At 37.5% G+C, this 446,311-nt stretch overlaps 4 protein-coding genes across 29 annotated transcripts; 3 read left to right on the forward strand and 1 right to left on the reverse strand.

Annotated features, from left to right (window-relative positions):
• Nucleotides 1–213: 213 nt before the first annotated feature.
• SLC39A12 (solute carrier family 39 member 12) lies at nt 214–51,212 on the forward strand. 5 transcript variants are annotated; one of them, XM_054057349.1, is made up of 13 exons: nt 214–328; nt 1,452–1,804; nt 5,496–5,777; nt 8,194–8,401; nt 10,640–10,842; nt 15,020–15,191; nt 17,873–18,045; nt 19,307–19,459; nt 20,662–20,769; nt 23,043–23,106; nt 26,997–27,155; nt 28,592–28,779; nt 33,807–51,211. In XM_054057349.1, the coding sequence occupies exons 2-13, from the start codon at nt 1,535–1,537 to the stop codon at nt 33,933–33,935; spliced, it is 2,109 nt and encodes a 702-aa protein (XP_053913324.1). In that variant the 5' UTR covers nt 214–328; nt 1,452–1,534; the 3' UTR covers nt 33,936–51,211. The 5 variants fall into 5 exon arrangements, with proteins under 5 accessions (XP_053913324.1, XP_053913325.1, XP_053913328.1 ...); XM_054057351.1 differs by lacking the exon at nt 214–328 and having other exon boundaries at nt 1,450–1,570; nt 1,695–1,804; nt 33,807–51,212; XM_054057352.1 differs by lacking the exon at nt 214–328 and adding an exon at nt 4,282–4,428 and having other exon boundaries at nt 1,695–1,804; nt 33,807–51,212.
• A 12,797-nt stretch (nt 51,213–64,009) lies between these two features.
• CACNB2 (calcium voltage-gated channel auxiliary subunit beta 2) lies at nt 64,010–318,992 on the forward strand. Of its 16 annotated transcripts, none has more exons than XM_054057366.1 (15): nt 64,011–64,222; nt 75,509–75,601; nt 229,079–229,198; nt 274,435–274,557; nt 276,444–276,580; nt 278,497–278,573; nt 282,349–282,482; nt 285,923–286,003; nt 286,271–286,329; nt 290,649–290,758; nt 306,392–306,543; nt 307,272–307,367; nt 308,722–308,907; nt 310,297–310,340; nt 313,593–313,732. In XM_054057366.1, the coding sequence occupies exons 1-14, from the start codon at nt 64,130–64,132 to the stop codon at nt 310,300–310,302; spliced, it is 1,467 nt and encodes a 488-aa protein (XP_053913341.1). In that variant the 5' UTR covers nt 64,011–64,129; the 3' UTR covers nt 310,303–310,340; nt 313,593–313,732. The 16 variants fall into 16 exon arrangements, with proteins under 16 accessions (XP_053913334.1, XP_053913341.1, XP_053913342.1 ...); XM_054057367.1 differs by having other exon boundaries at nt 310,297–310,319; nt 313,593–313,713; XM_054057369.1 differs by lacking the exon at nt 310,297–310,340 and adding an exon at nt 312,763–312,809 and having other exon boundaries at nt 313,593–313,704.
• Nucleotides 318,993–320,143: 1,151 nt separating this feature from the next.
• NSUN6 (NOP2/Sun RNA methyltransferase 6) lies at nt 320,144–343,835 on the reverse strand. 5 transcript variants are annotated; one of them, XM_054057372.1, is made up of 12 exons: nt 343,817–343,835; nt 341,431–341,526; nt 340,537–340,692; nt 338,785–338,864; nt 338,235–338,344; nt 335,396–335,549; nt 333,837–333,918; nt 331,337–331,456; nt 327,867–328,011; nt 325,860–326,008; nt 324,847–324,972; nt 320,144–322,007 (listed from the first exon to the last, which is right to left on the reverse strand). In XM_054057372.1, the coding sequence occupies exons 2-12, from the start codon at nt 341,503–341,505 to the stop codon at nt 321,795–321,797; spliced, it is 1,410 nt and encodes a 469-aa protein (XP_053913347.1). In that variant the 5' UTR covers nt 341,506–341,526; nt 343,817–343,835; the 3' UTR covers nt 320,144–321,794. The 5 variants fall into 5 exon arrangements, with proteins under 5 accessions (XP_053913347.1, XP_053913345.1, XP_053913349.1 ...); XM_054057370.1 differs by having other exon boundaries at nt 341,431–341,540; XM_054057374.1 differs by lacking the exon at nt 343,817–343,835 and adding an exon at nt 342,250–343,807.
• Nucleotides 343,836–345,750: 1,915 nt separating this feature from the next.
• On the forward strand, nt 345,751–362,432 carry ARL5B (ADP ribosylation factor like GTPase 5B). 3 transcript variants are annotated; one of them, XM_054057376.1, is made up of 7 exons: nt 345,777–345,908; nt 346,199–346,286; nt 353,851–353,911; nt 355,133–355,280; nt 358,148–358,231; nt 358,763–358,914; nt 360,820–362,432. In XM_054057376.1, the coding sequence occupies exons 4-7, from the start codon at nt 355,137–355,139 to the stop codon at nt 360,866–360,868; spliced, it is 429 nt and encodes a 142-aa protein (XP_053913351.1). In that variant the 5' UTR covers nt 345,777–345,908; nt 346,199–346,286; nt 353,851–353,911; nt 355,133–355,136; the 3' UTR covers nt 360,869–362,432. The 3 variants fall into 3 exon arrangements, with proteins under 3 accessions (XP_053913350.1, XP_053913351.1, XP_053913352.1); XM_054057375.1 differs by lacking the exon at nt 346,199–346,286 and having other exon boundaries at nt 345,751–345,908; XM_054057377.1 differs by lacking the exons at nt 345,777–345,908; nt 346,199–346,286 and adding an exon at nt 346,329–351,455.
• The last annotated feature ends 83,879 nt before the right edge of the window (nt 362,433–446,311 follow it).

Consider the following 446,311-nt stretch of genomic DNA (forward strand, 5'->3'; position numbering starts at 1 on the left):
TCAAGAGATTTTATATATCTTGCACTGCTAAAATAGACTGTTTACATAAAATAACTACCAAAACATGTGAAATACATTCAGTAATATGATGTTTAAAACTTGCCAAGAAGATCATGTACTAATTCCTATCCACCTTCATTGTTACCTTAAGAGCAGCTCTCTCCATAGCAACCGAAAACTTTTCAAGGCAGCAATAAACTAATCCTCTCCAGCTTCCAGAGCACCATCAAGGAATTTTAAAAACATTGGACTTCCAGCACCTAAATACTTCTGAGAATTCAGAAGGCCACAAAGCTAGATACACAAGCATTCTTTTTTCTTTCAGAAGGTAAGAAAATAATATTTAGAAATAAGTGCATCCTTGTAACAATAATACATGTTCCTAACTGTTAACAGCAAAATATAGCTGAACACCAAAATATTTCCTAACATCTAGAATAATACTAACCTTTATCTGAGTGAATGCAAATTTGAATTCAGCAGGTTGTTTTTTTTCATTTTAAATACTTTGCTAGCAGATTTTCCTTTAAAATAAAACACACGTATCATATTGCAGTTAAAAGAAGCTGAAGTTATGTGTGGCTGCTTAACACATGTGCTTTATCATCTGGAAATATATGTCACTGCCAACATCTGCCCATCGATAAAATGAAAACCTCTTTGTGGAAAACAGAAGTGAAACTTATATATGTTCCTTATTTTTTATATTGAGATAAGCTATTGTTAAAACAAAGGCAATAGTATATTAGGAAGGGTAGTGGCAAGGCAGATTTACAGTACAAAATGTCCTATGCATCTAGAGTTAACAAGTTAACTTTGTTGATTCTGGTGTATTTGTCTTGTTTATTCACTGAGTTCTATGAATGAAATTATTACCTCAGTTTTGTACTTCTTTTGTCCGATTATAAAATATCACTGACTTTTAAGTAAATCCTGTTCAGTCGTGTTTGTTGTTGTACAGCTGGAGCTCAGTAACATCGATAAAGTGTTTTGAAAATAAAATCTGCTCTATGTCATTGCTATGTAATATAATGACTGCACATTCACATCAGAATTAGACTAGTAATTTTTATTTACAGTTATTTTTACTGCTAAAAACCTGTTTCATAATGGAATGAAAGTGAAAGCTATGATATTTTCCTGCTCTTGCTGAAGAGGATTATTAGTCAATGCAATAACATAACACTAAAATCAAAACCATACACTTTACTTTTATGAGGAGGGAAGGGCGCTTTGAGTCAACTGCTTATTGGTAATTCTACAGAAGTTTTAAGGCCATGGTTGCCTTAGTTTCCTGCTGTTCTGGGCTGTAAAGCCCTTACAGGCTCCCTGTTGTTCAAACACAGCTTGTCACTGCAAATCAGCTTAGCTGACCAATTAATAAATCCTTTCAAACATATTGCATTCACACTAATTAAAGGGTTGGGGTTTTTTTCCCCTTTACCATTCAGATTCCTCAGGTTTCAAGTTTAAGCTGTGAAGTGCAAACAACAATCCAACATTCAGTGCAGATCACACACTGCAGGAAGAGGAGATGTGTTTTCTGACCAAGCATCCAGCTCTTGGGGTGGTATGTTCTGCTTTCATATGCAGCGTGCTCATTGCTGAAGGACAGCTTGGGGAAGAGCATGGGCAGGATGGCAGCTCTGCTTCCAGCCGAGGCTATCTGATGGAAGTTTTACGCGTTCTTTCAGCTGACAACACTGAGCTCCACACGAACCACTCACGAGAACTGGTCAAAATGTTACTGGAGAGAGCTGAGTGCCCACAGCGGATTAATGGCACGCAAGAAGATTGTAATCTGGTTAGTGCTTCAATTAATGAGAGATATCTTTACAGGATTGTCAGTGAGTTCTAAATTTATTTATTAGAGTGATACTCTACTGATTACGAAACCTAAACCTGCTTGTCATAGCAGCAAAAAAATGTCCCTGCTTTAATAATTTCATTCTGAATAATTATTATTCATAGTCTGAGCTCTTGAAGAGGTCTTCCAAGTATTTCCTTAAAAATGCCACACTTCAGTTGCATAACACTAATAATTTTCATTTAAAAGATTTTTCTGCTTTACCCCGATCTAACTATAAAAGCACAAGCTTGGATCTTGAATTTGGGACACAGATGATTTCCACTGTGGGAAGACAGAGGTAAAAACTGGGACCAGTTCTGCCACTCTTTTTTTTGTTTTGAATTTTAATTGATAAAAACTAAATACAGATAGATTTGACTCAGGTTTAGGTGCCACTTCACTGAAATACTAAAGATTTAGGGGACGGTTTTGGTAAGCAGTTCAGGTCAAGGAAAATAAAAGGCAGAACAACAAATCTTACAAATCCAAATTGGAACTGGAAATAGTCCAAGGTACAGCTTCAGAGAAGGTTTTATTGCCTAGTTCAGTTGAGACTGTTTTTCAGAGCTGATTCCTAATTTGAAAAAGAAAGGAGCAAGTGCAATAAAATCATAGATTCTGGTAGGATGGAGACAGTGCTAAGTAAGAAATCTAGCTGAAAGTCATTACAAAGGACTTGGACAGTCTTAACTTTGACTAACACTATTGTAGCTCTGGCATTGTTCAGACCTACATACAGCAGGGTCACTTTATAGTAGAATTATGAGGATAGTCATAAAGGTGAAAACCTTCACAATACACTTTTCTTGGCAATCCTCTTGTACAGTTGACAACTATTCACTTAATTGGCTCTTTCTGCTAATGCTCCTATTTTTCACGTGAGCCCCAATACGAAATTTCATGCATAAATAATGTATCCCTTGTTCTGTTATTCCCTAAATAGGCAATTTTGTATAAAGGAGATTGTGCAGTTTTTCTCTTTGTGCACGTGGACAGTGGATAGGTGCCAGATATGGACCCAGATCAAAAGCTGAGAATGCATTAAACCGTGATTGGTATATAGTCCTCCGAGACTTCATAAAACAGGGATCTAGGACTTGTTCTCCCTCTTTGTTTAGTTTCTCTGGACTACTGTATTTTTTCATGTATTTGTGATGTATTTGTGGAGAGTGTGCCCACTGTGTACTTAGATGGAAGAAATTTAAGTGAAACTTAGCTGGGGTTTACTTTGGTCAGGACTTCCATTATATTTAGTCTTCATCTTGGAAATTTCCTGTGAGAAGAACTTGAATTCATTGTTTCCAGTACCTCTCAGTGTTGGCTGTGTTAGTAGAACTGCACACATCCTGCACTGCCAGTGCCACGTGAACACAGTTTTCAACAGAAAATCCATGAGAGAGAGGCAGCATCTTCAGCCACGCGCAGCCCCTGTGGCACTGTACTGAAATCTTGCAAGATGACTTAGCAAGCTTTGGTAAAACAAGTTAGCAAAAATCATGTGAGAAGCACTATCCTTCAAGATTGTCAAGATCTGAAACAGAATGCCCCTTCTTAGCTTGGTATTTTCTTTTGCATACTTGTTGGGAATAGCTAATTGATTTCAGACTCAACTTTCCCTTCTAAATCCAGGATTCCAGTCACACCACATGATTTTGTTTTCAGGTTTAGGTTTTTTTTTTTTATTTTTTCTTATTTCTCCAGTGGGCATTTCAAAGTAGTGAAGTTTAGCACTTTTTTAAAACTCATTTTTTGTTTATTGTTACATAGGAACCCCAAGACTCCAAGCAGGGGCTAGCAGCTAGAATGACATCTAACACTTCTTTGTCTCCTAAGCACACAAAAGTCATATATTTCTTGCAGTAATAAGATAATTTTTTCTAACTTTTGGCCTCTTAAAGAAAAGAAACTCAGAATTTAGAGCACAAGTTCAAAGTTGGCCTCTTTTTTAAAGCAAATAAGCATTTCTAAACCAAAGCCATGCAGATGTTTATTCCTGTAAAATATTAATAGCAGCAAAATAACCAGCAATGAACCAATTTATATCCTCTTGATATCTCCTCAAGGGTCACTCTCTATGGGTGACCCATATGCTATGGAGTAGCTCATCTTTTAAAATGCAGCTGCTTCTTCCAATTAGCAGTTTCCTTTTCAGTCGATCTCCTTTCAAGAACAAACAACAGCCTCCCTGATTACAATTTATCTTCTTGTGTTTTGAAATATTATAATAGTCTTTGGGACAGAAAACAGAATAGCCATAACCCTCCTAGTCCAAATACTAATGCTCAGAGATATGCATTAGAAAAAGTTAGAATTATAGATCTTCACAGAAAATGTAGACAGGACACAGTGTATCATTGTGAAGTCTAGTTTATTTATGAGTCTAAATATTTAATGTGGCAATTACCACCTACCATTCTCTGTTTTTTTTTTAGACTGAGTATTGAGAATTTTTTATTAGAGATATTTCTATTAAAATGTAGCAGCCCTCTCAGCTCCTCCAACAAACATTACCTTCCGAACACAATGTGTGCTTTCGATTTTACTCATCTTCTATGTAGGAAAATGAGCTAATCTACAAGGTAAGCCACACTGACCAACACATCGTGCCTGTGGCCATTTACGATTTAATCTCACAAACTAGGTTCTGTCTGGGTTCATGGATTTATTAGAGTCCAAATTTGATCCTCCCATAGTACCTTTATGTGTTTTAGTTTCTTCTCCGAAATATACAGTCTATCTGCTCTACCATAATAGTTGAGATTAGTTTACAAGCCTATAATGTGCTTGAAAAGGAGCCATTTGGAAAAAACAGCTACACAACAAATGACAATATTTACAGGATCTCTTCAAGAAAGAGCCTTTGTTCTGGAATTCATTATATTATTTCCCTTAGCCTGACATAGAACTCTATTAGTTTTCTGGTCTAACTTTAAATACTAACTTTTGCTTGAGCTAGCAAATGTTTCTGGAAAGTGTGTTTGTAACAAGAAAAATGGAGGGGTTTATATATATATATATATATGTATTAAAAAAATCTGTGCTCAGATAGAGAGCCTGCACAGAGCGAGTGTATCATTTTATTTCCTCTTGAAATGCATTTGGAGGACTAAATGGTATAGAGACCTGGTACTGGCTCTGAACTGGACCAAATTGTTTGAGTTAACAGAATTCATTGAGAAAAAACAAAATCAGCTATATGATTGCAAGGCCAATTAAGTCTTTTAACAGTGCATTGCATCTTATATAACTTCTGTTTACACACCCTGAATTAACTACCCGCAGGTGAAAATATGAATAGCCTTAGCCTAAGCAGAAATATAATCTGTTGAGTCCAGTGGAAGACTTTCAGTTCTCTACAACCATTGATCATAGTTAGTCCTGTTATCTAGTAAGTCTTAAATCTGTTGGGTATTTGAGATTTCTCAAAACCAGAAAGGGCTTCAGAAAAAAAACGCAATGCAATCTTGCAGCCATAGAACTATGATGAATTTCCTGCAGCCTTCTCCTGCCATTCCATCAGTGTAGGCTTAAGTTCAGTCCTTTAAATATAAGACTTGTATTCTCCTGTACTCCTCTCTAATTGTATTTGCAGATGATTTGTAGTGTGTTACTTGAGTTGAATTTCCACTTATTTTTATTTTTTCAGTGCCTTGAACCAGATGCTTTATTACTAATAGCTGGTGGGGATTTAGAAGACCATCTCAGTGAAGAAGTATTTGAGAGAATTTCTCTTATTCTTCTTTACTACATTCTTCATCAGAGAGATGTATGTTCTTCAGAACTCAGCTTGAATAATATGGATTATAAATTTTACCTGCAGAGTATGCTCAGTTTAAGAGATGATGAAGACCATTATTATTTTTCACGGAATGAAACTGAAGATATTTTGGCCTCAGTAAGGCAACACTTTAAAACTTCTGAAACGCAGGTAAAGAAAGCATAAGGAAAAATAACTTCATATTAATTACCAATAATAGCCTTTGAGGCTGAACATAGATCTTTTGTTGTACATGTTATTTAATACTAGCTGCCTTATTGACTTGCTTATGGCATGTGCTAGCACTTCCATAAGATTCACTGAGACATGGCTGGGGAGACAGCACATATCAGGGACCATTCCCAGCAGGTATTTTAGATGCAGTTATCATGCTTAGGCCAAATGGAAAAGGGCATAGTAGTGCAGATGTAAGATATTGTGCTTGGCTTCAAGGACAGAAAATGCTTTCTTATCTGTTGTACTTATTAGTGTACATTATTAGTAGCGATTGTATTTAAATGAACAGCTCCAAAGCTCCAACTGTATAGTAGGAATTGTGAATCATTTCACTGTGTTTGGATATTTGGCAGGCCCTGGACTTCCATGCCCATCCAAAGCAGATTAGAATAAGGTATCTCTCCAAAGATATGATGGCTGCCTTCATCTGGGGCACATACGTTTGTGACTAATTATCTACCAGCATGAATACACATTGTAGAAAGAATATTACTGATAAGCTTAAATTAAAAGTTAAAAAAAACACCCAAATCATATTGAGTATATTCAGCTGAAAACATCCTTTTAAAGCAGGAAACTTACAACTGGTTTTCTCACCACTGTTTACTATTCCTTATCTTAAATAGGGTCTATAAAATAATAGAATAATATTCTAGAGTTCACAGTCTAAAGAAAAACTGTTTTCCTTGTAATGGCTATTAAAATAAGATTTTACCAGATTAGATAAAACATAGAGTATTGGTTGACCTGCTATGAGAAGCCCCTTAGATCTGTTCATAATATACAGAAATTCTATTTATTGCAGCTTTTGAATTTGCCCTTTTCTTCTTCATTTCATTAGATTTTAATTTGCACCACACTGTAGTAGATTTTCCTATTCAAACAGAAGATGGGTAGGAGTCCTGGCTGTGCAGCAGAATGCTGAGGGCCTCCAGTTCCTCTTCTGTGTTCTTTGTGCAATTGTTTCCCTTCATAAATTATTCATTGACCAGCTCTTTTGGTTCTGAGTCTTGGTGAACGTGCTGATTTCCAAGAACTCCAGTGGTATCTGGGCAACTGTAAAGAGGCATTGGTGGGTATTTGGCGTGTCAAGATAGAATAACAATCCGTAAAGTGCTTTACTGTGTGTTTTGTTTGTTTATGCTGGCAGTATAATCAATTGTCAAGCCTGGTCAGTAACTAAGACTTGTCTGCTCACTGACCTGAGGGAAAAAAGGTTATTTTTCTGGAAGGTATTCCACATATTGTAGGCAATCTAATGCTTAGAATCACAACACTTGAGTTATGAAAAATGTCCAGTGATGCAGTGTAATAATAGAAGAGTAGCATTTTTAGTGATTCTTTATATGTTTTGGTTTTACAGAAAATATCATCTTCCCAGTCATAGCAGCTAATATATTATTTCAAATAAACATAAATTTTGGGTTGTGGAAATGTAAATGTGTAATGGATGGATGGGAAAAGAAATGCCAGCCTCTTCTCAACAGTGTTTAAAGCACATATACATAGAGAGATGAGTATGTGTAAAATAAGGTATTACTGTACTGGTTCTTCTAGATGACTTTTCAATTTAGTTAATATAGGTTAGAGACAAATTACCATATATAATTTCTGCCAAGTTTTTCTGTTTCCCTCAAACTCCAACTATTTGCAGTGAGAATAAGCAAGGCAGGCAGAAATGGAAGAAAACAGGGATAAGTTACCAGTGAACTGAGAGATCTGTACTCTGCTATCTCACTTCAGACCTGTACACAGCCACACACATGGGTGTACCTGACTGTCTGCTTCTCTTGTTTGGTCACCCAGCAAGGAAGTCGCTGTTTATCTGCAGAATTATATGTTTCCATATTGTCCCCAGATAACTGCCCCTTAATGAATTATTAATTCCATTTAATAGAAAGGGAACTAAAATCATTAAGAGAATTATTTCTGAAGTTTAAGATAAAGAGTTAAAATATGTACTATTTGAGTCAATTTCTTGTGCTCTAACAGAATTTACTTCTTTTCCTGCCACTTTCTGGACGTAAATGTAAATGCAAGTGGGGAAGACACCGGAATAATAGAAACAGCATGACAATAACACTGAGCAAAAATAACCTGAATGAAGGGCTATACTTCTTCCCTGACAGATACTAAGTAAAATTTCAGGCTTTTTTATTCTCTGTCTGTTCTCCTAGAATGTCCTCTATTTCATATTTGCCATCCTGCTGTCAATTACAACATCAATCTTAGTATTCTTTTCTACTCTTACTGTCTGTAAAAGTGTTTTCTCTTGTTTCTCCTCCTGTCACTCTGTTATCTAAGTGGAGGTGACCAGGGCTGTCTTCATGCTGCTTTCTCCTGATTTCAGTGTGTTGATGTGAGTGCTCTGGAGAAAAATGCTGATATAATGGGCAGAGATGGCGCTGATGAAAACACTCTTCCACGCCTGGCTGCTTTAATCATTACTCTGGCTCTCAAAGGAGTCTGTATGGGGAAAGCAAGTTTGCCCTCCTCAGAATTCTTTATAAAATATATCTTCAATTCTCTAAACAGTACCACTGAGCTCCAAGTGACAGGTAAGCTATTTATTTGTCTCTAGTCGTCTTTTGTAACACACATTTGATGTATACTATATTTAAATGCCTAAAAGACATTTTCCAGTTCATTTAAGATTTTTAAATGCCATTTAATTTTAGAGATGTTGAGTAGTGTCTTTTAAATTTAAAAACAAGGTTTGAAAATCAACTCCTTATTTTGACAATTCTCTGAGAAATATAAAACAAATTGTGACCCTGGTTATTAAATGTGTACTGTCACGTTAATTTATGACTTAATTGCTCAGCACAGCCTGAACTACCCAAGAGAGCTCTGAAAGAAGCACTCTAGCTGTGAGGGCAGATTTCGCTGGGGCCTCACTTACCTTGCTCCTTTATCCAGATCTTGATATATTGCAAGGTTCATTTAGGGGTAGATGGGATAATTCTTGTACAGTAGCCAGATTAGACACCTTAGTCACTCACACCTCCTTGTAGACATACCCCCAGAAGAGATGAAATAGACACAAGCCACTCTGTTTTGACCAAATTTTCTCTGATATCTGCCTAGTGTACCTGAAAACACCTTTATAGTTCATGCTTCCCTACTCATCTTCTGATCTTAGTACTCAGTCAATGAGTCTGGAATATGCAAAGTTAATTTTCCTCTGGAGCTCTGTTGCTAGATGTATCAGAAATGCTACTTAACTATAAATAAATAGAAGTGTAAGAAAGTTCCAGGTGGTCCAAAAATAGAAAACACCAGTCTTGAGGTCTCAGCAGCTGCTATTAAGTTCTGTAAAAGATTCTGCATGCTTAGCAGCTTAGGAAGGTAAATCATCAACTCAGGGGCTACAATGAATTTAGAAGGCTATTATAAGACATCTACTTTTCTTTATTTGTGGTAACTGCTCATAGAAACAGTTTTCAAAGGACTTTTAAAATTTAAATTAAGTATAGATTAAAACAGCTTAAGAAGTTGAATTAAGCAGAGCTAAAAACATTTTTACCACTCTGAGGTTACATAGAGGTACATTGGATCACAAAATAAAAAAGAACGAAATCCTCAGCCCTAAACTTGGACTCCCAGACTGTACTTGCATAAAATGGTTTTGTAGTAAAATCCTTCCTTTAAAATTGCCAAGCCAGATCATATAAAATAATTAGCTCAAAAGAATGGATGGAGCCATCTGCGTACAGTGCTACTAAATAGTTATATATGGTGAAATCCAGGCCCCAGCGAAGACAATAGCAAAACTTTATGACTGGTGGAGTTAGGGCATCATTTGGAGAAACAAAAAAATATTCTTAACCAATTTGTTACAGTGTAAGTAAATTTTAAGCCTAAACTAATTAAGTTGTCCCGTTAAATTTATGTAAATTCTTAATAGTAGCTATAGGAAAGAGCAAGGAAGTGGCAGCATGAAAAAAAAAAATAGAGTTCACTACATTTAGAAAAAAAAATCTAGCTTCAGCTCCATTCAAATCTGTTTGCTCGAGACAAAGAAAGTAGAGAAACATCTTATCACAAGCCTTTTTTATGCCATTTGCTTTTTCTGAATAACAACATTAACAAAATAAAGGATTATCACATGGAAACATTCTTAATCTCATTAATCTAAATTCCTTTGAAATTAGTCCGTGGACTGCCTTTGTTCCCAATGGGCAAACTCAGATTTACCAAAACTGTCACTGTGGCTTCGTCTTGAAAATGCAGAAGTGAAGAAAGGTGACATACAAGACAGACAGGGTAGAGCACGTCCCCTAATATAACAAAGCATTTCATCAGCAGGCACAGCCATTGCACTCAAATTATGTGATGGCATAAAACCTCTGCACTGTTTGGATTAGGGGTCCTGCATCCCTCCCTCCTACTTCAAGACTGTCAACACACATGCTTCCAGATTACCAACTTCATTAAAAGAGAGAGAAAATCCAGTGACCTGTGTTCTGTTTCTGAGGTGTGAAGGACAGCAGAGCATCCTGAAGATTGCTTTTAGGATGCCCTATAGAGAAAGCATCCTTCCTCCTGGCCTTTCTGGACTATCTAACTACCTGGCTGTGGCAACCTGAAAATTTGAAGAATGGTGAAGCTATTTAGCAGCAAATTGTGCATAACTTTGACAGAGACCAACAAATGAATGGAAGATGAATAGCTTTTCAGTCATGAGGAGCTGAATTAGTGACAAAACTAACAAAATGTTAACAATTACTTTTGGTTTAATCTTTAAAATGTGTATTTTCCCATGGTAACATATCTATTTTCTAATGAATTACTAGAACTAGAACAACTACTAAACATGCTTACAGCCAAAAAGGCCTGCACTGTAAATGGACAACTCCACGGTCACAAAAGAAGACGTTATGGTATGGTAAGCAGAGATATTGGAAACAGAAATATTCGAGTTAAAGGAAACCATACAAAAGGAGACTACCTGAAACGCTATTTTGAAGATCATGAAAGGAACACAGATTGGGACCAGGTTAATTTTTTTTTGTTATTACAGTACTAGTCACAGAATTTCAGTGATAAAAGTTCAAATCACTTTGCAAACACTGCATTTTTTCTTTACTAGTATTTATTAATTTGATAAATTCATGTAGATACTGATAAAAATATATTTTTGTATATTTATTTTTGTTCAAGTACTAGTTGGGGAAGAATTTTATTAATGCTGAATGTGCGATTACAGTAGCTAGGAAATGCTAGCTACTGTACACTAATGTTCCTACGTACATTTTTTTTAAAGGCTCCTGTAAACTGAAAATTGGGCATTTCCAGGCATTCTTAATAGCCATCCCATCGCTTGAGTCCAGAATCCTTCTTTAGAGAGTATAGAGTCTGTAAGACAGAACTTTAGTTACTATCCCATACCCTCTTTAAGGGCTTTGAAGGACAGTGGTTCATTGCAGGTGATTTTATCCTTGTTATAAAGTTTTAAAAATAAATAAATTGTGTTTATAACAATGATTAAAATAATAACAGAATTTAGATTGGAATACATTCCTTAGGAAAAAAAGGAGACTTCCAAGTACATACTTTCTATGTATTTTGACATATATATTTGAAATATATACTTCAAAGAATGTGTTTCTATTGTTTTCATTTCTTTACAATTGAAGTTAACTCAGAGGCAATATTTCCTCTCCATTTAGGAGAACAAGAGATATGCAATTGACTTTTGCTGTGTGGTCATTTCATGTTGTGGAACTGAGAGGAATGCCATCTGGTTAAATGCCACATCGATATTTATTTCTGTAATTTTACTGCATTTGGAATACATAATCTATCAGTATGTTTATTTCCTTCCAACTGACCACAGAGTCATGCTGATCAGCATTATGAGGCATTTAATATGAGGCATTTAATAAGTCTCAAAATCATTTTAAATGAAGGTCATTTTCAATGTGTTTCATCTTGATTTTAAATTATGAGGGACAGAGTTCGTAAGACATCTTTTGGATTCTTGAACTTCTGAGACTGTCTCTAACTCAAAAGATAAGTGTGGAAGGGAGTTATCTGAGGCTTGGGAGTCAAACTGAGAGCCAAATGTTCTACACAGATAAAAAAACATCACAAAGATACATTTGGAGAGAAGATAATTTCTCTTCTGTGTTAGTTTCTAGTTTGCTGGGTTTATTTCATTCCTCTCCTTTCTAGCAATGTCTATTTTCTTTGACATATCATTTTATTAGAAGGCTTCGTGTTTCAGTGTTGTGTTGCTAATTTTGTCTCCTGCTTTCTGCACATATCTATGATAGCCGTTGTGCTTCATTAATAACAGATGCTGCTACATATGAGGCACTGACTTGTTTACGACTTTTGTTTGCTAACTACATCAAGATCTGTAATTGGATTTTTTAGAGAGGAATTATATTTTGAAACATTATCACAGTGAAAAGATCACTACTTTCTTTTTAAATCATCATTGTCACTACTGATTTAAAAAATGCATCTAAGGCAAATAAGTAGTAGATGATCTAATAAAAGCAATAATATTAATTCCATTAAACTATGTCACAATATGTATGTCTTCATTTATTAGTCCTCAATAAAGAAATGTGGACTTGGAAATCCAAATCATCCATCCATCCATCCATCCATCCATCCATGCAGTTTTTCATATCAGAATATGCAAATTTGATTTGTTTCTTCAGTATCATCCTCTAGAAAGTACACACATAGCTGGTTTACTAATGGAGTGTATTCCTTTGCCTCCCTATGTTAAAAATCTTAAACGGCTAGGGCTTGCAACAGGAAAAGGTGCAGGTCCTCATGCCTCGAGACTTACAAGGACATTTTAATAAATAAGCATTAAGAATTATTCTTTTTATGTGACAGCGTAGGCAGTTTGTTTTCCAGATCAGATGTTGCTTTTTCATTTAAAATTCTTGATAATAACACCTATCTAACATCGATTCTAATAACATCAGAATTTAGGTTCACAGTAATTCTGCACTTCATCTTGTCTATCCTACTCCTCAAAACTGGGCTAACATCGAAGTCAGATCAAGTTTCACAGGACCACATTCAGTTGAATTATGAATGTCTCCGAAGATGGAGATTCCACAATCTTTGGGAAACCAGTTGCCAGAGCTTTATTGCCCTCATATTTATAGCTGCAAGTTGGAGTTTTCCCTGATGCAATACCTCTTGTCTCTCATCCTTTTGCTCTACACCTCTAAGAAGGTTCTGGCTCTATTTTCCCTATAACCCCCATCAGATAACGAAGACTTAAGATACCACCCAACACTTTTCTTCTCCAAACCGAACAAACCCAAATCCCTCAGCCTCTCCCTGTACATGACATACTTCAGTTTCCTAGCTTTCTTGGTGGCCTTTCTTGGACTTGCCACAGTTTGCCAGTGTCTTTCTTGTGCGGCTGGTTATATAGCTGAATATAGTCCAGATGTGGACTCGTGTCCTGAGGGGAGGGCAATAACCTTTATCTGTAAACTGCTGGGTACGTTCTTACTTATGCAGCCTAGTACGCAGTTAGCCTTCTTTGTCACAAGGGCACACTGGTAACTCATGTTCAAGTTGTTTGTCAGGATCCCCAGGACTTTTCCTGTAAAGCTACCTTCCAGTCAGTTTTTCCTAGCCTTTATTGATGCATGTGATTATTCCATTGGAAGCACAATAAAATTTTTATAATGATTCTCATGAAGGTCTTGACAGCCCATTTTTTTGGCTTGTGGAGGTTCCTCTAAATAGCAACCATGCCTTTCAATATGTTGACTACTTGTTCCAGCTGGATTTTATCTGTGAATATGATATGGTGAGCTCTGTTCCATCACTCAGTTCACTGATGAAAGAGCGCTGCTCACAGCCATCCACAAGCCAAACTTCCAGCTTGATACTACTTGTCAGTGTTCCCTACTTCTAGACTCTAGAACAGGCAAACTGAAGGTCTTTTCCAGTATGGTAGCTCCTGAACCATCTTCATGCTCTCCTCTTGGAAGCAGAACAGACTAGATCCAGGTGGCAAGATCACCTGTTATCCTGAAGACTTGAATTCAGAAAAAATTTATCAGTGCTCAATTCATATGGATTCTTAGTGAGCTACAATGCACATTTTACTTTACTAATAGATTAAAAAAAGGCATGAAGATTTGGGGGTTTAATTAGGTTATATAAAAGTAATTATAATTACAACTTTTTTATTTAGATAGCAATTTGCTTTCAATAAAACCCCAAGTTTCAGTGATTAGGAAAAGAATATCTATAAATCCCTTGATTCTCAGATGAGGACTAATTTAAATTAAATAATCAAATATTTATTTTTTAATTGAATCACTGCTAATCAGATCAAATAAAAAAATGAAGATTCTACTTTTAATTAAGAGCATTTTTTATCTGGATGACTTTTTTAAAAAGTTCTTACAGAAATTGCCACTAGAACTGTTCTAATGCCAACTGCTCATATTTTTACTATAGTTTTCATCCTGGAGATGAAAAACACATTCTTCTTGAAAATTTCTCAAAATATAAATGTTACCAAGAAAAGTTCCTTGGTTTTTTTTGAGAATGATGTTTCTAACAGAACAAAAGTAGTTGAAATTCTTAAGTACCTCTATTAATGCAATTATTAAATTATCTTTAGACCAAATTTAGACTTTACAGCATCTAGTTTGTTGACCTTAAAGTGACATACAGTTGTTAAAATAGTTTTAAAAAAAACAGCTTAGCTCCAAGTCTTAATAAAGACACAGTACAAGGACAAATTTCAGTAGTGCCTTGATACAAGCAGTGTCTTACAGTAATGACAGTATTATTGCTATTAATACAGTTTTACATTAATAGCTAAGAATATGATCAATGTTAGCATTAAAATGTTTTTGTTAGCACCTATGATAATAAAATATTTTGAGATATTATTATGTCAGATCCTCAAGTTATTAACAAGCTTCAGTAGAAATTGTGCTACTTCATCCCAAAGAGTCTGAAATTTCTGAACTGTATAGTAGTATAATTGGGGAGAGGCAAGAATTAGAAGTAACTGAATTAATTAAAGTAATTTAACCACAAAAGAGTATATGGAAAACAAGGTTTTACTACATTGTATAACCCTGTGTTCTTCTAAGATTTCATATTTAACTTCAGCATTAAATGCAGGTATATGCAAAGTAATCGGTAACTGTATATACTTTTCTACATAGGTCTGTTTCTCTGCCAATGAACTTGTGACGATATTTTTAAAAAATGGTTCTTCCTCCATTTCTAAGGAACACTTCAAGCAAATCAGTCCGGCTATTATTCAGCAACTATTAAGTTGTTCATGTCAGCTTCCTCAATTCAAGCAGACAAAACTTCCAGCAACAGTTTTGGAAAGTGAGTCAAATTGTTATCAGTAAAATATTATGAATGCTCAGACAAAGGGCTTAAATTCTTTAGACATTTCATTCATTGATAAACTTAAACCAAAACTCGATGAGATTTATACACTCTATAATTTATGCACTCTATCATTTCATATCTTACATTTCAGATAATAGTACTATATTGAGAAATGAGGGGATTCAATGATCACTCTTCTATATTAGACAGAATTCTATTTCAACGTGTAAGATTTTAAGCTTTATTTTCTTCATTTCTTAGAGGACTGCTTGATGAAGGCAGCAGGTGATCCATGATAGGTCCTCATTAGTGGATTGCTGGGCAGTAATGATGTTTTTTTGTGAAATTTCCGACAAGTTTATACTGAAATCATCACGTTGCTCTTACATGCAACTTCAAGGTTATGTTACCTGGCATTTTATACCATGATATGGGAAACGCTTGATATAGAAAAGTTCTGTCTGAATATTGTTGTTTTATCATGTTGCATTATTTTACAGCAGAGAAGTTTTGGGGATACTATTGTGGGAAGAAAAACAACCAGAAAACTACTCACATAGGCAGCAGGACTTGTGTGATAGAACTGCAACAAGAACTGAGCTAGAGTTTAACCAGATTGCCTCAGGCTGTTGCAGTTGTAGCCCTCATATGCCACTGCTTCCAAGAATTTCTACCCCATCTGTTCTGCTGAATCAACTTCTTTTGCAACCAATCCCTAGTCCACCCTACCAATAAAAACTCTGAATCTGATCTGACCTAAGAACTTCTTAGTATGTTTCCTGCTTTTACTTTTACTTTAAACCAGTAATGGCTGGAAATTGGTTACAAACATAAGTGTGTTACAGGAAGCATTAATTTCTGTTTGGGGATTTGGGAACTGGGAATGAGCAAAAAGGAGCGGGCATCTAACCATAATCACCTGCATCTAGAGCAGCACTTTTGGGCTATAAATTGATGCCTTCAATACCTTTGCTCTAGTATCTACATGACTAGATCTTTTAGGAATTAGTAAACTTTCCCACATCCTGCTGGCCAAAGATCCTTATGGAACAGCACTTTCCATCTTCAAAATCCGTCTGTACTTTAACCCACAGATGTTAAGCAGCTTGTGGGAATGAGCTGAGCTCTCAGTCCATCGTGCACAGATTAATTGAACTATGTGTGTGAATTAAAAAAAAACATGTTAGACAAGGGAATGGAAGGATACTCATGGATATCCCAAAGAATGGTTATAGGAGAAAGAAACATACAGAATAGGAGGAATCATTATAGCTCCCCAGAAGGCAGAGTCTTTCTTTCTTATGTTATCTCTCGTCTTATCTCTCTTGCTTTTATCTTTTCTGTGCTACATGGATATGCCTATTTTTCAGATGGGAAATCAAGGGACAAAGAAAGAAAGGAATTTACCCAGGTCATATACAAAGTTCATGGCAAACTCACAGTTGAATGAGATTCTCCCAAGTCCAAGGCCATCAGCCTAATCAATGACATTTTAGTGATCTCATAAAGGTGAGAGATCTGCATAGATGAGAAAAGCTGAACTGTACAAACACAGAATGGAATTAATAAAAGCCCTTTCTGCAGCCCTTTTCCTGTGCTTTTTGGCAAATGAAGGTTTCCATGACCACAGGGACACTTCTGACAGCTTGAGGAAGACAAAGGACTTCATGTTTGACCTATGTGTGACCTAGTGACTTGAGCATAGGCTCATTAATTTTATTCTCAGTTCTGTTTTACTGAAAAGCCGTGCTGTTTTGGCCAAGTCACCAAGGCCTGACTTTTGCTAAGTATCTACTATACCCTTGTACTTGGATGCGCAGTCCGTGAAATTTACTGTCTGATTTTATGAGGTGCTGAGCACTTGCCGTGCTATTAAAGTGTGAAACATTAAGTAATACTTTAAAATATTTTGGCATTAGTTCCTTTATGTCTGTTTGTCATCAGCATTCTACCTCCATCATAAGACTTTTATACAGATTAATCAGGATTCATGTTGTGCAAAAGGTTAGAAATATGAGCAGCATTTAAGGTCAAAGAAGTGTAAGAATAACCTTCCAAAAATCCTGGGAACCTGGGAAAAATAGTTGGGTGATCCTGATGTACTAATTAAAGAAGTGGATATCCACAGCACATTTGTAAATATAATTTGGACCAAAAAGTTTATGTTTAGAAAATCAATTAGATGCCTACATTTATCTGAGGTCTTAGGCCTTGGTTTGTTTATTGAATATGATTTAGTTAACAATTTAGTGTTGACTGTAAAGACACACAGGTGTAGTATGTGAAAACACAGAATAGCAAGCATAAATCTATTAAGAAAGGAAGGAAACAGTTGCAGGCCAGCATTCACTGTGCTGCTCTGAGTGTCTCTAATCTGTACAGTCACAGTCTGTTTAGCTCTTTAAGGTCTGTAATTTGGAAGCATTTGACTGTATTACCTGTAAAGCCTTAAAAAACAAATGGTTTTCTAGGCTTCCAATTCTTTCATCTGTGTCACACATGACTAAAAAAAATCTGTGTGGCACAATGAATCATTTCTCTGTGTGTTTGTACACAGAGATGGCAAAACATAGCCTCAAAACCAAATACAAATAGAAATTAAATACTCAAACACAAATATAAACAAGGAATTATTAAAGGTGCCTTTGTTTTGTTTCATTTGTTTTTCCCTGCAGAATATGGTTACAGCACTGTTGCTGTTTTGCTTATTACTATTGGATCTATGTTTGGTACAACCCTCATTTTATTTAACTCCTGTCAAGAAACCTATACGCTCATTTTACAGCTGTTTGTCGGTTTGGCTGTTGGGACCCTTTCTGGAGATGCATTGCTACACCTTATTCCTCAGGTAGGAAATACACGCTTTCATGTTTTTAAAATGCTGATTGATATGTGTACACACATACACAGAAAAATTTCATTTCAACCTGGCTAATGCTCATCTCTTTAAAATAAAGCTTCCCATGAAATCTGTGAACCAACTACTCAGCATTCCCATTACACTTGCGCTCTGTGGTTGAGAAAGATCCCAAGTTTTAATACTCAGAAATCAACAAATAATTAATTCAGAGAAAATAAGATTCCTATTTTCACAAAAGCTTTTCAGAAAATCCACAAGTCCTATGCAAGCCAGGTTCTAGATGTGTATTCTTTCATGAGGCGGATTCTGTAACACATTTTAGGAGAAATTGTTCAAACATTGTATAAAGCATCCACAGTCCCCTCCACATATTGTTCCACAGAACCAGTGCAATTAGCCTAATTAATCCTGCTGCTTAGAACTGTAATAAATCAAATGCTATGATTTTTTCCTAAATTAATAAAATAATTTTTAAGAATAGGTTAGTGTATAAAACAGAACCAAATTTTCCATTGTGTATTCATTTATTTTTGACTCATTTTCCTCTGATATGATATGATATGATATGATATGACTATTCTGAGTAGACTACAACTGGTTATTGGAAGGAAGCTTCACACCTTCACTTGAGTTTCTGGTCAAAATATTCTTTGTGTTGAATGCATGATTTCTAGAAGCAGAACTGGGAGATTGGTTTAAGGAGAGCAATTCTTAGTGACTGTCAGAAAAATGTGTTTCTTTAAGAACACATTTTGAGTGTGAAAGTATTTTCCTTCACCAGTTTTAAGTGATGTATTGAGTAGCCTTCAAAATGCCCACTTTCAGAGCAAAGGAGGGCTTACCATGCTGCACCACTGGGGAAAAAATGGAAGCACACTCACCATCAGAAAGCTTTATGGATTATTTTTTATATTAAATTTACATCTGAAGATGATGTAAGTAACTTTTTAGACTGTAAAGATCAATTTACTCCAAAAAAACCCCAAACTAAAACCAGATATATATTAAAAGGTAATTTAATAAAATTGTCTCTAAAACTCATGTTAAACGCTGAAAGATGATGAAGTGTAACAGAAGCTCTTAATAATTAATTTCATCTATCTATTACTCTCAGTTGATTAGCTTGAAATACAATTTAAATTTGAAAGAGAGAGCAAAAGAAAATTCTGAGAAAAAATTGCATGAACACATAATTGATTGCTCTAAACATTGCCATTTTTAACTTTTTTGATTTATCTCTTTATTTTAGACTCTTGGTTTACATAATCATGAAGCACAAGAGGTAGAACATTTCTATGAGGGGAAAGAATACATTTGGAAACTTCTGGGAATAATTGGAGGAATTCATGGATTTTTTTTAATAGAAAAGTGTTTCTTTCTTTTGGTAACACCACGTGACCAGGTAAAACTCACACAATTTATCTTTTAACAAATCTCATTTATTTTGAGATTTTACAGTGCACAAAATGTTAAAATGAATAGGGAAAATAATTATCATAGGTATGAATTAAATGAAGCCTTATAAACTGCTTTGCAAAGTGCTCTGACCAGATTGACCTTCAGTTTGTATTTTGCTGTGCTGTATGGATATTGTGTGCTTCATAAATATGTCCCATATTTTTATTACTCAAGAAGGAAACAGTCAATTGAATGTGTTCTATAAGCATACTTTCATGACTAGGACTGGAGGAAGTGAAGAGTATGTATCCAAATGAAATAGCAATGTCAGTTGTTTAGGTTGTGTTTGAGGAGGATGAAGACGTAGATTTAAGTACAAGGTATTGTAAAGAATGATATCTTAACATTTCTAGATTGTTTTTGACCCCTATCCCAATAGATTTGAAAACCTCATATTTATGTTGTGGTCAGTAGAACCCTCTCTTATATTAAAAATATCTCCTTGCTTACTGCCATGCTTATAGTAATTCTATTACTCTGTTTCAGTGTGGCTGGTCTCTGAAAATATGATTATGCCCAAGGATATAATGTAACACAAAGTGTGATGGCTCATTAAGTCTCTCAGCATGAGAGGCTATCTTAAAGTCATTTAAGAAAGCTAAGCATTTGCTTATTCTGTTTTACAGAGTGGTTAATGACTGGCCTGATTTAGATGCACAGCAACGAGTCCCAATTCCCACTGTCTTTGAGTCAGCCATATGACTATTATGTGAGGGTAATTGAATGAGACTATTTGGATGATGGTGATATTTTGTTTGTTGTCTGCAGTCCTCTTTGTTATTTATCTGGAGAGAAGGACTTTGTCATCACTCCACAAATTTTTAAACTTGTCCTACTGAGAACTAGATGAATTCTAACAGTTAACGTTTATATCTATCTCAGCTTCAAATTTTAATCATCATTAAAAAAAAAAATAAGTTTTTTCAAATTAGTATGGTTGTCACTGATTTATCTGGTTCACTTTTCAGGGTTTTTTAACAAAATAAGCATTATGAAATGTTCATGTCAACCAACAGCCTTTTTCAATAGGTTTTGTTTTGAGAAAAATAATTTTTATAAATGCAAAACTTTCACAAAAGGCTGAGAAAGACTGCACCTATGTTCATTTGATTTGAGAACTAATTGCAAAGCATCTTCATTCATCAGGGCCTTTCTTTAGTTAATGGGCACTGGGGACATTCCCATGATCTTCCAGTGGAATCTGAATTAAATGAACATTCAGGCAGAGGCAAATCTACTTCAACCATACAGTTGGTAGGTTACCAGTATGACATACTTCCCTAATTTTATGTCCTTCTTTCTCTTTTCCTCAAAAATTGAACCAAATTAATGTAATAAATCAGTATTATTATTTTTAAGTCTTTATTGATTTATCCTTTATTACATGAAATGATTAGCAGGAATCTCTAGATTTTAAGTTTATAATGAAATTTTACAGAGATTTAGAACACAGACATTTAAAATAACTTTTCTGTGTGTATCAGATTGATGTATCAATACCTTTCCTGGACTACCGTTTGTTGGTAAAATAATTGAAGATTTTCCTCCTCCTTTCTTTTCAAAAACATATCATATGTAAATGCAGACTCTCCCATGGGAAAAACTTAAGGACTTTTTGCAGTGAGGGTTAAATGCATAATTAGTGGACAGATGAAATCTTGGACTGAACTTAGGCATTTTTCCACAGATTTGAAGAGCAGCAAAAGCTGGATATCTGGGAATAGTGCTTACTTATAAGAAATTACATAAATTTTTACTGGTCTGTGGATAGTATCCTGACAGATATATCTTTGCAAACTGAATTGACTCTTACCTTTTGACCTTTTTTCTCTTTCCCGATGAATCTCTTCAGCTTATATGTAGCACCTACATACATAGCTTCCCATTTATTTAAATCAGAATCTCCAGAAATCCTGTACTATGTGAACTCCATCTTACTAAGGCAGTTGTGGTGTGTAAGAGCCTCAATGAGCCACTACTAATCTCTCAAACACAGTTGGGAAACTCTCAACTGATTGCAGAACAAACGGTGAAGAATGTTTATGAATTTGTAAGTCTCGTCATAGCTTCCTATTTATAATAATGCATGAGCTTGTCATTCCTCTCAAATGCAAGATCCCCCTAAAATTATGTATAGCTTGCATGAACTATCCTGGCCTAGCTAGTATGTACAACACCGGCCAATTTTTCAGAATCATGTGAGTAATAGTAAGACAAACATTGGTTGACTAAGAAAAGCTTATAAATCCTTCAGATCAGAGATTAGTTTTCCAGTTTTGACTCAGAGTTCAAAGAAGTGGCATGTGAATATATATTATAAGAGAAGTGCAACAATTATTGGAATTCACATGACTGACTGCAATCATGGGAATTAAAGACTTTTATTTTTCCTTTAAAATCTAGAATTTTAAAACCATATCCTTTCCCTTCTCTCCGCATGCCTTTACAGCATGTGCCCCACATCACAATCAAGCTAATACCAGCCAAGAAACATATCCTGTTTGTAGCCAGTACAAATCTCTGCTATACTTCTTGGAGTGGTGACTGCTGTCCCTAATAAAGCACTCTTTCGTGCTGCTGTTTTCTCTTCACTAGCTGCAATAATATCTTTAAAAAGCTTTGTTTTGACCCCAAAAACCCACCAAATGTAGTAATTATGAATTTGGGTTTTATAGTTTCAAACAAACAAGTTTTTTGCCTTATCTCACCCTCGCAAAAATTTCTAATAATTTCTCTAGTCAGAAAGAAAAGCCCTAGGGAGCTAGGGGAAGAGACAGATTCCTCCCTTCTCTCCCCACAGCTGCAATTTCTGTTAAATAAACACTAGGGCTGATGCGTCAAATTAATTCTAGCATAAGGACAAAGATGCTGTCTCTTTGTTCACTTGAAATAAGGGTAATATTCACTCATTGCATTGGAATCTACTCATGTGCCCAGTCAGTGATGCCTGGTGCCAAGACAAAGCCCTAACTAAAGACCAAGAGGCAAGGCACTGGGGGCTGTACCACTCTGAAGAAAAAAACCCTATATTTTGAAAGAGTGTGAAACCTAAGATCATCTTTTTTAGTTTTATGTTTTCACAGAGTAACTGTAAAGAACATGAATTACAAAGAGACTCCAGCGTCTACCCATTTTCCCTTGGAAATCCTTAGATGTAATAGACTCCTTAACCAGCAGGAAACTACAATCATGCCATCATGGCAAAAGCAAAAGACACAATTTCAATTATGATATCCTTTCTAGCTCTGTGTTTGGCTCAGATTTTTGTGTATTCAAGCAGGAACATGATTTTCTTGGGTTACAACAGTGCTTATGAACGGCTTTCTTCTTACCTGAGTTAGACTAAGCTTTTGTGGGCAAGGGAAGTTTCTTTTTTATGTGTTTCTGCAGTACCAATCATGCTGCCAGTGCTCAACAAATAATTCTGATACCTGTGCAAATAGCCACTATCTTCGTGTTTTCCTATATTTATAGCAGCAGCTGGAAGAGCCCCTTAACACTGATCTATTATCTTTGCTTTTAACTAGAGAAGCCCAGAAGATTCTGAGTCTGCTGAAGTTCCTCCAGAGAATAAGGTGATCAGCAAAAAAAGTTAGTATCAATAGAAAGACTAGAAAAGCAACAGCAAAAGCTTTCAAACCTAAGATGGAATTGAAAGTGTGAAGCTGCTTTCACTCTGAGTTTGCTATGTGTTATCTCACCACATTTGACGGTGTTTGGCTGCATAATTAAATACCTTAAAGACCTTTTCAGCTGCCAACCCTGTAATTGTGAAGTTCATTAATCTTACTCTCTCCATGCTTTAGTGTTTGTTTACTCACTGTTGCAAAGCACTTTTCTATGGCCTTTGCGTAAAGGGAAACACTCACAATCTAATACAAAACAGATTTCTGTAATTGTAAACGTTGCTCGGGCTTTTATTTCTGAAGGTAGTGAAACTTGGTTTTTTTGGCTCGCTATGCTTATATAATTGTGCTTGCTTCTTCTCTTACACAGCAAAGCAATAGCCTTTTCAAACCAGTAATGGCTTATTACATGTATGGAATTATGGACTTGTGCTGGCTCTCAATTTCAGGTTAATATGTTTTCTTCAGAGAGCTTCAAAGTATTTCTTATCGTCTCTGGTTTTTTGCTGCTCACTCAAAAAAAAAGGGAAAATATAGCATAAATCATACTCTGCCTTTGACTGTACTTGTGTGACTTTGGTGAATTTAGTAGAGTTGTAATCTACAAAATAGCATTTTAATTGAAATCAGTTTATTTCCTGTAATGAGCTCCACCGTATTTTGTGATCTCAGATCATCAGTTTGATTTGTTTAAAAATGTCACTATCTTCTTCTAGGTTTCTAATATTATTTTCTGTTCTTGTGAACTTCATTTCTATTTCTGAGGCATTGGAAATCTGGATTTCTGTTTCTTCATTCTCAGCAGTGCACAATCCAGAGCCAGTTTCAGTATAACTATCTAGGTGTTTCCATTCTGTTCAATTATCACTACCTGCCAAGCACAAATTTCTAGTGATGTCATTGTTATTTGTTCCAAATAACTAAATTTGGTCTATAACTAAATTTGGGACAGTTTCTCAGTAAAACTCTTTGTTTGGTTCCATTTTTTCCTCATAGCTGAGTTTTACCTCTATATTAAAAATCAGTAAGTGTAGCTATAGTAGAGAAAGGGGGTTGTTTTGTTTTGGTGGGGGTGTTGAGAACACATATTTTCAAAAGTTTGTGTTGCTACAGTTCTTATGAATAGCTAAATGCATGAGATGTCTTTCTCATTTATCCACACTTGTTCTATCAATATCTGAAAAGATCAAACAGCAACATTTTATATTTGGTATACTCAGTGAGACGTTACTTTAACTAGAATTTTATTTTTGCTGTATGGGTAATGAAAGCATTGGAAAAAAGATCTATTTCTGGATAAATGTTTGCTTTAAGCTCTTATTCAAAGCTTAAAAAAGCACAATCTATGGTGGGAGTCCTACACATATTAGCTTTATGAAAATTATGGGATAGAATTTGCTATGATTTCAATCTCCTATTTAAACAAAGGGAATTACAAAAAATAAATGTAGGATTGTTCAAGAAGAAGAGGCTTTATGGGAAATAAGTTAACCCTTACTATCACAACATAATGCATTGAGATAATTGCTAGTAACAAAAATGTTTTAAAACAGTCTGAAAGTAAGTTAAACATTCAGGTTTGTTTATATATGCATCTTCTTAACTTGCAGTCAATAAGTCCACAAAATTTGCATTTTCAGTTGCTCCATGTTAACCTGATCCCTGTGTTATACTATAGAGAACATGCTGGAGTGAGTTCCAGTAATTTTTGGTACATCTTCTTCAACTACCCAATATTTGAATAAAACAGACTAATAATATCTCAGGGCAGGCTGCGATTTTGTCTTCACCACTGCTTATTACCAATCACAAACTCAATCTAGTGCAGCAATCTATTATTTCTATGTAACTCATGCTCTGCACTATTGATTATAAACTGCCCATAGTGTTTAGAAGGAACTGTGCAAAATGGGGACATCCACGTCTGGCTCTGTAAGCTGGCAGGAAAATCTAATAAGCCTGCCAATTTTTCTGAACCCGCAGAGCTCCCAGGCAACTGGGGAGGATTTTTCTGAATGCAGTTGTCAGGCTTTTATGTGCTGTGTGTTTTTTCATAATAGTCTGAAGGCTTCAGTTCTAGCCAGTTTCTGTAAGAAAAACATCTCCCCCATCACTATAAAATGGTTGCCCCTGAAAAAAATTTACTAAAGTGAAACCTAGTAATAACTGTATTCAGACAGTTCTGTGCAGCTCTATGTTAGCTCCATAAATTGTCATATTATGTCTGTGTGGGTCCAGCAGAAGTCAGGAAAACACTTGATGTTTAGGGCCCAAATCGAGACCCTGCTTTTTCAGGCATAAAAGCAACACTTTGCAAAGCATTCTGTCCATACTCTATAGAGGAAGCCTGATGAATTTCCTGAGAGACATTAGGAGGTCCTGCTTGTAACGTTGTGGATAAAATCGACAGAACAAAGTACAGGATAGGGGAGCCAATTTTATATTTTTAAACCTAGATATTGAACCTGTTTACGGAGCCTCTTTGCTACTTGAGATAAAATCCCTCCCCATGAATCCATTCAGCACGTTATATGGCCCTCTGAGTTACAGGCTGGTTGGAGACTGCCCCTGATTTAGAATCATAGAATCACAGTATGGGCTGGCTTGGAAGAAACCTCAACTATCATCCAACTGCCCTGGCATAGGCAGGGACACCTTCCACTAGATCAGGCTGCCTGATCTAGTGCCTCCATACTTCTCAGAAGAAAGTCTTCTACTAATATCACCTGTCACCTTTTCTTAGTAGTGCTGGTTGCTATACGAGGAGCACATTGGGTTGCTTTACTCAGCTCTAGCATCCCTCCCGATGTGACAAGTCTTCCCTCTTCAGTCTGCAGAGTGGTGAAGCAGTTATGCAAGGGCATCTCAGGCTTTGGCAGAAGTCTCTTCCTCCTGTTGGTCCTTGCTGTTGCATAGCTTGCATTCTTCTGCATTATTGCCCCCGTTCTTCTTCTTTCTATGTGTGCTAGCGAGAGAGTTTTGGGCTGTTTGGCTGTGGTCCACTGCAGACTCCTCTTGGAATCAGCTATCTAACTTCTTCTCAACCTCTCCGATGCTATGCAGTCTCTCACCACCTACTTTCAGTACTTTTATCACTGCTAGCACCTTTCCTCTCGTGTCAGATGCCTGGTTGTGAACACCAAATGTACTATTCCACACTAAAGCAAGGTCACAAAACAATACGGGAAAGAGAAATAGCCATCTGTATCTGTGAGTGATGCTGCAGACAGGAGTACTTTGAGCATAATGGCCATTAATTGATTGGTACAAAAGTTGGCAATCAGTGTGCTGTAATGCTGTACTACCAGTGACACTCTGAGGCTCGTTGCCTTTCATCTCTATCTTTCGCTCTGATACAATCTCATAAAAAATAGACTCTGAAAATATTACTCAATAGCAGCATGCTTAACAGTGTTAAAATTATCAGCTGTCTGAGACCAAATATTCATCTCCACTATAGCTGTGCAATTCTGTGAGCGATGGTGGAAAAGCTCTGTCTCTTAAAGAAAAATATAACACCTATGAAATCTGATGTGAATTTCAGCAACCTAATCTTATTTTTGGTCTAATAGTCTAGTAAAAATAAGGAAGCTACTTCCTAGTATTTGCATCTCTGAGTCATTCTACAACCTACATTTTTATTTCAAATGCATTAAAAGAAGTGTAATTACAAGGTCAAAATAGATAAGAACTACAGACCTCTGATTATTATAACTTTCCATAATAAACCCCAAAACCCAAATATTGTATAAAATAGGAAAAATTACAATACCTGTTTCTGTTAAAACTTCTGGGCTTTTTTTGTTGTTTGGGTTTTTTTTATTTGATTGTTTATTTGTTTGTTTGTTTTGCTAGGTAAGAAAATTAGCTTGTTAGCTATAATGGTTCTAGTGGGTGACAGTCTTCACAATTTTGCTGATGGCTTGGTAATAGGAGCAGCTTTCTCGTCTTCAACAGAAACGGGTGTGACAACGACTGTTGCTATTTTATGCCATGAAATTCCTCATGAAATGGGTAAGAAATATGTGTGTGTACTTTTTCTGATTGATTTGGTAGTTCCACATTTTCCAAAGAATTCTTCCCTGCATGACATTAGTGGGAATTCTTCTTGCTTATGGAATTGTGAACTATAACATTAATATCATAGAATCATAGAATCATAGAATCATAGAATAGTTTGGGTTGGAAGGGACCTTAAAGATCATCTAGTTCCAATCCTCCTGTCATGGGCAGGGACATCCCACTAGATCAGGCTGTCCAAGGCCTCATCCAACCTGGCCAGGGATGGGGCAGCCACAACTTCCCTTGGCAACCTGTTCCAGTGTCTCATCACTCTCACAGTGTAGAAATTCTTCTTAACGTGTAGTCTAAATCTGCCCCTCTCCAGTTTATACCTGTTCCCTCAGTCCTATCCCCAGAAGCCTTTATGAATAGTCCCTCTCCATCTTTCTTGTAGAATATGTGGGATGGGTATATAGAGAGGCTGTGTTCTTCTCTTTCTCCTTCACAAAAAAGAGGGTAGGCTTCTGCCCTCATTATTGGATGCCATCCCATCTCACCTTCTCCATATGTAGATGCCATCAAGTCAGAGTGGCCTTTTACTGTCATGTGTACAGACAAAAAAAAAAATAGTAAGCTGAGCAAGAGGTACTTATGCATAATGGGCACATCTGACACAATGGCCAGTCCAAAAGTTTTGATTTGCAGCAGAGCCATTTATCATTGTATTCCTCATGCTACCCCCAATCTTGCTGCTCATCAAGAATAAAAATATAATAAAAGAAGATATTTGACCCATTTTACTAGCAGCCAATACAGGAAGATAGTTCTCTTGAACATTGTCCTCAACTATCACCTTGTGGTAAATCTAGTATGGCTGAAGTTGTTCCTGACATTGTATTGATGAATACAGACATGCTGGCAAATTTAAGATGAGAACTGTGGATTCTTACGTTTATTCTCGAATGTCTAGAGATTTGGTCTGAAATGAGTGGAATTAAACTCAGACTGAGGTCAGACTATCATATATTCTGACTTGCAGCACCTGTAAAACTCTAAAAGACCATGTTGCGAATCTACTCACATGATTTGAACTGACAATTTCCCACCAGAGAAAGATTTAGAAACTCTGGAAAACCATGTGACTTCACTTTTGCATGTATCCGAGTTGGACATGACACAGAACATCAAGAACTAACAGAAAACCACTCTTGTATACCATGTGCTATCTTTAGGAAGAGAGAATCAAATGCAAGTCAATATGGGGGGGTTTGTCTTTGTTTTATTCACGATGAGTTTATTACTGATTCTACAAAAATCTAAGGACAGCCATCCATCGTTGACTATCTTTGTGCATGTCTGTATTACTTTTTCTCATGTTTTATTACTAGGAATTTTAAAAATACATATATCAGCTAAATAATAAATCTTCCGTTTTCTTCCCTGTGCAGGAGACTTTGCTGTGCTGCTAAGTACGGGGCTCCCCACGAAGACTGCAATTTTGATGAATTTTATAAGTGCGCTAACAGCGTTCTTAGGACTTTATATTGGGCTTTCTGTGTCAACTGACCCACACATTCAAAACTGGATTTCTACTGTCACAGCTGGAATGTTCTTGTATTTATCTTTAGCAGAAATGGTAAGAACTCCAGTCTACAGTTATATTTTCCTTTTAACATAGCAACATCACAGATGAGTGTCAGACAAATGCAGGTAGATTAACTTGGAGGGGAAGAAGAGTACATAGGCTTCCTGGAAAGAGCATGTTTTCTTCCCCAAGTGTTTACGGTGCTTGGAACAAGAGACTGGTTTTGTTTGATGTCACTGGCATGATAGGTATAAATAGTAATAAAAAAGTGAAGTAAAGGCTATTAAAAGGGTAATATATGAGAAAGGCATAAAGGACTTTTAAAGGGGAAAAGGTAAACAATATATTTTTAGGCCTGATAGAGCTACTCAGTACAACATAAAGAAACATTTGAACCTGCAGGGGTTTATAAAATCACAAGGAAGTTGGCTACTTTTTTTTAGTTTTACTGGCCTTTATGTTTTTTGCCCATTGTTTCAACATGAATTTGCTGGTTTTGAACTAAAATGCAAGATATTTATCCTGTGCTTTTTCTGGCCAGCCTGTCTATCTCAGAGAGGTTTAGATATGCTCCTAAGGAATCCAAAATCCATTGACTTGTCTCAACTTTTTCATATTTACCAATTACTTTTCTTACTCGCAGTTCAATAGCAATGATCTAACTACAGGAAAATGAAGTGTGAAGATATACACTAGGAGAAAGGTCTAAGGACTGTGGAAAAATGTGATGGAATCATACCTTGTGCAGATGCCTCAGCCTACATAATTTATTAAAGAGAAGGCTGTTACATTTGTAACAACACAGAACTTAATCGCTTTGCCCTCTTATTTCACTCTTTAAGTGTCATATAGGGTTTTTATCAACGTCTACTAATGTAAAGTTGCTTGCAAGCCTCTGAACAAAGATCGAATATTTTGAGTGATTAGATCAAGAGGAGGGAAAGAAAATGTCTGTTTATTCATAAACTATTACTGTGTTTCTCCCAAGCCTGGCTATCTTTCCACTGTTTTCACTACCAACCCGTCTCATGCCTGACAGATCACATGCCAGGTTCAAGCATAATTGTTGAAATCTGATATGCCATGCCAGTATTATAACCAATTTAAAAATCTATTTGTAATAATTGACCTTAGACCTTGGCTGTATTTTCACCTATTTTTACTACTTTAAGAAAACTAAACTGAACATAAAGTGCTGCTAAGAAGTTATGATGGAACTGGCTAAGGATTTCAGATGTGTCAACAGTCTTGACTGAGGTGGGAAATAACAGACAAGAACATTGTGTACTAAGCTGCATCTTGTTCTGACACTAAGAACTTTGGAAGTGAGGCTGCCTACATACGCAATAGGCGTAGTTCTGCTAATGTGGCTAAGAATGGTTTAGGCATATTTTTCCTTCAGTGTCGTATCAGCATCCCTCAGGGATCCATAAGCTCCCAGAACAACACTCTGTTTTCCCCTGAGTCTTCAAAGCAATGTGCCAGCTGTAAATCCTGAGAGATGACACAATTCCAGGCAGAGACAGGGACATGTTTTCCCTTGTTCTTAGCTTGTCACCATAATCTTGTTCTCAGTGAGAAGAAGAGAAAGAAGGAAGAGAGAGGGAGGATCTTATTTCTCTCACCTCCCTTTTATTAAAAGGGATTCCAATCAGCCTTTCTCTGCAGTTTGTCAAACACACTGCCATTGGGTTGCTCACCTATGTTTGTCAGAAACGCATGTGTTGAATATCACAGGGATCATTTTACCTGAAAGTATACTCCCATAGTACTGCAGAAATCTACAGATCTGAATTGTTCAGTATGTTTGTACAGTACGTCTCAAAAGAAAATCCGCTATTCTTTATGTATTTTTCAACTTTCTGTACAGAAATAGCATCTGTTCTCTGTTGAATTCCCATCTACAAACAGCAATCATCAGTGTTCCTGCCAATGGGTACAAATACTGAATAGTGTACAAAGATTCACAATAATTTTCAGTATTTGTTTTATTCATGCACTCATCGGAGGAGCAGTTCAATAAGACTGAACAGCCTCACTGGTTACTGCATTGAGGAACACTGAGGAGTTTGAGGTGGAGGTTCGTTGACAGGACAGCACTGTGGCACTGCTGCCACAGTCAAGGTTGCACAAAACTACTTCGGTGGTTAATTAAAGGGGTTTCGTTTCTACAAATGGCATTCTAGCTCCATTAACAACACGGTAGTTAATAATTTAAAAAATCTGAGGAAAAGGACTAAAGATAAAATGATTTATACCATTTATAATTTTTCATCAAGGAACTCTGCAAAACTTCATCTTCCCAGTTACTGGAGAAAGTGGAAGGGAGGATTATTTTGTCTTAAAAATGTAGAGGCACAGGTGTAACATTGCAACATGAATTGTTTGTTTCTTCAAGATATGTTTGTGAATAAACACCTTTACTATTTTGACTTTAGCTCTTGTTTAAGCAAAATTTACCACACCACCCCCGAAAAACCAGCTTTTTATGAGAACTATAGTGAAATTTTTGTACTTGGTATCTGCTTAGAGGTCATAAGAATCATAACTTTGCACAATCTCCAAAGATCCTTTCATTAATGACATATCTTTCCTTTAACATAAATCTAGTCTGAATTGAAACTCGACATACCAATATATGGAATAAAACAGACAAACTTTCTCCTAATGAACTGATTAATTGACAAAACATGTCCCCTTTTTCTCTAAAAAAATAAACTTTACAATTCTTTATCAATCTTTTAAATGAGTATCCGTGAAGTAATCATGAATATTTATGAAGCCAAGTGCATAGTTTTAAACATCAAGGACTGGAACATCATTTATGAGTGACTGTACAGATCATATTGGTTTGTATGCTTCCTGACCAGAAAGACAACTTCTAACTTGAAAGGAGAGAGAGAGAGAGAAGCAAAAAAGACAATAAGAACATCAAGAAATAGGATGCCATATATAATCCAGCCTGGTAAAGTCTTGTTTAGCCAGCATATTGTTGTGGGCTGTTCATGCCTTCTTTCAGCAGGTTGCTTCCTAATTCTTCATATCTATTGTGTGTGCATGATACTGTGAGCAGGAGTGGGAATTACATAGTCCCTTGATTAACAGTAACTCTTTTGGCTCCAATAGATGTGAATCATTAGCAAGTGTGATGGCATCCACCAGCTAGGATGTGGTGCACTTTCCATATTTTTTTGGTGAAGTTTTTTTGCAGCTGCCAGTTTAATACACTTATGTTTCCTAAATAACAAACTTTTCTCAGCTGTACCAAATGCGTTTGTGTTCAGAGAGAACTGGGGAATCATAACTGATACTGTGTTGGCGATCAGCTTTTATTTTAAGAGATAAGCAGGGGTTTCACACTAGGTAAGGATATAGAAATGGTCTGTGCAGTTAATAACATGCACGTAGGTTAGGTGAAGGGAGCAGACATCTGAATAAGACACAGGAAGGGTAGTACCTGCCAAGAATTCCTTTTTAAAAATTTTCTTAGGAATTTACTGTTCTTGTATTTAACTCATGAATTGGCACTGACAGCACTAAGAGAAAATACTAGCTTTTGCAGTGGGAGGGGAAATGATTTCCTATTTAGAGAGCTTACTCAGGCGCTGAGGAAGAGGATGAAGTAGACCAATAGTAAATCCAAAGGTCTAGACTGGAACTTCAATTCAGACCTAGGTATTACATTTTCATTTTATACATTACAAAGCCCACATGCTCCAAGCTGTCAGTTCAGATTTTGATGTACATCAGAACGTTGAGGTGTTTGCATCTGCTTTAGATTAAAATTCTCTGATGATCCTTAAATACAAATCAAATATAACAACATGAGTTTCTAAGACAGAATTTGTACCATAATTTAAACCATTGCCTATATTCTATGAAGATCCAAGACATTTGGGTTTTCTTGTTATTTTTATGAAAAACTTTAAAGCGGAGACAGAATTTTCTCTATAGTTTTCTTTTGGGCCCACGCCAACTTCCAGAGAAAGAACAGTGCAGGAGAAGTAGACCCCATCTGAGAGAGGGAAGGACAAGCATAGCAAATAGCTGTAAACATACCCTGTCAGCCTCCTTGGTCAGCATCACTCCGTTGTCTCCCAGTGGCTGATGCTGTTACAGCTCCTGTGAGGAAGCTCTGAAGAGCAGAGGAAATAAGTAGCTTCATTCAAGTGCAGGCTGCGAGTCAAGCTGGAAGGCAACATGATGTGAGTGTCAGGACCGCTTGCTCTGATTTTTAAATATTTTATTTTGGTTTTACATTCACAACAAATAGACCAAAAAAACCCACAACCGAAACCAGAGGTCAGTACCAGGCCATTACTCTATGTTTACTTCCGAATTCTATATGAAAGTATCAGTAGCCATTAGTGTCTCCTCTGGTGCTTGTAACACATAAAGCATAAGTATTAGAGTCTGAGCTTGAGGCATTAGTATCACAGGCTTTATTGAGACATACTTTTTAAAAAAACTTTTACAAAAGAGACTATGTATGGTTAAAGGTCAATGTAAGTAGCTTTTAATATGATCATAAACAGCTGTGGCCCTTTACTTGATTTAAAACTTACAGACAAAAATATTGATGGTGATTTTTTCAAGCTTATTTTAAAAATATTGACTAATATATTTAGTAAAGCCCAAGTAAATAGCAGAGTTGCCAGGTATTCCAGTAAGAGCAGGATTGATTCTTTATATAGTACTGAAACAAGAAAACTCAAACTAGCTTATTCCCACGAAAGGGAATCAATTATTTTACTAAAGAAGCATTTCCTTACAGACAGCTGTTTAAAATTACTAAAAACTATTGAGAAGTTAACAAATACTGGAATCTCCTTTATAGCTCTTATCAGTGCTAGTACGAGAACCAAAATGGGTAAAAATTTGATTAATTTAAATATTTCACTGTCAAGACCTGTGATGTTACAATGTACAGAACATGCTACAGATTAATAGTTGTATTCAGAAGCCCAGCATTTTTAAAGTCTTTTTTTTAATGAAGTTTGTCTTGTTTTCCCAGAAGACTTTTTTTCCCAGAGATGAATATATCTGGCTCTCATTCTGGTGTCTTGTTCTTTTTTTAGCTTCCTGAAATGACTCATATTCAGACACGGCGACCCTGGTTGATGTTTCTGCTACAGAACCTTGGATTACTATTAGGCTGGCTTTGCCTCTTACTTTTGGCTATATATGAACAGAAAATTAAAATATAAATTTTCTGTTGGAAATCTTGAAGTACCACTCATGACAGTGGATAGCATGATTCACAATTTTGTCATGTCTGCTATAGTGATATATAAATTAAGTTGCTAGGATTTTTGTATCTGAACAGTATATAACTATTTCACTTTATTAACTTATTGTTCAGATTTTGTAATTTTTTTTTTGTAAACATGAATGTTTAGAATTATGTTTCATTTGTTACTGAGTTTACCAGATCCCATGCTCAAATTCACAGGAGCTTTTGATTAATTTTCTGTTTTAGTTGAATGCTCTTAGTGATCCCTGCCAATCTGATTGAAGAAAAGAATAAAACAGTTTTATATACAATAATTAAAGTGGACTAACCACAGTTGAATAATTTGAAGCAGAAATGTCTGTTGCCTTACAGTACAAAGAATAAAAATATTTCTATAAAACTGAAAAGTAGAGCAAAACAAAACTGTTAAATGGCTCACAGCAATCTCATTATATCTGCTTTACCTACTTTGTCAGCACAAAGATCCATAATTCTCATACCTTACTGGTCCACTGTGGCTCGTAAAAAATGACAAATGTAAATGTTGATATTTATGATCTAGAAATCAAAAAATGCCCTTTTCCGACCGTAATATAGTTTCTCATGGATGGACTCTGTGACAGTCAAGCATTGCACTGCGCTAACTGTCAGAGTAACTGCTTTCTGCATTATCCCAACTCTCATAGTTGCTCATAGCAAATGTTTATGGATTATTCTAAGAAATGTGTTTAAAGTATTTTGCCCCTGATAGCCCTTCCAGGCTCCTCAGGTCAAGGGATTCCTTGAGCTGGATGTTGCTTCTGAGCCATCGTGTTTAGTAAACACCAATAGTGCCTTCCTGCCAGCAGTTAGTGTATTCATACATGTGATGTGCATTGTGGAGAGAGCTGTAACAATTGTCTAAAGTACACATAGCAGTGTTCTCTCAGGGCCTCACTGAAACACGTTCTATCTTGAGTGATTTGGGGGTAATTAGTCCTAGGTTGCATAAATTGAGATGATTTATTTAATTCAGTATCCAGACAAATACACAAGTTCTGTCTTGATTCTGAGGTGCTGAGCAACTTCCAGGAGGTAAAAAGCAACACGATTTCTGCTACTTACATGCTATCAATTTTTGGTGTAAGGGCTCCCCTCTACCTAATTTCTATTTTTGTCTGAAAACTGAGATGCATTCTTGCTTCTGCCTCTGAGATACTGTGGAAATACGGAGAGCAATTTACAGAACAAATATATATTCTTTATGCAGCAAGTGGGTATTTTATTTTCCTTGTCATAAATCAAGCTTAAAACATGGCTACAATACGATATGATTATCTCATAATGCGCACTGGGTTTATTTGGCAGCTGCTAATGAAGGCACAATTATTCTTATATTACAGAGGAGAACAGAGTCTACTCTCTTAGAGCACTTTCAGTTCCCAGAGGCTTCATGGGCACCATGCTACCTTATCACCAAAATTTAAAGTGAGAGTAATTCCAAGTTTTGTTGTTTAAAATAGCCCAAATTCATGAGATTGTGGACCAAGTCATCCACAGACTACCTTTGTGAAAAAAACATTTACATCTAGGCATTTACATACCTTCAGAAACCTTGTCCCAAACAATTTATCCAAGGTCACCCGGGAAGTCTCTGTCTGACTAGGGAAATGTATTGAGCTGTGTTAAGTCCCGAAGGAAAGTCCTAGCTTGTTTTATTTAGGTGTGCAAATATTATGACTGCTTTTTTATGTTGATTTAACTTTGAAAGACGAGCTGAGAAGCCATGACTGATGCTTCTCTTTTCAAAGTTTACATTTTTCTGGAGTTTGTGCTTGCTTTTAGTAAGGTAAGATTTTTTTTTTTTTAAAGTGGTTCCCAGTATTTATCTGTGTGCATTGGCACAGAGTCATTCCATGACCTTCAGTTGTGACAGTCAATTCAAGCAATAGCAGGACAACACTGGACGTAAGCAAAATCTATTCTTGTATCAGATGCTGCAAATGAATATTGGAAATGTTATTTCAGAAAGCAGAGCTACTGTAGTTTCAATGCTTATGTATGCTTAATAGTCACTACTGCAGAAAACAAGATTACCAACATAATAATTTTCTGGCCATATTATTGTATTCTGAAACATTTTTCTGCTATTTATTATGTGTGAATGAGGGGAAGGAATTTCTGGCAGTCTGAACTTTGAAACTGCATGTGAGCATGGCTTCACATCCTGACACGATCTGTGAACATACTGCATCCACATCTGTTAAAAAAATACCATCTTTTGGCTATATATATCTATCAGGTTTCTTGATCACACTTAACAACCCAGTATATTTATGCAGCTTCCACCACAGGCACAAGTATGTTGCTCAGAATGCCAGTTAGTCTTTATTTCTGCCACAGAGCTCATTCGCTTTTGTGGTATTTGTCAGTAAGTGTCAAGTCTGAACACCTGAAGTCTCGTTAGTGTGTAGAATTTTGAATTACTGCAGCACCTGTGAGAGAACTTATCTCACTGCTTTGAGTTGATGCTCTGCTGTAATTCTCTTGAATTACTGCATTTAAAAAGATACTGAATGTGGAGCTTTATGACACGTAAAACAAGACTAGACTGTATGTTAGGAACAATGCATCATACAGAGGGCTGGAAACTATTTCTATAGGACACTAAATTAGAAAAATGAGTCAGCTATATCGACCTGCAGGATTCATCTATTTTGTCAATGTCCTCTGAAAAGCCGAAGAAAAAAGATAGAACATGGTTTTGCATCCTTACAAAAGAGAAGGTGGTGCACGAATGTTCTTATGATGCATCCTCTTTTTGTTTATTTTAAACTCTGTAGAGTTTATTCATACAGATTTTAAACAAGGCTCTGCTGAAAGCCAGGTATTTCTTTCTGTTCCTCCAAACCCAACAGACAGAGCATAATATGCCAATGTTTTCATGGAGTCAAATCCTGAGTAAGGACTGCAGAACTTCATCACTTGCAGCCCTTAAATCATGACTGAGTATCTCTCCAAGAGGTATGCAATTACTCAAACAGATGTTATGTGCTTGATGGAGAGATTACTTGGTGAGGTTTTACAGCCTGTCAGGCAGTTCTGACTAGATAATCATAATGTTCCTTTTGAAACCCTAAAACATACGAATCTATAGATTCAGGATTTTTCCAAAAGAAGTTGGTTAGTATTTCTTTCATCTATTCTTAGTTTTCAGGCAATGTCAAGATGAGAGAAAAAAAAAATCTTGCTTCCCTACACAAAAAAAATGAGAGAGAAAAGGAAAGGTGAAAGAATCGATATTTTTTGCTGGAATTTAAATGGCAGAGACCCTCATAAAAAATACTTCCAATTCCAAACTATTCCGAACTTGTAAGCATAACACAGCTGAACTTGTACCTCTCTTTTCTGTATATGTTACACATTACCCAGTGACTCCTAAGACAAATCGTCTCATCTCTGCAGCCAGCTATGCTAATGCCCTTAGAAGTTTCTGGAGCTCATCTGCATGTTTTAAATACTGCCATCTATTCCTTCACTGTATTTTACGCTTTAGGCATGAATGTGGCATTTCTCCAGAGAAAAAATGTCTTTTTCATATAAGAAAACATGATTAGCTTTGGTTTATATATGAGGATTGTTTTTCTTTCACCCTGCCATTGCACTTGAGAAAGCATATTATTATTGTATCAATGTTTATCCTGCAGCTAGAAACCAAACCCAATTTTGTATGAAAATGAGAATTAGGGCTTACAATTTTATGATAAGGGCATACTTAATTAACATTTCTAGCTTTTCTTGCTTTGCTGTAACCTTTTGTCAAGTCTTCCTCTCATCTTAAAAATAAGCTGCCTTCTATTGTGAGTGTAGCCATAGGAATGTGAATACAAAAATACAAGCGGTAGTTACTCAATGGCTTTAATCAAAACAAAAAGTCCTGCAATTTATTTCACTAGACCCCTTCGTTCCCTTCTCTGCAAAAGAACAAAAAATCCACACGTGGAGCTGTTGCTCTGGGTCACGTAGGAGAATGTAAGAAGTGCCTTCTTCCTTTTATGTCTCTGATAACAGGACCAAGCACAATGGGAGACCCTGTGTAGACGTCTGGTTGCATTGAAGTCATTGCCAAGCTCCCATCAGTGGCAGCGCAGAACAGCATCCTGGTGCAGGGGGTGCAGGAATTGCAGAGGGCTGGTGCTGCTTCCTTTCACAGAGCTGACAGGAGACAGAGCAGGCAGGAGGACTCCGGAGGGGCAAGCTGCAGTGCAGCACTTCAGTAGTTGTAGCAGAAGGATCAAAGGTTTTAAATCTGTGTCTGCATAGTCCTGCAGGAGCTCACTTCAGGGCAGATTCTCAAATGGTTCTGGCTTTGGCTTTGGACATGAAAGACATCATGAAAGACATCTGGCTGATAACCCTTCAAGCGTGGGTTCCCGCAGTCCAATCCACAGGACCCCAGCAGTCAGGGTCACGCAAAGGAATGGCACTTCTCTGCAAAGGAACCTCCCACAATACTGTCATAGATAAAAGGACAAGGCCTGTAGTCATGACCAGGGTGGTCCACCTCTATATTACACCTGCACGGCACCCTAACAAATCACAGTGCCAGCCCCTCCTTCCCAGGGTCTCAGCCTTGAAATTCCCAGAGAGCATTAAACATGGGATCACTTGACATAAATCTACCTAGCAACTGTTTACATAGTGGCCTAAGATAGTGACAATCAACCACTAATCCAGTGCTGAAGATGTGTCTATATGCCATTTTGTCCCACTGCAGCTGGGTTGTCCTTTTCTCAGATGCCAGCAGTCCCTAACTTGGCATTTCCCGGAGAGGTGACAAGAGATATGCATAGGGGAATAGACCAGTCAATTATTATTTCAGGACTTCAAAAGCCATCTTCCTATTCCTGTGCAAAGATTTAGTATGACCTTGGAACAAGAGTATACCTACTTTATGGCTGTTACCCTAATCCAGAAGTGGGTGGGTAATGAACTTCTTAAGTATACGAAAAAAGTATACACTGTACAGCAGCTCAGTAACAAGTAACTGTAATAATCAGCAAGTTTAGAAAGATTTAAGTGGACAATATACATCTGGTGGCTTAGTATACCCAGGACAGCATAGCAGCATTCAGAAAACATGATACGCACAGCTGAGATGTAGCCATGCATGCAGTTCTTTTCTCAGGTGATATCTAAAAGAGGAGTTGCAGGAGTACTAGAACCATTCCATGACACTCCAGAACCTCACTGATGATAATCTTTTTCTGTACTTTACACAAGGTTTCAGAGAAAAAGATACCATGAAGAAATGAGGCCTCTTCTGTAACTAAGCAAAGAAATAAATACAAGTGGGAAGGCACTCTAAATTGTATAGTGATTCATCATCCTGCACAAATGCAAAGCATCCCCCATTTCGCTTTGAGACAAACAAACAGATACATAACAGGAAAGCGAGAACAAGGAAGTGTCCAAGAGAAAGTTCTTGTAGACAGCTGTGTAAATTCCAAAACAAACAACAAATATGTAAAGAATATTACTTTCTCTTCATCGTCATTCATTCTCACTGGTAATTATAAAACCCACAAAATTCTCTGCAAGTGTTGCAGGAAAATATTGTGTCTAAGAAGTTGAGCTTTAACACTGGGAATAGTTTAAATATTACAAAACAGATGACTTTTAGTAACTCTTAAACTTGATGCATACATTGAAAATACAATCCATATGTTCACAGCCATATCTTTCAGAAAATACATATTCATAGTTGATGAAATCAATATCATTTCATGTGCAGGATTTCCATTCCATTTCAAGTAATGAGAAGGAAAAAAGATTATGAGAGCACAGTCCATTTTCTCTATCATTTCCTACTATAAAACCTACATTATAATTTGGCTTTTTACAGTTGCAATTAGCAGGAATATGCCATTTGTCTAGACAACAAAGTAGCTGACTGTCTGGCATAGCATTTCTGCATTATTAGGGTGGACTAAAAAAGCACATGACTATTTGATGTAAATTCTTTTCTAGCATGTAATATTTTAATATGCCATAAAAATTCTTAGGTTGGATTGTCCTCCATTCCCAACCCTGATTCTCCTTTGCAGAGCTATGTTTTTTAGAAGTAATTATAATGTACTTCACTTGAGTGAAGTGAGCTTTTCTGCTTCCTTCCTTCCCCTCATTTCAGTTATTCCCCAGTATGATTCCTGCTGTATGTTCAGTTTCAGTATCGGTGGAAGAAAACTAATTTGTCGGAAGAACTTTTTCCAGGCATTTCATAATCAAAGTATATATTGGATCAAGGGCAAGATGGACCTTGGAAGGAATCATCTGAATTCTAAGGAAGGATAACCATACAAACATCAGTTCCTACCCACTTTTTGTTGGTATCAGAAAGCATACTCCAGGTTTAAGGGGGGGGGGGAACAAAACCCAAAAATATTTGAATGGCACAGTGCAAATGCAAACATCAGTCAGTTTACACGAGATTGCAAGTGATCAGATCTCCTGCACTTCTTAAACATTCTTTTTAAAGTTATTTCTTCCCATTTGTGACATATTAGCTGACACTGGGCATGTGCCTAATGTTTTGTAAATGCTCAGTAAAACAATTGCTAAACTCTTCCACTCTTACAGTCTACTAGTATTACATATGAAGACACAGAAAAGCAGATTCTAATAATAGATACTTTTTTGATTTAGGCAATATAACTGAAAATTCGTGATGACCTGAAGTAGATATTAATGAACTTGCAATATGCTTCTGTAGTTTACAGTTCTGGTATGAACGTAAACCATAGTCTTAACAAGAATTGCTCTTGATATTCTTCTATCAGTGTCATATAAGTGATATATATTTTATACCTTTCCCTCTTCCTCTACAAATCACAAAACTAAACATACCCCTAATTCAAGGCTGTGACAACAAAAGTTCAGTTCCCTAGCTTTCTCAAGATGTACTTTTTATATGTTCAAAATGGCTATTTGAATCATAAAAAAAGCCCTTTCCTTTCCTCTGCACTTATGTTATACCTAGTTCAGTAATGGCCACCTTCAATAAAGAATTGTCAAGCTTGTTCCAGTGAAGCTGGTCATTCCTATGGTAACAAATGGACACTCTTGAAAGAAGAGATGTTCATGTTCACTACATTCATGTTTACAAAATGGCATTAGATATCAGATTTAGACTTTGCTATTTAATGCTCTTATAATCAGTGAGACTTAACTTCATAGCAGGTAAATCTATAAACCACTTCTGAATTCTCAGGTTAGTTTTATGAGAAATGAGTGAAACTTTTCTAAACCAAATAATTTCTGCTTTATACTCTTTTAAACAAAACATGGGCTTTTGCATTCTTTGTAACAAAACTCCCAAGTCTGCACAGTGCCTCTGTTGATAAGATCTACATGATAAGGAGATCATCTGAAACACAGCCAACAACCAGCATTGATTCTCAAACACTGAAAGTTCCTAGGCAGTACGTTTGATGAAAAACATGTTGCGTGTTCATTTATCCCCTATGTCTATTTAAAATCTGAGATATAAACATCTCTTCTACAAACATACTCAACAAACCTATATCTGGCTTACATCCTTCAGTCACAGCAATGACATTTCATTAGCTAATCCATTGTGGAACTGACTTTTAACAAAATAGAAGCAAATTCAATTTGTTAAGTTTAACCTGATACCCTTTCAGTAAGTCTACCACTACAGTTCTGGATGCCTTATGTTATTGTCTTCTGGTGACAGACAGGCTGCTGCAAATAGTTTAATCATAATTAATCTGCTCCAAATGGGGGGGCGGTGAGGTGGAGTGGGAAGGGAGAGAGAGTTTAAAGTAACCTTCTAAATGACATGGTACTGCACCTTAGACTGTAAATGGGTCCTTGTCCTTCTTAGCCCTATGAAGATAAGACAAATAAGACAGAACAAAACTCTGTGCCATGAGGGGGAAGACAGCAGTGCTTGATATCTCTGACTGCTAGACAGTAATCATCATTGACAACGTAACAGCTTCGGCACTAGGTTGTTTCTCTTTTACTGTGCCTGTCGGCTACAGGCTCATCCACTGTTTTCACTCTAATTATACAGTGTTTCATATTACCTACTTCAATGAGGAAATAATTGATCAAGCTCTCTCAAGGAAAATCTAATTGAGGACAGAGTTCTTTCCCAAATAAGATTTTAAGATTTTTCCACGTCTTGTCTATCACATTATCCCATCAGTCGAGCTCTGCAGAAAGGTAAGAAAATGGAAAGGCTTCTACAAGAGTTCAATGAAAAATTCAAACTCCAGGGATTTCCTAGCAGTTTTAACGAGCATCTGTGGGTGTTATTAGTAGTAAGACACAACAAAAGACAGTTCCTTAGGGGTGTGGTCTTACCTCTGTTCTTGACTTTGGAAGAAAACGTCAGGACAGTAGAAGAGAATAGAAGAGAATACAACTGTCAGTGGAAAGCCCCAAATATACTGGGAAGCCAGCCATTTCTAGGGATGGCTAATGCAAAAGTTAGCAAAATATCTTAATCTAGTCCTTTTCTCTACAGCTTAGAGGCTTTTGATATTGCAGTGATAATTTTTAGATAGATCTAGTGAACCGTATCAGATTCTTTCCTGAGAACACATCCCTTATCTTTCATAGATCTGAACATGGTCTCTCTTGTCTTTTAGATATTGTCAGAAGGAGATCGTTCTGTTAAATTTTATAAAACAGCATGGCAAATCAGAATACTCAGAAGCAAGTCCAAAACTAGCTAGTCCCAGTTCCAGAGACTGATTACGCACTTTCTACAGGGTCTATGCCAGTGCTCAGTCACACTCACAGTAAAAAAAAAGCTTTTTCTTACGTCTAAGTAGAAATTCTTGTATTTAAATTTGTGCACATCACTTTTTGTCCTGTCGCTAGATACCACTGAGAAGAGTCTGACTGCTTTTCTTCAAATGTCCATACTTATCGATAAGATGCCCCTGAGCCACTCCTCATGCACCAGATGCTCCAAGCCACTAACGGCCTTTGTGGATCTTCTCTGACCTTGCATGTCCATGTGTCTCTTGTCCTGGGGAGCCCAGCACTGGTCCCAGCACTCTGGTTCACCTCACCAGGGCTGAGTATAGGGAAGGGCCAACTCCCTCAGCCTGCTGGCAATGTTCTGACTAATGCAGCCCGGGAGGCTTTTGACCCTCTTTACTGCAACGATACATTACTGCCTCATGTCCAACTTGGACACCAGCATCCCTAGAGTCTTTTCTGCAAAGCTGCTTTCCACCTGGTCATCAGCCCGTAGTGGTGTATAGCATCATTCCTCCCAAGGCGCAGGACTTGGCATTTACGTTTGTTGAATTTTATGAGATTCCTGTATGCCCAGTTCTCCAGCTCCGTGGAAATGGCAGCACAACCCCAAGGTGTGTAAGTCACTCTGCCCAATTTTGTACCATTTGCAAGTCATAGTCTTTCTTTACTTTCTCTCTGACCTACTGCCTTAAATTAATTCTTGCAGAGTGCTAACGGGAATAGAGAAGTGGTACTCCTTAGAATGGCCAATAAATGTGATGTAAGTATAATGTTTCGGGGAGTAGGAGGCAGGGATTTCAACACTCTCCTGCAGAAAGCAACAAGACAATTTACCCAGCAAAGTTAGATGGCTTGAGTAAGTGTAGGAATCTGTGCTTCTCTCTCAACCATCTTTAGAAAGGCTGTGACCATATTTAGTTTTTTCTCAGATGCCAGCACACACATTAACCAATTTTGAAGCACGTGTTAAGGGGGCTTTAGAAAATACTTAATATATAGAACCTGAATCCTTAAGAGATATATTCTGTTTGATCAGACTGCAACAGAAATTGAACTTTAAGGAGCTTACAAGTCAAATGAGAGTTACTCAGTGTGCTATTGAACTGCTAAAACTTATGCATCAATTGATTGGATGCTCCAGGATTGCACCCTTTACAACCAGGTGGTTGGATTCTGCTTAACTCCTGCTCCAAACTTCTTAATATTCTGTGGGCTCTAGAGTTACAAAGGGAAAGCAAAAAGCACAAGCTTTTGGTCCAAGAATATGACATACAGAAACTTTATCCTGACTATGTCCTTTCCAGCCAGCCTTACACTCCCACAGTGTACAATACTCACTGTCAAACAATAGCTAAAAATTCTAGAGAAGGAAGGAAAATGAGAGATGAGACAGATATTGCAGTTATTTCATCCTGTCTAACACTCCCAGCCAGTCTGTATCCCTGCAAACGAGTACAGTTTATGTTGTACAAAGAGTATCAGAGCTGAAGAGTTTTATGTTTAAAAGTTTAAACAAGTAGGCATTTTTTGAAAAATAAAAATTGCGAACTGTACTTACTACCCATCATCTCCAGCCATCTCCATTTCTGCCCAAGTTATATGAAGCATATTCATGCGAAGCACCCAAATACCAGTTCATTTATAAGCTTGTTTGGAAATCTGAAATTCAACAAATAGCATCATCTTTCCATAACTTAACATTTTAATCGCTATCATGAACTGATAGCTCCAGCACTGCACAGTTCTGACCGTACTAGGAGCTTTCCATGGTTTTGTTAATCCCAAAATGTGCCCATCAGATAAATTTCCTGTTTGGATAGCACTTCTTGTCTTTCCAAAGTTGTTCATTACTCTAGAACATAAGCTTTAAAATGCTAAGTTAGTAAGATGTCTTTTTATCTGAGTGGATGCATTAAAGCATGATCATTTAGAGCAACAGCCCCTTGCATTTCAGAAGTTGCTTGAGAGAAACTGGGAAGAAATCGAAGATAATCTTCAGTAGTGAACCACAATAATGAATTGAATGTGTCTCAAAGGTGATCTCAATGCATTTAAAATAAGTTAATTTAACACAAATTTTATTAATCACAGATGCTTTGATTAGTATAGTTTTCAGAGCTCTTGCTTCATTTCTATAGCAGTTTCAGGCCTGGCTCCAGCATGAAGTCATCAAAATTAATCTACACAAAACAGTTCTGCACCCTTACAGGAATGCAGAAGGGTCCTTTTAACAGAAATACCAGCTGACAGACATCAGGGCTCCTCTGGTATCCTGAAGGGTTCAAATATAAGGAAAATAGTTATTCATGTGTAGAGAATTGATTCAGTAGAAATGGGTAATATGCAGAAGTATGATTCCTTCAAAGAAAACCACAGACATTGGACAGGATGGATCTGGAAAAGCTTAAGTCAACCCTTCTGACCCTTGTGAGGTTCAACAAGTCCAAGTGAAAGGTTCTGCACTTGAGTTGGGGCAATCCCAATTATCAATACAGGCTGGGGGATGACTGAACTGAAAGCGACTCTGTGAAGAAGGACTTGTGGGTACTGGTGAATGAAAAGCTGGACATGAGCTGACCAAGTGCACTCACAGCCCAGAGGACCAGCTGTATCCTGGGCTGCATCAATATAAGCGTGACCATCAGGTCAAGGGAGGTGATTCTATTCCTCTTCTCTGCTATTGTGAGACTTCACCTTGAGTACTGCATCCAGCTCTAGAGCCCTCAGCACAGGAAAGACATGGACCTGTTGAAGTGGGTCCAGAGGAGGGCCATGAAGATGATGTGAGGGATGGAACACCTCTTCTGTGGAGAAAGGTTGTGAGAGTTGACGTTGTTCATCCAGGAGAAGAGACAGCTCCAGGGAGATGTTATTGCAGACCTTCAACACTTACAGGGAGCCTGTGACAACGATGGGGACAAACTTGCTAGCAGGGCCTGTTGCAATGGAACTAGGGGTAATGGTTTTAAACTAAATGAGGGCAGATTTAGACTAATCACTTAGAATCATAGAATAGTTAGGGTTGGAAGGGACTTTAAAGATCATCTAGTTCCAATCCCCCTGTCATGTGCAGGGACATCCCACTAGATCAGGCTGCCCAAGGCCCCATCCAACCTGGCCTTGAACACCTCCAGGTATGGGGCAGCCACAGCTTCCCTTGGCAATTTGTTCCAGTGCCTCACCACTCTCACAGTGAAGAAATTCTTCCTAATGTCTAGTCTAAATCTGCCCCTCTTCAGTTTGTACCCATTCCCCCTCATCCTATCACCACAAGCCTTTATGAATAGCCCCTCTTCAGCTTTCTTGTAGCCTCCTTCAGGTACTGGAAGGTCGCTATAAGATCTCCTCTGATCCTTCTCTTTTCCAAGCTGAACAAGCCCAACTCTCTCAGCCTGTGCTAGCAGGGAAGGTGCTCCAGCCCTCTGATCATCTTTGTAGCCCTCCTCTGGAGCCATATAAGTAAAAAACTTTTTACAATGAGGGTGGCGAGGCACCAGCACAGGTTGCTCAGAGATCTGGTAGAAGCCCTACCCCTGGAAATACTCAAAGTCAGGTTGGGCAGGACCCTGAGCAACCTGATCCAGTTGAAGATGTCTCTGCTCACTGTGTTTGGACTAGATGACTTTTAAAGATCTCTTCTAACCTAAACCATTCTATGATTCTGTAATTTGTAGACAGAATGAAAGCAGGATCTTTGCCTTATGCAGTACTTGACAGAACAGAAGATAAACCAATCAGGTAAAATATGGGACAGGAGAAGACTAGAAGCTGTTAAACAAGGCAGACTCTACATAAGAAAATGGTTCTTCCACAAGCAACAGCTTCTTTGTCTCCTGAATACTTGATGACTCTCTCACCTCTATGAGCAGAGAGAACAGTGTCATCAAGTTTTAGCTCACTAGCTTCTTCAGCCGATGTTTTAACAGGTGAGTTTGGCCTGCTCTGCTCTGTGAAGGCAATCATTGAGGTAGCGCTTTTCTATCTAGCCTAGTCTTTTATAAGGGTTATTACAACTTGGTTATCTCTAACTCTGGAAAATTTAGTTGCAATGAAGCACAGGACAGACTGATTAATAGGTCATTTGATCGTACAACTTTTACATCTTCTGAAAAGTCAGCTAAAAGAATCATTGTAGGTTCAAAGCTTTAACAGTAGTTTGAGTTTCAACAAGTAGCTCCAAGCTACTATCTTCCTCCTCAGGAAATTTTGTTTAAAATTAAGTCAAGATTCTACAATGCTATTCAAAGATGATGATAACTAAACCAACACTCCAATTCTCAAAACTAAAATTCAGAATTAAAATAAAATAAAAAAAATCAAATTGGGAACATCTAGTTTGGCTAGAGCCTAAAGGGGACATGCTGTATAAAATATGGTAGCAAGATAAAGTTTTTCTGAACCTCTGGTGAAGATGTGTGCTGTATTGAGGCTGTGTCTTGTGTAGACTGAGGAGCAAGCACTAAGTAAGTTTAGATTGCTTTTGTTTTATGAAGTGTTGATTGTCTCCCATCTTCTCAGCTGAGCTGTATGTCTCTAATTAGCCTCACTTTTATAAAGGCAGGAAAAAAACAAATGCTTTGCTTTGGTCCTGAAAATTAGGATACTAATGAATTGGTAAAATAATTTTAAAAGATACAAAGAAAACTGCCTCTTTCTAAGTATAGCAGTAATTTCATACACCTACCCTTCCACAACAAAAAATGGAATTGCCTATTTCTTGCTATTAAAAATTTATCACTGTTTATAGTTGTATATGTAGTTACCTGCTCAACGCATCCTCTGTAGAAAAGCAAAATTAAGTTAGTTCTTTAATGGCTAAACGAGTTCTTCAGAAATTCACAAAAATACACTGCTGTGTTGTTTCAAGTACTTTTAGTACTTTTATCACTGCTTTCTCAAAAGTTTATCAGTTGGCTACAACTAGTTCACAATAGCTCTACAAGATAAAGTGAAAGATAATCTGTGAAAGATATTCTATTGCAGCAGTATTTGCTCCTGTTGACTTTTATCAAAAATGTTCAACATTCAGTTACTCCAGGAAAAGCTCTTTTATTCTCCTCAAGACACGTATTTAACTGGGGTAAAATGAAAGACAATCTCTTTCTTGTGCTGTAAACAGATACAGAATTGCAAACAACCCCAATTCACTTAAGGAATGCTATGTTTCAATAACATTTAATGCCAAATAAATTTATCAAGGGATTTCTTTACTCTTTGCAATGCTAATTGCTTAAGAAGTGTAACTCCTATGTTTTCGCTGACATGGGTTACTGGGTTTAGCATAAAATTCATTACAATCTCATTGGTTTGTAATCCAGTCTGATTTCACCATGGAATTTTTTAGATGATGTTTCTTGACATCTTTTAGTTGTAAACAATATGGAATAAAGTCAATGATATGGCTTCTCTAGAGAAACTACTCTCTTTTTTCTAAGTGCTGCAATTTTTTCTTAGTCAGATACACATTGCTCATAAAATCATGGCAAACAACAGTTGATATCATAAATCATTGGAAAATACTAAAATCTCCAGTGAAGTGACCTCTATCTGTATATTGCATGTTTGCTCTCAGCACACATTTGTGGTCTGAAGAAAATCTGGAGATTATGCATTCTCAGGAATACTGGATACTTCTAACTAACCATTTATTTATAGATCCAAGGCAGCAGAAAATAAAATGAATAGCTATTTTCTGGAAGGAGAGTTTACTCCATTATTATGCACCGGATATCACAACAAAAATGTGTTGTTTCTATTTGGCCTCTCCCAGTGAATTGACAACACATTTGGCTGTCATCCTTAACAATTTAGGGTATACAAAACCAGGCTTTCAATAAATATTTACTTTTGTTGTTTTGTATAAAGCACAGTGCCAACACTGTTCTCAACAAATGAGAAAAAAGCTTTAAACCTTCAAAAATGTTGAAGTAATACTTAGCTTTTCTCATTTTAAAGCATTTCTTTCTTTTAACTGTATTTGTGCTCTCATTTGGGAAATGCTAGCAAGATGAAATTTTCTGAACCTTTTAACGTAATGGAAGATAAAATTTGGCAGCTGCTATGGAAAACAGGTTATTATCCTGTGAACTTGTTTTCTACTCAAGCTTTTACAGAGGTTCAGAAGTTTAGGTGGATATTTCAGGTCTTTTCAGTGGGGTTATTTTACAATAATATTATATTATAATAATATTATATAATAATATATTATAATAATATTATATTTATAAATAATATATTTTTGAATGGATCTTATTTTAAGGGTTTGAGCATTTCAAATAGAGGCTGGTACAAAATCTTGAAGTAAGATTTTAATTATTTATTCATTAAAAGTATCACAAGCAAATTCAGATAAGTTGCGTTTATATGAAGTTACTACTGAGAAATGGAACAGATGGCAGTCAATATAGCTATAATGTTTCCTGCTTTTTTCATCAGCCTGTAGGGCAGGAGAGTATCAGGGTGAGAGCTGTGGATTTAGAGCTGCATAATGCACTGCTACATCACTTCCCTGGGTTTCAAATTTCCACCGGTTGTGTCTGTACAGAGGAGCTCTGTCAGGATGGGAATTAGATAAATGTGTCATTCAGGTTTCTTGATGATGAATGAAATTTTGATTCTTTAGGAGTACAGTAGGACATTATTGCATCCTTATAAGGAAGAGATGAACACTCAGTACTCCGACCTGTTTTTTTCAGGCTGCTACGTAAAAAGGACTATCTAACAGCTATCAGTGTTATAAATTCTCTGAAGAACAGTAGTTCTACCAAAAGTAGAGAACAATAATAGACTAGCTTCATCTTATGGCAGTTTTAATACTTGATGGAAGCCCATAGCGCTGGAACAAATAAACCAGAAGAATCTTATCTTCTCTCTGGAGTGACTTTTCCGGCAATGCTCAGAGAACCTGACCTAATTTCAGGAACCTTTCTGCACTCGTGCTAATATGAAATGTAACAAAAGCACTTAAAAAGTATTCCTGATAAAATCCTAGGGGCAAAGGGTGGTCCGTGCCTCTATCCTATCTCATTACCCCAGCAGGCATCTATAAAATTTGAGGTGTCTTAGCTGGACTTCAAATGATTCATCACTTTAAAGACAATTACAGCACTAAAATAGATTTAAAGCATGCATTTTGTAGTAGTTTGAAACTTCTCCTATGGCTTGTAAAGGAGATGACTGTAAACGAGTGCATATTTATATTGTTAATGTTTTACTTTTCTCTTACAGATTTATGGTAATCATGCCAAAACAGTTCATCCATATAAAATATATAAGAATTTTGTCTACAATAATTGATTGTTTTAAATTATTATTGAAATAGTTAAGAGCTTGCATGGTCTCTGCCTCAATTCAGAGCTCTCCTATAGGAGTTTATTGGACGAAATTACATATAAATTATCCCAACTGGTTGTTGTACAGCTGCCTCTTTGTAAAGGTGTAGTCATTTTAGGACAGCTGATGTCACAGAATTATTGTTGTTTGTTGTTGCTGTTGTTGTTATTGTTATTATTATTATGAGTATTATTATTGTTATTGTTATACCAGCCTACTTGATAGCATACCCTTTAGTAGACTTAATTTACATTTATGGAGCTGAAATAAAATTCTTCCTTTTCAAAAAGTTATGCCTAGACCTGGTACAGCATGGTTTGTTTATCTATCAACATTAGCTGATCAGGTCCTAGAAACGCCACCACTGGCAACATGGGTATGATGTTCGCAAGTGTTTATTCACAGGTAATGCTGCTGAAATGTTATTTTTAGAAATATCATACATAGCTTTTTTACTAGCAGCATTCTCACTCATGAGACTAGTGCTGTTAGCACTGTGTTTACAACATCACTGTTAATCTGAGAGCCTTCCAGGACTGCTACAGCCCACATATGCTTAAATTAACCGTGTTGCAAGTTTGTTAAGGCAGTAGCAAGAAAGTGCCAGGAGAAGTCCTTGAAAACACAAATTAAAGTCAGAATAAGTACCAGAGAAAAAGAACATGGAAAAACATGAAACAACATGGATCAAAAGAGCAACTGCTGCTTTGACAAAAAAGGTAGGAGTCACCAGAGATCAGACCAGAAGTTTAGCCTCAAGAAAGTGATTAGATTTATTAGAAACTGTCAGCCTCTGGCCTGGATGGGCGCACACTCTCCTGGGTTGAAAACTGGTTGGATGGCCGGGCCCAGAGAGTGGTGGTAAATGGAGTTAACTCCAGCTGGAGACCAGTTACAAGTGGGGTTCCCCGGGGCTCGGTACTGGGTCCAGCGCTGTTCAATGTCTTTATCAATGACCTGGATGAAGGCATTGAGTGCATCCTTAGCAAGTTTGTGGATGACACTAAGCTGGGTGGAAGTGTGGATCTGCTGGAGGGTAGGGAGGCTCTGCAAAGTCGTCTGAACAGGCTGGACCGCTGGGCTGAGACCAATGGCATGAGATTCGACAAGGCCAAATGCCGGGTCCTGCACGTGGGGCACAACAACCTTATGCAGTGCTACAGACTAGGGGAAGAGTGGCTGGAGAGCTGTACAGAGAAGAAGGACCTGGGGGTGTTTGTTGACAGTGACTGAACATGAGCCAGCAGTGTGCCCAGGTGGCCAAGAAGGCCAATGGCATCTCAGCTTGTATCAGAAACGGTGTGACCAGCAGGTCCAGGGAGGTTATTCTCCCTCTGTACTCGGCACTGGTGAGACTGCACCTTGAGTACTGTGTTCAGTTCTGGGCCCCTCATCACAAGAAGGATGTTGAGGCTCTGGAGCGTGTCCAGAGAAGGGTAACGAAGCTGGTGAGGGGGCTGGAGAACAAGTCTTATGAGGAGTGGCTGAGAGAGCTGGGGTTGTTTAGCCTGGAGAAGAGGAAGCTGAGGGGAGACCTTATTATTCTCTACATCTACCTCAAAGGAGGTTGTGGAGAGGAGGGAGCTGGCCTCTTCTCCCAAGCGACTGAGGACAGGACGAGGGGGAATGGCCTGAAGCTCCGCCAAGGGAGGTTCAGGCTGGATATCAGAAAAAAATTATTCACAGAAAGAGTCATCGGGCACTGGCAGAGGCTGCCCAGGGAGGTTGTTGAGTCATCTTCCCTGGAGTTGTTTAAGGAACGGGTGGATGAAGTGCTTAGGGACATGGTTTAAGGGAGTGTTAGGAATGGTTGGGCTCGATGATCCAGGGGGTCCTTTCCAACCTGGTGATTCTATGATTAGGCAACAAATTGTATTTTCACACTGTATGATGGCTTCAATGGCTATGGAATCAAACAGTGTTTCAAAATCACATATATTTTATTATTTGGTACTCCATATACCAACCTGGATGGTATGTATAAGCAGCCATCAGACAAATTTCTAACTCAGAACTGGAGAATCATAATTAATTCATGTCAATGAACCTTGTTTTTTCGATTCTGCTCCTCTTATAGCTGAAATTTTTTCCATGGTACCTATCAAGACAGTGTATCTTTTTGACATTTTGACCTTTTTCTAAGAGGCATGTACAGTTTCAAACGTTTTTCTTTTAAACTTCATGAGAAGTAACTGAGGAGCTGTCGAAGCAAAGGTCTCTTGGCATATGTGTACTTAGTAGACTCAAAGGCAACTAGTCATATAAACCAAAATTTTAAAATGCTTCCAAACTAAGATTAATTACCAGATGTTCCAGGAACTTTATCGTCATTCCAGTCAGTCTTGATGTCCTTGCTTTGTGGTATGTGTGGTAGTTGCCTTTTTGGCACTGCATATTATTTCCTGGAGGACTTCAAGGACTCGAGCTCCATTGCTTTTTGTGTGAATTGATTTTACTGCACACATTTTCAGGCTATAGGAAATATGAGAAGCCTGTATGATTTCTCTTGATTATACTGCAATTTGGAAAGTACCACCACGGGAGTCTAATCTGTCTTCGCTTTAAATGCATGGGGATTAGTGCTAACGAACGTTGCATGTGACACTCAGAGTATCCAGAGAACAGCCACTTCCTATTCACGAAATCCTGTTGTGTTTATCTTAGGGCATTTTGGCCTCATAGTTTCCATGGATGTAGTCATAGCCACTTGGAACAGTCTTCAGTTAAACCATCTTCTCTCTAAAACAATAAGAAAAGCAAACATCAGAAATGTTAAAGAAGCTCAGAGAGCCCTGCACTTAGTTTACCTGTGAGTTTCAGCATGTATGCACTATAGGAAGGGATCACAAAGGCTGCACTCATTATTCAGAGCTAGTTTTGCAATAGCTGGCAAGCACTGACAATGCACACTTGCAGCAGGACAGAGTGCAGTATGTGCCAGTCACCTGCGTACTACCAGCACGCTCAGGCGGAACCTAAAGCTCTCACTGTTCCCTACTGCTTTCCTGTTATCCATGCTAGCTCACTTCAGCCATTGGTAGTGCAGATTTCTGGCTGCCTGGGGATGTGCCGTAAGGCACCTTTACACACTTAGCTAAACTGTATTGTCACAGTCCAGTTGTTGTTTCACAGCAGGTTCTCATTTACACTTGGCTTCAGAAAGCAGTGGTGTTTCAAAATCATTTTGAAGCCTGGCAGAAAGTGATGAAATAATTTGGTTTTCCAATTTGCAGCAATTCACTCTCAGCAAAGCCGCTGACTGATAAATATTTAACAATTCATATGGGCTTTTCTGCTAGAAATGTGAAGACGCAATTTGTCTGCAGATGTAAGTTATTCATAGTAGTAATGTCTTGGTATGTTTTTACAGAGAGCAACGTAAGTTGATAGAGAGGTTATGAAAATGCCTTTTGACAAGGCTGATACTTGATTATCATAGGTTCCATAGAGAAGTGTAGTTTCTTACAGACAAAGATACAAAGTAGTTTCAAAAATCACCTGTTGCTTGTCTGAAACACCTAACAAACAACAAAGGATGCCGATTGTACTTCTGCAGCAGGACAGGCTCTGGGCTTCATGCTTTCAGAAGACTTACAGTGCTGCTCCAACATCAGATGAAGAAGACAACTTTGTAGACACTACAGCCTGTCAGACTACGATCAATTCACATGTTAATGATGTGATTTCACTATTCCAAGCCTGGATGGCTAAGTAAAGACTAAAACAGTTTGGAAAAGATTTTATATTCTCTAGAAAACAATAGCTTTTCATCAAATAACAATTCTTCCTGTGCTTTCACTTTTTAAGTCTTGCAGACTTTTATTATTTTTACTCTATGAACAATTTTCTTTTTTATTTTTATTTTTTTTTTCCTTTTCTTTTACCAAACTTGGCCTTGGATCACAGGCAGCTCAACCTAGGCTATTGTTCTGTCACATATTTCTGTTGTGAGTTGGATTTTTTTTTGTTTGATAAGAAATTCAGATTCAATTTCCTCTAAAAGATGCTGTGCAGTGCCTCTGAAATTTAAGCTACTTCTGAAATACGATGTCTGATCTAAAAATGGGATTATTCTTATTAAATGTGATCTGAATTGATGTTTCACAGTAAAAAAAGCAAACCTGAAAAGCCCTGCTGGGGTACCAAGCGATCTCAGAGGCACTCAAGGCAACGGGCACCATATTTCTTTCTAGAGTTGCACCTGTGAACAAAGACTAGCTAAATTTTCCCCTGAGAAACGCTTACATGAATAATAAGATACACGTTATTTATCTGTCAGGAGGTTCCTGTAACAATTGCGCACGATCTACCCTAAAAGCAAGGTTCCTTGGGACTAGAAATGAGGGGAAGGTTAAATGTTAGTTTTGCAATTTAATGGTTAAATATTCCAAGAAGATGGGGAATTCCTGAGATTTGATTCCTGTTCTTAAAGGACATTTTAATTTATCCAATGCCTATTTTGGTTAAAAAGCCAGAACAGTCTCACCTTGGAAACATCTAACTGTTCTGCACTTCTGTTTCCTCAGCCATAAGTTATAATTTCACTGGCTTATTATATTATTATTTCTAATCAACCTTCAGATCTGTGGATGGTTTCTTGCACATAAATAAAATTATGTGAAAAAAGATTGCATTTAAATTATATAGTTCCAGACAATTAGAAAAATTAGTCATTCTATCAGACTTTCAGAATAATGAAAGCATTAAATGTACTGGAACATATACCTATTGTGCACGAAAGACATCTGTCTTAAAATTGTTTTTCCCTTTCTGGTTGAAGCATGATAGCAAATGTAGAAACTAGTGAATTTTCTTGCAAGGTATAGAATTTGGCTACGCAAATGAAGAGATTATGTATAAACACTATACTAGACTGTGGTAAATAAACTTTTATTGCAGTTGCAAACAGTAACATGGATGCTAATTAGCATTTATATAGATTGCTATTGCACAACGGCATACGTGCAACCCAAGAAAAACAGCAGAGACTCTGCTACATAGTGAATTGAGGGTGCAGTGTGGATTAGCATGTCTTTTGACAGCAGCATTTCATGACAAGCACTCATAAGCAGCATCTAATCTCTGTTTCTGAAGTCTCAGAGCAGGAGCGATATACAAAGTTTCTTCTGTTCTCACGTTCTTCATGTCCAGCCTGATACCTCAGCATGCACTCTGTTTGCATTGGTAATTGGTAAGAAAGGAGTGCGTTAACCGTTATTACAACGTTAACCTTGTTTATTTAGGGGAAAAAAAAAAAGAAGAGAGAGAGAGAAAGATTATCTAGCATACTTACACTGGCAGAAGTTCCTAGTAAAAGCACTTTTAGTTTACAGTAGTAGCTGAACAAATGCTGGAGTCAAACCAATATTGCTTCCAAAAGGAACCACACAGCAAATGAAGCTGGAATCACTGAATGGGTGATTACCTTCAGCTGGCCACTTTGCTGCTTTAGGACATTGTTGCCTCAGCAAAAGGGATGGCCAAATGGCTCTTTTACTTGTTGGATAACTATTGCACTCAACATATAAGCAAGAACCAAGAATTAATCTTGCTTTAAATTAGCATACTGCATTTGAAACAGAGGAGTTCAGGAGCTGACGTGAGCCACAGTTTGGCTGCAAACAGTTAAATTTTGGTCCTGACTATGTTACTGTGTTTACCGTCATTGTTTCCTTTCTACTGAGTGACATATATAGCAAAATTGAACAAAACAGTATTGTTTTTCCTCAAAGCATGCCATAGAGATTTTTTTTTTTGTAAAGAAAACAATCTCACAGTGGACTAAACTGCAAATCCCTGAGCATTTAATCATGAGATTCATGCTGATAAGTAATTCTTATGACATCGGTCATATTAATTATGCAAGTGGCCATTGTTAGGAGACTTAACTCTACTACACAGTGTTGGCTTTTCTCATGTGTTTGATCTATTCTAGATGTTTTGTGCCAGCCTGTAGAAACAAAACCATATTTTTCACTCTGCATAGAACAGTAGAAGAGCATTTGGAAGATATAAAAATAATTACTGCAGTAAATATTGAATTTGTTTGTACTAAGTGCTTTGGAATACTTGCATGAGGTAAGAATTGTTTTTTGCTTTTCTTAGCAAATTTTCCCCCCATTTCTCTATCTGAAAGTGGATGTCAGCAAATGAACAGGTGATCCTGCTGAGAGATGGCTTAACTAGAAAACCAACAAGATTAGACACTAATTTTGAAAATATCATGACTTCAGCAACCTTCACTTATGTCTTTCTGTAAGTCTAAAACCAAGTTAAATTAATGTAATATCAATATCCAGCATTACTTAAGCAATCTATGCTTTAAAATTGTCTCAACTAGTTATTTAGAGGGTTCTGAAATATATCCATCTCACTGAAGCCATATTGTTAGAAGAAAATAAGAGAGTTTGGTGATGCAGTTTATCTGCTTTGCCAGCTCTACATTGATCCAGTCATGGGGAAACATGGAAGATGCAACAACAGATTTAGAAGACATTTATTTTTGTGGTAGGGTAATCCAAGTATCAACTGCAAAAATTTAAGATGTATCTTATTTTACACATTCTTTTTTAATATTGTCATTGGCTAACATGACACTCAATACTTCTGTCCTTATTGACTCCTTATACAGAACCAGTCCACAGCAATAAATGCTTTCAATATGCTTGCTGTTATAGTAAGTATTGGTTCAGGTCTTCATGAGCTATGAGTGAATAAACAGATGTATATTTAAGGAAAAAATATTACTATAGACTATATTTAAGGAAAAAGGAAAAAAAAAAAGAAAGAAAACAGCTGAATGAAATTGGTTTGAATATTGCTCAAACAAAGGCTGTAAAACCTCATCCTGAATCTATTTTGTTCTCAGGAAAAAACATTTAATGTACAGAAAAATTACTAATTACCAGGGACAATGATCCACTTCTGTTCTTGAGGAGGAAAGTTCTTAAGGCTTTCCTCATTATCACTGCCCAAAATATATTTTTCTTCCTATTGTGCTAGAATGAAAGCAAAAACTCTCCACATATCTTTCTTTGTAGAATTAGGGCTTTGGCTAACAGGCTGCTGCTTTAGTATTTGTTGCCATGGAGCTGCCTCTGCCTATTGAATTCACCTGGGCAGACTTCACATGGCACACTGAAGTTGATTCTGTCTGTCACTAACAGGTGTCTTCAGTGACCACAGGATTTCATAAAGGCAATAAGGGAAAGCAAGTCCTGTTCAGATTTCCTTTCAAGGGATTGTTTTAAGTAAAATTAAAGGCTCATTTTTAGATTGGATGGTTTGTGAGATTATTGATGGTCTGACATTTTCCCTTTGGAAGGACTTTGTCATTATCATTCTTTGCTGCCTTTTCAGAAATGTCCATTCAGGACACCAATCCAAGAGCAGATGTGGATGTGTCTTACCACAGCTTTCACCAGGAGCAGCAGCTTCTGTGCTACCCAGCAGGGGTAATATGACATTGTTTGATTCCTAATACGCTGGGTGTCACAGGCTTGGACACCAAAACATTAGCTGCTGATTTTTAATAGATACATAATTTAAACGCTGATCCTTTCCTATTGTTGTTATGAGTATAATTCCATCATGCAAAAAAAATGTTATGTCTATTTCAAGCTACTTTTCCTATAAAACAGATCAGGGCAAAATTGAAGGAAAATTTGTTTTCTTAACATCTAAGATACCAAGAAACTATCTATAACATGTCATAGAAAGTACTGGAGAGTGTGTATTAAAATGGTTTCAAACCCATGGTTTCAAAATAATATTAAGGTATCTATTTAGATACAAAATGTAGAGTAAATCTGCTTGATACTTGTCACAATTTTCTTCTCTGCACATATCTAGGAACAAAATGTTGCTATTAGTCTTCTGGCATTTTTTTTTCCTGCAGAAGTCATATGGGATAGCATTGCGATGTTACAAGAAAAATCTATCACCTCAGCACAAACTCTGTTCTTAGGTTTACAAAGGACACTTGAAGGACAGTTATCTTAATAATATGTAGGGCAGCACAGAATCAGAGGGGAAGATGGTGAAGTCTTGTGCATTGTTTCATGTTTCAGGTGGACAAATGTTGCTCACAGAATTTTACACTGGAAATAGATAAGATGGCTTTGATAGCAGTTAATTGACTGTGCCTAATACAGAATTTACATTCATGTATTAATGCGACTGCTGATATCTTAATTTTCAGACTGATTTTTCTTATGAAACTCAAGGGCTGCTAAAGCTTTATTGAAAATTGCTTTCTCTACAAATGAGAACTTCAATTTTTGTTAAAGATTGAGGGGCAGTTGAATAGAAGAAGCTTAGCAGTATGGGAGAATAAGGAAGGAAAAACAAAAACTTGAAGACTTGTCTATCCTCATCCTCTTTTTTTTCTGCATTAAACTCAAAGTACTTACCAAAAATTACTTTTCAGAAGCCAAACCAACGTTATTCTGCAGTAATGTTTTCAAAACTGACCATGGTTGCAGTTTGATGTTTATGGCTAAGCTGCTCCAAGGTCTGGTGTGCTGCCAGGAAGGAATTCCTGCAACCCTGCTCTAAGCTACATATTTGTGCTGTTCTCCCCTTCCCATTTCACCCTGGCAGTTGCATTTACCAGACTTCATGGTAAGATGGCTCATGGAGATAATACATCAGAGAATTAACCCTTTGGAAAGGTAACTTTTGTGCTACATTTTGCTTTTAATTCTTGAATGGAGTCCCTTATGCTCAGAGAAGCACAAGTGGCATGCAGTGGAGGATCAGGTTAGTGCAGCCAAGGCAAAGAGGGAAGGCAAATGCTCACTGTTAAAATTGACTTGATGGTAACGTGGAGCTGTGCCATCAGCGATCTGTGCTTCAGATCCATGCACATAGAAATCTGCAAAGAATTCGTAAACATTTAGGCGTATTAACTCTGCCAACTGCCTTGGCAGATGATGAGTTAACTGTCAACCATATTTGATGGTTATGCAATCCTCACAGAGATTCGAGGCTGTCATTGTCTTTTCTTACACCATTTATTGTGCATGAAGTTTTGCTGTGGTGCCACAAACAAGTGATTGTTGGATGGAAAAAGAAAGTCTTCCCGAAAGGAGAAAAGCCCAAGCTGAGCACAAGGCTTAAAGAAGGGTAAAGGAAAGGCCACCCTCAAGGAGCTGAGATGAGCTAGGATGCCGTCCTTGGACACAGGCTGCATGGTCTGTTAAAAGCTGTCTCTCATGTCACAGGCTGAGTGTATTTGTGGGTGAGAGTGCTATAAAGCCTTTTTATGCTCTTGTGATTCAAGTATTTAATAATAAGAAAGCAATAATGCTATAAATAGGAACACCCTAGTTGGTAAGGACTGGGGATGCAAAAGGAGATACGTGGTCTCAGTTATGACAGAAGAAATAAAAAGGAAAGAAAATATCAACCGAAATCAGTAACTTGTGCAGAAGTGCTTAATCAAACACCAACTTTGTATACAACCACCACTGACAAAATTGCCTCTTGCAAAGTGAACAGCTTGCGAGCCAGAGAGTGCCTTTTTTGGTCACGTTTTGCAAAGCGGCTGAAAACATGTTCTTAGTAGGTGTTGTGGCTTTTGCAAGTATTGTGAGCCTTCCTGAGTATTAAAAGCATTTTCGCCAGGGTTTGTATATTGCTTATATCTTCCATCATGCAGAAACCTTGCTCCTTCCAACCCTGTTCCGTCCTCCTCCTCCCCCCCATCCCCCCCAAGTATGTTGTAACAATATCAGTCAAGGTTTTGCTGCATGGCACCTATATCCTGCAGAATAAAGCATAATAAACATGAACTGGAAGAACAGATCAGTTCATTAAAACCAGCCAGCCGGTGTTGTGCTTTGATACAGACTGATAATAGATTCATAAGTGAGCCTGTCTGGAGTGGATTTGTTCAGACTTGTCGTGTGAAAGATAAAGTACAAAAATAAGAGGAATCTCTTTAGTTTGATATGTGATAGCCAGACTCCAGTTTATCACTAGAGAAGAAAATGAACTATGTCTGTTCGGAGATAACTAAATCCAGATAACTGAGTGAATTCTTGTTTTCACAGTATTGAATTTTCAGCTACAACGTATTTTAAGCAGGAGGTAGCACAGATTAATAGATGGCCAGCACTTCTTTTTAACTGATATTCCTACATAAATTCGATGTATCAAGGCTTTAAACATATGCTCAATTAAAAGTATTTTAGTAGCTTCTTAAGAGTCATTGTAAGCTCAACGGCCTATATTTATGCAAGTTTTTAATTACCTACCTTGGCATTAAGTTATTAGCTTTTAACTGCATTTATAGAAATATTAGCCAAACATCCCAGACCTATTTTTGCATATTTAAGTGATGTTTATAGAAAACATCAATCCTGTACTCACTGTACATGCGTGCAAAGTTTAGGATACAGTGCAGGCACCACATTCTTATACTGGTGGTAAAGGACAACTAAACATTCACAGTGATACAGTGCTCCTCACTCTAAAAGAACATCTAATCTCTCATACAATAAAAAAGCTGGTTTTTTGATACCCAGATCTGGTTATCTCCTACGTTAGCGTAAGATTTTGGGGCTCTTCTTTGGAAAGAAAAGCAAAACCAGAACCAAACCCACAAAACAGTGTATTTTTCCTTCTGCTCTTCGAACATTTACATGTTTAGAAAAATCCAAATAAGCATGCGCAACAGCTTTCCATTGCAGATAAAAGCGTAAAAAAATCTAGCATAGTGGCCTTCTGATGAGAAGTGGTTAGGGCATAGGAGGGTGTTTTCCCCTTGAGAAAGAACAAGCAATTTAGAATCTCTGCATATTGTTTTTATACATTGACCCTTATCCTGAAGCAGATGTGGCATGTGTATGTGCTCAGCTGCACACCGCAAGGTTAGGGAACTCTGTTCAATTTCTAAACAAAAGAGGTGAAATAGAATAAGATACTTACAACTGTTTTTCTAAGCTAATTGTCTAGCTTTACATTACATCAAGGCAATGAATGATAATTATTACTAAAGAACAGTTGGGTAGAATATTTTTTCTTGGGAAGAAAAACAAAATAATATTCCTAGAAATATGGAGGTGACAAGTCGGGGGGGTGGGTGGTGGTGGTGGTGTCTTTTTAGAAACAACTGTACAACACTACTGCTATATTTTACTACTTTTTTAAAGTCAGTGAGTTCCCTTTTGTTTATTTGTGCCTCAAAAACTTCTTTCCTGAGTCCCTGCTTTCTAAAGCCCCTCTATGTGTGTTTATAAACAAGGAAAATCACTACCTTTATCTTTTTATAAAGGAAATAAAACAAAACATAGTAAATCTAGAAGACTTGGCAAACAAACAAACAAAAAAATTTCATGTGGTATATCCAAGCTCTAATTTCAACACAGATGCATAACTTACGGTTTTAGAAACCGTAATACTTCCAAAAATGAGCTCTACTTCTTTTAAAGAATTATATACTTGAGAAAAAACACCAGCCTGTGTTATTTATATAATCTTTACAAACTGAAAAGTTCAGCAAGCAAGATGAAGGAGCCCTATTACATGACTAAAAACTTCCAATCCCTTCTCTGCATGATAAAGAATAGGCCATCTCTGGTGGATGCCTGCAAATTTACCTAGTAAATATACTGAGTCACAGTGAATCGAAGTGCCCTTCATAAAGAATGCCTTGAAACAGAAGGATAAACAGTTCCAAAGCTGTAAAGGTGCTAGAAGTCAAAGCCAACATCTTTCAATAACAATGCCTCACTTAGCAATAATTAACAGGAATCCTGTGTTTAGGTTGTTTTGTAAATCTTTATTTACATTCCTTCCTTAATTATTATGATGGTCACAAAAAATAATTCCATTAAAATAACCTAATTTGGAAGTGACAATGAAATAACTACTTCAAGGCCTGTATTAGAAGGAGAAGTATGCATTCTGCCCACCAAACATGTAAAAAGGAAATACCTTTTTGGTTATAGCCAGTAAGAGAATATCCAGGCTCTAGTAGCATTGTAGTTTCAAGATTATTCAGCACCTCTACTGAACAGTTTGAATTAAATGTAAACATGCAAATTACATTTTTCTTACTTAAAATTAAGGTTCTGTTTGGCCATAGTCAACAACCTGGAGAAAATTCTAGATATTATTTTTCAATACTATGACAAATTTTCAAAATGAAATGTGAAACTTCTTGGAAAAGTAAAAGTTCTCTAACTCCTTCAAACCCCTGAGCAAGCCCACTTGCAGAGAAAGTCAATTCCTTCACAGAACATGGGTATTCTCACTCTTTGTATGAGAAAATCTATAGAGGTAAGCTAAAAATAGGAAATTTATTAGCTGTTATGAAAAATGAGACAAATCTATCACACAACTGGAAGAAAGCTTGAAAGTACTTCACAGTATCACAGAATCTTTTAGGTTGGAGAAGATCTTTAAGATCATTGAGTTCAATCGTAAACCAAACACTGCCAAGTCCATCATTAAACCATGTCCCTAAGTGCCACGTCTACACATCTTTTAAATACCTCCAGGGATGGTGACTCAACCACTTCCCTGGACATACTGTTCCAGTGCTTGACAACCCCTTCAGGGAACTAATATTTACCAATATCTAATCCAAACTTTCCCTGGCACAACTTGAGGTCATTTCCTCTCATCCTATCACTTGCGAGAAGAGACCAAAACCCATCTCTCTACAACTTTTCAGGTAGTTGCAAAAAGCCTCCCTCAGCCTCCTTTTCTACCAACAGCCTGTTTCCTCAGCCGCTCTTCGTAAGACTTGCACTCCAGACCCTCCACCAGCTTCACTGCCCTTCTTTGCACACACTCCAGCACCTCAATGTCTTTCTTGTACCGAGGGGCCCAAAACTGAACACAGTATTCGAGGTGTGGCCTCACCAATGCTGAGCACAGGGGGATGATCACTCCCCTAATCCTGCTGGCCACACTATTCCTGATACAAGCCAGGATGATGTTGGCCTTCTTGGCCACCTGGGCACACTGCTGGCTCATTTTCAGCTGGCTATCAACCAGCACACCGGCTCCTTTTCCACCAGGAAGCTTTCCAGCCATTTATCCCCAAGCCTGTAAGAGTTCTTGAAGCTGAATTGGTTTCTTTTGCTGGTTTTGGTTCGCTGCCTTCTTTGCCTGTGTGTGACTGTTACAATGGTCTTGGTAATGGTTGTATTTTTCAGTGTATGACGCTAGGCCACTCAGAGTTTCTGTACTTATTTTTCACTATTTACAGTCAACTGACAAGAGAGTTCACCAACAACCACAGAAGTTTCCCTCTCTGTTGCACGGAGCACAGCTAGATCCAATCCAAAGACGACAACAAGAGATAACAAGTCTTCCTCTACAAAATCTTCTCTGACAACAAGGACCTGCCTGTTTTGTGCTTATAAGGTCAGAAGATTTAGTCTCTGTCGGGACAGTCTTAAAGTTGGGTCTTGTTTCCAAGAAATGAGCGATAGTCTCATGGGTGGAGGGTGATCTTCCCGGCTCAAGTTTTGAATAATTCTGTCAAAAGCCTCCTGTGAGGTACACCACAACGAGATGGAAACTGCCCTGCTAAGGGCTGTATAAAGCGCATAATAGGCTCCGTCTCATTTCCTAGCTAGGAATAGCCGATACGTGCTGAGACGAGAATCCCCAAGAAGTTCAGGAAGAAACCCTATCGACCAGGCAGACCTGTGGAACTTCCCTCTGGAAGGTGCGGGGTCGTTCACCAAACCCAACCCTTCCCCCCGGCCCGGCTCCGAGCCGCGGGCAGGGCGCACGGCCGGGCTGCGGGAGGGACGCTCCGGCACCCGCTGCCCAAACCGCACGGCGCGGAGCCGTCTGGCACAGCCGCTTCCCGAGAAGCCGGTGACGGCAGCCGCGAGCCACCGCCGCGGCTCCCCCGGCCGCGCAGCCGCCGCCCCCGCCCGGCGGGGATGCAGGCACCGCCCCGCGCCCGCCGCCCGCTCGCTGCTGGGAGCGCCGCTCGCTGTCCGCGCCCGCCGGCAGCAGGGCCGAGCCGCCGCCCGCTCCCCCGGCATGGCCGGGCGCTGAGGGGCGCCCCGCCGCCCGCCCTCCTCGCCAATGGTCCAGAGCGACATGTCCAAATCGCCTCCCAGCCCGGCGCAGGAGGTGCAGATGGAGCTGCTGGACAACCCCCTGCCCGCGGCGGCGCAGGTACCGCGGGGAGCGGGGAGGGGGCTGCGGGACCTCCCCGTGCCCAACCTCGGGTCCCCCCGTCCTCGACTTCGGGTCCGCGTCCTCGGGAAAGTTTGACGGCTCTGCTAAGGCACCCGAACCGCCTGTCCCGCTCCCCCCCCCGGGTGCTGTTTAATTAACGCGCGCGGTGGGATGCTCAGTGCCACGGGAGCTCGGTGGTCTAAAGAACCTTGTTATCTGGAGGGTGGGTGTATAAGAATACGAGGCTATTAAGGTGCTCTTCCGTGCATGTGTTACCCCCAGGTCGCGGCTGTTTTTCCCTGCTCTAGCAACCTGTTGTATCCGTACCTGATGCGCACCGCGCGCTGCGAAGCCTTCCTCCTCTGTTCCACTGTCTGTGCCGATGAGGAAGGGCGATGCACGCCGCTTCTCGAGCAGGATTTTTTTGGGGAGGCTGAAAGTATTGTGCACGCTGCCGATTTAAGCTGCTCGATGACCGTGCAGAAGGTGGCTGTACAGTCCTCTCCGAAATCTGAACAGCTGGTCCGTGTGCACTGCGTTCGGGTGGATGGATGAAGAAAGGGAGGCAGGGTATGGATGTTTGGACGTTTGGTAAAGAGTTTATATTTTGAAAGGTGATTCCTGTTTAATATATGAATGTTGCATAATATCTTCAAGTTTGCAATAGTTGGCTACAAAGACTTACGGTGCTATTTTTAAAGCCGGTAGAAGGGTGGTAAAATCTGGTTGTGTGCATTTTAAATTACAAACATGCGTCTTGTTAGGACAGAGTGGCTTTTTTTTCCTTTTGGGATGGCAGGTTTTATTGCTGATGCCAAAGCTGTGTCTGGTGCTTTATTTTATTTGAGAAGGTGGTCTGGTTTCATTGAAGAGGTGCTCGATTTCCAGAGGAAAATGCTGTCAGTCTGTCAAAAGACTTGCTAATTGATCTTTACTTGCTGGCGACCAGTGACAGCAGAACAAAATCCAGGCACTGAAACAGAGACTAGGTTAAGCTAAAAAAGAAAAAGTATCTCTTTGGATGTGAATTTGACTGCAGCATCCAAGTGCAGAACAGACGTTTCAGTAGAGCCATATGCTTTGCCAGCTTCTCCAGAAGCTGTGGCAAGGAAACTAATTTCTGACCTACAAATCTCTCCCTTTTTGTCTCTTTTCAGCCCTAAGCACAGAATTGCCTACTGTCCAATCATATGGTGCTTTTCTGCTGTGGACAAATGTCAAATACTGATCATAAAATTGATTTTCATCCCTCCTTTTAACTAGGCATAAAGAACCTCTATTTAGAGAGGAAAGATAGTTTGCTAACCACCCACATTATTTACATTTCAGGTAAAGTACTTGTGTTCTGTTTTGATTTCCAAACACTCACAGCCAAAAAGATCTGCTTTTTACAGTAGTAATAATGCAGCTTTTTAGTTCAGGGAATATTTTTCAGTTTTCGAAACCAAAGCTATTACCCAAAACGATAATCATATCTTTCTCCATAGATACACGTTGTAGTCATACATAAAGCTTTGGTGTAGAGAAAATAAGATTGTGGAAGCAAAAGGGTTCTTTGAATAATAATGTTAATTAATTCCTTAGCATGCCCCACATTGAGAGACAATTATTCTCATTTGAATTTTTGCTCCATTAACATGATTTCCAAAAAATCAATATTGTAAGATCTTGTTGCTTTAGAACATACGGTGAGAAGAAGAGGCTTAATGAGAACATGGGAATCATCAAGTAGATTGCCTACAGGTACTTCAGTAATGACCACTGCTCTCTTTTGTACTGAGGTATTTGAGTATCTGTACTAGAAACATATCATGCCAAGTAATGCGTCAGGAAAAAAAAAAACAAACCCAACATGTGAGCTTATGGAGTGATATCACTTCTGAAAATATACTCTCTGAAGTACTACTTCTGGGAATTATGACTTAGCGCAATATAATTGAAGAACCTTTGTAGAGTTGTAAGAAGACTTGAAATTTCTCTTATCCAAGAACTTTACCTTTGCAAAGCTGAAGATTTCTTTTAACCTGGCTGTACATCCTGATCGATATCTTGGATCGTGCCTGTCCATTGATCTTGGCCAAAGTTGTCACCACTTGGCAGGGGAGTGAATGTAGCTAGCAGTCTGGAAGTAATTACTTTTAAATGGTAGTTAAATATGTGAAATATTCCTAGATAGCTTCTGTGTAAAATCTGTTTCTTATTTTCATAATGCATTTTCCTAACAAGATATAAAGTCCCTTTAGTTGTTGATTGTGATGACTATATTGTACTCTCAATGGGAATATCTTTGCAATTGGGACAAGCCTTTTGTCTGTTATTCCGTATTATGTAAAATTCTGTGGCTTTTAGGTCCATATTATTGTAAAAACATAGTATTAAGTACTCACTGTGATCCTAGTCCGGATGGAGTTGCAGTATAATTTCAGATGTCCAGTTTTATACAGATGAATGCACATGCTAACAGTTACGGTATGGAGTTATTTACAACATCCAGGTATATGTCAGTGCAAAGTGTTAGTTTTAGGTGTGGCCTTTTTGTAATCAGCCTTTGATTTTGTGAAACCGTAAACCAAGCTGACTCAGTTCAAATGCATCAGTGTTTGATGAACAGAATTGTTTCTTTAAAAGACCAACTGCACGCCTTTTTTTAATTCTCGATCTCAATAACCTCTCAATTCTAGGAAGTTGAATTAGTAGCGTATTCAATTTCATAATCTTAATTAACCTAGATGCTGTGCCGATTTGTTTATAATATATTATAACATAGCATATTAATGCCTTTCATAGTAACTCTTGGCCTCTCTTCCCCTCTTTTCCCTCCCTCCCGTGTAATTTTTTTCTGATCCTACTTCAAAGTCAGTTTCCAGAAATCATTAGATTCAATTTCTGTTGCGATTTTCTCATCATAAAGCTTCCTGTGTTGTGTCATAGGAACAGTCAGAGCAAATCAGATCAGAAAATTATAGGAGAGGTTTCAAAGAAAACGTAGTGAAACCTCTTATCAAGCAACTACAGACTACCTTATGGAGGGATCTCTTATCCCGGATGATTTCTTCACTATTCCCCAATATTATTTTCCTCCTGTTCTTTATCTTGCCTCCTTATGCATCATCTGTCAATGCAGGTCCTAACAGCCTGACACGTTTTAAATGAAAATGGTTCTCTTCTTCATTATTTTCTTCAGCTCTTTTGCTTGCATTTAGATTTCCTCTGTGCCCTGATACTGTTAAGTGCTTCCCCGTTCCAAGTCTAAAGGCTTCATCATCCCAGCAGTGCTTGGCACCAGCTGGTTGAGTTGCACTGCTGAAGGTAAAAGGCAGGATGGAGTTAAGGACAGGCTTGTTCAGTTTTCCTTTTTCATTGACCACAGTTGATGTTACTGTGAGTTTTAGAGTAATGTAAATTTCAGAGTAACTTGAAAATATCAGCTTAGTTGTTTGGCCCTAGTACTGACGTCCTTCCTGGGTTGTATAGCAACATCCCTTTCACTGCCTGTCTTGTGGCAATGAGAAATGGAAAGAATAGCTGGAGATTTCTTCTCTGCCAATTAATCACACTGCCCTGTGCTGCTCTCTTTCAGCCAAGTGGATTTATCAAAATTCATACTCTGTTTACCTATTCTTCAAATAAACATTTTGCAACAGTGTATTTCCCAGTAGTAACTTTTAAGAATACTTTGTAAGTGATAAACAGACAAAATTTGTATCTCTTTGATTGCTTATATAATAAGGATAACAGTTCACTGTAGAGGCATGGAGGGTCTTACTCTCTTCTGGCAGCATCCCTAGAAGCCTGATCCAATGTGGCAGCAGCATTGAAGAGCATATACAAATGAAGAAGAGATGAAATCCAACTCCATTCATTGGACTTTCTCATGGCCCTGAGCAATAGATAGTGTTTTCTCTGCTGATGTGGTGACCTCTTTTCAGTGTTGTACTTCTTGCTGACAAAAACAAATTTTAGTAGTCCTTCAGTGAAGAAAGGTTTCAGCTGTTGCTTTTCTGTGATTCTTCTCTGCTCTTCAAGTTTATTTTGCATTGACCTGAACTTTTATCAGTAATAGGTAATCTTGTATGTTCATGTCTTCCAGAGACACTTATTTGCCACTTGGATATTATACATCATCAGAATATATGAGCTAAAGTAATTGTTTCTTACATTCTCCTATAGTGTAAAATCCCTTTAAAGCAATTCAGCTGTTTCAGTCTTAACTTATTTGCATATCTGGTAACCATCTTCTAGAGGCAATCTCTGTTTTGTTCCTGGTTTGTCTCTAGGTTTATAATTTCAAACTGTTATGGATGAAAAGTTCCTGTGCTCTTCCATGGCTGGCTCCTCTGGAGTCTCAGTTACTTTTCTTCTGCTTCTTTTAGTCGGTTATTTCCCGTGCCGGGATAGAAGAGTTTCAAAATAACACAAAGCAGCCAAAATTACATCCCTGCCCTCCAAGGGCTTGCCTTAAGTCTCTGTTGGCAGGGCAGCAGACCCTTAGCAGAAGGAAGCTTGGCTGTTGCTCCCTGCAAATGTCTATCTGTCTTAGAATCAGGCTTTCTGTTTACTTGTGTAAGAGAAATACGGAAATCCATGGAGAGCAGGTGGGGAGGTGCAGGCATATGGCCTTCTACTGCAATTGCCAATCTAAAAAGGCTGCAGAAGGCACAGTAGGATTTGGGCATGAGCTTCAACACCTTCTGCTGTTGTGTGCTCCTCTTTTGCTGAGTTGCAAGCAGACATCTTCATCACTGGTGTTAAGAAGAGATGTGCAGCATATGTGCATCGGGGTGATTTTTAAGCCACTAGGAAGGAGAAGAGCAGGCCAAATCCCCTACTTTGTGTCTGGCAGGTGGAAACTGCCAGGTGACCTGGTCTGAGGCCAGGGTGAGTGCATTGGGAGATGGCTTAGAAGCGTACGAACTGGTTAGAATTGGGTTATTTCTAGCTGCACTATTGGCAAGGCTTTATAAAAGGCCAGCAGAAAAGCGCATCAAAGATTTAACCCTGTTATAGATTCCTTAGTAGAAATGAGTTTTCTTTTTTTATGGGAGAAAAAGGAGCGTCTGTCAAATACTTATTTTTGGATTATGTATGCAAGTTTGGATAAATAAGTTATTTGTGGAAGGTTTTTTGTTTGTTTGGATGGATTTGGGTTTTTTTTTTTTGTGTAGGCGGAGGATATTATAAAAGGGCTGCAGAATGAATTTAGCAAACTCATCACTGTAGCTTGTGTGAACTTGATGACTGTATATAGAGATCCTTAATTTGATAGAATTACTGAAAGGAAGCCTTGTCTTTTCTGAATTGTGCCCTGATAGCAAATGTTCTTTGTTTGAATAAATCCAGGGTTTGAGACCTAAACTTGGGATTCTATATTGCTGTGGAGACTTGACTGTGCTCCTCAGGCAACTTTTTCACTGAAGGTGTGTCACAGGGCTGCACTTGTGTTGACCATATAGGATGACCTGAAACCCTGGCCATCAGACAGAGGCAAGCCAGGATATATTGCTGCGTCTAGCATTGCCCTGTTGTCCCCATTCCCATAGTGGAATGGAGCTGTGGAGTGCTGAGAAGCTTGTCACCAAGGTCTATGTGCATCTTCCAGCCCTTGGCTGTACTGTCAGAAGGCTGACCTTCCCTCCTTTATGAGATTAGCATGATTTGTAGTGCAAAGTTCAAAAACACTCATGTCTCTTTTTGTAGCTGACCCTTTATATCCAAAGTCATGCGGTTTGTGCTGTTTGACTGTGAGGTGGGGGTCTGCAGTTAGGCAGCTGAAGCTGGAGGCTACGCTACCCAGTAGCTGGGGGCTCTCCTTTCCGAGTGGTCATCACTGACCAGAGAGGGCTCAGGAGGTCTGACCTACTCTGTTACCTTGTTGAAATTAATTACATTAATTAAAGTGGCAATGGCTTATTCGTCTAAGAGGTAGATGAAGTTGGATATGCATGTTTTGCACTGTCCTGGTGTGCTATTCTCTGTCTGAGACATGGATATTTTTAAGGTTTTTTTTTCTTTCAAAGCTTTTATATGGAAGGAAAAATTCTTAAGGAACTTTCTAATTTCTGACTTTTCTACCAATTCCCTAATCCTTCAGGGGGTCACTCTTTAACTTCAGGTATTGTTTTGATTCTTGTAATTGGTCATTTGTTCGTCTGAGATCATTTAAGCTTCATTCCAGCTCTGAATTTCTATTTTCTGGTTTTGTTCTCTTCAGTTCTTTTCTTGCATTTTGAGATCTTACTTGACATCAGTGACTCAGCTCCCTAAATCTTCCGCACCTTTCCTTCATTCATTGAATGAGACCAGTAGGCAAGTTTTTGAGGGTTTATCTTTGCCACCTGTCATCTGTCTCAGTGGCCTGTGCTATTTTCTCTATTATAATTAGTAAACGTTCAGGCTCACCCTGTGTATAGTCCTCATCTCTGCTTTGATATAAAATATCATTGGATTGGTTACTGGTGAAGGGCGTTTTAAGACTCGTGCTGAAGATCAGTTCCCTGGCTGTAGATAGATGTTCATTAAAATGTTTTATATTCCTTCTTCCGTATGACAGTATTTTGCTTACAGGGATAAACTATGCCTTTTCCTTGTCATGCATGTTAGAGGATTAAATGTTACGGATGCATGCTTTTCATGTGTTGAGGCAGAACCTCGTTAAAATTAAAGGATTTCACTGAGGGACATTGATCTCATCTGCTTGCAATAATGAATAATTGCATGTGAAACTGTTAATTATCAGGCAACTGCTATGCATGCCTCTAATGCTTCATGTGATTCCCATATTTCATTTGGTTACACAGGTTGAATAAAGGTTGCACAATGTACTTTCACACCAGAGTTAGAAAGCAGAGTCTTTCTTTACTTTATTAAGACTTTGTTGATGAAATGTTTTCCCAAGATTAATTTGGCAGGGATTTGGTTTTGGGTTTTGTTTTTTTTTAAAAGTTTCATATTGTCTGCTGGGTATTTTAAGAAGCTGTAGAACATAAATGCATGTTGTGTTTCTCATCTCTGGCAACTGAGCCAATTTTAAAATAACTTCACACATCTGACTAATAAACCAAGACGCAGTTAGATCCTGTAAACACTTACATGTATACATAACTTTATTTGTGTAAGATGTTCTGCTGAAATCTAGCGAGAATGTTTCTGTCAGCAAATTTTTATATAAACAGGTTTGTTGGCAGGGCTGGAGTTGGTTGTATTAAAATTAGCTGGGGCAAATGAGGGTATGCCATAGGCAGCTGGTTATGCAGGGTTTCAAGATTGTTATCATTGGGCACCGTATATTGGGTTGTGGAGACATTTGGTCCCTTATGGTTGTTCTGTTAGGCACAGCTACTGTATAGGTTGAGAATGGCTGCTTTTGCTGGCCAGTGTCCTCACATCATGATACAACCCTTTATTTTTAGCTACTTAATTGCCACCAAGTGCTGCACAGATCACAGATAAGGCATCTAATTTTAATATGAAAATCACAGAAACATACTGAGTTCATTGCTAAAAATATTTCTTTTTTTTTCCCCCAGAATTGAAAATAACTATTAGAATATTTTATCTATTTATCTATTTATTTTGTACAAAGGTCTTGTTCTCACATTAAGCTTCTATGGAAAAAATACACTCAAAGAACCCAAGCATAATGAACATGACAGTATGAGTATTCATGATGCTCCACATGACAGGGATAGTTAATAATTTTTTAAAATATGTAAGTTTCTGTTTTGTTTATAGAAGACATCTCATTTTTAGAAGAAAGTTTTGAGCACTTCTGACTGTGGGAATAAACTGAAAAGACTTGGCAGAAAAATGTAATTCCAGATTAGTATCCTTGGAAATAATAAAAGTAGTTATCAATTCCCACTTTTCCCACGTGCCAAAATTGTCCTCCTTTCCGCTGATTCAGAATCAGTTTGTGTACAGCAGCAACTGTAAAAGTGACTTTCCCTACACTGTGTAGCCATAGCCATCTGTCATGTCCACTGTTTGTTTGTATGTAAAGTTAGTATTTAGCTTGTGCTGCTCAATAGTTTCCACTTGTATAAGAGTAGAACAAAAACATGCATGCTGCAAAAAACCGCAAACTGAAAAATCAATGTGAGTTTCAGTCTGAGATGCATTTGCTGTGTGATTTTTGTCCGAAATAAATGTTTTAATTGTTGCTACGCAGGTAGAGAAGCATGCATTTTATCTGTGCTTGTAACGCGTTTTTATTGTGCTTGAATGTGTTTAATCTTTGCTCGAAACACAGTACCTCCTTTGCCTTTGTAGTAATTTTTTCTGTTATAAAACTGAACATTATGATTCTGGAAATAAAATAAATGTTGTGGAAACTGGATTCAAACACAAAACTGTGACTATGAAAGAGAATATATGTACCTTTTTTCCCCTAATATCTCATTGGGGATTATATTATACTATACGGTACTTTATTTATGAAATTGCCTAGATAGTGTAATCCTTCTGTGGATACTTTATATTCTCGAGCTTGAGTGTTACAAATTCTTTATTTTTTGTAACTGTATTTCCAGATTCTTTCACAAAAGTTGGAGAAAAGAAATTATGTTGGCACGTAATTATAGCCAGTTGCCCCAATAAGAACTATTCTTGAATGGTAAATTTTGATTTAAGGATGTTGTTCCTTTTGAAGACAGTTACTGATGTCATAATTACTTTTTATTTATTTTGGGTACCTTTATATTATACTATATTATATGGAAAAAGACGATTCTTATAGAACGGTCTATTCTAACAGAAACTGGGGAATGTTTTGAATAATGTGCTCATAACAGTGTTTCCTATCTATTTTTTCTGCTTGATCTATGAAGAACTTTCCATTATCAAAAAGTTTGATTACCAAAGATCCCTTTTAGAAATGCAACTATATAAAATCATTCCTCATTCATTTTTTTGTGACCTACTGTGTTACAGTTCTAGACTCATGAGGAAGTCCTGTTTTCATCCCCAGAAATGATAGCATGCTGATTTTTAAATACTGACCAATATGGGTCGTATTGATTCATGTGCCTTTCAGAAACTTCTTACATGGCTTTTTTACAGTTTTATGAACTTCATATGAATTTGGCAAAATATCTTTCCCACAAATCTGTATTTTGAGGGAAAATAATTGTTTTTCTCATAAGTTGTTATTAGTTCAGTAACATAAAAGAGATTATTTTTGCTGTGAATCAGTGTCAGGCTGACAGATCTATTGTTACTTGAGTCATTCTCTCTAAAAGATTGGTATAATATTAGATTTCAGCCAATGCTCTGAACTTGCCCAGAATCCACATTTCTGGTCCATATACAGCCTGAGCTTGTTGTCTTGCATCTCATGGTGGCAAGTTGCTTGGAGTTGTCAATTTGAGAAATGATGTGAAGTTAGTAGTGGCTATCTGCTACCCTCCTCAGTCACTCTTAGATTGCAAAATATTCCATCATAGTTACCATATGTGTTATTGCTAAGAGCTACAGCTTGAATTTTGAAGTCGTGATCTTAAAAATCTGCCAGCATGAGTTTTAAGTGCATCCCCAAGCATGTGCTGGAGCCCCCCCCTTCCCTACTTATGGGACTCAGACCCAAAGCTCAGCGCAGTGCTCTGAAAATCACCCAAGTTCAGGGAAGGACACATTTTGTGCACCCAGGCAGAATTTTATCCTGGGGTTTGCTGTATCAGGGCAAGGTTGTCAGGGGTGTTGTGTTGTAACACATGCACAACCACGTTCTCCAATAGTCTGATCATAATTTTCTCATCACGCCTAAACCCAGGAATGACATCAGCTTATGGCCAAGGTCAACAGCATGATGCGGATGCATAGATTTGGAATCCTAGGGAATAATACTAGATAAAGAATATGACTTATTACTGTAATATTTTTAGATATCAGCACACTAGTACCTTATTATCAAGAAGTTTTGTTGTTCTATATTTTAAGAGAACAGTGAGATTTCTGTAAAGAAATATTTATTCTTCAGAGAAATATTGTGAGATAGTGTGGGGTTGGATATGAAATGACTTTCTGAAAATTTAGCATGTAGGTGATGGAAACTGTTTGGTTTTGTGTTGTTTTTGGTTTCTTTTCTCCTGAATTATCGTGGAACTCTAAAGCTCAGTGCTGAATGCAAGATGAGAGCTGAGATTGGGAACAGACTAAGGCAGACCTTGGAAGTGAAGACAAAGACCCTGTTTATTGCAGGAAACTGTGAGAGGTATTTAAAGACAGGAGACTTGATCCAGAGAGATGGATTAGTAAAATGACCTTTATAGCAGCATGTGATGAGTGAAGAAAAAAAATTGCATTAATCAACCTCAAGGAAAATAATGTTTGAAGTAGTCGTGATGTAAGTTTAGATGAATTTGAACAATGTGGTTATATAGGAAGGGCTGTCTCTTAATGTAGTTGTGCAGAACAAATCTGTGAGATTTTGCTATACCTGGGAGGGATGCTCTGGGAAGGATCTGAGGTGGTGTCATGGCACAGTTTACAGGCACCACAAAAAGAAGTGATTGCAAATAACATAGTTTTAGACTCCTTCATGTTTTTTGAAATTTGTTTGATGATATTTATTGATGGACCATAGTCATCACACAGAACAAATAGATTTTTGGGGGGAGGGGCTGGGCCATTTGCTGTGTTTCTAAATTGTAGTTTAATATTTGCTTCAGCCAACAATTGCTTTCTCATGGTATTTTTTTGATTGCCAAGTAGATAAAAGCAATGACTTTCTTTTTAGTTTCATATTATCCTTTTTCCATTTACATGTCTATTCCTTTATTTGTTGTTATACTGCTTTTACTTACTTCAACATTTTTTTTAAATATTATTATAAATTCTTCCTTGATTGTAAGATTTTATCTGAATAAACAAGTTGTTGGTCACTTCTTGCCATTTCATGTTCCTTCAGCTGACTTAGCTCATAGCTGTGAGGTACTGGAGACCGCTCCAGTATCTCCTTTACTAGCTTGTTTATATAAACTAGCTGCAAGAAAACGCTGTGCTTTTTAAATCGTTGTGACTTGAGTGAATGACACTATAGCTATACAAGTCTATAAATGCTTCTCCAACCTAAGTGTGAATAAAACCCAAAACATTCAGGGCTCAATTGGCCAAGAACCCATTGTTCCATCAGTTCCTAACTGAATGTGTGCTTATTAATGCTTATTAGTGGACACAAAGCTGATCATCTGAATCCCTACTAGCCTAGGCAAAATAGGGAATGCATGTACTGAAAGCTTTCTGTGCAACACAAACTAATGCTTTTTCTCTGATCTTTTTTTTCCCCAGTCGTACGGTAAAGGGGCAAGAAGAAAAAACCGATTTAAAGGATCAGATGGAAGTACATCTTCTGACACTACCTCTAACAGTTTTGTTCGTCAGGTAAGTGTTTTTCAGCTTTGGAGACTAGATAACTTGCTGATGTTAATGTTGAAGTAATTTTTTTTGGTAAATTGTCAAATCAAAGAGTGATATTGTAGGCTAAGAAATAGTAGAAGTCTCTGCCAGCACAGTGAAAAATATTTGGTTGCTATTGTTTTGAACTTGGCAGAAAAATACTTTTTCATTTCTTGTTCATTGCCATGTATAGTAGTTTTCATTATTTTTGTTACTCTAATGTGGTCAGGTGATTAAAGCTGGAGGAGGAGAGTGCCTAAAGTGGCAATGTTTGTGAGAAAGCATCAAAGCCCTACCAGTCTTCAGGGTTTTCCCACTTAAAATAGTGCTGTGTGAGGCAGTGTTAGTTTAGATGCTTTCCTCCCACATCCCAGTGTTATTTCAAGGCATGGGTTGGAAGGAAAATCCCTGGCAGCATTTGTCCCCATTGCGCTGATGCTGAAAGGCTTGTAGAGGGTGGAGTGGTGCCGGAGGCTCCCATGACTCCTGCCTATGCATCTCCCTATGAGGGAGAGACCCAAGTGGAGCCTCGTGGGGAACCCACCTGTGTGGGTTCTTGGAAGACAGCTCAAACTGGCCAACAGAATTGACAAAAAATGTGTGGAAGGGTATCCAGAGGTCAGTGTGGTCTTTGGCTGTGAAACAGTGCTACAGATGCTGTGCTTTTCTGGAAGGAGAGTGCGTTTTGCTGTGCTTGTGGTTGACAACAACTTTGAGAGCATGAAGTGTACCCAGAGGATCACGGTGACTGCACCGGTGCAGAGTCTGAAATACAGTTCTTCATGCTCAGTTAATTTAAGCTGTGGTTTTGCAAATGTAGACTTTGCCGTCTTTTTGGAGGGATTTTGGGATCTGGGAATTTTCATTGCAGAGTGTTTGTTTTTGCCATAAGCAGACGCCAGAGCTCCTTGACTGGCTTGTGTTGCACATTCCTCTGTCTCAAAACTTTAATGGCTTCGCTGCTCGCATTATACACACCTTCTATTTGCAAAATTATTCTACTTTGTCCTATTGTGATCATGTTAGCAGGTTTTGTGATAGGCTGGTATTTGATAAAGTCAAGTCTCTATCGCATTTCAGTGCTTGTTGGACATGTGTGAAATATTAATTGATCATGGGAGTTTTTCAGTGGCAGTAAACAATATTGAGGTAGAAACCCTGGATAAATAAATTACTTATTTGTGGCATTTTGTCCTGTTTAAAAATACTCTGGAAAAAGCAGCCCAGATACTCTTTGGGAGCAGCAGCAAGATCTCCCAGTTTCAAAGAATCATTGTCATTCAAGGAATCATTCAAAAAATCTGTGTTGATGTTTTCCTTAGCTCTTTGCGGACGTTGAATTCAGCATGGAACATTTTTAACAGAGTATTAGTGTTTATTTTACACTGGCCACACACGGTTCTTTGTCTTTCTTGTTTACCTAAATGACGTCTGAAGTTGGTTTCAAGTATCTTTTCTTACTGTCATGGGCAAAGCAGGACAAAGAGGATGGAGTGCTTGATGGAATGTCATCAAACTTTGTACAGATGTTGAGGTGGACTCCGGTAGTCGTCAAGATCTCATTGGCTCTAGAGACTCTGGGGCATGATTTATCAAATCTTAAAAACAGATATAAAAAAATAGAGTTGGTGAGCTACAATCTAAATAAGACCTAAAGTGTCAGTATCAGCTGTCAAGGGAGCATAGAGTGAGACTACCTCAAATCTAGATTTTTACAGAAGATATTTATATATTTCCCTGAAATAAATCCAAATTTAGTAGTTACTCGAGTGATATAATACGAAGGACTGAATGGTAAAGTAAGTATCTGTGAAAAAACCAGATTTAATAGATTGCTGAAGCAAAACTTAGGTTTGAAATTGTGTTGTCACTGAAGGCAATGAAGGGGTGTTAATGGGTGAACATATGTTATGTGACATTGTCCAAAATGTATTTTAAAAAGTGAAATCATCACAAAACATTCAAGTTAATGTACAAGCAGAGCTGTTTGAGTCATAGTAGATATCAGAGAGAAGACTCTGTTCACAGTTGGTGCTGAGAGGTTTGTTTCAGAGCGTGGACTGCATCTTTAGCAGGTTTCCCTTCTCTGATTCTCTTCCTGGAACAGATTCGTTTTCTTCTGCCCTAAGGAAGCACTGCCACCAATGTGATCAGGGTGTCCAGTGCTGCCGATGTTAAATAGAATGGGTGCAGTTGCTTTCTGCTGACACTGTCGTTCCCAGAAACTACCTCATTGCTGTGTATTGCTCGTTTTCATCTTTCTTTGAGAATGTTTTACACAGTATAAATAAATAAAAAAAAAAATCTTTAGTCATAACCTTTTATTTGCAGGATTAAAAGTGACTCCAAGAATTTCGTGTTTCTCCTGACATGGGCAAAAGCTGCAGAAAAGCAAAGCAGATGAGTGAAACCAAACCCAGTAGAATCAATGACATACCCATTTATTTTATGCTATTTCATTTTATTGCTGTCTTAAAACTAGGAAGTCAACTTTTGCTTGGAAAGGGGGTTGTGGTTTTTTTTTTTTTTTGGCAGAGGTTTTGATGTAGACATGAGATACACACAACCTGTTTGTTTCAGCTATACTTATGATGCCTATAGCTGCCTTTTTTTTTCCACTGACTTCCTTTCCCTCCCTCCTCCCCCCACCTTGCTTTCTATCTCCTTTCACATTTACTTCTTAACTTTTCTTGCAACTTTCATGTGCATCTCTACAAGTACTCTGTACTGCACTCATGAAGGAATTCTGAGCTTGTCCTGAACATTTACTGCTAAGGTCTGCCTCTGTTCCTTATAAAGAAGGAAGAATGCTTAGAAGTTGGTTTTGCATCATATTTAGCTGGCCTGTCCTTAAACCAGAAGAGTTGCGAGATGCATTCAGGTTCTTGTCATAAGCATTCATGAAAAGTGGACACTTCTTAACAGAGAAACATATTGATGCTGGATATAAGACAGATATGTCTAATCCTAAAGATATGTTATGCGTGTAGAATATTGTGCAAGAGCAAGGATATAGGATTCAGTCTTTAAAATCTGCAGAGCTGCTGGCCTTTTAAGTTAAAGCTTCTGCGGGACGGAGGGAGTTAGTATCTATTGCTTACATTGACAAAGCTTTATTGTGTCTGCATTTTACTGTTTCCTTAAGGACACATGCACCTCTGGCTCCATTATGCACCTGGCAAGTTTCCTGCAGTGCCTAACCAATACTACAGTAGTAAAAATAATGCCAACTTAGTTTTATTTGAATGAGAGAGAACAAAGGAACACTTTATTTAAATTGCTTGGAAATTTGTGATGTTGTATTAGGAGAATGAAAAGTACTCTGCACAGCCCTGTGCACAGTGATCTTTCTGACCATTTAAACCTGTTTTTCAGGGTGCTGAAACAGAGCAGAGCAATCTATCCGGTACTGTTTCTAGTTTGTATAAAGGAAGCATTAAGCTAAAGCAAGAGTATTTAAATATATAAATATAAAATACAAATTTAAGGAACATTCTTTTCAATCCAATTGAACTTCCTCTGTTCTGTAATTTTTGTCTATTGATATTGCCTTTTCTTTCTTTTTTTTTTTTTTTTTTTACTTCTGATATTTTAAAACCTGTATATTTTGGATCACGTTCTATTTGTTTGTTACATAAAATTCTTTGTTTAGTTTTGTTTCCAGAATATTATTGATCATATTGGAGCTTAAAAAAATAACAGCAACTTGGCATTCCTTTCACTTGTACACTTGACTTTTCAGTAGGAAGAGAGGGAAGTTGGGTTTTTTTCCCCTCTGTTGTGTTTTGAAGTTGTATTGGCAATTAAGCAGTGTGTTTGGAAAACAGAAGCATCATTGCACACCAGTTAGCTCCTAACTGACTTTAATCAGTTGTCTTTAGGGAGCTGAAGAACATTGTGTTATATAGTTTTCATCATCTTTTTTGAGCTTTAGAGCGATAAGCAGCTTGTTCTTAGGGTTAGCTATGAATGACTGAATTGGATCTGATCACCGCTTGCTGCCATTTTGACTGGTGTGTGGTAACGATTTTGTTCCCAAGAGTGTTTTCAATATACAGATCAGAAAAAATATTTTGCAGACAACACTATGGCACTTCCCAGCAACATTATTTTGAGCAAATTGCATGTTCTGATAGCATTACATATTTTGTGGTTGCACTTCTGGACCTGTGTTTGTTGAGGTTTTATTTTAAATCCTAATGATTAATCACAGAGTCAGTCTAAGTTGTGGGGATTTTTATGTGTTGCAAAGGCAGATTAGATTGTGAAATAGACTGTATGGTGTGGACTTGCTTACTGAAATATTTAAGGTTTTACAAATCTAGAGTTTTTTTGTCTTTAAATATTGGCTTAATGCCTGTTACACTGTGTTCACTTAAAAACAGGGCTATAAATAAATATGTAGAGAATTCATCATTCTTCTACTTTCCTCTTAGGACATTTGCCTAGCTGTGTAATTACCTATTGAATTTTATGGATGGTAAAACTAGCATTTGTACTAATTTTTTTTTTTTTTTTAATATTGACTTAGTTTTGCTCATTATTTATTCTTATGCCTCTTAATCTTGACTTCACCAGAGAACTGGGCCGTGTCAGAAATGTATTCCTCTTCTTTTAATTGTCTTTTGGATTTTTTCAGAGATAGAGCTTTGATATTTTTCCTTTTCAGAAGAGGAAGATCTTATGTATTCTGTTGATACATGCAGCTCACCAGTGAGGCAATGCATTTACAGGCAGAGCCATGAAGAGCTGGTGTAGATATTAGCACACATATTAGCTTCGGTCTTAATGTCCAGTACTAATAATCTTGTGCTGGAAACCTGCTTTATGCTGTCTTTGCTAGGACTATTCCTGCTGTTTGAAGACTGTGTGTGAACAGGACTGGCTGGCCAGAAAATCTAAATAAGTAATTTAAAAAAACTCATTTGCAAATTAATATATTCTTATATTCTTTGTGTGACTCTAATTATGACAAGTTTGGCTTGTAGAGAGAAAAAAGGAGCTTTTCAGACTGCCTTTAGCTTTTACACATAAAAAAACACCTGTCTTAGAAGATTGTAGAGGTATTGTGCAAACACTGACTGCAATACATGAAAATGTATGCCTACTGCTTGGCTTAATTTTCTCGTCTTTTATTTCTAATGCTACTGTCTGGGCATATTTTTTAGGTTCAGTTTTGTTTTGTTTTTTTTCTGGTCTGATTCTGCTGATTTCACTGAAAGCCACAGCAGTGATGCTGGTGGCCTGTGCTTGCTGTTGTGTTCACCTTGAAGCCTTACAGAACTGATACGTAGTAGAATATCTGGGTATTTGAAACACATTAAAAATGTTATTTTGTGGGTTTTTAATTTGTTGGAATTGTGGTTTTCATTGTTTTTCATTGCAAATTATAACTCCTTGAAGGAAATATTTTGCATTTGGATAAAGCCACCTTACACTGAGGTTGGTACACAGTATGACGTCTGTACTGCTGTGTTCTTTTGGTGTTAGTGGGAGTCTCGCCAAACTTTGCTGTTCAGGCCAGTGTATGACCTTAAATCATGGCCAGGCAATATATTTTCAGGGTGATGTGCTATTTGTATCAAGCAATTTTAATGAGTTTTTAGTCAAATCCAGTGAGTCTGTGTTTGTTACAATAGAAAATTAGAAAATGTCTCTACAAGTACTACTAATATGGGAAAGCAACTATTTTTTTATGTATTTCTTGTTGTCCAAAGTATATCAAGTTCACAGCAGAAGAGCGGGTGAAGCCCTCAGAGCAGTGTAGGGATTTATAAGGATATGTCAGTTCAGCTGTTGATGTAGTTTCATTCATGGCTGATATCTCAGTTCCTCAGTCATGTGGTAAGATCATCTAGATGGGGAGTAGGCGGAGGACAGATTTTTATAAGAAGCCTGGATGGAGCATGTGGCAGGAGAAAGGAAGGTTGGAGTGAGGATAAAGGGACTTTTCCTTCCGGTGGCAGTTGTGGAGCTGCACTTCAGGCTCTGCAGACATGGAAAAATCAGATTAGTTTCATTGAGCTATAGATTTCCTCAGATGTAGTAAGGATTTGAAACGTCTCCTTTTTTGGCCTGGAGAGAATAGAACAGATGCCCCTATAAAGCATGGGATTTTGGCATGTGTGACTGGAGGGGAGATGGCTGAGAAAAACCCAGTGGAAAGGAAGTTCATTTGCGGACTTAATTCTTTCATAGGCCCTTTTTTTTGCCTCAGATGGTTTCTAAGAATAGAAATCAAAATGCTGCCATGTGTTTAAACATGCCCCCCCTCCCCCCAGTGGTGGGGAGTGAGACAACTATATATAGTACTTTATTAGAAACTGAAGGATAGGACACCTCTGTGTAGCTTTCAATGGGTGTACATATTTGATGTTACTTTGAATGCAGTTGAAGTCAAAATATCCTTTTCCAGGCAGCAGTGGAAATTTTGAAGGTAGGGCTTCTATCTAATAGCTGCTGAGATGTTTGCTAGTGTTTCTTTTGAGCTTACTAAGGTGATGGGTGGGTGTTTGAGGTTCACAGAGCACATATCTGGCCTTCTGCGAGAGGACAGGGAGATGCAAACCATGAGGTTGCGTCCCCACTGGCGGCAGCTGTTGGACCTTGTCCTTTGGCATTCCCATTGCTGCTGTTTCATGTATGCCTCCTGACTATGTGCTTCTTCTCTGAGTCTTACCAGGGAGAAATGGGGCTTTCTAGCTGCTCAGGAACTACTACAGCCTACGCTAAAGTTTGGCAGCATCAGGCACGTGCCTTTTTAGTGGAGCATTTGAAGGGCACGACAGGATTTGTGTGTCCCTGAGCCACGTGGGATTTCTGCAGGTGACAGGACTTCTTCATGCTGTGGAGGAGGGTGAGGAGGAGGCATGGGCTCAGCTGCTCAGACAGTCAGAGATGCGAGGGTTTTTTAAGCAGTTAGGGAAATTGATGGAGGTCAAACATCATCTTTGCCACTTTGCTCGATATAGAGTAAGATACTCTTCCATCACAGTGCATGATATGAGGAATGGGCAGAAAGGCTTAAATCTTTCTGTGTTTTTAGTGTTCTTCATGTCTGGCCAGCCTTCTGGCAGTCCCTGTCTTGGTTTTGTGCTAATCAGAGTGTGCTTTGCATGAGCTGAGCCTCTCAAAGCCTTACGGCATCTCAGAGAACCTCTTTGCCTGTGGTTATTGGTCTTTTGGGTGGGATACAGCAAGAGCTCTGAGAAAAAAACTACACAGTTGTAAACAGTTAAGATGAAAATTAAGAAGAAGGTTGAATGAGAGTCAAGCGTTTTATTTTGTCTCCTGCTTCTCCCAGGAAATTTACTGCGGTTTCTGGTTCTTGTGCATAGCACTGGCTTACTCAAAATAATAATTTTGAACACTGAGATGAGATGCAAACTTTATTATATGCTATCATAGCTATCTTCTGTTTACAGTAAACACATATACAAAGTGACTGCAATGGGACAAGAGTTCTGATGTATATATTTAGGTATAGCTAGTGCAAAAACCATCAAAAATAATTTATGAGGAGAAATACAATATTTTCACAGTTTTTCTTACAGGCCTATTTAGTTGTAGTGGATTTCGTTTAGGCTTTTTAATTTATTTTTATTTAAATTGACTAGTTCATTGGTATTGTTTTTCTTTTAACAAGGCCTTGAAATGTGGGTTATTTTTTTTAGAAGTAAGATGTTTTAAGAAACTTGCAGTATTGAAGTTTATAAATATATGTAAATGCACCATAAACATAGTTGCTGACTTAGTTCCTTTTATGGAGAAGTAAATCTGAAGTGATTTTTGTAATTTTAAAAATTGCATTGGTTTTCAGGGTTTGCATTTATGCTGTATGGTTTTGATTGGGAATGAATGCCTAACACAAGGGAACAGTTGGTCCTCTGTAAAACAAATGTCATCTTCCGCTCCAAAATGCAAGTGGTTTTAAGGAAAAATAACTGCCGGATGGCTGATGTGCAGCAAGCTGTTTCAGTTTCTTTCCAGTGTGGAGCTGAGCTGCTCTTAGTCGATGGCAGGGCTGAAGGAGTAATAAAAGGTACTTTGCTATTAGCCAGAGGGATCCACTAAGTCTTTTGTCTTTCACAATACCTCATCAGTGCATTCCTGCTAAAATTCAGAAGTGTTTGGTTTTATACTTCACTAAGTAGATATGTTGTAATATATACAAGTGCCATTTCTGTCCAATTAGTCACAAAGTTGCCAGTTTTATGGGTAGTTGCAGCAGAGAGCTGTTTTCCCTTGGGCTATGCATTTAGATAGCACTTCCAACATTGATTATATGTTCCTGTATATTTGGATATTGCTTTTTTTTGTGTGGTCTGACTCAGGCTTTTCTTTGCTGCAATATCAGGTTCGTTGAAAAGCTTAGCACTCCACTACTTCCGAAATGAATAGTACATCTTCTAAGGAATTTACAATAAAGCTTTTTTTTTTTCTGACTATTGCCATGTGAAGTGGCATCCATCTGAGCATAGTTAGTGCACTTATTTTTCACTAGTAGTCACATAATATTGTAATTACCAAATATAACTGGCCTGAAAAATAGTAGGACCTGAAGCAGTTCTAAGTTGAAAAAATGGGAAGCTACCTTCCTTAAAATCTGATGTAGAATATCTGAATTCTTCCATCTCTGCAAAGGAGGTCAACAATAACGTTGTTGAGATGCACAGCATTAATTCCAAGTTCCATATAAACCTGTAGCCTCCTATATGAAAAACTTGATGGTTTACTTGTAGGATAATCAATTCTTGGCTAGGAAGGAGAACTGATTCTTGCAAATGAGTGAGGAGCTGAAAGAGAGGGCAGGCAAAGTGAAAACCAGAAAAATCTATCTATATTTGATTTTGATATCTTTCATCCTATTGTAACAAGTGGTATTTTTGAGTTTTCAGTTGTTTTGCAGATTGAACTAGAAAATATTTCTGATATCTGGGAAGGCTGTTACAGGATGAAAACTAGGCTTCTGTTTTTATGCTGAATTACTTTGAGATGTTATGTCTTTTATGTTAGAAATGCATCTTTAAGCCATGGTTGATCATTTGGCTCCCAAAGGTTTGCTTATCAGATCCTGCTTTTGGAGAAGCTGAGCTGAAGGCAGACACCCTTGTTCCTGTAGAAACAGTGTAGCATGGCTAGTTGGGTTTATTTTTCCTACAAACTATGAAAATTATAGTATATGTTAAGTAATCTCCCCTTAGTACTTTTCTAAAAACATGTTATTGCATGCATAGCTTTCTGAAAAATAAATCATTCTTTGTCCACTTTCTTTGCCCTTATTTACTTTTTAGGAATTCTTTTGAAAACACTAATGTGTCAAGGAAATGTTTGCTTATAATAAGAAAAGATTAAAGAGTATTTCAGCCTTGTCCTTGAAATAATTGCTGAGGAAATTGCTAGAGTTAGTAATGGAGTATAATCAGGAGTCCTTGGTTTTACACATCTCTTTCCAACATTAGCTACAATTTATCCATCATCTGCCATTTATACTGAAATGGAAATAAGATGCTTTCCAAAGCTGCTTGTGTTGTTAAATAACACACTAAAATAATATGTTAAAATAGAATTTCCCATGCTTAGGAGAAATAATGTTTGTGCAAACTCCATCAGCAGTTTGAAGATATCAAAGCATAAAATTTGCCAAATCTTCACGTTCCTGTTCTTATCTGAGAAAAGTGGGTAGTTTTTAAAATGCTGTTAGAGACAGGACAAAGAAATTAAAGCACATTAATAGATTTGACCAACTATGCTGTTACTATACTTTGAAATGTGAATGTATAAAATGAGTCAACACCTTACATAATAAATGAGTGTGGTGATAAAGTGTTGAGATAAAGCCTCCAAATGAGATGACAAAGCCAAATAGAAGAGAGACAGTGTGAGTTTGAGGCTTAAGAAGCTGTGATTCATTGGGGATAGTTTGGAAAAATTGGCAGAGTGCTGTGTGCTTTTTTTTATGGAAGCAACTTAGCTCTGTGAGGTTTAAGATTTTTCTAATCTTACTTGATTAGTTGCTCATAAGCAAAAACTACTTAGACCAGTGCATAATTTTGTTGCACAGTGTTCAACCTGCATGTGTTATTGATTATTTTCAGAAAGGCTGCATCTGTAAGCAGTGCAGCCCTGGCTACCTGCGGCAGTTGAAGCTAGTCACGCTGCCAGAGTGTCCTTTGATAGTCTGTGTGAGAAGGGCTTGTGCCAACCAGTAAGCCACAGATTAAGTTCTTTCTTCCTCTCTGCTCTGAGGCAAATCTGCTAATACCCATTTTTTGATGCTCTGATGCTTCTCTCTGTTTGCACGTTTCCTTAAATCCCTATTTAAACCAGCCAGGTGATTTATCAATGCTGTATTAAAACTTTAGTGTTGAAAGTTTTCTATTTGCCACAAAACATGCTCTTTCTTAAACCCAAGTGACTAATTTGAATCTCTTGGGCTTGGATGTGGGTGAGGGAGCAGTGCTAGTGAATGGAAGCTTTGCAGGGGAACTCCACATGTCCGGATAATGTGTGATCACCAGGGCTGTGTCAAAGCCTGAGGTTCATACGGGCCTGCATCAAAAGTTTTCAAAGAGAGATGCAGAGCATCTGCCTTGTACTTTGAGGTATCCAATCCCATGTGTACTAACTGTAATTTATAATGAAAAATGTTACCTTCGGGTCCAGGTCTACAAACTACTGAACTGCATGAACCAGCAGGTCTTGCTAGGAGGCTCCCTGTGAGGAAGATGAATTTAGAGAAGTCCAAAGTAAGATTTCTTTCCTTTTGCTCTTCATTAGGACAGTGGTTTCCTTTTCCAGTACTGCTCAAGTGTCTCATCTGAACCCGGTAGACTCTTCTGTGTTTCTCCATCTCTTTGCTCAATTGTATGGTTTTATGTATCTGCCTGAATATCTTGTCAAATGGACACAACTATCATAATTCCTGCAGAAACCCTATGAACAGATTATGTGAGCTACTCTGTCTTGAAAAAGAGTCAAGAAATATCATCTTTCCTCCAGTGAAACTGAATTATTTTATTCCCAGTGACACCTAGGATCTCTGGTGTCAGGCTTTAAAAAGAATAATCTAAGCCACAACTTAAAACTGTAATAAAGTATTGAGAAGAAAAGCATCTTGTGTACGCTGCCTGTATTACATCTCCTAAATGCAGTTTTCTTTGTACACGTCTAATGCCCATTAACTGTTTATGATCCACAGTCGTATTTATCATGCCTTTGATGAGAGATATTCCTTTATTTGTAATAACATTAAAGTTTTGTTGCTGACTACTCTTGAATGATGCAAAGAATATTTTTTAAAATTTACATATAATGTTTCTGTAAGGCTGCTTGATATATAAATTCTGTGTTAACTGATAGACTTGTGGTCATGATATGGTAAGTTTTGTGGGCTTCGTGTATGCAGTACAGAGCAAAAGATTCAAGACATTGTATGGGTCATCTGAGCAGGTGAATAAATGCAGCGTGCTCACAAACCCTTCAGGTCAGTCTAATGATTTATGAGCTATACTTTACTTAATCAAAGCCTAAAGTTTATTTCTAAAAAGAATGGAGTTGTATTAGCCGATAGTTAAATCATAAATCCTTAGCAGGTCACTTTTTTCCCCTCCTCTTAGAACTTGGCAGAATTTTCTAAAAGGAAGTCGTAGTTTTAGAAAAGATAATAATTCTGTTGTTTTCTGCAATTTAGCTTTTAGATCACTCTTTCAGAGGATCCCTTTACCTTATTTCTGCAATCAGTTAAAATTTCTTCAAGTATCTGTGTACTGTCATAATCTCAGACCAATCAGTATCTGTTATAACCATGCTGGGACAGTTTCTGTACACTGTTACTGTTTCCACCTGCCTTCCTACATGCTTTTTGAAGGACTTGCATCTCAAAGACTGATGTCATTAATAATTACTTTATGATCCCAAGAGAAAGTGTTTTAGTGTAAGTACTAATTCATTCCTAAAGAGTAATAATAAAAAAAATGAATAGCATTCATCTCCAATCAAAGAAGATTTGAAACTTTGTGACAATAAAACCTCTCTGTGCTTACATTTGCACTTAAAATTTACTCTAGAATATGGGGACTTCCTCTGAGTGTGTCAGGAGTGTGCACTTACAAGTGCTGGCAGTTCCAGAACTCTTAAATACTTCCAGTTTCATAATAAACATTTTAAGTAGAAAAGCTTTTTGCTATGGATATATATAAAAATATTATATATATATATATATATAATTTTTACATACTTCATATGTGTCTGTGTATCTCTATCTGTCTATAGTATCCAAACTCCTGGCAATCTGAAATATACAGCAGTATCACATTTTATCCTCCTTGCAAATTTTATCTATGCAGAGTACAAGTCTGAACTTACTTAATTTGGTCCCTGTTATGTACCTGAAAGTCAATGTGGTGAAATCCAGTTTAACACAACTTCAGAATTTCACATTTAATCTGGTATTCTTCCATCAGAAATTGGCTTTCCACCTCAGCAAGATTGATCACATCATTCCAGAACTAATTATTTATACAATACTCAGAAAATCCTTCAGTCTCCTTGCACGTTTTGTTATGCTACACCTTGGGCTTTCTCACAAAGTAACGTCAGCTAAATCTAGGGCTTATTTCTAGCACGCATCAATTGTTTATGCTCTGGAGAACATCCTATTAGTTCTTACTTCCTGAACTGGTAAATGAACCCCAAAACCACTGAAAATGTCTATCTTGGTTACTTCATCTTCTGCTCCTAACTGTTGCTATGGATGTTTCATCATTGTTGTGGAGATGCACTTGTGGATTACTTACATTTAGCTGTGAATTACCTACCGATCACCAGGAGAAACAGATGAAATAATAAAACCTTCTGGTGCAGTATTTGCTTCATTAAATAAAAGAGGGAAAGTTCATCCATGGGAACAGTTTGGATATGTGGTATTATAATTTTGGCAGATCTCTACTTCATTTGTGCTTTTATCACCTCTGCAGAACACAAGTGCACAGCTTCCCCCTCCCCAGCCTGTCAGGACAGGAGTCGGTCCTCTGTGATGGTTCCCTTGGGGCTGCTCTGAACAGGATTTGCTTGTGCTGTGCTGCCGACTAAGGACTGAAGCATGTTGTTTAGAAGATGCCATTGATCTGCTCCATTTTTTTAATTTTTGTTTCGTGAAACACTAACCTGTTTAGGCTTGCCAGTTCTGTTGGTTCTGCAGGCTGTTTTCAAGAAAAAACAGACCTTGGCCAGATACTAACTATGCTCTTTCCAAAGTAGTTTTAATCTTCCGTCACTGGGAAATTTGTGGTCATTCAGCTTACAATTCTGGATCAATTTATGCGTTGGAAAAGGAGAGTTCTTCATTTAGATCTTGAATGCCTTCCTCTTATTGCCTGACAATTTGGTAGACATTGGACTTGGGGGAAATCCTATTCCTAGCTTATAAAAAACTTAAACAGAAAGTTTCTAGGCAGACTTTCTTGGCAGCACACATAAGATTTTATTTTTGCTGTTAGAAAAGTTCACTGTATTTATAAGACTGGTATTATTCATGGTTTTTCAGAACACACACTTGAAGTCAAGCAGCTGCAATTTACAGTTAATCTGGCAGACATTTACCTCTGCTTACTCCGAGTATCACTCAGGGATTTTTCTCTACTAGCTCTTTATAAGGCTTTTTGAAAAGTCTCAACACTGTGGTTCTGCCAGCTATGAAAAAGGACCTTAACTTGGTCTTACTTTCAAGACTATGTATGCATCATTACATTTTTCTTTGAAAGTGGTGTGTTAATGGCCACTCAAGAGTTGGAAATACAGTAGCCCTTATGTTTCCAGGAAGACAAGATCTGTCTCAAAATGCATCATCGGTCTCATTACGTAAGTCATCCCCAAGCCAGAACAGTATGAAAATCTGAAATGTGTATGAAGCCATACCTGCCAGCCCAGGAACGTGCTTCTCATTGCTTTGCACTTGGCTCATGTGAGTGTATGCCAGCCACTGGGGCAAGGAGACACCTCTCAGACAAGCCTTTACCAATGCTGGCAGATACCAGGCTCCACACTCTACTGGCTTGCTGAGGCAATGAGGCTGCGCAAGTTGCTCACCCTGCTGTAAGGGAAAGGGTGTGGGTGTGCCCTGGAAGGTCTCCTCTCCACCCCATGTGACCTGTACATTGCTGGCATGCTGTTTCAGGTCAAGTGCTGCCTGCTGCTTCTCAGGCAAAGGGGACTGTGTGAGTAGTTACTTGGGTGTATACTATATAGAGTACAGCCCAGGGCTGAAAAGTGTGGATGAAGTCCATCCCTGTAATGCCAAAAACTGTCAAACTTGGACATCTTAGTCCCTCTGGTTTTGCTTGAACTGTAAGAAGTGCCTGAGTTTGGAGTGCACTCTGCTGGCACCGTGGCAAGCAGAGGCGTATGTAGACACCATTGCTTTTCCCTCGCTCTTATATTGTAGTTTCCTTGGAAAGAAATTAGTTTGGGCAATGTCTGGACCATTCTCTCCCTGGAGCTGCAAGACATTCCTCCCACAGTTTCACACCTGTCTCATTGGCACAGGTGTCCTCAGCTTCTAAAAGGAGAGATCAAATGCTGCTTTGGAAAAAGTATTTTGACAAAAAATATATCAGAAATAGTGAGGAAAGCAGCTGTTCAGTATGAGATAGGCCTGGAAATAAACACAAATGGAAATGAAATTAATGAAGTAGTACAGAGAAAATTCCCAGCCTTTGTAAGCAGAAAACCCAGAATACCAGGGTGAATGAAAAGAAATTTTCCCACTGTGCCTGCAAACATTTTATACAGGCCATTCACTATGTAGAGTATACTAGGGATTTCTGAAAAGAACTGATTTATCTGATTGCTAACAGTCTGTTTTTTGTTAGGTCTCTAGGCACCATAAATGAGAGTGACTGAGGCATTTGGATAAATGTTGCTTCTTCCTTATACGGTACATCGTTGCCATCTAGGAGAGTATCTATTAATTACTATCCACTTTGCAAACTTGTCTGGTTTTTTTTTTTTTTATGAGGACATAGGGCACAATTTGTACTATTCTATTTTAGAATATTTTTTTCTCACTTTTATCTTGCTTTTCTAGGAGCAAATAAAAACCTGGTACAAAGTCAACTCTCACTGTTACTTAGCACATTTTGTATGCCTCCAGTAGATGCTATTAGTGTCAGCCAAGGCAGAAAGTGCCATCTGAGCTCTCACCTGAACTAGCAGCATTCGTGTGCATGTTTGGTAATTATGGAGAGAGACAGACTAGCTCTTCCAGAAGTTGACTTGTATTGCCTAAATTAGTCTTCTGCTCTGAATTACTCTCCAGGAGAGAGTAATTGTAGTCCCACTGAGTACAGGAGTAATATGAGAAAAACAGTTTTCTCGTTTAGCTGTCTGTGGTTGGTTGCTTTGAATAGTCTCTTTTGCTTATACCTGCATCTGATGGTTAGATGGATGTTTCTGTGGCTGTTCAGCATCTTTAGCACCACTTTAGCTATTGAGCACGGAATCAGCCCACATTGCTATGCTGTCTTCTGCATCTGTGCAGCTTTCTTATTTCTGTGGAATCTTTTTGCATCTGTTCTACTGTATTGAAATCATATGGTTTGTACCTGTGGGGTGTAGAATACAGCAGCACGTAAGCTGTTTTTAATTTTATTGCTGTTCTGCATTTAGGAGTGACTCATTGCTCTGGAGATTGAGTTGATAAAACATTTGCACATCTCATTAATCTAATACTGTCATTCCCAAGAAACATTACAGTGAAAAAGCCTATTGCTCAGATGGTGCATGGTGAGCTTTACTGTACTCGTAATACCTTGGTCTGCATGTAACAGTCCTGGGTATAATTTTCTAACAAATGAAAATACAATACAAAGACTCCCTTACAGAATCCAAAAAGTGATGTCTTGGAACTCAAATTTCAGGGAGAATTGAATCAATAGTTTAAAAGACTGCGGTTTAATTCTGTTAGTCATACCATTCATTGTCATTAATATTAACCTTGATGCTTTTCTGAGCAATGACATTTGAATATAAAGATTGGAAGTTGATGACAGCCAGCTGATTCAGTAAGAGATTGGTTTGAAAACTATTTTAAAGCTTTTATTTTATGTGATGGTGGTCCATAAAGCAATAAAGAATAGTAAAACAAATAGAAGAACCTCATACAGCCTTGCTCCCCTGTAGTTTTACAATTCTCATTTAGGCAAGAATTTTAATGTAGAGTGTAGCTAGTGAGCTACTTTTTAAACACTGAGGACTAAATTGATTTTCTTCTCATTTCAGTGACTATTTCTTTCTACTTCATCTTGGAATATAGTGTTTCATGTCTCCCTTGCTTCCCTCCCTCTCTGAAATAGGTCCAAACCAAAAAGAGCTAATGGAGGGTCCATATAATCAGTTTTTGCAGTACACAAAATTCTGAAAGTGAGGAGAAGCTGAAGGTAATGTGCACCTTGGCAAACAATAATTCTCAATATTAACTGTAAGGGAATGTGCCTGTTGCAGAAATGAATAACAAAAAGTAGGAAGCAAAATCAGTGGAGAGTCCACTGGAAAACGTTCTACCACAGTCAAGCTTCAAATCTTTCACTTCAAAGACAGTAATATTAGGCCAGACTTAGGAGCGGCCTGTTTTCCTGGGTCTGGGCAGCCCACGTGCAAATGAACTCTAGTCTCCTTATCTGGAGCAAATGCTTGGTGTTTGCTGTAACATCCTTCACTCTGAGTGTAGGGTTTGCAGCATTTATGTATCTTCTGGGAGTGATAGCTTTTGAGGTAGCCAAATTTTAATGATAACATACCAAGGATGAAAATTTGGACTGTGGTAGAATGTATGGGCAGTTCTTAACTTAAGTCAAACTCCCTAATTGTAATTTTTTTTTTCCCTGCTGTAAAAAGATGGGGCTGTGATGTGCATGTGCAGGCTGAAGTAAAGACATTTGCTCTTTTAAAGTTATCCACAGCATATATTCGTGTTTTACTTTCTTTTCCTCTGGAGTATATAAAAATAGTGTTCTTGTCCTGAAAGTTCTTGACCGACTGGTGGGCACTTGATGTGTGCATTTGCACCACAGTTTCTGGAGGGAAATGTTCAGAGAGTTTTAGTGACTTTTCTCGTGGCTCGTGTGAATGGCCCCTGCTCTATTCAGTGTTGTATGCATTCTATGCACTCTCATTTATTACAAGTACAAGACGAGGTGCAGAAACTACAGTTTAAGAAATATTTCTTGAACTTCCTTCAGATTTTGACCTCTGGTTTTGGTTAGAGAGCATACCTACATGCAATCCAACCTTGTAGATGGCATTTAGTCATGTTGTAGCTCAAGATACAGAAATGTAAATGAATGAGGAATACTTTTGGGAACAAGGAAAATTGTGAGAAGACTGAGAGGGAGGCAGAACATGACTAAAATTTAGTGAGAAGCTGAGACAAGTGTTCAGCACCAGGACAGGTTTCACAAGGTGTGGGTTGAGCTTTAGCAGCCAGGAGGGCAACCTCTGGACCAGCCTGTGAGAAGAAGGTGGGAAGCAAGAGCTATGAGTAGGCAGGGAGGGAGGGCAGAGTGTGTGGCAGGGCTGGGACCTCAACTGGCTATGCGAGTCTCACTTGGGCCCTTGTTTTCCCTGGAGCTGTCAAGGACACTGTCTTTGAGCAGTGAAATGAACAGGCAAGGGGAAAGTTAATTTGGGGTGCGAATCGTAAACATGGGCAAGTGGGCCTTCTCATTCCATTTCTTTGGTGTCCCGCAGGCATGGGGCCAGTTGTGTGAGGAGAAAGTTGTGGATGGGTGTGCAAGCAAAGAAAATGTATGCCATGTTTTGTCTTTTTCAGCTTGAGAAGTGAACGGGAGTGATTTGTTCAAAGCCTCTATCAGCATATGTGCAAGGCACGTGTGCCAGGCTGTGATGTCTACTGCGGGAAGGGGAAGCGCAGAGCTTTTCTGTGTGTGATCCTGTTAATTACGTTAAATGAGCAGGGAGAGAGGGAAAGATATGAAATGTTTGAACAGCTGACAGTAGGAGCATTCTGTATTTAATATCCTTATCTGCCCTAAAATTTAAGGATTAAAGAGGCACAATTTATTAGAGCCATTTTTCCGTCTTGGAGCTGTCATCGTGGTGTAAGTAATGCTATTTTGAGGACTAAAAAAAAAATGCCTCTAAGACTCAACTCACTGACCTCATAAATGACTTTATATCTTTTTTTCCCCCATATGTTTGAATTATTTATATTGGAAATTCTGAAATAGTGCCCTGGTACAAACATTGTGGGAGAGTATTGCAAAGACTGTGAGCTTTAGTTTTCTAGACTGTGATCTCCCCGATCTTGATGAGATGCAGACCTAGTGGCCATAAATGAGACTTGCTGTGTTTTGGAGGAAAGTCTTTTACTCCCTGAAGCAGAGGCAACTGATGCCATGCAATGACGTTGGTCACAGTTCTGCATGGCCTGTGAGCAGCTGTCCTGTGATTTGCAAAGTATTACTTTCTGCTGTTAATCTTTTTGAGACCTGTTTAATTTCATAATGTTTTAGGCCATTGGTATTTGTATTTTATCATCTGACTTAAAAATCTAGCTACTACTGTAGCAACAGTAGTGCAAGAAGTGTCTCTAGTTCACTGAAGAGAATCTGTAACTATGCATTAAAAATTATTTTTATTAATGAATAAATATTTGCTTATTTAAAACTATCAGGAGAATTTCTGTTTTGTCTAGCAGTGCACTCCAGTAGTTCTACATAAAGCTTTACATGTTGCCCCACTGTGGCCTGGGATCCAGCTCTTCGTCTTGCTACTGCTGTACCACATTGTGCTGTTGATCTGTTTCTTTAAATGATTGATTATTTTTATGTGAACATAGAACTGTTCACAGAATATTGGACATATTAATGAGATTGAGTGGTTTTGCTCCATAAACAAAAATTTTTTTTTTTTTTTTTTAATCTGGAGGCATGTTTTTTTCTGCTCCCTATGCAAAGCTTATGCCTGTACTTGTATTGCATTCAGCCTGTGAGATAATTCCCACTTTCTGCTCCTATGTAAAGATACTGGCTATCATGGTAGTCTACTAAAGGCTACGACTACTATAAGATGATGGTTAAAGTTAAACATATTTCATTTTTGTTTTACTTTTGTGGGATTTTTAGATACACGGACTGGCTCTAATCATGATGCTTTTAAGTTTATGCTTTTGTTTTTATTTAAGGATAAAGGCAACCAAACTCTATAACAAAACATAAGGTTATCTTTGCTGAGACCGAGATGTAATATATGCAATGTATTATGCAGAAATCTGTACTTTGTTTTCTAAATTGTACGTGTTTGTTTCCAAAAGTAAGCAAAAATTGGCTATGGACTGGAAAAAAATGAAAAAACAATTAGGAGTTTTAAATTTTCTTGATAATGTCGAGAATTAACAAAACAGGTATCTGTCTCTCGATATGGAAGGATGACTTCATTTTATTTGTGAAACAAGGTGGCATTTTTTCTTGTTCCTTGCAGGTAAAAAACCCAAAATAATTTTACTACTTTTTTTTTCATATTTTTGATACACATTCTGAGTTATTTAACCATCTGCACAATTTGTGAAGGGCAATGAGACATGCACAATGTCACATAATCACAGGCATACTAAAATGCAACCCATGTTAGCTTGTTTCATTTGTGCTTTTAAGCATTAAAAAAGTTACAATATTTTATTTTACTATCTGTTATACTACATGCATTATTTAATAAGCTACCAGACACTTCCTCCTCTTACTAATCCTCCAGGAAAATATTTGAGCATTATTAGCAATATTACTAATAACCGATAGTACTGACACTATTAAGTTGCTGTAATACTTTTATAAGAAGAGCTCACTTGTGTAATATAAATTTTATTAAAAAAATATAGATGCTTTTAGCTTAAGAGATGTTGAAAAAAAAGGAACTTTTGTCTACTAGAAATTAAAAGAATAACTGTTTTTAATGTGATTCACGTAGTTTAATATAATGTTAATTAAATATATCCAGCTGATTGTGTTCCCCTTTGCTTCCTTTCTGATATATATTTGATTGAATGCTTTCTATCTCTAATTCCCTTAGCAGAAACTTGCATCATCTACTTAAACTGGATAGATCTAATTAGCAAATTCCTGTATAGCGTCTTGTGTTTGATGTAACATTACATTGAACACCAACTGGGTAACTCTCCTTCATTTTACTCATGTTTGAGTGTGAGAGCTCCAACACTATTGCTGATCCCACCACACTGGACAGGTTTTGGTACAGAGTGTTTCTTTCCCATCTGCTTTCTTTGCTCTTGTGGATACTTGCACACTGGGAGAAGTTTGATCCCAATTCTGGTCCTGGCTCCATTTTGGGGTTGCCTTGAACTCTAGGGCTTTAGAAAGCTGCAGTCTTTAGAAAGACTTCTTGGAGCGCGCAGGTATCAATGAGCTGAAGGTCAGTAAGCCTGAATGATTTGCATTAGTTTTGGCTCTGTCTCATCACTAGGATGTCTAGAAATTTCTTCTCATAGGGCACACTGAGCTATTTTTTACCTGTAAAATGTATTTAAGATATTTTTTCAAATAAAATCAAAACTAGTCTTTAATAGACATAGCTCATGAGCAGAGTAAAGCATTGCTTATTTAGACAAAGTATTTGAAAATGTGACTATTTTAAAAGAGATGTGGTTCTTGTTTTATTTACTTGCTGGAAGCAGGGTTCAGGTGTCTGTACTCTTTCCCTGCCAGAGCTGATGCTATCGTTACCAGGTCGCTTCTGTGAGGAGCACTCTTCCTTTCTCCATGCCAGGGTGAGCAATGGAATCGGCTCTTGGAGAAGAGACGTGTGGTCCAACACCTGACAGTCTCCAAGAATCAAATATTTCAGACTTTGCAGAGGACACACTTAATCTGAGAACCAATGATGAGCTGGAAACAGTTCCTGCAGAAGAAATACAAGGTCTTAAACCGGAGGACTCGCAGGAATCTGCTCCTGCTGAAGCAGTGCAGGATGCTGAGCTTGAGACTGGGCAGGTACAGCAAAAGCATACTCTTGGTTAAGGATTCGTGGTGTTTTTATGATTACAGTAATGTATTTGTTAATAATTTTAAACTTAAAGTTTTATCAATTATACATGAGAAGGCTTGCTTGAGGTTTACGCTTCAGCCTGTTGTGTCTGTAGAGACAGCATATATGTGGCCCCAGCAAGGCCTGTGCTCAGGGCTCTTTGGTGCCGGCCATGCAAATCTTTCTTGCCTTTGCTAGGCAGAAGCTTTTGTATGCTGCTGTCATCTTCAGGTGGACTAACTGGAATAATAGTATCTGTTGCAACCTGACCTACATAGCTAACTCCTCGGTGTAACACTGAGCACTATCCATACTGGATAAACTGAAACTGTCCTAGTATGAGGTGGACTTTCACGTGCAATTTGAAATTACTGGCCTCTGTTTAGAGTGAGGCTAAAAATATGATTTTTTTCTACCTGCAATGGTCTTTGGCTTCTTTGTGATATCATGTTTCTTTTCAGAAAATTGCACTCTGCAGCGCTATCACATTGCTTAAGGAGATACATGTATATTGGGGCCTTCAAGTAAAGCAGATGTAAAATAATCTTTTTACATTTCAGTGTTGGTTCTAACAAAAGGAAAAAAAAAAGACGTCAGGAATGAGAGGCAGGCTTTGATGAACAGCTCTGGTGATCTCATCCTTCATTGCAGCATGAGTCCTGCAGGAAAACAGATGTCCTAAATACTGGACTGCGTTCTTGCCCAGAAATTTTCTCCTCCTAATGTTTTTCTGCAAAGATTTTTGCATTTATGTTCAGCACTCACTGCAGTAGGCAGTTAAAGGATCTCCTGTGCTCCAGGTGAGTGTCTCACCCATCAGGCTAGCATGTTCTCTGAGCCAATAGTTCAAATCTACCAGAAGTCAGATCTTAGCCTGGGTATCTACATCCTGCATGGATGACTTTCAGTTCCTTGATTGCTTGTTTTGTGACAAGTGTTTTGTTATTTTTAATTGGAATTTTGACCGGAGTCCTATCCTGAACTTGAGAAGTCTGTCCCAGAGAAACTTTTGTTAAAAATAGCATATTGTTGCATAAAGTCTGCACTGACAGATTGACTGCTTTTATCTACAGTGTTGTTCTTTTGCAAAACTCTTAATCAAGACGTTTTATGAAGAATTCCTTGTCAGAATGTAAAAATGACTGTTGTTTCTGGATGAAAGAACACTTAATAATACAACAAGAAAATTAACGAGTGGCTGACATTATAACAATTCAGGAATCTGAAAATGTTTTTTACAGAGTGCCTTGACTCTTTGTCAGAAAAATCTTAACTTCTGATGTTGAGAAGGTTTTTTTTCTTTTTCTTATTGAGGATTGGTCTGGGCTTTAGAGAGAAGCAAGGTCAAGGTGAGATGGTAGTTCACTTAATCAATGTGACATGCAAAAACTTGGCTAGGTACTAAAATTTTGAAGAATAAATGCTGCTGGAACAGGGCCTTCTTTCTAATTCTAAAAATAATTTCTTGCTGTGAGAAAGCTTAATTCACTCTTAATCTTAGCCTTTATTCTTTGATTTTCCTATTTGTCAAATATCTTGATTATTTACTAAATGAGAATATTAGTCCATCTGTAAGGTTAAAGTTTGAGGGAGTTCCTTCAGTTCCACTTCAACAGTTCATCTTTTATATCTTTTTATCCAGGTAATATTTCTATAAAGCATTAGTAGTAAAATGTGACAATATTTGGTCAGTATTATAATATTGCAGTCATCTAGTTTTGCTGTTGCTTGTATCAGTTGCTCACCCTACCATATATTTTTCTTGTGATTTTGCAGTTTTCACCTAATTTCTCCTGCCGTAATCCACAGAAGCACAAGCACATGTGCCATAGTTAGAACTCTGGTTTTGGTGTGACATACACCACATGCTGCCACATGTTTGCACTTAGTGTTGATGAACATGAGTATGCTTGATTAACGAGCAGTCTTGATCCCACTATATGTGTCTTACATTCTTCAGGCTGGTTTATGAAGTTGAATTGAAACAAAATCAGCCCTGGTGCGCATCTTCGAGTATACAAGTCAGGAGAGGACAAGGGCTATTTTCAAAACTTGGAGATTTAATTTTGGCATGGTTTATTGCTTTGCTCTGATGCTGCTGAACGTACAGTTTCAGAACGTAGAAACACAGCTCTGTGAAAGCACTCATGTTGGCTTAGCCTTCTTCTTTTCTTTGCCTAATAGCTGGGAACAGTTCTTGCTGGTTAGTTCTGTAATGTTTCCTGAGTTCTTTTTGCTGTTGCTGACTGTGTCAGCAGGACCTCATACGTTATGGGGTTGTATGTGTACATGGCCTCTTTCGAAATGAAACTATTAATCACGTTGATAAAGTTGGAAAAATCTTGGAGTGTGTACTGGAGTTCTTTGCTTATATTCAGAAGCTCCTTTTATTGTTTTTACAATTCATCTAAAGTATATACCAACATTTTTTTTAAGCTGTCTAGTGAACATTTAATTTAGCTTAAAAAGGGGGATTAATTAGAAAATATATTCTCTTTTAGGAAATTTCTTAGTCTTAATACTTCAAACTAGATATAAAGAAGTTCAGAAGTGACTTCCATTGAGTATTTGCATGTGAGGTAAATAAAAGTAGAGAGCCATTTATAAAGAACTAAAGAATGCTATTGTTAGTAATGATACCAAATGCTCAGTCTACGCTCTTAAAAATATTTCTGCCTTTTTAGGAATGTCAAGAGGCAAACTTTTGGTGTATTCTGGAAACGAAGTACTTGCATTATATTATGGTGTGTGTGTAGTTCTTGAACTTCTAAAATAATGTTTAGTTTATGAACTTTTCAACTTGAGATACAGCAGATTCTGCCTGGTGACAGAAAATAAACAGAAGTTACAACCTGCAGTTTCATTAGATGCCTGGGCTGAATACAGTTTGTTTTCTAACACATCAGTACAAATACCATTTATTCCCCAGCCTTTATATTCAGGGACTTCTAAGAGATTTATGGATCTTGAATGTCTTTTCCTTTCTCTCTTTGTCTTCCTCCCTCACTCCCTCCTCTTTTTTTCTGGCATCATTTTGTGATGATTCAGATATTCCACTATACTTCTCTCTTTAAAGTGAAAGTAGCACTTGCAAGAAATGCCAGCCTAATAGCCTAGGAAATTCTGTTTTTTTTCATTTCTAGAATCCAGTAGGCAGTGGCCAGCCCAGTGTTATTATACAGATGAGAAAGCCACCATTTCATATCAATCTTAAGCCAGCGAATGAGTCCTTAGTGGCAAATGGCTGCCCCTGGTAACAGAAAAGCATGTACGGTTTGGGAGCCCAGACAAACACGGCTTGGGAGAAGACTGTTTCTTATACGGGCTGCATTTTTCTCTATAAATTGTGCCTGTGCTTACACAAGAACAAGTGAAATGCTTGGCTAATTATTTGAGTTTCCGGGTAACCTAAAAGGGAGGGAAGACCCCTGACCGTATCAGCTATTGCACTGTTCTGTGTTGGGGTGCTGCCAATTCAGCATTACTTTCAAGGTGTAATTCTGCACTGCCCCGACTGTAATTTCCCATTCAACAGTGCTTGCTCTGCTCCCTTTCTCAATGAGAATAACTTTGTTGGTTGCTACAAGTTAGACTAACAGCTCTTGCGTAAAGAAACTAATGGTTTGCCTCAGACTGTCTCCTTATTATAACATATACATTCATACCACTAGAGCCTTCTGTCAGTGCTTTCTTTAAACAGAAAGAAACCCTAAAAGGACCTGGAGTCTGCAACATTGGCTCATTCCCAACATTTGTTACATCATGCCTTCTTTGGGGAGTGCAGTCGTGTGTCATCTTCACATATGTTCAGAGTACATTAGAATGAGTGCATGTTGTTCTTCCCCAAAGAAAATGCAGCTCTCATTTCTCTTTGTAGTCAATGGCAATTTAGGTTGATAATATCCTCAGAAGAAGGAGAATAATATTTATAGTGCTGGATACTCTGCATTTGAAGCAGCCCAATTTCTTTTCTCTATTCTCTGTACCATCTTACTTGTCAGAATTTGCAGTGTCTGTGGTGCTGCCTTGCTTCCTTTCAGGGAATTCACGTCCAAATTTTGTCGTAATGTCTAATGATTTATGAATTTCCCATAAATTCTTCTATTTGCACTTGAGATAGCTCCCATGATTTTTGGTTTTTCCTATAGTCAGCATTAATAATTAGCTTCAACTGGTTTTAACAGGGTTCACTTGGATGTGGGATGTTGCCCTGCATGATTGGCCTGACCTGGATGAGTGCTGTTTCATCAGTGCGTAACATGCTGGATCTCAAGTCAGCAACTAACAATGAGTTTGGCTTGTTCAAGCTGGTCTGTAGTTTATTGGCACATTACTTTTCACATTTGAGCCTGAGTAAGCTGTTGGTTTTGAAGCCAAATATTCCATCAGGAAATTGTATCAGGAAGCTAGATTTTGCTTTCCCTGACTGTGGTCAGAAAGATAGTGCTAAAAGACGTAAAGCAAATGCACCTTTCAGTGCTGAAGACTCTTGTAACTACAGCCTGCCCAAGTTCCTGTGTGAAACCTGGGTGAGCAGCTGCAGAATTATGAATCATTGCTTATAATGAGGAGCCATAACTTAGACAAATGTAAGTGGTGACTCAGGGGGCCTCATGAACTGTGAAAACAGAGAGCAGCAGATTAGTTTCAGAGGGGCAGGTAGCTTAAAGCCCAACAACCTCACTTCAGCAAACCAACCAGTGGAAAATGGTACACAGCATTAAATGCCAAATGATCCAAACAAAAAACTCTGATTATATGCGTGATTTTAGAATCTAGATGAAAGTGAGAAGATTTCCTAAATCAATATCAGGGAGGAGAAGAAAGCATGAGGTTGAGCTTAGTTTATAAAAGGCTTCTTAAGAGATCATAGCATTTTAGAGATCATAGGGGTCATAACATGAATCAGGTTTATTATTGTATCTTAAATAACATTAATTTAGGCCTCACATTATTGAAATTACTTAAGCACATAAAAAAAGGTTTTCTACATTTCAGTATTTCTGGGGTTAGCAGTGATTATTATTAAGTTTCTTCTGTTCATTTTAATACTAAAAAAATCCCTTCAGCCGCTTTGCTCTCCTGCCTTCCTCCTCTCTTCTCAAATAGTTTTTCCAGTATTTGTACCATCTACCTTTATTCTTAAAATATTATTATTAAAATATTATTTGAAATGCAGTTTCTCTCACTTAATTTGTCTAGCTTCTGATTCTAATCCTGTGCTTTTGCTGTGATTAAAGACCTGCTTACTGTTAGAAGCCCTTACTGCTCTAGATTGCATATAATCCTTCTTCAAGTCACCTCTTAACTTTCTCACTGCAATAAACAGGCTGAATTGCTTTAGCGTGCCCAAAATTCCGTAAGATTTTACACATTTCAGCAGCAGCCTAAAAGGTGTGTGGACACCTGTCCTGGACTTATTACCCCAGTAATAATCTTATTAGTACTGTAACAGCACCTACCTGTGCTCTCTTGACGTGTCTGGAGAGGTTCAAAGGTCAGGTTGACCTTTGTAGCTATAGACCTGCAGAGAGACTTGGTGTGAAACCAGTACTGTCCATGATGCTTTCCAGATTGCTGCTTTCCTAGGTACTCTACTATTACCTAGTCGACCTTTTAAAAAAAGTCTGCATGTTTGGCTTAAATTAACTTAATGTAATCTGGCCAAGTTCCATGCACGTGAGTCATCTCCATAATTGTTTATTGTGTCCTAGAGTTTTCAAATCAACCTACCAGTGAAGTATCCACTTTGTTGATTACCCCTTTCCTGCGAACTCAGTGGATTATTTAATCATGTTTGGCAAAGTGGTGAAGATCTCAAGATGTTAATTTTATACTGATTTTGTGAAAAACGGAGGCTGTGATGCAGGCAGAAATGGGTGGATCCATAATAGGCACATGGGTGAAATCAGGCCTTTGCCCACTCTGTATAGCAGTGGTTGGATGGTTAGTAAACAGGAAGCTTATTGTGCGGCAACAAGCGCATATGTAGCATTGGGACAAACCCTGTGTCCTGGAGTTTTCCCTTGCAGAGATTGGAGAGGATATCAGTGGAAACTGAGAGCATTGTGCAACCAAGAAGAGGGTTTTGGCATGTGAGGAGGTTTAGGGAACTGGGCTATTGAAGTGGTTGTGATGTGGAAATGTGTAAGGACTTCAGACCAACAAGTGTAGGTTTTGTTGTTTTAGGCTGCTCTTAGCCCCACTGAACTGGTCAGATCCCAGTTAGCCGTTCTTACATTCACGTATTAGATATGTCATGGGTATGGGTTACAAATTTAAACTGCAATGCAATTGTTTGCACTTTGCTTTCTTATTGAATGTTCTTCCTTTGTCAGAGTACTAATCACCTAAATCTATCTGAAAAAATATTTTTATTTAGGTTAAAAAAAATGACTGTACTATCCTAGCTTTTCACAATGAAAATGTTCTGACAGGAGATAGTCATAGCTAGAAGCACTAAGCAAGTAGTTTTAGAACAGCAGAAGAAACCTACTGTTGCAGTGCTTTGGCTTCTGTATGACAAAACTGACGAGAGTGCTGTTTGAGACCTAGCTTGTGTTTGCAAAGATAAATCCTACATGGTTAGGCAGGTAATACATTATTCATGTGATACTAGAGAAAGGTATAGATTTCTACTGATAGTTACATATGGCTGGCCAGAGCCGTAATATGTAGTCTTTCTTGCTATTGTTCACTGTGGGGAGACACGAGCAGGCAGATGTCATGCTGTTACTGCACTTTTTAGACCCCACCCTCTGCTGTGTAAAAAGCCATTGGACTGTAAATTGCAAAAAGGGAATGACAATGAGAAGATATTAATTTTTTTATGACAGAAATTCAGTTTCAAGTAACACCTTTTAATAATGATGTGTTTGTGTATTTGGTATTTTTTTTGATGACTGATTCAGTTTCAAGTAATACCTTTTAGTAATAATTTCTTTGTGTATTTGATATTTTTAATTCAACCATATTCTCTTTCTTAAAAATACTCTAGCAGAAATGTGTGTAAGCATGTATATCAAGAAAAAAACCCTAAAAATTGTAGTTGGACTTCAAGTGCATTTTTGAAAAGAAGTTTTAAAAATGTTGCTAGACCAGATTACTTGAGTTTCACTGCATTACTTTCTGTCGCTTTTTTGAATAATAGCTACTACATAATAATGCAGTATGATATAAATATAGAAGTTAACTCATGTTGCATGTCCTCTTTAAGTGATTTGCCCATTGAATTTGCTCCACAAAAACTATCTCTTATAAATATTTTGCTGGTGTCCAAGCACTGTTCAAATAAACTTTCTAATAATGTCTCTCAAGTCTGGCATAACTGGAGACTTGTTATGGTTATATAAAAATGGGACCATACAAGATTAAGACACTGGGCCGTGGAGTGTTTGATTGTGAAGCTCAAATGATCGAGTTGAGTGTATGAAATGACTTTGTACTACTGAAGACAGTTGATTTTGTGGTAGATTTGACCTATAATGAAAATGAAGGAAAATTATTTAAAAGCAGGTCATATTGGATTATTTTATTTATTCTGAAGACTGTTTCTCTTAACAGTATGGAAATTGGGTCAGTCCTGTCCCCTCCCAACCTTCTGTAATCCACTAATGTCCAAATGCTTTTAATTTCTACTCTGTTTTACTTTGTAGCTGTTAGCCCTCATGCAGATTTAATGTCATTCTCTGTAGAAATATTTGGAATAGTTTAGATTTTAAGTGTTTTAAGGTCATCATTGTGTTATTTATGTCTGTGTAGTGTCTAACAAATGAGTCTCTGATATTTCTTAGTCTTGGATGATATTTTAGGCTCATTTTTTGCTTTGCCTGCTATTAACAATAATTGGTTGGAAAGTCAGCATATACTTTTCTAGTTTATGAATACAGCAAATTTAATGTTTTTTTTGCCAACCCTTGAAAATATATATAGTCACAAGAATCCTAGTTTGCCTGATTAATTTAATGAAAAACTTTTTTTTTTCTGGTTCAGAGGGATATATTTTACCATGCAAGGAGATTGAATTAAAAGCAATAGACATTCAAGGGCAGTTTTCACAGCTAGCAGGTGATGGCACTAGACATAGATTGCAAGAAATAAGACTGAGTTTCTGATCTCTAGAGTGGTTTTGGGGTATAATTAAAAAATTGCCTTACCTATTAGAAAAGCACACCACTTTGGTGGTCTGTAGCAGTTGCTTCTGCAGTTTATGTAATCAGATTGTAAAGATCAGTATCCAGTTATCTACTTATGGCCAGCTTCAGGAGATTTCATAGTCACATATAAAATAAACACTAAAAAAACTCACCTTTAAAAATTTGCAATAAAATTTGATGCATGCTGTTCTGTGTATGCCAATTAATACATGAGGATTCACATATAATTTCTTGTCAAATACTACACATTCAAGTGTAAACTCCATGAAGCTGAGCAACATGCTGCAATTGGTGTATTCTGGAAATTGTGCTGAAAGTGATAAAAAGTGCTTAGAAGTGTTATTGAAAGTCAGTAAGAAAGCAGTTACATTACAGAGAAGCATTATTCCAGATGCGTGAGCATGATGAATTCTTGTGTGGAATATAAAGTCTGGTGGTTTTTTGGTTTTTTTTTGACCAACACATTAAAAAGACTGTACACAGGATAAGTTATCACTTCTCCTCACCCCCAAAACTCAAACTTAAACACCAAAATGCAAGGAAGAAATACAGGGTCAGAATTATTTTTTGACTTTTAAAAAGTATTTTTGTTCACTTTGGTTAATTTGATTTCTTTTTGTTCTTGTGACTGCAAATATAGTCATCTAGGTTGATTACATTAATCAAAGATAGCGACTGATGAATCAGGCTAGGGAGTATAAGAAGTCATCACTGCTTCACTAATAACTGGGAAAAGCAAGATACAGTCCAAATGAGTGTGCGTAGTGTTATATTTCAGAGAGATTGCGAGGACTCATTTCTGTAATTCTTTTTCCTGATCACTGCTGAAACACAGCTGTGTGTTCCCATGTTTATCACAAAAGCAATAGCTTTTCATGATTGTTATTATCCATGCTTTGTAAGTTATTTATGGAGTAAAGTATCATTAAAATTTCCTAGCATGTATTGTAAGTTAAAAAAAAAAAAGGTTAAGTGTAATAACATTCGAAGTGAAGTACAATAGCAATAAATTAAAATGCATTTCTGCCAACAGCAGTAATATCCTATTTGGGTAATTTGTTTTTGTTGTATCTCATCAACATGTGTTCAGGGAAACAGAAAAGGTGGCCATCTATAGCCTCTAAAATATATATATAATGGCTAGAATAACGTTGTACATCATATAGCTATTTTTTAATGTCAAGGGTACTGTGCTTACAGTTATTATGGGCGATGTTTCTTAATTTAAACAAGAAAATTCTGAAGATATAAAGGCTATAGTTTCTTTGTGAAATAAGTTTGCCTTTTTTTCTGCTCAGTGATCAGGCTTATATTGCTTTGAATATAGAATATCTTTGTCATTTTTTTCACTAGAGCAGCACAGAGATAAATGAGACAGAAGTTAAGTTACTGTGCACTGCCAGTACACATGTAGTTTTTTTCCTCATATGTATTCTGCTGCATGTACTGACTAGCAGCATGTGCCTGTGTGTAATAGATTCACAAATGTATGTTTCCATATATCCTTTGAGGATAAATCTTTTGTAATATTCAGAATATATTCTCTCAGTTGTGCCAAATGTTGTACATTTTGTAGTGTTGCTGATATGTAAGCTGAAGGACACATGCATAAAAATGCACTTCTAGAATTCTGGTTGTGTCTGTAATTATTTAATATTTCATAAAGATTCTCCATACAGTGAATAAACAATAGCATGACAGTTACTTGGTTCTGTCAGAGTTAGGCTGCAACAAGGTTGGTGCACTAAATCACTGTTTCATGAATGGTTATAGAAAATGATTTATCAGTTGTATTGACTGATTAATTCTCTGGTGAAAGGAAAACTGGTTTTGACTACAGTGCAAACGTGTTGTCTTCTAAATTTTGCAGTTTAAATTTAAAGACATGAGAAGTTTTGTTAATGAATATTGAAAAAAGCTGGGTTTTATTTAAATTAATTTACATTAATTAAAATAAAAATGTAATCTGCAGAAGCCAATCTAAAATGGTTATTTAGCATATTTAGGGCAAATATGAAGAACAATAACTAATTTTTCTGTACACTTGCTGAGATGGTTTTGGAATTCAAGAGTGACAGGAAAAAAAGCAGCTCTAAGAAGTTCTGCTGTAGTTTTAGCTTGTAGACCAGCAAATTGGTTAATCGTGTTTTCACTCAGTTTCCATGCAATTGTGTGAAAGTTCAAGAAACATTTTAAGTACAATCAAATCATAGACAGTGAACTAGTTAATGTTTACAGAATTATATTCTGGAATACAAAACTGTTCTCTTTTGTTGGTCTGGAAAATGAAATTCTATTTTTAATTTCTAAATATGTGTTTGTTCCTCCTGCTCTCTGAATTTTATATTTAGTCCCATACACATGACATGGATACTAAATTTACCTAAAACAAGTATCAATCTTGCCAGTCTTGACAAGGTTAGGGAAATTATTCTGACCCTTTTCAGTGTCATTTAAAATGGGATGTGTCTTATGCTGCAGTTTTACAGATGTCAGAGATGAAGACAAACTTTCTAATAAGAATAGTTTTATTCCATGTTAGACTTTACCTTCCTATGCTATAAGTAAATTTATGGGTGCTATTTTAAAAAGTTGTATATATTTTAATTTCTCTAGTAGTGTGCATATTTATCATAGATCTAGCAAAAAAGCAATTAAGCCATAATGGATAAGGCAGCACAGAATTTCCAGGTAGCATAAATAGCATTTTAGTTATATAATTGCAGGGAAGAAGTTCTGCTGTACTGTGTGTATCTGAGGATGTAATTACAATGAATGTTCATTAACTTGACAAGATATTTTGGAAGTATAAAGCAAAGTGGATCAAACAATATGTTGTTACTTAACTTTTATGAAATATATTCATATGAATTTAAGATGGCTGGTTAAAATGTGCATGTGTGTGTTATGGTTTTTTTTCTTTTTCTTCCCTCCAAATTGTCATTATCTCCATAGATGGTCTGTTTGCTCTCAGGTTCCCACTTTCACTGGGAGGTCTGAACACATCTAAAGACCAAAACTGAACGAAACTCATACATTTCCTTGGTCTTGTGCTTAAAATTTTGCATAGTATTATTAGAGAGACACAAGTGAACTCTAGTTTATTGCAAGAATTCCAAGTCTTCTTTCTTTGTTTATTTGGAATAGTTTAAAAACAGATGTGGAAGTAAATCTGATTTTAGAGTGGTTTTGATAAGCATGAACTAGATTCCTTAGATAGGAAAATAAAGTGGAAGCCATATGGAGAAGTGGAAGCTTGAGTTTTGCCCCAATCCTTTAAGGTTCTGGTAGTGTCTAAACCAGTGGTTGAACCACATGCGTGCTGGAAACATTTTGTTCAGGAAACCAGACTAAATCTTGTCTGAAAAAACATCTTTCTCCATATAGTGGAGACCTTGGCACGAATTTCTTTGATCTGCTGGATGACTCCTGTTGAGCTAAATAATTTCTAATGGAGACACAGCCAAGAATAAAATCTCCTACAGATGCTAATGACTTCCTTAGATAACCCATTGCACAGCTTCTTCCTTAGCGTCCCACAGCCTCCCTACTTTTTCCTTTTGTAAGTTCTAGTTCATTTTGTAAAACTTGTTACTATCAAAGGTAATTAGAGAGTTTTTTCAGTTGTAGGCTTCCATTCCTTGTGTACAGTGCACATCTCTTGGAAGACCTGGTATAGCCTTGACTTTTGGCTAAAAAGGACAAAGATTGTAGGATTTGTAGTTCGAGCTACTTGTGAAGCCAGAGGATTTGATTTTGAAAGCTCTTACCTGCAAATATGTATTATCAGGAAGGATGTATAGCATCTTACCATTTATTTCATTGTTCACTGACATAAGTAATGTGATAATGTCATCAAATGGATTTGTGGGCAAAATTGTGAAAACACTTCAAATCTATTTAGTTTTGCCTATATCTAGGAGAGAAGAATATATACTGACTACAGCTGTTGGATTTCTCAGGACAGTTGTAGGTTAACTCTTTCTTATAAGACTCATTCTAAATTCTGTTATAGCTACACTCAGTTGAGTGACTTCTGGCTTTAGGTGCCAATACAACCTATGCTTCCTGTGAAAATGAGAACATCTCAGTGATTAAAATATCATCTTTTAGTCATTTTATTTCCATTGCACTTTGGTCTTTTGGTTAGGCCACTTGTCTTTTTTGTATGGCAAGAGAAGATGGGACACTGCAGAGCTTGTGTGCCATCTGAAGGACCAACTGTACCACCCTCCTAGATGGGCTGTTCTCTGCCATGTTTGAAGAGTGGGAAAGATGATGGCAGCAAATATTTAGCCAAAATATCTAACCTGCGTGCTTTTTCCAGCGCTGTTTTGATGTAGACAGGGAAGAGGTTTGCAGGTGTGACTGTTTGGCCATAATTGTTCATTGTCATCTACTGTCTTGTCCAGAGACCTGTGTTTCTTCTCATATTGGTGCCTCAGGCAGAGCAAAGAAGAGTGGTGTGTGCTGCTGGAGCCATCACCAGGGCTGTCATCCAGTGATCCTTCTGCCTTGACCTAGGGAAGTGACTTTGGAGACTAAACTTCTAGCAGCATAAATTCACCATAGTGGTTCCTTCATGCTCCTTCCCCGTACAGAAGAGAGAAATTATTTTGTCATTGTCCCCTTTTCTCCTTTGCGTGAACCCAGGTGGCTGCAGTGCCTGACTTCAGCACACGAGTGACTGATGTTCAGCAAATCAGCATTTTCCCAGGTAAAAGAAATGCACTGATGTTGATAATCTTTTGTTCACCAGTTCCTGGTTCTATAATTTATTAAAAGCCTACTTATGGCCAGTTATTTCCACCAAAATTACATTTTGTACAGAAGTGTTTCCCCATCTAGATATAATGATCTCTTTTCTCAGGATTTAAAATACTGAAAGGTAAAGAAGCCTTGCATTGCTACCACTGAATTTGCCTTCCATTCATGTGTGTTGTGCCTCAATAAAATATTGTTCTGTTCAGCAAAAGAACTGCAAGACACAGGTGCCTCTCTGATTCTAGAGGGTTTTGTTTTCTGGGTTTTTTTTTCCCTTTGTTGTGTTCTCGTATCTGAATTTCTCCGATTTATTAGGAACAAATTTTCAAAAGCTGGATGAGCCTTTATATTTTAGAAACAGAGTGGTTATATGTTTTTTGTCTGAAATAATATCTTTCTAAAAGCAATTCTTTATAGTAGAAAGTAAGAAATATTATGCCATTAGCCCTCCTAGACTATTTGATTTTCAGAATAAAAAAGTAACTGAATACTTTGGTAGCATATGGATTGTGGATCTTGAGGGTCATGTATATTTGGTGTCTGAAAAATATTGGCTTTTATATAAAGGTGTCTTTTGTAGTTAGGGAGATAGAGCTGGTGAATTTTAGTTAGCATTCTATTAAAATGTATTTTTGCTAACTTTCTTGCTCTTAAATATTTCAACATGTTGAACATTAAGCGATGACGTATTTTAAATATATGAATAGTCTTCCAGTATGCAAAATCCCCCATTTTGTTTCCCTTGCTATGGTTCCTTTTGATTACAGATGGTCTGTGTGATAGTTTCTATAGAAACCAGACCATTTTACTTCAATCTCTCCCTGTTGCTATGGTGCGCTGAGAGCTGCTATGTGTAAAGTGTCATTTAGAATTTTTTGTGATACTCCGTGTAATAGTTAACTTGCAATCAATATTCTCTAATGGGAGATAGAGTAATGTGACACACTAATTAATGCTTTCTGCCACCAACTGTTGGATAGAACAGTTGGGCAGAAATTCATTGCAAAGTTTAGTTTAATGAATCCTGCAGATACAGCTTTCTATATTAGAAGAAAATAACTCTGCTAACTCATTATTAAGCAGATTTGTTTTCCTTGCTGTGGCATGCTCCCTGAAAAAGCAGGAGCGTACAAGGCACCCCAAACTTCTAGAGCCTTGGCGCAGCCGCTGCACCAGCCGAAGAGACTGGTTTTGCAATCTGCAGTTACTACTTGCAGCTGTAGCTTTGCAGCAGTTCCTGAAGGCAGCAGCAGTTGGGACTGCTGAGAGCGAATAAGCTGTCCTGGGCTCCAGTCTTCACCCTTCTGCCAGCTGGAAATAAAATGAGTGTGGGATAACCTGTAACACTTGTAACACTTCCATGTTGCAGTTTCCCTTGCTGGATTTGGCACCTAAAAATGAAAAAAAAAAACAAAACCCAACAACTCAGTTTATATCAGATTTCAGAAAATAATGTTTCAGGAACTAGTCTAGGAATGAGTGAGTCCTTGGTGAAGATGATGATCTTGTATTGTCATTATTCTTTGCTGAAGATCAGAATATTTTTCATGCAGAAGAGTTGTATCTAGACCAAAAGCGTTATCTGAAGCAGGTTATTGAGGATATCTACACTCCCTGGCAAATCGTCAGTGATTACTTGCCTGCTATCTGACTTAGTTTAGTAGTATTTCCTACTTGATTTGTTTTACTTGCACCCCACAATGGACATGCCACTTCAGCATAAAAATAACAAAGCTTGCCCTGTTTCTGAGGTGTCCTCGCTGCAGGACCATGATCTTTGACTCCCTTCTAGGGTTAACCAGTCCCCTGGGAATTTTGTGCCATTTAGGAGTCAGGAACTGGGTTGCTGCTATGGGAGTGGGCTGGCACAGCACCCCAGTCTGCAGCGCCAGTGTGTTCCCCAGCAACGCCTTCTGTGCAAGTAAACTGAGTTTCATAGGGATTTTCCTTGTTTGGGAAGTTGTCCCACTGCAGAGTGGCTCCAAAATCCTTGTTCCACTGTCCCTGCACTATTTCAGTAATAAATAGTAAGGAGCATCTAGAAAATGTGAGTTATGTCCTGAGTCTTCATCAACGACCTGCTCCGCAGTTCTGTCTAAGATAGGAAAATGGTTAAGAAAAAAAAAATTAAAAAAAAATCAGTGTGCGTCTGTAAGTGGTTTTAGTAGAGTTATTTCAAAATAGGGACTTTGATTTATGAAGTGGAAGTCATTTTGAGACAGCAAAATTTAATGATAGTCTCTTTTCATATGTGAAATGTTCTTTAATAATATTTAACCAACAATAAAGAGGAATAAGGAGAAATTCTTTCTTCAGTTGACAGGGGTTCTGGGAAAATTATGTGTGCTCTTTGGAAGTGCAAGAAGATAAAACTTTGCAAACATCTGGATCCCTCTGCCAGTTTATGTATTATGCACTATTTATATGTCAGTGTAACTCCATTGATTGTGGTTAAGTATTCAGAATTAAGCCTGGTATAAGTTAAATGAGAATTTTTGAGTCTAGCTAATTGCCTCACAGTACATACTTAATCTTGTTTTAAATTTTTACAATGCATTTGCGTAATAAATATATGTAGTTAAATGTGGTGAATTGAATTTTTCTTAATTTGATTTGCAGTGCTGGAGTTGAGTAGCACATATGCCTATTGCCTACCATCTGAGCAGCTGAATCAGGAGACAGGCATGGCACTGACACTTCCCAATTTTTTTTTATCACTTCTCTTTCTGTTTGTTCTTGTGACTGAGCTCAAAATGAAGTAATTGAAACTTCTGGTTAAGTCTCATGCCTTTGTATAGAGAAAAAATATGGGTTTTTTTTTTTCATATTGAAGAAACATTGGATCACATAGCTATGAGTGCAAAGAACAATTTTTTCTTCCTTTGAGAGAGGAACTTTTATCATGTTATAGGTACTAGCTTCTAAATTGCACTCACTCCAACACACGTGTACAAATGGCACTTAGAAGGTTTATATTTCACATACATGCTTTGCTGTGAGAACAGTAACCTATTACAGTCTGTATAGATTATGGGATTGGGCCCTGTTGTATTCTAATATGAATTTTCACTCTTCTAATACTTTATAGATATTTACAAGGGAGAGGATAAATGCGTTAAAGAGCCAATACTGCATTGCAGACCCCCAGCAGTAAAATGGATGCATGTTTCAGCATAACTCTTCATACTGAAAGTTAAATTCTTGCTTGAATAGTCTGCTTAATTAAAAATTGAATCACTTAAGAAACTACAGCATTGAGAAAAGCTGTCTGAAGCTGTTGCTGTAATATTCAAAACTGAAATGAAGGGTAAAATCTTTCTGTTCTATCTCATTCACTATTTTTGTTGAGCTAATGAAAATGGAAGACCACTAATCTAGATAATTGAATCTGGTCAGCCAAGATGCATTGAGAATCCGACATCTGGAAGCATCAGGGTATACTAATTATTTCATTTTAAGCGGTTGCATTTTAAAGGACACTATTAAGACTGCTGTGCTGTGTTTATGATTTGGGCTGTTTGCAAAATCAATCTTTGTCTTAGAATATTTGCCTGCGTGAATGGTATTGAAGGTAGGTTTGCAGATGGATGCATTAACACATAGGAGCAGAATCAATTTTTTTTATTTTCATGTATGGGACTATGCACCTGTTTGTGATCCTCTGGACAAAACACTGGCAATGAAGCTTACAGTGCAGCAATCTTGGTTTTCTTTTTCTTGCTTATCTGGTATCACATAAAATGTAACCCAGAGATTCATAAAACTTTAAGGTTTTATTTTGCGAGTCTAGATTGACTTACTTCATAGTATCACTGCTATCTAAGGAAAACAGAAAACTCGTAGTAAACTTTAGAAGTCACACTTTGTTACCAAGTCACACATAACCTGTCCTTGAGCAGGAAATGTTACTTGCACCATGATGGCATAAATAAATTTCAGTGGAAATGAAATTTCAGCCCGGAATACATTTGACTACATTATTTCAGGCATGTCTTGATAATTTTGAGTATAGTTGTAGGATTTGTAGTTGTTAGATTTAGCAACTGGATGATCTTTAATTACAGACAAAGTATTTTTCATTAATTTCATATAGATTGAGCCTGTTTGTATTATGTTGATTGTTAAGCAACTTATAAAAATGCCTAAACAATAACAAAAAATAACTAAAAGTTTTGTTAAAAGCATAGTCATTATAATTTATGTGCAAGACTACTTCCTACAGAGATCTTTATACCCTAGAGAAGGCTGCTCCATTTCCAACTGTCCTCCTAACTCTCTTAATCCCTCTTCAGAAAAAGGAGACTTCTCTGTCTTCTTTAGTTAGGATGTCACTATAGGGTGAGGAGAGGAGCAAGAGCTTGTTGGTGTCATTTCAGGGAGAGACATCTAGTGTCTGGTTGCAAGTTAGCATGGAAATGGCCTTTATTTTTCTCCTTAAAAAAAAGGTTAGTTTCAAACCAGCAGCTTAAGAGCAAAACCACAAAATCACGCCTGTGTAATTTTTGGGCCTTAGGGCAAAATAACTCCAGTGGTGCACTTTTTTGTTTCTTTTTATTTTTCATTTTTTTTTTCAGAGATATTTGGTACTTGATACAATGGTGCTTTATGTTTAACTATGGGAGTAAGGTTTTTTTTTTGCAGTAGTGTTGGTAGTCAACTAACTTTGGCATACTTATTGGGTATTCTTGTATTTCTAGAAGTGAAAATTTCAGTGTTGAAGAGTTGAGTCAAAGTGGAATGAAGCTTCTCCTGAAATGACACGTTTATCGCTTCTTTAATGAAAATGGTTATAGATCTAAATCCATCATTTTTTTCTCAGTGTGGAATTGACTTTGATAACTCAGCATGCTGAGAATATTAACTAAACATTGTTTGTCTCAGTTTGTTGACTAATGCATTTAATGTATTGTTACAAATAGGGTTCTTGATTGGACTAGTGTCTTTCTTCTGTCCTCACATTTTTCCCTTTGTGATATTTTCAAAAGTTACGTTGTAATCTCTTTGGAACACCTGCTTTGTTTGAGTTCTGTGAAGTACTTCACACAGTTAGGAGCAATGAAATTCATCAGGTGTTACAAATATTACACATAAATTCACATTCTAGTTGCTGAAAAGTAGACAAGATAAAACTAAACTATTAAAGTATTGGGTTTTAGGAAAGAAAAGGGAAAAATATGCATATAACTTCTGAAAAGGGAAATGAAAAATACATTTACTTGTTTTATTCCAGAATTCAGGAGCCGCTTTAGGCTAACTTTAGCATTCCCAACATTGCTCAGCTTTTATAATTTTTGTGTAAGATGTAGCACACAGAACTAAATTGACACTCCGCAGGAAGCAAAACTTGCTTCACTTTATTTTTTCAAAACTGATGAATATACTGTTGAGATTCCTAGCAACAATTAAGTCTATATGATTTGATGGAGCACGATATAAATTCAAACTGTAGGTCTCCAAACGTGTTTGACAACTAATTTCTTCATTCAAGAAAAAACTGCCTCCTCTTTTGTTTGGTGCTGAAACCACTCTGTGACTATTGTGTGTGTGGCAGCAGCTGTATAAAACAATTTCCCATACTATGAATATAGTTAATTGCTGCAGCTATTATTTCCTTTGATGGAAAAAAAGACAACTCCAACTCATGCTGTCTGAATGGGAAGGGAGAGAAAGAAAAAACTGCTTCAGGATTGGAATTGGAATTGTGGGTTTGTTTTCTCCATTCTTTGTCAAGGTAGTTGGGTACTGAAAAGATAAGCCTGTCAGTGAGTTTGAAAGTTACTGTGGTGCTGGAAGGTTGCTATCCTTATGATGAATGCAATGCCAACAACATGACATCTGTGAACGATGTAACAGATACCCGTCTCCATGAGTCATTGATGGTGAAGAATGTTCTTGGTTATTCTAAGACGCAGGACTGTGTTGAGAGATATATTTCTTTTTCATGAGCCGAATCTCTGCAGTGTACACCTGTTCGCCACTTCATTATCACTGTAACTTCTGTCTTTAATTCTTCTGAGGGAAGAGACAGCTTAGTGTGTATGAGGCACATCCTCTTTCACTTACCCTGCAAAAGTGTCAAGCTGCTCAAAATGTGAAAGGTGCATGGGGCCCTTTCTCCCTATCCCGCATTTACCCTTCTTACATATTCTCTGAAGTCCGGGAAGTGTATTATTGTATAGATTTTAGGTTTTAGATTTGTTTTCCTTTTGTCACTTTGTCATTTGCTTCCTATAAAATAATTATGAAAACAGGTGAGTATGTAAAATATGAATACTTATGTGTTGATTATTACTGGTCACTTTAGGAACCACAATTCAGAACCAATTTCAATCACTGGCATAAATATATGAAGTTTTAAAATATTTTATTAATTCCTCTTCTGAATATTGTTTTTTTCTAATGTCTGATTTCTCAAATATAAGCTCACTGACTTACTAAGTACTGGCAGCACACTATGAACAGGATGGAGGGCCCAGCTAAGCATAAGATGTGCAAGCTGTCCTTCAACTGTGATCCTGGACAAAGAGAATTGGCAATAAACACTTCCGAGTGCCATTCTGTGAAGGAAAACAAGTTGATACTGGTCCAGGACCAAGCATTTGGTGTACGATAGTGGTGTTTAACCTGTCACCAAGTGTCAAGACTTAGTATACATGATGCCATGCAAGAACACATCAACAGCTGGTTTGAATCCAGCTGCACTATTTGTTGATATTGTTTATTCCCTCTATCATAACCAATGCAATATGCAGATACAGTCTTAATGAGCTGTTTTGTGAGTTAAATTGCACTTTGACTCTTCTGTAGAAAAACAGTGAGGATATAAGATTCGATGTGGAAAGTTATTTTTTGTTCTTAGTCCTATTTTGCTTTTAGTCCTATTTCCAAAATATATTAAGTATTACACGAAGATAGGTGACGCCTAATTTTTGCCCTCTGCAATATTTGAAGGAGTTCCTGGCAAGACTAATTACTACAATCATCTCTTTTGTAAGACAAAAACTCCTAAAAAGAATGAATGATGTCCAGGGATGGGAAAAAGCAAGATTTATGTAACTGCTTGTAGAGACCTAGTAAAACTGTAATGGAAGCAGCAGAAGTACTGTATTGCTTTTAAAATAGTTATAGCATACATTTATAGAAACAATTGTCCTTAAAATAAGGATAGACACTCCTGAATTAGCAGCATTTAACATTTTCATGTGTTGTGAAGAGTAGGTGAGAGACTGGAGGGGATAACAGAACATCTTTTTTGCATACAGATTTATTCTCTTTCGACTTTTATGAAGCTGTAGATTGAAATACCAGCTCTGCTTTCCCAGCAATTGTTTGAAAGGGTATGCTGGTCTCTTTTCACCATTTTTTAACTATTCATGACCAAACTCAGCAGTTTTGTTGAATAGGTTGAAATTAGACATTCTTCAGCCACCCCAAGAAGTACCTGGGGCTGTGCTGCATAGCCTGTGGTTGGGAGGAGATGTCTCCCATCCAGCTGGACTGCTGGAGGGTGCAGGAAGGGGGCCTATGTTTGTTTGTGAGTGATGCTGAAACTGATTCCCAGTCTTTCCCTGGGGAGGGAGGCAGTGGGTAGCAGGAAAGCATTGGGGTAGCTGCCAGCAGGGCCCTGCAGGATATTAAACTACATTATAAATTAGTAAAGTTGGTGAAAGGGAATTTAAGTTCTGGCTTTGAAACAATGTTTTTGTTTTCAAGGCAGACTTCTTTTTTTTTTTTTAAAAAAAAAAAGAAAAAAAAAGGTAGTTTAGGAATACAGAAACATTTCATTATAAATCAAATAAAAGGGTTTGGGTTCTCCATATTGTATTTCCTGAACGGTTCATGTCTTTTATTTGTAACTAGTACCATCTTTTGACTTAATTATGCCTCTAGGAGAAAAAAATGTATAGCTGAGACATGCTGTATTTTACAGTATTGTGTTGTATTTGTTATCATATATCCATCATACAGCTATGAAACCTGCAGTCCATTTTCTGCTACTTATCTGTTATTCCAGCCTGTGTGAACTTCTCATCATTCTGTTATCAAAACAGTATACCATCCAAACAAAGAACCCAAGATTAGTCAGTCTTAAGTTGTAATATACACAGTCTGTCTCAGGAGACAATGGCTTCTGACACTGCATCAGGTTTCAAGTGAAGTAGGACTGCGAGGTTTAAAGTGTTTTCATTTCCAGTGAAAGACTATGATGCCATCTGAATTCTTGCAGGCAACAAGTGGCTTGAGGAAGTAGAAATATCATTACTTAATACTCCAGGGATGTCTTATTTGAGTTCACGAGACATACCATCTGGAAATTCTTGTTCATTTACATGCTGCAGCCTTTTTTGGACACTGAAGAGCTCCAAGGTGCTTGGTTTGAGTTGCTTTGGAAGTGCCCAAAATAAAATGCAGGAAACTATTTGAAAGTCTATATTAAAAATAAAAAATAAAAAAATTCTGTTTCCGTCTGAGTTGCCCAGGTTAGCCTGCTCCCCTGTGAAGCCAGTCCAAACTTTATTGCTGCGTACTGCTACACTCCAAGCCTCTTTCCTTCTACTTTTCGCCTAGCTGTCTCTTAATATTCCTCATAGGTCACTGGCATCCTTCTCTCTCCCTTTCTTTTTCTGTCACCCAAACCTTTATTCACCAGAGGCTCCAGTGGAGTCCATGGGAGCTGTGGGAACATCACCAACCCTGGACGAGCAGACTCAGCCCAACTATTGTGATATTTTAACAACATCCATGTAGCTGTCTTGGTTTTCATTGCATATGTTTGCTAGGATGCAGCCTTGAGGTTTCCTGGTTTAATCAGGTTTTGTTTGAATAAAATCAGTAAAAATCTTTGATTTGGCAGTGCCTGACTTGTGGCACAGGTGTACCTTGTGGTATGCTGTCTCTTTTTTTCCTCATACCCCACAGTCCTGGCCTTGGAGCTCAAGGGTTCCTGTGCTTTCATGGTCTGGGGTATGGCATCTGCCCGTGGAGCCGGGAGTTGTGAAACCCTCACCCCCACAGAGACTGGCAGAGTCTGGAGAGTGCTGCAAAACTGGTAGTAGCATATGGTTTGTATCACTTACCATTGCATAACGCAGACATCCGTTTTGGGTATTGGGCCAGGTTGGAGAATAATGTCTTGAATGACTTCAATGAAGTGTGCTGAAATTTTAATAATAAAACAAGATTTATTTTGCTGTTTAAAAATCTATTCAGATCTACTTATCCTTACGCTTTTTGTCTCAGAATTGAGGCTCTTTGTGACTTCTGTGTAATGGTGGTGGTGTTTGTCCCTCACTGTTTCCTACTAAATCATATAATCATAAAATACTTTTGCTTGGAAGGCACCATAAAGATCATCCAGTTCCAACATCCCTGACACAGGCAGGGACACATTTTACTAGATCAGATTGCTTAAAGCCTTGTCCAGCCTGGCCTTAAACACCTCCAGGCATGGGGCATCCGTGACTTCTCTGGGCAGCCTGTTCCAGTGCCTCGCCACACTTACAGTACAAGAATTCTTCCCAGTATCTAGTAGAAATCCCCCCTCTTTTAGCTTAAAACTGTTACCCCTCATCCTGTAACTACACTCCGTGATAAGGAGTCCCTCCTGAGCTTTTCTGTAGGCTCCCTTTAAGTACTGGAAGGTCTCCACAGAGGATGAACAAGCCCAACTCTCAGTCTGTCCTCATACGGGAAGTGCTCCAGCCCTCTGGTCATCTTTGTGGCCCTCCTCTGGACTCGCTCCAACAGATCCATGCCCTTCATGTGTTGAGGACTGCAGAACTGAAGGCAGTACTCCAGGTGTGGTCTCATGAGAGTAGAGTAGGAGGGCATAATGACCTTCCTTGAGCTGCTGGTCACAATTCTTTTGATGCGGCCCAAGATACAGTTGGAATCTACAGTTTCTTTTACTTGGCTACTTATTTAAGCGAATCTGTATGAAATGAATGTTTAGTGAGATTCTCCCCCTCAGTCAAGTACAATCAAAGCTGGCAAATGAACCCAGTAAGAGAGGAAGAAATAAGTTTTATTGTATTAGACTACAAGTGTATTAAGTGCTCGCTTCTCTTTGGTTGGAAATAGTGAAATATTTTCTTTCGTCTACAGAAAATCCACTTCATATTATACCAACTGCTTTTGTGGTACTATATGTTGTTTATTTTCTTAGAAAAAGTTTGTTTTAAATAAACTATGGCATATACTAAAAAAGTTTTCATTTTTTTTATTTTGTAAGAAAGAACTGTTGGAGAATTTCACTGAGTACTTTGAGCCTCTCTGTTTTTTGTTGCCTTTGAACTCTGCTCATTTTATGGTTTGCCTATCAGTAACAGCACAATTCAGTAGAAATATATCAGAAAGCTGTTTTCCAAGGGTCCAACAGGTCTGGTAATTATGGAGGGAATACTTGAAGAAGGCTTCGGAAGATACTGTAAAAGGAAAGTTTTGTTGTGCTTTTTTTAATTAGTGATGTAGCTTATGTTTACTTTCTCATAGCACATTCTTAAAACTTTCCAGTGTCATCTTAATAGCTATAGAAACTTGACAAAAGAATTGTAAACATCATGGAATTGTCTTTTGAATACATTTCTTCTTCAGTTAGTAATAAGGACAGATTTAGAAAAACAGACTTCTTTTCAATAAAAATTAAACTGGTTATGGCCTTACTTATTATTTAAAATGCATAAGTAGTAGAGTGTTACTTTCCCATTGTTTTCTAAATGCTGAACATAAAATAGTATGAGAAATAAAGATTGCAAATTCTTTCTGTAAGCAACAAGACTGCTGCAAGTTAATTTTGAGGAGAACTCTGTGAAATTTTATGTATACAGTGTTTGTAGAAACACAGAATGGTTGAAGTGGGAATGCACCTCTGGAGATCATCAAGTTAACCCCCCCTGCTCATCACGGGGTCAGCTAAAGCTGATTGCTGAGGGCCATGTGTAGGAGGGTTTTGAGTATGTGAGGATGGAGATGGCATTGTCTCTCTGGTCAACCTGTTACAGTGCTTGACCACCCTCACTATAAAAAATAATTTTCTTGTATTTAATTGGAATTTACTGTATTTCAATTTGCGCCTATTGCTTTTTCCCCTGTCATGGGGCAGTAGTGAGTAATCTGTCTCTTTATGACTTCCTTTCACAAACCTTCTCTTCCGCAGGCTAAACAGTCTGTGCTTTCTATCTCTCCTTGTATGCCAGATATTCCAAGCCCTTCATCACATCCATGGCCCTTGGCTGGACTCACTGCAATATGTCTGTGTTTTTCTTGATGAGGCTATGTTTCTCTGGGGGAGATTTGCAAGATTATGTCCTGTTGGAAATGTGTGGTGAGCTCTCCCCCTCTTGGAGGTGCCACGAAGGAGTGACTTGGAGCCCTCTGAGATCCAGGGGTGCTGGCTGAACCCTCAGTGTAGACATCATTGTAAGCTGCTTCCAAGTGACCTGTCATCAGACTCTTGCTATTAGGGGGCTGAAAACTGAAGGTAGCCAGCTGTGAGAGTACCTTTTTCTCTCTCTCATGTACTTCAGAAAATGGACTCCTCAAATGTGCCAAGCAGGTGGCTTGTCTTTTGTTCCTCCATGTCCTCCTCCCTCACACTGTCCTCCGGAGGGAGAATTGCAACAGCTTAGGTTAAAAACTTCACGGTTTAGGGTCAAGGTAGGATTGTAGAATCATAGAATAGTTAGGGTTGGAAGGGACCTTAAAGATCATCTAGTTCTAACCCCCCTGCTGTGGGCAGGGACATTCCACTAGATCAGGCTGCCCAAGGCTCCATCCAACCTGGCCTTGAACACCTCCGGGGATGGGTCATCCACAACCTCCCTGGGCAACCTGTGCCAGTGTCTCACCACTCCAGAACTCAAGCTCAATGTGATTCTGGCTGTTTATTTTAGCCTCTCCTGTGACACAGAAGCTGATAGATTTTATAGCTGCATCACTGTGATCAGTGGTTTACTGACATGTGAAATGACACACATCTAGAAATGGGAGTGGATGCTACTGGGCAAAAATAAATTCCACATCTACTGCGTGTAGCTGGTAACTTTCCAGATGGGCAGTGCACATTGCTTTGGAATGACTTGTTCTCAGTCTGGTTTATTCTGTTTTCTTTTCTCCTTATTCCAAGTGGGAGATTTTTTGTTCACTTTCAAGTAAAAAAAAATGCAGAATGAGTAGTATTGGTCCATTAGCTCTTTCCCCTTTACTGTAAAAAATATGACCATAACTGTCAAGCATTTATTATCTGCACTGGTTGGCTCCCCTTTGATGCTCACTCCCCTTCTTGTCTCTAATCTCCCTCCCTTGATAATGTGATGCTGTAGCCCCAGTGGCTTTTAAAGAGCTTGAGCTGAATATATCAAGGGCTTACCATTAGCACACCTTCATGATACAGTAAGTTTGTAATTTTCTAACAGGTGTTTAGTCAAGTCAAAGGCCCTTGACCGTGCAGTTCACCATACTTCTATCTTGAAGCAAGCCAGATTTGTCCCATGAAACATGAAAAAACAAGCCAGGATCTTCCTCTCTTCAAGGGCTCTTCGGGCACTTGCTCCCTGACCATGAGTGTTTTTTGGAAGAGGAGGTGCTAATAGAGGGAGTAGATTTTTATTAAATGGTGGCTCAGTAGTTCTATGGGGACTGTAAGACAACAAAGGTCTTCCAAACTCCTTTCTTTAACAAGTGCCCCTGTGAGTCAGATGTGGTTTGCTCTGCAGTGTATTAGCAGAGAGTTTATGGATCAACTAATGCAGTGTATTTGATGTTACTGTTACCTGCATTGCAGGTATCACTAATTCCAGTATATTGGGATGTATAAGCGTATACAGTAGACAGCTTGAAATTTAAGTTCAGGTGGGATTCAATAAGCAGATGTACTCAAATAAAGATAAAAAGTAAGAACTAGCAAGAAAAGGTTAAGGTGAAGGAAGTACTACAAGAAAAGATTAAAACACTGGCTGTCTTTCTAACATGTTTGCTTGAATTCAACCATATGGAGAATTTGACTGTTCTGATTTGAAAGGAAGAAAGCAGCTTTTATGTCAACAAACATAAAGAGTACTATGTCTTCTGTAGTCAAAATATAGCATTACTGTACTTAATGTCGAGTTGGAATGTGTATGTGTTCATAGGTATTATTTTCTAAACTTAAAATCTGTATTCAGTATTTTTATTGTGCCCAGTGCAGTAATTTCTCCATGTAATTTAAAGAACATTCACTAAAAACATTTTACATTCAGTATTTTAAGAATTTTGATAGATGAAGCAGTTTAATAATATTTATAATGTCATAAGAAAGGTTTCTGACTACTGAATTTTTAGGATTTTACAATTTTTTAAATTTTCTTTGCCATTTTTAATAATACCTTTTATGTTCAAATAGAAGGATGCAAAGTCGAGAGCCAAACCAGTTAGTTATTGGTAATTGTTTTCTGGCCAACTTTGCCACCTAGCGGCTATAATTAAACAGGACAGTTCATTTGACTTCTTGAAAAGTAAAGTACCACAGTACTGCTGTATTTTTTCCTTTGCACTAAATATTCTATAATTTTTGAGTTGCCATGATTTTCAGATGCAGCTGAAACCACTCATAATATGCTTATGAAAATAAGCACCTTATCTTTTAAAGTTATTTAAAAGCTTAGTAAATGAGTGACTGCTAGTATAGGAGAGTTTAGTACTAGACAATTTGGGTTTTCTAAGGATGTATGCAGTCTTCTCATAATAGAATCAAAATTAAAACTATAAACTGTATCGAAATCTCTCATGAAAAGCTGTAATTTCAGGTCTCTACTTTTGTGTACTACAAACTGTTTTTCCTTTAATATCCTTTTAGTATCTGTAAAATAAATCATCCTTCTTCAGATATTATTCCAACAACGTAGAGAAAGGAGAAACCTGCATCTGCAGTGTCTTTGCTTCTCGTATGCTTTATAGACATGTTTGCTGTCTGCTGAGTCCATAATAGGAGTTATAAAGACTGTGTAAGTATTGGTTTCTACCCTTCCACTTGTTCCTAGTTCTGATGCAGAACCAGATCAAAAAGAAATGGAAATTAATATAGCCCTAAAATGTAATTCTGTATGTTGTAGTGCCTTTATTTCTGTGAAATGCAGTTGAAATGGAAACTGCAGAAGCTGTTTCCTCAGTCTCCCATATCCTGTGAAGGCGTACAGACTGTGAAAAACGCCAGTAGACGAGAAACATGTTGAGCTGTCATGAATCCTAAAACCTCTGGATAATAGTTCAGCTGCCATCTCCTTTCTGGGATACACCTTCCCACAGGCAAGGCAGCTCCCCATTTTATAATTTGTATGTAATCTTCTCCCCCTCCCCTCATTTCTGTCTTGTTTTTTTTATACAGAAACATTAACATTTTATTTCTTTATCATATACTTAGAGCTGACATTGTTTAATAATTTTTACTAAATTTAAAGGCAGATTTTGATGGAAAACAAATTATTTCAACAGGAAAAAACCATCTCTCTGTAACATGGGCATTTGAAATTAACAGTGATACATAACGTTGGAAAATATTGTGATCACCATTGCAGCAAGTTGTTTTTTAGACATGAGTTATCTCATCTAGGCTCCAAAGGAAAAAAAGTAGCTGTTCTTTGATCAGCAGAACTACAGAAGCTTGGTTTCCTTTTCTTATATGCCCTTTTTATACATCCATTTTTCTTTTATACATACCAATGACAATAATTCTTTCTAGGCATGTGACAGTATGCACTGTGACTGATCCAAAGTTATATCTGTGCTGATTCCCCACACATATTGGCATGCTGTAGTATTGTTGGCCTGGCAGAGTATTTGATACTTTTTTATTATTTAGTATGATTTTGTAATTATCAAGGGTTTGAGTATCTCTTACTTCATTCATCTTCTGGTACTCGCCAAGCCTGTAGAAATGAAATATCCTTGAAACTCCCACTATTTGAATTACATTGATTGACAGGTGAAGAAGACAGGTGGTGAAAGAAAGAGGAAGTTGCTGGATGGAAAGAAGGATCACACGATTAGATAAAGCTTTGTTTGCTAATAAACCTCGTCTAAAAACCTGTGGTAAAAGCCATCTTGATGAAAATATGGCCTAGAGAGCATTCTGCATGTCATAAGAAACTAAAATAGCATGCACAGCTTCTTTAATGTTGTCAAAGAATTCATATTATTGAAATAAATACAGCAAATTATTTACCAGTTGGAATACGTTTGATAAATGCCTAAAGTACAGGAGTGAGTAAAGACAGGTACAGAAAAAAAAAGGTGGAGATGGTGCAGACTTTGTTTTCAATCAGAAAGAAACATGTCCTTGACTTTTGAGATGGAGATTAAGGAGAAATGCTGATAGTATTTGAGGTGGCATTAGAGATAACCTTCACATTGAAGGAAAAAACAAAAATTAAGAGGTGTAGAAGCTGCCAAATGTGCATTGCTAATGAAATTTCTGATAAAGTCTGTATATTCATGGTATGACCTGATCTGGTGTCGGAACATACCTGAGAATTAGAGTTCTCAGGTGGAAACAGTAGAGTTGTAGACAAATTGAAGGAAAGAAGAAAGGATAGCACATAGCAGCTTGATCTGTCTGACGGGAAAACTTAGAAAGCTGATTGCCAATACAAGCATGATGGGTACAAGTAGAGGATCGCAAGAAATGAAGTTGAAATAGATTTGATGTTTCTGGATAACAAGAGACAGAATGTACTGCAGGCAAAGGAAATGATGGGGCAGAAAGAACCTGAAGAGGCATGAAGAGGACAATGTGTCTGTGAGCGGGCATCCTTTTCAAGAAGACTAGATTGCTTGGATAGCAGATGATATAAAATCTCATGCATCGGAGCAGTGGTCCATCTAGCACAATAGCCTATTTCTAACTGTAGTTAATAATGCTACTTAGAGAGGGTATGACAAAGCCTGTCGGCCTTTATTCTTCTTGTTTTGTCAGAGGGTATATCCCTGACTGTTGACATTTGTATCAATTTATATATGTATTGTCCTTGAATTAGTCCAGTCCCCTCTTCCCCAGTAGTGTCTGTGGTACTGCCAGTGGCAGCAAACTCCAGAATTTCATGCCTGATGTTGTAAGAAGTATTATATTTTAGTGATTTTATTTTATTTTACTTGTTTGAAACTTATGTCTTGGCAAGTTTGAACTATGACTTGCTGATTGCAGTTCTCTGATGTAGATCTATAAGAGAAAAATGACAGCTGTAGCTAGGATGATAGCTTGACAGATTCATACAAACCGAGGTTAGTAATTATTTGAGACAAATTATTATCTGTCTTTGGAGAGCTTTAAACATGTTGAAAAATGAGCTTGAAAAATCACAGTTTATGTTACTTCTCTAGCTGAAGAGGCATGTTAAGGTTTGCATATATTGCCTCTTTCAGGATCAATTATGATAACAATGAGGGACTGTCATATTAAAAGGTAATTTTTTAACGATTTAACTTATTTTTGCTCAGAAATTATGTATACATAGATGATGTAAGGAAGAAGGTTTTAACTATTTTAAGTATTTTCAGTATTTTCTTAAGTAAAAGTGTTCAAATATTTTAAGTATTACTAATTCAAGTTATTAGTTTAAGTATTTAAGAATTAATACATGATAACTATCAAAAATAACATAGTGATAGATCACTAAATCAAAAGATTTCAGTTTAAAAGGGTTTTGCTCTTTTTCAGTCTGCAACTTCATCAGATTTACAAGAAAAAATGGGTTAAAAATTGACCTGTACAACTCTGAAATAAAGCCAGTCAGCATGAAACCCTCTTAATGGAAGACTCCTTAGTGCTAATATTCTTTTCCAGAGAAAGGCTGGCAGAGAAGAGAACGTTTTTAACATTAATAGAAAGTAAACATCATTAATTTGTAGTGGAAGACAGGAAGGTGGGAGCCATAGTTGGCAAAAGCTCATTGTCAGTGATTAAATCAGCAAACTGTTATTTAAGAATGTTGACTGAATGCAGAAGTCTTGAGCCCGTATTGTATATTTTTTCTATTAAATTCAGTTACTTAGATTTTTTTTGTGGATGATACAGTAGAGGGTATCCATTTGGAATATCATTAAAGAAATGGCTGACTGAGAAGTATGTTGTGCTCTTTCAAGCAGTGGGAGAGTTGGACAGCAAGAAAAATGGTTTCTCCAAAACCTTTAGGAGGAATTGAGTACAGCCCATAATCAGTAAAATGGCACGTGGAGAAAAATGAAACCACTAGAAATATTCTTAAGATTATTTCTAGCACTTTGTTAAAGCCAGATTTTCCATATGCACGCGTCTGTGTCTGTGTATGTGTGTGTGTAATATATTGCTTAATATGGAGCAAACACTTTGTAAAAGTTGTACTGTTTTTGAGAATTTCATGTAAGTTTTTACCACTAACATCATACACAACATAAGTTTTGAGTCTGGCTTTGATTTTTGTAGGGGAGGGACTGCATTACTTTCTCTACAGTTCCCAAACCCAAGGGAATCAGAAACAGCTTATTCTGCCAAAAAGTCTGAGATGGTTTTGTCATAATTTCTCTGTCACCATAGACCCTTCATACAGTTTTGCACGGATGCTTAAAATGCTGTATTTGTAGATAACTGAATGGCTTAAAATATCTCAAATTAGTTTCCATGCTGCATGGAAAGAATGGTTAATGGTACTGGGTAAATTCATCTATTTAACATCTGACTAATATGCCAAAAACCTTTAGCCAAATATAATACATTATTTCATAAGTGCTGACTCAGATAAACTACAAAGAAGTGGGCCTCAAAAGCTTTAGAAGGCTTACATTTAGAAGCAAATTAAACATTTCTATGTAAATTTAGGAATCCATTCCAGCACTTAAAGTGAAGTTGTTACAATGCTACTGACAAAATCAGACCTAAATATTTGTGTGTATAAATTTTAGGGGAAGAAGCCTTTCTGAGTGACACTAGTTTATATACTGAGTAACCATATGACTAAGCTGACATCCTGGAAAAATAGCGCTTAATCTTTGAAGGGCTATGGTGATTGAGGAAGGTTTGTGAGGGCTGGAAGAAAGCAAATATAATCACACTCTTCATGAATGGTGAGGAGGAAGATCTGGGGAACTACAGGGTGGCCAGCCTTACCTTGATCCCTGTGAAGGTGATGGAGAAAATCTTCTTTGAAACCATTTTCAAACATATGAAGGACAAGTAGGTGCCTGGGAGTATCAGCATAGATTTACAGAAGGCAAAGAAGGCTTGATCAGCTCGACACCCTTTTGTGATGAGATGATTAGCTTAGAAGACATGGGAAGAAGAATGGATGCTGTTTATCTTGCCTCTGGCAAGGTTTTCCAAGCTGTTTCCCAGGACATCCTCATAAACAAAATTATGGACTAAACAAGTGAATGGTGGACTGAAATCTGTCAGAAATGCCAGCTCGAAAGGATGTGATCAGCAGCATGAAGTCCAGCCCAGCTGGAGCCCAATCAGTAAGTTTTGTGGCCCAGGAGCTGTCCTGGAGCCAATACAGTTCAATCTCTTCATTAATAGTCTGGGTGACTGAGTGTGAGTGCAGCCCCAGCATATTTGCAGATACTACAAAGGTGGGAGGAGAGAGTGATATATCAGAGGGTTGTGCTACCATCCAGATGGACCTCAGCAGGCTGAAGAAACAGTCTGATGGAAACCTCATAAAGTTCAACAAAGGGAAGTGCAAAGTCATGCACCCAAGAAAGAGTAACCCCACATAACCAGGGTAGACTGGGGCTGATCAATAGAAAGCAGCTTTGTAGAAAAAGCCTTGGGGGTCCTGATGAACCTGGAACATGTCCTTGCAGCAAAGGGCAATAGCATTATGGGCTGCGTTAGGAACAGTGCTGCCAACAGGTGAAGGATGTGATCCTTGCCCTCTGCACAGCTGTGATGAGACACATCTGGAGGGCTTGGACCAGTTCTGAGCTTTCTAGGGCAAGAGAGACATGGACATTTTGGAGTGAGTCCAGCCAAGGGTCACAAACTTGATAAAGGACTTGGATCATGTGTCATGTGAGAACAGGCTGAGAGCGCCTAGATTTGCCTCAGTGGTGCCCCATGACAGGACAAGGGGCAGTGGGCACAAATTGATATACAGACAATTCCAATTAAATATAAGAAAGAAGCCTTTTTTCTGTGGGAATGATCAAGCATTTTAATGGGTTTTCCAGACGTCGTTATCACCCTTGAAGATAATTTGAAACTTGCCTGGACACACCCCTGAGCAACCTGCTGTAGCTGAGCCAGCTCAGAGTATTGGGGGTGGACTCGATGGTCTCCAGCTGTGCCTTCCCACCTCAGTCATTGTGGTTCTGTGGATAAATCGAAACACTAATTTAATGGAACATATCCATAAAGGATCCTGAAGGCAGCATATGATTGACAGGCATTTTTCTGTTACTTTTTTTGAGGGTGCATTGTGTTTTGTGGTTTTTCATTTTCATCCAGAAAAAGGACTTAGAATGGTTTTGTTCCATTATTGGTCTCATTTGGAATGTATGCTATGTCATTTGAGGTATTTGGGGCAGCTGTGCCTTGAGCATGCTGGCACTGAACACTTCAGATCCATCTCATTAGCTGTGGGCAGTCACTTGATCAGATTGCGGAAGGTCTGGCCATGAGCTTTGGGTGACTGTGTGCTGGCAGTGGCTTTACTCAAATAGTGCTAGTTAGCTGAGGAAGCCAATCAAAGTAAATGATGATAATTTTCGGACAGCCTCTTTTTCTTTTTGCCAGCTTTCAGTTTATACAACCTGTGAAATGAGGCACTTGTGAGAATACAAATAGCTGTATCACTCATTTACCCTCTAAGGGTTCATACCCACTCAACCTGTCATGACAGCCTGTTCACTTCCTTCCAGATAAACCATTTTTGCCTTCTTTTATGCTGTTTCAATATTTAGAGGCAGCTTCTCCAGTCTTGAAAATCAACCTTACTGATTACTTGAAAACATTTCTAAAGTTTCTCCTTATGTATTATAGCTGTTTCTATATTTGTCATGACTTCGCCACTTTCTTCCCACTCCCGAAGTGTCTGTACTAATCTTTTGAATGTTGTTTAATAGATATCTGATAAGCTGCTTCTTTGAAGGTGGTATCATTTAGCCCTGTGTGCAAAAATAAAATTATTCACTGAGAACATTAACCTTGGCATTGTCTTAATGATAATGGCTAACTAAAAGTTCATTTCAAAATATATCACAAGAAATACAACATTAGAAGAGTTGCGATGGTCATAAAGCTGTTTTTTTTCAATGTTAGAACATGGAAAAATATATTTCACTGGCTTGGTAGTATCCTCTATTTTATTGAGGTTTTTGATTTTTAGTTATTCTTGGGTTAGCTGCCTTGTCACACCTTCAATTTAAGGTAACATGGAGGTTTTTTTGTTAAGGGAGAAGGGGTTGGTTGCAGAGTTGCCAAGAATTAGATGATTGCAGTTTGCCTAAAGACTAAGCTCGTCCAGAAAGTACAGGAAGGACAGTCATAAAATTTGCTGCTGGAATAGTCATCATTATTTCTGTAAATTGCAATAAATGCTGCTAGACTTCAGAAATGGGGTGATGAGAATGAGGAAGACAGAAAAAAGTAAAATACACCATGTATGCTGAAGAAAATTTAACAGAAGATGTCAAGAGTCTGATTCTGTATTCACTGTGTTGTCCTACAGCTACTGTAAGAGAGTCTTGCAGAACATAAAATGTTACTGGATTTCAATTACGGATGAGTTTGACTTAGAGATACTTGTGTCCCTTCTATCCCCAATGTAGTTGTCCCTCTCTAATCTCTTCCTAAAAAGCAACCTAGAATCACACTGAAAAAAAAAATGCCCTTGGTAATTGTTTGAAGTATTATCATAACGAAGTATTTTAGTAATTTGGGAGTAGGAGGGGAAAGAGACAATTTTCCTGCCTGTTTTGAAGGGAGAAATTTTACGATTGGGATATGAAATCTTTTGTTTTGAGAACAGATGCACACCAATTTGAATGAGAGTTGTGATACTGTTTTTTTTTAAGGTATTTATGGCTGCTGTGGGTCTTCTTGTTGGGTTTTAGGAAGAGTAAATTCCTAAAGTAAAAGTAATTGCTACTTTTTCATATTGTTTGCCTTATCAGTGCAAGAAACAGTTAAGCAAAACCAATATTATTGATGATTTCTAAATAAATTTCACCAATCTTTAATAAGTGTATAACACACAGCTGAAGCATGGCTTCCATACGTGTGTTTCTTTATGTATGGATCTTCCCCAAGAGTAGAAAGTAGTCATTATAAGGGGAGAATGTAGGGAACTGATTGTTATGTATGTATGTATGCAACTGGTGTAATATTCTTTCAAGCTCTATTTGATTAGCTCTTTTGAACAAGCGATTTTTTATGATAATATTCAATATTTTTTCACTTCCAAATGCTTTTTTCTTCCAGCTAGTTATCATTATTGCTGTATTTATTCATGGTTTTGTTACACTAACCTAGACAATCCTAATCTGAAGAGGTGAATGGTCCGCATTGTTTATTGGTCTGGTATAGTGCTTTTGGATTGTGAAAATGTTCAAGTACACTTCGTTATGTGTTGTTGTGTAGTACTAACTTCTGTCCTTGTACTAAAGAATAAATCATTACCCATCTGACTGTGTGTCAGGACATAAAATAAAGCTACCTGAGATATAGGTGTATGGATTAGGTCCTTACCTCCACAATTTCCTGTTTTTTATTATATTAGTCTTATTATATTTTTTTAAGATGCTGAGAGCATCTGCAGGTCCAGCTGAGATGATTTAGCAGCAATACATCTTCACTAATAGTTGTGGCTTTACACCAAAAGCACATTTGGCTTAGAAAGACCAGTCAGCTGGTGTCCAAATCTACCCAATCCCCCCTCCAAAACAGTCCAGCCTAGTGATATTTGAATGCCTAAACGTGCATTTCAGTCCCCAAAGATATGTAGGATTCTTAACACCACTGTTTTGTTTGGGGAAATTGCACATGAAGAAATTGTACTAATTGGCAGGAGTTAGATGCCTAAATTGAGTTTTAGTTTCCAGACTTCGAGCTTATAAATGTTAACTCTCTTAGCTCCATTACTTCAGCACAGAATCAGAGGGCTTCCCGCATCTATGGGCAGACCTTCATTATCTTCCACTGCAATAAAGCTCTCTCCTGACTGTTCAGCTAGTTTGCGTACCTAACACTATGTTGCCTACACATAGATAACTTGCCTTTTTGGAGACTCCTCTTTGAAGTTTGGAAGCCAAACTAGTCTCTCTCTTCTTTTTCTTTAAATTTTTAAGAAGATTTAACACTTTCGTTAGCCAACATCACACATCCTACATAAAAACAGGTTTGAAATATCTTGTATAATTTCTAATTTCTTCATTGCAGATTTTAAGAATAAACTCAGTCATGAAATAAAAAAAAGCAAATTACTTTAATCTTTATCTTTTAAAATTGATATATTGGTGCTTCGTATCCTATTTTTTAGCAAAATGCTGGTGGTGAATGGGTTAAGTGTGCCTCAGTGTTAAAAAGATAAGTGAATCATGCATTCATCTCACCAGTAATGTACAGTACTGGAGACATTTGAAACTCTTAGACCATTGCCGTAAAGTACTGAAGGATTTAATTTTAAGTTATAATATAGCTATTATGCCTTTTTGGTACTGGAATATTTGGTCCCTCCCAGAAGAAGAGTGATGAACTGTGATCATAAACAGGTTAATTTAATCTGACCTGATTTCAGATGTGTACCATTATAGCTTTGAGGATAATGATTTTTCATTACATTTATCTTTTCAAAATCATTATCCATAAGTCTCAATTATCCAAGTATTTAATTAGGTCTGTCAGTGTAAGGAAAAAAAAAAAAGAAAAAGAAAACAGGGCGTTAATCCCAAAGTCTACGTGTGTATTCTGAGTTTTGCTGTTCTCTCACATTCTTTTTGTAAACAGTACCAGCCCAGGAGACTGTGCCTCTGATGTGAGTCAGGTAGTCGGGCCACACAGCAGTCCTGCCTACAATTCATGTGAAACACGTATCGCCAGACAAACCATCTGACTATTTGGAGGGTGGTTCTGTAGTCTTGAGAATCCAGAGTGAATTAAAGTCTAGACTTCGTCATTTTTGCAGGCTGTTGTGAAGGGATAAATAACAAATCAGATATGCCCAAGACAGAACAGAGGTATTGCTGAGGCAAGGATGCTCTTGCTGGTTTGTGCATTGGGAAGAAAGCTGTAATAGCAGCAGCAGCAATAACAACAGCAGCAGCAGCAGCAGCAAAAGACCTTCAGAAGGCTGGATGCAGTAGTCTGAAATATAAAGATCCTCTTACGTCTCTGTCTGTCTTAAGTTCAGAATGATTGATACAAACCTTACGCCACTTGTAGTAAATGATGTATGTGAATGCGGAATTTCCTTTGCAATAACTGGATGATAAGGAAGTAAAGACGTGCCTCTGGGGTTTTTTTGTTGGTTTTTTTTTTTTTTTTCCTGCTGGTTTTTGGGTTTTTGGGTTTTTTTGGGTTTTTTTTTTTTAAGTCATCTGAAACAGAAGAGGTTGGTTAACACAGAGAAAGTAAGTTTCATCTGCCTTCAAGATAACTTAAAAGGACAGCTTGGGAACTCGAGAGTGACTATTTTTCTACCTGTTTCCTTGCACCTGGGGCTGAAAAGTAAGGAGAGATGGACAGTGTCTCGGAGGAGGCAGGAATGACTGAAGCTTGGTAAAAGTGTACCCGGATTGTTGTCTGCTGACCTCTTCATGCAGTGCTGTGGGCTGGTGCACCGACGGCGAGTACGGGTTTCCTATGTAAGTTTTTGTTTTCTATTAGCATGACGCTAACTTGTACATTTAACTTCTAATATTTTCAGATGGTATGCTGCGCCTCAGGCAGGTGTTTTAATGTATATCTGAGTGACCAACCAGAGCATTAAATATCTATTAAATAAGTTTTTACAGCACAGAGACACAAGGATTGTTTTAACAGGTATGAGTTTTTTGTAATCTGTTTTATTCAGACCTTATTCATATCAAGAATATGTCTTATTTCAAAATAGTCTGCAGTATTAGAAGACTCTGACTCTTCTGTCTTCCGTTTCTAAATTGTGTATTTTTCTTGCTAGTAGCTTTGTATAAGTGGAGTCATTAGAAAAGAACCTCTCTATTTATCCATATATGATAACTGAAAATCTATTAAAGTTATAAGCAGTTATGGACTGGCATAAAAATTATTTGAAAGATCCTAAGGAAAATAAAAATCATCTCGTGAGGTAGTTCTTTAGGGGAAAAAAAAAAAAAAAGAAAAAACAGTAGTACAGTGACAGACGCATGGCCTGATGATTTGCAGGGTTTGTTTCGGTTACAGAACAGAGTATTTCAGTACTCTGGTATGATAAGACTGCTTTGTATTGCAAAATGGCTGTCTCTAATAAATTCCACAAGGAAGGCCAGCGCCAAAGCTTAAGCATTAGTAATGAAAAAGATTGGCTATTAGCTGAAATATGTCTGAACTATACTCAGCCAACATGATAATCTCCTAAGTAATTCATTTATGTTTTAACATTCCATTTTGTATTCTGCTGTTGAGTCGTCAGGTAGATGTGATAACAAACAGGAGGCTAAAATGATCTGGCTAAGCTGCAAATTGAAATTGCTGAGTATTTGGAACAAGCAGTTGGATAACTTCAGGATATATTGCAGAGATGTAAACAATTAGAAATGTGAGTGTGGTCATAGTTGTCTTGCACAGCTAATTTGGCTTTGTATGTGTTTTGTTCTCACTGCTGCAACAGTTGATACTATTCTGTAAGAAGCAGGCAGAAGCATGGAGATTCAGATGAGCTCTTTGCTCAGGTTAGAACTTAAATGGTACAGTAATTGCATAAGCTGTGCCAACTCCAATGCTTAATTAATTTTAACCCTCAATTCAATATAAAACCAAAACTTGTATGTTTATTATGTGGATACTTATTTGATATACAGCTGTTCTACTGTTATGCAGAAACAGAAAAATTAATACACTGAAGTTGCTTCTTGTTTATTAGCTCTTTCATGCCGGTGAAGTTTAGGACATATGAAAACAATGACCTATTGAGATGCATCACTGACCCTTTCCTTTCTCCTTTGTATTGTTACTTAACAGTAGTGCCAGCCACTGTGAGTAATACTACCTAAACAGAATAAAATGTTTGTCTGTTTGCAAAGTACTTTTCACAGCCTGGAAGTGTCAGATTACTTGTTTGTGAATCACCCAGACGTCTACTTGAATCTAGTCTCAGATTAAACATAATGAACTCCATCATTTTTTTTTTATGTTTATGGGTAATGGAGAGAAAGATGTTCAGTGAATGTCCTATGAAGCACTGTGTACCTTATTTTGTCATGCTTGTTGTGTAAAGGACTTGGTGCAACACTGCTGGGACTTGTGGTATTCTAAGTACCTTACTAACTGCTGGTAAAAAAGAGGTTGGCTCTACCTTATGTCAGATAACTGAAATGGAGTTTGCCTTTGATCTTTTTTGGTCTGAACCTCATTTTGTGAAAGATGACCATGTTCTCTAATAACTTAATTACAATGTAAATTCTCTGTGTTGTTTGAATTCTTGATTATCCAAACCTGTTATTATTGAATTTTTTTGGTGCTCCGCACGACATTGGACTAAATGAGATTGTACTGTGTGATTCCTTTGGGATGAAAACACTGAAATGAAAGAGAGACAAGATATGACCCTTTTTATTAACGCCTGACTCGCTGGGGAAAACCGTCAGACTTTTATTCTGGGTTATTAGTTTACAGTTCTTAAGTTGCATATGAATTGCCATAGTGAACAATCCAACTTAGAAGATGGGGGTTTGAAGATGGGGGTTTTATTTTTAGGGTAGTATATCAAAATTATTAAAAATATTTTAAGGTACTGTATGTATCCAAAAATAAATGACCAGTAGAGCTCTTTCTGGCCCAGGTCATAAAAACTGTGCAGAACTTGGGCATAATCAATCTCTTTGATGATTTTTGGGTCAGGAATAGACAGATCACAGTAATTAGTTACATGGGCTTACATTGTTTCTTTGGAAGAGATGCGTTATTGGCGGAGAAGATGATTGTATTCTGTGTTGTTCCTTTCTATGATCTCCTGCATGTTAGACTTTCATGCACAGGGATTAGTCCTGCATCTCTGTGCAGGAGTAAAATTGAAGGCCTGGGCAGATTGCATCCACCTTTACCTTCTCTGTAGGTCTTGCTGCTATTGAGTGATATGCAGACTACTCAATATTAAGAAGATTAAATCTGGCTCAGGTGTTCTTCCCAGGCCTCCCTGATCATTGACTCTTCCTTCAGTGTGGCATCATGTGCTGCCTACATCCACTATGTTTCAAGTCTTCCTCTTCCGAGAGTTTCTTTCTGTGGATGGGTAATCAGAATAATGCGGTGGCCAGTTAATGCGATGTTTAAAGTGGTGTGGCGTATTCTGCAGCTTCTAATGGTAGGGTGTTTCTTAAGGGAGTTATGACTGCATACTAATAGTCAGTTCCAGAAATAAAGACACTTATTTTGGACATTTTCATGACAAAAGTTGGAGACAATTCCAAATAACATCTTTACCTTATTCCTTTAGTCTTGTCTATGAGATGGGGTCGTGCCATTTATCAGATGGGATCCATTTGGGGCAGTGTGGAGAAGCATCCATGTGGAGTTCTTCCAGTGCACAATCTTGTCTCTTTTGGAATGCAGAGTCTAAAACATTAGTTCATAATCATATGTTGCCCAAAAAATATTTTCACAATTCTTCCTGCCGGCATGTCACAGAACTTCTAAAAGCACTGGTGCCTGAAGACTGACCAGTATATTTCAGCTTTCACACTTCAGTCCAGTTTATCCACCTGTTGGTCCAGCCTTCAAGGAGAAGTTGCAGTCTGATGGAAGGCACTCAGAAATCTTTCACTGTCTTCAGCTCTCTGATGTTCTCTCTGGAATTGTCTAGAAATGAAGGCTGTTTGAACATGCAGTCCAAGTTATTTCCAGAGTCTGCACGTTTCTGAACAGAGTAATTTGCTGCCAACCACTTTGCCTGATGGTACATACTGTCTCCTCTCATTGCTGTGAGTGGTCTCATTTGCAGTGGTGCAACATACTTGCCAAACTGGAAAAAATGGCTTTTGTAGCAACTCTAGAGTTGACTCTGAACTTTTTATCCATGACAAGTGAAAGCAAAGACAGGTACAAGAAGAGAGTCCCCATTGTTTCTTGAAAGATTATAAACTTGGAAGTGACCTGATGCCCTGATGCATAGCTGTAAGTCACCTATCGGGCATACAAAAAGGGCAAATCGAAGCCTATTGAGCACATTAGTGTACTGCAAAGCATAGTCTGCTGCAGACTGCTTCACATCTTTTCAGGGTGCAGGCATGCTCAGAGGGTAAACATTTATTGCCACGCTTATAGGGGCACAAGAAGAAGTAGGTGAGTGTAGCAGGGAGGGCCAACGTGTAATAATCTGGATAATTTACGCTACAACCTGTTGTATTTTTAATAACAGCTTAAAATCTTTAGTTCTGTGGATTTCTCAACACTGTATTTAATGTTTATTTATTTAGTAGTTTGAAAACTCATCTTTATGACTTTTTGAATTTTTGCTTTTTTGTTGTTGTTGGTCTTTTAGTACTATCAATTTGCTTTTTTTGCTTAGCTGAAAGGACTACTTGAGCTAATTTTTTTAAAAGATTTTTTGCAGATATATAACTAATCTGATAAAGCATAGACATGATGTCTGGAAGGCAAATATTCATTACTTTAACTCCAATCCTTAACAAAGGACTATTACCATTCAATTTTAAAGAAGAAAAAAAACCAAAAACAAACAACAAATGAACAAACTAAAAAACCCTGTAAAAATTATATTCTAAACCAATGTAAGCTTTATTTAAAGATTAGTAGTGAAACCTATGGTATGGCTTGCACTATTTTTGTTTAATGTAACTAAGGGCCTTGGTATGGTTTGGTTTCAAGATGCTTCTTTTCTAATGGTGGGTACTGTAATTGGAGAGCTTTCTGCCTGCAGCAGTGAGCAGGATCCAGACAGCAGGCTTTTTGTGCTCATGTCTGGAGGATATTTCAGACCTCCTATGGGAATGTTTTCTTTTTGCTGTCCTTAGATTTGGACTAGGATTTCTTTGTCTGTTCCTCTTGAGACTGTAATCTTTTCCATTTATCACTTAATCATGTTTCTCACCAAACCATTCATTATCATAGCAGATGCTGTTTTTCTCCTTGTTCCTTTTGCTCACTACCTCCCTATCTCTTCTTTAGTGCAGATCTATAAGGTTATTTTTTTTCCAGATATAATTACTTTTTTCCTCTTCTCCACCATGCTTCTCTAGTTTTGATGTGCAGATATCTTGTTTCACATTTGCAAACTTCCTTCTGTTGGCATTAGTCCCACCTTTGTATTTTCCCCTCCTGGGACAGCACCTGCCAGAGCTATTTCTGTGACCCCTAAAACTCTTGGGCCATAAACCATAGCGTTGCATCTATCCCACTTCTCTTCCTCTATTGCTGCTGTTTTGAGGTTTAGGGGAAGTTTGACCTATTTGTAAGCAGAAGTTGCAAGCTAAGACAGCTGTTGATGAACTGTTTTTATCAGGATTTATCTCCATGATTCTTCTCTTTGTGTGTTGTAGGCAAAACCCAACATGCTGGAAAGGAGGAAAGAAAGTATAAAGAAATAGTGATTTTCTGATGATGCAAATTAAATAACACATTTTAGCATAATGACATTGTATTTACACCTTAAAGGAACTGGCTGGACTAACAAAAATAAGCCTTTACCTTTTTTAAGTGACTGGACTGTCCTTGGTACTGGGTGGGTATGGCTCTCATAAAACTGTTAGGGAGCAATTCATAATATTTGGATTTCAGGGATACTTTCTGTCTTTTAAATATCTATTGAAATATCTGTTGCATTTTTACTGTATCCTACGTTTATTATTTGGCATTGGTGGTATGGGAAGAAAACAGTAAGTGAATAAAGAGGAATAAACTGGTGTGGCAATATTTAAAGAGCAGTATTTGAAACTCTGTCAGTCGTTGTGTATCACCAGGGCAAAATTTGCACTGCCAAAATTAAAGAGAAATAAATCCTCTTTACCTGTATTTACTCTGCTACCATTGGCTAACAGCCTATATTAATTATGTTGGGGACTATTCCTGAAGCTAAACTGTTTCAATTGCAGTTCCAGACCTTCCAAGTGAAAATCCACACATTTGCTCCAATTGTTTTGATTTTGCCTTTTAACGTATAGGTGGCCATAATTTCTTATTATTGACTCCTGTGACTCCATTTAAATAATTGCATTCCATTTTACTAGCACAGAGTTTGGACTAAAAAGCCTCTGTTTAAAGAAATAAAATAAGAATATACTTCTTGTCTTCCTTCTTTAAATTCTTTCTGCTTGCTGGGTTCCCTAGGCACAACCTTTGAATTTAATTAACTAGGAAAAGGGGCTTCTGGTGAAAAACTTCCTTACATATAGGAGAATTAAATGGAACATTTACAGCTCATTGTGTGCTCTGAAGTGAAATTATATAACAGTATGGCTGGTGGATAAAATATTGTGGCAATATGTGTAATAAGGGCCTGCTCTCTTTCATTTTATATGTGATATAACTGCTTGAATAATAGATTTAAAGTACTTAAAATTTCAAGTCAGCAGCAATATCATATTTTCAGTATACTGAAATAAATTATTAGAGAATCTCATTTTAGTTATTTTCCTCTATCATCATCTGTTAAGGCCAAATTCATATTTCCAATGGTAATACTTTCAGTAATTGCTGAACCGAGACATTATTTTGTTACCCCTCTGCTAATTTGGGTGTATTAAAGTAGTAACATTATTTGCATTGTTTCTGGCAAGAAAAGCTCAGATTGTGAAATGCATCTTCTTCCCTCATAACCTCCTTCTGTACCAGTAGTACCCTTAACTTTGATTTTATGCACATAATTTTAGAGGTTTTTTAGGCTGTATTTTAAATATGTTGTTCTTAAAAAGGTTACATGTTTTCTGAAACATGTATTTTCATGAAAATAAGTTGCAAATTTGCAGTAAGTCATACACTTAGAGCACTGTATGCTCTATTAGGAGCCTCTTGGATGTAATAAGTGGGAATCTGGACTTGTAACCACGTCTCCAGACCCACCGGTTCTTCATCATATGAAGCTGTGGCTGTGGACAAATCATGTGGGAAGAGGCCTGAGTTGCTTCCTTTCCACAAAGCTATGATTCTTTGACAGAAGTAATTACCAGTAAAACATAACCCATTTTTATCCTTTATTTCTTTTCAGCTCACAGACTGTTTACACGCTGTCTTTCCCCTGACTTCAAACACAGTGACTTTTTTTCTTCAACATTTACTTTTCTTTCTTCTCTTAGTGGGTGTAATGTCTTTGCCTATAATGCTTACTGACCTCAGTGTAGAGGAAATATATAGGTATTCTTGGCAATTTTAATAAATTTTCTGATGAGTTGGTATTCAGTAACATTTTTATGAGACTGTGAAGTCATGATAAATTAACTGGCTGTCTTACAATACTATTTGTGTCTCCTGACTTCTCTGAGGGAGATTGCCATGTTTAATATCTTTCCTACTATATCTATACTGAACTAGATTGGCTAAATTAATAACTTACTAAAAAGGATATGAGATGAAAATTAAAAAATACTTCTAGATATGAATTGCAAAGATGGATTTGGTGAAATGCTGAACATGGCAAGAGTGAGCAGAAAATCTTCTGAAAAAAGCCTTGCTATGGTTTTGATGTGTTAAGCATCTCCTTCTGGCAGGGATGGTAAAGGAAAAGGGAGTTGTTGGTTAGTGAAAGAAAGAAGAAACAGAAAGGGTCGAGGTGGAGAGAGAGGCCAAACAAGACTACTGAAAGAACATAAGTTCTTTGCTTCACCCTAAAAGAGCTGACAGAACCTATTTTGTTTAAATAATGGGTTAATGTGCCTTTTATGTGTGACAGAAAAAGAAGCTTTTGGCTTTTGTGGAGTCCTTAAAAAGTTTTGCTAGTCAAGGCAAGACAAAATGAAATTAGGGATGAGAGTTGAGGACGTGTTTTGGTTTGCATTGTTTTGAACACGTAATTTACACCTCAGTAAACTAGTTCATTTGTAGAGCTTTTTTATATGTTACTGTTAGTCCTTCCTACTTTAACATTCTTCCTAAGTACAATATTGCCAGGACTGTCAAGGATGTAGATGTTTACAATGTTATCTTTTCTGTCCAGTTCAACCAAGCAGGCATTGCTGTGAGAGAGAGATTATTCATGGAGCTATAACAGGAGGTAGAAGGCCCTTTTACTGAGTGTGCTGTATTAATGGTTATGCCTATTCTTTATTTAAAAATAACTAGTCATCAGGGATGAGTAGTTTTTACACGTTGTTCCTCTAGATGGAACCACTCTGCTGCTTCACTTGGCTGAAATACTGTTTGTTTAACAGCTGAAGTAACCACTGCGTCATGTACTTGCAGTTGTGCATCTAGGTTCAAGTGCCCACCCATGCTTAGGAGCATACTGTGTGGAATTAGAGGCATGATGTGAAAGAAGGAATGCTCTTGGACTTTGTGTTCCTTCTGCAAATACATAATTTGAAGGTAGTGTTGTAAACTTTGATCTATTATAGAGTAGTGAAAATTATTATCATTATGTGAATAGTGACCCAATTATTCTATATCTGGTGACATGCAATAAGATGCTTCATCTTGTCCCTCATATCTGTAAAGCCTGTTTTAGGGTTTATGACCAGACTGCTAGCAGTAACACTTACCTTCTTCACATTTTATGTTCCTTTTTGTTTATGGAGCTTGGTCTATTATACTAGGTATTGATACCTCTATTTTCAGTACAAACATCTTGCTTCATTTATTGCTTTTCTGTTTCCATTTTTTACCCCAGAATTTCCCAGCTTTCCTTTTCTTTACTAATGGTTTCCCCATGTTTTGTGATTATGTGGTTGGTGGTTTTTTTTTGTAAATTGTGTATACAACTTTGTCAAGGTTTCTCTGGTTTTATCTGACTTAGAAATAAGTGGGTCCATTTAAGTCTTATCTTCCCAGTTGTAAACGTGAGCTAAATGTATATTCTTCCTGTTATTTTTATTGAATTAATCCGTGAGCCGCAGATTTTACTGAAACTGGATATTTTATGGTTTCTAACAGCAACATTTATGGGCAAGGCTTTGCCTACTGCAGACCACATAAAAATTCAGAAGAAAAACTAGTTTGTTTAATTATCTTCCTAATCAGAATCAAACACAGTAAAAGGCTGTCCAAAAGAGAAGAAAGAAAAAATGTGATATAGTTAATCTCATGGTTTTTAGACCTCTTTTTCATCCAGAATATTGAAAATCGGCTAAAATAGCACAAGCCTACACAAAACCAGCACCAGTAAATAGATATGAGACTGCTGGTTCTTGGTCCCCAGCAGCTAAGAAAGGAAAGGCTTAGTCATACAATTGCTTTAAGACTGCATCCATTGATTGATGCTACCCTATCTGTATTGTGAATAGAAAGAAATGTGGCAAAGGATTATTATCCATTTTGTAGAATCTCTTATAATGATATTAAAGTAAAAAGTGATGAAACTTGTTACTAAGCTATAGATTTTTAGAGCAAAAAGGTACTATATAGCAGTTATGTTGTCAGGGCAATTCTTGTATCTTGAGTTTTCCAGCTTTTGATAAAACTTACCAGAGATATACCAGTGTTCATTTATCATTATACTGGAAGAACTTGTCTGCAGAAGTCCAAATGCAAGGCTAGATGTGAGCTTAATCTATATTGTATTTGTCTGTAATAATAAACTATTTGAACTGGAAGAATTACAGAAAGGATAAAGAGAAATTAAGAGAGGATGCCAAAAAGAAGAATTCAACAGACCTGAAGGAGGTTTACCCATGTGTACAGAAAAACTAGATGGAGAGGGTTTGCATACATGGAGCATTTTCTTACGGAGGAAATGGTTATTAATGTTGTTCTGAACTAGTGCAATTATTTCATTAAAGATATATGTTTGTATATATAAATCCGCAAACACAGTACCATAATTTGAGTAATATGGACAGCTGAATTATTACTTAATTAAACGGTGTTGTCTAATGACTGCTGATAGTTGTTGAATTATTGTCATATTTGATCTATTGAATCAGCAATGTGCCGTGATCCATTAAACCTATTTATATTTTACTAATAGTCAATCTATACATGGGCTAACATATTTGTGTAGGTTACATATAGATTACAATACAAGCCTTAGGAGAAGACAACAGGTGCAACAAGTTACCAAATGGCAGGAAAAGAACAGAAATATTACCCTGGTTAAGGCAAAGAAATGTTCATTAAACCAGGCAAGTACTTGAGATGATACCTAGTCTAAGAAGGAATTATTTGCATCTCTGAGGAAACAAAACAGTATTTATTTTGACAGGAAGAATGACTATGCAGTTTTGTAAATCAGAGGGAAATAAATTAAAACTCAGTGACAAACATTGAGAAGTACTTCAGTGAGTTATAAAATGATAAGTGCTTCACCAAAAAGAGGTGCTTAGTGAGGGTTGCAGCCTGAGGATTAATGTCTTCATAAAATTTTTTAACTGTTGACAGCTTTGGAAATTGTAAGGAAATATTTTTCTTTTTATTTTTACCTTGACCTGGCTTATGTTGGAAAGCTCCTGGGTGGTAACATGCCTCATCCAAGCCTATAGTGAGTCAAACATCCCTATGCATTCACTGATATTTTAAGTAATATTCTATTTTTCCAATGCACTCTCAAGGGCATCTAATAAGGTCTGCCCTAGAAAAAGGTGTCCCAGGTCAAGTGAGTCTCTGTCCCAGGTGTCTCCTAGTCACTGGTGGGAACTGAGATATCAGTGTTTGAACAGGTTTTCAGTGAGCTTGCCAAAAAACAGTTTAAAACTATTTTCCATTTTTTATTGTATGGTGATGCACCCTCCCATGCATATGGAGTAGGATTTCATAAGAATTAAAAACATTTTTTTTTTAAATAAAACAAATAAATTAAGAAGACTTATAAGGAAACCTGGAGGATTGCACTGCAAATCTCTCTTGGTCCGAAGCGCAGTGACCTGTCTTGGCCTCGTCATTACCAAGCTCCTGCTAGCTGTGCACACAGTCCTTCCTCCAGGAATGCATTTGCAGATGGTGTTTTGTGCTTAGACCAAATACTTACCCTTATTTTATACTCATTTTCAAAATTGCTTTGTATTCAAAGAGATAGGACATCATCTCATAAGGTTTTTGTGCTAGTACTGGTATTTATGGTTAAGGAGTTGATCTCTGTCATAGCTATAGTACTAAGCTGGATGAAGTGATCCTTGTAAATTTTAAAGAAAAATGCCAAAGTACTGTATGGCATTGAGATTGAAATAAACTGGCAAAGATTGTATAGCAAAGATTAAAATAAATTTACTTCAGACATTAATTGATGTAATTTTTTCTCAGAGAAATTAAAAGGAGACAGAACAGAGAAGATAAGAACTGTTTTCAGAAATACTAATATTTACCTGTGGTACAGGCAGAGTTCACAGAGGTGTTTTTTGTACTGTAAACTCTCTGCAGTCGCTCATGGCTGAGCTCTGGCTGGATTCGAAGGAAATTTCTCTGCCTTCATGTGCAAAGCTTGCTCACAGTAACAGTTGTTATTGTAAGGCTTTGTCAGTGGAACGATGAACAGAAATGCTTTCTATATCCTTTTAGAAAAGGCATCATTATAAACAGAAAAAAACCACAAATCTTTGTTTTCCAAGATATTGTGAAAGTACCAAAGGAATAATGTAGATGTTTTGCATTTGGAAAGTCATATATATTCTAGGAAAAAATACTCTCAGTCAGAGAACATGGATGATAGACAACACTGAAAAGTCAGCTTATGACTATTGCAGTAAAAAAAAAGTTGTTGAAGAATGGTTCAACCAGCTGGAAATAAAAATATTGTGAAACTGCCAAGGTCAATGAGACCCAAAGCGATTTGCTGATTAAATGATGGTCACATGTTCATGTGCCTGTGGGTTGTGTTTAATTTCTGTACTTTCATTCTGCAAAATTGACAGCATGCTAAAAAGGACAAATTGGATCACAAAATAAAACTTCCATTTGCAGTCATTTCTTTAGAGTCCGTGTTCTTTTTTTTGTGTCTACTTGACAGGTTTCTGGAGTGCTCTCCAAATACAAAGTTGTGTGTATCACAACTCGAAAGTAACTTCTCTGTCATTTTGTCATCACATGAAGTGTGGATTTCTGATCTACAATGTGGAAAAATAATTTATTTTAGTTTTTCTGTTAAAGTAAATTATTACATTGTGATTCCTTGATTTGATGTAGCAAATTATATAGATAATTCTTCATATAAGTGACTAAATTATTGACATGAATACACAGCTCTTACCATGATTTCAATAGATTGATTTTTCCAGTTTGAACTTCTGAGATTCCCCAGGGTATCTCCCAAACTGAATAAGTACAATGTGGTGATATAATCATTAGGCTACAGATCAGCTTGTCCAGTCGGGAGGGTTAGGCAGCGACAGTGAACAGTAAGACACAGGAAAAATTGATTTTAAGAAATTCCTTCTTCTAGACTTGAGTATTATTTACATTTCCCAGTAAGAACTGGGATGAGAAAGTAAAATGTGCTGTTCATTCACAGCTCAGGAGAGTAAAGTCTCTTGTCCAAGGCAAGTGAATTACATGAATTTGAGGCCCATACGAGGGAAATGTAGTGGAATGTTGCTTGCTAAAACTAGATCCAGACTACAACAAGCTGGAAAAGCTATGACCAGGGCTGTTTTAAGCCACCACTCCTGGTTCTCCTGGTTCAATTTCAGCTTGTTGCGGCATGGCATCTGTGGTAGCCCAGCTGCAGAGTATTAGGAACCAGTGGGCCCCCCACTACACAAGGTAAATCTGTCTCCAAACACACATCGCTCTAAAGTCTCAGAGATCAATGCAAATATCAGGGCTCATACGTTTTGTTAAAATGAAGTTTTGAGACTCTGCTGATGGCTGCACTTTGCTGACAAGGAAGATATGGGAGGGAGCATGTCTGAGGCCATTGACACTATGGTCACTGCCTGCCTCATGCCTGCCCCGTGCTGCAATCCGGCGGTGCCAAGGCAGGAAATGGCCTTCCCTGTGCAGGACGGGAAGGATGGAGGGATGCCACCTCTTCTCCAGCTTAAATTTAAGACATATTATAGCCCCCGTCTTACATGTTGTGAATCATGTTGAGATAGAGGTGTTGGTCTTAGGTTATGGACTTTATAATAATCTCTCCCATCTTTTCTTCACATAAACTATTTTGGTTTGCAGAGGTGGTCTGTCCCACTGGCTCTGCTTGCAGCTCAGGAGCTGCTCCCTGGCACCATTCATAACCCAACAGTTGTCTTACCAGGCACCATAAATTGCTGACCATCATTCTGCCACATGCTAGTCCCTATTGCTTTCTTTCATCCATCAGTGCCCAAGATGTGCTCTTAACCCCACTCTGCTGCAGGAACATTTAATTCAATGCATGAAAGATGATGCAATTTGTGGCCTTTTTCCAGTACTATACTTTTGATTATATTGGATTTTGTTAGGCAGCCCTGGAGGATCATCTGTATATGTAATACATAGACATTACCTGGACAAGCTGAACTTTGTTTAATTACCTTTGCTTTGCCTTCCATTTCAGCTTTTTTATTCTCAAAGCTTCTGGTTGACTTTGACTATAAAGGTACTATAAGCCAGAGCCGAGTGTTTTCCCTTGATCAGTCCTGGACTGGTTGCTTTCTCCCCTGCATGTAGAGGCTGAAACATGAGAAGCAGAGATACAGATCTATTATGTCATTTTGTTTATAGTAAAGAGAAATAGGCATGAGAAAGGTGAGATCAAAAAAAAGGATGTACAAGCCAGTATCTTTCTTGATGCAGTCTTCAAGGTGGGAAATATTGTCATCCTTGATCTTAAGTGCATGTTTCAGAGCATTTTTGTTTTGAAATCCTTGGTTCACTGTATGTTGCTTGTTCCTGGGGAAGAATTTGACATGGTAGAACAGATTCTGATTGGCACTGGCTTTTCACTGATGATTTCTTTGATTAAAATACAACATTGTGTGAGTTGAAAATGAAACTCTCTCTGAAAGGCCTGCACAGTTCTAGTAGTGATTTTGAATATCACTGCTCTGAAATTCATTGCTTATTTTTAGCAGTTTGGACTTGAGATACTTGATGATGTTGTCTAACAACAAAGAAAATGCTGTCGATGTTAGGAAGACTGAATTCACCTATGCTGTATCTAATACAAAAGTCTGAAATAAAACAATTGAACATTGAAGAAGTTCAGCATCCTATCCTTTTCAAACACTGAATGTGTAACCGAAGGTTTTATAATATCCGTTATTGCTGTAGTCCGGGGTATTTGGCTTTTCAGTTAGTGAATTTTCAATCAGTGCAAGAGATGGCCATAGGAAAATATTATCATCTGATGGTTTATTTAATTAGAATTAGAAGTAAAGACAAAGTTAAAATAAATGTTTGTTTCCTCGAGCATCTTTATACTCTTTCATGGCTTTGCTTATGTCTGTACAATGTTCCAGTTATTTTGTTATGTAAAATATTTCAAATGAGTCATCTCGGTTTCTTTTCTGTGTGTGTATGTGTTCTGACGGAACTCTTGGAGTAGTCATAAGACAAAGAAAAGAAAAATAAAAAGGAAAATATTTAAGTAATTATTTCAGTAAGTCATAGTAAAGGATGTTGCCCAACTATTCAAATGAATAAATGCGGTGAAATGCATTTATTTAATGTAAATATGCATGCAAAAGGGTTAGGGTAGTAGATTATGTAGTGTAATCACTGTAATTTTGTTTTCCTTACATAAGAAATGCACAAAATTTTTCAGGCACGTAGAATAAGTGTTTAAAAAGTCATAAATACAAGAATTCATATTGCTTACCAAGGCATGAGGAATTTTGTTTTATCAGAATAGAATTAATATGTTACTGTAGTAATTGGCACCTTTCTTAACATTTTATTCTTTCACAGAAAAGCTTGATTTGGCTTATCATTCATTATTGGTTGATGCTTTTGATTATTTTACTTTGTGATTTCAAATACAATTTAGTACGTGACACCCAGCAAGTATTAAATGTCATTCTTTCAGTATTTTATTATTTCCATTATTATTTATATGCAGTGAAACAAAATACCACTGAAATATTACATTTACATACTGTTTGAGCTTTCCTTTGCTGTAAGCATATTGTTAATTTTCTACTTATAAATATCCAGTGTGAACTTCTCAGTAACCTCAAAAATATTGTGCAGAAGCTTGTAGAAATCATAGATACTTTTTGGTTTCCGTTTCTTTTGACAAATCTCTTTTTTTTACACATTTCTACATTATTATGAAATCTTTATGTTTGTGCTTTTTACTACTGAATAGAATAAATATGGGAAGAAGTTTGTTTTCCTAGCTACCTTAGAAACTAACTACTGGAAACAGATACTGCATGTTATTAATATCCATATGATTTCTGTCTGTTCCAAGGAACATAATCCCCGTGTCAGCTGTAGTACCTCAGATAATATATTTTGAAAATACAAATGATCATTATAACCTTATGACAACTGCTGAAGGATTATTTTTAAATCAAACTTTGAGTTATCTGAATATTGGTTGATTTCAGAGATTTGTAGTTAGGGTGATTCTGGGTCTTTGTTAATCCATCCCATTTTTTCCGCTGCCTGCTGGGCTGCTGGGATGGTGGCAGCCTTCTCACCTTGCTACCTGACTCATCCTTTCATCCCAAGATATTGACTCTGAAATTGTGCAGCTTGAAGGATTTCTGTGACCGTGATCTTTATTCCAGGGGAGGATTTTTTTAGAATTGAGTTAGATGAAACAAACTGATCCTTCAAGAAACACTAGTTACAAGTGTCATTCGGAATATGCTATGGGAGTCTACCTAGAGCAAGGAGTCAATCTGCTGCTGTCCTGTGTTTGACTGTCCAAACGGAGCAGTGGCAGTGCTGGTGGCTGGGACTGACAGAAGTGACCATGTGGCTGGGAGTCAGTGGAGAATGGTGGGGAGGCTGGGAACTGGGCTGGGCAGTCACAAGTCATTTGGTGGCTGGGAGCTGGGAGAACATGACCACCAAGATGCAGAGCTGGCAGGAACAGCAGGAGGAGAGGACAGTGCCTAAGCTGCAGTCTCTTTCTGGTATCAGTAAGCAGACAGCCCTGCGCCTCACCCTTTTTGAGGACCTGGCCTATGTAAAGAGTAACAATTAAAATTGGCAGATTGTGTCATTTTTTCCTGTGTAATGTGTACGAAAGCTTTTCTTTAATGATCTTCATTAAGCAGGGCAGTCTTCTATAATATTTATCTAATTGCTTCACAGAATTTAATGAGCACATTTACAGAATTTCTTTGCAAGTTTATGTTGTTATTTCTGTTTTATATCTAGGTAGCAGACAGGTTAATTCAAGTGTCTGCTTATTTTGAGGAGCCACATGGAAATGACTCTGACTATGTGCATCTGTTTCAGCCACAGTTCTGAACTGAGGAGAGTTGTGGGCAGTATCATGAAGCTTGTTGCAATCAAAATAATTTCATACATTCATATGGCTTTATTTCTGGTGGTGATGGTGCTAGGACTTCTGTTTAAAAAAGTAAAAAAAGGAAAACCTCTGCATTATAAACTGTTGAGATTTGGAAGTCGGTTATTTGAAAGCTCAAATATCCTAGAATTGTGTGTATACATTGCAATGTGATGTTTAAAGACCAAGAACCACATTCTTTTTTTCCTAAGACCACAGTTATAGTCATCACTGGATGGCTGATACTCAGAAAAAAATCTATTTTCTTGATGTAGGACTTCACTTCATCGCTGAAGTAGGAGCTCAGTAATTGAATGTAGGACAGGAAAAGAAAGGCTAGCTTTATGAATAAGTGGAAATGAATTTGGTGCTTGTTTGGCTCTTGGCAACGCTGGACACTTTGCTTAAATCAGAGATTCAGGTGATTCCCTAAGTGTCTTGTCTGCACCATTTGGGAACACCTGGCTTAAAACAACTCTGTGATCTCAAAATTGAAGCGATCGAGATTTATATGCAGAACTGCTGAGTATGTAGTGTAGTGGAAGTCCACAAGTGTGCCCTAAATTGAGGGAAGTATTACAGAATGTTAAATTCTTGGAAGGGTCAGATCAGAACCCTCTCAGACTGGAGTCCATATTAACTAGTGGGCTCATCTGGAATTGATATTCTGGCCATCAAATGAGGACAACAGTACCATCTTCCCCCACAGACATCTTCTGAAAATGTCCTTGTCAAAGATGGGAAAACTATCGGATGTTGCCGTAGCTGTACAAGAAATGCAGCCTCAGAAAGGAGATGATGCATGATGAACACGTGTGGAATATGTCTGTCATTTTAAGTTTATTGTTCAGCATGATTCATCTGATGAGTACCTTCTGTTTTCTACAGTGACATCTGTGTCCTCTGGAATTAAAGATTGTACCATAGGTCCTACATATAATTTCTAGACTTTCTATTCTTGTTAGCATCTAAATTTTCAACCCTTATTATCTTTTAATTCATTATTTTTTGCAGTAGGAATTTTTACTGCATTCCATTGGCACTTAATTAGCTGCTTTAAGTAAAATTCAGTATTTTGAAATCCTTCTGTCTGAGGGAATGAGTTTAGTTCATTTTACTTGTCTGGTAAGCCATATGCAGCTGCTGCTCTAAAATTCTGTGAACTGATTTAATATTAAGAAGGAGAAAACTCAAATGCCAGCTGTTTTCCAGCTGGCATGGGACTCAGTTTATGTTTATTAGCACAGTATATAGGGTCAGATGTGATCCAAACCATTCTACGCCAGTGACAGTGCTACTATAGGATACCTTTGTGTTTGGTGCCGATGTAACAAACTGCACTTACATCCTCTAACTTTAAGAATGGAATAAAGTAATTAATTTCTCTGTAAAATATTTTCTTTTCTTTAATATGTCTAGACATGGTATATTTGAAACAGAACTTTTTCTAATAAATTCTTAACATCTCACTTGAAAATCTTTCCTGTGGTTTTTAGTGTTTTACTGCAGAAAGTTGCTGCACTGCTCTACAGATGTCTATCCAGTCAGATACCCTTTTATTTCACCTGTCCAACTACTAGAATTTGAACCTTAGCACACTTATTGAAGGCAATCATCCAGTTTTATTTGAGCCCAAACCACTTAAAAATTGAATATGTCTTCGCAGATAGATTTCTTCCAGAGGATGCTATTGCCCTCATGGTATGGGACCTGTGACAGAGTGGTGCGTGATGCAATGGGCACTTATTCCACAGTATCCTGTCCATACCTGTGTATGGGCAACGTGTGTCATGCTTGGACTTATGGAAAAGATGTGCTGGCTTTTTGCTGCACTGGTAGTACACTCATTTCATGTTTGTAAGTTGGTACCTAAATAGAGTCACTAAGTCGGATTGGTTTTTGGGGGACTGTTGACTGTTTAATGTTTTTTTCACTTGATTCTTGATCAGTGGAAAGCAAATTCGCTCCTGAAGTTATTTTTCCATGTTAAGAGCTAACTTGTTTCAGGACAGCATTGAAATCTCCTTTGATTTATTTTTGCCATTTTTGTCTGTTTTGTTCTTCCCAGAACTGATGTCTTTAGTGGGCTTTTTTTACATTTTTACCTGCATGTATCTTATCATTTTATAGTCAAAGTCAGATATAGGGGAATAACAAAATTATATCAAATTATATGGGAATTCTGTTGTGATATTCACCCATGTTACATATATATCAATAATTATGCATGCGTACTATAAATGTCATATGCAAAAGGTATTTTGTCACTATAAAAAAAGAATATGTTGGCAGTTTCCTAATGCTAACAAAACCACATGTGAGATGAAATGGTATATTCATCTCACGCAAGTAATTCATATCTTATCAGAGTTCTATTCCAGTGATAGTAAGAGAAAGTACAGAGATCTATAGCACACAGTTATTCATACTGCATGAACTCTTCTCTTTGATGAGTAGTACATATTAGATTAGAAATGTTTCAGTAGAAATGAGTGGATAAAATTACTATAGTCTTCATTGGTATTGAAATCAAATGCCGTGCATTTAAGTATATGCCTCTAACAGGAACAAGCACGACCTAAAAAGCTTTTCCTGATTATGTGTCACTGATAAATGGAAGGCCGTTCCAATCAGTACTTAGTGCTAAAGCGTTCAAGACTGGCTTGTTGTTTATTATCTCAGGACAGTTTTAACTCACAGGCTTTGTTCTATAGCATTTTATGCCTTGAAATATATTGCTTATGCATTGGCATCTGTGGCTTATCCATTTTTTTATTTTTATTTGAAGGGGGAGACCTTTATTTGGCCATCTTAATTACACTGCTACCTCAGAGAACTTTTACTCTTTCTGCCTTTCAGTGTCGTTCTTTTAAAATTTATAGTTTCTTTCTCAAGAAAAGGAATATTTATCTTTTCTTTATGAAAAGGCAAAACAGTACAAAGTATTTCTGTATTTAAGACTGAACCAGAGATATTTCCTCTGACTTGTTTCAGTCAGCACTCAATGTATCAGGTATTTTAATAAACTTTCTCCTGGTGATGCAACAGCTTGTCTAGACAGGGCAAAATCATCATAGGAGAACTGCATAAATTCCGAGCTTCTGTTTGCCATTGGGTGTCTGTTAACCTACTATTTCATGAGTGACTGTTTAATGGCTCGCTGGCAAGTGATTCTGCGGTCAGCATAAACAACGAGGAGGACAGTTGATAACTTTGATATGTGACTCGTGTAAAGATGAATCCAAGAAGAATGCGCCTCACTGGTGAAAATGAATGTGTTCTGAAATTGAGTATAGTTATTCCATATGCCATATGAAAAAACAGTTATAAGATTTTGGAGAGCATCTGTTACCCTGAAGTACTACATAATTTAGGAAGATGTATGCAGGTGTGCATATACGTGTTATGTGAATCTTCAAATTTTCCTACCTGACTGGGTTATGCAATTAATAGAAAAAAGGATGTACATGAACCTATATTGTAACACTGATCTTTGTAATTTTCACTGACACTTTCAAAATAGATGGATTTAATAAGTGTTTTCCCCCTGTAAAGGATGTTGTGAAAAGCACTACTGCAATTTCGGGGTACAAATATCCAGCTTTGAGCTTTATTGAAGGAAGCAAGTTTAACCTGCTGTTTTCTAATGTTGTCTTCCCTGGAATGTATATTGACCTGTGATTTATGCAACCTAAGTCCTACTGGCAGCATACAGTAGTACAGTGTTTCAAAATTTTGTTCTGTGTTATCTAATGTATTCTATATCTCGATATATATATATATGAGAAAGCTAGAAACTTTTTTTTAAAAAAATATAGACAACATTTAATAGTTGCGTTCTTTGTAATTTTTATCAGAAGTAAATTACAATTTCCTTAACTCTGGTGGGATTTCTGCCTGCTGGATTATATTTCAACATCTGCAGTAGAATAATGATGTTTCTTATAAATGAAAACCCTACTGTTAAACTACCCAATAATTCACACTGTCTCAATTGGATTGTTCTGCTTCATTGATTTCTATAGTTTAGCAGCTGGTAATTTACGATATACAAATCAAGGTTTATAGATTCTTCTAGTTAAAGGTGCTGATGAGCCAGTAATGGATAGTGCTTCAGCTCCATGAGACTGTGTGGATTTATTAAAAATAGCAGGATCTATTAAAAAACTTTGCATACAATCCTTCATTCTAGCATATGCAAAGCAAAGTGTACTAAACTTGTTCTAGTTGCCTTCAATATGGACCACAAATCTGCAAAGGGCTGTAATTATTTTGAAATCAGGTGGTTATTTCCACTAGAAAATATAAATATTTTGCTTTTCTATCTGTCCCGATTAGGATAAAGAGTTTCTAGAGTTTCTTTTAACAAAATGGAGAGGTTATGCTGGCCTCTCGGAAAAGACCTTAATATTTCTTTAATACCCACAAACAAATTTTGGACCATCCACAAATTGAATTTGTGGAATCATGAACTCATTGCATTTATACAAATACATTAAATAATGAGTGTAAAGTGACAGATGATCCTTGGAGCATAATCTAGGTCTGTATCGGGAGTAGATAATATTATTAAGTTATTATTTAGGAAGTCCTAGAAAAATGTTATGTTTTAATGTGAACCGCATCTATGTGTCTGTGTGTCACTTTCATGGTGTCTGTTAGCTGGACTTAACTGAATTTTATACCTTTTTTTTTATTATTATCTCACCTCCTTACATGTTCTGTTCCCCTTTTATATTTATTTTTTTTTATCTTTTTATGATTCAGTGCGACAGTTTTATGATGGCACTATGATTTTATAATATATCCTACTTTTTCTTCTTGATCACTTGTGTTTGCATTTAAATAAATCATACAATCATAGAATGGTTTGAGTTGGAAGGGACCTTAAGGATCATCCAGTTCCAAGTACCCTGCCATGGGCAGGGACACATTCCGCTAGATCAGGCTGCCAAGGCCCCATCCAACCTGGCCTTGAACACCTCCAGGGATGGGGCAGCCACAACTTCCCTGGGCAGCCTGTGCCAGTGCCTCACCACTCTCATGGTGAAGAAATTCTTCCTTATATCTAGCCTAAATCTGCCCCTCTCCAGTTTATACTCATTCCCCCTCGCCCTATCACTACAAGCCTTTGTGAACAGCCCCTCCCCAGCTTTCTTGTAGCACCTTCAGGTACTGGAAGTTCGTTATAAGGTCTCCTCAGAGCCTTCTCTTCTCCAGGCAGAATAACCCCAACTCTCTCAGCCTGTCCTCTCATGGAAGGTGCTCCCAGCCTTCTGATCATCTTCGTGGCCCTCCTCTGGATGTGTTCCAACAGTTCCATATCCTTCTTATGAATATATATATATATATATGAACATGATTCAGGCAGGTCATTTTCTCTTACATTTAATGATATGCTTTGAAAATTGAATTGGTTTGTGAGTTGCATAGATGCCAGCAGTAGGATTTGCAGGTGTCACTCCAGCGAAGGATGATACTTCTAACGCGTTGGGTACTTAGGTGCCACAAGATCCGTATTTGAGCAATAGCAGACAGGTATATAGTGCTATAGGTACATCACACTGCTCTTTGAAATACCATGTTTTCTGGTGAATCAGTGAGACTCCAGCAAACTCTTCTATCTGGAAGTGGTTTGAAACATTTCCCTGTAAATTCATGCTGTTATTCATAACAGGATCCTTTCGCCGTTCTCAAATGCAGTGCAGCCTGTTTTGTTTTTACTGCAATGCTTCTCTTAAAATGGTCTGCTCCAAATGCTCTCATGCTGTGCAATGAAGCATGAGTATTTTGCAAATGGTACTGGCCCGCGTGCTGAGTGAGGAGGCAGAGGTCTCCCTGTATAATCCGATTTCAATCAACTCACTCTAATCACTACTGATAGTTGCAAAATTTAGCCTGGATCTGCTTTGGTAATCTAGATTGACAGGAGGTAAAAGTAAAGGGACAGAAGGGCAGAGGAACAAAGAGAAACAAGCGGGGACAGTGATTTTCTGCTTTTGCATCCGCTTCTGGGATGTGTGTGCTGGCGGGTGCGCCTACTGCTGCGGAGGAGGTGCCGGGTCAACAGGTGCCCTCCAACGGGGCTGGAGCGGCAGCCACCACGCTGAGGGCACACACAACACGACAGGTACCTGCACGACCTGTTGGCCTGCATTATTTATTGACATTGAGATCTTAATTCTCTTTATTACTTGGAAGATCCCAGGGTCGTGAAATATTCAGGCATAGCAGCAGTTAAGCAGTGCAGCCAGCAACCGGTTGTCTCTTTGATATCCTCTGAAGTTGAGCAGCTTCCAGTGTTAGAGCTTCATTCCCCTACCAGCTCAGAGCTTGGGTGGAAGCTTGGTGGATAATCAGGCACTGCATTTTGTCAGTGGAGGAGGGAAGTGTCTGTGAGAACAGGTCCATTTGACTTTCTGCTTCAACTTTTCCAAGAGAAGAGCCAACTTTGGATTTCATGGATATACAGGAATACAGCCAGCTGCTGCTGAAGACAGGTATTTTGCAAAGATTTGTCTCTGTTTGACTGTATTGTACATTGGGAAGAAAAATGACTTTTTTTATTGTTACCTGACCAGATGCTTAGTGTGCCTGTGTCAGCCAGGCTAAGGGACTATACTCCCTGGGATAACAGAAGCACCTGGAATACACCTCTATCTGACTTTCCATGCTGGTGAGGCTGTTATTGGTCATCTCAGCCTTGCATGTTGCCATGCCAAAAACACCCAAGGCTAAAAATGTGTCCTGGGTAAGTACAAAAAATTGAACAAACTTTTTATAAGTATGCAGATTTTTAGATATGTATGAATTTGCTTCTCTATATATGTAGAATTATAAACTTAAATAGACTGAGGTGTAAGGTAGGTTAAAAAATTGTGATTTAATATATTTATTTAAGTTATTCCGAAGAAATAAGAAAAAAAAGCAACATTAATTGGAACATTGGTATTTTGATCAAATGATACTTGGGAGTTTTAAAATTATAGACTTTCAACTTACTTGTGTTTGATATATACTTTTCATCTGTGATAGTAAAGAGTTTGTACTACTGCCTCTTAAATGAACTGCAAAATTGTTGGGGCTTTCAGGGTAAAGGAGCCAGGCCTTATGAGCAAGATTTAAAGATTTGGAGGGGTTTAATACTTGCAATTATATTTTAATTTCTATTTTTTCATATTTCAGTGATTTGTGACTACAGATATTCCTTACATGTAGTATGATCCACACTGTTATACATTATTTTAAGAGTCTCAAAAGGTATTTCAGTGTGTTGCAATAAGTTGTAATAAACAGGGGAATTAAGGAGTTCATATTCGGTATCTTTTCTGTTGACTTTCTTAATTTTTACTAAGAAAATACATTGTTATTTTCTCCTTATACATCATTTCTGTGTCAGAAAATAGGATTCTCTGTCGCGGAATAAAGTAAGCCACGAAATATAATTCCAGACTAAGTGACAGTGTCCTTTCCTAACCTCTATCACATATGATTATACAACACTGCTCGCACACAGGCTGCTCTACAAAACAAGCAGAGTCCCAAATCTTGCCCCAGCTGTGTTGCCTGTAACTGTATTACCTTGTCCACAGTGCTGGGGTTGTTTGGGAATAAAGGACGTCACTGCTAGATATGAGGATACAGATACCTTCCCTTCCCTACTACTACTCAGTGACTAATAGCTATGAAAATGTGTTAAGTTTCAGATTATTTGGAAATGTACGTGTCTTCCTGCAGCAGGCTCTGGTTGTATATAAGCCTGATCGATAGATGTTTGTATTCCCCAACTTGGGTACTGAAAGATAAACTGCTCACTTATATAGTATGTCTTCTAGGAGGTAAAAGATCTTGTCTGTTTGCAGCTATGATTGTCTCCAGGTTTACATATCTAAAATAACTATTTCTGGTGTGATTATGTTGTAGAATGCTAAGGTCCTCACTCTTGCCTATAATTTTGCCCTGTGGAATAATCAGCAAGAATCAAATAAGACCTCTCTCCCCCTCCATGCTTTCACTACCACTTTGCACATAAAAGGAAACAGATAACATGCTGTCATGAAAACAGTACATTTTGATAATGATTTCAATTGAGTAATTGAATTAAAATGTATGTATTATGGATTAGCTCTATATTGTAAACAACAATGACCCTTAAATTGTTTCACTTAATCCATAGTTATAAATGAAAAATTTCTAAAGTCTAAATTGTTGTAAAAAGTAGTGCAAAATGGCAATTTGCAGTATTGCAGCTGTGAGTTATGTAAAGAAGTAGATGCAACATCGGAGCCACTGTAGCTTTTTGGGATTACTTCTACTGTATGTAGCATCTTTCCCCTTCAAAAATAAATAAATAAAACTGCCGAAGTTACTTGCAAGGATTTATGACTTAGTTTTGAATTAAGTGTATTCTATTAGTAATTTATGATTGTAACTGGATATCTGCTTAAGTCACAGAGCAAAAGGAAGAAATTCATAGTTCTGTAAAAAGATTATGATATTTTTAGTCTTACATTCACCTCTTTCTCTTTGGTTTTCTTGAGGAGGGGATATCTTTAGTCAATTCTTCCATCTTTTTTAATGTAGTATAAAAGTTATTTGCAGCTAAGTGACGGAAGATATAATTTCCTTAGTAAGTACAAAGATAATTTTGTGACTGGTACTTTAAATGAAAAAAAAAATAAAATTGCTATTGCACTGAGGATGTCTAAGACAAGTAATGAGTATGTTTCAGAACATAATAGTGGGGGGTTTTAGGGCTCTAACATTTTGAAAACCTGAGATACCCTGCAGTGAAGTACTGTGGAACCTTACGGAATCAGATACTTGCTTAAAGTATCACTTTTTTTAAATCTGAACAAACAGAGATTATCTCCAACTCACTGAAAATCTGGAATTTGACTCTGGAAGTTTTACCTGTCTGGTGATTTGATCTTGACTTTTATGCATATTCAGTGAAAATATGAGGGTCCAATATGAATCATAAGGGCAAGTGCAAGAAAATTTTTTGGCTATAACCCAGCAAAGCACTTCAGCATTTGAAATTTCAGATTATTTCTCATCTGCTTAAAATTTAAGCTTGTGGTTAATGAATTTCCTCAGTTAGCATGTTTGCTAAACTTAAGTTATTCTGTAATTAAAGTTGGCATTTGATCCTTGTGTCTTTAGCATAGAAGTTTTTAAAGACAGAAGCCACACTATGCTGGTGTATCTTTGTGCAAGAGATTGCTACCTGCACAATTCATATTTCTGCTTTAGGGCTTCCAAATGCTTACCTGGGTTCCTTCCTCCATGAACAAAACAAAACTGCGACTGCTACAGTGTTTAAAAGCTAGGCATTTTCTGGGACTTTTGCCAACATTTTGCACCAATGCATCTAACAGAACCTTGACTGCTGCGACGACCCTCACCTCAGAAACTCCAAGGCTGAGAAATTACTTTCTTGTGTCTTCAAAGAGCTGAGGAATTGACAGCGGCTTGGTGGGTTGTTTCTTCCTGAGAAGCTCTTCGGATACCATTTGATAGATCTGCATGAGTTTGGTACAGGCTGCAGTTTCCAGACATGTGAATTACAGCCTTGGTTTCACGCATGCAGTCTTGAGGAAAGCCTTGTTCACTGCTGCACATAGTGTGGATTTTATGTGCAGTAAATGGCCTTGGAGGGGCCATGGTGACTTTAGTTTTAAATAATGTAGAGAATATTTTCACTTCTGTCTCTAAAGGCTGTTGGTGCTGCCACTTACAAATGTTTTTGAAAATTACTGGGAAGAACTAAGGCTGACCTAGACACAATGAGTGTAAAACATTTGTCATCAAATACCTTAGTTTTTTTATATTTGATTTGCAAAATGCATCCATTTAATTATCCCTCCTGGAATAATTTTGTTAAGTTTACTCCTATTGACAAGAATTTAATTTTTATGTCTAAAATAAGTAGTATCGTTCTATGCTTGTTAATGGAAGATGTCTTCCCAATACTTTCTGTAAACTATTTTGCGAGTCTATTTTACTGGTATATTACAGGAGCAAACACCTTTAAGTATTCACTTTAATTTTGTACCTGATGTCATTTTCAAGGGTAGCGTGATCTTACAGAGTTCCAAATACAGACATTTTTATTCCTATCCAAACGTCCTCTGGCTTTTGGAGCCATACAAGCCCTGCTGGAGGGCTGCAAACCTTGACTCTGTGCCAAGGCAACCTACTAAGCAGAAAGGTCATTGAGCCACAGATATACAAAAATAAATCCTAGCTTTTTAGCCGAAAGCTGTGGAGCCTCCTCCTATGCTGCCACTAGTTATAGATCGTGGTACACACAGCAAAAAAAAAAAAAGAACAAAGTCTGTGTGCCATTTTGGTAGAGTAACTCTTCTTCCCTGAAAGACAGGTTTGGGTGGGTAGGAAATTTACTGCATTGCAATTACTATATGTAGGATGCTTAAGAATGTGTGCCCAGTGTGTTTCTGCTTTTATTAGTATTGATATTGAGTTGTCAGTGTTATTATTTAAAAGATAACTCTTGATTGTAAAGTATCCTTTATCTCTGTTCTCTTACTTATTAAGGTTCTTTGTCACACACCTAGTATTACTCAAATTCAAAGGAATGGAATTTAGAAAGGAGGAAGAGTGACTTTTATGCAATTAACTAAATTACAATTCCTCATGAATTCCCTGAGCTAATAAAAGGGAGTGATGTTTCTATCTCACTTTATTACATGTAGTGTTTACAGTAGTACAGAAAGTGAGGGATGAAAGAAGAAACATAGGATGTAAACAGTGAAATTTGCTTATTTCAGCTCAGAATGTTTCAAGAGAGGATGGGACATCTGTTGAAAATGTAAAGTTCAGTTACATTGATTTGGAAACTAAATATGGAACAACTTGAAAAAAATAGAGGATTAAGTGGTCAAAGAAAAAAATGGGAGAGGATAAAATTATAGGGGAGAAAAGGGAGATAAAGGCAAAATAGGAGCTTTGGATCTTAAGAGATGTGATAGCATTAGAAAGGAAGGATTAAAACATGCAGAAACACAAAGAGGAGGGTGTGGCTACATTAAGAGTTCTGATTTTGTATCTGCATTTTGCTGCATTTTGGGTCAGCCTGAAAATATGGCATTAAACAAGTAATTTTGAAGAACAGGCAGTGGAAAAATCATGAAAAAAATGGATGAATATTGATCCTCTGAGGAGACTTCTAGTGGTTACAAAAGTGGGTAAAGTCAGGAAATATTAAAGATGAAATGTCGCCTGTCTTTAGAACAATAGCAAAGCTATTGCTCATTTCTAGGGGTTGTTCTAAGTTATTGAAAGACAGTAGGCAAGGATCTGATGCAAGGTCTAAGTAGACAACTGCTGACTGCAGCGTTATCTCTGTTGGCTTGAAGATCTCTCCATGCAGCAGCTGGTGTAGTCTATCGGATAAGAGGCAACTGATTACTTGACTCTGGCTTGCATGGAGGACTTCATTCTTTCTTAAATCATGGCTCTTGACATTTAAAGGTTGACATAGCCGAAACTACTGTAGATATTTTTAGCTGAAAAACAACACTATTGGGAAAAAAAAAAAAAAAAGAAGTAAAAAAAAGTATCATGTTGTTACATAGTACATGAAGTGGTGTTTCTTTTCAGTAAATCAATAGGGTGCTGTTTTGGTTCTGTCTCATCGTGGCCTAATGTGTGCTAATGATATTCATTCTGTCAAATAAGCATGAACTGAAATGACATTGTCATTTGCTTTCCCTCTGGCTGTTATCAAGTCTTTAGTCTCTATTGCAGACAGCTCTTTGCATTCTCAGGTGATAGAGCAAGCTTCTTTGGTGAAGTTCTGATGAAGACTTTGGCTCTCTCCTCTGGCAGCCCATTATTTTTTTTTCCCCACTAATAGCAGGAGACCCGGGTTGTCCCCATCTTTCAGAGGGAAATTTGTGGGAAAGCTCTGATGGCTCCCAGATTGTCTCCCTCTGCTTGCACAGGACTCAGGTGGTGTGCTACAGAATGTTCAGGGGATTCAAAGCACTAGGAAACAAAAGGCAAGAAGCTTAATTATATCTTATCCCCTCCTCTAGTTTTTCTTGTACTTATTTCTCAGTCTGATTCCCACTGATTTTAGTTGGAGCTACAAGCATGATCTGATTAGCAGAAAGGTTGTCAGGGCATGCAGAACTTGAAGCAGACTTCTGTAAGTTAGAGGACTTGCTTCCCTCGAAATTTCTGAAATAATTCCTTTGAATGAGAAGAACCAGGATTCTCCCTCTGTCCTTGGAGCTTCTGGGCTATACCAGCAGAGTCACACACAGTTTCTGTGAGCAGCAGTAGTCTGTGTGTGCAAGGTTGTGTGACTGCACTCCGTCTGCTGGCACTGGTAGTCGGGGCTGGATGTGGGTGGTACATACCTATGGATACTGCTTGACTCGGGCAGTTTGCTTGATCTTTAAAATTAAGCAATCATGTTTGAAAATAAATTAATGATACATTCCAAATTTTAGTATTTCATCTTTATGTCCGGCACACTGAATTTGTGACTACCAGGCAGTAATTTTAAAAAGGGTAGAGGACAATTTATGTGATAGAAAGTTCTTTCCTAGAGTACTTTTTCTAATTGCTACTTGTAATCTCCGCAGACTTTTGTAGCCACACAGGTATAAAGGGGAAGGTAAGAGGAATGAGTTTTCCGTTTTTTAAGATTTAAAATTTAGGGTTTTTTTGACTAGCAAGAGTTGATAAAAAAGCAGAAGTTACTAGTTAATCCAGTCACCATCAATTTCAGCTGCCTTGAACTGTTTTGATGACAAAAACTTCTAGAGACTTTCAGTTTATTCTGGGATAAAGGAGACAGCAGTAAAAAAATACAAACCTGACTTTGAAGGTAATGTTATTTGAGATGAAATAGAAAATGAAATTACAGAAGCATCTCTAGATAAAAGGAAATTATGCCTGTTTTTTCTTAGTAATATTTGTACTGGCCATTGACATTAAAATCTGGATACAAGAATGTCAGCTTTATATTCCAGTGGATTAGTTATTTCTCTTGTAATTTCCCTTTTATAAGGTTTTTTGCCCCTGTTAAAATCAGAGCAGCAATATAAATTTGCAGTGGATTTTTCCCATATTTAAGTTGTAAAGACTAAAGCTGATGGAGGTCTGCCTGTTACTTAAATTTATGACGGATTACCAGGTACATCTTGTATGTTTAAAGGCGTAAATGGGCCCAGAGTGCTTTAAAGTGTAAATGGTTTGTTTTTCCAGTGATACATGACAAATCCAACATGTAACTGCATAGGTATTTATGGACTCTTCACTGCGATCATCAGTGCATTAATGAGAGAGTTATTCCTAAAAATATGGTAGCCAAGGGAAATAGAAAGGTAGAGAGAAGAGCAGCTACTGGTTACTCAGCATTTTAGGCTGAGAACATATTGCATCACTAGGGAGACTATGAATATCAAGAAAGATGGGGAGGTTTTAATCCTTTCATGTTTGATTAATATTATACATGATATAGAAAGGTTATGTTGGGTTTGAACAGACTAGGACTGTATGTTAAGTGTCATGTCCTGGATCTACGAGACAAAACAGTAAAATCGGTCTTTACAGTTAAGACTATAAAAAATTCTGTTTGGATTAATATTGCTGTCTTTTTAAAATCTTTTTGCTCATTTCAGTTGCTAAATTTCAACTGGAACTTTGCTTGTGTGGATTTTGTAACATTCCAAAGTTTTTTTATACTATGAAATCATATTGCCCTTTAAGTAATGTGTGATGCCCAACAAAAATCATGCATACAATAGGAAAAGCTCATGAGAAATATTAAGAAAATGTGTCTATATTTTAGTCATAAAGTTTTAGATACAGGTGATCAGAATTTCTTGGAAATGTAGTGATGATAATATATGCTTAGGTTTTTATGCTTCTGTATCTGTTTATTTCTTGCTTTTTATACTCGTTCACAAGATGATTCTTGTATATCTAACCATTAACTCTTATATACTGAATTCATAAGGGCTACTGATTTCATCGGGTAGCTTGTTCTTGTATGAAACTATAAACAGGATTTCCAATGTGTAAATTGTTTTTGAGTATTTATAGCCAATCTGAATGTAATACTGTGCAGAAAACTAAACCAAGTAAAGCATAGGGTTTTTTTTTGTTATTTATTGTGGTGGAAAAAAAACATGATAAAAAATACCACAATAAAGAAAAAATAACATACTACCGTAGCTTCTCTGAATTATCATCAGGAATGTACTTACATAGTTACTATGAAGTGGAGTTTTGTTGCCTTTTGAGATGTGGTAAGAGATGTCAGACCTCTTCTGTAGTTAAATGAAAACCACGTCATTGCTTCCTAATGCAGAATACAGCAGCTGATTACGAGACTAGATAAATCTGGGCAATGCTATGCAAAGATGTGTCACAGAAAAAATATATGTACAAATAACATGCAAAAAAGTGACAGGTATAGAAGCATATGTTGCATTCCCAAGATACATGCTGGCAAGGCAGAGGTATCTTCTTCCCATGATACGTGACTGCTAAGTGAAGTCACAAGCGGAAACATCTTGGAAATGAGAGAAGAGCCAAAATACATTAGAGATTTTGAAAGAAACCAAACAGCAAAGAAGTAAAGACGGTTGTAAAAGCTTTATGTTTCAAGACTTAAAAATCCAGGCTTGTGCCTAGAGACCCTCAGTGATGCCTTCTCTGCAAAGGCCATGGGGATTGCCTTTATGTCTGAATTTCCTCTGTAATAGATTCGGTTCTGTCTGATATAGCACATTGAATTTTTTCCGTATTTCCAGGTCAAATGCTGTTTCCTTGTTTCAGGATGTCTTTGGCCAGTCTTCAGGGAAAATCCCCTCCATGAGACTTCTGTCATGTTATAGAAGCTGGCTATTGAGTGCAAAATATTGATAAGCAACTCTGAGATAATTTAATAATTCAATTTAATTTAATAAACTATAAAAGGCACTTTAATAGCTACCATAATAATAACTTGTTATCTTCAGAATTTTTAGAAAATAATAGGAGATCCTTTGTAAGCAACACCTCAATTTTTGAATATTCAATATTTCAGACCAATACCATACTCTTCAGGTGTGAATTATTTTATTGCAGGGTTCATCTATATTCAGTGCTTGCAGGTTTTACTGTCTTGTGGGTTTTTTCTTCACTGAAAGGCTTACTTCCCATTTGAAATCTATCCCATGGCAAAGAGTAAACTGCACTTCTTTTTCGTATTATTTCTTCTGCACCTTCCAGTCATTTTGAGACTTTACAGTCAGGTTTTCCTCTATATCTACTCTATGCTGACCAAAGAATTCATATGCACTATAGGAGAAAATAACCAAATGAGAAGGCTGTGAAATACATAAAGAACTTTTAAGTGGACTAGATACTCATACTGTGAATAAGAATAATATTTAAAAAAATAATATTAAATGTTACTTCTTGAAATAAGATCAGTAAAGAATTAAAGATATATTTAAAAAACATAATGTCTCTAAACCCAAGAAGAGACAATGCTGTTATTAAAAAAGATGGAATGTAGCTCTGCTGAGTCCTTTGAGTGCACTCTTACAAATTTTTTCATTGCTGCACTACTTAATATGGTTTCCTGTTGTTAAAGTAAATGTAAAAGAAGTTCTGGCTTACTCTTTCTTTGGCTAACAAGAGCCATTCCTGAATAAGGGACATTCAGTTGTCCTTGAAGTTGAAGTTCCTCCATAAAGGGGCAAGAATGTCTAAAGACATCGGGGAAAACAGGATTACATTCCAAAAGCACAAAGGGAACAGGGAAATTGAACTAACGTTTTCTCAGCGATTGGTATGTACCTCTCTATTTATTTCTTCTGAAAAGGTACAGGTGATATACAACATCTTTTGATGAGTTGCTTCCTCTTCATAAACTGTCATGTCGGTCTAGTCCTAGAAATATACTTGCTTATTGGTGAAAATGAGATGTTACTGGAATGACTCAGCATAATTAAGGCCTTTTTTAGGTTGTGGAAAGTTAGAACAGAAGTTGATACGCTGCACCTTAATTCAGACAAATGAATATGCAGCCGAAGCTTCACAGGAAAACCCCCAAATTCAAAGACTCATGGCTTCTCACTAAAGCATCAATTTACAGACTTGGTCATACACCATGACTTGCTTCTCACAGACCACAGAGCTAATTTTTTCATGAGTGTTTGGTTGACTACTAAGGAGAGAGTGCACTTTCTTCTAACTTTTACCATGCTTTTTATTGCAATGAAATCATATTTTATTTAATGACTGTTAGGTACACTGACAAACCAGCAATATGTATTTGATGTGCTTAAGTGCATGAAATAGTGTACTTGTAAAGTGAGTTGGTGATATTCTTTGGAGATATTGACAACCTGTAGAAAATAAAGCTAATGAGGCAAAATGTAACTAGAGAATGGACATTAATTTCTTCTCAAAATAACATTTTTAGGAGCAGATTTTTGTAGAAGAAGCAGAAACATAATCACCCCCTTCCAGCTAAAGCATCTTTACAACTCAGCAACTGACGAATTGTGTTCTTCCATGAAACTAAACAAAAAAATCTAAATTCAAATATATTTTAAACCATCAAAATGTATTAATGTAATTTAATGAATTATTAATCTAATATTGATGTCTATAATTAGTTTCACTTAGCTAGTTTTCAGTTTAAGATATTTAACAAATTCTTGCTCTGTTTTTCATAATTGTAAAATCCTTCTCAATATTAGGGAGACTTTCATTAGGAGATTTTTCCCATTGTAAATAGAAATGAAACAAGTTGCATGCCAGCTATTTCAGTGCTGACAATTGGACTCTTGCAAGGTCACTTACAAAAGCTCATAAACTTAATTAAGTTCTTTTGCAGGCTTTGACGTGAAAAGTAAGTTGAAAAATGTTGGATTGCCAGAAATTTCAAAGTGTTCCCACTGCTACAGCCAACAACGCTTTAGGAGAGGGGACAGGGCAGAACAGGGCTGTGCTCTTTAGTTCCTGGCAAAATGACACAAAGATAAAACAAAACCTCCTAAGTGACTTTCCAACTTTCTTCTGAACAAACTGTACTCTCAAGTATCATTTCAAATGCCATCAGCTCTGTCACATGCTAAATCTTGTAGTAAAAGGGTAAGAAACTGTCTGATGTTTGTTTGAAGTCAATAAACCTGTTCTGATTTAACCTGTGCATGCTGTATAACAGTGTGAGAACAGTGCTAGGTATGATTATACTACATTTCTGATGAGTAAAATAACATCAGTCACACATCTTTATACACTGTCATCAGAGCAGACATTTTAGTTTTTCCACCTGTTTTAGGGATGATGGGATGTAGGCACACATGCGTTGTTGGGGCTGTTTTCCTCCATCAGATGATCTCATGTCACCGCTGTACACTGTTGGACTGGCAATCTTTCTAAATAAATAGAACTAATGGTCCCAAACCAATGGGAAGTTTATTTTATATTATCAAATCCTACCATCCAGCAGGAGCCCGCAGGGCTGCGGTACCGGTGCCTGTGTCCCAAGCAGTGCTGGTCTGCAGGGCTGGGAAGGAAACCTGAGGCTCCAAGTAGGGTGGTTAGCTGGTGTGCATGACTGGAGCAAAGCTGATCCTTGTTGATAGCCTAACAGTACAGCAATACCATCATTTCTAAGCTGTCTGTGTGAGGACCTGACCTGCAGGGATCAAGTCTGGGGCTGCTAGATAAGCAGCGTCAAACACCATAAGTCACTGCATCAATTTGCTGGCCATAATTTTCCCTCCAAAGTTCTTTTCCTTTTCCCATTCCTCATTCTTACCCAAATAAACACCACTCCCCTAATAGCTTTTTTTTTTTTTTTTTTTTTTCCCAATGGATCCTAATTTTGGACGTCTGACAGTGTCGCCCAGGTAATAGGGCTGTGTACAACCTTACTGACAGGGTTACCTACACACTGTGTTAGGTGTGTGACCAGTTTGATCATCACAGAGAATGAATCACGTAGTTCAGGTTGACATTTTTAAGACTTGCCAAACTCTGCAATTTGTGAAAATCCATAGGTAATTCCTCACTTCCTCTAGAGTGGAGAAAAAACTAGAGAATGAAAACATAAAAAATAAAGTTGAAATGCAAAATAATCCAGTAATTATTAATAGGAAATATATATAGTAGTTAAATAGATCAATTATTTACTGATTCTTCTAAGGCCGTTATTAAGTTCTACTTGCACATTCATTTTCAGGGACACTAGCTACTGGAAACACGGGGTTTGTGTCATATTTTACTTAAAGAATGCACTCAGCACAGATTTAAAGGAGAATAAACAGGTGTAATATTTTGTGATCACGGTCTTCAAGTCGTTTACAGTAATTCATGAAAATTTTAATTTTTGTTCTTAGGGTTATTTATTATATTATTCAATGGATATACTGTTAATCCTCTGAAATGTGACTAAGTGGATCGGTTGCACAAAGTATGACAACTATGACTTCATCCAGAGCCTCTTGTAAGGACCTCGTTCCCATATTTCAGATGACATTTTCATCTCTTGCAAGCTGTATTCTGGTGTGTTGTGTGCCTTAACAGACAGAACTTACTGGTCCAGAATTACTAGCAAACTCGTCAAGCCTGTACCTAAATGGGTGCAGCACTGTTACTGCCAAATTCTGCTTTCTGTTTCTGAGTTTTTTAACTTTTACTTTGTATGAATAAGCATTTCTTCATCTGTTTACAGCTGGTAAAGAATGCTTTTGTTTTCACAGAACAGGGCAAATGCTGGTTATTCATGGAAATTTATCATAGCATATAGGGTAGAGTTTGGGAGTGCTTGCTGTACCCTCCATCCTCCCCAGCAGAACTCCCCTGGCAGTCAGCCCATCCCTGGGGTCTCAGGTGCCTGGTGGCGAAAGTCTTCCTTTTTGGGTGGCCAATCCATGGTCAGTGGGGATCAGAGCTTTAAATCTGATACTTTTCCAGAGTTTTCAGTTGTTTCAATGGTTCCTCTGATGTGGGCACTCTGAAATATTTTAGTAAAGATCATCCATCTTTTAAGCTTTCCTCATAGTGGTCAAATATAACCTCCAGGCTCAGAACCACTACAGCTTTATCTGTTCATGAATGTGACTTGTAGACTGTGTTGAACAAGAAGAGTGTGAGAAATACCTTCAATGAGTCCCGTTTCTGGCATTTTTTTTTAGACATAAATTCAGCATATTAAATAGAGCTATATTTTTAGCCAGAATTGCTTCCTAGCAACAGATCATTTACTGTACTATGGTCTTAAAATGTATTAAATAATTTTAGCTTTCCTACTTTAACCTCAGTGGATTACACTAATGCCTCTCTCTTTCCCTGTGCTGTGCTATGCTATATGCCTTCCGGTACAAGAGAGCAAACTACTGTCAAGGCCATATTGTGCTTAACCCCAAATGCTATTAAACATTTTTAGCATAAGGATGGTAGCAGCTATTATACTACCATCCTTATGCTAAAAAGCTAGTTGATTAGTAGGATGGTAGCATAATAGCTGCTACCATCCTACTAATCAACTAGCTAAATAAATACTCCAAAACTCAAGAGACTGCTATCCAAAAGCTGTTCTGATTTATACTTTCACAAGTTAAAAAAAAAAAAAAAAATTAAAACATAGCTGTCTTCTTGAAAAAGCTGTAAATAAAAATGAAGGAAGAAATTGGAATGGCAGTGGTTAACCTTTAAATCTGATAAATTTGCAGAATTTTTAGCTATTTGCATGGGATAGGAAGGAATATGTTTTACTGGTCAAATTTCTGTAAAGTTTATTTTTTTTTTAAAAAAAAAAAACTTTACTTATTTTCTCCTAATTCTAAATATTTTAGACTTAGTACTGAACGGTTTTGTCTTTATAGTTCAATTTCTACTTTTACATTCATGTTATAGTTGCAGTGGTATTTCGTAGAGCTTACTCCAAAAGTAGTTTTGATTTTCATCTGTAACCAATGTGCATATCATGCTGAAGACAAATAATAAACCTGTCTGGGTTGAGCAGCTTATTGTCTAAATAAAGCCTGTACTGTTTAAAGAGGATGCTTTGACTGAAGTATTTAAATGGTCTAGACATGATAGTGCAAGAAGGCAAAGGTCACACAAGTCATTTTCTTCCATATCCTGCCACCTTCTAAATGTTGGTTAAATCTGAAGAAAATCATGCTGTCAGACAGCAAACCTGCCTTTCCATCAACACAGTGTAGTCACCTAGACTAAAACAAAAGTTATTTCTACACACTTTTTATATAACTAGAAACGGTTATGGGGAGAAGCAAATGATACACTTTCATTAAATTCTGGCCAGTGGCTACTCCTTGTAGACTTCTAAGATATCTTAAAGTTTAATTGTAGAATAGATTAACTGAAGTTAAATAATACTTCAAATACTTAAATTACTATTCAAATACTATTCAAATACTTAAAATACTTTAATTACTGTAAAGTTCTGAATGTATTTTAGAAGTCTTTAAATTTTAATTTTTACTTTATTTTTAAAATATAATATTTGAATTACTTGGATATTCTCCAGATATACAAATTCTGGATTGATGAAAACTAAGTTCTCAAAACACTCAAAAATATTCTCTACCATTGAAAACAAATATCTATTGATTTAGTCCTTTTAACTCTATTTATGTCCCATTCAGTATTGAGATCAGTGGGATAGAAATCTCCAGAGATTTAGGAATTTCATAATTTTTTATTTATTATAATTTTTATCCTGTTTCTGTTCTAGTGTTTTCCTACTAGTTCTAGGCTAAGTGTTTTTCCAGTATTTCTGGAAGTGATAACCTTTTTCTTTACCCTCCTAGACTTCACATTTAAAATGTTAAGTAAAAGTCTTTGCGCCAGTTTTGTTGTTATTTATGCATGGGCAAACAAATCACAGCTGTCAAGTTTTGTGCACACCATGGAAGATGTTTTTGCTGAATAAGACTAATAAGTCCCTTTACAACCTTAATGCAATTTTGCATATAATAAAAAACTTCCATTTGAAAAACAGAAGTGCTGATGAAAAAAAATCTATTCATTCTGGTTGGTGAATTATTTTATTATGTACAGGGTACATAAATGCTAAAGATATACTCTATTTCTGTATCTCAGTGCTTGCCTGGTGAGAATAAAAACATTGTTTCTGTCTTGTTTCTTTGCTTCAGGTGCTCTTCTGTTTGATTACCAATTAATATCAACTGTGATAATGTGTATGTAGTATGGAAGCTGACACTGGAATCACAGCAGTCTGGCAGATGGGAGATACTATTAACTGTTACTGAGATGCAAAGGGAAATCATCAATGCATTCATGACACAATTCATTACCCAGACCCAAATAAGTTTCTGATAAGGCACACAATCTTAATTCAGACATTTCTTAAAACTCAGTCCTGAATTAGACATCAATATTTAAACTATTTTTTTAACCCTAAAGGATTAATTTTGTCCTTGTATTTCAATAAAAGTAAACTGAAAGAAATAATTCTGGTTTATTCCTAGTATTGTACAAGACATTGCCTAACGTTACAAGACACTGACTTGGCCCCTGCTCTCAAAAATGAATTATTCAAGCAGCTCTAACTAGGAGTGATAGCATATGATCTTCAGCATTGCTTTCTTGGCTTTCAGCCTGGCAGACCAGGTGTTTGAAATCTGCAGATTTTCCTTACTTTTCATACAGCTACATGGTTATTATTTTATTCTGTTAAACTTTTTATGCATTTGGGTTTCGGTCTTTCCCGTATTTTGTTGCAGTATCTTGCTCCTGTTTGTGCACGCTCTGAAGCTGCCAGATGAAGTCTGGCAAGTGAATGACGCAGAGATATTCTGGTATCTCAGTGTTAGGTGCTGAGCTCTTCTTTGTCTCAAGCGTAAGATACTGCTTTCCCATTTGAAATTTGGGAGCCTTGTAGGAAAGAGTTTTCAGGGTTGAAGTGTTTGGTTTGGCCTTTACCCTTGCCATATCCTTTTCTGGATCTGGTGCTTCCCATCCTTCATGAGTGTGCTGTACCTGTACCAAGTCTTGCTTTCCTGGTGGTGCAGCTGGATGCGGATCAAGTAGCAACGGCTTGAAGTGCCAGTAACATCAGAAAGTGGCCAAGGGGATGCAACGTGAAATCAGACAAGTTCATCACTGAGTGCACGGGTCAGTGTAACTGTGCCCAGATGTAATCAATATCCCTTATCATAATGGGAGATTATACAGGTGGGTTCTCTGCTGTTGTCCATGACAACAAGGTTGAGACAATTAAATCTAAAAATGCTGTATGATAAATACTAGGATTATGCCAAGCTTAAATAATTCCATAGTGTCTTTTATGTTGTGCCAGAAACATTTAAACACTTATAAAAATATAGTTTGGGATGTTATTTAGTGGCTGTATGGTTTTGAACTTCTAATTTTCTGTTTCACCTGTAGTTTTAACTGAGAAAAGATGAAACCATTGAATGTATTTCAGAGCAAAAAGGCATACTGAAATAAAGCGTCTGGGTTGATACAGCACTGAGCTGAAAACTGCTCGGGCAGTCCAAGGTAGTTTTCAGGTCCTCAATTTTCAGAGAGAGATGTTTTAATTGCATTTTCTGTATGCTTTAGAAATCTAATCCCAGGCCGCCTGGACTGGTTGTGGCTGTTGGCAGGGAGCCTGCAGGGCCTTTTTCTGGCCTGTGCTGAGAGCTGCAGAATCAGCTTCTGCATCTGCTCTTTTCTCCTGCCTTCTATAAAAACCTGCCATGCAGTGAGTTTATGTTTTTATCCTTCCATATTTTGTATTGTCTCAGTTTCAAGATGAATTCTAGTGAGATTATAGTAAGAACATGTATTTTAAGTTTTCTTTAGTATATCTGAATGGATTACTCTGAATCGTACATGTTACAAAAAAATATTACAGTAGTTGTGTTAAAAAAACAAGGATGAAATATCATCATAAGTTCCCCTGAAAAGCAGGCTTGCCCACTCCACCAAAAACTTCTTTCTCTGATCTGAAGTATTTTCTTATTGTATTTCATACGACCTTCACTTTACCTGACCCCCTTCTAAGGATTTTGGTGAGCTTTAGAGATATTTAGAATTAGCTGCAGTGTTTTATGATATACCATTATTAGTTGCCAGTTGATGGTAGAGGAAGCCTCCCCATGTGCCCTGGTCATTCATAACTATCCGATAAATCACGTGGTGAGGGGCATGTCAAAAATCTTTCAGTATTTCTATGTCAGTGCTACACTTGAAACTCTGTATTCTTCTGTGATTCTTGATTTTTACAACTGTATCAGTGTTGTTATAGCAGAACTTAAAAAAAATTGTTGCAGTCAAACAGAATTTGTTTCCTGAGACAGTTTAAAAAAAAAAAAATTGGTCTACATCTACAGTGAATATGAAATAATGAAATAGTCATCAGTATTTGTTGCCCATATGCCTAAGTATTTGTTTAGGTGTCTGTCTGCCTTGAAAAAACTCACATATTTAATTCGTTAGTTGATAGTATAATCATAGTATGAAGCGGTGTAGAGTGGTATGGAGCAGCACAGATTTCCTTATCTTGCTATACTGCATGAGAACAGGAAATCCTGAAAAATACCAGTGTGTTTATCTACGTCATATGGCATTCCTGGCTTCAACATCAGGCAGAGCATTGTCTCCTTTCAGCCCCACTGTGAGCTGCCCATTTTGCAGAGCTGTGAAGACGTAGCCAGCACAGCTGGGTGATCCTGTCCTCACCTGCGTAGGCAGCTGGATGTGAACATGAAATTGATAAAGCCAGGCTGACAAAGAGTATGAAACCCTGGACCTGGTGCAGAAGCTGGCCTTGTATAATTCCTACATGGCATAAATTGTCAGTCAAGAGACTTAATTTTGAGTATGTCTCCCCAGAGACAGCACTGTTGCATATTGCCCTTTATTCCACACAGATTATAGTGTCAGCACAGCGAGAAGTTGAACTTGGAGATATTTTTAAAATAGTCTCTGTTTAGTAGAGAAGACCTATTTGCAATATCTGGTTTTATTTATATCATAAAGCTTAGTTTCCTATGCTAAAGCCTCACCCTTATATCCAGGGTTACAGATAAGGAGCCGTAAGTGCAGCTAAGGCAAGAAGGTGCAAAATAGCCTTCAGCCATCAGCCTTGGGACAATGACATGACCTAATCTTAAACTTTTGCCGGCTCCAGTCCAGCATCCTCTGGGATGCTCAGTCTACCCCTTCTCCCTGTGTTCCCCTGCCCTCACAGGCCCTTTTTCGGGAAGGAAGAAGCTAAATATTGTAAGAACAGCTGTTCTGTTCTTGCTGCTCCAGTGTCTCATTTTTTAATGTAGTCCTAAGACAGTAAATTAATTGGATTGTTATTTTTATCTTATACTTTAGATGGTACTGTGGATCTGATACTCTCTTTTTAAATGTTCTGCTTGCATTTTATAATTCATTAGGTATCTGTAGATATGCAATAAATGAAGGATGGTGCTACCCTAGCAAAGACTCATTTATTTCCAAATGAGTCTCCACAATAGTCATTGTCGTTTTTAATTTTTTTCTCCAAAAAGATATAATTGTCACCATTTCTATGTTGTAATGCAAGTACAGTCAAGTGGAAAAGGCTTAGAAATTAAATCATAGCACTAGGCAAACTGATTCAGTGGCATTGAAATGTCATTTCTAGAATTATCCAGCTTACTGATGTTTCAAGAAATAACCTTCTGGCGTGGCAGACTACAGTGCAGGGATTAGATGGGGCTTTCACAGTGGGCCAAATTCTGCCTAGTGTTAATTAGGATTGTATGAACATAAGTGAGGACAAGAACGGTCGCAGTATTGCTGGTTTATTTTTAAATCTTTGTAGTATGTTTGTGCTATGAATTTAACATATGCTTAGCACTCTGCATTCAAGAGACAAATCTGATTTTAATTTTAAGAAACCCTGTGATATGCCCTGTGAGCAGGACCTGGAGTTCTGAAGATTTCTGAAAAAATCCTTAGATTACACTTGGATGCTATTTACCGAGGTTTTCTGGAAAATCAGAAAGGCTCCTAAGGAAATCGCAGAGTGACGAGTAGTTGCTCAGCCTGAGAGCTCCTACAACCGTCCCTGCCTTTGCAGTGGTATAGAAAAGAAGGAAGAAACTTATGATGAAACATTTGGATTTGAGTCCCATAACCTGCTAGTGGAAGAACATAGGAAGTTAAGATGGGTGAAGTTTATGTCAGCACAGGGCTTTGCATGCTTCCAAAATTGCTATTTAACTGTGTCAGATTAGAATATTTGAAGATACAGCTTTGAATTTTGAGTTGATCCAAATGCAGAATAGAATATGCAGCATGCTGCCTTCTGCTTCCAGAGGCTAGAAGAAATTAGAACTGATTAAATAGCATTAATACTTTTAATTTCCATAATGTTCTTTCTTTCTGTGAGCCTTTTCTGTTTTTAAGAAGTCAGATCACAAGTTCAAGTGTTAAGAGGTGCTATAATTGTTATAAGCTTCTAACATCATGAAGTGAACTTTTAGAACTGTGGCTAAAAGGATAAATGAGACAGATTTAACCATGTTCTGTGTAAGATACCAAACAGCTTATTTAAGGGAGACTCCAGGGCCTAGAAGACGTACTTTTATTTCAGTTATTTTATGAGGAAAGAAGACATTATACAAGCTGTATTTTGACCATTTTTACCTGGAAAAAGATTTCATGTGTGTGGAAAGGAGTAAAGAGGAGAGACACATCCAGGTCTGCTGCCAAGCCACTGGGTGGTAGATCATTTGGAGGGCCTTCTACTGGGCATCTGGCAAACCTAATTTCATGCTAGGTCCATGAAGTCCATTGTGGGAATGATTGGTCCAGTTCTGAAAGAATTCATAATTCTCTTATGTAATTGTCCAGTTTTTAAGCATATGTTGAACATGGCCAGGTTTAAAAGGCAGAAGCTCTTGCTTGCAAAATCAAGCATGTTTTGTGTTGATATTGCAATTGGAAACAATTAGTTTTGAGGGTTTTTTTTAAAAAAATGTTATTCAATTTGCTGCAAAAGAAGATCTGACAAAGCTTGAAGCCATGTGTCTTGTGAGTGCTAATTTCTGCTGTGGCTGATATAGTTATACTCTACTTCATGGACCAAGGAGCAAGCTTTATACAATAATTCATTACTTGAGTTCTATTTGTTTACTTATTCAGATAGTTGGATAGTTGTAGTTTAGTGATTACCTAAATGGTTAATGTTATGGGTTTTGCCCTGTGAATGTAATTCTAGGCATTTAATATTATTATTCATAAGAATCCCCATTTTATTTATATCTGCCTTTATAGTAATTTTAAATATTTTGTTGCTACCACAGGAAAATGAGAACTTTTAAAATCAGTCCTATGGTTAAATGCTGTTTAGGTAGTATGTTCAATAGGGGAGAATACACTAGGAATTACTAACTTCTGTAATTTTTGCCAGCCACCCATACACCCTTAGCTCATCGAGGAAGGTGCTGGCAGCTGTTTGTTTATGTGAAGAGGGGATGGCTTTTATGTCTCTTGTTAAATCCTTGATTGACGCAAGCTGCCTAAATCTCCTTAGGAAGAAACAATCACTGTGAGACACACTGGAACGGGCGGACACTCCTCTCATACACAGAGCGTTGTCAAGAAAAACGTGTGCCTTGTGTCGCCTGTGCTCATCCAAGGTGATGTGCTGACAGAGAGGGCTGTGGAGCTGCAGTGAAACCCTCCCTTTGTGCTCCCTGTGTACAGCCTTGCCTGTGAGTTGGATGGACTGTGCAGGGAGTAAGTTCTGGGTTGAAACAATTCCTTAAAATGCAACTGCGCTTGAATTTTCTCTCACAGTAAGATAAGAAATAAATTGAAAAAAATTAAAAAAGAATGAAAAAGTAATTTTTCTGTTCTCTATTGGAATTTCCCTTGATAGATCAATAAATCTAGCTTTTTTAATTGTTTGGTTTTGGTTTTGTTTTTGGGCTTTTTTTGATGAACAGAATTGCAGCATTCTGCTTCCTTTAGGAAAACCAACCGTGCAAAGAAGGGGAAAACCTGAACTTATATTGCTTACCAGCGCGGATATCTTTCTGTACCAGTTTAAAGAAATAATTAAACCTGGTGGTTTAGTAATCATGACATGTCCTGTTTCATGACCATACTGGGCTTGACAGTGGCAAACTGATACCTGAGTCTTCCTGTTTTTCTTGTGCATTCTTTATCACCCAATCCCATGTGCAGATATGTCAGGTGATGAGAAATACATAACCAAGGAGAGAGGGGAACTCTGAACCCTCCATCAACTGTCACAAAATGTCCTGTAAATCAGCTTTAAAACACAAATACTAGTGCTGTAGCACCTTCGAAATGACCTGACTTTTCCAAGTCTCCACCACCAATCCATTTTTGTTAGGACTTCTCTAACAGATTTACTACAGAAATAATTTTGCAAGTACCAGATCTTAATTTAGCTTGACTGCCTTTCATAAGGGGAAAAAGTTATTAAGTTATTTTTTTTTTTTTTTAAGCAACTGTATTTGCTGACACGTATCAGGTAAGGTTTCGGATGTTTAAAACAAAGGTTCTGCTGCTCTTTGGTTAAATTCTGATTTCCTGGATGTTTTAAGAAAGTAGAATTTGGAATAAGGGTTTCCTTGCAGTGTTTTGTTTGTTTGTTTTTCAAGGACTGCCAATATTGAAAGCTATCAGAATAACTTGAAGTAGAATCAATTAAAAGATTATTGGAAGGAAAATCATATTAATTAGGAAAAAAACTCAAAACATAGTGAGAGCAGCAAGTGATATAGAGGGTGAAGAATATTCTGATGTATGTAAATGAGTGATGGGAGATGTCAGCAGAGAGAAGACAGAAAAAAATTAATTGGAAATTGAAGGTGAACTTTTAAGTCAGCTTGAGTCAACAGCCACGGTTGAAAAAAAAAAAAAAGGTGGTTATAAAGCCAGGCAGTTGTAATTTAAAACAGAAATAATCTGAATAATTGAATTCTTAGAAATTCATCAGATTTATAGATAGCCCTTTTTAAGGTGATAAAAGTTGAGTTATCAATGTTTTGAAATGTACCAAAGTTACATTTGGGATTCAAATAATCAGAATAATCACGTACTACTGAATACTGGCTTCGTATCTGTAACTTGGGGTTCAGTGTTGTCAGACACTACAAATCTGTGTAAATTTCTGGTTTTTTGTGTTGTCAGCAGCATTTCAATGGTACATGAAAGACAACACAGCCTGATGAAGAGTGCGCATTTCTGGCTTCAGGGTGCCATTAGTGAAACAAAACACACAACAAATAAAAAATTAATCTGCAAGATGATTATTTTAGTTTGTAATACTTTCCAGAAGAGGTGAAAAATAGTAATTCCATGTTTCTTAACCATCCAGGAGCTGGAAAAGAGACATCCATTCCCCCTCTCTCAGCCTCGGCTGCAGGGCAGGCAGAGGGTTTTGGGTGGGAAGGACAGCACTGAGCATACTGCAGCCATGCATCGGATTCAAAATTGTTTTTGTAGTATAGTATGCTCTTTTAGAAAATCCTTGTGTTTTGCTTCATTCTCTTTCCTGCCTTAATCTCTTTCCCTTCTTTTATTTCTGTTACACAAGCAGCCTAATTGCTTTTATAATTCACATTTTTTCTGTTCTACACAGTATTCATTTCTTTACCTCATGAGCTAAGCCAAAAATATCTGTTACATACCAGAAATAGCAAATGGGAGTTTTGTGTTCTGTTTTTCTTTGGTTTTCTGTTGTGTTTTTGTTTGTTTTTTTTTCTAGAAGCTTCTTTGCAGCAGCCTCTTGTCTAAATATTGCCGAGCAATCCTGTGGCATTCCCCAGATCTGGGACACAAAATCATTCTCTTAATTCCCATGTCTGATTACTTTCTGCTTCTGACCAGTCTCTGGATCTGAAGCACTCAGATTTAGTATGTCTGATTTGCTGTGCCATTGAAATATTTTCTCAGCCAAGAATAAAAAAGAATACAAAACAAAAAACCTACCCAAACCTGTTCTCTCTGCAGCTTTACAGGAGAAAACACAGTCTTGGGGAGCCATAAAGTTTGAAATTCTCTCCAGGTGATCCAAAGCAATCATGCTCTTTCATTTGTACTATGTTATACTGAACTGAATATTTGATTTGTCTAAAAGTTAATGAAATTTGGCATGGAAGGGTGATGAGAAGGGAAACAGTGGCTGGTGTGGGCCAGTATCAATGAAAATTTGTCTAAAAGAGATTTATAGAAATAACCTCAGTTGCAGGGAGATAAATATGTATTTTTCTTAATGGATGTCATCAGCAATCCTAAGTCTGCATGTAAATTGCCTGGAAGTGTGTTGGATGTGTATGCCTTCACCTACACCTTAAGCAAACACCAATTGCATAAAACTAACCAGGCACTTAAATGACAGTGCTGCATAGAAAGTCTCAAAGCCTGTGAGAGCTGTGTGAGGTGCTCCATGATGAGTGGACCTGGCCCTGCCTGCTGGAGAGATGGCTGGTTGTCCCACCAGGCAGGGACGTAGAGGAGTTTCTGGAAAGACACTGGAGAGGTTTAGCAGCATGGTATCTGCCTAAGTTGATGCCGTATGGTGCCGGATTGAAAGACAAACCCAGATAAGTTGAGGATATAAAATTGAAATACTTGGGTTGTCTTAGAAACGATGGCAAAACAATTGCCTGAGTGCACTTTAAAGTACCTTTGTGGCCATAAATGGGGCCTGGCTTTGCCTGTAGATGTTATTGAAGCTGTCTAGTATTAAGGCATTCTGTGGGACCTGAGGAACGTTAGAGGTTTCCTGGCAAATAAGCGCAACTCTGGAGAGTTGTCAGAGTGGTCCCTGGTGTGCGTTTGGCCGGGACTCGCTCACAGCCTTCCAGGCAGCTCTTTGGCATCACTCGTGAAACAGCACAGGTCAGGTAGTATTCCTGCAGGGGAGTTTGGATTCAGCAATCCCATTTTGAAAGGGAAGAGAGTTAGTTTAGTACTATGGACTTGGGCAACTCCAAGCTAGCTGGCTTTGGCTCTGGAGAATGGTTCAGGCATGTTTGATGTATTAGTTCTTGTTAAGAGGAGCCAGGAGTAGTGTCCCATGCTGACTTGTCTTCTGGGGCCCTGCAATGAGTGCACTGCTAACTGTGAAAGTGGGCCTGGAGCCAAGTAAGCCACGATAGAAAGTCGTGGTATCCCCCTACCCTCATATTCATTGAAAATGTGTTTCTCTTTTTGTCGTTGTGTCAGAAGTAGGCGTTTGTATGGACAACAGTACATTTTAGCAATTATTTGTAAGTCACGTAGTGCTTGGTAATTCACAGAACCATAGCTGTTTTTTCAGAGTAATTGTCTCTTTTTACGGGAAAGCCATGGACTGAATTATATTAAGGAGAAAAATAAAACATTATCAGCCAAAGTCCCTATTCGCAGAGATAATGTAACATTCTGGGGAGTTCCTGCTGTTATGGGCTGTCCCTCCACTGCCTAGTTCGCGGTCAAAACCACTGTTAGGTGCTTTAGGGAAAACTCCTTCCCATAACCTGGTACTTGACAGTCCTAACATCCATCTGACCTATGTAGTTTAATAGCACTACACAACAGTTTTTGGAATGTGTTTTTTTTTCTCCTATATACAGTAAAGGGACTGCTTGCACTTAGTATCCCACATTTGGGTGTGATGGTTCTAGAATATCTCTACTTTAACACAACAAGAGGTCACTTTTCATTTTACCAGAGGGAAAAGTAAGTCCTTGATCACAAAACCAGAACCTGGATTAAAAAAATAAAAAATATAAGGAATGAAAATGAAACTTTATGTATATTTAACACCAATGTCCTTCCCTGGAAGATTTTGCAGAGGCATCTCCCAGACATGAAGCCTTAGGGGCAGTTTAGTACCATGATGCTTCCTGAGACTTATGTTTCATATCAGCCTTTAAGATAACGTTGAAAGCTAAACAAGTCAGCATTCATCTCCTTTTTTTCTCTCTTTCTTCCTCGTATTTTAATATAGTACTTGACATAAAGCACGCTCCACTAAGTTAGACCAAAGATTCACCTAGCTGTTTCCACTGGAAGCCAGTAGCAGAAATAGGGAGAAATATAAACTCAAAGCAAGTGTGTAGTGACAACCTTCCACAAGACATTTTATTCTTCACATGGTGTGGCGTAAGAACTGTGACAGTGGAACTATATCTGACGTTTATTTAATGTATGTTCAATTGAAGTGATCTTCCAATACCTGAAGGGCACCTACAAGAAAGCTGCGGAGGGACTGTTTACAAAAGCTTGTAGTGATAGGACAAGGGGCAATGGGTATAAAATAGAGAGGGGCAAATTTAGACTAGACATAAGGAAGAATTTCTTCAGCGTGAGAGTGGTGAGGCACTGGCACAGGTTGCCCAGGGAAGCTGTGGCTGCCCCAACCCTGGAGGTGTTCAAGGCCAGGTTGGATGGAGCCCTGGGCAGCCTGGTCTGGTGGGAGGTGTCCCTGCCCAGGGCAGGGGGGTGGAATTGGATGATCTTTAAGGTCCCTTTCAACCCGAACTGTTCTATGATTCTAATGGCTGTAAATGGACTTGTATTTCAAGAACATATTTTGTCCACTTGCGTTTTTGGGTCCATTTCTGTCATTTGCTGCATGTGTTATTTACTCAACAGAAATAAGATTTCTGATCTGGCATAGTTCAGATTGCTCATGTACTTGAGGACTGATCTTTGAGATCAAATTCAACACTTCAGCCTTAAGGAGTTTGCCTGCATTTGAATTTTATTGTACCCACTAATTAACACCTTCCTTCTACTTTAAAAAAAAAACAAACTTATTTTTGGTCATCTTCTGAGTGCATGACAAAGATTCTGCATGTCTTCCAAAGATGTGTGGCCTTGCAAGAGAATCTCTTGCCATTGTCAGCTACTCAGAGGTGAGATGTTACCACCCGAACCAGAAGGCTTTCTCTCTTACACCAAATTTTGGTGCCATTAGCAACTAAAAGATCACATACCCCCATTTCAAATGCCGAGGAGAGACCAGAAGAAGTAACCCCTTCTGGCTGTATTCTGCCTGCCTTAGCTTTCATCCATAAAGTGGGGAGAAAGGGCTCCTTCATCTTACTGTGCTTCTTATTGTGAAGATAAATTCTTTTTAAAGCTATAGAATATCCTAGTGATAATCATCTCAGAAATTCAAAGAACAAGTTAATAATACAGGCTTCAGAGCAAAACAGCAGATTTTGGGGCCATACATTCAGAGAACAGAGAGGAGGAAAAATATATATAAGATAGCAGCTCAGTAAACATTCATCTGTCTGTGCACTGAAAAATGTAGGAGCTCTCTAGAAATTCGAATATGATTACGTAGGTGAGGAAAAGAGAATCCAATTAAAGTTGACCAAATGCTTAATTGCTTTATTTTGCAGTCTTGCTCATCTTCTGTCTAAGTAGCCTCTGTGACTAATATATTGTAGGCTAGCCTTGATATGACTGCGGTTTTTGTCATTCTTTCCCTGCTTATAAGAAAACAAAAAATCATTACGATGGTTCTTAAAAAGAATTAAAAAGAGTAAGTTAGTATATTTTTTTGCCATGTTACATTGTTTTCTTGAGCCTATTTACATGTCTTAATTGGCAAGTAATTACTTTCCTAATCCAGATAAGTAGTGTTGAACTGTGAATTGCAAAGTCCAGGGCCTTTTAGATCAATGCTGTGGAGGGTCACTGAAAATTCTGCATTACTGTCCTAATAAACTATAACTAACAGTACAGGAAGATAATCTTAGATATTTGTAGGCTGTGGTATTCTGTGATAAATGGTTCTCCAACAGAGAAGACGAAATATGATAGATGAGAGTGTGAATAATCCACTCTTATTGCACTGACAGAAGTTGAGAAAATAATTTTGAAATAACTTATTTTTAGTCCTTTTAATGAACTGCTGTACTGACCTATTTTTTTTAATAATCTTGGAGGCTGTAATCTGAAGATTCCATTCTGATTCCCTGTAAACCAGTACACTTTACTGGGCAGTAGTTCTGATTCATCTATTTACTTCACAAAGGATTTTTCTATAGTAATAATACTGAATTCTTCACAAGGATTTAGTGAAAATCCTATTAGTATGTTATTGATTGTGCAATTACAAGGATGGATGTAGGTATCCTTGTGCAATGATTTTTATTGTTGGTAGAAAATAAAAGCAATTTAATAAGAAATTACAGTTGCTCCTTACTGATGGAAAATTGTACTTAAGGAGAAAGTAGATTATAACATTTCATCTTACTTCTTCATTACATACAGCCCAGCAGGTGATTGTGTGGGGAGTTGTCACTAATTGATAGCAATCCCTTCCAAACTTCACTATGGAGCTGCACATAAACAAATACGCATTCCATATTGACAGTTGCTTCTGGTGGGCTAAGCAGTGGTACTGTGTGTCTTTTGTAATTTAGTGTTAGATTGCTTTACTGTCTCCTGAGTAAGATCATCGATTAATATAAATTTTACAAAGTGTATGTAATTTTTTGTATACTTTGTACATAAACTAATGTAGGAGAAGAGTACCAACCCTGGAACTTCTCCCTTCCAGTAGTTCCAGCTGTGACAGTAATGTTCTACTGTGGTTTATATCCCTTGTGCAGAGATGGACGTCAGTTTGAGAAGCACAGGAGTTAAAAAACCAAACATACTGGAATACATTAAAGGTGTGTGTCACACAAAATTGCATTATTTATTTCACTCTTCTCTGGGAGGATATGTATTAACTTGTATGTTCAGTTGAACAGAATTGTGTATGAGTTCTGCTTTTCCAGAATACAGGCACTGTTAAATAGAAATGAATAGGGTAGACTTTGGCTGCTCAAGTTCCATGGGAGACAGTCTTTATGGGCAAAGGAGCTCACGAAGCTGGATGCTCTTTAAGAAGGAATTCCTGGCCGCGCAAGAGCAAGCCATCCCCATGTGCCAGAAAATGAGCTGGCGGGGAAGAAAACCAGCCTGGATGAGTAAAGAGCTCTGGAAGGAAATCAGGAAAGACAGGAAAATGTACAAATTCTGAAAGAAGGGGCTGGCAACTCAAAGACTACAAAGATGCAGTGAGAGTTTGTAGAGAGAAAATCAGCAGGGCTAAAGACCAATTAGAACTTAGATTGGCCCATTCTGTGAAAGATAATAAAAAATCCTTATACAAATATATCTGTAACAAAAGAAGGACCAAGGAGAATCTCCATCCATTTCTGGATGCAGGGGGAACGATAATGACAAGGGATGAGGATAACGCTGAGGTGCTTAATGCCTTCTTTGCCTCAGTCTTTAATAGTGAGGTGAGATGTTCCCTCAATACTCAACTTCACAAGCCAGTAGACAGGGAGGAAGAGCAGAACAAGCTCCCTTGATCCAAGAGGAAATGTTTAGAGACCTGCTAGGCAAGTTAGGTATTCATAAGTCTATGGGGCTGGATGTGATTCACCCGAGGGTACTAAGGGAGCTGGTGGAGGTGCTTGCCAAACCTCTTTCCATCATCTACCAGCTATCCTGGCTGACTGAGGAAGTTCCATTGGCCTGGAGGCTGGCAGATGTTACACCCATTTACAAGAAGGCCTGGAGAGAGGATCCAGAAAACTGCAGACCTGTCAGTCTGACCTCAGTGCTAGGGAAGGACATGGAGCAGGTCGTGTTGGGTGCCATCTCACAGTACATACAGGACTACAGGGTAATTAGGCCCACTCAGCATGGGTTTATGAAAGGCACGTCATGCCAAACTAACTTGATTGCCTTTTATAACAAGGTGACCTGCTTGATGGATGAGGGAAAGGCTGTGGATGTAGTCTATCTGGACTTTAGTAAAGCCTTTGACACAGTTTTTCACAGTATCCTACTTGAGAAACTGGCTACCACTGGCCTGGACAGGCGCACCCTCTGCTGGGTTGAAAAATGGCTCAATGGCTGGGCCCAAAGAGTTTTGGTAAAGGGAGTTAAATCCAGCTGGAGGCCAGTTACAAGTGGTGTCCCCCAGGGCTTGGTGCTGGGTCCAGTCCTGTTCAATATCTTTATCAATGACCTGGATGAGGAGATCAAAAGTACCCTTAGCAAGTTTGCAGATGACACTAAACTGGGAGGAAGTGTTGATCTTTTGGAGGGTAGGGAGGGCCTACAGAGGGATCTGAACAGGCTGGATCAATGGGCTGAGACCAGTGGAGTGAGGTTCAACAAGGCCAAGTGCAGAGTCCTGCACTTGGGACACAAAAAACCCATGCACCGCTACAGGCTTAGGGAAGAATAGCTTGAAATCTGCCTGGCAGAGAAAGACCTGGGGGTGTTGGTCAACAGCCAACTGAACATGAGTCAGCAGTGTGCCCAGCTGGCCAAGAAGGCCAACAGCATCTTGGCTTGTATCAGAAATGGTATGGCCAGCAGGACTAGGGAGGTGGTTTTTCTCCTCTACTCTGCATTGGTGAGGCTGTACCTCAAATGCTGTGTTCAGTTTTGGACCTCTCACTATAAGAAAGACATTGATATCCTGGAGCGTGTCCAGAGAAGAGTGATGAAACTGGTGAAGCAGCTGGAAAACAAGTCTTATGAGGAGTGGCCGAGCGAATGGGGCATTGTTTAGTCTAGAGAAAAGGAGGCTGAGGGGAGACCTTATCACACTCTGCGTCTACCTGAATGGAGGTTGTAGTGAGGTGGCTGTTGGTCTCTTCTCTGAAGTGATAGGTGTGAGGACGAGAGGATATGGGGAAGTTTAGATTGGACATTAGGAAAAATTTCTTCACGGAAAGGGTTATCAAGCACTGGAAGAGGCTGCTCAGGGATGTGGTTGAGTAACTATACCTGGAGCTGTTTAAAAGGCAGGTGGATGAGGTGCCTGGGGACATGATTTAGTAGTAGACAGGTTAGGTTGGAGACAATGATCTCTAAGGTCTTTTCCAACCTAATGATCCTATGATTCTATGTATTTATATACAGAGAAATTGTGTATGTTGGAAATTGCATAGTAGAAATGGGCCCCAGATGTTACAGTTATGTAAGGACCTAATCTAAACCCAACCAAAGAGAGCCTTGTGGGCCTCAGATCATGCCAATAAGAACATTTTCAGAAGAATTAACACTGAAAGAGACTGCATTGTCTGTACAATTGAAATCTGTGGATGGAGGCAAGTGCATTATTCACTGTGGCTGGAGTTAAATTTGTTCTTAGAAGGAGAAAAATCTGATACGAATTATCTTTAATGAAGAAAGGAGTTCATTTAAATGTTAAGCACAACTGTACATTTCTTAAAGCTGTCATTTTTTCTGTTTACTGGAGTAAGTGCTTGTGTGGGAGTGGTTACTTATTTCTATTTTGAGTGTGAGATACTTGTTTTGAAGTAGATGTCTTTCTGCTTTTAAACTGATGCTTTTAAACTGATACAGCATTGCATCGCATAGCTATTGCTATGCACTACAAAAATAGAAATTAAACTCACAAAGGGATTAAACTCACAAAAGGAATTAGACCCTTGCTGTGTTATCTCCTAATGCCTTGCAGTGAATTTTGGGTGGTGGAGGCTCATTGCCCCTCCACTACAGACATCCCTTCGCCTGTTTTTTCTCCCTTTAGATATTTAATTTTACTGACATGACAGAAAAAAAAATTACAAAACCCACTAAATAAGTAGTTTCCTATCAGGCTAGATGTGTCACTCTCCTACTGGAGGAGTCTGACAAGTGCTGGAACCAGCACAGGGGAGGGGAGTGTGGGAGATAGCAGGAGTGGAGGACTGAAGTGGAGAAGACCTAGAGCTTTGCTCTCAGCCTAACCTAACCTTACAGGACACTTGTGCACTGATTCTGATCTTGTAGTAAGGCAGTGTCATGTAAAAGTAGGAGTGTATTTAGACTGGTGGAATTTCACATTTTCCATTAAAATGATTTTTGGCAAAGCAGGATATACTTGAAGACACAAGATCTGCGGCATTCAGAAAGATGCAGCAGTTTGCTCTTAGACGCAATTTCCTCAAGTTAGCTGGTCAGAAAGGAGGAATATGAAGGTGCAGTTCTTGGTAAGCCAGGCACTCTTGTTTTGCATTTTGATTGTAAAACATAGGTGTGAACTATTTTCTCCAAACAGTTATCTAAGAAAATCACCTTGCCCTTATTAAAATAAATAGATAGATAGATAGATAGATAGATAGATAGACAGACAGACAGACAGACAGACAGACCTCCTCTGTGTGTTATAGCTAGTAACACCGCTGGTTTGAGTACTCACCAGTTTCAAACCTTCAAACCTGTTTTCAAAATTCTGGTGTTACAGAATTTTCTGCTTTATTCTGTGATGAATTTTTCATCAAGAACTCTCTCCCACCTCTAGAAAATAGTTGACTTTTCTTTGGCTACAGAGAGAAAAACAAGAGGTTGCCTTTATAACTGGTAACACAGAACCTTTTCCTTGGAGGTGGGAGACCTGTTCACATCCCTTGCTCAAAGTGAGCAAAGTGTACTTGTGAAGCGGTTGGCTATCCTATAGCTCAGTTACCCCTGCACTGGCCGAGCAACTGGGTTGTTTCTTTTTCTAGGCGTATCAACCAGCTGCTCTCTCAGCATCTCACCTGGGGCTCTGCCGTGTGAGTGGTCCTATTCAGTCAGTGTGCAAAACACCAAGTGGACTGGCCATATATGAGATTTAGACGCACAGATTTACAAGTTGCTGTGCATTACCTGTTCATGCACCAAGTGGACTGGCCATTTGGTAAAGTTCTGAGAGGGAATGATGAACCCAAGAATCCTTCAGGAGCTTTGACATGAGCAAGGGAACTGAGCGGTCTCTTGCTGACAGGGCTTGTGTGGTTTTGCATGTTTTCTTTGCAAAGACTGTTGCAGCAGTTTAGGAAATTTAATTTGGGTCTCTGCTACTGAATTGTTGAGTCTGTGTGAGCTTTGACTAATTTATCACCTGTCTTCTCAACAAAACTTTTCTAGATGTCAAAATCCATATATATCAACTTTGTGTAGGTGTACACACTGTTCTACTGTCTTGTTGTGTTGAATAAATGAGGGATTTTAATACCTTGATGCCTTCCAGGGAGACTTTGAGTCTTCCAGAAGGGGAAAGGAGACTCTTCTAAAGTCGACTCTTAACAAGTGAGTTATATGTAAGTTATATGAATGTCAAAGAGATAAATATCCACTTTCACACAGGGAAAGCTCTGACCATAGTTAATTCAGTCTGAGGCCTTTGTATAGGATACTTGGATACCTGAGGGGTTGGCTGAGGAATCTCAGAAGTATGAAGTTATCTTTTAAGAAATTTTGTGAGACTGAAGAAGTATTTAATGACTCAGTAAAAGCAACTGTGATATCTCAGTTAACTAAAGAAAAAGAAATAAATTATCTGCCTTTAAAATGAGACTGAAAGGAGAAACAGAAGTATTCTCCTCTGTGTGTCTGTGTATATATATATGAGATTTAGACACACAGATTTACAAGTTGCTGTGCATTACCTGTTCATGCATTTATCCATCAGCAAATGTCAGATAACATAATCCATAATGAAGCAGAATTATACTAAATTGCCTCAATTTGTTTACCATATGCTAAGCATACCCATATGTCCACATATAGATCAGCTGATGTACAATAACTTGTTGATGAGAAAAATTACTCATATGTCTAAGCTTTTATTAATTCTAAGTTATTGACTGTTGTGATCTCTAACAATTCATTTTTGATCTGGATTGTCAAAAAAAGCTTTTTTAGACGGACATCAGATTTCAGCTTGAGATGGAAAGAGACAGAGCCCAGGTACCTTGCTTGTTAAACAAAAAAATCCTTAAGTATTCACAAGCAAGCTTCTATTAGTATGTTACTAAGGACGAGTATTTAGTCAAACAATACTTCTGTTTTCTCATGTGCTTAATGACATTTATAATCCAAACATAGAAAAATTTCATAAGATTGTATTTAAAATTGATTGAGAGTTCTGATGAAAGCATGTGTAAATATAGAGTATTAAGATTTAATGTTAAAGCTACTTCTCCATTAGTGCTATACAGGATTAAAGAATGAATAAAAATAGTAATCATCGGATTAATTGTTTTCCTGTTCTCTTAATGAAGACTTTATATTTTTCTGTAAGTGACTAGAGGTCACTTACTTTCGTTCTAAGGCACGTTAATTAATTTGTCATGTTACACACAGCTGGCAGCATTTAACAGACCTTGTACTGCTTAGGTGACAGTTCACCCTCTTGGGCAACAAAGGGCAGGAACCATTTAGCATTTGCTACACACAAATTCTGTGACAGTCTGCTGCTCAGACTTAAAAATAAATTAAAAAAAGGGGGAGAAAAACAAAGAAAAAGAAGCTGTTTCTATTCTATGGCTAGAAGATTTAGGGAGCTTTTGAAACTTTGTGATCAGTACCACGGAATTTCTCTATTGCTGTTTCTGCAGTTTAAGTCATCTTATTACCGTGTTTTCTTGTAGAAAGTTCTTTTATTTCAATATCGTGATGCCAAAATTTGCCATGATGACAGCCTGGTCTTGCAAGCTTAGTTTAAGTGTTCTGTAAAATCTGCTGAAGGGCAGAAAATAAACCTCTGGAATCAGAACTGCCCTGTCCTAATTGTGATATTCCAGCTGGGACTGTGATGGTGCATTCTTCAGAGCAGTTCTGATTTGCCGCAAGTTATTTGTGACCCACGGCATGTGTTAACCTTTTTAAGGATGATAATTTTGCCAAAAAGCTAGCTCAGAAATTGTACTGTAACACCCCCACCAAAACCAAACCCCTCCTTTATTAATACAGTATTGCATCAGTCTATACTCACAGCCTTCTATAATTGTATTTGCTGAAGTTTCCTCTTTGCTTTCTCTGGAAACAGTAGTTTTATTAACATTTGTAGTTTAATAATGCATCTTATAAGAGTCTTACTGAAGTCAAAATAAATTATACAAGAGGTAGTCAATATTCTGCGTGTATTTCTTTTCTGAGTCTATTTCAGGTAAACAGAAATATTTATTTCATGGGAAATAAATATTTTGCTATCACCAAAAATTTATGGAAGATTTCTTCTTATTTAATTATCTTTTGGCATCAGAAACAGTGGCAAAATTTTAAAAATTCTGCATTCCCAGAATTTCCTTGCAAAAAAATAAGCAAACCTGATCATGTATAAACCAAAAGTCACTTCTAATGTTAATGACTTACAATTGTTAACAATATAGTATGCAGCAAATATAAATAAGGAAGGGCAAGAAGATAACTTTATATTGACCTTTGTGCATCTTAAAAGTGGTAGTGAGAAAGTAAGTGTAGAAACTACTTAATATAAATAGAAGCCAATCTGAAGTCTTTGTTTTAAAAAATAGTTAATGTGCTCTGATTGTGAGACACGTACGTGGGGTCTGGCCTTCCCTCTCCAACTACTGTTGACTTGACAGAGTGTAATTACAAAGTCAGTGTTAAGAATTTGGCCACTGGAAATGAGCAAGGTTTTCAGCTCTCACAAAGTTTTGTCTTTATGTGGCTTTGCTTGCCTAACATATCTTTGAAAGAGCAGTCTCAAGGCGTAAGCAGAGAAGATTGCCGAGCTCACTGAGCAGCTGTAACAAAAAAAAAAAATGTTTATACTTGTTGCTACCCTCAAAAGTCACTGCCTCATCATTTGTTATAAGTGGTAGCAGGAGCAGAAAGCTGCTGGCTTCTCCACAGCTCTTTCTCTGTTCATACCATTTCCTACGTGCTACTGTCTGTTCCTTACTCCTCCTTAGTACACCTCCAGGAACCTCTGAACAATACAGACATAAATCCTTCATTCTTCTTATTTACATTTAACCTATACTCGTATTTTAAGCCATTTGACCTTAATCTTGCAAACTCTTAAACTCATTAGGGCAAATAATATTATGCATGTGAGTTTTCCTGATGATTTCAGTAGACTAGCTAATGCACAGAAGTACTGCCATGCTGATGTGCCTCATGAGGTTTTTTTTAGGATGGTAGTTTTTATGAAAAAAAAACATGATTAAGGTTTATTGGAATGTATCTTCTACCATCATATATATTCTACCTTAAGTATGGTCAGGCATGATTTTCTTTTACAGGGGAGATTTCCAACTTGAACTGAGATTTCCAAGTAGAAAAATACCAGTGCTTAATATCTATGTTGAGGGGAAGTAGGAGAAAGGAGGCAAAAAATCAATATCCACAGACATCAGTAAGTCCAGTTATCCAGTACTAAGTTTAGATACTTCTCCATTATTTGTTTCTGGCTGCATATCCAGTTGTTGTACGTTAACAGGAGGCCATGTGTGCTGCAACGTGTGCATCGAGATTAATAAAATGTTATGTTACTCCAGCAATCACGCAGTCTTCATTCCTACAGCGGCTGATGTCACCAGGATCGCAGAGCCCGCCCACTCTTCCTTGGTAATTGATGGTGACGGGTTCTCCGCTGAGCTGTAACCTAACATAGGGACTGAATCAGATCAACAGCTGAGAGAAATCACCAGCAAACAGTATCGCTCTATATAGATAAAAGCTGGGCACTTTAAACCAGGCCATAGATGAAAAAATACTTCAAATAATGGCTAATGCAAGCTGATTTGCTGAAGTTTTTGTGGGTGCACTGCTTTGCGTTGGAGGTTTTGCTGCTATAAGAAGCATTGCTGCTGCTGGAAGGGCTGGCCCACTTGGAGCGAGGCTGACATGCTTGACAGACGCCTGATGTCTCCTCAAACTAAGCACATTATTCCTGGGGTAAGCATATGTTGAAGGACTGCAGGCCAGATGTTCGGGAGCCCTTTAATTTTACAATGCAATGTACAGGCTGGCTTGCAGGTTAACTTAATTAGTTAAACTGTTTCACTTTGCTCTCATCTAGACAAGCTCAAATGTTGTTGAAAAATGTGCCAGCCTTTTTGTTGAAGTCCAAATTCTACTTTTGAACTTCGTTTTTCTTATAAAAAAGTGTTAACCTGCTGTTACGTCGAAAAACTGCAAAAAAATGGAGTTGAGGGGAGGGAAAGCACTCACAGGTGGCTGTTGCTGAGAGCGCATCTGACTATAACTTTATTAAAATAGTTCAAACAAAGTAGCTTGCTGTTTGTTCCATGGTTTCCGGGATTGTGCTAAATTGCTTTCTCCTCAATACGAGAGCAATGGGTCTCTCTGCTGGCAGTTGTTTGAAGTACATTCTCTTCACAGACTTATTTTAATTTTGGTTAGGTTGTAATGTACTTGTGAGTTTTGGATTGGCAGCATTTGACCATGTACGTGTATCCTGGGGCTAGGGACTTGCACTAGCAGACATCCCACTAGAACTGTGCTTGTGAAACACACTATAAATAGATGACTTTTTATTTTTTAAAGTTATAATTCGATGTGCTTTGTTTTCTTTTTTTTATGTTGTAGAAAACAAAGTATGGAGATTAAAATAGTAAAAGTAACAGGCATAAACTTTAGCCAAATATGTGCCTTAACCTTGCTGCTTTCTATAACCTTCATGACAGATATGAAAATAGTTCCAGTGAAAGAAGTGTACCATAGGTGTGACAGTAGCTTTCCAATTTATTCAGAGAAAGCCTGGGGACGGTGTCTTGTGTAATGGCTGCTCCACAGCTTTCTTCTAGAAGGAAATCAGATTTAGATAATACCTATTCCTGGATTATTTAGCAATCTCCACATAGGAAGCCGAGTAGTTTTTCTATCCATTCTATCCTCTTCTTATAGACAACTTTTCTTTACTCAAATTAGAACTCGTATGCTTATGGGAAAAATAATGCAACAATTGTGTTGTGTGTGTGCCAATTATGAAGTGTGCCATGAAGTAGCAAGATATACAACCACTGTGTACAACTCTACTGGACTTGTTTTCAGCATAGATGTTCAGAACAGCAGAAATCAGTACTAGTGGAATCACAGAATCATTTAGGCTGGAAAAGACCCTTAAGATCACCGAGTCCAACCATAGCTTATAAGCTTTTAGTCTTTTCACATGTAATTAATATAGATAGAAGCTTAAGTCTGTAAGTTTTAATATCTATCTTTTCCAAGCAATTCTTAAGAGTTCTGATGAATTAATATGTTTTGCGGTTCTCTGGCAATCCCAATACAAATGTTATTGGGCGAAAAAATGGAGAATAACATTTTTGGTGGGAAAAAGGTTTAAAATTAAAAAAAAAAAAAATCAGCTGGAAAATATTGTTTTCCTAAAGAGAGGTTCCCTGATGTTAGAACTTAGCATAATGTCCACATTGTCATGCAACACTTGAATCTTTCTGCCTACTGGTCATTATATGCTGTCATCAAGGGGAAAGTGAATTTTATTTATCTGGGCTACGAAGTAAAATGAAGCTTCACACCATGAAGAAGTCCAAGTTCTATTTGGCATAGTCTTAGAGGTCCCAGAAGACAGAGGAAGAAGTTACTATTTGACAGGTTAAGGGGATCACAAGGAGTGGTGCAGTGGGTGTTCAGCCCTTGTGAACTGAGAAGCAGCAACAAAGCAGGATACATGAAGTGGAACACAGGCAGAAGAGATTGAGCCATGAATATTACAAGGTTTTCCGAACCCTTGGTCAACCCTTCTTTCAAAGTCATGTTCGATGAGTGTTCTTTTCATGTTTCTTCAATTTCTATCCTAGTTTCTAGATGTGTCATGAGGGAAGACAACCATTTAGCTTCGATAATGTGAATTTTGGCTGTAGTCACTTCTTGTTCAGAAGCATTTTACAGGAAGCTGTACTTGCAAATTAGCTTGGTTTTTTGTGGTACTATTTCTCAAACATTATCTAATTGAAAAAGTAATTGTTTAAATGGCTGAGAGGAAGGTAATGGGAAGATTGGGAAGGTTAAAAAAAGAGATACAGCTTGAAAATATTCTCTTTCATATTTTTTGGCATGTATAATTAAGTAAATTGACTATTGATAATTGTCTCTTACTGACAGATGTTGCATCAAAAGTGGATACAAACTGCATAATTGAACAAAAATTCAGATTACTGTTTAATGGGTACATTTTTCTGAATTGCCAAATTTCAGGATGTTCCTTGTAACAAGTTGACCCCTGAAATATTCAAATCAATTAAAATGTTACAGTAGGGTGAAATAAAGTAATCCTTATTGCATAACCACTGACACGTTTTCACCACCAACGCAGTCCTTGTGACACAGAAATTCTTCAATACAGAAGCTTTGGTAACTACCGGAAAGTGCAAGCACTTCAGGCACAGTAATTCACTACTGTAATTTTGTCCTGACCTCACCCACTACGTAAAGAAGTTGCATCCTGCCTTTTGCCAATTTATTCAGATTTCCTTCAATTTTACTTTTAGCATCAGTGGAATATGTAATTGCTGCTGCTATTTTTTATACAGTTTTCAAATTACAGTGAAAGAGCCTAGTTATTCATAAACTTGAAAGGCTGAATTCTGCTATTTTCTTCCTAGGATGGATAGTGTGGAAGTGCAGCACAAAAAGGGTATAAAAGATGGGGAGGTAAAGTGCCTTGAAACTTCCAATGCATTCAGATATCCATTTTGAAAGCTATTAAACCACTCTTTTCTTTTTTCTTTTCTTTTCTTTTCTCTTTTCTTTTCTTTTCTTTTCTTTTCTTTTCTTTTCTTTTCTTTTCTTTTCTTATTTTATTTTCCATGGGCCAAAATACAGAAAATGTTATAATTTTGAAAACAGGTTTTCTAATCACACGTGTATGTATTACTTTTTGAAGTTTTTTAATTACTGACCTCTGAAGTCTTTTGTTGTAAGTACGGTATTTCTGTGCAAATTTTTATGGGCAACTGGTGCTGCACGTGCATTGTATGAAAGCCTGTGGCTTATATCGTACTTGCAACTGCTTAATAAGAGTAACCAATGTTCTGTGAAAACGTGGTTTGAAAATTCTTTGTACTGACTGACAGACAGAATGTTTACATTGCTGCTCATACCATCTTCTTAAATTTAAACCACCTGCTGAGTATTAAATTGTATGGACAGTCTTTGTATAACGGGTCTGATTTTTTTAGGTTGATTTCCTAAGATAAGATTTATGCAATCCCACTTCCCGTCTGTTAGTTGTGCTTCTCAGTAACTTCAATTCAATGGTCAACTTAAATCAGTCTTGCAGAGGTCTCAGAAGTACCAAGTGCTGATAAAAGAACTTGTTGGGGGCTGGACAGAGCTGTTAAAACCATTTGCTTGACATACCAGTGTGTGAGAGTCAAGGCACTCTCTGGGCTCCTCTGGCGTCCATAAGATAGCATCCAGCTGGCCAATGAGTTTAACTCCAGAGTAGCTGAAACAAATGCTGCCTCTTTTTCAATGAGCAACTCATGGAAAAAGAAAGGGAGCTTGGGGAGGGAAGGGAAACCAAGGGTACAGAGCATGTGGTGTGTAGGGAAAATGAGAGAGCGCTGAAGGTATTGTGGAGGTGTGTGTGGGAAACCAGGCTTCATTACTTCTGCTGTTCACAAAACAACTTGTTTTTCTTCAGCTTGACATTAATGATACATTGCATTTTGCAGTATTTTGGTAGATGTAAATTTCTGTATTTTCCTGAGTGTTTTGGGACTGCCGAAAGAATACTGACAGATTGACAATTTAGAATATTCATCCCTTAAAAAATATTAGATTGCTATTTAATGGTATTGGTAGAATATTAGTTTCAGAAAAAAATATAATTTTAAAGCTCCATTAGCAAATCTAGGTATAAAAGCTAAATTTCCCTTCGAAAAGACTCATGCTGGTCAAAGGATGTCAGTAGAAAGACTGTCTCACAGTTGCAGTAGTTGTAATGCTAACATAGTGTCTTCTCAGTTTGACAGAGTTCTCATTCAAGTATGTATTATTGTTTCTGTTCAATTCAACATGGTGGTTATGGTAAGTATGCAGTTCAGTTGTTCAGTTCATCAGGATGGTTTCTTCAAAAATCTGTGTGACCCAGACATTCCGGGTCTTTAATTTTTTCTCTTATTAAAAGCTTTCTGATTTTGCTTATTTGTTTAAGCACTATTCAGTGACTGTTTTTTATTTGAAAGTTTCTGGTTGCTTCTTTTCATGTCACATTCACGTGTACTTTATCATGATAATAAAAATGCGTATCTTGTTTCTTAATAATGTAACAATGAAACAAGAATTTTCAAATCTTAGTATTATTTGAAAGGGTAATCTCGTCAAAGTTTGCTCTCTAGAAACCAGTAAATTAATGTGTCTAAGACACTGGAAAAAGAATGTTTGAACTTTTTAAATACTTCTTTTCAGCAATATTTCCAGTTTATCTAGGAAACAGAATCACTTTGGTATCTAACAAACAGGTTAATGCTTAATTATGTAATAGTTCCAATAGCTGATGCTACAGTAGAATGCTAGAAAAGTAATTTTCAAACTAAGCGCTTTGGTAACTTTCTGTGAAATTCAAAGTAAGTCATTGAGTTTCCCAGAACATCATGATATCTCCTGCCTGAATATTTTCTGGCTGAATATTTTCTGTGAAAAAAATGTGATCGCGCTCTGTCCCTGTGGTTTCACATGGGTCTCCCAGCTTCATTGGAATTTGTACAGACTTAAACAACGCAACTAGCACCATAATTGCAGAAGTCTTTCATTTTAGGAGAAGCTTAAGGTGTCTGAACTAAACTGCTTGAGAGAATAATTTCCTTCTTAAATTTTAAAAGCCACTTTCTGCATTGCTGCTGGTTGAGTTTAAATCCATTATTCCATTCATGTCATGCACAACATAATATACAATATAGGACAGGCAAAATTCTTGTACCTCGGAATTCAAAATACTGTATTTTTATAGGTCACTACCATATTGAGATGAATATTTATGGATTTTATCAGAATTCTTATATTATTGACTTTTTTCATCATGGTAAATCAGTTGTTTAGTAAAATTTTCGTACTTGGGAGGAGCTTCTCGGTGACTGCAGAAATCCTTACTCATCTCCCTCTAGTATCACAGATTTGAACCTGAGAAAGGTAGTTGTCAGTGATGACTGCTGAATCACACAAACAGGTTCACCTTTAGAACTCTAACCAGTATATAGCAAGTGCTGGAGTGCTTCGCTTTGAGTATCAGAGCCCTGCAGTGTCAGACAGAGAAGGCAAGCCCTTCACAGAAATGCAGTTTGAGGTGTGCTCTTTGGTTTGATGGATGAGCTTTCAGTATTGTCAGCACTGAGGAACCAGGCTGTTCAGAGCATGTTTTAATAAGCATTGATTGTGAATTGTAGCAACAGGGAAGAGAAAAATGTACCAAACAGAAAGATGTATTTCAGAAATTGCATTTTTACATCAGTCTAGGAGAATATAACCAACTGGGAAAAAATATGTGTATTTTCGATGTAGGAGAGAGACCTTTGCACCCTGCTCCAAGTATAACCATTCTTACTCTTTGCTAACAAGATTCTTTTAATTTGGGTGAGCAAGGAAGATTGACTAAAAGTATCTTACCTTTGTGCTGCGTCTCATCAGGGCAGTTCTGAAAATGTCGTTGTAACATGTTGCATTAGTTCTCTGTAAGGAACAACTGTAATTTTGCATCCCTTACACTGCAGACTACTGACTTTCACACTGCTTAGCTAACATACTGGTTCTTGTGACTGTGTTTTCACACTGCACTGATAGCTATTAGCCAGGGTTACGCATCTGGCTCCCTGCTCATTAAACTGAAGTATGTTTCTGCAGTGCCAGGGTAATGCCCATCCTCTCGGGTGAAAGAGATCATTACAACAGCACATGTGCTGCCTAAATTTCGCTTAATTCATATTCTGAGCCCTGAATCTCAAGTGATACATAGTCCCTTCTGCAGAGACAAGTTTTCCGACTTTCACCAGAACTCATTTCACTGGAGCTCATTAAATTGTACAAGCCATTCTTCACCAAAAATTGAACATAATAAAGCTTTTAGGATTGCAAAAAATGCAAGCATCAGAAATACTGGAAGTTTCAAACATAGTAAAAATGAAAAATGTGAACTGAGATTTAAAGAAGTGATGAGGCCAAAGAAACCACAGCACTTGGTGAGAATCAATAACTTAAACTGATGAAATTGTGGAATGATTACTTGTGCCAAAAATGCATAAACAGAAGCAAAGTGTTCGAAAACACTGCCTCTGGCCTTCTGCTGTGGCCCTGCTGATCAGATACACCTTCGTTTCTGAAAGGGGAACAGAATCTGAAGGTCTCAATAGTTCAAGTTTTACAAGTACTTTTATAGATATGATTTTGTGGTGTGATTGAACTTGGAACATGAGTTATTATCTTTTTTTAAAAAACCAAAACAGTTTTAAAGGACTCAGAACTCTTACTATGTGAAGTTTCAGTTAATAAGTCAATGACCCAAGTATGGGAATTGCTCAGCAACATTATCCAGAGGATTGCCTGTAACTTGAGCACAGTTTTCAGGATGTGGAGGTGGCCAAAGGTGGGCAATACCCCTAGTAGTTCTTGGTGGTTTCTGTACACAGCTACAAGCCACAGTTATCCTCAGTCAGCAGCTCTGTGAGATCAGCATCTGCCGATCATCAGGCTGCTCATGACACTTGAAACATTCCAGTGTACCCAGGAGCTGACGTGCTGAGTGTGAGTTAAGACTTTCACGGAGATTAAATCCCATTGTTTATTTAATGTAGTATTCAGTGTAGCACCATGTAGTTTATCAGCAGCGTGTAGTGGTGACATTATAGGGTTAAATTAGTAACTTTTCAATGGACAGTTGTATTTTTATAAGGAATGGTAGCCATCACAGGCTGCTTTTCCAGCTTACTGTGTTTTTCCAGCTTTGTGTAAGTTCTGTATATTTTGTTTCAAGATCTTCATGCTATCTGTGAAGATTGGTTCTATTATTGGCATGCTCAAAAACATATGCATTTCTCTTCTTGCAATTAATAAATACAACAAAATGAACTTTATCTCTGTTTTTATCTTCAGGATAGTATTTTTTTTTAAATACGATTGTAGAAGAATTTTTTTTCCAATCATTTAAACCTCTGACAAAATTTACAGCTGTTTCAGAGAATCATAAAATAGTTTGGGTTGGAAGGCACCTTAAAGATCATCGAGTACCAACCCCCCTGCCATGGGGCAGAGACACTTCCCATTGGATCAGGCTGCCCAGGGCCCCAGCCAACCTGGCCTTGAACACCTCCAGGGATGGGGTATCCACAGCTTCCCTGGGCAACCTGTGCTAACGTCTCACCACTCTCATAGTGAAGAAATTTTTCCTTATGTGTAGTCTAAATCTGCCCCTCTCCAGTTTATACCCAGAAGTGTTTATATTCAGAATTATTTGGCTTCACATTTGGCTGCCCGCAATTTGTGTGAGCATCCTAAACCAGCAACAGCATATTGAGCACTGGACTTGTTCTTTCTCTATGTATCCCCATTCTTTGTGCTTCACTGCTTCAAGCTTGAAGAAGGCAATATTCCCCCCGAATCTGCATTACATTTAAAAAAAACCTAAAAAATCTTGCCCCCTCACATGACAACAATCAACTGTGGGCGGATCTTCCAGCTCTGTAGTATTTATCGCATGTGTCCAATATCTGACAGTTGGATAACAGATATTTATCCAACAGTTATTTGTATGTATGCATGGTTTCAAACTTTTGCGATGTTCCTGACAATCATTGTGAGTTGCGTTAAATGTTTGAACATCTGACTGCAAGAAGAATGGCATCTTGTTATTTCTGTGACTCTCTGAGAACATACTCATGTTATCTTTCAGTGCAGGAGGAGATAGAATGTGCCCCTAATGTATGTATGTTTGCAAGTTGAGAAGTTTAGTCTGCTCTTAATGTTATCACTGCTGTATCCTGAAATAGAAAACTGCAGGCAGATTGGATTGTGTTGGAGAATGGTAACCATAATAACCAATAACAATCTGCAAATGATAAGCAGCTTTAGTGTTTAAAAATAAAATTTAAATAGCATTCCAATAGTTCCATGGACATACTTTCAGATTTTACTTTATTATTGATTAATTTTAAGCTTGTTTTTGAAATTTAAGAATTGACATTGATCTTAAGGAAGTGTTTAATTATTGCATTTTGAATTAGTGGGCATTGGATTATTATATAACTAAATCAAATCTCATAGAACAAAATGTTACTTATCAACCCTCTTACAGATATACACCATTTTTAAAGGAGAATTACAAACATGCTACATGATGTATGGAATTTTACATAAGGAGGCGGACTTTGATTTTATGGCTTGATGTAATGCAAATACATTCACAAAAGAAATATAAAATCTGCTGAAGATGAACACAGATGATCTTGATAGTTTGGAATCTGCACTGTGTTCTGGGATGCTTCCCAACACTTCTGCTGATGTGAAAACTAAAAGCAAACAAATAAACAAAAAAAAAAAAAAACCCTTTAACTTGACCCAAACCAGGCTCCTTTGGGGAGTGCTTTAAAAATTAGTGCATTCAAAAGAAGTGAAGGTTTGGGCTTCAGATTCTTCCTGTAGCTCCTCCAGGGCAATTAACACTCCGTGAAGTATCAGAGAGTCACGGTTTATTCTGCTGTTGAGTGCAGTGCCCACAGTTATCCTGACCACTATGGAGACCTAAACTTCATAGGAAAAAATTAAAAACAAAAATAAAAAATAAAAAAATAAAATCAGTAGCTAGTCAAAATTTTCCTATATAAGTAACACTGTTAAGCAACTATTTAGTACTGGTGTGGGATAGAATAGTTTGGACTGTAGGTAGTTAAAGATAAACAGCTCTTGCTCTTTGGTTCCATGTGTGAAGGGGGACAAGTTCTTTATAGTTTTCTGCAACACGTAAATGAAAAAAGAAAATAGAGGCATTGCCGAAGTTCCCTTAAAAATTAAACACTTGTGTTTGTAAGAGACAATTCTTATTGCTAGCTCTGCAAAAGAGAGTTACAAGCTGTTGACATTCTTCGCTGCAATTTTAATTTGTATCTGAATTAGGTAAGAGTGAGTCAATTGCTTTCCATTAGAGTTACTGAAGATAAAAAATGTTGTTACTATTGGATGCAAGTTGAAAGATTCTTGTTTATCCAGGAAGGTCTGTTTAGACTATTAACCTTGACAACCATGTCAGCAGTTTTCCCTGTTTTCCCAAAGGCACTATGTTAAAGTAGTATGATATACAAAGTTATTTATAGTGTAGGCAATTCATAGCTATGCTTAAAAGACATGGGTCAGAGTTTAAATACCAGAGTTAAATGTTATCCTCCTAGACAATTTGAAAAGTCATTATGCTTAATCTTTGAAAACAAAATGGAGACAGCATCACTGAAATATCAAAGTGAATCTGGTATTTTTTATATGAATTGGTTATCGTTTCACAGAGTGGTTGGGGTAAGAAGGCACCTCTGGAACTAGTCCAGTCACCGGCTTGGAGAAGGGCTGCCTAAAGCCAGTTGCCCAGGGCTTTGTTCAGACAGCTTTTGAATACCTTTGAGGATGGAGGCTCCACAGTCTTTCTGGGCAATCCTTTCCAGTACTTAGTCACCCTCACAGTAAACTAAAAAAAAAACCCGACAAAACAAAATGAAACAAAACACCACTACCAAAACCCCCTTATGTTTACATGGAATTTTGTATATTTCAATCAGTGCTCACTGCTGCTTGCATTTTCACTCAGAGCTGCTGAGAAGAGTCTGGCTCTGTCTTCTTTACTCCTGCCATCAGGTATCATACACGTTAATTTTTACGAAAGGAACAAAATTTCTGGAAACAATGAGAGTAAACATAGTCCACACATATTGACACACCTGTATTTGCACCTGCTTTCCTCTGTTAACAGGTGTTTAATATTGCTGTTGCTCTCCTGGATTCTACAGATGAGTAAGAGCTATTCCAAAAGTACTTGCGTAGAACAGAAAGCTAAAGAAGTGATTTCTTTTATCCTTGTAATTTACTTATCATTTTAGACTATAGTCTTGATTCTCACAGTCAGGCTTCCAGGAAGTTTGTTTTTCTTTAGCCTGAAGAATGGTTCTTAAGGCCCGATCTTCATCAAGTGGGTTTGTGTACCTGTGTAGCTCTTTGTCATACATCTTCAAACACGTCGTACTAGAAAGTACTAGCAGAGGAGAGGAACAGTGCTGCCCTTAGCTTTGTTTCTACCTTCTATTTGCTTCTATACCTTCTATTTTTATGGAGTCATTGCTGTGGATTTAACACTTTCTGCCTTTATCTCTGTCCCATTGCCTTCCTGAATTTTATCTCTTGCTGAAGTCTCCACCGTACAGGTCTTTCAGTAGCCCTTATTTGCTTGATCAGACAGTTCTGCCCAGGCATCCCATCTTGGCATCTTTGCCCTGCTTCTCACCATGCTTACCTCCTAGCTTTAAGCTAGTCAAGAAGCCAGCTGTCCCTGTGCAGCCCTTTCCAAATACTATTGTGTTCCTTGCCTACCATGAACATTCTTTTTGCCTGATCTTAATTCATGTCTCTGGCCTGGTTTATAGCATTTCTTCCCTGTAGGTCAAACTGCTTTCTTCCTTGTTCTGCACTCTGGTTTCCTGTGCTTCCCATTCCCACTACCTCTCTACCTGCATCGCTGCCAGATTCCTCTTTCCAACCTACTTCTCTCTTTCCCATTTCTACTTCTGTGTTCACTCTTTCTATGTGAGTTATGAGATTCTTGTCTGTACTGCCTCGCTGCGAGGGTCAGCAGCAGTGAGACACTGTCTGCTCTGCACTGGCCAGTCACACACCTCACTGAGCCAGTGAGGGAAGGAGGCACGCTGAAAGCCCAGTGCTGTCACTTAGCTGGGAGTGGAGCATAGGTCATCCAGAAGTGCTGTGCTAAGTTTAAATGCCTTTAGTGGGGGTGGCATTTTTGCAGACTTTAACTCTTGAACCATATAAAAGCTATATAAAAATTTGCCCTGAGATAGTCTTGGGTACCTGTCATGATGTTTCAGTTCAAGAGAGCAATGAGCAATTCAGCTTATTTACCATCCAAGCTGCCAGACTCTGGCTGCTTGTACTGTCTGTAGTGAGAATTATTTGTGACATGCAAGTCACTTATGGTGACAATCTGAATAATGCCCTAAGTCTCTCTTGAGTATATGTGAACTGCAGTCCTCCCTGATTTCATATTCATGCCTGAAGTACAGAAGCCAATGAAACTATTTTTTAAAAAAAAATCACCGTATTTTTTTTTATACATAGAAAGCAATATGTTTTCCTTATTCTCAATGGTAGGAGCAGTTGCCACATTGCTGCTGGTTTGTTGGGGTTTTTTTTTCTCCAAATTTAGTCCAAGTTTAGCAATCAAGCTATGTCACCCAAATTTCAGTTGTAAGAGCTGTATCAGACAAGCAAGGTAATGGGTGATGACACTAGCTTTGCCTGCTGTTCACAGGTGTGGTTTCACGCTAAAAAAGCTGTGCAGTAAAGCTTAGACAACTACATTAAAATTATTAAGTGTGTGTAACCACATTCATTCAGTATCAATAGTGGCAAACAACTTGGACAAGTGACTATTACATTCCACTAGTGGTGTCTTTTGTCTGTTATTTAGCTCTATGCAGGAATGGTGCATGTTTTATTTATTTTCCGGGAACACAATATTATGATATTACTTGAAGCGTAATTTGCAATTGATGTAACGTGAAGTGACCAGTTTCACTGACAGATTAAACTACCGCTATTTTGTAAACACATAGTTGGAAGTAAAATTAATGTCTTCTGATTTCTAATTTGCTCTTTCCAAGAGTATGTAGCTTGGTTTTGACTCTGCTTTTGAATACACACAAGAACTTAAAAAATCCAAACTCATGAGTCACAGCACATGCAGTCAAAAGAGGACTAAAGGTCTGTTTTGACAGAGAAGGCAGATTGAGAGAAGAATATCCTATTAACTCATGTAAAGAAACTGAGGTAGTCAAGACAAGATGTATTTAAGATAAGCGGGTGTGAGATGCGGGGAGGAACCGGGAGGATGTTTACAGTGTATTTGAACTGCTTTATTTGCTATTTTTGTTTGAGAAAAGGTCCTCTTTGTGGAAGAGAAGGAAATTGAATAGCAGAAACTGTTTTTCAGGGCTGTACGTGTTCATGGTATCATGTAATGCTAAGTAAGTTCTGTATATTATATTAACAATATTGTAGCTCTAAATGGGCAAGTATACACCCACAGATTTTGTCCTTCAGACATTACATACTCCATAATTTTTCCTAGAGCTTATGTATAGTTCTGATTATGGTATATAGTGATAGCAGCAATATGAAAAATAAGGTATTTAGAGGACTGAGCAGAGCGGAGATGGGTTTCCTAGTGCTGCTTTAAAGATGTTAAGATCAGGGTTGTATTACTGCATGCCAGCTGGTGGCATCTTCCCCAATTGTGAAGGACAGCCTTTTCCAAAGGGCAGTATTCCTGTATGCTTGGCTTGCATACTATATTCCTAAACCATCTTTCATTATATTTATTTTTAAAGCTTTGCTTTAATATTCGATTGGGAATGCTGCTGGTGAATCAGTCTCCGAAGTCTTTTAACCTTCAGCACTCCATCCTGCTCTTTAGCTGCTTTTCCGCTTTCCTGCTTGCTCTAACCTGGAGTGGAAGGTGGCCGGGAGCGAGGCAGGGCATCACTCTTGTGTCACAGCCTGGTACCGGAGGCCGGATCAGCTTCCCACGCTGCGGAGGGAGCGGGTATAACTTTCCTGTTACCCGAGTGTGATGATGTTATAAAGTTTCACCGTGTTTTGCCAGCAGAGCAGTCCGAGATTAAAAAGCAGAAGGGAGCAATGGGGTGAGTGAAACATTGCAATGCAAAACTGTCCTCGAACGACTTTTATTCTTTTAGGAGAGATATACAGGGAGATAGCTCCACGGGTTCCTGCGGAACAATCAGAGGAGCGAGGGGTAGACTTAGAGGAGCTGGGGGCAATCCAGATTGTGAACTGCTGTTTCTGAGCTCCCGCAAATCGAACGAGTTGTGTTTACTCGCATCGAGCGCTTCACCCGAGCGCAGCGTCTGCTGCCTCTGCCCCCCGGTCAGGAGCGCACCCGGGCGCCCTCCCCACTCCACAAACGCCACTCCTGCCGTCTTCCCGGGCTCTCCCACCCCAAGCCTCGAGTCATCGGGCTCCCGCTCGCTTTTCCCCGACCCCGCTTTTCCCCGCAGCCAATCAGGGCAGCGCCAGCGACGTGTGCCGAGGGGCAGGAGCCGGAGCGAGCGCCCGGCCCCGCTCGGCGCTGACAGCCCCGCTCCGGCTGCGGCTGCGGCTGCGGCTCCTGCCGCCGCTGCTTCTCTCCCCGCGCATTTTTCTCTTCGGTTCCTCGGCCCCTCGGAGCAAAACGGTTTGGTTTCGTGCCTGAGAGCGGTACTTCCAGTGTAGTTTGAGCGTGGGAAACGAGCTCCGGGACTGCATCGCAGCTGTAGAGCCTTCCGGGCTGCAACACAGAAGTTGAAGATGCAGTTGGAGATCCCACTTTAGGGGTTTGGGAAGCTCTGGACGTCTGCTGTCAGGCCGTGGAGGTGCAGCTATGTACCTTTTTGGCAGTGAGGATTACGATGTGGTAAGACCTAAACCAACGATTTAAAAAAACCAAAACAACTCTTTACTTTTAAATGTTTCCCGTCCGTGAGAGTTTACTGGGCAGCGCTGAATGCCTGTCAGTGCTGGGATTTCACTAATTGGACTTTAGCACTCACCAAGTCTATTGCTTTAAAAAAATGACAATTTTCTGCCAGTTCTTCAAGAAGTGAGATACTATTTGTCAGATAAAATTGACTTTACTTTCCTTGTCATGTTTATTGCATTGCAGTTATATTGAAAATATTCAAGTACTGAATGTTATGAGGCAATTCAGACTTTGGGTTAAGCAAAACCATGCTTTTAAATAATGCAGAATTTGTATCATAGTGGGTAATGGAGATAGAGTAGCTTACAGAACTGCCCTCAATCGTATGATTGTGTGGAAGATGCCAAACTATTTCTTTTGTACAGTGCAAAACATGTCATTGTAATGTAATGTAATGTCCATCAAAAAAACTAGCTTTAAAAAAAAAAAAGCTCCAAACACATCCACATCAAGATCTGACACTCTTCACTTCAGGAACTTGTGTAAAACAACATCTGAAATAAGTCGATGATGTAAGAGAATAGGAGAAGAAAAGCACTAACAGCTCTGCATTGTTGCATGTCTTTAGTAGCTGACATAAAAGTTTTACACCCTGAGGCTCCTGTGCTACATTGTAAGCAAAATGGATGGATTCTTCCACCCACACACCACTTGTGACCAGACCTGAGGAGCTTTGGGGAAAAATAACCAAACCAAACAATGTGCATAAACCCTGCTATAGGACATTAAAATAAATTTCTCATGTTAAAAAGCCATACATTCTTTGCATATAACTGCCAATTACAAATGTTTTGTTTTGATTATTCAAGTTACTCTTTGAAGTATGAAGGCTCCTTTTAAGGAAGCCTGTGAATTAATTTAGTTATTTTGGATCTCCCCCCACCTTTTTTTTTTTTTAAATTCTGTAATGTTATGTTTTTTAATTCCAGTTGTGTTTTTTTACATACAGGAAACGTAGAAGACATTGTTGAAGAAAATAATTCAAACACAGCTGTCTGCACATTGAACTCATTTGTGTGTGCGACTCACACAAACTTTCACAAATCAAGCAAGGCAACTGAACTTATTTTTTCCAGAGCAGCAAACAGCATGGTGTTGCAGTATTTATGCTATAAATTGATTACTTGTTTATAAAAATTGACAAGTAAAAGGAAGTTGCCAACTTTAAAGCTTTTAACTGGCTGATTTCTTTTTTTAACCCATTACAGCTTTGTAGATACGTAAAGGGTTGCAAATCTTCCAACAGATATTTCCCAGTCTCTAAGTTCCATTGTACCCTTTGTATTTACTTACTGATTTGTACAGAAAATGAAGCTTTAGATCTGAGATTTTAAAGTCCCTTGAAAATATCCTTGATGACTGTGTTGGGGTTTTGGACTCCACCGTGTCTCTCAATTTCTTTTCCTGATGCTCTTTCAACTATTAAAAAAGTATTGTAGTATTCTGTGTCACAGAAAGTAGTTTAAAATGGCTTTCTCACGCAGGTGGGACATCTCATTCCAGTCCCTTTTCTATGAAATAGTTAAGCAAAGTGGAACAGCATCAACAGAAAAATTTAAGAAGTCCATCATGAATTGTATGGGTTTGGAGTTATTAATTGTCTTTTTTTTTTTTTCTTGATATCTCTAGATGTCCCTGAAACTGAAGTTAATGAACTGCTTAAACAAAATGTTTCATGAAGTCCAAGTTGTTTTTTTTTCTTCTTAGTTTTTCTTTAAGACAGTTCAGGATAAAATATGGATGCACTTTTTTGGTGTTTTTTTGGCAGCCAGACTTACCAAGATATTTGCTTTGCTCAGTGCTAAGTAAAATAGAATAAATGACATGTATAAAGCTTGAAGAACAGTTTTATTGTTCAGTAAAAGCTAGAATCGATGTAAAACTTCTATTTGTACAGAACTGTAGTCCATGAAGCCATATGCTCTGCACTGTGGAAAAGGCATTTGTTTTATCTTCCCACACAAACAATTGCTTGTGAGTCACTGAAGGACAAGTGAGCGAAAAGAGTGACGGTGAAGAATCACAGGATGTAATTTAAAGTTCATTATTAATTACAAACAATTTAAAATAAATTTGAGACATTCTAGCTATGCATATAAAATTTGATTTTTATCCTAGAGTGAAGATTATTGATAAAATGAAATATGGAATGATTAAAACCATTTCTTAGAGGAATTCAATAAAACCCTCTTTTAAAACCCAACCCTTCAGGATAGTAAAAGAGAAATAGAACTTTTCTGTTGTTATTGTATGCATTTCATATGCACACATATATGTCCAAATGAACACACACACACACACACACACACACACACACACGCGCTTGAGAAACATGAGCATCTGAAGCAGTATTCAAACTTAGTTAAATTTATTAGCACAATACCACAAACTGGTACAACCAGCTTTTGCATATGATGTCCTCTTTTGCTTTCTTTTTTATTCCTGTAAATAGACAAACTTGAGTTATTAGCTTATTTTGAGGGCATAATAAGCCTAGATATCTGACAGCACTGATAATCAAATTTTATATCATCTCCCACAAACCCTATCTAAACAAAGATAATGTTGCTTAAGGATCAGATATCAAAAGATAATGCAGATGTTTATGACCACCAAAAAAGTATAATTTCCTGACAGTGAAAAATGCTATATTTTTTAAATAATTAACAAAACCGTGTAGCTGTGGTCCTCGTCTCTTTGAATGAATTTTTGCATAAATGTTCTTATTTGGGATATTGAGTGTCTTTGACATTGCGTTTTAGCACTTTAGGCAGATGATTATTAATCATTAAGAACTTGTACAATAAACACGTGGTATCTTTTGTGATCTTTTGAGGCATTTGTTCATGTCATATACCTTCAAATGTAGAGGTGTTTGAGTATAGTAAGCAATTTGATTTCATTAATACAGGAAACTATAAAAATCTATAGGCAAAGCAGTCTCGGTTGTGGCTATAACTTGTTTTATAGGGATTTTTCTGTTTGTTTGCAAAATATATCTGAGAAGAAACCAAAATCGGAATAGTTCACCAAAAACAGAGTGGAAAGTAGGAGCTCCTTTACCAAGCTGCCTGGTAAATCATATTCTGCATTAACTTCTTAAAGCAAAAGCATCTAAAACTTACTTCCAATAGGGATGATGGAAATCTAGGGTAGTGTGTGCTTGTTTGGAGGCCTGCCTGGCTCTCCTGTGTCCCTAGGCTATGCTTGGCCCAGCAGAGCATTTCCTGTAGCTACAGATCCTTTGCTCTTGCTCCCTCAGGTAAGCATTTCCCAGACTGTGGGCACCAGGCATCTCCAGTCTCATCCCACCACTGCCTATTCATGGGGTCCTGAATGTTGGTATGCAGGCCAGGGCTGACTGCACCAACTCATATCTAATCGGGCACAGGACATCTCTCCTTCCCAACAGTCTTTTCCAGTAGAAGCTTTGGGGTCTGTTGTAGTAAGACGATCAGACATTGCAATGGTAAGTGTAGGATTAATTAGGATTTCTTTTGAGAACAACCTAATTCTTGGAAAGCCATTTTCTAGCAGAGTAATTCAGAGGCAGGGAGGAGTTTTCTTGATAATTGGTCATTTAAGGAAAATCACTGGATTTCCTTCACTCTATTTGCAGTCAAGTACCTGGTTTTAACTTTCTTAAGAAACTCAAAACTTGACTGTTTTTCTCTTCATAGATTTGATTCTTTGAAAATATCCTTACTAAGAATGGAAAGCCTTATAAAAACTGCCGTGATTTGATTGTGATGTCCAGAGCAAATATTTTGGTTGCCTTGGAAATCCATCATTTGTCACTTGAGTTCTCCAGGGCAAAGTTTTTAAGTTGTCTATTTAAATTAAATCTTCACTTCCCTGGAGTTTGCCTGTGTCCTCTTGCAGGACGGAGCACTTCTTATGGAATATTAAGCATGATGTTGATAGATGCCAGTTACACTTACAGCTCCTGCAGGGTAGAATTATCATCTAAAAAGTATGAAAATCTGTCTGCTAAATTTCTAAAAGAGTGAAAGATCTTGAAGCAATCAAATGACATTCAGGTTTGAGAAAAGCTATGTTTTGAGTGCTATTCCTGTATCAGTCAGACGCTGATTCCATTTGCAGCAAGCATACTGCTGACAGGGCTAATTTTGCTGTGAGAAGGGAAAACCCCACTTATTTTACTAGTGTGCTATTGAAGTACTAGAAATCAGTGGGGAGAACACATTGATGTGTTTCCAATATTTATTCTGAGTCATCACTACTTACCTTATTTCATAAACTGAGGAAAGGGAGAAAAGATAATAAGGATTTTCTTTAAGATTGGAGAAACTCACATGTAACTGTTTAGCAACATTGTTTTCATCATTCTGTGGATTAACACAGGAACTTGTCTCAAATTCATTAATCAGGATTGCTTCTTTGGGATCCTACTCACTCGAATTGTGCTTTTCTTATTGCAAGCACATTTCCTGTGGCAGAACACTGCAACATTTTAACCCCAAGATTTTGTAATGACTTTTCCTTGCTCATCTTAGTTAGACCTAAGACAACAAAATCTGATGCTATGATGAATAAGTTGTGTGGCATATGTGAGTGTAACTTGAAGTGCAAACTTGAAAGGTAGGAAAATTAAATTTAGCCTCTGAGATTTGCTTCAGAGTCATGAGTCCATCTTTGGACAAATCATTTTGATTATTTGACTTTAAATTTTAAGTGATACTTGGTTTTCAGGCTGGTTAGTTGCTTTAAAAATAGCTTCTTTACACATAACAGATGCTAGTATTTGATTAATTTTCAGCTGCAAATGTTGCACACGTGTACTAGGAATGGACTTATTCATGCCTAAAACGGGGTGTTCAGTGAGAAGAGCTCTAAGTGAAAGACAGATGTGCTTACATCCACAGCTGGATGTGGGTTTGTGAAAGTCACCCTTAGCAAGCCTTTACCCATGGATTCTCTGCAGCAGCTAAAGTGTAGAAGCGATACAGTTTTTCTTTTCAATATTGGAAAAATTAGGGTCATACTGTGTGGCATCATTCCCCCTTACTATGTGTTTTAAGGATTGCATATGAGGTTTGGGATTTCCCCAGGGGAAGCCTAGGAGAGTTGCCGGCTTAGATCATGTAGCAGAATGGCTCCTGAAGTAGTTTCAGTTTAGGATAGGGAAACACTAGAGAGGAAAACCTTGTGCAATTGTAGTGCCTATACTTTCTTCCCCAGAGTAAAACAAACGTTTACTTAAACCTCCTGTAGTGTGTGCAAAATAGATTGTTTAATAATTGTGTAACTGTTTGTCCTTCATATATCTTGCTTTTCCTTGTCTTCTTTACTTAACTTGAATTTCACTGACTGAGGATAGAGCCTTTTTGTTTACTGACAATATACTGAAGGGATTTATACTATGTCTGGCCTTCCCCTACCTCTGTCCCCACTATCCAACACACAAACAGGCAAGAAAAAGGTGGGGAGCTCTGTGGAGGCTGTAGGTGGCACGATGAGCTGTAAGTCCTGTTACGTATGTGAGTCAATGAACTACAGATCAGCTGTCCCTCATGTAAAGTGCAACATATCTATTTCATAACTTAGTGTCTTAGAGTATATGAAGCTCTCAGAGACCAAAGACAGTGTTCCCCTCTCAGGAATTAACTTTTAGAAATAGATATTTCTGACAGCAAATATGAGGCAAAGTAATAACTATCAGTAACCTGGATCCTTTAATATTGGTTTTGTGCCAAGTGGTGTCGGAAGGTAATGGAGGAAGGGAATGAGCATACTTCTTACCATGAAAGCAGGTCATGGTTAGTGTAACTGTCTGAGAAGCAGTTTTGTACTTGAAGCGTGCACAAGAGGGAGCCCTGTGAAGTGAGCAAAGATCAAATGGTTCCTAGCATTTAGAAACCATCCAAACTGACCTACAGGTGACGAAATAGCAAGGGAAAACTCTTTTGTTTATGGAGTAGAGTGGAAGAGAGGTGGAAATTGGCCTGGGTTGGCACAACCAGTGCAGTTCACCGCACAAATGTGAAGAAAAAAAACTGAAATCAAAGTATTTACAAATGACATTCGTAGGTGGTGTGGGTTGGCAGCCTTGTGAATGCTTTACACAGGAATATAGAATGGTTGGAAGAGGTTGGAAGGCACCTCTGGAAGTCATAGAATCATAGAATCATAGAATGAGCTGGGCTGGAGGGACCTCAAAGATCATCTAGTTCCAGTCTCCCTGCTATGGACAGGGACACCTTCCACTAGATCAGGTTGTTCAATGTCACATTCAACCTGTCCTGGAATACCTCCAAGGATGGGACATCCACAACTTGTCTGGGCAACCTGTTCCAGAGCCTCATCATCCTCACAGTAAAAAATTTCTTCCATATCTAATGTAAATCTACCTTCTTTCGGTTTAAAACTGTCCCATGTCCTATCACTACACTCCATGATGAAGAGCTACTCCCCATCTTTTCTATACACACCCTTTAAGTACTGGAAGGCTGGTATAAGGTCTCCCTGGAGCCTTCTCTTCTTCAGGTTGAAGAACGCCCACTGTCTTAGCCTGTCCTCGCATAGGAGATGCTCCAGCCCTCTGGTCATATTTGTAGCCCTCCTCTGGACTCACTGTAACAGATTCATGTCCTTTCTGTGCTGAGAACTCCGAAATTGAATGCAGTACTTGTCTAGTCATTTGGTCCAACCCTCCTGCTCAGGCAGATCCTCCTAAAGCCAGTTTTCCAGACCATGTCTAAAGAGATTTTGAGTATCTTCCAGGATAGAAGAAACTCCACCACCTCCCTGGGAGACCTATGCCAGTGCTTGGTCACCCTTACAGTGAAAAAGCCTTTCCTGATGTTCAGAGGGAACCTCCTGTGTTTCAGTGTGTACTCACTGCCTCTGGTCCTGTCACTGGGAACCACTGGGAGAGCCTGGTTCTGTCCTTTTTCACCCTCCCTTCAGATTCTTATAAACACTAAAAAATCTCCCCAAGCCTTCTCTTCTCTAGGGTGAACAGTCCTAGCTCTTTCGGCCTTCCTTCATGTAAGAGATGCTCCAGACCCTTCGTCATCTTTGTGGCCTTTCATTGGACTTTCTCAAGTATGTCCATGTCTCTCTTTTACTGAGGAGTCTGGAGCTGGACACACTATTGCAGATATGGCCTCACCAGTTCGAAGTGTTCTGTTTGTGTGTTTTTATCCTAGCTCCCTCCTTTGCTTCTCACCGTGATCTTGCAGCTCATAGTGCATGCTGGTGGAAAAAAAACAAAGGGTGGACATGAGTGATGAAACCTGTCTCCTCTGAAACCTGCCCTCCTCTGAGCTGCTTGAGGTAGCTGTACCTTTTGGCTTCTTTTCCACTTGTGAAGTACCAGTGGGAAGAAGGGAAGGAAGTCTTACTCAGGATCTGGGAATAGCTGGCCTAATTGTGTCGATAACACCAAGTCCTCATGAAATCTTTAAATTGCTTGGTCTTGCTTTCAGTTTTTTCTACCTGAAGGTGATAAAAATGATAATGCTACCTACTTCCTGGCAAAGCACTAATCAACCGTTCTTGCTGGACAGTTTACCTCACTGAAGTGAACCAGCATGAACTTTTAGAAAAAATGACTTAACGGTCAGGAATTCTTGAGTTTTTCTTTCCTGTATTGTCATCTGTTCTACAGGTCTTAATATAAAAAATATGGCTATTTATGGCATACTTGCTTTAAGTCATCAATTTATAATTCTCAGAGTGAAACCCTACATGGAGAAGTTTCAGCTTTTTAGAAGAATGCAGTTTGAATGTCTCTAGTTAAAAAAATATGACTTGTATGTGCTGTGTGTGAAAATGTTATGAGAAAATTCTAGCTCTTGCAGGGGCCCCAATGTGGTGCCTCTAACAACAGAGTTATTTTAATGTCTGTTTTCTAGTTAAGTATTTGTGACCTGCATTTTGATGTCTATGTTGTTTAGTCTGTGGACGGATGTAAGTTAGCAGAGGAGGTACGCACGCGAGATGTTTTATGTGAAAATTTGAAATTGTGACTCCCCTGTAGCACATATGGAAAGATAAAGTCAGAAAGGCATGTTCACACTATCTGCCATATGTGCCTGCCTGCCTGGTGTGGCAGACTGCTTGTTTTAGATGCTCTGTCCTGGGCAGTGCTGCTGCTTTTCTCTCATCAACTGTGTATGTGGTGGTGTCTGGCAGTGTAGGTAGCTTGTTGCTCCTTTGACCTTTCAACACTATAGTAGTTACAACAGCTTAATTAAGCACTCCTAGCAAGCAGGCTGGATATAGTTCAATGTCATTTTGATAGGAACCTTCCACAGAGGGGAACCAAGGGCCAAAAAATCAGTTTCAGATTATCTGATCTGAAACTTCTTTGGTAATCTCTTCCAGGCACAATTCTTTTTTTATTTTATTCCCCCTCCTCCGCGCTTTGCTTTTACAGTTGGGATTGTGTGTTTATGTCTGTATGGGAATACGTTTTTGTTTTCAAGTTGCTTGTAATAAGGAGGTCTGATGAACCAGTTCAGAAACAGCTGATCAGACCAAACCTATTATTTATTTTTATTCAATATTGGCTGCCAGGAAGCCTATCAGAGAAAAAAAAAGAAAAGTATATCTACCTCTTTACCAAGGCAATGGACATCTGTCTTCATGAGGACACATCTTCTCCAAATTATAAACAAGCTCTGTGCAACTGGGCTGACTAAATGAAGTACTGTTTGTTTACTTATACTACATGTTACTTTCCAGATAACACCTTTAGCTGATAAATAAGAATTGCAAAATGTTGGGGGTAGTTAGCTCATCTTTCATTGGAGTAATTTATTCTTTTTCAGCAATATTTTATTTACATAGAAACAAGTAATGATAGCCATGATAAGCTTGTTTTTATTTTATGCATTTCTGACTAGATTAAGATTTCTGCAGGGATAAATTTTAGCAAAACTTGGGTGTTCTGTGCACATTTCATTGTATGGTGTCATTTACAACACAGCATGAGTCTATACATTGTAATTTAGCAATGCATAGGACTTTCTGGCATTTAAAGTGCTACAATACCATGCTGTATTACATGTACAATATAGATCTAGTGTTCTGTTAAATCTTACAAACAAATCAAAGGGGGTTAATAAAAATTGGTTTTAATACATTTTTTACTTTTTTTTTAAGGCAGCTCTGTGTTTTGTTCCAAGTATCTTGGAAAAAATTCTGATTAAAAAGAAATTATTTAAATCAAAGCATATGCTTATTGGTGCAAGCAAAGCAATATTGGTGCATAAATCCAAAATGAGAGTGTTCCCTACTCAGATGAGCTCTCAAGTCTAAGAGCAATTAGACCATTAAAGGAATTTTTAGCAGGAGGAACAATAGTAGGCCAGTTTGTAGAATCAAGGCTGTTATGTGCATAGCTATTATTAGACTATTGTAACACAACAATATAATTGTATTGCTAAGCTATTCCTTTAAGGAACAACTAAATATGATAGGAAAAAGGTTTTGGCATGCCTTCTTATAAAGTATGTTTGCCTCAAAGTAAATGAGGAACTTATTTTTTTCTTCACTGGAAGTAATTAAGTTTTTTTCATGTGCAGAAACAGGCTTTACTAAAACTCACATGCTGAACTTCATTCAGTCGTATCCATCGGCTTGTGGAAAAGGCTCAGCAGACTAATTTTTGAAGCTAAATGTCATATAACTTCTTTAATCTTGAAATATCATTTCAAGATGATACATCACTCTTATAATTTCTTCATATTTTTCTGGTGTAGGAGATTACCAAGTGAAATTTTACATAAAGCTGAAAAAAATCCATCCATGGGGATTTTCAAAACTCACCTAGTTGAGGCCATGACAGAGCTAATCTGACTTTGAATCTGGCAGTGCATTGAGCAAGAGGTTGGGCTAAGTGTTTTGTCCTCCAGATGTCCCCTCCTCAACCTATTTTTTTCTGTGATTCTACTCAGAAAACACAGGCTGTACAGAAATCTTACTGGCACCAAAGTAGAAACTCCCATGTTTTCTAATTCACAACTCAGTCTTAGAAGTCTTTGTCATGTCCAGCAACTGCCCAGCATTTAGTTTGTATTGCTGAAGGATGCCCTATTAAATTCTGAAATATTAGGCCTCTAATCTATAATTCACTGTGATTCTTCTGCCTTCATCTGCATTCCGTATAAATATAGTGATATATCTCTAAAGTGAGATCCGAAGGACAGTGGGATTAGATTGTTGCTTGAATGTAGTAAATTTATCAATGTATCATATTGTGATTTAACCAACATATTTAAGAAAGTTGTATTCTGATTCCCTTAGTTATCTATTGGTCTTTCTAAGATGGAATTATGAATATTTGCTGTAAATCTGTTATTCATTATGTGGACGTACTAGCAAGAACATGGGTGGCTAGGAAGCCATGGGTGGCTTTCAGAAATGCTTAAGTAAAATCGTAAAGCTCATTGTACAATACACTAGTACCATGTGTGAAGTTTTGCTTTCACTGACTGACGTTCCACTAGAACTTAACAGCAAGAAAATGCTATTTTTTTAATAATCAACACATACACCTATTTACTGATATCAGCTAATAACTTAAACTGCTTTGCTTTCTGAGTAGCAGAGTTTCCTCATGCATGCTTGAATACTATCCCTCCCTGCTCCCCCCATCAGTAACATAGATTTGTAAAGAAGACTGAATAATTCTGTTCAGATGTAATAAAATAACATTCTTACCAATTTGGATGCAGAGTTTTGATGGAGTTTGCAGACAAGAACATCTGGGAAATGGTCTAGATGGGACTGTACTTAGAGTATTGAGAGGCAAAATGCAATCCAGCTGGAAATCCAGTCCTGTAACTGTTGTTGCCTTGTCAGCATAGGAATAAAATTTGAGATCTTTCTTTAATGAAATGCCTCCCAGTAATAAGCATACATTTAAAAAAAACCAAAACCAAAACAAAACAAAAAACAAACCCAAACCCAACACCACAAGTTGTGCTGTTTTGCTTAGGGCTATTTTAAATAAACCTGGACATCTGTGTCTGTAAGCGTGGTGGGAGAGATTAGTCCTGCCAGTTACACAACATGTTTTATGGATAAGCTTGCCTTGTGACAATTGACAGTGGTGTCCCTGCACTTCTCTGGCGGATTTTATGATATGAAGAAAATGCTATTCAATTTAAATAAAGTCTATTTTAGCATAATTAAAGAGGAAACAAGAAAGAACTGCTATTGAGATCATAGGCTATGAACATTTGAAAATGAACAGTACTTAAAAATACTAATGGCTTTTCAAATCATAATAAAGATCCATGCCTGCAGACAAGTAACAAAACACGGGAACACATTCGCATTTCTGTGCCATCTTTAGCAACAAACATTTCATTTCCTTCTGCATAAGGAAAGAAAAAATAACCCCTAATTTTTTGGTTTACCCTTTGTAAACTCAAAAACTTTGAACAGGAAGGGAGATGCTAACTATATGAATTACTGCTGATTATATATAATGTAGCAGAAGGAGTGATAGGAGAGCAGTGCAAATCTAGAGTGAAATTCTGGTTTCCTTAAATAAAAGTTTACGATACTTCTGTAACAAGTGTTTCAGTCTAATTGACATCAGTTAAGAATAAATGTAAAATAAAAAAGAATAAATTTTTCCAAAACAGAGATGAACTGGAATACTATTGAAAGCCAGTAGGAGCCAGACTTCTTAAAGCATGAAAAGCTTTTCTTGCATCTAGTGCTGACCTCTTACTTTAACCTGGCCTGGGAACCACAATTGTGTCTTTGAAGGATGCTTAAGAGGGTTTGAGTACAAATATATTTGAATTGTGGTATAGCAGCATGTATACAATCTACATAACTACGGAGTGTTCAATAGGTGTGTCCTGGAAAAGAGGATGCTCATGGGTTTCTCTATAATTTTATAATTGTCATGGTTTAATCCCAGCTGGCAAATAAGAATCACACAGCTGCTCGCTCACTGCCACCACCCCTAGCGGGATGGGGAAGAGAATGGGAAAAAAAAGTAAAAATTTAGGTTGAGATGAAGCAATTTATAATCAGACAGCAAAAAGGAAAGATGATGATGAGGGTGATGATAATAATAATAACAAAACCATGAAACAAATGATGCACAATACAATTGCTCATCACCCAATGACCGATGCCCATCCCATTCCTGAGCAGCAATTCCCCTCTCCCAGACAGCTCCCCAGATTATATACTGAGCATGATGTTATTATGCTATGGAATATCCCTTTGGCCAGTTTGGTTCAGCTGTGCTGGCTATGCTCCCTCACAGCTTCTTGTGCACCTTCTCACTGGCGGAGCATGAGAAGCCAGAAGGCCAGAAATAGCACTATTTAGCGCTACTACATCAGCGCATTATCAATATAATTCTCACACTATATCCAAAACTAGATCCAAAACTATATTATATGAGCTACTATCCAATACAGCCAAAACCAGGGCAAATTCTAATCTTTCCATAAATACTTTGAGGACTGACTTCATGAAGAGTAAGGTGAACACAAAGAGGCCATTGAATGGTTGTAAAAATTAAAACTAGAGGTGGAAATAGCTTTCTGCTTATATGCTTCAATTTGAAAGCCTTAAACCACTGGATATTTATTGGCTGCAATGGAAAGTGGCATACAGTAAAGAGGTGGATGTGGTTAGACATAATAAAAAGGTGTACTGTTTAAAAAAAGGCAGAGACTAGCTTACTAAGTCTCCTTGTAGTGCCAGGCATATTAGCACAAATAACAGGAAGGTAATTTTTTTTGCTTGGCAGTATTTTTATATGATGCTTTTCATCCTAGAAAGATATCTTTCTGCCTTTGTAATGATTCAGATTTTGTGATATTCTCTGCTGCTAAACTGGAGAGTGACAATAACCAGTGAAAGTTCAGAAATGCTTTTTGGCCTGTCATCCATTTTTTAGATTCTTGAAATCTGTCTCTCAGCAATGTGAGGTATTGCTTCTCTTAAGGCATTTGAACAAATTGACTATTGTGTAGCACATCTATAAATACAGGTTTGCACAAGGCATTTGTTGGCTCTTTTTTCAGGAGAATTCCGTAACTGTTCCAGAGTCGCAGATTCATTCGAAATCCTGAACTCCTGAGTCCTGTATGAACAGTACAAGCACTATATCCAGGAAGGTGATCACCCTCCTCTGCACAGCACTCATTAGAACACACCTGCTTTACTGTGACCAGTGTTGGTGTCCCAACAGAAGAAAGACATGAATAAATCAGAGGAGGTTCAGTGAAGGGCCCCCAGGATGGTTGGGTCTGGATTGGTTGGCCTGCAGAAACAGGCTGAATGACTAGGGCTTGTTCACTCTGGAGATGTGAAGGCTTCACAGGGAAACTCCTCAGCCTCTACAAGGAAACCTCAAAAGCAGGGAGCCAGGCTCTTCAGAGGTGCATGGTGGGAAGGCAAGAGACAAGCAATGGAAATTGAAAGAAGAGAGGTTCAGACTGGATGTAAGGCAAAACAATTTCGCCTTGAGTCAGTGGGACAACTTTTGCCAGAGAGGTTTTGCATTCTCTGTCCTTGCAGGTTTTTAAGGCCCAAATGGATAATGTCCTGAAAAAGCTTCTCTGGCCTTCTAGTTTGAGCCAGAGGTTAGCCTAGACACTTCCCGAGCCCCCTTTCTGCCTTTTGGTCCTGAGAACAAGATTCAGTACGTTGTCATAGCTCTTGCATAGGAGAGGCATTCTTTTTTAAGATTTTGGATTTATCAGCAAATCAAACATGCATTTTGTGTCAATATTGAGTATTGCAGTGATAGATAAAAGAACAACCAGTGGTCCAAAATGTTGTGCTTCCTCTGGAGGAGGAAATGGCTCAGTAAGGGATATGATGTAATGTGCTCTCCTGACCCAGAAAAAGTGTGTTCTGAAACAGAAGTCTGTTTCTGACTTTTATTTTATGTCTGAAAAACAGAAAATGTTTGGTTTTCTAGGTCACAATAATTTTAAAACCCCGAGTTCACTTGTTATCCTGGAAACTGGCTGTTGTACTCACCTAAGTTTTGAATGTTCTAGAACACAGACAATATTCCAACACTGAGTTAGGAAAGACCACAACACCGTGTGCTGTTTTTATGATTTCCTTTAATTTTTCTATTGCAATTATTTTATAATTTTCCTTCAGGTTAACATCTAATCATTGTCACCATCTTCAGTAACAGGCACATTTCTGTTTCTCGAATGCCTAAAACATACGCTTGTCTTTTAACTCGTGTAACTTCATTTAAGCAAATGTATCTCAGTAGTGCTAATATAAATCCATAGTACAAGATCTATTTTAATTGTAAGGAAATATATTTAGATTTGTTCGTTATTAGAGATTATATACATTCAGATGACATTCTACAACTAATTTTCCTAATTTTCTTTTTGTAAATGGGTTCTATTTATACTCTTCACATGTGGGTTCGGGTTGGACAATTGGGCATGCAGTGCTTGCTTTAGCTTCTTGCCCTTTGTCTCAGCGCTGTATGCACTCACCTGCTCTGTGTGATGTACTACATTAGATATCTTTTAAAATTAAATCTTAAGAGCCAATAGATGTGAGCTGCTAACATCTACAAAGGGATCTGAACAGGCTGGATTGATGTGCTGAGACCAGCAGGGTGGGGTTTACAAAGCCAAGTGCAGAGTCCTGCACTTGGGACACAACAATCCCATGCAGCGCTACAGGCTTGAGAAAGAGTGGCTGGAAAGCCACCTGACAGAGAAGGACCTGGGGGTGTTGGTTGACAGCTGACTGAACATGAGCCAGCAGTGTGCCCAGGTGGCCAAGAAGGTCAACAGCATCTTGGCCTGTATCAGAAATGGCCTGGCCAGCAGGTTATTCTGCCCCTCCCTGTACTCAGCATTGGTGAGGCCACACCTCGAATGCTGTGTTCTGAGCCCCTCAATACAAGAAAGACATTGAGGTACTGGAGCATTTCCAGAGGACAGCAATGAAGCTGGTGAGGGGGCTGGAGCACGAATCTTGCGAGGAGCAGCTGAGGAAACTGGGGTTGTTTAGCCTAGAGAAGAGGAGGCTGAGGGGAGACCTTGTCACTCTACAACTACTTGAAAGGAGATTGTAGAGAGGGAGGTGATGTTCTCATCTCCCAAGTGACAGGTGATAGAATGAGAGGAAATGGCCTCAAGCTGCACCAGGGGAGGTTCAGATGGGACATTAGGAAGAAGTAGTTCATGGAAAGGGTTATTGAACATTGGCACAGGCTGCCCAGGAAGGTGATTGAGTGCCCATCTCTAGAGGTATTTAAAAGATGGATGGATGGATGGATGGATGGATGGATGGATGGATGGATGGAGTGCTAAGGATAGGATTTAGTAGTGGTCAAGTACAGTTGGGCGTGATGATCTCAAAGGTCTTTTCAAACTTAGTGATTCTATGAACATCATGCAATCTATACATGAACTGGTGTACTTGGGTTTTAGAACAACAAATGTGAAGATACATGCTGGAGAAAGAGTTTTCCAGGGTTATTATTTTGATTTGTGCTAGATGAGGGACAAAGGTCCTCTCCAGGGACTTTTCTATCAATGAGAAAGTATTACAGACAGTTGTATGTATATTTTTTTCTTCAAAATTCTCCATTGCTAACAGAATTTCATGCTAAATTTTCAAGGAAGTTATTTTTAAGTATGCAGAAAATCTTAATGACTGGAACCAAAATCCCAGATAAAAATATACTGAAGATCTGGAACAGAGAATCTAAATTGGCACTTTTAACTGAGCTGAGACAAATTGAGATGATGGTTGCCATGCTTTACTTCAAATTATTTCCTTTTCTAGTTGTTTTTCTATTTCTTTGTTGTCATCCCAGATGTGTTTTCCATCTTTCCTCTTTTAAATTGCTCCCTAATAACTTTGTGGGTGATCCAATCTTTGCCTTTCTCTCTGTGTTTTTGTATTGACACACAGCATTTTATATTTTAAGTAATTTTTTTCGGAGTTGTCGTTCTTCAATTTAAAATCCTTCATTTATGAAAACTGCTGTTGCTTAATTAATACAATCAGAAATGGTATTTTGTTGTTTCCTGAAAATTTTAAATTTTTTACCTGCTTCTGCCCAGTAACCAACACCACAGTTCAGCTTGTTGTTACTAATAATCCTGGTTTACCTCTGCGTAAGGGCTCAGACATACAATCAAGTTACCAAAGCTTTAAAAGTTATCATGAGTCAACCAAGTTGTGTTAATATCCATGTGTGTGCTGCCAGTCTGAGACAAAAGTGAGATGATTCAGGTTGATGCAGCTTGCAATCATTTCGTTGGTGTGTTTTTCTTCCTTTGACACCTGTCTCTGAGTTGTTCCACTGGCAACATCTTCGCTCTGTCATTTTCCTTACAGCTCAAAATCATCAATAATTTAATCCTGTCCTCTAGGTCTAATTAAATGTCTCGAAAAGTTAAATCCCATTCTTTTTGTTTGGGGAATATATTTTTTAAAAAGTTCTAAATGATGTGATTATATTGTTGATAAACCATATTTTGATAAACTAGGAGATCTCCTTATAGACCTATCATTGCCCTCTTCCTCAAAAGCACTTTCTCTTGTTTCATAAGTGCGAGAATCTGTCAGAATGTACAGAGCTACCAGATTATCCTCCTTCAGAGGCCTCCACATAACTAATCTCTGCCATAATACATACAGAAAACTTACTTAAATAACAACCCACCATGCTTATGCAAGGGATGAGTCATAATGCTGGTATCAAATATTTGAAAATGCTTGATTTTCTATTGCATTGCTACCTTGATCCCTTTCTCTTTTTTTTTCTGCTCATATTCTTTCATCCTTTAGACTGCAAATTCTTTCAAGCAGTGTTTGTCATTGACTTTGTGACTGCGCACTGCCTGGCACCATAGGGTTCAAACTGATTTCCCTCTTATGTGTTTCTTGCAGAAAATGGTAAAATATAACACACTAGAGCATTCTGCATATTTGGGGAAAGCTTAGCTCTGATTCCCAGGGATCGGTATGTTTGTTTGTTTCCTCACTAGGCTGACCCCTGCAGCTGCCCTCTTGGAAACAATCTGCATATTGTTCAAGTTTTTCCCAAGAGTTGCCATGAAAAGACAATCATTCCTCTAAAAATACCTATTTATGCTACTTTTTCTTAGCAAAACAACAGGAAAGAAAACATTTAGGCTAATATTCTGGAGATGTGAGTGTAAATGTGTGGAGGTTTTGGTGCGTGATGTTGTTTTGGTTTTTCTTGTTTTGTCTTTCCCTGAAAAAGTACTTGATACAACCATTTACCTGGTTTATGAATGCGAAAATCTAGGGTTCTGAAAACCTAATAGCTATTGAAAAAAATGCTGCTTTCATCCAGCTGTCGATTGGATTAGCACCTTGGAAATCTGCTAATGTCAAGCTGGGTCCTGCGATCAAGCTTGCCAAAGTCATGTTAAGGGTAAAGAGAAGACTGTTTTCCTACGTAATCTCCTTTTTCATCACATTGCAACCCTCAAGCTCCCAGCTGTTCTAAAATTTAAGTCCTTCTGTTATTTGAGCATCCCCAATGGCTGTAGATGCCATAGCAATGCCCAGTTAGCCCTAAACAAAAGCAACAAAAATCTAAACAACGTTGAGTTTGTTTTTTAAATGCAAACATAGCGGAGGATTTCAGTGACTATTGTAGGAGCCCTCCTTGTATAGTAATTGCAGGAGAGCACAGTTTGACAATGCTTAAGTGTAAATGTGTGTAGCATGCAAATGACCAGGCACTGCAGGGGCCATGTCAAGGACTGGAGAGGACATCAGGACTAGACTTGGCTGTTGCCAGGCTGTGAAGTGTCCATGACCCTTACCCAAGGAGTCAACAAATCCTCCTTGCTCTTAATGAATACATGGTCTCTTTCCTTTTTCCTTTGTTAAATTCCATTTCTTCAGTTTGTCATAAACGCTAATTATGAGTATACAAGCCAAACAATTAACTGGAATTAGTTTGTTCTTTCCATAATAATTTTAACCTTAATTATCATTATAACATAGTATAGCATTCTCAGAACAACATTTTTTGCTTCCTTCAACATCATTCAAAATAATGACATTGCTTAGACATCTGGAGGAAACTTCATCAGCAGGAAATGTTCACATTCACCAGCTGTGGCCACTCTGCCAAACAGAGATGTGTTTGTGGGAGTGCTGCTGCTTTTCCAATTGTGTGGCCCACACATTTTACTTTGGTCTGTTAATTATGAAACAAGACAATCTGTATTACCTGTTGGCAAATTATAATGATAATTTGCCATTGTCAGCAGTTTAAATGCATGCTAAAATTTAACATTTTATATTTTGGCATTACTCTGAATCAGTTTTAAAGATTTTAAGTGAAATGAAAATTTGATGGACTTAACCTTTCAACATTTCTATTACCTTATTTTCTAGCACTCAAGAAGTAGTAGTGCATAACATGGACATAATGTAGTAGCAGTACATCACATGGCCAACCATATTCTGGGCTGTATCAAAAGAAGCGTGGCTAGCAGGTCAGCTGGGGTGATTCCGCCCCTTTGCTCCACTCTTGTGAGATCCCAACTGCAGAATTGTGTCCAATTCTGGAATCCTCAACTTAAGAAGGATTTGGAGCTGTTGGAATTCCGAGTCCAGAGGAGGGCTACAAAGATGATCCAAGGGCTGGAGCACCTTCTATACGAGGACAGACTGAAAGAGTTGGGATTGTTCAGCCTGGAGAAGAGAAGGCTCTGAGGAGACCTTATAGCGATCTTCCAGTACCTGAAGGGGACATACAAGAAAGCCAGGGAGGGACTTTTTAGGAGGACGTGTAGTGATAGGACAAGGGGGAATGGGTATAAATTGCAGAGGGGCAGAGTTAAACTAGAAATTTGGAAGAAATTCTTCACAATGAGGGTAATGAGGAACAGGTTGCCCAGGGAAGTTGTGGATGCCTCATCTAGTGGGAGGTGTCCCTGCCCATAGCAGGGGGGTTGAAACTGGATGATCTAAAGGTCCCTTCCAACTCAAACCTTTCTATGATTCTATGATTCTATAATATACCATCTCTAATCATGTCCTCACAGGACATGTGATGTAATTCTGACTATTTCAACAAGATTAGAAGATAAACAATTAGGAATATTTGTATATAAATTCTGAGCATTGAAATGAATTATACCTCTTATTGGCACAGTGAGCCCTGAGCTTTCTGTGTTCAAAGTATAAATTGAATGAAAACATATTTCTCCTTTTGGATTTAAAATTCTGTTCAGTATTAAATGAAAAATATATTTAAGGGAAGAACCCAGTATATTATATTAGTTTTATGTGCAGTCACATGTATTTCTTTATTCCTTATAAAATCTGGTTATAAGTTTGCTTACTGCTTCATGCCTTCATTTAATAAATAATAATGTAATAAGTCTCTACTTGAAGGAACTTGTTTGATCTTTGTAAGAGGAGAATTACTGGAGAATTTTCAGGAATTTGAAAAATTATCTTTCCTAATGATATCCAATTATAAGTGGATAACCCCATTCAGGAGAAATGCATGGTACTTAAAGGATCACTTTTATTTTTTGAGTGAGACATAATATAAAGGCCATGGCTGAATTTGCAATTGTAATAATAGCCATATTAACCCAGTGAGAATTTATTACAATAACAGAGAAAATATATCAACAGATGTTACACTATGAATGGTAACACTGCAGTAAAAATCCGTACTTAAATTCCAACTGTATTCACCAAATTTAAGTACGGGTACAGAAAACTAACAAGAAACATAAGAGATCTAGATATAGCTAAGGAGGGTCTACCTGCAAGTAAATGAAAATAACAAAAAAATCTTATTTACAAGCAGTATTTCTTACTTGAAAGGCTCTTGAATCATAGAATCACAGAATCATAGAATCACCAGGTTGGAAAAGACTTTTGAGATCATCAAGCCCAACCATACCTGTCCACTACTAAATCCTATCCCTAAGCACTTTATCTACCCATCTTTTAAATACCTCCAGGGATAGTGACTCAACCACCTCCCTGGGCAGCCTGTTCCACTGCTTGATAATCCTTTTGGTGAAGAACTTTTTCCTAATGTCCAACCTGAACGTCCCCTGGTGCATCTTGAGGCCATTCCCTCTTGTCCCTATCACCTGTCACTTGGGAGAAGAGACCAACACCCACCACTCTACAACCTCCTTTTGTTGTAGAGAGTGATAAGGTCTCCCCTCAGCCAATTCTTCTCTAGGCTAAACATCCCCAGTTCTCTCAGCCACTCCAGTTCCCTCAGCTGTGACTTGGATACACTTCTAATACTACAAAAACTAAGACATAGTCTTGAAAAAGAAGGAGCTCAAATATGATCACATAAAACCGCTAGCAGTGTGAAAAGTGTGGCTTCATATTATAAGAATACCTCACAGAAGCTACGCTAATAAAATAGGTGGTAGGATAGCTGGCAAATATTTGTCAAGCATGTCATTAAAACTGGAAATGATTTATAAAACAAACTGTGTTTGTAAACCTGCCAAGTAAGGCGGAAAAGAAAAGGACAAAAGAATAGATAGATGGGGTAATTATTAACGTCACTTATGTCAATTTTTAGTTTCCCATGAAAGATGAGGAATTGGGGGGTAAGGTAGCATATATTACATTCATATATTACTGCAGCTTTTCCATATTGCAGTGGAAGGAGATGGAGACCCATAGAATCTCAGAAAGGCTGAATTGGAGAAGCTTTTGGGAAAAGATCCATCCTGTTCTCCAGAGCAACTCCAAAAACATAGTGTAGCCTAGGGAGGTAATGAATGAACAACATTCATCCACTTGGCCCTATTTTCCTTGAGTAGTTCATCATAGTTTTATCTGATTTAGATGTTTTTGTTTCCTCTGGAAGTGGTTGAAAACATTCTTACCTTATATAAAAACACTCAGTAGTTTATAAAATCCATTAACTGTAATTGCATGCTCCCCTTTTTAGTGGATTGCCCTGGTATCAGGCTTTGAATTTTTTTCATATTTGAGAGGCAAAGAAGCTCCCAACTTCTGCTCTCCACAGAAAATGTCTGTCCCACTGGGGGAATAAATGTAACGTTGAGTTTGATTCATTTGATTTGTCAATATAATTAAAATAAACTGAATCATTATGATTCTTTGGATGTGTTATGGGACTGTGGCCAGCAGAAGACATCACCAGCACTGTATATTCTCTCTCTGGCCTAGAAGATGAACTTCCAGTTTTAGTAATTCCAGCCTGACCTTGGCACCTTGCCCCCTTAGAGGAGAAGTGAATTATCTTTTTGTGCTTCAGGACTTTAGGATCACTTAGGCAGCATCCCTTCTGGCCAGCAGAATGATAGTAGAAGTGATGCCATCCCACTTCATTCATATGACGCATTCACCGAGGAAATGCTGTAGAAAGCTAATGCCCCCACCACTGTCCAATTTTACAATTGCTGTGTCAGGCTTAATGGCTGGTTTGTTTATTTTCCTCTTATTTAAAGGGAGTGTTGCATTGGGGTTGGTTTATGACGCTGTGCCTCATGTGGTGGCAGAGTGGCATTGAGGAACTGTAGTGCTGGTGGGGAACGGTTTGTATGTATCCTTTCTGAAGGGGGTTGAGCGTTAGGGTTCCCCAGAGTGTCCTGGGGGATGGGGCTCTTTGAGGGCGTTCATCACAGTTTCAGCTTTCCTTACTGATATCATAACATCAGTCGTTTCAACTGCAGGCCACTGTTTGTCAACATAATTTGGTTTAAACTGGGCACTAAACTTACGTCCACCTGTTGCTGATTTTTTTGCCACTCTTTTCTTTGTGGAGCTGTGTCAGAAGTTGTGGCAAAGGGAAATTTTAACAAACAGACAAATTTGAAAGGCTGTGAGGCGTCCGAGTGGGTCCCTAATGGACAAGATTTTTTAAAAAATTAAAGAACACTTGGAGTGTATTTTATTTTCTGCTCCTTTTTTTTTAGCTCAGTAGGCAGTTTAGTTTTGGGAGATAACTATAACGCAGTAGATGTATTGTGCTCCAGCAAGAAAAATATCCCTGAGATAGTGATATTGTTCATGTCAGTTCAAATACAGCTTATTAAAGACTGTGCTGTAACTACTGTGGGCTTCAGGAAAGAAAAAAAATAAAATATTTTGAAAGTTGGAATTTACCTTTATTTTAAACTGTTTAGTAACAACTATTATTTGCTCTAATATTGCTTAAATGTAGGCTGCTGCATCACCTGTGATGGGGCAATTTTGTTGTTCTCAGCTGTATTCTCTAGTCTCTACTTTTCTTATAGCTGTGAATATATATCTATGGCAGGTGCTGCTATCAGCTACAGTGATCCTTTTTCAACTAGAGTCTTGCATGTCAGTCAGGGAATCATAAATGCCCTAGATAACCATGTCTTAGCATGTTATTCCCATGTCAGTTTATGGAAGGATAGAGTGGCTGAAAAGCACAATATAGAAATTCAATGTTTTGTTTGGCTTTTGCCATATTAGTATTTAATATTTATCTGTTATGTTGCAGTTATTCTTTGCTTCTTTCTTCTGCTAATGTCAGAAAAATGTAAGCAGCAACTAGGGGGTTAAATTCCTGCTCAACAGGCAGGTTTTTGGATTTACATTTTTTGTAAGAGAGCGCAGAGTGGAGCTCAATGCTTTGCAGCTGAGAGAAGCACTGTGTGACAGAACCCGGCGTCTGCAGGAAATGTGGCTCGCAGCAGGCGTACATGACAGGAGCGAGATGCTGCACCAGCTTTTCCAGTTTTGTAGGGACCTTGCGTTTTCCAGCTGTTTACCCCTGAGATGTAAAATGGCAATTTGGCATAGGCTAACAAGCCGGTGTGATGTGAGCATCTGCGTAAAAGGCAGCACATATGGAGCATGCCCAGTGATATGAACAGCCTGTTACCCCACCCCCAGCCAATCTAGGAAGAGATGAAATGAACTTTGCACTTGCAAATGTCACTGAATACATTTTGCAGAGGATTTTAAAAGGTTCTCTTATAAGCACTATTTTTAACAGCCGAATCCACCCCCAAAACCAGAAAGGAAAAAGCCCTAGGTATTTTTCTGTGATCGATCGGTTTATGATTGACTGAAGCATCTCTCACAACATTTACCTGAAGCCTGGTTTATTTTACCTTTTTATCATTCAAGTTGAGATTTTTGGTCGTGGCGTGGATTTTTTTTTCCCCCTTGGTGATCTCTTCTATTTTTTACTGGCATGAGAAAATTTGAGAGTTTAATTGCAGTAGGATACTTGGAAACAGCGCGGTTGCAAGCTTGAAAAGCAGAGGGAAGAGAAGGAAGGCTCTCACAGCAGAGCATGGATAGGAAAGGAGCAGTGATTCTGCGGTGCTCAGTGTGCACATGTTTTATGAGATCAGTGCTGGGCGCTGCAGCTGCGGACAATAACTGAGCTGTCTGGCTAATGAAGGCCACCTGGATCAGGCTTCTGAAAAGAGCCAAAGGAGGACGTCTGAAGAATTCTGATATCTGTGTAAGCCCTACGTTTTCATTAATGGCATATATTATATATATGGCAGAGAGGGAGGGGAAAAAAGACGGTGAGGAGAGAACAGTTGTTTTCATTCTGATTGAATTAGCAGAACTCTATTTTGTATGCAGGGAGATGCAGAGGCAAAGCAGAGCTGTCATTATTTATAGAGCTGTTCTGGCATTGTGGCTGTTTCCATTGTGGCGATATGGGGACATGTGTTGAGTCCAGACGGATTTTATTAGTTGGAAGTTGATTTGTGGTCATTTGCATGTTTAGCTGAGGGGCAAATATGGATGTGAGCCATTTGTGGTTCTGATGGGGAAAGTGTGTCAGGTAAAGAGGTTGCCCTAAAATAAAAATGGGTAGCAGACATTAAATCTGTTAGCAGTCATATTGTGTAACAATAGTTATCGACACTGAATTTGCATTTGGATTTGAAAATGTCTGTTCCTAATGCTGTCACTGTTTAGAGTTTTAATTTTTATGGAGCCATCCTTGAAGCTGCTTCCTTCAGCCCTGTGTGTCCTTCAGCCCTGCACTGCACCACTGCTGTAACTCTACCAAACAACTGGCTCTGCCAGATGAAAAGCACACAAATAAGAACATGAGGATAGTGCAGGGAATATAGGGAAGACACCTGCACTTTTGGAAAGTCTCCAGAAGAAAGCATTTGCCTAGCATTAATTTTTCTAAGTGGCTTTCCTTTTAGCCCAGTTATTCTCTTTTCAGGGATACAGAAGGAAGAGAAAAGGCAAGGTGTATAACCATTTCCTCTTCTTTTTTTTTCTTAACATCAAAACAATTATTTGACATTATTTTTCCTTTCTTGTGCAGGGTTCGGCGGACTCCTACACCAGCCGTCCATCTGATTCAGATGTATCCCTGGAAGAAGACAGGGAAGCAGTGCGGAGAGAGGCAGAGCGACAGGCCCAGGCACAGCTGGAAAAAGCAAAGGTAAGATGTTGTTTCATGTCATGCACTCATAAAATATTTGGTTTTAAAGGATTATCATCTCATCCATTACTAATTCAAATATTTTTTATGTGCTAACGTATAGCACAAGAACTCTTACAAAGGTTTCTGTGTATTTCAGAATGGTCTCATTTAAATGTGTGCATTTCTTCTTTCATTAAATATATGCATTTATTATAGTGTCAAAGCTTTGAGTCCTTTCTGTAGGTGTTTGTGAAAGTTTGGAGTGGATCACTATGGCACTCAAAACTTAAGAGGGATACAAATCAGCCCTCAAACATCTTATTCATCTTCCTTCAATGAAGGATCACTCCCTGTGTGTTATATATAAATAGGGAGCATCTGTTACAAAGGTCTTTTTTTCCTGAAGACTTCACTGACTTTCTTACTTTGTTTACAGTTTGTGTGTTAAATGACCCTGTGAGTAATACACTCCAGGACTTGTTAAGATTTCTCCTTCTATCTCCATACTCCTGGCAGACAGTGACAATCTAGCAAGGAAATACTCAATGAGCTTTAGGTTCTTGCTTTGTGTTTATATATTTTCCATGAGTTGCATTGAGGACTGTGAGGGGTTTAGCAGTTACAGGGTATGGGCTTGTTTTCTTTCATCCATGCTGTATCTTTAAATACTATTGCACCTGTAAATATCATGCTCATCTGATTTGTTAGAATTAATTTGTCGCTTTTTTCCAGTTTTTCTTTTTTGTGTGTGCTGTGTGCCAGATCTCAGTGTCTTACTGTTTTCCATTTTCAACTTATATTTAAATACTTAAATACAATATTGAGATCCCTCCTCAGATCCCTCCTGATTTGCATTTCTCTCTTACTTTCCCTCAGGCTCCCCTCCTCCATCTTGCCTTGTTTTTTTATTTCCTTATCTCCCTTTCGTCTCCCATTGTGTTTCTTTTTCTGCTGTCAGCTTTGCCTCTGTCCATTTTCGCCACCTGTTTTACAAGGGTTCTTCAGAAATTTAGGAGTCCAGATCATTGAGCTATGCACAGGCAAGGACCAGCTCTATAAATAATACAGTACTATAGTGCACAAGCAGACAGCTTCATTGAGTCAGAAAACTTCAACAGAGAAGCCAAAGATGTGTTTTGAAAAAATGTAATTGTTGACTATTATTTAATAAGAGCTCCTAAAGCAGCTTTTTAATGAACTGCTGGAACTTGCCAACTGTAGGAGATGCTGAACATCAATTTGAAGTTGGGTCCTGCCATCCTGGGATCAGTATGACAGAAAAAACACAGAAGCAGCCCACTTATTCCCTTCCACCTTGCATCGTACAGATGTTGCTGATTGTAATCAGAAGTTTCAGTTTCATCAGGGTTGCTTTTTGCTAGTTTGAGATTTCTTTGCTTTTAGGAAAGATGATAAAGGCTGTGGGGAAATTCAGGTGAAGTGTCAAATTTTATCAGTAAATGCATAATCTTTAAAAGAAAAGTTGAAGTAATATCTTGCAGACTAATCAGGGTAGCAGTAGAGCTCTTACTGCTTGAACTGATGCATCTCAGCAATGAGTAAATCTATGCAAGTGTTGCTATGGGAATTTGGCTTACTGATGCTGGCTTGAATGCATGGACAGGCCTTATGTAATATTCATGACCTCTAGCACAGCTGCCATTGTAGTTTGTAGAGAAACTGCTAACAGACCCTGACTCCTTAAAACCATGTTTCTATACATCAAAGCAATGTTCTCACTCCAGCTGGCATAAGATATAGTCTCTAGGTCTGACACCGTCTGAGACTGCAAGACAGCTTGTGAACAGTCAAAGTAGCAAATGCACTGCCAAAATCAACCTGCTATAACAATGGGTAATTCCAGTCATATAGAAAACATAAAATGAGTTGTTTAAATAATTTGTGCTTTAAAATGGATTAAAACTCGAAGTACACTAGCAGTTTTGTTTCTCAAGTCGAATGCTAAAAATCATTTTAGGCTTTAATATATGGAAATCATTTTATGTGGTGGCTATAGTAGTGTGATTTGTAGTCTAATGTAACGTTCAAGATTAATAATATTAAATGTTATGTGTATTTGGTCCTTATGTTTGAAATAAACGTTTAAAAGGAAGTAAATTAAACCTGACCCAGTAGATCTACTGTATGATAGTGTGTGCTTTGCTGCCTTTATTGGTGATTCAGTCCTTAACCTCCCTGAAACACAGTAAAATGAATGAAGCAGTAACTTCTGTTGGTGCTGCCTGGTTCCTGGGTGTGCACCCAGACCTGTTTCCCACAGGCAGCAGGTTTTGCTGCCTGCTCTGCATGGCTGCCCAGCCTTTGCCCTGACCAGCTATCAGACAGAGCCAAGTGACGCAGCTGTTTTAAGTTTTTGCTTTTTACTAATGTGAGTGGAAGTGCTGATCCTAAATAAAGTCATTGCAATTGTGTTTGTCACAGGAATTAGAAGAGGATGACATGCATGAATAATGCAGCAGTGGAGGGAAAATGATAGTGAATTAAGGGTAGATAAAAAACTGTTGAACTGTGTCACGCTCTTAATGAAAAGAGTTTAATGACATCCATTTTCCTTCCTTACAGCTAGGGAAAACACCTTAAACTGAACAGAAAAATATAGTAATAGAGCACATAATGGCAAATTTTAAGGAATATTTTAAGGTCTTTAAATTTGGATTTTTATAGTTTCAAAATATTTGTGTAACATGAAGACAAAATATAATATGCATATCTGATAGGTATCCAAACAGGGACAATAAAGCCAAAAAATCTTGTAAGAAAATACTCATTCTAGCCTTCTTTATTTATTAATTTTATACAAGCATTGATTCTCTGGAAAATGGTTAAGCAGATTTTGCTGACTCACTTTGGCATGTGACTTACTGAAAGGGAGGTGGAGCTATGGGCGCATGTTCCAGTCCTCCAGGGACAGGGAGAAGCAACTGATGAGGCTACCTGCAGGCCAGCAACTATTCCTGGGGAAAGGAATCTTCAAGTGAAGCTGTTAAACTTGAAGCTGAGATAAAATTATCTTGGTTAGAACAGTTTAGCAATGCAAATGCAGAAAGGGATTTTGCTTGGTTTGTTTGTTTTTTAAAAAGGGATAAAAAACCTTCAAGGCATTGAGGATTTCCTGGGAATCCTATTCATAGTCCATAGTATGGGGCTATGGGGAAGTGATTTGAGACAGCCAGCATGGCTTCACCAGGGGCAAGTCCTGCCTGACCATCTCAGTGGCATTTGATGATGAGCTAACTGCATCAGTGGACGGGGAAAAGCAAGGGATGTGATCTATCTGGATTTCTGTAAAACTTTTGACACGGTCCCCCACAACATCCTTCCCTCTAAATTGGAGAGATATGGATTTGATGAGTGGGCTGTTCAGTGGATAAGAAATTGGTTGGATGGTCGTATTCAGAGAGTAGTGGTCAACAGCTCGATGTCCAGTTGGAGATCCGTAACAAGCAGTGTCCCTCAGGGGTCCGTACTGGGACGAGTGCTGTTTAATTTTCTTATCAATGATGTAGACAGCGGGATTGAGTGCACCCTCAGCAAGTTTGCAGATGACACCAAGCTGAGTGGTGCAGTTGTCAGACCAGAAGGATGGAATGTTATCTGGAGGGACCTGGACAAGACGGAGAAGTGGATCTGTGTGAACCTCCTGAGGTTCAACAAGGCCAAGTGCAAGGTCTTACACCTACGTCAGGGCAATCCACGGTTTCTGTACAGGATGCAGGACAACGTGATTGAAAACAGCCCTGCGGAGAAGGACTTGGGGGTGCTGGTCAATGAGAAGCTTGACATGAGCTGGCAATGTGCGCTCGCAGCCCAGAGGACCAACTGTATCCTGGGCTTCAGCAAAAGAAGCGTGGCCAGCAGGGCAGGGGAGGTGATTCTGTCCCTCTACTCTGCTCTCATGAGATCCCACCTGAAGTATTGTGTCCAGTTGTGGAATCCCCAAAATAAGAAAGATATGTAACCATTGGAACAGGTCCAGAGGAGGGCTGCAAAGATGACTAGAGGAATGGAGCACCTCTGCTTTGAGAACAGGCTGAGAGAAGAGAAGGCTCTGGGGAGACCTTACAGTGGCCTTCCAATACCTGAAGGGGACGCACAAGAAAGCTGGGGAGAAGCTTTTTACAGTAACATGTAGTGATAGGACTAGGGGAAATGGCTATAAATTGAAGGGGGGAAGAATTAGATTAGACATTAGGAAGAAATTCTTCACAATGAGGGTGATGAGGCACTGACGCAGGTTGCCCAGGGAACCTGTGGATGCCCACTCCTTAGAAATGTTCAAGGACAGGCTGGATGGGGGCCTTGAGCAACCTGATCTAGTGAGAGATGTCCCTGCCCGTAGCAGGTGGGTTGAAACAAGATGATCTTTAAGGTCCCTTCCAATCCAAACCATTCTATGGTTCTGTGACTATGATTCTGTGATAAAGAGACCTGTGTTGTGGCTGAGTAGGGCACCCTAATAATGCCCAAATCTAAGGACTTGTACTGATATCTTACTGAATTTCCTGATTCCATAAAAACATGACTCTTAAACATTCAGAGGCAAAAAAAAAAAGAAGCCCAATACATAAATTGCTTTTAGTGTTAAAATTTTAAAAATAGTAATTCCTACTGAGAAAAGCTTTTTAGTTTTGAAGGATGAAGATTAAAAATAAGTGTTAGTAGGTAAAGAATTTTTTGTGCGTTCCTTGCAAGTATTCAATTAATTATTCCTTAAATAATTGCTCTTAGTGAGAAAGCAGGGATCAAAAGAAGACTGTGAGTTGCATATAATAGCGAGACCTTTAAATTCACTACTAAATGAGTTTGTGCATAAGAAAGGGGACTTCAGTAATTCTTTTCCAAACCAGTAAAATCAGTGCAAATATTCTGTTGATTTATTTTGCCTGAAGTGCATCATGATATAAAATATTTTTTGACTGAGATACAATAAGTCAGGTATCCTGTAAACCTCTTCTCTTCTGCAAGAGTAACTTCTTTCTTCTCTTTAGTTTCTTCTGTTGAGATTAGGTTTTGCCCCTTTTTTTTCTCCCATGTCGTTAGAGTTTCTTATGCAGAAATAGTTTTCAAATTAGTTCTATACAATAACTTCATGATTTCAGAAAACAACATTTTTTTTTTCAGTTATTTCTAATATATTGGATACTGAAAGTGCTAGTTAATAATCCAGGTTCTATTTCTCACCTTGGACTAAATGACAGCCCTATGTTCTTTGTTCTATTTTAAGGATTGTTCTCAATATCCTTTGATTGCGAAACTTCTTAAATGGCTATAAAAGTCAGATTGTGGCCTTCCAGATGTCGGTAGTTGTATCTGTAATAGGAAATAGCAATTCCTCTCAGCTCTGCTTTGTTTACACTGCACCTAATGGTCTACTGCTAGCATCCTTTTAGGAGTTTCTTAAGACTTGAAATATACATAGTCCTAGTTTAAAATGCCATTTAAATCATCTTTATGTTAAGATGGTGAACCGCTGAAAGTTTGATGCCAGACATCCCTTTGCTGGCTCTTTGGAAATAATATAATCTGTTGTGTTTTACTTTCTTATGTGTGCTGTAGTAGTGGTGATGGCTTGTGACTGTGAGTAATAATGCAGTGTCTTGAGTGTAATGCATTGCCTCCATGCATGGGTTGGGAACCTCAGCTTTGAATAGTGTAGCAGGCTGGGATAATGCCTACATAACCCTGCAAGGCTGAAGGCTTGAAAAAGATTGTCAGATGTAATTATCCAGTGCAGTGTGCCAAGACTAGTTATTTAAGTATTTATTCACTCTCAGACAGGTTTCTCAGCCTCTGAATGACCCCATGCTGCTAGCAGGCAGCTGCAAAGTTAGTTAAGGTATGTCTGCTTAAGCTGCAGTAGCATTTTTGACAGACCAGAAGTGCCCATCACCTTGATGTGTGTCCTTATATTATGACAGCTTGTTCCATCATGGAGACTCTTTCTATTTTCTCTCAATTACAAGTACATTGTGGTGCTGTACAGCACCCAAAACCATAGCAACATAGGGTAGTACTTTGTGTTAGCTGCTGCGAATGGATTTTTTTTTCATTGATTTCTTCTTATTTGCCCTTTTGTTTTAGAATACTTTCATTGCATGTTATCTTTTAGATAGCTAATGTCACATGTTGGAGTTACTGGGATTGCCTGGGAGCTGGCACAGTGGTCTAGCTAGAAATAAACGAGTTGTTGATCCAAAAGTACAGTTGCAAATAGGTTGTTGCTTAGCTGCAAGAGAGTTCTGCGTTGCTGGATCTGCTCAAATCAGGTTACAGATACTCGTTTTCTTCATTCATTTCTGTTGCTTTTTCTTAGGACTGTAACATTAGGATGTAAAGCATCTCCCTATATAATGCTGTCTGTGACCTACAGTTTTTTTTTTTCTTGTTTCTATTCATGTTCTGTGTTATCTTCAGTTGAAGTGTATACACTTATTCTATACTAGTGCCTGTCATAATGTTGGTTGTTTCCCTGAACAGTTTATCTGTTCTCTCTGTTTGGCTGCATTGTTCAAAGGTTGGAATTGTTTCTTCTAGCAGGGTCTCATGTAACCTGAAATGAAATGCTCCACAAATAGTACCCTCTCTAATTAAAAAAAACATGTTATCTCCTATTCATACTTGATTAGAGTGATCAAGTCCATTTCATAGATATCCTTTCCTCTTCTGCTTCTTGGGTATAAGTAGGGAAAAAAAAAAAAAAAGAGTGAAGGGATATTAACACAGCCTGAGTCTAGATACCTAACTGTAGATGGGTCCTTTAGTATCCTGACATTCTTCAAACAATCAGCAGGAATAGAAACTGTACTGAAAAAAGTCCTTAGGACAAACATAGCTCTCCTGCCTGCTCTCACATGCACCTGCTCACTTCCTTGATGAGATGTCTTTGCTCTCAATTTAACTGTATTCAAATTCCTGTATAAAGGGTAGTAATATAAATGTTCTTTTTATTGTGTGTAAAACTAAATCCATTTTTTATTGAAAGAAGAAATGTTGAAGAAATATTTTGACCAGTTCTAAGTTAGTTACAAACACCTGCGTGCATCTTGACTCCTCGTCCAGACATTTCCTCCTCCTCTTTCTTCTGGTCTCCATGGCACACAACCTGTTAGCTGTCAGCCTCTGCTTTGTGATTGATGCTGCAGAGGTTATAGCAGAGGTTCCCAGACTGTGATGTGCCTGTTGCTAGCCAGTTGTAAATGGTGATAACCACATGCTACCTCCTACCTGTGGCTGCTGAGCTGAGTGCAGAGTAAGTGTGCTCAGGCCAGACCTCGCTGTCGCTCGGGTGGCGGTGACTGACGGGTCTGGGCGTTGGGCCAGATGCTGGTGTGGGGGTCAACAGAGGCTGTAGACGGTTGTGTGAATCATATGAGACAATGAGAAGTGGCTTTGTGGGTGCTGTCTGTGACCGGTGAGGAGTGAGTGTCTTTGATGGACCTTGGGAAAGGCAGAATTGAGGTATATGTTTGCAGGCTGCTCAGGCTGTCACAAAGGTGAACTTTTTCACTGATATTGGGTAGAGGTAGATGCTGCCGGACACTCTAAGCAAGGTAATTTCCAGTTAAGACGTGAATGACCTAGTTCATTAACTTTCTTGAGGTTTATAGGGTCTGGTTTACTTTTGCCAGCATCTGAGGCAGTACGCTGTAATCCAGAACTTCACTTTTCTTGGCAGCTGGGCTAGCTATCTGAATGCCATGTTTTTTAAGCGGTTGACGCATGTCTTTTCACTTAAAAGAGAGTACTGATTCGAACACAGAGGGGAAAACAGGATTTCAGGGCACAGGCCATCATTAAAGGTTGCCAAAATGTTTGTAATCACCTTAAAGTAAATGCTGAGCTTTTATTATTTGTGATATACTATTTTGGAGATAATTTACATAATTTTATCTTTTCTAGTCTAAATGATTGATGTACATTTCACATCTCAATTCAGGTCAACGTAGACTGGAGATTTTTTGGGGAGGTGTTTTTTTTTTCCTAATATTTTGTTTTTCTAAACTTAAACAGGTACTTCTACAAAGTTGTCAGGGTTGGAATTACTGGTGCAGGTTTGTACAGGCATTAGGGCTCTTAGTTATTCTTGAGTTCAGTAAGATATAGGATCTGAACCTGTGTTTATATCTGCGCGTGCTTATACATATATATATGCGTAATATATATATCTCTATATATGCATCAGTGGGTATACATATATATTTGTATGTATGTCTATTAGATCTATTAGATAAGTAGCACTGGTAACTTGAACTGGCCATTCATGTTCTACAGCTGGAAACTTCTTGTTGTAAGGTGTTTATTTTGTGTGCAGGGAGAACCGTTGAGTTAAAGCATTAACTCATGAGGAAATAGGAGGGTTTTACCTGGGAACAGTTATCCTGTGCTCAGAGCTGGTAGTGGACTGCCATGGAGGGTTTGGAAGCAGGAATGACTTTTGGAAGCGTAATGACTTCAGGGCAGGAACAGTGGCCCAACTTGCAGAAGGGCCCTAGCTGACACTGACTCACATGATGTGGTGCGGTGGCTTGGAAAAAGACTAGTTTGGACAACAAAAGGATTATGCTTTTTGATGTTGTACTGAATTGGCTCTTTTCCAACCAGTTCAGGAACTAACCCAATTTCTGTTTGAGTGGGGTCTTAGCTGATGTGTGTTGTTATGCAGGCAGGTACTTGTCATCTGCAATGAAAACAAACCCCCAGACACAGTATTTGAGTCCTTGGCAAAGATCTGAATCCCCTTCCTCCTTACTAACCCACTCCCCCCAAAAAAAGCAGGAAGAAACAAAGTAGGTTTTGGGTTATACTTAATAAGAAAATGTAAATAATGGAAGGAAACTTAAAAATATCGTTTTTTCATAATTGCAACTTGATTTATAACATTACATGAAATATACCACTGAGTTCTGACTGTAGGTAGCATTGAAATGCTTTGGTACAAAATTAGACTGACATTAGATACCAATTCAGAAGTGTTTCCTTTGGCAAATTTAATGTTAGTTACATAAACTAGTCATTGGCTAAATAAACCTTAAGAAGAATCAGTAGGAGCCCAAAGTGAATCTGTGACACCCGGGAGAAAGATACTCTGTGTTCCCAGGTTAGGAACATTTTAAGTGTAACACTGGCCTTGAACTATGAAGAGTGTCTGGATTCTGCATAATTCATAGTATGAGAGAGATTAATTAAAAATGAAGACTTGGAAAGGCCCTTACTGATGCTTTTCTGGTTCTGTTCCTGCCATCTTTTTATCTATATTCTGTGTAAAGCCAGTGCACATTCTAGAGCAAAAAACATAGCAGAATTCCCTCTAACATTCATCTGTAGAGCCTACAGAAACCTCTGAAAACCTCCTGTGTACATTTAACCTCCAATGCTGCACAGACATTTTCCTCTTGCATTTCATAGTCACCAGGTTTGTATTCCCAAATTCATTACGATAGAGAATATGAAATGAATAAACCTTCTGTTTCATACCTTTAAAATAATCAGTCCTGTGGTGCAACGTGTATGCTGAGATACCTTATAGGCTGTCATAAAGTATCAAAGGTTAATGAGAAAATTATCCTTTGTGAAAGTAGGAATAACTATTTACCCTTATTCTTCCATTTTTGTGATGTAAATGTCAACAATAGAGTTTAGTCATACAACTTTTACAACTACCTTTGTATTTTTTAACTTAAATTTTTTTTAAAACTAAAATTTTTAGAAAAACATTTTTAAAGTTTTGTTTTTACTTTACTTACTTGAACAGATACAGCTCTAATAGTAAGTAACCAATCTTTTATTGGATCTGATATGAAAGCTTAATGTGCAAGTTTCAGGTGGCATTCTCTAGCTTTGGATGAGATCGTAGCTGCCGAAATATTACTTCTTGCAGTTATTTTTCCTAAAAGCCTTCCCCTCCTTGCTATAAATAGATCAAGTGGATCATAGTTTCATCCAGGATTTTTTTACTTAAATCCATGTAGCAAGACAGGTACAAATGGTACCTAAATTTTAAAAAGTGATACAATGTCAAGCAATACCCTACTTAGTCTCCTCCCTGTTCATGTTTGGATAATTTCAGCATATTGTGATTGTTACATTACTTTTTTGTTTATTCTTTTGATTGCTTGCAATATTTAGCATTAAAATATTATATTCTCATTTGACTATTCCTAGAAGTGAGACTCCCTTTTTGGGCTGTTTGGTGAAATAAAATTTTCCCAGCTTTCTGACTCATAAAATGATCTTTCTGTGCTAACAGCTTAACCCTTTTTGGCTCATGAGTGTAAAATTTGTGCTTTTTTGTTCCTATAAAATTATAATAGTACATTGATGGTAAAATAAAATATTTAAAATATGTATATGACTAAAATACATATCAACAAGACTGTCCTTTATCCTCGTTTTGAGAATCCTGTCAGGTAGATACCTATTTTCAAGGTGATTTGTTGTTTATTATATCTAGAATCCAAAATCTAATTTGAAAACTGATGTCTTATTTTCAGGATTTTTAACAGATCTACATTTGACAGGTGTGTAAAGGAGGAATGCACCCTGTGGTTTTGGTTTTTATTGTGCAAATATACTTGTGTTATTGATCTGTAAGCCATCCTTTTTCAGTGACTGAAGGAAAAGCTAAGAGAAAAATATCTTGAAAGGGAAGATGAAGGATCAGACTGCAGCTGCTTTGATTATTTTGACTGGAGGTGTCAGATTGTTGAAGTAAGAGAAGAGATGCGCCTGCTGCTTTTTGACTCCATCCGTTCTGCCAATTATTTGAAAATTGAATTTTAAAAAGTTGGTGGATTCTGATATTTTTGCTTGCAGTAAAATAGATGAAGACAGAGCACTTGGAGTTACTATAACTCAAATCTCCTCTGTCTGTCATAAGAAAAACACTTCCTCACTGAGATAAAGATGAGAAGAAACACTAAATACTTGTCGTCTTGTGATTCAGCTGTGCACATTGCTTTTAATAATCAGCAGTAATACATTGCAGTAATTGGAAAGGCAAATGTATTTCTGACTTTTAGCAGCAGTCAAATTACAGCTGTAAGTATTCTTCCCAGAAGAGCTGTAAGGGAACTTACTACATTTCTCCCATCTCTTTCATTATTTTGACCCTTTATTCCATTTTTGCAGGGAGGCAAGTGACTCGCCCACAAAGTAAAAATTTCCTTGCCTTCTCTCCAGGTGTTCCCTAGTAGTTTAATCCAGTTGAGACGTAACACAGAACCACCATGAAAGTACTCTACTGCTCAGTGTTGGTGTGATTCTGTTTAATATCTCTTATCAATGATCTGGACAAGGGGATCAAGTGCTCCATCAGTAAGCTTGCAGGCAACATCAAGTTGGGTGGGAGTGTTGGTCTGCTTGAGGGAAGAAAGGCTTTACAAAGGGATCTGGACGGGCTGGATCAAGGGACTGAGGCCAACTGTATGTGGCTCAACAAGGACAAGTGTCAGGTCCTGCACTTGGGCCACAATAAACCCATGCAATGCTACAGATTTGGGGATAAATGGCTGGAAAGCTGCTTGGTGAGCCCAGTGCTCTTGGTTGATAGCCAACAGAATATGAGCTGGCAGTGTGCCCAGGTGGCCAAGAAGGCCAGTGGCATTCTGGCTTGTATCAGAAATAGTGTGGCCAGCAGGACCTGGGAAGTGATTGTCCCTCTGTACTCAGCACTCAGCACTGGTAAGGCCACACCTTGAATACTGTGTTTAGTTTTGTGCCACTCACAACAAGGAAGGCATTGAGGTCCTGGGGCGTGTCCAAAGAAGGGCAGTGAAGCTGGTGGAGGGGCTGGAGAACAAGTGCTTTGAGGAGCAGCTGATGGAACTGGGGTTGTTTAGCCTGGAGAAAAGAAGGCTGAGGGGAGACCTTATCACTGTCTACAACTACCTGAAAGGAGGTTGCTGATAGGTGGGTGTTGGTTTCTTCTCCCAATAGCAAGTGATAGGATGAGAGGGAATGGCCTCAAGTAGCACCATAGGAGTTTTCGATTGGATATTAGGAAAAATTGCTTCAAAGATACGGTTGTGTCAAGCATTGGACTAGGCTGCCTAAGGAGGTGGTAGAGTCACCGTTCCTGGAGGTGTTTAGAAGATGTGATGCTAAGGGAGATGATTCAGTGGTGGGCTTGGCAATATTAGGTTTACTGTTGGAGTCAATGACCTTAAAGGTCTTTTCTAACCTAGATGATTCTGTGATTTTCTGCCATTAGAGCAGCCTCAGCATGTTCAGAAACTGGGTCTGATGAGCACTGAGTGTGGACTTGCCTTTCTTGCTGCCTTTCCTGGAGCTCAGCTACAGATACAGTGGTGTGACGTTAGGTTCCCTGACAAAAAGGTGAGAAAGAGCGTTTCCAGTGCGTGTCCCACCTCTGCTGGCAGTGACCTGGGAACCCAGATAGCTCCAGCAGCTTGTGACAAAGGAGATGAATGCTTCCCTCTCATGAGGGTGAAGCTGTGGAGCTGTGCTGGTGTATCTGTGTGAACTCAAATGCAGTTGAAAACCCTACTTGTTACTCAGAAAGGAAAAGAGTCCTTACTCCTACTTTTAAACTCTTCTCAGTGTAAAATCACCAGATTAAATCAGCCAGCATGTAACTGTATCCTGGTTGTTTGCCTTCCAGATCAAGGTCTCATCTTGGCCTTAGACCCAGTGCTGGGTGAAATCTCCAAAGGAAGCTCTAAAACCAAGAGTTTCTACTGAAAGCCTGTCAGTGAGGTGCATACCTGAGGATAAGGGGAGGTCAGAGAAGGGTAAACAGGACAAAATAATTTTGGAAAGCAGCAGAGATAACGTGTATTGATTCACACAGCCTTGTTCTGTGATTCAACTTGAAGAAATTCTGGTGGGAAAGAGGAGATACAGGAAGTTGAATGTTGACATTCTTGAGTAGGTTTTTACCTTGCATTTCTCAGACACTGCAGTCTTTCACACCTTTTTCTTGTGCTGCATCTCTTTGGCAATACAGTTTCATGGCAGTGGATTAGGCTTCAAAGCATTGGTTTAAGAAGTTTCTGTTTGCCGCTGCTTGGTTCATTTATATTGGTAGGGTTAGTTCTAAGCAAAGTCAGTTAAGCACAGTGAGTGCAGTGCAGCCTCATAGGCAGCAGTGTGCTGTGGCATGAGGACATGGATGGAGACTTAAGTGCTCCATACTACAAGACTGAAAAAGTAATTGTACCCTTTTCAGCTGAGAAATCCATCTTCCCTGTCTGGGGTAGGACCTTGCATGCTGATCCTACTTTCTGATGCACCAGCACCTGCTGTTAGTCGTTGCAAGAGAATTTGATTGCTCTTCAGGACTTCCCTTCAAAAGTTGTCTGAGGAGAGCAAGGACATGTCTACACTTCTGTTACTTAATCACAGGAAAACAAACAAGACATAAAAGGCCATAAAACAGTGTATGTGCTTTATCTGCTTCAGTCTGTAATGAATTGAGATAATCTTGTTTTTCTCTCAAAAATGACATGTATCAATATTTCTTCTTTAATGCCCCTGACAAATACAGACTACATGTTTTGCCTGGTGAAATCTGGTGGACAGTTGTGTTCCCACAGTCAGACGTAAGCTTGCATTTTCTCTTTAAACGTTAGTGTGCGTTGCAGCAGTTTTCCTGTATTAATGAACTGTAAGTTTCCCTGCTGTTACTGCAGGACTGTTGCACACTCAGACAAGAACAAAGACAAGCATAATTCAACAGCTGGAACATATAACATCAATACTGTCCTGCATGCATCTTTCATGTCATCACAGAGACTTTTTTTTTAATCCTTTTTTATGTGTTTTATTCATCACTGAGTTCTTGAAGCTATGATCATTAATTCTAGGCACTGTGAATGTCTGTCCTTGTGCGGGACTACCTATGGATTCTTCTTGTATTTTAATCCTGATTTGTTCTCTCCACAGTGGTCTTTAGTTAGAAAAAAAAACCACTACATGTAATAAACCCTGGCTACTAAAGCAAACTCCTTTGTGAGAGCCTGGAATTGCAGTGATGAAAAGCTACTAAATGTGCCATAACTATATCTTTTTCTCAAGCATTTGTATTAAACTAAAATTCATTGTATGTATTAATACTAGAAATTTTATTAATTGTGAACGCAAAGATACTTCTCTTTTTTAAGCTATAAAAAAATTATCGCCTTATTGATATTTTCAAGTTTCTTATGCATATATACAGAACCAAATAACTTCAAGTCCTAAATCCATTTCTTTGAGATGTTGCAGAAAGCATGATGTAGTTTTGTGGGGTGGTTCATTTATGTGCTCATATAGAGTACCCAGTGGCACTACTGCTATGACACTATCTGTTCAGATTTTGCTTATCCATACAATCATAACATCAAGCCCTACACATTGTCAAAAATACTATGCCAGTTCTTTTCAGAAGCTCTAAAAAGAAGATTTGATTGTCATGATAAACTCACTTTTTTTTTTTCCAGAAATTTCTATAAACCACAGTTTACTCAAGAACTTCCATGTCAAAACCCACATAGTTCTTTTTCCCTTTTGAAAGTAGTGGTCTTGTTTTGAAAGTAGAAGTAAAAGAAATCAAGTGACAAATTATACACAAAGATTTATGTGTCGCTATTGCAGCTGGAGAAAAGTTTGTGTACTCAACCCTCTTCCAATTTAGGGCTAAGAAATATTGAAGCATTTATGAGACATATGGGAGACCTATGTTGAACACCGTTTCTATTGATTTATAGCAAGTTTCTCTGGTTCCATTTTTTTTTTTTTTCGGTCTTCTTAGGCAGTCATCCTGCTTGGATAAAATAGAGTATTATCTATTGAATATGTTGGCACAAACAAGCTGTCTGCTTTGAATGTCTTGACCTTTTTCTTTCCTTAGCTTGTTTAACGCATTTTCTACTAAACTGAAAGTTTGGGTGCAGATAAAAGGAAAAAGAGGTCTTATCAAATTGTTGATGCTTTTTTTTTCCGTGAAAGATCTTTGAATGAAAATAGACGATAATGTCTTATAACATCTTGGGGCAGTTCTATAACATACTGCTTGACTTTAACCAGTAAATTAAGCAGCTATTCATTATTGCAGTAGACTTTTGCTCAAATAAAGAAGCTATTTTTTTTTAATTAGCATTTTCAGTACATTCTGTATTCCTTGTGACTTAGGTTCTTCACGTTTTATATAAGCTTTGAGCTCTTAAGTAAAGTACTAGGTCTTTAGTACAGTAAAAGGAAGGTAAACTGTTGAAGACTCAGCAAATTAAGTGCATGATATCTTGAAGCAACCATTGAGTAGCTGCTCTATGTTGCTTTAACTATATTAAGGACAGAAATAGCTTTAGCAAATGCTAGGCCGTGTGTGAAATCAGTATTGAGTATGCACAGAAGAGAAACCTTTTGCAGAGGTGGGGGATGCACATGTTCTTGCATAACACTGTCAAATTTAGCTAAGAGTTGAGTAACACTCAAAGAAATTTCATATGTGGAGGGTAAGGCTTCTCTAATTAGCTGTAAAACACCAGATGATAGGTACTAAACACCGTATTATGGCAGTAAGCATCTCTGCTACAACAAATTGATCGCTCTCTCCTGTTAAAGAGACTACTGTGTGTGGTGGTCAGTGGTTTTTCAGTGTCAGAGAGCTCTGTTGAAGCTCAGGCTGTTTCTGCATTTCTTTGACTGTTTCACAGCCCTTTGAATATCAGCTGTCTCCAGTCAGACTGAAACATGTACTGATTTTGGGTGACCTTCATAAAAAAGAGAGGATAATAAAAATTGAATGCATAGTTATAATTACAGTAACACAACTACCACCTCTGTCACATTTCTGTTGCATAAAATGCACTTGTAATGGAAGATGTTAACAATTTGTGCCTTGCTTATCCTTTGCAAACATTTTCTTTACGTGTTTGCTTTGAGTTTTTCAGAGCAAGTAGACCTGTTTGTATGACTATAGGCTCGCCTGTATTGTAAGATAGTTTTTGTTGAGTTGTACCTAAGGTGTCTTTCAATGTCAAATTCTTTTTTAACATCTGTTGGTGTACCAGATATGTGTGGTTTACTGCACATTGTCTAAGGCATTCTGTGTTTACAGAAGGTTGTTTGGAAGGGGACAGAGGGAACAAAATCTCACACATCTTCACTGAAATTTCTGCAATGTTTTTCATCTTTTTCTTGTCTTTTGTTCACTTCTGGGTCCCAACACTCAATTCCTCAGTGTCTCCCCTTTGGGATGATCAACAGAATTTTTAAAATCTGATTCTCCTGAAATTTGCTTTTACAGATGGAAAAAGATTTAAATTGCTTCCAGTACTTGACCAGCAGATCAAAGATCTAACAACCTTGCTAAAAGCCAACTCAGACTGGCATGCAAAAAGCCAGGCGTGGTCACCAGGTGATACTTAGACCCACACTGACACTGTCTTGTTTCTAACCAGCTGCTTTGAGACCTCGTTTCAGCCCCATTAAAGGGAGAATTCCTTGGATCAGCTTTATTACAGAGCAAATTTAATAGCTCTATTTAGTAACACCTGTATCATGTTTAAATTATTATTTCATCTCAGAGTCAAATTCAGGGGAATAGGAAAATTATGTTTTAGTGTCATTCTAAAACTTACGGGGAAAAAAAATCTGTCACATATTAAATGGGTCCTAAGTCACTCCTACTTTCTTTAAAGTTGTAAGGTGATAGGCTGCATATGCAGAAAGCCAGTTTTGAGTAGCGTATTTTGTTTACCATTGAATGGTTAAAATATAATATTAATTCTGTATTCAAGATGGGTTTTAGTCATTATATTTAGCCTAGTTAAAGTAGAAGTTAGCAGATAGGCTTTTGCAATTTTTTAAATTACTCTGATCAGTTTAGAATGTCTATCAAAGCAGGCTTTTATTACATGTATAATGTATGTATGCAAATAATAGATACTGGTAAAGAAATGAGCCTGCACTGACTGTGAAAGAAGTCTGTTTGTTAGTAGGCTACAGTGAATTTCTGCACATTAAATAGTGAAAGAAATTCTTCCAAATTTAAGTCAAAAGGTAGTCTATGAGGCAAAGTGCTCTTATCCCACAATTACTTTCAAAAGGCATGAAATCAACAACCAAATAAAGAGTGCATTTGAAAAGACATGTATTCCAAATATACATTTTTGCATGTTTGTAAGCAGTAGCAGTTCACAGTTATTTTAGGTTTTATTATTGGACTGCACTAATCAGTTAATGCTGTAAACTTTATGCAGTATTTTCTACAGATGAATGCTGTGGCATAGAGTCCACCTCTCTTGCTCGAAAACCTTTTATATGACTGCCTGGTAGAATAATACATAGAAACATTAGAGTTAAATGCAAAGTAATGAGAAAAATCAAGTTGTATTGGTTTTGTGATCCTATTCACTCTATTGACATCCAAATTGTGTTCAGAACCAGGAGAGAGGATGCACAGGAATAAGAAGACGTCATTTGGAGCTCATGGGGAGACAACATTTAATTTTGGTGAGAATGTTGGCTGAAAAGGATTGAAAGCATGCGTTAAACTGTGGCCTGTAGGACATTCAAAATTAGAATTCAATTTCATTATTAAAACACCCTTGAAAGTACATTTTGAAAGTCTTCTGCTTTACTTCATAAATAATCAATACATGACATCTGATCCAGGGTCGTTCCTTTCACCTCTGTATTTCTCAAACAGGTACCTTATAGAGAGGATAGCTAATTTATATGTAGCTATAAGTTTACTAGTCCTAATTTTCTAAAATACAAGGTATATCTAGATTTCATTATAATGGAGGAATGCATCCAGATTGACATCTTGTTTGTAGGACAGCTACAATAGCTCTGTTTGGTGGTGGGTTTACTCTAATTTTCTCCATCTCATTATATATATTACATGTCCTGTTACTTTCTTCAGATTTCTAATTCTTTCCTCTCCCTTTTTCCTCAGTTTGTCCTTGTTAGTCATGGTGATGAAGTGCATTAAGACCCATGCAACCTGCTCCCTTGCTCCATGCCTGGCTGGAGCATCTCCACAGACAGGCAGGTAGTGATACAGGGAATGAGGAAGGGCTGAGAGCTGTTGCATACCTCATGTGAAAAAGAAACAACAATCTCCACAGTAAGAAAATGTCATTTTTTGCCAATCTTGGAGGCTGCCTGTTGTATTCAGTTTAAAGATGGAAGAGAAAATTATAAGGGGAAAGATATAAGCCCCTGTGCAGAAATTCCTTCATCATCAGTATTTGGCTCCTCAGCTGTGGAAATAAAACCAATTGTATAGACTCCAAACGCCTTCTACCCTTCACGTCCGGTCTAATTGCTGGTGTCTTTCTTATCTGCCTTCATTCACATGTTTGCCGGTCAGCCAGAAAGCTGGGTAACATTCCCAATTAGTGTATTTAGCTGCCTTGAGACACAGCAGGAACTTTTTTCTTTTTGACAACAGTGAGAAAAGGGATCATCAAATGTTTGAATTCTTTCCAGATGCATACTTGTATGATTCCGTACAGTTCTTTGGTGTTTTTTAAATATTCTTATCATAAATAGGACATTTTAACCTGTAAAAAGTAGTTGTACTTAATATATGGCTCATATTTCAAGAAGAGGGACTCGTGCCTCCAGAGTTAAAATTGTGTATCTGTATATATCTAAACTTAGCCTATTTTCAGGTATCGAGTCTTACATCTTCAAAAGTAGCCACTCATGTTTCAACTGCAGACTGTCAATCACACCTGTATGTTGTCCTGTGTGAAAAAGCAGCTGAATTCAAGTGAAATAAATTACAAGTTCCATTTTATAGCATAACAAAAAAAAAGACTGTAAATATACTCAGTCAGTATCTCAGATATAACACAACTTTTTTCACTCATGTTGATTGCATCTCAAGTCATGAACCTCCCTGTCCCCCCTCCCAAGATGGCTTTAACTTGAATAAGTGCTGAGTTGTCTGGATGCAGTAAATATGTTCCCAGCTGTTTCATAATGTTTTCTATATCACAATTAGGAGCCATTTCCATATCTTTATAAAACACACACTTACCTTTATTTTATGACATGGGCTTTTGCTTACTGAATAATCTTTTGAAATAAACTTGATTTTATTTATTCAAAACTAAATGTAAAATGTACTTGATTTTATTTAGTCAAAACATTTATAAGGCTGTGGGCTCTGGATATTGTGTGCTAACCAAAGTCAGTGAGGCAGCCTGTTGGGCTCAGGCTTTGTAATAATTACTGATTCTTTCTTTGTCTTGTTCAGATTTTTTTTTTTAAACTAGGTTCCTTTTTACATCTTCCTTCACTACCTAGATCTCTCTGGCTACATAGTACTCCTTCCTTAGCATGCATTGCTTGCCACTGCTGATCCATTTTTTTTTTTTTTAATACCTGGAGTGTTTTCTGGGTTGGTTTTTTTGTTTTTTTTTTGTTTTTGTTTTTTTTTTAAGTAGTTTGTTTAGATTTATTTTTCCTAGACAAGATATCTTAGCTAGTTTGCATGAATGATCTGGTGTAGCATAACATATGTGATTGATTCAGTGGAGACTTTACAGTGAACTTGTCATAACTTTGGTAGAGACAGAGTGAGTAGTGCTCTTAATTCCTGCCCGTCCACTGCACAAGAACTCTGCCTCCTGCTCTTTGAAGACTTGTTTCTCTTTCATTTCATTTAAAGATTTTTCATAGTTCTTTACTGATTTAAAAAATGCTGTAGCATTTTTCGTGTGCTGTTCAGTACTCTTCATTCTTTGAGCCTATAGAAATGCAGACTGAAAACTGCTGATTTCTTGGATAACATTTTTTTGGTCATCCTGGTCATACATATTATGTAAACATGGCAAGTTGTGGTGGGTTTCTTTTCTACTAAGCCTGATTTTCAAGATAAGAAAATATGTCTCTTGATAACGGAATGTAAAACTGAATAATCACCCAAAAGATTCCTCTTATTTTTTTTTCCTTTCTAGATATATGAAAATAAACGGGAGAAAAAAAATCCCAGTGAAAAATCTGTTTAGCTAACAACATGTGTTTTTTTGAGGAGGCAAAAGCCTTTGCGCTCTCCCTGTTGTAACCTTTAGGAAAAATAAGCCTAATTTGACTTTGCAGTTCTAGACACCTAAGTGTTTGATTTGGAGGGACTGACATTTTGGGAAGAGGTTGGTTGAATTACTACCAGATTTTGACTTATAAGGTCATTACGGACAAAAGAAGGCACTTCATATGGAAAGCCAAGAATTTATTGTTAGTTTAATTGAAGAACTATTGTTATTCAATTTCAATAGTTTAAAATAATGTGCAATTAAAAAGATATATAGACGAAATTTCTAACTACCTTTTTTTCCTGCTGCATCGTTGGGTCTTAAGGTCAATGGCATCTGCTGGGATTAAGGCAAGGGTGCAGTGAGTCATCAGCATCTTTTACTGGGAGGTGCTTAGTGCTGATACCAGTGTTTTCTTCTTCTTCTTCTTCCATATAATCCCATAGGATTATATAACCTTCCATATAACCCAAGGAATCATCTTCGGTTGTACTTAACTGTTTGCCAGCATGCTTTGGGCTCGCGTTGGGCTGTAACTCCACATTATAACCAAAGGTGCTGTATGTGGGGTGCTTTATGCGTGCTGATACTGGTTCTTTTTTCTCTTTTTATTCCTAACACTGGCTTTACACACATTGCCCAAAGTTGCATTTGTTTGATGGCCAGTCATAGACTACTAGACAAGTTGCTTCTAGCCTTTGGGCCTCCAGGGTCATTCAGGTCCTCTGCTTTCATCCCATGCCTGTACTCTCTGCTGCATTTTGTTGTAGGATCAAAGAGAGTCCTCTCTGCATAGTTTAATTATTTATTATTACTGTCTGTTACTTGAAAAAGTATATTTAATAGGTTTTATGCAACACAGTTGTACAAAACTAAGGAAAAGGTGTAAAGCAAGGTGTGTAGCAGTTACCCGGACTTTAGATAATTTCTGTTAGGAGCTAAAGCAAGTCTGTAGGAAAGAGAAGACAAGACTTCTAGGCCTGTGGCGTTAATTTATCAATAAGCCTGTGGCCTGTCACAAGAAACAGCAGCACTTTATTTCTGTCCCCGAGGCCTGTTTATATACTTCTTCACTTCCCAGGTGGTATTTCTCCCACCTTCTCCAGTGACCCTTTCAAAGGAAAGGATTTGCACAGATACCAGGCAGGCATCATAGTAGAGCCTAGGTCTAAGAGGACAGGCAGTTTTCATAGAATCATAGACTAGTTTGGGTTGGAAGGGACCTTAAAGATCATCCAATTCCAACCCCCCTGCCATGGGCAGGGAGATCCCACTCTATCAGGCTGCCCAAGGCCCCATCCATCCCTGGAGGTGTTCAAGGCCAGGTTGGATGGGGCCTTCAAAAGCCTGATTGAGTGGGATCTGTCCCTGCCCTTGGTAGGGGGGTTGGAACTGGGTGGTCTTTAAGATCCCTTCCAAGCCAAACTATTCTATGATTCTACTTAGTTTCTTAGGCTTTAGACAAGGTTTTTGAAATATCTTCAAACCTTCTTTCACAATTACAAAGACTAGAACGTTAGCATTAATTTTTTATTTGCTTTTTTTTTTAAATGAAAGCTGAGATTATAGCTAAATCATAAAACTTTGACCATGAGGACTATATAATCCAATAGTAAAGAATGGTGCCCATTTGGAACACTACTCCTTTGTTTTCACAAAGCAACTAGCTGACAAGAATGGGAGGTTCACCCTTGAAAACTTGTGTCCTAGTGCATGCTTCTGTACATCTATTCTTTTGTGTTTCAAATATTCTTATCTGTATAACTTTAGCAAGTAACTTTGATACTCCAGCACATTACTGACTTTGTGAGTTCAAAGGTTCCAGGAATTAATGGAGATGATGAAGATAATGGCTGAAATGCTAAGTGATTAGTGACATTTAGAAAGATGATAGTATTTATTTCCATTTTCTGACGAAAGCCATAGATACCCTCCCATTTATTTTTTTCTTTCTGAAGCGAGTTTGTATCTCTGAAAACATTTTAGAAAACATCTTTAAAACATACAAATTTCTTGAAAAGAGACTTTAATTTACCAAGGAGGAAATTAGTTTTGTTGTGAGCAGCATTAGTGCTGTCTGTCCATTGACTGCACAGCCAGATTTGTTTGAAGAGCCTTACAAAAAACCCATGCAGCATCTAGATTTAGTCACTGCTGTCATATTTCTATATTTAATCAAGAATTATTATAGAAATACTCCTTTTAAAGTAATACCAGTGTCACATGAGGGTTATCTCAGAGGACTGTATGTCTCTCTTACGGTTATGACCTAAATTATCTATATTTAGAGCACATCACAGATACCTGTGACTTCACAGTTCCTACTGTGAACTTCAAGGTTTAGACAACCATAAATGCATGCAAGTAACAATATAAGTTTCTTTATTGTGTCTTTTTAGACCTGTGCAACATTTTTCCATGGTAAAATGCTCCCATTCTTTTAAGCCGGTTATACATCAGAGGGAGAATAAAGACAAAATTGTTTGCCATGGTTTTAGTCTATGCATGCTCACTAGTTATCTTTGTTTTGTACAATTATGGTAAGACCTTGGTATATTAGCAATTTTGTATTTTTAAAGAAAAGACTTACCTTTTCCTCCTTGAAGATGTATTATTCACGATATCCGTCTCACCAACTTCCTAGAGACTAGTTCTGCAATGTTAAGTTCTTTGCACCTGAAGGTATATATGTGATTTCTTAATTACCCTTTGTGATGCTTGGTCATTTTTACTTTTTTTTTTGTTCTGGACTGATGTCAAATGAAAGGTATTCTATAATTATTGCATTAGAGTAATGGTCTTTGCAATTTGTATGTTTTAGCATATTAGTTGCAAAGGTTACTAATGGAAATAGTAACATTAAATGGAGGAGAGTAACCTTGCTAAATTGGAATTGATCATATAGTGATGTACTTGGATAGCTAATAGTAAATCAAGAACCTTGTGTTAAATGCAAGATTGTTACTTGTGAATTAATATAATTAAAAAAGAGACTTTTCTGGTTTGAGCACCTTTATTTGATTATCACATCTATATAAAACGCATTTTTATTTTAACTTAGAAATAGATATGATTTCAAAGCAGCTGGTGTGTCATACTTTGAAAATAGTCAATTAGTTGCTTACTTTCTCCTGCTATGATAGTGCCTTAGAGGATACTTCACTATTGATTTTTACTCTATAGATTACTGCATCTTAATGAATTGTACTTGTAGTTGTCCTATAACTTTCTTACGGATACAGAAGTTGTCTGCCAGGATATGGCAGAAGCAAAATTGAGCGTCTGATTCCTTACAGGGTTGAGTGAAACTACTTGAAGATTTCAAATGATATTTGGGTTTAGGGTTCTCCCCTCGTAAAAAAAAAACAAAAACAAAAACAAAAAAACACCATAAAGAGTAACTTTCTCTGAATCAGAATAACTTCTGAAAAGTGGTTGTTATTTATTCTTATGATTATATAACTTAAGTAAAACCATTCATACACTTTTCTAAAAGCAATATGCTAGTAATTTGATTAAAACACTACTCTACTCTCTAATACAAATGCATCACTTGAGGCAAGAAGACAATAACTTGTGATCAGTACAACTTAGTTACATATTGGAATGAATAAATGAAATAAAACATCGCAGCCTGTAGAAAAAAAATTATTTTATGTACAAATAGAAAACTGAGACTAGAAAATTGGTAAAAAGGCTGAAGTGGAGAGGCTGGGGGTCTGTCATTCCTGGACTGTTTACAAAATTGGGAGGTATTGAATTGTTGTCACTTAGCTAGTTTTTCAGTGCCCGTGTCATAAACAATGTTGGAGAGCAGCATCTCTCCTAACAGTTCTAGTGGAATATCTGCTTAGTCTTAACCCTTAACAGTCTAGTTGATTTAAGATCCTGTAGAGTATTTTCTTAAATAATTAAATAAAGCACCTACTATCTGTTCAATTTTGTATTTTATTTGAGTCTTACAAGAGGTTGAGGATTTTTGTGCCCCTTGTAGAGGCATGAGCCTCCCTAGAGGCTGAGCAGGTTGCAGCCTCTGGGAGTCACTACCATGAGGGCACGTTTGCAGAGTAGTCCCAGCTGATATTTGTGCCACCCTGTCCCTTCAGGCAGGAGCAGGCCATGCTCTAAGGATCTGGGCTTCCTGTCTTTGTCTCCACAAAAGGATCATTTTCTTACAAGAAACTTATGCAACTTATCCACCTCGACATTTCACAATTAATGAACACCATTAAGTTCCATAAGGATTTTATAACCTGCATTTTGGTCAAAACAAATACAGTAGTTCCTTAGTTGTTTTTAAAGTTCATACTTGTATTTTTCACTTGAGTAATTTGTTGTCATGGTTTGCTATGACATTCAGCGTTCCTTGGACATGCATATGGAAGGTGCTTCAATATACCTTAGTAAGAAGGTTTTTTTCAGATATTGACATGCTGAAAGAGTGACATATAACCAAGACTTACCCTGCTCATTTTAACTTCCCAGAGAATTGCGTTAACTTTTTGTTTCCCTGCAAAGGTAGCAAGCAGAGCTCAGTAAGGTTGTTTAGTGTTGGCAGGATGTTCTAACACTGCAATCACAAAATTTAGCTAAAAAATTGCTATTAATTTCCATCCTCTCTGAAACCAGAGCCAGGAAGGAACATGGATATGATACCAAATGGGAGAAGGCAGTCGGTGGGAGTGCTACAGCGGTCAGTGAGATTTCTGAGGAATAGGAATGCCAAAGGCAAAGACAGCAGCTGGGTTGGAAAGGCTGAAGCTAGACTGGGGAGTGGAGGGGGATCACGTCCTTTCCTCACACAGCCTGGCAGCCAGGGGAGCAATGGAGGTTTTGGCTGCTGCTTTGCCTTAGGCTGGAGGAATAGGGTCAGCACAGTGAAATTCAGGAGCCTGTTGGGAACTTCTCCAAGCTGCAAAAAGGTCTGTGAGGGCCAAGAGGATGCATGCATTTAAAGCTGGAGAGTTCCTGGATGTAGGAAGGCAGAAGATATGCTGTGTAAGGATTACAGTGTTCATTTTGAGGACAGGCACTGGTGAAGTGCATAGGAGTGGCAGATCATCACTGAGCTGGTATATCTTCATTGCTATCTTCATTTCTGTCTTCTGTCTGGAAGCACTGTTAGCTTGTACGTAAGTTGCCTGTAAAAGTGTACATAGAAATCACACGTCTTCTGTAGCATACTTTAAAATAGAAAAGGTAGGTAAGTCATGGTTGTCTTACTATACTGTCGAGATATCAGATGATAGCCTTTAGCTTGCCTCTCAAAAACTCTAGTTACTGCCCATTTACAGAAATGCCACGTTTGGCTTACCGTGGGGCTTTACTTTCCTGGCCTTTTGGCCCTTTTCTCTTCTTGGCAGTGAGCCACTAAGTTTTATTGTAAGGAACTGAATTGTTTTGTTTTATTTATTTTGGTTTTTTTTAAAGCTTGGACATCATTAACCCATTATTTTATGTATAAAATGAAGAAGGAAAAAAGTCAACAGACCTTTGCCAGGGTGATCTAATAGAAGAGTTCCTTTATAATTTGAAAAAAAAAAAAAAAAAGAACAGGAAAAGGAACAGGAAAGGCAAAATCTTCAAAATATTTGAGACAGCTATGAAATGCTCATGGGAGATAACTGACAGGGCCAGGGGATCTAGTGGTCTGCAAGGTTATGGGATGTGAAATCCTCTCAGCTACCATTACACTTTGATATGGTGAACAGAAAGGTTAAAGGTCTCATGTTGTTTGCTCATTCCCTCTTCCTTCTGGGAACAGTTGCATCCCTTTTCTTGGCTTGATCAGTAGTGCTCTCCTGACCTCATGAGGCATTTTCCCAGGAATTAAAGTCCCGTCCTTGTGTTCCCTCCCCTCCTGCATCCCATGGGATGGTGCTTCTCTCGGCAGTCTGACTAAATATCCCCCCTCTGAAAATAAGGATGTCGCTTCCAAGGTCTTTTTACGGGGGTGGTATGATTTTCTCTTTGCAGAGAAGAAGCAATATTTATGATGGAGGATGTGCTGGGTGCTTGTGTCTGCTATGCTTTTAAAGGCTTTAAAGCTCTTCCTAAGCCTCTCAGGGGTTACTGGGTCAGCTACGGCTTCTACTTCCCGAGGAATTCATTGGTTGGTTTCAATGCTAATGGTTCAAATCTGATATAATGTACTAAGCTGGTGAAAGGCAGTGTGCTCTTCACTGCTTTCTTGTTGACACAGGGCAGAAAACGCTCTTACGGGTTGCTTGAAAGAACACAGATATTTCACATAATGTCTTGATGTTACCTTTTGTTGAGTTTAATACTGAACTTGATTTGATATTTAGGATAATAAAGGGAGCTTGTAGACCCGCAATTCTTTTTCGTACCGAATTTCTCTTTGTTGAAGTTGTCATTTTACTGTCAAGACAAAGGAGTTCTCCAGTACTACCATTAAAAAATCTTTTCCTGTGACTTCTGACTTTTGATTATTTGCAAAGTGCAGTTGACATTTGTGCTTTAGGAACACTGTTTACACATTTTTTTTTTTTTAACTTTTACCTGCTTACCTATCATCACAAAACTTAAGAGAAATTACTGTCTGTAGTCCTCTACTCCCTCTGTCAAATGTATGTGAGCAACTGAAAACTTACTGGATGAAGAGGTCATGGCGTGTAGGATGGCTGCACAAGGCAAGCACCTAAGCACAGTCACATGCACCCTCCGATTACTATGCTGTGAGCCTCGTTCCCTTGGGCACCTAGTGTAAAAGTCTCAGAAACACTTTTCCTTTGGTCTTCTAGTTTCCTACTACACCAGTGGTTATGAATGTCAAAAGCAAATTAAAAATACAGTTTCAATACAAAGACCAATATAGAATCAATATCTTCTTACTTCTTCTGAATTCAGAAATGGCTAATTGTATCCTGTGCAGGAAAAGAAAAAAGAGAAAGTATGAGTAAAAAATACTGGTGCTGGTAAATCAGAAAGGATTGAGATTTGGGGGATTTATGAGAACATGAGTTGCATGGCCAGAACACATTATACGAAGCTGGCGTGTAAAAAAAGAAAAAAAAGAGGAATAAAATTTTTACTTCCAACTGTTCTGTTCATACCTTTTGCTTGTGAGTTGTTACATAAAGTGAGAATAAATAGAAGGAATCAATTTACAATTGTTACTGCTGAGGAAAGTTACATGGTGTTTGTTTTGTACCTCCAGTTGCTGAAGTGCAAACTGGAAAAGATACGATTTTTACTGGAAATTAGTTTTTTTATTATTTTTATACAACAAAAAAACCCAAGTCAATACATAGGGTGGCAAACTTGCTGCCTGACCAGCAGCTGCTTCTGGCCCTGGGAGCGTAGCCAGGGCCAGTCTGGCTACCTAGGGCGTGCTAGCCAGAGTTCAGTAGTTTCATGCCCACCGGACTGCAGTGCTGCAGTTGGGGAGGATGAAAGGAACAGCAAAATCATATTTTGAAGAAGGGAGAATGAATTTTAAAACACCTTTTGAGCAATAAGCTCAGTCTTTGCTTCACTGGCTGCTGTGCTCTTGCCACTCGGGGTGAGCTCTGTCGTTATCCTGTCAGTAGTAAAAAGCCAAAGGCCAGATCTACCACCACTTCTACTAATTTTCTCCACGAGCAGTGCTGTGATGCAGGGTAGTCCTAGCTCACATGCTGGGGCTGCATCCAGTAGGCCAGCGAGCTCCATCAGCTGCTGCTCAAAGACACATGACAGAACAGCATCCCGTAAATTTCTCTCCTAACACAGTCTTTCACAGTTTAAGCCGTGTCTTTTCTTCTCTCTTCTCGGCCTTTTTGTTTACTTATTTTTCCTCTGTGACAGTTTTATCAGTCCTCAGGGTGTTTTAAATGTCACATTTCTGGTGGTGTAAAAAGCTTTGGATCAGCAAGTTCTGACCCTTCCTTTTCTGGTCTGTGGAGACCAAGGCATGATTATCTGACCCTTCTATGTTAGCTTCTCTGCAGCAAATAATCCTAAAACAAAAAGCCCTCTGGAGCACCACCTTATTCACATCTCTTGTCCTTTTCCCTGCCCATTTCTTGGAAGTGTGGGTGTTGAAATCACTGCATTGTCTGGTCGTATTAGGAGTGGGACTAACTTGGGAATACCAAATAACCAATGCTTTTTCTCTTTGTGACCTAGGCTTTGTGGGTTGGCTCTGGGGGCAGGGCTAAATACTGATTTTAATTTCTTGGTAATGTCCTTTGAGTTCAGCTATCTGGGATGTTTGACTGTTTTTCTGGCACCTCACGGCTTCCATCTCTTGACATACCTTCCACTTAGTTTCTGTATTTTTTGTGACATTTCTGCTCATAGATAGACCTGCCACCATTGTGGTAGGCTTCAACTGTTTCTCTTCCCTACAAACATGGGCAGCCCCATTATTGTGAGGGATCAAGCAGGGCTTTATGGGCCACTTTTCCACACTTTCTATGTCTCAGTAAGTTGCTACCTCATCTGACCTACTACAGAGTGACATGTTCTCTCTGTGTGTTGCTCTGTGTGTGTCCCTGGAGGGAACTGTCTCTTCAGCATCAGTCTAAGCCTTCTCTTCATGAGGTCAGGGATCTTGGTGTGTGCTTCCTGCCAAAGCATGTATCCTCCCATGCTTGTCAGCCTTTGTGGCAGCCTCCCACATGAAGCAGAGTACTGTTCTTTACCTACAACCAACCTCAGTGCTGACGGTTAATGTGCTAGTTCTACAGTTGCAAAAGATGCCCAAGTGCTTTTACGTTTTCTTCCCATCCTTTCTTTGCTGTTTTCCCAGATGTTCCCATGAACCATATTTGGTTTTCCAGATTACCTCCTTACACTTTTATTTGTCTAAAACTAATAACTTCCTTGGGGCTAATCCAGCATAGGCAGAAATACTTTCATGTGTAAACTGCACTGGTGTGAACTATGTCCTCTGAAGACATGTCTGAATACGTCTGGTTGAAATAAACCCCAACTTGTCCCTTTTAAGATCCAAGACAAAAAAAAAAATATTTTCTTCTGTCTCTCTGGGTCTAGTCTTTTTTAGGGTACCAGAAAAGGATAATTAAATAATACAATATATCTGTACATAGACCCTGTCTGTTTCTTTCAGGGAAAAAGGTAGGTAAAAAATAATTCACTAGAAATATATTTGTTCATAGAAAATTAGTACGAGATATGCAAGAGAGAAGAGATTAGCTGTGCTGGTGACTCTATGAAGTCCAGTATGAGTTTGACTGATCAAGTGGAAGTAATGAGACAGAGAGAGAGTTTGATTGTTTTGTGGATGTTATGTTCTACAGTCCATTATCTGGAGGTTGATGCAATCTTTCTGGATTGTTTTCATTGTTCTTTTTTTATTGTAATTATTATTTTATTTTTAATATTTAAGTAGTGGTAAATGATCACACTTTCGGCATAACAGCTGTCAAAGACTGGAGATCAAGGCTGAAATTAAATACATTTCATAGGATTGACTTTTATTTTTAAATAAACTTATGCTGATCTGAAAGAGCTCACACAGCAAAACAAAATGAAGACTTAAAGGGAATTTGAGGCATTCTCAAGAAGTCTGTTCTTCTACCTGAACTCACAAGGAGTTGTACCTATGCAATTCCTTATAGATATTTGTGTAACTTATTCTTAAAACCTCTGGCAGTTAGAAAATAAGAAATGTTTCTGTGTTGTCCCTGCTTTTTTCTATGCTTCTGATCATCATTGCTGCTCCTGTCCAAACTATTTCTCTTCTTACACCCTCTTGAAGTGCCATGCCTGAGGTGATGCAGAAGGATAAGGCCGCAGCCACTCTCAAATCACGTTGAAAGATTGATTTGGGTGTTGAGGGCTGTATTCTTGCCTGGCCATCCTCCATGGGGTACTGTCTTTGACACATGTATGACAGCCACTTCTTATTGTGATCCAGTCCTTAAAACTTGTTATTAGGACAACCAATGAGTAAGTTAAACATTTCTTAATGATGGAGTTAACAAATGCTGTCTGGTCATCTGCAGCTCTCCTGATCAAATTGTGGTCTGTTTTTTCATTTGGGTCGCTCTTCCAGTCTCAAAAGACAGTTTTGAAGTCTTCCTACTTTCTTTCACAGTTCTTTTTGTTTCTCCCAGTTTCTATCATTTGTAAGTTTAAGAAGGATATTCTGTATTCCATCATTCAAATAGTGGAAATATTGAATAGAAATAGCCAAGGGATACAAACCTGCAGAAAATCAATTAATCCATCTTCCATATTTGATAGCAACTTACCATTAACTTTTCTAATGCATTGTGCAATCCCCTTATTTCAGGAATACTTTTAAAGCTTGCTTGTAAGACTATTAGAGGAGCAAAGTTCAGAGTATCAGTCAGTCCAGCAGAGAGAGAGTTCTCTGCTGTCTGCATGTTCTCACGTAGAAAAAAGTTAGTGCTCTGTGACCTATTTTGTTATAGAGGTTTTCCTTTTTATCTTCTGCTTTCTCTGCATAAGCTTTTTATGTTAATTATGTTTTTCTAGAAACTGAAGTTAGCTCAACTGTTCTTCCATTTGTTATAGTCCTTTACCCCTAAATACTATGGGTCAAAGATCGCCAAAGCAAAATATGCTATCGTTGAAGTTTTATAATACCTCTGTCTCACCTGTACTTTTCTTTGTCTACTCTTAATTAATTTTTGCTTCTCTGTCATCAGGATGTTTTGGGGTTTTTGTTTGGTTTTTTTTCCATTTTTTGTGGGGAGGGATGTCTTTTGTTTGTTTCTGGGTTTTTTGTTGGGATTTTTTCCGCTTTAAATATGCAGTAGTAGTGACCTTGTTAAAAATTAAAGACTGAACCACATATACATGATATTTCTGCTTTGTTAGGAACATAAAGTTTTAGATTTTTCCTTTGGGTAAGGGAACTCTTTTTCGTTCTGTTTTTTACTATTAATATACATTAAACACAGGAAGAAAAAAATAGTTTTGATATTGCTAAAAGATAGCATATAATTTTATATGGATTTTTTTCATGTATTTGTTCTTTTTTTATTCAGATTAATTTCCCCTTCAGTATTCTTTCCTACGTTTCAGGTTATGTACTTTCTCTCTTTTTTAATATAGGTTAGTTTGTGCTTGTGTCCTTAATATTATTTCACTGAGGACCTGTCACTTTCCTGAACTAATTTTTTCCTGAGAACTTCTTCCCTTGAGAAGCAGTTATACTTGAAAAAACATTGAAAGTATATTAAAATCTGCTTTCCCAGAGACTGTTGCATTCATGCTCCTATTATCAGTCTTTCCTCACTGTTGGTGAGGTTTATTTTTTTTCCATGAGCACTTGCTTCTTTCAGCTTTGTGTTCTTAAACAATTTCTACCAATTGGTTAGAAATAAACATAGAAGAGCTCCTTTTATTTTGTTTTACACATTCGAAGGCATTGCTCTTATCCTGCTTGGCTCCCTTCTCAGTAAATGTCTTTGTAGTTTAAATATGCCATTAAGACAATGACCTATCTTCATGTGATGGGTAATTATTCAAATAAAGCCCTTATCATCATCTCCAGGCTTGATTGCTTCTAACGTTTCCCTTACTTGGCTTCTCCTCACCCCCTTACTTTTATCCTTAAATCAGAGACTGAACCTTAGAGAAGGTCCACATATTTATTATGCTAGACAACATATTTTTTTTCCTTTCCAGAAAACACTATGTCCTTTGCGTAAATTCTAATTATGCAAATTATCACACAACTCTGTTTCATTAATTAAGATATGATTTTTGTTATGCAGTGGACTTCCTGTTCCTTTCAGTCAGCATACTGGTAAGAATGCAAAGTGACAACAAAAAAATTGTGTAAATTGTTTAGTGATGTGTAAACAGATGAATTAGTTATCTTCAGTTTTTGAACAAATAAAAGGTATGGAATCTGTATTGTTTCACATGAAACCAGCTTTTATAAACCCATTATGATATCATGCACTGTGTAAAATTAGTGTTATTTTACAATGAATATTTTAAAACTCAAGCTAATGTTGAACTAAGCAGAAAAATTGCAAGACTGCATAAAGTTAATATTATGTTTATTTTTATTCATTTTAAGTTTTTATTCCCATTGTGTAGAAAAGGATTAATTTTAGATGAAAATGAGTAAAACATGCTTTTGTCTTCCACTATCTGACTCAAAAAATGAAGAAAGCCATAAAAACAAGTATTAATACTTGAATTTTATATCAATCAACCAATTTTAAAAAGTTACACTAGCAAAGAAGAGCTTTTGGGGGGATTAAATACAAAAACAAGATTAAAATACATCATTTAATTTAATACCCACTGATTTGATTTTGCCTCTCTATTCTCCACGTACTGTAAAAAGGTTTTATTCACAAAACCAGAACATTTTAATAGCATTGAGGCTTAATATTCTACTTTAAAGCTTCACTCCAATCTCTTAATTTCTTTAAGTAAATATGCAAATAGAATATGGCTATTAATATTTTTTAAATTTAAATTAATTTTACAGGGCAGAATCTTACCATCTGTTTTACTGTATCCTCAGTATCACTTTATGCACCAGTTATGCCATAATGACCATTTACAACCTCCTGGTGGACTACCAGTGATTGATTCAGAAAAGATTACAGATCTTCTTAGAGTAAAGCCATGGATTTTATATCATTTTTATAGTAGAAGAAAGATACAGAATTTTAAAATTGTTCTTCTAGAGACTTTAAATTATGCAGAATTTTAGTTGCTCATTAGCAAGCCATGTTTGCAATTTATTAATTCTTTGTATTGTATGTAAATGCCACACAAAGTGTGTTGAGGTATGCTTACATGCACAAGCTTTATCACCAGATCCATAGTTGATGCCATACATGGACTATAGTGAAGGGTACTTTGAGGGAATAATAGGAATAATTAAAAAAAAACCCAAACCCCAAAAAACAGAGGAGAGAAAGAAAGGAAAAAAAGGTAAGGAGAGACTCTCCTTGGCCCAATGGAGCAACAACTGATGTGCCCTGATGAGCATCCTCATCCTCCTCTGTTTGTTCTCCCCTCTACAGTGTATGGTGTTGAGAAAGAAACTACTTTTTGGGTTTGTCTGATATAAAGTAAGCCCTACAAAATAAAGGGCAAGACAGTTTGGAGGCTGAAGGGGAGGAGAGCCGACTGTGACACTAGTGATAATTGATTTCCAAGAGAACCTGTTGCAACAACAGGTGGAGGCATGTAAAGCCCTGTGTAATGTTGAGTGTGTAAACGACAGCTGCTTATGAATAAGATGCTAACCTGTTGTCTGTGGGTAAAACAGCTGTCTGTAGATAGGCAGATGTATCATGCAAGGGTGCTGTTTTGCTCAGATTAATTCCCTGGTAAGGCTGAGCACAGGCTGCTCCATTTGCCTAAGGAACTACATCCCTGCATACCCACAGAAAATTCAGTTCACTGAGCCGAAAATAGCAGAGTAAATAAAAAAAAGTCTAAAAATCCAAAATAGAATTCTTACTGCCACATTGCATTTTGATGCTGTGTCTCTTTTTCTGATGAAAATAGTTGCAATTTTGTCATTTTATGTCCTGCTTCTGTAATATTTCTTGCTGCATCCAACCTGGAATTAAACCTTAACAGCTCTATGGCTGTAATAAAAGTAGAGTTTATTGCCAGCTAGTGTTTCATCTGCTGGCTAGATGACTAGCTGTGCACCAGCTGTATAATATATTCTGTAAGGATATCATCGTCATAGCACTTCACTCTTGCATCTCATACACCCACCAGGAAGCCTGTCTTATCTTGTCCTCTGAGCAAGGAACCCAAATCAGATGTCTTAACAAAAAATAAATAAGGCTATTAGAAAATACTAAAGAGAAGCAATTCTGTTTCTAGTGTGCTACTGTGAGAAAGTGGTTTTGGAAAGGCATGGGATGAGAACTCCCATAAATCTTTAGGCCCTTACTATCGGCTGCTCTTGGCACAGCTCAAAGAATGGTCCAAAGCCTGGCTTTTAGCCACTCTTCTGTTGGCTTCTCCCCTGCATGATTCTGCCTGGTTCCTGACTTATTTCAGAGAAGCCTTAGTGCTGCTCTAACTTAATTCTAAATCGTTGGAGGGTTTTTCTGGCAAAAAAAGAGGGATCTCTAGAACATATGGGCAAGCCTGTGACTCTGCCTATAATGGGACAGGAGAACTGCAGTGCAACAGCAGCTTTGCTGGTGCTAAACATCCCAGGAACTCTTCCATGCAAAGAGAAGGGGAAGGGGAAAGCACTCACTGGTCTCCCAGATGTGCACAGCCACAGCGGTGGCCAGGATGGGGACTCAAGATGTGCCTTTTTGCCCAAAAGGCAAAAGGAGGATAGAAATAGATACAGGAGATTTATAATAGATTAAGTCAGTGATGTAGAATTTATTCTTCTTTTGTTTGTCATTCTGCCAAAACTAAGTTATTAGGCTTAATATTTTATATGCTTTGTATCAGCTTCAGGTAAACTTTATTAAAAAAAAACCAAACAAATAAATTCAGATTGAACTACGTTTCTCATTATCTGTGCCTTAAATTGCTCTAGTTGTGAAGTCTCACAGTTGTTCTGCTTTCAGCAAATATTTGAGAAGAGCATAGCCAAAGTGTGCCTCAACTCTAGTGCTATTCCTCTTACAGAACACTTAACCATTTGCAGTCTGTTAATTCTGTGATTGAAGTTGCAAGGAGGTTCTGGCAGTGGATATAAAGATTTCAGTTGTACTAATGATGTATGAAAATGTCTGCGTGACACTACAAATGTATTACTGAGGGATCTTTTTGTTCTTTGTTTTATTTAAATGTAGAAGATGCCTCAAACACACACAAAATTAAATAACACCCCCAACCCCAAGCTAAACATACAATATCAGGTACTGCAAAGCTAATAAATGGAAGTTTTGTGCTAACTTAAATTTCCTGTGCAGATATATAGTACTATAATATTTACTGCATAGTCTGATTATATTTAACAGGTAGCTGTTGGTATCTGGTTTCTCCTTTCTTGTTCTCTCTAATGGCCCAGTCTTGTATTTATTGCAGTATTGTATTTAAGAAGAGAGAAGTATTCAATTGTCTGATTTCTTGGTTTTGTGGGGCCTTGTACAGAAACTCTCTGAATACTGTGCAAGCATTGGTTTGTCCTTAAGGTGTTGCAGCTGGGCCACTAGTTCACAGATTGGGATCAAAAGTGCCTGTTAATGTTGAGTGAGAAATTTAAAAAACCTTCCATCCATAACGCTCAGTAGTGGTTAGGATTTGACATGCCTGAATAACTAGCCTTTAGTTCCCTACTTAGGGGATAGAGACAGGCAAAAGGTGATTCATACAATTTTAAAAGAGATAAGTCATCCCTTAGAAACTGCTTGCCTTTATCTGTTGAATTGGATGAGCCTCACTCTCTGATGGCAAAAAATTGTCCATTGAAGGAGTATAGGATACTATAGAGCGCTCCTTTTGTTTAATCCATGATTGGTCTTCCACAAGGGGAGATGCTTCCTGCTCTCAAGTAAGGTATAGTAATGAGGCAGGGGAGAATATAAGATTATGAAGTATAATGGTTGCACTATAATACTGTACATACTGAGGGCTAAGTTAAAGATGGAACCACCATTCCCCAAAGCTGAAGGTACCTCCTTTTTCACTTTTCCTAAGTCTGGGATGTTTAACTTTCAACTTTAATAGATGTTCTTTTAGCATAGCTTTACGTGTATGTGCTATGTATTATAACTTATGTTATAAGTAGGCTGTAGGGGACATTTGCAGTAGGATCCCCTTTGAACTTACCTATGGTAAGTATTGCGGATAGCACAGCCCTACAGAAACAATAGGCCCACGACTGAAGAGTGGGATAGCATAAGCTGTAATCATGTGAAAAGGGCAGGATCGTTGAGTCAACTGTAGTGTTTACCATGTGCTGACATAACTTCTCAGTTTTGATTCAGCACATTAATTAAGAGCCAATATAACATTTGTCTTTTCAAACTCTAAAATATCACCCTTGAAACATATATTCATGTAACTCCTGGAAACAGAGCAGCCCAGCTACAAAACGTATGTTTCTAATAAATGAATAATGTTTCAGTGTAGTTGCTTAAAAAACACATGCCTAATGTATCATAGAAAAGTGAGACATTAACTTTTGGCTCTAGTCCTATAGACTTTATCATCCAATTGAAAAAACTAAGTCCTGTTATTTAAATAATGGAAATAGCAGTAAAACGTACATGTATAATACTGAATTAAGACATGTTTTCAGTGATAAGTTGTTTGGGTTTTTTTCAGGAGCTTTTGATAACAGTATCTACATTTTTAACCAACAATTGTACTATCTAGTGTTTACTTTAGCTTGCTATGTCACAGATTTATGCTTTTCCTGGAGAATTTTTGTTTGTGAATAGCCTGAAAATGTTACTGTAGATCTTTTCTCTATGTGAACCTCAATTTAGTCAAAACGCTACATCTACTAAAATGCTGTCTCATAAGCTCAGAATGTCTCATAAGCATAAAATGTCCTCACTAGTGACATTGAAAAAAATTACTTGAAATTCCAGCACAGTATTTTTATTGCAAAAGACAGTTTTCATCTGCTGGCTTTTGCTGCCAGAATAAGCATGTTTTCAGTAAGTACAAACAGACTTCTTCAGCTGTATCTGTTTCCAGTTGGTCCCATTAACTCCCCAAGTGGGTGGTACCAAAGATCCACCTCTCTGGCACACTTGCATGCAGACATCATTGGCCACGGATGAGTTTTGGCATTGTGCTCTGATCAAAAAAGACCCCGCTCATATGAGAAAGCTCCGTGTGCGTCATTAAAGCTATTTCAGTCTTTGCTGCCTCCTGAGCTGAATGTAAACCGACATCAGTGACTCTCTATTCAAATATGATTTCGTAAAAGGAAGTAGGAAGCATGACTTTCAAGCTGTGTGTGAAGATGAGCTAAAATAGTAGCAAAAGTATCTCTAGAGAGTACGAGAGGACAAAAAAAAAGCCTACCTGTTGATAAGAAAAACATGGATCTGGCAGACACTTTTGTACCAGCTGGATGGGTTAAACGTTCCTTCTTTTCTTTAGCATCGAGAACAGGCATTGCTGTAGCAGGGATATAAAGGAACTAGAAGGATTCAGAGGTTTCTTAATCAAATTTCACCAATGGGCCTTGATCCTAAGGAAAATCACACTTTAATAGCTGAGTTTCCATGTAGTGACCCTCACAGCCTACTTAGGGCGTTCAAGAGGAGGGCTGATTGTGGCAGTGGCTTGTATAGTGGGGATATCTCCCCAATGGCTGCTCTTGCAGAAGGTTGGTGTCAGGAGCTGGAGAGCATTTGGTGCAATGTTTCCTAGGCAAGGATTTAGTGAGCCAACCCTTTGTAAAGCAGCAGTGCAAGTAATGGTAATGGCTGGGCATAGCTCACTTGCCCTAGTTTTGGAAATAGATGGTAAAATGTACTGGGATCAAACTACTGACTCAGGCTCTGAGAAATTATGAAGTTTGGCTCCAGAACTACATGTTCTGGCTGACCATTTTTATTCTGAATACCTCAGGAGAGATCCATGCTATCAAAAGCCTTGATAATACAGAAGAGTTTGAATCTCATCGTATCATTGTTGTACTAAGGCTACCACTTGCTAACTACAATTTTATTGTGTTTTGATCTCCCACTTTATTTTTGTTTTTCAGCTCCTTCATTTTGTTGGAAGTGCTGAGTACAGCATTTTGCACAGATAGTTTTGAGGACAGTGCTACGTACTGTAGGAAAGTAATACAACCGCTGTCTTGACCTGAATGAACAGTATATGTTGCACACACACGCATGCACACAAAACTGCCAAACTAGTGGTTAAGAAGTCCCTCTTTGTATACCACTTAGAATTAAAACTGGTAATTTATAATGACGCTTCCTTTTCCTTGTACTAGAGTATAAAAAAACCAGTATGTTGTCTGTTACAGATTTTTAAGTCACACAAAGATACATAAGTGAACCATAGTTCATGGTTTTTGGTTTTTTACTGTGTGTTCAAACACTGGAGCAGGATGCACAAAAAGCTTGTGGTGTCTACTCTTGGAGGTGCCTAAGACTCACCCCACCACAGCCCTGGGCAGCCTGATCTAACCAGGCCTGCTTTGGGCAGGGGTTGAACTGAGTGACTCTGGGGGCTCCTTCCAACCTCAATGTTCTGTCGTTCTTTCTTGCTGCCAGACTTGTTTGATTTGTTCACCCATACCAACAAAAGAAGGCCTGATCTTTTCTGGGAAATTGTAATAGACAGCAGGAACACTCTGATTTTCTATAAAGATATACATGAATTGTCGTTGCTTCCTTAGTAATGAGATTTCTGAGCAGATGCTATTTTTATAGATTGGACAATTACTTATCTGTAATGAGGCTCCAGCAATAATCAGCATTTGGCATGTAAATTTCCTGTGAATTGTTTGTATACTCAGCAGGGTTTGATTTTTGTTTCATGTGTAACAGATATATAAGTTAGTGTGCAAAATAAAATGTTCTTTCATTATTTTTTGTTTATTTTTCCATTATTGAGCTGCTTTTTTTGACAATATTATTTTATAACATTGTAAACTTTAAAATAACCATGAAGACCATGTAATTATTTTTAAAAAATCTAGGTTTTTAACTGCTTTTGCCTTATATTTGACCCTCAGTCAACAGCAGGGCAAGATAAAATGACATATTTTAAGACAGCAGCTATCAGGCCATCACATCAGTGTTGATTTTTGTGCGATGTGGGATATTAATATTGCTTATGGCCCAAGCACTATGTAAGGACTACTCTGTGGAAATGTTGCCAAACCTAGGTCATCATTTGACATATTTACTCCTTGCCAAGACTACAAATTAAAAGTTCAGAAGTAGTATGATCTTTCCTCCGCTGGAAAACAATTGTGTGGCATTTTAAGTTTTCATGAGTGCAAACCTAGTAGTGTTTCAAGAGAGACCCATTATGTTTGTGATCCAAGAGTAAAATAATTCCTTGCTTTCGGGATGAAGTTACAGGCATCTGTGAATAGTGGATATGATGAAGGATGTATAGCATTATGTATCAACAATAAGGGAGGAGACTTGCTTTGAGACATATTTTCTGAACTTTACCACAGATGCCATCTTCAACAAACATTTTGTCAGAATTGGAGTCATTTTCTGAGTCAGTTCTCGACTTAGCTAGCATTGCCTTCATAAAAGATGCATTCGGATTAGCATTCTGGTTTTGTGTAAAATGATGCAAATGCAGTGTACCTCTACTGTGGGAATGATGTGATCGAATGAGAAATGAGATGGATCAGAGACCCTAGATCCTCATCACATACTCCTGAAGAAATTAAAAGTAGCCTTAAGCCTTGCTTATATTTATGGAGCTCTAAAGTCATTGCTTCACATAGGACAGCCTTCGGTGTAAATGAAAGTGGTTTGTAGAATGCTCTAATTTGTTTTTCTACATTCTGGTAGTGGATGGGGAATAGAGATACCTTGATTATCAGGCAACATTCCCAAAATTAGTGGCCATGAGGGACGTAACCTGTTCTGTGAGCAAATTCTGTGTCAGAAAATTTGCTTCCTTAGCTGGGATCCCCAGAGGCTGCATCCACTGGGTTTATGGCACAGCATTAAAAATCTGAAATTAATTATAGGGTAAAAATGGGTCCTGTCACGTTTTAAGTACATTAGTAGAAAACAGATTGTATTATTTTCTCGAATACAAATTCAGTCAAGCAGGAGCAAACTTATTTAAAGTGACAAATTGACTGAAACAGATCCAATGTGCAAATGCTTGTGTATGCATTGATACAAGTCAGTCATAAAAAAAGAGAGAATAGAAGTAGTAGAATATAACAATATTATAAATAGTATTGAATTAGTAATGAGGGTCACCATGAAGTTGTATATACAAGTGAACCAAAAAGAAGTGAGATCCAGATGGATAAAGACAAAATTAAGTAAGGTCTCCCTAGTCCTACTTTTTTTGTTCGTTACCAAAAGTCTACAGCCAAACTTGGCTTAACAGTTGGTGATTATGTTTTCATTGATTTATATTCTCAGATTAAATCAGGAGCTGAAGTTGGTTCATGAAGAATCCTACTCCAGAGTGTTTCCAACTGCCCTAGTGGTACAGATGATGATAATGCTCACAGTCTGATTATTGTTCTCCTTATGGGATTATTTAGTTTGTCGAATGTTGCATTTTTATGGGACAGGGCAGAAGGAAAACAAGGTGGAAATGTTCATTCTGAAGATAAGTGAACTTTTTCAGGCTATGTTGTTTCTCTTGAGAGAGATGAAACGTTAAACTGTTTTAACATCTGGGAGCATCTGTCCTTGTAGTCCATCCTGAGGATTAACTGAGTGCTAAACTGCCATCATATTTTCATGGAGATTTAGAGAATGAACAGAAAGTGCTTAACTGGTTTGACTCACACTAATTTTAGAACTGTAGAATATGTAAGCGAATGCTAGATATATTTTAAAATATACATATGCATATGTTAAAAAAGATTTTTTTTTTACATAAGGTCCTAATTACATAATAACTGGATTTTTTTTAGTTCAAGACAATGTAGTTTGAGAAAAGAAAAAGTAGTTAATTTTATAGTTCTATAATACCTTCAGAATTACTTATTTATGTAAAAAGGCTACCATTTAACTTTTACAAATTAATGAGTTTTAAATATTCAATTAGATGTATTATTGTAGTCTAATCTCATGGTAATTCAGTCTCCCTTTCTACCAGTATGACAAGTATCTAAAATGGGACATAGCGTTTCTGTGAATGTAGCTCAATGTTCTGCTCTGTTTTTCTACTCAGAGTTTTACATTAAATTTTCAAAAGCCAAAAATGACAGAATTTTTTACCTGCTACTTATCTTTCATGTTAAGATAGTTACGGAGTAGTTTCCATTTTTCTCTTCTTTTCTTTGGCAGTCAGGTGTTGCCCTCTAATATGAAATTTTAGATCACTTCTAAGAAGTAAGTCAAGGACATTAACTTGCTGAAGATGTCTGTTTGTTGCAATGCCACAGAGATTTTTGAAGTTTTTCATCAGTCTAGTCTTTCATCCACTGATACTATTAGGAGTAAGTCACAATATTCTGCTCAGCATTTTTTTATGTTCTGTAGATGCTATAACAAATATAGGAATGTGTAAGCAAGCATATTATCCCTCTATCTGTGATCAGCAGACATTTTTCCTTAATCTTTCCCTTCATGTTCTGGGATACATTTCTACTATGCTTTACAGACAGATCATTCCTACTAATAATGAATGATTTATTTTATGCTGTACTGTTTAAGGATGAAGTATTATTTAGGAGATAGGACAATTTAATGCTTATTCATATCTGTATTTTCTGTAATGAAAGGATTAATAGCATAGAAAGCATCAACTCTTATTAGTCTGTAATTTTTAAATTCAGGCAAGTGGCAAGGTTTTGTATGAATATTAAAACCCAGTAATTTATGTTATCTCTTATTTTTAGGGAAGATACGTGATATCACTGACTTGAGTGCCTGTGTGACTTTTTTTCTTGGTGGTGTGCCTAGTTCTGTAATAGTTAGCTGTCTTTTCTGTAGGATAATTGAGTGCTATTAACCACTGAAAAAGTTTTAGAAGAGTTGAATCAGATATGAATTTGAGCTGTTGGGAAGTGGACAAGTTTCTTCTTGTCTTCCTCCTCTCTTCCTCCATACCCAAGTTTCCTCAACACTGCAAGGTTTTTAAATTTTATATTTTGGATGGCTAAACTATCATTTTCTAATGCAGAGTGGTAGCCAATGAGAGTATCTACTGAACCTGTCTAAACCAATTCCCTCATTATACATATTTTTCTACATATTTTCCTGTTAGTGGGTTAATTTGATCCACTTATCAGTTGTGTCTGTGTATTTTTAATTATGTTTTTATTTGAACTTTTTTTCTCTTGCGTGGTGCAAATACAATCAGGTTGTTTTTATAACTTATATCTATTAACAATTCTAGTATGTTCCAACAGCAGCAGGATTTTCCTTGTTTCTGAAAGAAAGCAAACACTTTAAAAATGTCTGTCTATTTATTTAATTATTGCATTTCATGTTATACACTAATTTGGTTTTGTTGCTGTTGTTCTTTTTCTAGAAAAAGTGATGTGGAAAGGAAAGCTATCAACCATTTTCAGTATTCTAACTGGGGCTAAACACCAAGAAAGACACTGAACTCTTGGGATGTGTTATTTTAAAAGTTGGGAGATAGGTATAAAAGTTGGGAGACAGGTATTAAAAATAGGCAATAGATTTTAGCCGTGCTGCTTGTGTCGTTGTTAGAAGAGGGTACCAAGAAAAAAACAAGTGACGCATGCATGTGTAAATTCATAGGTAAAGAGAAACAAATTATCAAAGAAAGAACTGCTTTGTGGACATATAGAATCACTAAGACCTTACTTGCAGACACTATGATGGGGAGGAGAGGTGTGTTTAGTGGAATAATTATAGTCCAGCTTTTCAATCTGTAAATATATTCATCTCTATTTATTTTTCTAGTCTGCCACAGGCTTTCCAGTTTAACTAGGTGCCTGTTTAAATGGCACCAATTTCAATCATTAGAGCCCTTCTACCCAGCCTTTCTTAAGGTATTTCATTATTCTGCAAGAAAGAACAGATGGGATAGTGAAAGTAATTTTCCAATAACTTCATGATGATGTCTTTGTGCAACTACATATTTAGTTCCTGAATACCACATAAACATGAAGCCCATTCTGCTGTCCCCTTCTGAAATTTATTTCCACTGAAGCTGCCAGTTTCGTTTCTGGACACAGAAATTCACTTGAACCCACTGTTAAAAAAGAGCTTACTGTTTCTCCTTCTCAATTAAAAATCCTTCCTAGACTGTGGGCTTTGATAAAAGTTGTTTGACTATGGCAGTTAATTCAAATACAAGCCTATTTAAAGACCTTATTACTCTCTACAACTACGTGAAAGGAGATTGTGGAGAGGAGGAAGCGGGCCTCTGCTCCCAAGTGACAGAGGACAGGACAAGGGGGAATGACCTGAAGCTCCACCAGGGGAGGTTCAGGCTGGATGTCATAAAAAAAATTCTTCACAGAAAGAGTCATTGGGCACTGGCAGAGGCTGTCCAGGGAGGTGGTCGAGTCACCTTCTCTGGAGGTGTTTAAGGAACGGGTGGATGAAGTGCTTTGGGACATGTTTTAAGAGAGTGTTAGGAATGGTTGGACTCGATGATGCAGTGGGTCCTTTCCAATCTGGTGATTCTATGATTCTATGATAAAGAGTTTTAAAATCTGCTTTATTGGAACCCTGTGACTTTTACAATACATTAGACCTAAATTAAGCAGCAAAGCCTTCTCTCCCTTTATCTCCAACCGTCCCTTCTCAGCCAGGTGGCATGATATTGTCTTTAGAATTGACAATAGATTTCTATCCTCTAGCACTATGCAAGTTGTCAGAGTAATCCTGGATGAAGCAGGCAGTGATTTTTTTTTTTTTTTAATCAGAAAAATAAAAGCACGATTTTGGGGTTCAGATGTTTGCATTTTGCTATCATGAAGTAGGGGATGCATTTTCATGTCATCTTTTTTGAGAATAAATGGAAGCAATTCCTTACATAAGAAATGAGATACATTTTTTTTTTGCTTATCATCTCAGAAAAATGCCATATTTTTAGCCAAACCAAAATGATGATGGATACTAACCTGTAAAGCTAAAATAGTTGTCTGGTAGAATTTTATAGTGTATTTTGAGATGAAAAGTTACATTACGCCTTCCTCAATCAGTTGTGAACACTTTTGAGATTAAATTCATGTATTTAAAAATATTTTACTGGACATAATATAGAGACATTTCAGATCATAAGAGCAGTATGAAGGATTTTGGAGTGGGTTAAAATTATGGCCTGGGGTAGGACAATGGTGGGTCCTAGGAATGCTGTGCTTCATAACATTTTTCAGGAGAGCAAGATGAGGGTGTTGTCTGGTGTAGACTCAACAAGAATAAAGGTTGTTTTCCGGTAGTCTGTAACTCCATGGCGAAGAGGAAGGCCTCTATAATTACATAGCCTGGGTTGAACTTGGTGGCAGCCTTTGCTATCTGCTTTACCATGCCTGCACAGAAAGCTGTTCAGCATCAGTGGGTCTTGGAAAGAGAAGCTGTGCAGGGGGCTGGACGGCGACTCTGAGGCTGGGGCCGGGCAGTGGTACCCTGGCTCATCCAGGTTGTAGTATGGATTATGGGTACCAGCAAATCTCTCTGTGGCTGGTATTCAATCACAACCTGATGATCTCAGGGCCCGTTACTGTGCTCTCGGAATAGCTCTGCAGTGAGATGTCTTGCTCAAGAGTCACTGGCAGCTGCTGGCACCGCTCCTCCTCATTTGTCATTTCCATGAAGACCTGGTGAGAGCTTGGCATGTGGCCCCTCCATGGTGTGAGGCAGCTTTGGGCAAGCACAGCAGCTGGACTGCAAGTGCATAGGAACTTTCAGCTCAGCTAGAGAGGTTGTGCTTAATTTTTGTATGCATCCAGGGTTAGGTGACTGCTAGCGCCAATGCTGAGTACTCAGGTTTGGATATGAATGCCTAAAAAGTGCCTTATTCTTCTTAGAGTTCTTCCTTCCATAGGCAGTGGAAACAAATTACAATAGGTTTGGCTGTTGTACCATGTTCGAATTTCATTACTTTTACTTTCAAATGGTATACTTAATTTCTCATTATTTTACAAATTTCTATTATATCTCTCTGTTTATTAGCAAAGCATAGTAAACGATTGCAATTTAAACTTCAGATACTAATAACCTGGAAACTGATTCTCTTGTTCTCATTCCCTTCTGAATTTGACAGGGGCCCAGCAATTGCTATGAAAACAGGATAAAAGATTCTGTGCAAATTCAAGAATACTTCTTAAAAGTGCTTGCAACACAAGTGTGAGGTGTGATCAACTCAGTATAGAACTGTGCTTACAAATTTTAAATGTTAGCCAAATGAAGATCTGCTGTCCAATGCTATTGTAGCTTATGGGTTGCTAACTGTTTTGTGGCAACAGATTTGACTTATCTCAAATCAATTCAGAACATGGATAGCTAGGTAAAAATCTTATATTCTGTCAAATGTGCTTATACCAAATAACTGAGGTAAGTAAATGTGATGTTTCATAATGTTTTACATTGCTATTTTGAGTATTCTTTGTAATTTTTATGATTTTAAAAAGATAATTTACATAAATCATCCTCTGTGTGTTTGTTTGTATGTGTGCACGTTTGCAAGGGAAATCTTCATGTTTTTTTGGTTTTTGTTTTGCAGACAAAACCTGTTGCATTTGCAGTTCGGACAAATGTTGGGTACAGTGCAGCTCACGATGATGATGTTCCAGTCCCAGGCATGGCCATCTCATTTGAGGCTAAAGATTTTCTTCATGTTAAAGAAGTAAGTAAAGCTAAAGGAGTAAATTAATCTCACTTTAAGGATCTATTTAAGTAATAATGCTACTATTTATTAAGATTATGCTTCACATTGTCAAAGCACAGTAAAAATGTTATATAAATAATGTAGCTGTATATAAGAAATCGAATGCTCTTTGAAATACTAGTCTCATAAAAGCAATCACACAAATTCCCTACAAACAAATTAATGAAACTTGAAAAGCAAGTGTTTTTTTTTTTTTTTCTTTAATCACTACCACTTATTTGGAGCTTTAAATACATTCATCTGCATATTCAATGAGATAATATCTGTGGGTTTTACCATTCTAGCACTCTGAGATTTCTTGTGATTTAACAGCCAAGGGTTTGTTCTCTTATATTTGTGTGACTTAATCTCAAAAAACCCCAAAGCCTTAGGTCTCCTGTTTTCACTGAAGTTCCCTGGAACAGACAATATTTTGTTATGAATGGTTACATACTGAAGAATTCACATGATAACTTTCATGATGCATATAGCAACTGTCAAAAAAGTTGCTTTGAATTTACAGCATTTTTTTTTTCACCCCTGTAGATTTACTTTGAAAATTTTCAAGTCTTACAGTTTCAAACACTTAAACGCTTGTTCTTTTTCTTCTTGTATGATCATGTATTCCACTGGTATTTCAAACGAGCTGGTAGTCTCATTTTTCCTTCAAACTTCACAACATTTCCACCCCAGCCAAAATGAAAGATAATACTGAAATTTAGGTGGTGTGTCATTGATCCATCAGAGTTGCATTCTCAATGAAATTATTTCCTTTTTATGTGAGCCTGCACGTTTTTACATGTTTTACCGTTAACGGTACACTTGTTAGAAGTACTTATTAAATAATTAAACATGCACTATAATATCTACATTCATTGCTTCAGATTCAAGAAGGCACCTTCTCTTCCTATTCAGATGTTCACTTACTGTTTCATTAATAATCCAAATTATACAAAATTCGTATTTGACAGTAGTTATTCCCATGTAACTCCTAGAGTATTGCATATGGGGGAGCATACATAACAGTGAACTATTCTCATTCAAAAATGGTCAATAAATAATTAAAGAAATAGCAAACAGTTCTGCTCTACAGACCTCTGCAAAACAAACAACCCCCCATGTGTATGAATAAATTTTATTAAATTAGACTAGTTATTATCTCATATTTCATATAGATGAAATTGAGTTAATGGGAATATCTTGTGTATATGTAGTATTGCAAGGTTTTTCATTTATCCGAAGATATCCCTTCCTTATGGATATGACACTGCGTGATTAAGCTGCAGATCACATGAGCTGTATGCAGTAAAGCATATATAAGCAGTGGAATGTAGTAATTTTTCAGAAGATTTTAGTGAGTTCAGAGAAGTGGAGGAATTTGAGAAGTAGTATTTTTTATTTTAAATAGAGAAATGAATATAATGGAATAAAAAATATAGGTTGTTACAGAGCTGTAGAAAATGCTGAAGTGTGTCGCAGCAGATCAGAAGGAACCTCTGGTATCCACCAAGGAAAAACATCAAGGGACAACAAAAGCAGCTCAAATGTATGACGAGAAAAGGCTGTGAAGCAGAAAAAAAATAAAGATGGTGAAATGGGTGGAAATAACAGCCCGAGAGAATCATGAAGTCTGTGAAGGAATGCCTCTGTCTAAGTACTGTAGCATTTTAATAATTTACAATGTATAATTATTTTTATGTATTTCTGAATATTGCCAGAATTCTTCATTGCTGTAATAATGTAGTAAAGTGATTAACTGCAGGAAATAATTACATAAAATGACTTAGCTGCAAATTAGAAATAGTAACAAAATTATCCCAAACACAGTAATTTCTTAGTACATGACTTTTTTTTTTTATTTGTAGAAATTTAATAATGACTGGTGGATAGGACGGTTGGTAAAAGAAGGCTGTGAAATAGGATTCATACCAAGCCCAGTCAAACTAGAAAACATGCGGCTGCAGCATGAACAAAAGGCAAAACAAGGGAAATTCTACTCCAGGTAAAAACAACAAATCGTTACAAATAGTAGCATTGACTGTGACATGACTTGGAAGTTAATGCTGTGTTTGCTATAGTTCTATTTAATTATTGTAATTGGCAGCTATAAACATTTTTAATCAATGAAGGAAGTAATATTTAGTTATAGGATTAATGTCATTGCCATTTGAGAGAGAAAGTAGATATTTAGATTGCTGGTCTGTGGTGGTCTACAATTGATATTATTCAATTTTTTTTTCATGAAGTATTTGCAAATCTACATTGCAGTTCTTCTATTTAGTATTTTTGACTTAAAAATGGATCTCTCTGAATTCTTTAGAATTTGTTACTTGTTTTCATGATCTTGCAATTTCTAAACAACTTTAAAATTTATATTAGAAATTGTAAGCTGAAGCCAGTACCTGTTAGTTGGCTCTTAGGTAAAAAAAATTTGGTTTTGTCACTGCCTACAAGTACAGCTTTTAAGAATACTGCATTTTACAGTGGAAGTTTTGTATCAAGTCATTTGTTGTCTCTGACTGCCACCATCATTACATAAAGATTCAGTATAATCCGAGGGCTGGAGCACCTCTGCTATGAGGACAGGCTGAGAGAGTTGGGATTGTTCAGCCTGGAGAAGAGAAGGCCCCGAGGAGACATTATAGCGACCCTTCCAGTACCTGAAGGGGCTACAAGAAAGCTGGAAGGGACTTTTTACAAGGACATGTGGTGATAAGATCAGGAACAATGGCTTTAAATTGAAGGGGGGGAGGGGAAGATTTAGATTAGATATGATAAAGAAATTCTTCACCATGAGAGTGGTGAGGCACTGGCAAAGGTTGTCCCTGAGCAGCCTGATCTAGTGGGATGTCCCTGCCCATGGCAGAGGGGTTGGAACTGGATGATCTTTAAGGTCTCTTCCAACCCAACCCATTCTATGATTCTGTGAAGGCAGAGGGACTTTCCTAGTTCAATAGGAAGGGCAGCAACGTTTAAAGTTTGTTTAAAGTTTGTGTTAGGAGGGTGCTGCAGTGCTCAGCCACATTCACCAGCTGTAAAATGCCCTTCCTATGACTGTTCTGTCCTCAGCAGGAGGATGTCAGGTTCCTTATTCCTCTTGTGACACTTCTGATACAGCCAAATCTGGCCCAGTGATTTGGTCCCCTTCCAAACTGTAAAGGATTCCATTCTCCAGAACGTCTCACTGGAGAAAATACTGACCTATGCCACAAATGCATTTACTTAGTACTTTTTAATATTTTAAGATGGGGTAACTGGAAACTAGTACTATCACATTAATTATTTGAAGAGTAGAATAGCCTTTCTTACATTCTTTTCAGTGCTCTTCTCTTTGTAGTAACTGAAATAAAATTACTAAAAATATTGTTTCATTTCCATAACTTGGATAGGTTTTCACAAAGCATAACCTGACAAAACCCTAGACTGTTTTATCTTTGTTTGACAGACTTTTTTTTCCTAAGTACTACTTTGTATTGAGACAGCAAAAGAATTTGTATTTTAATTAAATTGAGAAGATGGAAAGCATATGCACTTCCTGGTTCACTAGGGAGCTATCAATTACTTTTCAGTTAAAGAAAACTGATATTCTCATTGGCTTAAGAATTAGTCTTAGCAATGACTAGTAATATTAATTAAATATATGTCAATAGACATATTAGTAGTTGGATCCTATTAAGATCGCAATTGTGTGCAGTGGAATGAAGTTGCACAGAAGAACAAGTGAGCACAATTGATGTTTGTAGTTCCTCAGACCTCAAATTGTACACATATTTTGTGTACTATGTATATTTGATACTACTGCCAGCAATATCAGTTGCCTCTCAGCTAGCAGCTCATTTAGAAGGCAAGTAATAAATAAACCAGAATAAATACTAAGAAAGCTATGAAAGTTCAAACTAATTTGTTGCTTTACTCCAGTAAATCAGGAGGAAACTCTTCATCCAGTTTGGGTGACATTGTTCCTAGTTCCAGAAAATCGACGCCTCCATCATCTGGTGAGTAGGTTATGAACTCTTCAGCTTATGGACTCATGCACCTAAACTATTAAACTTGTGTATATTTAGTCCTATTTTTCTTATTCCTTGTACTTTAGGGATATAAGTTTGGGTGGTTGCATTGCCTTGTAAGACTGGTTTGGGTAGGTTTGAAGTAATGGAGTAAATTCCTTCTTTGCTTTTATCATTGTGTTTTATAGCCAAGATATAATAAAATGATGAGACTGCATTGCAGTAGGATAGTTAGAGGTTTAGTCTGGTCTGAGCACTCCCGCTGAACAAAAAATGCCTTATGGTACAGGAGCAAAAGCAGAAACAAGAATAAAAAGTCCAAGAGGTTTCTGCAGTAGCATCAAGAATGGCATTGTTTTATAACACAGGAACTTTTGGTTTCACAATTCTGATGTGAATGTGCTTCACAAAGTTCTAGCAAACTGGATATTTTTTGTGGTTTGTGACAAATTTTTCACAAGTACTGTTTTGTATTTAGAGCATCAGCAGACATTTAACTTTAGTTAGGTTGAAGAGATATGAAGCAAATACATGGCGAGTTGGTGGAGAAAATTGGCATTAACTCCTTGAAAAAAGCATAGCAGAGAATAATAATAATAAAAAAAAAGTCTACTGAATTCAGTTGCTGCATTGCTGGATGTATTATCTTCTCCTGAGAGAGAAAATTTACATTTTGAATACCAGAAGCTGGAAAATATTAATGAATGTTGCTAGTGCCTTGTCTGCTGAGGCAAGGATGTGTATTTTCCAGCCATATTAGTTTATATGGTACTTTGTCTACAGAGCAGGCATCTTAAAATGATCCTCAGGATTTTAAAGTATGTACATGGACATTAGGAGAGACACAGAGGAATTCAATCTAGTTATGCTAATAACTTCATTTTATTAAATTAACTGAAAAATGTATCTGTCTGTCTTGTGAAACCATAAATATGTTTGTAACAACCAACTTTTTTACAACTGCATTTTGTTTATTAAAATTCTGCTTAAGTTCTCTACCTCTCTTTTTTTTTTTTTGGAAAATACATTTTAATTTACTAATATGCATCTGTCAGAAGTTGGTAGCAGATGCCTTATTTTTTTTGTTTTACAATGGCTTTAAACTGTCATATTTACTGTTAAGTCACACTTTTTCAACAACTGCATTTTTGGGTAGAATGTGCCTGTGGACTTATATTGTAATTTTCTAGCTAAAGTATCAGAATGCTGCAGTATTTTTTTGTATCCTGAAAACACTTGAACAGCAGAACATATGAAATTTTCAGAATGGTGCAGAGAATTTAAAGATGAGGTCAGCACACTTTCCTTATCAACTGACTGATTGCTAGCAGTGCTGTGATTTTCATTGCATTGAGTCAGTTCTTCGTTAGTTTCAAAACCTGTTTTTCTGGATAAAGAAGAAAATCTGCTTAATTGTATTTAGTTACATTGAAGATTTGGATATTTATGAATAGTGCGCATTAGCTTACTCTGTGATCTTAAGATTTTTTGGTCTTCAGTATTGGGTTTTTTTGCTTATCAAGAACTCAACTGTTTTGAAGTACAGTTCAATTATTATTCTCAGGCCTCCCCTTTTTGAAAGTATAATAAATGACAAATCATAAATTGCTTAATGAGTTAATGAGATTGTAACTGAATAAGTTAACTTCATTTTTTTACTTTGAGTGGGGGGATTTTATTTCAATATAAACTAGTGCCACAAAAAGAACAACAAAAAAGAAGGTGAAAAAACAGTGAGAAGCAAGTGAAAAGGAGGCTCATAACCATTTAAATCACTAATATTATATTGATTCAGTAATCAGTCCATACAGTGCTCATGGACACCAAACAGGATGATGATGATGTTGAAAATTACTTTGGAAAAAGCCCAGTGAACTAAAGATAATTAACAGTAAAAGAACTTGTGTAGTGTGAAGGTTGAGAACGATAAAAGGGGATATTGATATCTAGCTGATCAAATGCTGCGTTTCTTTTTTACAGGAAAAAAATTAACAACCTCTTTTCTTTACCAATGATTTTAGTTGAAGGTAGAACTGAAGGAGTTTTAATATGCCTTATTATGAGTGATTTATAGCATCTGTGCTGGTCTGTATTCAAGAAAAAGATAATATATTCTTTTTATGCTTGTGAAGGGGATGAAGGAACAGTGTTGCTAGAAGAAAATGTTACGTGATTCCAGAGGCTGTTTTTAGGAGCAGGACTATAGAAACAGAGTGCAGATCTATTCACAGGCTTCCTGGCAAGGGCAGCCTCAAAGGCACAGTTCTGTAATGCAACGTTTGTCAGGCATCATGGAATCAGAACTGCAGATAATTCAAATAGGAAGATATACTTTACTCAAACAGGAGAGATCACTATCCCAAGTGCCTCCTAAATCAGTAGCTGCGCATAGGCTTGACAGAAATATTTACTCATTGCATAATTTAATAGCACATGCTGCTGTATTATTTGACATCCCACTCATCAGGCAGCTGAAAGCAGGTCACTGAGGTGGCTTCATAATAGTTTGCAGTGATTAATTATGGGTTTGGATAAAGTAAATGCAAATGATACCGCTTACAGATCTGTTTAGAGTTAGATTCGGTTTGACATGATGGTACAGCAAGACAAGCATGTGTTACCATCAAGAGATGAGAATGATCTTTACGCACCAGGGTAATGTTATATAGTGTATTTGTGGATCACTTTTGTGTATGTATTTGCTTTTTGTAGACAAATTTAATAGATTACTTCAGATCAAGATTGAGCATTGTAAACAACAAAGCTTAACTTTCTGTTTGTTTTGGGTTGTTTTGGATGTACTTAGCAGGTATCTGTTAGAGTCAGTATTCAGGATAACATGGCTTTGCATTTTGAAAATTTATTTCTGAGTCCATGATGATTTTTGCTTGAACTGTTGTTACTTACTTGCTAAAGAGGGTATTTTATATGTATGGTATAAACGTTTGGTGCTATGTATTCTTCTGGGGTAAATGTTGAACAGCAGTGGTTTCCTGTATTTGCTTCCATTTTCCCCTGCCCTCACTCTTTACAACAGGTTCCATGCCTCTGACATGAGCTGGCATCAGTTTTCCCTCTTCTGCTACCCATTTGTTTTAGTTTTCACTGTTAATAGGTCTGTTTTTATTATTTCTAATAGAAATATGGTATGCCTAGTGTGCATTTTTAGCTAAAGTGGTTAAAAATGCCAGTTGTAGTCCACCCTGAGATAAATGTAGATATTATTGTACCAGTATCAGGCTGATTTTGTCTTCAGAAGTGATTTTTCTTCTGTTTCTTAATTTGCTATAGACATGCTAGTAACATTTCAAATTTTGATTAATGATACTAATTTTGAATTAGTGTTGATTGCTATAAAAGAATTCCAAAGTTGTTGGCCGAGTTCTCTTGTTTACATTGGTGAAAGTCTTATCTATTCCAGTGAACTAGTTTGGATTTGCACCAGTGTAAAGAGAAAGAAAAGCACTCTGTTTTGTAAGAGTAATTCTTTGAATGTCTGATGTAGCTTTTTAAAAGGGGATCAGAGAAAAGTGTTATACTAGCTTTTACAGATTGCCTTCTGTCTTCTAATCCTAATGTACTGCACCTTTAAATTTTTCCTTTTGTTTTATTGTGTTTTGTACTCATGGTTGATTTTTTTATATTTTTATTTATTTATTTATTACTCTGGAGAATTTTATTTTTCTTTATCTGTTATTTCCTTTTTAACCTATCTTTACTTTCCCTGTCATCTGATAATTCTGAATTGTTTGTCTGTATATAGCTATAGACATAGATGCCACTGGCTTAGATGCAGAAGAAAATGATATTCCAGCAAACCATCGCTCCCCTAAACCCAGTGCAAACAGTGTAACATCACCCCACTCCAAAGAGAAAAGAATGCCCTTCTTTAAGAAGGTAACACGAATTTCCAAGCTCCCATCTGTCCACCTGCTCACCTGCACTGCGTCACATTTCTAGTCCTGTTAACTGTCTGCGTCCTTTGACAAGCCAATAACATGCATGCTTTGTTGTTCTTTGTTTCTTTTCCATGCTGCTGTAGCTAAGCAGAAGCAGAAATCGGTAAGTTTATATTGACATTACCTGTATTTATCCTGCTACTGGCATCATTAGCATTATTACCTCAGATTAACAATGCAGCTATTCTAGAACTAAGGAAGGAATGTATCGAACTCTTAGTGGATCCAGTATGTGAAAACAAATACTCCAATGTTTAGTCCATCTATGAAACTCTGCTACAGTACTTATCCTTTTTGATGGAATAATAGGACACACTTAGAAGGCCTTCTAAAAGTTTGAGAAATTTATTTCTAACAAATCCATACAATGCACCTCTCTAGTGCATGCTTATTCTTTCTATCTCTATCCTTCTCAATTCTTTTCCCTCTTATAACTCAGTCTACTGAAATCTAATTAGGTACTCGGATTGTACCTGGAAAACAAATAATCAAAACCATTGTATTTTTAATTTAGTCAGATTTTAAACTTTTAATTTATTAGGTGCAAAATCTGCAGGTGAAAAAGACCAGTGGAAATTCGCAGACTTGTTTTGACAGTTCACTTTGAGTTTTTCCTGTTGTCATGTATAAATTATCAGCCAAATGTTCTTGCCATCCATCAGTCAGACTTTTTTAGTATCTCAGCTATTAGAAATGGTACTTGTGGTTCCCATGAGAGCCAGTGCCTCTCTGTAACAACCCAGATAACTACAGAATTATGCAACTGGCAACCTGTTACAGCAAACTACAGTAAGTTTCTAGGATCTTTGCTGGAATAAGTTATGAAGACACTAAGTATCATCCAAATAGTGAAATGGAATACCACATTTCTACTTTTTTTGTTTTAAAACTTTAGTCTCCATCACTCTTATTCATTTGTTTTTAACCACTCACATCTAGAGGTAACACACTGTTAGAGTGTGACACTATTGCCAGTGCTGTGGACGCTTTCATGTTTAGTAAATAAAACTTTTTTTTCTCTATCTCTTTTCTTCTTGATCCCTTTTAAATAATATTTGATCCTTCTCATTTCTGAAAACACCAGTATTTGCTTCAGTAAGGTCTGTTAAGTACTCTGCCATTCACAGCCCTTTATGGAAATCAACAGCAGTTTCTTGCTTCTGAGTAATTTCTTATTTAATCATATTTATATCCAAATGTAAATGCTAAGGAAGAATAATGCATGTTGACATGTATTGGATGCTATCTGCATAAGCATCTTTCAAAAATGCAGCTTCTAAATGAATCACCTTGGACCTGGATGGTGGCTAGTCCCATCTCTCTCTTCATTCTATGGTGCTTCTTTTCTTCTATATCAGAATCTTTACTGGTTATAGTGGGGTTTATAATATTGACATTTATAGTAAATACTGCATGGGCATCCCAAACCAATCTGCATAGTCAAGCCACTGAGCAAAAGCCATATGGTCAAAACTATGCTAGTTTTTATTCCATACTTGTAAAAGTATACTTTCACAGCAAGTGAAAGCTGTATAGTTCAGTGCCAGTCCTTTAGAAAATTAAATTAGATTCTCCAATGCTAAATTAAAGAACTTTAATGCTTCCATTAGATAACTTTTACTCAATTTTCTGCTGACAGCTTTGTTACTTCAAGCTGTAAAGATTAGAGGGGAATAAAAGTGCCTGTTTCGACAGAACAGATTTTAAAAATACCCCATATTCCATCAAACAAGGTAATTTCTGTACTTTCTCTAATTTTCAAATAGCTGGTTAACTCTTAGCATGAATACCCTTGGTTGAGTCAGACACAATAAGACAAAGATCTGTTGCAGCAGGACACTCATTCTATAAGCACTTAAACATATGTAATGAGTTTTTCTTTGGATCTGTCTCTAATATGCTTATCAGATTATTAGTAATATTAGCAAGAAAGATAGAGGCCTGCATTTTGTTACCAGCACAGCATAATTGCAGAGTTTTGCTTTGAAATGTGTTGAATCAGATTTTGCACTGTGTAAAATAAATTCATTTCACATGCTTATGATGCCTTGGGCACTGGTATTCATTCTTATGTTACTAATTATCTGGTGAAGCTACAGGTAACAAAAAATAAGGTTAATTATGTTGAAATACATTCACAGACAATGTCTGTCTTCCATGTTTTAGACTGCTTTTGACTGCTGCTTGTGTAGCATTTTGTGCTCTCACTGTATTAACGTCTGTCTTTTGTGGGTTTTGTGTTTCAGAATGTATGTGCTTATTTTAATGTTGTTGTGAAACACCTTGGGATACCTTGAGTTCTGAAACAATGAACAATGATTGTATTCTGTGATTTTGACTGATGTATTTGTACTACTCAGGCATTTGAAAAACAGATCTGATATATCTTTTTCCATATCACCTACACATTCCTTGGTTTGGATTTCAATTGTTTTTTTCGCTAAGACAAATATAAACCAAACTCTCCCTTACAAACAAAAACCTCTTTTGAATAAGAATCATTCTTTATAATATATATTGAACAACTATTTATTATTAAAGAAAATAAACAGTTTACTTTTTATATTTTATTTCAATAACAATATATATATGTATATTTTAATCTTTGGAAGCAGGCAATCTTTATATCTTTGTGTTTTAAAATATTATTTGTAAATTGTGCACAATACATCAGTAAGTATTTTGGTGAATAACATACTAACAGAATTCAATTTTGGGTGGTGATGGGAACTTCCCAAAGTGGAAGAATTGTTATCCCAAGCTCTGTTTATGAATATTTTCTATAAATACTAACTTGACCAGTCATTATTTTGATTTCATTTGCCATTGAATTGTGGATGCGAATTTGGAAGTCACACTATGAGTCCTCTCATGGGAATTTGCAGTGGTGTTACAATGTTTTGTCAAGTAGTGGGCAGATCCAAACATTAAAAGGGGTGTGTTGTGCTTTTCCACTCCCTTTTTGTTTCGTTTTTCTCCTTCATAATTTGCCTACATAAAGTTTTGGTGGGAAACAAATGTCACAGTTTAGAGTCAATCATTTCAAATCATTAACTGTTAGAATTGAACTGGTTTAAATTAACCAGTTAGGAATTATGGACTTGGACATGTGAATGTCTCCAGAATAACCGTTTTGTAGCTACCCAGAACAGCTATGAAACCAGTAAGAAAACCAAAAGTCAAAGAAAATCTTTTTCAAAAGAAGTCCTTGAACCTGGTTATATCCTTAACTTGTATTCCCGGTTTTGGGTAAGAGTTAGTGAATCCTCAATTCCTGTGTTGGTGACATCACTGGAAATTCAGAGTTCATAATGCTGTAAGTAATGTGTAACACCTTCTGTAGGTGCTGTGATGCTGAAAGCTTTCTCTGTTTTCCAGACAGAGCACATCCCTCCCTATGATGTAGTGCCTTCTATGCGACCAGTAGTTTTAGTGGGACCTTCTCTGAAGGGATATGAGGTAAGTGATCACTGTGAATCATTTGATTTTGCAAAAGATGTTGTGCTTAATTTGTATTTCAATGTTCAAAGGTAGTAAAGCTTAATAACGTGATTTATATCATAGACAAAAATATAGACAGATACCTGCTTACATGTGTTTTATTTCTTATCAGAATTCACACTAAGAATTCTCTCACATTCCAATGATATAAGATATACTGTCAACTTTATTACGTATAAGTATTATCATGGAGTATTATTAATCTGTTGTTTCGTTTGCTTTTAGGTAACGGATATGATGCAAAAAGCATTATTTGATTTTTTAAAACATAGATTCGAAGGGCGGTAAGTACTTTGCAATGCAAATCTACTTAAGTTCAGGTCCTGTTTAGGTATCGTGTTTTAAAGAAATGAAGATATTCTTGGCAAAATACTGTAGATAATTAGGAATGGCACCTAATTCCTTGCGCAATGGACTATATCGTGTAGTCTGGAAGTTTCTTCAGCAGAGCCCACTGATTCAGTGTTGCAGTGGGAAATGTTCAGCAGCATATATTTGTTGACTATGGTAAAAAGGATGGCTTCTTGTTGATGACTGTGACATTCACGCTCCAAATTACTCAAATCCGTAGATTTAATAAATGTGTATTATGAAATAATTATTTTATTTAGGTGTTTTTCAAGTGATATCAGTGCTTCCTGGGTTCTGTACGAGCTGGTGAGGGCCATTATTCCCCTCAGCTCTGGTTCCTTCCTGTGGAATCTAACTTGGAAGAAGAGATATAAGATTCAGACCATCTAATGTGTATGAATGCCAAACTCTTGCTTGTTCAGGCTGGGAGCTAAGTTTGACAGTAGGTCTAGATTCTATAATGGAATCTCAAAAGGACTGCTGGAGGGTGTTAGTACCCCATCTTACTGAAGTACATTTACCCTTGGTAGCAGACAGGCTGTCCATTGCTGGGTTTTGATGTCAATGTTGTTATAGCCTCTCCCCAAGAGTGTACTAGGCAAGGTGCAATCTGATTTGTATTTGAGCCCAGGCATTGCCATAGTACAAATGTCAAATGGTAGTCCATCTCTAAAAGCAGTATCATGTTCTGTAATGTAAACATCATCATGGACCGATGGACCAGAGATGTCAGGTGGATAATCCATATGCGATCATTGGTACTGGATCACGCCTCCCATTAGTATGTGCTAGTGGGTATGAAATTGAGAAAATGGGAAGTTATTGTTATCTGCAACTTGAATGAATGTTCTGTTTTGTTTGGAAGTGAGCAGAGCAGTAACACTACTCTGTCTGTCCTGGTGCTGTCAAACTTTCCAGAGGGAGCTTGAGGTTTTCTGTCAATATCTTCAGCTCGTTAAAATACTGGACATACTGATTTAAGCTGTTGGATTTTCTCAGTTGAATGATGATGTAGATACCTAAACACTTTGTAGTCCCTCTTTATATTGATTAGGTTTGCCAAATCTTAGAGATGTACCTTCAGAACTAGAAGTTACCAAAATGCTGAGTGTTGCAAGCAGAAAAAAACATTGTCTTAAAGTGTTCCAGAGCATTTGTAATTTTAAGTTGTAGATCCAATTGTGTCAGGGTAAGTCCACGAATACTCTCCATACAACTGATGTCTATAGTATAGAATCATAGAATCACTAGGTTGGAAAAGACCTTTGACATCATAAAGTCCAACAGTACCTGTCATCTACTAAATCATATAAGTTGGTACTTCATCTGTCTGTTAAATACCTCCAGGGATGGTGACTCAACCACCTCAGGCAACCTCTGTCAGTGCCTGATAACCCTTTTGGTGAAGAAATTTTTCCTAATGTCCAACCTGAACCTCCTGTGGAGCAATTGAGGCCATTTTCTCTCATTCTATGGACTATCACTTGGGAGAAGAGAGCAACACCTACCTCACTACAACCTCCTTTCAGGTAGTTGTAGGCAGTGATGAGGGTCTCCCCTCAGACTCCTTTTCTTGGGGCTGAACAACTCCATTTCCTTCAGCCACTCCTTGTAAGATTTGTTCTCCAGCCCGTTCACCAGCTTCATTGCTCTTCTCTGGAAATGCTCCAGAGCCTCAAGATCTTTCTTGTAGCGAGGGGCCCAGAACTGAACACAGTATTCAAGGTGTGGCCTCACCGGTGCTGAGTACAGGGGCAGAATCACTTCCCTGGACCACACTGTTTCTGATACAGACCAAGATGCCATTGGCCTTCTTGGCCATTGGGTACACTGCTGACTCATGTTCAGTTGGCTGTTGACCAACACTCCCAGGTCCTTGTCTGTCAGGCAGCTATACAGCCACTCTTCCCCAAGCCTGTAGTGCTGCAGGGGGGTTGTTGTGTCCCAAGTGCAGGGCTCTGCACTTGGCCATGTTGAACCTTATCCCGCTGGTCTCAGCCCATTGATCCAGCCTGTTAAGATCCCTTTGGAGAGCCTCCCTACCCTCAAGCAGATCGACACTTCCTCCCAGCTTAGTGTCCTCTGTGAACTTACTAAGGCTGCATTCAGTCCCCTCATCCAGATCATTGCTAAAGATATTAAACACAACAGAATCCAGCACTGAGCCCTGGGGAACACCACTTGTGACCAGCCTCCAACTGGATTTAACTCCATTTACCACAACTCCTTGGGGGCAGCCATCCAGCCAGTTCTTAACCAAGAAGAGGGCGCACCTGTTCAGGCCAGTGGCAGCCAGTTTCTCAAGCAGGATACTGTGAGAAAGGCTGCACTGAAGTCCAGGTATACTATATCCACAGCCTTTCCCTCATCCATTGAGTGGGTAACCTTGTTGTAAAAGGAGATCAGGTTGGTTTGGCAGGACCTGCCTTTCATAAACCCATGTTGACTGGGCCGGATCACCCTGTTGTCTTGCATGGACTGTGTGATAGCGCTCAACTTGACCTACTCCATGACAGCAAATTTGAAGCATCCCACACTTCAATAGCCATCTGAATTGGTACCCAAAGTCCTCAACAAGTTTATACAGGAGGTTCTTAGATTAATGCTACTGCTTTCACAGCCACTCTGCTGTCAAGCTGTCCCCACTCTTTTTGCAATTACTTCACTATATGAACATAGATACCCTTTGCTTTGCTGCATATCTCCAAAGACATTAAAATTGCTTTTAAAAGATGTTAGAAGATCTTAAGACGAAAAATAGTGTTTTTCAGACTGAAAAATCTAGCATTGATCAATATACCGTAATTGCATTTGAAAAAGGGGAAAGTTATATTTCTGTTCTGTGTGGGAAGGAAGACTGTCAGGAAGACATAACAAAACAAAACCCAAAAAGCTGTAAAAGTTTTTTGTGTTCATCAGTTAGCAAATAAAGATAACAAATGAGTACCCCAAATTACATGCTGGATTTCATTTTAAGGCTAACGGCATTATCTGTGAGGAGCTGTGCCAGAAATCACAGTCTATGGTTATGTTTTTAGCTTAAATTAAATCATGTCTAAATTTCCAAAATTTAGTTACTAATCAGTATTGTGTGAATAATTCTGTTTTTCCATATTAACTTCTGGTTTTGTTACATTTTTTAGAGTTTTAGATAAATAAATACACATTGAGCTCATTAGGAAATGGCCTATTTGGTTACATTTCAGATGAAGAGAATCTGACTGTGCTTGCTAGAAAGGAGCCCTCCCTGTTCATATCAAATCCATTTCCTCCATTTTAATTGCAAGTAAAGTCATACAGGGGAAAACAAAAGCATATCATGAGGCTGATTTAACGCTCAGCACTGGAAAAATGTGACCCCTAATTCTCATTAGACCAGAGAGTTTGAAAGGGAATTTATTCAAATGGTGCATTTTGACCCTATAAAATAAAACATCAAGTAACTGTTTTCCTAGGAAGAAGAATATGCAGAAGGTTATGTAGCTGGTCAGTGCAAACAACTGGAAGTAACTACTTCTTTCTTAGTGCATCTTTTCTCATAAACACAAAACTGATCCCGCCAGATACTCAGCCCGGAGTTTTCATTTGCCTGCTTCTCTGTGTTGCAGTCCCATTTTCAGGTGGCCGGCATATTGCTGGATCTTTCAGGAAACTGATAACTAACTCCTGTACTCTGTTTAAAAACATGTGCTAGTAAACTGAAAAATAAAAATAAGAGTTATATGACTGTACTAGTTTCCCTGCTAAGCCTTACCTGTTAACCTGTTAACTCTGTATAGTCCTGTGTGTCTTATACATAGGGTTAAAGTAAGCCAGGTTGTAATTGCGTACCTTTCAACATATTAATCAAAATTAGTGAAAGGAGAAACCAGCCTATTCATGCTGGCGATACTTTTGCAAGGCCTAATCACAACAGGCCTGGAGCCCTCAGGGAAATCCCACCTTCTGCAGCGCATCTCTGACCTCCTCCTCTCTCCCCTCTCCCCAGACACATGTGGCATTGCAGTCTGTGGTCGTACTGCATTTTGGTACTGTGCACAAAGGGGCATGTCTTACCCATAGTTCCTGTAACAGTAAGTTAGGGAAAGTTTCTTCTCTGTTCATATTCTGCAAAACATAATGTGCTGCTGAGGAGACCTTCTTTATTTGTAGACTTAGCCACCTTCTAGTGTTAAATGAGTCTCTTTTTCTGCCCGTGTTCATGCAAGATAAATAACATTCTGTTCTATTTTACTGTATTTTACTTTTGCAGTATATCAATTACACGAGTCACAGCAGACATCTCGCTTGCCAAACGCTCAGTATTAAACAACCCCAGTAAGCATGCGATAATAGAGCGATCTAACACAAGATCAAGCTTAGGTAAGTACCTATAATGATGCTATCTACAAATTGGCTGTAAAGTGTGCTACTCTCAAATCATATCTTTAAGCTAAAAATAGCCTTCTCTCTGCTGTGAGAAAATCATCATTCCCATAATTCAGAAATCTTAGCACTGGAAATAATTTTAAAATCAGTAACAGATAATCTTCATGTAGTGCTGATTTTGGCTATCCCGCTTATATTCAGTTTTCATGTTTTGCTGTTTGCCTTAGTGGGGAGAAGTAGCCATCCATAAGGTAAATAAAATCTAAAGGATATTCTTCTGGTTAAAAAGAAGTGATGGCTTCAGAATACCTGGAATTATATGGATATTATTGATATTATGCATTATCTTTGATAAGATTACTCATAGCAATAGCTACTGATATTAGACCTGAAAAAAAATTATTGAAGTATACATTTTCTGAGTGTAGCATCAATTCAAAGTGATGCTGAGGTTGGTATAAAAAATGAAGCATGGAAAAGGGGCGATTTCTTTTAAAGACTATATAGCTAGGTTAGTAGCACACGTATCTGTCATTTTACATGCATCTCTTTGTACTAAATCTTGTCCAGTTGTGTAAGTAATTAAACATTTATGAGACAGAAAGATAAACATGCTTAGTTGGGAAGATGAAACTAAACATCACCATCTACAGTACAGGTGACTACACTGGGCCTTGTCATCTGAGGGTGTCCTTAGAGTAAATGGGAAAAGGTGGTCACTTTAGAGTCACAGCTCATATGGACTGACCTCAGCCTTTCCTCTAGCATGAGGTGTATTATGTCCAAGAGTCAGCTGCCACCACAGGCTCATTCCCTGTGTAGAGACTCCTGGAGGTAGCCAAGATGAATCCCGCCAGGTGCCTGTATACTTGTGTTAGGGCATTCAGGTGCGATACAGGACACCCAGGTTCAAGTCCTGCTCAAATCCAGAAAAACAAAAAACAACTCCAGTGTCCTAGATTGCAGGTGAACGTTCCAGCCAGACCTCTGCCTTCACAAGGCTGCAGATTTCTTTTAGGAACCCTTGAGAGTGCTTGGTTTCCCCTGAACACATCTTGAAATATTTTATATTGCATCTTGAAATATTTTAAATTTTGTGGAATAGGAAGAGTCTCATTCATCCTACTAAATAGGTTCTTTATCAGTTTTATTACAAAATTTCTGGGTATCCCTGTACTTTGATTGAGTATTTAATATTTGCCTAATATAGCTGTCCTTCTTAGAATGAGCTTCTCTGCCTCAGAAAGTTTTATGCCCGCTTCTTGAAAATTTGCTTCTTAATACTCTTGCTTTCAGCTGTGTGGAGGCCGTGAATCTCTACTTGCAAGTAAACAGATAGCTTCCAAGTATGTCATAATTTAAGTGTTTTCAAGTATCAAAATACAATGTACTGCAACAACTTTAATGAATATCTTTACACGCAAAACTACTCTTCTATGTGAATTTCAATCTTGTTGGTAAAGGCTGTTTAATAATTTAATGAAAAGATAAAGCATCACTTATTTTGAATAGAACTGAAAATTGGTGATAAAGATGGAGGTCTCACAGTAATGGAATGAAGAGAACCCTGGTGATTAATTTCCTAACTTGAACATCAAAGCATGTTCAATTTTGTGCAATAGTGCACAAATATATGCAGCAATAAAAGCACATCAGATATTCCTCATGCGAAAATATTTTCATATGTCTGAAACAGCTATCACAAAAATGTATACCAGAAAAAAAATCTATAAAAAATAAATGCAACGCAATCATCTACATCTTTATCTCTTGGAGAACCTTGCCCTTAAGAACATCAACATCTTTTCTTTGAGTCAAGGTAATTTTTTGATAGAGGTATTTAAAATGGAATTTCTGACAGAAATTTCTGTATTTGTAACAGGCCTATTGTTATTACCTTAAGATTTCCTGCTGTTTATCAGATTTTCAGTTGCTTATAATTGTTCTAAAAATTAACTGATTTATGAAATAATTTTGACTTGGGAAATATTAGTTATAGCAACTAGGTCATTTAAACAATGAAGTTAGGGAGAAAATTGATCTTACCTATATTAATACATTCTCAAACCCTTTTCTTTCAGAAGCTGTAGTACTCCCATATTTCTAATAATCTAGCAAAGTTTTGAAATGTGTTAGTGAATTGAACAGTATTTCAGTTACATGTTTCTGGGCATTTTTTGTGAAAATAATGAGGAAACTTGACCAAATTATTAGAAGCTTCCATTAATTCCTGCCAAACTTTGCATCTGAGATGCTTAAAGACTCAGCCTTCCCTCAGCAAGGTCCAGCAGTGAAGGTGAGCAAAACCTGCCCCCAGCATATTGAAACAGGGCAGCCAAACAGAACTAAAGCAGGAAGGTATTCATCTTTCAGCTTTCAATCCCTACTTTGCTGCGTAGCATGGAGTATGGAGTAAGAAGCTGTTTACTTTAAAGATGTTCAACTGGAGAAGCGGGCGGCTGGGCTAAGGGAGAAAGTCAGGGAGTGAAAATCTGTTATGACAAGGTTGGAGTAGGAGCTGGAATAGTTGAACACTCTGGTGATGTACCTCTGGGGTCTGTGCTCCACACATGGGGTAAACCATGGGAGGACAAAAAACAGCCAGGAAGGAAGTCAGGGAGGGAAACAATGCGGTAGCAGTGAGTTGGGAGGAGAACTGAGGTGAAACAACATGGAATCAGAAAAGAAAACTGCATTTGTAAGGTGATGGGAAAACCCTTGTGCAACTGCAAAAGAAAGAACATGCAAGCAGTGTTACAGCCTGTTCCCTTGCTTGCCTGCAATGTACCTCAAGGTAGAAATAGAGTCAGAATCACGAAATAACATTGTAGCCTGCAGGTAGCTGGCCTCTTCTAGCAGTGGTTCACAAAGAAGATGACAGTGTACCGCTGCTGTGAGTACTTGGTTGGCTCAGTTAGTGGAGGTGAGTGGCAATAACACACCATATAGTGGAATTTTTATTTTTCAGTTTATGTGATGAATTTGCTATAAGTAAACAAAAATGTTATTAAAAGAATATTATTAGACTTACAAACTCAAGTTGTGCAAAACAAAGCTTAGCAAGTAATAGTAAGAAGGTTAACTGCAACTTCTTAGTATCTTTAGATTATGCGTGCTGTGATTCAGTCTTCAGTTATGTGTTTGCAGACTACTTTTCCACCAGTCCTCTGCCTTATTTTTTTTTAAAAAAAGTACAAACTTAGGGGGGTGGAACAGGAATTGCTCGGATAATTACTGTTTTGTTTGCTGTGAAACTTATACGATGTATGAGGCAAGAAACTTCAAGAAGGCAAATGTAGTTTTCTAAAAGCACAACAGGGCATTTTCAATTTAAATTTGGGGGAGCAGGAAAGGAAATGGTGATTTGAATGAAACTTTTTGTGGCAGTAAATCAATCAGTTTTAAAATGAAATATTTCTTTAAGATTGAACTGCTGATCATAAAGAGGAAGCTTCTTCATCACCCATCTTCTACCCTCCAAGGACCTCATAACCCAGTAATCAAAACATACATTTGGGATGTAGGACATGCAGAGTCAAGCTTCTGTCTGTCTGGTTTGGAACAGGGATCTGAATTTCAGTCTTAAGCATACTGAGCACTGGTCTGTCTCTGTTGGCTCAGTAGATGTTGATTCTGTGTTGAAAAAAGGGATAGCCCTGGTGGCACAGTGGGTCCTGCTGCCTATGACCCAATATCTTGTAAGCTACAGTACTGCAGAACGTAGTACTGTAGCTCAGATGTGCCGTGAGATTCTTCTGAATCACAGCAGCCTGCACACCTCACCCAGGGCCAAGTGCCAGAGATGATACCCCATAAAGCTCCCCGAGGTAGTGCGGAGCATGCCATGACTGTGGTAGAGCCAGGGTCTGTGCCAGTGGAGTCTGGAGACACAGAGGGAAGGGACATCCCCTTGCTCGCCTTCCTGACAGGCCTTTCTGCACTGCCTCCCGCCCTGCTGCTGAAAGTTCTGGCTGATGCCAGAAAAGGTGAGGTGCAGTGTTGACGGATGGGAAGATAGACTCTCTTTTTACTGAATTAACTGAAGAGACGAATGCAATAGTGGCTTTTTCTGCTTCTAAAATGAAATTCTTCTGTAGCATTGGACTAGTTATTTACAGGCTTTATAAAGATGGGTGTTCTTTCCCCAGTGTTTTCTGCATGCCTCAAGCATGTCTTGTACTAAGTATTGTGGCTGAAATTGAGATTCAGGCTTTGAACCTATCAAACAATAATTTATGTCATCTAAATCAGCGCATTGCATTCCAATGCACTGATTTGGAAAATGCAGGGGGAAACCAGACTGCTTCTTGGGCCACTGGAGCTACTGTTGGGTACCTTGTGAAATACCAGTCTCATGGCTCCTCATTCCCCAGAAGTTCTCTTATTTTAGGTTCTACCCTTTGCAGGCATTTCACTAGGGAGCTATACTTTTCATTACCAGCCTAGCTCAAAGAATTTTTCCTGTCTCTCAGATCAGTACTGCTATCATGTACTGACAGGACTGAGCAGCATCAGGAATGTCTTGAGTCTTAGTACTGACTTCTAAAAGAAGCTTCAAACTTATGTTCCTTTTTGGAAGAAAGAATCCCCAGAAATCAGGATTTCCTGTAAAATGGCTTCCATTTTTACAGAATGAATGTAATTTTGACTGTGGTAATTACTCCGAAGAATCAGACAGTACATTTCTGGAATTGAACCCCTTCAAGTTAGTTATAATTTATGATTCTTCTTTGTGATTCAATTTTCTATCTGGAAAATACAAATAATTCCATCTTCTCACCTAAACAGGATGTTTCAAAGTGAAAAATCATTTTATTGCATGAGTGAAATACCACAACAGTAAGTTTCATCAGATAGCTCGGAAATAACTTATTCATTTGGTTTTCAGAGCAATATTAGAACAATGTGCTCTAAAGAGGTAAAACATATTTGACAACTAAGAGAAAGTAAATGATTCAATAGCTGCTTCTCAGTTGACAGTGTAAGGAGTTGCATACTGATTGAGACAGCAGCTCTACAGAAACAGCTTTATTATATGTTTCTGAGAATGCTGTCTTATATTGAAGACCACAAAAGCTTTAAAAGGGCTATCTTGGCATTTCCTACTTTACTAGCATTAGCTTTGCAGCCAAACGATATTCTCTTCTAATACAAGATTCATTCATAGATAAACTATTGAGTGAGGACTTGTATCTGTTGCAGGTCTGCTGAGGGGTCCTGGGAAGGAATTCTTTCTCTTATCTACATTTTCCCTAGTATGAAAGAACAATAATAATAGGGCCTTTTCTCCAAATCACTGTAAGAAAAAAAAAAAAGACAGAATTTCAGCAAACATTAAATTTGTGATGATTTGGAATTTTTTTCTTTTTCCAGACTATCTTTATTGATTTAGTTCTGGTCCAGGTATTTAAAAATATTATTTATTGCAATCAAATGTTATCTTGTTAATGAAAAACAGGGTTTGGTTTGTTTGGTTGTGGTTTGTTCCGAATGGGTCTCCTGTCTGCACATGGGGGCTGTTGGACATGGGGGAGATGAGTTTCTGTCTGTCTCTCTCCTCCTTGGACCCAGACCCATGTGTTTATTTCTACATCCAGTATAATTTTTAAATGACTATTTATTGTAGCAAATATAGCTCCCCGGAAGTGCTCTGTGTTCATCCAAATCCCTCCCACCTTCCAAGTTCAATGGGAAGCTTTTCCTTTACTCACCTACCTTTGTATAGTGGTACCTTGTGCAGCTAGACAGTCAAGCTACTGATTTGTCCCACAGTTATGCTCACATTTGTGAGCAGCAGCTGTAACTGCAGCAGAGAAGGCTATTTCTTAGACTTTTGAAAATATATTTTTGGGTTTTATGTAAGTATTTTTAATAAGTGTTCTGCCAAAGAGTTCATATAGCACAAAGGTACTTGACATATTAATACCAAGTACTTTTTTCTGGGAAATGAATGGACTTTTATTTGAGAACAACTCTTACCTTATCACCAATATAGGTTTGCAGTATTGTGCATATTGTTCATACTTTTACATAGCACAGTAAACAGTGAGGTGTGTGCCGTTATTTGCAACTCATTTAATAGATAACCCAGTATTAATTTCAAGGAAGCATAGACAAACAGTTTGAAAAGCAGGAGTAGGAATTCCCATATGGACCTGGCTTTACAGGATAATAAGGAATTCTCAGTGGGCTTAATGCTACACACTTAGCAACTGAAAGTTTACTTCTGTAAAGGAGTCAGTTAAAAATAGAGATGGGATTTGACTCATTGGAAACTAACGCTACCACTGAATATTTATCATTCACTGAATATTTGGGTATAAAATTAATATATCCTAAAATTTTATAAAAATAGTGTCCGGCTCATAAAGATTTATGAAGACAGTACAGTCTTATTCCTTTCCTGTATGAAAGCTTTCCTGTATTTATATAAACAGAAATGTTTGCTTGTCAATACTGTTATACGTTTGATATGTGAAATGCTAGGACTAAATTTATGGAAAGGGGAATTGATTCATTTCTTTAAAAGCATAGAAGAAATCTGTAATTTTGAAGACTTTTCTCTCCAACAGGGTACAGCACAGTGTTAAATCACATTCACCGAAAATCAGTCCAAATTGTCTTAGTTAAATTTCTCCATGTGCACATGGCATTTGCAGAAACTGCTGAACCAGTTTTGTGCTTTTGCTGCATTTCTCCATCAAAAGGACCCAAACCTTGTTCTTGTTGTTTCTGTGTATGTTACACTTGTTATAACCTTACCTCATGCTGTAAGCTTTGTACAAGAACCTGATTGTCTTGGCTTTTTCCATTCTTTGCTTCATTAATGCTCTCCCTTTCCAGATGTTTTGGGTATGTATACAAGCTTGCAAATTACTTTTCCTGCTGTTTTGTGTTCAGTGCTTTATTGTGCCTCGCAGAACCACTGTGTGTTTCTCGTAACTGGCTCACTGATAAACAAAAGCCAATCCTGTACTGTGTTGTTCAGTATTTCTTTTAGAAAGTCTTGCTGGTTTTTCTTATTTATTTTCAAGTAATCCTATAAATAATGTTGAGATTGACAAGTAAACACTAAAGATTAGGTTTTCCCCTGCAAATTTCTGTGGGCTGTGCACCTGATCTGCATATGCTAACACAAACATTCGAATGCTGATGTGAAATATGTCATTGTGTATATGGTAAATCGATTGCAGTCAAATGGCTGGGAATCTGTCTGTTTACTTTCTGTGTGCATATGCAGTAACCTGTCAGGCATTGCGTGCACCCAATTTGCACGTGCAATTGAGTGCCTACGTTCGGAAAGTTGTCTCTAGAAAATGTGTAGAGCTCCCATTCACATCATTAGGTAGATATCCTGGAGTTTCATTTTCTGGAAACAAAACATAAATGCTTAAAGAAATAGTAGTGGATTTCAGTGCAAATTTCAGCCTTGTATTTTTACTTTTTTTATATTTGTGTGAAAAGCCAATTGAATGCTTGAAACTATGCTAACAATTTATTATATATACACATTATATATTTGTGATAGTTATTATGTATTCTCCATGTTTGGCAATTTAATAACAATTGTTGTATATTTTAAGTTTCAAGTAAATGCTTCCTCAACTATAAATGAAAAATAAATGTAAAAGAGTGCTAAGCCTTATAAAAATCCTCCCCTGCTTGCAGAGGCCATGGAGCAGGAAAGCAAATTTGAGATTTAACCAAGAGTGTATTTCTATTCCAAAGTCTCAAGAATCTAATATAGTTCAAAGAGAAGGGAAAAAGTGTTCAATATGTTATGGAAAATCCTGATTGTCACTTCATAATTTTATCTTCAAGATAGCTGGGACAAATATGGTGAAGTAATATGGTAAAGTAATCTTCTTAAAGTATTGGTAAGTTTACCAATATGGTAAAGTAATCTTCTAAACCCGATGCTGCCTTGAACCAGAATGCTGTAATATAGCAGCCAAGAGCTTTTGGGTTATTATGAGGATGTGGCTACAAGCTTTTTTGCACATAGATGGGAAAAGAGTAGCACAAAGATGCTGAACAAGTTATAATTTATCAGCCTATATGTCTTGACAGTATTCTTTTATCCTGCTGGGCCACCCTTGATTTTGTTGAAAATTAATTCTCCAGGTAGTTCTGTGTTAGAAGTTTAGCACTAACTTTCCAATATTCTAACTTACAAAAAAAATAAATGATACAGTATTGGCAAAATATTTTAATGAGATTTCCTGAGTGTTTCCAAAGGATACATGGGGGAGGGGAAATAATTCTTCATTTCTGTAAAACAGAGATGACTCTAAGCAAGATGTCACTGTATTTTCTCATGGTGCTGCACTGGAGTATATATGATTGATAACTGTATTGAAACTAAACATGTGCTAGAGACAAAGCAATATAGTAATGTGTTAGAATATTTTTTAAGGTTATAGATATCTGTATAATAACTAAGATACCTGGACAGGTGAATGAAATATTTTAATCAAGTTAACTGTTTGTTTAAAATATAGTTTGCTTCCCTTAGAACCATTCACAGCTGTGGGCTTAGTTGATCCAGTATTTTTTTCTTTCTCCTAAGCTCATGAAACTGATAAAAAGTTGGAGTCTGTGTCCTCATTTTATCCAAGACTAAGGATCTAGGTTGTTTAACCAGAATGCAAAGTATTATGGGTTAATTTCTTTTCTCTGTTAACAGATAATTTCCATTGTCATGACAGGGCTATGATCACCTTTATGGTGGGTGTGAGTTATGTACCTTGCATAATAAGTAAACTTTCCCTAGAGAAAGAACTGGAATCCTCCTGTGTTGCCTCCTACTACAAGCAGCAGGCTACAGAATCAGTATCTCTCCCACTCAGTGAATACACAAACATTTTGCAAGTGGCACACCATCAGCAGGCAGAGTTAAATAGCCAGCGATGGAGTGGTTCCACATCCTATATGTGAGAAAGGCTAAGCATTTTTATTTGTGTTTGTTCTGAATAAAACAACAGACCCAGGGAACACTTGCATAGTGTCTATGTATGGACCAGAGCTGTATAAGCCTATAGCACTGCACTGAGTAATAAGGCACAGTGCAAAAATATCTAAGTTAGTACTAGCCTGACGTGGTGATATCCTTTCTGAACTGTGCAGAGACACTTGCTTGGTCCCTTAGGCAAAATAAACATTAGACTGCTTCTTTGCCCAATCTTACTATCCCAATTACTCTCTAACAGAGTATAGGGGAGTTTAATGATGGGAGCAGCACTATGCTACTGCATGGCACTTTCTGGAACAACTGCAGTTCCACCTGGTGCAGTCCTCTCAGTGCAGCTGTCCCCTGTGCAGTGCTCATCCACTTGTGTTTTTGCTGCAATCCACTGATTTCAAACTTTTCCATTTATAGGCTGTTAAAATCTACTTTCAGTTCAAAGCTGGCATTTAAGCACCATTCCATGAATGCTATTGTCTTGCTAGCTCAGAGAAATAGGGGAGGAAGTAGACGTTTTCAACTGCTACTTAGTATTTTTAAATTCCACTATCTTTTTTTATGTTTTCACATAATTACAGTATTATGTTTCAGAAGATGTTAGTTCATTATAAATAGTTCTTGGTTATGTTGAGGTTTCCAAACATCACACGCTATCTGTAAGTACCACTTGGATGTGTGTGTGTGCATTCAAGGCCATTTGAATTGTCTAAACTGAACCTTATTAGGCAGGAAGAGGAAAACCCAGTTTTCCTGCAGCACCTCACCTCACAGCTCCCCTTCAGCGGAGCGCAGACAGGAGTGCCAGGCAGAGCAGCAGACGTGCTTCTCTCCTTTCTGCCTTATCCCTTGCAGGAGCCCCATCTGTTAGGCATGAGTAACACATGCAGCCACTTTCCCTGGAAAATATTGTCATCTTCCCACTCCCACCCTCCCTTTTTTTATGTAACAAGCTAGTGACTAGGGGACTGGGTTGAGACCAGGGAAATGTAAGTATATTCAAAAAACTACATTTACATTAGAAATTTGATTAAATCACTTGTAATGAAGGTCCATTGCCTGAAGACTAAGCTAGAGCATTTCTTCCCTCTTACTTGCTTATGTTCTCCCCCAAGACTTTTTCCTTCTTAGCTGGGTACACTGGAGGGGAGGCACAGAGTCTTCTGCTCTGTAGCATTGCCACCAGTGTGGGGTGGGACACTGAATCCTGCCTGGAGGCCACGGAGCTGAACCTTTCTGGCTGGAAAGAGGATCGAGCCAGCTGTCCCCCATTCAGCTCTACCCCAATGTTAGCTCCCTGCCTACTCAGAGTAACATTGGTGCTTGAGGGGAGGAAAGGGAAAGATCAGGAAAAAGAGGCCAAGCACGTATATGTATATCTAGTTTCCTTCTGGCTTACTCCAGACTGCTCACACACCATGTAGCTTTCTGGACTACCTTTGGTAGCATGTCAGTCTCTCCACTTTGTATATAGTGAGCACAGGCATCTAATGTAGTCTGGGATAGCCTGCTGTGGTCCAGTACCTTCATTCTGGTTAGTGGGAGTACCTAATGTAGACACACTGGTGATTTTGCCAACAATATAAGCATGTGTATACACACACATGCTCACCAATTAAAATTTTAAATTTTAATTCTGTCAGTCAAGCTATTTACTTCTTAATCAAGAGGTGTGTAGGCACAACTTAATAGTCATTGCTTCTCTTTTGGTTTTCTTTTTTCATTTTCTTGGATTTCAGGTATGGCCTTTATCCATGTGTCAGCAGGTTTTTTAGTGCAATACTTTCTATGTGCTTTTAACGCACTGGGGATATATTGCATGTTTGGGTGGTTTGCCTTTGTTTTGAAATTCTTGAGGTTACCTTAAATTTCTCATCTCTTTATTTGTTTTCAAGGAATTTAGTAATTAATTATTTTTAAGTATGTGTGCTTGTATAAAAGAATTAGTGTAAGAAAAATTGTAGTGACTAATGTTTGTTCTACTTACTTTATGAAGTTATTTGATACATGGTGTTGCTAGTAATTTTTATATGACATGCACTGACATTTGTATGTTCTTTTCATGCCATATGTCTGTAATGTCAGGAGCTCTGTATAGGAAAATAGAATGCTTTGTCTCTGTGACTGTTGCAGTTCAAATAGTAATTGACAAATCTGTTTCAATGAACAAAACACTGTTACCCATACCACTAAGAAGTTAACGAGGTCAAATTGAATAGGATATTAACCTCATACTGTATTCAATTGACAGTATGTGAACTTCACTGTTCCTGCTGAAGATCAAAAACTCTTTGCTGCATATAAGCAATATTTTGTGGTTCTAATTCGGCCTTTGCAGGCCAGTAGCGTGGCCATTTTACATCAGATCCTCATCACAAAACTGCTGTCTCATCAGGGTCTTGATAAAACATAATGCTGATGTAGCCACTGCTCTGTCAAGCTGAGTGTCCTAGTGATTCCTGGCTGCTATGGATACTTTCTGCCTAGGTTTGAATGAGGGTTGTGTTTCTCCTACGATGTAGAGTAGAGAATGTCCTCTTACTAACGAGTTGTGACCATAAATTGACCCTAAATTCCACCAAAGTTCATCTTGTTGGTTAACAGCTGGCTGAATATGAGTCAGCAGTGTACCCAATGGCCAAGAAGGCCAATGGCATCTTGGCCTGTGTCAGAAATAGTGTAGCCAACAGGACCAGGGAAGTGATTCTGCCCCTCTACACAGCATTGGTGTGGCTGCATCTCAGATACTGTGTTCAGTTTTGGGCCCCTCACTACAAGAAAAGCATTAAGGTCCTCGAGCGTTTCCAGAGAAAGGCAACGAAGCTGGTGAAGGGGCTGGAGAACAAGTCTTACGAGGAGCGGCTGAGAGAGCTGGGGTTGTTTAGCCTGGAGAAGAGGAGGCTGAGGGGAGACCTTATCACTGCCTACAACTACTTGAAAGGAGGTTGTAGCGAGGTGCATATTGGTCTCTTTTTCCAAGTGATAGGTGATAGGACGAAAGGAGATGGCCTCAAGTTGCACCAGGGGAGGTTCAGATTGGACATAAGGAAAAGTTTCTTCACTGAAAAGGTTAATCAAGCACTGGAACAGGCTGCCCTGGGAGGTGGTTGAGTCACTATTCCTGGAGTTATTTAACAGACGGGTAGATGAAGTACTAAGGTTTAGTAGTGGACAGGTACGGTTGGACTTTATGATCTCAAAGATCTTTTCCAACCAATGATTCGATGATTGCTATTAGTGAAATGATACAGGTGCAGTGCAGTGTTACTGTGTTTTTGCCTTCATTTTAAGTAGTGAACTATTAAGAGGTTTTTGCTGGAAATTCACTTGTAAGGCCCAACTGATGCAAAGAACACTTGTCTGCCCCCACAATGGGGTAAGACTTGTGGTCTCATTGCTCTGAATTTATTTTCATTTCAGGGTACAGTAAGGATGTTTGGAATTGATATGTGGGAGTAAGTTTAAAGTGCAATATTTAAAGTTGGATGGGAGATATGTATTTCTTGTACATTAGAGCTGACCCTCTATTGTATAGAATAAATAGTTGAGTGCTCCTGCCATTTAAACTATATTCCCTTTCTGATTACCAAGGTTACCGTATGAAGTAGATTATAAGGGTCACTTTAAAATTTGATAGCTTATTTTTGTGTTTGAGTGTTGTAACTGGGCTACCAGCATTTCATGTTAATTTTCTTGGTAGATCTAATTATTTTTATGCCTCTCATTGTGACTGGCAGATATAATTTATTGGAGTTAACTGTTATAGCTTTGCTGTTATGCCTCTCCAGTACATCAGAAGGGACATTATTATAAATAGATTATATTTGTGGAGGTGGGAAGTTTGTTACGCTATCACTGTGCTGCATTGAAGATCCCACGCAATCATTGTTCTCAGCTCCCTATTTTAACTACCAGTGACATTTGTCTTAATATCCCCACATAACATTTGGGGTTCTTCGCTGGCTTTGGTCAAAAGTCTGAAGGGAAATTTGTGTTGAGTGTCTTGTTCAGAAATAATCTTTACAGGTATAGGATTGTTTTTTTGAGAGGTGTTGTTAAATAAAGATTAAAACAAAACCTGCAGCAGCAGAAAAAGCCTTTGTCCTCTAACAACAGAAGCTACTATTATTTAAGTAATTACAACAATCTTATGTGTAGTAAAAAGTTAGAATAGAAGGAAGATTTCAAGGAAAATGCAGACTTTTCCAGAAGCTGGAGGAGTGCACTAAAGGACAGCAGATCAGGATCTCTTCAGCAACCTCTGTGGCATTTTTTCCACCCATTCTTAAATGGAGAGGTAGAGACAGAACATAATAGTTTATTAACCATGCAGTGTAGTTCCAGGAACTTTTCTCCTATGCCCAAGTTAAGAAAAATAAATACTGAAATACTTTTTAATTGATGGAAAAGATATCTCTCCATCTTTGGACTCAGGTGGAAACTATTGGTTCATGGGACCATAGTTACCTGCAATTATTGCCCTGGATATGTTTAACAATAGAAGATACCCTGAGGCGTACTCTGCCCTGGCGAAAGGTTGTTTCAAAACATATAGCAGGAAATGTAGTTCACAGAGATGTATTCTGTACTGGCAGAAAAGTGCTTCCAGCAGTGTAGCAAATGCTGCTTTTCCAGACAAAATTATGATACTCTGGCAAAAAGACAGATTTTGCAGGTTATAAATTGTCTTGAACAAAGGGGTTTAGCAGTCTGGAATGGTCTTAAAATGATACATTAACTGCTATTGTTATACTAATTGAAGTGTTGAGCCTGAGTTGAAATTGCAATCCAAGCTCATCATCTGAAGAGTATGACAAATCATATCTGATATGTTTATTCTAGTTGTCATTTGGACTTAAGGATAGACTATTGACTGTCTTCTACTAAATGACTGAGACAATGGTATTCAGTCATTCCAACAATATCTCTGTGTAACGAAGTTACAGAAAATGTAATCGTTACTGTGCCAAGAACCATCAAAGTTCCTTCTTCAAAAATATGGTCCTAATTCAGACAGCAGATGGGCCATAGCACATTTACTGAAAAGCAGGAAAGCATACACCAATGCTTTCCATACTAGCATGCATCTCTCAATGTTGTCTGCTGTATAAGACTGATTGGCATGTACTCAGCCAAAATTGGAGATAACTACAAACAGGAGGAGGTGATGTCCGAGAGTTACAAAGCAATGTCAACCCTCTTCAAGAAGAGAGCATCATATATAGGTTTTCTGGTGGCCACTTAAGATGTTAGTTCATTTATAAAATGATTTTAGTAGTCACATATTAATTTGAAACCAAAACATTTTGAGCTAAATGGAGACTAGCTGTGATGCTTTGCTCTCTCTTGGAAATTTTGCAGCCTTGTAATGGTACTTAATTTTTTCATTTGCCACTATAAGAAAAATAAACCTCTTCACACCTCTTGAAAGAGATAATTCAATATAGAAAACTCTCTAGCCCAATCAGATAGACCGTGCTTTCAGATAAACCTAACACTTGTGACAGCATAATAGGTAAATGCCAACAGTGCAATTTCAAGACGCTCTTTAATAAATAAATTTTTTGGTACCTCATTGACATTTCAATTTCTGTTGGTTATCTTTTAATATATGCTTTGAATGGGCTAGATATCTAATCCGGTTTTTGTTCATGGAGCATGCACAACCTTTAAAGGGAAACCTGTATGAATTACAATCTTGTCTGACTCTATAACTTTTTTTATAGACTTGCACAAATCACCCAACTTCTGTAGTTTCCCTTTGAAGTCAGCCTATAGCAAGATTTGAGCAGGAAAATGTGATTCTGTTTCAAGGATGATTTTGGTATTATAAGATTTAGTCTTGTTTCATTTGGGAATGAAGACAGTTTCTACATCACTTATGACAGTGGATGCAGTTCATCTGTTTTGGAGAGGTTTGCCCTAGAAACTACTGCCATCAGGCAGGCTGCTGCGGAGCTGGGAGTGCAAATTACCAGAAGAGACAAGATGATTTTTTTCTGAGAAATCACCTTTCCAGAACTCCTAGGATTGTGAGGAGGATACCATAGCATTATTGGGATTTTTTTTTTTTTCTTAGAAGTGTTTTACACCTGATAATAAAATTTTTAATATGGTACTCTACTGAGGTCAGTATATGCAGGAAACTCTCTTTTCCAGAGCTTTGGTAAATTGAAGTAAGTGGAAAAACAGGAGCTTCTGCTCACATAGTCACCTTAGTACATCTTAATGCCTATCTGGGGTACTCTAGTTTGAGCAAATTGCTTACCACATAAGACTGAAGTCTGAGCTGAAATGATTTACATGTAGAAAATGTCATAGTAAAATTACTATGTGATGCAGCAGGCATTCTTACCTCTTGTGGCTTTTTTTTTCCTTATGTACATGGACTGGGGTTTGTAAGAAAGTATCTCTCCAAGCTGGGATTGCAGGAAGCAGTGGAGATGGGAGAGGCAGGCAGTGCTACCTCCAAGGGCAACAAAGTGAGGGCAAAAAGCTCTCTTTAATGTTGCGTTCATTTCCCTGGTGTCCCAGGGCCATGCATAGCTAACAACTTCTGCCAGCCTGAAAAGGAGCAACACACCAGTCTACCACATTTTTTTACATTTCTTAAAACTAATTGCCTTTTAATATTTTCATAACTCTGATTTTCTACTTATCTGCAGCTGAAGTTCAAAGTGAAATTGAACGGATTTTTGAATTAGCAAGGACACTGCAACTAGTAGTGCTTGATGCTGATACCATTAACCACCCAGCACAACTAAGCAAAACCTCTCTGGCTCCCATTATAGTGTATGTAAAGATTTCTTCTCCTAAGGTAAATATTTCGTGATATTCATGCTGTTTCACTCTCTTCTTTCCCCTCCCTCAATTTTTTTTTTGGTCTTAAATGCAAACGAGTACGTTTCGTCATTAAAGTTTGGAGCTATATATTGTTCTTGCTTCCCTTTGGATGGTGAAATGTTCTTAATCAAAGAAGTATTTTAGCTTTGGTGTCAACAAAACCCATTTTGGAAAAGATGCTGTAGCTCCAATGTTTTTATTAATTGGGATTGCGCGTTTAGTACCAATCACATAAGTAATTGTCTGTTAAGTCAAAATAATACAGAAATGAAAGGAAGATTTTTCACAGAATGAATATTAGTCTGATTGGTAGGCTGCAGCATCTCCTGGGAATGTAATCTTTAATTCTGTGAAGAAAACCTGCACAGACCTTGTGGAGAGGCATTGGAAAGAGAAGAACAAATTATGGGAAGAGAGCCGAGGAGAGCAATTAAAGAATTTCAGCCTAGAAACAAACAAAACCAGAAGCAGCAGAGGAAAACGGGAAAACAACTTTTTAGTGCTCATAACAGGAAAGGAGATGTTGGAAAGTAAATGAAAATTAGCTCTGGATGTTAACAGCATGGGAAATGCTCCTGAAGCCAGCAAACGAAGAATTTTATCTGCTCAAGTGGCCAGTTAAAAATGGAAACGTTTAAAGTGTATATTTATGTACATTAAGTCCAAACCTGTTCACTTTTCTTAATGTCTTATTTTCCACAGGTTTTACAAAGGTTAATAAAATCTCGAGGGAAATCTCAGGCCAAACACCTTAATGTTCAGATGGTGGCAGCTGATAAACTGGCACAGTGTCCTCCGGTGAGTAACTGTTAATTTATGTCTTCTCTTCAAAGTGCCTTTCTTTTCAAGCACGAGGTTAATTACGTAATTTCTGGGAATGTTCGCCCTCTTCTGGCCGTATTTCACTATTGCTTCTTTGCAGAACGCCTCCTGAGGTCTCTGGGTTCTGCACAAGGGTGCAAGGAAAAACAGTCCTAGTCACAAGGAGTTATTAGGATGTGTGATGAATGCATTCACCACTCAAACAAGCTGAGCATTGATTTTAATTGATAAATCTTCTGGGATTGTTGGTCTAAAAATGAACCCTTTTGGTGACTGTGCTCAGTTCAAGGTTAGGACAGTGGCTTGGGTAGCTCCCCTCGGAGTATGTCACCGCAGCCTGTCACGGCTGGTGTTCTTGCTCACAGTTTTGGCAAAGACGTGTGGGGTACTGTGTAGCTGAGAGCTCTGCAGTTCTCTATTGATGTGCACTGAAGCAAATTTTTTCAACTTCCAACTATAAAGTAAAGATGATGAGACCCCAGCTATGTTTTAAACATGGGAAACATTATTACCTGCATACTCAACTGTCAAGACTATGGGTAAGAGCCCAGAAAATGAAGGTTCAGTTCAGTTGTAGATATGGGAATTTGCTATAGTTACAGAGCTGAGAGAATGGGATGTCTTCATCATTTAAGTTCAAGCATCTCAGTTAATAGATCAGCCTCTTCAGGTCCTCAAGAAGTCATAGAAGAATGCTAGAGACCTGTGTAGGCTCGCAAAGTTGCCTTCAGGAAGACTTCTGCCTCTCTGACCAGGGAGGGAACAAAGGAAACTTGCCTCCTAACTTTAGATGCCTAAAATTAGACTGTGTGATTAATCTCTTACCTAATATTTGTGCACCACTTGGGAACTGGATGATCTGTATTACTTGTGTTTCTTACTGTTATTAATTGGTCTTAGTTTGCCTTAGTTTTGTCTTAGTTATTCTAGATATAGGAGTGAATTCCTTTAATTGCCATTCCATTTTGTTCCAATAGCTAAAAACTTAAATATTTAACCTTTCTGTCTGGACATTTAGGTTTTAGGATTTATTCAAAGTTTTATTCAAGCTGCTTCTTCATATCCTCAATGACTGTGCTTTACTAAGTGGAAGTCATGAGGGCTTGCTTCAGCAATTGTAACCTTAGTGCTAGTTATGATTCCTGTCTTTTGTATCAATTGCATTAAAAAAAAAATAAACAAACAAGTGCAAAACCAAAAAGGGTGAACTATTTTAACACAAATTATTAGAAATGTTCATTTTTGATGAATGCAAAGTGTGGTCATCAATGTCGCTAGTTAATTTCCCTTGAGCTGGTGGTTATTCTCACTAAAACCTTCCCTTTATCAGGAAATGTTCGATGTAATTCTCGATGAGAACCAGCTTGAAGATGCTTGTGAGCACCTTGCTGACTATCTGGAAGCCTACTGGAAGGCCACACATCCACCTAGCAGCAATCCTCCTAACCAGCTTCTCACTCGCACACTTGCAACAGCCACTCTTCCTATTAGCCCAGGTCCAAATATAAATTTACAGGTACAGAGTTTTTTTGCCATTTCTTCTTTTTCTAACCAATTTTTTCCTCTTCCAAAGCACAGTGGTAGTCTGATACTAGAATTTGCTGAATATGTTTTACTGTTGTTGATAGAGTAAGAGCTTTTTCAGTAGGCATTCACTCGTTTTCAGTATAAAAGGCAAATATTTAACGTTATTGTTATTGTATTCACAGTAGCATGTGTTTGTGTTATTGATTAGGGGGGTAGTTTTGATTCCAAGGACTAAGTCAGCCTGACTGAAAACATATGGTGATGTGAAGTGCAATACTTAAGATTTCATTGTGCCCAGGACACCACTGTGCCGGTAATAAGTGTACCAGCCACAAGCATTTTTATAGCTGGCCATATGTAGTCCAATCAGAGGAATAAAACTGAGCTAATACTATACACGTTACAGCCTCTGTATCTATTGCTAATAGGCAAATCCCAGCCTCAGAGGCCCAGCATGACGAATTGGGTTACATACAAAGGGGATCCACAAATGTTGAAGGGAATCTGTTTCAGTCTTCCCACAGGCTATAGAATTGTAGAAAATTAAGACTGTTTTAGTAAAGTCTCAAGGTCAAAGTGGCTTGTCCAGTGTTTCCTTTGTTCTTTTAGTCACTGGCCATTGCTGTGAAAAGTAAATACTTCCTCTAAGCCGAACTCTTACATAAAACCTGGATCCTGCAGCACATTGTGCAGAAAGACCTTGAGAGGCAGTACGTTCTGAGCAGCAAGGGCACTGTCTAGCAAGCTGGGAAAAAATAGGCTTTATTCCCACCTCCGCACTGACCTGCCTGGTGACTTTGAGCATATTTTGTCTTCTCTTTTCTCCTTCAGTTTTTGCTTTGTATAATTGTATTATGGTTTTCAGCACAAGGAGATCCTCTCCTTTGTATATGTGTTGCATGGCATGAAATGATGTCTTCAAAGATGCTACTTTTTCATAAAGAGTGAATGATGTCTTGAGGCCAAGAAGATCACAGTGGAGTTTAAGATCCATTTGTCCCAGCTCAAATAATGGCTTACTACATCTAAATTTCTACCCAGGTTCTATGTATGACCATAAGTTGCATACCTGTGTCAGTTAAAATTCATAACTTTGCCTAAGAAAAATGCCTCCTTTTAGAAAATAAAAAATAATATATATCAGCACCCAAAGTAAAATGCTTAAGAGTTTCTTTTTGTTTTCATGCTCTTGCAAACCAATTTTTTTGGGGCCAAAGAATTTATTTCCTCTTAGAAGACCACAAACTTGACAGGTTTGCTCTTTAAGAAGAAAAAATTGCTTAAGCCGCCTTGCAGATTATCTCTTCGTGCTTAAAAGCAGTTGCAGGAAAAGAGACTGTAAGCAATAGCTCATTTCTGCCTTTTTTTCTGTTCTCAGAGCTGAAACACCCTGAAAAAAATGTGAGCTGGAAGAATTTCTGAGTATGAAATCTAGTATTGTTGTGTACAGACTTGCTAGATAAACTTTCTTTGCTTTCTAGATGCACTTACTATTTTGCTCAAGCTGTTTTTATGCCTTTTGTGTGTGGCTTTGTAGGTCATTTTATTAACCACATTTTCTAGAGGAACTATACAGTTATAATAACGGTTTTTTTGAATGTTGTGCTGTCTTCTTACAAATTAACATATTTTTATTTTAAGGACTAAAAATGAGAATGTATTTGCACTTTCACAGTTTATTTGTAGGTCTACTAATCCTTTATGGGACATAGAACTTTTACACTCCTCTTGGTTTATTTTCCTGTGATATATTTTCCGTTGGTATTTCAAACCTCAGCCTATCATGGTCTTGGAATAGAGTGGGTTTATTTTCTCATCGTAGCGGCTGAACCCATTCTCTCAAAAGTGTTAAGACCTTCTATTTGGAGAACTTGAAGTGTGTGTCTGTGCTGGTTTTGTGAAGTGCTCTGCCAAGAAAAACCATGCCACCAGCTATTTAGCCTGGAGGGGCCACAGCTGCACTGCAAAGCATTTGAGGCATTCTCCTCCGGCTCCAATGCAGCACCCCTTTGCCAGGAGACATAATTGTGTTTCTGTGGTTTTTCAGTCATGGGTGTTCATTGTAATGAAAAATTTGTATTGCCAGCGGCCAGAGTGGTGTTCTTATAGCATGATGCTAACTGTGTGCATTGCATGGCACAAGGTGCTTGAAGGTGTGAGGCCTCCTGGGACTGTTTGAAATAAAGTCAGCAAAGACCATACACCTCCTGTCTATCTGATGGAGAACTTTGGAGCAAACTGTCCTGACAACGGTTCTCAGGGTTCCTCTTGCAGGGGAATAGTTGGCTAATTTCAGAAAGAAGACTAGAGCACCTTCACACACGTACGATGCAGGGGATTAGGGACCACTGAATGGAAACAGAGAGCAAGCCAAATTGACTGACTTGGACAGAGCTTTCTGTCTCCTCTTTCAACACTGCTTAAACTTTTTATCCAAGAACTCCTACTTTTTTTTTTGAAATTAGAACTTGAATAATTAAATGGGCATATCTCCAATTTCTTCCATTTAAGGCAAAAGAACTGATAAGATTGGGACATAAAATTCCTACACTGTGGAATCTAATCCAATCAGAGCTCTAATTTGGTTATGAACCACAAAGCAAGACACTAATCAAGATTCAAACATTATCTCCTCAGTGTCCCCGGAATATTTACAGATTTACAGTCAGTGAATTTGCCCATAAATCCCAATAGCCCTAACACTATTCTGAAATTGCAGGTATGGGTTCTAAGTTTATTCTTTGTGCTCCTCCACGTGTACTCGTTGTAGCAGAGAAGACACACCTGAGTTTGTAAAAGCAGCATTCTGTTCAAAGCAGGTTCAAATTTTGCATTTGTTCTCAAACCACAGCAATGCAAGATTTTATTAATTAGTCACAATTACATAGATAGGTACAAAGATACTCGACATTTGACCAAATGAGAATGGAAGGGTTTCGTGTATGTACCCAGTTTTAGTGCCTTAGAAACAGTCATGGTTGTGAACTAATAAAAATGTGTTTACTTATCTAAAGCAGGCATTGTTTTAAACTCTTTAGCTTTTCACTAGATTACAGCTATAATTCACCTCCACTGAGTCATTTCTGTTCACCTTGGACCCAACTTTTAATGCTAACAATCACTAGATTCCTTTTCTGGCAAATCAGTATCATCTTGAGGATGGTAAAAGCAAAACCAAAACAGCAGTCAGACCGCCATCTCTGTTACCTTGTTCCTATCTATGCTACTTGTTTCAAATTAGGAAAACAGGGGGTAACCCAGCCAGTCACTGGGAAGTTTACAGAACAAAATGTTGTCTTAGAAAATGAACATTTGTCAAACTTATCAAATTGCTGATTTGAAATGTGTTGCTTTTTATAAGTTTCTGATAAAATACGGGGTTTTTTTCTTGTCCAATTTCCTATCATTTTACATTTTGGGTTGCTAGGAAACCCACCTGCCAGGATCTGTGACTGAAGGACATTTCCTCCTCCCTCTAGTTGTTTTCCACAAAATAAAAAGACAGAAAGAAGATACATCTGTGAGCTGCCCTGGAGGCAATCCTTAGCTTTAGACAACTCGAAACATAGGAGGGCAAACTCGAAATTAACTTGTGAATTCAGAGCAGTCTCACAAACAAATGCCTGTATTAACTGTGTTAAAACCTACTTTACTTTTGTACCAGTAGAGATGATTTTTGTCTTGACATTCCTCACCTTCTGTGAGAAGGATAATCACCATAAACTGTTTCTTAAAAATTTGCAATTCAGCTTGAAAAGTCTTCCACTGTGGTTTGGGAATAAAAGCAGGTTAATGCATTGAAACCCCTATATAAGATAAATAATGCCCCTTGTTCATTTTGCAGTGATTTCAAAGCATTATGCTGGTGAAGAGTAGGTTTGTTATTACCTGGTAATTTTTATTTCAGTCTTTTAATAGTAGTAGTGTGTTAGGAAATTCTGTAGGTGATAATATCACTGTCCTCCTGATTTACTTAGCAGTGGTCTAAATTCTGGAGCTGTTAAAATTATGAAGTCAAAATTTATTTTTTCATTACCATGAAGAAATGTAATTATTGCTGAGAAAAACAGAAGGCCAGTGATACTATTAGTATCATAATACAAACATTATTCATACTAGAATGAATTGCATTTTTGTCTTAAAAAAAAAAAGCTACTCTAAACTACTCTAAAAAGTGCAAGGTTTTGTACTTTGGTTCTGTGCTGGATTCCACCTTCTCAGTCCTCTGAAATCACTTTCCCATAGTGGCCTCTTCCAAACAAGCATCTGTAAACTCTCAGCTGATACCTGCCCTCTCCTGGCATGATATCTCCTCTTTAAATTTTCTGCAGTTTGTCGGGCTTTTGCATGCTCTCTCTTTGGCTGGAGTGTGGTAGGCAACTGTTGTTGCTAACTGAAGTATTAAAAAACATCACAGGAGATGAGAAAGTGTCACAGAATAACCCAAGTGCCACCCTCCATTCTGATAAGAATGAAAGGAATTGTTTGTATTATAATACTGAATTTTCAGTAAAAGTTGAATTCTAATATTTTTTTCTAGTTTAGATTCAAAGTGGACTGTTGTGTACTTAAATTGTACTGGTTTCATGATACTTTGTAGTTGAATTTGATATTGAGGAAGGTTTATAAATGCATACTTCTTCTATGTAAACTCACTACTGATTGTCATAGCAGGGATCTCAAGGAGACCAGAGGAATGACCATTCAGTCCCTGAACGCAGCAGTTCACAAATTGAAGAGGAAGCACGGGTTGAACCCATCAAGAAATCTCAGCATCGCTCTTCCTCAAGCCAACACCACAACCATCGCGGTGGTGGCAGAGGCCTTTCTAGGCAGGAAACTTTTGACTCAGAAACACAAGACAGCAGAGATTCGGCTTACGTAGAGCCAAAGGAGGACTACTCACATGAGCACGGTGACCACTATGATTCTCACAGGGATCACAATCATAGAGACGAGTCCCACGGGAGCAGTGATCACAGACATAGAGAATCGAGGCATCGCTCAAAGGAGAGGGACCGCGAGCAGGACCACAATGAATGCAACAAACAGCGTAGTCGTCATAAATCGAGGGACCAATATTGTGACAAGGATGGGGAAGTGATATCGAAAAAACGTAACGACACAGGAGAATGGAACAGGGATGTTTACATCCGTCAGTAACTTTTGCCTCCGGCAGTCTTGTGTTTCTTTGGAGTCTTGTAACAATGCCCCTTGAAAATATCTTTGGGTTCTTCATTGCAGAACATATGGTATCCTTCTGTATGCTGATTTGTATTGCTGTTGCTTGCATAGCAATAGCATGAAATAGAATATTCATATACTTATTTTTTTGGTTAGTGCTATATGAATTAGCGTAGTACAACTGCAGAGATCCTGATGTTGTACTATGTCATTTTGAAGCTGTTTTTTGGTAGCTGCCACTTGAACAATATCTGTTGCCATCAAGGTGTTGTTAGTGTTTTTTAAGAAAAGGTACATTTGATGTTTGATAACTTCCCATGTATTCAGCAAGCCAGAATCAGCACATAAAAAATTTAAAACTTTTTGTCTGCTCTGATTTTTAATTTGTATGCACTTGATTTGCATATTGAGTTAAGAGCCACTCTCTGTTGCTTGTACCTCTGGTGGTCTCCATTTGAAGACAGAATTTAGTCTTGCCTTACACACAGGGGATCATTAAGTCAAAATCTATTTTCTATGTACTGGTACTGTGTACTGTATATACAGTTTATAAATGTTATTTCTGCAAACACCTTCTTACTATATAAGTTTGACCACACTGTTTTAGAGTCCTAATGCCAAGTCAGCAGATTTGCTTTTGAATTACTGGCAACTGGAACTAGCCTCAATTAGGAAATCTGTAACAGTGTTCAACCTAAATACTACTTCTTCTGTAGCAGAAAGCTTATACTTCTTGTAAATACAAATGAGTGCTTGAGATAAAGGGTCTAACTCTTACACCTTATGCTGTCCTTGCAAACCCAATTTTGCATTTTAAATTACAATGATAAGATAATGAATTTACCACTATAAATTACTCTTCTCTGTACAGGTCGCAAAGTTGCAATGGACACAGCTTAATTTTTGTTCTATTGTCAGAATAATAGAGCACACATGACAGAGGTGTGTATGTGAGTGGGTGGGTGGTGGATGGGCGGATGTGTGTGTACACATCAGGCAGCGGCGTGTGAGAATCTACTGAAGAAAACAAAGGTTACACAAAAGCCCAACGAATCTATTTCTTCATTCTCTTTACTACTATTAAAATCCCAATTGCAGTTAAGGAATGAGGGAGTTTACCGACCGAGGTAATTGAGAAAGCATAAATCTGCTGGCTCTTTGTTAAGACTTCAGGAAAGTAAAACCAGGCAAACGTTACTGTGAGTGTTTCACTGGAAATGTAAAATCTTTGTGTTTTAGAGTATTTGTTTTAGTAAGAAAAGTTTACACAGCTTGTGGAGAGTTATTTTGTTGGAAAATAAATTTTTGTAGCTTCTCCATTTTTTCTACACTTGCCAATTCCTCTGCAGTCCAAGCTCACAGGTTTTCCTTCACCTTAACTATCGTGCTGCTGGCAAGAACTTAGAAAAATGACTGTGACAAAATAGCCTGTTACAAGCTTACTAGAGAAAATGCATTGAAATGAAAGGGAGTGGGCACAAGTTTGTTTTGCATTGAACAACTGTTGCACTGGTAAGTGGGGGGAAATCTGCTCTTATTTTCGACTACAGGTTCCATACCCTTGCCTAGTGTAAAAGCTGTTCTGCATCACAGTCTTTGTAGTAATTGTATGAATGAAATACTTTTTTGTATTTCACTGTAAATAGCATAATATGTAAAGACTGTAGGCAAGATAATAATTAATTTAGCTGGAAGTTCTTTTTATTTATTGTTTTAATTCTGGGAATATCAGCATTGCCTGATTTTTAATATCATTTTAGTGAAATGGATAAGATATATGGCAGATGCATGTTTTCTCCAATCTCCTATTTCAGCATCTAAGCAGTTCAGTTCAACTCCGCTCCGCCCTCCCTCTCCCGTTCCTCTCACTGATGCTTTATATGCATTTTTTACTACAAAATAAGAGTTTGAAATTCTGGCCATTCCTCCCAGTGCTGCTGACTGTTGTGGTTATTCAAGGGTAGTATTTGGCTCAAAGCATGAACTGTTGGGAACACAAGGAAAAGGGTACTTTTCTAGAAATAAAATTCCAGTTTTTCTAAACACCACTAAATGACTTTGTAGACAAAGGAAGCATAGGTAAGTAGATCTGTTGTATTACTAAGTGGATTTGTAAGAGTATATAACAGTGGCTTTTGATATCAGAGGATTTTCAAGGTATCAGTGGAAAACAAAATTGAAAGACTTTGTTGTTCGAATAATATCAGATCGCATGTACATGGGAATAGAAGTTATATTGTCTTGCTCTATATAGCCTGGCTTTAGCTATTTTACCAGCTTCAGGAAATGCTGTTGCTCCCTTCAACTGTTGTATGACAACTCTGTCCTCCAATAAGTGATCTATGAATTCTACTTCATTACCTTGAACATTTTTGTTCTTGTTTTTTTTAACGTTTGCTCTGAAGAGTGATTATTTTCCACCTTAAAGTATTTTTTAACGAATGCTTGGCAGGGTTTCAAAGCACTGAGTAGTATATGAAAACCGTGGAATAGGTAGCCATGTATAAACAAATACATGAGAAAATAAAGAGCATAGTTCAAGGCCTAGTATTTAAGTATGGCCTATATATTGATTTAGGGAATATAAACACCTTATCATAAAAAAGGCATGTCTCAAAGAAACTAATGAAAGAATCATGTTTTGTATAGTGCTGCTAGTCATGTACAGACAACTTACCAACACGTGTTTTTTAGGCAGACTCACTCAGTAGGTTTTTATTAGCCTTGCTAAGATACTTTCCTTCAGTTATTGTTTTAAGAGTGACAAACCATTTGTCAGCTGAGCTTGTACTACATATATTGCACAATACCACCTGCCTGCTGAGCACTACTTTGAAAAGCACTTTAAACAGAATTATTTCAATAAGAAGCTTTAAAAATACTCCAACTGGAGGACATATCAAAGGTTATTGTGAAGAAATGTCTTTGCAAAGTTTTGCCAATAGGAAGTTTAATGTTATTGTTTGCATTAGGATACTAATGAGTTCATTTTTCTGTACTTGGTTTCAGGAGCTTTGAATCTGAGGAGTGGTAGAGGTCCCAGTGAGCTCCAGAACCTTCTTATGTATGCATGGTACAACCAACCTGTAAAATTTCTATTCTAATGAGCTAAAGGGATAATAAAACCAGTGAGATATAAGAAAAGAGAGGAAGATAAAATAGTTAATGTCTCGTAAGCTCTCGCTGTATATTTTTCTAAAGAATTTCAGTACATGGAAAGAATGGGATTCATTTTAACATTTATGTGTATGTATGTTAGATGTTAAGCTTATTTTTGTATGTCTTTTTAAACGAATACACATCAGTGCTGTTCATCAGCCCAAGTGTATCCTTTATCAGCTGTGTGGTGTCACACAGACTTTGTGGGAAAAAGAATTCTTAAGGAGGGACTGGAAGGAGGCAAGAGCAATAGTCCCCAGACCTGTAAAGGGACAGGACAGTGGGGATGAATAAGCCAACAGGTTCGTGCACAAAGGGAGCATCAGTAGGAGTTAAGAGATGAAAGAAACTATTTTTAAATTAGTCCATAAAGTACTGCCTAGAAATTAAATAAAAATTATAGATCCATAAACCCCTCTTCTAGAATACTCATGAATTCATACTCTGGCATCAAGAGTTCAGAATTTGAGAAGAGTTCTGCAATTTTTGCTTCTCAAGGCATAAAATTAAATAGATAGTTTCTCCTAAGGATTTGGCCCTAACAAAAGAAGCTAAAGTTTTAAAGCTACAATGAACTACAATGAATTTTTTTCATGGAAATCTATAGACTCTTTAACTTATGGCCCTTACTATAAGTGGAGGATAAGGAAATGAAATCCCATTCATCAAACCCTGAATAAAAGTAGAGAACTAATTTCACTTCTCTCTGCATATCTGATTGCTCATCTTAGACATGTAGTTCCTACCCAGGTCTAATGCTCTGTCCCATAACACTCTCTCTTATGAATTTTTACTATTACTATCATTTTTAAGCTCCTTTTGTTTATAGAGTCATTAACATTCTGGACAACTGTTTTAATATGGTCCATTATCATTCCCTTAGCTGGAATACAGTGAGTGGTCTGATTGCTTTTTAATCAATGTCTGTCTGAAGTGAAAAGGTTAGTGTAAACCACCTCCTCTGTTAGTTACCAAAGGCTCTTCAAGATTTATTTTTCTTTGTGGTTACATTTGACCTCTGACTGCTTTAACACATCAGGCTGAAAGCCATTTCCCAAATGCTTTTGGCTTGAATGTTATTCCCTTCACGATAATAAAGCATATTGCAAAAAACTTTACGACATAGTCTAGAAGAAGAGAGAAGTTATTTTTCAGAAGGTAATACATCATTTATGGTGTAAATTTACTTATATTTATTACTTTATTGCAGATCTTTCACCAAAATTTTAATTCTTCTGTCATCTGTAAAATATGTGGATGCCATTTTTTTTTAAATGTTTTTAATCAAATGTTATTCAATCAAATTTATTGCTTGGCAATTTGTCTATAATTTATTTCCCCAGTTTTACATAACAGTTTTATATGAGCTTACTGTAGTTTTATAGAGGGTTTCTTTTTATAACTTACCACCCTAGAGATGTGTTCCTACGCAGGCCCAAAAAAGATTTATAACAGATATAATAGAGTTTAAGCTGGTTCTTCTAAGTCATCCATGTTCTCTCTTCTTACTTTATTCTTACCACTTTTATCTATCATGCCTACCTACTCTGCAATGACTTCTAGCAGTACAAAACTGAATTTCTCACAAATCTTTTAGTCGTGAACAATTAAACATAAAAAGAAAGTTTATATTTTGAACTACCCACTCCAAAGTAATTTATTGTTGATCACAATTACCAGCCTATTTCTTACTAAAATATTCCCTTCTCCTTGAATAAACTTCTGAAATTCTATAGTCTAAAAATTTATGGACTACATGACACTGAAACAGGAAAAAGCTGTATAACAATTTCATACTATACTAGGCTATTTTAATATATTTATATTGACTGAAATAAATATTTAGATTTGGCACTATTACTAATCACTATTTCTGCAAATAGAGAAAACTACTTTTCAGACTTTCTTAAAGACAGGATCTGATTGCATGTCTAATCTATCTGTTTTGTAGGGTTAATCTTTCACTACAATAATAACTTTTTAAATTTATATATAATATATGATACGTTTATATCTTAAATATAGTCAATTGTGCTTCAGCATGAAACACTGAAGCAAAATGATGCAGTGTTTAAAGCATTCTTATCAGAAAAGTAATGCTATTGTGTATTAAAAAGATATATACACCATACATCAAAATTGTGGCAATGAGAAAGTATTTCTGCACTTCTAGTCACAGTAATATTGACAAAGAAAGGCAAAAAAAAAAGAAGGGCATCCATTCAACTTTAGTCATCTAACTTAGCCAAGCCTGTAGCCAAAGAAAGGATGCTGGCTCCTTCAAAGGATGATACGGAGCATCTTAATTGAGTTTCTGCTATGAACTGCCTGATGGAGAAATCCAGTCCCGCACCCCAGCTATTCAGCAGTGAGAGGGGTGGAGGGGAAAGAGCTGAGGCTTAGCCCTTTAATATGCCAAGTGTTATTTTAAGTCTAGCAATTGATTTCTGCAGAAACAACTTTAGCAGTTAAAGTTCAGATATCAGTAATTTTTTGCAGGTGAAGTCTGGTCTGTAATTGCACTGGAATCAAATACAAGTCAGTTACTCCCCCATCCCGTATGAAAATCACATGAAATTGCCTTCTTGAAAAGCCCGATTATCATTCAAAACTAAATAAATCTAGGATAGTCTGAACAAATCTTTCACTAAAAATTCAGCAATCTTAATTCTTTCAAATTCAGCATTGCACAATCCCCTCCTACTGAAACTGGAGGCAAAGTTCTTTACTTTATATGCATAAGCAAATTTCAGTAGATAGTCTATGTGAACTGATTAACATTTACAGAATTTATATCTTCTGCAAAACCAAAATGCTTCTTTACTAGCACTGAGTTAAAAGACTTCAATTACTTAAAATAAACAACTAACTCCTTTTGTTACCAAGTAATTATTTTAACCTTATTACAGATTAAAAAGTCTGTAATAAGTATAGGCCATCATGTTTCTAAATAGGATATCTCACCAACTCCTGATGAAACAAAATTACTTTAAATCTTCTTTACACATGTTGTAGTTAATGGCAAGGAGCAACCAAAAGAAGTCGACAAGTAGTAGACAAGAATTCCATCCTCCCATCCTGGTAGGATAGGCCTTACAGAGGATGTACTAGGCAAAATTGGCAAAGCAGAAGAAAGGACATTGTTTTATTTATGAACAGTAGAAAACATATGGTATCAAAACGTTTACAGCAAATATAAGTAAACAACAAGACTACTGAGAAACAGAATTATAAATTGGTTTGATTATGAGTAAATGAAAAGCACTTCTGACAATATAAATTCTAAAAGAAATATTACTCTTTTAAATCCAACTAAGCAGTTATGTATGAAAAGACACATTTTTCAGGCAAATGCTTTCAGAAACTGGAAATTGATCAGCGAGAGGAAAAAAATCAAACATATAGAGATGTCAGCTGACATTTTTTAATTGTTTTTACCTCTTCCCTCTAATTTCAGTGCTATTGTCAGTTCCAACAGTACTGAGAAAAGAGAATACTGTTCAAATGGAGAACATCTCTGGAACTGAAGCAGAATTTTGAAATACATCTAACATGTTTAAAAAAATCAGATTATTAAAACTTTGAGCAGTGTATTAAGTCTGTTCTCATTAGCATGCTTCCCCAGTTTCCGTTTTCATATGATTTTTAGCTGGTGATGCTTTCTAACCAATGAAGAGTTAACAGTTGTTTGAAAGGTGATTTGCAACATTTCAGATGGTATTATGCCTTGTTTTCTGTCTTTTGCTATATTAATCACAACTGTAGCCCCTTCTGTTGCAAATGTTTAATTTTAAAATTGTCACTTGTCAGCCAGTCCAATAGGCTACTTCAGAACCAATACAGTTTATGCATGGGAAGTTTGATGTTGAAACAATATTTATTTACATTCCCAGAGTGAGATGGTTTAATATATTCATGCTGCTATAAAAGACATGCTACAAAGCCTAATCGTATTTTGTGTATATACTATGTGTACAGAGAATCTTGCTTGTGTTAAAATAAAAAGAGAAATGAGGTTCTAAGTATCAATTTACAAACCAGTTCTTTGTAAAATGTTACAGTGTTTCGTGAAGCAGTATTTAATGCAGCATTAACTATTGGGAAACCTTTTCCAAAATTCACAAAAATAGTTCCCATCTATTTTATTTATGTTTGCATTTCATAAAGCAGATAACTTCCTCTCCCAGAGAAACCCCGTTCCTGCACTCGCTGCCCTAGATAGGCATCTCACATGGGGAAAGATAGAACAGACAACAGTTATGAGTGAACAAACTTGTCCTTCATGCACTGACCTGCTGTAAATACAAAAGCAAATGTAGATTTAAAAATGATACTACCCTTCCCCCAACCACGACTTCTTTCTGCAACCTGTGGCTCCTTCCCAGCAGAACAGCTGGCAGATTTTATTGCTGCCATAGCAACCCTGCCGTCAGTCCGTTGGCTTGGAAACATTGCAGCAGTAAGAAACACACTTCACGTCTGAACTGTTCTCAGACTCACAGAGGCATTTTTTCAGGTTGCGTTCCTAAATGCTTATTTACTGTTCCTTTTAATAAATTTTGCAATAAAAAATCCTATACAGTCCTTATTTGCCAGCGAAATCAGATCATCTTCTTTGGAATCTTGCAAAGAATTAATATCCATTCCTTGCAGCGTCACAGCAGATGGATCAAATCTCTGCAGCAGCTTCAACTGATCAAGCGATAGTCCGGCTCCCCTCATGCCTTCTCCTCCAATATGAGGTTTCTTTTTAAATAACAAAGAAAAGCAAATAATTGCATCAGTGAAGTTCCTATTGTCCTAAATGAGTCCACTGAGTATTTATAGAGCTCTTAACAGCGACAAGTAAGATTCGTATCATTCACATGGAGGTGCACTTAGAAGTAATGTCGCCCTTCTTTTCTGGCCTGCACCTGACCAGTGTGTGTTCAAACACAAATACAAGGTCCAAAGTACTCTGAGAAGATGGTGGTGCACCTAAGCCACTGTAGCCCAGTAGTTTAGAGCACTTGTTGAAGACAAGTACACAGGTCTAAATCAATTAATTACTCAAAGAACTGAAACATCACAAGAAAGGTGTTATTGCCAGACAGTAAGAAGCTCTAGAAGTTTACATTTTCACTTATAAATGATGCAGCGCTTCTATGTACTCACTAACAGCTATGAGTCAAGTGAAAAATACTGATTCCTTACCCAGTTACTAATACACCGAGTAACAGTAGTTACCAAAAAAGACTAAAAACCTCAGCTGGGGAGACTGAAAGCCACAATCCAGAATACTATAGTGCCTGAAGAGGCATCATTCTGGAAGGTAATGCAGCAGAAAAATCTGAGCCTTGGATTTTCTATGCCATACAATTACACTAACAGGTAAACGGGAATACTGTGACCATCCCTAACATGTACGTATGTGAGGCAGGGAAAGAACGAAAGGAACAGCTTAGGCATCTGAATTCAGAAGATGATATTTGGCATCAGAATCCTGGAGAGAAGAAGCGCTTAAAGTCACAGCCCTTTTCTCAGCATTTCTTGTGAGTAGCCTTGACTGCTTTTTTGTTTAATACACTGAAAAATCTAATACTTAGCTGGATTGTTCTTCCAGTGCCTTCAGTAAGGAAACAGAAAAGGATGTCTCCTTTGTAAATCTGGTCTAGTGTAGTCTATAACGCAGCCTAACACAGAGAATTTTTTAAGCCATCACACTTTGCTAACACATGAGCTCACCCAGTCAGCACATGATGGGAGTTAGTTGCTTAACCATCTATTGTATGCTGTAAAGCTGTGCAGCCAGGAGGCTGCAGCCTGGCTTTTCTTTTCCTCTCCCTTACCAGGATTTCAGTGCTTTTCAGGTAAGAGACAGAAAGAGGTGTCCACTGAAAATTGAAAAAAAGTAATATACAGAGGGAGACAGTATTAGGGACTTGAAGTAATGTAACATAAGGATGGAAAAGTAAAAATCATGCGAAAACAGCATTACACAGGGTCAAGCAACTTGCTCAAAGACAGACCAACCTTTTCCTCTACTTTTTCCTTTTTCCTTCTAGTTAAGTTACTGCACTTAAGCTGATATATGGTATCTCCTGTGTGTAAATCCCTAAGAGGAAGTAAGTCTGCACAGAAAAAGGATCAGCTGCTATGCAGTAAACTCCATCTACGAGATCAACACCTATAGCTCCATCTCCTTACCCAACATGATTCCAAGATCTTTGCCAAAGTGAGAAAGTGGGAAGGAGTGGACTGGATATAAAAGTGTCCATTGAGAGACTAAAGGATGTGGAAAATACATAAAGGAGCATGAGGTAAGTCAATCCTAAACTCCAGCTCCTTGTTCATTAGAAAAGATTGTCTTAGTTTACATTGCTGGGGAATTGGTTGTAAGGTACTAAAAACTAGCTATGGGTAAACAATTCAGTGTCATCTCACTTAAAATATACTACAGACAAAAGCTTACTTTTTACAGATATGGCATTTGTGTGTGAAAAATAGTGCTTTATTCAAGACTGGTAGTACTGGTAAGTGAAAGTCTGTTAAACCAAAATTAATCTTGCATTTGAGTTAATAGAGCTTGTGTTTTGCTTCTTCTACTGAGGATTGAAACAGACAGAACTGAAAGATTTCTTGTAAATGGATGGTGAGAAAGCAAGCAGAACCCTGAAATACAAAACTTCAGTTCTATTAAATACTTACCAGTCTTCATATAATTTCTCATCATACAACTATTGTATATATTCATTTCAAATTTGGTTTAAAGATGCATATAAACTTCTTTAGGCAGATACAAGTCATCACAGAATATGTAAGCTAGCTAAACAGATACCAGAGTTAGACTTTTCCTCAAAGCCATCATGATAAAAGACTAACTCACCTAACTCATCACATCAACAAAAAAGGAATCGATATGTATATGATCTGATGATGAACTCTCTCGAGGTACTAATAAAAGTAACAGATATTTTTGAAATGTATGCGGTATAGATAAAAAATTCTTGTATTTCCATATATATTATCTCCTCCCAGACATCTTAATGGTAAACATTGACACCAACAAAGACTAGGTATGTTCCTGGGACACTGAGCTTGAAATAAATGTATCCCCTCATTTCCTTAAATAGTAGAAAAATATCTCGCATACGTATGAAATTCACCTTCCTCAAAACACAGGGTTCTTTCCATTTATTTCCCAACCTTTACGCAAGTCTTCTCTATTTCTGTAGCATTCATAAAACATTTTTCACCTCTCCTGTGACTGTGCAAAGCAAAATATTATGTAAGCACTAAAGAAAAATTGCAAGATAAATTTTAACCTGTCTAAACTCTCTTTTGTCCCTGTGTTTTAAATTACTGTTTACAAATCAAAACAACCACAGTACACAGTGTGAAACTACTTAATATTCCCAAAATGAAAATCAATTAAGCATGAAAATAGATTTAAAAGAGCTGCAGAAACCCTTGTGTCATTTCTATACATAGCAGTTAAAATTGTCTGCAGTGGAAAAGAGATTTATTGATAGTAGATATAGTGCGTAACTTCACAGTGCCAAAACAAGCTCACTGGATTGACCAAAGTGCTTGAAAATACTATTACCTGTTGCTGAAGCTGGAGGCAAGGAAAAGTTTTCAGGGCCCAAGCAACTTGCTCCTCATTTTCAGAGAGTGTAATCGTACATGTACTATACACTAAAACACCTCCTGGCTTCAGCAATTTCACTGCCTGCAAGAAGAAATAAATGATAGTTCAGCTTATTTTGAAATGCACAAACTTGCATATTAAGCCATATTAAAAGGTTAGAACTTAAACTCTCATCTTTCTCTCGACAATAGGCATTAGGATACCAATTCTTCTCAGGTAATACAGTTAAGGATCCCATGGATTAGAAAGGTTCTTCTTTCCAAATCAGCATTATAGGTCATGCAGTTTATTAATTAATTGAGATGATTCACCTTGTATGATTTACTTGTACAGCTCTGCATATTCCAGACAGATTAGTTTTGTTTTCATCTGTTGCTGCCAACCATGGCTACACATCAGTGATAGTGGATGTCAACTGTTCCCACATACTGGGCATGGAAGCTGTATCTATTCTGCTTTTTGAGTTGTCATTCACTTTGAATACATAGAATTCTTATCTTTCAGCATCAGCCCCACACACACTCCTACTAGCATGAAAGTTTTAATATGAACTCTTCGGATTTGTACTCCATTTCATATCCCACATAGTACCTCACGGCACAACTGCGAGTTCTATGCAGTGAACTTACAAAAGTGTGATGCTGCAGAGAAAAGACATTAACCTGCTCTGTGACTTAGACCTTTGTGATTGTTATAAACTAAAACTGATGAAACTGAAGGAATAAAAAAAATCACATACAAAGTTTTTTATTTAGTGTAGCTTACATATACCTTTCCCATGCTTCAGTAAATTGACTTCACCTAGCAGCAGATACAGTAGAGCTGAAAGGTCAACTCAATCCTAACACTTCTTTACTTAACTGCTGAAAAAAGTAGGGAAAATGAGTCACCATTTTTTGGTATGAAGTTTTATGCTGTGAAAGCATTTATCTTTGATTTTGCTTATCTACTCAATGGTTAATACATACCACAGTGAAAAGTTTGCGCTGTAGTGGCTGATAGGAGGTCACTTCTTTTAAAGTCGAGGAATAAGCCATGTTTGGTCTCTGTCCCATCCCACTACATGGAGCATCAAGAAGAATTCGATCAAATGACTCTGGTAAGAATGGAGGTCCTTCTGTAAGAAGCATTTTGCAATGTAAAATGTGATTTTTTCTTTCCTTATTTCACCATAGATAAGGACAAGCTGCCACCGTTTCCACGACATAAAACTTGTGTTCTATAGATGGTGTCTGCGAAAGTGATCTCGGCTAGGGACAAGTCTCAGCACTGCTGGTGGTAGACTTCCTCCCTCAGAAAAAAAGTCTTAGTTCTGTGAGCTCAAACAATACATGATCCCATTAGGCAATAATATATTTTAACCTCAATTCAATGATTTGAAAGTAAAATCTAAAAGTAGTCAAACAAAAATGTTGACATATGATTGATCAGAGGTGCTGGGTACAAAGTTGTACATATAGGTTGTAATGAGCCACAGTTAGCTCATGACTAAACAAGCATGTAAGTCTTTACTAAGAGAAGCCCGTAGTTAACCATTAAGCCTGCCTTAAATAATAATAATTGGACTGTCTATATAAAAACTCTTTCTGGCAATGCATACATATCTGTAGAAAATAAAGCACTTCATAATAACATGAAATATTACAAGTTCTAATGCATGACACATGTTGTCTCCACAGCAGAACAATTCAGTACACCAAGACTGTGAGAACAAGAATAGTTTCTGAATATTACCTGGATAGATAAGGGAATATGTAACTTCTATATACAGAGCCTATCCTTTCATCTGAACCCCACTGACTCAACAGCCCAAATGTTTCTATTGCCTTAGTGCTACAGAGACTCTTCAGTTCAGCATCACCAAGGCAAAAGCAGCTCCACATGTGTACTTGTGAGTAACCCATACAGAAGAGAGGCACACGTTTTACCTCCTTTTCACCTTCTGTTCCTCCAATATTCAATTTAGGTCACAAGTGAAAACAAGAAAGTGACTTCATACTACTGCTACCTAGCTTGTTGCAGCACTGCAAAATTAGTCTGTTTTGGCACTATTGGTGTATCTACCTCTGATCCATTACTAAAACATTTGAAATATGTCATGTCTTACTTGCAGGCAGCTACAGAAAAGCTTTCATGATCTCTCAGTATTACAGCTAGCTCATGATCATCCATTTAAGTGCTACACACCTCCTACAATATATTAGGTTCATAAAAAGCCTATTAAGAAAGTACCTTTATTCCTGCAAAGCAGGAATAATTGCAAAGAATAAGGACAAGGAAGATGAATTATGCAACCTGATTCCTACTTAGGCTAACTAGTGACTGGGATGAAATAGAGTGAGAAAGAACAGCATACATTGCTCAACAAACTAAAAATAATCAAGATAGCAGATACCATTTAAATCGTTCCATCATGGGAACAGAACCAGTATAATAAATACAGCACTTCAGAAAAGCAAATTAAATGTACTTAAAATAATACACTGTGCTTCTATAGAACTTTCCCTTGAACAGCTGAACAAACATCAATGAATTAAACCTTGCTGCACTCCTGGGAGTTAGGTATTAATAACCCCATTTTACAGATGAGGATTCTGAGGCAGAAAAGCCAAGCAATCCTGCAAAAATATTTTATTTTCGTAGACTAGGTCAAACAATTCAGAGTATGGGGTTAAACATTATCATGAAAGAAGCTTTAAGGCTTCTTCAGTCTTTGATAGTATCTAGGAAAGGAATGCATTTCCTTTGAGCATATCAGGTTGTGATAAGGACAGATAGTTTGAGTTCTGTATTTGCTTCATGGAGAAACTGATAATCATAAAAGAATGAAAAACAAAAGAGCATTCGCAGTGCTGAAGCAACCTAGGTATCTGCCAAGACTTCAAGGACTTGTAGACCTGTGTCTGTTTTAATATTATTAATACAAAACTGATTACTATTGCCTTCTAAAAGCTACTACTACTCAAGTTGTTTACCTTGTTCATCCTCTCTCTTCTCAACTGAAAGTGCCCTTGTTCCGTCATAGCAAAATGCCTTAATGCAATTCAACTGTAGCAATTCAGCATTCTGCTTAACTTTTTTGACCTTGTTAGCTATTTTGTCCAGGGCTATTACTTCACCCTGGAAAGAAAAGAGGTCTTCATCAAAAGCATAAAGATTAAATGGATCTGTTGTTCCAAATTTCTACTACACCCCCTCCCTACCCAAGAGCAGTGTAGTGAATAAAGCTTAGTTTTCCCCACAGAATTTTGTTATTTTTAAATCCACACTCCAGAAGTCATTGTTCTCCCATATTTTCCATTATAACTGCATTAGGCTAAATATTAGTCTGAATCTGTGTGCATTCTGACACTAGCTGCCTGGCACAGTCACACTCTAACGGGACCTAGAACATCTGACTTCTGACAAGTGAGGTTTTTTGTTTGTTTATTTTCATTTGGTTTGTACTATTTCATTAGGCACGAAGTTAAGTAAAATGTAATTATTTGAAAGAGGATAGATGTCTCAAATACATGTCAAAATAGGTCAAGAGGTTTTAAATTGGCATGGAGATGGCAGGAAACATGATCACATGCCACTCAGTCCTGAAGAAATGAGGCCCACAACACCTCTGCTTAGCTCAGACTCATAACACACTGCTATACTTGCAGTAGTTGTCTCTCGAGCTCTTTTAGGAAATACTGTAAATACTACAATAAATTTAGACATACCAGGGGAATCCCAGTTACACACTGTTCCCTTAATGAAAGAAAAAAGATTTCTCTTTTTCTCTCCACGATAAATCGAAACAGACACACACATCTCTATATGCTAAATGAAATAAGTAAAGGCAAAGGCTCAGCCACTCTTCATAGGACTTGTGCTCTGGACCTTTCACCAGTTTCGTTGTGCTTCTCTGGACATGCTCCAGCAGCTTAACGTCTTTCTTGCAGCAAGGGGCCCAAAACTGAATACAGTATTTGAAGCACAGCCTCACCAGCACCAAGTACAGGGGGACAATCACTTCCCTAGTCCTGCTGGCCACACCATTTCTGATACAAGCCAGGATACTGTTGGGTGTTCTTGGCCTCCTGGATACATTGCCGGCTCATGTGCAGCCAACTGTTGCCCAGTATCCCCAGGTCCTTTTCTGCCAGGCAGCTTTTCCAGCCACTGACACACGCACACTAACAAATGATTGTGCCTCAAAGTTAGATTTGTTACTAAGGCAGCTGATTTGCAGCAGATATACTGTATTGTGTGTTTAAGTCCTTCTCCTGAGATACTCTGAGGAAAAAGAACAAACTGGAAGACAACAGTTCTTCCCCACCTGGCCCACGCACGCCAGCCACTGCCAGAACCATATCCTGAAAGACATCTGAAAAAAACAGTGGTCTGGATTGGGATCCAGATAATAATACATTCAGAGAATCAGAATGGTTTGGGTTGGAAGGAATCTTAAAAATCATCTAGTTCCATCCCCCCTATCATGGGCAGGGACATCTTCCATTGGTTGCTCAAAGCCTCATCCACTCTGGCCTTGAACATCTCCAGGGACAGGGCACCCACGACTTCTCTGGGCAACCTGTTCCAGTGCCTCGCCACCCTCACAGTAAAAAATTTCTTCCTAATAACTAATCTATATCTACCCTCTTTCAGTTTGAAACCATTTCCCCTCATTCTGTCCCTGCACTCCCTAATAAAAAGCCCCTCCTCAGCTTTCCTCTAGACCCCCTTTAAGTACTGGGAGGATGCTATAAGGTCTCCTCAGAGCCTTCTCTTCTTCAGGCTAAACAAGCCTGACTCTCTCAAGCCTGTCCTCATATGGGAGGTGCTCCAGCCCTCTGACTGTCCTTGTGGCCCTCCTCTGGACAGATCCATGCCCTTCATGTGCTGAGGACTCCAGAACTGAATGCAGTACTCCAGGTGAGGTCTCATGAGACTAAATCTTTAACTGTTCCTAATTCCTGTTATAAAACTCTTAACAATACAAAGTAATTTTACATTTTGATTATCTCACCTAAAAACAATATATTATTTTTTGCAATTAAATTACAAAAAAATACAGTGTTGATTCAAGAATTTCTGAAATGTTAATGATTTAATACACTGTCTAAGGAAATTTAGTAAAGAAAATCTATGAATGGAACATGACAAAGAGCAGTGCAAATTTGCTAAAGGAGCATATATTTCTGTAATACCTTAAATTATAATTATAATATATACTCAGAAAAGGAAGATAAATTCAGATAAATGTCAACATCTGTATTCTTAATCTTTACCACTTAGCTGGAAGGAGGCACAATCAAGATATCTAAAATGACTAAGGGAAAAAATAACAGTTATACAAAATGTACATACATGGATGGAAAAAGTATAGATGTAAACAAATCCATGACAGAAATATATATGCTTTTAAAGACTTCTTTTAATTATGACACTGAAATTCTCTACTGAAAGCTCTACAAATCTAACTAATAAATAGTGAGTGACTGTCTAATGAATGTCTAATGCATGTCTGCAAACGTTCGATACTGAGGCAATCAATGCTACAATAAGTAAACTGTCACAGGACTAACCACCTGTGTTTTCTAAACACACTCCCACCGTTAACCCACTGCACCTTCCCATTAGTGCACAGAACACCGCAGAAGTACTGCGCAATGTAACCGCAAGATTTCTAAATGTATCCGATACATGTAATTAACTCTGTTCCAACAAAAATAATAACATTACAAAAATTTTAGAGGAAACATCACTCTGCTAGAAAAGAGTAGCCTGCATTTCTGTCTTTCTTTTTGCATATACCAATTTGATATATGCAAATCATTATTCTTATATCCAAATTCCTTTTGAATTGTGTGTTATATTCCTTCATCTTTCTTTAAATATTATTTTTTGTTTCTTCTCAGATTGTTACTTTCTTGATATATTTTTGATTTTGTGACCTTATGCCTTAGAATGACAATTTAGTCTAAGATCACATCAGCACTGCTCAATCGATAATTTTAACTGAACAGAAAATTCAATGGTTTAGGAGCTTTTAAACATGTTTTTATAAAGTGTTGTGCATTCTTTTGGTACACAGTAGTAACCCCCAATTTCCATGTATCCTCAGTTTCATGAATGCAGCATATTCCTGTGTAACTTTGCCTTGTGTGCTCTGAATTCTCGCACTACAGACAAATCAATAACATTTCAAAAGTGAACTCAAACTTATTTGAACAGGTTAGTTTGCAGCAACTAAGGTTTTAAATGTGATGGTGTCTATTTGATAATGATATTGTGTGTCCATTCAGTAACTGTGACGTAACAAAATATATTGGTAAGCAGAATGTTCAAATATTAGTGCTTTGCTGTTCTAAATTATCTTGGGATTCTTACAGCTAACTGAAGTAAGTTGTGCAAATGAACAACGGTCAGACCTTCTTCACTGAGACAGAAAATATTCAATGACTTCACTTACCTGGTCATGCATCAGTGCTGCAAGATGGGTTGTTTTTCTTCCAGGTGCTGCACACATGTCCAAAATTCTCTCTCCTGGCTGAGGGTTTAAAACATGGCTCACGACCACAGAAGGCAAGTTCTGTCATAAAAACAAATGAAAGAAAATTCCAATCTTATGTCCTGTTTCAAGTCCTGTATTATGGAATGATAAACTCTTCAGAACAAAAATTCATTCAGCAGTTAATATTACTATGATGTTGCTGTCAGTTCCTTAATAGAAAATTAAATACTGGGATTATACATAAGAGACAGTATAGGTCAGAAGTCTCCAGTGGCTCCATTTTTATTTTAAAGCTATACCTGTGTATCTATGACTGAAGTTTAAGGGTTCATGAATAGGGAGACTACAATACTAAAAGTAAAATAAGCTGATACTATCACAGACATAAAGCAGCTCTGTATATTACAAATAATTTATATTGAACTGTTTATTGCAACATTTATTATATGATGTAGTATAATAATGAGCAAGATGAGCAGGCAGTTTAAACTTGCTGAATTAAGATACCAAGAAGCTGAACTGCATTATTAATTGTATAAACAGATCAGATGCACTGAAATAGAAGAAAAGTAATGTGCAATAATTGATCAAAGTACTGCATCTTACAGCGTATGGAAATATTCTGAAACATTCTCTCCTAACTTAGTTCAACACAAAGGTATAAAAATCTTTTAAAGTTGTCATTACTACATGTTGTCTTTGGTCAGCACAGTTTCAAGGTCCACATCACAGTGTTAAAAAAAAACAACCAATAATTAGATGCTAACACAGTCATGTGCAAAAGGTCAAGGGAAGTGATACTTCCCCTCTTCTCACCCCGATGAGACACATTTCAAGTGCTGGGTCCACAGGTGGGCTTCCCAATACATGGACATAGCGGAGTGTGTCCAGAAAGGGCTATAGGATGATTAAGGGACTGGAGCACCTGACATGGCAAAGAAGCTAAGAGAGCAAGGACTGTTGTGCCTGAAGAAGAAAAAGCTCAGAGGAATCTTATGCCTGTGCATAAAAATACATGATGGAAGAGAGCAAAGAACAGAGCTGGATTGTTCTCTGTGGTATCCAGGGACAGGACTAGAAGCAATAGGCACAAACTGAAACACCGGAAACTCTATTTACACATAAGGAAAAGCTTTTTCTATTTTACTGTAAGTATGATCAACCACTGGAAAAGGTTGCCCAGGAAATGTCCATTCCTGGAGACATTCAAACCCAACTGGCCATGGCCCTGAGCAACCTGTTTCAGCTGACCTTCCTTTGAGAAGAGGGGGTTGGACTAGATGACCTCCCGAAGTTTCTTCAAACTCAACCACTCTGTGAAATTAAAAAACAAAACGAAACAAACACCACAAACTCCCAACAACCTACACTTCAAATAGAAATCAAAATAATTTTGAACTACAAAACAATTCTAAATTTGAGTGCCTAAGGTTGGCATCCAGATCTAAATCCTTCTACTAAAACACAGATCTCAGTGTACAGAAGCTAAATTCTCATGTGCACCAGTCTCTTAAATAACCTGTGTCTCTAATGATTCTGTTCCTTGAAGCAAGTACTCTTGATAAGCTGAATCAGGGAAGAAAAGGCCTCTCCTTTATTGCAGGCCACAAAACAATATATTGCTTGATAAAATACCCTTTGCTTGCACCAGAAGAAAGAATCGATGCTGATTTAAAAACATTAGTATCAATTATAAACAGAATATATGCATAAAAACAATTCATCTGCTGGACTGACTCTTCTGACAAAAGAAATACTGACTAAGACAATTCACTGTAAAAAAAAGACTTCCAACATAGCACAACTGGCCAATTGTCATGTCCAAGACTGCTTTTAACTAGTTTTATTGTGGGGGGAAAGGAATCTAGGTACCACAAATAATAAAGACGAGAAGGGAAACACTAGCTTGAAATTAGATCTTAAATTTTACAATAAAACTATACAAAAATTTGTCATTCTTTGGAAGCTGTGAAATCTATGCAAGAGGTACTGAAAGCTCTGCACTGTAGATTTTTCATGGTTATTATGTTCAGGTGGATTTTTTTCATTACGGCTAAAAAGACACGGATTTTCTCTTTAAATTAAACCCAACTTTATACTTGGAGATCTTCCTGGTTATCTACAGAAGCATGTACCCTGAAAGAGGCTCATAATTCAGAGTTCATAGGCAGATTCCAAAATCTAAAAGTTCTACGAAGAATATCTGTGCAAAAACAATTTAAATTTTTGAGTGAATATCTCTAAAGTCACTTTGAATTCCCTTATAGTACCTCAGGTGCAGTATCATTAAACCAGCTACATGTAGATACTCACTTCATTCTAAATGCTTTGTTCTCTTTAAATCCAAAGAGTGAAGTAAGTATCACAATACACAACAAACATAAAGTATTACTGTGTACTTCGAGAATATTCATTATTCTGCAAATAGTACACACTTATATTTCTGTAACAAACATACCTGTAAAAACAAATTACTAGGGAGCACATTGTCAAATGAAGGACTAAGGTAGACTGGCTCTGTCATTCTTATGCCCATGCCACTGAAAAACATGAAAACACAAATTTCAGCTACTCAGATTTATAATTTTAACAGTCTTAAATTAAAATCCTTATGCTTACATATACATATAGAAACTTGAAACAATAATCTTATAGAAGAAAAATACTTTTACAGTTTTGTATGTGATATTCTTTAAAATTGCATCATTAAGTTGGGTAAAAACATAACAACCAGATTTAAATACATTAATTTCAATCCATAACTGCTTTTGGCTAGTCACGTATGCACTAGGGCACTGGCTTATGATTTCCTACTCGAGTCTCCCTTCATTTTTCTAAACTGCTGCGATTTCAATCATAAAACTAAAGGAAATTATTTCAAAAGCCTTACAGGAACATTGATTGGCTTGCAAAGTGAAGGTTTTGACTTACAAGTAACTTCCAAGTTTTAATTATGGATGAAGTTCAGTCGTTAACTTTCATAAAGTTAAGACAGATGCACGAGGAAATGGACAACAATAAAATCAAGAAAAAAAGGTTACTAAAGATAACAAGAATGACCATTATTCTGCATAAGCACTGCACAGTCCAACAAGAAGAAGGAAGGACATGAGAAAGCAAACTTGCAGAAACCAGATTTGGTGTTATATACTGCCATTCCATGTCATCAGCTCAACAGATATATCCTCAAACTACGTCTACTATATTTGACCTCTAATAAATCAGAAATCTGCTAACAATGTGATCTTCTTTTACTAGATCTTTTGTAGTTTGTTCTCAGGATGTAAAGTTTCATTCATTAATCTGATGTCCATGCTCCTCTACACTGCTTTTTATACGTGTTTTAGATGACAGAAGAGGAACAAACCACGTGCTCTGGCAACAAAATAGACAAGCAAGTAATCTTGAAATAAATAACTACCTTGGCAAATGCTATTAATATTTTTAGGATATCTGACCTTATGTTCTGTCCCCAGCCCTGCCAAAAAAAGCCCCTACAAATATTTTTAGGAGATGGAGATATCAGCAAAGCTGCATTTCAGTTCCATTCAACTAGGAAAGTGGAACAGAACAATTTACTAAAATGCAATTTTGCCACAGTGGGAATGTTTGTCAGTTCTTTTTGTCCTACATTACTGAAATCACATACTTTCTGAGAAGGCTCCCATTTGTATCCTCCTACCTCTAATTAAACTGGTATCTGGACACCAGTAAGAAACTAAATGTTGAGTCTGCTAATACTATGGTACTTGAAACATAATTGCCATCACATTGCCTCTGCTGCAGTTGTGAAGTTACAGAAGACAGCAGGAAGCACAGTCCTAGTACATCCCCAGAAACTAATGCTTCCCACAAATACTGGAAATCCCAACATGCAACATAGATCTCAGTCAAGGTTATCTTGTAGTTTCACAGGGCACAGAACTGTAGGGCACAAAACATTTCAAAATGCCTTCCCATCTTCTTCCTTCCCTTTGCAAAAATTGAAGGCGTAGATTGCAGTTAGTATAGACTTACTTCAATGGGCCACTTGAACAAAAGATTTCACTGCGACTCAGTTCTGAAACCCCATTTCCAAGAAAAACTTTGACTCCTTCAAATTCTTTGGCTCCCCTTTTACATTTTCCTTCAATATCTGAATACACTGAGACCAGATCTCCAGCTTTCATAACTGTTCATAGAACAACAGAAAGTTTGGGATTAATATTACGCTTGCTAAGATAGCAGCAACTAAATAATTTAGGATTTTCAGTAGGCTAATTACTGCAACTCCTATATCATAGCAAAATTTAAATTTTCTTAATGTATTCAAGAAAAAGGCTTAACAGATAATAGGCTTGAAAGCGCACATGGTGAACAATAGCTACCAAATGACTAGAGCCATTGAGAGACACAGTGTTACAAATCAGACAGTATGTCTTGCTTCTTTAAGAGGCTAGATGTATCTTCACTTTGTTTACTTTATGGTCAACCTTAAGTTTTAAGCACATTCTTCAAGATCCAGTCTTCTGTGTGTGCTCCAAGCATGCAAGTACATCAAACAACATTGGTTCACACTTACTGTACAAAGATAGTAATACTAAATTTGTCTAGTCAGCTCTCATTAGCTTGGTAGAACATGGCTATACATGCTTTTTCTGTATCTACTGCTTTGATACAAGTGATGGTATATTCCTGTTGCAACAATTGTTCTGATGTGGTGCTTTTCCCCACTGAGTCAATTGCTGCTCTCAGTAATTCACCAAAAGTTTTACCTGTCCTATTTAAACCCTCCACATCAGTAAAGTATGTCGGGATACACTAAACTCCAGAACTGTAGTCCTAGGGACTTAGCAAACTTTTTGCACTAGAACAAAAAACATATGGAAAAAGGGATGGTTTAGGTGATTTTGTAGAACAGTGAACAAGAACTATGCTCCAACTGGCTGAAAATATGCTTAAAAATTAGGTTTTCACTGACAGCAGTAAACAATTTTCCAAAATTGTATTTCTCAGATGTCAGACTGACTGGAACAACCAGAAGATATGACAAGTAAGACTAATGGCAGTTCTGCTTCCTAGGAATTTTTTGAATTTTGTTTAGATATCTTTTCTTCCATTTTCAAGCGGCCTTCTGAATATGTAGAAATGCCCCGGAATTCTTAAATGGTAATATTTCTTGAGTAGCCAATAAACATTTCTTTTTTTGCATAGCTTCTTTTCACAAAATGTTATACAAAACATGATCACCTACTGTTTTCTGCTTAAACATCACTGAACAAAAAACTGCAGCAATTTAAGTCTTCCATCAAGCGTATTTGCAGATGATTTTTTGCAGTATTCAAACAAAATAGATTGCATTTCACTCTATGACAATTATCTTTTCAAAATGTATCAGTACTGTGTGCAGTTCTTAAGTTTTTGTAGTTTATATTGACATTCCATAAACATAAAGAAAACATACAGTTTGATTAGTTAAATTAAACTCAAAACCCTCTGATAATTAGTTTATCCTCATTTGGGCTGCAAGTTCCGTGATTAAATATCTGTTCTTGCTGTACTCTTCTTCTCCCTAGTTAAACCATCTGTGCTTAATGTAGCCTTATTATATTTGGCCTCAAGTGGGTAGTGTGCCGTTTCATTTTACTTACCCATCTGCAATTCCCCTGAAGTGTTCCTAAAGTTTTACAGTATCTTTTCTTTTCTTAGAACTGATGTTGCATGCATAATTACATGCACCAATTATGATAAATCACTAGTTGACTCAAAGAGGGATTGGAATATTTATGAGGTAGTCTAAATAAGCAGTTTCAACAACTGCTACAGCAATATACTTATTTCATTATAAAGTCCTAAATTGGAAAACGTTCCTGTTCAGTGAATTGGACTTAAGCACATGCTTAAAACTTCTTGAAGGCTTTTCCTGAAAGGGAATGAAGTCAACTGGCCAGATAAATGCTTTCCTGATTCACTTGGTTTAATAAGAAGAACCATGATGATTAGTAAGTCTCACCACATTAGAATAATGAGGTGAATCATCCAAAATGATACTGGTTTATAAAGTTAATTTGACCTTTAAATAAAAAACAAATAGGCTGCTGAACACTAAGCAAGTATACGTAAATTTTTCATCTTGTCTCAGGCACTGAAAGATGAAAAGAAAAATCCATTTATTAAGAATCTGACATTAAAATAGAAAGCTTCTCATCAATAGAAAAAAATTTACTAGAGATTTCACAGAAACAATATCAAATGAATCACCAATGGATCAAAAAAGTAAAATCCATTTTTTTAGATCTATAACTTAGAATCTGACAGGATCATGAAGGCAAGTGCCTTTGTGACTTCATGACGAAATAACATATCTCTGGGAACAGTATTTATTAAAAAAACAACATACAGCCAGTTACCATCCAGACGTATTTGTTGTGTTCTATTCTTCTACCAAGACTGGAAAGTGGCAAAGTTCTGTGAGTTTATACTACTGAACATCCATATTAAAAATTACAGTATTCGGTAGTAAAAAATCTTCTAAAAACCCAGGTTTTATTTTAAACATGCTCTTTAAAAAGACTTTCAAATCAAAAGAAACTGAAATCCTTGAGAATCCATCTGGGAATTACATATGAAAAAAGGAACTTAAAACAGGCCAGGTGAGAAAATTATATATAATTAATTACAAGCATAATATAAAAAAAGTGAAACTCTCCCCTTAAAGAAAAGAAAAAAAACTTATAAAATGTATTTACCGTAAATCACAGGATTAATTTCAGCTGTGACCTGAAAAGGGTCACTATTCAGAGGAAATTGTCATCAAGGTTTGACATTTTTTTCTCCCTCTTTACAATCTAACTGGGTGTAATTAGAGAACTCTTACATTTTGAGGTAGATACAATTCCAGGCACGTAAACATGTGCTCCTCTAAGTACTGCATAGCCACAGTGGGCTCCAACAATGACTTCAGATGCGTGTTTCTTTAAATCTCGCCTAAAAATACAAGATGTAAAAATTACAAAAAAAATTAAATACCTTACAAGGAAACTGTTCATAAATACTATACTTGTCACGATATCATACAAAAAATAATTAACTATCAGGTATAACATTTAAAATATGACCTTTAGTCTTGACGGAATCAAAGAGCCAAGAAGGAAACCAGTCCTCAAAACAAAGCAGATTCAGGCACATTCTGCCACTACTATGAACCTGTCACAGGAGCATAAATAAATTATACTAGGATAGAGAAATAATTCTCTATCCCTTCCTTGGACAGGATTTGGTTAGGATAAGGACTGTCCACTAGGTCTTACTATAAATGAAGTTGTGCTTTATTTATAGTGAGTTAGTTATCACAACCATGTAACAAGAAATGTATAAGTAAAATATGTATTGTGACACTTTAAGGTTAAAGACTGAAAATTTCAAACCTGGGTCCAATGACAGGAATTAATAAGATGTCCTGGAGTTTTGGGTGCTCAAGAACTGGAACACATAGTCCTTGAAATTGCTGTTTCATTGGAAAAAAAAAAAGCATTAGCATGCAATACTAAAAAACCCCTAACATTTAAGAGCTTGATTAGTTTGAAAAGTATTTTTCCATTCATAATTCATAGCTGTAGAGTACAAAAAGAAACGTAGTGGAAGCAATTAAGAAATGTTTGCAAATAGTGTGTAAGGAAATACTCTATATTAAAAATACTGGTGTGAAAGACTAAACATTTAATAAATTGAGAAATAACAAGGCCACAAAGGGATTCACTGAGAACTAATTTCAAGGACTGGGACAGTGTTCTGACACTCATAACCCTACCAGTGGTTGTGCTTTCTTGAGGAAGAAAGTCGTGTCAAGTTGTCATCAGATCACAGTAACACTACCAGAGAAGCCTTGGTCTAATCTATGTAATAATTTTTGAGTTATCGGTTATAAGCCACGGGTTAACTCTACTCATGTATTGCCTATTGTACTCAGGATGCCAAGTTGGAAATAAGTTTTATTTTTCTTGTCAGCTGACCTTTGATTGGGTACTGACAGCCAAATTATGCATATAGTTGAAAAAGAAAATGACAGCTTGCCATTTTAGAACTGTCCTGAACTTTAAAAAGACAATGTTTTCTTGCCTGAGCCTTCTAAAACATAACCCTAAACCATGCAAACCCATAAATCAGCGTGCACCCAATAAATATTTTCTCTTAAGAAAACAATCCATGAGCATACTTTTGTTTTAAACTGTTATTTAGTTTCCTTTTCTAATACAATTAGAAATACAAAGTGTATGAAAAGACAGCCTTAATACAGTTTCAGCAAAGCATTTTCCCTTGAAGCAAAATATCATACCGCAGTATACAGTTCCAGATTTCTACAATCAAGCTAAAATTAGCATAATTCATTACCATTCCAGCCAACAGAATACTGTCAACTGCCTCTGCATGACAAAAATGTCTTGCCTCCTGTCATGCAATATCTCCCCGTACACCCACTAGCATTAATAATTTACTTAAAGAAGAATGGCATCTTTTTAAAGTCTGTCCTTAAACAGAATGAAGACCTAGAACAGAGTTTCAAAGCAATCTATTTCTTAAACACAAGATCTTGCATATTATCAAATAAATAAATGTTTAACTAAGGTAAATAAAAATCTAGTAAATTATATAAAGATTAAAACCACATTAAAATAAAGAAAATACAGCAGCTGCAGGGCATCACTCTGGCTCCAGTTTCTATAACATATAGATTTTCTTCACTTTTCTAGGCAGTGCAATGAGACATACAGCTATTCTCCTTTCATCTTAAATAAAAATATTCTAAGCACGGGGAACACAGCATACTGGACTACAGTCTTTTTCTATTTCTACCATCTTCTCTAGACTTATGATGCCTGTACAGTATTTACTAGATTAGTACTCCAATCCCATCTAAGGTCTGGATCTGCTATCTGAAAAATGGTTGGTTGTCTCTTCCCTTCTGTTGTTGCCTTTGCCAGACGTATTAGATGATGAATACTGCTAGACAATTTTCATTTAACATTTAATGCTGATAGGAAAACAATAAGATTCATAATGTTAATACTAGTGGACATGTATTAAGTTAAAGAATAGCTTCCAGTGAAGATAAACTCTCATAATCAGTAAACAGATTATATATCCTGTTATTTTTGCTTTAACAAAGAAATTGCACAAACCTTCTGGATCTCTTGGAAGAGCAATTTTTTCACATGTTGCACTGAGGCCAAGTGCGTATTAACTCTAACAGTTGTAAAAGCTGGTGGATGAGACAGATGACTCAACAGAGATTGATATTTATTCTCCACCTCCTGTGTACCTAAAGCAGTGATAAGCTGAAAGTGAAAGAAGGGATTTTAAAGTAAGTATTAGAGACTCACATAGCAGCATCTTCTACAGTGCAAAAAAAAAGCACTAAACAAACATTCTGTAAAAAAGGAGGAATATGGTTGTGTGGTGTGCAAGAGTGAGAAATGTCTATGTCTGAAGGCCTAACTTGAGTGAAAACCTCACAAATTTCTTGAGAAGGACTTGTTGGAAAAACAGTCGTATTAGCAAGATCACTGTAAACAGGCTGCAGCAAGTACCAAAAGTACTGGTGAGCAAGCTCTGTGATACTGTACGAAGAACAGTCCTGAGGAGATGGAAGAGTAGATTCAAAACTATGAATTAAAAAAAATTACTTTTTCATACTCAGAGTAAGAGTTAGTGTCCTTTGACATAAATTGTCTACAGTATTTTCGGTTCTGCATTGAGGTAATGGAGTATTTCTTGTCAATAATATGAGGCTAATAATTGGTAATTTTCTATATGATCAATCTTCAGTGGGATTGAAAACTGAAGTCTCAGATTTATCATAAGTTTAGTTTAAATATTTTTGTTACTTTGATCCAACAAGCCTAAATAATAATTTTATATTTTAAATACAACTATATATAAAAATCTGTGTCTAATGTAAAGGCAATACTTTATTGTAAGGTATTAAACTCACACAAAATATTAAATCAAAGGAATATTAATAGTGTTCAATTAGTGAATATTTCTTCATGATGAATAGTATCTATTTCACATACCTCATTATTTCTGAACACTTTGGTGAGATACTCTTCAACTTCATGTTGGAAAGAGATTTTTGGGAAAAATGACATCTTCCTTTAGTGAAAAGAAATCTGCTGGTAAAGAACTGAAATAAGCAAAATATTTTCTTAGCAGTTTTTATCCAATTCTGTATAGTGTAACACAGGATGCACTCACAAACTAAGCTGCAGTTTCTGATTCCTCTGTTTTAATCCTGCAATTTCACTGTACTCAAAATTCCAAATATTGCTCAACATATGACTGTAACACTACTGTTAATCACATTTCAGAATATGCTCATTAATATGTACAGCATTTGCAATCACCTTACAGTGAGGTTACTGGTTTCCTTGCTGCCACAAACTTCCCAGCCATAACTTCCAAGGCTACTGTATCAGTGTTTGAAATGTGACTAATATGTCACCAACTCTCAGACCTGTCCCATTAAAGTTTCCTGAGCTCTTAAAATTCAATAGCTTGTTCACACTAACTTGAAAGGACAGAAAGCGAAACGTTCCCTCTATCACTAAGGTTTATTGCATCCATAACAAAGAAATCTGAATACTAAAATACTACATTTTCATATTATGAAGCATACTTGGAGAAAATACATCTGAAAGTCTGGTGTTCGTTCTATTTGAATAAGAGGCTAATTTTCAATTTTATCATGCAAAAGCCCTCAAGAATATCTTTGATATTTCAGACTCAGTTGAAGTTTTAATGCCACAGAATGATTGAGGTGTTCTCACAGTTACTTCTTCATGGAAAACCAATCACTGATCTGACAGTATGTTGGCAATGGGGCTTGCTTCTACCTTATCTTTAAAATGTGACTGAGCGCTGCCAGGAAACACGAGCCAGTAGATGGTCAAACCCAAAACCTCTTGGTCAAAACCACTGCAAACAAAGTACAGAACTGCAATGAAATTCCCTAGATGTGTTATAAATTGGAAGTGTTACTCCCATGATACAAATTAACAAGACAACTATGTCAACAAGTAATGCAAAATCTCTATGGTTTTGAAATTTCATACCAACATCAAAAAGTTATAAATGGCTTAGAAACCACCACCCTCCTAAAGAGGATGGCAAGCATATTACAATGCCTGCAATATAATGAAGGCTAAGAACAACAACAAACCTAAACAAAAATAAATTTCATTTTGCACCATGTAGACAGGGTATACATCACACAGAAGCATGATGCATCTGTGCTTTTAAACACAGTTAATGAACAGTTTAGGAAGTGAAGAAACACATAACTGGAGGAGTTACTACTTGACACTGATTAGTTGATAGGGCCTGGTACAAAATGTTACTACAGAAGAGCTGCTCTGTCACAGCAACTGCAAGGCATGTGGACTCAACACATGCATTCAAATGACAAATACAAGAAACCCACTATCATTGTGCTTAGTTGAGGAAGAGGAACAACGCACAAATGAAAAGTAATTTCTCTGTTAAAAGGAGCTGTCAAAAGAATAAAACCACTGTAAGCAGTACAGAAATTTAAAAACTGTGCAACTACAGGTTCACCCTACAACTACACAACCTGCAGCTTTGGCACTGTAAGATGCTTCTTCAGTGACCATTATCTCAGAAAAGACCTAATACAGCTTCTAACTGTTCAGGGAAAGGCGATGATCTACAAACAGAGAATGGTTTTCAAATAAGCAAAGACTAAACAGTTTTAAATCTTCCAGGCTGGGAATATAGCTGAGGTGCAATAGATTAAAAGCTTATAAATTCAGATGCGGCAGGAGGAAAGGACAACGAGGGAGCGTATAATGCCTCTCCAAACACAAGAGTTAGACTTCAAACAGAAGTAGCAGGAAGCAAGTTTGAAACCAAAGAGAGGCATCTTTCCATCTTGCCCCAGGAATAGCTTAGCAGACTTCATAAGACAGCCCGCGGGGAGCATCCCCTCTCTGTTGATCACCTCAGGATGTCCCTTTGCCTCTGCCGAGAGGGATGCTGGACCAGGGCTTTGATCTACTTCCACCCATAAAACACCCAGCACCCAAAGATGCCGAAGGCGATCTAACTTCCAAACCTCCCACCCTCATGAGGAAAACAGTTCGCAGGCTCATTGCTATGGGGAGCGGAATCGAGGGCTCCTTCTTTCATTCCCACATCTGCCCCGCTACTGAAATCGCCAAGTTGAAGGGGACAGGGGGAGCGCTCAGCTCTCCGCACTCTCCCCGAGGCTCCGCGCGGCACCTCAGGCCAGGAGGACGCGCCCCTCAGCGGGGCGCTCCTCTGTCACAGCCCTTAACGCCAGCAGATACGGAGGGCATAAGCCCAGGCCCATCCCGCGAGGAGCCCGGCCAGGCTGCAGCCTCCACAGCGCTGCGAAACCCCCGCGCCGCCATCTCCACCTACCGCCGCGCCCGGCCCCACCTCCCCCGGGGCCGCGGCAGGAAGTCCCGTCCTCTCCGCAGGAAGTCCCGCGCCCCCTGGTGATTGGCCGGAGACGGCTCGGCCGTTGCTATAGGAGACAGACACGCCGCGGCGGGGTCGGGTGGGGCGGCACAGCCCGGCCGGGACAATCAGCGCCTTTCTCGCCGCCGTCGCGCTTTGCTGCAGAGGTGATTAAATTAACACCTCTCCTGCGAGTGCCTGAGGATTCCTTCCCCCGACCTCTCCTCCAGGTGCTGCCAAGGGAGAAAACGGGGGAAACCCACACTCGAGTTCCACGTGCAATGACTGCAAACGAGCCTGCCAGTTTTAAGTGCTTTATTTTGGAGAAAAGAATAGCGTGCCCGCAAAGCCACGAGGCCTTCCCGATACAAGAAGTGGTTACTAGTACAAAAAGTGGGATAGTTTTTATTTAAGCTAAAGTTGAGCTAAGTTTCTTCTAAGTAATTGTATTTTTTAAAGTTAGACACGATGTCCTTCTGATTGCCTGTTTTTCTTTGTGTTTTTTTCACTGTTCATTCTTTGGAGATGTGAGAAACACTCATTCACTGGTAAAATATTGAAAAGGACAAAGTCTTCGAAGCAAAGGCAATAATATTTTTTTTTACAATTCAGCGCTAAATTGGATGCCCATCTAAAAAAGGCATAAGGCCTTACAAAATTAGTAGGTATATATACTAGTTTTAGACAAAGAACCATACAAACCTTCAAAGAATGCCCATTATTTTTTTGGATTATCCAACCATGTCTGGAGACTCCCTTCAGGTTATCTCCAACAACAGCTGCATCTTAAAAGACAACTCAGCATATTAATAGATTCTCACAGCGCTAAGACAGGTTATCTCTTAACCTAAAACAGCTACATCTTGCAAGACAGATTTATATGATGAGATAATTAAACATACAAACCAGCTGCAGCAAAATGTATCAATTAATTCTCAGAGAGATGATAACGTCTTGTGTGGAGCATGATCTGTGCTGAACAGACTAGAATCACAGAATCACCAGGCTGGAAAAGACCTCTTGAATCATTGAGCCCAACCGTTCCTATCGACCACTAAACCATGTCCCTGAGCACCTCATCGACCCGTCTTTTAAATACCTCCAGGGATGGGGACTCAACCACCTCCCTGGGCAGCCTCTGCCAGTGCCCAATGACCCTTTCTGTGAAAATTATTTTTCTGATGTCCGGCCTGAATTTCCCCTGGTGGAGCTTCAGGCCATTCCCCCTTGTCCTGTCCCCTGTCACTTGGGAGCAGAGGCCAGCTCCCTCCTCTCTACAACCTCCTTCCAGGTAGTTGTAGAGAGCAATAAGGTCTCCCCTCAGCCTCCTCTTCTCCAGGCTAAACAACCCCAGCTCTCTCAGCCGCTCCTCGTAAGACTTGTTCTCCAGCCCCTCCACCAGCTTCGTTGCTCCTCTCTGAACACGCCCCAGAGCCTCAACATCCTTCTTGTAGTTCAGCTGCCGAAACTCAGGATGTGCCTTCCTCTGTAATCATTGTTTCCTCATGTCAAATGAAAGCTCAGGCAGAGCTGCTTTTAACGCTCCAAGCTCGTAATAACATTAAAATTAGTCCTTGGCACGTAACAGAATATGCATAAGATGTCTGGGAGAATTTATACGGATGCATGCAAGCGGGAAATACACTCTCTAACCAGCTCTTGCCTCACTGCACGATCGATGGAGATCGCTCCCTCGTGTTGGCCAGGCCCGATAAAGGCTGCTCGCTTTCCAGAACTCCAAAACGACTCACAGAGAATTTATTTGCCGCCGTTTTCGGTATCGCTCCCAGCCATTACGAAGCCCGGTGACCGGCCGCGGCTCCGCCCCGCTAACGCCGCCGTGCCCAGGGCCTGCGGGGCGGCCCGAGCGCGGGCGCTGACGCAGCGGTGACGCAGCGGGCGCGGGGCGGGGCAGCACCGCCCCCTCCGCCCCTCGCGACCGCCCGGAGGGACCCGCGGGAGGTGCCGCCTGGCTGAGCTCCGGCGGGCTCGGCTTGGAACCGAGGCATGGGCCTGATCTTCGCCAAGCTGTGGAGTCTCTTCGGGAACCAAGGTGGGAGCCCGAGCCGGCGGCGGGGAGGCGGGGAGGCTCCCCTGCTCGCCCGGTTCCCCTCGGGGCTCTCCGCTTTGCGCTCACGCTCGCAGCGCTTTGTTCCCCTGGCGGGTGGTCCCCGCCTCTCCCCGCCCTCTGTCCGCTCCGAACGCCCGGTTAGTCCCGGGCGGCCCTTCCGACATCGTGCCCCGAGTTGGTGTAGCGTGAGCGCTGCTGGCTCTTAGGCGTGTTTTCCCTGATGTAGCAGCTGAAGCTGTGATGGAAGACGACCGTCTTGTTTGTTTTTGCAGAGCTTCCGTTTCTAAGTCGAGGTCTGCTATTAAAATGGTGCTATTTTTGTCAAGACAAAACCACCAAACTTGTGTTGGGGCCTTTGAGGTAAAGATCTGTTTGTGTTTTGGCAAAGATGCTAGTTAAGTATGGTCAGTGACCCAAGAAAATCACTTCTTGAGGCAAGAATAAAAAAGGTCGTAAGCAGATAGCCTTTCCTTCCCTCCTGCCTAGCGCACCCTGCCCCACAATCATAGAATCATAGAATAATTTGGGTTGGGAGGGACCTTAAAGATCACACAGTTCCACCTCCCCCACCATGGGCAGGGACATCCCACTAGATCAGACTGCCTAAGGTCCCATCCAACCTGGCCTTGAAATAGTGGCTCGTGCTCTAATCCAGGGTTCAAAACTCGTGGATGCCACCACCTTTAGCTTGGGCAGTCATCATAAAAATAGAAAATTATGTTTTGGCTATTCATGTATTTATTTTAATGAGTCTTGTTTGCCTACTCTTCTCTGGTTAGAAAATAAAATAGTCAAGGAATTTGTTTGTGTTGTTTTTACTAGAGGCCCTGACTTTGGAGCAGGCAGGTTGATGTTAATGGCATTGTTCTCTCATCAGGTTTTTCAAGCACATGCTTCGTTCCCACTTTAAAGTTACTAAAAATGTAGTTAAGCTTTTTTGTGCAATGCTTTGTTGCCAAAACAATTTTGCAAGTTTTGGGAGGCAGGTATATATCCTGTCCTTTTAATGGTCTCATCACTGTCCATGCACGTAAGCCATTCTAATTCTGTAAACAGCAGAGCAAAGTCTCATTATGTGTACCTTTTAACATCTATATATCAAACTGTCTTTTTGTGGAATGGAAGTGGGAGGCAGATCCAGACCATCTATCTTTTCCCTGCATACACAATTCCACCGCATCCTTCCTGAAGTCTTCTAACTAAATCTTCTGAATTTGTTGTTGAAGATTCTTATTTGTCTGAACTGGAAAACCCATTTGGTAAGATTAAAAGTGCCCCCAGTTCTCCCGAAAACTACTAAGTGCTGTCTTGGGTTTTCATCGAGTACTGCAATCCGCAACTCCTTTCCTTCGGTGAAGGACTCCAAAGAGATGTCTATAAGCAGAGAACTGATCAAGAGATGACTTCTGGTGGCTTTTAGTGTTGGTCTCCGTGGTACCTTATGATGTCAGTATTTATCCTCAAGATCGAAGAGGGGAAGTTTTGTTGTCTTGGTTTCTTTATTTTGTTAATACATGATGACATTAGATTACCTTAATGCCATTTCATTAGTGGAAAACACGTTTGTTACTACCTATTAATTCATAAAAGGAAAGTTATTCTTCATATATTTAAAATGTTAATGAAAATTAGTATCACAGTTAAGATAAATGAGGCAGTACCATGAAATGCCATTTGGCTTTTATCCCAATGAGAGGCTTCTGGGACATATTCTGATCTTATTTTGCTGCTGGGTTGTTTTCTTACAGTTTGATCTGTTGAGGTATTTTTGCTCCCATCTTCTTGTGGTGACCATAGAGAAGAAAGTGAGTTTCTTTTCATTGCCAAAATTGAAATTCCACCATAGAAAATTCTCTTAAAAAATAAATTTTTGACTCATCTAGTAGGAAAATAGTCTCTAGTTACTTGACTGATTTACTCTAAATAATAATCATAGAATCGTTTGGTTGGAAAAAAACTTTGCAATCATCGAGTCCAACTGTACCTGTCCACTACTAAACCATATCCCTAAGCACCTCATCTACCTATCTTTTGAATACCTCCAGGGAGGGTGACTCAACCACCTCCCCAGGCAGCCTGTTCCAGTGCCTGATAAACTTTTCGGTGAAGAATTTTTTTCCTGATATCTAATCTGAACCTCCCCTCGTGCAATTTATGGCTATTTCCTATCATCTAATATAGTATAATAATATATAATTAACATTATTAATAATAACCAAGTATAGTAATTATTGAGTTGGTATTGGTTGCTCTTCTAGTTAAATAAAGTCTAGAAAATTTCTTGGAGAATTCACAGACTGTCCCATGAAACTGCTTATTGAGCAGACTAGCACAGTAGCTTACACAATGGATTTGGTAAGAGGGAATATTCCAAGGGTGCAAATAAACCCCCATTTGTGTGGACCATACCATCAGTTCATCATGGCTATGAGGGTTGTGCTAATAGTCTGAAGCACTTGATACTGGCAAAATGAAAGGTTAGACCAAGCAAAAATTTAGAAAGTGCCACCTGTCTGGCATGAAATAGAGCATGGGAGAGGAGGTGTGTCTAAGTGCTGGAAGATACAGAACAGGAAGTCATTGGAATTTCACTCGAGTATTAATTATGCACTGAAGTTTTGTTTTACATAAATGTGAATAATAGCTGTGCTGAAAATGCCAAATCTGAAAGGTATTTGATCAATAATGTCTGGACAACATTAAACAAGTATCTACTGGTGAGCTAATAACTGTAACTCACAGGAAGGCGACATGTTGGTGACTCTCTGAAAAATGCACATCTGAAGGTAACTTAACATCTTAAAATAAACCAAATGCACTTTTGTCCCTCAGGGTAGATGGCAGTTAGAGTAAATGCATGATGTATGGAAAATTGGGTTCATTTGGAGTGACTTCTGCTTGCCAGGAAAATGTTGTAATGAAGGTACCTGAGGTCCTACTGAAGCACTGAATGTAATTTTATTATTTTGCATGTTATTTTTACTACTTTGCAGTTTGATTGTTTTATCATCTTTTCCAATAGTAAGGATGTGGTACTGGAAGGAAGGTTGAGAGACTTGACCTGCTCTGTTTCTAAAGACATTCAGTGATAAGCATCTGTTGACTAATGTTGTTTGTTGACCTTTTTCTGCAGCATTTCTTACTATTTCTATTCAACTGTTCTAGCCCTATGACTTTGGTGGCATTTGGGAGTTGAATCTGTCATTCCATTTCAGCTCACTGTATGTGCATCAGAAACTGTTCCGCTTGGTTCAGCCCATTTTGATGATAGTTAGCCCATTTTGGCAAACCCAGACTGGCTCATGGTGAAAAATGTCGTGGTTAAAATGTTATTATGTGGCATTGACCTGTAATAGGAACTTTTAGAAAGGAAGAGCCTTTAGCTCTTTTGTGTACTCCTCTGGCATAATGCATCTGCTTTTCCATTGCAGCGCATCATCTACTCTCCACATCTGCTTTGTGAGATTATGGAACTAGAAAAGTTGTAGCGCAGAGCAGTTTATGGGAACTGGGTAGTGCCTGTGCTGATCTGCAGATTGATAACTTGAGAAAGAGAGGGAGGCTAACAGTCTCTGTCTCAAGCACAGTCTGTCGAGGAATATCTGTTTAATTCTGTGGATATGTTTGGAAGCATTGATTTCCAGTATGAGTTTGGCAACAGTCTTTAAGCAGTAGATGGTTTTGTTTGGGGTGGTGGTCATAACAGACAAAACTGTTCCAGGGTCTTATTTAATCTTCTTGTTTCTGGTCTCCATGCCTTGTCAGTGCAGGGGTTAAAGCCTGACGGAGGGAGGACAATAAGCATTTCTGTGTCAAAAAGCTCTCAATATATATTGTTCCCTACTTAAGTAGTAATTGAATGATGTGAACTGAAACAAATACTTTTCTTATAAGAGAAACAATTGGCTTTAAAATAGACTTTATTCTTTTTTTCTAGATGACTTACTGATGGCTTCCTGATTCTTTTTCCTTACTTTTGAAATTGACAAAAGCATTGCCAGAGTATTGCTTTCATTTAAAATATTTTGCCTTGCAGCCATTTAAAGTCTAGTTATAAAGTGTCGAAAGTTCAAACCAAACTTACAATTATTTTGAAAATAACTTTTAAAAGTATGTTTAAAAAAAACCAGACTTCAGAAATGACCGGCTTAAGCGATGGTTCAGTACTCAAATGGCACAGTTTTCTAAGCAACATGTAGTAATTGAAATAAATGGTGGAGTAAGTAACTTATTGCCTGTGTTAGCAAAAGCTGAAAACACTTACTTGACTTATTGTTCCATCAATACTATCAAGATGCTCTCAATGTAGCTATAAGAAAAAAACAGAAGTGAATGCCAGCAGCCCTAATAGAGGCGACTCAGGCAGTTGTCAATACCTCATTATTTTGTGTGTGTATGTGGCCAATAGAGTTATTTAAGTAAAGTTCACAAGTCTGTATTTTAATTTTTTTGGAATGATAGTCACTCAAAGTCTTCCAGGTTGCTCTGTATAAATGCTATAAAAATATGGTGTTAACATACCATAAGAAAAATTATGGTAAGCTCTGAGTCAAGATGGTTAATTTTTTGTCATTCCACAGTTTACTTCACTCAGGCTTGCTCACAGTTCCCAGACTATACAGTCAGGTTAGCAGAGAAGACCATTATCTGGAAAACCAAATGGATTTTGGTTACAGTGACTCCTAAAAGCTACTTTCTTGTAATCAAGTGTGAGTACAAAATGTATTTAAGCAGGTCTTTTTTTTGTGCTTGAAAAAAGACTTCAAGGCAGCTTTTAGTGTGCAGAATGAATCCTTATATTGAAATATCTTTGAGATTTAGTAAAATGCTATTCAAACTGCCTCCTCTTTAGCAGACTTCTGTCTGCTTTGTGTCTTCAGCTGTCAAGCCACCTCTGGTTCTTCAGACTAGATGTGAGGTTTTTGTTTCACAGCGTGAGAAGTACTAAAGCCCTTTCCAATATTCATTTTTTCTTTCAAATATGTTGGAAGAGCAATGCTTATCCTTAAAGTATTTAGAATTTTTCTTTTTTTTTTTCTTGCAAATTGGAAAGAGGAAAGGGTAAAATTATGGAAAGTTTTGGTCCTTTCATCACAGAGGCATAGAGAAGAGTAAGTGGAGAAAATAGCGTGTTATAATGTTATGTCTTCCTTCTAACACCTGCAAGTTGATCATCTTCACTGTCCTATTATTTTGTAATACTACATTGCCACAGACGATTTTTTAACAACATTGTATGTATTTTTGATTTTTTCGAAACAGTCTGCCAGGAATGGTTGATAGAATTCTTTGGATTCTTTTAAACAATCTAATACTGTCCTTTTTCTTCCCTTGTGTATGCCTACTTTTTCTACTTATTTTTCCCCTCTTTCTACCTGATTTATAAAGACTCTGCTCTTCTCTGGCAACTCTGTTGTGGATTTTCTTCTTCCTTTGCCAAGAATGTGGAGGACTGGGAAGGTATTCATGAATACAACACAAACTGAGTTTGAATACCAACCAGTGAAAGGGAGAAACTTGGGTTAGTCTGTAAGTACAGAACACAAATACGAGCATAAATCACTGTGTGTGTTTTACTCCATAATTGCCTTTTCTCTTAAAGGTAGCATCTAGCTTCTCCTAGTTGCTCTTGTAAACTACTATTCATCATGCTAAAATTTTACTCTTAGTTTTGCAGTTTTTAAGTTCATGTTTTACCTCTAATGCTCATATACAAGTAAAATGTCTTTAATGTAACCAAACTAGACAGAAATTTTGAATATGTTTGTAAGTGACGAATTTTCCATCACTGTAGTTCTATAGTAACTGCCATTACTAAAAGATGGAAACTGTTCTTTGTATGAGATACTGATGCTTTAATCTTATTATTTTCATCCCCAAATCAACATAAGTTAACAAATGTGTGACCATTCCTTGTTTGTACTCATTCAGTTACTGCATGAAATACTAACTAGAAATGGAAGAACACAGAAAAGTTGTGCCTTTTTTCCCCGCTTAGCATTGAACTGTTCGTGCTTCAGTGGCTTTCAAAAAGTGATCTCAATGGGGAATTTAATTTATTTTTTCATTACTTTAAGTAGTGTGATATTGTTTCATCCAACGTTTTTCTCCTTCATTTCTGAGTAAGGCTCTGTATTCTGATGGGAAGGTGGGAAAGAGCAATGTATAATGTCTGACTGGTATTCCTTTTCTTTTCTTCCTTTAAAATAAACAGAATGTTGCGAAAGTAGTCATCATCTTTCAGACAATAGTGGACAACATGGCTGTTTTGAAAACAACAGAAGGATTTTTCTGTTTGAACTTTGAAAGCTTTTTAAACTAATTGAATTTGAAGAAGAGATAGCGTGGGTAATATGGCGTGGTTTATTAAAGTTAAAAGCAGAGAAGATGTAGTGCCATTTATTTATCGGGCAAGCTATTAATTACTGATATTGCTTCTTATGTGGCTAAAAGTATTACTGGATTCACTGCCAGAAAATGTTCTTTGCATGGAATGTGTTGGCAGGTTGAAGTAGCAGGGGAACTGATACAAGGAAATACATTTCGACATTTGTTAGAGTGGTATCACAAAGCAAAACTTCTGTAAGTCTCAAGCAGGAGATTATTCTATTAAAATCACTTTCAACATGAAAAGACCTAGGTTTATGTATATAAAGAAATTTAAAAAAGAAAACAAAAACAATGAAACCACTCCAATTCTTCCTCTGACCACCCACTTGCTGGCCCAAACCCCACCAATTTGATACTTATTTTAGATCTCCTGACCTTATAGTAGTTTGTTGTAAGTCTTGTAGATGGAATGTGGTATTTTAGAGGAAATCTTTAAGCTGTGAACCATGTTTTGTTTTGGAATAAGCATGCTAGAATTTTAACTATTGCCCTTTCAAAAGTGAGCCTGTCCACAGACTTTTTATGCAAGTTTTATTTCCAATATCTATTTGTATATTCTTTGCTCTCAAATGATTTCCTTCTTGTGTCAGTAAGCATATCACTATCTTCTGACTTCACAGATCTATCAAAAGGATACTGATTGGCTGTGGTTCTGTATTTGAAATTCTAAGAAGGATTAACTACAGAGAAGCATATGTGTTCTGGGGGGTGTTGTTGGTTTTGTTTGGTTTTGGTTTTGTTTCCCCTTTTGCCTGGAAAAATAGCATTTCAGCATTTGGAAGATCACTATCGTATGAGCTGGACGTTCCAGCAGGTTGGGGGAGGGGATTATTCCTTTCTTCTCTGCACTGATGGGGCCTCACCTGGAGTAGTGTGTTCAGTTCCAGGCTCCTCAGTACAAGGGAGACACGGACATAGTGGAGAGAGAGTCCAGCGACAGGCTACAAAGATGATGAAGGGACTGGAGCATCTCACGTGTGAGGGGGAGGTTGAACCAGATGACCTCCGGAAATGTCTTCCAACCTCAACCATTCTGTCATTCTGTGACTTTTCAGCTTCAGAAACTGCAGTGTTGGAGTTTGTGATAAATACAGCTTCCTCTTAGTTTTTGCTATGTGAATGACCATAGTCCTTTAACAAGTGGTTATTATTCAGCTGTGAATGTTAGGCTAGTATTTTGTACAGTCTTCACCTGTTTTGGATTTTCTTAAGATGATACACTACTATTAGTTATATTTTTTCATTGTACTTTTCTTTCTAAAATTAGATTATTTTAAAATGAAGTAATCATATTAATAACCATTTCTTTATGAAGATTTCCAGTGCTGACTTTTCCTAAAATGGTAGCCTTAGGAGAAAATGAGGCTTAGTGGATTATTTCTTTTTCTTCCCTGAAGTCACCAGTAGTGTGTGTAAGCTATTGAAATAAGACAAAGAAGCAGTTGCTTTCTTCAGTAAGGCAAAGTGATTAACCAGAATTATAATTATTGCTGTTTCCACTAATTTACTCTTGTCTTTTTTTATGTGTATGCAGAGCACAAAGTAATCATAGTGGGGCTTGATAATGCTGGAAAGACTACTATTCTTTACCAGTTGTAAGTATATGAACTACTTTGTCACTGTTTCATCGTTGAAAATTCATCTTTGAAACCTGATGGAATCTCTAGGGTTCCAAATCACAGTAAACATTCATGGTTTTAGTTTTCTAAATGGAGTAAAGGGTAAGTGAAGTAATTGCCATGTTTTAAAACTGAACTGTAAATTGAATGGCAAAATTATACATACAAACATTAAGTGAACTGCAAATTCTTTTGCACTCAAAGCTTATCTTTATTTGGAAGCATAGAAATAATCCTGCTGCGAAGAACTGCGGAGAAGAAAGTGATTTCTAAATTAATGGCATTACTACCTACTCTTCAAAAATCCATTAATGTTTCCAAATGTTTCCTTATTCCAGTGTCTAACATTTGTAATTCCTCGAAATAGTATTTCATCTTGCCTAGGTCCTATCTTAAGCATTTTCAGTAGTGCCTTTGCACCCATATTTTGCCAGCATTTAAAAAATGTCTATGATCAATTCAAGAATATTGGCAGAGACAGAATTACTATTGCAGTTGTGAAAAAGGAGGAGAGCATATCATAGATCGCTATGCATATATTTGGATATTAAGGCAACAGAGGATGTTTTCCTAACAAACTTTTCCCTAAGCACTTTTTTCCAAAGCTTAAGTGTAGAACTGAGAAATTGTCAGCTATGTAAACAAATATCTCTTAGGAATTTGTTTTAATACTGAGCTACTACGCTGAGTGCTTTAATAAAATCACGTTCTGAGTCATATTTTGCACAATTTATTGATCCCCTTATTTGGGATTTTTAGGATAGCAGCTTCTACTTTCAAACAGGTTTATTTTAAGTGTCTGTTGAAGTGTGTCCTGTAAAAAGAAAAGCCTTTTAAAACACAGGTGCTTATCCATTTGTTATAAGCCTTTTATGTGCTTATTTTTGGTTGCTGAAGTCTTTAAGCATGTTTAGAATTCCTCATAGAAAAGCACACTAGAAATTTGTCAGCCACAGTTTTTAGTCCAAATTCAGGTTGAACTGATCTTTTTACTAAAGAACTGTTCTTAAACATTTGCTTCATTTGTATAAAAATTCAAATTTCTATCATTTTGAAATATGCCTAGTTTTTAAATCTTTTTTTTTAACAAGGTTAGACATATTTACTCTCTCTACAACAGATTTGTTGTAATTGAGCTATGACAAGCCTTATGGATTTTACTAGCTGATCTTTATGGTGTGATATTGTTTCCTTTAGCTTAATGAATGAAGTGGTTCATACTTCTCCAACCATAGGAAGCAATGTAGAAGAAATAGTGGTGAAAAACACTCATTTCTTAATGTGGGATATTGGAGGACAAGAATCACTACGATCATCATGGAATACATATTATTCAAACACAGAGGTATGAGAAGCTGCTTTAAAATCTGCAAATTCAATAAGTTTGAAATTCTGTTTCTATATTAGGAATATTGGTAAGATTTTTATAAAGATTGCAGCTGTATTGGTTTTAAGTCTTTTTGAGAAAGAACCAGCCCAAAAGTGTGAAGTGTCTCTGGTATGTAGCTAATTTTTATGGTAATATTTGAAGTATATTTCCTGTATACTTTATAGTGGTTTTGTTTGATTTGTCATATAGATTGGGAATTTAGACTTTTTTTTTTCCTAGGGAATCAAATGACATCAAAACACATTTCAGATCAAACAGGGTTTTTTGCAAGTTTTTTTCAAGTAGATTAAAAAGAAAATTTTGCCGTGAACATTGAAAATTCCATGGGTTTGCAGTGCTTAACCTAACTTCTGTATATCTAGTCTGAAATGTTTTTGAGGTAAGGGTAATTAAGGATGTAAAGAAACTTTTCCTAGGCAGCAGTACTTAAAAAGCTCATTAGCGTGTGGCTTTTATCCAAAGGGTAAAGAAAAGGCTAGCTCTGCAGTACTCATGAGGTAACTGGTAAAGCTGAAATTGCTGGAAAGGTTAGAGTAGGACTCACCAACAGTTGTCTTTTGGGGGTTCGTATTTTATGCCAGTCTTTTTGGTGCTAACAGGTTATCAGTGCAATGTGCATATGAAATCTGTAGCCTCACTTTGAGATTTCTGTATTGATGTAAAAAATTTTAGACTTTATTTCTTACCTTTTCTACTAAAAGTAGAGATCTCTTACAGATATAATCATTGTAAAAACAGTCCATCCTTCTGTAAAATGAGTTTTTCTGCCCTATTCCTCTCTGAGAGAGGGGAGATCACCCCAGATCTTCAGAAACGTTTTATCTACTGAAAGCCCAATGATAACATGCCAACCTTTATCTCTAGTATTTTAAACTTAATTTTATCTAGAAAGGTATGGCTGCATCTAAGATACATACACATGAGAGTGAAGAGAATTCTGCCAGCATTATCTGCTACAATAACAATAAGTTCTTGATATTTGTCCTTGATTCTCGAAGTTGGGGAGATACATGTATTAGTTCTTTTTTTGATCCTTTTGGGATGTTCTTCATCATATTGTGGCTAGTAAGCGTGTGAAATCCAGTGCTTTCTAGCACTTGGAAAGAACTTTCCCTTACTTAGAAGCTTTGCTGCTAGAAATGGTTGAGGGGAAAAAAGGGATCTGCTTAGTATGCTAATCCTGGCCTCTCCGATATGAATTATTCCTTTACTGTTCCTACTCATCTGCTAGGCATCTGAAAGTCACAGCAGCATTAAATTGACTTAATTTTTCATACTTTGTGGTCATTTTCAATGCATAATGAATCTCTTTAATTTTAAAAGGCAAAGTGATTTGGAGCATATGTTGGAGAATTACAGCAGTGACCTCTAATCCTCCTTTTTTGGTTATAACCTTTCTTTTCTCTCTTTCCCCTCTCTAAATTGAAGCAATCTAAACAAAATCTTTGGAGTAATATAAAAATCTCACAAATAAGCTTTTCAGCATGTGCTTGTCCTAATTAGTTTCAGCTTAATATGGCTAATTCTGCAATTCTTCTTTAAGAGTCAGATTGTATTCTTACAGCAAAAATGTTGAGTCAGGCTTACAGAGACAAGATCTAGGGGGAGAGGAAAGGGGATGGAACTCTCATGGTTGAGTTAACGGCTATAGAGGCAAAGAGTTACAGTAAAAGGTAGAAGGTATAGGAAAGTATTCCATCAGGGCAGAGAACTGATGGAGTCTCTCAGATGCACATCATCTCCTTGAGTAGCATGTGTTCCCTGTAATTCTTTTTCTCTTAATTTTTTTATACTATCTGTGTCATTTTCATCACAATTTCCCACCTATGATGCTGTTAAAACTGCTTGGAGCACACTCTGCGTAGCGCAACTATTGAACAGTGATCAGTTGTTATGATTTGCTGTCAGATACTATTGTATTATGTTTAAAAGGATTTTCTTGAGTCCTACGTGCTAAGAAATGCTTTGTCTTTTTACCCTAGTAAAGGCTGTAAAATAGAAGGTACAAAAGAAGGGGCAGAAAGAGTGGGGTGAAGGGGTAATTTTTGTACCAATCGTTTCCTGTGGGAGACCTGATGCACCAAACATAGCAGGGTCTCAGGATTCACAGTTGCATGGCCATGAGAATAATGTGCCTGGCAGGGTAAAATCACTGCTATAGGTGCCTCCAAGTGCCTAGGTGTAAGGGTGCAAAGTTGTGAGAGGGAGAGAGAGAAACCAGCTGTGGAGGCCCTTTGCATTGCAAAAGGTTAAGGTGTTGTGCAACAACATAATGCTAAGCTCTACAGGTCCATAGCTTTCTGAGGTCTGATGCGCTATTTTGAAATAACATTTTTTAACTCTTGTAAGATGATACTGAACTGCTAAAAATGCTTCTTTCAAAACACGGAATTTCAGCTTCGCTTCATATAGTTTTGTGAGTATACAAAACAGTAATAGCTGTTTTAATTCATAACCGTGTAGCAGTTGTCATCCATATTTTAAATGTAATCCACTATCTGTGGCTACTTTGTGGTACCTATGTCACTATTTTGCTTACGATGTAGGGCCTGAAAATCCATGAAGATTTAACCGTAGTACATGAAAGTAGATATTAGTAGCAGTACTGAAATGTATGAGCTCAATCTTTTTTTTCCTTTTTTCTTAACAATCTTCATGTATGATTCCCAGCACTGTAACAATAAAACTCTTGCTACGTTTTCTGGTGTGTGCTGAAAGTCTGTGTCTCTCATGGGAAGGCTTGTGGTAGTGGTCTCTTGAAAATATGCTTTCTGTAGTTTCTACTTCATACTTATGTACTGTACTATTGTGTTTTCCCCTAGTTCATCATTCTTGTTGTTGACAGCATTGATAGAGAGCGACTTTCTATTACAAAAGAAGAACTTTACAGAATGCTGGCTCATGAGGTATGGTGGAGATAATAAGTTTTCTTTTGTTGTGAACAGTTAAGTAACATTACGTGCTTCCTATGTTAACAAAAATAACCTCGCAAAAAAAAAATTCTGAGCCTAAATGTGAGTGCATGTTGTTCAAATTTTAAACACAGTGTAAATTATAAATAAAAAGGAAAATTACTATGAAGTGCTTTTCTAACAGTGTTTATCCAGTAATAATTCTGCTGGCTGGGTGGTTTGGAGCTTTATGAAATATATTTTAGCAAGGCTTTCATTAGTAAATGTAGGAACATGTGGTCAACACCAAAAGGATAGTCTTATAATGCATTATAATTTGATTCTCTGTGGTGGAGAACATTTCTGAATAAATTGGGTTCTTCAGTCTTAATGTAATTAATTTTTAATGCAGTAAATCTGTTAAAACTCCATGCTGCTGTGTAATTGGAGATTAGCTTGAATCCAGTTCTTCTAAGAAATTCAGTTAATGCAATAGCCTTTTAGTTCTTAATAATAACTGTTACGAATACTCTAAATTACTTCTAGGATTTACGGAAGGCTGCAGTTCTCATCTTTGCAAACAAGCAGGACATGAAAGGTTGCATGACAGCTGCCGAGATATCTACATACCTCACCCTTAGCTCCATAAAGGATCACCCGTGGCACATTCAGTCCTGTTGTGCTTTAACAGGAGAAGGGTAAATGCTCACTGCTTGATGTAGTAATATGTTGTAAATGAGTGTACTGATTTAGAAGGCTATTTACACCAATGTGGATTTCCTGAAAAAACATGTTTTCTCATATTTTTAGTCAGAGGGACTTCTGTAAAATTTTTCCTTTTCTTTATTGACCATGGTAGATCTTTTTCGTAGCTCACACTGCAAATTTGTATGAGAGTCTTTCAGCTTTTTGTTAAGAAAAACCCACACCAAACCCCAAACAATACAAAAAAACCCCAAACCTCAACACTACCCCCCACCAATACGTAGCTTTTGGCATAATTATTTACTCTCTGTGCACTACCCTCTAGTTCTATGTGTCTGTGTATTTAAACAAAATACTATCTTCTTCCTTTACATTCTGATCTATTGCAAGCTTCTAAGAGTTAGTTGACTTTTTTTGATAAGCATTCAAACGTAGTTTTGATGAAAAGGTGCATGGATCCAGTATAAAACAAACTTGTTACCAGTATTAAATCTTTTGTTTATATCTGACAGATGTAACTAATTTTTGAAATTTGTATAGCTTAAGACAGCAATTACTGAATAGGAAAGCTGAGCTTTCTGTAGATCTTTTATCTATAAAGGTCAAGGCCTGTAACAAGTTGGATAGTATCTTACTTACATGGTTTGAAGTGTGCTAATTTTTCATCTTGATTCTTAAAACAGTTCCTAAAGAGGTTTTTTTCCGGCTGTGTTCTATAACCTTTACAATAATGTGGTCTCTTAATATCAAAATAGTGAATAGTATTTGGGAACCGAGAGCATCTTCCTCATTTCTGGTAATAAATTACTTTCTAATGTAATAGAGATGCCTTGTAGAGTGATTGGTAGCATTCATTTGCTTAGGGTGGGATGTCTTAGTGAGAACAAACTGTTGTTTTCATTGAGTCTTTGGATTGTATTGTTCCATTTAAGAGTTAATTCTGCTTTCCTCCTACCAATTTTGCCAAAGTCACTTTTGAGTCTTCAGTTTGTGTATGAACTTAGATCAAACAAGTTGGCATTTGGAAGAAGGTAGAAATTAATTAATATGAACTTTGGTTTAGAAACATTGGCCATCCTAGGCTGCTTCTTTCTTATTTTAAAAATTATAAAAGGTGAATAATTAGAATATATAAAACTGTGACAGTACTGAGGCCAACTTCTAAAAAATTGCCAGACTTAGATCACTGAGCTGAATCTTCCTTGGGAAGATCTGACAGACGTCTAGGGAGATTAGCCCTGTATGAGTGAAGTTAGCCCGCTTGGATAGCTAAGTTATGATGTACTTTACAAAGTTAAAACTTAAAGATGGCATAAACTAGGGAGCTAGATCCCTAGAAAAATCAAAGGAAAGCCTGTCTTCTGAAGTGAAAGAACTCTTAGAGATGCAAATTGAGTAAGCAGATTAGAACCCATGTGATCGTGGTATTCAATGTAAATATCTGTAATTTTTAATGGGATTTTGGAATACTTGATACGCTGCCTTTTCATGAACCAGGTCAGTCTGGGCAACCTGTCCTTTTCTTTTAGTGTTACTATGTAAAGGTCTAGCTTTCAAATAAGCAATCTTTCATGGGAAACCTGTAGGAAGAGAAAAAATTTTCGTTCTGTGCACTTATGAGTAAGCATATTAAGAATAATGTGTTTCAGATTTACAAGAAAAAAACAACCTGAAATTGTGCCAAGCTTCAATAAAATAGCATGCTTGACCATCTTTCTTTGGTTAAAGCCTAAGAAGACTCAGTTTAAAACATTTATTTACTCTCCTCAAATTTCAGTCCCAATTCCAGCTGTTTGTATTTCTTTTAAGTAAATGTTTTCAAACATAAAAACAAGTAGAAAATACTTCAGAGATGTTGGAATAGAATTAGTACCAATATAACTTCTGTTATCTTTCAGATTATGTCAAGGCTTGGAGTGGATGACCTCCCGTATTGGAGTGAGATAGCTTTTTTTTTTTTTTTTTTTTTATCTTTTCCCCAAATGAAGAGACTTCTATTTATCCTGTGAACATGTACATTTCTGTACTTTGGCTGCCGAGGCAGTGACCATGTTTAATTTATATCAGCCAAGCCCTGAGCTGTACTTGAATCAAGTGCAGTTGAACTGATACACAAAAGTATTTTCTTAATGTTTTTAATACACTAATCTTCAACTGGATGAACATATGTGAATCTGTTTTCAAGCATTGAAATGCCTCTGAATATATATCCTAACTTTTTCAATTATAGCTTTTTAAAATGTGTTTTGTTGTCATCAATATTTCATACTTCCTCTTTCTAAATAGTTTATATAACTTACTAACATATATGAGCGCAGTTTGTTTAATAATAATAATAAAAAAGTAGCAAGTAGTTTGACTATATTCTGGCATAACCTCAGCCTCTAAGGGTAGCCATATCTCCACCTGGGCTTCAGTAGAGTTCTAGCCAGCATGGGAATGAATAGTTATGACTGCAGATTTTTAAATGCTGAATGAGTTAATAATAGTTAATAGTGTGGTGGCTTTTAATCTGGTACATAGTTGAATATCTGCCTTAAAAGAAATTAATTCTCATTTTCTCTGGTTAGTAGATCTACGATATGAGTCTTTTACTTGAAAATACATCTCTGTGTAGTGGATAAAAATTTTATGAAGTGCTGATTTAGTCGCTTAGGAATTGAATACCTTTTAAAAAATAAACCTCTTGGTAATTAAATTTGGAATCACAGCAGCCAGTGTTATGTGTAGACTTGCTGTAATCTGTTAAAATTTTAAATACTGTATACATGAGCCTTCCTCACCTTCTAGTGAGAGTGCTGATTTTTAAATAAATGCAGGATCAAAAGGGAAGCCAGGTTTCTAAACAGATCAAAATGATGGTGCTGTATCTGTAGTCTTCAGAGTGAAGCTAAACTTGACATTTATTTACCTACTATCAAATGCGTTTTCAAATTTTGCTGCAGAGAAAATATTTTGCCTTAATTTTTGTTTTTAGTGTTATTTGCAGGAACAGAGACCTTTTGATGGTGTTTGGGTTAGGTTCAATCACCTGAAATTTAGGACCTGAAAGATGAAAAAGTAGAGTTTCTATTTGAAAAACAGATAGTGAAAGATTGGACCTTGTAACTCTTTATTCAATTTGAAGGGGATGGTTAGACCTGCAAAGAGACTGTAAAGCTACGGTTGAAGCTCCTTGTGAACATTAGCCACTAAAACAAACCTCAACCACCAAAGGCTCAAAAAAATCATCATGGTGGAATGGGAAGAAAACAAAACCAATAGCAGACAACTGGTTCCTAGTGAAATCCCAGAAGCAGTCAGGTGTCTTAACCTATGTAAATGCTTGGCTTTCCAAAAAGCACTGTTCTGCACTTTTGCATGCCTGAAAACTACATGGACTCTTGTTACTGAAACCGTTTTGCTGATGGACTTAAGCCTTTAATGACAAAATGTTTTTGTTAAATCTTATTCTGATAATTCATGCACATTGAGTTTTCTTTAATAAAATTATAAGTTTTGTTAATTTCAATTTGTTTCTATTTTTATTTAAACAAAACAATGTAATTTTAAAAGTGTCAGTAAACATGTTGTCATAAGTATTAAAAAGAAGACTTTGAATACATGTGGAAACGGATTGATTGAATGGAGTTGTATACTAATGCTGGCTAGCAAAAGTCACATTTAGGGGACACTATATTGAGTTTTAAGTCAAAATGCTCAGAAAATAATTTAAATTAAGCAGCGCTTAAAGAATAAAGAGGAATGCAAGGGTTAAAGTCTGATACTAAAGCTTTCTCCAGTGTTCATGCTAACAACTGTTCTAATGTGTGAAACTAAGATTTGTTTGATAGGGAAGCAAATTATAAATGAAAAAAATAAAATACTGCAAATGAGGTTTCTCGTTTGTTGACTTATTTTCATGTTTATTTTTATATAATTCAGAATGTAGTCCTGCATATTTATAAAAAGTACTGGCTGGATGTATGGCCCTTTGAGTGTTAAAAAGAGGCATGATCTTGTATTCAACGCTTTCCAGGTAAAACCATTTCTAAATCCCTGAATCTATAGCTTGATTAATAAATCTAGTCTCACCTGAGGTAACTTTCAATGTTCAGTCTGTTTGAGAATTCCTGAATGTTTATCATGGTGGTTTTTTTCACTGTCTACAAGTATGTTTGTGGCAGTTTGCATTAAGGATGTAACTTAGTTTATGTACTCACCACTGGAGGTCAGGCTTAGGAAACAAGCTGTCTTGGTTTCTTGATGGTGCCTTACTACCTTTCCATCTTATCTGTAATTGCAATCCTTCTCCTTTTTCCCTTTTTTTTTTTTTTTTTGTTGTTATTGTTGTTCCTTCTGCCGAGGTATTGTTTCCTTTTAGTGTCTTGTCTAAAGATACTAATAAAGGCATGTGAGGTACTGCACAGAAAATAAAGTGTTCTTACACTATAAGTTTTACTGTGTAAGCTGTTTTCCTCACACAGATGTCTTGCTGAATCCAATCCTCTTTTCAATGTTGTCTCCTTTTTTTAAAATATGATTTTATTTTATTTTTTTACACAGCTTAAGTACCTTCTTAAGTACGTAACCTTTAGTTAGTTTATGTTAATGTTTGCATTCTAGCTCCGAGCAGTCTCTGTCTCCAAGACATTGCTGGTGTCTGATCTGGGCATCTAAATATTCCCCTAGCTGGATATTCTGCAGAACTTGGACGACAGTTTCTGGTACGGGGGCGCAGAATTCCTCGAGTGTAGCCAGGCAGTACTAACATTCAGAATCCATGTCACAGCTTCTTCTAATTCCCTTTGGGCACTTTTCTAGTTTTAATATTTGCGTGTTTTTCTGTATTAAAATTAAGACTTGCTATTATTCACTGGGATTTTTGTTCTGAAATGTGTGCTGTTATCCTGTTATTACAGGAGACCTTTTTTTTCTGTGAATAACAAATTCCATCAATATAATATTGAGAGAAAGATTTTTTTACTTTATTTTTCCTGCAGCAGTGTTGATCTGTTGTCATTCTTCTGTTTATGTTATGCAAGCATGTACTGTGTTCTACTTAAAGAAATAAAGGTGTCTTACACAGATTTATGTTATACTGCTGTAAATGGGTTGGCATGTGGCTTTTTATTATTTTTAATTTCTTGCCTTGATTGTGAGCAGCTTTACTATCCCCAAGCCAATGATTCTTTACAGATACTTAAATACACTGCACACACTAATGGGAAGACGGCTTGGGCATAGCTACTCAGAATTTTTTTATCAATATAAGATGAATCAAAGAGTTGTTTAATCTTCAGTCCCTTCACTGGGGCAGGATCCTGGCTTGCATCTTGTGCAGCTGGAGTCGGTTCACAAAACATCTTGGTTGGACACCTGCTTCCTTTGATTCCAGGAGAAGCTCCAATTTTGATCCTAAAAAGACTTTCACATCGTTTCAGACATGGGAAACATGACTCTTTGTTTGTTTTAGTGAAGCATGTTTGTTTTAGTGGACTGTTCCCATTCAAAGTAAGAGCAAAACAAATCCAACCAGACAAGCAGGAAAAAACTTTATTTGGATTTTTGTGTGTCCTTTTGACTATGCTTAGCTTTTAGCTGGGTTTGGTTTTCCTTCTGTAGGGTCTGCTGTGTGAAAGAGTGTGGAAGACAACATTGAAGAGAGTAAGTATGAAAAACTTGATCATGATGCCAACACAATAGGAACTTGCATCTTAGAAGAACCTTTAAACTTTTCTAAAATTAACTTGATCATGTTTCGAAGTTGAGTGTGTCCATATATTGCTTGTTATGATATAGAAATGGAAAGGTACATACTGTCTACACAGTGTATGTGCCCACCCTCTAGAAGAATAAGACTTTAAGAGGGTTAGTGCTACATGTAAATGATGTATTGGAAAGCAAGTTCTGACAGTGAGCTAAATTTTCATATTTTTTACCCACTTCCTCACTTTCTGGGACCATAGACATCTCAATCCTTTTTGAGTCTTGTTTGCTGTTGACAGTTACACATTGTCTATAGCAGCATAGATCTTACTCTCTTAAGTTATCCAGAAAATTCAAAAGGTTTTTCATGTATCCGAGTAGCTCAGAAGATATGGCTGTGCAGTGTAAAAGCGAGGCTTAAATTATCACATCAATAGTGTACCTGGACATTTAACTAATTTACTAGAGAAAAATTTCTTGTTATGCCAGAATTAAACTGTTATGCATATAGTCTATACTAAAATAGTTGTTCTGTTCTTAAGTTAGATTTGTTTCTTTGTAGTTTTGCTTCATTTAAGGTGTTTTGCTGGGTAGAGGAAAGCATTTCATACACTAAGTTTTCCTATATTTAATTGTGATGACAATCCTCCATTTGCACACTAGTATGTGTCCCCTAGATGGCAGGAAAGGATCACTTTAACTGTGCCAAACCAGCATTTTAGCTTATGTGCTTCAGCATCAACACGAGGGATTTTAAAAATACCTACATAAAATGGTTTTGTATCACTAGCTAAATTGTGGGGACCATACTTAAACACAAGGCAGAAAACACATTGGAGAGGAAAGTTGAATCACTGCTTCTGTGTGTGAGAAGTTAATAGTGAGTGTTGCATAAATTTGAAACACTGTTCTGTAGCTTAAGAGCATTTTATCTTCATCATGGCTAGAATTATATTCCACATATTTTATTGTTGCTCCATCTGAGATTGGAGACAAGAAAAATACAGTGAATACAGTTCCTGACATATTTCAATTTTATAATAACCTCTGTTGACAACATGCCTTATCTTCTTTGACCTTTGATTGATTGGCAGTTTTTCCTCTAAGGTTCTGCGTAGTTGTACTACTACTCATCAGAAATTGCAAGGCAAACATCTATAGCATCAGATATCTGTGAACTATCAGTTGTACCACTGAACTATATCTTGTGTGTTTGTAGTCTTTCTCATATACTTACTGCATATGTAAGCTAAATTCAGGTAAAATGACAGTTTCATTGCAAGGCTGAGATCATCTTTAATGGTAAGCACTGCTCAAAATAGCAATAGTCCCGATGTACCACCAACCAATCTTTCATTGCCTATCTGAATTCTGTTACAGCTGATGTAATGTGTGTCTCCTCTGAAAGAGCGGTAATTCTTGCTGTTGTGTACCATTGGTGCTATAAGTAATTTGGTATTTATCAAGAATATATGAAATTAGAGAGCTGAGTAATGTATAGTGCTATCAAATACTGCAAGACTCAGGAAAATATTAAGAATTTAAGTATATGAGAAACAGTTGTCTTGCAAGATTTTTCTTTCTCTGGAATTCAGATAGGGGTGAGAGGAGAGACTAGAACAAAGATTAAACTGCAGTGATGAAATGCTGCTTCTTGTCGAGGAAAGGTTGAAATGGAGCAAGGAAGCACAACATGCTGACATGTCATGCCTCCTACCAGTTCTTTAATATTTATATAAATCAGAAAGCTGTACATGTTTGGTTTAGACCTGATAAATCATAATAAGAAAAAATTGTGTAGTCCTGTTTGACAGAGTAGGATGCCAGCTTCTACTAAGCAGTGTCTTATTGATGACGTTGAAGACAGTACAATTTGGGCAATCTTGTATTGTACCTGAGGCTTGGTTGCTAGTACAAATTCTTGACAAGTGTTCACAATAACACTTTTGACTGTGCTTCTTGTATAAAATAGAATTCTAGATGAAAGGAAGGAAAAAAAAAAAAAAAAAGAACAAAAGGACACTTGGGACCCAGAAAGGACACTGATTTTCTGTCTAACAAAATCAACAGTTGTTCTTGGCTTAATTACAGTTTACAAGTTACTTTTTCTATTTCAGACTTGAAGAAAGATTTGGACAAAACACTGCCGCTCTGTTCCAAATGTGAAAATATTTGAATTTTTTTTCATCTGTTAATTTTAGAAAGACATAAGCTTCACATGTGGATGCATTAATTCATTGTGTATGTGTAATGTCAGTATTCTCTTATGTGGTTGGCACCTCCAAAATGTTTAAACTGTTGTGCAATGTCAAAGGAGTTTCAATATGAATGGTACACAGTGAGGACAAAGGTGGAAGGAAGTGCAAGGAATCAACAGCAGTCATAGGGTGCAGTTAGTTACTCAGTGACAAGCAGTGCTGCAAATGAAGAAGAGAACATCCTTTTCTTACTCATCTATCTCTTCCATTGCTTCTTGCTTTATATTTCCTTAGTTCTTCTTTTTCCAATCACTCCTTTCACGTTTGCATGCCCAGCAGAACTTAGGCTAGTAGGTTTTGTTTCATTCTCTTTGGTTAAAACCTGGAGTTTCTGTCAGATGGAATGAGTCTGGAAGCAGGAAACTTAGCATAAGGCTGTGGCGGTGTAACCAAAGACCTTGCAATTAAAGAAGCAGACGAGACCGAATACTCTATTCACAGATAGATGCAACATTAATTTTGGCAAGACAGCAAAGCAGATCTCCTCCTATCCCTGGCAGATCTTTCCTTCATGATCTTTTCTTTGCAAAGCCCAGTGTTGTCATATTTAATCATGGAACAGTATTCAATCCTCAGCTGGGCAGCATGTGGACAGAATTTACTATGTTTTACTGTAAAATACTTTGAAATATGTACAAGAGTAAAAAACAATCATGTATAAATGCAAATGGGGAGCTGTAATTCTCTATGCTTCATGGTCTCGTGTTTTGTGTATTTCCCTTCATTTGTATAATTTTTTTAAAAGCTTATCTATGTTATTGCTGTTGACAAAATTATTGCCTAATATTTAGCACTTCCTTTTTATCTTCACATTGAAAGTTATTGCTGGCCAGTCTTTGTTACAGGTGGAACTGAATTGTGTGGTCTAAAAGGACTCATCCTTTGTACTGAAATGAGAAGAACTGGTGAACAGTGTGGGGCACTTGAGGAGGGAGTGAAGTCTGTAAGACTATAATTTCTTTCAGCTTTTCTCTAAGGCTGTTCTTTCATGAACTGATGTGCAAGGACTTCTTGAAACTCACTTTCTGTCTCTTTCTGCAGCACATCTTTCATGGCTAGTTGCAGAAGTAACTTCTATGTACAAGTGGTACCAAAGAGTTTAATAGATATAATTTTAGACATCAGTTGGAGTTAGTGGGAGGAGGCAAGACCTAGCTCAGCTGTGCTCAGAGTCTATAAGGTGAGATTCCATTCTTTTCCCAAAGCTGCTCAGATAGACGTGCAGAATTTTGTCAAAACACACACACTAAGATTTGAACATACTTTGTAAGAATGCCGGCCTGCGGATCTGCACACTCTGACTGTGTAGGGATACCCTTTCTGTGGCTGGATTGTCCAGCCCCTAGGTATTGTCTCCAAAGCCCTGTACAGTGCCTTCTGTGCTGTACAGTGACACATGGTGCACTTACTGCTTCCACAAAGACTGAATTGGATCTGCCTCCAGAGCTGACTTTGATCTCACTGCCCTGTTTTCCAGAACTGGCCATGATTGAAGGCAATGGAAGCTGAAATGAAAGGTATGAAGATAAAATGGAGTCATGTATCCACTGACCTTTTTGGAATTGAATGAATAAAAAGGCACTGTTGGTTAGAAAAAGGTTTACAGACTTCTTTCGAAGACTCAGAAAATGTGTTTCACAAATAGTGCTGCTAAATGATGGCACTTTAGAAAACTAGGTAACTGGCTAACACTGGTCAGAATCTTCTATGAAAGTTTTAAGAAAAATATGACTGTTTTCTCTACAAAACAGAGCTCTGGTTTCTTACCTTGAAAAATAATTTTGAAAAATTTACTTTTTACGTAGTGTTTTCAATGAATCATTTGAGTGCTTATCATTCTTCTGTCAGCTTGAACCAAGGTCAGGTTAGGTAGGGCTCTGAGCAACCTGATCTAGTTGAAGGGAGGCTGGACTAGATGACCTTGAAAGATCCTTTCCAGCTCAAACCATTCTGTGATTCTCTTGCATTGCCTTGGAGGTTTTATTTCGTTCTAGAGACAACAGAACTAGAACAGAAAGTTAACTAGTTTGACCAGATTCAAAAACGAAGTTGCTGTCATATACTAGGCTTGCAGATGAGTTATTTTAATGCCATGTTAGAAAAAATGGGGTTTGGTCAGGCTTTAAAGATTAACAACAGTATATCTGCAGCCATCACCAATACTCAAAGTGTTGGGAAAAACTTTGAATGTATTTTTTACAGATGGTATAACTAGAAATTTGAGATAGCTCAGATTTCAGCTGCGTATGCTACAGTTAGAGCTGAAGAAGCCGATTGAAAAAAAAATGTTTGAATATGTAGGAAAATATGAATAATGGAGAGTTTTTAAAAGAGATATATATCTTGCATGTACGGGAAGTTGTTGCAGATACATATTCTAGTCTGTCCAGTGAATATTGAACAAAATGAGTATTGATCTGACAAAGGCTCAAACACTCTGCTCTTAGACCTTTTCCCATCCAACAGTTTCCATTGGACTTGGCATCTTTCAAAGATGAAAGCAGACTCTTAAAATATCTTCCTTTTGCACTTTATCAGTAAGGTGCAAGACAGCAGCGAATCGGTTGAATTAATGAATCGGTTTTCATTTTAGTAGGAAATGTAATATGCTTCTGCTCTGGAGGAAAATTGGGAAGTAATTACTGTAGAATTAAATCCTATTTCTTCTGTGTAAATAAACAATACAGGAAGTGTCTGGGGGCTTGTGGTAGGGTATGTAATCCTACAGTGTTCATTCTTCTTTATAGGTCTATCTAATTAGGACTTAATGAACAAAATATTGGACTGCTTGCAATTCCATACACTGATTCTCTGCAAGCATTGTAGAAGTTTCTTTTGCTTCCTGTGAATCTTTGTCTTTTTGCTGTGCTTTTTGCTGCAAAGAAAATGGGATCTTACATTATCGTGAATTGTGAATATCTGGATAATAAGCAATTAAATTCAGTACTGCTTAATTTGATTGCTGGTTTGATTGTCACTTCTGTGCAGTGAAGACCATTTCTGCTAGCCTATGTATTGATTTAGAAATGTTTCTTACCAAAAAAAAAAGAAAAAAGAAGAAAATAAGGCTAACTATATATCTCTATATATGTTGAAATAAGGAGGGGGCAAAATTACTTTCGTCTAAGGTGAGATCATTTTACCTCCTGTGAATCTGTGTTAGCGTTCTGCTGTGTGACTGATTTTGAAGCTTCTTTAGGAGAGAAAGAGTTTGAGCTTTTAATTGTGCTGAAGTACTAGACAAGGGGGCCATGTGTGAGCTGTGGACTTTGTTCCAACATTTCTTTTTTCGGTTGTTGTTCTATTGACTTCTTCTCAGCTGGAATTTCTTGACACTGAACACAAATTCCCTAAGATTCCTGGCCAGAAACTAGTGTCAGAATAGTAAAACCATGGCATACCACTGTGCCCTGTTTTCACTTTGCCAGGATTTCTGGCTTAAGTCAAAGACGCACAGGATCTCCCAAACAATTATAAGGTATAGACACAGTTTTAGATTAAAAATTGTCTAGTAGACTTACAGTATGACAAGTAAAAATAAGCTACCGAACCTATAAATCTACTTTAATAACATACTAATGAATTCAGGGTTATGGAAAAATTACTTGCAAGATTCATAAATATTCAGTTGCTTTGAAACACAGATGTCAGTGGCTTTATTTTTAAAGCCTAATACTGGAACCAGAGAGAATTTTAATATTACTAAAATTATGCTAAAATGCCATTAGAACTTCAGGCAAACCAGATATAACTTAGGCTAGGAAATCTATTTCATTTCAAAGGAAGAGAGCAATAAAACCCTTGAAGCAGGCATTACCTGAAGGTAATTGACTGCATCTCTGAGTTAAATGTTCCAAGGACAAGACTGCTTCTAGCTGACAAGGTCAATTATCTCCTCACTGTGTCCTTTTCGGGTGGTAGTGAACACATCCAAAATTGTTAAATCAAACTTTTGCGAGCAGAAAAATGTTTATTTTTAATTAAAATTCCTATTAACTATTTTTAAAAACAAAGATGTGAAAGAAATTTCCATTGGACCGATGCACTGGAATAGTACTAATTCTATGGATATATGCACTTCACTTCCAAGCAGTACTTATGTACCTGTTACCACTTGTGGTGGGGTGGAATCTTACCATGGGATTCTTGCATTTTGTTTACTTAAAAACACTGACTGTAAAATGTCATTGTGGGATAAATGAAGTAGTTTAAGGCTGGTGTATGGTTTTTGTATTTGGACATCCCTGTAATTTCTATTGTGGGCGGAATCCAGGTGAAGTAGAAACTAATTAAATGCACATGGCCCAGATCAGAGACTGCTGAACCAAATAGGGAGTTGGTAAATGGTCAGTCCGCTGGTTCAGAAGCCATTAGGCAGTGAGAGGACACACAGATGTCTGTTTTGTTTCAATGTGTGAGTTCAGCTGATGTGTACCGCACACCAGAGGAGCCTCACCTGAGGGGCATAAAGTAAATGGGCTCTTTCAGGCCCTCTCTCGAGATGTTTCCTGAAGAACATCCTCAAACTCTTCCTTTTGACTCTTCCTTTTTTGACTTCTTCAAGCTGCTTTGGCTTGATGCCCCTCTTATGGGCTTCCAAGTGCTGAAATGCAGACCAAGACACATCTTTTGCTCTATATAGATAGTACCTTTTCCCTTTCCTTAGTTTACTGTTCAGTTACTTTACAAGCCTTTTTGGCTGGGAATGAAATCTTTGTTAAAACATTTGAGTTTCACCTGTTTTCCTGCAGCTTTTCTCTCAAAAGCATCAGTTACCCTGGTAACACTAGATTGTTCATCTATGTCCAATTTTAAATTAATGTTTTGCCACCTTTAAAATTGATAGCCTGTTCATTTTTTTTACTGCAATTTTGTTTGTTCCTTCCAATATGTTAATAATGCTGTCTCCAGCCTTGCTTTTATGCTGTTTATACTCTGCTAATGTTTGCATTTGCTTCTGAAATGATGGGATACTATTTATTGTTTTATTTTTAAGTGATGGACATATCCTTGATTTGTGAGTCTACTACACAATTTGATGTTCTGTGCAACTTTTTGTCTTGTTTTGACTCCGGAATTAACCTCTGCAAGTCCTTCTGTATCACTTATCTCTTTTTGTGTGTGTGTGTGTGTGTGTGTGTGTGTGTAGTATTTTTGGGTTGTTTTTTTTTTCATCTTTGAAGTGTTATAGGTTATTCTGGACATTGTAAACTTCATTTCTAGTTGAGTGATATTTGATTAGGAAATTTATTTTTTCTTTAAACAGTAATTCTGGGTCTAGTTCTTTAACATTTTGCCCTATACTCATTTTTTTTTAATCTGATCCCTTCTGGATTATCTTTAAAAATCATGTTTGTCTTTTCAGTCGTTAGTTGCAGACTCCTTCTGCCTTCATTTATTCTTCATATTGACTCTTTATGTGTGCCTCAGCTATTTCAGAGCCAGTTGTTTGTCCCGTGACTGTCTTCCTTTCTTTGCTGAATCTACTTCTCATTGCCACAAACAGAAGTTCTGTTTTAAACCTTTTTCACTGTTGTTCATGCTTCCAGAGCATTTCAGCTGTTAACAGATATTCAGAGTATTTTCTTAGCTTCGTGTGCTCCCCAATACCTTATTCAATACTTGTTCAAAAGCATATGCCTGCTTTGCTGGCTATCTTGCAGGGTGTTTGTGTAGGACTGCAGAACAATGCTGCCTACACGGTGAAATGGATAGGGAAAAAAGGCCTCAGAAGTTGAAGTGAAGTGCCTCGAGTCTGCTAAGGTGAGGAAATTTGGGAGACTGTGTGAGTTGAGGGCACTGTTCTGTATTCACTGGAGTTGAATAACTGAGGCAGGAAGGTACCTTTAGAGCTCATTTAGTTCAGTGCTTGGCCAAAAGGAGAGGCAACTTCAAACTTAGTCTTAGCACCTTATCCAGTTGTCTTGGTCTGAAGCTCTCTGGGCACCGAGTGCCAGTGCTTGTCTATGCCGGCCACTTCAGCTGTGGTCCTGTCTCCATGCCCAGGGCATCAGTTTGAGCATTCAGGTGACCACAATGAGTCAGGGAGCCAATCTAGCTAAAAATCAACCAGTAAGTGACTTCTAGACAATTAATGACAACATTGGTGTTAACAACATCCTCTCTGGCTCAGAGGATGACCCTCCCTGGGTCATCGAGTCCAACCATTCCTAACAATACCTAAACCATGCCCCTCAGCACCTCATCCACCCATCCCTTAAACGCCCCAGGGAATGTGACTCAACCACCTCCCTGGGCAACCTCTGCCAGTGCCCAATGACCCTTTCCATGAAAAATTGCTTCCTGATGTCCAGCCTGAACCTCCCCTGGTGCAGCTTGAGGCCATTCCCCCTTATCCTGTCCCCTGTCCCTTGGGAGCAGAGGCCAGCTCCCTCCTCTCCACAACCTCTTTTCAGGTACTTGTAGAGAGCAATAAGGTCTCCCCTCAGCCTCCTCTTCTCCAGGCTAAACAACCTCAGCTCTCTCAGCCACTCCTCATAAGACTTGTTCTCCAGCCCCCTCACCAGCTTCGTTGCCCTTCTCTGGACACACTCCAGAGCCTCAACATCCTTCTTGTGGTGAAGGGCCCAGAACTGAACACAGTACTCGAGGTGCAGTCTCACCAATGCTGAGTACAGAGGGAGAATAACCTCCCTGGACCTGCTGGTCACACTGTTTCTGATACAAGCCAAGATGCCATTGGCCTTCTTGGCCACCTGGGCACACTGCTGGCTCATGTCCATTCGGCTGTCAACAAACACCCCCAGGTCCTTCTGCTCCATGCAGCTTTCCAGCCACTCTTCCCCCAGTCTGTAGCGCTGCATAGGGTTGTTGTGCCCCAAGTGCAGGACCCGGCATTTGGCCTTGTTGAACCTCATGCCATTGGTCTCAACCCAGCGGTCCAGCCTGTTCAGATCCCTTTGCAGAGCCTCCCTACCCTCCAGCAGATCCACACTTCCACCCAGCTTAGTGTCATCTGCAACCATCATATATTGGATGAAAACTAAAGGAGATGGACTTGTGACATAAAATATGTTTTTCTGAAAATGTAAACTTGTTTATTCAGTGGTATTATTTATGACCTTATTTGATCTCAGTTGCTTCCTCTAGAGATCAAAGAGACATAGTTCCTTTTTATCAATTTATTTCATCCAGTGTACTGTACTATGCAATACCTATTTTTTCCAGCTCAACTTTCCTTCCATTTGCCATCAAAACCTAAGAAGTGTTAACATCTATTTTAAACTGTTACCCTGGAAGAAGACGCCTCTATGTACTGTGATAGAACAATTGGCCTCTCATGTAGATTAGTTCAAACTATTTTCTGTATGTAAATATCTGGTTGCAAATGAGTACAGTATAATATTTTTATTTGAGACTTGTGAAATATTATATTGCTATAAATAGTCATATGGTACAAATAAACCCCTCAGGTTTCTATTCTCAGTCATGACTTTACAAAGATGAAAGGTATCAGTGCCATTTGAAATGTAGGTCAAAATGTAGTTAACGTTGGATGCATATTTTTGTGACAGCAAAATATATTTTTAAAATATACACAGCATAGGTCCTAAAAAGATATTAAAGAGGGATACTTCAAATGACCAGTCATTTAGATTCAATATGTGATTTCAAATCTTCAGATTGGAAGCTGGCAGACTTTGGAATTTAATATCTTGGAGGCAATAAAAGTTAAAAGCTGAAAAACAACATATTACCTGCTATGAACCATGAAAATTGCAGATGTCAAGTATCTGTAAAAAAATATTCACGCCATTGTAGAGCAAGAATTGCAGGAGTGATTGATAAGCTGAGTCAGCTCCTTTTTTAGGTTGAGAATGAATTCATCATTCAGCAGATAATCTTATGACATCTGCACTTGTGTAATGAGTTTTCTGACAGAATTCGTGCATTTTATTCTGTGTGCATGTATTTTTTCAAATTAATAATCTAAAATTCATTCAGTTCTGATGACCCTTCCACAGAAACTGTAGATTTCTGCTCCAGTTACCAATCCGTTATCTTCGATGATAATCAGTGAATTACTTTGTCAGCTAATCTTATTTTGTGCTGTACACTGTACACTGGATTATTCAAACTGCAAAGGCCTCACATGATGGTCGTTGTATTACCATCAATTTAAAGAAACAACAATGAACAGGAAATAATAAAATGAAATCAAATTCATGAAGGAAGTACAATGTAGTTCATAGTAGTGTGGAAAAAAGTAGGTCACATTAGTGATAAATAACCTTTGAAACTTAAATATGCTGCATTATTTCCAATCTCTTAAATATCATTTATTGAGCTAGAAGTAAGTTTTTCAGGAGCTATCAATGCTCTTAAAACTCTCAGGGTTCTGCTAAACATAGACTAGAGCCAAACAATATAGCTTTTATATTTTGACATTGAGAGTTAGCAAAAGTACTGCATTTGACTTAGTGAAGATTGATATTGATTTGATATTTGAATGCCATTTAACTGTCTAAACATCTACCACGCGCTTTTAAACACTAAGTAGATAATAATAAAACCTGCTTTATTTTCATTGGGTATGCCACATAATGTATAATGAATAGCTTTAAGGGACTCTCTTTAATGCATTTGCTTAACCGGGGGGTGCATTCTGCAGAAAAGAGCTTCATCTGAAATGTGTACTGGCTTGAACTAACTACGTGCAGCTGTGTTGAGCTCCTTGAGACTGCAGAATTTGCTATCTGTAGGGACACTGTCTCCTTAAAAATGCATAATACATGAGATTTAAATTGTGTTTTAAACACAGCTGTGTTTGCGTGTATGTTATCACTGTCTCTGTAGGTTTATGTCTGTCTTCACTCCCTAAGAAAAGAGGAAGAGGAGATAGATGCAAAGAAATTTTATCTGCTTCTTTAAAACACATTAACAGTTCCATTACTTTCTGTGAGCAAAATAAGACTTTCTTTGTTTGTCTACCCCAACCTAAAACATGTGACCTAGCCCAAAACGTTTAAAGTAAGTATAATGGCCTTAAGGGAAGCTAGAATGTCTAGTGATAGTGAAAGTACTGAAATGTCTCTAAAACTTCTTGGATATTTCCTAAATATTTATGCTAGACTCAGCATATTAGTATATTCATTGCTAATTATGTTTTGAGTCTGTGCAAGGATGTTCAAGGTGTATTTCATAAAAACATTACCAGATAATCACTAGTCTGAGGAAAGAATTAACTTTATATATTTTCACCTGGTGAGAGTTAAGATAAGGAGTAGTAGACTAGACAGGTGATATTGTAGTTCTTACTCAGAAAGTTATGTAAGAATGTTGATGGCTCAGTTAGTTGCCTTTTCTCAGTTTAGCTACTTACTCTCCTATTCACTTCTCATACTGAAATGTTTATTCAACCATTTCCTAGTGGAATATGTGAAAGAATGTGATGAAAATGTCATGTGAAAGGGCTGGAGATATAACTTCTGCATCAGAAGGCTTTAGAACAATTAGGAGTGATATGTAGGGACAGCTGAGGCTTGGAAGACTTCACTGATGTAACTGAAACTAGCTGCTCAGAGGGGAGTAGGGCAGAATTGCATATAAGGACTTTTCCCTGCTTGGTGTGTTTGCATAGCAGCTTGGGTTCAAATCTGGCTTAGGTCACAAGTTAAAATAAGTTTGCACGCTTGTCCCCAGGGGCCATTTATCTATACACCAATGCTGTCTTGCAGTCTGGCATCATAGTAGTATCAAAAAGCTTTCTCAGTGGCAGTGTCTGCCTGGAAGTGCTTATATTGCTATGAAATCAGTTCTGAGAAAATCAGTCTCATCAGAATGAAATGTTAAAAATAAAAAAGGGAAAGAAGTGATAAAGTGTTGCCTAAGAGGAATTGTAGCTTTTTGTGCAGAGTCATTTAATGGCTTAAATACATAGATAATGTTATTTTCTTCTTTCTTTTTATCTTTATTAAGCACATAGCTTGGAGTACCACTCAAGAAGAAATAGTGAAACAGAACTGTTTTATCTGTCATTGCATCTTATCTTACTTTTGTACATTAAATCTCCTTCAAAATGTCACGTAAAATTAGGAAGTAGCAATCGGATTCCTCTTGAGAGTCAACTTTTATTTCAGATATAATCCAAAGCCAACCCTTTCATAGATTTCTTTGTGTAACTAGGACAGATATTTGAAAGACATCATTTATAATGTCCCTTTAACTAACTCTACAGTGCTTTGTAAACTCTTCAAATATTATTTAAGTTGTTATCTTTGCCAACCAGATGAATTTCCTAAGCAAAGTAACATGAAAGAACATAACAGCAGCTGGTGCTATATTATGTAGAAGTAGCCTCTGTGGCTGGAATATCTCCAATGTCCGGTATAGGAACAGATTCTTACACTTTCTCTGAGTGAGGTGTCTGCATGTGGTCACAATGCAGTTGCTTCAGACCAGAAAACTGCTTTCCTTCACCAGAGCAAGTGGAATGGATCCCAGATGTCTAGCCTGGAGAGATTCAGGCCTGCTGACATCTGCAACATGGTCGTAAAGTCTGCAGAATTCAGTACCTCGCTGCCCATTCTTTGTCCTTTTTCTGCTACAGGCTCCAGATTCCCTCACAGGTGCCCATTTCTTCCTTGCCTGTGAAACAGCCCTTACGTCGCTGCTTAGGAAGGCCAGAAAAAAGCAAGTGCAGCCTAGAATGAAAGATACATTGCCGCAGACATTGCCTGAGCATTGGTCAGCCGAGGAAGAGACAAGCTAATTGCAAGTGCAGTAGAGCAGAACACCTATAGTGAAGTTCCTACATAATAAACTTTCATCATCCTGAATCCTCCCACAGCCTAAGCCCGTGCATTTGACTCCTGGATTGCAAATGTAACATCCTTTTTTCCAGATTATCCAGCTTTTCATCATTTCCTACAATTTCGACCAACCCTGGGTTTTTTTCAGTGTCTCCATGCTGTTGCATCACACACAATGGAACATATCTTGAAGCCAGCTGTTGTACTTTTAAAGCGGGTTGTGTATTGGGTTTTTTTGTTTTATTTTGGATTTTTTTCACTGCTCTTGAGTGAATGAAAATAAGAGAATGGAAGCATGTGGGACATGCCATTTTCCAAAAGATTAATTTCACCAACACTTTTTAAATTGCCCTTATTACTACTGGGAAATCATTGCCTCTACTTTTTAAAGCTACTCATGTCTTTCCTAAATGTTACTCGCCGTATAGGTAATCCTTATGTACCAAAGGAGACAGGGTTAATTTTTTTTTAAGCTGTTATTTGTTTTAGAGTACAAAGGTGCTATAAAATGGATATGTTAAACAAGCAGACTTTCAGCCGACTAACTTTTCTCTCGTTAGCAGGTGACAAGTTTCTGAAAATAGGTTGTAAGGGATTAGTAAAAGAAAAGATAACTGTATTGGGAATTGAGTGTAGAAAAATATTAATAAATGAATTATTTAAATCTTTCTAAAGAGAAAAGAAGCAGCAAGGTACAATTGTTCAAAGGGAGAAAAGACCCATTAATTGGACTTGAAGAAGTTTAAAATGTAAACATTTTATGACACAGCCTTTCTGATAGTTATTTGGTTACTTGAAACAGATGTAGTCAAAGGTCTATTAAAAATAAGTTCTTTTCATTGGATTTATTGATATCTGAGGCAAGAGCAGTGCATTATATCGTAAGCCTTAGTGAACCAGGCTGGGATACTTTCTTAATGAAATTGGTCCCGCCTTCTCTTGCTATCTCTGTTCTCCTATTAGCACGTGCATGTTAGGACTGTAAATTTCTAAGAAAAAATTAAAAAAGCAAGCCCTGCATTCCAAACAGGATTCTAGTTGGATCTATTGCATAGTTGCTCTGCCTGTGAAAGGCTCTTGGGATGTCCCAGAATCCATGGACAAATGTAAGCTATCGTAGTGGCCCTAACAAAACTCCAGGTAACTTGTGGGACCTGTTTAATGAAATTGTGACATTCAGAAGCTAATTGAAACTGTGAAATCTCACCAGCTAAAGAAGGTGTTTGAGGACCAGATCCTGTGTGCTGATGTGGTTTCCACACTACTTTCTGTTACTCCTTTCTTTTGCTTTTGATCAGCATTTCCTACAACTTTAATCTTTTCCCACAGTCCCTTCCTTAAGACCACAGTAGTCCATGATGCACCACGGCTGTAGAATTAATTTATATTGTGCTTTGACCTGTGTATGGGTAGAAAGTGATTACAAATTACCCTGTGTATCTCTTGACTTGTTCCAGATTCAGTGATATGCCTGAATAAAAATGTTAGCATTAAAACATTTTTGTTGTCATATTCTCTGCTGAAGAGAAATCTGACTCCTTTTGTTACTCATGTCTGTAGTGAAAATGTTTAGGGAAAAAAGAATTATTATATTTATATATTCAGTCTTCCCCAGGCTACAATTGCTTTTTTCTTCTCAGAATCAATTGCTGAAACTGCTATAGCATCACTGCTGTTAGTAAAACTTAGTCATCATTTTATTGGGCAGTGAATAGGCTTTTAATTTTCATTCTGTTCATTTATAAAGAAATAAATTCTTAATCCTGCTATTTCTAATTGAAGTTGTAAGATTGGTTCAATCTCAAATAGCTTAGATACTCCCTTTTGTCCAAGGGAAGTTCCCCAGAGTTTGGTGTGGGAGCTTTTACTGACTTGAGAGGATGCTTATTCCAAGGATTTCTTGGACATTTCACAGTCAAACAGAAAAATCCGAAGACTTTTACCTGTTTCTTCCTTTGCCTTAATATGAACGAAACTTTATTTTATTGCGAAGTGAGACACTAGATAAGAAATAAAATAATAAACTCCATTCCCTGCCTTCACTGTCACACCAACTTAGCCCTCCAACTTCCTTCCTGAACTTGCCTGGGGAGCGGTGAAAGGTCTGACCTGCTCCCTTTGGCATCCAAGTCTGGTTGGGGATAAGATGCAGCAGCCCAAATAAGTGAGATAGACGCATCAGGGGCACAGTCTTCTCTCAGAGCCAGAGGAAGAGGTAACACAACAGAAACATCTCTCATCTTTTCAGGTTGGATGCTATCCTGGTTCTCAGATGTTCAGGACATCCAGTAACATAATTCAGTAGCATAACACCTCTCTTTTTAGTCTACAGATCATGACACAAAATCAATGAGAGGATTGATTGCAAAGCTAGTGCTGTTAAAAGTTACTTTTGTTTCTTTTTTTTTTTTTCCTCTCATGAAGTGAAAATTCGTCTTGGCTTAATGAACTGCTGAAAAGTTTCAACCAACATGACACAAGAATTATTTTTTCTTCATGATGACAGGAAATAGCAATTTAGAATAGCATGCTGCTGCTGTATCTGCTTGCATCTTGAACTTACACTGCAGATATTTGTCCCAAAATTACATGAGCTATGTATGAGAAAAAGAGAAACCCAAGCTGGCTTAAGAGAATAACTTTCGTGTGCTTCTCAACTTTCAGCTTTCTTGTGTATTTTTAGTAGACACTATTTCATTAGATCACTCAAAGGCATCACAGGAAAGAACAAAGAACTGAAAGAATTTTCAGATACCCTTATTAGACCATGAAGAAGGTTTTATACTCTCGTTTCTGTAACAACCAAGGAGAAAAATCAAAGCTTTAGAACCTTTCTGAAAACACGGGAAAAAAAGGGAAAGAAAAATAGATGAAGGCTTTTTATTTAACATATTAACACCAAATGTTAATGTACGTAACCTAGATGACAGGAAATGTCAATAAAAATTAACTCGAGCTGATATTGTCTTCTATTATACAGTTCCAATTTGATTAATGTTCTTGGTTTTTTAATTAGTAGGAAGGTTACTGTGAACACAAAGAAACTAATTATACTTCTCAGTTGTGGACTTACTCAGGAAATACATGTCAGCCGCTCATCTCTGACTACAGTTCTTGACTAACATCTATCTTGTTATTTCTTAAAGTAATAAATTATGGAAAAAGAAATGTGTGCTTGGTATACAGATCTGACTTACCTCTCTTGTTTGAATAAAAATGTCTCATTTGCAAACGATGAAGTTGGGCTTTCTTCTTCTCATTACATACAATATGGAAAGAAATAAAATTATACCTGTTTCTCCTGATGTCTTCTTGGCTCATACCTTTCCTAAAATAGAGAGGTTTAGCCTTACCCTGTTTTATATCATGCAGCAGGGAGCATGAGGCAATAATATATGCTGTGAGAACTAAAGCCTATGTCTTGTCTTATTGAACCTATATTTATAAGAGAGTCCTGAAAAATTATTTTTGTCTGTTCAAATAGACAATTATTTGTCTTTACTTAGAATAAACATATTTATTATTGTGTGTGACTGTACTTGCTTCGTTGGATTGGAATAATCCTTTGAGTAAGTGCAGCCTGATGTGGAAGAGCAGGGTCAGGGCACCAGATCCCCTTGTGGGAAAAGCAGTGAACTTCATTTTTAGTAGTCATGGACTGCATTCATGCAGTCAAACTTAAATTGCTTCTTATTTTTTTTTAGGCCTATTTTTTTTCCTGAGAGAACTATTCCAAACCACTTGCACTGTGCCAGTTAAGGCAGTGCTCTGTGCAGGGTACTGCTGATGGATCACTGGAAAGCTGGTGTTGGCAGCGACTGGAGAGTAGGTGTCCCTGATATAAAAACCCTGCACAATGAAGTTTGTTTCTTCATTCAGAAGCTTGAAAAACGAGAGAGAATACAGTGTTTTGCATAAGTATTTGCTATTTTTTGTTTCAGCCTCTTATTAGTGGGCTTGGGAACATGCTTAAGGCAACTGTGATCATCAGAACCACAATTAACACAGACACACACACACACAAATCATAGTATAATCATGACTTAAAGGTTTATCTTCTTATCTGATATTACTACTATAATGTGAAGTTTGCTATTGATTCCTCAGTGAAAAGAAACTGACCTCAAAGAAAGGATTGTTACTTATGGTAATACATAAGATATTTTTTTTCAGTTTATATTTTAGTTCTCTGGCTTCTAATGGTTATTACTTGAAGCAGATCTCAGTTCTTAAGATACCTCCAGGACACTGTAATTCAGAAAATAGTCTAAACATCTATTTCAGCAAAACATGAAGTTCTCTCTGCAGATAATAGTTGTCCTATCTGAAGTCCAGAGAGCTATATCTACTCATTTTTATCAGTATTTTAGCCCACACTTTTAAACTTAAAGGCTCAGACACGAGCAGGTAGCAGACTTCTGCAGAGATGGCAGATGTTAAGCGCTAATTATCTGTGTCTAGCATGAGTTTTAGAACATATAAAATTTTCACTCTCATTCCGTCAGTCCTTACTTACGATCACACTCTTTGGGTATTAACAGCTCTGCAACAGACAATGGATAAATGAATGCACACAAATGGAAGAACACTTCGTAGACATTGTAGATGAGATGAATAAATCCTAAATTTAGATATTTAAAAATTGTTAATAGTTAAGCTAGTTACATTATGCTCCTGCTGCAGTTGACTAAAAGAACTAGCATGGGATTCTCATGGCCTGTGTTAGATGTCAAAATCAGAATGACATAATTATTACTCTGTCCTCTGATTTTTCAAGCTGTCGGTTGAAGGTAATCTTGGGTGATTAGCTCAGGTGTAGGCATTTGTGCTAAAAGAGATTAATCCCATCATTAGTTTTATTGAAGTCAATATCCCATTGAAAGTGATGCATATATTTTCCATTTTGAGTGTTTTTTGTTTTCGTTTATCAATAGATAGACTTTAAAAGATGCTTTGTTTACTGTATTTGCATGCAATTCATAAGAATTTGAAGATTTTTTTTTAAAGGAGGGAAATAATTATCTTTTTACTGGGAACAATATTTCCCTAAATTAAGTGAAGATTCCTTTGGCATCTTGAAGTACTCATACTGTATTAATACATACTAGAGAAAATTCAACAAAGTAAATTAATATACTGAAAGGTCATGATTTGAAATGCAAGCCTGTAAGTCTACAACTGCAAATCAATGCATACGGCATTTATCTATATCCAATCTACAAGTACAGATTTAGTACTACATACTAAATATTCTCTTAGCAGTGCGAGATAAACTGGAAAACCTGATACGGCTCTGTGAATCTGCTTTGGTACCATTAGGTGATACATTTAACAGGTATGCTTTCATAACTAAAAGGAAAAATAAAGTATTCAAAACTGAATTGTCCCTTCTTCTGCCTTTGGCACTGTAGATATAAATCACAGAATCACAGAATCACCAGGTTGGAAAGGACCCACTGGATCATCGAGTCCAACCATTCCTAACACTCCCTAAACCCCCATGTGAGGTGCTTATTAGTTCAGAATAGCATTGTAAACATTCTCTAAATCTTCAGTGATAATTTAGTCAACACTTTTGAGATTTTATGATGTACTGACAATAATTATCAAATCAAACAGTCATTAATTCTGCACATCACTTCTGTATATTTTCTTGTCTCAATGAAAGTTAGAAAGGGAATTAATCTAGAATTCTCAAGTTCAATTTTTCCTTAATTTCTTTACTCTTCCACCCACCCTTAAAATAAAGCCCTTGAAATTAAATCTAAGATCTATTCATCACCATTCATAATATCTATACATCTAAGATCTACCTTTCAAATGCACCTGAAAAAAAAGCTGCACACATGCAAAATGGTAAGGTGCACGTACTAAAAGGTGTATGTCTCCGGTCAAACTTTGTAAGATTGTTTCTAACAGAACCTGACAGTGACAATTAAAACCTTGAAGATAAGACTGAAGAAAACATTTCTCCTGATGGCTTGCTTAGATATTAAAAGGCTGCTAAGTCCAGCAAAACTTAAAGGAAAATTATAAAACCTGAAAAGAGGAGTGAAAGGTCTGAACCTCGAATGGTATAAAACACCAGTGTGGTGTAAGTTCCATGGTATTTCATACAGTGCTCCAGCTCTATTGTCTTCAGTGTACGAATGGAACTGAATCGCTAAAGCTGAATTAAGCCCTTCGTGTTGCCTCCATCTACTAGTGCGTGGCTCACTATCTCAAAAGCCCCAGTGCTGTGGTGATCTGTTGGCATATGGTGCCAGTGCAGAAGGGACTGTGCTCTTTGTCTTCTGGAGGCTCAAGTGCTGCTCTGAAGATAAAGGATGTGCTGCTCACTATGTCCTTCAATATAACTAAGGCCAATGAGGACACTACCTGTTGCAGCTTCTGAAAAGATGATCAGCAGAATAACAACGCCTTGAAATACTGTCCAATAAATCAGTATCTGGTAGATCCGTGACTAAACAAATCTTCCTCAAGTTCTTGATAGCTAATTGGCAATACAGAAGTTCGTATATGCCTAGCAATTATTTTCTGGTTTGGTAATTTTCTTCTGTAGTACTTTGCAGCTTACTATTCTTTTTTAATCCTTCTTTTACTATTTCTTACCTATAAATACTTTCTCTGTATTTTGCATGGATGTAGAAGAGATAAGTTAATATTTTTTTTTTTTATTTTAAGGGGTAGCATGATCTCTCTGATTCTTTTTACTCATGGAGGTTTCTATTCACAGCATATTTTAATAATCAATTTGAAGGCCCTGAACTTCCATGTTCTGAAAAGTATAGTAATTTTTTTTGTTTTATTTCATGCCATCAGGCTTAATCTTTTTGCTACTGAAAATTGTTCCACTTTGGTAATGTGGGTGCTAGTCTTCATCACAATAAGCAATCTGTCTTTTCCATGTTTTCTCACATATAACATTTGGTTATTTTGATCTTGCATTTAATCTATTAATTATTAATGATTAATTATTAATGATTAATAATCATTAATCCATACTGAATGGAGTAGTGGGCAGAAAATAATAGTTCAGTTTTTCATTTGATGATGTTGCATTTTAGAGGACTGAAGAAGTACAGATAATAATTATACCCATAAAAGAAAAAGAAAATGAGCTGAAACACATAGAATAATGCTTGGTACTTGGAAATGCATTCAGAAATGTGAAGCAATTTTGCAATAAGATAAAGGAAAACTACGAATTGTCCTGTTATTTTTCCGACGTTCATTTAAAGAATTCTGATGGTCCATACATGAATATCTAGGTTATGCCCACATTCAGATGGGAAATGTTTAGTGCTCCTGAGATTTTTTCCTTCCTTGATGTATTAAGTATTCCTTCTTTTTCTAAGCCTGATTTGCATAGAAATAACACATGTATTCACACTGGCAGCTAAGTTCAGTTGTCAGAGCATTCAGTGTAATTTTCAATACAGTAACTTCCCATTTGGCTTCTATCTGCCACTCCAAAAAGGAATGGAGTCCAGTAGGTCCTGGATCACATCTGCTAGTCCTGTGTGGGTGTCCTGGGTGCTCAGGGTGTGAAAAAGGTGTTAGACATCAATGTTTAAGCACCTGAATGTCCTGCTGTCTGTTCACCTGTCAATTCTTGCCTAATGACTTTGGAGCTTATTTTTTTTCCAGCAGTTTGGCAGAGTGAAGAAAACCTGATAGGTACCACCTTTTGTACAACTTCTGTGAAAAGTGTCTTCCAGGTAGAGGAAAGTTCCCCTTGTCACTGGAAAGCAATCCTCAAGGGACAGCTTCAGTCAGCAGGTATGCATGGGATGTCCTGGCAGCACCCAGGTGCTCCCCATCAGCTCAGGCTGATGGACGGTGCAGGAATAGGCAGGAGCTCAGCAGCAGGGCTTGCAAGATTTCAAATCAAGTCCTTCTATGGAAGCCAGTAGGAGATCAGCCCAGCTCAGCTCAGGAAATCCTATTGAATTCAAGGACTATGTTTTGTCTGTAGATGGATAAGGCTATTCCTAAAGAAATCTTCCTCTAGATACCTGCTTATAATTGATTTCCCACTTTTAATTCTTCTTTCACTTAAATTCTTATATCGGAGGGTAACTGAAACATGCTGAATACATCCAAATATGATCTCAAATTGCAGTCTGTTCACAATACGTGTATCCACATTTTTCTTTCTCATCTATCTTCTTTCTACATATGTACTTCTCATCTGCTTTTATTTCATTTTCTTTTAACGATTTTTCTCTACATGTTCATGCTCTCTATTACTCCTCCTGAATGGAATGCTTAAATCTGCTTTCTGTAACTCACACAATAGTCTGAGGAGCCAGAGCATTATTTTGTCAGCTATGCTTCATTTTTTTTCAGGCCTCTGCTCAGGGCCTGATATCAGTTTCTATTAAACAGCTTTTTGTGAAATACTCTACCACCTAGCAGCTTAAATTTCAGGTAGCACACAATCAGCACAGTGTCAATGTTGTCAGGCTTAAACTCAATATCATACTGCTGATAATACATTGTATAATAGAAAACTTACAATTATTCCCTATGCAACAAATATTTCTTATGTGAGAATTTGGAATATCTTGTTACTGAGACTTTATTACAGAGAAAGAGATGTATTCAATGTGCTGTGGTTTGGAAGGACTTCAATGTTTATCTTGAAATCTATTTTCAACATACAAATTTCAACCTTTGATTCTGTTGCAAAATATGCCATAAATATTGATCTGAACAGTTTGCTCTTTGCACAGAACACTGGAAAATTCAGCAGTGAGACCACTTGTTTGGTCTTTTTTTCCACTCTAACTTGACCATGTATTGTATTTCATTGGCTGCTAACAAACCAAAAGATTAAATCTATGTGTTTGACTGCAAGCTTTTATAGATTTAAAATTGCTTAATAGGGTCCTTTTAAAATCTGTAACAGAATCTACAGACATTTGCATTGGATTTAAAGGGAGTTGGGTAACATTCTGTATGCATCCATTTATTCATTCCCTAAATAGTTTCTCTCTATCAAGAAAAATACAGTGTCTTAGAAAATGTGGGAATTAATGCACAAATGAAATATAACTGATGTATGCAATGATACTGGAAATGTAAAGAGAAATACACAGGGACCACTTTGATCAACCAGCTAAGATTTCTCAAATGCTTTTCTGATAGCCAAAGGGTTATGACACTATTAGTGGGTGGATTAATTTGGCTTACTGTTGCAAACAGAAAATGGCCAGAAACAGTTGGTTTAAGGCATATAGTTTCTGTCATATCATGAGTGTCTGACACCTGCACTTCTTAAATAAGTTTTAAATTTATTGCAGATATTTTTTACTTTGTGAAACACTAAGTGCTTGGTAAATATTTGGGTTGTATTCCTAGATAAAATCTTACATAGAAACATGCAACAAAAAGACACAAACCTCTGCATTTTTAACTTTTGCATAGCTGGTTTTTATGTTTCAGTGTCGAAGTTATTAGCCAAAAAGCTTTTTGCTAATTCAATAATGAGGCAATAATTTATTTGTTTTCAGTTTTTCCAGACAGTAATGTTAGCATTCTGCCACTAATCCTGTTTGCATATTTCCCTGCACGTCTGCTGTTTGGAGCAAGGGCTTTGCATTATCCATCAACAATCTCGGGATATTGTCTTAAGCAGTAAAAATGAAGGAGGAAGTTTAAAAGGACTTTTAAAAAAGGATTTTAAAGGCATTTTACTCAAACCCCAGGTTCATGTAAGTCTTGGTGAAACATTTGGATGCAGAATGGCAATGTCAATTTGGAAGCTGACAAAGGAAGAAATGTTTGTTTGTTTTTTTGGATTGATTCCAAGAAAATATAAGAACAATCTTTCAAGAGTTAGACCCTGGGCCATTGATACCCCCTCTGTTGTGCCAGAGAATGCTATAGGACAATACATATTCAAAAATAAATGATGAAACAAAAACTCTATAAGGAATTTTATTGTATAAATTTATGATTAATAATTTCATTGCTTATATATAAAATTATCTTTATTAGATACCAATGTGGCATCAGAATAACCCTAAAGGTGGAGTTATGAAATATCTTGTGACAGAGACCTCTAGGATTTTCCTCCAATGGTGTGCAATGCAGCAGCTAGAATGTCACTACTGAGAATCAAGTTTTCTGCCATGACTTTTACGTGTTGCACTCATTTAAGTATGATGTTCAGAATTACAACAGGTTTTGCATAAAAGCAGGCTCTTCTAATTAGGAAGAGATGAGGAACTGTTTAGGAACCACTCCGATTTTCTCCTTTGTGTAACTTCATAAGTATAGTAGCACAAAAATACTCATTTAACTCATGTTGTTGATCCTCAGTTGTGTGCAGTCATTTTGCATAAACTTGTCTTGGTCTTGAATGAGAACGAAAAGGGAAGAGAATGTATTCAGTAGAAAGCAAATACAGCCAACGTGGCTAAATGCAGATACTGATTCTGTTTGCTTTTTTTCCCAAGTGAAAATGATTGATGTGTCATGGTGTGGACTGAACACAGCTGCTGTAGGTTGGCCTACATCAGTTCCCTCTGAAGACAGCAACAGTCAGTTCAATTTAGCCATAGGCTGCACAATTCTCTGAAGACAGTGTTCATGAAAGTATTTAGGAATCAAAAAGGGAATAAATTAGTTCACTGATATGGAACTGATGTAACATTAAGGATGCAAGTGGAACTGATGAGAAATGTGTAAGTCAAGTTGATGCTGAAATGTCTTTGAATTTTATTTTAATCTCTCTCCTATTGTTTATTTTGTATTTTCCTCTATCCTGCCTCTGATTGGCTGTATTTAATTAGACCAAAAATTGCACCCAAGTATCCTCTATATCTTAAGGAACAGCAACAGATACCCACAAAGGAGATGGAGAGCTGAGCAAGTGTAAAGTGGCTTTTCCCTCCTATGCTTCTCCGGTTTCCAGCTGCCTCCAAGTCTTTAAAAGTTATCCTGCTTTCCAGTGTGTTTCTACCAAGATTATTAAAGTTTCCATGAAATGACATAGGAAAAGCAGTTGTTGCCCAGCAATGTGTTTGACTCTCTGGACTCTGTTCTTTTGTCTACAAATAGTGTCTACTATCCTCCTTTTCTACAGACCTCAGTGTCTTTGGTGCTCCTCAGTTACAGTTCTCACCAGCACAAAAGCTGGAGTGAGCTAAAGACCCTATATAGGGTTGGAAGAAACAGAAGGATAAAGTACAGACAATTTTTGAATAAATAGGAGAAAAATAAGCCTACTGGAAAAAAGAAGCTGCAGGAAGGTCAGAGAGAAGGGATAAAAGTTCTCATGTCCTGTGTTACATAAGGTAACTTGTACAATAATTTTAGGAGAAAATCGGTTGGATTAGCAATTTAACTACAGTTAAGAAATGATGAAGACTTAAAAATATTGGAGATGATAAGTAATTATATTCTCTCTTGGGTCAAATATTAGGATTATTTTAATAAAAGAAGCAGAAATTTAGTATCAAATTAATAGTCATTCATCATTCTATACTAGCATATTAAAAACAATTCTGTACTGTAAACTTCCTTAAATTGCATTAAACCGAGTTTGAAAAAAGTCTTTATCTAAAACAGCTTTCCCAAATCTGGATTAGATTTTGCAACTTTTTTTCTGATTGTTTTCCAGTTTGTCAATGTCTATTTTAAAGTGTCATTAGAAATGGGATGTGGTATCACCAAGGAAAGGCTCATTAGTGCTTCAGATAGTAATCTTTCCATTCTTCCCATTTTACAGCATAAACATGCAGTGAATAGCCAAAGTTCTATAGGATGGCTGCAGGTGTTAATATAGAATAACAGTAATAATAATAATTAAAAAAAAAAACACAAAGAAATCTTTTGTATCTTTTGTGATGGAAATCTCAAAGTTTTCCTGAAAATTAGGTTATAAAAGCTATAGGTCTTGATGCAGTTACAACGAGGCTTCTCTTTTCCAGATGAAGTGAGCATTCTATACTTTAAAAAGGGAAGACGTGTTTATGATTTGGAACCTTTGAAAAAACTTCTGGCCTTGCTTGTATTAATGGTGGATGTCATTAAAATTCTATCAGGATGTCAGATATCCAGATCAGCTGTATCTCTGCCAAGGCACTGTACTGATTTGACTCACTACTATAAAACTTAACATTTATTGTGATGAATATGTAATGCAAAATCTTTTTCTACAGAATGTGTTCAAAGGACTAGTACTCTTTCAGAACTCATTAGTTTATAAAGTTATAAAATTTAGATTATAGGTTTTTTTGGTGTTTCTTACTGGCTTTAAGAGGTGTAACATCACATCAGGTTAATTTTCAATAAGTTTTCACTTGATGGACAGACAGTGCTGAGCAAACCTGGGGCAGCAATGGCATGTGAACAGGAGCAATAACATGTAGTCACCACCACCGAAATGTCCGGCTGGTTTGGAAAGTTTGCTGGTAGCTCCAGATGCAAATGGCTGAGAAAAGCAAGGAAGGAGACTGAAACATCGTGTTAAAAAGTATAGAAAAATTTTATTTTCTATATTTTATTGTATACCAATTATGAACTCTTGGGCTAATTAGAGAGGAAACATTTTAACAGCCAGATCAGAGAACAGTACATTTTACTTAAGGAAACTGCTTATTATCTTATCTTTACCTTAAATTGTCAGAAAAATTCTTAGCCCTCTTTATAGACAGTTACAGTATAGTGCAATAAAAAATGCAGAATCAGACCTTAAATACTTTTCACTGAAATGGACCACAAACAACTGGACTGCAAAATATACATAGTCAATTACTATACTGGAACTAATTTTTGGGTATTGGACAGCAGATGGTGAGCCACTACCTTGGAACCCTTTTTCTCTCTGGATTTTTAAAAATCTCAATATATTTTAAGTGGTCATGTCAGATATGTAATTTGCTGCCCAGTGGAAACGTATCTAGTATTGTTTTTATTTCCCCTTAGAAATTACCTTATTCGACATGTAAGTGGAAAATTACTTCCCTCTGAGATCTCTACATATTCACATTTTATGTTATTCTTCTTTGTGCTTTGTTACATACATCGTTACTTGTATTGCCTTCAGCAGGAAGTTTACAGATGATGCCACAGAAGGGTGATGTGCATAAGGCTTAAGCATATGTAGAGGAGAATTTTATGAAGCCCAGAGACAATAATTTATCCAAATGAAAACTGTACATCCATAATAATTTTATGCATATGATATCTTTTTCATCCCAGCTATGCTGCAGACTATGTACATAAAAACTATCTCACCTGCACCGATGCGTGACATAGTCTAGGGCTGTAAACATCAGCAGTATAGTAAGGGAGCATGGAGTGAATAACATTATGTCTAATTGAAATAGGAAGGGGGATTCAGTTAGTCAGAACGTAACTTGAAGCTGCTTTAATTTTGTTTCAGTTAGGTTAAAAATTGTCCTGTCTGTAAAAGCAAGACCATAGCAGATAAAACAGTGGTGATAGATTGCTTACATTACTGAAAATGTTTCTATGGTTATCTTTAATCAGATTTTATCAGAAAAAGTAATATTGAATTCTGTAATGACTCCGTTTATATTAGTTTACCTGTACAACCTGATGCTGATGATTTTAAAACTTAGTAAGGTAAACTTTCTTCCCTGAAATTTAGAAATGCTCTTTTTCTTAATTTTAAATTATGTGTGTCTCTGTGTGTGTCCTCAAACTCTTCTACATAATCACAGCATTGATTTTCTTCCATACCACTGAATTTAAGGTTCTGTTGTTTATTTGATTTTTGTTTTTACTTTAGTTTTTCATAAGCTTCAATAACTTTTTCAGCTGAAGTTAACAGGTTTAGTAATGGGTAATAATGAGTTTGAGATAAATGAATATTAACCACTTCTTTCTTTTTTCACTCATGTCTTAGAATAACATTTAATGGCAAAAATATATAGTTTATAAAAGTCACCAATATTCCTTACCACAAGAGAAAGAATGTGTTAAACTGACTATTGACTACATGAATGTGTTAATGCTGACTGCAAAATCTTGGCTGAGTACTGACTTGTATATTACCTTAAGTTTTGTCCATGTATTGGATATCTGAGAAGCTTTAATCAAAACCAGATCATATGGCATTCTCCTTGTCTCTGTTATAAATGTCATTGTCATACCTTTCATGTGATATTCCTGGGATAAGTATAGTGTTAAAAAGGAAACTGGTTCTTGATGGCACTTCTCAAATTTTTTGATTAGTATTTCAGTGCCCATTCTAGAGGATCAATCAAGTAGTTCTGAAACCAATGAAGGCTGTGCCTGTCAGAGAAGGACTTTTGAGTCACACCATTCTTTGAAGAGTCAGTGTGGATAGCGGAGTAGCAGTCTAGTGTATTGTTGGTGACCTCTGACACTTCGTAGACAACTGCAGTATTTAAGATTGTCTGCAGCTATTTTTGGACATTCTTAACGGTAAGCTACAGTCATGATGACTATAGCTGAAGATCATGAGCGTCTGAAACGAAGTTGTATGTATCTAAAATGATAGGGACAGTTTCCTATCTAGCAGCAGGCCGTGGCTTTAGTAGGAATAAGTGGTAAAACCTTAGAATGAATCCCAACTTTAAAGTTCTACATTTTGTGATTTTAAAGATAAAAAAAAAGAGAAAGAAAAGAAAGTAATTGCTTTTATTTCTGCCTGTCTGTCTTGATATTTCATCTTCAATCAGATGTTAAACAGCAAGGCTTCAGATGGGCATGGGCTAGGATACGCTGTCCCTCAAATTAGTATAACCAGATATTTGGATGATTTTCATGCACATTTCTGTTGACTCAGTACTTTCCTTAAAGTATATCTTGAAAATGAAATACAGTACTCTCCCCTTCCATTCTTGGGTCCTGAGCTATAGAGGTAGTCTAGGGTATTTTTGTCTGACCTTGTATATGAAATAGTTTCAGGCTAGAATTTTTCTTTCTGTTATTGACTTTTTTCATGAACTTCTCACAACTGTCTTTGTCTTTTCCTGTGGTTGCCAAGAAAACAATACTTTGATGCTGTGTTCCCAAAGGTCAAAGAACTAGTGTTAGATATTAAGAGTTCTTTGACTTTCTGATTAGTTGCGGTGATTAAGTGTAATTTGATATTTATATGATCTAAATATTTTCAAGGATTTCTTGCTTCTTCTTTAAAATAAGGGACAATGCTTTTTTTGCAAATGAACAAGAGAATGGTTTGATGATTGATTTTTCTTTTTATTTATGTGTAGATCAAGGGACAGCTAGCTGAGTGTATCCTGAAGAATTAAGGTGGCACCACACATTCTTTCCTTGGAGCATAGATTTTAGTTTTGGAAGGCTACAATATTTCAGGTGTGCATTAAAGCAATTGAACAATACTTAAAGACGTATAATAAAAAACCCCCTCAGATTAACTAATCCAGTGATTCCATTTTGCTGTATTTTTGACAAAAGCTGGGAAGAATTCTTGTCAGAATTCAATTTACTACATTGCTTTTGTATTCCAGGAATTTGATTTTATCGTTACTTTGTTTGTTGTTGTTTTTTTTGGTTTGTTGTGTGTTTTGGTTCTGGTTTTGGTGGAGAGAAGTGTTACTGCAAATTAGGGATTTCAAAATGTAATTACTTTCTAACACCACATATATATGTGCAGATACTCCTTTAATTCTGGGAAAAGATATCTATTTTTACATTTTCAGTCTTAACAGAATTATACAATCATGGTTCTGTATTTTTGTCAACAGGGAACATAATGATCTGCCACAAGATGGAGTATTCACTCTGGATTTCACATATCCTGATATACCCTTCAGTAACGGGAGACACAGCTTATGTCTCTGAAATACTACAGCGAAAGCATCAAGACACAATTTAAATTACTTACTTCTATGCCCAACTAGCTAGGCAACATGGACCATTAGGATCTGAAGTTTGTGAGAGGTGATATTGTTTTATACCAGAATTATTTATGTGTTCTATTCAATTTGTGGTTAGTCTTAAGCAAAAATGAGTAGCTGAAAATGTCTTTATTAATTTCTTATAGATTATAATGCTGTGAAAACACTTTCTTATTAACAGCAGTTTTATAGCTGAGACTCGAGCAGAGTTCCTGTTGTCAGCTTTGGTGATTCTACAGGCTCCATAGAAAAACTTAGCAAAAAGAGTGTCTTCTCAAACTGTCTGTTCTCAGCAAAATCCTGCAGATTCCTTACTTTCCTAGATCTGTACATTATACTGTCACTGCAGAGGATGTCATAGGTTTTGGTTCATTTGTTATTTGCAAAATAAATGTGCTGGCTTTGCAAAGCCTGAAGTCTGACGTTTTCTGTCTGTCACTAGGACAGACTTCATCTGTCAAGAGAGATACCAGCTAGGAATTGGAGCAGACATGGAGAAAAGACTGGCAACACGCACAGCTCGCTAGGGCTCCATGGGTTATAGGTCCCTACAGCTGTAGATCCTTGGCTCTTTGAAGCTTCTCTTTTCTACTTTGCTGCTCCCAGCATCTCAGAAGAAAAGAGTAGATCAGAAGCCACAGTACAGAAACTAATATAAATTTATGATTTTCTCTTCAGCCTGTCATTTCTATGTGAGAAGACAGTGCACAGGTCACAAACAATACACGACATATTTTATATGCATTTACTATCGTTTAACTAGTAACTCAGTTCAATTCAGTGTGTGTTCTGACATACATTACCTGAGTTTTTCTAAGTCTTTCTTTCTCAAATCTTTTTCTGCCACAAATAGCAGAAACTCCTCCAAGGAGTGTTTCAGCTCTGTAGGTTTTTTCTGTTGAGATTTGTATAATTTTTCTCCAAAGGCAAAGGCAAACCTGTATTTGGCAAACTTGTCATTTTTCTAAGAGTACATTGACTAAAGTGGATTAAGTGATGGCAAAGGAAATCACAACGAAAAAATCTCCCTGGCAAAGCTTTCTAGTAGCCACTTTCGGATCAGCTCTTCATTGTGAAAATGGAGCTTTCTTTCACTTGTGTTATTTTACATGGACTTAAAAATTTTGTTTCCATTGCACCTACAGGGCACTTATTTCCTCTTTTGTTTTGGTTTAGTATGTATTTGCTTTTACTACCAAACTTCTTGGTTTTGGCAGATAACTGTACTCAATGATGTAGCAGTTTGGACTCAGAAGTTTCATATATTACAGAATCTTTCATTATTTTTGACATGGAAGATTTAGAAATTCTATAAATTAATCATCCATCTTTATCATCCACGTTCTCCATACCAATTCATAAACATTTCAGGTCTGTGATCCAAATACCCGAGATGTCTCACAGCTTATAATTTTATAAAATTCAGTTGTGATGAGGCTCTTATGAGCCTGTTCATAAGAAATAAACAGTTAAACATTATTATGTAAAGATGGAAGCAGCTGCTTATTTTATTTTCTTATTTGTTTCAGCAGCAGAGATATAAATCTCTGCATTGGAAGAGCTGTTAGTTTAACACTATATTACTCAGAGTTTTCCACTCCATGTAATTTCAGTTTTTAAAGTACTGAGTGTGACTTAGTGCAATAATTAAAAAGGCATTATTTGTAATTATGATGTTGATTAAACTAGCACAATAAAATTAACTTTGTAAATCTTGTCTGTCACTTTCATACTTTTTTCTTCTGTGTCATCACATCTTGCTCTTTTCCATGCTCCAGTGTTTTCTGGAATCTAAAGAGTCAGACAATTCCACCTACGAGGCACAGGTGTGTTGGTTTTCCATCACTCTTTCTCCTCGTTGGATAGTAGTTTGCTGCAGACATTAGTAGTTTGGGGTTGAGCTCAACATAATTTTTTACTTTATTTTTCATTCCAATAGTCACAAAATGGGCCCTGAATCCTTACTTTTTTTTTTCCCCTGACATCTAAGAGAAACCATGGAAGCTGATAGAAAATGATTTTAACTTTCTGCTACAGTATTGGATGGTGTTAGGATTTGATGTCATCAGTTGCACAAGTACATTTTCAAGGAACTGGATAAAATTTGGATGGCTCTTAAAGCTTTATGGCACCTGAAACTCTGATTTCAATCAAAGACCTAGCTACTCATCGCTTTTAATAATTTCTTGATGATTGTGCTTTTGAAAGTTGTATTCAGACTGTCATATAAATCTGATAGATTCAGGTTTTGTCTTCCTTTGTTGTCCTAGGGGAAACGTTTCCTACAAATAGCCTGTGGTACTTGCAAAGTGGTATGAAGCAAAATCTCTACATATTTTTTTGTCCTGCAAATTGCTAGTTTAATTTGAGATATAGCACCAGTAGGAAAAATGACTATGTAATAGAGCACTGAAGTTGCTGAGGAAGGAGCTCTGCTTCCTCTACTTGCCCTGCTTCTCCTCTGCTTGTGATTGCTTCCAATACCTGGAAGAGAGAATTATATTGATAAAAATACATAAAAATAATTATTTTTAAGAATTTCCATCTATAATATATAAAATGTATATATATAATAGTTCCAAATTATATATAAGTATCTTTATGTTACATACTATATTCTGTATAACATAAACCACAGTTTGTCACATAGAGTTACATATGTATAACTGTTTGAAACAAGTTTCTGGACAACTGTAAACATTAAAGAATAGTACAAATCCTGTGATTGGGAAAAGTAAGAACAGACCCCAGTCTGCTCTAAAGCTGTGAGTGAAACCTTAAGTTCTTGAGTGTTAAGGCCTTCAGACCTATAATCTGTCAGTTACAGCCAATTGCTCTCCCTCAGACAAGCAAATGTATTCTTAGTCATGGTATCTAAGGTAAACATTCTGCTGACATATCACAGAACCATAAAATCGTAGAATGCTTTGGGTTGGAAGAGACCTTTACAAGTCACCGAGTCCAACCCCTGCAGAAGCAGGGACATCCTTAAGTAGAGGAAATTGCTCAGAACCCCATTCAACCTGACGCTGAATGTTTCCAGGGATGGGGCCTCCACTACCTCCCTGGGCAGCCTGTTCTAGTTTGTATACTGCCACAAAATAAACATTTTCATTTCATCAATGTAATAACAATTTGGCCATCACGTCTGCCCTCCACTCCTGTCAATTTGAGAATCCTCTTTTCCTGACAAGTGGTCTTGCCCTGGGTGAGTCCTGAAAGAATCAGCATTTACAGTTGGTTGGATGGGGAACTTGGTAACAAATTGTTCCACAGAAGATCCCTACACAGTGGATTTTCCATACCTCATATACCAAATCCATTTCTAGTTCAGATCTGTGTTGGAAGAGATGATATTTGCCTGAATTTTAAGAGTGGGTACTGATACAGGTTGCACACATCAGTGGTAGCTGCATCTTTTTTACTGGATTGTGCACATCTTCTGATTTAGATCAAGACAATCCAGAACCTGTCTAACACATAAAACTTTTAAGATGTCAGAAGAATTCTTTTGAATATCTTTAACTGGATGGCTGCAGGTATATGGCTTAAGCATTAATTTGGTTGCCAGTTCTGGAAATTTCCTAACATTTAAAACACTGATTTAGAAGAAAACATTTTTTGAAAAGAGCAAGATAATAGTGTTTTTGAAGTGAGGAATGTATTTTCTTCCTTCATATAACTGCATGTCTGTTAGTAGGACTAAAAGGTATAGTTTTAGGTGAGAACTGAGTGTGGGGTTTCTGTTTAGCTCTAAGATAACGTATTTTGAGAACTAAAAGCATCATTGGCATTCAATGTATTTTAGAAAAGAAAATTTTAAGAGAACGTATCGACAGTGTGTAAATATTAGAAATTGACTCTATAAATGTAGTTCTATTATTATACTGTAATGTTAATAGGGTCTTCTAACTATCATATTAATTTTAGGTATTTATTTAATTTACTTCTTTTAAATTTGTAGATGAATACGCCAAAAGCTTCAAGCTTTTGATGAGGTCTACAAAGTTTGATTCTGCTCTGAACCTTCTGCAGCATCCCTATCTGGGTTCAATTAGCAAAAGCAAATTTAATGAAAAGAAGCTTGACTCTAGGACTTTCAAGAGGAACAAAAGTATTTGGAAATGTGATCTTCCCATCTAGAACCATTGAGAACCATATCTTCTGCAATACCTGTTCCACTTGTAGCCCACGGGGGAAAGAATGATCATAAAATGTACATGTAGGGCTGCACTGTGCACTGATATGTGGTGTACATGATGTGCCAGCAATCTTCTGTTATAGCGTCTGTGGAAAAATCCATATAGTAACTGCCAGCCTATAAAACAACGCAACTGGACTGATCGCGTAAGCTGTTAGGAACATGTAGTTAGAAATATGCATAGTTTCTTTGCCCATAAATACAGCTACAAAAAATCAGTGAAACATTCAGCTACAGTAAATTGGTTTGCGTCAGTTGAAATTTTGGGGATAACACCACTTAGCGCCAGATGTAGTCTGAGCCTACTAAGTCTTGACACTATTGTCACTTCTGCGGTGGAGAGGGATTTTCAGGCAAAGAATTAGAAACAATGCACTAAGTCAAGTGGAAATTTTTATTATAACTCTGCATGCTTCTGAATGCTGATATCTTCTTATTCAAAGGATTACTATTTCCAAATCTTTTTGTGTCAGAGTGGTAGAAGGCTACTTGATTGGTTGCTTAGAAGATAATCTTGGGAACTGTAAATAAAGGCTTGTTAAAAACAGAACCAATCTATCTTATAGCCTATGAAAAACAATCTAGAAAAATGCTCATTCTCATTTCATTGTCTCTGTCTGTTTCATACATTGCTTTGATTTTGTTTATTAACCTGTCTCAAACAGAGATTTTATTTAGATAAGCAACATACACCTGTCAAAAAGTGATCCACATCATGTTCCTTCTCATTCAGTGAATTCTTCCATGCATATGGAAAAAAAAAAATAAAATCTCTACTCCATGATCTATGCTGCTCTGCTGATAAATTTACTGGAAGTTCTGAAGCTTACTTCGATTTTTTTCTGCCTATAGAGCCAAGATGACATTCCTTTTTCACAAACTCTATCTCTGACAGTCCTGATAGTTGTAGACTTCAGAATTTTGCAGCCTTCAAGGACAAATATTGAACTTTGGTTAAAAACTGGTTTCATGTGTCTGTGTGGTATTTACTCTGATAACCTGGTGAGTACTAAATGCTATTTGCTATAAACACTTTGAAAATTAGAACCCAGATAAAAATTTCTTCAAACAAGCATTTTCAAAACAAGTTAATCCTTTGTATTCTGTAAAGGAGATGGTTGTTGTGTTTATAGAATTGGAAGTACTACAAGAAGCACTATAGCAGAGAAACGCTAGCCTGAAAGTAAACACCACACGTAACTTGGCAAGGCTGCATGTTATTGAAAAATTAGTGTCATCATCTCCTATAACAGTTTTACTCTCATTTTTGTTCACTTGTTATGCAAACAGAAAACTACCCATGGAAGTGTTGCCATCAGTAGAGTTGAGAAGACATAGTTTCATTTGTACAGTCTTTACTAGTGGGACTGATATGTATAAACCAGCACAGAGAAATTTTTGCTATTGGTGACTAGAACATTTTTCTTTTGGGCTGAAAGCTCCTCAAATATGAAATAGAAAAATGGTGATGCAAGGAAGATGGGATCCCCCAAAGACACTTGTAGTGTTCCTTCTCAAAGAAGCAGTCAACCCTTGTGGGTTTTTTGTCACCTTACAGTTAAATCTGCAGACATTGTTTTCTCCATCATATTTTTGGTAACCAGCTCAAACTGGATAGAATATGGTCTTCAGAATTGCACTGTTTTTATTTTTCTTCGTTGCCTCTCTCCTATGAGTCTCCAGTATTGTATTTCCTGCTTTTTAGCCCTGCTTTGTTTTTTATCATGCCATTTATACTATTTTTTTCTTAAACCAGCCTGGGAGTTGTTATTGTTTGTAATGGTCCAGTTCAAGTTCATCTGAAATCCCTCACATCCTATACCTTTCTATTAGGCAGATACAAAGTATACAAATTGCTTTTCCATGGCAAATTTGCTTGACACGGTATATTTTGCTGTGTCAGGCACATCTATGCTAACGTGATGTTACAGCAGACGTGTATTCAGTTTGAACATTTCATCTTTCAAGAGTCGTTTGAAGATCCTTTTCTTCAAATATCAATTTAACCAAGTTTGAACCTCTGTTACTCCAAGACAAATTAACACAAATTTTCTAGCTTGTTCTGGTCATTTGTGTGAAAACATAAACCAGCTGAGATTTGCTCTGAGCTAGGCTCAGCAAAACTTACTGGGAATTAATGAAGTTATATTTGCAAAATATAACTGTCATCTGACAGCTGCAGAGTAGAAAATTGGTGCAGTTTCTACAAAAGATAGCTTTTAAGACGTTTCTAAAATTGGATATTTCAGTAACTGTTGCAAAACAGAAGCTTAATTGAACAACAGGATACCCTAGCGAAAGACATTAACATTGTCTAGATGTGCATCTTGATATAATAGAAGGATAATTGGACTCACTAGTACTTGAATGAGGAACCACAAGAGCCTTCATTCAGAAACATTATTATTAAGTACTATACAAATCTGAGCGTATCCGTCTTCTGTTATGATACACTGATGAAAGTACTGATGCCTGCTACTGAAATCACCTCTATTAATGAACTTGTGCTTATAAGGGAGCTAGTGAAATCTTTCAAAGTATTGATAAAGAAAGATTAGATGTAATCTTGATATGGTGCGACAATCATGTGCAAAGCAAAAATACTCCAGGTGTCTGAACTACTCCTGTGGAAGAAACTTTAATTTGTGCTTTCCATATTATTAATAGAAGGTGTTCTGAGGCCTTCACAATAAACTATGTAAAGAAGGTGTCAAATGTAACTTGAAAACCTTCATTCAGTTTTCCCTGGTTATCTCAATTTGTTTGGCTTTAAGTTTGCAGTGGCTGGCTTACTCCTTGACAAAATATGAATGAGTACCTCTCCCTAAATATTCCTGTTGAATGTTTCTCCCTTTGGGGAAAATCATCCTTACAGCTATATTACATCTCAAAGCTGACAAGATGACCTAACAGTCCAACTTCCCTTTGCCTTTTTTCTTATATTTTACACACATTACTTTTTGCCTCCTTTTGCTTTTTTCTGCTTTTTTTTTAATCTCAGTCTATTTTGCTTCGCTTTTCTCATATTTTTTTTTCTTTTTTCTTGCTCTAATTTTGCCTTTTTCTTTCTCTTCCGTTGTCTTTGTCCGGGCTGTTCTGCCAGGATGCATTCATAATTTCCTTCTCTGTCTTTTAAGTACTTTTTTAGGCTCACTGACTCTCATAGATTAAGTAGCACCAGACTCAGCCCAAATCTGCCTTCCATCTGAAACTGCCACTTTCTCATTTCACAATGCAGAACACATACCTCCCTCCCTCAGCTGAGGACAATGACTCTCATAATGAATTGTGTGGTTCAGTCATTAATGTTTAAAAGATGTGCAGACTTCTGGACTGCTAAATAATATTACTGAGTTTGCAGTTCCAATTTTCCTGTATCATTTTGTTCAGCAATGCTAGCTAATTTACTTTTCTGCTTTGGTTTGAGTAACTATTTTGGCAGATAGTCTCTTCTGTTCAATTTAGAATGTATGTTTTGACATGGAAATTGATGGAGTCACTGAACTGCAGTTATCTGCATCCAATGGCTCTTTGGCAGGTCTTTAACTGGCTAATTACTTTTCTTGCTTGTAAGATCAGTACTATAGAAGGGGAAAAAATCTATCTGGTTCACCTGAGGGCCCCAAAATAAGAGCTGATCTCAGGAGCACTTCCACTTTAGCACCATTAGGTGTCATCCAAAGAAACAGGTCCAGTAGGACTGTAAAAATGTTTATTAAGACGAGGGGAGTCCAAAAACTGAGTGTAAACTAGGAAGAAGCAAATTTCATTTTGTACAGGTTGCTACAGATGACATAGATGACACAGCACTACGTGGAAGAAGGATGAAGTAATGCTGTGATTATACTTCACGAAGGAGAATAGTCTGGTGCTTCTCATTAACAAGTAACTCCATACAATTGCATCAGAAAGTCTGACCGCCCTTTTTAACATCACTTTGTGTGCATTTCTGTGAATGTAGATAAAATCAGTGTGAATGTACGTTTTTGCCTTTGTGGTTATAAATCTGTTTATTTAAGTTTCTATTATTTTAGTTATGTCCTCAAGGGACAAAAAGCAAGTGATTCAATTTCTGGCTTGTTTGGCATATCTTTTTTTATCAGCTTTCCCATCGGTACAAAAAGAATGATTCCCACAGTTAAGAAAATGTAGCAGGGCACTATAATATTGCTTAGAATTTCTACTTATTATTTATAACTCTTCATTTACCAGTAGCCTTTCTTACAGCGAGATTTTTGCAGCATACAACAACTGATGGTAGCATACATACTTATTACCCTACCCTGGCCTCTCTCTAATTAAGTTTGTACTTTGTTTAATGGCATTTTCTCTTATTAATATTCCAAACTTTTAAGACTGGTACTGGCAGGAGTAAGTCACTCCACTAATATCAGTATGTAGGAATTCGTAAGAGTTTTGTTCAAAATACTCATAAATGTCAATAACGACATAGATTCTCCTTGGAGTTAGAATTGCTCATCTGGAACTGGTGTCTTTGCTGAAATACTAAAATCACTTGTTACGTTTCCTTAGCAATCATATTTGAACTATTACTTATGAAGAAGACTATAATGTTCTCACCATCTTAATGACCTCAAAAAGACAAAGTCAATGCACACATGTATGAAACATCAGATTTTCTGAAACTCATTAATGTAATAATTGAAACACAACGTGACCCTCCCACCACCCAGTTGTTCCACCATCTGTCATTTCAATAGCTTTTATTAAATCTACTTTAAAGTTTTGATTTTTCTTTTTTTATCAATATATTCATTTCATTGAATAAGTTTATTCATATACCTGCAGATAAAGTACTTCCATTAATTAACCAATGACGTAGGTTTTACTGTACCAGAATCTTCCTGATCATCAAGGTGTGACTGAAGGAGCATCCATCCAAATGTCTCTTTGATGATAATTTGGCAAAGTACTTTTCTGTTAGAAATTTTACTAATGACATATATAGTTTATTAGTCTCTAGTACTCATGGTGAGGTAGATACAAATATTTAACCCCAAAGCTCCCCTACATATATTATAAAGCTACATGGAGACAAGAGTTCTTTCATAAATGCATTAGAAAAGCAGTGAAGCTGTGTTTTGGTTTGGTTGTTCTTTTGAGGTACTGAGAACACCGACTCCTCTAAAAGCAGGCCTGAAAGCACTGAGCCTGGTACAAAGTGCTATCCTGGAGACAATAACCTGACACATGACATTCAGGCTTTTATAATTTTTGATGCTCTCACTACACAGCAGAAGCTTGAATTTTTTTTAATAATTCTACTGTATATATATGCACAGCACCAGTATAAACTATTTTGCTTCCTGGATTAGTGCACAAAATTTGCATTGGAGCTGCTTAAAAGAGAATTTAGATATAACTTCTGAGATGTGGAGAAGAAAAAAAGAGAGACTACTGGGGGAAATTAAGTTGATGTAGTCATAGATCTTAATCCACTGTGATTTTTTTTTATTGCATTTCTTTTAAAGTTTTACATTGGCCTCCTTGCTGTACTGACCTACAATAGTCCTTTTTGTGTGTGTGGGACGGGTACAGTTTTCAGTGTTACCTTGTTTGATATTAATTAAGTGTAACAGATAGCTTCTTATCTCTGGAAGGAATTCTTTTACAGTAAGAAAAATAATTATTTCTGAGAAATAGGAAGAAAAAGGAATTAGATGATAGAAAGTGGCAAGAAAATAAAAATCACTATCAAAAGTGATGAATAGAAATTGCTTGGCTCTTTATCAGTTATGATTAGTACTTTTTTCAAAGTCCACAGAACTATGCCAATTTTGCAACCACAAATTTAACAGAGCAGCAGGACAAAATTAAATAGCTATGTAATGAAAACAAATTATTTGGTTGCATCTTGTTCCAATGACAGATTTTATTTCAAAATGGAAGAAACTATTTGAAACTGCCGTACCGCAAAAAACCAGTATTTTTTATATGCAATAGACCACAATCTTTTCTCATGATTCAATATTTTTTCATTTTTTTCTCTCTTTCTTTTTTTAATCAAATCAATATGCACGTTATGTTTCCCCCATCTGAAGAAAAGCCAGTTAGCTCATTGCAATGGAAACACAAAAAAGTATGTGTCAGACGTAAGTAGTAGAATAATTTTAAAATTAATTTAATTAAAGCAAAATAATGAAGATTTTCTATTAATTTAAGCAATAAATATACAAATCAGCCTGAAATGTGTCAAATAAACCATGATAGTTGGTCATTCATGCACTCTTCAGACACAGCAAGTCTCAAGTTAAGACTACTTAAGATTGAAGTAAGTGACACTGCTTCCTTTTGCTATAAGTTCGGAATGGACAGATTGCCACAGCTTAGTTTTTTACTAGTGACTTGTTAAACAATGTCATCTAGACCAGGTATCTGAGTCTTTAGTAGATTGAGATATAAACTGAATTTAAATACTCCTTATGTGCACTTGAAACTAAAATAGATTCCTTAATTGCATTTATACTGCTTTAACCTAATGGGAGCTTAAATCAAATTAAAATTAAACCAGTGTAAGAAGATCTAGATTGGCCTTGCAAAACAAGGGTAAGCTCATTCCTTTGGTATGTGAAATGATCCCAGTTCTAGAGGCACATAATTTGAGGAGGAAATGCTCCACATACTTCAAGTTTTGCAAGAAAGGACTGCAGACCCATGAGCTTAATGAAGCCTAAAACTGATTTAGCAAACCAGTTCTTCAACTGGATTCTCAATAGCTCAATTGAAACACCATTTGGTTATCAAAACAAATTGAAAATGGTGAAGGATGGCACTAAGTCTTCTATTAAAAATATTTTATTTGTTTAAATGTGAATATATTTGTGAATACGTGATCCACCCAAGAGTATTAAAGGAGCTGGTGGATGTGCTTTCCAAACCTCTTTCCATCATCTTCCAGCGGTCCTGGCTCACTGGGGAAGTTCCACTGGACTGGAGGCTGGCTGATGTTGTGCCCATATACAAGAAGAGCTGCAGGGAGGATCCAGGGAACTACAGGTCTGTCAGTCTGACCTCAGTGCCAGGGAAAGTCATGGAACAGGTGATCTTGAGTGCTATCATGAAACACATGCAAAAGAACCGGGTGATCAGGCCCAGTCAACACAGGTTCACAAAAGACAGATGTTGCCAAACTAACCTGATAGCCTTCTATGACAAAGTGACTTGACTACTGGATGAGGGAAAGGCTGTGGATGTAGTCTTCTTGGACTTCAGTAAAGCCTTTGATACAGTTTCTCACAGCATTCTGCTTCAGAAACTGTCTGCCTCTGGCCTGGACAGGCACAGACTCTCCTGGGTTGAAAACTGGTTGGATGGCCGGGCCCAGAGACTGGTGATAAATGGAGTTAACTCCAGCTGGAGGCCAGTTACAAGTGGGGTTCCCCAGGGCTCAGTACTGAGTCCAGCCCTGTTCAATGTCTTTATCAATGACCTGGATGAAGGCATTGAGTGCACCCTCAGCAAGTTTGCAGATGACACTAAGCTGGGTAGAAGTGTGGATCTGCTGGAGGGTAGGGAGGCTCTGCAAAGGGATCTGAGCAGGCTGGACTGCTGGGCTGAGACCAATGGCATGAGGTTCAACAAGGCCAAATGCCGGGTCCTGCACTTGGGGCACAACAACCCTATGCAGTGCTACAGACTGGGGGAAGAGTGGCTAGAAAGCTGCATGGAGGAGAAGGACCTGGGGGTAATGGTTGACAGCCAACTGAACATGAGCCAGCAGTGTGCCCAGGTGGCCAAGAAGACCAATGGCATCTTGGCTTGTATCAGAAATGGTGTGACCAGCAGGTCCAGGGAGGTTATTCTCCCTCTGTACTCGGCACTGGTGAGACCGCACCTCGAATACTGTGTTCAGTTCTGAGCCCCTCACCACAAGAAGGATGTTGAGGCTCTGGAGTGTGTCCAGAGAAGGGCAATGAAGCTGGTGAGGGGACTGGAGAACAAGTCTTACGAGGAGCGGCTGAGAGGACCAGGGTTGTTTAGCCTGGAGAAGAGGAGGCTGAGGGGAGACCTTATTGCTCTCTACAACTACCTTAGAGGAGGTTGTGGAGAGGAGGGAGCTGGCCTCTTCTCCCAAGTGACAGGGGACAGGACAAGGGGGAATGGCCTCAAGCTCCACCAGGGGAGGTTCAGGCTTGACACAAGAAAAAATTTTTCGTGGAAAGGGTCATTGGGCACTGGCAGAGGCTGCCCAGGGAGGTGTTTGAGTCACCTTCCCTGGAGGTGTTTAAGCGATCGGTGGACGAGGTGCTGAGGGGTGTTGTTTAGGTATTGTTAGGAATGGTTGGACTCGACGACCCAGTGGGTCCCTTCCAACCTAGTGATTCTATATTCTAGGGGTTCAGAGTACCCCTGTAAGAAGCATACTTTTATTTAGATTTTGAATATGGTTTTTTTTTTGGCTTACTGTCCTCATCTTGGCTGAAATAGAGTTAATTTTCTTCTTAGTAGCTGGTATAGTGCTGTGTTTTGGGTTTAGTAGGAGAGTAATATTGATAAGGCACTGATAGTTTTCATTGATGTTAAGTAGTGCTTCTGCTAAGTCTGGGACTTTTTGGTTTCCCGTGCTCTGCTAGTGAGCAGGTGCACAAGAAGCTGCGAAGGAGCTGTGCCAGGCAGCTGACACAAACTGGCCAAAGGAATACTCCAGACCATATAAAGTCCTGCTCAGTATGTAAACTGGGGGCACTTTGCCAGGGGATTGCAGTTGCTGCTTGGGGATGGGATGGGCACTCTTCAGCAGGTGTTGAGAAATGGCATTGTGCATTGTTTTCCCACTGTGCGGGAAGGGTGGAGGTGAGCGAGAAGCTGTGGCATGCTCATCTGTTGGCTGTTGTCTTGGAGAAACACAAGAAAATTTACTTCCAAGAAGTTAAATAATGTACCAGTAATATCACTATATTTGAATAGCTATTAATAATAAGTATTTTTCAGCTTTTCCTTCAAAAGAGGAATTTGCAATCGTAGTAATTGTCTCTGAATTTAGCTTTTGTTTTACAGTTGGTCAAAACGATAGATTAACCTCTTTTTCTATGGTGTCTTCCTTATGCTGTCATACTCACCTTCTGTATAGAAACTGCTGGCTCTGCATAGTTGTCTAAAATACTGCAAGAAATTCCTTAAGCTTCAACTTTCCTGTGGAGGCTGGCCACATTTGCACTGCCTGGTGTCCCCAACTACAAAGGTCAGTATTGGATTTTGCCTCTGGGATACTGACTACCTGCTTTTTTTCAAAGGCAATATAAGTGACATTAAAGATTTAACACAGAAGAAATACCTCAGTAAAGTTCTTCCCCGTGATAGGAGACAGCTCCCCAACTGCAGATGCAGTGCTGTATTTAGTACTCCATACTTAAAATTTCTGAGTATCTAGTAGCTTGTTCTATCATCATGACAGAGGGTGGAGAAGTTCCCATTCTGATTCAACCTCCAGATCTGTAACAGGTCTCATTTATGCCACTAGCAATTGTAAACCTTCAGTTGTTCCCAGCCATAGCTCATTATTGTCTACTATACTGATGCAATTACTGAGTACCAATTATATTTGGGTTCCTAGCTTTCATACACAATGTGGCAGAAACATTCATCAAAGCAGCAGAGTATGCAGCAGGTAAGTTTCCAGTCAAAGAAAAAAAATCTGTCCTTTTATATCATTGTAAGTGGCTCATAATTTATGTCAAGGGAGAAGTATTAGGAGCACTAGACAGCAATTTCCTTCCAGTGGTCCATGTAAAAGGAAGACACATTATTTGTTTAGCACTCTAGTGACAGGTGCTGGTGCCTCACTTAACATCCCTAGAAAAGGCAACAAAACAGAAAGGTTGTGGAGAGATGTAAATCATGAGGCAGTGTTTTGAAATCGTTAGTATAATTTTATGCTTTGTAAATACTGGAATCGACTATATTAGATCAGTCATTCATTTTTATTCTTATTTTCAACCATGTTACACATAACATTTTCTGGATAATGAAATTTATCCTTTTATCTCATCAAAGAATGAAGTTCACTTTGCTAAGAAAACATATTTTCAGTCCTCCCTTTTTCCCCTTTCACTCATTAGCTTTACTGCTGAAGACATCCAATGAGGCAACTTTTAAAATTCTGTAATTTAACTATAAAGGGCAGTTTTTCAAATGTAAAGGTATAATGTTTCTTCTATATCAGCTCTCCGTATCGTTCTTGTAGATAAGCACAGTTTGTAGACTATTTTTCAAATTTGCTGCCCTAGCCATTTTGATTTCATTCCACACAACTTGTTTCATACAAATAGTTTGGAGTTTTCAGTAGTAGTAGTTTCTTCGTTATCATTGTTAAATAGAGAAGTCCAAGAAGGGCTTTGAAAACTATTTATTTAAACAGTTGCTTGTCAAAGAAATGTAACTAAAGAAACAATTTATGTTTTTAAATAGATGGAGGCCCGTGATAGGTAAACAAAGAAGATAATTTTAAAACAATATTCACTCTACTTCCAACACCAGGAATAGATTTTTTAAAATTCTGTGAGAGTTAAAAATTTGCATTTTTCCGAAACAAATCTGAACACCAGGAATCTTGAGTTATGAATCTGAAACAAATCCTCCCTCCTAATCATATTAAAATTAACAGTTTTAAGTCCCTGCTCAGAGAGACTGTAGTAGAAAGGAATGGATGTTTTTGTCCTTGCTCATTTTGACCAGATATTTCTTCCTATTGATGGAAGTGCCTTTTGCAAAGAAAAGTTGTGATCCTGAGTGATTGAATTTTTATAATGGAAAAATGTTCTCGTCATAAATTGCTCTTTAGATATTACCCTTAATTGTCACTTAGACTGAGGGACAGATTCTCTGCCCTTTTCTACTCTCAACCTTGGTGACAAGAAGAAAAAAGTCTCCAGATGTAATACATTTGCTTGTACCCCCTCTGACAGCAGCAGAGTTTCTGTGACAACTGGCACTAACATGGTCTTAATGAAACACCTGAGTCTGGAGGTGAGGAACAGAGGTGACATGGTCAACTTGGAGGCAAACTTTGGTCTTCTCCCACACTACAGCCTGTCAGTCTCAGTGCTGGGGAGGTTATGGAGCAGATCATCTTGGGTGTTATCATGTGGCATGTACTGAATAACGAGGCGATCAGATCCAGTTAGCACAGGCTTACGAAGGGCAGGTCCTTCCTGAGCACCTCCTTCTATGAGAAAGTGACTTTAGTGAATGAGGGAAAGCCTGTGGATGTTGGTTACCTGGATTTTAGTAATACCTTTGACACCCTTTCCTATGGCATTCTCCTGGAGAAACTAGCTGCTCATAGCTTGGATGGGCGTACATTTTGCTGGGTAAAATCGTCATAGATGGTTGAGCCCAAAGAGTTTATGTTAATGAAGTTAAATCCAGTCAGAAGTGAGCTCAGTATTGGGGTAGGCTCTGTTTAATATCTTCATGAATTATCTGGATGAGGGGATTGAGTGCACTGTCAGTAAGTTTGCAGATGACACCAAATTGTGTGGGTGTGTGGATCTGCTTGATATTAGGAAGGCTCTACAGAGGGATCTAGACAGGCCAGATTAATGGACCAAGGCCAATAGTATGAGATTCAACAAGGTTAATGGCTGGTCCATTTGCACTTGGGTCACAACCACCTCATGCAGTGCTATAGGCTTGGGTGAAAGTGGCTGGAGAGCAGCCTGTTGGCAGAGGTGGCCAAGAAGTCCAACAGCATCCTGGCCTGTATCAGAAATAGCATGGCCAAAAGGGCTAGGGAAGAGACTGTCCTCCTGTACTCAGCATTGATGAAGCTACACCTCAAATACTGTGTTCAGTTTTGGGCCCCTCACTACAAGAAAGACGTTGAGGTGCTGGACTGTGTGCAAAGCAGGGCAATGAAGCTGGTGAAGGATCTGAAACACAAGTCTTACGAAGAGTAGTATTGTTCAGTCTGGAGAAAAGGAGGCTGGTGGGAGACTTTATTGCTTCTTGCAAATACCTGAGAGGAGGTTGTAGTGAGGTGGGTGTTGATCCCTTCTCCCCAAGTAACAAGCTATAGGACAAGAGGAAATGGCCTCAAGTTGCACCAGGGGACATTTATGTTGGATATTAGGAAACATTTCTTCACTGAAAGGGGTTTCAAGAACTGGAACAGGCTCCTCAGGTAAGTGATGGAGTCACCATCTCTGGAGATATTTAAAAGACATGTAGATGTGGTATTTATGGACATGGTTTAGTGGTGAACTGGCAGGGCTAGATTTACAGCTGCACTCACTGATCTAAAAGGTCCTTTTTTAACTGGAATGAGTCTATGATTCTATGTATTTGTTCCAGTGAGTGGGCAATTCCTTGAGTAATTTTTCTGACTTCATACCTGATGCTCTCTTTGTCCTTCTTCACCAGGTCAAAGTGTAGTGGGTAGGAATTGACAAAAGTTTGATTTATCAGCAATTTAGAATTTATTAAGGTAAAATAGTAAAATTCCTATTAACACTTAATTATGAATTGATTACCAAAGCGATTAACATATTCAATATAGGTGTTATAATCAAATTAATCAGTGAATTAATCAGGTTCTAAAATAATGAGATTCACTCCAATTTACCTCACATTTGGATTAGTCAAACAAAGAGATATAGAGATATGTATGCATACAAATATAAATCAACATTTAAGCATGAGAGAAGTACAGGTCATGACAGAGAGAAAGAGAGAGAGCAAGAGAGAGAGAAAGAGAGATTGATCTGAAAACTTCCATCTTGAGACTTTGTGAGAATACTCACACATAATGCATTAGCATTTCTGACAGGCAATGGTTGAATCTCAAGGAATCTATAAGTTTTCTTGACATAGGGGATAATACTCACATTGAACACACCAACATTCCTGACAGTCAATGGTCATCTGTCAAGGGGAGATAACCTCACTGAAGGCCTTTTCGTTTACTATGCTAGTAAATGAGACTGCACACTGAGAGGCCTCCCAGCTCAGAGGGAGATTACTGTTCTTAGCCTGCTGTGATCCAGAAGAACTCAAAGGACCTGCTACGTAATCACATACTTATAGGGTTTCAAGATAATGGCCTTTTGTTAGACATTTGAATATTCATTTTGATGTTTTAGTATTCATATTGGCTGGACTTGGAAATTGTCATACTAGTGGAACTTTCCACTAAACGTATTGGACCACCTCACTTGGGCCATGATCCAGCTATCAGGTGTCCAGGGTGGCGTGACTGATAGTCAATCTCTTTCTCAGGCAATGACTGGGCCTCTTCCTAGGCACAAAAGAAGACCCCAAGAAGACTGGGGGAGGGCCCAAGTGCCCTGGATCACTGTGTTGTAACAAGTATTCTTTCCCTAGTATGCCTGGTCAAGATAACTGATTATTACTCCCTGTTGTCAGACAACTAGGGAGATTTCTTTCCCAATTATAGTAGTTTCAGGTTTGCTAAGGAGCTGTCTTGGTGTCCTGGATGACTGCTTCTACACAATCGGAATTCTCACTATGAAGGCTGTGTTCCATTGGATCAGATAATAGCCCTGATAAGGGAGAGAAGGTATTTTTCTGGGTTTATCAAAATGGTTGTGCAAAGCAGCACTAAGTGTTCTATGCGGCTTGCAAGGTGCGAAGAAATTCCATCACCACACACATATAATGAAATAGAAACTTCAGCCTCGGGGCTGTAATAGCATAGGTTCATTAACACTTCATACTTTTTGGACTTGATAGAGGGGGTCACTTTTCTACTTTCATGTACAGCAAAATTTTCTGGAGAAGATGTGTGTATCTGTTTGCTCTAGCATGATACAGTTAATGTAAGGACAAAAGTATTTCAGTTCTGCATTACTTTTGCGTTCCTTAGGCTTTGTCAATAGATCACTATTTTGTTGGCTGACCTTTTTACTTCTCTCTTGTTAAGCCTCATTAACCTTTGAGGAATGAGGTGGATGGGACAGCAAGCAATCAAAATAGAGAAAACCTGAGAAGATCACTGTAATGTGTGCAGCTGGACTTCACGTAATAAAAGGGCACACTTCTCCTTTCCTTGCCACCACATTCATTTATTCAATATTTCTTAAGGGAGGAAGCACAACATGTTACTTAAGTCTGTGCTGGTCCCGCAGGAGTGCTGCCCACCTTCTGAGATTGTAAGGGCCTTCTCAGTGACCTGTCTGTATCTTTTGACACCCAGGCTATCATCAGCTCTCTTCCCCATATCTTTGTAGCCAGAAGAAGTTATTTTGGGCACACAGTCCAGAAAGGAACCATAGTTTACTTTGACAGACCCTCCACTCAGGACAATGTTGGAAACCAGAGCTGTGCAGTACTGCAGATAGCATTAGAAACCTATCCAGTAACTGTTTTTTTTTTTACTTAGAGATTGAGGAATTATTGATTTATAGTTTGCAGCACATGCTAAAGGATTTTATATGAGTATTAGTACCCTTTGCACAACTGATCACGTTTCCTTGTCTCCACTGGTCTGAGAGGACTCCTGTTGACAGAATTTTATAATTTGGAGAAAAACAATGAAACAAAGAATAGATGAGCGGAGAACAGCGATTTACGATTTTTTTTATTATTTTTGTGCTGCTTCTTTATGAGTACTGCCTTTCTCTTGAGGGATGTGTTCCATATAACAGCGGGGCAAGTAGCTGCTATAGCCAAGGTTGTCATGCTAAAGTCTGGAAGGTTGGGTGAATCGGAAGTAACTAGGCATGAGATAGAGAACATATAGAAGTTGCTGTATTGTGACTTTGCATATGTGGTTGATTTTAACACTCCAGACAGAATTTTAAGATGGAATACTCTAAATCAGAACCAAACCAACCAACCCCACAAATCTAGTCACTGATATTTATTCCAACAGATCTGCTTTTCTAGAAGAGGAGAGAATGATTGAAAAAATGTCTCATTTGTGAAAAACATTGACTTGACCATCAGAAATTGAGCTTGTCAAAGGGAAGGTTGTACCATTTTAAAGTGGTTAAACTGGAGCAATCAGGTGGGTATTCTAACTTCACTTTTAAAGATCTTACTTTTTAGACTTAGAAGTCAATAACTGGTCAACAAAGATTTTTTTTTTTTGTGTGTCAGTTTAACTGTTTTAGCATCAAATTATACCTTTAATTGTACTGGCACAGCTTCACAATGAGGATGGTGAGAGACTGGAACAGGTTGCCCAGGGAAGATGCGGATGCTCTCCCTCTGGAAATGTTTAAGGCCCGGTTGGAGGGGCCCTTGGGTGGCTTGATCTACTGGGATGTGTCCCTCCCCATGGCAGTGTGGTTGGAATTAGATGATCTTTAAGGTTGCTTCCAACCCAACCCATTCTATGATGCTATGATTTTATGATACTGGAACAGGAGCAGGCAGCAAACTGCTGTGCTGGTGGAAGATCCTGGTGTCCTCTTCATTCCTTTCACTTTCTGGGGGGTTACCATCCTACAGCTCACCTAATAGAAGGGACTATATGGACAGTTCCCCATATAGATCAGGCAAAACCAGGTTTAAGCAGATTGGAGTTACTGGGGGAAGGGTGCTATTGCATGTAGAGAGATGAAAACAGAAACACCCTTCAAGTTGTCAGTGACAATCAGCTGAAAATGGTAATGTCTTCATTGCACATCTGGATCTGGAAAGAAGACCTGTATTGGACTTAGGCAACAAATAAATAAGTGTAAAAGAGCCCTGAAATTCCTTACTTAACCAAGGTATGTGGCTTTGTCAGAAATTTGCAGCAGCTTGAAGTAATGGATAGTCAATAAGTTATCATGTTTAACTCGCATGATTAAGCCATCTAACATCGTCCATGAATGTTTCTTCCTAGGCATGTTTTGTGAGCATTCACATAATATCTAGCTGAGATACAATCTAGTGTCATTTAAGAGGTCTAGCAGCTAATGTATCATACTATAATACAAGTGACAAAGTGAACAATTATTAGGGCTACATTTTGCAGAAGAAAAAATAACTTTTATTATGGGAGGCGCAGAAATCCTATGGATTTCTTATTGCCATGCGTAGGTCCTTATCTGTGATAGGTTAGTCTCAATTTTGGATGAGACCCAGCATCTTTCTGAAGTTTTAAATGTAGCGAAGTGTAAACAAAGCATACCTGCACATGCAAGGAATAACAATTTCTTAAATGCTTTTGAAATGTCTTTTTTTGGTAATAAAGTTGAAAAAAACTAACAAAAACAAGGGCTGATGTGTATTTTTCTTTTATATTACAAGAGAAAACATATTGTTGTTAATGTTACTTATAGAGGGCTTGTAGAAAGATTGCAGTTTTAGAAAAATAATGCTGTGTGGATACAGAAAGCTGTATCGTTTGTCCAGTGAAAGTATGTATGCTACTTTGGAAAGATAAGCCTTGATAGGTCTGTTCAGCTATCTCACTTGAGCATTTTCTCTGACATCCGTGACGCTGCTTTCAAGATAAAGCAAGACTCGGTGCACTGAAGTTGTGCTCTGAATATTATATTGTACATTGTAGTATCTTGCATTTGCTGCTTCTAGAGAATTACATAAAAGGATTAAAATGGACTATAGTAGTGTCCAGAGTCTGAGAACTCAGTGGCATTACTCCTGTGCTTTGAGTTAAGCACTTCCTTTATTAGATCCAGGATGAAAATTCTGAAAGTCTCAGGATGAGACAACATTATCCCAACTGAAAGTCTTCCTTCCTTTCTTTCTTTTAAAAAAAAACAAACAAACCCTACAACTCTAATCAGGGAATAAAAAAAACCCTTAGAAATATCAAGGCCTTTCATGTCAAAGCCAAGCATGTCTGAGCTTTACAGAGCCAGAAATTGTTTTTTTATAGAGTGTGTGATTTAGTCCTGCCGAGACTGAAACAGGTTGTCAGGCAGAAGATGAAGTAAGCACAAGATACTCAGCCCTGTTCTCGCCCAGCTTTGTCATAACTGAGCTGCATCTGTACTGTCAGCACGAAAATAAGCATGAGAATAAGGAGGTGGCCCAAGAAAAATTAGCCATTTCTGCTCCAGTGATGTTTGGTAACCGAGCAAAAGAAATAGTGGTTTTTTTTCATTTTCTAGTTTCTGTTTATATGGATATGGCATGTCTGAGAGAGCTCTAAACCCTAGAAAGTAACAAAATAGCTTCCTTCAAACTGGAGAAGTGAAAAAGGAACCAGAAAAGCTTGTTCAATCTACATTTAGGCATTGCTAAATGGACAAGATTTGAGTAGTAGTGATAATACTTATGTGTCACTTGCTTTATGATTTCTCTCCTCCATTTGGATTTATCACCTAGTGACAGTGTTCTATGACTTCGCTCAAAACACATTCATGCCCTGTCTTTTTATGGACTTAAGAAATTTGCTGATTTGAATCTCTCACAATTTAAATCATGTCTGATCAGGAATCACTGTGCCTATGGCAGACTCATCCAAAAGCAACCCTTTCTCTGATTGACCCATGCTACAATGATGGAGTCCAGCTGCTTGACCTCTCCTAGTAAGCCTATACCTTGAACATTCAAGGACACTCTAGTTTACTTCCACAGAGAGCATATTATCCTGAAAGATAAGTATTCTGGGAAATAATGAAACAATGACAGGAAAGGCAAGGCCATGTTTCTTGTGTTCAGACAGATCTGTTAAACTATCTGGTTTGTGGGAGTCCATCGTATCCTGTGAATTGCAGTACTCTCTCCTGTGTACCCCAAAGGAGCGTGCAATCCATGTGCAATGCATGCTTCAAACAGCTTTGTGAAACTGTTCAGCTTTTCCTACCTTTTTGAACTCTTCCCAGGGCAAAGAAAAAAGTGCCTTCCTGGACTGTGGAGCAGTCCATGCTTGAAGAAGAGTGCAAAAGGCAAAGCTTATACTGCTTTCTGTAAGACAAAGAAAGATGTGACTTTCATTTACTTACTGATGGAGATGAAGAGGTACTCTAATCCTCAAGCTGCAAAATACAAGGGAAAAAGAAGGAGAAAAGGCGTATAGTGCCATTATTCTGCGCTCTTTGAGGACATCTCAGACTTTCTCAATAGATCCCTTCAGACTCAGTGGCATGAAGGAAATCAGAGGCAAGACAGACAAATGGAACACTGAATCAGGCAGTTGAAAAATAAATGACTTTGGCATTCTTTTGGAGGAAAACAGAACCCCAGCCAACTTGTAAAATCTCTGTACAATGTCTCCCAGTAGCTTAACTTCAATATCTCCATCTTCATTACTTATGTTGTTCAAGGTATATTTCCAGTACAGAAAGTGGCTTTCTCCTTTTGCTGTCCATCCCATTACATATTTACAGCTCAATACATGTCTTTCAGGGTCAAACAATGCATCCACCATCCTCAAACACAATATCCTATGATTTTTAGCCTTGTGTCTTTGCTTCTTCCTATATCCTCCTTGCTCCCAAAGACAAGTGAGATACCTGGTGAAATAGAGAATACAGGGCATTTAGATGTCAGATGGTTTCAGTAGTGCTACTACTCCTTTCCCCAAAATGTTCCTGTGTTAAATCCATGCATCGCTTCAACATTTATTTCTGAAAAATGACCTGGGCAAAAAAAAATCTCTGCTTTTTTTTTTTTTATTATGAAAATACTTGAAACAACAACATAAAAATAAATTCTTTCAAAGCTTAGATAGTCAGATTAACATATTCTTATTATCCTCATTTGAATGATTTTCTTTGTAGGGAGAGCATTGCAAGGATGGCACTTTCAGATTTGAAAGCTAGCACTGGAGAACAGGAGATAGCCACTGATACTTTCCTATCCTGCTCAGACAAGAATAGATACTCTCTTTTTCCCCCCGCAGTAAAACAAGGAGCAAAAATCAAAGCATCGTTTTGAGAAGTTGTTTTTCTTTTTATATACTCAGGGCAAGATGCGTATTCAACCAGATGAACAGATGCCTGTCATTGCAAAGGTCTGCTCATCCCACTTTGCCTCAGGCATCTAATTAAAGGGAGCCATTTTTCTTTGACTCCCCAAAAAATCATGGGGGACAATATAAGGGGAGCTTAACTGCCCTCTAGGAGTCCTGTAACTTCATATTAACTACTTCCCTTACTAGGTTGTCTAAATTATATTCCTCATGTTGGATAAAGTGAATGTCCCTGATATGATTTAAATCAGATTTGGTGTGAATAAGAGTAAATGCTGCAAAATGAGATGATAATAGGATGCTTTATTGTGAACTATGAAGCTATTGAAAGTTACAAAACATTGCATATTTTGCTAGGCCCTAAAAAATAGTATGGGAGCTACATTACACTGTGCTATTTCCCTGAGAATATAAACTCTTCACCTTAAAAATCTTGCAGAAAAATGTTCCAGATCTACTGATAGTAAATCACTCAATGAGGCAGATGATTCAAACATGTCAAACATCTATGTACGGTTCTCTACTTTCTGAGGGTTCTAAAACATTTGAGAAATGATTGATGACAGTGCCTCCTGAATAGACACGGCAAATATAAGACCTTTGTACAGCATTCTGAAAATTTATGGTATGAGGGGAAAAAAGTAGTAGGTCTTCAGAAAGACTTTGCTTTTATCTTTTGGTATTATTAAATGCATATCTAATTCCCTTGCATTTCCATCTCAGATTAATTGGAGAACTTTCATTTATAAGCATATTTTTCCAGCCCATGCTTTTTAGGTGTTATCTCTTTCAGCAGAGGACTGTGTTCACTGAGGCAGACAATGACTAAGGCACACAGCTAAGGAGAAATATGAGAACATGTTTAGGAGCTAGGCAAGGTTGAGGAGACAGTACCCACATACACTGTACCAGCTTCCAGCAATCTATAGCTCAGAGATTAATCTAGTTGTCACTTCTTTGTGTTTAGTAGTCATTGATGGATTTCTGCTCAATGAATGGGTGCAGTCACTTCTGAAGTCAAGCAAACTTTCCGCATTCTCAGCATTTTAGGACAATGAATTGCAAAGTTTACTTCTGATTTATGCAGAAAAAGTATACTGTATTTTATTCTGAGTTGCCACCTGCTACTTGCATTTGATGACTTCTGCTTTTTGTATATTGAGAAATGATGAATTACTGTTCCTTATTTCTCTTAAGTCATGTTTTTATAAAGTTTTATTGTATTTCCCAACAGGCACTTCTTTTCTATGCTTCAGAGTCAAAATCTACCAAACTACCTTTTTGTTGTGAGCTATTTTATACTTCTGCTGCCTTTCTCTGCAGCTATTCTAGTTCTACTCTAGCTTTTTGGTGACAGAAGTGGAATACCTATTTAAGATGTATTGTGGATTTATTCTACGGTATAGGGATATTTTTTGCTATGGTCAACACTCCTTCCCTAAAAATTCCTAACATCATAGTTGTTTTCACGAAAGTATTATGTATAAACTCTTAAAAAATTCTGATATCTTTTCTGTGAGGGGTAACAGCTAGTTCAAACTGCACGAGTGTGTATATATCCAGTCAGTGTTGTTTTTCCTATGTGCATCACCTTATATTTAAGATGAATTTACCTTCCAGTGCATTGCTGAGTGGCTTCCCTCCAGCATGTCCTTCCTCAGCCATTTGCTTATGGTTTTTGTATTTACTATTCTGATCTTATAATCCTGATAAGATGTTGTCATCTTACTTTTATTACCTTCTAGAAATTTATGGAAACTTGTCATAGTTTACCATTTATGAGTATGTCGAGAGTACTAGGTTCAGCTAAGATTCCTCTGGCATGCAAATGTCTGTCTCTTTAACCTTTTGAGCTTATTCTTATTCTGCTTCCTATTTTGCATCTAAGAACCCACACGAGGATGGACTTTCTTATCCCATGACATTTATATTTGAGCACTTTGACAGGGATCATGTTAAAAAACCCACAGAAAACCCCAAGTAAATAATATATTAACAGAATGACTCTACAAAATAATTTTGATTTATTCTAGGAACTCCAATGGAACATGGGGCCATGACCTTCCTCTACAGAATATACATTTGTTCTTCCTTAAGATTCCTAAATTTTTATATATCTGCTGACCGGTTTTCTTACTGGGCCATGATTAGCAGGCAGACCAGTTGTGCTGGGTTTGCATAGCAAAGTTGTGGTATCCATGGGGGCTACAAGGGTGGCTTCTGTTAGAAGCTTCCCCTATGTCTGACAGAGCCAGTGCCAACTGGCTCTAAGACAGACCTTCTGCTGGCCAAAACTGAGCCAACCACTGAAAGTGGTAGTGCCTCTACGATAACACGTTTAACTAGGGAAGAAAACAAAAAAACCCCTGCAGAATACCAGCAGCAGTTAGAAGAGAGAGAGGAGTGAGACTATGTGAGAAACACAACTCTGCAGACACCAAGGTTAGTGGAGAAGGAGGAGGAGGAGATGCTCCAGGTGCTGGAGCAGACATTTCACTGCAGCCCGTGGTAAAGACCATGGTCTGGCAGGCTCTAGCCCTAGAGCCCAGGTAGTTTAATGGTGGAGTATATATCGACCTGCATCTCGTAGAAGAACCCACAATGAGCAGACGGATGGACCCCAAGGAGGCTATGACACTGCGGGATGCCCACGCTGGAGCAGACTGTAAACCCATGGAGTGAAGAGCTCATGCTGAAGCAAGTTTTCTGGTGGGACTTGTGACCCCGTGTAGGACTCACGCTGAAGCAGTCTGCTCCTGAAGGACTACAACTTCACAACGAGTTTGTGAAGAAGTGCAGCCATGGGAAGGACTCATGTTGGAGAACTTTGTGGGAGACTGTCTCTCGTAGGAGGAACCCCACTCTGGAGCAGGGGAAGAGCGTGAGGAGTACTCCCCCTGAGGACGCAGGAGCAGCAGAGTCAATGTGTGATGAAGTGACTGTGACCCCCATTCCACTTCCTCTTGCACTGCTCACCCAGAGAAGGTAGGAAAAATCAGCAGTAAAGTTAAGCCCACAAAGAAAGAAGAGGTGGTCCGGGAAGGTGTTTTAAGATTTAGTTTTCATTTTATCGTTGCCCTGCTCTGGTTTGATTGGCAAGAAATTAAATTATTTTTTCTAAGTTGAATCTGTTTTGCCCATGGGTCAGGGAACTTGGTGACACAGAAAAGGCTCATCTTCACCTCCATCTTTACTAGTAAGGGATTACCAGGAATCCCAGGTCCCTGAGACAAGTAAGAAAGTTCAGAAAAAGGGCATTTTAGCCTTGGTGAAGGATGATCATGTTAGGAGACATTTAAACGAACTGGACATACTCTAGTCCATGGGACCTGATGGGATGCACCCCCAAGTGCTGAGGAAGCTGGCTGATATCATTGTAAGGCCACTCTTGATTATCTGTGAAAGGCCATAGTGACTGGGGAAGCTTCCTGAGGACTGGAAGAAAGCACTCTCAGTAAGTTTGTTGATAATACAAAACTGGTAGTGGTGCCTGATTCACCAGACTGTTGCCCTGCCATTTAAAGGGACTTTACAGGTTGGAGAAAGGGATAAACAGAAACTCGTGAAGCTCAACAAACAGAAATATCAAGTCCTGCATCTGGAGAGGAATAACCCCACACATTACTACAGATTGGGGCCAACCATCTGGAAAGCAGATCTGCAGGGAAGGCCCTGGGGACAGTTGTGGACAGGAAGCCAGACATAAGTCAGTTGTACACTTTGCTGTGAAGAAGAACGTTAGCTTCCTGGGCTGTGTTAGGAAGAGCATTGCCAGCAGGTCAAGGGAGATCATCCTTTCCCTTTGCTCAGCTCTGGTGAGACTCGTTTGAAATGCTGTGTCCACTGCTGAGCTCCCCAAGGCAAGCAAGACATGGACACACTGGAGTTCATATAAGAAAGTAAAACTTTCCTACTGTGAGGGTAATTGAACAGCAAATGTGTTTCCCAGGGAGGTGTGGAGTCTTCATCCTTGGAGGCATTCAAATGTTGACTGGGCATTGCCATAAGCAACCAGCTTTTGTTGTCCTGCTTTGAGTAGGGGCTTGGACTACCCGTGAAGATCCCTAGAGATTCCCTCTGACCTCAGCATTCTGTGTTTTCATGTTTCCGTGATTGTTATAGTTTTTACCAGTTTCCTTAGTGCAGATTTCAGAAACAGTTGTCAATATTTTACCATCAGAGCCTTTCAAAAACAGATTGCCTTTTTGCTGTTTCTTTCACCTATTACTACTATGATTTTTAAGTAATTTAGCTGCAAAGTTAACAATCTAGATTTTTTTTTCAGAACTTTTCCCGATATTGCAATTCTATCTTTCATTTTCTGCTTTTTTTTCTAAAGGTTCTTCTACTGACTCTTTTTTCAGAGACAAATTCTTCAGTAAAGAAAGTTTCAGTCATGAGAACTTTTCTAATACCTACAGTGACTACAGGTATGAATGATTTGAAGAACTCTCTTCTTAAAGAATGTCTTTTATACTTTCATTTTCTGTATATCTCTGATTCTGGAATACTTATTATACATTTATTATTAGCTCTTACGTGTTCTATTAGGTACTGCAGTCCATAGACTACTTTGTGTTTCAAACTATGCATTAGCTGTGTATCATATTTATTCATACTGGGAAAAAAATACTGTTTATCCAAAACTATGTTGTAGGGATATGAAAAAGTTGTACCATTTTATCTCTCTACAGTGTTCAGAATTTATAGATAATGACTTTGACCCTGTCAGGACCTTTTCAAGTAGTAGATAACCAGAAATATGTGTATGCCTGAAGAAGACTGTGTGGGGTCAGGAAGTTCAATTTCCAAAAAATCTTTAGGGGATAAAACTAAAGATTTTTAAGGACATAGCTAGACAGCAGTACAGTGATATTGAATTTTAATGAATACAGCTGCAACTTTTGGACTGTTCCTGTCCTAGCTTACAGCTATAAATTATGGTCTAAGTAACATTTGCCTTATCTTCTTTAGGTCATTAGGATCTCTTTGTGCAAACTATTATTTTTAGTAGCTGTTCAATGTCACTTTATCAGAGTTCTCATTCTTTGAAAACACGTTTTCTCTTTATACACATTCATATTCGTTTGCGGATATGTTTACATTATAGGATGCATTTATAAGTATTACTTACTGGAACCATTATGGTGTACACGTATCAACACTGAGCACCCTTAATATTTCACTGGAAATTTGAATTTTGAGATTTTTTAAAAATGTATTTTCCCTTCAATATAGTGATGACCAAAGGAGTAAGAAAGCATCAAATAATGAAAGACAGCACATCATTAGTCAGTATTGGACCAAACCAGAAAAAGCAACTGTGCTACTGAATGGAGTTCAAAATGACCTGGATGGAAAACTTTTTGGCATTTACAAATTAATTTCTGTGAGTATTTAATAAAGTCTAATAGAAGCATACTTAGAGACCAGATATATTAACAACATCAATATTTCATTCAATAGTGTTTGCCAGAAGTTCATTTGCTTATAAACCATGCTGTATTTTTTTATCTGTTCAAAGACAAGGATGTTAACTCCTGTGGGATATAATCTGCTTTAAAGAAGCATATTTTGCATAATTTATTTAGTTTCATGTGGATTATAGATAACATACTATGTGAATTCAGACCGCTTGCTTGTATTAATGCCCATCAGATTAATCTGCTACTGTGAAAGGTTTTGAGTCTCCAAGACAGAGAAGGTTTTGTTCTCCAAGCAGCTCCATATGCAAGCCAAAATAAAGTGCTGTAAAAAAAATTGTTTGGAAAATAATGCAGTGTCATAAAAGCTGCTGAACAAAACCATGTCTACTTTAGAACTTCTATCTTTCTGACCCCTGATAGATTCAGAGAGTCACTGCTAATCTTTTCTACTTCTTTTCTAAAGAAGAGTTTATGAATATCCATACATAGGTTCACTTTTTCATCATATGGGAAGAAATTTGAAGTTGCAAGTTTCAAACACTTGGTTTGTTGAAACACTTTGTCTCAAGGAATTTCATTGGGTTCACATTATGCTACACTGTTGATACAGAATTTCGTCCAAAATAAAGTTTTATATTAAAATTTAAAACCTAATTATTTTATTCCTAAGGACAAGAATGAGTCTTGAAAAAGGAAATGGTTCAGAGAATGGCTAATTTTTCCCCTGCATTAGTATGGGAAATGAGTTCCACGAAACATGGCTTTTAATTGTACAGACTTTCACAACTGTACAGATTAAAGCCAACACACTCAATCCTAAGGAAAAGAGACCAGAGGTGATTGTACAGATGAAGAACAACTGAAATATGTTTGTGACAATATATCACACTAAGCTGAGTGTATTATGAAGGTTTTCTTCCACTTTCTTTTGGGACGGTAATTCTATGGATCCCTCTGTATATCAGTTTTAAGATCAGCACTTCTCTCATTCAGTGTGCACTGTGATTCAAATCTGGGTTAATTTCAATTAGAATATGGGCAACAATCTTGTCTATAAACCAGCAAATAGTGTTGGGATCAAGTAACTAAATAAAAATATAAGTACTCCAATTTAGCAGAAGTGAAAGGAAGTATACAATATTCCCAATATACCTGGAATTCTGAAATTGTAGAAATTAGCAGAGATAATTTGCTGCTTTATTATTGACTGAAAATGATTGATAGTTGTTTGTTTTTGGAGAATATAGAGTTTATTTTCTGCTTGTCTGGCAAGCCGTTCTAAGAACTGAATATTAATCTGTAATCAACCTTCTTTTCACTTCCTCACCCCAGTCAAGATTATGTTTGTCTTTACAAAGAAACTGCTGTTTAAATTCAACTTTGGTCACAGTGATGTGTTAGAAGCAACAGACCATATTCCAATTCATCAAAACTTCGTTATATTCCAGTTCCTCAGAGTGCCAAGAAAAAATAATATTGTAATCTAAGAAGTCAAGTAATTAATTTATCCAGTTTATGTGCTTCTTATCACCTTAGTGAGGTGGTGATGTGCTGTGCTGCAACTTCCTTTTTATTACATCTGGCAAGACATTAGATCAAACTTTTGCAGCAGGAATAATCTATAGTTAAGAACAGTGCAGTTAACTTTATCAGAGGTATTTAAAGCTACATTATAATTGAGAGCCTTTTTAGGTTCTTGGTGCTGTGTAGCATCTCCCCCTTCAAGGCTGTTTAGAGTTGTGGAAGGATAAAGAAGTTTTGGAAAGATTTTGTAATGTCATTTATTGCAAGGTCTGTATGACACAAGAGGGCGATGTACACTCCACAGCACATGAGTATGTTCTGAAAGTTCTCAAATCCCTTCTGGATTTTGACTGTGCTTTCTACTGAGATTAGTCAGGACACTTTCAGACTTGCAGTTTTAGCTTCACTTTATGTTGAAATTCTGGTTATGTACCTCTGGGCATGTTAGGTCCAGCTCTCAGGTACTATAATGATGATCACGAGGAGGGGGGAAAAAGTTTCAGAAGGGACAAGATGCATTCCATTGTGCAAACCAGGGGATGCAGGAAAACAGAAATCTCTCTGTGAATTCTTCAAGTGTGTTTATTATAATCAAGTCCTGTTTTTTTTACTTCAAACAAGGCTCTACAGTGATCATTATTGTTCCCTTGGTATACCCTTAGCATTCTGATGAAATTTCATCTCAAATAATTGTAGTTTGCTTCTCAAATTCCCGGTGCCATTTCAGCTGGATATGAGATTCTTTTCTCACTCTTCTTAGCCATTGTGAGTAGTTGCTGTCTAGATGCAGCACAGTCATTTATTGATTCTTAATTTAATGCTTTTAAAACACCATAGGAGCACTTGTAGAAAGCATTGGACAAAGCACTGTTTTATCTGCTATTTTAATGGGTTTGATACTTTGATAAAAGGTTTATAAAATAGTCTAACTTGTTTAAATGTAAGGAGATATCTACTAGGTATGACTATTTGATGAAAATTATAACTCAGATGTAAATCAGTCCTATTTTGTCTGTTTCCTGGTGGTAGAAGATTTGCTTTGCTCCATAAGGCAGAAATAGGAGATCATCAAGTGAATGAATATGACAGCAGGAAGGAAGAGAAATAAGGATTGTGCATAAAACGAGATAATTAATCAAAGTGCAATTTCCCTTCTTTTTCTTAGACAAACACTTGCATGACAGAATGAAAATATTGTGGGTTTATGCCCTCTTGAACAAATAGATTAACTTTTTCAACCAAAATAAAGATGTTTTCTTTGGATGCAATACAGAGTTTTGTTTGATGGAATGTTAATCAAATATAACAAGCAAGCAAACAATATTTTTCTTGTTGAGTTATGAACTTCCCTGTGCCTCAGCAAAGGATAGTAGAAGGCTTTGACTATATCCCACATGGAATAAATTAACTTCTTTATTCAAAGCAGCTTCATTAATATTATTATTAGCTACAAGGAAAGAAAAGCTTCTCCTTGTGCTGAACTAGTATACATAATTATTTGCTCCAGTTCTCCTATGGAGAGTGATCTTTGTCATAACTATAATCTTTGAGAGTTAAGGCAGAAATTTGTTGAATTCAAATGTCAGCTTATAACACTCTATTTGTGTTATGCAGGTTTCTACAACTATCGAAACAAACTTGGTAATTTAGATCCATGAGGATCTAAATGCAATATGGAATTGCATGGATGGAACCTAGATGCAATTAAGTTCCATGAGGATCTTAATTACCACTGTATGTACTGTCACATACAACTGGAAAGCACTGCCAGTGTCAAGAAGGCCATCTCTATCACACACCACAGCCATAGTGTACTACGCAGAAGCATCCCTCAAGCGTAATTAAAATTGCATGCAGAAAGGACCAGTATAAAGGAAAGGCTATGGATTTCCTGAACATTTCACTCTGGAATAGGTTACTAGATCATAGCAGACCATCCAGTCAGACTCCTTTATATCACATGGTGTTGCCTTCACCATGATATGTTTATTGAGCCAGTAGCTACCTGGCTTGGAATTCTTAGTCTGTAGTTTCAGGAATCTTCTCTGAGGTGGCAAGTCCCATGTGACGGAGTTCTTAAGTACGCATGGTGTATAGGACTGCAAACTCTAATCTGAGCAGGGAACATAGTTTTCTTCATTTTCTTTTTGCCTTAGTGGATTATGGAAATACCAAAGACTGCCCTTCAAGGAAGGCTGACTAAAACCAGATCACACTGTTCATAGCTGCTGAACAAGGACTTACCTGACATTGAAGTGTTTGATAAAACTTGTCTCCCACAAAAGTCAACACTTCTGATTAGAAGATATAAAAAAAATGAACTGTAGTATCTGCTACTCTTTTAGGGAAATGCCATCCAAAGTTTAATACGGATTATAAAAAAAAAAAAATCCTTACATTTTGTTTCTTTCATTCTCAGCTGCAGTAGTTTGCTTCTTTCACTAACACAAATGGTCCCTTCATGTCCAGTGCTTTCTCTCAAGTAAGCTTCTAAGTACTTGAACACATTTATGGAGCAATATTTTAATTATTTTAACATTTCTTCCATTTTAAAACATTTTTTCTAAACCATCAGATATAGGTGGAAAATTCCTAATGGAAAAATATTCCTTTTTGTAAGATGAAAACTTTGTTCTGGCAACAATTGTGTTTTTTCCCAGTGTATTCATTGTGTCTTGCCACTTCTCTATGCCTTATGACTTCTAATTTACTTTCATTTCCATTTTCTCCTTTCCTCAGTCTTTTATTTATAATTGCTTTCTTATTTCCAATGGCTGTCTTAACTTTTCCACTGAAGGCAGAATTGTACCTTAATCATCCTTATTGCGTTCTGCTGGTAGTTCCAGTAGTTCCTTGTCTTTCCTCATCTGGGCAGCCCAGAACTGGACACAGTACTCTGGATGTGCCCCCACTAGGGCAAAGCAAAGGGGGAGGATAAACTTCTTCAACAAGCTTACTACACTCTTCTTGATACACTTCAGGATACCATTGGCCTTCCCTGGCCATGAGCACATACTGCTGGCTCATGGTTAACTTATTGTCCACCAGGACTTCCTTGTCTTTCTCTGCAGAGCTGCTTTCCAGCAGGCCAACTCCTAGCCTGTGCTGGTGCATGGGGTTATTCCTCCCCAGGTGCAGAACCCTACACTTGCCTTTATTGAACTTCAGTAGGTTCTTTGCTGCACGACTTACTCACCAGTCTACGCCTCACTGAATGAGGCACAGTCTTCTGGTGTATCAGCCACTTCTCCCAGCTTTGTGTCATCAGCAAACTTGCTGAGGGGATACTCTGTCCCTTCATCCTATTCATTGATGAATATGTTGAACAAGACGGGAACCAGCACTGACCCCTGGGGAACCTTGATAGTTACAGGCCTCCAACTAGACTCTGCACTGCTGATCACAACCCTCTAAGCTCTGCCACTCAGCCAGTTCTCAAACTACTTCACTGTTCACTTTACGCAGATATAAAGATGCAACCCTTTCTTTTAAATGGCAGAATTGTGCCTACGGTTTGTATTAAAAAAACATTTTTTCCCAGAAAGAGTATACTTTGCAACGAATGGATTGCAAACAGTTTTCAGAGTAATGTTTAGGCTTTGACAAAGACTTCCATAACCTTTTCTGATATTTACTTTTTAAAAAGGCTGAAAGACCTAAGCATTTACTAAGGATGTTACAACAAGACCTGTGAGTGGAATATATAGCTCAGCATTTCAGTTTCTTTCTTATTCTTTACATCAGTAACATTTTGTTACACTCTTGTTCCAGAGTGCAGCATATTTCAGACTAGATTCTTCTCAAATTTTCTTGAAAACTATAACTTCCTAGTTATGACAACAAAAGTAAATCCATCAGGTTGTGCAGAAGATGAGGAAAGTTAATTTAGCTAGCACGTGTATCATTGCTCTCACTATCATGTGAATTGATCTACTGAAAATACAGATATTCTTCTTTTAAAGCAATCAAGAATGGTGCAGTTCAGGTAGGCAATACTTTCCTCAAGTTCATTCCATCCATGACGCACTGTTAAGAAAAAAGGATCTTTTAAAAATGGTGCCAACTGCTGTACAGTTTGAGGCCTTCTGGAAATTATATAAGAGAATGTCAGGATAAAATGACTTAGTCTCCATTTGTCATAATAGTGAAATTATAGAACAGCATTGTTTTAAATTTGCCTCATTTTCAGTGCAAGCTTTGTAATGATAGTATATCCAGATAGCCACTACTGTTCATGCGATCAAGTTGCTATTACAGTGACTGATTTGGAAAGATGAAGATAAATCTTCATAATGATGTTATGTGATAAAAGAAAATGGTATTTGTTTTAGGTGAAGCATATGAAGGAATGAAAATAAGCTAATCATAACATTTTTTTTTAAAAAAGGACTTCTTTTGTTTGTGGGAAATATTTTACAGATAATGTACGTGTCTTGGTGAGTACAGGCTTGCAGGTCACCTGAGGATATTTAGGTTTTAGAATCATTCCATCTACTGAAAATAAGCATGTAGTAGTGTACCAGTATTTCATTGTGAATAGTGAGGGTATAAATGCTTTGACTCAATACTGAAAAAGGGTGTGGGAACAGCTCTTGATAGGCAAAAACTTACTACTTTTAATCCACTATTTTGCAGATGGACAACTCTTGTTTTTTAGAGTTGTCTGATAACTACTCATGCAGATCAGTTAGCTACTGTTTGGGTTATTTAACTTTGTTTAAAATTTGAGTTTTTCATAAGGAACAATGTTAATGGATTTGTTAACAATTAGTGGCAGGTATTTATTTTATAAAGAAACCTCCACCTTCTAGCTACTTAAATTGAATCTATGTGTGATTCCAGGAAAGTCTCAGATGTGAGGACCTTTCTGATTGACTCAGTCTAAAGTGATAAAAAGAACAGAAAAAAGGGGTATGGATCTCAGCTTGCTTGTTTCCCAGATATCACATGATTTTATTCTTAATAGCTAATAAGTTCGAAGTTGAAGTTATGACTTTTTGCATGCTTCCTGCACACGCTGTTGCACGTATTACGTACATACTATACAAACATATAGTTATGTTCTGTTTATTCACCAAGAAAAATATATACATATGTGTTTATGTTTATGTGTGTGCACTTAAGTATGTATGCATATACAAGTGTATCAAGACCATATATATGTGCGCATACTTATAGTCACACAGCACATATGTGCACACATGCAGATTTTGGCTTGTAGGACCCAACTAATCAACTAATTTCATTATGACCTCAGATAAACATCCTGGCATTTTCACAGTGTAGTGTACAACAAATTCTAGCAACAGACTAGACATTAGACTAGACATTTTAGACTAGATATTAGGAAGAATTTATTCACCATGAGAGTGGTGAGACACTGGAACAGGTTGCCAAGGGAAGTTGTGGCTGCCCCATCCCTGGAGGTGTTCAAGGTCAGGCTGGATGGGGCCTTGGGCAGCCTGATCCAGTGGGAGGTGCCCCTGCCCATGGCAGGGGGGTGGAACTGGATGATCTTAAAGGTCCCTTCCAAGCCAAACTATTCTATGATTTTATGATTCTATGAAAAGAAAAGCATGCATTTCAAACCCCATTAATACTTTAGCAATTGCTCAGCCTGTATTCAGTTAAGATGTTTCCTTTGATGTTCATTTAATATGTAACTATCATCCCTATATAAATAAATAGTTATAACACAGAATGTGATAGGGGACTGCATACATGGACATGTATCACCTTTTAGCAAAAGGAAATAATTCCTTCTGAGTAAAAAAACTATTCTGTCACTCCTTGGCATGCTATACACAACTTGTAACACACCTTTGAAAGATTATATTGCTAGAGGGAAAGAGAGATATTAAATAATTAAAATATGTATTAATAAAGCATCTCTGTGTTTTGTGGGAGTGTCAAGTGTAAGGGATCAGACTGAAGAGTGTGTAGATTTTGAAAAAGTGAGAGCAATGCTGACACTTGGAAACTCCTGGGTTTTCACTGATGCTGTAATCAATCACCTTACTTCCCCATGAAAAAGAAGGCTTTAGAACTACTGTACTTGTAAACTCACTGTAGGCAATAAATTAAAATTATCTTCCAACTTAGACAACAAATCCAATTAGGACCCATCAGACTGTGGTGCCTCATGAAAAATGCTCAAATTTTACCTAGGATAATAACAAATGAGTATTTTTTTACGATACCAGGAAGCAAAAAGGAGAGATTAAAAGCGCACCTACACTGAGAGTATATTTTGACTTTATGTTTACTTCATTCTGTTTATTATCATCTTGGCCTGCTTTTATCAACTACAATTCTTTTTTTTCTATTTCAGTTTTATTGGGCAGATACATAAGGTTTTTTAAAGCCACATACTAAAAAATCTTAGGGTAGTCTATGTTTTCCTCTGCGATACTACCTTTGGTTTTGCCCCTAGAAAAGGAGTATCTTCAAAAGGAGTGTCTTTTATCTAGATCTACAAAAAGTGTTAACTCAAAGTGAGTCAGTTAGATTGCTTTGGCTTTTTTTATTAGTCAGGAGGTTGGACCAGATTCAGCTTTGAATTGGTGACAAAGATGAGAATAAATATGGGAGCCTGGATTTGTACATAGAGCCATTAAATACGGCACCATAGTCTGCAGGGTCTATGAAATAATGAGATGAAGACCTCCAGCCGTGGTTGGTGTGAATCAGACCATATGCAGAACTATACTGCTCTGTAAGTTAGAGATTTTCTTTATTAGTCATGGATAGTTTATGCCTGTTTATTTTTCTAACACTGTTTTATCTCAAGTATGTCCTTTCAATGAGCTGTGTTTTCCCTCCTGCCTGCTGATGTACTCCTTGAAAGTGATTGTATCCTCACTTGCCTTGGTTTGCTATTTCAGCCTATTTAACCTCTTTTAGGTAATTTGTGCTTATTGTTGTAATTAAATTTTTTTGTAAATGAAGAACTAATGCTCTGTATATTATTTGTTGTGCAGTCACTAGCATCTGGGACAATGGGGTTACACTTCCTTAGCTCTGTTTCACCGTAAGTCTTTTGTGACTACATGACATTGTTAGCTGATGAGCCTTTCTCCTCCTCTGTCATCTCCACTGAACTCGTATTTTAGACGTCAGTGAAACTCATATGAAACCGTCCTTGCACTGTGTTTTTACCCTATTCTAACGCAGCTTTTTTCAGAGTTTCTAGTGTTTGTGGTTTTCTGGAACTGGAAGCTAAAAGCACATTTTGCTAGGACATTACCCTAGGTGCTAACACAGAGACTCCTAGACTAAGCCCTCTTTCCAAAGAGTGTTTATATATTTTAGCTGTGTCTTCCACTACCCTTTTTGAAGTATGTGGTATCTGTTGTTAAATTCTGCAGAACGCCTAATGACCTATTAGATGACGGTCTCCTCGCCCATCTCGGTAAACAGCAAGAAGATAGGTTAAAGATCATGTCTGGGGTTAGGGACTAGTTAGCTAGTCAGATTGCTTTGCACTGTCAGCTCTAAGGTATTTCTGAGAGACTGAATTCCTTGGACAAACAGGAGCCATTAATACTGATGAATAAAATGTTTTAGGGGGTCTCCAGAAATAGGTAATGAATGACCAGGGTTTAAATGATTTCAGATTTGAAACTACATGACTGTATTCCACTTAATTTTCATGACAGATTTTTTTGATGTAGCCAATTTTGGATTTGAACCTTAAATTCTATGTCTAAGTTCTTCATTCTTAAAAGCCTGAGGATCTTCCTTTATGTAGCAGAGATGTTAGGGAGAGAAACTAATTCCTGGCTATGCAGTACTTGAAAATTATAGCCAGTGAACAGGAAATATCTTCCAGCTATTGTAACTGTTATTTCTGAACACTTAGTCTGTAAGGCATTTGCTCAGCACTGGGTTTCATTCTTCATTTCCCATTTACTTAGTCCTCTACAGGGAAAGTAAGAATAATTTTGATTTGCCTTTAGTAGCTCATCGCTTCCTAATCAATATTCTTATCTGACATTTTAGTTTTTACCAGAAACTTATACCTAATACAACAGTCAGAGGAAAGAAAAGGGCCCGTTAGGACCCACTTCTATTTCAACTGTAAGGCGAATGCCTAAAATATACCCAAACCCATCGGAGACATTGATGCTGAACAACTGTTGAGACTCTTGTTTTATGAGAAGTGAAGAAATTGCCTTGTAAATACTAAGGATGTTGCTTCTTGGTACCCAGTTTCAAATATCACCACAGTCCCCTCTTCAAGGAAAAGCATAAAATAAATACAGTATTTTAATGCTGTGCTGACCCTCAGCACTCCATAGAATTTACAGGATACTGAGACCTGTTGTTAATACACAATCCCTCACAAACTTCAGATCCAAGAGCCAACCACAACCGTGTTGTCATTGTTTGGTATATTTCTAGGGACATAATCTGGATATAAATTAGCATCATTAGTTTTATTAAATATGCAAATTTATTAATATTTCACTGCATTATTTGTTGAATGTTTAAAAAAGATTTTATGAATGTATTATTTAAATGAGATAAAGGATTATATGGTTCTTTATGCAGAAAATACATCTCATCTTTCTTATTTTATTATCTCATTTGGTTTTAGATGAAGGATATCGGATTGCATAATGAGGGAACGAGATCTCATTTTCACCAAGGCTGCTCAAACTTAATGCAAGGGTTTCAAGCTCCACTGTTCTTCTAAGTAATGAGACTCTATGCCATACTTTTTTGCTTGCAAAATGTGGAGTAACGCATTGTGAAGTTTCTAATTCCACAGTGCTCAACTGCCTGTGACATTATTAATTGAAAAGACTACAGTATATTATGGCTTTGAGGTTACAGTTTCTTCCTTTTAATATGCATGGTTTTCTTCCTTCAGCGTTTTTGGAAGAAAGAAAACAATGGCATGGCCAAAGAATCTCTAGCAATGATGAATTAGTGATATTCTCTTATGTACAAGACGTACATTTCAAATGCTTTCTAAAAAGTTACCTAAAAGTTAGAATGAATTTCAGAGATAAAACAGAATCAGCAACCTAATACTTTTCAAAATATTCCTTGATTTAAATTGACCGCACACCACCTGTCTCTGGTGATCACATTCTGTTATTCATTGGCATCCTCGAGTTCTTCAGGCTTCTTCTTGGAACACCTAAATATTTTTGTTAGTAAGCGTGTGTGGCTTGCTTTGAAATGCCCATACTGTCTGGTGATTCATAAGCCAATGGTGGCTAGATTCATTTGAGGGTCTAAGTCTAATGAAATCTAAGCTGTCAGCTGAAATCTGGTATAGAACCAAGATAGAGGCTCTGATTTTCTTGTTTTACTTGCCGAGTCAGGGCTGACAAGGTCAAACCTCACATACACAGCTAAGTGAAAATGAAAACAGCGCTGTTTACAATAACTTCTGGTGACATGTTTAAGAATTTTAAATTACCCTAGGAATAAGAAACCAAGATATTTAAAGACTGTTCAGCCACAGTTTATGAAATTTTAATTGAAGTATAAATTGACAAGTCACAGTGGGCCACAAGTATAGAAAAGTAATTTCTGAAATGCAAGATCAGTCAAACAGTACATGTTTAATACTTATGGAAAAGTCAGACTTTCTGATTTATTCCTTCCTTCAGCCTGGGGGTAAGAGAAGGCAATTTGGGTTTCTATGATGGGATGACCACAGCAGTGGACATGGGAAAAACAATGGATGTAATCTATCTGGATTTCTGTGAAGCCTTTGACATGGTCTCCTACAACATCCTTCTCTCCACATTGGAGAGATATGGATTTGATGGGTGGATTGTTCAGTGGATAAGGAGTTGGTTGAATGGTCACATTCAGAGAGCAGTGGTCAATGACCTGATGTCCAGATGGAGATCTGTGACAAGTGGTGTCCCTCAGGGATCCATACTGGGGCCTGTGCTGTTTAATATCTTCATCAGTGATATAGACAGCAAGGCTGAGTGCACCCTCAGCAAGTTTGCAGATGACATCAACCTGAGTGGTGCAGTTGTCATGCCAGAAGGACAGGATGTCATCCAGAGGGACCTGGACAGGTTGGAGAAGTGGGCCTCTGTGAACCTCATGAGGTTCAACAAGGCCAAATGCAAGGTCCTGCATGTGGGCAAAATATAGTTTCAATTCAGTATGGGGGATGACATGACTGAGACCAACCCTGTAGAGAAGAACGTGGAGATGCCCATTGATGAGAAGCTGAGCATGAGCCAGCAATGTGCGCTCGCAGCCCAGAAGGCCAACTGTATCCTGGGCTGCATCAAAAGAAGTGAGGCCAGCAGGGTGAGGAAGGTGATTCTTCCCCTCTCCTTGCTCTTGTGAGACCACACCTGGAGTATTGTGTCCAGTTCTCAAATCCTCAACATAAGAAGGATATGGAACTGTTGGAATGGGTCCAGAGGTGGCCTACAAAGATGGTCAGAGGGCTGAAGCACCTCTGCAGTGAGGACAGGCTGAGAGAGCTGGGATTGTTCAGCCAGGAGAGAAGGCTGCAGGGAGACCTTGGACCAGCCTTCCAGTGCCTCAAGGGGGCGTACAAGAAAACTGGGGAGGGACTTCTTACAAGGGCGTGTAGTGAAAGAACGAAAGGAAATGGCCACGTATTGGAGTGGGGAAGATTTAGACTAGACTTTAGGAAGAAATTCTTCACAAAGTGTGGCAAGACACTGGAACAGGTTGCTCAGGGAAGTTGTGGATGCCCTGGAAGTGTTGAAGACCAGGTTAGATATAGCCTTGAGCAGCCTAACCTGTTGGAAGGTGTTACTGTCCATGGCAGGTGGGTTGGAACTACATGACCTTTACAATCCTTTCCAACTCATACCATTCTATGATTGATTCTATGATTCTGTGATTCTAAGATCAGCTTCCAGTAGTGTTTAGGTTTCTAGAATAGAAACTGTGCCCATACAGCATGATGTTATCCATATTTTTCTCCTTAATCATGCCCAGAGTGACCTTGTTGTATATTCATTGAAAGACTGCATATGGGACACGATAAAGCTGTGAAAATGACTGGAGTAATAGCTTTGACTGGTATCAGAAAAGTGGAATAAAACACATGCAGTGTAAATGATCATAACTTTGTAGCATAACTATTTAACTAATCTGGTGTAAAACTCTTTTTTTTTTTTTAAAGATCCTCTTTATTCTTTTAAATTGTCCATTCATATTTTATCTTCTCATTACTTTTTGCAATCAGTCTAGTACACATCATCAATATTTGTTAGAATTTCACACTATTCACTTAAGTAGTATCTTGAAATCTACTCTCTTAGGCTAAAGACAAAATTGAGACCTCAACTGTCTCTTAAAATTCAAACTGATCAGTGAAACTGTATAATATTAATATCAAATAGGTTCAGAGTATTTCCCATTGCCATTTCTTCAGGAGATTTGAAAAAAACACATGAAAACTTCCATCACAGAATAAGAACAGATCTATTTTTTGAGTGCATGGACACCATTTTTTTCTTCTTCAAATTTCAGCCATGTAAAAAAAAAGTGTTATTTTTCAACAATAATCCAGAAAAGATTCAATATTGAAATCCTGCTAACAAGGTTACAAATCCAATACCAGAATTTATGTTGATTTACAGCGAAAACCTTCCTATTTCAGTGATAAAAATAAAAGATAAAAATAAAGCATAGGGCCATTGCTTCTCTGAAGATTTCCTTAACATCCCTTGGAATTATATCTTTTATAATTTTAAAAACTCAAGTCCATGGATCTAGGCACAAAGGTTTGCTCAGATTTAAAATTCTTCCTTAAATCTCTCTGAGCTTAAGATATAAGGAATGCACAATATTTTTACTTTCTCATGAAATAACATTCTTAGATGTAGTGAAGTGTTTGAAAATTTGCTAGCAATAAAAAGCATATTAAAAAAGGCTGCAAAAAGAAGCTGAACTCTCTGTACATCACTTCTGAAACCATGAGTAGCCTCCCTCTCAGCTTACAGTCAATCAGTATCATCCTTTTTTTACAGGACTCATGTCCACATAATTTCAGAATTTGCTATATGAACTTCCTACCTTCTTTTCTAATATCAATTTTATTAATTAATTTATTTACTAAACCCTTCATGAAATAAAAGAGTTCTTTCAAAATATGGGAGACCATTTCATCTGTCTCTGTCTCTTCTACCTTTCTCTATTAAGTGAATAATTTAACACCATCATATTAATATTCATGGACATCCTCATCATTTCATGATAACAGTAAATCAAAGTTGAAAATACATCAGTTTACAGAGAAATTACCATATTGTATGCAAATTCTATGCAACTAAGGCAGAACGCTCAGTCTTCTGACACAGCTAATTACTTCTATATCCGAGTTTGACTTGCTGATGAGATATATTTGTGGTTTTCAATAATGCATTTGGAGTTTTCTTCCTATCCATGAATTTGGCACACTGAATCCAAGCTGCTGGAGATCATCTTTAAAGACCTTATCATTTTAAGCATGGTAAGTTAACACAAAGGGAAAAGACCATTATTGTAAGTAGATTGAATAAAATAAAGTAAAAAATTTAAAAAGAAATATCTACTCTATTTTTCATTGTATCTTAGTTAAATTATTGCAAGTGCTTTATTTTGTTCTTTTTTATTAATTAGTTTTATACACATGCATGTCTTTCATCAGACATTTAATTGCAAACCTACTTTCTTGGGTTGAACGGTAAAAAATAATTCCAGTATGATTCTCTTTGGTAATAAAGAAAATGTTCTTTTTTCCATAATTTCATTGAATAGTCTTCCACTACATAAAAAAATTTTTCATATGTAATATATGATGATTTGAAATTAGTTCTATGCCCTATAGCTTATGAAACTTTCACGAAGAGCATATATACACACACCAACTTGTGACCTAAGAAATAAATTGTTGTACCTGCACACATCCATGGCAAGAAGCTTTCTCTTTCACAGACTTTGTTCATACTCTGATGTCAGATAAAGAAATCATAACTAAACACTCAACAAACATACAATGACTTATAACTATGCACTTACTACAATATTGTTTTTCTACCCAAGTGTGGCAACAAGAGTGACAATCGTTTCCCCAGAAAATCTTTAAAGGTTTTAATGTCATATAATGTTTGTGCATTCTGTGGACTAATGGCAAATTCTCCTATAATTTATTATTATAGAGATAAAGGAAGCAACTACAATTTTACTGGCAAACTGTGGCATTCAGGAAAGACCTCCAACAAAACGCATAATAACTTCTTGCTGTTTGTTGAGTTAAACAATATTAGCAAGACCATCTGCAGTGTTGCTTTGATGACTCTAATGATGTTAATAGTTTAACTAGTGCATAACCTGATGCTAAGGGCTCATTTCTTCAGTGCTGCAAATTCTACAAATCTATGTAGCTAGTGGGATGGAAGTAGAATAGAATTTTTATTTCCTATAATAAATTTCCTATAAAAAATGTAGTTTTCTTATCTATATTTCCTAAATAAAATCCACCATTACATCACAGTCAGTGGCAAGTTTGTCACGTTATGTAAGGTAATAGTAAATCTAATTTACAAATCAATGAATTTTCAAGAATGTTATGCAGCAGAGGAGTTACTATTATTCCTTCGAAATTGTAATGACATCAGAATTGTTTTGCTATACTGCCTACGTTTACTTTATTTTGTTGTAAATCAGGCCAGGATTTGCTATCCTCTCTTTTGGAGGAGGATTCAGAGATGCAGAATGTACAACTATTAGGGAAGATGCTCTTTAGAAGTTGTTGTGTTTGAGGATATGGTATTTTGATTCTGGAGGTTTAATACTTGTGATTTAATGTTTATAGTTATTAGAGGCATAAATTATGGTTTGCCAGCAAAGTTGGATATCCAGCAATAAAAGAACTTACCTTTTTTTTTTTTTTAAATTTTTTTTCAGTTCTGCCCAGAAAATCCTTTTATGTCTTTCAGAATGAATGTGAGAAGAAAGTTGAGCAGGGATTTAACCATTTTCAGGACAAAACCCCAGATCCATTCCTTTGTCTTAGCTTTTCCTCAGTAAACTGCTTGCATGAGACAAATTAATTAATTGGAATAGAGCACCAAGAAACTAATAACCATTTTTTTTGCTGTGTTCATCCTGACTTGAGCATGTATTGATTCTAGGTCAAAAAATGATACGGCAATGCTGTAAAAATATCCATACAAATGACACACAATAACAACACACAAAGTGTTGAGCTTTATATTTTATTAAAGAGAAGAGTATAAAAGTAAAAAGCACTCTTAAAAAGTCAAGAATATAATAACATACAAAGTTCAGAGTTCAGCACTTCGTTAGTAAAATTCTAAGAAGATCAATCAAGGCTTTATTTTATTTTACAAAAATTTATATGCCTGCCAATATGCTAATAATAAATATACTCACAATACCCTCAAGAATCTGAAATCATCTATATTAAACCTACAATAACACAATTGCCTATATTATGCCTGGAAAGGACACAACGACATAAGCCATACTTAAGGTGATTAAGCTCTCCCAACACCACTGACAGTCAAAGCAGGTGGGCAGAGCAATTTAAAGCCAGTTAGCTCTTCCGCTTGCATGAGTTTTACGAATTACAGGTGTTGAGTTAAAATTTGTTCGCACTGTCAATGAAATAGCTCATTACAGTAAATGATACAAAACATTAGCTATTTCATGTAATCAGGTAGCTAAACTAAAAGGCTTCATCTGAAATGCTGGTACTTGGCACTGTCCAAAACTCAGACAAACTAAAGAGCATATGCACCAAGAAAGCAGCTGGCTGTCCTTCATCCACCAGCTGGTTGGTGTATGGAAGTGTGTATATCTTAGAAAAAGAGGAGGAAAACTGAGGATATGGCAGTGAAAATAAAAGCCACACTAAGAACAAATACTGGGAACACAGGCCTGCAAGAAACCTGTAGAGAAGTTTTAAATAAAGTCCTGGATGAAGGAGTCTTTAACTGGGTGTTATCAAACCATCCTTATGTACTTGAATGGGAGTGTATTCAGAGAGGCAAGACTCCTCATTTTTTCCAGAAACAGGAAGACTGGCTATCACAAGTGTCATTTGATTGGTAGCATTTGTGCCCCATGGGGTAATCCATCAGACTTTATTTGATTTACCTCTATGTGTTTTATTTACACACAATGTTAATCTTCCTGATCAGTAAATATATTGTGATGTTTCAGGGAACACTGTTCTTTGACAACTCCTTCATTTTGGCCTTTCACTTTTTGTCTACATTCTAGGTTCATCCAATGCTCACTTAGGTAGAAAATCTTTGGATGATGGTAAAAAATAGTAATTATGAATATGATAAAAATAGGCTTTATATGATCTTAAATTACTCATTGAAGGGTGAAAGGAAGAAGAGTCTTAAGTGTCCCCACAGATCATAAAAAAAAAAATCTCATTTATCTTAAGCATGTCAATCTGAAAACATTATCAGCTTCTTGTAACGAAAAGCATTAGAGAAACCGGAGGGAGCACGTTCAGATTTACATTCCTGCACTAGTTACACCATTACATTTCTATTAGAAGAAGAAAACAGAGATACTCAATGAAAAATAAAAAACCTAAATTTAAATTTAGAAGGAAATATTGGAATTGGGTGCCTGAAGGAGCAAGATGAATGGAGGAAGAAAAATAGGTGAGAGAAAGTATTTATTAGCCCAGCTAAATACAGTACTAAGAGGTATTAGCTGATGATCAATATTTTTCACACTATGGCAAAAGTAGTTCAGAGATTGCAATCCATAACAGGATGGTACAATGGCTTAGCAAGATAATCAGCCATAGGAATACCCTTTAACACTATATCCATGAATAGTCCTGAAAGGCTTGATCCGAAGCTTTTTTTGGAAATAATTTGCAAGATTTCCTTTCACTGCATGGGCTTTAAAGCCTGTCCTAACTATTGGCTGAGAACATAGAGGATGCTAGCTGCATTCTGCCACGTGTATTCATTTTGGGTTTCTTATTAGTTTTAAAAATGCTTTGGTTTTATAGAAAGTTAAAATTTAATATGTTCTTAGAGACAGATCCAACCAGGATTTAATTTCCTTTTCCTGTTTATACTTTCACATCAGTTCTTAGTAAAATAAAGCAAATTATTTAATATTTAAAACAAATTTATCTTCTGTACCTGGAGATTAATAAGCCTGGGAAAAATTATTATTATAATACTGAGTATGTGTTTTTTACAATGAAATATGTAATTTTTTTGGTGCGTCTTGCAAGGAAATGTATTTAAGATTCTTGAACACTTAGAAAAGTTAAGGAATGAAATGCAAGTATTTTTTCTCTATTAAGCCAGTACATTTCCATCTAAACTGAAGTGAAAAAGCCAGTATAGTGGGAACTTTTCAGATTCACACAATGTATATTATGAAAAGCAGCATTTCCAGCACATTCGTTCTTTCTTTTCCAGCTCATTTACTTTCCATCTATAAGCCTATTTGGAGCTTCTATTATACAGTGAATGGTTTTCTAATCTATGTCACTTTCATTCATATTTCACTTACTGTCAGTAATTAAAAGTGCATGTCTTTTGATTTGAAAACTTAATTTCTATTGTTATAATTAAGTTTAGATCTTAATTCCACTTAATTGTATAGGAATTTTAGTTCCATGAATGGGAGAGGAGTTGGTTCAACCTTCTCAGTGTTACACTGAGATGGAACTGGAAGACTGGAAGAATGATGAGAAACGTTCTTTAACTGCATGAATTTTATATCTCCTGTTTTGATCTGAAAGGCTGCCCATGAAGTAGGACTCCTTCTACCAGCAGCCTTAACTTCAAAGAAAGTTCACATTTAGGACCAGCTCTGGGAACATTGGTGTTCCCAGCGTTACACTGTATGAACATATATAATATATACATGCATACACACAGGCACTTTGTTGCTAGCTAATATCCACCCCATCCTTCACAAACCTGATGTCTGCCAAAACTTGCCTTCTATGGGCAACTTTTATGTACTTGCATACACAGTGTGTTCTTGCCCTGTTTTTGCTCAAGGTGGCATAAGAGATGAGGCTCTAAGTTATGTAGTTCTCTTTTCAAGTTTGCCCTTGCATTCTCTTTTTGAATGTTCTCTTACCAGACCTGGACAAAAACCTGGAAAGGGTAGTCTTTAAAATAGATATAAGCCTGTGAAAAAAAAGGTGAAAATTCTGGAGACTCACTTAATTTGCCAAGTATAAAAAAAAGAATATTACACTTTCTTAGCCATACTCTTTCATGCAGATTTAAGAAAGCAGAAGGGAAAGGATTGCTTTCGCTAGCAGAAGCTGCTGTGCAACAACTTGCTGCTCCTGCTTTTCTGCCTCCAAAGTCCAATGGGATTTAAATTTAGGGAAGTTCAACTCAACAACAATCCCAATTATTTTTTCAAAAGTGAACCGAACAAAAGATTGACTTAGTGTTTTGCTACTAGCAAACTATTTGGATAAAGACTCATTTCTGTTAGTTTGGAGATGTATAAACTTCTATGTGGGTGACAGATTTGTTTTCCTTTTTCTGCATGGTGCTTTCATTTTCTAAGTGCTTTCAGCTGTGAGTGACTGTAGGAGGCATGTAACAGTACTATTTAAAATTCCAGAAAGTAGTTCTGCTAACAAATTAAATTAACTGCAGATTGCAGCACTGAGAATTCTGACATTGTGCCCTTTATTTGTGGATCTGCTAGTAGAGATGTATTTTCTTGTCACCTAGGTAACCGTTTTTAATTAATTTGTTTAGACATTTGTATTGAACTCAAATGTAGCAACTCTTACCCAATATATCTTGTCCATGCTAGTATATTTCTAATCCATTTTACTGTTTGTTTAATGAGATTTTGTTCTAAGGCTGCTTTTGCAGTCTTAGCTTTATTTTCTGTTTTTTAAAATATTCGATTTTTAAATCCTCTCTCTCTTCCTCTTATATCTCTTCCACTCTTATATCTTTGGGTGTCTGTCAGTAATATGGTCATCTGTCATCAGATATTGTCATTTGTGTTTGATTGAAAACAAAAAAGCCATGACTCAAATAAGTGTTAGTAGTGCCTTTCCAAGAAACTTAAAGATGCATTAAAACATTAATAAATATAATTTTGCACGACAGAAGTAACTTAAGAGTGGATAGAACTTAAGAGAGAAGCAGGTTGCTCTGATCATCTGGTCTGACTGTCCACAGTAATTTAATCCAGCAGCTGTGCCTCTGTAGTAAATATCATTATGTTCCTTTTGCACATGGGGTACTGAGGATATCAGTTTCTTAAAAGTCAAAACTGAGCTTTCAATTGGGGCCTAGCTTGATGCTGCTGGCAGTTTTGATTTTGTTTTGTCCTTAAAAATTGGAGAGAAAATTTATTTCTATAGCTGTTTATTACACGGTCAAAACATAATTTATCACCAGAGAGTAAAAGGAAAGTTTTCCACTTAAATTCCCATCTCTAGACCCCCCTGACTTCATATGCTGGAATAGGAAGTGTATTTGATGTAAACCAACAGTTTTTTATCTTCCTTTAGGATGAAATTTTTTTGCTCACTGTTTTCATTCTTTCTAGGGCTTAAAATTTCAAAATGAAGTGGTTTTAAGCTATTCATTGAAAAATTTAATGTCTGTCACACTTAGGCTGGATCTCCAAGGTGGTGCTTTGTTCCTACCACTTTTCAGGGGGGTCGTTATTTTGAATATCCCTGTTTCTCCTCCGCATTCCATACTCTCCTATCTGGAGAACAAGTCTTACAATGAGCAGCTGAGGAAACTGGGGTTGTTTGAAGAAGAGGAGGCTGAATTATTGCTCTCTACAACTACCTAAAAGGAGGTTGTAGAGAGACGGGTGTTGGTCTCTTCCCCCAAGTGATAGGTGATAGGACAAGAGGGAATGGTGTTAAGCTGCATCAGGGGAAGTTTAGATTAGACAGTAGGAAAAATTTATTCACAGAAAGGGTTATCAAGCACTGGCAGAGGCTGCCCAGGGAGGTTGAGTCATCATCCCTGGAGGTGTTTAAAAGGCAGGTAGATGAGGTGCTTGGGGACATGATTTAGTGGTGAACAGGTACAGTTGTGCTTGATGATCTCAAAGGTCTTTTCCAACCTAATAATACTATGACCGACTTGAAGAAAAGCGTGTGGAAACAACATATGCTGAAATTCATTGGAAGTTTTTGGACTGGAAAGCAAATGCTAAGAAAATAATTATTTTGCTCTTGCTCCAATCTCTCTGAAGAAGTAGATAGTAGGTAGGAGATAGAGATGCTTTTTTTTTTTCCCTGATCAGAGTTACTTTATGTCAATTTAGAGTTTTGTCTTCTAACAGAATCTTGCTTTATGCATTAGAAAGACCTGTGGTAGTTTCCCGAAGGGCAGTTCTACTGAGCTTTTGACAATACAATTTTAGCATATGATACACATAGGGATCATATTAGTCTTTTGAGTCTCCCATTGGTTATTTTCTTTACTTTCCCTTCTATCAGCACCTGTCATCTCTTCTTGAATGTGATATGGTCTGTCATTACAAAGATAGAAATTATACTAAAAAAATGTTTCCTGAAGTATTACCTTATTTCAGTCTGTAATGATCTAGGACTCTGATTGACCTGATTTTATCTAGCTCACCATATCTTGCATTAATACTGTGTTTTTTTCCCTTTTCCCTCACCAGTTGTAACTTCAGTGCTTGTGCTGTAAACTGATCAACACATTAAGTTTGTTTTTAATCTCTCAATTGATTTTACTAATTTCTTTTAGTAAATGGAGATGGATGGAAAGAACACTTACTGAGAATCCTTTTTAATCAAACGTATTAATATCTCAGTCCTCTTTCAAATTAACTATTGAATTAGTGCCACTTAAGTGGAAGCAGATGGTATGCAATTATTGCTTGTCAATTCTTGTTAAAAACCGATCAGATTGGGGTTACCGTGATTGCTTGACTTTCTTCTGCTTTGAAGATGTCTTTCAGTTCCAATTTTACAATTAAAAACTAAAGCAGTCTTATGATAATACAAATAGCATATTTTTGAGACGGGGCTCTCAAAATGAAGCCTTGGGTAAATAGTTGAGAATTATTTAAAAAATACAACTTTGGTGGTTTTCTTAATGATTGCCTAAAATTGTTCTTGAATAGAAACATTCAGAATAATTTGCATTAACATAAATGATGATTAATAAAACTATACATTAGAAGAAAATGAGATATATGTTAAAAGTATATGTACTAGTGTTGCAATGTTCTCCACTCTGTTCACATATAAAAATGTTATAATCTTACCATTAAAGGTTATATTAAATTTAATGAAAATCTGATTTCTCTGAAAATATGACTGTGTTTTTTCTCTTCTGTAAGACCCTGAAAGAAAGTTAATGATGGCAGCAAAATTTGAACACTTTTCAGATGATGAAATTAATATCCCATTTTTTGAGTTCTTTCTTCTGTTTCATGTGTTGATAACTAGCTCTACAAAAACTTAATGAGGAATTACTAACTGCAATGCATTTTCTGCATAAGCAGATAATTTTCTGTTGACATGAATAATAGACTTAAAACATAAACCTTTTCTATCCCTGCTTCAGACCCTGTTTGGATCTCTTTATAAGACTTATCTAAAAATCCTAGATTAAATATATACAGTTTTTTTTCAACAGGCTTCCTTAAACAAATGGAAAGGCCGAGAGGGCAATGTTTTTTTTCGCTTACAGCCAATATATTTTATCTTGGCTTAAATGAAATGAGTTAGGCTAAGCCAGATAAATCCAGTTATGATGTAAATTCAAACAGTTACTTTACTTTAACTTCTTTTTTCCTTTTTCAGGACTGCTTGTTTGCAAAAGTAAATTTGAAAATAGACATAGTGCGTCATTCTTTTTCTCCTTTTCGTTTTTAATTTCTCTGCAAAATTCCTCTACTATTTTCTAAAAAACCCCACCTTTATTAATGTCCATCCTTCTGCTTTTCTGACATCCAGAATATTTTCACTGATTTATACATCTTCATTCTCTCTCTGGTCCTCCTTTTTCTGGATCTTGATTCTTCTTTCTGCTTTCAGGGATCTTGCAGTTCAGTACTTGAAATGTTTGTCCTTTTGACTTTCCTCGAGACTCTTTTACACTGAGTCATCTTTTTATTCCTTTTTATGTTTCCCAGAACTATGAAAAACTGTATTGTTCTTATCGTTAAGTTTCTAAAAGGGCTGACTTGTTGCACTTGCCCAGAAACTCTTCCTACTTGTACATAGCCACGCACTTGCAAAAAAGACATCTTTTCTTTGGTTTTGCACTTTTTGTTATATCCTCACTGAAATATAACTTCTTCACTGAAAATCGTTGGACAACAACCTAAATGCTTTCTGAATATTGGATACGTTTTTCTTCTATTTACACTCATAACAGAGCTTATGTTGATTCTGACTTGTTTTGGGTTATGCAATTTTTCTCCTTATTAGTGTTCTAGACCATAAAAAATTGGAAATGGCTGAGTCTCTGCTATAAATTACCCTTTTAGTCACAAAGCTTGTATACAAATTTTATGCTACAAATAGAGTAGGAGAACAGCTTAGAATATTGCAGCAGAAATTTTGATAAAATGAAAGATGAATGACCAGGAAACCCTGTCATTATGAAGTATAACAGTGTGAGAGGGAGTTTTAGAAGATGTAGGGAAAAAGAAGGAATTAAACAGAATATTGTGTGTTGGAGAAAATAGTTTGGAAAATAAAGCAGCTGAATAACAAAACATCTAAGCCTTTAAAATGTATTAGTATGACATATACAGAACAGGTTTTTTTTACTGTAAGCTCCTCATCCAACCTGTATGGAAGGGAAGCATACAAGTTAATGATACACCTTCTTGATAGACACTGATATTTATTTATATCAGTGAACTCTTAATTCACATATTAGTAGCTCTGCTTTTCTTCAGGAAGTTTTCCAGTCAGTCCTATGGTCTGAGGACAAAGTGTTAAAATGAAGCACATAAAGTGATATCCTCAGAAGGATAGTGATGAAAAGGGTGGAGATGAAACAAATCAGCTGGAAAATGCTTTTAGGCGGAACTGAAACCTTTATTACAATAAACATTTTTCTGCCTCTGCTGCTGGAGATAATCGGAAGTTGTGTAAGACCTTGAGCTGTTAGCTTTCAGGCAATGATAGAAAAAAAAGTCTTTGTACCCTGAAAAGAGATTTCTTACATTATGAAAGTACGGATCTGCAGTGATTGATATGCCTCCAGACAGAGACATCTATTTCACTTTGTAGCTACTATAGCACTTGTGCTTCCTAACCAGCGTACTTTACTTACAGACATATACCTTGTCTCAGTTCTGCTTACCAGAGCTAAAAGGTGAATTGAAGGTATGCACAATGTGTGTGTGTATTCCAGTAATTTGATCTTGGGAATTTACAAGTGCAGAAATCTTCAGAGCTGCTGGCATCCGTTTCTTACTATAAGCTGCCACTTGAACAATTGTATGATCATTATAGTATATAATACAACTCCATCATAAAAACAGTTTAAAGGAATAGGGGGATGAAAATATCTGAAAGAGGACCAGGTTTACATGATTGTTAGCCTAACTGTGTCTAGTTTTCACAGTCATTTGCCTTGGGCTAATAATGTCCTTTAACTATTGTAATCATCTTATTTTCCTACCATCTCTCCTTCCTCTGGGTTTGGGGCATCTAAAATACTTAAGGTGCCTCATTAATAAAATTTCTGTGTTGCCTTGTGTTGCTAGGCTGAACAAAACAAGTTGATTTAATCTTCTCACACAACGCTGGTTTTCATTCACCCCCTCAATTTGGAGATACT

This window comes from Cuculus canorus, chromosome 2 (assembly GCF_017976375.1).
Source record: "Cuculus canorus isolate bCucCan1 chromosome 2, bCucCan1.pri, whole genome shotgun sequence".
Classification (NCBI taxonomy): domain Eukaryota; kingdom Metazoa; phylum Chordata; class Aves; order Cuculiformes; family Cuculidae; genus Cuculus; species Cuculus canorus.

Bases quoted from the DNA above. Each gene is read 5' to 3' on its own strand.
- SLC39A12 (XM_054057349.1), top strand. From the start codon at position 1,535: ATGTGTTTTCTGACCAAGCATCCAGCTCTTGGGGTGGTATGTTCTGCT. The intron at 18,046-19,306 runs GTAGGAAATACA...TCTTTATTTTAG, and splicing joins TGCTACACCTTATTCCTCAG to ACTCTTGGTTTACATAATCA. The intron at 19,460-20,661 runs GTAAAACTCACA...TTCATTCATCAG, and splicing joins TGGTAACACCACGTGACCAG to GGCCTTTCTTTAGTTAATGG.
- CACNB2 (XM_054057355.1), top strand. From the start codon at position 64,130: ATGGTCCAGAGCGACATGTCCAAATCGCCTCCCAGCCCGGCGCAGGAG. The intron at 64,223-75,508 runs GTACCGCGGGGA...TTTTTTCCCCAG, and splicing joins CCCTGCCCGCGGCGGCGCAG to TCGTACGGTAAAGGGGCAAG. The intron at 286,330-290,648 runs GTAAGTACTTTG...TTACTTTTGCAG, and splicing joins AAACATAGATTCGAAGGGCG to TATATCAATTACACGAGTCA.
- NSUN6 (XM_054057372.1), bottom strand. From the start codon at position 341,505: ATGTCATTTTTCCCAAAAATCTCTTTCCAACATGAAGTTGAAGAGTAT. The intron at 340,693-341,430 runs GTATGTGAAATA...TTTCACTTTCAG, and splicing joins AAGTGTTCAGAAATAATGAG to CTTATCACTGCTTTAGGTAC. The intron at 335,550-338,234 runs GTAAGAGTTCTC...TTCTATGAACAG, and splicing joins AATTGTATCTACCTCAAAAT to TTATGAAAGCTGGAGATCTG.
- ARL5B (XM_054057375.1), top strand. From the start codon at position 345,863: ATGGGCCTGATCTTCGCCAAGCTGTGGAGTCTCTTCGGGAACCAAG. The intron at 345,909-353,850 runs GTGGGAGCCCGA...ATGTGTATGCAG, and splicing joins GAGTCTCTTCGGGAACCAAG to AGCACAAAGTAATCATAGTG. The intron at 353,912-355,132 runs GTAAGTATATGA...TGTTTCCTTTAG, and splicing joins ACTACTATTCTTTACCAGTT to CTTAATGAATGAAGTGGTTC.